This window comes from Marmota monax, unplaced genomic scaffold (assembly GCF_021218885.2).
Source record: "Marmota monax isolate L192 unplaced genomic scaffold, Marmota_monax_Labrador192_F-V1.1 WCK01_AAM20220418_F8-fsc00006, whole genome shotgun sequence".
In the NCBI taxonomy this organism is placed as follows: domain Eukaryota; kingdom Metazoa; phylum Chordata; class Mammalia; order Rodentia; family Sciuridae; genus Marmota; species Marmota monax.
The window spans coordinates 6,906,085-7,410,030 of NW_026693712.1; the positions used below are offsets into that span (position 1 = coordinate 6,906,085).

General features: G+C 34.9%; 2 protein-coding genes, 1 long non-coding RNA gene and 2 other non-coding genes across 5 annotated transcripts; all 5 read left to right on the plus strand.

Moving 5' to 3' along the window:
• The first annotated feature begins 4,307 nt into the window (after positions 1–4,307).
• Positions 4,308–8,745, plus strand: LOC131424780 (uncharacterized). The gene is made up of 3 exons (XR_009228317.1): positions 4,308–4,488; positions 6,102–6,259; positions 7,784–8,745. It is a non-coding gene; the product is annotated as an uncharacterized LOC131424780 (long non-coding RNA).
• A 98,509-nt stretch (positions 8,746–107,254) lies between these two features.
• Adamts19 (ADAM metallopeptidase with thrombospondin type 1 motif 19) lies at positions 107,255–373,169 on the plus strand. Its single transcript, XM_046460436.2, has 23 exons — positions 107,255–107,333; positions 107,928–108,586; positions 153,134–153,299; positions 167,853–168,025; positions 169,180–169,263; positions 169,968–170,125; positions 190,668–190,711; positions 234,552–234,657; positions 257,982–258,122; positions 259,547–259,697; positions 273,458–273,559; positions 278,985–279,115; positions 279,978–280,150; positions 283,573–283,700; positions 287,625–287,745; positions 294,019–294,099; positions 308,417–308,574; positions 312,632–312,785; positions 324,456–324,591; positions 332,552–332,756; positions 335,955–336,107; positions 369,156–369,333; positions 371,537–373,169. Exons 1-23 carry the CDS (start codon positions 107,261–107,263, stop codon positions 371,686–371,688), a joined length of 3,627 nt encoding a protein of 1,208 aa, XP_046316392.1. The 5' UTR covers positions 107,255–107,260; the 3' UTR covers positions 371,689–373,169.
• On the plus strand, positions 186,518–186,590 carry Trnaa-ugc (transfer RNA alanine (anticodon UGC)). Its single transcript has one exon. It is a non-coding gene; the product is annotated as a tRNA-Ala (tRNA).
• Positions 373,170–380,585: 7,416 nt separating the features above from the next.
• On the plus strand, positions 380,586–398,838 carry Minar2 (membrane integral NOTCH2 associated receptor 2). The gene is made up of 3 exons (XM_046460463.2): positions 380,586–380,822; positions 393,575–393,802; positions 397,463–398,838. Exons 1-3 carry the CDS (start codon positions 380,646–380,648, stop codon positions 397,640–397,642), a joined length of 585 nt encoding a protein of 194 aa, XP_046316419.1. The 5' UTR covers positions 380,586–380,645; the 3' UTR covers positions 397,643–398,838.
• An 11,740-nt stretch (positions 398,839–410,578) lies between these two features.
• Positions 410,579–410,711, plus strand: LOC124103801 (small nucleolar RNA SNORA1). The gene has a single exon (XR_006855282.1). It is a non-coding gene; the product is annotated as a small nucleolar RNA SNORA1 (small nucleolar RNA).
• The last annotated feature ends 93,235 nt before the right edge of the window (positions 410,712–503,946 follow it).

A 503,946-nucleotide genomic window follows, 5' to 3' on the forward strand; every position in this document is an offset into this window, starting at 1 on the left:
TTACTCTGGTCATGTATTCAAATACAAGGCTAGGAAAGTTAAGTCTGATTAATTCTACTGTCCTTCCCATTCCCTCCCTTTCTTTCATCCCCTTTATGTAATCCAATGGACTTCTATTCTTCCCACCCCCACTTGTTGTGGGTTCACATCCACATATCAGAAAATTCATCCTTTGGTTTTTGAGGATTAGCTTATTTCACTTAGATGGAGTGGGAGACTATCATGCTATTTACCGGCAAATGCCATAATTTCATTCTTCTTTATAGCTGTGTAATACTCATCACATTTTCTCTATCCATTCATCTGTTGGGGAACACCTAAATTGGTTTTCGTGAATTGAGTTACGATAAACATTGACATGGCTGCATCACTGTAGTATACTGATTTTCAGTCCATTGGGTATAGACAAGAAATGGGAAAACTGGGTTAAATGGTAGTTCCATTTCAAGTTTTTGAGGAATGTCCATACTACTTTCCATAGTTGTTGCACCAATTTGCAGCCCTATCAACAATGTATGAGTAACTTTCTTCCCACATCCTTGCCAACATTGTTACTTGTATTTTTTTTTATAATTTCCATTCTGACTACAGTAAGATGGAATCTTAGTGTAGTTTTAATTTGCATTTCTCTACTTGCTAGAGATGTTAAGTAAGCATTTTTTCATATAATTTGACCATATTTCTTTTTTTTGTGAAGTACCTGTTCAGTTCTTTTGCCCATGTATTTATTGAGTTATTTGTCAAATATTTTGAGGTTTTTTTTTTTTTTAATAACCCGGAGATTAATGCTCTATGAGGTTTAGGTAGTAAAGATTTTCTCCAATTCTGTAGGTTCTCTGTTCATGTTCTTGATTATTTCCTTCACAGTAAAGAAGTTTTTTATTTTGATATAATCCCATTTATTGATTCTTGATTGTACTTCTTGAACTTTAGGATTCTTCTTGAGAAAGTTGGTTCATGAGCCAACATGATGTAGGGTTTGGCTTACTTTTTCTTCTCAGGGTCTCTGGCCTAATGTCTAGGTCCTTGATTTACTTTTGAGTTTGAATCCTTTTTCATCCTGTATAAATTTCATTCTACTACATATGGATTTCCAGTTTTCCCAGTGCCATTTGTTGAGAGGCTATCTTTTTTCCATTGTATGTTTATGGTGCTTAAGTCTAATATGAGGAAACTTTACTTTCAAAACAAGGTTATAAGGGGGAATATTGGAAAGAAAGATGTAGGTTGAAAATAAGGAGACAACTAACATGAGACTTCATTAAAATTTTTCTAAGAATGACATGGTTAAAATAGTTTCTTTATGCAACCAGGATCAAAAGTAGAGTCCCAATCTATTTCAAGTGTAAGCTTCCCCAGAGTGTAAAATAACTTTTAAGTACTGTAGTCTTGAAATCTTCCACCTGCATGAAGATAGTAAATCGTGATACTAGAGACAGGAAAGCACTAAAGTGGATACAGAGGGACTCCAATATTTGCCCCATTTCTAAATAACTAATGGGTCATCCTAGTAAATAAGCCACTCCATTGTGAAAACATTTTCCTTAGCTCTGGCAATTATATTACTGTTGACAACTTGATAGACTAGAATACAGATATTTAGAGAAAAAATTGGATTTATAAATAACTTTGATTTCTTCCATAGGATTTTGACAAAAATAGTTTAACTTCTACCTTTCTTCTTATTTCCCTTTAAAGAATTGAGTATCTTTATTTAAAATGTTTAAGCCTTTAAAAAACTAACATCTAAGATTAGCACCAGCTAATGATTGGCAAAAATAAATACATCTCCATAGGAAACAACCCCAAATCTGGTCCTTTGAAATTCTGAAACAATAAATATAGCTAAATATGAACTCATAATTTTAAAAAGTTAAATACACATGAGAAGCAAGATGTTATTCATAAGAATAGTAAAAACAGCAAGAATTTACAACCTGTATATATAAGATATGCAATATAATATGAATGTATGCAAAATATTAAATGATCAACAAACCATAATATTCATAACACCTTTCTGTATAAAATACTAATTTAATAGAAAATCAATAAATTGGAATATAAATCTGAAAAAAGTCTGTAGATTGTATAGCAGAAAGACAAGGAAATGGGCACCTGAAAAAAGAGATGAAATAATTTGGGAAAGACTGGAATGGAGACTGTGGAAATAGTGAAATTAGTGGTTGTTTGAATAATAGTGTCTATCACTGCTAACTAATTTTTTAAATTAAATACAATACAATTCTTTTGTATTTGAGTTACAACTACACTCTCCTTTCACTCCCTGTGTTAGTAGGCTGTTAGTCACTAAACAACAGTAGTTTAAAAGAGGGAAAGATTTTGTCTCACAGTTTTGGAAGTTTTAGTCCCTGATTACATGGTCAGCTGGTCTGTTGCTTTTGGGGCTGCGGTGAGGTCATACATCATGGCAGGAGTGTGTGGCTGAGGAAGCCACTTAACATCCAAGAAGCACAAAGAGACAGAATTGGGCCAGGGTCTCCATATCCCTCTCAAGGGCATGCCCCCAGTGACTCAACTTCATTGTAGGAGGCCACACATCCTAAAGGTTTTACCACCTCCCAGTAGTGCTGGAGCTAGGGACCAATGCTTTAACACATGGACCCTTGGGGAACATTCAAAATCCCCACTAAAGAATTCCTCAAATCTACTTTAAGACCACTCTACTCTAGGTAGAGTAGCCAAGAAGACAGGCTTCTTCTCTCCCTAAGTCCCCAGCTTAGGGGTCCAAGTTTACTGACAGGTAAACTTGCCTTTCTCACATATCCTCATCCTATTGTTACAGAAGATCTATTCCTGACAGCCACAGCCAAGGAATGTCCCTGTCTCCCACATGACCACTATCTGGTATAGAAGATCTAGCTCAAGCATGGTGGGATAGGAATGCAATTCTTCTAACTGCTGTATGCCAGCTCCCTATGGGACAGATGTTCTGAACTTGGGGAGGCAAACTGAGAAAACCAGGGGCTATATTGCCCACACCGACAAAGGGTCTCTCATGGAGACTAACAGGAATAAAGATAGCCAAGAAGAGTCCTCCTGAGGTCACAAAGTCTATGCATATATGTTAGACTGGATGCACACGTGGCTTTGACATTTGCCCTATCAACACAGGAAGGAAGTGTCACTGGCATGAGATTTTTAAACACAACCTCCAACCAAACATTGAAGAGTACAGTGTTTTAACCAGGGGCAACTCCTAAAAAGTCAGGCATAAAAATAAGTGAAAAATTTATAGTTTCAAAGTTAAATGAAAATTTAACAAGAGAGATTCAGTAGTAGATATGAGCTGCAAAAGAATCAGTGATTTAAAAAGAAAGTGTACAACTGGAAGAACAGCAAGAAAGAAAAGAAAAAAGAATGACAGGGATCTGAGAAATGTGTGGTAATGCAGAGTGTAACAAATATGGGAGTGCCAGAGGGAAGAAAAAAAATTTTTGAAGAAATAGTGGCTTAAAAATTCCCCAAATCTGAGGGTTTCTTTTTTTGAAATCATTCTGTACATATTAAGAGCCCAGTGAACTCCAAGTGGGATCAATTTAAGAAGATCCACATCCAGGCATATCACAGTTAAAATGTTATCTGCTAAAAATAATATCAAAAACAATTTGATAAAAATGATTCATGGTTAAAAAGAACCGTGGTAATGCTTAAATATCTATGAATAGATGGTCCACTGACTCCTAAACTTTAAATGGGAGAGTTTGTCATGTTAATGCATCTCATTAAATATCTAAAAATAAAAGCAGAATTGAAACAAAATATGAAGGCCAAATATTAACATTTAGTTCAAGAAGGAAGGAATGAGAATGTGTGATAAAATATTTACATAAAGTCCTAGCTGGGATGTTATTGCAATTCTCAGATTCAGGGATCTCACTGTTCCACAAAGATAAATAAGCAGTAATTAATGCTAAGATACAGTGTAGTGAAACTGGAACAGCAATAAGAAAAGCAGTAAAATTAGAATTTATGGAAAGATAGATCATTATCTAAGAAATAATAATTTGATTGCTGAAGTCTTTATTGTAATAACCCTAACAATTTTTAATTTCTACGCATTTCAAAATTCAATAGTGTGTTTTAAAATGTCTGTCAAAAAAACTATAGAAATTTTAAAATTACTTGAAACTGAATATTGATAAATTCTATATATCAAATTGAAGAGAATCAAGGTAATGTGACCTTGAAAGAATTTTAAGATATAAAATGATACATAGAAGAAATGCTAAAAACACAAGGAACTTAGTTGTGCAATGATATGTAGTGTGCCTGGTTTCAGATGTACCACAGATGATTTGTAGTATGTTTACTTTCTTAAAAATAAAAATGACTTCCTCACAACTAATGAGAGAAAAGTGTTAACTCAGCAGCTTTGGAATATTCAAACCCTGCATATTCTGAAGGAGTCAGACCCTTGAGGAGCACCAGGAAGATAACCTCTAGATCCTGGAAATGTCCTGCCTTGTAAGTACATTTGGGTACCTGGGATTCTGGGGACACTGCATCAGTGTGACCTCTAGGGGGTGGAAAAAGCCTTGGTAAAGTCAATCACAGGGGATCTTCATGCATCTGTAATGTACCCTCAAAAAAAACCCTAGACCCCAAGGATCAGGTGATCTGCTCTGGTTGGTAACACTATAGATGTTGCCATATGTCACTGCAGAGAGAGACAGTACTATCTATGCCACTCCACTAGAAAAGGACTCCTGGAAGTTTGAAAGCTTTTATTCCTGTCCATTCTCCATTCCTTTTAACTTGACTGGTTTTCATGTTTTTTTTTTCCACTATAATAAATCATAACTACACGTGTAAGAGTTTTTCTAATTTCTGTCTTTCAAATGCAACCTCAAACCTGACAGTGGACTTTTCAAGTGCTGAAACAGCTGCTCAAAAATTTGTCATTGAAGAGGTGTGTTTTGAACCTTATTGGTATAGGCCCTTCTTTATTCTTAAATATTTAGGTTTATATCATTTTCTAGAAAATAGTTATGCATTTGAGAATGTTTCTCTGTGTTACTTGCTATGCACAATAAGGATGTTTCTGGATGGATTTTAAATGAGTTTTTCCTTGAAGCTTTCAAAAAGATAAATGAATATAATTTTATTAAATTTATGAGAAACTGAAAATCTTAACACATACTAGTGATGAGTTTATATATATTGTATTTTTGTTACTGAATAACATAAGGAAAGATTTTTTAAAAAATCTTTCCTTAACTTTATTTACTTATTTTTATGTGGTGCTGAGGATCGAACCCAGTGCCTCACCAATGCTAGGCAAGTGCTCTACCATTGAGCTACAGCTTCAGCCCCAAGGAAAGATCTTAATCTAATAATCCAAACTTTTCACTACAAGAAACAAAAGATAACAGACATAAGAAAAAAAAAAGTTAAGTTGATCCTTTGGGGAAAAAATTAAGGAAAATGTGTGTCTTCTTTTTTGGTGATTAAGGAAAATATGTAAATTTTTATGGTAATTACCAAAAAAGAAGACAGATTATCAAACTCAAGAGTAAGAGCAAATATTCAGTGATGAACAATTTTGTGCCAATAAAGCATCCAAACACCTAGAAAGACAAAAATAAAAATAGTTGAGACATTTGTTTGTCCCCCTTATATTATTTTTCCCCTTCCCCTCACTTCCTCTTGTATGTACTTTTGTATAACTCTGAGGGTCTCCTTCTATTTCCATGCAGAATGTCAGTAGAGGGAGCAGAGAGAGAAGAGGGGAGGGGAGGGGAGGGGAGGGGGGATAGTAGAGGATAGGAAAGGCAGCAGAATACAACAGACACTAGTATGGCAATATGTAAATCAATGGATGTGTAACTGATGTGATTCTGCAATCTGTATATGGGGTAAAAATGGGAGCTCATAACCCACTTGAATCAAATTGTGAAATATGATATATCAAGAACTATGTAATGTTTTGAACAGCTAACAATAAAAAATTTAAAAAAAAAATAGTTGAGACAAAACAGAAAATCTTATTTAGATAGCAAGGATTTAATAATCAAAGATCTTCCCACCTTCAGAAGCCTTTACTGATCAACTCTTCAAAAAATGAAACTGCATTTCAGGCAGAGAGAAAATGACCCATGTGAGACATGACTTGGAAAAAAAAATAAAGACGATTATGATCATCTAAACAGTAGTGGCAGCTGAAGTGCAAAACAAAATCACATTCAAGAGCAATTCAAGAAGCAAAATGTTGAGAAGTTGATATGGATTTTTGATGGTGAGATCTATGATGCTGTTCAATCTCTTTGCTGCAGTGAATGTAATAGTGTCAGGCTCATGTGGGAAGGGTGGGCACTGGTATACAATGAGTATGAAGTGTCTCTGTGGTATCAGTAGAGAGTCAAACAGGCTGGTAGAGATATAATAATTCTCATTTTCAGAGAGAATACACTATGTTGCACACACACAAAAAAAAACCCAGTAATTTCTGTTGAGACACTCAGAGGCAGATAGTCTTTAGGTTTGTTGTACAATGAAGATAAGGACCCTAATATTTTACAGCTTTTATTGCAGTAATGTCTACTCTCAATAATCACAAGATGGACACTGCACCTTTAAGAACCTCCTTTCATGATAGCATATCAAGAAGGAAGAGAGAACTCAGAAGTGACCTCTTTGTTTTTCTCTGAACTTGATTCTTTCCCAGATGTACTCCTCCAGGAGACTTCCCCTTATATCTCACTGACAAGAAATGGGTCCAGTCCTACTCTTACAATTATTACCAATGATGCCAGGATAAGTGGCCTGGAGTCTGAGACTGGGAACATTGTGTCCAAACAAAAGCAGAGTACTATTGGCAAGAAAGGAGAGGCAATGGATAGTGTATAAACAAAAGGTCTTTGGCAATTAATAATTGTAATTCATTCGGATCAATAAGAATATATTAAATTGCCTGGGTACTATGTTACAGTGGCTGATGTTCAAATGTAAAAAGCCACATCCTTAAGGAGTTTACAGACTCTTTATGCATCTCAACAATTAGTTTATGATAAAATTACTTAAAGTGATAATGGGGTGATATATATAAAGACAGACAAATGGATATTATACTCACAGAGGGAAAAAATACCATTAACTGAAATACTCTATGCCTGCTTAATAAACATGTTGAAAAAATTGGGTATAAAATATGACCATATATAGATGACATATAGCTAGTTAAGACATCAGCAGATGCAGGATTAGAATGAAGATGGAGTATCTTTCATCAGGTATCAACAACATGAGTAAAAGAAAATCACTATAAACTCTTGTTACATAACCACACAACTGTTCCCCATGTATAATGTATTTTATCATATAAACTTCTACAATATAATTTTGGTCACATCTAATAAACATGTCAATCAAATGTCACACTATTGCTATTTCCTACTGGGATGATAAAGCTGTCCCTTTTTATAGATGAGGTTTCATTTATATAGGGGAGGCATAGAAGAAAATGATGTTGAAATTTTCTGCAATGTATTTTAAAATATCTCATTAAAGGGAAGGGCTACTTTTCAGAATTGAGGAAAATAATGTTAATTGGGAAAGCTATTTTGTAATGCCAATTACATCAACATAGTGTGTTTATTCTTAGTGTATAATATTCACAAGATTTTCAAAGTCCCATGGAAAAGTTCTGCAGCAGGAAGAAAGGTCTAATTCTAATTAGAAGCCGGCTGATCAGAGGAATTTATTTAAGAGGGATTAACTATCCTTACAGAAATAAAAGGCCAAATTCTCAATTCCTTCATAGCTTCAAAAGGAGTCCCAAGCAAATAAGAGTCCCAAGCAAATAAGACAAGTAGAATGAAGAGAAAGGAAATGGAATTCAGCTCCATTTTTCATCTCTCTGAAACCACAGAAAAGATGGGTAACCGCCTTAGGGCAAGACAATTAGGCTGAGCTACAAACATGAAGGAGTAACATTGAGTATTACACTTTCAGCTTATCTAAAAGTTTAAATTATTTCTTTGCAATAAAAACCTTCATAAAGAATCATTGGAAAATTTCTTCAATGTTTTGACTTGGAACTTTTAAAATCTACTTGATCTTATGATCATATTGTACTGCTTTGCACTGGCATAGATTAGTAAATATATTAAGTTCAAAGGTAGTGCTTGCTTAATTAATGTTTGAATTTTGTATATTACTGCTCTTATGTCAAAATATTGAAAATATGTTTTCACTTGCAATATTCAAATTTTATAACAGGTTGCATAGTAACTAAGCAAGAACAGTTTCAGAAAAACCAATTCCGTGACTTATATGAATTTGCCATAAAAATATCTTTTGGGGAGAAATAATTCAAACTCTAGATTGAGAGCAATAAAGATTTTAAGAAATTAACCATCAACTTAGGACCACAGGAAAATGTTCTATAAGTCTTTACTACATTTTCAAAAGATCTCAGCTCTTTCTCTGAAGAGAAATGACACAAATTCAGGCTCAGACCAAGGAAATAATATGTATTTCATTTGGTAAGATTTATATTCCTTGAAAAAAAGTTTAATGTTGAATATAATAATTAATATTTGTTTCTATTTTTAGTGTACTGTGTGAATTCAGAATAGTAAATTTGCCTTCATGGTAACTTGGATTGAGATTAATCACTTTCTAAATTTGCTTGCTGCTGAAAAGAATAAAAATCATTTCAAAATAAAATTATAGGATACTGTTTTTCCGATTTAACATAACAGATGGTTTTCATTCTTTTAAAAAGTATATGGGGGCTGGAGTCTGCAAGGCGCGCTGGGATAGAGACGCAGGGTTACAGCGCTGCAGTTTCTGCCAGACGCGCAAGCACCGCACTCAGGGCTGAATTCTGGGTTCGAGACGGGGAAGGAAGCGGTCCATCTCGGTTCTCCACACCGGTCAGACCACAGAGGAGGCCAGCAGCCACCATGTTGGTAAACTGACGTCACCACACCTGTTTTTGACTGACCGCAGCTCATTCAGCCATAGAACAGGTAATTTCAGGCTGCAATTCGCCTGCGGCTTGCAGACAGATTGCTAGGGTTCAGCGCCTGGGGGCTTCTTAAAATCTGATCTTATCGGAGTGAACACGGAGCGCGGGGCGGCCGAGTCCCGGCTCCCGGAGCCGTCCCGGAACCGCCCTGGCTCCGGGCTGCGGAGCCTGCGGAGGCTGCTTCTTGGACCCTGCTAATATCAGAGCAAACACGAAACACCAAGAGGCCGAGTTCTGGCTCCCGGAACTGAGCCCGCGGGGACTGCTTCTTGGAGCTTACACTTGTAGGAGCTTACACCGAGCACAGAGCAGCCGAGTTCCGGCTCCCGGAACCGTCCCGGAACCGCCCTGGCTCCGGGCTGCGGAGCCTGCGGAGGCTGCTTCTTGGACCCTGCTAATATCAGAGCAAACACGAAACACCAAGAGGCCGAGTTCCGGCTCCCGGAACTGAGCCCGCGGGGACTGCTTCTTGGAGCTTACACTTGTAGGAGCTTACACCGAGCACAGAGCGGCCGAGTTCCGGCTCCCGGAACCGTCCCGGAACCGCCCTGGCTCAGGGCTGCGGAGCCCGCGGAGGCTGCTTCTTGGACCCTGCTACTATCAGAGCATACACCAAACACTAGGCGGCCGAATTCCGGCTCCCGGAACTGAGCCCGCGGGGGCTGCTTCTTGGAGCCTACACTTATAGGAGCTTACACCGAGCACGGAGCGGCCGAGTTCCGGCTCCCGGAACTTCCCTGGACCGGGGCTGGGAGCCCGCGGAAACTGTGTCTCGGTCCGGGTCCTGCTGAGGGCAGGTCAGGACTCACCCATTGCTTGGGTTGCCTGGCAAGGGGAACGAAATGCTGCCATTCGCATAGGATACCAACATGGCAGAGATCTGATGTCAGCAGAAAGCGGTGGAGGAGAGATCTTCATCAATACCAGCGGTGACATAAGCAGTTGGTCTCCTGGTAAGGGGGGTGAGGCTCAGTCACCCGAGTCTCCTCAATTTGTCCTCGAGCCAGAGGGAAGGAGCCGGGCCGCCGCCAGCCCCCGGAGCAGGCCCAGCGGCTCGCCAGCGTGGTGACCGCGTGACCCCAATTGGAGAGGGGGCGGAGCGGAGCCGCCACCCACACCCGCCAGGTGGGCAGACCCACGACCCAGTAGTACATGGGCGTGGTAGGAGGGGCAGGGCAGAGCCGCCCTTCGCGCTTGCAAGGTAAACAGACCTGTGACAGCCTGGCGGGTCAGGCCCAGTGGCCTGCCAGTGTGGTACACACGTCACCCCAACTCGAGTAGGGGCAGAGCAGATCCTTATCCCACGCCCGGATCAGGCCCTGCCGGTGTGGTGGTCACGTGACCCCAATTGGAGTGGGGGTGGAGCGGAACCGCCACCCGTGCCCGCAGGGTGAGCAGACCAGTGATCAACCTGCAGATCAGGCCCAGGGGTCCGCAGGCGTGGTAGGAGGGGCAGGGCAGATCCGCCGCCCGCGCCTTCAAGGTAGGCAGACCTACAACAGACCTGCGGATCAGGCCCAGGAGCCTGCCGGCGGGGTACAAATACCACCCTAATTGGAGTAGTGACAGAGCAGAGTCGCCTCCCTTGCCAGGAACAGACCCAGCATCCTGCAGGCGGGGTAGTCACGACACCCCAGTTGGAGTAGGGGCAAAGCAGAGCCTCCACTCGTGCCCGAAAGGTGGGCAGATCTGCGACCGACCAGCAGGACAGGCCCAGTGGCCTGCTGGTACGACAGACACGTCACCCCAATTGGAGTAGGGGCAGAACAGAGCCGCCACCAGCTCCCAGAACAGGCCCAGTGACCTACCGGCGTGGTAGCCACGACACCCCAATTGGAATAAGGAGAGAGCAGAGCCGCCGCCCGCACCTGCAGGAAAGATACGCAAGCAGTATGAAAAGACAAGGAAAGAAAGGACCACAAGCAATGCAGGTCAACGCAACTTTAGAAGAGGTAACAGCTGCAGCAGATGGAATGTCAGATAAAGAATTCAGGATATACATGCTTCAGATGATCTGGAGTATCAAGGAAGACATTAAACAGCAAAATCAGACAATGAAAGATCACTTCGACAACGAATTACGCAAACAAATCCAGGAAGCAAAGGATCAACTATACAGGGAGATAGAGGTTATAAAAAACAAGCAATCAGAAATCCTAGAAATGCAGGAAGCAATAAACCAACTTAAAAACTCAATGGAGAATACTACCAACAGAGTAGAACACTTAGAAGATAGAACATCAGACAATGAAGACAAAGTATTTCAACTGGAAAAGAACATAGACAGCTCAGCAAGACTGTTAAGAAACCATGAGCAGAACATCCAAGAAATATGGGATAACATTAAGAGACCAAACTTAAGAGTCATTGGGATACAGGAAGGTACAGAGCTCCAAACCAAAGGAATGAGCAGTCTATTCCATGAAATAATACAAGAAAACTTCCCAGACTTGAAGAATGAGACAGAATCCCAAATCCTAGAAGCCTACAGGACGCCGAATGTGCAAAATCATAAGAGATCCACACCTAGACACATTATAATGAAGATGCCCAACATACAGAATAAGGAGAGAATTTTAAAAGCTACAAGAGAAAGGAAGCAGATTACATTTAGGGGCAAGCCAATCAGGATAACAGCTGATCTTTCAACACAGACTCTGAAAGCTAGAAGATCCTGGAATAACATATTTCAAACACTGAAAGATAATGGGTTCCAACCAAGAATTGTGTATCCAGCGAAATTAAGCTTCAGGATGGAGAATGAAATTAAAACCTTCCACGATAAACAAAAGTTTAAAGAATTCGCAGCTAGAAAACCATCTCTTCAAAACATCCTAGCCAAAGTATTACAGGAAGAGGAAATGGAAAATAACAATGAAAACCAACAGTGGGAGGTAGGACAGTAAAGGGGGGGGGGGAAACAATCAAAGAGGAAAACAAACAATGTTTAGTAACAGAAATAAACAAATATGGCTGGAAGAACAACCCATATCTCAATAATAACCCTAAATGTTAATGGCTTAAACTCACCAATTAAGAGACACAGGCTAGTAGAATGGATCACAAAACAAGACCCAACAATATGCTGCCTACAGGAGACGCATTTGATAGGAAAAGACATACATAGGCTGAAGGTGAAAGGTTGGGAAAAATCATATCACTCATATGGACTTCGGAAACAAGCAGGCGTGTCCATACTCATATCAAATAAAATAGATTTCAAGCCAAAGTTAATCAAAAGAGATAAAGAGGGACACTACATACTGCTTAAGGGAACCATACACCAACAAGACATAACAATCATAAATATTTATGCCCCAAACAATGGTGCAGCTATGTTCGTCAAACAAACTCTTCTCAAGTTCAAGAGTCTAATAGACCACCACACCATAATCATGGGAGACTTCAACACACCTCTCTCGCCACTGGACAGATCTTCCAAACAAAAGTTGAATAAGGAAACTATAGAACTCAATAACACTATTAATAACCTAGACCTAATTGACATATATAGAGTATACCACCCAACATCAAGCAGTTACACTTTTTTCTCAGCAGCACATGGATCCTTCTCAAAAATAGATCATATATTATGTCACAGGGCAACTCTTAGACAATATAAAGGAGTAGAGATATTACCATGCATCTTATCTGATCATAATGGAATGAAACTGAAAATCAACGATAAAAGAAGGAAGGAAAAAGCATACATCAATTGGAGAATGAACAATAGGTTACTGAATGATCAATGGGTTATAGAAGACATCAAGGAGGAAATTAAAAAATTCTTAGAGATAAATGAAAACACAGACACAACATATCGGAATCTATGGGACACATTAAAAGCAGTTCTAAGAGGAAAATTCATTGCTTGGAGTTCATTCCTTAAAAAAAGAAAAAACCAACAAATAAATGATCTCATACTTCATCTCAAAATCCTTGAAAAAGAAGAGCAAAACAACAGCAAAAGAAGTAGAAGGCAAGAAATAATTAAAATCAGAGCTGAAATTAATGAAATCGAAACAAAAGAAACAATTGAAAAAATTGACAAAACTAAAAGTTGGTTCTTTGAAAAAATAAACAAAATCGACAGACCCTTAGCGATGCTAGTGAAGAGAAGAAGAGAGAGAACTCAAATTACTAGCATACGGGATGAAAAAGGCAATATCACAACAGACACTTCAGAAATACAGAAGATAATCAAAAACTATTTTGAATCCTTATACTCCAATAAATTAGAAGATGGTGAAGGCATAGATAAATTTCTTAAGTCATATGATCTGCCCAGATTGAGTCAGGAGGATATAGAAAACCTAAACAGACCAATATCAATTGAGGAGATAGAAGAAACCATCAAAAGACTACCAACTAAGAAAAGCCCAGGTCCCGATGGGTATACAGCAGAATTTTACAAAACCTTTAAAGAAGAACTAATACCAATACTTTTCAAGCTACTTCAGGAAATAGAAAAGGAGGGAGAACTTCCAAATTCATTCTATGAGGCCAACATCACCCTGATACCTAAACCAGACAAAGACACTTCAAAGAAAGAAAACTACAGACCAATATCTCTAATGAACCTAGATGCAAAAATCCTCAATAAAATTCTGGCGAATCGGATACAAAAACATATAAAAAAAATTGTACACCATGATCAAGTAGGATTCATCCCTGGGATGCAAGGCTGGTTCAATATACGGAAATCAATAAATGTTATTCACCACATCAATAGACTTAAAAATAAGAACCATATGATCATCTCGATAGATGCGGAAAAAGCATTTGACAAAGTACAGCATCCCTTTATGTTCAAAACTCTAGAAAAACTAGGGATAACAGGAACATACCTCAATATTGTAAAAGCAATCTATGCTAAGCCTCAGGCTAGCATTATTCTGAATGGAGAAAAACTGAAGGCATTCCCTCTAAAATCTGGAACAAGACAGGGATGCCCTCTCTCTCCACTTCTCTTCAACATAGTTCTCGAAACACTGGCCAGAGCAATTAGACAGACGAAAGAAATTAAAGGCATAAAAATAGGAAAAGAAGAAATTAAATTATCACTATTTGCAGATGATATGATTCTATATCTAGCAGACCCAAAAGGCTCTACAAAGAAACTATTAGAGCTAATAAATGAATTCAGCAAAGTGGCAGGATTTAAAATCAACACGCATAAATCAAAGGCATTCCTGTATATCAGCGACAAATCCTCTGAAATGGAAATGAGGACAACCACTCCATTCAAAATATCTTCAAAAAAAATAAAATACTTGGGAATCAACCTAACAAAAGAGGTGAAAGACTTATACAATGAAAACTACAGAACCCTAAAGAGAGAAATAGAAGAAGATCTTAGAAGATGGAAAAATATACCCTGTTCATGGATAGGCAGAACTAACATCATCAAAATGGCGATATTACCAAAAGTTCTCTATAGGTTTAATGCAATGCCAATCAAAATCCCAATGGCATTTCTTGTAGAAATAGAGAAAGCAATCATGAAATTCATATGGAAAAATAAAAGACCCAGAATAGCAAAAACAATGCTAAGCAAGAAGTGTGAATCAGGCGGTATAGCGATACCAGACTTCAAACTATACTACAGAGCAATAGTAACAAAAACAGCATGGTACTGGTACCAAAACAGGCGTGTGGACCAATGGTACAGAATAGAGGACACAGAAACCAATCCACAAAACTACAACTATCTTATATTTGATAAAGGGGCTAAAAGCATGCAATGGAGGAAGGATAGCATCTTCAACAAATGGTGCTGGGAAAACTGGAAATCCATATGCAACAAAATGAAACTGAATCCCTTTCTCTCGCCATGCACAAAAGTGAATTCAAAATGGATCAAGGAACTTGATATCAAATCAGAGACGCGCCGTCTGATAGAAGAAAAAGTTGGCTACGATCTACAGTCAGTGGGGTCGGGCTCCAAATTCCTCAATAGGACACCCATAGCACAAAAGTTAATAACTAGAATCAACAAATGGGACTTACTCAAACTAAGAAGTTTTTTCTCAGCAAAAGAAACAATAAGAGAGGTAAATAGGGAGCCTACATCCTGGGAACAAATCTTTACTCCTCACACTTCAGATAGAGCCCTAATATCCAGAGTATACAAAGAACTCAAAAAATTAGACAATAAGAGAACAAACAACCCAATCAACAAATGGGCCAAGGACCTGAACAGACACTTCACAGAGGAGGACATACAGTCAATCAACAAGTACATGAAAAAATGCTCAACATCTCTAGCTGTCAGAGAAATGCAAATCAAAACCACCCTAAGATACCATCTCACTCCAGTAAGATTGGCAGCCATTAGGAAGTCAAACAACAACAAGTGCTGGCGAGGATGTGGGGAAAAGGGTACACTTGTACATTGCTGGTGGGACTGCAGATTGGTGCAGCCAATTTGGAAAGCAGTATGGAGAGTTCTTGGAAAGCTGGGAATGGAGCCACCATTTGACCCAGCTATTCCCCTTCTTGGTCTATTCCCTAAAGACCTAAAAAGAGCATGCTACAGGGACACTGCTACATCGATGTTCATAGCAGCACAGTTCACAATAGCAAGACTGTGGAACCAACCTAGATGCCCTTCAATAGACGAATGGATAAAAAAAATGTGGCATTTATACACAATGGAGTATTACTCTGCATTAAAAAATGACAAAATCATAGAATTTACAGGGAAATGGATGGCATTAGAGCAGATTATGCTAAGTGAAGCTAGCCAATCCCTAAAAAACAAATGCCAAATGTCTTCTTTGATATAAGGAAAGTAACTAAGAACAGAGTAGGGACGAAGAACAGGAGAAGAAGATTAACATTTAACAGGGATGAGAGGTGGGAGGGAAAGGGAGAGAGAAGGTAAATTGCACGGTAATGGAAGGAGACCCTCAGGGTTATACAGTGGAGGGGGTAGAGAGAGAGGAGGGGAGGCGAGGGGAGAGGTGGGGAGGGGGGAGGGTGGATGATGGGAAAGGCAGCGGAGCACAACAGACACTAGTATGGCAATTTGTAAATCAATGGATGTGTAACTGATGTGAATCTGCAATCTGTGTATGGGGTGAAGGTGGGAGTTCATAACCCACTAGAATCAAAGTGTGGAATATGATATGTCAAGAAATTTGTAATGTTTTGAACAACCCACAATAAAAAATTAAAAAAAAAAAAAAAAAAAAAAGTATATGGAAGTAATAGATGCCTTTGAAAAAAAATGTCAACAGTACAAGTAGTTACCACATAAATGTTAAACACTCCCGCATCTTTAAGTTCTCTCTAGTGGGGTGTTCCTTATCCCTCTGCACCTGCCAATGGAATCTTGTTTAGGAACTTTCTATCTTCACCTGACATACATTATAAACTATTTATAGCTACAATGATTTTAATAATATAACTGGAATCAGCTCATCCTCTTTTTAGAGCTTCTTCTCTTGCAGTAGCATGACAGACTATGAAAAAATCGGATTTGTTTTAGGTTCTTTGTATGGAATATTCCTAGAAATGAAATTCCTAGGCCGAAGGTTGTGAATATTTAAATTATGATCCACATCTTATTCCTCTCAAAATGTCCTATTTCACCAGTGATTATGAAAGGGCCCATTTCCTCACTTCTTCTCCAAGCTGTATCATTAGACATTCCTTTTGTTACCTGGCTACAAAAAAGTAATCTCATTGTGATTTTATTTTGAATTTCTTAAGAATGTTTGACCCTATCTTCATAATTGGACATCATTTGCTTTTATCATACTGTGAATAGCTTCCCATGAATAACATCCTATGCCTATTGGGGCTTGGGAGTCAAAACATTAACAAGAACAAAATGCATTTTGCTTATGATCTGTTTAGCAAAATATTTTTCTTGGTTAGTTCTTTGCCATGTATTTGCTACTGGGGTTTGAACAAGTATGCATCAACACTAAGCAAAATCCCCAGTCCCTTTAAATTTTTTGAGACATGTTCTCACTAAGTTGTCCAGTCTGGCCTCAAACTTGTGATTTCCTTGACTATGCCTCCTGAGTAACTGAGGTTGAAGGCATGTATCAGGACATAAAATCAGCCAGTCATATTTATATCTTGTGTACTTATGCAAATGTGTCAATAATAAATGCATTTTATCATGTAAAAATTAAAATTTTATGTGTATAGGTTCCAATTTTCTATCAAGTTTCTATCATAGTTGTTAAAGAAATGTCTTCTTAATCTTGAAACATTTGCTTTTTAAAAAACCTACATAGCTCACTGTTTTTGTGTACAGACATCAAAAAAGATAATAGTTTAGAGCCCTTAAAAAATCACATTGAAAAATCCTCAGCCAAGTTAGGGGCACAAATACAACTTTATTTATTAAACCACTAATATCCTTTGGGAGTATCAGATAATAATTTTAAGATTTCTAGTGAGATTGTAATTTAATTCTTTTAACATTTACTTAACAGCTTCATATCTTAGAAACTAGTGACTACATTCCTACACACATGAATATCAAAACTTATGAAAAAGTAGTTTCTGCCTTTCTCTTTGCATGAGCTAAAATAAACAAGAGATAGCATATTCAGCAAATTACCTACTTTTCCTGGAGCTTATAGCCTTTAACCCTTAATCATGAATATGTAAGGTGAAATTAAAAACAAAAAAACCCAATTCATTCAGAAGTAAAGTTCAATTAATAAAATATTAACAAACCTTTTACCATTTACTGGTATGTTGAAGTGCCTGTGAATATATATATCACGTTAAATATTGCCTACAATCTAATGAGGTAGAAACTGGGTTCCTATTTTATAGATGTTAAACTTAAAAGGGCTAAATATTTTGCCCAAGGACACAAAACAAGCCAAGAAAGAGATGTAAACTAAGTCTGAACCAACACAAGTAAATCCTACAATTTGTCAACAATAGACAATTTCTGGAATTGTGTAATCTAAATTCTGACTTGTAAAAATTGTTTTGGAATCAATTTACATGTTAGCTCTGTTTTGCTAAAACTTCTTGGAAATAATAATTAACTTTTGTATGTTGAACTTCTATAAACTAGCAATAACAGTTTTAAATTTATATGCTTATTGATGAAATTATACTATTTTAGGAATTCAACTGAACACATGATATACAACACAGAATAGAGAAAAGTTTTGCAAAATAGTCTTTGTGACAGTTGATTAAATAAGGCATCAAGTATGTTTATAAATATATTTCTGGAAAGGATTGCATGTTTTATTCTATAATGCAGTGTTTGTTTATTGTGTTATAATGCTCATAAAAACTTGAAGTTTCATAGCATATTCATTTTCAATGGATTATTGTGATTGAAAATATTTACCACTTTTGAATAAGTTTTCTGAGTTGAATCGTTTTAAGAGTATTTTATTTTCCTTTGGAAAAATAAAAATATTTTAAGTAAACATTTTCATTTTTATTCAAGTAATATGTAACTTTAATGTTTACAAATATGAAATCTCCAACAGTTCAATTACTTCTGTGGTCAATTTTTTCCTTTTCTAAACTTTTTCTAAAGTTCTTTTTTTATTATATATTCTCGTGCTAAATTATCTGCTGTGAAATTTAAATATTTAAATGTATACAAAACAATGCCTTACACTACTCTCAATAAATGGATGTGCACATTCTCCTTAATGAGAAAAATATATTACAAACTAGGCCTATACAAAGAAAATGATTGATAGAGAAAAAAAAATAAGCATAAATTGTATATCTCAGATAGGGCTATAAAATTCTTTGGACTTGTAGAGTTGAATTACCTATAACACTGATTCTCAAGCTTTTTCTTCTAAATTACTATTAGTAAAGCAAACTGATTAAAATTCCTCCTAATTTGGAGGATCTATTAAAATTATCAAGTTACACATATCCTTTCTATTGACTTTTCATTGGTCAATTCTATCTACAATAAGCATAGAAGTTAGTCATTTTCTTATAAGGTGTATGCTAAGATAAAAATTGAAGGTCCTCCAATTAATAGAAAAGGATAGAATACATATAGAGGATAACTGTGGTTCAAATTTTATGCCTGACAGACAAGAATCTATAAAAAATGATAAGTTGCCATCTTGGCCTTGTGGCAAGATTCCAGACCTCTGACTCTTCCAGAAGTGTTGGGCCCATGCTTCCCTGGGCAGAAGACAGCCTGTTTAGCATCCTGCAACTTCAAGCCTAGCACCTGCCTAGCTATAATCCTAAATCCCACCCATGCTTGCCTCGAAGGAAATGGGAAAGTCTCCTCTCGTTACTGGTACATGGTTTCCAGTTTCATACTGTCCACCAGGAAATTGGGGACTTCAGGAAATGGGTGAAACTTCCCAAGAATGTGGCCAACAGTGACCCCAACCTCTGGCACCACCTTCTATAAGCAAACCCAGAGCATCTATCAAACTGATCTAATTCTTTTTTATCTACCAAAGCTATTAAAACTGGAAGGGGCAAATTTTGCACAAGATTCACAAGATGCATAGACATCAGTATAAGGATACAAGAAATATGAAAGAAAACATCACACCTCCAAAGGAACAAATAATTCTCCAGAAATAGAACTAAGTTTGAAAGAAATCTTTGAAAGCCTGAAAAATCAAGGAATCTCATTGAGATATAAGAAAATGTAGATTCTTTGAGTTTTTTTTTCTAGATTTGGATCTTTTTATTAATTAATTAGTTTATATATAATTTTCCAGTGTTAAGACTATAATTTCTAAATAAAAGCATCTGATTTTAGGAAAGTTGGTGACAAAAAATATATTTACTGACATAGTTTTCTTATAGTAAGTCATAAAAAAAAGAGAATTCAAACATATTTTCATTTTCTAACAGCTACAATAAGGCCAAAGGATTTACTGAATTAACCTTGCAATAGAAAGCTAAACAAATAATTCATACATTGAAAACAATTCTCCCAAGTTAATGCTTGATTAAATAATAATAATAATAATAATAATTATTATTATTATTATTTAAAACTTACAAGTCTATTAGTCTGTGGAAGTAGAACTTCATTTTTTTTATCATCTTCCATACATTTGATTCAAGTGGGTTATGAACTCCCATTTTTTACCCCAAATACAAGTTGCAGAATCACATCGGTTACACATCCACATTTTTACATAATGGCATATTAGTGACTGTTGTATTCTGCTACCTTTCCTATCCCCTACTATCCCCCCCTCCCCTTCCCTCTCATCTTCCCTCTCTACCCCATCTGCTATTGTTTAATTCTCTCCCTTGTTTTTTTTTCCCCTTTCCCCTCACAAACTCTTATATGTAATTTTGTGTAACAATGAGGGTCTCCTTCCATTTCCATACAGTTTCCCTTCTCTCTCCCTTTCTCTCCCCCCACTCATCTCTGTTTAATGTTAATCTTTTCCTCATGCTCTTCTTCCCTGTTCTGATCTTAGTTGCTCTCTTTATATCAAAGAAGACATTTAGCATTTGTTTTTTAAGGATTGGCTAGCTTCACTTAGCATAATATGCTCTAATGCCATCCATTTCCCTGCAAAATCCATGATTTTGTCGTTTTTTAGTGCTGCGTAATACTCCATTGTGTATAAATGCCAGTTTTTTAATCCATTCATCTATTGAAGGGCATCTAGGTTGATTCCAAAAAGTCTAGCTATTGTGAATTGTGCTGCTATGATCATTGATGTGGCAGTATCCCTATAGTATGCTCTTTTAAGGTCCTCAGGGAATAGACCGAGTAGGGCGATAGCTGGGTCAAATGGTGGTTCCATTCCCAGCTTTCCTAGGAATCTCCATACTGCTTTCCATATAGGCCGCACCAGTTTGCAGTTCCATCAGCAATGTACAAGTGTACCCTTTTCCTCACATCCTCGCCAGCACTTATTGTTGCTTGACTTCATAATGGCTGCCAATCTTACTGGAGTGAGATGGTATCTTAGGGTGGTTTTGATTTGCATTTCTCTGACAGCTAGAGATGGTGAGCATTTTTTCATGTACTTGTTGATTGATTGTATGTCCTCCTCTGAGAAGTGTCTGTTCAGGTCCTTGGCCCATTAGTTGATAGGGTTGTTTGTTATTTTATTGTTTAATTTTTTGAGTTCTTTGTATATTCTGGATATTAGGGCTCTATCTGAAGTGTGAGGAATAAAAATTTGTTCCCAGGATGTAGGTTCCCTATTTACCTCTTTTATTGTTTCTCTTGCTGAGAAAACACTTTTTAGTTTAAGTAAATCCGATTTGTTTATTCTTGTATTTAACTCTTGGGCTATGGGCGTCCTATTAAGGAATTTGGAGCCCGACCCCACAATATGTAGATCGAAGCCAACTTTTTCTTCTATCAGGTGCAGAGTCTCTGATTTGATATCTAGCTCCTTGATCCATTTTGAATTAACTTTTGTGCATGGCGAGAGAAAGGGGTTCAGCTTCATTTTGTTGCATATGGATTTCCAGTTTTCCCAGCACCATTTGTTGAAGATGCTATCCTTTCTCCATTGCATGCTTTTAGCGCCTTTACCAAATATAAGAAAGTTGAATTTTGTGGATTGGTCTCTGTGTCCTCTATTCTGTACTATTGGTCCACCTGCCTGTTTTGGTACCAGTACCATGCTGTTTTTGTTACTATTGCTCTGTAGTACAGTTTGAAATCTGGTATCTCTATACCGCCAGATTCACACTTCCTGCTTAGAATTGCTTTTGCTATTCTGGGTCCTTTGTTTTTCCATATGAATTTCATAATAGCTTTATCTATTTCTACCAGAAATGCCATTGGGATTTTGATTGGCACTGCGTTGAACCTGTAGAGAACTTTTGGTAATATCGCCATTTTGATGATGTTGGTTCTGCCTATCCATGAACAGGGTACATTTTTCCATCTTCTAAGATCTTCTTCTATCTCTCTCTTTAGGGTTCTGTAGTTTTCATTGTATAAATCTTTCACCTCTTTTGTTAGGTTGATTCCCAAGTATTTTATTTTTTTTGAGGATATTGTGAATGGGGTGGTTTTCTTCATTTCCATTTCAGAAGTTTTGTTGCTGATATACAGGAATGCCTTTGATTTATGAGTGTTGATTTTATATCCTGCCACTTTGCTGAATTCATTTATTAGTTCTAGTAGTTTCTTTGTAGACCCTTTTGGGTCTTCTAGGTATAGGATCATATCGTCTGCAAATAGTGATATTTTAAGTTCTTCTTTTCCTATTTTTATGGCTTTAATTTCTTTTGTCTGTCTAATTGCTCTGGCTAGTATTTCAAGGACTAAATTAAATAGAAGTGGTGAGAGAGGGTATCCCTGTCTTGTTCCAGATTTTAGCGGGAATGCCTTCAGTTTTTCTCTATTTAGAATGATGCTAGCCTAAGGCTTAGCATATATAGCTTTTACAATGTTGAGGTAAGTTCCCGTTATCCCCAGTTTTTCTAGTGTTTTGAACATAAAGGGATGCTGTACTTTGTCGAATGCTTTTTCTGCATCTATCGAGACGATCATATGGTTCTTATCTTTAAGTCTATTGATGTGGTGAATAATATTTATTGATTTCCGTATATTGAACCAACCTTGCATCCCAGGGATGAATCCTACTTGATCATGGTGCACAATTTTTTTGATATGTTTTTGTATTCGATTCACCAGGATTTTATTGAGAATTTTTGCATCTATGTTCATTAGAGATATTGGTCTGTAGTTTTCTTTCTTTGAAGAGTCTTTGCCTGGTTTCGGGATCAGGGTGATGTTGGCCTCATAGAATGAATTTGGAAGAGCTCCTTCTTTTTCTATTTCTTGAAATAGCTTGAAAAGTATTGGTATTAATTCTTCTTTGAAGGTTTTGTAAAACTCCGCTGTATACCCATCCGGTCCAGGGCTTTTCTTGGTTGGTAGTCTTTTGATGGCTTCTTCTATTTCTTCCTTTGTTATTGGTCTGTTTAAATTGTGTGTGTCTTCCTGACTCAATCTGGGCAGCTCATATGACTTAAGAAATTTATCGATGTCTTCACTGTCTTCTATTTTATTAGAATATAGGGTTTCAAAATACTTTCTAATTATCTTCTGTATTTCTGTAGTGTCTGTTGTGATATTGCCTTTTTCATCCCGTATGTTAGTAATTTGAGTTTTCTCTCCTCTTCGTTAGCATGGCTAAGGGTCTGTCAATCTTATTTATTTTTTCAAAGAACCAACTTTTAGTTTTATCAATTTTTTCAATGGTTTTTTTTTTAATTCGTTGATTCACATTAAAAAAATACCAGTTGTAAATAAAGTCAGTAAGCAAAATCTTGGGGTGAAAAACTGAAATTAATGAAAAACAAAATATAGGGCTTTCACAACAGGCTAGAACTGGCAGAAAAAAGTAATTTCTGAACTTGATATCGAGTCTCTTGAATTAACCAAGTACAAGGAAGAAGGGGGAGGAAAAAAGAAGATGAAAAGTCTACAGGATATATGGAACACAGTTAAGCAAACAAGTATTCATTTTATGGTAAATCCAAGAGGTGAATAAAAGGGAAAAGGCATTGAAAGCCTATTTCATGAAATAGCTGAAAACTTTTAAATCTTCAAAGGGATATATGGACATCCACACATAAAAAACTTAAGTCAAAATTTGAAAAGTATAAGAAAACACACTAAAAACAGCAAGAAAAAAAGCATCAAATCACATATAAGAAAATGACCATTAGACTTACAGCAGATTTGTCAGAAGAGAAAGAGGATACATTCAAAGTACTGAAAGAAAAAAAAAAAAAACAACAAATCAAACAACAAAAATGAAGGAAGTCTTTTCCAGATAGAGGGAAACCATCACCTCCAAACCAGCCCTGTAAGAAATCCTCAAAAGTCCTACACTAGAAACAAAAAGATCATGAAAATACATGAACACTCAATAGAGGAACAGACACACAAAAGAAAACAGAAGAAAATCAAATCTTGAGACAGAAAACTGCCAAATCACAAAAAATAACAGCAATGCAAAGGAAGAAAAAATATACCAGTCAAACAGAATACAATTAATAAAATGACAGGAAATTCATATCTATAAGTTACAACCTATAATAACCCTGAATGTAAATAGATCAAGTTTATCAATCTAAATGACAAAGACTGGCTTAAGTAGATAAAAATATAAAACCTTATTATTGTCTGCCAAAAGAAAGTCACTTTACTGGTAAAGATACAATTACACTAAAAATGAAGTATTAGAATAGGAAAAAATCTATGATATAAATGGAAGTAAAAAGTGAACAGGATTTGCTATGCTCATTTCAGATAAAGCAGACTTTAAACCAAAAAAAATGTAAAAAGATAAAAAGCAGGTCATTATATATTGATAAAAGGATCAATTCAGAGAAAAGATAACAATTGTAAATAAATATACCCCCAAAGTGGGACAACTGATTTTATGTATGTGTGTGTATACATATACATAACAATCAAATATTAGCTAAAGAGACAGATAGTTTCCAATGCAATAATACTTGCAGTTTTCAACATACAACTTTCCTTAATGGACATACCATTCAGATAGAAAAATCAACAAAGAAACATCTGAGTTGAACAATACTATGAAGCAATGAACCTAACAGACATTATAACTTAAGAAAATACATCCTTCTCATCAGCACATGGAATATTCTCCTGGATAGATCATATTTTAGAACAAAAATCACATCTCAATAAATCTGTAAATAGTGAAATCATGCCATGTATCTTCTCAGGCCATAATGGAGAGTACAAATCAACAAGAAGAATGGAAAGCATGCAAATATGTAGAAATTTAATAGCATAGTCCTAAATGACTAACTAATGTGTAATTAAAGAAATTTTAAAAATCCTAGAAACAAATGGCATGTCATATCAAAATCTGTAGGATACAACAAAAAACAGTACAGAGAAGAAATATGATGGCAATAAATATATACTTACACCAAAATATAGAAAGTTCTCAATCTAATCCTAACCTCAAGAACTTAGAAAAGTACCAACAACTAGATCCCACTTTCTCACCCTTCACACAAGTCAAATAAAAATTAATCAAAAATGTAGGAATTAGATCAAGATCTTGTAACTGTTAGAAGAAAATACAGGGTCAACATATTGGTATTGGCACCCACTTTCTAAACAAGGCCTCTAAAACTCAAGAGATAAAATCAAGAATCAATGATTGGGACACCATCAAATAAGAAAGCTTCTGCATAGCAAAGGAAACCTATAACAACTTTAAGAGAACCAACAAAATGGGAGAAAATCTTGCCAGCTCCTTCTCTGCTAGGACATTAATATACAGAATATATGAAGAACTCAAAAAACTTAACTCCAAAAGAACTAAACAGGTACTTCTCAAAAGAATATAAACATTTTTCATGTATTTGTTGGCTATCTCTAGCAATCAGAAAATACAAATGAAAACTTCACTAAAATTTCATCCTGCTCCAGTCAGAATGGTAATGATGAAGAACACAAACATTAATGTTTACAGCAGCACAATACATAATAGCTAAGCTCTGGAACCAACAGAATTGCCCTTCAACAGGTGAATGGGTAAAGAAAATGTGGTGCATAGTATACAAAATGCAGGATTACTCAGCCATAAATAAGAATGAAATTTTGCCATTTGTATGTGTATGGATGGAACTGGAGACTATCATACTAAGTGAAATAAGCCAGAAATCAAGTTGTTGTTTTTCTTGATATGTGAAAGTTAGTTCAAAAAGCGGGGAGGGGAGAGACAAGGATAAGGTGGTGGTTCATTTTCCATCAAAATAAAGATCAATGGACTAGATGAAGAGGATTGAGGGGGAGGGAGAAAGGACTAGATAAGGGAAGAACAAGGGAAGAACAATGAATCGGAACTAAGTTTCCTATATTCATATATGAATATACCACAGTATATATGGGACACCATCAAATAAGAAAGCTTCTACATAGCAAAGAAAACATTAGAACATTAAGAGAACCAACAGTATATATGTATGCTGTGGTATATTTATATATATTCACATATACATATGAATATACACACCATCATTTATATTTATGATACACGAATTTAAAAACAACACACAAAAAAATACTATAGCAGATAGATCAGTAGAAGGAAGGGAGAAAGAGGGGAAAAGAGGAAGTACCGGGGGCTGAAATAGAGTAAATTATATTCCATGAATATATAATAATATCAAAATGAATGAATGTTATATATAACTAAAAACAACTAATAAGGCAAAAATATCAAAACTGCCTTCTAATACAACAAACAATAAATGCTGGCAAGGATGTATGAAAAATTTCCCCTTGTTCATTGCTGGTGGGACTGCAGACTAGTACAACCACTATGGAAAGCAGTATGGAAAGTCTTTAAAACCCTAGGAATGGAAATACCTTATGACCCAACTATCCCACTCCTTGTGTATTATTTATATGTGAGGTATCCCCCAAAAGCTTATGTGTGAAACAATGCAACACAGTTTACAGGTAAAACAAATGGGGTATAAGAGTTTTAACCTAATCAGTGAATTAATCCCCTGATAAGGATTAAGTGAGTGGTACCTGTAGATAGTATGATTGGGGTTGTGCCTTTGGGGTTTCTATTTATATTTTGTGCTAGTGAGGAGAGTTTCTCTCCTGCCATGTTCTGAGCCGTTTTCCTATACCACACCCTTCTCTCATAATGTCCTGCCTTATCTCAGGCCCCAAGGAGTGGAGTTGGCGCTCTATGGATGGAGACCTCTGAAAGCATGAGCCTCAAAATAAACTTTTCCTGCTCTAATTGTCCTTTTCACTGTGAAAAGGTTCAAAGGTGACTAAACATTGGTGTTTACCCAAAAGAACTAAATTTGGCATACTATAGTGATACAGCCACCTCAATGTTCATTTACAATTTACAACAGCCAAATTATAGAATCAACCCAGGTGCCTGTCGATAGATGACTGGATTAAGGAATAGTAGTATACATACAGTGGAGTTTTACACAGCTGTAAAGAAAAAAAAATATGGCATTTTCTTGTAAATGGATGGAAATGAAGATCATAAGTGAAATAAGACAATCTCAGAAAATCAATGGTCAAATATTTTCTCATGTTGGAAGCTAAATTAAATAATGGAAAGGGAAGGGCAGATCAATAATGTAGAAGAATGGCAGATTGGGTGCATGGGAAAAGAGAGGTAATGAGGAATGAATTTTTAAAAACTGTTATGCGCATATGTAAATATGCCACCGAGAATTTCATCTTCATATAGAAGTGAAAAGAACCAATAAAAATATGAGTGACAGAAATATCAGTAGAGAAAGTAGACTGGGGGAGGAAAAAAGAAGGGACATAAACTGAAATCAAATTCTGTGAATATATGTTTGTCAAGATGAACCCACGTATAACAAAGATACTCTGATAAAAAAGAAAACAAGCCAGGCACACACCTATAATTGCAGCAGCTCAAGATTGAGACAGGAGAATCTCGAGATTAAAGCCAGCCTGAGTACCCCTGAGTTCAATCCACAGTACCAAAAACAAAATGAAAACAAAACAAAACATAAATCCCACAAAGAACCCCAAATTATAAGACCAGAGTTAAATTAAAATTGAATTAAGGACCAATAAAAAAGTTCTTTTATTGAAGGGATAAAGGAAATTGATAAACATGTAACTCACTGAAAGAGAGAAGACCCAAATGAAAAACATCAGATGAAAACGAACATTATAACAAACTACAGAAATACAAAGAATCACATGAAACTTCTATGAACAATTATATGTTAGGACACTGGATAAACATAAAAGAAATAGTCAAATTCTTAAAAATATACTACCAAAACTAAAAAAGATAATAGGTGAGTAGTGAGTAATGAGATTGAAGCAGGAACTTGAATTCTTCCATTTATGTAAGTACAGGACCTGATGCTTCATTGACAAGTAAACACAATTCTTTAAATAGTTTTAAGAAAATGAAATAGAACTTTGCCAATATCTTTCTACAAAGTCAGCATATCCCTCATATCATAACCGGACAAAGATACAACAACAACAACAACATAGGTGTAACTGCCGGGTATGGTGGCACACAAGTAATCTCAGCTGCTTGGGCTGAGGCAGGAGGATCATGAGTTCGAAGCCAGCCTCAGTAACAGCAAGGTGCTAAGTAACTCAGTGAGACCCTGTCTCTAAATAAAATACAAAATAGGGCTGGGGATGTGGCTCCATGGTTGAGTGCCCCCAAGTTCAATCCCTGGTACCAAAAAAAAAAAAAAGTAGTATTGTATTGAGAATGGTTGCATCTAACCAATCAAATTCAACAGCATATCCAAAAGATCATAGATCATGATCAAGTGGAATTCAGCCCATGGATGCAAGGATGGTTCAACATATGCAAACTAATAAAGAGGATACAACACTTTAACAGAATAAACAACAAAAATTGTATGATCATTTCAATAGAAGCAGAAAAGAAGGATAAGATTCAACATACTTTCCTGATTAAAAGCTTACAACAGATTATTAGGAAAGGAGCTGACAAAAGGGAAGGTATAGAGGATGGAAGAAGAGTGGGTGGACATGACCAATGTACAACAAATCCATGTATGGGAATATCACACTGAATCCCATTAACTTGTATAATAATTTTGAAAATTAAATGAGGATAGAATGAACATACCTCAAAATTCTAAAGGACATATATGCAAAAAAAAAAATAAAACCCTCCAATGTCATGCTGAAAAAGGAAATGCTTTGTTTTTCCCCAAAGACCTGGAATGAAACACACATGTCCACTTTTACCACTTGTTTAGTATGATATTGGGGGTCTTAGCAAGAGCAAGTAGGCAAGAGAAAGAAAGAAAGGGCATCCAAATTGGAAAGAAAGAAGTTATCCTTATTTGATATGATTTTATTTAAAAAAGAAACCCAAATACTCTATCAAAAGCTGTTAAAAATCAATAAATTTTGTAAAGTTATAGCATTTAAAAATTAACATACTTTTATATACCAGTAATAAATTTCCTGGAAAAGAAATGAAGAAAGCAATCCCATTCACAACAGTTATAAAAATACTTTGGAAAAAATTAAGGAAGTAAAAATCTCTACAATAGAAACTAAGAAACTGAGGGAAAAATATACAGTACAGAAAAAAAAGGAAAGATATCCTGTATTCATGGATAAGAATTTGTAGGTTCAACGCAATTCTCATAAAAATGTCCATGATTTCCTTCACAGAAATAGAAAACACAATACTAAAATTCATAATGAACCACAAAAGACCCAAAATAACCAAAGCAATCCTGAGCAAAAAAATAAAGCAAAAAAATACCATAAAATGAAAACACTGGAGGCATTACAAACAACACATAGGTCAATGGAACAGAACTGAAAACTTGGAAATTAATCTCTTTTTAAACAGCCAACTGATTTTGGATGTCAAAGCCAAAAACAGGGCTGGGGTTGTGGCTTGGTGGTAGAATGCTTGCCTAGCATGTGTGAGGCACTGGGTTCAATCCTCAGCACCACATTAAAATAAATGAAATAAAAGTATGCTGTACATATATAACTTTAAAAAGGCCAAAAACATACAGTATAGAGTAGAATAAATAATCTCTGCAATGAATGGTGCTGGCAAAATTGGATGTACACATGCAGAATTATGAAACAAGATCCTTCCTCTCACGGTACAAAAACTGAACTCAAAGTGCAAACACTTAAATGTTAAATCTGAAGCAATGAAATTAGTACAAGGAAACATAAGATAAACACTTTAAGATTTAGTATAGGAAATTACATAAGACACCAAAGGCACAAACGCAACAATAGATACATGGAGATTATGTAGAACTGTGAAGCTTCTGAACAATAAAGGATATAGTCAAGATAATTGAGAGACAACTTACAAAAAAAAATACTTGCAAACTATTAAATAAGGGATTCTATCTGGAATACATAAAGAATTGGAAAAATAATATGAGGAACATGAAAAATCACAAATAATAAGTGGGCTAAATAACTCAATAAACACTTAAAAACATATAAATGACCAGCAAGTACAGAAATGCTCAACCTCACTAATTATCAGGAAACAAAGCCAAACCACAGATATCATATCACCCCAGTTAGTATGAATTTCCTGAAAAAATAAAATGCTGACAAGGATGCAGAGAAAGGGTAAATTTTGTACACTATTGGTGAAAATGTAAATTACTACAGCCATTATGAAAAACCATATGGGGATTCTTTATAAAACTAAAAATAGAACTACCATGTGATTCAGCAATTATACCACCAAATAGTTGGCCAAAGTATATGAAGTCGTCATGCCCCCAATACTTGAACTTCCATGTTTATTGAAGCACTCTTCACAATAGCTAAAATATGTGATCAACCTAGAAGCCATTAAGGATGAATGAATGGAAAACATGTGGTATACACACACATACACACACACAAATATAATATTTACTGAACCATTAAAAGAATGAAATCCTGTAAGGTGCAGCAACATGGATGGAACTGGAGGTCAGAGTGTTAAATGAAATAACCAAGACACAAAAATTAAATATCACATGTTCACACTCACTTGTGGATACTTTTAAAATAGTCCCATAGGAGAGCAGAACAGAACAGTTGTCCCTAGAGACTGGGAAGAGCAAGGAGGAGAGTGACAGAAAGTTCATCAAGGAACACCAACAGACAGTACAGTGGAGGATGAATTCTGGTTGTTTAGCACGGTGGAGTAACTAATATTTAAAATAATCTATTTCAAAATGACAAGAAGAGTACAAACTCCCCAGAACAAAATGATTAATGTTTGAAGCTGAACTCTGTCCTTTAAATTTGTATCCTGTGAAATCCAGTCCTATCTCTGTGTCCACAACATTCCTTCCTTACAGTAGTTAAATATGTATGTATTCAAATGTATGCCAGAATGTATGCCATAAAGATGGACAAATATGTGTCAAAAAAATAAGAGGTCACTGTGCTTGGGTTTCTACTGCTAATCAATACTTTGAATCTTCAAGGGACACTCAACCAGATGAGCACTGCATCTCTAACACCTGGTTCTTCTGTATAATGGCATTTTCAATAAAACATAAATCTGTATCTTAACCTTAAATTGAAATATACTCTAAAAGGCTAAGGGAAGGAATTTCAGTAAAACAAAACAATGAGAGCATTTAGAGAGTTAAAAATGAAGTGGATTAAGTTACAAATAAAGAAATGTTTGACTAGATAAATATTGCTTCATGGGTCTTAATGTTAGGTAAAGATATACAATTCTAATTCATAGCACATGGTGTTTATTATAATTGAAATATCACTGCATGGAAAAAACTATGAACTTAGACAAAATCTATGCAAATCTTTCATAGTTCTGTCTTTATGTTGCTGTTTCCTCATACTGCACTCTGTTAAAATTTATCTCATATGAAATCTAGCCCTATCTCTAGGTCCCCAAAACAGCCTTCCCTGTATAGTAGTTTAATTTGTGTTAACCTTTGTTAGCCTGAATTTCTTTTGTTTTGCTACCTTGAGATTTCACCTTCAACCCTGACCTGTGACATTCATTCATGTTATAGTTTCTGAAATTGCCAGTTATCAAATTTTGAAGCCAGGCTCTTTGGATAACGAAATGATTTTTTTTTTTCAACTCTATCACAGCAGGATTAATTGATTCTTCTCAACTAACACTATATTTTCTGGAATAACGTGTTCTGGAATAGATCTTCCAGGAAACCAGAGCCTCTCAAATTATCAGATTTGTTTATTTACACTTTTAGATATATTCTTAAAGAGAATATTTTCTAAAAATCATGTAATTGTCAATGCATTTCATAGCACATTGCAAATTATGAATAATATATAGATGGTTTAATTTCTGTAATTTTTGTAGTTTCTTCTATGACTATCTTCCAGAACACACACACACACACACATATACACACACACAGTATAGACAATCAATGATAGTTTATCTTTGCAAATTTATATTGCCAAAAGAGGCTGTTTCATATTCATCCTGTTTACTGTATCTCAGATTAAGTCATTCTCTTTGGGGGTAAATTTTCAATGTTTTTATATTTTTTCTCACTTATTCTTCCTAATATTATATTTGAACCTATAGATGTTGTGGTTTATTGTGTTCTCTGGATTGTTATTGCTTTCTTTGGTAGTTTCCTCTCTGACTTGTTGTTACTAGACCTCCTAATGATACCTGAGGTGCAGTACTCAAACACTCAAAACTGTTTCATACACCTTGATTGGGTTCCAGTGGTTCTTTAGGCATAACTGGTCCCATCTTGGTTCTTTTTCCCCACATATCCTCCCCGAAAAGTCTTACAGTATTTTCCATGGATTACCCAAGTAGAATTTTCTCATGTCACCTGGCAATCCCAAGGCAGAATAACTGGCCCAGTCCACAGCTGTATTCTGTATCCTTTCTGACAAGGCATGAAAACTTTCCAGAAATTGGTAAGTAGCACCTCCCTTGGCTACTTGTAGCCACCCTTTGGTAGCCCATTTTGTTACTTCTTTTAACAGATTTAAATTTTCCATTCTATTTCTCAGGAAAGTAAAAAATAAAACTCAATACTATGAGATTATCAAATTTACTTGGCTTTTTCTAGTGGGTTTACACATTATAGTAAATAAAAGTCTCTCTGGTCATTTGCTCAATAGCTTTCTTTTATTAACCTTAGAATATCTCTGTCTACTTCCTATTTAGATTGGACTATCTTATTTGTCATATTGAGTTTTCTTTATTTTTGTCTTGAATTCAGTGCACTTTTTCCAAAGTATTATTCTAATTAGATATATATTTTCTACTGCTATAGATAATTCACAGAAAATTTAAATTATGTAAAGCGTGAAAACATATCCTGAAATCTATTGAATAGTTACAATCAGAATTGTGTTGTGCACAGTTCTCAATATTTCTCTGAAATATATTGTCATATACCTGTATTCTGAACAGAAATATTGCACAGATATGATCTTATTATCCATATTTCTTCTGAAAATTATTTCTTTTGTTCCATGATCCATCTTGGAGATTTCATTTCTTAATAAATATAGATATCCTTTTTCAAAATGTGCTATATTCTAATGCATAAAGGACCCACAATCATTTTACTAATCCATCAGTATCATGCATTCAAACCATATATATATGTCATATATGAGAATGTTATTTACCCATTTCAGTTTTTTGGTCTCTTAACTGTATTGTAGCTGAATTGTTACTATGAAACTATGAAACACTTACAAATAAAGAAGATATAAACAAAATCATTAAAAGGAAGAACCAGAATGTATTCCTTAGCTTGGATTACCCTCATATTTAGCATCTAGGATTTTGAAAATAAGTAGAATATAGTTATGAAATGAAACTAAATGTCTGTTATCTATTCTTTCTTATCTATGCACGTTGGACATTTCAAAGCGCTTTTTTAAATGTCAGATTTCCAGGAAAAAAACTTTCAGGTAAAGTCATCTATGTCCCGATATTCCTCCCCAAACAAAAACCAGCTAGTAGAACTATAGAATATATAGTGGTTAACAGCAGGGTGTTTGAAGCCAGATGGCCTGAATTCAAATTCTGAATGCACCATTTGTTAACCAAGTGAGCTGAGGCAACTTCTTTCTTGTCTTTGTTTTCGTCAGTTGTAAAAAGAGATTGTGTCTTTACTTCACATGATAATACTTTAAAACAGTGCCTGGCACTACATAAGCATTCAGTATGTGTTAGTAATATTATTTCTGATAAACCTGGAAAGCAGTTACAAACACAGCCACATTCTTTGAAGAAAGAATGTAAGTATAGTGGAAAATGGGGCTACTGGTAATAAATTCAAAAGCATATTCAGATAACTAACATCTTCAAGATATGTTTCATAGTCTGAGGATCCTAAGTAATTATCTCTTGCTTCAAATGATGGTTGAGGGAAGCTCTCCTGACTCCCATTTGACACTTATGTGCAGAAAATAAAAATGACTGAGGCACTGAGCAGGTAGATAATGTGTTAAAGAGAAAAGTAGCTCTACAGTTGGTGATTTTCATTAGAGTGTGACTTGAATTCTACTGTCATGTATAAATAAAAAGAAACAATTTAAAAAAGAGTGACTAACAATTCACACCAAAGGGACCCAGTGCTTTCCTGCCAGCCTGGAACCAACTGAGCCTTCACACAGATATTGGGTAACTGTCTGGTAGGGAAAAGATGGGAAGCTACCAATGGAAACTTGAACTGTCTGTTGACCATCTCATTTCTTTGCCTAATCTGTTCTTTCCATCATCTTTCAACAAGTTGCTGGCCAAGAAAAAAGGCTACCCTTCAAATAACCAGAAAGAAATCACACAGGATCTGAGCAGACATAAGGATGGAAGAATACAACATTAGATTACTGAAACACAAGGATATTGTGTGGATAGAGAGGAAACCTCTTTCCTTGCTTTGCTTAATCTCTAATAGAGGAAACAAATGAAAGCTATTAAACTAACGTACTTCAAATCAGTCTTCATCTAAATACTAATTTCTTGCATGAGTAGTAAAATAATTTTGTAATTTTATAAAGTGATTTCAGCTATATATTTTGAAAATAAGGGACATCCCAGTAAATAATGTAAAATAACAGCAGAGAGGAGACAATGTAAGTTTTAAAGGAAAAGAGGCACAATATTAGGTTAGAAGAATAAAAGGGTCTTTGACATTAATGAATAAAAGGATAATCTTTTGCTCTTTGAGTTTTTTGCATTTGGGATGTAAAACATGGCATACAGTTATTTTAATTAGGACTGACCTCACTCAATTTTCCCTCTGAATTAACAAAAATCACATATTTGTGCCCATTTTATTCACTAGTCTATATAAGAGATGCCTAAATAAAGTGGAAATGGTGAAAAAGCTATAAAATGAACATTATATGAAAAGCAATTATGAAAATAGAATATAGTGTAGCTCATAGTCTACCCTCAATATGAAAACATTTTTCAAATTTTGTTTGAGCTAAATTCTCATTATAAACATCAATCTTATGGTTAAAAATATATAAAACCCAGTAATTTAGCATTCAGTAATTGTTGTTGAATACTTACATGAGGATTAACTTGACAGCTTAAACAGTGAACTACAATATGAGCATTAATAATGAATACTGAATATAGAACTAAGGGTAAAAAGCAACAAATAAAATCTTTACAAAATAAATGTTAGCAAATTAGAAAACAAAATTAGAAGAGAAGCAATATGAGATTTGTGTTCTGATTTCCCCAACATTTGAGTGGCATAGATCTTGAATTAAGTTATACAGATAAATTGTATAAGACAGAATAGAAATAAAAAGGAACACAAGCCTTCTATCAAAGGATATTTTAGCATTAAAATTAGAACCTTTCTTGAAATATAATGCAAACCTAATAGCAAATATACCTATCATATTATAAAATCTAGATAGAATTAATGTACTCTTAATGAGCAAACAGAAAATTACTGGATGAAACTTTGATCACAAAGCAATATTGCTATTATATATAAACAAATCAAAAGTTTAAGAATGATAAAAAGTGAAATGATAAGCAAATCTAGACATAGAAATGTAAACTAATATAGGAAAAAATAAAATCAGAAATATTTAATAGGAAAAAAAACAACAAAATGATAAAGGATGCTCTTTAATAAAAAGTAAATCCAAATTATGCTATGATAATGAATATTCATGTACAAAATGACAAAGCACAATTTGTCATGAAGACAAGAACAGATGAGATTTTAAATTCCTTTTATCTGCCTAGAACAGGTTAAGAATACAAGAAATAAGTAATGATAGAAAATATTTAATTACATAGAAAATTTTAAAGAGTAAATGGGGCTTATTATGTGCCATACTTTTCTTTGTATTTTACATATATTAGTGTAAAGATCATTCTTTTCCAAGTGACATGAAAGTTAGAAACAACAAAATGGGAACAGTACAAATCACATTTCTTGAACAGTAAATAAGGGGACTGGGAATATAGCTCAGTTGGTAGAGTGCTTGCCTCGCATGCACAGGCCCTGGGTTCAATTCCCAGCACCACCAAAAAAAAAAAAAAAAAAGAAAAGAAATTATATTTTTAATCATCTTTCATCTAAAGAAGAAATCAAACTAAAAATATGTAAGGATATTACATTAGTTTCTATGTAATAAATTCTTAGGATACACCGAGTAAAGCATCACATAATGAAACACTTAATATGACAAATACTTGTATTTCTAATGAAAATATAAACCAGAAAACTCAAGAATTTACCTCCAAAAAACATAACTAACAAAAGTGAAAGTAAAAATTAAGAGGGGCATCAATAAGATGAAGGAACAGGATTTCTCTAACTCTACTGCTCGCAAAAGATATCCAACTAGGAAACATCCACAGGCAAGAATACCTTCATGAACTTCAAAGCATTTGGTAGTAAGGCTGAAACTACCCCTTGGAATTCTAACCTGAGAAAGGCCACAGTTGAAGGGCAAGAGGAGGAGTTATTTTTGACCTTACAACCCCTCTCCCAATCTGGCTGAATACTACACACAGAATTCCCTTGGATCCAGGATTTCTACAGTGGGAAAGTGAGTTGAAGGGGGGATATTTAGCTTCACACCATTCTGGAAACTTTCATAAGAAGTTCTTTCCTGTTATATCCCATGGGAAATACTGCAAGTACTGGTAGGGCTCAACCACCTAGAATCAGTTAAAAACAAAGAAGGGGAATAGGGCATACAATGACTTGAAAGTGGATATAGATAGATCTTGGCTCTTCATTCTGGCTAACGGAAGCACCACATCAGATAGACTATCCAATAGCATCCAGCCCAGGAGACACAGTCCACAGGCCTAAAAGACCTACGTCCAGCCAGCTTCATAGCCCAACCAGAGTGCTGGCTAAGTCTCCCTCAGGTGATTCCCCACTGAGGGAACATCTGGCCTCCCAACCTCAGCTGCTGAGCAGTGATTATACCAAACCTCAGTGCTCTGCTTACACCTATTACACCAACACTGGGCAAACCCAAGTTGCTGGTCCTGCCACCCTATGTGATCAAAATCACATAACCTCAGAGCCCAGGAGACAGCCTTCCCCAGCTAGATTTCTGATAATAAGGATATGTTTATCTAAGTCTCATAGCAATCATAAAACCAAACCCTATAATAGGACCTAGAAAACAATGAGAGAACTTAACTTCAGTCACATACAAAGTTATGTGCTTTCTCCCCATCTCCCAGCTTTTGTGATTTGTCTCACTGTAATTTGTATCACTTGACTCAAAAAATATCTGAAATGAAAGACACTGCAACTGATACTACAGAAATATAAAAGATAATAAGAAGTTACTATGAACAATGGCATGCCAACAAATTGAATAGTCTAGAAGATATGGATAAATTCCTAGATGTAACATCCCAAGGCTGAATCATGGAGAAATCAATATGAGTAGACCACTAATGAGGAAGAAGATTAAAACTAATAAAAGTGTCCCATAAAATGCCCGGGACTGGGTGTCTTCACTCCTTCATCAAATATTTAAAGAAAAACTAATATTAATTATCCTCAAACTTTTCCAAAACATTGAAATAGAAAGAACACTTCCAATCTCATTTTATAAATCTAGCATTACACTTATACTAAAGCCAGATACAGACACTACAAGAAAATTATAGGTCAATATCTCTGATGCACAGAGTTTGCAAAAATTCTTAAAATATTAGCAAATCAAATTTAAAAACACATTAAAATTGTCTTTCATATGTTCAAATGATATTTATTCCTGAGATGCAAGCATGACAAGCATGTGCTATCAAGAAAGGTTGACACACATTAACAAAATGAAGGACAAAAAGGATAAGAGTCACATGACCATTTCAATAGATGCAGAGAACACTGACAAAATTCCAACACTATTTCACGATGAAAACTTGACAGATGAGACCCAGAGTGAATGTACTTCAAAACAATAGAAGCCATTTATGACACACTCATGGCTAACATTTTCTATGGTGAAAAGTTGAAAGCTTTTCTTCTACTGTCAAGGACAAGACAAAGATGCCCATTCTTAATGCTTCTTTTTAACATAGTAGTAGAATTCCTAGCCAAAAAATTTTAGGCAAAAGAAAGAATAAAGAGCATCCTAGTAGGAAAGGAAGAAACTTTTTTCTATTTTCTGATGCCATGATCTTTTTTTTAATTGTTTTAATTTTTTTTAGTTGATAGACCTTTATTTTATTTATTTCTTTATATGTGATAATGAGAATCGAACCCAGTGCCTCACACATGCCAGGCAAGTGTACTACTGCTGCGCCACAGCGCCAGCCCTGCCATGATCTTATATACGAAAAGCCCTAAAGAGGAAACCAAATCAACTAAGGACAGATAAATTTCATAAAGTGGCAGAATCCAAAATCAACATGAAAATCAGCATTTCTATATAATAATGAACTATAAGAAAATTAACAATCCAAAATAGCAACATAAAAGTTAAAATACCTAGGTGTAAAATTAACCATGGAGGTAAAAGTTCTGCTTACTACAAAATGACACTGATGAAGGAAATATGGGAAAAGGTAACCCAGTAATTTCTTTAAATTATTAAATGATTTTTGTATAGCCCATGTCAATATTATTCCAGAAAAAACATTTCATATTAATCTCTAAACTATAGTGGTGTATAATTTTTATATCTACTGTAAACAAATAGTACATTTTTATAATATGTATATCTAGTTCTTTCCATATTTAAATGTTATAAGAAATTCTGATTCCAATTTCCAGTAAACAAACAAAAAAAAACAATAAGTACACTAATCCTTTTTTTTATTACATAACATTTTAGGTACATAATTAGCATTTACTCTAGTCATACAGTTGTTTCCTACTCAATGCATTTGGGAAAGAGAAAAAAAGGAATACTTATTTGCTGAATCTATCGATTTTGGAAAGTGATTTGAGAAAAAAAATATTGGATCTGAATATAAACCATATAACACCTGAGAGATTTTTCCTGATAGTGCTGATTCCTTCTCCTGAACAGATTGGGCAGGGTATTGTCCCTCATGTTGTGTGTCTGTAGTGGTGATCAGTGTCTTGATCATGTAATAGGTTTAGGATATTCAGTGTGGAATAATCAGTGCTTCTGTAATAATTGATTTCAGACTGATGAGTCTAAGAGGCTAGTGGGTTCCCAATCTGTGGTCATGCAGAAGATGTCACTTTATTCATCCTTCAACTTTTCCATTTTCCCAGAATGAAAGTGCAAACATTGGGTAGCCACAGCACAAAAGGAAAAGAAACTGAAAACTACAAAATCCATGCATACCATTTTTTTTCCAACATAAAGTAATACTTACTCCCTTCCTCCAGGAGAAAACCCAAAAGACTCATCCTACTTATTTACCTAGTTCAGAGTCTGACATTTCTGGGTATGACCAAGATTTACTTGTAAGATAATACATGGTTCTTCTTAGTCCTGAGATATACAAACCAACAAATCATCATCTGTTCCCTTTCTTGTGAGCACATGAACACACACTTCAACACAAGTTGTAATAGATGCAGGATCATAGTAATAAGTGCCTGATTCTGAAAAGGGAAAAAAATAAAACATACAACACCCACTGATTGACATCAAACACTGCCTGTCTTGGTAATGAAGTAGATTCCTCATTTAGACCTTGGTTCTGAAACATCATGGAAACTTCCTTGTTATTTTGAGCCCCTGGTTTGGTTCTCATATATCTTTTCCTGAATCTGCAATAGCCATTAAAGTCTATGCCTTCTTTCAGGCTTCTTATCTTTTGGGTTCATCTTGTGCTTGTTTCAGAACCTGAGGTTTTCTTTAAGCATTGAAGGTCAAGCTTGTGATTTATTTATAAATCTGATTCCTTCAAAGCAAAAGCACAAGTTGGTAGGTTCCTATCTATTTTTAGTCACTATTATATGAAATTGATCATAACCAACATCTAAGCTGGTCATAAATTTTAACATCTTCACTGAGATATAATTCTCATGCCACACAATTAACCCATTTAAAGCATACAGTTTGTTTTTTAGTATATGCACTGAAGTATACAACCATCACCACAATCAACTTTAGAACATTTTAATCACCCCTAAAAATTCCATTTTATTTAAAAGTCACTATAAACTCCCATCAACTCCCCACAACCTCTCCAGCCTAAACAACTGCTAACCTATTCCTAGTTCTTTAGATTAGTGTATTCTGGACATTTCATATAAATCATTCACTGTGTGGACTTTTGAAAATAGTTTCATAGCATGTTTTTAAGGTTCATACATGTTGTAATATGCAAAAGTATTTCAGTCCTTTTTATTGTCTAATATTCTATTATTCAGTTGTACCACAACTTACCCATTCATCACTTGATATAGGATTGTTTCTTCATTTTGGTTATTATAATTAATTCTGATAAAGAACATTCAAGTACAGGCTCTCATGAATATTATATTCATTTTTCTCTTGTGGATATGCCTAAGATATAGGATACATGGCAACTATGCTTAAAATCTTGAAAAACTATCAAACTATTTTCTAGATGTTAAACTATCATTTGTTTCTCCCTCTGAAAACAGAAGGAGAGGTGATGTTTATGTTACAAAGTCTGATGCTATAGATAGAACTTTGAGTCCATAAAGACTCTGGGCCCAAAGGCTATGACTGATTTCAACACCAAGTCAGTCTGTGTTCAAATTAACTGTGACTGAATTATGGGTAGGGGAAACTTCCTGAATTAAAAGGGACAGCTTTTCTGGGAACCTCTTTAACTGGTAATTCTATTTATATAATAACTTAATTCTGACATATTTTTGTCATGGTGTCACAGAGAAAAACATTTTATGTCAAAGACAGATATTTAATGAAAAGTTACAAATTAAATTAGGAAAACAATTTCATGCACATTTCTCAAAAACAAACAAAAAATATCTATGAATAAACCTAACCCAGGAAATGAAAGAGCTCTACAACAAAAATTACAGAGCATTGAAAAAATAATTGAAGATGACCTCAGAAGATAGAAAGACCTTTCATATTCATGATTAGGTAGAATTAATATTGTTAAAATGACCATACTACCAAAAGCAATATACAGATTCAATGCAATATCCATTAATATACCGATAATATTCTTTACAGAGCTAGGAAAAAAAAAAACAGTCTTAAAATTAATTTGGAAGAATAAAAGACTCAGAATAGCCAAAGCAATTTTAAGCTTAAAAAGCAATGCTGGAGACATCACAATACCCGACTTCAAATTATACTACAGAGCTAAAGTAATAAAAACTGCACAGTATTGGCATAAAAACATACACAGAGAAACCCACATATCTACAGTCATCTTACTGTGATATAGGCGCCAAAGTCACCCACTGGAGAAAAAACAGCCTTTTTCCTTATCTCTCACCCCTGCACAAAAATCAACTCAAAATGGACCCCAAACTTAGGAATTAGACCAAGAAACTATGCAACTGCTAGAGGAACACATAGGGTCACACTCCAGCTTTTAGGCACAGGTAACATCTTTCTCAATAGGACAACTAAAGCACAGGTAATAATGCTAAGAGTTAATAAATGGGACAGTATCAAATTTAAATTTTCTGCACAGCAAAGGAAATAGGAATGTGAAGAGAAAACCTACAGAATGGGAGAAAATCTTTGCTAGCTACTTTTCTGATAGAGGATTAATATCTAGAATATATAAAGTGTTCACACTTTACACCAAAATAATCACATAACCCAAGTAACAAATGGGCAAATGAACTAAACAGACACTTCTCAAAAGAAATACAAATGGCAAACAAACATATGAAAAAAGGTTCAACATCATTAGCAATTAGGGAAATGTAAATGAAAACTACACCAGAATGCTATTCTCACTGGTCTGAGATTTGGTGGGCAAATCTCAGACCAGTCAGAATGGCAGTCATCAGGAATACAAATAATAAATACTTGAGAGGATGCAGATAAAAACTTTTCTACTGTTGGAGGGGCTGTATATTAGTATAACCACTATGGAAATCATTATGGAGTTTCTCAAAAGACTAGGTATGTAAACACCATATGACCCACCTATACCAGGTGTTTGGTTTTAATTCTGAAGAATTAAAGTCATCTACTACTATACATGAATACTTATGTTTATAGCAGCACAATTCATGATAGCCAATGGAACCAACCTAGGTATCAATCAATGGATAAATGAATAATGAAAATGTGGTAAATATCCACAATGGAATTTTATTCAGCGATTAAGAAAAATGAAATTATGGCATTGGCAGTAAAATGGACAGAACAAGAGACCAAGGTGGTAAAGGAAATAAGTTGTACTCAGAAGGTCAAGGATCATATATTTTCTCTCATATGTGAAAGCTAGAGAGGAAAAAGGAAGAAAAAGTTAGGGGTGGATCTCCTAAAATCCACAGGGAGATCAGTAGAGCAAAGGACCAGCGGTGGGAGAGGGGAGCTGACTGTAGGATACCAGCTTACTTTGTGGACCTTGGAGTTCAGATATAAAGAATTCTCACAATTTTATCACATTAAAGTAATCTTTAAGCCATATCCTTATTTATGAATGGCAAACATCTTAAAATTTAGTCTATGTTTTTATCATTAAATCCAATATTTGAGTGGATAGAGCTCTTCATGTGAAGCTATTGCTATTGATATCTGTTACAGATGGTGGTACCTAAAGAATATTAGTATTCACTCTAATTCCTAGTTGGCATAAAAAAAAAACAGATTTCTATCCTCATATTTCTCCCACCCCATTTCCTTCATCTAGATGCCTACTTAATATCTCTTCTCTACTTGATTCTCTTGAAAATACATTATTAAGGGCAGTAATGTGTCCATTTGGAAAATTATATTTTTCCAGCTGCATTGCTTATGAAGGTGTCCAATAATACATGAGAATAAACTATGGAGCAAGTTTCTGGGAAAATTCTTTAAGAACTCCAGAACCAGAAGGGGATCTGGAGATCTTTTGCTTTTCTCTGTTTTATTAGATAGGAGGTGGTAGGAGGTGGTAGTACTGGGGTTCGATCCTGGAGCCTCCAGCATACTGAGCATCAACTATTCTACTGAGCTACCTCCCCAGGCTTCTGCTTTGCCTTTTATTGCTATCTAGACTACAGTAATAATTGTGGGAGTCTAATAATGAGATAAATGTGAAGATAGAAGCCATACGTAAAGGATGATCGAGCCAAAGAGATTACACATCTGAGTCTTCACAACTTTATAAGAGTGTTGCACTCCTAGCTCATGTTACAGGATGTAAAAAAGGTATTCTGAATAAAACTGAAGCATTATATTTCTAGTCTCTACAAGAAGTTTAATCAATTCCTAGCATTCATTACCTTTCAAAAAAATTATATATATATATGCATATATATATATATTTTTTCTCATCCATAATCATAGTGTAAAACAGAAAAGCATTGCTATAAGTAGTATATGTTAATACACAAGAAATTGGGTAATCTATGGTTTCACTGTTATTCAGGCATCTCACCGATCTTGATAATTGTAAAGCAATATTGTTTTACATTTTTAAATGGATTCACTTTAAATACGAAGAAAAAAAAGAATCTTAAAAGAAATCCTCCACTGGAGATGGATTCTGGGAAAGGTCAGAACAATAGTAAAGTACAATTGAGAGGACCCTGGTCACTGCCAAGCCCCACGTGTTCTGGAAGATTAGCACTGTCATAAGCTTAATTATGACAGATGGTGATTAGGCATTATCTTTGGCTGTTTTCTTTGGCTTTCATTTTCTAACAGGTTTATCTTAATTAAACCCAAATTGGAATGAAAAATAAGAAAATCTGCCATTTTAGCTCACTTTTAAAAAAAAAAAAAAAGACATCAGCCAAAATCACAAATCAGCTCATATTTATTCAGTTTTAAAAAGAAAAACAAGGACTTTAAAATTAATTAATCAAGCTTTAAAATAAAAAAAACTCTTATGCCTATCAGAATTACTCTTAAGCAATTTGCTTCCAGGGACTGAGCTTTAGCTATGAAAGCAAGCAAATCTGTAAAACTTTGGAATGAAACTGAGAATAGAGGTTTGGGGTATAGGGGGCAGGCTTGCCAACATGCATGCACATAAATATAAATTATATATATATATATATATATATATATATATTTGGTAGAAAAGGTACTATAATGGTCAAAAGAGAGGGTTGTCATTTGTGGTTGTTGAAATGTGGGCTCGTATCCTTTTCTTATATTTTCTTGTAATTTCTAATATAATGAACATGAATCTATAATAAGAAAATAAAATTGTTGAAATATATTTAATAAAAAAGGAATATCTGGCTCTTTAAGGTCTGCAATTCTCATAGTAACAACTACATTCTCATGTTATCAGTTTAAAAACAATGTTCATCCTATATTAGTATTTCATATCATGATGCTTTTAAAATTATATCCACAAATTTTTTAACAAGAAATGTTCAAGAGATGGTGCTTAATTCCCATGAGTATCTGCTAGACTTAGTAACTTGCTTCTAAAACAGAATATGCTAGAAATAATGTTATTTCTGAGTTCAGGCTAAAAGGAGAGTTGTATCTGTCCCTGCCTTCTCCTGTCTTCTGTCCCTCATCATTTGCCACAGGAAAATAATCTGTCATGCTGCTAGCAGCCCCATGGAGAGACTGAGGTGACAGGGAACTGAGGCTCTCAATCCAACGGCCCATGAGCAGCTGAGGCCTGGCAACAGCCAGGGAATTGGGCTTGGAAAGGGATCTTTTGGCCTCAGAAAATCTTATGATTACAGTCCTGGCTGACATCTTGACAGCAACCTGATGAAAGATCCCGAGTTGGAACTACCTAGCTTATCTGTACCCTGATCCCGGATCCTTGGAAATTTAAGGTAAATGTTTACTGTCTTAAATGTCTCAAATTTAGAGGTAGTTTATTACACAACAATAGATAATTAATACATGTACACATAATGATTATCCAGAATCGTGTTTTGGAATTCTGGGATAACATGAAAGAAAGCAAAACATTTCTCCTCTTATTCTGTACCACCTATTAAAAATATACTGTCCATAAGTGACAGAAAACTAAACCAAACAATGCAGCTATAAAATAAGGGGTCAATATTAATCCATAACAGACTTCAACAATAGACAAAAGCATCTAGAAGTAAACCATAATATACTTTTCGTTTTCTATCCTCCTCAAATCAATAGGTAGGAATAGAAGGAAAACATTTTTTTGAAAACTATCAAACTCTCACTGTTTGGATATAACTTACAAGTGCCACCTCAGACTAAGAAGGATAAGAAAGGATAAATAGTTCTGAAGAGAATTTTTAAAATATGCCTTGTATGCTTATGTTAGAATTTATATTATCTATCATGCTTTACCCTTTCAATTTGTTGTTTTTTTTTCTTACTTTGCTTTTTAAAATATTCTTTGTGTTTTCTTCCCTTTTCTAGTTTGTAAATAGCAAATTATATTCATTAATTGACTGATTATTTTAATAATTTCTTCAAATACTTTGAAGTCTACAATTAATATCTCCAACTTAGACAAAATTTTTCCATTTTAATGTCTGATAAAACCTTTAAGGGTCTTGTTAAACTTTAGCTTCTGAAAGAGGATGTCAGAATACACCTAAGAGACAACATTTTAATAAGCTCCAGGTAAACCCTTATTATTTGCCCATCATAAATTAGAAATTACAGGCATTTATTTGTTTGATGACTTTGGTGCTATGCTATACATATGCCCATTTTCCTATTAACTGTTCTCTTATGATTTCAACATCAATAATTGTTTCTAGAAGCTAAACTGTGTAAGGTTTGCAAAAAATGGATTTCAAAATTAAGAGTTGATTTAGTTTGAATCAAGGTGTTATTATTTATATACCTAAGCATTTTCATAAATCATGTTTCATTCACCTCATTTCTCTCTGTTTAAGCCCAGCTTATCATAGGTTTTGCCAGAATGAGTCCCTTTAAGTTGGCACTTATAGCCTAAAGCAACAAAATCATAAGCTCATCTTTGAGCAATGAATTAAACAGAAGCTAGCAATATCTAGTCCTCAAAGTAAAGCTCTTAGGTAAATCTCACATAGCAAGTTAGTTTGAAAGTATCTTTAAAATGTGTAATTAATAGCATGAGGTTCAGAATAGTATTTTTCATGCCCTCTGATTTCCTTTAATAATGTTTACTCATTCATTAAAAAAAAAGCGTGTGTGTGTGTGTGTGCTGGGTATTGAAACCAGGGTCTTCTGCACAGTAGGCAAGAGCTTAACTTTTTGAGCTATATCCCCAGCCCCAATATTTATTAAGTCATTGCTGTATTATAGGTGCTCTGCAAAATAGTTGAAGGTACTACTCGAAACATTCATTCTGTTCCTCTGGACATTGTGATGCTGTGATGAAAAATCCTTAATCAAATAATTTCATAAGTACAATTACCACTCTGAAATGTGCTTTGAAGGAAAGAATTACAGGGTTGAGAACATGTTTGGGAGTACAGAATAGTTTCTTAGAGAATGTGGTCCTCCATCTGAGAATGTAAAGATGATCAGAACTGAAGAGATGAAGTTCAGGAAGGGGTGGAGCCTTGTTGAAGACAAAATGACAAGTTCTGGGTAATGCAAGATGAGGAAATTTCAAAAAAAGCTCTGAAAAGGTCAATGCCATTGAGAAATCAAGTAAAAGGATACTGAAAGTATCCACTTAATTTAAAAAAACTTGAGGTCATTGATAAAAGATGAAAACTTGTAAAAGGTATTTTGGAGCAGGATAAAGCTTTTTATATATAAAATCAAAATCTCTAAAAATCAGATACAGTAACTCTTCATATAACTGTATGGTAGAGACTCATGTTCCAAGATAGGAAAGAAAAGAAGTAAATTATTTTTAACTTTAAAACTTCCCAGTATTGCAATTATTTTCATTGCAATTATTATTTTACAGTTATTATTTCTTAAATTCAAGAATGGAATTTGCATGAAACTCTTGTTTTTAGGAATAAACTTTGAAATCTATTTGTTACTTTTAAGAGAGCTGTTTAAGAAAAAAGCATGTGTAATCTAACAACTCCATGATTTCTTGATGCATCCACGGGTACAGAAATATAACTCAATGTGTAAGTAAACCAAGATAATGACATTAAAAAACTTACAAGTCTCCCCTAAACTTAATATAGGGAATTTGAACTCCTGGATTCTTAAGTTTTATTTTGGCTACTGAAATTTTCCTTCTTAAAAGATAGTATGATAGGTATGAGACTTATACTTTTATGCTATCCAGACCTATTATTTATAATTAGTATTTTGTTGTGCAGTAGTATCTGATAATTCAAGATGAAGCTATTTCTCTATCAGTAGTGTTTCAGAAATCACTATACTCTGGGCATCCTTAAGTTTTAAACATAAGGAATTTAATCTTTTCTCTTAAAAGTGTTTGCTTCATTAGTCTTCATAGAAACTGCCCTAATGAAGAGAAAGAAGAGAAAGACTTGAAAACCTTCCGAGTTCTTCAAAAAGGCTTCCTTTGCATGGAATCGTCCATCAATTTCAACAGAAACAGAAAGTAATGGAAACGTGAGTTGAATGAGTAGCTGAAAACTGAGTAGTAACTTAAAACTCCATTGAAGTTGTTCATCAGATATGGGGCATGGCTTGGCCCTCGCATTATAAATATTTAAATGTTGTCGATATTTTTGCCAAAATTAAAGCATGTCTTCCCAAAGCAACAGTGGTGATATAAAGCAAGTCATATGTTAAAGCAGTTAAGCTTCAAAAGGCAGAAGGCTGTGATGTGAATTTTTATAACGATTTTGAAAAAGACCTAGTGTATTCACAAATGTGCAAAATGCTTATGGGAAGCCATTTCATCTGAAAGTACATCCTCATTAAGTGTTTCAGAGAATAAAATGACTTTAGAACTGAAAGTCTTTCTAGTAGAACAATTTTTTAAAATGTGTTCCCAACTATGTGCTCCTCAGTATTAGTAAATTATTTTCCAGTTTTCTAATTTTTGTACATATACCATTATATATACCTGTATTATGTTTATAGCTTTTACAAACCATAGAGAAGTTCTGTACCTATCAAACATCTAAAAGGAGTGAAAATACATAGCTTAAAAATTGTTTGGGGGCTGGGGTTGTGGCTCAGCGGTAGAGCACTTGCCTCGCACGTGCGAGACCCTGGATTCGATCCTCAGCACCACATAAAAATTAAATAAATAAGTGAAATAAAGGCATTGTGTCCAACTACAACTAAAAAATAAATATTTTTAAAAAATTGTTTGGGAATCTTACCTTTAATTAAAAAGCAAACACTAATATCAACCTATTAAGAAAAGTAAGTAAATCTTATAAACGTTTTAAAATTTTTCTTCTATAGATGGTTGCTATTTTGATCTTTTTAGCAACTAGATCTACATTCAATAATAGGAGTTATTACAGAAATACCTCAATTTTTTAAGAAAACTATCAATGGCTTTGTGAAAGCTTTGCTACTCTCAAAGGGTGGAGGTAAATAAATAAAAAGAAATGTTGCTATCTAGTGTCTTAGAGATGAAGCAATCATAATCTTTTCAGACAGAATGCTACATAATCTAATTCATAAAATAAGATGAAGACCAAAAAATATAGTAGAAGATTCTGTATATTATACTCCAAAACATTTATTTTCAAACTTATTTTTAACCCAGAAACAACTTTGGATCCATTATCTTTAGCATTTTCCTGGACCTATTTTTCTCCAATAATTATATGCATGCATTTTTTAATATTTTTATATTAAAAATTAAATTAAATTTAAATTAAATTTAAAAAATTAAAATATTTTATATTTTAATTTTTAATTTTAATATTAAATATGACATTTGAAATATATTCATTAAAATTCTGATAAACATGGGAACAAAAAAAGAGATTCTAATTCTTAAAATTTTCTTCCAGATAAATATTCATCAACATTGAATTAATTTATTTAAAATTATAAGGATGTGCATGTCCACATACATGCATATATGTGTAGGTGTATATAAATTCAAATGTGTACATATATTAGTGTGTACTGCTGTACATTTATAATATATAGAAGAAAAAATGGTCATTTTCATTACCTCTTATATAGTTAGCCAGTAAATTCTGTGTCTAGAACTTTTTTTTTTAAGGCTGAAAAATCATCACTTTTGTCTTCATTAAATAGAGCAGTTAAAAATCAACTGAAATCTATGCTTCTAAGTATTCAGTTTTATATTAAAGGTTTCATCTGTTCAAGACAAATTAATCCAAGAGGGTGAAAGAATAAAATAATGAAGATTGTATGTGTGGTAAAACCTCTTCCCCAATTTGTTTTTCTGTATTTTAAATTGACTCCTTAAAGCAATTAGAGTGTTTTTCCCATATGTAAAGCCCCTACGAGGTTTTAAAGTGCTTTTAACCCAAGGTTTTAAAGTGCTTCTAACCTACAGCTAGGACCCATGACCGACCAAGTGTCAATTTTTTTAGATGGTTATCTTATACAGACAGAGCTCCAAAGAGTGTTCTATGAGTCACAGAAATCAGTATTTTAGGATCTCACAAGCATTATCCAGGCTCAAGATATTATCATAGATTCTTTTACATTATCTTTATCATGATTTTTATAATAATCATTCCACAATCACTCTTGGGTCCAGGATGTTCCCTCCCCTGTGCTAAGGTTGCTATTTCTCTACTATCACAAGATCAGGATGCCCAATTTCAGCTGCAATAATTCCCTCTCTTACAAACATTCTCTACCCATGTATTTGGTCCAGAAGGAACAGGTCCAAGAGTCATTTTTATAAAATACAAGGAGACCCATATCCTCCCGTTGTGTCAGCCATATATAACTGCTGGGTAAAGCTAAGATATCACTATCCTTATGATCTGGGATCATGTCAGCCCAACCAGAAAACTTCAGTGACCAAACCAGAATTAACTTTGAGAACTTGGGTCCTCTTTTGTTCGGGCTGTCATCCACAAACATCCAACCAGACTGCCCTGGGGTTGTCATTAAAGGAAATAAAACATGATGTTCAGAAATGGTCCAGTCAGAATCCTGAATTTTCCAAGTAAATCCATATTATTCTCCACTTTTGTCTGATCATTGCCTAGGAAGTATCAAAAAGGAAATGATCATGTTCTGGTGACAGCTGCATGAAATGACTTAACTGCTTTATGAAGGTATGAGGACCAGTAGGAGGTAAGAAAGGTAGAGGCAGAAATCTTTTTGACAGTTAAGAATCCAGTCCTCGAGAATCAGATGCCTGTGAATGGTGGGCCAAATGGAAAAATCCAGCAAACACCTTGACAGGCCAATATTGAGCTGCTTTTTAAGTAAAAAGTGCCTCATTTTTATACTGTAAATGATAAAGGAAGTAAAAAAAAAAAAGGACATGTGATTAGTTTCTAGGACCTCAATAGAGGGTTTGGAGTTGGTCCATTAGTCAATCATTTAGAAAGTCTGTCACTTAAAATGGAATCAACACTGGTGGGATACCATGGAAAGCCTCTATCCAGCAAGGATCTAAGAAATCCTCCAGTTCTGCCCACAGTGGCTGTGAGTTCACCTCCTTTCCCCCTTGGTATGCCTGTGCTCCTCTGTGAACATTGCCTGTTGATTCTGACTAGGGTCACTCACAAGAGAAGGCAGTATTCATTTATTTATCTCTTCTTCATGTTGTCAACAACTCTTTTTTCATATACCAAAAGAATAAACTCTTTTAAACCAAAGAATAAATTCATAATGATGAAATTTTAAGAGACAGAAAAATCTGTATTTGGGCTATCCTGGTACAATCAAATCATAAGTTTGTAACCATTTATGGAGAAAGTTGCTCTCTTTGCTGCTTCACCTGCCAAGAGCAAGCAATAGTATCAGTATTTCATAATAACAATACATCAAGCATTTGTAAGATATTTCCTGTTCAACTTTCATATTATGATTTCACCTTTCTTCTCTAAAACCCTTGAAAATGAAATATCCCATTTTTACAAATGAAAAGATACAGCTTATCCATTTTTCTGCAATCTCAAAGTAGAACAGCTAACAAGAAGCTGGGGTCTTTGATACTGAAATCTGGTGCTTGTCCAGAGCTGTCATTAAATCTTTCCTCCACCAAGGAAAGTAGGACTAAGGTCTTTTGTTTTGCTTGTGTAGATCTTGCTATGTAACTAGTCAATGTTCACAAAAAGCATGAGTATTTTTGATACTTAATTACAAGATTGGGTCAACTAATGCAATGCCCTGGATTCTCAAATACTCATTAGATACTTTTGATGTTGGAGATCATTGTGTGCATCAGTGGATGCAGAAGGTGGATTTGACCCAGCCTGTCACCTCCCCCCACCTGCCCCCCAATTACCTGGATGATGTATTAGAGTGGGCAATGCTACTGAAGAATTCTTTCATCTGAGAGTAAAGATGAAAACAGAGCAGTAAGTTCTCCCTGCATTGTCCGCTAGCTCTTTGTTTTATCTTCCAAAGGTTTGATGTTTGATAATGAATAAATTAGGATAAAATATGAATGCACCCTCTGTAAGGACCCAGCGGGAAACATTGGTTGTTGAGCCAGATCTCAATCAGTGAATGAAAGGGGTTCATTTTGGCATCAAAGCTAGGCCTGGGAAGTCTGCTTATTTAGAAGAAAATTTAAGATGAAAAAGGAAATATGTGTGCCTGATGTTTATGTGTGTACAAGGGAGATAAAACGTAGATTTAGAAAACTTTCCATGCTTTTGGAAACACAACAAATTTTATATAAAAACAAACTTAAAGTTCCCGATCATATAATTTATTCTTTAAAAACATTCACTAATTCATTATTTCACTATTGTTGATTAAATTAGTGAACATGTTTTATTAATGCACATGTTTTACCACCCAGGGGCGAACATCTTTGGGAACTCATTTATGCCTATAAAATAGCAACATTGCTGGCATGAACTGTTGCATGCCCTCAGAGACAACTTGAGCCATTTATATTAAAAGAAAAAATGACTGTGATCATTTTATATAGAATTACATGAGCCATTTCATTTATTTGGTATTAACACTTTTTTTCCCTATATTATCCAATGTAGATCTGCTTCTCTTTCTGTCCTTACCAGAAAGTTCTACTATGTAGAACTTCTTTTAAAGTTTGCTACCCTTATTCTGAGAGATGTGTCATCTTACTTTAAAGCCAGGATGTGAACTAATAGTATGTATACCTAAGAAGCATGAGTCTCATGCTGTTGATGTTCTCCCTACATCAGCCCTACCAAGAGAACTACCACAATAAATGAGCAACTACTGACTCTTCACCTTTTCACTCAGCTTATGGACAGAGTAGGAAAAATCGAGCTCGTCTATGGGAGCTTTGGTACAGGTATAAGTTATAAGTTATACAAGATAAATAAAGTCCCTGGAGAGAAAACTGTGAAGTAGGCAAAAATATTTTTCTGACACTTTTCCCCTTTTTACAACATCCCTCTTTTCACCCCATTTCAGACTCTAGGATCTGGTATGAAATGTAACTTGAGGCTACAATACTGGTGGACAAGCACAGTAGGTTTTTTTTTTTTTTTTTTTTTTTTTTTTTGCACATTACTGGGAATTGAACAAACGGTGCTCTACTACTGAGAAAATACCCAGCCCAGCCTTGAACTTGAAGTTGTCCTGCCTCAGCCTCCCAAGTAGCTGTGATAGCCTGACTTGTCACTTAGTTTTCTATGCATCCATCCTTGTCCCCCTCCTTTTTTTGCCTGAGTTCATTTAAACATTACATTCTTTTGAATTTAAAAGCACAAAATTTAAAAGAAATCTAAGTCTAGCTAGCATATGGAGAGACATTTTAGTTGGCAAAGACATTTTCTCAAATATCTTGTCACAGGTAGAGTTCATGCAACACCTGTATGTAGCAGAAAGTGCCTCCAGATCCTGTACCTTGTCTTATTTCAGTCCTTGAGCAAACAATTGTAAATCTTGTCTTTTTAAAAATTTACCTGATAAAAAAACTGGATTAATGTAGGATCAACTTATTTCTAAGTAGAGTCAAATAGACTATATAGAAAAATGTATGTAGCAGGCTATTTACCTTATTAAAAAGTTATTGTAATTCCAGTATTTTTTTCTTTTCATTTTGTAAACAAAAAATGTTGTTTTTGAGAATAAGATTTATATAAGGCAGTTGACTTTTGAAACAGCCTGGTTAAATGAAATTAAGGAAAAAATATGTTTTTACAGTACTTTGAAAATTCCTAATAGTTAGGATTTCTTACCAGGACAAAAACAGTAACGCCAGATATAGTTATGTATTATATATACAGTGAGATTAAAATAGTTAAAAAACTAAAGAAAATTTTAATATAACTTTAATTGAAACTCAGTATGTTTAAATTTTTACCCTTGACCTGCTTTCTCCTCATTTCCTTTTACTTTATGACTATAGAAGCTAAGATTTTTATCTGTTAATTAGCAACACAAACTTCTAATGTTAGGGTTGCCTGGGGCAAGCCTACATAAATGGTTAAGTACCTACATTCCTACCATGTCATTAGCTGAATTTCAACATGTAAAAGAAAAGTTGTTAGAGAAAATGTAACCACCACAGGAAAATGTATTATAGTATTAAATAAGTCACAGTTCTTTATAAATTCCACTAGGTGGCATATGACAAATTTGAAGAAAAATAAAACTATAGGAGAGACAAAGTTGTGATTCTGAAAAACAATTTTATCAGGGAGTTGTCTGATATATTTGCCTAGCTATATAAGCAATGGACAATGCAGATATCTAATGATTGTATTTGAGATCGAATGATATACTATAGTAGAAGTGCTATTAGTGCCTGGGATATAGTTAGCATTCAATATATATTATTTTCAGGTGATCAGTTATCACCGAAATATTTTTGTTGTTTATGTTAATATTCAAATACTTAATCTATTAATAAATAATGTAAAAAAAATTTGTAACTTTGAGCCGGGTGTTGTGGAAGCATGCCTAAAAAACCCAAGTCTGCAGCAGGAGAATTACAAATCCAAAGCCAGCCTCAGCAACTTAGCAAGATCTTGTCTCATAAATTAAAAAAGGGCTTGGGGTGTGGGTCAGTGGTTAAATGCCCTGGGTTCAATCCCTGGTACAAAAAAAAAATCTATACTTTTTAATGTGTTTTCAAATACAAAAAATATAAAGTAAATAAGTATTTTGTTGAAACATTTTTTAATATTTTGTCAACTTTAGGTAAATAGTCATGTTTTATGAAGAATTGTGACCATTGGAATTCTATGAAGGATTTATAAATGTACCTAGAAAGACCCCTACCATATACTGAATTCAAATTTCTAAAACCTATAAACATAAATATGTGTATTAGCCTTAAAGCCATGTGCATTTTTGTGATCTGTAGCATTTCCCCTGTATTCCTTTAAAAATTGAAGGATTAACAAAACACCCTCTTAAATATACAAGAGTTTGATTGCTTACTGCACACAAATTTCATAGTCTCCTTTTTTCTACTACAAAGTGTATAGCTTAACAGAGACCCTGCAAATAAATATGGCTTTTCTAAAGTAGTTTATATATGATATATTAGAGAAGATAAACGGGAAGGCAGCAACACTAGGGTATTGATGTGTATATAGCCTGAGAAGACAAAATACAGCTGGAGAACAAATGTGCGTACCATTGCTCTCATTTTGCAAGATCTGAAAAGTATGGCGGACAAACCAGGTCCAAATATGTCATAGACATCATTGTTTCCTCTAATGGGTCATTTACATAGGTAATAATGTGAACATGCATTTGAGATGATTCAAATAGACATTTTGCATTGCTTCTTTTAACAGTCCAAAACTACACATAATTAAAGATTGAAAAAAAAATAGATCTTCAATTCTTTATTTATTGACTATTTACTTTGTGGCAAATGTTTTTTTAAATCCTAACAATTACCCATTAAGAGAAATGTTAAAAGAAATGGAGTAAAAACTTGCCCATAGTCATTCATCTAATGAGCAGAAAAATGTGGATCCAGGTTAATGGAACATTCACATCAGGTTTTGTCTAATGAACCCTTCTAATTTATAGTTTATACAGAAATGGAATGGATTTTCAAAATATATATATATACTTACAGTTTTCTGATCAGTTGTACAAAGTAAAAGACATTTGAATTGTTCTTTTTCAAAATAATGCTTTGGAGATATGCTTTATAACAAATGTGAAGTCAACTGAAGAGCTGAAGTCCAAAATGAAGAGCAAATATTTCAGCAAGAGTAATATAAAATTTTGGCGGCACTTATACTTCTGCTAGACTGCAAACTAGCAGCAGCCAAACAATACAGATAAAGATCTACAGGGGCTCCAAATAGCCAAAGTAAATTATGACACACTAATTGTGTGAGGTGATTAAAAGAAAACATGATTTAAATTTTCATAGGAAAATTTGAAACCCCAAAATATGAAAAAATGTGAATTCTAGAAACACACACACACACACACACACACACTGAATGACTCAATGGATGAGGTTTAATGCAAATTAAATATTAAGAATTTGTTAGTAAAGATATCTTAAATATGCACAAAAAGGAAAAAACTAAAAACCAAAAGAAATGGTAAGAAAGAAGGATAAGAATGTCTGTTATAATTTTAATGGTAATCTTAAAGTACAGAAGAAAAATGGAGTGGAAACACATTTGAAGAGATAATAATTTTTGAACAATTGATGAACAATGAAATCATTTTTCAAAAAGCTGTGACAATGGGGCTGGGCTGTAGCTCAATGGTAGACCACTGCCTAGAATGTATGAGACACTGGGATCAATCCTTAGCGCCACAATCAAAAATAAATAATTAAGGGTATTGTGTCCATCTGCAACTAAAAAAAGAAATGTATTATTAAAAATAATCTACAATAACCACCAGTGTAAATATAAGAGAAACCCACACCTAATCACATCAGTAACTGCTGAAAACTAAAGACACAGAAAAATTTAAAGCTATTGGAAGGTTGAAAAATACTTTATGGATTGCATTCTAATATGTGGTAGTTAAGTTAAAACCTGACTTCTCTACAACTACAGGGGAAAACAGACAGGTGAACAAAATTTTCAAAGTCGTGAAAAAATGTAACTGCCAACCAAAATTCCATACATTGCAAAAAAAAAATTAGAGTGAAAAAAAGTGTTTTTAGAGAAATTCTGAAAGTATTGCTAGTGATAATTTTGAGGAAAAAAAAAACCTCTTCAGAAGAGATATATAGGATCTCAGGTGGAAGATAAGGGATGTTAATTAGTAGAAAGAAATACAAATGGTAAAAATAGAAGTAAATCAAAATAAAGTTGATGATATAAATTACAACATATAATGATGGTTTATATTTTATACATTTACTTATGTATATATAAAACACATTAAAATGTTTAATGTTTTTAATTCATAATGACAAAAGGGAAAAGCACAATAAGTTAAAAAGTGATCTACTGAATATAGTTGGCCCTCTGCATTCATAGGTTCTGCAACCCATGTTCAACCACTTCAGGTCAAATATAACCCAAAATGCTGTGTGTATACTGAGCATGAACAGAACTTTTCCCGTCATTGTTTTCCAAGTACAGCATAAAAATCACTTACATAGCATTTGCATTGTATTATGTGTTATAGTAACCTTGAGATGATTTAAAGTATACAAAGAGATCTGAATAAGTTACATTGAAATCCTACACCATTTTATATAAGAGATTTGAGCATCTGTAAAATGTGGTATCCACAGTGAATACCTAAAGACCAACCCTCCATAGATACCTAAAAACAACCATATTCTAAGGAAATCAGATGTGGGGAGAGAATAAATATGCATATATGAAAATTATTAAGAATTGGTAAATCATTTGTTTCCTTTCCCTTTCCATCCTAAAAATTCACTCTAAAGTCACTACAAAAAAAAGGGAAGACAATCTGTGTCATGACTCAGATTTCAGAGCCACGCTAGATAAAGAGAATATCCATGTTGAAATCCACACAGATGCAAGATATCAGTGCCTAAGGCTGAAGAGGGTGTTCATGAGTGGAACCAGTTACATCAGAGACCAAGTGAAGAGAGGAAGGCACACATTTAGAGACTAAGATACACAATTCTGTATAAATTATGAGCATGAAATATTATGATTAAGACAGAAGATGTTTTGAAATAATCAACAAAATATAGCTTGTCAATGTAAGTGAGATGCAGCCACGTCAGTTTGAGAAATCAGTAAATGTACATAACAGAAAAACATACAGGTGAAAATAATCTTACAACTTATTCACAAAGAAAAAAGAATTAAATCTTACGACAAAGAAGTTAGATTAAAAAAAAACAACAACAACTTTAAGCCAACCAACAATACAGTCAAAATTTTTGTGAGTGTATAAATGCTACTAAAATAAACCCCTATAGAAAGGTATGCAAACATAACCAGGGGCAAGGATAAAAATAATGATACAATAAGAGAACCCACGAATAATAAAGATATCATTAAAAGATATAATAAAAAAACTTCATGACAATCTGTTGAAAAGTGTGGATGAAATCCAAGTTTGTTTTAAAAATAAAACTTTAAAAATTGGCACAAGAAAAACACGAAACCTGAATAGTACCTTAGCTTTCTTACTTTTTTCTTGAGTGTTTGAAAATAATTACAAAATATCTCCTAGATAACAGAAAACCTAGAATACCTCTCTTCTGGCTTTATCACTAGTATCACCATGGTAGCAAAATCTGTCATTTTTATATTTGCTAAGATCAGTTGTGAATATATGTTTAAGGATTGTAAAAAAAAAGTTAGATTAGATGTAGTAATACAAGACTAAACAAATCCATAAACAGAAAAATTGGTAAATAGGACAAAATTTTTTAAATTAAGAACTTTTGTGCAAGAATCTTGTGTTGTAGGAAAGGAAGAAGGCAAACTCCTGACAGGGAGGATATATTTACAACACATAAAACTATCCAAAAATGCCTGTTTAGTCATTATGTAAAGGAACTTAAACATCAGTATGAAAGGGGGAAAAAAAATCTCAGCTGAAAAACGGACAAGATTCTTGCACCCAGTACTTCATAGGCAAGGACAACCCAAAGGTCTCTAAAATTGAAAAGCATGCAGTCTGGCATTTACAGAAATGAGAACCAAAATGACTTAATGCTGCTCACTGACTTGAACATTCCAATTCAGAATTCACAACAACTCCCATGTATGGTAGGAGTGTAAAGAAGTAAATTGCTTTTTCAAAGATGCATCTAACATAATGAAACAATTTCACTTCTAGGTATGTACTCAAGATAACATATGCATATGAGCAGCAAAAACAGTGCAGGAAATGTTTATACCAGCATTATTTATAATAGCTTAATAAACTATTAGTGTCACACGATGGAGCATGTGATTCAACTTGAAACTGAGCATAACATGATTGCATATGAAAATAATTTTTATTAATGCATTATAGTTATGCATATTAGTGAGACTCATTCTGACATTCACAAATGCAAAAGCAATTCTGAACAAAATAACTACATGCAGATTTGAACATATTTTACCATTCTACTTATAGTTCAAAAAATGGGCAAAACTAGAATTGAGTGCTGAAAGCTAGAATAGTGCTTACTTTGACAGTGATAGAAGGGCTAACCTCTGTAAGGAGATTACTTCTGGGGATTAATTTTCCCTTTTCTTGACATAGTTACACTACTATTTCTTTAGTTATAGGTTAATTAAAAAGTTATTGAACTGGATGCTATGGAGCATTCCTATAATTCTAGAAGCTCAGGAGGCTGAGACAGGAGGACTGCAAGTTCAAACCCAGCCTCAGCAATGGCAAGGCGCTAAGCAACTCAGCGAGACCCTGTCTCTAAATAAAATACAAAATAGAACTGGGGATATGGCTCAGTGGTTTAGTGCCCCTGAGTTCAAAACCCAGTAAACACCCCCCCCCAAAAAAAAAAAAAAAAAAAACATTACTGAACCGGAAAATATCATTGTAAATATATATTCAGTAAGTAGCATTTATAACATTAATACTTCCTGTACCTTACAAAAATGAAGTGACTAATTTACCTGCTCTTGTGAGAAAAGGAAATAAACCGAAATATCTACTTCTGATTGAAATTTTGTTGTGAATTTATCTGTGAATGTACAGAAACTCATGGTGAACACTTAAAATTCATCCATCTTCCTACAGAATTCATCCTATTTTCTAGGGATACTATAATTAGAATTAGGAAACATCAAGGCAAAGCATCTGTGGAATTTGATATAAGATAGCATACTCTGAATGATAGATGTCCACATTTTACTATAATAACTTCTGAGTGTTACGGAATAAGGTTTCTGGGGTTAATGCTTTACTCATAAGGAACAAAGTGGCATCCCTCAGGTATGAAAATCATGCTGGCCCTACGTTCCAGGATATAAATGGGCACAGTAATCGATTTTTTAAGTACATACTTAAGAATGACTATCTACAAAGTATCAACTTCAAAAGAACTTATTTTAGGAACACATGCCTTAAATCACTAGTAGAAATGCTTTTTATGACAGCTTCCCCCGTCTTTCATCTAAGCGGCCAGCCCATGTGTGACTTAATAAGGTCTATTTTGTGGCACTAGCCTAAAAATCTCAAATTCAAAGATCCATATGACTCACTTTCATTAATGGCATGGAGGTAAGTATGAATTCTCAATGTTTTCTTCCTTAGTGGATATGTAAAACAATGTTTGGTTACATTTTTTATTTTAAAATATCCTAAATTATTAAAAGTATTCAAGGAGTCAGTTTATTAGTTTTATCAGTATGTTGACAGATTCATTTGAAAAAGAAATAAAGAATCACACAATGCTGCCCAGCAAATGGGACATGTTTAGGTTGCAATATAACCTGAAAGATGTTTCCTGTCTGTGTTCTGCATAGAGCTGTTAACCTGGAAGTGATGGCCTTTCTTAATTGCCCCACAAAGGATATTTTTCTAATCCACACAAATGTCACTATAGAGATTAATCATGGAGTAGAATTGACTTTCAACTGTGTGTTCCCTTTACCCTTTTTGCATGAGCACTGGTGATCCACCTAGCTTTTCTTCTAACCATACACAAGGACTGTCCTGCCGTCATTCCTCTGAGGTGCAGCTCCCTGCTGAGGAGACAGTGTGTAGGCCAGCTACTTCTAAGGTTCTGTCCACTTGGGGCTCATAACAATCTTTATATCCTCTGAAATGCCAGTCTACCTATATGAGAAACTGAAGGTATTCTCCTTAGAACATTTTCCCTGTGAACACATTCTAATTATTTGTCTCAGTTTCAGCTGAGGCCTCAAAAGTTCAAAAATAAATAATCTTAGCAACCATGTACAACTGCAGAAACCAAGATTACACTTCTTATTTGCTGAGGACATGAACAAACCTCTATTTATGTGATTATATTCGGAAAGAAAATAAGAAGAACCAACTTTGAAGATGAGAGAATGTATTAGCAGCAGTGTACTAGAATGATATGGTTTTCTGTCCCTGCCCTTTAGAGAGTAAAATGTACACTAACACCCACCTCCAAAAACAGTGACAGAGGTTTCAAGTACACCATTCAGAAAATACTCCCCAGAAATCTGGGGTTTGGAAGCATTCAGTAGAGTCTTATCCCACAAGACCAACTGTCTTATCACCTCAAGACCCTCTATATCATTACTAAAATAATAATGGCGCCAAGAGAAGAAAATAGCTTGACAGTGGACCTTGCATATGACAAATACTCAAGTTCAAGGTTTTAAAAGAAAGAGAAAGCAAGATTGGTCCAAGAGAACTCCATGAAAACTGATAAGAACAAAGGCTTTGTAGGGCAATAGAATTTGAATTGTTAATTGAACAGAAACTTTGCTTCTGTTCTAATTGAAAGCCACTTATGTTCTGTCTTTTGATGAAAAGGAAACCAGGCACTCGACAATGGCAGGAAGTTGAGCATCGTAGGAGCATGTTGGAAGCATGAATGTCAAAAGGGTATGACCAAACATGGGCTGGAGAAGCAGACTAGGGAAAATCTGATGACTTTTTTAAGCCACCCAACTATTCCAAAGTGTGCTTGCTTGGGTGGAGATTTTTTTTTCTCCTTAATAATTTAAAGATGGGAGCAATCACTACAACTGATAATGGGAATATTTGCCAATACTGAAATATGTAGTAATTTAAGCATAGATGACACAACAAGATCTTATACAAATGAACAGGAGTCCTGATTCACACATTGAAATGATACCCGAGAGAAACGCAAAGTTTCAGTGTTTAATTTTCTCTTCAAACCATACATTTCCAAAGAAAGGACAAATGGGATTGCTCTTGGTAACAAGTTTCAGTATTATCTTCTACATTTTAATTCAAAGGCACTTCAAGTAATATCTCTGAAAAAAAATGCATCGAGTATATAGGAATATTTTATTTCCTCATGAGTTGATTATCCTCATAATATTAAAATGCCATAGGATTTATTTTTTTCCATACTAGTTTCCTCCCATGCCAGTGCTGGGGATCCAACCAAGTGCCAGAGTCTCCCACAAATTAGGCCAGCACTGTGACAACCGACTTGTATTCTAAACCCTCTTTAGTAATTTAATCCACAAGATTCTAGGTCAAATCTTGTAGGTATGAGTTTTTTTTTTTTTTTAATTTGTAATACGCTTTGAGATTTTATTACTTCAGAGGAAAGTAAAGATGGAATATATGACTTTTTCCTACTAGCCTACAATTATAAAAAATAATTAAACTTCACTAAAATTACTAGACAATGCCTTAAATTTCTTGAAGATCTCTATCTCACTAACAAAAAAAAAAATCTTTGCCTCTAACTTTTAAGAGTAAATTTTGTTGGAATTTGCCCTTGAGGTGACTCTTTAAGATTACCACATCCACAAACATTCTTTTTGTATTGTCACATCTAAAGAAGATCCTTCATCCATTTCATTTATAATGGGGTGCCTCCCCTCTCAGTGTGTGCTTAAGCCAGAGCATAGGGCACACCAGGAGAGCTCCCACTGAACCGAATACTGGTAAAGCTATAACTTCAAAGAAGATGTCACTGTTTGTCACAGTAGGGTGGCAGCTGCAAGACAGGGAATTCAAGGGTTATGTCCTCAATGATTCACATCCTTTGTGACTGAAAAAGTAGACTATGTAGTGATTTCTGTTATATTCTCTATTCACTGGTGCCATTTCCAATAGAAGAATTTAAAAGAGATATCTAAGAAAAGCAAATATTACCAGAACACAACTTGTTCCTATAACTGATGCAATTTTAAAACTTGAAATTTCAATACTTGTCACTGTCTCGCAGGTATTTGTTTTGTTTTTAAGTGTGTGTGTGTGTGTGTGTATGTGTCTGTGTGTGTTTGTGTGTGTTTTAATCAAGCTATACCTGATGTCTTTTGCTATTACCTGGTTTGAGGGAAGGATACGTTGTCACCTGTTTTGGAATACTCATTGAGTATTCCCAAGTCACAGCAAATGGGAGGACTGATTTCCGAGGACCTTTCCCTTTCATCTTCTCACATTCTTGTTACTATTTCTTCTAATAAATACAATTCTCAGTCTGTTCTCTATGCCTCCAACTTAGCAGATAAATACATAGTGCATAATGTATAAGGCTTTCTGTCACTCTTAAAATGTAAAAATACATTAAAACAATCATTGTCATGTTTTAGTAATTGAGTAATTGAGCATAACCCAGTCAGTGACACAAAACGGACTATCCTAGCAATAAAAGCCCAGCCTTAGGACCAAAATAATCTCTGGTACAGAAACCCTTCTTCAAAACAGATTCAGCTGAAAGTAGATCAGAAGAAAGCTCAAGCAGAAATACATTTAACTCAAAACTCTATAGTCCTTAAACATATTCTTGCTGTGTATATTATTACACATTCAAGATACATAATGTACAATTTGAATAGTATTAAATTCATCCATAAATGACGAGGTTAGTTTTAAATATAGCCTACTATCATTCTATTTTCATATTTATTAGAAACCCATTTATTTATTTTCAGTAAGGCAAACATGTCAAACATTTTTATCAAAGTGATATTGTTAGTAGGGATTAGTGCACACCATATTGGAAGTAGAACCCAGGGCACTCTACAACTGAGATTCCTATAGTAATTCCTGTCTATAAATCAGGCACAATGGATATTACTTAGTATTTATTCTCAAGAGTTTTACACATTAAGTATAATGGGCTCAAGAGTAAGTTCACATTTAAGTCTAAGAGAATCTCATTCTGTGAATTCAGTACACTCCCAGAATTATGACTCTACAAGATATTTTCTTAACATCAGTCTCCTAACAATGTAAAATGAAGTGAAAGATTTTTAACTGGGATCTTAATCATGTAAATTCTCATGAATACTCAAATGTTATAGACCCTCATTTCCTTGACATTTCCCTTGGGGTAAAAGTTCAAATTAATTAGCATATTATTAAGTGTCTGCTATATATAGGCATTGGTTTTCACAATTTCATTACATGTAATCTCATTCAGTTTTAAATGACAAAAAATATTTTTCAGTGGCATGAATGAGAGAGAATTTGTTGAGACTTTTGAAACCATTAAAGTCCTGGTTTAGGTTATACAAAGTGTGAGTAAATACATTTTTATGGATTGTGTTCCAAGATTTTAGCCTGATTATTTGAATAGGTACAGTTGCCACATTTCCTGAAACAAAGTGAATTTGTTTCACATCTGTTTTGTGTCTGCAGTACTTTACATTATCTTGATATAATGGACATTTGTTTTGCTTACTCTTAGCCTGTAGCCCTGAAGTCTGCTTAAGATTGCTTCACGTTTATCCTGGGTGCTTCTGTGATTTCTCTAGGAACAGTAAAAAAGGTATGCATGCCATTAACAGTACTGTTTCAACTTTGATCTTTATCTCTATGCCTCTGAGTCTTATACACTTTCACATTCTCACAACTGGGATTTGTAGACATTACCTCAGCTATGTGCACTCTAGTAAGCTTCTCTAGCCTTTACATCAAGGGTTTCTGGAGTAGCTAGGGAGGAGGTAACACATTTCTGCAGTTAAACCCTGTCATACTAATACTTCTCCTTAGCAATGCTATTTGGGCATGTCAAAACAAAACTAACTACTGCAGCCCTGTCTCACAGTGCCTCTAGGGCTTTGTTCATTGTTTACCTCCCCTCACTTGTGATTCATTTCTTTCCCTACAAATCATTTGTTACTTTAGAAAAATTAGCATTAATAATGAACACCTTAGAAATAACAAAGGTCTTCAGGACCCACATCTCCTTCCTTCGGGGTTCTATAATTCCTCTCTCCCCCTTTTGTAGCCAAACTTCATGCAAAATCCATTAATATATTCTACTTCTTGGTCCTCACTATCCCTCCACCTTTCAGTTCATTCCAATTTGGCTTCTACCTCCAGCACACTTTGTTGAAAAAGAAAAGTGTTCTCAGTGACAACCACTTTTCCCAATCTCATGGAAGTTTTATGTTCATGTTATTCAGAATCTCTGCAGCACGTGCGAGTGGCAGTGTTTTTCTTCAAGATCTTCTATTCTAGCTCCCCTGAGCCCTTAATCCCCTGCCTGTTGCTTCTATGTACTCTGATGTCTTCCTGTTTAGCTGCATTATCACATTTGGAAGTTATGAGTATCAGAGTCTAGGTTTCTTTTATTTCTCTATATTTTGCCTTTAGTTATTTTATCTTTCAGGTCTTAAATGTCTATAGAGTTAAGAAATTGTATTTTTTTCTTTGGGATGGGAGAGTGTTCTTTTAAAAATCAGAATTAGAAAAATCATCATTTAAGACCTTTTTATGCTCACTTTGAAAAATAAAAAAATCAGAGAAGGATTATTCTATTTTTACTAATTAGTATTTGAATATCCTCATTGAAACATATCCTAATATGAATTCCTTTTTCTTCTGAATTATCTTCTTTCTCTAACTTTTCAGTGTCTGCCGAGTTACTGAGCACACCAAGAATGCTAACACAGCACAGCTCTGTGTTTGGTGATGCATAATGATTTAAAATATTATATGACATATGCCATTCTATTTGTGATCCAGAACTTACTTATTAGAAACATAATACATAAAATATTTAAATGTCAGGACAAATAACATATGGTAATGAACATGTAACAGTTGGTACCACATTCAGAGGAAGATAAATATCAATTGGAGTAATCTAAGAAACTAGATTTAGGACATCCTTCCATCCAAGATCATCGGGTTAATAATTCAAAGGAATTTCAGTATAGTTCTATTATGTTATGAAAAGCATTAAACATGATCAACTCTTTGTCCCATCAATTCCATTCAAAATTATTTTCCTTGAGAAGTATTCAAAGTTATGCATTTAATTTAATCTGGAAGAATGTTATTCACCATAACCTAACTACAAGTGCAGGCACTACTAAGTAATCAAGAAGACTAGTTTGATACATTGTTATGAGAGGATACTAAGTAGCATTTTGAAGAGAAGTATGTGCATATATGTCCCAATTACATAAAACTATATTTGTAAAAATAAAAAATTGAAAAACATTTGTAAAGTGAGATATAACAATGTCTGGAAAGTGTATTTTTTGGTAATATTTGATGGTACTGTACACTTCTTTATATTAAAATTCTTTACATTGTATATTAAGTATGTATATAAAGTACTTGTCAAGTCTCTCCAAAAATGCTTTACTAGGAAAATGGTGGTAGTGATTCTACATATCCAGAAACCACTGCTGAACCATTTCATGAACCATATAAATTAAATCCGACTCATTGGTGTGATGTATTTTCTTAATATATGAAGTAATTTATTTTATAAACTAGAAAGAAATTAACCCCAATACCTTTGTTTTATTGCACATCCACATGCAGATGTTTTATTAGTGCTAATTTTTATAATAATGAATGTAAGTACATACACATCATCTTAATATTCTTGGTGTTTCATTATACTGACTTTTTCTCTTGGCTCCTAACTTTAATGATTATGACGACAACGACGACGATGATGACGATGATGACGACGACGACAGTAATAACTGTAATCAGCATTTGAGCATGAACTGAATGTAAAGTTCTATGTTAGGCTCTTTGGATACATTTTGCAATTTCAGCAAATGATACTACTGCTCGTATCTCAAGAAGAAACTGAGGTTTAGAGTTATGAATAAATTCTCCCAAGGATATGTTGCTAATAAATAATAGAGCTCAGAATCAAACCCAAGTCTGTGTAATTCCAAAACTCATCAACACTTAGTTTCCATGTGATGATAAACAGATGAGCTCAGATTTGGAGACTACTTTACAAGAGGCCTCCTCTTCTCTTAGCTAGTTCTTTGCTTTATCTCAGTCTCCATGGTGACTTTATGCCACAAATCATCATCATTTAAAATGTTATGCTGGTAATGATAAAACAGGGGTCAAAGCCATTGAATAAGAGATTAGTTTTGCAACTTTAGATTTACACAAGTTTGAATTTATAAGCAGGTTAACTATGGTGCAAACATTTCCCCTGAAAAATTACTTTTAAAGTCTTTAATTAAAGCTTTGAGTAGTTTTTCACTTAATAGCCCTGTTTGGAAAAGTGAGAAATCTTGGAATAACAAGTCAAGATTCATCAGAATGAAGGAAAGATCTATTTTCTGATTAGATTCTAATATTTTCAATGCTGGCATTTTGAGCCCCTGAGGCCTAAAAAATGATTTAGCTGCATAAGTTGTAGAACGATTCAGTTGTCCCTGAGGAACTGTACTGGTCTTTGTTATAATATTTTAACTCATTATCAAAACCAAGGAAGGACAGAATTTTAGAGTTGGGGGTAGTGTGTTAGAAGAATCTAGTTCTATTCCCTTATTTTAAAAAGGGAAAATTGTAAAGATGTATTCGGAAGCAGTTAAGTTGCTAGCTCAAATTTTCAGCCCCAGTAAAGACAGATTTGTCCAGAAGCCATAGGTACCCTTAAGCAGGTAACTAAAATTCCAGGTTATGAATGTAAAAATGAATATTGACGTATTTGTGTAATGTATAAGAAGTGCTTGTTTGTATAAATCATTTGCTAGTCCTAACATAACATGCTTAAGATTTTACAGCAGCAAGATGACAGACATCAAGCTACAATGAGCCTTCTATAATTTGACTACTGCAATTAAACTACAATTGTGGATGCAGAATGTTAAACACAAATTTTCATCTGTTGCATTCATGTATTATGTATTGTTTACATCTAGAAATTATTTGTATTATAGTCTTATTTGTTCTATTGTAATGAAAATTAGTTAATCCTAAGAAATTATTCTAAAATACCAATATTTACTGATATATGTATATTTGAAAGCAAAAAAAAAATGAATTAAATGCTATTCCATGTTATCTAATCACAGAACTAGAGCAGACTTTAGAACCTCATGAAAAAATTCATACAAGTTTGGCCATCTTTGTATGCATGGTCAGCAAGAAGAGTCACCCACTCAACCATGGTTATGTCATATGCCCTAGGGATATAGTGAGGCCAACATATTTCCTGAAAACTTGTCTTGCAAAAAGGTTTCCCTGTTTACAATATTTCTCTGAATACTAAGGTATTGCCCTGGCACACTCTAAAGTGGACAAAGAGCCTGTTGTTACTGTAACTCCCCCTGCCCCCATGTTATTTGATACCTACAAGGGATCTGAAGATGTCTGGGTGCTAAAGCAAAGAAATGAAAAGAGGCTGTTAGGATATTTGTACTTGATTCCTAGGTGGGAAAGGTAGGAAGCTTTGTGTTTTGTTTTCCAGTGTTGTATGGGCGAGGATCTGTGGTATCCTCAGTTTTCCAAGGTCCCTTTTCCACATTTTAATCTAGATCTGTTAAGTATATGTTCGCATTTCCTGGAGTCCAGAGACCAGCGTTTGGGTAAGATCTCATTTGTGTATTTTAGAGAGAGCTTTTGTTGTTGTTGTTGTTGTTACATGTAAATGGGATCTATGGAGCATCATGTTAAACCTGGAGCTGCTTGGACTAAAATAATAGGTCAGTGCTTAAAGGCATTTAAGTAGCACAAAAGAAGTCCACGGGAAGTTGTCTATAAACATGGTCACAATTTCTCCCATCTCTATTCCTAAATGTTGTTCCTTCTATCAAGTATGGAGATATATGTCCCCATCCCTTAAACATAGAATGGCATAGTGAATTGTTTTGATCAATAGAATGAGGCAGAAGGACTACTACAGAACTTCTGAGCCCAGACCATGAGATACCTTGTGACATCCCCTCTTGCTCTCTTAAAAGTCATCTGCTATTGAAGAAGTCAGTCTGTTCCTGAGGATAAGGGACTGCATAGAAAGAGACCTAGATGGTGCTAGCAACTTCACCCATCTCAGATAAGGCCATGGACATGTGAGTGAAGCCATCTTGAACTTTCTAGCTCATTCCATGTAGTAGTGAATGACTTCTCCACAGAACCCAGGCACCCCTCAGATTCCTGTGAGGTAATGAACTATGACTGTTTCAAGCTGCTACATTCTTGGGTAGTTTATATACAGCAATTGATAACTGAAACAATCCTACTACAGTTGGCAGAGAACATAAACTGACTTCAGCCCTGCTATTCCCAGTGAATTGCTGACCCCTTTTTTTTTTAATCTCACCATTAACTATGGTTTGAAGATTTGGATCTTGTTTTCCTTCCCTTTTTATGGTAAATTTTTTTCTTGTATCTACTCATAACTCGGATCTCTCTTAATCATCTATTCTTTACATATCCAAAATTTCTAAATTGGGCCAAGTTGTAAGATTCTAAGGGTGTCATTTAGAATCTCATCTTCAACCATGTGTTGGTAAACTATTTAAATGCCTAAGTATTTCAAAATTAGTCTGAAAATTAAGCTCCCAATTTTCACCAGAATAGTGGTTTTCTACATTACTTAACTTACCCATTTACCTTCTCTCCAGTCATTCTACTGAGCCACACATTGGAGAGTGATTTTCCCACAGCCCCTACCCTCAGTCAGTCTGCCATTGGGTTTTACATTTCTAACTGGTTGCATGTCTGTCGGATACATGCCATCCTCTTTTCCTATTTAACCCAAGGCTCTTGATATTTACTTCCTAAACTAAATAAATCATCTCCTAAATTGTTTCCTTGTCTATTCTTTACCTCAGTTAGAATAATTTCTCTAAAATAAAGAGAATCATGGAACTTCCTGCTTTAAATCACCAAAGAGCTCCCCTCGACTATAGCAAAGCTTCCCATATGATGTGTTGAGCAGACTAACAAGATGCACAGTAATGAGTCTATAAATTGTCAATAGGCAGCTCTCCATGACGAAAAGTACATAAACACACACACACACACACACACATACACATATATATGTGTGTGTGTGTGTGTGTTTTGTATCTTTTACTGCTATAAAGAATGTACAATATATAATTCATAAGCTTACAAAATATGGAATACTCTTAATTCCATGTAGCCAACTGAATCTAACATATGGCTTTTGTGGATTTTGCTGAACTATTGTATCTGAAACATGTAGAACAAGACTATGGTTGTTGGAGAAGCAATTATAGTTCTGACATGAATCCTAATGATATTTCTAGTTATATAAATGGCTATGATGAAAATGAACAATGACATGTCAGAACATCACTCATTAATGACATGACTAACTAAATCAGATAACAGTCTCAAATACTGGCAGACTATTTCAACTTTTTGTATTATTCACAATACAGTTATAGACACAACACAATTTAAAGTGTAATCTGTGTTGGCATTTTCTCCAGCACTTTCTTAAGCCTAGACAAGTCAAAAAACTAAATTAAAAACCTCATTTTCAGAGTTTAGTTTTTCTTGGCATAATGACTCCCACGGTGGCTAATTTGAAGCTACCAGGATGTTGTTGCCATTTGAGGAGTTGGGAAAAGATGCATAGCACACAAGTATTCAGTATGTTCACCATTGAAATCAAATACAGACATGATTTCAAAAGCATATTCAACACTACAATGTGACAAAATCATTAGGAAGTTATGAATTTTGATTATTTATTACCTTTGTTTTTAATATAGTTTGTATAATTATAACTTTATATGATATTTACTAATGTCTGTTTGTAGACCAGTTTGCACAATTCCTAACATTTGAACAATTAACTTCCTTTAGGCAGTAATATTACCTGGTTCCAGCTCGCAACCTAGTTATTGTACCCAAGACCTTGATCTACTTGACTCTAGACACAGATAGTGGGACTCAGGCCTCAATGACAGCAGAGCTCCTAGCCCTCAACCTCATGTGGAGAACCCATGCTGATTTTGCACTTTGTGAAACTATCCCTTGCCCAACAGAGGTGACCTCTTCTTTCCTTGTGCTCTACTCCTGCTACTCAGATGTTGCAGAAGGTGGAGAAAACTGTCAAAAATATTGTGATTGCTTGTCATTTTCTGTCTACACTTGCAGTTTTGAGAGACTAATAAAGAGCTGTGACTCAAAAGTGGGATGTTTTTCATAAAATTATGAAAAATAAGTGGGCCATCAGGATTGATAGAGGATAGGACATTGAAAAAGTTGCCACCCGAATGCAGTTCTCTCTGCCATTCTAAGCAAACTGATTTTCATTGACATTATCTAACAAGAAAAACCAATTAAGTACCTTTTGTCATGGCAAGTGAGCTAGAACTGAGGAGTAACAAGGACCCTGAGCTTCTTTGAGATCAAAAGTACTTCAAAAGCTTCCCCACCAGTGAATCTGGCAAAACATTACACTATAAACTTTGTTGGAAACTTTAACAAGACAAGTCAGAGATTACAAAACTTAGTGATATGAAAGTCTCACAGAAAAAGACTTACATGCTTCTGATAAATATTTCCTTAACATATGAAGGATCAACTAGCAATATTATCACCACTTCTATAAAAGAAAGTAGATACCTATTGGAAACAACTCCAGAGCATTTGTGACCTTCTAAATATTACTAAAAATATATTTTGAATTTAAAAGCAAAACAGTAAAGACTGAGTTCTATCTACACTGAACTGTGTAATGTGATGTGGAAACTACTACATCCCTCATTTCTTAGGTCGTCTTTGGCAAAACATAAAACCCAGTAAGACTGGTAACTGAAGTCTGAAATTGAGCCAGACTTTTATCAGTATGGCTGCACTACTTTCAAACTCCTACCACTGGGTTGCACAAAGGCTGGCAACAGACCATAGCACACCAATAAGGTCCTGTGTTTGTACCAAGTATTCTTGCTATCAGGGATTTCAATGAAGATTCTTTTTAACATCTGCCTGCTGCCCACGCTGAAGCCACATAATCCAGCTTGGCATTATCACCTTTTGTTTATATGATATGAATCCCTAAGGTTGCCACAGATCAGTTATAAAGTTATCAGTAATAAGTTTATCATTAATTTATCAGTAATACACTTATTGAGTACCTTAGTAAATGCTCATTATCACTAATTTTGTAACATCATTAAACTTCTCATAGTAAATGAAGAAATTTATCAACAAGTTGAACGTTTTACATTATAGCACACTTTTAGAAATTCTTATATCTGATAACTATATTTACAGGTAAATACAGAGAGTCCTTGAAGTTGGAAATGGCAGAGCTGAATTTGAATGCAGGCTTGCCTCACTCCAGGGTTTATATTCTTGGTCCTATGGCAAGAAATAAAGACATGCTTCTAGCACTGAACTTGCAGATTCCCCAAGTTCATAGTGTTAATACTAGCCAGAAGTCAACGACAGCATCTTTAGATACAGGTTAGCAAGAGAATTACAACTTATATCTCACTGTGTGCTGAGATATAAACACCTGAAATCAATATTCACTTCTACAAATATTCAGACATTTGATAAAATGAGAAATTCTGGGGATCCTCACTTTTTTTTTGCTCATACTTTTTACTGGCATATTGTTGTTCATCTCTTTCATTCAACAAATATTTATCAAAAAAATACTAATTGAACAAGACAAGCAGGGTTTTAATGCTCAATTAACATTTTAGTTAGAGGACACAGAAACAGAAATTAAATGTAAACACAGATAACCATGACCATTACAGATTATGTTTCCTTCAAAACAAGTTTAACACAGTGTGATGTGTGGCAGATGGCAATTAACTCAAAACAAGACACTACATGTTATATTTGTACAACTCTTCTAAGATGATAAAATCGACAAACTATATATGTTAGTTGGAGGAATTTCATAGTATATGAATTACATCTCAGTGAAGTCAAGAAAATCGAAATCAACTGTCCACATTGGCATCTCTCTACTGCATGATTAAAAGAGAAGACTATCTTCCTGTACTCCAATTTAATACTTAGACACTAAAATTAGAAGCTAAAATAATTGTAATTAATGCTTCATAAAGCTTAAAGCAACTTTTGAATTCATAATATAATAGTCAAAAGCAGATGTTCAGAGCCAGATTACTTAGGTTTGAATTTTGGTTCTGTTAATTACAAGATGTATGATCTTAGATAATTGATATAAATTAGAAATCAAAAGAGCAAAGAAAATAAATAAGAGGATATATAATAGTACCTAGTAAATGAATGACTATTTACTTAGTAATTGAATGGCTATTTTGTGCAGTTCCAGTTTATATGATATAGTTTAAAATTTTGAATAATTATGATTATGTGAGTAGTACATTTATGGAACTAGGGGCTCTATCAGATTTAGGCTTTGATGTTATATAAAGTTGCAAGAAACCAGTTAAATGAGATATTTTATAGCTTAGCATTCAATCCATAAACCATTACATGATTTGTCTATGAATATAAAATGGACTTTTTCCTTTAGGGGACTACTTTGCTTTATTGCTGGCCTGAAATGTGTCTTACTTTGAATTCATTACAACAGTTTACATGTTATAGGTTTGTCAATTTTAAAAGGGACATTTGGTAAGTGATTCACACAATTATTTCTACTGATGAGAAAAATTTTGTATTTAATTCACTTTATAATCTATGTTATCCCAAAGTAATATTCATAAACTTTGAAGACATATGATAATCAGCTTCAATTTTAATTAATAATTTTTAAACAGTCATCTCTAATAGGGATTATGTTGAAGAATTATACAACTGAAATGTTAGAATTTTAAAATATAATATGAATTAGAAATATAACACACACACACACACACAATTTAGTTATAAAATACTTTCTGCTGGCTTTTGTTTGTTTATGCTTCCAATTCCCAGGTAGAGATGACTGATTCTGGAAAGTAGTCGATAAGTTATGAACACGTGGTTTGCCAACTTGGGAGACAGAGTAAATAAATGAGAAGCAAAAGAGAAGGGAACCACTGCCATGAAAACTACAGAACATTAAAGAAAATAAGGAATATGTTAGAAGATGGAAAGATCTCCCATGTTCTTGGATAGGCAAAATTAATATTGTCAAAATGGGCATACTACCCAAAAGCACAATGCAGATTCAATGCAGTTCCCATCAAAATTCCAATGACATTCTTCATGGAAGTAGAAAACACAGTTATGAAATTCATTTGGAAAAATAAGAAATCCAGAATAGCCAAAATAACCCTTAGAAAAGAGAAGCAGGAGGAATGGCATGGTATTGGCAACTAAATAGACATACAGACCAAATGATATTAAAGACAGAAAAATTCACAAAAATACAGTTACATCATACTAGACATAGGGGCCAAAGCATACAGTGGAGAAAACATGGCCTCTTCAACAAATGGTGCTGGGAAAATTGATAATCCATAGTAGTTCAAGGAAATTTAACCCCTATCTCTCACCCTGCACAAAACCCAAAGTGGATCAAGGACTTAGAAATTAGACCAGAGACCCTGCACATACTAGAATAAAATTAAGGTCCAATACTCCAACATATCAGCTCAGGAACAGACTTCCTTAAAATGATTCATAAAGCAAAAGAAAAAAAAATTAAAAATCAATGAATGAGATGGATTCAAACTAAAATGTTTCTTCACAGCAAAAGAAACAAGAACATGAAGAGAGAGCCTACAGAATGAGAAAATCTTTACCATCTGTACCTCAGATACAGCATTAATCTCCAGGATATATAAATAACTTAAAAACTTAACAAAACACACACATACACACACACACACAACACAATAAATGGGCAAAGGAACCGAACAGATATTTCAAAAAAACATGTATGGTCAACAAATATCTGAAAAATGTTCAACATTTCTAGCCATTATAGAAATGCAAATTAAAACTACTTTGAGATTCCGTCTCACTCCAGTCAGAATGGCAATGATCAAGAATATAAGAATAAGTGTTGGCAAGGATGTGGGGGAAAAGGTACACTCATACACTGTTGGTGGGACTGCAAATTGGTGCAACAAATCTGGAAGGCAATATGGAGATTCCTTAGAAAACTTAGAATGGAACCAACACTTGACCCAGTTATCCTATTCTTCAGCATATACCCAAAGGACATAAAATCAGCATACTATAGTATATCAATGTTTATAGCAGCTCAGTTTATAATAGCTAAGCCAACATAACCAACCTAGGTACCCTTCTACAGATGAATGAATAAAGAAAATATATATATATATAACACATATATACATAAACACACACATATACATGCACATATATATGTACACACACACAAGAACACTATTCAGTCATAAAAAATAACTCAATGACATTTGCCAGCAAATTTATAGATCTGGGGACTATCATGCTAAGTGAAATAAACCAGTCCCCAAAAGCCAAAGATAAAATGCTTTCTCTGGTATATGGAAGCTAACCTACAATAAGAGTAGTTGAGAAGAGAAGATTAGTAGTTCAGTGGATTAGACAATGGGTGATGGAGGGAAGAGAATGGGGAGGGGATAGAAAAAGGAAAGAAAACTATGAATCTGACATAATTTTCCTATGTACATATATGAAAGCAATATAGTGAATCCCATCATCATGTAGTTCCATAATAATAGGATCCTAATTAGAAGATCTATTCCATGCTTGTATAATCATAACAAAATGGATTCTGCTGTCATGATATATAACTAAAAATAACCAATTTCTTAAAAAAGGAGCAGGGAAAGAAAAGAATTGACAATAGAAAAATAATGTCACCCTTATTAGCAGTTTTGAGAAGGGTGACAAATTATTTGATTTTAATAGCAATGCATCAGTCAACTGATAAACAAAAGATCCCTGAATTGGAATTAAACATTTTATGATCTAAAGAAATTTATATAAGTAGTCTTTAAAATAATGAAGACATTTAAAAATGTAAACTGAGAGACTTTTTAAACAGCAGATTTTCTATGTGAAATTAAAAGTCATGGGAGCAAAAGACAAACTTTGACATTTGACTGCATTTATAATCCTGACACATTTGGTAAACATTTTGATAATGTTGACTTCAAGTTTAAACAAATGGCCAGGGTGTATTCAAAACTTGGCTTTCTTACACTTTATCTTTACATCTAATCGGTTGCATCCCTAACTGCTCAAAGAAAATATTTGATTAACACAGGAATCAATAGCTCCAGTTAGCGGAGTTCAAACTTTGAAGTTTAAATACAGAGCAAGCAGAGGATAATTAAGCCAGCATTTCTCAATAAGTGTATTTTTATTTATTCATTTTCTTTATTTCTCCTTTTTTGGATAAATTTCAAATATTCTCATGGGTTTTAAATGAGGCCTTAATTACATAAACACTTCCCATTTATTCTCTGTTACAGCTCTATGATTAAACTATATTCTATGAAGGTATCATATTGGCACTGTTGTATATACAAGAATTTAAAAACACATGGCTGCTGCTGTTTAAAATTTCCAATTCAGCAGGAAATATAGCACAATGGACTGAAAGTATCTATAATAAATGCCACAATGGTGGTATCTGGAGGACCCTATGAAGCTATCTAGGAGGAGGAGATAATAATTTTGTTACAGAACCTGGTCAAATTCCTTTCAGGAGATAGCAGACAGGCTGGCCTTTGGTGGAAGTGTAGAGTTGGACAAGTAGCCATGATAAATTTAAAAAGTGAAAGTAGCAGTAGGAGGAAGTAGCTTGAACAAGGCAGAAAACATTCTCAAACAAGTTGATTGGAAGGGAGCTCTTCATTCTTTTACAATTCAATTTTTCTTTTTAGATACCATAATTCAGTAAATCAAAGACACCCTCCAGAATTTTGCCACTTCACTCTTCATAGATAAGTTGGTAAGAACATTACCATCTTCTGGATATACTAAAGAAGTATGGCAGATTTTTTTTTCAAGGTTAATTTATACATCCATGAATCAATCTATGTTCCAAATTGTTAAGTAGCTTTTCCAATTGATATCAGAATCCTTTGGTACACTGTAGTCATATTTTAAAGATAACAGCTTGTTATTACTGTGAAAACATGCAGGTGATGATTAGAGTACATCGTGAAAAAATTAAGTACATTTTAATATGTAGTACAATGAACTATCCAATGGAAGCCTTAATCACTGGGCTATTCCTCTTATCAATGCAGAAAAAAAAAATAACCAATCTAAATGTCATGATTAGAGCCAAAGAATAGTCAGGTCCCAGAAAATGCGAGACAGCCCAGTTTATTAAAATCCAAAGTAAATCCAAATATGTTCCTCCAAGTCAGAGGCAAAAGTAACTGAATAAATCAGTCTGTTTGATGACCACTTCTCAGCTACTGTGTTGTCTTTTCATACTGTATAACTACATCTTTAGCTTGTGTTCCAGCCACAAAATCAACAACTTACCCTTTCCATGAAGGTGTTTGAGGATTGTACTAAAACATGGATGACCTTTACTCCTGTCTATTGCCAGTTCATGGTCTCTCTTTCCTTTCCTTTTTGTGCCCACTACCAAGAAAATACCCCCTACCTATTTATTTATAATTCAGGTAGCCAAGGAAAAGGAAACATCTAATCCTTATGCAGGCTATTGGGTAACTGCTTGAGTTACAGGCCAAATTCAATGTAATTATTAATCATGGCGGGGATGGCATCCTTGTAAGACTGTCCTTTGAACTTCCAAAAAAGAAAATACTGAAGATTATTGTAACACTAATTTACTTTTCAGAACTTTATAATAAAATCTGAGAAGGTTTGCAGTTTATAAAATATGCATAATTGTGTGTGTGTTAAGGATCTAGTAAGCAAATGGCTTGTAGACATAGGTAGAAACCATGGAATATATTAACTAAACTATATTACTAATATAGTATTATTAATACTAATAATAGGAAAACTAGAACACAAATACCTAATATTCCTAAGGCCCACGGAAGTACTTGTGGTGTGCTAAATGTTAAGAATGTTGTCGGGACTGCATAGTAGTGTAACCACTCTAAAAAGCAGTATGGAGATTCCTTAAAAAACTAAGAATGGGACCACCATTTGATCCAATTATCCCATTCCTTCATATATATCCAAAGGAGTTAAAAGTGAGCATAATACAGTGATGCACCCACATCTATATCTATAGCAGCACAATTCACAATAGCTAAGCTATGGAAGAAACCTAGATGCTCATCAACAGATGAATGGATAAAGAAATTGTGGTATATATACACAATGGAGTATTAGTCATAAAGAAGAATGACTATGACATTTGCTGGTAAATGGATGAACTGGAGACTATCATGCTAAGTGAAATAAGCCAATCCCCCCAAATTAAATGTTAAATGTTTTCTCTGATATGTGGATGCTAACCCACAACAAGGGAGGGAGGGGAAGAATAGAAATTCAGTAGATTAGACAAAAGGGAATGATGAGAAGGGAGGAGAATAGGAATAGGAAAGAGTAGAATAAATCTCACATAACTTTCCTATGTACAGATATGAGTGTACCACAGTGAATCTCAACACTGTACACATCCACAAGACTAGGATCCTAACTAGAATAGGATATATTCCATGCTTGTATAAGCATATCAAAATAGATTCTGTCATCGTGTATAACTAAAAAGAACAAGTTTTTAAATGTAGTAAATAGGCATAAAGCACAAAAAGTGCTTGATGTTCACAAACACTAAAATGTAAAAATACATTCATGAGACCCACTCTGGTTCCATCTCTTTCCTACACAAGCAATACAACTAAAACCAAGATTACACGTCAAGCTGCAACTCTTCCCAGACTTGCTTGTCCATGTGTTTCTCAAGAACAAGTTTGTGTCATTTGCCCAAAGCACTTTTCATCTATGGGTTCCCTTGCACACATCTAAACTCTCACCAGGAACCATACCATCAGGAAAAGTTAGAGAAAAATCAGGATGTGGGCACAGCACATCCAAGAATCAGGCAGTGTGCTCCTTTCACCCCCTCATATACTGTTCCGTGTGTGTTAACTTGTTCTCCCTCTTCACCTCCCATTGTTTGTTCAAAACATTGTTTGAGAATTTTCACTTGTTCTGTGACCCTTTCTATTCTGTGACCACCAGGCCCACTCCCATGATACAATACATGAAGGCTATCAATGAATCAATGTAATGCCCCACAAGACATTTGACTTGCCCAAGACCCAAGTAGGTTTGTTGCCTAGTGTTAACTATACGAAGCATAATAGAAAAGACACAGAGGATAAGCATAGAATAAAGGGAATTTACTGCTCATCTTCATATTCTTTTCAGTATGACTTGGAAACATATGGAGTTTTATCCCATTTTAAAAAGCTAGTTGTGGCTGGACATGGTGGTGCATGCCTGTAATCCTGGCATCTTGGGAGGCTGAGACAGAAGGATATCAAGTTCAAAGCCAGACTCAGTAACTGTGAGGCACTAAGTAACTCAGTGAGACCCTGTCTCTAATAAAATACAAAAATTGGGCTGAGTATGTGGCTCAGTGGTTGAGTGCCCCTGAGTTCAATTCCTGGTACCTCCCAAAACATAAAAAAATAAAAGCTAGTTGTATTTGTCTGTTCCATTGCTAGAAATTATACAGCTCCTAATCAGGATCTCTTCCTGTTAATGCAAATCCATCAATACTTCCATTTTCCAAAATATTACATCTAAGCCCTATTATTCATCTGGTCAACTTTGATAAGCCCCATTATTTTCACTATCCCCAAATAGAAATTGATGTGTTTGAAATTCATCTTGCAATATTTTCACTCCTAACATTTAAAAGAAATGTCTTTTCATCAATTGTAGTAGACTGTTTATAAAACATCTATACTCATTGTTTAAGTAGAAATAAAGTTACTTAATATTCATCTAGCTTAATATTTCCATGGTAAATAAATAACCGTTGTCTACAGAATTGTAGACAATTGATATTTTTAGCAGGTTTTCATGTTTATTATTGTTGCATACCCTGATACCCTTGCACTTCAATATAAGTTAGCTGAGTGACCTACTGCCAACTAACATCAATTCTACAAATCTATGTGTGCAAGGGAAAGACGTTTTTGCGATCTTCTCTGATAGAAGACACACTGGGCAACCTGTCTGCTTCTGTTCCTCAGAAATAAAATAATTAAAGGGCTGTTTGGCTATGGGACGGTGGGGGTATAGCCTGCCTCCCCGTTGACATCTCAAAAAAAAAAAAACATGGACTCATAGGATATCAGAATTATATTCTGTTCTTACCATACAGTCCATCCAAAGCATCTGACATTTTCTCCATTGTTTTTAACTGGTCAGTGCATTTTTCTTGCATTTTGGAAGTTAAAGATATGTATAACATTATATTTTAGAAAGATAACTGAAAAACTTAAAAAATAGTGATATGCTAAGTTTCATGTCAATTCAACTCTAGTATGAATTATTAATGTTGTTCTTTATCCATTCATCTACCAAAGGGCATCTAGGCTGGTTCCACAGTTTAGCTACTGTGAATTGTGCTGCTGTAAACTTTGATGTGCCTGTGTCCTTATAGTATGCTGTTTTTATAGTATGCTGTTTTTAAGTCCTTTGGATATAGACCAAGGAGAGGGATAGCTGAGTCAAATGGTGGTTCCAGTCCCAATTTTCCGAGGAATCTCCATACCGCTTTCTATATTAGCTGCATCAATTTGCAGTCCCACCAGCAGTATATGAGTGTACCTTTTTCCCCATATTCTCACCAACATTTATTGTTTGTATCCTTAATAGCTGCCATTCTGATTGGAGTGGGATGAAATTTTAGAGAAATGCAAATCAAAATTACTCTAATTGCTGGTGATAATCAATAAATATATGACAAAATGTTCATTAATTGTATATCATCTGAGAAGTGTCTGTTCAGGTCCTTGGCCCATTTATTGATTGGGTTACTTGCTTTTTTGGTGTTTAGCTTTTTGAATTCTTTATATAACCTAGAGATTAGTGCTCTATCTGATGTGTGAGGGGTAAAGATTTGCTCCCAAGATGTAGACTCTGTATTCACCTCATTGATTGTTTCTTTTGCTGAGAAGAAGCTTTTTAGTTTGAGTCCATTCCATTTATTGATTTTTTATTTTAATTCATGCACTATAGGATTCTTATTAAGGAAGTTGGGGCCTAAATCACACATGGAGATTAGGGCCAACTTTTTCTTCTATTAGATGCAGGCTCTCTGGTTTTATTCCTAGGTCCTTGATCTATTTTAAGTTGAGTTTTGTGGATAGTGAGAGGTAGGGGTTTAATTTCTTGAATTAAGTGCTGGGCTGGTGAAACAACACTGGGCGGATCCTAACAGCTTCCTTCTCAGTCCTGTATATGCATGCAGCCTCTGGAACAGCTGTAGTACAGAAGACACATGACCCTGGTCTATCAGACTTCCATTTTCAGCTAGCATCACCTGTGACTGGCTGCATCAGTCTTGGACTACGAGTCTGCCTCAAGAATAGGCAGCCCATAGCAGTGTGGGTGTTTGTCCAAACCCAGGGTTGTGCTAATCTGGGCAGGCTGTGGGCTCTGGGTATAACATGACTTGACAGCATTAGTGGCAACATGTATTATATAGGCTCCTGGGTCAGGTTTATCCATGGTAATTCTACCTAGTTCTAACCACAGAAAAGTAACTGGACAAACATCCAGGTATATTCTGCACTCAAGGAGAGACTTTGTGGGGATGGTACTCTCCTCATTCTTTCAGGAAAGCACACAATTACAATGTATCTGGAGAAAACTTGGGCTTGGATTGCCCTCTAATATTGAAATAGTAACATACTAATAGCAGATTCCCAGTAAACCAGGACTGTGGTGCCATTCAGTCCTAAATTAGTAAAATAATGATATTCTTAGAGTACTTGAGTAATAGTATATTCTAACATAAAATTAAAGTAATGAAAAGCAATTTTAAAAATCCAGAACTTTGTGAACTGAAAACATACTCAGTAAAATTTTAAATGTGATCAAAAGGCATCAAGAGCAGGATAGACTAAACAGAAGAATTAGTGAGCTTGAAGAGAGGCTATTTGAAAATACAAAATATGAGGAGAGAAAGGAACAAAAGAATAACTAAGAAAGCTCATGTTCCAGACCTTTGGGATACTATCAAAAGAGCAATTATATTTGGATTGTTGGGATTTAGTACAACTTGGGAACACTAAAAGGAGTAGAAAAAAATCAGAAATTTTCCCAACCTACAGAAAGATATATATAACCAAGTATATGAAAGTCACAGGTTACCTGTCAGATTTAACTCAATGAAGTCTACTTTCAGACATCTTATAAGCAAACTCTCATGGATGAATGATGAGAAGATTCTTAAGGCTACAAGAGAAAACAAAATATAGAGGCATCTCAATTCACCCAAGTTTAGACTTCTCAGCAGACGCTTACAAGGCCAGAAAAGAGTGGGACAGGAGATTTTTCATAGTAAGGAAGGAAAACTCCCATCAACTGAGAATACTGTACCCAAAGTTATTCTTTAGAAATGAAGAAAAAAAGACATTCCTAGGCAAACAAACTAAGAATATATCTTAATCAGACCTATTGTACAATAAATGCTAAAAAATATCCAAATGATAGAGACATTATTGAGTAAGAAGAAAACAGAAAAGTATAAAACTGATAAGAGTAATTATATAAATTCAGAATGCTCCAATATTGTAAACAATTTATGGGAGCCATTCATGTTAATAAACATTCTAAAATAATTTAGTTAAATTGATTATTTAATAATCAATTTAACTAAATAAGAAGAAAAATGTTAAGATAGGCAATATATAGGAAAATGTAAAATGGTAGGTCAAAAATTCAATGTGAGAAAGAATGCAGAAATATAATTTCCTATTTGTATATTTTCTCTCATTCATTTGTTCCCAATTTTATCCTTATAATCACCTTGAGTTGCTATCATTTCAAAATAATTTATTAAAATCAAAAGATGGTTCTTGTAACCATGGTAACTATAAAGTAAAAATCTATAAGAGATAAAAATAAGGAAACACACTATTATATCAATCAACCTCATAGGAAGACTGGAAGAGAGGAAGAAAGGAACTTCAATAAAGCTAGAAAATAATTTACAAATTTGCCAGAGCATGACCTTACCTATGAATATAACTTTGATATAAAGGATTACATTCTCCAAATAAAAGCCAGAGAGACTAAATGGAAGTGTTCAAGTATACTTTACTTACATGAATTTCACTTCACCTACAAGGACACAAATAGACCAAAAGAAGGCATTCCATGCAAATGGAATCCAAAAGAGAAGCAGCAATAGCCATACTTATTAGATAAAATCTATTTTAAATCAAAAACTGTAGGAAGAGATAAGGAAGAGCATTATGGCATGGTAAAGTGGTCAACTCAGCAATAGGAAATAATTCTGAATGCACATGCACCCATTATTTGGGCACAGATACATAAAGCAAGTTTTAATAAACCTAAAGAGAAAGATGGATTCTAATAGGAAAATTTAATGGCCATTTTTTTTTTTTTGGAATTGGCAAATCATCCAAGCAGTAAAAAGCAAACAAAAAACATTTAAAGAGGAAGTAATTTCAATTCTCTTTAAATCATTCCATCTAAGTAGAATGAATTATCCCAAAACATTTTATGAGAACAGCATTACAATAAATAAATAAATAAGGACATAAGCCTTATTTATGGGTATAGATAGAAAAATTCTCAACACAATATTAGCAAACCAACTCAAATAGTTAATCAGGATTATTCCCAATGATCAAGTGGGATTCATTCAAGGAACAGAAAATGGTTCCATATATCCAAACCAGTAAATGTGTTTGACATCAGCATTATGAAAAGAAGAGCTATATGGTCATCAATAGATGTAGAATATGCATTTCCAAAAAGTGATAAAAATGTTGAACAAATCATCAATAGAAGTAATGTACCATAACATAATAAAGATCATTTATAATATATCATCACTAACTACACTGAATAGGGGAAAGTAAACATTCTCTAGACCTGGAACAAGACAAGGATGCCTGCAATCACCACTTTTATTCAACATAGTTCTGGAGGTCCTAGCCAGAGTAATCAGGCAAGAGAAAGAAATAAAAGGCATCCAAAATAAAATAGGAAAGCAAGGTATCATTGTTTGCAGATAACATGATCGTTGTGTGTGAGTGTGTATCCCCTAAAACTTCACCAAAAAAATTAGAAATAATTCAGCAAAGTTGCAAGATACAAAAATATGTATACAAAATTAACAGGGTTAACAGGGTTGCTATACTCCAATAGTGAATTATTCAAAACAGAAAAGAAAGCCCCATTATGAACTACAAGAAAATCTAGCAATAAGTTTAAACAAAGAGGTGATAGATCTCTGCATTGAAAGTTATAAAATAAATAAGTTGAAAAGGACACAAAGTAGAAAGAAATTCTGTGTTTATGGTTTGGAAAAATAATGTCAAATTCATACTACCTAAAGAAGTGATTTATAGATTAAATGCAATTTCTACTAAAATACCAGTGATATTTTTTTAAAGGACTAGAAAAAAAACTGAAAATTCATATGGAAGTTAAAAAAACAAAACAAAAATGAAGCAAATAGCAGTGGCTCCTTGAACTAAAAAAAAGGGGGGGGCAGGGAGCAACACCACCCAACTTCAAAACATACTATAATGCTATAGTAGTCAAATAGAATGGTGTTGCATAAAGACAGACACATAAGTCAGTGGGATGGAATGGAGAGTCTAGAAGTCAACCCACTCATCTACAGCCAGTTCCAATGATGGAGAAAGGACAGTCTTTTCAACAAATCATGCAGAAAACAAAAATGGATATCCACATGAAGAATGAAACTAGACGTATATCTGTCACTAGTAAAAAATAAAACCCAATTTGAAATCCATTAAACGCTTAAGTGGAATATCTGAAATTATAAAATTACTAATAAAAAACAGACAAAATCATTTAGTTGTTGAAATATTCAAGGATTTTGTGGGGGATTATCCCCAATGCACAGGAAGCAAAAGCAAAAATAGACAAATGGAATTACATTAAGCTTAAGTTTTCTAAACAGCACAGGAAAAAGAAATCAATGCAGAGAAAATAAAAAGTAGAACATATTTTCAAACTACACATACTGACAAGGTTTTATATTCAGATTAAATAAGGATCTCCAAAAAAATCAACAGCAGAAAAAACAAAAAAAAAAATCTGATTTAAGAAAGAGCAATAGTCCTAAGTGGACACTTCTCAAATGACAGCATGCAAATAACCAACAGTTAAATGAATAAATCCTCAACATCAGTAATCAGGGATATGCAAATCAAAACTACAGTGATATATGACTTCATCCTAGTATTAGCCAAAAGATAACAAGTGCTGGATAGAATGTTTTTAAAAAAGAGCCTTGTATACTCTTGGTGGGAATATAAATTAGTGCATCCATTATGAAGAATATAAGAAGGCTCCTCAAAAATTAAAAATAGAAGTACCATGTGATGCCACTATTTCATCACTAAGCATATATCAAAAAATAGTATCAGTATATCCAAGAGATATCTGCAATCTCATGTTCATTGCAGTACTATTAACAATAGCCACAAAATGGAAACAACCAATGTCCATCAACTGATGAATAGAAAATAAAAATACTTACACAAGGAATTCTATTTGGCCATTTAAAAAGAATGATATTCTGTTATTTCTGATAACAGAGAGAACTGGAGACTATGTTAAGTGAAATAAGTCAGGCACAGAATGACAAGAACCACATTGTCCCACTCAAATGTGAAATTTAAAAAACTCAAATCTCATTGAGCTTAAGAGTAGAATGGTATTTACCAGAGGCTGGGTATGGAGTCGCATAAGGACGAGAAAATGGTTGATAAATGGGTACTGAGATACAATTAGATAGAAGTAGTCTATGGGTCTATTATACAGTAAGGAAATGATAGACAATAATGTATTATACATTTCAAAAATTTAGCCGAAAGTAATTTGAAAGTAGTCACCATAAATGCACAATTAGTAAGTAGATTGATGGGAGATTTTCCATCATTTGTTCAAAGCCAAGCCCAGAACCAGACATCATGATGAAATTTTATCAACCAATTAAAGAATATCAATCATTCTCAAATTATTCCCAAAAATTGGAGAGGAAATTCCCAAAGAAATTAAGAACAGTATATTGGAGATATCAGAGCTTTCACGTTCATTAACAGCATTATTTACAATAGCCAAGATATGTAAAGTAGGGGTTCATCAGCAGATGAGTGGATAAAGAAAATGTGGAACATTTTCACAATGGAATACTGCCTTTAAAAAGAAAAAGGGAAATTTTGTAATTTGTAATAATATGGATGAACCTGGAAGACATTATGTTATGTGAATAAATCTGGTATAGAAAGACAGTTGCCACATGAACTCACTAATAAGAAACCCAACAGACGTCAAACTCATACAATGATGGTACCAAAGTCAGGAAATAGGGGTGGATAGGGAAATGAGAGCTGATGAGATAATAGAAACCTTTGGTTAGAGAGGTAAGTTTAGTGATGTATTATACAGTATGGTGACTACAGCAATAGTGCACTATATATTTCAAAACTGCTAATACATTTTAAGTGTTTTCACTACTTAAAATGACACATATGAAATGATGGGTTTGGAGTTTTTGCAGTTTTTTTGTTGATTCTTTTAATTATATATAGTGTGAGGATACACTTTGACATAATCACAAAAGCATGGGATATAATTTGCTCCAATTCAATCTCTACCACTTTTCCCCTTGCCACCCTACTCTACTGATCTTTCTGCAATTTATGTATTTTTAATTATATAACTTTTGTGTACATACTCCATATTGAGATTCACTGTGGTATATTCATGTTTATTTATTCAAAATTTTGGTTTTTTAATTAGCTTGACTTTATCATCCCACAGTGTCAACATAAAGATATATTGTAATGCATAGACATAATTATTTATTAAATAAAATGTAGACTTTGTTTAATACTTAATAAAAATATGTTGATTATGTAATGCCATTTTTAATTACTCCATAAAATGATAGGGTCTTTGAGAAGATTGACAAAATTGACAAAGTTTGAGCAAACTGATTCCTAAAAATGAAATCCCAAATAAGTGAAATCTATATTGAGATTTCAGATAGAGAATTTGAAAATTATAGTGCCTTTATACTGAATTGTTTTTAATTTTTTATTTTAATTTGTTATATATGAGAGCAGAATGCATTACAATTCATATTATACATATAAAGCACAATTTTTCATATCCCTAGTTGTACACAAAGTAGAATCACATTATTTGCGTCTTCATACATGTACTTAGGGTAAAGATGTCCATCTCATTCCACTGTTTTTTCTACCCCCATGCCCTCTCCCTTCCCCTAAACCCTATCTAGAGTTCCTCAAACTTTATAATGAATTTTAAGATAAAAATATGAGTCTATTTTTGATTAGCTTACCCAAAGCTTAACTAAAAATTTAGAAACCAAGTATACTTACAAGTAATGTTTTAGACTTCTTAGTCTTCAAATCTGTGAGAAATAAATTTCTTTTCCTTACAAATTACCTATTCTCTGGTTATTCTATAATAGTGGCACAAAATAGACCAAGATGTGCGGGAAGGCCATGAGGAATGGCCTAACATCACTAGAAAGTTCAATAGTAGTGTTGAGAGCCACAGCCAGAAGGGGCCCCAGCAAACTTCCAGCTGCCAGCAAACTTCCAGCTGCCAGCTGATGATTGGCTCACAGTGGCCCCAGCAACTTCTAGCTGCCAACTGATTGGCTCTTCTGCGGTGATGCTCATTGGGCTGTTTCCCCGCCCTTTCAGACCATGGAGCTGCTCATTGGGGGACTTCTTTGGCTCCGCCCACGCGACCCAGCCAATCGGCCTCAAGAGCAGGAGGAGTGGGGGAGGTAGAGAGGCTTGTGGGAAGCCGGTGGTGGCAGTTGGGCTCTGAAGGTTTTTCCTGAGGAGCGGTTTTGTTTGGCGTGTGTGGTTCTAAAAATAAAGTTCGTTTCTTTTGACAAGTGGCTCCTGAATTGTGCCCAGCCAGACTGTGGCAAGTAGCATATTTTGTAGGCCAGGGCCAATAATATAAACATCTAATTAAGAACTTGGCTCAGTGAGAGCACTGGCAATGACACGACTGTGAAAAAACCGAAGTTCAATAATGAAATGTAATCTCTAAAAGCTAAGAGATTTGTTAGTGACCTACAAGAGGTGTCCAAAAAGTTATGACAATTATAGAGATAGTTAATAGAATATAGCTTTTCTGAGGTAAAAATGAAAGAGTTGTCGTTAAAGGAGTTATTTGCATTATAGCAATACAAAACTGGGGTGGAACATTTAGAGGCTGAGAGCTGTTCCTCAATAAAAAGCCACAGTCCCTTGCTAAGTTTCGAGACATTGGCCTGCTTGCAGACCCCATACTCCTCAACTTAAGAAGTGATTAAGTCCCTGTGCAGGGAGGACCCTGCTTAAACTAACAGTGAGTATATGAAGTAGTGCATCCTTCAGTATTTTTCCTAAATCACCTTTGTTCATTAGTCCTTATAGTTCTTCAGTGGGGAAAGGGAAAAAGAATATCCAATCATTTGTAAAACTATTGAACATAGAATGTCAGTGTCAACAAAGATTCTGACCTTCGTCAGAAAAGGGGATATGGAGACCAGGAAATAAAGGGCTCAGAGCTGAATTACTGGTGGTCCCCTGGATCCAAAGACATACTTGGTGATCTTCAGTGCATAATTGGGAATGCCATGTTTGGCAACTGGTATAATAAATATGTATAATAATGGATCTTTGCTCTGTGGGATGAAGCATTTTAATAAGTAGTGCCATGTAGAAATCTCAAGACTACCCAACTACCATCAAGAATGTAAAAAATAATAAGATCACATTCTGCAGATCATGACAGAGATTAGTACCACCTGAAGGAATTACTACTTGTACTGCAGATATGTTGCTATCAATCAGCTCTCCATTTAATTTGCCAATCTAATCCCTGTAGAAGCTGGATTGATCATGAAAGATGACACCAGGTATTCCTATGATAGTATTCTCTATTATAGCAAGCATGTTAGATTTATGGCTTTGCTAAATCAAATTATTACAGCCTTAAATATATGACATCTGATTAATTGCTTGGATAATATATTCCTTTCCATTTCAACTATAAAAATCAGAAACACTCTGCAGTCATATAAAATTAAAAATATACATTTAGAGTTTTACCCCAGAACTGTATTAACTCCCTAGACATCTGTTAAGCTATATATCACAAACAGATCTTTATTTTCTGAATATAACTACAAAATATGAAATTGATCTATTACAATAATAACATTATTTGAATAATAATATTATTTGAGTCAGAAGAACAAAAAGTGACTATCATTCTTCAATCCTTTATAAGATGTGAGAGAGAGGGAAAGAGAGAAACTCTGCACTAGTAATACTTGTTAAATTTTAGGGTTTCAAAAGCTAGGAGACTACTGGAACATTCTTTAAACAAATTAAAAGATAAATTGAATCTTGTAACTCTTACCACAAAGAAGAAAGCGCAACACTTGAAGGGCCCCTTGGAGCTTTATAAGGAGCATATATCACACCTGAGGTAATGATCCAGATCACAGAACAGGTGATACAAATGCTACTAACAACGAATGGGGCTCAAGGAAAAAAAAAAAAAAGGACCAGCAAGGTCCAAGGGCTATATGATCCATCAGACCCTGTAGGATTGGAGTTATCAGTGGTGGAAAAAAGAGCATATGTAGGGTTTGTGGCAAGCACTCTTGGGAGAATCCCAATGAACACTTGGGGGAAGGGGAGATTCTGACACATGGCAATGCCATCTTCAATGAGATGATGTACCTGACTGTAGAACTTTGAGTATGTATCTATATCTGCCCATCATGAGCTGAATTCTGTCCAATCCACCAACTCACAAATTTTGTAGGCCCAGCAATATTTATCACAAAATGAAAGTGATATATCTGAGTTCATGCTGAAGCTGTATCAAAGTGTATGTTTTAATCCACGTTTTTCAGAGACAGACCTGATAAGATATGCAGAGAAATACATGAAAAGGGATTGATTAGGCATCGCCAGCTAGCCAGGCTGGTGACCTATGCTGGGTTCACAAAATCTGACTACATCAATAACTGAGAAAACGGCAAAGAAAGCACCCAAGCATACAGACATTCCTTTTCAAAATCTGGGACAGCCCTCCACTTAGGAGTCCATTGGAAAGAGAGCTTGCACCTGAATTCTTTATTTTTATGGGGCGGGGGCAAACAAAGAGAGGTTCGATGGGATATTCTTTCCAAATAAGGCAAGGGGTCAGGTTTCAGGGGGTTGAGTCTAGCTTTGTGATGTCTTGTGGGCAGTAGATTGATTAATATCTTGGCAACAAGTCACACCCATCTCAGGTGCTGTGTGGGAACACAGGCAGAGCGAGAGGAAAGTGCACACGTATATTACACGGCCTAAAAAGCACGCAACACCAGGCCAATTCTCCCATATGGTCAAATGTGCATAGCTCTCACACACACAGCCCATCAAGGCCCATGACAGGGGAATTAGCTCACCTGATTATGGAATAGAAAAATTATATGACAGCCATCTGCAAGCTGGAGATCCAGAAACGTGGGCAGTGTGGCTTAGTCCAAAGGCTTCAGAACCAAGGAAGCTGGTGGTGCAATTCTAAGTCCCAGGTCCAAGAGTCTGGGAAGGAGGTGGTAGGATATTAGGCCAGAGACACTGGAATTGTTTTGAATCCAAAGCCAGAAGAGCAGTCAGGCTGTAAGAGAGAGTGAGAGTTTGCCTTTCTTCCTGCTTTTTATTCCATCTGGTCCTCCATCTGATTGGATGATGCCCACAAAATTGAGGGTGGATCTCTCTCTCTCTTAATTCACTGACTCACGTGCTGATCTTCTGTGGAAATACTTCACAGAAACACCTGGGCATCCTAGTTATTCTAATCTAAAGCAAAACCAGCTGACTTTATCTTTCAACATAAGAGTAGTGGGTTCAGTGCCTATTGAGAATAAATGATACTTTCCCAGTTACCTGAGTATCTCTTTAGGCAGTCAAGTTGACACCCAAAATCAAGCACCTCTCCTCAGATGACACCCAATGTTGCTTGGATACAATATATGGATACAAAAGAGATGATAGATGAATTAGAGGCTAACTCAGGGGTGCCCCAAGACAATGAAGACAACAGAGAAAGAATTTTTTTTTTCTGAATAGCAGAACTTCAGGTTGTTTCTGGTTATTCACACTGTGTAATAAGAGGCCTGAAGTTACAGTATGTTAAGATTTATTGGCAGTGAAAAATGCTTTGGAGGGCTGACAGGGAGAGAAAACAAAGGAAAAGATAGGAAAGAAAGGGTACAAGGAGATAGAAGAAAGAGGCATAGGGATGGATATCCGGAAGTGGGCACAAGAGTGTAAATATTGCATTACATATTATATTCACAAGACAGCATCCCTCATAGGAGAGGCAAGAATTAAAAGTGAGCTAGCCAGTTGTGCCAGCCAGACTCTCATTGACCACTGCAGTGCTAGCACCACAGGTAGTGAATACAGTGACTGGCAGATGTAGAGGTTATATGTGTGCCTAACAGTATTTGCTAACTGATCTGTGCAAAGCCAATTTCAAACATTCAAATGGATAACAGCAAAGACCAACCCCTCCCCCATTTGGCATCATCCTTGAAGAGAACTAGTCAGTTGGTGGCTTATTTACTACATTTGGGTCCTTTTCTTCTGGAAAGACAGGCATTTTGTTCCCCAAAGAACAACTCTTTTGAGTTTGGGTTTGCCTTTCCTAAACAAAGGATCAGATTGCACTAAGGTATAAAGGTATAAAGAAAGAGTGAATAATTCACTGACATAAAATCCCACGAAATGTTGTATCAGACCAAGTGATCAACTTAACTGCAAAAAATAATTTTCTTGCCTTTGTTTGCCAGAAACAGCAACTTTTCCTCTGTGAATCCACCAGGTGTTCAAAATGAAAATGAGGGGGAATTCTGAGAAAGCTTCCCTAGTAATGTTCAGCTGGGGATAAGGGATACCAGCTACTGTCACGAATTTTCAATCAGATTCATTTTCCCAGTCTCTCTTTTAGAACAAAACTATAAGCTTCAAGGGAAAGAGCAAAAACAGCTGTCACTTTAAGGTATTAAGAAACCATTGCAACTAGTAAAAGGGAACTGAAGAAAACAAAGACCTCCACTGGGGGGGCAGGGCAGGATACTTGCTAAGCCTAGCAATGCCTCTGGAAGAGGGACAGGAGCTAGTGCAAAGGGCACTCTGCAGTTCACAGAGCTGTCAAGACTGAGGCTTAATCAGAGAAAGCCATCACCCTTATTTCCCACCACTGAGGTAAAAAAACACTGTGAACATGGAGAGACACTGGTATTCCTCAGGGAGCAGGCGTGGGCAACACTCCCTGGTAAATTAGCTCACACCTGAGTATGAGGCATCACTGAACGTATATTTAGCCTTTTAGTGCACAGATGATCAAAGCAACACCAAACTTCAAACCCAACCCAGCTTTTAACTAGAGAACACAAACCCCACACTAAAGAGGGAGAAGACAGAAAGGCAAACTCATTTTCAAACATAAAATATAATTGCTTGAGATCTACTGTACTAAACAACCTGTCTAGCTTCCAACAAAAATTACAAAACATTTGACAAGAATAAATACAATCTAAAGATACAAATTCTCCGACCCAGACTCAGATGTGCCCCAGATTCTAGAATAGACAGGAAATTTAGAATAACTATAATTAATATGCTAAAAGCTCTAATAGCAAAGTTAGACAACATGCAAGAACAGATGGGTAATTTTAGCAGAAAGATGGAAAACTATGAGAAAGAATAAAATCAACTGTAAGTACTGGAAATCAAAAACAGAATTAGAAATGATGCTTTCTGTGTACTTCATCTTTCAGATCCCTGAAAATGAAAATCACTTGTTATTTATAACATCTTCATATGGCTACCAATATGGAAGCTCAGGCTGATTCAATCTATTATTAACTTACCTCTTTAACTCTTGGGTTGTTTAAGTAATAAAAGTACTAAAAACAAGCAAATCTAATAAAAATGTGTTTGTTTTGGCCACTCACCTGTGTTTGTATATGTGTGTTTGTGTATATATAATATATAAATGCATCTTAACTGAAAGAAAAGATCAAGAATAACTTGAATTACAATCTAATTATTGTTCTTGTGAATAATGCTATTTTAAAAATAATAATCATACTAATTCTATCCACAGGTATTATCATTAATACTGCTATTTGTTATTTGTTGAGTGCTGACAGTGAGCAGGCACAGCCCCTGCCCTGAGGACTTATAGTAGAACTTCAACAGCTGAAGTAATCTGAATTCACTACACCAGTTAGTGTGGGGCTTTGGAGCTTATGTCTATCTATAGATATCTATTTCCTTTCTTTCATTTTCTTCCCTTCACTCTTATAGAACACCTTATGCAAAAGAAGTACATTACTGTAAGTTTTGTCCATATTTCTTATAACTAGTTTACATTAAATAATTCACATGATAATTTATAATATATGAAGTTGTTTAACATAGTTTAGAGATATCACTGAAAGTCCACAGTAGCTTTTTATGCAATTTAAAATTAAATTGATAAATATTTATAACATAATGAAATATTTTAATTACTAAAATTATCCCATTTCATTTTCCAAAAATGGGTGTCTATTTTAGTGGGAAAACAAGAAGAATCCAAGAAGAAAGAAAGACCTGTTAATTATACACCATTTATTCACAGCTGTTTGATGTCTTTGTTTTAACCAACAAGTTTTTTGCACTGTATTTGGGCCTTTAGATTTTGTTCTGAAGCAAGTGCTCCATAAGAAAATTTTTTAAAGTCATTTTTAAAGTTATCTCAAGCACACACACACGCACACACAAGTGTATGTGTGTGTATATAATATATATTTACGCTTTTATTTTTAAATGAATCTTATTTAAGCTTGTAAATATAGTGTAGAATTACACATGGCACATTTGGAAATCTTGAGTTTAATGTCATATAAATTACTATTTAGGGCAACAGAAATACATCATTGCCTTCACAGAAAGGAATAACATCACAAAGCATTTTTGAAACAAAAATCAAGATCTATCACATACAAATACACTTCTGAGATCGAAAACTAGTTTATAATCTATCTTTGGCTTTTATGAGTTTATTTATCCTGAGATAACATTTGAAAGTCTTTCCAGAAACAGGAAAGCATAAGTTTCTGGTTCTAATTTAAATAGTCATATGATATGTGACCTTAATGTAGTAAGAGGTATTCCGGCCAGGGTAGTTTCTTCTATGGATCAAGTGTATTTTTGTTAAATTGTAAAAATTTAAAACAAATGTCTCTCCAAGCTGGAAAAAAAAAGACAAAAAATAAAAAGAAAACCTCAAGGGCATCATCAGTCATAGGTTTAAAACACATGCCCAAATAATTAACCAGCTAAATCAGAGTAGAAAAAAAATAAAAGTTTTTCCTGAACAATTTGTGGTATTATTTACAGTCTTGTCTTAGAAGGGAATTGTTCTAAAATGAATGATTTTCTCTTTGCACTTTCACTCAATAAACATTAACAAGTCAATTATGTAAAAGTAAAAATAAAGCAAAACAGAGAAGCATTGAACCTTTTTAATTGTGATTTTTTTCTGTAAAAATTCTTTGGGAGATTTTTTTTTAAAGTTACAGAGAATTAAATAACACAATGGTCTTATTTTAAAAGGCTTTTCTCTAGTTCTTTTTCTTATGGTTCACACACATCACATTCCTTTGATGTATTTCACTTTTGTTGTACATTCTGCAGTTCTTTTCTGCATACTCAAACAAATACATATGTATATCAGAAGAAATATCATGTGTATTACATTACTACTTGCTTCTTTAAAATGTCATAATATATGTCTCTTTCTGTATCACTAGAAAAATATCCGTGTGATTCAGAGTAATTAAAAACTTCCATAGTAAGGTGAGTCATAGATTATCTAACCATTCACTTCAAGATGGAAGTTGAGATTTAGTGTCACTGTAAAAAATGGTGCCATGAACATCCTCCTAGAATATCTTTAAGTGCTTGGGTTTCTCTGTCTCTGAGATGGCTTTTTTCAGATGAGATTACAGAATCAACAATATGTCACTTTAAGTTTTGTTAAAAGATGGCCAGTTTTGTTTCCATAAAGGATTTATCTCACAGAAGCTGGATACAACAATTACCTCTTACATCTTACTTTTATTGAGTCCTCTTTCTTATTTTATTGTAATGGGTGAAAAAAAAATTTAAAAAGGTTCTTTTTGTAAAAATATGTGCTATTCTTCCATATGTGCTATGGTAAAGTTGAACAACTTTTCATATATGATTGTTTTCCATCTACATTTCCTCTTCTATTACTTTACCTACTCTTCTTCAGGAATACTGGTCTTCTTCTCTAAATTAATATGTTGAAGACTGTTTTACATTAGGGATACTGGCCCTTTGCCTTATGTTTGCTTATTTATTTGTTTCTCCTCAAATAAATTTTAGACAATGTACGTTATTTTAAATGAAGTCTAATTTTTCCTTTATGACTATTAGCCTTTATATTGTGTTTCAAAAAGTTTTCATAAGCAAATATCATTGAAATATTCACCCATAATGCAATGATACTTTTACTTCTGGCATATTAGGGAATCAGTTTAACTAGAACCTGAATAAACTTTGGGAGAGAAGATGTTTAGAAGTTTAAGAATTGCTTTCATACAGCTATCATTGCATTTTGGTCATACTCTCATTAATAAAGTTTATGGAGAAAGAGGTTGGCTGTTATATTTAGAAAGGGGTGTTTTTATGCCATAGGAAAGAGCATCTCTTGCACAGAGGGTTACTTTGAGGAGCACTCACATGAGGCACAAATGTCATCTATTCTGGATCCATTTCAAGAAACTCATGCATGTAATTCTTACACAGGCTTCTTATTAATCTTTTAATTGGATCCATTTCTAATTTCTTATAACTTTGGCAAAACATTAACCACTGTTCTTTCATCCCTGTAGAAACTTACTTCATGCCATCTCTCTTTCCTGTCAGGCAGATAAAAAAGATGTAGTGCTTGACACTCAGCCAGCTGTCCTTCAGGACGGCTCCTGAGGTTGGCCTGTAACATTGCAACAGTCCACTTGTGGTTGGTTAGTGCCAACAAATTGCACAGAGAAGCCTATGAGCCAGGACTAAATGTCAACTTTACTTAGAGAACTTCCTATAAAACGATAGAAAAATTTTGAGGGAGAAACTTCAGTGAGATGATAGCAAGCATGCTTATATTTTGAGAGAATGGTTTATAAAACATGGGACCCTCAGGACTTGCTTAGATGTAGTCCTGTATATACAAGTTCTATTTGGTGAGAGAATGTTTCTGGATATGCTCATCTATAGATTTCTTCCCCCCCTTTCTCTCTCTCTGCTTCTTCCCTCCCTTCCATTTTTTTTCTTTTTCTTTTCTCCTACAGCAAATATGCTATACATGTCTTGAACTTATAAGTTCAACTACCAAGTGTTACAAAACCAGGTATCTTTCCAGAATCTGAGGAACAGTAGTAAAAAAGTCAGGCCAGTCCCTGTCCTCATGGTGTTCATATTCTTCTAAAATAGAATGACACTCAAATCATGATGGAATGGGAAGCTCAGTTCATCTGATCCTCTTCTGTTCCATAGCCAGATATTAAGTCTTCAACATGGCCCAGAAAAGAGCATACAGCTTTTTAAATGAAGGAATTAGTTATTTGCAGAAGAGAGCATAGTAATGTTCCAAAAAATTTACGGCCTCCATTAAAGTTCTCTGATTATGTCCTGCTATTATTCCATCCGGGCTGGGATCAGACACATGTCTGATGCCCCTTTTAGTCTCCTGAGCCTGTAGAGTGAAGAGGCAGATTTATTTGCACACCAAAAAGACCAGCTGGAGAATTTTGGCTGCTCTGAGTGGTACTCAAAATGTGTCAACCATTGGATCATCTAGTAAACGGGCTGGAAATACTAAGTCAAATTATGTGTGTGTTTTCTCCAAAGCACAGAATATTTTATATTTACTGGTGGGGCACATGTACACAAAATATTTTTTCCTTTGAAAATGAGATACTAACATGCCATGAATCACTGCAATCCCAGAAACATCACTGAAGTCCTAGGCCCTTACTCTCCCACTCTGACATTCTTAATTCCCATCATGTTCTCTGTATTCTGTCAGCATCATTAATACTTTAATGGAAAAAACATCATATCCCTTAGGATAATAGAATCTGTAGGGTCTCTGTAAACTGAGTCAAGAAAGGCATTAGGGGACAAAAATCCAGGGAGAATTTGTACTTTGATCTACTTTATTTAAAAACAAATTCTTTTCATTGCTTTACCTTTACAGAGATAAAGGGGGAAGAAATAAAATCAATAGCTATCCGTTACTGGAGGCTAAATTCATTTACCAAGTTAAAGGATTATATTTTAGCAGCTAAAACAGATTAATTTTTTATAAATCCATAATTATTCTCCAGGGCCCTTATGTCATCTGGACAGGTGAGTTAAATAGAAATGTGGGGGGAAAATCACTACACTTGTGTCTTTCAATTCTTTGATACAAACAGTAATTTGGAGTGGCCTTGATTTAGTAATTTGTTTTGGTTTGGGAGGTCTAGTAGTTTTCATTTGGTATTACATCACAGTAGTCCTTACCTCGTATGTTGAGAAAAGCCATGCAGGAGATCTGGCAATTGCACAGTATTTTCCTGGTACCCATTCACCACTGTGACATAGCTTTGTGACAGAAATGGCCACACTGCCACCTAAATTGATTTCCTCCTTTTCCTTGATGGCTCTATTAAGCTCTATTTGCTACCCAAACCTGCATGTACAGATGATACTGCAATCAGATTTGCCAAAAGAATGTGAGCAGGCATGATGCATGCTAGTTTAAGGTATTTCGGAAACATGCCTGTCTCTTCATGTGCTTACCCCTTCCACAGACTGGGTATAGGAAGGTTATAGGAGATGAGGAGCTCCAAGGAGGAACAAGCCTGGGTAGTAAACTATAAGGGACACCTGCCTCAATTATTACACACCTGTGGAATAAATTTCTATTGTGTTTGACCCACTTTAGATTGTTCATTATCATGGCCTAATGAGCATGGATAATATATGTATGTATATTGCTTCAGCCACTATATATATATATATATATATATATATATATATATATATATATATATATATATAAGATTATATTTCTTTTTATGAATACAGAGCAGATTCAGGATTTTACTGGATCTATCATAAGGAGACTTGGATCAAAATATATTTCTAACTTTTGGAAATCCCAACTCCAACATGAATATTGGGCCCAGATGCATTGGTGTTTGCTCAGAGTTGCCCAAAAGAACTGAATGTATTCTACTTCCCAAAGCAAAAAATGACCTTAGTAAATAATTACAGCATCTTTTCAGACAGACTAGGAGGGAGATTCACGTGTGTACCATGTTTTCACCATCCTTTCAGAGTGTGTAGACTTTCTTTCATTTAAGTCACTGTGAACCAACTACAGAACTTAGTCTGGGAATTTGTTAAGAAAGCAACCATCATCCGTTACAATGTATCATCAAAACAAAAGGATATTTTTATTTGCTTACATGTTCTAGTTTGTTTTCCTGCTTTTAAAAGTCAGATAAAGTAGGATCTAGTAAGCTACCTATCTCTTTCACTCCTAACACTCCTATGATACATTAGCAATTGCCAAAATCTCTGTGAAAAAAAAATCATTTAGGTTATCTTCCCAGTAACCAGAGTCCACTTTACTTCTGAAGTAAATTAGGATCCTGACATCCAGGATCCTAATTACCCCATTGGAGTTATGGAGACCCTCAATAGCATCCTATCTCTGCATTTGCAGCCTTGAAGAATAGCCACCAGTGTATTTTTAAATATGATGATTCTTGTCTTATCAATTTGTTTTTCAAAGACTTTGGAGAAAATAGTTACTTTCAGGCATTCTAGATGGACATAAATTTCACATAATCAATTCACTCATCTGACCTTTGGGTTTTTTCCTTCAACATACCAAGGAAGTTATAGATTGAATGAAAGTTCCTGAAATTCACTACTTGCCTTGTGGTGGGAATTTGGGAATTTATGCCTTCACTAGCTCTATGTAGGACTGTTAGAAGAAAACATACCATCTCACACATCTTAAATTTTATATATAACAAGTATATGGTTACAGAAAATCCTGTTTTCAGTTTGTATCTCATTCTAGAAGACCCTAGACAATACTTTAAGGAAAATCTTTGTCATTATGTGTCATGTACTGACAGATTTCCACTGACAAATACCAACATAATGTTCATTGCTGCCAACCCCAACTATGCACAACTCTTCATATTTTTCTGAGCTGCTATTGAAAGGAACCTGCTCTTTGATACCAATTTAAATTATGGTTCTGTGTGTAACCACAGAACTGAATTCTGTTTTTTCTTAGCTGGAAAGCATTTAATGAGATGATGTCATTGTGTAGCCCAAATAATTGGAAAAAAAGGCTAGAAAATCAAGCTCTGAAAACAGGCAGAACCACAGGAAGCTATCATCATAGACAAAGGCCTACCATTGGAATAGAAAGTTTGTATACTCGTGCAGTTGGCTCAGGGTACTGAATGAACTATAGGCACCATCACCACCACAACCTTGGACATTACTGTTGAAAGGAAATCTAGAGTGCTACCTTTTCCTTGTGTTATTTGCTTTGGATTTGCTGGCTCTGGGCTTTCTGCTAATTAGGCCTAGTCATGAGGTTGCACCTTACTGGATAACAGAATGAAAACCTGTACTTTTGGGCCACTTTAGAGGAATTCAGTGCTGCACGATAAACTCAGCTTAGCACAATTCTTAGCTGTGGAGATTTTCATTACACTGAAATGGAGGTCAAATGATGGGCAATCAAACCTCAATAAAACAAATGCCATAACGTCATCATTGACTTGAAATTCCATTTTCATTTTGCTTTAATGATTATCTTCCCATCCCTAGTCAACATCCCTAGCATACTGCTAACTGGGAGAGAGGATAGTAGATTGCATAATGCAATAAGCCTAAGATTTGTAATAGAAGAGTGGTTTTAGACTTTAGGTAATAATAATTATAGTGATGACCATTGGTACTCAGTGTGATGCTGCCCAAAATAACACAATGAAAAAGTCCAAGTAGGCAGCTCTTGATCCTGGACCAGTATTTTGGAATTAGAGCCCCAGAGGATTTATGTGAATGATGAGAAAACTTTCAGTGGCAAAATTCTTATATGTAAGATCTAAGTGGTATGTGAATAGGCCTAAAGTATGGTCTTATTTTGTTTATGAAGGCAAATATAATTTTATTATAATATACTTTTGTGAAGACTGAAGATTCTCAGTTTTACATTTTAATCTTGGTCTCTGATATTATGGATAGACTCTTAAATCTCATATCTATATAGGTAGAACCAGTTCTTCTTTTGATGTTTATATATAACCAAATATGTCCTATGTCACATTCAGAAATTAAACACAAGTTTCACAAGCTCCTTCTGTCTCCCAAAAGATAAGAAATATGACTTGTAAATAATAGAGTTAAAATGCTGAAAAAAATCTCAAGACAAAACTTTGTAATGATTTTATTTATCAGTCTTCCCAAAGTCTGTTAATCATATCATGGAAGTTGCCACCAAATAATTTTTGTCTCACTTTATCCAAAATTTCAATGAAACTCAAAACTCAGATTTCAAACGCTGTTTTCTTTCATCCTTCCCACATATGTATTTTATTCTAAGAAAATAACTCTTTAGACACTAAGAATCTTAAAGACCAACTTTCATCCCATTAAACAATTATTGATCCAGTTGTTGATCAGAGGCACCCAGAATGTCCCTGAGAGGGCAAGAAAGAGAGAAAATTTCAGGAGAGACAAGACTGTGTATATTTATACATTTCAATTTTGTCTGTCATGTAGTATTACGCTAACATTTGTCAGTATGTTTTTGTTTTAAAATAGTCTGGAAGGCACTATGCTAACAGTGATTATTCCTAGGGAATAGAATTGTGGGAGAGTTTGACAAATCAGATAATGAACTGACATTACAAATAAATGCTAGATCCATGCAGAATATTGGTAGAAGTGCTAGGTTCTACAATGACACAGATCAGAAAAAAGTCTAATCTGGTACTCATGATGATGCTTCATGAAGGGAAGGAGAAAGCCATGTAAGGAAAAAGTGGCAATAACGGAAGCTAATATATTACATGGTGGGAAAAAACATGTTCCAGGAACAGGGCATAGCATGTATTGTCCTGAGTCAGGAAAAGTTATAGTACATTGTCAGAATTGAGATGTCTGGAAGGGAAGGGCAGAATGTAATGAGACTGAAGGTGTGTAAAGTTTTGGATCTAACAGTGCCTGTAGGTTTTGTTAAGGAATTTGATTTGTGTCTGAAAAGCACAAGAAAGCCATTGAAGGACTTTAATTGCAGGTTGTTATTTTCACTTTAAGTGACTATTCTGCCTATAAAGATTGGACTGTGGTGGAGACTAAGTGGAAGCAGGAGACAGATTAGTAGGGTGGTATAATGGTTCCTGTGAGAGAGGATTCCTGTGTTAAAAAGACCTGGAGAAAGTGAACGAATTTAGGTCTAAAAGAAAAAAAAATCTATGATTTGATAACTGATAGAATGTGGATGGTAAAAAAAGAAGAATGAATCAAGGATCACTTCCCAGATCTTTTATTTTGCCACGTTCAATCTACTGATAATCCGAGTCAGTGTGCTTTGCATTTGAAATATTACATTTTTCATCTAATTTCAAATTGGGTAATTTTTATATCACTCCTCATCAGGCTTATGGTCTCCTTTACTTATACATTTACAGCATATACATACACACAGCTTTTTGCTTGTGTGGAATATTTTATTGGATGCCAGAGAATGAGAACTTTAAATTGTCACCATTTTTTTTAAAAAAAATATTATTTATTTAAATAAAGCAACTTTGTTCTAGTAGGTAATTAAGTTACTTGGAAATAGATGAATGTTTTTGAGACATACTTTTAAGCCTTGTTGAGACTGTCCTGTGTCAGCTTCAATTATAAAGCTAACTCAATCCCACTTCTAGCAGATACTTTTCTAAGAACATCATCTAATATCCCATGTGTGATGATGTTCTTCATTTTAGCTGGTAGGTCACATACTGCACTCAAATTATTCTTTGGTCTAATGCTTTCTGCCTTTCCCCAGGTCATAGGTAGTTTCTTCACATGCATGTACAAACCAGAACACTGACAATAACATCTAGAATTCTCTTTCTCTCTCAGAGTTTTAAGAATATGTTCCCAAATTCTTCAATATTCCTCTCATTACATAGTGGGACTTAATTCACTTCTCTGGATTATAAATTGGACATAGCAAACCATGTCTGAACAGATTAGGGCAGAAGTGATAGCACATCACTTCTGCCATCAGGTTATCAGAATACTATGGTTCCCATCCTGGGTACTCTCTCTTGCTGCCTCTTGGAAACCTGCTTTGGGGGAAGTGAGAACCTTAATCTCATTTTCTTCAGTGGCTATAGCCTGTAGTTCTGGACAATTAGTTTAATTGCATATTTATGAGAAATCTTGAATGAGAACTACCCAAATAAACTCTTTTTGGATTCCTTGCATGAAGAGAAAATATGATGTCTGTTTTTTTTTTTTTCTTCAAGAGATACATTTGGGGGTAAATTGTTATGTAGCAATAGGTAACTCAGACAGATTGTGATGCCTTAAAGTAAGTACTGTTGTAGCAAAAACCTAAACCAAGAGAATGACTTCTCAACTGGGCAGTGAATATGAAGGAGAGTAACAGTGAATGACTAATGAACCTTTAAGAAGCTTTACTTTAGGTTTTATTCTGAAATAATTTTGGGCTAAAAATTTGCATATTAATGCAGATATTTCCCATGTGTTCATTGTCCAGTTTCTATCAATGATAACATTTTATGTAACCATAATAGATTATCAAAACTGGGAAATTAACATGACACCATATTATTAAGTAAATTTCAGACGCTACTTGGATTTCATCAATATGTATGTGAGAATACGTTTTTATAAAATTTTATCCTGTCCAGATTCATAGAATCACAACCATGTGACTCCTTTGTGTCTCCTTTCCTCCCTTCTGAACAGAGACATCTATAGCAGTTGTCCCATGCCTCTCTCCCCACCGTATCTTCATTGGATATACGGGAGGTGAATAAATTGTTCCTTTATTTTATCAAGTCTACAGGAGAAGACTGTTAGAGTCTGTAAACAAGTCAGGATGGTGCCTGGAAAATGTTAGAGTCTGTAAACAAGTCTGGATGGCACCTGGCATTTTGCCAGAGGGAGTGGTTTGTGAAGTAACACCAGCGAGCCATTAAGTGTGGAGATTCCTTATTGGTTGACTGCTGTATCTATTTTATGTTAATTAATATAAGCTGTGTGGAATGTATAAATACCTCTGTTGTCCTACAATAAACGGCTCCCACTCCTGCTGTATCAATGTACACAAGTTGCTCGTCACCCCCGGTTATTTTGCTGCAGCCATACTCCGGCAGAAGACCTAAACTCATGAAGCTCTACTAAATAAAGCAAAATAAGGACTTTCATGCAAACTTGAAAGTGATTTCGGTTGTGAGATTCTAGACTTTGAGCTGATGTTTTAATAGTATGAAACTTTTGAAGGCTTTGGGAAGTTTGGAGGGAATATAAATAATTTATGGATCACCAGGTGGCAAACAGTGATGATTTAAAAAATATATCCACAAATTCTTTAATATGTCTTCTTTGAGTGTGAGCTGAACCTAGTAAGTTCCTTTATACAAAGAGAAGATGGCAGAAGTGATGGCATGTCATTTTTGAGATTATACAAAGACCGTAGTTTCTATCTTGGGTGGTCTTTTCTCTCTCAGATCACCTGCTCTGGAGGAATATAAATAGTGAATGACCCTATGGAGAGGTTCATGTAGCAAATTTCTGAGCTTCCTGCAGATTCTGAGAGGAGAGCCTCTGCCTTCAGTTAAGCTGTCTGAAGTTATATGCCTGGCCAGTGTTGGACTACAACCTTATTGAAAACCCTGAATCAGAAATACTCAGCTTAGGCACTCCTGGATTCCTGACCCTCAGAAACTATGTGAGATGATAACTATTGTTTTAAACTGCCAAGATTTTCATTCAGCAATAGATAACTGATACACACACTGTGCAGTACCCTCCTCTTTGGTATCCTGCTTTGTAAATTCTAGACACCTCACTCTGTGTTCTCAACTCAGCCAGCTCTTAGGGCTCTGGTTTTTCCTCCCTTATGCTGAGATCTGGAACTTCCTCCGGGTAGTAAGCTGGGGAAATTAAACTTATTATTTAATTTACTTATCTTCTCTCATGGGTCACAACTCTAACATGACTGTTACCCAATGTCTGAATAGTGTTGTACACATTTTGACTGCTTTCTAATTGCATGTGGTAAAAGTTAAAATCTGATCCCTGTTATTCCATTATGGCCAGAACTAGCTTAAGCCTTGATCTCAATTTAAATGTGAATTTTAACAAGAGTTGATATCCTCATGTAACTCAATGAAAGGGTTCTTTGTATTTTCTTAAACTTATTTTCTTAAACATTTTTTGGGGGAGGAAAGTTTTAAGATTAGTTTTAGGTTGTAAGAGTTTCAATGCCAATGAGTGAAGAGAATAAGAAATGGTTGGAGGCATCAAAGCTGACTTTCAATGTAGAACAGACTGGGTTATGAAATTCAACATGTGAACACCTTGTACATAAGAACAGTTGGTTCCACTTACTCTGATGCTTTGTCATTCACTGCTTTTCCTTCTGCCCTTGCTCTGAGAACACAAAAGCAGTGCTTAGTTGATGCTAGCTACCATCTGGTGACATATGTAGTGACCTGTTTCTTCTCAACCAGCACATTTTTTTCCCCCTCAGCTGCATTTTTTTTTTCTTCTGCTCCAAGATTGGTGAGGCACACATACAACACAGTTCTTCCTTTTCTCCCCCACTTGACCACACATGATCCACTCATCACCGAATCAGGTTTAGTTCATTCCCTCACATACATACATACTTAAAGCTATTGTAACCAATGCTTTATTTGTACATCTAAGTCTCCTCTAGTTAAGGGCACAGATCTTTTCTACATGTCATGTATCTCATAGGCTTATTCTGTTAGCCAGATAAATTATCTTGGTAGTGGCTGATCAGTCCAGTGTTACTGTTGTACCTCTGGATTGAGAGATCGTAATTGGTGTAAAATACCATGAAGAAAACAATTTTCTATCACTTTCTAAAGTATCTTAGAGAATTCCCTGAGAATTTCTACACATACTTAGTGAATTAGGCAGAGTGATAGACTATGAAAAAACATGTTGTAAAAAAAATCACTCTAACTTTCAAAATGTTGATAGTCTTGTGAGAGAAATAGTACCCAAATCATTTCAACTCAAATGGAATATAAAAGTCTTTGAAATAAAAAATAAATTATAAGAATATTTCTAACAAAAGGAAAAGTGAATAACAGAGAATCAGGCAAACCCTTCTGAAATGATTAACCTAATGATTAACCTCTACCATGAAGGACAGGTAGGGATTATGCATTATTAGGGGAAAAAATAAAAACAACAAAAAAGAAGGATGGGAACTTAACATTGGAAACCTGTGATTTTAAGTATATTTATCTTAATTGTGCATCTCATTGAATTTTAAAAAACACAAATTTATGCCAATATATACAAATTAATATGCATTTCTTCTCCATCTTTACTCCTATTTGGTGGTTGTTAAAATATATGTGAGAAACACCTTATTTAAGACATATTCTGGTGCAGGTGTGCAGGTGTTTTATTGAAAGTAGCTCTTGATTTTAAGATTTTGTTATACTTCTTTATAATGAACTGCCTCTGATTTTTGTTTATGGTTAAGTCTGTACAATTGAGTCCATGAAGAAGTATGTAGGTTCCTAAGTAACCCAGGTATTTCTTCAGCATCTGGAAACCTACACTCCAGTTATTCCAGGTTTACAGATTTAACAAGGCAAGTACTGGAGACAGAATAATCTTGACAAACTCACCTAGAGTTCCTTTGTGTTTGTTTTTAAACTCTGGACAACTCAAAGAAAGTATTCTAGGACCCAGCTTATTCAAACAATGGCTTTCCTTTGAAATAAGATCATCTGCCTCCCTTAAAGGCATAGTAGTCACCTTTGACACCAGGAACTGAAGGTAAAACAACAAAGAATGTGGGGAACCAAACTCTACGCTGGAATTAAAAAAAAAAAAAAAGATTTGCATTAACTCTCATTTCTAGGTGTCTGACCTAGTGCAGTGGATTCAAATGACAGGTTAGATCAATCATTCTTGAGTCTGAAGTAAAAGGTTTGATGTAGCTGAGAAGTATGGAACTGTAAAAAAGGAAGAGGGATATTTGGGGTTTAATTATCGTCAAAGAGGACAAAAACACATTATTGTGCACAAAATAAAGTACCACAAGGAAAATAATCTCACCTGGCCTGGGATCTTTAGAACATAATATTTAAAATTGATTTCCTTAGTCTTACTCCTATTAGGAAGGACTATGTGTGTATGTTAGGAAAGAGAGAGAAGGATGGTGGGTGGGACAGGAGCACTGATGAATGAGGAGCAGAAGATAGGTGGGATTGGGATAAAGAGCTCTGAAATGTCAGGATGTCAGGGTAGTCAGGATAATGACTGTCCTGGGAACCTTTGAAGCACACTCCTTTACAAATTACATTATCTAACAAATTACAAGAGACAAAGGTGGGAAGACAAATCAAAGACCTTTGAGCTCTGTGCTCAGGTCTGCATTAAGTTTTGCTTTGTGTGTTGTGCAACTGGGGGAAGAAATGGACAAAAGGAGGAGCTTGAGTAAACGGGTGGTAAAAGAAAGCTTTGCTACCTGCACATGCCTCCACTGTGGAGGGGGTTAAGAGCAGAAGGTGGGGATGCAAATCGGGCCTTCTGGAATGGCCAATCAGAAGTCAGGAGAGGGAATTTGGGTCCCCAAGCTACCCCAACCCGGCGTTTGAGCACGTGTGCGGTGTTCTGGGACCTTTGTCCCGCAACGTCACGCCTGGCGGGCACCCCCTGATCCTCTATTGCTGTCGGATCTGCTAGATGTATTTCTCCTCTACACACCACTTTGCGAATCATGTCTTTCTCACTTTACTCCTCATTCATTCTTTCCCGCGCGGGTGCGGGATAGAGCCTTAAGCTGGCGTTCCCAGGAGTGTGTGGAGCTTGGCACACCAAGTTGCTGAGACTGGGGCACCATCCTCCTGTTCCGCGCGGGTGCCGGCAGAGAGCCTCGGCTCGGACAACACAGCGCTCCTGCCCGCACGGGCAGTCCTCCTCTTGTCCCTGAGGCAGCACAGCACGCCCTGCGCCTCTCGGCTCTTGGCCGACTGTGCGTAGGTCCTGTAGGACTCCGACTGTAGCCCGCTCGGCCTTGGAAATCCCTGCAGCGTTCAGAACACAGAAACTAGACTCATCACCTAATTCGCCAGGGAGCCGGGGCGCTGCGGGGCCGCGGCGCTGCCTCCCCCGCTCCTCCCCCACCCCACCCCCGCCCGTGCTCTGGCGGCCTCCGGGAGTCACACAGCCTGCCCCCCCACCCCCCACCCCCGGCAGACAAAGGGCCTGGGCAAATTCGCCGCCTGGCCTCCTAGAGCTCCGGGGAGGCGTCTGCGCCCGCGGTGGATCGCGCAGGAGGCGCGCGCGGGGCGAGAAGCTGCGGCCGCGCTCGCGCGGTAGAGGAAAAGCCACGAGATGCGCCTGACTCACATCTGTTGCTGCTTCCTCCTTTACCATCTGGGCTTCCTATCGAATGAGATGGTTTCAGGTAAGGTCTTCCTTGAGTTTCCAGCTTCCTTTCCAACTTCCCCAGTGGAGATCAAGAAAACACGGGAGGGCAGAGTTGGTGCAACTGGTGCACGGTGAGCAGAGCTCAATGGGTAGCAATAAAAATAAGCGTGCTGATGCCTATGAGGGGTCAAACTCGGAAGCGAAGCGCACTTCTCCCAACCTCACTTTAACCATCTGTGAAATGAGCAATACCCTCTAGAGTAGTAATGTTTGCAAAGGTACATTTACAGCGCCTGGAGAAAATTTGAGAAGTATGCTCTGTCATATACTTTAGAAATCACTTAAATTGTGCTGGATTCTTTGCACTGATTTTCATCAACAGCGGTCATCAAACTTTGCTGGCCCACTCCCTCTCTCACCCCTGCATCATCGTACTTTCATTCTGAAAATGCTGGGGTCTGTAATCTGATTGCAAAGCATCGGGGTTTGCGAGCATTTCAGGAACTAGACGGGTGGTCTCCATTCCTTTCAAGTGAGCGCCTTGTATCAGTACAGATTGTGAGTCTGGGAATGCTTGTGCTACGGAACCGCCGCACTTTAAGTCCGGTACTTCTGTCTGCCCTGCCTGCAGGACTGCAGTTCGCCCCTGACCGCGAGGAGTGGGAAGTCGTATTTCCTGCACTCTGGCGCCCAGAGCCGGTGGATGCAGCGGGCGGCAGCGGGGGCAGCGCGGACCCAAGCTGGTTGCGCGGCGTAGCGGGCGGCGGAGGCGCCCGGGGGCAGGCTGCCGGCAGCTCACGGGAGGTGCGCTCCGTGGCCCCCGCGCCACTGATAGAGCCCGCGGAGGGTCAGTCCGAGTCCCAGTTCCGACCTCCGTTGTCGCCAGGAGGTGAGGAGGACGAGGAGCTGGAATCACAGGAGCTGCCACGGGGATCCAACGGTGCTGCCGCCCTGTCCTCGGGAGTCCCGGCCTCGTGGCAGCCGCCGCGGGTCCCACAGCCGCGGCCGTCCCCGTCCCCTCCTGGAGCCCAGCAAGCCGAACAAGACAGCGATGAGGTGTTGCTGAGGATCCCGGCCTTCTCCCGGGACCTGTACCTGCTGCTTCGGAGAGATGGACGCTTCTTGGCTCCGCGCTTCGCTGTGGAACAGCGGCCAAGTCCAGGCCCGGGCCCCACGGGGGCAGCCACTCCGCGCCCTCCTGCCCCTCCCGATGCCTCCTGCTTTTACACCGGGGCGGTGCTGCGGCACCCAGGCTCGCTGGCCTCTTTTAGCACCTGTGGAGGTGGTCTGGTAAGCGCCTTTCCTCCCCAGCTCTCCACCTTCCCTGCTACCTCTTTGCTTCCCCTCCATACAACAAGCTGATTTGCATGCACCTCCTCCTCGTTTTCAATGTATTCCTCATGAATTTTGCCTTACACAGCACCATCCAGGTGTTTGCATCCTTTGCTTCCAATGGAACATCTTCAGGGTAGACCAGTGAATCAGACGTCTATTGGATATATAAATGGCCTCCTTCTAGATGGTTATAAAATTTATTTTGAGTACTATATTAAATTCTGCCTCCTTGTTACTTTTTCCCGGTGTTCAACTTCTTTCTTTCTCCCGAGTTTCTAAAATAAGCCCACCATGAGATGTTTTTTAGCAGATTGAAATCAACCAATCTGTTCACTGCTAAAGCTCTTTCGCGTTTGCTCCTCACCCTCAGCTCCTCATCTGTTGTCTTACTTTTTTAATGCCCTACTTCAGAGTTGTCAGAACAGCAAGTCTACAATTTAAATACATCTACAACCATACTAGACACCTGTTCACAGTTTCTGTCAGACAGAGTCAGTCAGCTGAAAGCCTGACACTGTTGTCTAATGAATGACAGTGGAGTCCAATCAGTAGTCAAAGGGTTATGGGTCTATGACCAACCATTTTCTCATCTAAGGTTTACATTTTACTGGACAATAGCTCCAATTTTTCTTTCTTCGCTTCACATAGGAAAGTAGCAAGGTTGACAGCTTTGTTAAGAGGCTGTAGGGACTAAGGTGTCAAAGCCACTTACTCTTTTTAATGTACATTATTTGTTTTTTCTCCCTGTGTCTTAACCCAGGGTTTGGCATAATTATTGCCTTCCATAGTTGGCCTTTATTTTGTGTATGTGTATATGTGTGTGGGTGGGGGAGTTCAGGGGATAAAATATATATAAAATAAAATTTACCACTGGAACCACTTTTATAGGCACAGGTCAGTGGCAATAAGTATATGTTGTTGTACAACCCGCACTACTGTGACCTTTACTTTTGGTTTAAGGCAAAACTCATAAAATATCAAAAATGCCCATGTGATTTGTGGCTTCACTTTGCTGTTCATACTGGGCCATTGATGAAATCCACAAGAACACATCTGAAAGTAACTTGCTCATTTGGAGAAAAACCCAATAGCAATGAAAAGCTGAAAATATTAGCACAACCAAAGCCATGAAATGTAAAAAGATGATTAAAAATCCAAATGAAACAAAACTAGAAATTTTTATTCACGTCCCTCTAAGGTCCCATAGTCAATTGATTAAATTGCTGGATAGGTACATATTTTACTAGATTCACAGAATGGTGAGTATTCAACTATGGAAATTTTTTAGTATAAGTGAAAAAATTTGGCATGGAAAAATTACATGAAAAGCATTTACAAATGTTTTCTGTGGAACTGATGTTTGAACACTTCACTGGGGAAAACATTTTGTGGGCATTTCATTGTCCACTAGATTTTGGCTAGGGATTAAATAATTACATATAGGAAGTTCCTGGTGTAGTAAGAGCAATAGGGGATAAAGCATTTCACTGTGTTGAAACATGGACTATTGGTCAGATTTTCCAAATGAGCTATGTGCCCTCTCTATATACTTAAGGGACCAATGCTAAAGTTATGAGTAGGTTTTTCATAGACTGAATAGGAGTTTGACATACCTCCATGTTTATCATGTTGGCTTTTTGCTCACTTTTCCTATTAGGCATATATATATATATATATATATATATATATATATATATATGTGTATGTGTGTGTGTGTGTGTGTGTATGTCCTGAACTGGGAAGTCTTTGTTATTGAGGAAAACTGATGTTGCCAGCAATACAGTATAGCAGTCAGACTTTGAGTAAAATGTTAGGCAAATAGCCAAGAAGGGTGGTTTGTTACTCCAGACTGCCATGCCAGCCCCTTATAAGCTGGTGGATTAGGAAAGAGAGAACATGATTTGTTATCTGGACTCTGGTGTTGGCTTGCTCCCTGATACTGATAAGTTCTTTACCTCTCCCATAAGTAAGAAGTGAGAATTAGATGATTGAATTAAAAAAATGAAGCAGTGGAGTTAGAATCCTATTAATTGTTTAAATGTATTCTAGAGCCTATATTAGGATCTAGAATGCCCTGTATTTAGGGACCCACAGATGAGGAGTGTGTATATATCCCATGCATAGGCCAGGAGATGCTAAAATGTCTGTGGTATCAGGCCTGAAACGTCTTATCTGCTAGAGTATTGGCTTTCTCTCTGTGTGTTACAGATGCAAATAGGGAAATACAATAGGCTGAGGTATGTGCAAACACAGGAATGGTAAGGGCAGTGATGTGGCAGTACTTGTTGCTTTTTTTTTTTTTTAATTTCCAAGACATTGTAAGGTGTCTAGTTTTTAGTAGGCACTAAGTAAAAGTTGCTGAAGAATAATATATAATGCATAAAGTACTTTATTACATTTTAAATGATAGTTTGTGAAAAATTAAAATATATATGTAACAAATTTTGTGAAACAGTGCAATAATTATGTTTGCTCACAATTAACTTAATACCTTAGAAATACACACACACACACACACACATAAGTTCTGGGCCAAAGGAAAATATGTCAATACCTACTTTGCCTATGACTGAATGCATAGATTATTTATTGAGGATGATAAGAAGTGACTACTACATCTATTACCACATTATTTGCTTAAATTTAGAATTTTATACTTTGGCAATTATTTTGATTAGTTTGATTAAACAGAATATGGAGACTTGTATAAATTCAGTTTTTTTTCTGTCTCTTCCTTTTTTCCTTTTCCAATTTATCTATCTGCCTGTCTTTCCTTCCTCCCTTCCTCCCTCCTTTTCTCCCTTCCTTCCTCCCTCCTTCCCTCCCTTCCTTCCTTCCTTCCTTCCTTCCTTCCTTCCTTCCTTCCTTCCTTCCTTCCTTCGGATTTAACCCAGGGACACTTAACCACTGAGCCACATACCCAGACCTTTTTATTTACTTAATATTTTTTATTAAATAAAAGAGATCTTGAGACAAGATCTTGCTAAGTTGTTTAGGACCTTGCTAAGTTCCTGAGGATGGCTTTGAACTTGCAATCCTCCTGCCTCAGCTTCCTAAATTGGTGAGATTACAGGTGTGTGCCACCATGCCAGGCTGCAATTTACCCTTTTACCTGAATCAAAGTACTCTATGCTGTGGCATGTTTTGAAGAATTTAATATTTTAGGAACCTCCACTTTGGACGTCACTGTGGCAAAAACCAATGTGAAGGCAAGTGTCAGGGCAGGGATGGGGGAAGACAAGTAAATAACAAGGAGAACAAATGAAATTCACATCTAAACGAAAAGGTGAAAATGACTGATTGACTGCATACATGTATGGTCTTCATTCAAGCCATGTTTTAGAAATGATAGAAAAATATTCTGGACAAATCTAAAACACTACTATAAGAGAATGCCATGAATACATCAGACATTTTGAATATCTCCTGAAAAACTGAAAATAGTTTGGTGGGATTAACACAAAGCATACAGACATAAGAAAACATCTGTGTGTGACGGGAGCTGTGCCAAAATGCTGCTGTACATTCAAGGAAAGAGAATGCAGAAGCAGAATGGAACCACATAGCCACAGTGGAATTTGCCTTTTCTGACATCCAATTATGCCAAGTAGTTATTGAAAGCCACATGTATGTGTCTGTAGGCAAAAGAAGAGAGAATAGAGGCAGGGCTTTCCTGGTCATATTGGTGACACCCAGGGTGTATAGAGTCTCCATTCTCAAAGAATGAGCTATTGTCTCCTTGAATGATGTCTCAATGAATGGTCCTATCTGACTCTAAATAACTAGAGTGGAGTTGAGTAATCTGAACGAGACACAACAGATAGGTGAGCTAGAAGCCAAAATAAATAAATAAACAATTGATAAAAAATGGATGAGCTAACAGCCAAGAACACTTTTAAGAATATAAATCATATAAAAGATAGTCAGCAAATACTGGTTAATTATTACATGAGGCAACAAAATTAATAGGCTAAGTAAAATGCTATAACAAGACAGTAGTGCTCAGAAGAGGAAGAACCAATATATGTTCATGGAAAAAAATTAAAACCTAACAAATTAAAAAATTAAAAAAATTAAAACCTAACAAAAATGTTTTGATACCAGGAAATTAAAATTGCATGAATATTAGAATTAAAGTTTTATAGATGAACTGATAGGTAAATTTGTGACCTAGAAGATCAAATCCAGAAATTAATTCAGAACATAAGACAAAGGGCAAATGGATACAAAGTGTGAAAGAACATTGGTGATCTATGATTTATAGGTCAAGATCCAAAATTTCTCTAATAGTTAATGCTTTTTGAAAAACCAGGTAAAGGTAAAATTTTTAAATGCATGTAATAGTATACCTCCTAGATTGACTAAGTTTAGGATATGAGGCCAGGTTAGATAGATGGTGTTCCAGGTGAGCCTTACTCAGTGTATACTAAAACCAATTTCCAATATGGGTCTCTCTACTTGACATGAAAAATTTTAGAAAAATGCAAAGCAGTTTATGTATAGAATACTGAATTTTGAAGATTTTCCAGTTGTTTCTTGGTGCCTGGTCTCAAATAAAATTACAGCAATTTTTCACAACTTTTTCTTATTTTCCCCAAATTTTCATAGAAACAAAGATGTATTTTGCACTCCTATTTTACTTGCTTTAGAATTTAGTGTTTGATTATGTAATTAAAAAATGTTGTGCCTTGATACACTCAAACGAATATAGCTGAGTGTTGGTAAATATTCAGGCTCAGTGGTAGGAATAATGCATGCAATAAGACCAGGGAAGAGGCTGCTACTCATGAGTGTTTGACATGCTGCAGGCTTCATTGTCTTATTTTTCAGGTAGAGTGTAGAGTATTTAATTAAATGATTTGAGTTGAATTAGTTGATACAGCCAATATGGGTTAGGTAGAGATTGATACTTTTTTTTTTTTTTTGGTAACAGCATCAACTTGTCAGAGATGAGATATAAACCTTCAGAATGATTGATCAGTTTCCAAACTCAGCATGTTGCAAATAGAGATCCAAATTTTGAAACTGTGGCAGAATAATAGGAAATCAAAGACAAAGAGAGAACCCTATCAGCTTAATAATGAGAGATTATCTATAATGTTGGTTGACTTTTGAGGATCGAGTCAACTGGATAACTGGAGCATCAACTATCTCCAGAGTTCAAAGAAGTGATTTTCAATCCTGGATGGAACTTGACTACCATTCAATCCTGAGGCCGAAATGAAATTATTTTCAAAATTTTAAGGACTCCAAGTTTATCATACATAAACCTCTAAAAATGGATGCAACGAGTAGTCTCTGTCAACACCTGTTCATCATTAATTACTCAGTGTTGTGTTCTAAGAATAACCAGGTTTGTCCAATTCTAGCATGTTGATCCAGAGATAGTTAATGCCTTAACAAATATGCATATATAAATTCATAGCTTTAAAAAATTTCACACTGTTAATGCACATATAGACACACATACACACACATCCCCTTAGATCACAAATGCATGAAGATTTTCCCCTCTTCCAGTAGTACTGTTTTATCCAATCTCAGCATGTGTCATAATTTACTTAATTTATTTGGTGTTAATGAACATTTAATTCTAATATTCTCCTATTATGAACACTGCTAAATATATAAAATTCTTTAGACATGACACCTTATCTATGTAATTTTTATCAAACAGTATGTGTATTGGTACTGCCTGATTTCATGCCATGGGGTCTGGTGACACTTTATGCTCTCACGTCAGCAGATTATGAGAATGAATCTTTTTGTGATGGCAAGTGTTAGTGTTATTAAAAAGGTTGATCTTTATCAAATCTAATAGGCCAAATGTTATCTGAGGGTAACTTTAATTTACATTTTGTTTGGTTGTTACTGGTGAGGTTGAATGTCTTCATATTTCTTGAGCTTTTTATTCTCATTTCCTTTCTTGTTGTATTAATCAGCTTTTTAGACACTGTGATCAAATGCCTGAGAAAAACAACTTAAAGGAGAAAGGATTTAGTTTGGCTCATGCTTTCAGGAGTTTCAGTTCATGGTCAACTGACTCTGTTGCTTTTAGACCTGTGGCAAGGCCAAAACATGGTGAAAGAGCATGAGAGGAAAGCTATTTGTTTCATGGCAGTTAGTGGGGAATAGAGAGAGAGAGAGAGAGAGAGAGAGAGAGAGAGAGAGAGAGAGAGAGAGAGAGAGAGAGAGAGATCACACATGGCACACATGGGAGTCACAGGGAAGATGACCAGGGACAAGGTAAATCTTTCCAGGTCATGCCCTAGTGACCCACTTCTTTCATCTAGGCCTCACCTCCTACAGTGTCCACTGCCTCCCAATAATGTCACAAAATTATAAACCTACCAATGGAAGAATTCACTGATGAGGTTAGAGCCTTCATGATCCAAGCACTTCACCAGAGCCCCACCTCTGAACATTGTTGCACTGGAGACATGCCTTTAACATATTGGGGGACTTTCCAAATGGAAACCATAATAACATTTGCAGACTTTGTCTTCCTATCATTTACTCATTTTTTATTAGATTTTTGCTTATCTTCATTTTTAATTCCAGCACTCTTTATACATTAGTATTTTAAAAGAAGATAAACACCAACTACAAAGTAATGCATGCTGAATATAGAAAAATTGCAAAATATATGTCATCTATAATCTTACCATTCAGTGATAAACACTATTAACTTTTTAGTGTTTATGATGAAAAGTAAATGGAAATTTTAAATGTATTTTTACATTTTTTCCCAGATTATTAGTAAGCTAAAGAAAGCACATTTTCTCAAACATAATTTTTGGTTCATTAGATTGGCACAAATTATGCAGATTGAGAATATCCAGTGGACATATTGGAGAACACTTAATCTTACATGTTAACAGAAAGCAAATTGGGGCTCTTTTATATTCTCTATTGAAAATTTAAATGTACTTATTGGTATGTTTAGCAGTTCTACTTGTAAAAATCAACTTTAGAGGAACATACATATATATGAAAAAGATTTATGTATAAGCTATTTATTGCAGCATTTAGAGCATCATCAGTAGTAAACTAGTTACATCTATATATTGTGCTGGAGCCCAGAGAACAAAAAGAGATATAATTACTTGCTTTAAGGTATTTATGTTTCAAACCATTGGTCTAGCCTTCTATGTTCATCATAGTTCTTTTAGTAAATGTTCAATGGCTATTTATGAAATAACTGGTCTTTCAGTGAGTATATCTTTAAGACATTTCATAGTTTTCCAGATCAACTTTTAGAATGGCATATTTAGAGTGACACAGAGGGGAAGCTTCTGTAATGAAAGTGGAACCACATGAGCATACTCCAGTCTTACTTAGGGAAGTTATATAGTGTATTCTGATAAACAGAATAGCCATGTATTCTGAATAAGCTCCTTTCTGCATTAAAAGTTAATAAATCATCTAGTCATCTATCAATCTATGTTTCAGTTGCTTGTCCAATTTTACAAAAACAAGTTTATTTATTTAATATAAATAATATGCTTACTTATTTAAAGTTTATTAGCTAAATCATAAACAAGCATACTTTTCAAATAAGAAAATCTTTGTAGGAGTCAGAAAATATTTTTTGATAAAGCACATTGATGTTGAGCTCATGTCCAATTGAATGTTTCCATTTAATTTCAGTTACATTTTTATTCCAGATAATTTCACGTCTTTGTATTTGCTAAGTAAAGGATAATCAGAGAAATTCCAGGTTCATATGGGAAAGTTAAATTAGAGAAGAATTTCTGATATATTTTGGAACAATGGGAGAACCAGTAGTCCCTCTTGAAATTATTTGGGAGATTTCCTGAAAAGAAATTTTAAGGTTACCTTATCTTTATAAGCACACATGCAAGGACCATAATTTGATGCAGAGTTCATTTAGGGTGCAGCTATAGTGAGCACATCATCTTGTCTCCATCTCATCTTTATTCCAATGCCAAACCCTAGACTGAGGGAAGTGAGAAAATGGGATCGCAGCCATTCTAATGCTACCCAGATAGTTTACAGAATTATTTCATGGTGGTGTTGGGAAAACCCTTGGGTATTATATAGTTTAGTATTTGCCTTTTCCAGAAAGTGAAACTTAATTTTATCTCCTAATTAATATGCATATATCTGCAATAAATTAACTATTTAACCTTTAACTCAGATCATGAGGGAATGAAGCTGATGAATGAAGTCCAGTTTTGTCCCTATTAAATTATTCTGCTTTCCCGTTGCTCTCCACTGAGAGAAGGGATGGGGTTGGAAGGAAAGGAAGAGATGTCTGTAGATATCTAAACATAGTTTTTCTTCATAAGCACATTCAGAGTTCCAATATAAGGATGTTTGCCCAGGAATGTTTTTAGTACCTTTGCCTCAGCCTGGCTGTACCTAAAATAAATGACCACTTGAAGAGTGTGCTTACATTGGCACCATTTGGACAGGCTTGATGCCCTGTTTGTTAAACTATGCTATGTAGACACCTGTGTCAAAAACATGGAAGTAGGGTGCAGGGGAGGTAGGGGTTTGCTGAGGTAGAGATTAGTTGGATATTTTCCATTAAAATCAGAATTCCAGAGTGAACCTCAATTCTAAGAATGTATTTAAAAAGAATCTCCTAAAGTTCTCAGGCAAGCTAAAAATGGGAGGTCAGCCATTCCAGTGGTTCAGAAAACTACAGAACGCAGGATTTTAAGGGGCATTTTTGCATCCTCCAGACTCTACACACCTATAGATCTTGCAATCTTGCATGAATTTTTGATGCTCCCCCTCCCCCATGTCCCCTGCCACCCTCTTCCCTCCCTCCCTCCTCTCTCCTCCCCCCGTCGGCTCTAGTTATAGTACACTTGTATACCTCCTATCTTACCTTTCAACATCCTCCCCAGAATCCACTCATATGTTATTGAGCTAGAAAGAAATTTCATAGATTTCAAATTATTCATCCATAGACTATAAATGTGAACTAGTTGGGTGGCAATAGAATGGGATAATACAGCCAGTATAACTGTTTATCTACTCTTCAGAGGGAAAGCAAGACGGGAGTTAAACTGTGCTTTCCATTCTAAAATCTGGAAGTAAATAGAACTAAATTATTTCAAATCATCATCAACAGTTCTATGAGTAACATAGCAGGAGGTTTACTCCAGCTGTTTCACAATAGTTATTTTAATAAACTAAAATTTATCAGAAACAAAGGATGAAATGTCTTTATATTAACAAAACCTACTATAACACCAAGTTCAGATGTAAATAAATGAAGACTGAGGCACATTGTAGAGAAATATTTGAAAATGAGTTGTGAAGGCAAAATTGTAAGCTCTTATGGCACCTTATCTAGAATGTCAATGCAGTGTGCTCAGGTTAAGAGGTTGTTGGAAATGTATAAGAATTAAATAATGAACCATCTCAAACAACAGAAAGGAAATGACAGGTCTTGCCTACTGATTCGCATTCTAAGACAGGATGTCAAGATTCCTGTAAAACTCATTGGAATTAACAATCAAAAGAATTAAAATGCTAAGGAAAGGAGACAGTCATGCCTTTATATTAGCTAGTCAAATTAGTGCATTTGGTTTATCTCCATGATAACTTGGATTTTAATTTATATAATAGCAACTAAAATGTTCCAGGTACCTTTATTTTAACATTATTATGTTATTAGCAAATATTTTAGTCTGTTCAACTTATAGATAAGCAAATAAATTATTAACAGAGGAACTTATGTATAATAAGTATGTCTGGGGACTTCATGGTGTTGTCTGACTCTTGTTTGTATCCTTGCAAAATAAACAGACTTTCAAAAATTTTACAACATCAAGATAGAAACTGAGTAATGTATTATGAGAATACAAATCCTGTATAAACCTAATTAACTCAGTATAAAGTTACAGTAATTTATTTTGGAAATAGTTACCTTTTTAAAGTTAAATTATTTAGTGCCCCATTTTGTTCACTAACAGATAATTCCTCTATAGAGATTTTCAATTGGAATTTCATTGGTGGTTCAACGTGAATTTTAAGATAGGTGGTTCCATTTAATAATGTTCTAAAATTATGTTGATATCTTAAGATAGAAATTTTTCTAAATGCAGCCTAATTATGTCTCATTAGTAAGATACATTCATGGATATGTCAAATTAATTTTTCTGGGGTAAATCATTACTTAAAATGTAACAATTTGAAAAGGATATTGTGAGTGCTTTTTTTCTAATATCCTTTTTTTCAGTTACAATTTACATGTCTTAACATCCAAGTGTATAGCTCAAGTTGTACACTTATGGAATTGTGCACATATCAGTTTTTGGATATTTTCTATCAACTCAAAGAGTCCATTACACCCCTTTGCAGTCACTGTTTTCACCCCTAGCCTCAAGTAACCAATTCTCCATTTTCTGGCCACATAGAAAACTATTACATTTCATACAAATGGAATCACACAAAATTTGGTCTTTTGTTTCAGCTGACTTCATTCACTTATGCCTTGGGGTTTCATCCATGTGGTATCATGTGTCAGCAGTGTGTTCTATTTTTCTTGACCAATGTTAGTCCATTGGCTGGAAGTACCACATTTTGTTTATCCATTTATCAGTTAATGGACATTTGGCTTACTTCCATGTTTTGGCCATTATGAATAATGCTAGTATAAACCTTTGCATACAGGTCTTTGTGTACATATATATTTCTGTTATTCTGGAGTAGATATATAGGAGTGGAATTATGGTCATATGTTAAATTTGTGTTTAGTATTTTAAGAAACTGCCAAGCTGTTTTCTAAAACACTGCAGCTTTTTGTATTCACACCAGTGATGTATGAGAGTTCAAGTTCTCCACAGCCTCCACAATACTTAATTGTTGTCTCTTTTTTATTATTGTATGTTTCTATGCATGCAGTCCTATCTAACTGTGGTTTTAATTTGTGTTTCCTTAGTGAATAACTCTATTGAGTACCTTGTTAGGGGCCCAATCATAGCTGTTGATATATTATCTTTGATGAAATATCTATTAAAATCTTTTGTCCACTTTTTAATTAGTTCTTTTCTAAGATTCAGTTTTAAGAGATCTTTATGTACTTTGAATGTAAATTCACTATCAGATATATGATTTGTTGAAGTTTTCTTCTTGTCTACAGGTTTCTATTCATTTTCTTTATAGTGTCTTTTAAAGCCATTTAAAGTTTTGATAGATTTAGTTTTATCATATTTTTTATGGAATAGTGCTTTTGGTGTCCTAAGAATACTGTGTCTAACTGAAAGTCACAAGGACTTTGTCCTGTGTTTTCTATGATGAGGTTATAATTTCAGTTTTTACATTTAAGCAACGATTGATTTATTTTTGTGTAAGGGTTTAAATTAATCTTTTTGCATTTATATACACACATAATTGTATTTCAGCATCGTTTGTTAAAAATATATTTTTTCTCACAAAATACTATAGGACTTTTGTTAAAAGCAAATTTATCATAAATGCAAACATTTATTTTTGAATTAATAGCACTGTTGTTTTGAATTATATTTTATATATTCATATATACATAAGTTAGCCTGACATATGTAGTGCTATAATGTTTTTAATTTGGGAAATTTGAATTCTTCAATTTGGTTTTCTTTTTCAGAATTGCTTTGGCTACTCTGAGTCCTTTGCATTTGTATATAAATTTTAGAATCAGATTGTCAATATCTGCAAAGTATCTGGTAGAACATTGGTAGGGATTATGCTGAATGTAAGATTCAATTTTGGTAGAGTTCTCATCTCAAACAACTCAAAACTTTTTGGTTTCTCTGAAAAGGATTATTATTGGAACAATCATTAAGGGATATTTGTGAACACCCTAATGATTAACAAGGAATGAAATTAGCTCCTGATACCTGATATACTTAAAATGATCAATTTCAAACCATTGACACTATTTAAAATTCTTAAAGGATTCATGAGAATTGAATAACCAAGATACTGACTTGGAGGTATACAAATAAGGTACACAAAGCAGGAAGTGACACACTTAGTGTCTTCACAGTATCTGGACAGGAACCCACCATTAAACTCCATGAATGTTTCATTTGACCCAGAGATGTGACAAAAGACCATTAGGGTGAAAGTTCAAATCAAGCAGAAAAAAATACCGGCAGACTAAAAAATCCAAATTAATCCTTCTAGGAAGTGGGTTTCAATTACAAATATTCACTTAGTTTTTTTCTAAATGTAACCTTTATCAAAAGTATTGTATGTATTTGGTTAAACAGAACTACAGATTTCAGTATAGGACCTTTCACTAAAAACTAAACAATGTGCTGTCTCTGGTAATGTGAATTTTGAGAGAATTTCTCCAAACTGCAAAAGTTACAATTGAGAAAAAAAAAGTCGGGGAAATAAAGGCTCTTTGATAGTTAATCTATTAGACATTAATTTAATAATGATATAAAGAAACCTAGGAAAGGACAGGGATACTGTATATATAGTAGTCTCACTTTGTGTTGTTGTTGTTTGTTTGTTTTGTTTCTTTTTGGTACCTGGGATTGAACTCAGGGGCACCTGACCACTGAGACACATCCCCAGACATTTTGTATTTTATTTAGAGACCAAGTCTCACTGAGTTGCTTAGCACCTTGCTTTTGCTGAGGCTGGCTTTGAATTCGCAATCCTTCTGCCTCAGCCTCCTAAGCTGCTGGGATTACAGGCATGCATACTATGCCAGACTGTTGCCTCCCTCTTTATTCAGTGTTATACTTTCTGAGACTTCTATTACCAGTAGTTGATTGGTATGAAATATTAAATGGATTATTCCAGAAATGAGCAATTTGTAAGTTTTACATTGTTCAGCTTTCTGAGTAGTATGATCAATTCTCTTATAGTCCCACTTCCTCACACTAAGGACATAAATAAATCATCACCTCTGTCCAGTGTACCTATACTGTATGTCTTACCCACCCTGTTAGTGACTTTATAGCTGTCTAGTGTATTAGATTCAGTGCCACAGAATCACAGGACTTGTGTTCAAGTAAGTAATCCTTATTTTACTTCATAACAGTTCCAAAATGTAAGAATCATGATGCTGTCAATTTTATTACAGTATATTGTTACACTTGTTCTATTTTATTATTAATTATCTTGGCTAATCCTATACTGTATCTAAATTGTAAATTAAACTGTATCATAGTATAAATAGGGTTTGCTACTATTCATGGTTTCAGGCATCCTCTAGGAGTTTTGGAATGTATTACCATGGACAAGAGAGAATACTATAGTAATTACAATAAATAATTTCCCCCATTGTAGCAGCTCTCACAGAGAGGTATTTCTTGACATTGACAATGTCTTGGAATTGAAAAAAAATATGACTTGAAAGGAAATGTAGATGTACTATCATTTTAGGAAGTAAACATTTATGATGATTTAGTAGCAATTGTTGTCCTGGAAAAACTTGGCTTAGTAAGTGAAAGAGAATGCTATCCAAATAGTTATATCAAGTCTCTGATTTTGGGTAATAACATATAGAAATATACACAGGAAAGGCAAGCTTTATAGTTGTTTATTTTAATGTGCTTGAATTTATTTTGCTGAAGTTGATGCTAGGTCAGGATTAAGTCAACTTTTTATCCTATACGTCTTATATTTAGTCTGAACTTTATGGGACAAAGTGATGTCCAAGAATTCTGTCAAAAGCGATGCTTTGGAGTACTCAGAAGAAAACAGACCAGACATAAATACACCTATCACTTAAAAGCCATGTCTTAGCTAGTAAAATGGTAGATTAGCTTAGAAATAGATTTTAATACTAATTTAATTCCCATGATTGTTTGTTTTGAACTTTCAGTTTCTGTAGTGTCTTCTTTTCAGGCCCAAGAGTTTACATGGTTTGTATGAATTAACACAGCCTTCTATAAGGAAGGTAGAGTCACGAAAGGGGTTAGCGGGTGGAAAGATAAAGAGGAAAAGTAAATCCAGTGATGCATACTTAGAGTATGTTTTAAGCTTGAAAATACGGAAACCCCTTATTTCCATTTGAAATGCTTTGGAATAACGTGTTACAGTGCCCTTGGGGACAGCCTACCACTGCACATTAATATGGTTTAAAAGGTCTCCAAAGCATTTGCCTATAGTTAGCTCAGTTGTAGTATTTTAGTAAGTGTTCTAATAACTTGGCTGCTCTTTCCTTTGGCTGTGGAGTCTCCACAAGTGTGCAGTGTCCAATTTTTGGGTCTTTGGTCACATGGTCTTACGTGTTCATGTTCTGAACCTATTAATAACTCACCATAGGCTTGTAAGAGAATACATCAGACTCTATATTGGAACTGCATAATCAACTGTCTGCTTAATCCTTCTCTCATTTCTTTCCATTACCTCCTCCTCTACAAGATACACATTCAATCCTCTACTTAGTGCTTATAATCATTCCTGGTCCTGTTACTCTGAAAGGCATTTCAGTAAATTAAATCCTGGAGAGTTAAAAAAAATACAAGTGAAAGAGAAAACAGTGTAGACTGACACAATAATATACATGGCTAGGGGCTGAGGTTGTGGTAGAGTGCTTGCCTAGCACATGCTGGGTCCTGGGTTCAATCCTCAGTACCACATAAAAATAAATAGACAAAATAAAGGTATTTGAAAAAAATAATAATATACTTGGATAAAACCATGATAATAACAGTAAATGATAATAAGGTACTTTAGAATTTCTAAATTTTATTTATAAATTCTTTTGGCCATAGTATGGCTACATACTTTCTAGAAAACCAGTGACCTTCTGAAAGACATATTTCTACTTTTTAGAAACAAAGTTGTATTGTGAGGGCTCTAAAGGATGTTGGATATGGAGGGAACTTTTTTGTTGTTAATAAAATAATATGCTATAATTTCAGTTTCTTCCTTAGCACAAGTTGAGTATGGACATGCTTATTTTATCTTTTAATGTATATGATACTCTTTAGATCATATATTTTGAAAGTGCTAGTAAAATTTACATATATGAAAAAGTATAGTTTCCTGTGTCATTGAAGTGGTAGATCATAAATGACAAGAGCCATACATATGAGGAATGGAAAAAGGAACAGGTTATTTCACTAATCAAACATACAAGGCCAGTTACCAAGCAACATGTCCACCTTTTTCTTTATACACTCAATCAAGGAAAATCAGCAAATGGAAATGTTACTGTTTCTATTTTCACTGATTAAAAATATACAAATAGTTGAGGTACAAGATATATGAGGTGATATTTATTGACTACTATTATAAAGCAGATTTTTTGTTACAATGTATGGATAATTTTCATAGAAAACTACAAAAGTATATGCTATTATTACTCAGTTTTATAGATAAGAAGGCAAAAGTTCCAGGACGTTAAATAATTCACCTAAGTCAAGCAGCTGGTAATATCTGAGGGTGAATTGAAAGCTGAGAACTCGGGAGGGGGGAGAGGAGTAAAGGGGAAGATTTTTTTTTAATTCAATTTATCAGAGATGTATAACACACTTCTGTTATTTTAATTCTTTGATCTAAGGTATGGGTAGAACTTCACAAGGAATAGGTACAAGAGTAGAATGAGAAATGGTAGAAATGTAATTTGTCTTTCTCTTTCTAGTTTCTGTCTTGTGTTAATATGCCTAAAATTTTAAAGCAAGAACTTATCAGAAAATAAAGAGCTTTCCTTTAAAATATGCCTGACATCACCCAATCACAAAGAAAGGAACTTACTAATTTCACCTCCTCATTTTATTTTTGGAAATTTCTGTTGTTGGAAAGCTCTGGCATCTTGGAATTAATCTTGTTCTGGTTTTTGTATTCTAGAGGATGATATATCTCTCTGATGATAGCAACAATGACAGTAACACAACTGTAAACAACAATGATCATTTATGAATGAACCAGTTAAGTTTTGTATATAGTACCTCACTGTTCAATTTTTTAAAGGCAGATAGGGTGTGATTGGAGGAGGTGGGTTCCTGGGGTCATGCCTTAGGGGTATATATTTTATATCTGGTATATATTTTGTATCTGGCAAATGGAATCAATCTCTCTCTCTCTCTCTCTCTCTCTCTCTCTCTCTCTCTCTCTCTCCCTCCCTCCCTCCCTCCCTCCTTCCCCCTCTCTCTCTCTAATCATCATAACAACCACTCCCCTCTACCACATTTTTTCTGCCATGAGATTCTGCCTCACCTCAAGCACCAAGGAATGGAGCCAACTATTTAAGGACTGAGACCTCTGAAACAGTGAACCCCCAAATAATCCTCTTCTAAAATTGTTCTGATCAAGTCTTTTAGTAACAGGAGTGAAAAAGCTATAAATAAATGTATGAAATCATTTATCCCAATAATTTATGGTTGTATTGACACTTGAAAATATGTGTAATTAACCATGCAATCATAATGACAGAGAAAAAAATATTCATCTTAGTAGATACAGATGAATAATTTGACAAAATGTAACTTCATGATAAAAACTGTCAAAAAACTAGGAATAGAAAGCATTTTCTTAACTTCACAAAGGGTACATATGAAAACCATAGATGAGGTAGCATACCACTTAATTCTAAAGTATCCAGTATTTTCCATTAAGATCGGGAACAGAGCAATGATGGCATTGTCCCTATTAATCTCTGTAATTAAGGTCCAGCACAACAGAAAAGAAAATAAATGAAATCATTCAGATTTTTTAGGAAGAAACCTAGCTGATTTTATATACAGGAAGCATGGTTTGTACAGATAATTCTTCCAAAACTCAGTGAGTTGAGCAAGGTTGCAGATATAAAGTCTATGTCTAAGTATCAATCTTTTTTTAAAAAATATATTTTAGTTACCAATGAAATTTTTAACTTTATTTATATGTGGTGTTGAGGATGGAACCCAGGGCCTCACAAATGTTAGGCAAGCGCTCTACCACTGAGCCACAACCCCAGTCCCAATGCCAATAATCTTTATGGTATCAATGGATGCTTAAAAATTGAAGTTTTAAAAAATAGTATATTTACTATCAAATGTATGAAATACTTAGACATAAATGTAATATAACATATACTCAGATAATGAAAATTAGAAAATATTGCTGAAAAAATTAAAGAATATCTAAATAAGTGAAGAAATATACAAAGTTCATGAATCAGAAAACTGTTTTGTTAAGATGTCAATTATTTCTGAATAGATCTATATACTAATACTCTAATGTTTTTTTTTTTTAATTGACTTTTTGGGTAGAGGTTGATAAGCAAAGCATATTTCAAATTTTTATGAAACTGCAAAGTACTTAAAAGGCCAAAACAATTTTGGAATGAACAAAGTTGGAGGACTTACACTAACTTTGAAGTGATACTGGAAAGTTTTGTAATCAAGATAGGAGTGGTATTGGCACAAAGAGGTATATTAAAGTAAGACAGGTCCAGAAATAGGCTTACTCTAATATAGCTGGTTGATTTTCAGTACCATTATCAATTTAATTCAACAAATAAATTCTATTCTTTGACAAGTGGTACTAACAAACCCTTAGCCATGCTAGCGAAGAAAAGAAGAGAGAGAACTCAAATTACTAGCATACGGGATGAAAAAGGCAATATCACAACAGACACTTCAGAAATACAGAAGATAATCAAAAACTATTTTGAATCCATATACTCCAATAAATTAGAAGATAGTGAAGGCATAGATAAATTTCTTAAGTCATATGATCTGCCCAGATTGAGTCAGGAGGATATAGACAACCTAAACAGACCAATATCAATTGAGGAAATAGAAGAAACCATAAAAAGACTACCAACTAAGAAAAGCCCAGGACCGGATGGGTATACAGCAGAATTTTACAAAACCTTTAAAGAAGAACTAATACCAATACTTTTCAAGCTACTTCAGGAAATAGAAAAAGAGGGAGAATTTCCAAATTCATTCTATGAGGCCAACATCACCCTGATACCTAAACCAGACAAAGACACTTCAAAGAAAGAAAACTACAGACCAATATCTCTAATGAACCTAGATGCAAAAATCCTCAATAAAATTCTGGCGAAACGGATACAAAAACATATCAAAAAAATTGTGCACCATGATCAAGTAGGATTCATCCCTGGGATGCAAGGCTGGTTCAATATACAGAAATCAATAAATGTTATTCACCACATCAATAGACTTAAAAATAAGAACCATATGATCATCTCGATAGATGCGGAAAAAGCATTCGACAAAGTACAGCATCCCTTTATGTTCAAAACTCTAGAAAAACTAGGGATAACAGGAACATACCTCAATATTGTAAAAGCAATCTATGCTAAGCCTCAGGCTAGCATCATTCTGAATGGAGAAAAACTGAAGGCATTCCCTCTAAAATCTGGAACAAGACAGGGATGCCCTCTCTCCCCACTTCTCTTCAACATAGTTCTCGAAACACTGGCCAGAGCAATTAGACAGACGAAAGAAATTAAAGGCATAAAAATAGGAAAAGAAGAACTTAAATTATCACTATTTGCAGATGATATGATTCTATACCTAGCAGACCCAAAAGGTTCTACAAAGAAACTATTAGAGCTAATAAATGAATTCAGCAAAGTGGCAGGATATAAAATCAACACGCATAAATCAAAGGCATTCCTGTATATCAGCGACAAATCCTCTGAAATGGAAATGAGGACAACCACTCCATTCACAATATCTTCAAAAAGAATAAAATACTTGGGAATCAACCTAACAAAAGAGGTGAAAGACTTATACAATGAAAACTACAGAACCCTGAAGAGAGAAATAGAAGAAGATCTTAGAAGATGGAAAAATATACCCTGTTCATGGATAGGCAGAACTAACATCATCAAAATGGCGATATTACCAAAAGTTCTCTATAGGTTTAATGCAATGCCAATCAAAATCCCAACGGCATTTCTTGTAGAAATAGAGAAAGCAATCATGAAATTCATATGGAAAAATAAAAGACCCAGAATAGCAAAAACAATGCTAAGCAGGAAGTGTGAATCAGGCGGTATAGCGATACCAGACTTCAAACTATACTACAGAGCAATAGTAACAAAAACATCATGGTACTGGTACCAAAACAGACGGGTGGATCAATGGTACAGAATAGAGGACACAGAAACCAATCCACAAAACTACAACTATCTTATATTTGACAAAGGGGCTAAAAGCATGCAATGGAGGAAGGATAGCATCTTCAACAAATGGTGCTGGGAAAACTGGAAATCCATATGCAACAAAATGAAACTGAATCCCTTTCTCTCGCCATGCACAAAAGTTAATTCAAAATGGATCAAGGAGCTTGATATCAAATCAGAGACACGCTGTCTGATAGAAGAAAAAGTTGGCTACGATCTACAGTCGGTGGGGTCGGGCTCCAAATTCCTCAATAGGACACCCATAGCACAAAAGTTAATAACTAGAATCAACAAATGGGACTTACTCAAACTAAAAAGTTTTTTCTCAGCAAAAGAAACAATAAGAGAGGTAAATAGGGAGCCTACACCCTGGGAACAAATCTTTACTCCTCACACTTCAGATAGAGCCCTAATATCCAGAGTATACAAAGAACTCAAAAAATTAGACAATAAGAGAACAAACAACCCAATCAACAAATGGGCCAAGGACCTGAACAGACACTTCTCAGAGGAGGACATACAATCAATCAACAAGTACATGAAAAAATTCTCACCATCTCTAGCTGTCAGAGAAATGCAAATCAAAACCACCCTAAGATACCATCTCACTCCAGTAAGATTGGCAGCCATTATGAAGTTAAACAACAACAAGTGCTGGCAAGCATGTGGGGAAAAGGGTACACTTGTACATTGCTGGTGGGACTGCAGATTGGTGCAGCCAATTTGGAAAGCAGTATGGAGTTTTCTTGGAAAGCTGGGAATGGAGCCACCATTTGACCCAGCTATTCCCCTTCTCGGTCTATTCCCTAAAGACCTAAAAAGAGCATGCTACAGGGACACTGCTACATCGATGTTCATAGCAGCACAATTCACAATAGCAAGACTGTGGAACCAACCTAGATGCCCTTGAATAGACGAATGGATTAAAAAAATGTGGCATTTATACACAATGGAGTATCACTCTGCATTAAAAAATGACAAAATCATAGAATTTGCAGGGAAATGGATGGCATTAGAGCAGATTATGCTAAGTGAAGCTAGCCAATCCCTAAAAAACAAATGCCAAATGTCTTCTTTGATATAAGGAGAGTAACTAAGATCAGAGTAGGGACGAAGAGCAGGAGAAGAAGATTAACATTTAACAGGGATGAGAGGTGGGAGGGAAAGGGAGAGAGAAGGGAAATTGCATGGAAATGGAAGGAGACCCTCAGGGTTATACAGTGGAGGGGGTAGAGAGAGAGGAGGGGAGGGGAGGGGAGAGGTGGGGAGGGGGGATGGTGGAGGATGGGAAAGGCAGCGGAGCACAACAGACACTAGTATGGCAATATGTAAATCAATGGATGTGTAACTGATGTGATTCTGCAATCTGTGTATGGGGTGAAGGTCGGAGTTCATAACCCACTTGAATCAAAGTGTGGAATATGATATGTCAAGAAATTTGTAATGTTTTGAACAACCAACAATAAAAAATTCAAAAAAATAAAAAAAGAGAGGAATGAATCTTGATCTCTACCTCATACCAGAATCATCAATCTAAATGGATCATAAACTATTGAAAGAAAACTTAGGAGAAAATCTTCAGTTCCTTAGTATAAGCCAAAAATATTTTCATTGGGACACTGAAAATGATAATTTGGACATCTGGAGCACTAAACCTTCTAACTTCTCAAATGACACTGACATAAAATGAAAGCATAATACAAAGTGGGACAAAATATTTGCAAAAGATTTATCTGATGAATTGCTTGTTGCCAGAATATATGAAGTCTCTTCATCTTTGAACAGAAAATTCACTAAAGAGATATTTAGATGAAAAAAAAAATAAGCTCATGAAAAGATTCTTAATATTATTGGTCCTTAGGGAAGAAATGAAAATAAATATCTGCATAAGAACACTCAAATGTTCATTGCCGATTCATTCACAATTGCCCCCAAATGGAAAACATATTGTATATTCATGCAGTGGAGCAAACAACTAATTCATTTCACAAAATGGGTAAGTGATGGAAACTCAATGCACATACAAAAAACTGCATGCTGTTTGATTCTATTTATATGGGATTCAAGAAAAGACAAAACTATGAATCAGTGATTGATAAGAATCCAGGTCCTAAGAAAAGAGGAATTGCCTGCAAAGGAGCTCAAAGGATAGTTGGAGGTGATAGAAAATTCCATTTGATCATTTGGTGGTTGTTCCATGACTGTGTAAGTTTGTTTAAACAAACAAAAAACAATGCTCAAACTTTCACCCTCAATAAGCTAAATATCCTCTGACTCTCTTACTTCCAGGGTGAACATCCTGAGTGTCCTTAACAGTTCCTTATTGGGATGGGCCAGGTACAGTCTCATAGAAGTGAAACTGTCACTTCCTTAATGTAGGACTTTGCAGTTAGTGATGCAATCTCAGGTTGTCTTCAGTTACCACACATTTATATAGTCGTAAATTTTTGTGACATACAAAGCATTGACTATTGTAAAATATTAACAACACAGAAGTAAATATACAAAAGTGGAATTGTCAATGTCAAAACCTCCTCTAGAGGTTGCTTCAGAGAGTAATTGGATGTGTTTTTATCAAGAGCTTTACTAGGGACTTACACACAGCTACACATAAATATCGTGCAGTTGTTAGCTGAGGGCCTTCTTACCCCTGGGATCTACAGGAAATTCCTCAATACTCCACTGTACTAGGAGTTTCTAAGCCCTTGACTCAAGATTTCAAAGTTTGGGATAAGGAGGGAAGAGGAGTACCTCCTTTCCAAGATCCTTCCCTTAAATCTGCATCTGCACATGCTGCCTTTGTTCCTTCTATGTAAACTTGCAGAGAATACTCAACTGCTTCACAAGTTTCTTAAAAACTTTGTTCCTACCACTCATTTCAAGAATTCTAGGGAATTTCAGTGAAGACTTAGGGTATATTGGGATTGGGCTACACAGGTGGTCATCAGCCTTCTAGGGCCTCATCAATGTCTCCCAGGCTGGTTCCACTATTCATTTCTGTTCTCCCTTTTCTCCTACAGGATTCTTTCCAGATGTTCTGAATTCTTCACCCTCTAACATGCAAACCTCTCTTCTTCTCTTAACCCGAAAAGCTTCCCATATCAAGTCCACCAAAATATACAGAAAATTGAAGTGCCTTCCAATCAACTCGAATGACCTCATCCCACCTGACCCCACCCCTGTTTTTGTTGTTTTGCTGTTCCATATGTGTGGAATAGCACAGGTTTCATGTAAAGTAGTTTGGATCTATTTTTCTCCAAATAAATGGAACTTCCAGAAAATAGATTTCTTAATTGCAAATTAATTATCTAAAATTGAATTAATGCTATAAACTCAAAGTATTTAAAATTGAATTAATTATGTAAATACACTGTCCAAATTACTGTTCTAAAAAGATCTGTCATCATGTAATGCTTACATTGCAAGATTTGAATTCTTTAAGCATTGGATCACATTACAACGGAACTCGTAAACAACCATGAACTGTCATGAGGCATGTGTTATCAATGGGGCCTCTTGGCATCATGGGCTGTCCATTACCAACCGTGCTATCCAATCCCAGTTAATAACAGTCTCTTATTTGCATTTCTAGTATCACTCCGTGCTGTGTAACATGGCACATTTTTGTCAATTGTTTTTGTATTGGGATTTTCTATAAAAAATGCTTATAAATTTATTGTTTTAGGATAATTATATTCTTATGAAGTTTTTAGTGTGTAGAGTCATAAATAAGTAACATTTGTGTTCTTTTCATACACACAAGCTTGCTTATATAATGGCATCACAAATCATGTGTCTTCTATAACTTGTTTATTGAGTTTTTAGGACATCTTTAAACATATTGGATACTAATCTCTTAATAGCTGTGTATATTACATGTATCTTCTTTCACTTTGTGACCTGGAGAGCTTTTCATGCCATTTGTGTGCATCTAGTTTTTTTCAGAGAGCCATATAATAATCCATAACATGAGAGCACAATAATTTATTTATACTGCCAACATAACTTTCTGGTTAAGAGCAAGTAATTCTGTATCTTATTAGCTTTGTTACTGTCAATGAGAAATTTAATACAAGATACTATTTTTTTCATATATAAAATGTAGAAAAATATTTACTACTTTGTAGAACTGTAGGTGATATTAGAGAAATAATAAAAGTAAATTACTCCAGAGCAGTGTTTTTGACCTCAGTGCTAATGTCATTTGGGGTAAGATAATTTTATTGTGAAGTATTATCCTATACAATGTCGGATATTTAGCAGCTGTGGATTCTACACATACATGCCACTGTGAGAGCCCAAAATATCTCAAGATGTTGCCAATGGGTCTAATTATCTCCCCAAGGCATGTGTGTGTGTGTGAGTGTGTGTATGTGTGTGTGTGTGTGTGTGAGAGAGAGAGAGAGAGAGAGAGAGAGAGAGAGAGAGAGAGAGAAAGAGAGAGAGAGTGCATGTCCACATTTAGTTGAGAACCACTATCCTACAGAAGCATTTGATAGCACACAGTCAGATCTGCTGCATGAAGCTGGACAAAGTTCTTGAAGATTCTCTTCACATGGATTACATTACAGACAGCTTTTGATATAACTGCATGGTAGTGGCCATGAAGAAAGATTTCCATAGTGCTAGGCTGTTAGGTTGGCACTGTTTTTACACTAACTGAACTGACCATAATTCTGCAATTTACAACTGATTGCCAAAATCTTTGCATATCTGTGTGAACATGCTTGCAAGAGATTTTCTGGAAATAATATCTTTGAGGGAGAAAGGAGCACAAAGCTGGCATCATTGAAAGTTTGATATACTCTTTAAAATCAACTTCCAAGTATACTAGATCAGCTTACACTCTCACCAATTATACCTAGGAATGCCCTTTTTTTTCATGTCTTTAACCATAGTGAATATTATCACTCTTCATATTCAACAAACTTTGTGAATTTTTAATATTCCTCTCCACAATTTGCATTTTTTTCGGTGTGTTACATGTTTGTAATGTTTGTACATTTTCCAATTAATCTTTTAATCATTCAAAGTTATACCTAGAAATCCAGTTACAAAACTGTGCAAGTATAAAGAGAAGCACATAGGTTATTACAACTAGCTTTCAGATTTCATGAATGCTAACAGTTGACAACTTTGCTCAAGATCTTTATTTTAAAATCTGTACATTGTCTTGAATCCCTCATTGTATTCCCCCCAGCCAATTTTTTTCTCAGTCCCCAGATGTAACCACTATTATCAAATTTGTGTATATATTTCCATCCATATTTTTATAATTTTATTATGTGTGCATCTATAAAGATATGTGTATATATATCCATAAGGATATATATATATATATATATATATATATATATATACATACATACATATATATAGCATTGTTTTATATTTTAAAATTTACATAACAGGAATCATACTGTAAGAATCCTTCTAGAGCTTGCTGTTTTGAAATTCCAATTTTATTCTCTGAGATTTATTCAAGTTGATACACATCTAGTCCACCATATAAACTGAAATGTCTTTTTTATTGTTTGAATACTGTATAACTTATTTATTAATTACTCTATTGTTGGATGCTCATTTTTTTCTCCTTGTTTTTGGAATTATAAGCATATTGTAATGACCATCATTTTGTCTCATGAGTACATGTGAAGAGACTTTTGAAGATCTATACCTTTATGTTTAAAAAATATTATTAAATTTTTCTTATATGATCATAATACTTCACCAAGCCCCGTATTTTTCCACAAGAACCTCCTAGTATTGGTGAACTGTTTTTTTTTTTCCTTTTATTCTTTACTCTTCTCTCAGTAATGAGAAGAACAATTAGACAGAAAACCAAAAATAAGGAAAAAAAAGAATAACTGAAGAATACAGTTAGGATTAACTATATTCTTGAACTAAATGACATAGAAACTTTTATCTAGTACACATGGAACTCTTATCAAGATAGCCTATATCGGGTACCATTAAAGTTGTCTCAACAAATTTAAAATAGTTGAAAAAAATGATTATGTTCTTTGGTGACAGTGGATTTCATAGAATAATGACAAAAAATATCTAGACATTAACTTAAATTGGGAACTAATATAACACATTGCTAAATAAAATGTTTTAAAGAAGAAATAACAAAAGAAATTAGAAAACATTGGAACTCTATATAAATGAGAACAGAAAATAATTTGGGATACAGCTAAAGCAATAATGTTGGGGAAATTTATAGCATTAAATACTTAAGTTAGAAAGTTTTAAAAAATAGAGAAAATTAAACTTTATAGATTAAAGAACATAATAAAAACAAAAAAAATCAATGAATTTTCTTAAAAAACAAAAAACAGTGAAGAAAAATTAATTTTATGAAAAAAACAAATTGCTACATCTATCTCTAGATAGATCAAAGAGAAAGAAAATACAAATTATCAATGAGAGGGAGGCATCACTACAGCTTTGAAATTAAAATAATTACAAGGAAATATTTGAACCACTTTATGTCAAGAAAATTTACAACTTTAGAAGAGACAAATTTCTTGATATCACATTTATATATATATGAAAAATGATATATATATATTTATTTTTAGGATTTTTTTATTTCCTTTATTTACTTTTTATTTTATTTCTTTTTAGTTACACATAACAGTTGAATCCATTTTGGCATAATTATAAAAATGTGGAATGTATCTTGTTCTAATTCAGTCCCCACTACTTCTCATTCCCCTCCCACTCCCTGCTCCCTTCCCACTACTGATCTTTCTGCTATTTACCCATATTTATTTTTTAATTAATTTATTGTGAATAAATTAATACTAATATTAATTAAAATTAATAATATACATGATGGTGAGATTTACTGTGGTTTGTTTATATAGGTACATGGGAAAGTTAGGTCAGATTCATTCCACTGTCTTTCCTATTCCTATCCACCATACTACAAATTCTTTCAGTAATTTGAAAGGAAGGAATACTCTTCAATACTTTCCAAGAGGTTAACATTTTCTTTATATAAAAAAACAGATAAAACATTATTAAAAAAAATACACACTACATTATTATCCCCATGTGAGTATAGAACCTGAAATCTATCAATAGCAAAAACACTCAGCAGTAGATAATATATAATCATGACCCAAAAGTGTTTATTCCCAAAATTCAAGGATAGCTTAGCATTTAAAAATGACAGTGTGATCCACCACGTGAAACAAGTGAAAGAGAAAAACCTACATACTAATATAAATGAAATGCAGAAAAGTAACTTGACACAATTTAACATTCATTTATGATAAAAACCTTCTGCAAATTAGGAATAGACATAACCATAGGCATCTTCAGAAAACTCATTAAAATCGTTCTTAACTTGGAAAGACTATACATTTATTGCCTTATCAGGAATTATACAAGGATGTCCATTATGTTCACTTATACTCAACATTGCATGGAAGATCCTAGCAATTACAGAAGCAAAATAAATAAATATTGAAATAATTAAAGGCAGGCAGATAGGAAAGGAGGAAATGAAATTGTGTCTATTTGCAGGTAACAAGATCATGTACATAGACAATCCTGAAAGATAGCTGGGTGTGATGGCACATGCTTGTAATCCCAGATGCTTGGGAGGTTGAGGCAGGAAGATCATGAGTTCAAAGCCAACCTCATCAACTTGGAGAGGCCTTACGCAACTCAGTAAGACCCTGTCTTTAAATAAAACATTTAAAAGAGTTGGGGATATGACTCAATGATTACATGCCCCTGGGTTCAATTCCTGGTATACACACACACACACACAAAAAAAAAAAAATCCTAAAAGATCTATAAAATAGTGTGAGGATTGACAAATGAGTTGAGAAAGGTCACAGGATGTTATGCTAATTAAAAAATAGGTGTGTGCATTTTTTCATAGTTCTTTTCTCCATTTCTTCCAACATCCTCCTACTTATCTTTCTGTTAGGTTCACTTGAATATAATTTTTTCTAAAATTATTACAAATCAAACATTAAAGTCAGATGTAACAATAACAGAACAATTTACTTCTTTAAAAAACATGTTACCTAATCATTTAATTTAATTCCTAGAGTTTAAAGATTATTTTCTACTCTAGGAAGGGCTAGTTGGGCGCTGCCAAAATACAGAAAAAAAAATTGAAAAAGGGCTTAAAATGCAAAATGTTTTTTTTACATATATATAATGCTATTTATTGTATAAATAACAACACTTTTCAACAAAATGATTAAAATCTCTACCACTTTAAACTTCTATGAATTAATAGCAGTTTAAAAATCTCTATAGAGATACAATAAAGGCATTTCTATTAATTTTATGATTTTTGAACTCTACTTTTGACAGAAGTGTTAAATAATGAATATTATTTATAATATTAGTACAGATCTGGTTTGCCATCTGTATGGTGTATAGATCCACTCATTAGTGGTCATATTTCTATACATGGATCATAATATATATGTATATAATATGAAATTTTATACATATATGCCAAAAAAGCAACTAGATTTAGAAGTTTTGTATTTTTCTACTTTTTATATATGTGAAATAATGAACATGTTTATCTGTTTTCTCGGCGTTCCCATACTGAACAGCAAGTAACATTTTCTATATGCACTTTTCTGTTGAAATAATTAATTTCAGTTTGTCTATAGGAGAGGTCTGTGGCATTACTAATTCAGAGTCTAATTCAGTCAAACATGTGTCTTCAATTCTAAGTCAAGTTACTTTGGCACATACTAAATTGGAGAGAACTGCCATTCATATGTATTCTTTTGGTTAGTTGTTGAATGAAACCTGAATGGAATCATACCCATATATGGAGTTGGCGTCTACATGTGAGCTAAGTTGAACAAATAATAAGTTAAAGAAAACTGCAAGACCAAACGAAAGCAGGAAGAAATGTTGTAACGCTGTATTGTGTGCATGGTATGACTTTAGGCTGCTGGTTTTACTTATGTTCTGTTAGGGAACCTGTTAATATCATGGCAATGCAAATATATCAAATTTTCTGTTGAATTGAAAATCTTTATTATTTAGTAATAAAGTACTTAAGCAGGACTTGGTAGAAGAGTACAGGAATAGTTTGCTTTCTGTAGTGATTTACTGCCCTTCAATATACATTTATATAATTTCATACTTATATATAATTTCATTTAATGGACAGGAAACTTAATTATTCGTTAGATAGTGAAGGATTGCTTTAGTTTCATTGTTAATGTTCCCTTTGTCCTAACAGAGCTTTATGAAGATACTCACACCCATTCTTATTTGCCGAGCATCAGCCCAGGTCCCAAGGCTGGAAAGCAAACCAGATTTGGCATGGGTTTTCCTTTAATGAGTGATGTTAAAGGAAATTAATCCCAAGCATAGAATATAATTAAAAATGCTACAAGGCTTCAGTGCTCTGTGAAGGCTGGGCTTTGAAATGTTACAATTGAGCCTATTTAACTGTGTTTCATCCTCCTCCTTTACTACCTAAGCCAGTAGAAAATAATTCTGACATCATTATCATCAAAGGCCAACATTTTTGGTAGCTCGTTAAGAAAAGTAAAGTGTGATTTATACATTTAATTCAAACAACTTGTGGCTATTCTTATCTTAAAGCTTATTGTCTGCCTGAGCAAGAGGATGAGAGGAAGTAAGAGGCAGAAGTAAGAGGAAATAGCAGTTGCTGTAAAAAGGGCTGGTTAGGCATTATGTTTTCTATACTGTCTCTTGTATTGATGGCTCTGGATGGGGACTTTCTCAGTGGTCTCATTCAGTTCCACTTACTCTTGTCCAGTCTACAAGATCCTTTTGGGAACCAGGATGATCTCATCTCAGTAGCATGTGGTGGAGTGCTCTGTGCCATCAGTCAGTATAAAGAAGTTCATCTTGTTCAAAGTCCATTGGCCTATGACAGCTGCCAGTGTCAAAGGGAACTGCAGGATGCATAACCTTTCCTTTCTTAATCCAGTGATCTCAAATCTTCTATTTCATCCTTTATGGGAGTCTGATCAGGAACATTGGCTCTGAGTTTTTTGGGTGGATGAACAATTTAGTTATAAATGGATTGTTTTTGTATTTTCTAGGGATCGTATTTTAGTTCTGTAGATGCTTTGGCTGTGCCCACCTTTTGTCCCTAGGGCTTTAGCACTGTTCTCTAGGATACCAGGTAGATTGTGTTGCCTACTTTAAAGTTATTGAGAATATTTTACAGATTAAACTTTCACTTCTCAGATAGCTATGATAACAAGTCTTGTTGGTATTCCCACACTAACAACGAGGCAAAAGACCAATGAGAAATTAGATTAGATGGATAATAATGATTAGTTTTACCTATTATTGAAAGAGTCCAGAATTGAAGGCGATGGTCAACACTTAATCATAATTTTTGAAAACCATTTGACCGTAAGTCTGTATATAGTTTATATAACTGAAGACCAATGTTTATTTATTATGAAATAAACTTGGAAAAAAGCCTTTTGTGTATGCTTTCCCTACCAGAACCACTCTTAGAATTTTGAAACTCTGTTTTTACTCAGTCTGTTTTGCTATGACTGTAGTGAGTTGTCTTAATAGTTCAAATCAGAGTATATAAGACTTTTATTGTTTTTAAAGAAACAATATATCACATACATTTCAGAGTATTGCAACATACACTTCAATAGTCACATATAAAGACTATATAATGTGTTTTTTCTGAATATGTCATAATTTAGCATATCATTTCCTAAATGGTGTGCTTTGGGATAGCTTCCATTTCTTTATAATTTTGAAATGTAAACATTCTACTCTGCAATTGTTGCTTTGTGGTTAAGTCTTTGAAAAGATCTTTTTTATTCCAAAACCACAAATTATTTCTATATAGGTTTTAATACTTTTATATTGTGGAATGGGATAAAACAAAGCAAGGAGTTCTTATTTTGAATGTACCCCATGAATACATTACCAGAACTGCAATTATGAAGTCAAAAGGTGTAAGTAACATGATTCTATGAGGAGTTCCTAGAGGGCCCTAATTTATGAGGCCACCAGTGAAGTCTGAAGGTACCAGGTTCACTTTATTTTCATCAACTATGTATTATATTTTATGTGCTTTTGTTTTATTGCTATTTGAAACAGTGTAATTGTGCCTGATTGTTGGAATTTACACTCTTTTAATTACTATTCAAGAATGTTTCCAGACCTATTTTTAATCTCCCCTTGTAGTCTATCCTTAATGCAGTCACCAGAATGAATCCTTTTAAAATAAGTCCCAACAAAGTCCTTGCAGCTTTTGTAATGTGAAAATGTATGTAGTAAAAAGAAAAACAAAGAGTATGAAAGATTGCACCATCTTGTGTTTGTACCTGTTACTTTTGAGAAATAAGGGAAGGGAATGAGTTTGGAAGATCTAGGTGGTTCACTTCAACTGAATCAATAAATTGCTATATATATATATATTTAAATATATACAACATACAAATACATTATTTGGCAAATATCAATGGTGGATAACTGATTACTCTGTTATTATGCACATTTCTGAAGGATTGAAGTATTTCCTAATAAAGAATAACAAAAATAATACAGGGGAAAAATGCCTTCCGTTTTTTTTTCTTGGGGCAGTTAGCAAAGGGTTATTAAACTGTTAGTTTTCTCATTTCTTATTTCAACTCATCTTGCAATAACTTTCAGTGCTATGCTTTAGAATCAAAGAAACTGAAACTTAAGAAAGACCTTTATGAACTAAACAACATGATAGTTAAATGACAAGAATGAAAAGTGATTATAGTAATTGGGCCATGAAAGTATTTGTCATATATTTGAGGTATAAAAAGACTCAAGATGCAGAATCAGAACTCACGGTGTAAAGTAGTGGCTGCGAAGCATTATGGACTTTTTATAAGAATCTCTCTGAGAGTTTTTATTTTCTGTACAGATACTCTTGTCCAGTGAAGCTTGATTGCCTCAGAGTGGTGATTAGTTTTTGGTGATTGAAATATATAAGCATAATTTTAAACATTTATCAATGATGTTAATGAATGATACCTTCTCTAGGTGGAGTTTGGAACACCATCTGCTCTCTAATTTCTTGTTTTGATGTCCTATTATTTATAGATTTCTTTCTTAAAACACAATTCATGGACAAAATATTCCTGATGTGGTCTGGGATTTGCAGAATGTTTTCAGTTTCAGGATTTATACCATGTTATTTCTGCTCTTTCAGTATATGATTTCCTTAGGTGACCTGTAATAAATTACCATGAGATTACTTTAGGTATTTAGCCTCTGTATTCACTGATGTGACATACATAAGAATAAAGAACTCATTAAAGGAAAAAAAATCCTTGATTTCTGTCCTCCAAGACCAACCCCATGTCTTCTGGTAGTTGTTTCTATCAGTAAGTATACTATTACATTATTATTTATTTCATATTTTTAAATACATGTTTTGCCATCCAAGGATTCTAACAAGGAAAAGAAAACCACCACCACATTTTGCTAATGTGGTTTAAATGAGAAAGAGGGCTTAACCTCTATAAATAAGCATCTTATTTATTATAAGATACTTAGGATTTTGGTGACTCCCTGTTTTGTTCACTGCTATATTTCCTGCATCTAGTATGTTAACTGATAAATAGTATGCACTCAGAAAATATTGTTGAAGAAATTCATTTTCATGTTCATTTGACCTTTAATTGAATCCTGAAAATAAGTTGCAACAGATTTTCCATGTCTTTGAGTACCAATGCTATGGTCCTTGAATAGTTTGCTCCACTAATCTTGTTTCCATGGTAAAATGAATTCGCATCTACTCTCTAGGGGTATGTAGGAGGTTGGCAACATCTCTGTCAATTGTGAGGTCACCACTAAGACCTGGCAGAGATGAGTGCTTCCCCAAACTGCAGCTGTGCAGCTTTCTCAGTGGTCTCATTCAGTTCCACTTACAGCACATAACTGGGCTGGAATTGCATGAGATAAGTGCCGCAAGTGCTCATCACCATGGTGAGTGGCTCTGAAAAACCACTAAGTGACTAACCCTTTAACAACTAGGTGTATGACTGTATATGCCCCAACTCATTAAGTCCTAGAGTGGCAAGTTGGAAGCCACCTTTTATGGTGATTAAGAAATAATATAGGTCAAGTCAAGTTAGTTAATACATTTAAATTCTTCTCCTTACCCATCAATATGGAATATACAATATTTCTTATTTACACCAAAAAATCATGTTGTTATGATTTTAAAGAATTTTGATTGCTGAAAATGGAAGTGATTTCTTTCTTTCTTTCTTCTTCTTTTTTTTTTTTTGCTTGGTTCCTGCTGTTGAATTTATCAACAGCCTGAGCACATGTGTTTGATCACCTCATACAGTACTATTAAATTTTTAAATGTAAACATAAGCAATGTAGATTAGACAGAGGCAACAACTTCCTCAGAGTGAACTGAAATCTTTTCTTCAAATCTGCTTCTAGAGTTAATTCTCACTTTTTTTTTTCAAAAAAAAAAAAGGTCAAATATTCAAACTCTAACTTTCTATTAACTTTCCCAGATCTTCCTCCTCACTCTTCTTTTTGCTGGTTCCTTTTCTATTCTCAATGTTGGGGTTATCAGAGTCTGCTTTCAGGAACTCTTATTTTCTTTTTGTACACTCCCTGGACACCATCATTCACGCCTGTGATGGACAAATTACCTTTATTTGGAAGTTTTTTGATATATATCTTTAGCTTAAAACCATCCACTGAATTCACACTCCAAGTGCCTACTTGATACCTCCACTTGGATTTCTTTGAGATATATCAAATCTAGTAAGTTCTCATCAGAAATTTTAATTCTCTATGCTAAAATCCATTCCATCCCTAATATCTGAGTTTTATATTTTAATTACAAATACCGATCTCTCTTGAGCTCTCTTTCTGGAGTACCCAAGCCAGAAAATCTGGAGTTATCCTTTATTCTTTTTCATCTCTGTTCCCTCCCATCTCAACATCATAATATTAATCATCATCCTCTGATTTCAGTGAGAGTCCAAAATAAATTTCAAATGTGTTTACTTTCCTTCAATCCATATCTAGCTATCACGTACTGCTTCCTTAGTTTAAGCACCATGATCCTGCCTTTGGACTATTAGATGTGACTTCACACTGCCTTCCCTTAGTTGACTCTTGTCACCCTGTAATCTGTTTTCCAAAGAAGAACAAGAATGGTTTTCTTCAGAATTTGTGTCAGATTCTGCCATCTACTGTCACTTGCTTTTGATTATGCTTCAAAAAAATTTAAATGTCTCATGGTCTTGAAAGGTTACCTGCATCATGGTCTGCCAACCTCAGTGTTTTGTTTTTACTGTTATTTTTGTGTGTGTCCCGGCACTGTTTCAGACATCACATTGATGGAAAATTTTTAAACTGATTCTTGACTGATCTCTAGGTTTTCTTCACTGATAGACTTTACACGAATGCTACCATTATTTATTGTTTTTAATTACTGTGGTAGTATCCAAACAATCTTGCGTCCCTCCATCTCAATCTTTCTTTTAAATTAAAAGGTAATCTTGAATGATTTTATATGTATATACTTTTGAAAGTCAATGCTTGTTATAAGAATTGTAATGGGATAATGAAATTACCTTGCTTCTCTTCCATATCCTTAATTTTTGTCCTTTAGGACCAATTCCATATCTTCTGGCACTTGCTTCTATCAGTAAGTGTAACATCACCTTATTATTTATTTTATATTTTTAAATACATGTTTTGCCATGACATATAAACATGGGAAATTTTTGTAAATAATAATTTTAAAGTATTTACTTTTGTGCACACAAAATACATATGCTGAGTTTCTCCTATGCATCTTCCAGAGCACAGCCGTGGTATGTGAAATGCTTTCCCTTGAGACATCATCCTTTCCCCCCTTACACTCTGTTTCATGTGACTGTCTACATCTTTTATTTCAGGCCTTGTCTCATATGCTATCTCCTTAGAAAGACTTTGTTGGGCTACCTTTCTAGTGTCTCCCCTCCACTCTATTTCTTTTAGAACCTTATTTGTTTATTTAAGGATACATTTTACAATTTGTAATCTCTTTAGTATATTTGTCTGATTAAATGACTTTTTTTGATCTGTGCCACTAGTACATAAGGTTCATGAACACAGAGATTGAATATTTTAATCTTTGAATCCTTAGTGCCCCGCATACCGGTGGGTGGTACTTATTCAGTAGGCACATTTATAAGGAATACTAAATAATCATCAGGAAGATGCAGTGAAACATAACAGCTTTTGGTTAAACTCATTGATAAAATAAGAAATAGATAAAAAACTGAAGTTTTTCCAATTCTTAACATGCTTTTTACACATTTAAAGGCTTACTGAATATCCCAAAGAATTAATTTAAAAAATCATCTCTATCAGTGAGAGATTATTATAAGTTCAATGAATATTAGTATATGAAAATCAATAGCTTTTCTTAATATAAATAAAAATAGAGTATAAAATAAGAAATCAGTTCACTATCATAACAATGATAACTAAAATATCAATCATTTTTTTTACAAAAATATTAGGAGGGAGCATTAATTTTCTACGGTACCAGTCTTTATCACTTTATTTTCATTCCTTTAACATAAAGGCCAAACAGCAGCTGCTATTTATTATCATATTTGTGATGGTGTTCATGTATGATAAAGTTAAGAAGAAACATTTTTTGAAACTTATTTTAAAATTCATATTTCTATCACATGTCAAAAGACTGAAAAAGACAACAATTTACATGAAAATGTGATAGAAAGCATATTTTTTTCATTTATAGAAGTTCAATCTGTTTCTGTGTATTATGTGAATACAATATGACTATGTTGAAAGAATATAACTCAGGAAGCCGTCATGAAGCACCTCACAGTAAAACATATAACCAGTGTCTAAGGAAAAATAGATTGTTTAAAACCCAAAGGAGAACTTTCATAGGATTTATTTTTAAATGTGAATCAAATAAGTAATGCTGCCATAGAATGCCCTGTCTTTCTAATAACAATTTATCAGTGTAGCTCTCTATTCCAGATGCGCTGATCTGGAATTTCCTGAAACATGCCACATCTGCTCTTGTCTCACGACCTTTGCTTCTCTCTCTGTCTAGAATGCTTTTTCTTAATGTTGGTTTGGCCACCTCTCATGTGTCAAGTCTCTTCTCAGATGTCCCCTCATCCAATTGCCATGGCCACCTGAATTTCTAACCCCTTCAACCATGGTCGTCACTACCTGAATTCATGTTACCTATGTGTAAGACCGTTCACCGAGTAAACAGGATTTAAGGGATATGTTAAACAAGATTCCCATACCTGTGCCACCTGTTTTATTTCTGGTGTTGTTTGTTCTTAGGTAATGAGAAACCCTTCAGTAAATGTGGTTACAAAAACTGGTCGTTAAAACATTCATTCGATAATCATCACACCTTTCAAATTCACGTAAAATTTCTCTACCACATGCCCTGAACACTCAGACTTACTTACAAATCTGGATGTGGAGGGCATGAATCATATGCAGTGAGAAGGGGAGACTGAGGTTCGAGTCTGTGGTGTTTCCCCCTCTAGAGTTCTCGTAGCTCCCACTCATCATACTGGGCTTCCTATGGCTCCTCCAGGACTGAAGCCTTAAGGGATCCTGTGAAGGAGAAGGTTCTTTGGTGATCAATAGTACTGTAGGATGTTACTTGTCAGGCACTTAAAATGGATGCTTTCTTACTGGCCACATTTGTGAGTTGAGGGGGAAATCTTTTGTTCAGAGATGCCCTTCTGTCCCTGGAGCTTTCACACTTCTGCTTAGGAGACAGGGAATTCATCTCTCTGCAGCATTCATTTTCAACTCCTGTATTGTCCCTAGGTATTTGTCAGGATAGTTCCAGGCTATGTTTTAATCTTATCCTTCCTTCCTTCCTTCCTTCCTTCCTTCCTTCCTTCCTTCCTTCCTTCCTTCCTCCCTTTTTTCCTTTTTTATTGTGAAATATGACACAGATATCATGGTAAAAATGATCATATAAAGTTATTGAGCAAATACAGGTCTTTGGTCTTTTTCCATAGGGTTCATTGTTTCCTCTTGGAGCACAAGCTGATGGGCTTTATGAGCTCTGTACAAAGTTGATACTTGCTAGCATTTATTGAATAAATGTTGGGTGAATTAGTAGTTAATAAATTATGATATATTCAGAGGATAAGCTATTCTTTGACAATTAAAACCCCACCTATAAAGACTGCTTAGTACTATTAGGAAACAAGTTATTCCTTAATGAGAAAAACTCAAAGTAGATTATAAAATTTGAAACATATGTATGCATGTATATACATACACATGCCCACATACATATATATGTTAATGTGAGCATATATGTGTGCATGCATTGCAAATATTAACTGACTGGAAAGAGATATATATTTATATTATTTTAATTTAATATTCTTATTGGGCTTGAGGGTGATTATTTTCTTTTTTAAATTCTATTTTTTAAATGCAATATTTAAAAATTCTGGATTGTGATCAGAGAATATTTAAAGGAAAAAAGAGAGAAAAACAATTAAAAGGGGCAAAGGGTAAGGAAAGAAACTAAAACCCTGAAATATTCTCCCAAATCTGCTGTGGGAGAATTGTTGGGTATCTACCACTAAAGGAGGCATTAAGACAAAACTCTCAGTCCACTTTGAAAGCCAGGATGCCTTTGACAGCTAAGAAGTCTGATCACATAAAACAGCTCAAGATATAGTTCAGAGCCTTCTATGTTGTATTTTTGTCTTCTGCTTTGTGAGGGATAAGGCCTGGTCTTGGTATTGATATCAAAGTTTGGATATCTACCATCTGTGAGGTGTTGTGTTTGACGTCCAAATCCTTAGTGCAAAATTTTTTAGAGATGAGGATTATTTGAAATAGCAGTCATATGGCAGGCTTAGCTTTTTGCAGATAACTTCACAAAGGCAGTGTGCACTTGAAGCCAGATAATCTGGTTTGAATCCTGTCATCACCACATACTGATTTGTAATCTTAGGACACAGTAAGTCTTTTTGAAACTCATTTTTTTTACAACTATGAAACTGATGAAACTAGCATTTGCGCCCCAAGCTTAATGTGTAGATTAAGTGAAACAATGCATATGAAGTGCCTTGTATATATGTCTGCTTCTTTCTTATTTTGTTGTTTTCTTATGAATATTTAAAAATAAGTTTGAAAAGAGAAAAGTAAAGGATGAGATAATTTTTATCCTGGGTAACTAGCAAAAAGGGCAGAGCCACAAGTAAATATGCAAACAGAGAGAGGAGGTGCTACTTTGGAGAGAATGATGATACAAGAAGTGAGATAATGGAAGTGAGAGGAGAGTCGATGTTGAAGGAAAGCAGTGGCCTGAGAAGGGGATTTGAGAATCATGTTCATGGAGGGGGTCATCAAACTTTTAAGTGATGAATACTAGAGAACAACTGCTGACCAAATATTAGTCTTGGAATGAGGAACATGACCTATTGAGGGGAACAGAAATCGCTGCTAGAGAAGAATTAGGACAATGAACATTTGGGATGGAGAAACGTGGCCAAGGGTCAAATAGGAGCATAAAAAAACAGGAAGTTCGCATTGTCTTTGTAACAATCTATGAAGCTGGGATTGGGGTGGGGACTAGAATGGAGGTAGAATTTTAAGTAGATAACAAAAAAATACAGAATCATATACTAAAACCAAAAATTAACTTGGAAATTGGGAGCATTAGACTTCAGCCCTGACATTCACATTAACTACGTGAGTTTGGGCAAGCCATGCTATAGTTTAAAGCCTTAGTTTTCTTTATTTCAAAACTCCAATAATGCCTGAATGATTTCTAAGTTTCCTTCTACCACTGTAGTTTAATGATTCTTTTTGAAGCCTTTTGGCTGGGAAAGAAATAGAATGATGTTAGCATTCTGGTGGCATGAAAGGCTTTCCTAGAGATAATACTTGGCTAGTCAAGGAAGGCAACATTGGAAAGGTCTAATGGAAGAAATGAAATTCTAATTTTCCCCCAGATGAAGTCACAGGTGATATGAAGAGATGTTTTTTTCAGGCTTTTAATCCATATGTGTTATTTTATCTCAAGAGAACAAGGCACTGAATTAAAAGCAATGTGTTTTTGAGCACCTGTTGTCTACTAGTAGGATCTGTGTATTGAAGGCAAGAGGATGAGCACCATGCCCAAACTGTCCCCTCCAGTAGCTCATACTTGTAATCAGAGCAATGGTAACCACAGTAGACAGTGCAATAGCAGAAAATGCATGGTGCAGCCTATTAGGAAAGGCAGTGATTACTTTCGAAAGAGGACTGAGCCTGCTTGATTTTGAAGAATTCATAGCTGTATACACACTCAAATGATAATCTGGAAAGAACACAGCATACACCATGAGCTGTGCTGAAATCTTGCAACTAAATATTATTCCAAACTATGTTAAAACATAATGTCTTTTCACAATAGATTTGTTCATTATGGTTACATAATTTGTTCATTATGGTAAAATAAAACTGGAGAAGTAGGCAAGAGTTTTTTTATAGCTTACTATCATACTTTACATGTCTTCATTAAGGATGTCAAGATTGTCCTCCTGGGAATACACAGGAAACACTATAAAGGTCAGGGTGTTTTAGAATGATAAGAATGTGGGATAGCATATGGTGTCAGAAGCATCATCATACAGATTTGTATGATTATATATAGAATACCCAAGTTCATGAGAAACTACTCCCAGTTGCAATAATATTGAAATGGCATTTAATTTGATTAAACCATAGAAAAACTATATGGCATTATGCCAAGCTCTATATTATGCTTACATTTGAAGCTATAATGTTTTATTTGCTGAATGAGTTATATACTATAACATAACCTACAAGAAAATACTTAAGAAAGTAAAACTAAACTTAAATAGAAATTTAGATAACATGGGGTATCTGATATTTATCTAAAATGCTTTGCAAAACAGATATTGATACCAAATCCTTTCAGCAATGTCTATTACCACAAATAAAACACTTGCGTTCCTTTTAGTACCTGACTAATTCTTTGACACACCTTGTACTGGGAAAATAGACTATTTTTCTATGACATACATAACACTGATTTTTTTCCCTTCAAAAAAGCTATTATTTGATTTTTTTTCAATTGTATTTGTTTATTCTATTTTGGGAGCACATATTCCCATTTCTCCACTCAAACTAGGCATCTTTTTGAATTGTTAGCTAGACTCGACATCCATTTTGCCCCAGATAACAATGGAACATCCTTGCCTTCCATCTCATCCAAATCCTGTTATCCCCTAGACCTTTTTCATATCCTGGCATTATTATGATTTATCACCTTCCTCATTTCCTTTAGTGCTTATGACATTCACTTCTTGTGACATACTATATTTTAAAGTTGAATTATCTTAATATTTTAAAATGGTACATATTAATGGTGTTATATATATATATATATATATATATATATATATATGCCATGGAAAGTTTAAATTAGGCTAATGGGTATATCTGTTGTCTCACATAATTTTTTAATAATGAGAACATTTAAAACTATTGCCACAATTTTTCAGTAAACAGTTGATTGATATTTATTGCATTCACCATGTAGAACAATCAGTCTCTGAACTTAGTCTCTTGACTATCTGAAATTCTGTATCTTGGACCAACATTTTCCCAAACCCTCCTCGCCTTCATTCTGGTAACCACCATTCTTCTCTTTGCTTCCAGGAGTTCAATGCCTTTAGATACCATGGGAAAGTGAAATCATGTTGGACTTCTGTACCTGGCTTATTCAACTTAGCATTATATTCTCCATCAGCGTTGTCACGAATGACAGGATTTCTTTCTTTCTTAAAGCGAGGTAGTATTCCATTGCATATACATAACAAATTTTCTTCATTCATTCATCCACTGATGGAAAATTAAGTTGATTCCATATCTTGGCTATGTTAAGCAATACATGCTGATTTCATTTCCTTTGGATGTATCTTCAGCAATGGAACTTCTGCATCATATTTTTAATAAACAAGTTATCATAGACTCATAATATTCACTACTTAATTAATGGACTATAATTTTCATTCTTTTGAGTCTAAAATACATTCATCTAGTACACTGCAATTTTACCTAGAAATGAAGATTCTGGAAAATAAAGAAAGTTGAAAGAAGAGAGATTAGAATTAAGAAAAAACTTATAATTATTATAGTAGCATTTTGGCTCTTGGAGTGAGCTGAAAGTGAGGCACTGGAAGTGAATTAGTCATCACAGCAGGAGTGGGAACAAGAGCAAGGAGTGCCATATTGCCATATGACTTCCTGTTCCACCTACTGCTTCAGATAGACCTGCGCTGGGACTCTAACATCTGTTCATTATTTTCACAGCCCAAAATCAATTTGCATTTGAACAAATGAAGTTTCATATTTGATTAATTGAAGCAACAATGTTTAATCATCTCTGCACATTAGCCCAATCAAATTTCACATTGTGATTATGAATTGGTAGTGTCAGTACACCTACAAGGAAATTTATATTCATGGTTGTAGAAATCAGAGGCATATAAAAAGGAGTAAAATAAAATATAAAAGCTAGTAAGAAAAAAAATGACTGACGGCTTATTTTCTTTCACATAAGCAATGATAAATTGCAAGTTGAAATTGAAATTCTTTTTTTTTAAGAGAGAGAGAGAGAGAGAGAGAGAGAGAGAGAGAGAGAGAGAGAATTTTTAATATTTATTTTTTATTTTTCGGTGGGCACAACATCTTTGTATGTGGTGCTGAGGATTGAATCCGGGCCGCAGGCATGCCAGGCGAGCGCGCTACCGCTTGAGCCACATCCCCAGCCCTGAAATTCTTATTACATCATAAAATCAAAGAATAAATGACAAAGGAATCCCACCATTTGAGCACATGCTTGTGATGATCTAAATAAAGGAGTAAACAACACTTTAATTAAATTGTACTTCCAGTATTTTTATGAAAAATTTTAAAATAGTGAAAATTATCTGGAAAATTTTTTAAAAGACGCTCAAGGAGAAAAAAACTTACTTAAACTTTTTTGCAAATAATATGTTGTTATACCATATTAATTCACATAATCTTTTCTTCTAAAATTGAGAAAACAATGTTTGCAACTAAAATAAATGCTGCCTAATTGTGGATTGTTGGACATGAGGACTCTTGTGTAGAGAGTTTAATATGTGCTTGTGTTCTTCCTTGTAAAATTACAGTGCAAATAAAAAAAAAATTCTATTTTGTTAACAGAAAAACAAAATAGTTTCTTTTGTGGGAGGCACAGAAAACCTCAAGATTTTTTGCAGTTCTATTTTAATCTAGGCCCATACATTGAATGGTACAGAACAAAGCTGGACAATATTTGTGCTACAAGATAGCATTGTGGTCTCAGATAGAAAATATACATTGTGACATTTGGGGCTAATTATGCCTTTGAGTGAACCAAGTCTGGCACACAGTGAGTAGACAGTAGGCATGTATTGAATGAACGAGTCACCTTTATAATTACTCTAACTTCTTCCTTTTTAAAAATGTCTTTCTTGGGCTGGGGATGTGGCTCAAGCGGTAGCGTGCTAGCCTGGCATGCATGCGGCTGGGGTTCGATCCTCAGCACCACATACAAACAAAGATGTTGTGTCCGCCAAAAACTAAAAAATAAATATTAAAAAATTCTCTCTCTCTCTAAAAATAAATAAATAAATAAATTTAAAAATATGGCTTTCTTGTTTTCAAAATTGCTGATAGAAAAAATTCTAACAAAATAGATGTGTTACATTATGAAGAAGTTTTTGTCTCAAAACAAAACATAATAAAATAAAACATTTATTTTGGACATTAATGTGCTAATGGGGGAATACAAACATGAATAAACTGATTCTTTGAACTCTGTGAACTTTGTAGTTTATATTCAAATGTTTAGGTGCTTATATTTACTAGTATCCTTATAATTAAATATATTTACATTATGTTATCCTTATTATTAAAATAAAAATAACAGTGAGTATTTATTGAGTAGTTATCTAGCATCAGACTACATGCTAAAAGCATTACATGTATCTGAATGGCCCTAGGAAGTAGTGTAGATAAAGTTGCTGTAACTTTGTCTTTGTTATGTTGCTAGCAAATAATCTTAAAAACAGAATCTGTTCTTGAACTCCTTAAATTGTATATGATAGTATGCAGTTATGTTTTGTAACATTTATTACAAATCTACCCATTTTTATAACCTGATGAAAGAATATGTTGGATCACAAATTTATGATTTAGGTAAAACTCAGCATGTTTGCTTGATATCCTAACCACACATTATGATTTAATCATCAGCTACAGTTTTATTAATGGCCTTGAATTACACTAATGTATAAGACAAAACTAACACATATCTATATTTTTATAGACTGGCTCAAAGACATATAATGTGACACCATCTTTTTTCAAGTTATGTGTAGATGTACTACACTTTTCATGGCCACTCAATACTTTTAATGTTTTATATTCTTATGTTGCTAATCTAATTAACCATATAAAAATTTCTAGATTTCATGTAATTACTTTAAAATTCAAGATTGTTTCAAATTTTAGAGAATTAAATCAGGACTAAAAAGTAAAACAACTCAATGGAAGTCATATTAAATTACATAAAAATATTTGACATATAAATATATATATATACACACATATATATACATATATATGCCTCATATTTTTTAAAGAGTCATTAGAGTGAATCTTTTTTACATCATCTCTTAATGCCAAATATGTGTGAATGTGTGTGTGTGTGTGTATGTGTATGTGTGTTAGAAAGAGAGGCAGGGAAAGGGAGATAGGAAGGAAAAAGCAGAAAAACAAGTGATAGAATTATGTATTTCAGTTCTTAAGAATTTTATTAGTGATAGGAAAAATTCAATAAAATGAAATTGATTAGGATTTTAGATTTTTTTTCTAAAAGTGTATTGTAATATTAGTTCAGTACAAAATAAAATGGTTATGTAACACATTGGCAATCAGCTGGTCTTTTTGTATAGGAGATGTAATACACTCTAATAACATTAGTGTATTACATCTTTGCTAACACACTCTAGTAATAAAAACAAAATTTAAATTTGAATACAGTAGTGGAAAAATGAAAAAAAGGGAGATAAATTTGGATCATTCATTTATTTAATAAACATTTATTGAATACTTTATATATGGTGGACCCTGTGCTAGCTGCTAGGAGAAGAACAAACCAGACACCTAAGGAAAATGTACTTATTTTTCATGGTGAATTATTTTTTCTTAAATTTTACTTTGGAAAATTGTTCTATCTGAATAAATAATTATTTTATTAATGTGTTACTTATATGTTGATCAAATTAAAATGAGCTATACTTAAATTCCAAATGGTAGACATGAAATAATTAAGAACTATATATTATATTACCAGATTGAGTATGAATAATGCAGGTTTTAAGTGATTATTTCTTAGCATTTTAGAATATATTTTATGAAAATATCAATTTTTATGATAAAAATAGAACATCTCAAGCCTTCAAAATGTCAACACTAGACATAACAAGTGTTTTTAAACATTAGAACAATAATTTAGAATTTGCTAAAGGTAGCAACGTTAAGGGTATTCTATTTTTATGTTTATTATGTAGAGTTAAAAAATAACAAGAAGATTAATTCACATTATGTCTGTCTCTGTGGAATACTTTCCTAGTTATAATTCAATTTATATTCCAAAAGAAGGAAATATATAAATGAGCAGGCTTAGCTTCAATATATTACAAGTATACCTACTTGTAAGACCTTTTCATTGATGATAATCATAGTTTACAGTTTTTAACTTTCCACAGTTGGGTGGCTAAGACCATTATGAAATTAAACTTGTTTATGTAAGTTTTGCTTCATTTTTCTCTAATTTATTTTGTAATTAAAAAATGCGTAGTACAAAACTTTAAGACTATTTTAAAAATTACTTTCAATATTATGAATCTTGCATTTGCCTTGATGTTACATGAATGTAACATCATGTTACATGAATGTTACATTCCACTAAGTAATGATTGTCAAAAAGTTGGACTCTGTGGTGTATGCAATTAAAAACTGCATCCCTCTTTCTGTACATGCTGTACATGTAAGTGACCCCATGGGTCTCCCAAAGTGAGCCTTTAACATTCCAGAATTTTTACTGTGCATCTGTTGCTGGCATCTAGCCTCCCACCCACACAGGCTAAGACTACTAAATGAAGTTTATGGTAGTGCAATAAAGCACATAAAGATGAAGTAATAAAATGTGAAGATAGTTACCTCTCTAGTGGGGTCACTGAAATAGATTCTCTAGAAGATCACATGCATATATGTTAAAGAAAACAAAACATATGAATAGAAGAACTTAGAAAGTAATTTTTAAATGGGGTTTCTGACCTATCTTTTTGTGTTGTGTATTCCAGATGGGATTTATACAGCTCAATGAGGACTTCATATTTATTGAGCCACTCAATGATACAATGGCCATAACGGGTCATCCACACCGTGTCTATAGGCAGAAAAGGTCCGTGGAAGAAAAAGCCACAGAGAAGTCAGCTCTTCACAGTCATTACTGTGGTATCATTTCAGGTAATGTCTTCCGAACTAAATGTGCAGAGTAAGATGAATCCTATAAAAGGTTTCACCCTCCCTCTGTCTTCCTCTCCCTCTTTTCTATCTACTACCTTTATTATTTCTTTGCAATGTGAAATCTCTTTTTGTTAATAGCAATTATTTGTGTCTATTTTAGGCCTATCTTTTAGTTTTCTAGGAAACACTGCATTATAATATAAAAGAATGGAAACTCAAAAAGAACCTCAGAGATTAATAGATCACATGCCTTATAACTTTCTTGAGTGGTTCAGTGTTCCTTACAGGATACTGCTCACTTCACTGGAATAGAAATGACAGAGAGCTCCAGATCTCCTGAAACTGAATCCATTGAGCTCATAGCCTTATTTTAGCCTACCTCCAAGAGAGCATCACAAATATCTCTTTACTTCTACTAAGGCATCCTCTTTTTTTTAACCTGTCTAAAAATCATCTTGGAGATTAAAATTAGCAGCAGAATAGCAATAAAAGTAAAGATTTATACTTTTAAATTTATTTGTTGTATCAGAATCTCATAATTCTGGAAATTTCAAAGGCTCATAAGTACTGCAAGCCATCAAATCCTCAATTCTTATTATCTACAAGTTCTCACATAAATAAAGACTGGAAGGTGACATTTTTGTGTACTTTTTTATGTCCTTTAGGCAGAAATCTGTGGCATTAGCAAGAAAGAAAAGGAAAATGAATGATTTTTAAAATCAAGTCAGACCTGAAAGTTAGAGACAATGTTCATAACAAAATCATTTCACTGGGAAAAAAAAGTTTAGACATCTAGTTCAGATGTCTCAGTGAATATTCACTGGTATAAGAAATGTTTCTAATGAGAATATGAAGAAATGTGAATTTATTGAAGAATTTTCAGTGTAGAGGCTTTAAAATATGTGTTGCACATTTGAAATTGTTAATGTAGTTAGTAACAAGATATCAATTCTAAAACTGATTATGGTATTTGAGCCTGGGTTAGGTATGTGAATAGTGAAAGGTAACATTTAGGGAGACCATAGGATGTCCAAATCAACAGTAGGGTATCAGATTAAAAATATTACGTTTCTGATTACAAAGTATTTATTTCTAATTAATCTGTGATTCTATTTTCTTTGGTGAAAACTCAACAGTATGTATGAGATTTATATTCAAACATGCTTAAATGAATCTATCTCAATGTCACAATATTTAGGGTACACAAAACAAGTTAAATAACAACCTCTTTCCTATTCAAAGAGCTATAGATAGCAAAGAGATAAAGCCGACCAAAATTTATAGCATTATTAACAAAAAAGAAAAGATTTTGTATTGTGAAAATATGAAAACAACAGCAATAACTTGGATTTAGTCCATTTAAGGAGATTGCTTTCTGTAAGTTAAACTGAAAATCTGGACTGTGTAACTTTTGAATCACAGTAAGTTTCAGCTGTTCTAATTTCTCATGTGCACTGATGACATAAAACAGGCTTTGTATATAATTACGCATGGATGAAAGTTTTTTATTTTAATAGACTAATAAAGCATAAATGCATTGTTAATATTTAGCAAACATTGCTCATACTGTTTATAATATATATATGTATATATATACACACAAACATATCACATATATTTTTATTCATGACTTAAAATTAATGTTGATCTACTTAGAACAAGGACTTGCATGCAAAGTGGTAAGCTATCACCAATTAGATGATTTACTGAGATTACCTATTTTCAGATTAAAGACTCAGTATTTAAAATATATTTTTTAAATTAGCAATCCATGAAATAAAATATCCATTTACTTGTACATATATGTTCAGCTGTTACTTTTACCTTCTTACTTTAGGCCTAATTATTAGTACTTATACTAATAATTAGTTAGTTAATACTAACTAATTATCAATATGGCATAAGTATGGATAATGTAACCATATTGCCTTTGAAAAATGGAATTATTGGGCTGGGGATGTTGCTCAAGCAGTAGCGCGCTCGCCTGGCATGCGTGCGGCCCGGGTTTGATCCTCAGCACTACATACAAAGATGTTGTGTCTGCCGAAAACCAAAAAATAAATATTAAAAAATTCTCTCTCTCTCTCTCTCTTAAAAAAATGGAATTATTAAATTTACTTTTCTTTGGCTTGGTCTTTATACTATTCCCTTTCATCATTTTAATGTCTTGGGTAGACTACATTGATATGTACTATTTACGTGAATTTTTTCAGGGAGTTTCCTACTTTAACATGACTTCATTGTGTTCTTATATTAAAAGATAACATAGAAGGGAGAGAAACCAGAAGTTGAGAGTTAGAAGCCTTGGGTTCAAGGTCCTGTCTCAGTCTTATCCAGCTAGGTAATCTTGGGCATTTCTCTCATATTTTTAAATTTTAGTTTCTATATTTACGACAACAACAAACAAACAAACAAACAAACACTGCCAATCACCTCACAAGGATGTAGAGCTAAATGCCATGACCCCAATTCTTAAGAGGTGAACTGTACATTATTTTAGACAAAATGGTAAATCAGCCATTGTACTGTAGACATTATCACTTAGTACATAAGGTACCTGAAAATGGGGTGCAGAACATCAGACATAAAGTAAACCTTCTTAAGACTTGATGGAGAAAAAGAAGTGGAGTGTGTAGGTTAAGATGATGGACCTACTTTATATACTAACAGAGATATGAAAATTGTGTTCTATATGTGTAATAAAAATTGCAGTGCATTCCACTGTCATGTATGTAAAAAATAAAATTGAGTTAAAAAAAAAAGATGATGGACTTTGAGTCAGACTGCCAGGCAGTGTTCACCTCCTTATGCTATCACTTTCCGTAGGATCTTGGTAAACTTTCTCTCTCAAAAGTTCCATTTGTAATGTACAGAATGGGCAAGTGATACCTGAACCTCAGTGCTATGCTTAGAATTAAATGAGATTATGTGTGAAAATGAAAAACATATATAATTTTTTTTAGCATATGTTATTAAACATTAATGGAACAAGAGCATTTTAAGCAGAAGAAACAAAACATGCAAAAATATAAGGGCATGAGATAGCATCAGCCAGGAGAGCTGAAGCCATGTGTCTGCACTAGATAAGACACAGTCCTAGAAAAGTAGCCACTGGAAAATAAAGGGTCTTACATGCTATATAAATGATATTATCAATATCTATTCCTTAACATTTTATTATTCACTTAGAATGAATCTAGGACTCAGAATGTAACAGAAAGATTTATGGAGTTGAAAATCAAGGTTTGAGCAGGACAGAGAGATCATCTCTATTTTTAGAGCTGACTTAATCAGCCCACTACTGAAATAGTTTCCAAACGCCATCCATAACTGCTGTGGAGGTTATTGTGAGTGTGTGGAGGGCATTGTGGAGTGCACACAAGGAGCATCATCCATCAGTACATAATTTAAAATTTCTATTCCATTTGGAAGTGTATGATATCAACTGTGTATTGTTTTGTTTTCTTGTTTTGTTTTGGTACCAGGGATTGGACTGATCGGTGCTGAACCACTGAGCAACATTTCCAACCCTTTCATTTTTTTTTAAAATTTTGAGTCACGGTCTCACTAAGTTGATCGGGGTCTCGTTTAGTTGCCCAGGCTGACTGTGAACTTGCAATCCCCCTTCCTCAGTCTCCTGAGCTGCTGGGATTAGAAGTATGCACCACCATATGCGGCCTCAACTGTTTTATTTTTTACATGTATAGAAACATGCATGTTTTTATACATGGGTAGAAAATGATCTAAATTTTTAGGAAATAAAGAGTGAATTAAGCAGAATTGCAGCCAATGAAAACATCAAAGGAAGCAATATATTAAAATGGTTGATTTAGTTTTCATGATTTTCACACACAATGGCTAACTTGTATGATGGAGACTACCATGAATTTGAGATTCTTAAGAAAGCTAGCATCTTCCAGAGAGTCCATTTAAAGTAATATGCAAATAAGGACACAGGAAGCTGACAGATTAGGGCCAACACAGCTGTCACTAGCTGGGGCAAATAAAGGAAACATACTTTTCTACCCATTTTTACAGAATCTTTCTACCACTCTTGATTAAACAGCCTCTCTTTTTATAAACTCTCCCTGTTTCTTATTTTAGTTCTCCCTTCATTTATCTTACATCCCCATCTGCTTTATGGGCATGTCTTCATCCATGTGTATGCTCCCTATAGAGGCCCTTCTCAGGACTCCTCCCCCGCCTCTCCTTTTTCACATTGTTTTACTCAAGTTTTTTTTTTTCCCCTGTGATCACTAAAAGACCAGACCACAACAATTGTAGAGGAGGAAAAGTTTATTTAAGGGCTCATAATTTCAGAGGTCTCAGTCTATAGAAGACCAGCTCCATTCCTTGGGACTCAAGATGAGGCAGAACATCATGGCAGAAGAGTGTGGAGGAAAGAAGTGAGTCATGTAATGATCAAAAAGCAGAGGGAGAGATCCCACTGGTCAGATACAAAACATGTACCCCAAAAGGCACGCCCCGCAATGATCCACCTCCTCCAACCACACACTCTGCCCACCTTCAGTTAGCACTCAGCTAATCCCTTCAGGGGATTAATTCACTGATTGAGTTAAGATTCTCATAATAATCTGATCATTTTTCTTCTACATCTTCTTGCATTGTTTCACACATGAGCTTTTGGGAGACACCTCACTTCCAAACCATAACATACATACTCCTTTACAGTGATATAACTCAAATCTCCGAGTTCGACTTCACATTCATTGATCCTAAAGTCTGTCTCCATTTCACCCCTTTCCTGACTTCCAGGTATATAGTAACTTCTGCAAAGATGTCTGAAATTGAACCCATCTAAATAAGTGCTTATTTTCACAATCTGAAAGTTTTTTGTACATTATTTACAGAACATTTAATGATCCTAATGTTTCAATACCTTTTGAGGTCCTGTGGATTTTAACTTACTTTTATCAGTAGTTATATGCTGCCTTCTTTTTCTAGTTGAATGGATTTTTTTTCAGACTAGGAAGCATGTGAGAGTAATTAAATAAGTAACATGGTAATTTCTATCATTTTTTAAGTAGGATAGACAAAATATTATTTCATTAACTTTTTCATTATTTTTATTGGTTGATAATAGTTATATATCACAGTATTTATTATGACATAACTAGAAATGCATAGAATGTAATTTACTTCAATTCAGTCCCCAGTACTTACACTTACCCTTCCCTTCCTCCCACCCCCATTCCCTTTCCTAACTCAAGGGATCTATTTATTTGCATTTTAAAATATTAAGTTTCTGTTACCAAGTACTATTTTATTTTATTTTAAGTTTTCTATTCTCTATTTTTTTTTTATTAGTTGTTCAAACCATTACAAAGTTCTTGACATATCACGTACTATTTTAGATTGTGGAGAGAAGTCATACAAGATAGAGAGATTGAAAATGCTAGCTTAAGTAGGAACTTTTCCAGGTTCCATTTATCTATCATGGATAAGTAAGAAGGCTTCTTTGATAAAGAAAAAGTTAAAAACACTTCTGGAATAACTGTGGTGTAGGCCAAAAGAACAGCTAACACAAAAGTCCTTAAAATGAAGAGTACCAGTATCAATGGCAACATGGATAGCTGTGGAGAGGTCTTGGGAACTAGGTGGTTGGTCTGTTCTTGAATTTATTCAGTGACAAATTAGTAATTGAAGGTCTACTGTTTTAAGATAAGTTGGAATTTTTGACTTAACATAGATAGAGTTTATTAAAAATTAGCTCAAAAATCATTTGTCAACATTCAAGCTACAGGGCAGGGGATATGACTCTATGATAGAACATTTGCCTGGCATACATGAGTCCCTGGGTTGAATCCCCAGCACCCCTAAATACACACATACACACATGCACAATTACCATTGGAGCTACAATATCTAGAACACATGAAATTACTTTGATGGCTACATTAGACTGTGAGAAGCATTTTTTTAAATACACAGGGATAGTTCTTATAATCTGACAGGTATTAAGGAGTGTAAACACTCTGTCTTTCCTTTTGTAGGGCTCCTATTGTGCTAATAAGGACAGCCCAGCAAATAGTTAGAAGCATGACTTGGGGGGAATCTAATGCCAACTGCAGGGAAGTGGGAGCCATCTCTTAGTTATGGTATAGGCATGGCAGCTATAAAACAAGCAAATACAGTGGTTCAAATATAGAATTCTTTTTCCTTGAATATGTTATAGTTTATAAGTATTCAGGTGGGACAGGGAAGACTGGCAGTCTGACTAGTGACAACATCCAGTTGTCTAGATTCTTCCTATCTTATATTCACTATCCTCTGAAAGTGTTATCTTCTGCAGTATCCACCTTATCTCACAGCACTTTGTCTAATTTCTTTTTTGAAATTTTTAAAATTTTAATTTGTTATATATGACAATAGAGTGCATTTCAATTTATATTACACATATAGAACATAATTTTTCATATCTCTGGTTGTACACAAAGTAATAATGACCATAAAATTCCACCATCTTTCTTACTCCTAAGCCCCCTCCCTTCCACTCCCTTCCCTTTTTCCCTTTGCCGTATCTAGAGTTCATTTAATCCTCCTATCCCACCCCACTGCAGCATATTATAGATGAGCGTCCTTAAATCAGTGAAATCATTTGGCATTTGTTTTTTCAGGATTGGCAAATTTCACTTAATATTATATTCTCCAGCTCCATCCGTTTACCTGCAAATGCCATGATTTTAATTCTCTTGTAATACTGAGTAATATTAAATTGTGTATACATGCCACATTTTCTTTATCCATTCATCTACTGAAGGGCATCTAGGTTGGATCTACAGTTCAGCTATTTGAATTGTGCTGCTATAAACATTGATTTGGCTGTGTCCTTGTAGTATGCTGTTTTTGAGTCCTTTTGGTATACACCGAGGAGTGGGACAGCTGGGTCAAATGGTGGTTCCATTCCAAGTTTTCCAGGGATTCTCCATACTGCTTTCCATATTGGCTGCACCAATTTGTAGTCCCACCAGCAGTGCATGAGTGTGCCTTTTTCCCCACATCCTCACCAACACTTATTGTTGTTTGTATTCTCAATAGCTGCCATTCTGACTGGAGTGAGATGAAATTTTAGAGTAGTTTTGATTTGCATTTCTTAAATTACTAGAGATATAGAACATTTTTTTCATATATTTGTTGATTGGTTGTATATCATCTTTTGAGAAGTGTCTGTTTAGGTCCTTGACCCATTTATTGATTGGATTATTATTATTTTTTTTGGTGCTTAGATTTTTTAGTTCTTTATATGCCCTATAGACTAGTGCTCTGTCTGATGTGTGAGGAGTAAAGATTTACTCCCAGGATATAGGCTCTCTATTCACCTCATTGATTGTTTCTTGTGCTGAGAAGACACTTTTTAGTTTGAATCCATCCCATTTATTGATTCTTGATATTAGTTCTTGTGCAGTGTCACTGGTTTCATTCCCAGGTCCTTGATCCACTCTTAGTTGAATTTTGTGCATGGTTAGAGATAGGGGTTTAATTTCATTTTGTTGCATATGGGTTTCCAATTTTCCCAGCTCCATTTGTTGAAAAGGCTATCTTTTCTCCAATGTATGTTTTTGGCACCTTTGTCTAATATAAGATAACTTAATTATGTGTGTTAATCTCTGTGTCCTCTCTTCTGTACCATTGGTCTACAAGTCTATTTTGGTGCCAATATCATGCTATTTTTGTTACTAATGCTCTGAAGTATAGTTTAAGGTCTGCTTCACTCTTCTTGCTAAGGATTGCTTTAGCTATTCTGGGTCTTTTATTTTTCCAGATGAATTTTATGACTGTTTTTTTCTATTTCTATGAGGAATGTCATTGGGATTTTGATTTAAATTGCATTAAATATGTACAGTGCTTTTGGTAGTATGGTCATTTTGATAATATTAATTCTACCTATCCAAGAACAAGGTAGATCTTTCCACCTTCTAAAGTCTTCTTTTTATTAATTTATTTTAATTAGGTATATATGACAGCAGAGTGCATTTTGATTCATTGTACACAACTGCAGCACAACTTTTCATTTCTCTGGTTGTACATGATGTAGCATTGCACCATATGTGTATTCATACATGTGTTTAGAGTAATGATGTCTATCTCATTCCACCATCTTTCCTGCCCCCACCCTCCTTTCCACCCCTACCTCTTCTTTGCCCAAAGTTCCTCCATTTTTCCATGCCCTCTCCCATTATGGATCAGCAGCCACTTATTGGAGAAAACATTTGGCATTTGGTTTTGGGGGATTGGCTTACTTGGCTTAGCATGATATTCTCCAACTCCATCCATTTACCTGCAAATGCTATAATTTTATTCTTTTAATGCTGAGTAATATTCCATTGTCTATATATACCACAGTTGCTTTATTCATCTATTGAAGGGCATCTAGGTTGGTTCCACAGTTTAGCTATTGTGAATTCAGCTGCTATAAACATTGATGTGGCTGTGTTACCTTGGTATGCTGATATTAAGTTCTTTGTGTACAGATTGAGGAGTGGGATAGCTGGGTCAAATAGTGGTTCTAAAGTCTTCTTTGATTTCTTTCTTTAGCATTATGTAGTTTTCATTGTAGAGGTCTTTCACCTATTAGTTAATACCCAAGTATTTTATTTTATTTTTATTTTTCAAATATCTTTATTTATTTATTTATTTTTAAGTGGTGCTGAGGATCGAACCCAGGGCCTCACACATGCTAGGTGAGTGCTCTACCACTGAGCCACAACCCCAGCCCCAAGTATTTTTTTTTTTTTTTGATGCTATTGTAAATGGGATAGTTTTCCTCATTTCCCTTTCAGAGGATTTTTCACTGATATAGAGAAATGCCTTTGATTTATGGGTGTTGATTTTGTATCCTGCTATTTTGCTGAATTCATTTACTAGTTCTAGAAGTTTTCTGGTGGAACTTTTTGGGTCTTCTAGGTATAGAATCATATGGTCAGCAAATAGAGCTAATTTGGTTCTTCTTTACCCATCCATATCCCTTTAATTTCTTTCATCTGTCTAATTGCTCTGGCCAGTGTTTCAAGAACTATGTTAAATAGAAGTGGTGAAAGTAGGGCATCCCTGCCTTGTTACAGTTTTTAGAGGGAATGTTTACAGTTTTTCTCCATTTAGAATGATGTTGACCTGGGACTTAGCATACATAGCTTTTATGATGTTGAGATATGTTCTGTTATCCCTAGTTTTTCTAGTGTTTTGAAATGAAGGGGTGCTGTATTTTTTCAAATACTTTTTCTGCATCTATTGAGATGATCATATGGTTTTTATCTTTAAGTCTATTGATGTGATGAATTATATTTATTGATTTCCGTATGCTGAACCAACCTTGCATCCCTGGAATGAACCCCATTTGATCATGGTGCACGATCTTTTTGATATGTTTTTGTATTTGATTTTCCAGAATTTTATTGAGAATTTTTGCATCTATATTACTAGATATATTGGTCTGAAGTTTTCTTTGTTTGATGTGTCTTTGCCTGGTTTTGAAATCGGGTGATATTGGTCTCACCAAATGAGTTTGGAAGTGCTGCCTCTTTTTTTATTTCCTGAAATAAATTTAAGAGTATTGGTATTAGTTCTTCTTTAAAGGTCTTGTAGAACTCGGCTGTGTATCCATCTGGTCCAGGGCTTTTCTTGGTTGATAGGTTTTTGAAGGTATCTTCTATTTCATCCTGTGAAATTGATCTGTTTAAATTGTGTATATCATCCTGATTCAATTTGGGCAAATCACATGACTCTACAAATTTGTCAATACCTTTGATATTTTCTATTTTATTGGAGTACAAGTTTTCAAAAAAATAATTTCTAATTATCTTCTGTAATTCTAGAACAAGACAGGGATGCCCTCTTTCACCACTTCTGTATTTCTGAGATATGTTGTGCCTGTTGCGATATTTTCTTTTTATCTTATATGTTAGTAATTTGAGTTTTCTCTCTCCTTCTTTTTGTCAGCATGCCTAAGGGTCTATCAATTTTATTTGTTTTTTTAAAGAATCAACTTTTTTGTTTTGTCAATTTTGTCAATTGTTTCTATTGTTTCAATTTCATTGATTTCAGCTCTGATTTGAATTATTTCCTGTCTTCTACTGCTTTTGGTATAGATTTGTCTTCTTTTTCTAGGGCTTTGAGATGTAATGTTAAGTCATTTATTTGTTGACTTTTTCTTCTTTTAAGGAATGAACTCCATGCAATGAACTGTCCTCTTAGAACTGCCTTCACAGTGTCCCAAAGATTTCTGTGTGACTATCTGTGTTCTCATTCACCTCTAAGTTTTTTTCATCTCCTCCTTGATGTTTTCTGCCACCCATTATTCATTCAGTAGCATATTTAGTCTCCAAGTGTTGGAGTAGCTTTTATTTCTTATTTTATCATCAATTTCTAATTTCATTCCATTATTATCTGATAGAATGCAGGGTAGTATCTCTATTTTTTATTTTTGCTAAGATTTGCTTTGTGGCGTAGTATATGATCTATTTTAGAGAAGGATCCATGTGCTCCTGTGAAGAAAGAGTATTCACTCCTTGATGGATGAAATATTCTATACATGTCTGTTAAGTCTAAGTAATTGTTTGCTTTACTGAGTTTTATAGTGCCTTTGTTCAGTTTTTGTTTGCAAGATCTATCCAGTGGTGAAAGAAATATGTTAAAGTCACCCAAAATTATTGTGGTCTATATGACTCTCGAACTTGAGAAGAATTTGTTTGATAAGCGTAGATGCTCCATTGTTTGAGGCATATATATTTATAATTGTTAAGTCTTGTTGGTATATGGTTCCTTTGAGTGGTATGTAGTGCTCTTCTTTATCTCTTTTGATTAACTTTAACCTGAAGTCTACTTTATTTATGTCAAATATCTTTATATCAAAGATGGAAATCCCTGTTTGCTTCTGCAGTCCATGTGAGTGGTATGATTTTTTTCCAACCTTTCACCTTTAATCTGTGGATATCTTTTCCTGTGAGATGAGTCTCTGGAGGCAGCATATTGTTGGGTCTTTGTTTTTGATCCAATCTGCTGGTCTATGTCTTTTGATTGGTGAGTTTAGGCCATTAACATTCAGGGTTATTATTGAGACATGATTTGTATTCCCAGCCTTTTTTTTTTTGGGGGGGGGGTATTTAACTTGACATGGTTTCTCCTCTGATTAGTTTTTTCCTTTAGTGTAATACTTCCTTCTGCTGATTCTCAAATCTAAGGCTTACTTTTGCTGGATAAAATATTCTTTGTTTGCATCTATTTTTTTTCAGAGCTTGGTTTATGTTGTTCCATGATTTCCTGGCTTTGAGTGTCTTAGTTGAAAAAAATCTGCTGAGATACGAATTGGTCTCCCCCTAATTCCTTTCTCTTGCGGCTTTTAAGATTCTAACCTTATTCTGAATGCTCGGCATTTTCATTATGATGTGCCTTCGTGTATATCAGTTGTAATTTTGTACTTTTGGTGTCATGTAAGCCTTTTGTATTTGGTTTTCCAATTTGTAATTTATGCTTGGGGAATTTTCTGATATTATCTCATTAAAGATTGTGCATTCCTTTTGTTTGAAAGCCTGTGCCTTCCTCTATCTCAATAATTCTTAAGTTTGATCTTTTGATGCTGCCCCATAATTCTTGGATGTTCTGTTCATGGTTTCTAACCTTATTCACTGTGTGGTCAACTTTATTTTCCAGATTGTATACTTTGTCTTCCTTATCTGACATTCTTTCTTCCAAGTTACTTAGTCTGTTGGTTATACTTTCTATTGAGTTTTTTTATTTGGTTTAATTTTTTCTTCATTTCAAGGACTTCTGTCTGTTTTTTTTTCCAGAGTCTATGTCTTTCTTGAGGTAATCTTTTCTACCTATATTTGCTCTCTTATTTCTTTGTTGGAATGATCATTTTTTGCCTGTATTTAATCATTTAGGTCATTCTCTAATTCACAGATTATTTTAATTATGAACCTTCTGAACTCCTTCTCTGACATTTCATTGAGTTTGCTGTCCATGGGTTCTGAAATTGTAGTGTTATGGTTTGTTTGGGGCACTTTCCTCCCTTGTTTTTTCATGTTGTCTATGTGTCTTCCTTTCTTGCAATGTGGATCTGAAATATTACTGTTTCTACCCTATATTCTTGTAGTGCCCAGGCAGATTGTCTGTACATCACCTTGATATTGGGCTTCCAGACCCTGCTGGTGTCCCTCAATATATGCTACTGCAACTAAAGTTGATGGCAGCAATAGCCGAGCTTAACTCGAGATAACAGTGGAAATGACCCACTCTGGATGCATCCTGTTACAAAGATGGAGCTGAAAGAGTGGGCCTTACACTGTCTTTGGGATGCCTGCTCTGAGATGCAGCTGCTTCTAGGCCCTGTCTGTTGTCGAAAGTTAGGGGCTACTGTGTGGGGAAGGCTATGGCGATGTCTGCAGTGTCCCAAGATGGAAGTGGGTTAGGCTTGGGCTCCCAGGTGGGAGGGGTGGCGAGCTTGGAATCACCATCAGCCTGGGTCCTGTGTATTTCAGTGTGGGTGGTTCTGTGCCAGAGCCTGAGCTCCAGCAAGTGTCTGCCAGTGGCGGGATGGACCTGGGCCTACTGTGAGCCTGGGTCCTGCACAGGTCTGTATCTAATTTCTTGACCATGGCATGAAGCAAAGAGAAAAAGTAAGGGACAAGGAATTTTCTTTTTTTTTAAATGTTTTCATTAATGCATTATAGTTACACCTAGTTGGGTTGATTGTCACCCATGCATGGACTTTAATTTGTTCCATTCTAAGTGCCTTCTATTTTACTACCCTCCTCCTTCCTTTACTCTACCGGTCTTACTTCTATTTATTTAGTTATTATTTTTTTAATCTATGATGCTTTATAGATACACATAGAGGTGGAATTCACTGTGGTGTGTTTGCACATGTACATAGAATAATTTTTTGGAATAAATTCTGCATTTCTTCTCCTGTCCCATCTCTCCTTCCTCCCACTCAATCTTCTACTCCACTGATTTCTCCAGGCTTACCAGATCCAACCCCTGCTTTTTCCCCACAGACTTTGTCCTACCTTTTGCATCTGAGAGAAGATGTTCAAACCTTGACTTTCTTGCACATACCATTCTGCCCATATTCCATTTTAAACATGCAGCTACATGATCACACCCCATTGAACCACAAGCTAAGAATTGCTTCTGGTAAGCTAGTCACAGACCCAAGTAAAAGACAACAATGAGAAATAATTTTCTATTCCTAAAGGAAAGAATAAGCAATGGATATAAAGAGACAACCAATAATCTCTGCTTTACAACTTCCCTAAAATCTGAGAATAAAATGTGACAACATGTGCATAAATTGAAATTTCTTATATATATTATATATTTCTCATAATGCGTTTATTAGGTGTGGATTCTGCCAAGATGAGTCTGTTCATAAACTTGTAGGAGTGTTGCCTACTAAATATTACTGTGAGTTTATATGGTTCTTTTTCCCACTCCTAGGCATTGGTATCTCCTATGGAAGATAACATGATATCTTCTCAGCTTTTGATGTTTCTATAAATAGAATCACACTACCTTCTGTGTTGTAACTTTTTTCCTTGCTCATCCCTATGAGGTTCATATGTATTTTCCACCTTGCAGCAATTGGTTTCTTTTCATTGTTAGGTAGTGGTTTATTATTTTTTGTTAAACAAATGGGCCAAAATTCATTTATCCAACTGTTTCTTATATTATAATATATAAGTATAATTATAATAATTATTATTATAATTTGTATGGCCCTGAGGGCACCAAAGAAATATACCAATTACTCATTTATTTAATTCTTTTGAGAAATGACTATTCAAGTCCTTCACTCATTTTTCAATTGAGTTATCTGCTATCCATATATAGTGGCTCTTCATTTCTTTATTCTGAAAATGCATTAAAATATTGCTCCTCATTGGCATGATTTTCATTCTGAAAGTGGCATGGTTTGATAAAGAGAAGTGTTTAATTTTTATGTAGTCAAGCTTATTTTGTTTGTATTTTCTCCTTGTATTTGTCTGTGTTTAAGGAATCTTTATCATTCAAAGGTATAATTTTGATGTGCTTCTGACAGAAAGTGAAGCCAAATTCTTGTTCATTTATAATAATTAAGAAGTTGTGATCACCTGCATGAAGTTAGGATGTGTGGAGCTTTCACTTCCAGTACTTAATTTATGTAATATGTTCAATATTTGTGTCAAAAGAAAATTACAATATATTTTATTTACTGAGTTATTTTGTTTATATGGAATTCTGTGATAGAAATTTTACTAATGTGACCTTCTAAGCCATCTATAAATGACTCTATAGAAAGTAGGTGGTATTATTATTCATTTCACAGATGAGGAAGTTGAGACTGACTGGGAGAAACTGGTTTCCTAAAATGGCAGAGCTAATAAATGGCAGAAGCCCATCCTACCTGATTTTAAGTTTATACCCCAAAGCCAAGTACCCTTTGAGATTTCATCTGTGCAGGGAACATAATTGGTTCTGTCACTACTATGAAGATTAACATTATTAACTTAACCAAGATAGAGCTACATTTGAAAATTCATTTCTTTTTTGCAGATAAAGGAAGACCTAGGTCTAAAAAAATAGCAGAGAATGGAAGAGGGAAGCGGTATTCATACAAATTACCTCAAGAATACAACATAGAGACTGTAGTGGTTGCAGATCCAGCAATGGTTTCTTATCATGGAGCAGATGCAGCCAGGAGATTCATTCTAACCATCTTAAATATGGTAGGCAAACTTTAAAGTGCGCTTGGAATTTTTTCAAGAAAACTCTAAGGAAGAAATGTGTGAGTATTTATAATGAAGTTTTTTTTAAAAAAAATTAACTCATTCCTGTTCCTTTCTTTTATTGACATCAGTAAAAATATTGAGTTGGTATCTTGGGTATACCAAAATGATTCATCTCCAAAGAGATGTCAAAATAATGATTCACATTTAATTTAAAAAAACCTTTATTGTTAATTTTCATGTGGCAAAACTCTTTCTCTTTTATTCTTTACTCTCTTTCTTTTTATGCCTTTATTTTCCTTCTCTCTTATAAAGGTAATTTGTTGATATCAGCAGAAATGTTACAATATATGTTTACATGCATGACCCTACCAAAAGCTCTATAGGTTAATTAAGAGGTTGTATAAAAATAGATGTTGGTATATACTGAGGTCTTATATATATGTATGTAAAATTAAATGGTTATAGTTGACAACTAAAACCTAAAATTTACTCGATAAAATGTTAGCCAGCTAAACTTACATAGCTAATTTTAGTTAACAATTCCTGGACTGAATAAATCTAGTTTATACCTAGGATCCTACCAACCTAATCCTTTGACTTCACTGTAACTCTATTGGGTAAACTTTCTTCAAGGAAAAACTAGCAGATCGTAATAAAGAATAGTTCTTAGGGAGAATAAACAGAAATAAAGACCAAAGGCAAATGTCCATTTTTAATTCCAGTTACTATAGAAGGCAAGGTAAGAACCATTGATTCAGGGATAAGTTTACTGTTTTTACTACGTTTACTGTCACTTGACTGTTTTTCCAGTGGGCAGGGTTTTCACATTTCAGAGAATTCTGTCCATATTCTGCTGCATCCTGAGCACTCCAGGAGTGTGCTGATGACGTAGCCTAATGATGTCAGTCTCTTTTATGTAGTAATGTGGCTGAAAGCATGGCTTTGGTTTGCCAGTTATATATTTTCTAATAAAAATTAAATAAATGCTAAGTTTATTTTTAAATCAACCACCATTAAAAATCATCTTATTTTCCAGCATTTTAAAATAAGATTTCTCAACCAAACTGAGACTTCCCCCATGTTTGGCCTTTAAGAAAAATCAAGATGTTTTTCAGTTTTACTTTAGGTTTTTAATTTTTATTTGTTTTTAGGTTTTTAACCTTTTCCAACACAAGAGTCTTGGTGTGCAGGTCAATCTTCGTGTGATAAAGCTTATTCTGCTCCATGAAACTCCAGTAAGAAAGTCTTGAGTTTTTATTCAATTAAGTGGGTAAGAAACTGTGTTCAGGAACTTTTAAGTAAAGGGAATGTTAGGGATATAGTTTTATTGACTTAAAATCCAGAAATATCCACTGAGTCACTTAAAGTATACATAAAACTGCCTTTTAGTGTTGCTTAATACCTCAATTTTTTTTCAAAAAATGGAATGTTTTTAGTTTCCAAGGATCCTGACAACAAACCTTAACTTTCCAAAATGTCACTTTAAAAAGCCATTTTAAGTGACAGATTTTCTCTATTAGTTAAACATGTGCTTTAAAAGCATTTTCTTATCTGTAGTTCATTTAAATGTACCACAGTCTGTGGCATCATTTTGGCATACTACCTAACAGACACTTCAGAAAAAATGTTGTTCTTAAATTGTATAAGAAATGAGTTATTTGAGTCTAAAAGTTCCACATCTTCTAATGTTCCGTTGTACCTCTTTCCTTTTTCAGAGAAGCATTAAGCAGATTTTATAATATTGTACCTTTACAAAGTTTTAAGATTTTTTCAGCTCAGGCTAAATTAATGCTAAATGTCTTCCAGGTTCTAATTAATGTTATGGTAGCAGTCTGTTTTAATAATTCAGGAAGTTTCCTCAGTTTTTTAGTTTAGTTTTTTTTTTTTTTTTGTATATCTAAGAAAAATCTGCCTTGAAGTAAAATATATTGTGTTACAGGCAGATCTGTATATTGGGCATCATGGAGAGAAAATGCTGGAGAGTTTTTGTAAATGGCAACATGAAGAATTTGGCAAGAAGAATGACATACATTTAGAGATGTCCACAAGCTGGGGAGAAGATTTGACTTCAGTGGATGCAGCTGTGCTTATAACAAGGTAAATTTCCAAAGTCAGCTCAATAGCATTCTTAATTCAATAGCTATGCTGTTAATCCTTTAATCCCTTGAGAGAATGCTTTTATTCCAGATTTTGTGTTCCAAAAATGTTTGGGTATAGTAATGATTTCAGTCATCTGCCTCAATTGGTAACAACTGACTTCTTCTGAATAGACAAATATTGGATCGCATATTGACAAAACATTTGGTTTGTTAATTTAAAAATAAATTCACCTAATTAATTTTTTTAACCAAAAGGAACTTTACCACTGAGCTATATCCCCAGCACTTTTTATTTTTATTGTGAGACAGGGTCTCACTAAGTTACTTAGGGCTTCAATTACTTGCTGAGACTGGCCTTGAACTTGTGATCCTTTGACCTCAGTTTCCCTGGTTGCTGTGATTACAGGTGTGCATCACCACAACCAGCTTCACCCTCATTTTTCATGTCAAATACTTAGCTATTGATAATGATAAGTTAAAACTGGTGAATTTGCATGGAACTTCAAATTTTTAAAACTATACTCTATGCTTTTCCATTACCACCATATAACTTGAGTTAAATTAAACAATTTACAAATTTTCCAGCTCCATCTAAGAAAATGATTTAAATTAAGTAGTTAATTAATTATGAACTGCATTGGGAATATACTACTCACAAATATATGTAATGCAGGAGTAAATATGTATATAAAGTAAGAATGAGCCACAATATAATCTATGTAAGTACTTTATATTAGTAATTTCCCATGAATTTGTTTTGCTGCAAGTTAGCAAAAACAAATAATACACTGAATGAACAATTTAATTTTAGCAATTAAAAGTGTTAGCATTTCACATCACAGAAACCATAGAGATATCCTTAAACATGATTTTCTGAAATAAATCTATGGAATTCATGGTAGATTGTTGTTAATTTATTACATTTTCTTAATGTATAAGAATTATAAGAAATGTGTAAGAAAAAAAATGTCTCTATGTAAGAATGCATGTGGACTTCCATTTCCAGCTATGTAAGTATAACTGATACTGGACTTCTTTTAATAAACAACTATTAAATTGGAAAATATTTATGAGGCAATAGTTTTCAGTCACTGCAGAACGAGAATGCAAGACTTGAAGTCACTGAAAAAAGGAAGACTTATTAAAGAAGCCTTACAGTTATCATTTTTGCCTGGGGACAATTTCTCGACTATTACGGCAAGCTGCAGTCTAGGTAGAGCATAGTGCTCCTACTGAGAACACTAGAGATAAGAGTCCTATGCTTGGGAAAATGCCAGAAAGTACATATGCAGATCATTTGTGAGCACTTGGTAAGGGCAGGTATGAATGAATACATAACAGATGGAGACTCCCTCAAATCTACCATAGGGTTGCTAATATGGACTAAAGATTTTAAAAAGGTAGTAGAATTGAGTTGATTCAGGCCACAAATGTGGGACAATCTTATGAGATCTTTATATCACTTCTAGCATTTTTTTCTGAGAAAACAGAAAGTCTGTGCTTCATCATACATTCCATGTCCCAGAGAAAGGCCTAGTCTTTCTGACCAAGCCAACCTTGAAACCTGATTCAGCACAGTTTGGAGGTTGATTTCCACCGATTTATAGGAACTTGGGAATCTTCTTGAACTTTTGAGAGATCATTCACACTAAAGAATCAACTAAAACTTGCACAAATTTAGTATGGTGTGCTAGTAATTGAATTGCCTAATAAAACAAGAGTCAGAACTCTTCAAAGAAAGACAGCAGAGTTCTGAGCATCTGTAACATACCATCCACAATGTCTAGAACATAATAAAAATCACCCAAGAAATACAAAAATGTGAAGCAGGGAAAATAGTAAAGATAAACCAATCCTGAGATAGCTTATATGTTGAATTTAGCAGAATAATGTTGCTGTAATTAAAGTCTCAGAAGAGTGAGAATGGGTAAGAAAAAATATCTTAAGGCATAGTGGTAGAAAAGTATTCACATTTGTTGGGTGTGGTGGCGCATGTATGTAATCCCAGAGGCTCAGAAGGCTGGGACAGGAGGATCACAAATTCAAAGCCAGCCTTAGCAATTTAGTGAAGACCTGCCTCAAAACACACACACACACACACACACACACACACACCACACACACAAACATGATAGTGACAATAAAAGGGCTGGCCCTGGGTTCAACCACCAGTACCAAAAAAGTCCTCCAATTAATAAAACAAGCCAAAAAAAAAAAAAGCACATAATTGACACATCAGACAATAATTGCTCTATTTAGGTATCATCAGAGAAAAGAAATATATTACATAGGGGGAACAATGTTAAGGTTGATGACTGACTTCACATCAGAAAAACAGTAGATCCAAATTATATTGTTATGTTATGTATATGCATGAATATGCAACAATAAATCCCACCATTGTGTACAACAATAAAAATAGGGAAAAGAAAAAAAATAGAAAAACAGTTCAAAGACAATAAAACAATATTTCTAATGTACTAAAAGGAAGAGAAAAAAAAAACCTGTCAATGAAATGCTACCAATAAGATCTACCAATAAGATACTATCTCTGAAAGGATATCTTTAAAAAAAGTATTATACAGCTAATGTCACACCTAATGGTAAAAATTGAATGCTTTCTTCTTGAAACAGTGCCGCAGTCTGGCTGCAGCAAAATAACCGGGCGGGGGGGGGGAGGGGGTGATGAACAACTTGTGTAGATTGATACAGCAGGAGTAGGAGCCGTTTATTGTAGGACAGGAGAGGTATTTATACATTCCACACAACTTATCTAATTAACATAAACTAGATACATCAGGCCAACCAATAAGGAATCTCCACACTTAATGGCTCCCTGGTGTTACTTCACAAACCACTCCCTCTGGCATTTTGCCAGGCGCCATAGAGACTTGTTTATAGACTCTAACATTTTCCAGGCGCCATCCTGACTTGTTTACAGACTCTAACAAAACAGAAAGTAAGGTCAGAAGATCCACCATTCCCATGTCTATTCACTGTCATACTAAATCTCATAGAAAGAAGAGGTATAAATACTGGGAATAAGGAAGAAAAATTCTCTCCACAGTTGTTATGACTCAGTACAAAGAAATTCTAAAAATATAGCAAGAAAATGCTCCAACTTATAACTGCATTTTTAAGGTCACAGGATATAAATTCAGTTTACAAAATTCAGTTGTATTTCTATATACCAAAAATGGGCAGTTGAAAAAACAAAACTACCCTAATTTCTGAAGTTATATAATACTCAACAATAGCAGAATACATGCATTCCTTTAAAATGGAGACTATAGAGTTATGCTGAGAGAAATTAAAAATCTAAAGATTTTCAGAAGACTTAATACTATTAAGATGCTCATTTTCTTCAAATTAATTTGTAAATTCAAATTTATAGATTCACTGTTATCCTGTTATAAATATGAGATGTCCCCTAAAAGCTCCACTTAATGCAGAAATACTCCGAGGTAAAATGATTAGATTTTGAGAATTGTAAGCTAATGAGTCCATCCTAGTTTGAGTGGACTGACTGAGTGGTAACTGTAGGCAGCTGGAGTGTGGCTAGAGGAGGTGGGTCACTGGGAGCGTTATCTGGAAGGGCACATCTCCCCTAGGGTCCCTCTCTGCTTCCTGGTTGCTATGCCCCGACTGCTTCCCCTACCATCCCTTCTGCTATGACCTTCTGCCTCACCTTGGGCCTAGAGCTGTGAAGTTGGATTTCTATGGACTGACATCTCTGGAACTGTGAGCCAAAATAAATTTTTCCTCCTCTAGTTGTTCATGTCAGGTCTTTGGTCACAGTGATGAAAATCTGACTGAAACATACCAATGAAACTTTCTTCAGGCCTTTATTATTTGCAGTACTGGGGATTAAACCCAGAGCCATGTTTCTGCCAGGCATATGCTCTACTACTTAATTATATCCCTAGCCTTTTTCATTTTACTTTCAAACAGGGTATCACTATTATTCATGCTAACCTTGAACTTGTGATCCTTCTGCTCCAGCCTTTGGAGTAGGAGAATTGCAGGCATGTGCTACCATGCCCAATGGTCTGCAGGCCTTTTTGGTAGAAATTGAAAAGCTTATTCCAGTACTTTTATTTGGAGATTCAAATGAACTAGAGGAACCAAAGCAGTATTGAAGAACAAATTCGGTGGACTTTCACCATCTGATTTCAAAATTTACCATAAAGTTTTGTTAATCAAGAAAGTAGAGTTTTGAAAATTAATCATATGTATCAATGAAACAGAAAAAGCCATCTGGAAGTAGACTAATGCACACGTGTTTAACTGATTTTCAATAAAGCCAGCAATATAATTCAACACTATGAAGATAGTCTATTCCTCAAATGATATTCAAATATCTGAACCTCTGCATGACAAAACATGAGTGTCAACCCTATTGAACATAATTTTAATATAGAATCATAAGCTTAAAGGTAAAAGCTACAACTATAAAACTTTAAGTAAAATAAGAAACTGAAATCTTCATTAACAGAAGGCAATGCTTTCTTAGGATGCAAAAAAGCACAAATAGACATGTTAATATCAAAATTAAAGCATTCTCATATTTGAAAGACTACATTTGAAAATGAAAACCAAAAAATGTGATAATTGCCATATATATGCTATATGTGTGTGTGTGTATGTGTGTGTGTGTATATATATATATATATATATATATATATATATATATATATATATATATAAACAGGAACTTGTATCCAGAGCATATATGTGCACATGTATACGTAAAAACATACGTATAAACATATAAAACTCATAGAGTTCAGAAAAATAAAAAGAAATATGAATCTCCAATAAATATATAAAGATATGCTCAGCATCACTAATAATCCGTGAAATGAAAATTAAATTTTCATTCATTCAAATGACTTCAGTTTTTAAAATTGAAAACACCCAATGATGATGAGGATAGATATAGAACACTCCTAAACTAGAGGGATGATAAAAAGGTTCAAGCATGTGTAATAACAGTATTTTCTTTAAAAGTTAGGCATTTGTTGGCTATATAACTCAGATCAGATTCTGGATAGTTATCAAAGAAAAACAAAAACATTTATTCCTAGAGAAACTTGTAACTGAGAATTTTTGGTAGTTCTAGGTAACTTAAGTGTCTATTTACCAGTGAGTGGATATGTTGTCATATATTCATACAGTTGAACCATCTTCATCAAACTGTTGATAAACACACAGCATGAATAAGTGTTAAAACATTATGTTGAGTGAAAAAGTTAAATTAAAAACAGAGATCAGAAGGATGATTCTATTTATATAAAGTTGTAGAACAGGCAGAATTAATCTGTGGTTTCAGATGTTGCTTTCTCTAAGTACAGGGTAAAATTGCAAACAGGCATGCCCGAGGGAAACTTCTGCAGTGATGGAGATGCTGTATATCTTGCTTTGAACACATGCACTTATACATTCCTCAAAATTTATCAGAATTTGTGCATTTTATGTAAATTTTACCACAATAGAGTTGATTAAAAGAAAGTACACTAGTGAATTGAAATTGGAGAGAAGGAAGACCTGCACTGATGGAGCAGAAAACTGTGGCAATATGATTTGAATCCAGAGTAGAACAAGGTCCAGATTATGCAGATTGTAAATGCCACAATAAAGAGTTTTTTTTCCTCATTTAAGAGCAATGAGAAGCATCTCTGTATGTTTAAGCAAGACATTAACAATATTGGATTTGTGTCAAAATATGGCAATTCTGGTTGTAGTTTGGAGAATAGTCTAACGACAGAACTTGGTTGATGTCTTTGACCATTTAGAAGGTCATCGCCCTCGTCCATCGTGAAAGATATTCATGTAGCTTTGATTGTGACAGAGATATGAAATAGCAAAAATTAATAAAATGGGATGATTGAATAGAAATGATCTATGTTTTTGCAAATACTAGCTAGTGATCTTCAGTTCATTAATTATCCTGAGTCTCTTATTATCAATAAAATAAGGATAGTGGTACAAGATAATGAATGTAAGTTGTAACACCTAGCATGCAGTGAACATTCATTATTTTTTTTTCCAAAAGTAAATAATTGAATAAGATTCTGGCCAGGTGCGGTGGCACACGCCTGTAATCCCAGCGGCTCAGGAGGCAAAGACAGGAGGATTGTGAATTCAAAACCAGCCTCAGCAAAAAGCAAGGCACTAAGCAACTCAGTGACACCCAGTCTCTAAATTAAAAAAAAAAAAAAATACAAAATAGGGCTGGGGATGTGGCTCAGTGGTCACTTGAGTTCAATCCTTGGTACCAAACAAAAAAAGATTCTGTATAATTTTTTATTAATGAGGCAGGCATAATATCATGAATATCTTTTGTTTAATCTTCATATTATTTCATTATGTTATAAATGCTTTTAATTGATAATTTTGTCAGCCCTGGACTAGAATTCACTTTTCTTATTTATAAAATTATTTTCCTATTCTATATTGTCTTAGATGCATTTGAGAATCAACATTCATTTTTGAAAATAAACTAATGATTTAGAGCACTTATGAAATTAACTTTTAACATATTAAACATTACCAGTCATAATTTACAAACAGGTTAAGATTAATTTAAATGAGAAAATAATTTGTGAAACTTGTGACATTTCAAAATTGTGAAATGAATAATAGTTCCTTTTTCTTCTGTTAGCTCTTTACATCCAGTGAAAATTTATTTAATAATTTACACTTTGTATTTCTGTAGACTCAGCCTTATTTGCCCTGGGATTTTCACTGTAGACTTACTGATGAATTCAATGAAGTATTGAAACTTGAAAAGTTTTATTTGCTATAAAGAATGTAAGTGTACTTTGTATATGAAAGCTACTGCAAAGCTATTGGATTTTTAAATATTTTAAAATCTTAAAAAAAATTTTTTATTTGTATACGGACACAATATCTTTATTTTGTTTATTTACTTTTTCTATATGGTGCTGGGAATCAAACCCAGTGCCTCACAAGTGCTAGGCAAGCACTCTACCACTGAGCCGCAAATTGAATTTTGACTAAATAATTCATATTGGACTGACTTACTTCCCCAATTCTATTAGTTTATTAGGTATGATATTTGCTACATGATAAAGAATGAAAGAACAAACAGTTAAGTTTTTTAAATTACCAAATAAACTTATGTTTAAAAAATGGCAGATAATTATTCTTTTTTCAGATTAATTTAGCTATTACTTGGTTTTATTTTTTCAGCATTAAGTAAATTGATGGATAGAAAGGTAATGAGAAAATAAATGAGTGGCCATGATAACTTCCTACACAAAGGGACAGCAAAATAAAAGGCAGAAATTTGAATTAGCAAGTATTTCAAATTCAAAGGAAGATTAAAATGTGAATGGAAAGTAGCAAGACCCATGAGGTAGAAAAGCAACGTCTTTAATCCTAGTTAGTCTTATTATAAGTTGTGTCACCTAGACAAGTTGTTCGGCCTCACTGATCTTTAGTTTATCCTCTGAGAAATGGGTATAATATCTCTTCTACAGGATGTCAAACTCACTAGATATGATGGGCTTAAAAAAAAAACTAACGCTGTGCTTGACCCATAGTAAGCGCTCAATTTCAATAGCTAGGATTATTTTTGATACATTGAAGAACAGGGAACAGGATCGACAAAGGCAGGATGCACAAGAAAATACATCATGGACATGTGTGAAGACTTTCTGATTTTACTCTGTATTTCTATACTGGTTTTCCTTTAATCCCATGCCTATGTGTGGAGTAAAGAATGATTTCAATATATTACACTAACTAATGGAATTCACAGCCAGTTTCAGTGATTGATGACCTCCAGGGATTTATTTTTTTCAAAGAATGTAATTATCCTACTCTTTATTTTCTGGAGAAATCATTCATTTTATCAGCTTTTCAGTAAACAGTTTCTATTGTGTATTTCCTGGAGGAAGAAAAGAACCACAGGAAATAACTGCATTTTAAAGGATAAGAGTCGCTTTTCCCCCTGGAGAGCTTTCAACACATTCTCTGTACTGCGCAGAAAAGTCCTTTTTTTCTGAGAATTCATTGAGTTTGCTTTATGTGTATTGCATTGGATACTGTTTCACTTAATAGTCTCTATTTAACTTTATACTGATAAAAATATGATATAATTTTCATATCTGATTATGTAAAATACAATATTAGATTAAATACTTAATTTGGGGGGAGGAGGGTTGTACTAGGGATTGAACTCAAGGGGGACTCAATTTCTGAGCCATATCCCCAGCCCTATTTTGTATTTTATTTAGAGACAGAGTCTCACTGAGTTACTTAGCACCTTGCTGTTGCTGAGGCTGGCTTTGAACTAGCGATCCTCCTGCCTTAGCTTCCTGAGCCACTGGGAATGCAGGCATGAGCCACCACACTCAGTGAGATCAAATAATTTTCAAAAGGAAAAACAAGTTTATAGTTTTTTAAAATAATGGCCATACTAGTTTTTTTTTTGTTCTGCAGGATTATCAGCAAAATAAAACCTAAATTAATTTCAGAATATTTAATGAGTAACTAAAACTTAATTCCTTTATTTTATTTTCACAGATCTCTACATTCTTTTTTTTTTTTTTCTTGGTGCTGGTGATTGAACCCAGGGCCTTGTACATGCATTGCAAGGCAAGCACTCTACCACTCTACCAACCCCTCTATATTCTTTTTTATTTAAATTATTTTATTAATAAAATTGTTAAAATCTATCAAAAAAAATGATTTCTTTTCTTTTCTTTTTTTTTTAATGGATGAGGTCTCCTTAACGAAATTTCAGAGTGACAAGATAGATTTAGAAAGATCATGTGATTGAATGTACAGTCCATTTTTAATCAGTTTATTTTGGGGTTATTCTAATTAGGAATCCAGCTTACATTAAAATTTACTTTGTTTATGGCTTTGAGCTTTTTTCTTAATCATGTTAACAAATTTTACACTTTGCTTCAATATCAAAAAAGTTATTTATGATTTGCTTCTAGAAAAATGACAAAGTAGTTACTTTAATGAACATTACTACAATTTTCAGTGAACACATAGACCTTACTTTTGCATTGTTAATTTAAATATTGTATGTCACATTTATTTTGTAGAAAACATTTCATAAATATATATTTTATAGTGTTAAATATATTGCTTAAAAAATTGATAGTGCCATTAGCAATATCTATGACTAATTATGAGCCCATAAAGTATCACATGCTTAAGTTGAATTTCTAACTTGATTGACCACCATTCTAATATAGAGAATTTAGAAATTTTAGAATGTATGAAACATATATGGATTCTATATATTTATTTCTAGATTGATGAATGGAATCTGTCTCACTTTTTTATAGTAGTAGATTTGGGAAATATGTCTTCCTGGACTGTGTAAGAGAATAATCATAATTTGAGAACTAAATTATATTTTTCTTACTACAAATTCGATATACTTATTATGGAAATTTGACAAATACAAGAATAAAGATAAAAATTAGCCTATTACCTCACAACCTAGGAAGAAATATGGTTAACATTTTTTAGTATATTTCTTGTTTTTTTGCCTAAAAAGCACATATTTCAAGTAATTAATATTTATAGGAAATATTTTTTTCTCCCTGCCAATACTATGATGTTTATTTCATTTTTTATTTATATTTTTCTCTTTAATGCTCTAGAAATTAAGAAGAAAAAACCCTTTAAGACTCATCTTAAAATTGTAAGCTTATTTTTTTATATGAGAAAGCTTAAAATACCAACATTCTTAACTAACTACTCTTCATCATTACCTCCTTTGTTGCTAGCCTTCCCTAGCTGTACAGAGGTATTCTTAAAAAAAGACAAGAAGAAGAAAAAAAGAGCAATGTGATGTGTTTCACATGTACAAGAAACAAAAATAATGTAAAAACAACTGGTTGTTTATCAGTGCAGTTATGAAACAAACATCATAATTGGAGTTGAAGTCTTCATTTTATGTACAGTTTATATTCCTCATTTCCCTTAAAAATCAAACATTTGCTTGTGCTAAATAGTCTCTATGAAATGTTGTAGTATAATTCTGTTTCTTTTTTCAAAGTAATACATATTCTCATAGTTGAAGTTTAAAAATGAGTTTTAAACATATTCTTATAATATAAGCATATTCTCATGGCAAGAGATAAACACTTTAATATTTATAGTAAATTACCATTTAGCCAACTCCCACTCTCATTCTCTTACCCTAAGGTATCCTATGCTAACAGTTTGTATGTAAAGAACATTGTTTTATATTATGCAAAGTTTTCTTTCTGTATTTTTTTTCAATTTAAATTAGGTCTTCAGAGTCTTTTTGTGTCATTCATTGTGTAAGTCAGAAAAATGTCCTTGAATGTATCCATGTCCTAATCTTTAAAACCATGAATATGTCACCTTTCATGACAAAATGGATTTTGCATATGTGATTAAATTAAGGATCTTGAGTTGAGGAGATTATTCAGTATAATCTGAGAGAGTACAATGTAATAATAAGAGTCCTAAATTGTGGAAGAAGGAGGAAGAATTTTAGAGTCAGAGAGGGACCGGAGGATGACACACAGCTGGCTTTAATATGGATAAAGGACTCATAAGCCAATGAAGGCAGATAGTGTTTGGAACCAGGAAAAGAGAGTAGATTATATTCTAGACACTCTAGAAGAATTGCAACCCTGATGAAACCTTGATTTTAGCTCAGAAAGATCTATATTCGGCTTCCCTCTAGAACTATAAGAGAATAAATTTGTTTTGCTTTGAGCCATTAAGTTTGTTGTCATTTGTTATAGCAGCAACAGGAAACCCATACATTCATATGGGTCTGTATCATTTGGAAGGAGGTTCAGAGAAACTATATATTTATTTAGTTAACAAAGTATTTGCTCTATCAAGAGGAATACATATATAAAATGTTTATAGACACTGACAAACTGTTCTTTACTCACCATGGAGGATCACTCTTTCTCCATATCTCTGCTTCCAGGGCCATAGCAGTGAAAATCAGCTCACTAAAGGGAATTATATTTCTCAGTGACTTAATGTTATTTGGTCAGGAAAGTCTAAATGAATGTTTTGTGTAATTGAAAAGGGGGGAGAGATCTTTTATTAGTTAGTATAAATGTAATGGTGGTCCCGTGCAATGACACATGTAGGAGGAGGCTGAGGCAGGAGGTTCACCAGTTCAAAGCCAATCTCAGCAAAGCAAGGCACTAAGCAACTCAGTGAGCCCCTGTCTCTATATAAAATACAAAATGGGGCTGGGAATGTGGCTCTTTGGTTGAGTGCCTCTGAGTTTAATCCCTGGTGCTCCCTCCAACCCCCAAATAAATGTAATGGTGGTTAGATATATAACTTTATAAGTATGTTGTAAAAAATAAAATCAGAAAAATATTATCTCCATGGATCTCATGTTCTTATCTGTATTTGTCAGGCTAAACTCATAACCAGGTTCAGTTTCTAGTGAAAGTTCCTCTTAGATAATTATTAATTTTTTGTGCTATATGAACACATCACTGGGAAAGATGTTTAGCTCAGGGATTAATTTTGGTCTCAGCTAAAATGCATAATGTTCTTATAAATTCAAACCTATCTGAGGTAATATATTTGTCAAATTCTTCTGTGTGATACTATAAAGTAAATAGTTTAAAGCTGACTTAGTGCTGTGGGATCATAGTAACAAAAAAACATAAAACACATTTTCCCAACTGTCAACTCTATGATTTCTTAGCATAATTTTCACATTTCCCTCTGAAATCATAGAGAAGGCATAAGCCTCTGTCTCATGAAAATTCTCTTTAATTTAAAATTCAATTTTATTTGTGATGTTTTTTGCCTTTCGTATTTATTGAAATGCTTTTGGTTTATGCAAAACACTTCTAAAAGTTGGTTTCAAATGAATGCCACTGGCAAGTAAGATAGAAAATTTAATAAAATATGGAAATGGCAGAAATAATCTTGATTTAATACAAATCACAGAATAATTTTTGAATGACTCATTTATAGGTATATCCTAGGGCACTATAAAACTCCACAGTGAGACTCATTCTCAGATGCATCTTCATTCTTGGAAATTAAGACTACATTTCTTTTTTTCCAATATAAATCATAACTTACACAGAATTTATTGGCCTTCTCATTTGGCGAAGTCTAAAGGTATCATTTCCATAAACTCACATAATGAAACTCTCTGTCTGCAGACTCTGTGTACGGGAGCCCCAAATGAGAATACCTGAATATAGGTCTGGGAGCAAACAAATCTCTATCCCCCACCCCACAAAACCAATCCCTGAACATTAAGTTAGGAATAAATTCTTTTGGTCCTAGAAGGAAACTGATAATTAAGAATCCTAGACTAAGAATTATAGTTTTATTTGAAGTTTATTAATGCTGTTGGCAATTTATTTTTCAATTTTAGTGAGAGATGTTTCCAGCTTTAGGATAAAAGAACATGGTTTTGTTGTTGTTGTTTTTGTTTGTTTTTTAATAATGTGCTTTATTCATTTGTTTGCAAAGCGAATAGGAATTGGCTGTGTGAGGATCTTCAAGCCCTTGACATTAAGCAGTGCCTTTGCCATAGTTTTATCATGCTGTTCAGTTACAGATGAAATCCCTTGGTTCTCATTATGTAAATCAAATAGTCATGTTGCAGCCTCATACATCATGATATGATGTATTATATGTTTAGAAGAAACACATAAAATCTCTTTTCCCCTACATCTGAATATACTTTACACTCAGTGATTCTTGGCCTTAAGGTGAACATTTGATTTTATGTGATTCTTTGATTTGCTGCATTACCATCTTATTCAATATCATCTCTTGGGGTGTTTCTTTCTCCATTTGTTTGCTGGCAACGATAGAGAAATTGAACTCTCCACTATTTAAGATAATTCCTAGGCTTTTTTTTTTCCTCACTGACCCTAAGGAATTTATCACATGTGTCATACTGTCCTGTCCCTTCAGAGATGAAGCCCATTTTATCTAAATTTGTGTCTTTCCCTCTATCCATTACTTGGCATATAAGAAACTTGGCGAATTTCATCACATCCAAGGGAAGCAGTTATGCACTGGGCATAGTAGAAGGAACCATTTACATTGTTGCATATGCACATGTTCCCCTAGATTGTATAGTGCTCAACCTGTGCTTCTAGGCATGGTATCTCTGAAAATTTTGAGTTTTTGCAAACATACTAAAAAAATTTTGTGATTTACTAATCACAAATATGCCAGAAAACCTTTTCCTTTCCTCTTCCTCTATAATTATGTTCAGACTCTGGTATATTATGCCAACAGGGAAATATATTTTTCAATATCATTTGGATTTAGTTTAAGCCAATGTAGATAGGGATCTACATTGCCTAATTTTAGTGCCATAAGAAGGGTTTTTTTTTTTTCCTTCCATATATTGGTAGGTGGGAAAGAATCTGTGTAATTCTCAGAGTCAAAGGAAAAACTGAAGAATCAAGTCCAAGGGAAGATATGAAGAGGGAAACTGTAGGAATCTCATCCACTGAGATTAGAAAACTGCGGGCCATTCACATTCCCTTATTAGAACATCCATTTTATGTCCTCTAAAATAATAGGTTTTGGCTTAGGGAAAAAATCTGTGATGAGAAGTTAATGACTGGAATATTCTGACCAGAAAATATGAGGTAATAGAAGGTGGCTTCCTAGTGTACAAATGCTAGGAGGTAGGGATGGGGTTGTGGTTTGTCTCAGTTAGTGACATGGAACCACTCAGATTTTTGAAAACTCTTATTAACCATGGGAATAACTGTTATGATTGAGAGCAGTGTTGTTTTGCTTAGACTTTTAAAGTTGTCCATTTTGTATCTTGTATATAGAAGGATATGTTGACTTCTAGTTTATCTTAGAAGAAGGTTAGGGAATGGTAGTTACAGTGGTTACAGTTATAGGATAAAATATCATTGTATCTTCTCTCTTTATTTGGAGTGTTCCTTCAAATTTTGGAATGTGTTTTCAGAAAGAACTTTTTTTAAACAACAAAAGGCATAGGTACTAAAACTCCCACTGTAGACAGACAATCTGATTATTTAGGTACTCAACATTTCCTTTTTTTTATTACTATTTCCTTTCTGTAATTAACAAAAACAAATACACCTTGTCACATGCATTCAGTCAGTACAGTAGACCAGTAAGACATATGCGGTCATATTAGGATTATCTATTCAATACACAAAAATGAAACGGACATTAAAGTATCAAGTATTAACAGCCAAGTTTCATTTATCCAGGATGGGTTATCTAGTATATCAATTTGCCAGAATAAAAATTTTGAAAAAAAAATGTTTACATGATACACTCTAGGACACCTTACACTGCTACTCCTGTTTTCTGGAAGCACACAAGAATTAGTGGACAACACATTCTCCCGTGTACTACTGTGTTCTCTGCATCTTGGGAGTGGCTCACTCCCTTGGCCATTAGATAAGAGGCCTGTGCAGTGGGTTGTAGGCCTCTATAGAGCAAAGGCACCTCTGGAATACCTTAGAAAGGTAGGTAAAGGAGGGAAAAGGCATGACCGCCAAAGCAGATCAAGGCAAGGGGAAGGGGTAATGCACAAGAGGGCCCGGGTCCCTACCTTAGTAGAGTCCTAATGAAATAAGGGAGAAGTATTCTCTGCTAAGAAACCTGCAGAAACAATAAATCTCCTAGTGATCCTCATGAAGCAATTCATTGGATAAGCTATCATACTTGATTTAATATTTTATATACAGCTGCAGAATGATAAAGGTCTTGTTAAGTACTGGGTGTGACTTAAATGAATGGAGTTTATATTAAGTCCCTTGGAGTCTTGTTTTACAAAGATATTGCTTCAGGTTGTGTTTTAGCTTCTGTATGCCAACCTGACCCTTCTCCCTATTATTCTTAAATTCAAGAGTTCACTCTCTCTTTCACAGAATCATCTGTCAAGCATTTGCCAGAGAAATGAACAATTTTAACAGTTAATTTTTTATTAAATTACTAAAATACTTAATTTTCTAGTCTATTTATACCCATGACTGTCCACATACTTCTTTTTGTCTGTAACATTTTGGAAGAAAAACAATAGCAATATTGTAGCAATTACTAATTTTTATAATAACTTATAACTGACATGATTCCTACCTGTTGGAAGATCTTTGCAAAAATATTAAATGTTAATTTAGGTAAATGTGAACATTTTATTGAGGCAGGTAGAATTTTAAAGAATTTGGTCAAAAGTTATTGCATGATATAAAATAGTACAATAAAATAAGGTCTATATGACTTGATTCTGTATATTAAACTCTAAGATTAACAATATGCCAGTCTTTTGTTTTACTATGTTTAATATCTATAGGACAGGTCAAGATCGAGTTCATTTTTTTTAATTACATGGTTATCTGCCTGACAAGACAGTCAGAAAATGTTCTCATTTTAGACATCTATAAGCTATAGAAAAAATACGTGAAACATCCTTTCATGTGCACACATAAGTCAAAAAGAGCCATGGCAGCAAATGTAGTCAGCAAATGTAGATGAAAAATAATAAAATTTCCAGAAAATAAATATGATATTTACACTTTAAATTTCAAATTCCAAGTTAAAGATGTAGCTGAAGAAAGCACCTGTAGAAAGGATAGTAGATTTTTGGGATTCTCCACAGATTGGTGAAACAATCTGAATGCAGACAGTGACTGAGAGTTTATAGATGTCAGAAAGAGCACAAAGGACATATTCCTAAAGGAGTTCTAGGATAAAAGAGTAGAGAGAATGTCAGAGATAACAGTTTTTGTGTTTTCAGTTTTTCAGATTGAAAAATAAACCAAATATCAAAGAAGAGAAATAAAAACAGTATCAGCATTCAGATACTTCTAGGTGGAACTGAAGAACTACAAAGATAAAAATAAACATTAAAACTGGAGACCAAATGTAGGAAAGAAGAGAAAAAAATGTGATGGCAGACTTCTAATCCATTTTTAGGAGTGCTAGAAAAAAAGAAGTAATATCTTTGGTGTACTGATAATAAAGTCACCTCCTGCTATGCTAGGAATAAATGAAAAATAATAAAAATGAAGGACACAAAACTGAGAAGTTTACTATTCACAGTCTTCATGAAAGCATGCACTTAAAAATAATGTGCCATTGGGCTGGGGATGTGGCTCAAGCGGTAGTGCGCTTGCCTGGCATGCGTGGGGCGCTTGGTTCGATCCTCAGCATCACATAAAAATAAAATACAGATGTTGTGTCCACCGAAAACTAAAAAATAAATATTAAAAAAAATTCTCCCTCTTTAAAAAAAATAATGTAAATATACAAGTTATAACTGAGAAAACGCTTTCTAAATACATAAGAAAATTGCCAAATAAGCACTGATGGTTTAGAAACTTCTAATTTGAGATCTTAAAAAATCAAGATAGGGTCTGGAAATGTAGCTCAGTTGGTAGAGTGCTTGCCTTGCATGCACAAGGGCCTGGGTTCAATCCCCAGCACCACCAAAAAAAAAAAAAAAAATCAAGGCAGGACTCCAGTATCAGATTTAAAAATATGAAAGATTGAGGAAGAGATTTGATTAAAAACACAATATGGCTGGGTGCAGTGACTCACACCCATAATCCCAGTGGCTACAGAGGCTGGGATGGTAGAGTCATGTGTTCAAAACCAGCCTCAGCAACTTGGCGAGGCCCTAGGGAACTCAGTGAGATCCTGTCTCTAAATAAAATACAAAATGGGGCTGGGGATGTGGGTCAGTTGTTAAGCACCCTAGTATCAATCCTCGCACCCCCCACAAAAAAAATTAACAATAAAAAAATTAAAAGCACAATATGTCCTTGTGGTTTTTTTAGAAGGTGACTATAGGAGATAATTTTTAGCTTTCAACACTTAAAGTTTTTTTTTTTTTATTAGTTGTTCAAAACATTACAAAGCTCTTGACATATCATATTTCATGCATTAGATACAAGTTGGTTATGAACTCCCAATTTTACCCCAAATACAGATTGCAGAATGACATCGGTTACACATCCACATTTTTACATAATGCCCTATTAGTAACTGTTGTATTCTGCTACCTTTCCTATCCTCAACTATCCCCCCTCCCCTCCCCTCCCATCTTCTCTCTCTACCCCATCTACTGTAATTCATTTCTCTCCTCGTTTATTTTCCCATTCCCCTCACAACCTCTTATATGTAATTTTGTATAACAATGAGGGTCTCCCTCCATTACCATGCAATTTCCCTTTTCTCTCCCTTTGCCTCCCACCTCATGTCTCTGTTTAATGTTAATCTTTTCTTCCTGCTCTTCCTCCATGCTCTGTTCTTAGTTGCTCTCATTATATCAAAGAAGACTTTTGGTATTTGTTTTTTAGGGATTGGCTAGCTTCACTAAGCATAATCTGCTCTAGTGCCATCCATTTCCCTGCAAATTCCATGATTTTGTCATTTTTTAGTGCTGCGTAATGCTCCATGGTGTATAAATGCCACATTTTTTTTTATCCATTCATCTATTGAAGGGCATCTGGGTTGGTTCCACAGTCTAGCAATTGTGAATTGTGCTGCTATGAACATCGATGTGGCAGTATCTCTGTAGTACGCTCTTTTAAGGTCTTCAAGGAATAGTCCGAGAAGGGCAATAGCTGGGTCAAATGGTGGTTCCATTCCCAGCTTTCCCAGAAATCTCCATACTGCTTTCCAAATTGGCTGCACCAGTTTGCAGTCCCACCAGCAATGTACAAGAGTACCCTTTTTGCCACATCCTCGCCAGCACTTGTTGTTGTTTGACTTCATAATGCGGTAGGCAGAATAATGTTCTCCCCCAAATGTCCATGCTCTAATCTCCAAAATCTTAAAAAAAAATATTATATAACAGAAAAAATTTGTAGGTAAGTTTATGTTAAGGACCAGAATTATTAGTGTTGACCCAATACAATCCCAGGGTATTGGGGAGAGAGGCAGAGAGAGATGTGATGATGGGAGCAGGGATTGGAGGGAAGTTGGCTTGAAAAGGGACCACAGGTCAAGAAGTCTGGCAGCAGGGTTTCAGAACCAACATAGGTCTCTGTCAACACATGAATGGATAAATAGAGTGTGTATATGGACACAATGAAGATTTATTTAGCCATAAACAAGAATGAAGTTATGTCATTTAAAGGAAAATGGATGGTACTGGAGAGCAAAATAAGCAACTCAAATTAAGGATTGCTTTCTCTTATATGTGGAAGCCAGAGGGAAAAAAAGTAAAGAAAAAAGACCTTGTGAAAATAGGAGTTAAAAACCATTAGACTAGAGAAGGAGATGAAGGGAGGGAGGAGGAAAAGGAAGGGGATTATAGGGAATGGAATGGGACAAATTATGCATTGTGCATGTATGAATATGTCACATGAATCACATTATCAAGTATAATTATAATGCACCAATTAAAAATTAAATGAAATTTGGCCACCTCCAGAAGTTGAAAAATGCAAGGTAAGTGACTCTCTCCTGGAGCTTCTTGGGGGTACACTACACTGCCAACACATTGATTTTAGCCCAGCAAAAATCATTTCAGATGTTACCGCTGGACTGTAAGATAATAAATATGCATTACTTCTACCAAATAATAATTTTTGCAGCAGAAACAGGAAACTAATGGATTCTTTTTTAAAATGTAAATGTAGCCATACATGAAACACAATTTAATATTGCTTTAAAGCACTTTTAGATAAAAGAGAGGGAAATAAAACTAAATAGAAAAGGAACAAAGAAATATAGCTTGGCAAATAGAGATCACAATTAAGATTATAGACAAATCCAAATATAATAATAATAATAAGAAGAAGAAGAAGAAGAAAAAAGAAGAAGAAAAAGAAGAAGAAAAGATTAAATTTACTTTTAAGAATATTATATTAATAGATTAAATTTTTAACCATATGCTGTTTGCTGTAGACTCAAAATGAAATTTAAAAGTGAAAAAGAAGATTGGCTAAGCAAATAACCATGTATTACTAATATCTTAATATCTATCAATATCAGACATAATAATCTTTAGCAAAGAAAATATAAGGGATAAATATGAATTTTACACAGTAATTCAAACAGTAATTTAAAACAATACAAAACAGTTTAAGTACTCAATAACTTAGCTTTGAAATAAACAAAGCAAAATTAGTAAGTTACAAGAAGGAAAAGTCAAAAGAATTTATAACCACTCTGGATTTTCAGCAGTACTTCCTCAGCAACAGATGTATTGATCAATTCTAATTTGTTTATTATATTAATGAATTGCCTATCAGAACAGTAAATAGCTGAATCTAGTGAGCATGGATGGAACTGCTGCAAATATACAACATACGTTCAATCAAGCAAGGAAATTTGCAAAATTATATGTAGTTACCAAATCATAAATGTTTCTGATCAGCCAAACAGTTGTAACTGAAAACTTGCCATTTTAGTTATTAATATAGATATCCTTGGAGAGTTAGCGGAAGTATCATGCTAATATTTTGAAGTCATTTTTCTCATTTAGGAATGGCATTCAGATCCAATGAAAGAGGAATTTTCTTTTTAAAGATAGTTTTTATTTTCTCCTTCACACACATACATAGGAACGTTGTAATATTGTTTATAATAGTCAATGTTTAACAGAACCTAAATGCTCAACAATAGGAAATTGCTTATGTTATGGTAAAAGGATAGCAGCAATGGAAACAAATACACAGAAAAATGTAAATAGCTAACTTGACTGTTTACTCTATGCCTGGCATTATTTTAATGGCTTATATGATATAATTCACTCAACTTACACAATTAACATGTTTACATGTTTTATATGTTAAATCTTTTGACCTACATAATCAAACTATGTGATAAATTTTTATTACTTCTAAGTTTTAGATGAGGTGACTGAGGCACAAGAAGGTGAAGTGATTGCCTAAGAGTAAGAGGCACATAAAATGTTTTGATTTTTGTACAGCATGCTGTAAACTGCTTAATGATTAAGTTCTACTAAATTATGGTCTGTGAAATCCTAAGTAACTGGTAATAAGAGTGAAGTATTCCTAAGGAATGCTCTTCAAGATATAGTAAAATTGTAGAATGTTATTCATAGATAGATTCCACTTGTGTAAATACTAATTCCCTCAGGTCCTTATTGGAAGATTATTGGCCATTAAAATTATTTCTAATCTTATGATATAAAAATGTTATGCTGTTCTAAATTTTATACCTTACATTTAAAATTCCAATCTGAAAAATCTTTTTGTTATGTGAAGTAGAGATTTTTTAATAGTTATACAAGTGGAAAGCCATATCCAAACACTAGATACTATTTGTTTTAAAATAGAACATGCAATCTTGCAAAAACTTAAAACAAGAGACAATAATGTCTCAACATCAGATATAAATGTACCATGAAATCTTAATCTTCCATTTTTTTAGAATTAATGATTAGTTAAATCTTATTCTGAATTTTATTTATTAAATACTTAGGGGATAAAAGATGTGTTTAATTAATCATAACTATTAAAATGAGTCACGTGATATCTACTGACTGTGCAAATAAATTTATCTTTACTTTGATTTTCTACTCTTCTTTCTAGGAAAGATTTCTGTGTACATAAAGATGAACCCTGTGACACTGTCGGTAAGTGTGTGTTAACATTTTCACATTTGGGGGGAATTCTGGAGACTTTGAATATATGGATGCTTTAAATATAGTAAAATATTTAGTGTGGAAGTTTTAAAGAAATATTTTAGAATGTTAGAGAAATATATATTCCACCAACATATTTAATCATTGGTTGATACTTCTGTTATTAATGAAATATGTTCAAGTCATGTATTAGCTATATATGGAGACAGTTTTTAAATGATATGTTAAGACTATCATCAATTCTTTTTTGTTGACTTTCCAAAGATAAACACATACATTTGATAAAATTCTATTGTTACTGGTAACTCAGGACAAAATATATTGATTTATTTTTCTGTTTTATGTGGTTGAAGTTACTTGCAGAGTGTATCAGAAGAAAGACCATCTAATTTGCCTGACTTGTAAGGATTCTTAGTGCATATAGCAGCAAATTTTCCATCTCTTAAATTGGATATCTAAAATCCGTAAAACATAACCATTCAACCAGTAGAATCTATGACTCACAGTTTTTCTAATTTTGAGAGAATGGACATATATATGTTTATATTTTAAAATAAATGCATCTATATAAAAATCAATTTACCTGTCCCAAAATACCCAAATATTGTTTTTTTTTTCTATTTTAAGTCATATAGCTTTATGTAAAAAGGTATAATTGGTAAAATGTATTTGTGTCATAATCTGGGGCATATCAAGTGGGCTTCATTTCTGAAGCATGATATTTTAAATTAACCATCTTTGTGGTGTCATTTGTTCATTGCAAAATGAATAATAAATAAAATGAATGAAATTAAATAAATAGTTATGTGTATTTTAAAAATAATTCAAACTATTTCCTTTAACTTTAGTTCTCATTAACCTCCTTCTATGTTTAAAATCTTAGATAAAATGTTCAAAATAATTAAAATAATATAAAGTAGATGGTTATGAGGTGATTTGGAAATATGATGATGATGATGATGGGAATATTTGGTGCCTAAGGGACCAAGAACATAAAGAGCTACACAGTTAGGGAGAAGCTGAACTGATTTACGGATGAAACTCCCAGTGTGACCTCACTAACCTGCTTTCTGCAGTTTTCTTCTATTCTTTCCTGAATCTCCAGAAATCAAAACTTGATGTAGTTTTAATCACCCTAACCATGGAAACATTTGATCATCAATAAAGCTTTTCTCAAAATAGGTACCTTTTCTTGCACTGACGTGATGTGCTATCTTCCCCTTCCTACAGACTCTCTCTTTAAAACGGGCAGATCGAGGTCTTGCTTTGCTTGACCAAATGAGAGAAATAACCATGTCAGGCAATATCTTTATGATTAGCCCAGGCCTATCCAGGGTTCATTTCAGGAGCCCACCTAAGCCAGCCACCATATAGGACTGTCCTGGATGGAACATGTGACCTCTGTTCTGATGGGCTCGTTGAGCTGATAAAAGGAACATTTTAGTGGTTAGAATTGCTTCCTAAATGTCCCCACTGTAAGTATGTATAATAATTGGAGAAATGCCACCATGATTACTGTAACCACAATAGAAACCAGTGTTGGGATGAATCTGACTACCTACACTGCAGAAGGGGGAGGTGGACAGATCCTTCTCCTGGCTAACCTAGCTGAAACATTACATTATCCACCCCTGAAGTCCAGTCTAATGTTTAGATTTCTTGGTATGTGAGCCAATATATATTCTTATTATTTAATCCAGTTGAGGTCTTTTATTTGTGACTTATAGATAAAGGCCAAAATATTCCCCGATGCTTACCTATTTATTCACAAGAAAAGAAGTATATGCAGCAATTATATTAACATTAATAAAAAGTGCTAATAAAAAATTCTCTTTGACTTAATTTAAAAATTAAAAAAATTGGATCATTACACATTGTATATTGTCGGGGGCCACCATGAACACAGGAGCTGTGCACATAGGAGCTGAGCACGTACCCTTAGCCTTGAGTGATGGAGGTGTGGAACTGGCTTCTGCTGGCAGCGTGAAACCAGGTAGACCTCATCTTCACTTAGCAAGGAATTACAGCCTGGGCCTGGATTACAACCCCCTGAAACCAAATCCCTTTACTCATTTGGGTGGAACTTTCTCAAGTGTCTTCCCCACAATAAATAAGGATTCAGGCTGCGCTCTCTCTTTTGCCTGCCTCTTTTGCCTCCCTTGTGGGAGCTGGGGCAGAAGAGCAGTCATTGAACCCCAAGAAAAAGGTACTTTCTGTTTCTGTGTTATTCCTGGAGTGACCCTGACTGCTTTAGTCGTGTGTCATAACAGTCTATGCATCAAATTATTACATTGTACCTTGTAAATGTGTACAATTATTGTATGTCAATGAGAAATTTTAAAAAATGATTACAATTTTATGGAGATCTGTTAGCAAAGTTGTATTACCAAGAGATGTTTTATGGTAATTCCTAATGGATTTATCTTTTTTTTTTCAGTTTTTGATAAGCATACTGTTTCTAAAAGTTTGACTACTTTAAATAACTCATATTAGTGGCACTGTGCAAAATAATATTAAATAAATACATATAGCTTATTAACCATCTTAGATGCTGTAATTTCTAATAAAACATAGCAAAATACATTTTGGATGAAAATCCATAAAATTTTTATACACATTTTAAAGTCTCCCTATATAATACAGAGTGTTGTGTTTTTATCAGATGCTTTCTGAACTCAGCATGCCCCTTCTTTCATCTTTTATTTGTAACATAGGAATTCATCCTATTTCCCTTTGGATACTATAACAAAAAATACTTTATGATTTGAATAATATGGGGTTGAATGATAACTTTGACATTTTTCCCTACTCTTGCTGTATATAGAGCAAGAAGGGAAGGATAGCAGTTAAAGGCTTTGAATTTATATTATTAACTTGAGTTATGAATGGAGAATAATACCTGTATTTTAAGAGCAATAGTAAACTTTGTATTGCAAAATTAGAATTCCAATAATACATTCCCAGACATTTTATTTAATTACCTCAAACTCTGAGCTTTCTAGTTCTATTATCATTACTATTTTACAAAAAAAGAAAGCTGTGAGATAAAACAAATAGATCATAGATTTTAAGTCAGACATCTAGATTTATTTATTTTCTCATTTTTGTTTTTAAAAAATTTATTCTTTTTAGTAGAATATATTTTGACATATTATACTTCTGTTTATTACTCATGTGAAAGTGGCACTTATCTAACACTCTAATAGCTTGGGCTCCACACCTCTTAAATGGAGGTTTTATTATCTACTTCATAATAACACTTGCAAAGTGGTTCATTGTTAATTGGCATTCAATGTGCAGCAGTTTCTAGCACATCTCCTGGTTCCTGAGGAAAGGTAAGAAATTTGCAAGCATCACTGTTAGAAAATGGTAATGCTGGGCCTCTACCCAAGCTCTTCTGACTATAATGAGAATGATCTTTCTTTTATGTCATGGTGCATTCATGTGGTAGAAACAAATATAAATATAATTATGACTACAAGAAAAATATTTGAATAAAGTTATAGAATAAAATTGGAAATAGGAAATATATACACTCAGAAATACATTTTATATCTTATTATAATTTCAAAACTATTTTTCTTTTGTTAAGTCAAAAGGAATATACATTTTAAATGAATTGGGCTTCACTGACATCATGGGGTGTTATATATAGATGCTTCCATCGATAAATTGTAGTTATTTATGTGAGCTTTTATTTGAAAAGTTACTTAGAAGGTATAAAACAAAAATCATTTTTACAATGCCATTTATCACACAGTTTTTCCTGTAGTTTTGGTGAGGAAGATAGTTTGGTAGGTCAGTAGGTAGATGTATATAGATCCTGGAAGAAAAAATTCCATTAGGCATTTTAATCAACAACTGATTTTTAAAGTACATATACCTTTTAACATCTCTGAAATTGGGATTCATTTCACAATCAATTGCTTATTTTAATTTTGTCATAATTCAGTTAAATTTTTAATATTATACTGGATGAAATATGGTGAGTATTTTGAGTGAAGCTCCCTTACTTATCTATGGTAGGCAGAATAATAGTCACTCAGAAGTTCCATCCTCAGGAATTAGGATTGTGGATGGAACTAGGACTGTGATTCAATGAACCTTAAAATAGAATATCCTGGAGTAACCCACAAGGGTTGTGAAGAAAAAGTGAAAAGGGGATATGTGAGTTCTGAGTCAGAGGGAGATGTGATCACTCATGAAATGCACAAAGAAATGTGATAAGGAGACAACTCATAGCTGGTTTTGAAGGAAGGGGAGGGGCCACACATGAAAACATATGAACATGGAAAAGCAAAGAAGTTCTGTCTCCTCTAGCCTCCAGAGAAAAATACAGATAGCCCTGCTTGCACCTTGAATTTGGCCACAAGGTCTGGGTCCAGTGCCACAGAACTGCAAGAGAACAAATTTGTAATTATTTTTACTGCAGTCATAGAATATCATATACTTTCTAATACATAATCCTTTCTATCATTTGTAGAGAAAGGATCAAGAAGCATGGTGCTCTCCAATGTTTAGACCATCAGGACAATAATTTTGGCACTATAATTACTTTTGAGAAGCAGTAAAAAGATAGAGATTAGATTTTAAAAAAAAACATAAGTTAGTGCTATGATATATAAATATATGTAAAGAATAGTAAACTCAGGCTGTGCTAACAAACATGATTAATCATAATTAATCAATTTTGTTGAGAAACTAAACCTTACTTTAAAAGGCCCTATCATCTCTTAAGAATTAAAGAAATTGGATAAATGTATCAAAATACTCCCAAGAAAACACTGAGCTGTGATTATTTTACAGATGATTTCTACCAAAATTCTAAAATTTTATCATTCCATAATATACAAACCATTTTACAGACTAGAAACAGAGGTATTAAAAACATAAAAATTTCTAGACAAATCCTGAGAGGATCATGAAAGAAAAAAAAATAAAAGTGATAAACCAATCTTACTTGGGAAAGAAATGGAAAAATAATCAAAACCAAATATTAGCAAATATTATCTCATTATATGTGTGTGTGCACATATTAAATAACCAAGTAGGGTTATTTAATTCCAGATTTATTCCAGAAATGCAAGGGTAGTTCAACATTAAAAGGCTTAAAATGTAACTACAAATTCCAAATAAAGATAAAAACCATATGATCATCTTGTTTAGACAAAGAAAATGTCTCATAAAATTTATAGCACACTTATGATAAAAACTGCTGCAAAATAGGAAAAAGTAGGAACTTCATTAACCAGTGAAAGTTACTTACACAAAAATCCATAAATATATATTTTTTCCAATAGTATAGCATTAGAAATATTGCTTTGGGGCTGGGGATATGGCTCAGTGGTAGAGCCCTTGCCTAGTACATGTGAGGCACTGGGTTCAATCCTTAGCACCATATTAAAAAATATAAACAAAAAAAATTAAATTATTGGGTCCATCTTACACCTAAAAAATATTATTTTTTTTAAAAAAAGAGCTTTAAAGGAAATTTATTTGTCTGATTCTAAATGTTATATGGAATAATATAACCTAAAAATTGCTAAAGCTAGAGTGAAGATAAAATATGGAAGGAGAATCAGTTGTTTCAGATATGAGTAAATAAGAAAATGAAGTTGCATGTATTTAGAAATTACTTTGTAATTACTTTGTAATTATTTTGCAATTCATTGGGTTAGGCAATATTCAATAGATGATGTTAAGATGATTATTCATATGGACAAAGGTTGAAATCAATGCCATATTTCTTAAATTTCTAAAAGTAAAAGAAAATATAGAAAAATGATTTTCTGTTTTTGAGGTAGAGACAGATTGTTTAAAGAAAAATGTAAAGAAATTGTTTGAATGTAACTATATGAATATTTAAAATTGCTGCATAGCAAAAGCCATTATAAAAGTGAAGAAAGAAAAAACAATCTTCTGTCTAGGAATATTTGCTATATTTCATGGATTTTAAGGTTCCTTCAATTGTCATTGATTTTTAAGAGATGAATATTTTATATACTATCAAATTTTTTTAAATGTAATAAATTTTAATTCTAAGATATTGATATTAAGACATATGTCAAATAATTGAATCTTGCAATTAAATATATATAGTATTTGTAGACATATAACCCAATAAAATATTATTTTCAATATAGACATGTTGTAGGACATTAATAGTTATCAATCAGGAGTAAATTAATTATCAGTAGTTGATAATTAATTAATTAATCAATAAATCAATCAATCAAGAAGCCACACTGTGTACTATGTTTGAATAAATATGTTTGTATGTTTATATATGTGTGTATTGAGAATTAAACAATATCTCAGAAAGCCTTTTTACATAGATTATATTTATCAATTATTTCCATGTTATAAATTAAAATGAATTTATCATTATCCAAAGTACATGTATAAAGACTCGAATTGGGTGTCAACATACTTTATTTACAAACAGAGATATGAAAAATTGTGGTATATATGTGTAATAAGAATTGTAATGCATTCCACTGTCATGTATTTAAAAAATATAAAATCAATAAAACTAAAAAAAATGTTATCCTAACTCTTAAAAAAATAGAGAAATTCTAAAAAATATTTTATTAATTTAATTTAAAATAAACATCAAATGTTAGCATAAATGATAGCTTTCACATTTTTTTAATGAAAAATAGGTGTAGTGGGCTGGGGATATAGCTCAGTTGGTAGAGTGTTTGCCTTGCATGCACAAAGCCCTGGGTTTAATCCCCAGGACCACACAAACACATAGACAAAAAATTGATATACTATTGGGACTCAGGTTGTGACTCTGCGGTAGAGCGCTTGCCTAGCATGTGCGGGGCCCTGGGATTCTCAGTACCACATAAAAATAAATAAACAAAATAAAGGTCTTTAAAAATTGGGTATACCATTCATGATAAAATTAATAATATAATTTTTTTTTCTAGATTTTTGCAAATTTTCTTATATCTGCTGTGTAGGAGAGAGCTGGAATCCCGTGTTGCATATGTGCATATAAGGTGTTGTTTTATGTTATGTTATTTTGGTTGACCAGTAGAAGGAAAATTTGATGTGACTTACATAAGTAGTTACTAAAAGAGATGTATTTTCAGATTATCATGGAAATTCTTTGAAAGTTCACTAAAACCCAAGTGGTAGTGCCTTCAAGCTTTGTGGAATGTGAATTCCAAAAGCATATAAGTAAACTTTCATACTCTATTAAATTAATATCTATTGTTATGTTTTAAATGGATTTTTTTTTAACATCAATCATTGGTCAGTTGAGAAGTACTAGCTTAGGGACTTAGGAGAATCTTAACATTGACATTAAGTGTACTAGAAATGGAGATAGCTACAGATGTCATGTTTATTGATATCAACTTTGATATCTGAAAGTCTTTAAGTGTTAGAAGCTGTCAAGCTCATCAAGGAAGATAAACATTTTTAAATATTTTCATTTTTATTTGAAAGTTCAGATTTTATGTTTGGCCACAATAATACCATCATGTGGTTTCTATAGAGTGACAGGATTACTTTGTTCATTTTGGGGTATCTGTCAGCCAAATATCAAAGTCTGAATATCAATTTGTGTTTATCAGACATATCCTTTCATGTAAAAATGGTGCTTAGCGAAGACCAGTTTGTTTAGAACCTCACAGGACTTTTCAGTGAGGCAATATCATAATTTAGTGAGCAGCAGAAATGGTTTATCTATACTTCCTTCTTGTCACAAAATATTAGAAATGAATGAACTCAGGTGTTCAGGTTTTATCAAATTAACAATTTTGCTGTGTTACCTATGATATTTTTAAAGTGGAACTGGTATTTTTTTCCTACTAGGAGTGAGTGGCAGTGAAAAATAAGTGACATTAAAATTCGGTACCATTGCCTTTATTGGGGTCAAGCAATTTTACCTACCATTGCTTTTGCTTCATCAATACAGATGTTTACATTGTTTTGACATTGCATATATCTCTTGAAGTGGTCTTAGAGGTCACACTGCAAAGGGTTTTGGAAGTCCGGGGTTCTGAACAATCCTCTTTGAGAAATTCTTCCATAAACTGGCTATGACTGATAATCAATGGAGGTAGTTAGTGATCACAAGTGCGTGTGTGTGCGCGCGCGCGCACGTGCATGTGCATGTGTATGCACATGTATTTTTAAGGACTTTAAAGTTTGGAAAATTGTAAATACTTAGAGTGGCAAAGGTGAATGCTGATCAACATGGTTTCCAGCAGATCATATGAATATTTTTCTAATACTTGTTGGTGAGAAAGGCATCGGCTTCAGCTCCACGAGGTCCATTCTACTGTCAAGATTTAGATGCTTCAATATTTCTAACAAATGTTCTTTCCCTGTCTTTGAGCAGGTTGGAATTATAGAATTTATTCTCCTGTGTGCTTCTGAATATTCTGATTTTATGCACTGGACAATCCTCAAACAGGTATACAGGCCACCCAGGAAGCAAATACTAAGAAGAAACACATCCAGGAACTAAAACATATTTAAATGACCCTTTTATGTTGACACTTCACATTTGAGAATCTCCAGACACTTCCTTTCCAAACACCAATACATTCTCCAAACCACATTTCAGCAGAAGTAATCATTTTTATTGGGTGAGAAGAAGAGACAAAGCCAATTTTTTAAGTAGCTTAATTCTCATTAAACAGTAGTGTGGCATTTTCTCTTGCATTGTGGCACCTAGAGCATAGAGAACTTCAGAGACTAAAAATACCAAAAGCTATTACTAGCATCATCTCTCTACTATGTCTTTGTGGATACAGTCATATTGTTGGTACTGAAAAATCATTTTAGTTTAATATGTAATCTTTTAAATTTGTAATTCTTTGAACCAGGCAAAGATAAGGCTGCTTTCTCTATAAATTTTACTTTCTGTCTTAATTAGTAGCATAATTAAGTATACAAGTATATTTAAGTATATTTTTTGTGTGTATTTACTCTATTCAAAATTCAATTCAAGTTTGTGATAGATTCAAGGATGACACTAAGGTTCCTTGTTTAATTATCATAGTGGGAATGGTACATTAGTGGAAAAGATTATCATCCGTATTAGAAACATTCAGTACCCTTTAATTTGTGTGATTTCATATAAACTATGGTCACTTTGAAATTCCCAGAGGTTATCATATTTGTGTGAGAAATGTTGTTATGAAGTACTGCTTAGGGATTAATGCGGATGTCCTCAGAAAAGCAAATGAACTATGTTCAGTGTTGTTCACAGAATTCTAAAGATAGCACTTTTTATTTTCCATTCCTGATGATTCATTCAAATATGAACATAGGTGCTGCTGTGAAGGGTTATTGCAGATTTAATTAAATCCCCTCACTTAACCTGAAGATATGCACATCTAGCCAAGTGAGTCCTTTCAAGAAGAAATAGGAACTGAATTGTGCCAACAATTCAGTTTCGAAACTGATTCCCCAAAACCTTTAGATAAGAGCCCAGCCTGGATGACATTTAGTTTTCACTTTGTTGAGACCCTTAGCTGAGAATTTAGTCAAACTTGCCTAATTCTGACCTATACAACTGTGGCATAAAAAAAGTCTGCTACATTTATGGTAATTTGTTTTGCAGCAATAGAAAACCAACCCAGACAAGGAATACATACATTGACACATTGATTGGGAGCTTATATACTAAAGAAATTTAACCCATCAAGAATAAAAGTGTACATGTCGTCCTTTGTGAAGGCAGAGTAGGAAGGGACAAGATGTTTTTAAGGAAGAAAAGCCAAGGAGAGAAATTCAAAGAGATTCCTAATTATTATATCTGATGGCACAGTATAACAGTGAAAGGATTTTAGGAAAATTTTGGAAGAACTTTACACAAACCTATGATCTTTGCTATTTTTCCATTTTTAATATTTCTTTTCCTTTGTCTCAGTAGTGATGAATAAAAGCACATTAAAGTAAAGTGGCTCTGAACATTTTCCCTATGGCCCTGAAAGGATAGGAGAGGGGAAAATTGATTCTTGAATGGGGTACATTGGGTGATATCACCTCAGAACACAGGAAATGCATCAACTCTCTGGACTTCCAGCAAGAAAAACCTAATGGAGTCAGACTGGGCCTGGGCATCACTCTAGCTTTGAAATCTAAAGACCTGTGAGAGTCACTAAACAATAAGGTATCCAGAGAGTTTTAATTCATACCAAGGCAGTTTTAAAAGTTAAGAGACATGAGTTAATAATTATGATCAAAGAAGAGCATAAATCTGGATGCCACAAGCCAACTACCCTTAGGATCATTCTATTATTATTATTATTATTATTATTAGTAGTAGTAGTAGTAGTAGTACTGGGTATTGAACTTAGGGGCAATTAGCCACTGAGCCACATCCCCAGCCATAGTGCATTTTTTTTAATCTTTTTAATTGTAGATGGACACAATATCTTTATTTTATTTATTTATTTTTATGTGGTTCTGAGGATTGAATCCTGTGTCTCACGCATGTGAGGCAAGGGCTCTATCACTGAGCAACAACCCAGGCCCCCTATTTCGTATTTTATTTAAAGACAGGGTCTCACTGAGTTACTAAGCACCTCGCCATTGCTGAAGTTTGCTTTGAACTCGAGATTCTCCTGTCTCAGCCTCCTGAGTCGATAGGATTACAGGCATGCGCCCCCGCACCTGGCTGATCATTCTATTATTGACAAACACATTTGAGGCATTTGTTTATATAATCAGAAATTTAACTAATACATTATAAGTACTTATTTTGGAAGTATTAAACATCATAATTAGTTTTGTAACTTCAATATTTCATTACTTAATGCCCCAGCAATAGTAATTAGACGCACTAGGAATAGACAGAAGCATTTGTTACAGGTATTGGAAACTGATTTTATACCATTCCTCTCAACCTTGTTTCTTTTTTTTTTAATTTGTTTTAATTAGTTACACATGACAGTACAATGATCTTGACATATCATACATTTGAATAAGATGGGGTATAATTTCTCATTTTTTTCTTATCAATCAAGATGGCCAGAGGTCACTGCTATTTGCACATTATAATAGTCTGAATGAGATATGTTGCATATATAAAAGATCATAATTTTTATCATGTACTTAATTCTCATATGAGAAAGGTCTAGAAAACAGAAGATTAACTGAAATATTGGACTGAATTCTAGCCCAGACCTAGCATACTGTATTTTTATTCCTTCTCTACACGTAAGAAGCCTTTTTACATCTCCTCAGTGTTTTGCCTTTTGAATTAACATACAGGCACTCTTGTAACTGACAACTGATACTTTTTGCAGATTTTAATGGGATTCTGTCTTCCTATATATTATGTTAGAGGAAGCCTATTATTTTTCCTTACCTATTTATCTATGTTCAAATTCTATGCCTTCTTCAGAACCCTGATTAAATTACACATTTAGACTTCCTAGATTCTCACACCATGCATGGGTGTGGTGTACTTTAATTCATTTTTCTTATACCCTGTATTTCATTCACTCCCTCCCCCAGTTGTACCCTAATACCTTATGGTCAAGGGTCTTGGTGCCTTTCTGTTTCCAGAACAGGGACTTGACCATCCCAGGTGCTTAACCTGTATACTGCTGTATGGCAATGAACTCCTGATAAAAACATAACCTTTTTTTATGGTTCACAGTAAAAAAGAAGATGGATTTATCTTGCTTATTTCTTGGCTGCTGTTGTATTTCTTATTAGGTACTGTCCAAAACATAAATCAGGCACTTTATCTGTCTATTTTGGCAAAATATGTTGCAGGGATAAGACTTGGATACACAATTCTTAGGAATTATCATAAAAAGTTATACTTTTAATATTTCTCTTCTCAACATCTTTTACTGTTAAACAATGATATTAATTATACAATTTTGTTTCTATTGGAGACTGTTTTAATGCAGTAATTAAACAACATGTGAATATTAAAATATGCTTAATATGACTTTGGGAAACAAAAACCATCTTAATTTCAAAACTCCCTGAACTCTTCCTTGTATCTTTCAGAGTTGGTCTTTGAGAAGTGGCAGCTTTGTATTCATTACATATTTAAACAATGTAATCAGTGGAAAAGAATTCTTGTTAAGCTTCTATTAATGTACATGGCCTTTAAGAGATATCACTGCTTTTGACCTTTTAAGCATTCACTGTGATAAGAGATTATTATTTCATTTTATAAAAAGGTTTAGTTTAATATTTAATGGTTACCATGTTTCAGACTAGCATATGCTTGAAAAATGTTTATCTAAATTAATTAGCATTCCTAAGGCCAATTATTATCCTAGATATATTGTTGAGAAACTTGAATCCCAGAAAAGAGAATAGACTTTCCAGTAGTCACAAAACTAACATCTAGGGTGGGACTGAACCCTGTAGCATTTAATATAAGAGCACCAGTTATTATTATTATGAGGCAGGTGCTCCAAAAAAACCCAGTTATATTGAAGTATAATTGATAAACAAAACAAAACCAAAAACCCTGTATCTGTTTAATGTCTATAATTTAGTTAATTTGGACTTAAGCTTTAATTTTTAAAACTTAAATCTTTATGTTTTGCTTTTTCATATTTAATGCATAAAGCAGTTCATGAAAAATCTATTATTAAACTTCAATCAAAATATTTTAAACTATCAAAAAATTTGTTAGAAAAACCTAAAAATGTGAGATCTCATAAAATAAATCTCAGGTTAGAGTTCTTGTCTTTATATAAATACATATTATATTCAACAAATTATTTCAAAACATTATGTATATTGAACTTAATATTTAAAATGCTTAGAGATTTAAGAACATCAGACATATTTTGTTACAATTATTTTAAACTGAAAATTATATCCTTCATGCTGTGGATACAGTGGCACACGCCTGCAATCCCAGAAACTCCAGAGACTGAGGCAGGAAGATTGCAAGTTCAAGGCCAGCGTTAGCAATGGCAAGGCACTAAGCAACTTAGTGAGACCTTGTCTCTGAAAAAAATGTAAAAAAAGGGCTGGCGATGTGGATCCGTGATTGAGTGCCCTTGAATTCAATCCCCGGAAGCTAAAAAAGGAAAAAGAAAAAGAAAATTATATTCTCCAGGTATCTCTAGCTTATAAAATGATTTCTCTCCTTTACTTGAATAAAAAAATACTGCTCACAGAAGTAAAGAAAGAAGAATGAAGGAAAGGGAGGAGGGATGGGACAGGGAAAGACAGTAAAATGAATTTGACCTAATTTTCCTATGCACATATATGAATATACCACAGTGAATCTCACTATCGTGTCCATCCACAAGATACTATTAAAAAAAAAAAAAACTATAAATAGCAGAAAGATCCGTAGAGTGGAGGGAAGGGAACTTGGGGAAGGAGGAAGGGAGGAGAAGGGGAAGTACTGGGGACTGAATCAGAACAAATTATATTCCATGCTTTTATGCCATAATATATTCTATTGGCATATATTACAAAAAAGAACCAATAAAAAAGAATTATCCCCAAAATACCTTATCTTTTTATTATTGTAAAATTTTCTTAACAGTATATAAAGTAATGGTTGAGGCAGACTTTCAAGCTTAAATATTTGCTGTTTATATTTTCCCTACATTGCAGGTTAGTTTTTAATTTTCTAACTCTTGCTATTTATGAGTCACTGCACTGTTCTTCTATTCTTAGCCTAATTTTGATACTTAATCATGTGTTGATTAAAATTTGTCTTGTTTATTCTTTTAAAAAAAGTGTACCAGTATTGGGCTGGGGATGTGGCTCAAGCGGTAGCCCGCTTGCCTGGCATGCGTGTGGCCGGGGTTCGATCCTCAGCACCATATACAAACAAAGATGTTGTGTCTGCCGAAAACTAAAAAAATAAATATTAAAAAATTTTAAAAAGTGTACCAGTATATTGTAAATACCATGAAGATACACGTACCTTACATTTTTTTTTATTCAAAACCTTGCACATCCCAAAATGAACTTTTGGAGAGAGTAAGTTGATGTTCTATTCCTCTTTCTTTCCTTGCCAAATAAGAATCCATATGCAGTGTAACTTCCATGTCTATTTTAATATGTAAATACATATGCATAAAACTTAGAATCTTTTTATAAAATGTAGGGGAAAACCCCACTGATCATACTGAGTAGAAAGCAAGATATAAAAAGTAACAAAATGATTAAAAGTTGGCATGGTGGGAAAAGGAATATGTGTCAAACTGTTTTGAACTTTGAGTTGGTTTGTAGTTATAAATTCATTTCCATCAATTTTTTTAGCATACTAAAAAAGCAATTTATACAGCTTTTTGGTAGCATGATATTTTTAGTTTTAATTGTCCCTGTTTAATGCCTTCGGGATATGATTACGTTATAACATTATAAAAATGTGTTAGCCAAAATTCCTGATTTATATGCAATCAGAACACTTTTAAAATTTTCCAGCTGTATCCTTAAACTTACTTCACAAAAAAATCTTTAACTGTGATTCATCTTACCTATTTTTTTAAAAACTCATGACAGTTTGTTAATCTCCAAGGCAGATGAAATCATTAAACCCAACTCATTTCTTTTACATTTGAGCAAAGTCATATAAAGAGCCAAAGAACTCTAAATTATCTTTCTTTTAATTAACATAGCAATGAGAATACCAATTTTAAGCTGTGTTTATGTAGACTATGCATTAAATTTCCTATTACTGATTTACAAGAGCTAGTTGTGTGAGCTACCACATATGGCTTTTTCAATGTGCCACAACACTTTATTTTCAGAGTTGTACTGAAATCTGGATTAAGAATTTCACATGGTATATTTTATTAATGATTTATAAATGATATAGCAAAATAACAATAATGTACATTAAGGTCTGGCTTAATTCAAATTCTCTAAGGAGTTAAGAATTTATCTTATAAAACAATCAAAAAATGGTCTCATATTTTCTGAAGAGGGATGAGAGAGAAGTAAATGTGAAGTATAATAAATATAGCATACAATGGTGGGAGTATAAAACTAGCCTGCAGATAAAATTTTCTAAATTGCTCTCTTTTCTACATAACAGCAATCCTTCCAATCATTTTCATGTGGGAGGAGGTGGGTAAATCACACTCAAAGGAATGATTTATACCAAAGTTAAAGAAAGTGTTAGCACAACAACAAAAGCAAAACTACTTTGCAATGTGTTGTCTATCAGGACATGCTCCCCATCATCTGTTTGAGAGCAAAATTTAGAAATAAGCCATCTTTGCTTCCCCTATATACCACTCTCCCTTGGACAACCTTTCTTTCACCATTTTCCCTAAACATTTACTTGAACCATCTTTCACCTCCTTCCTGAACCATGTTAATATTTAAAATAAAATCTTTCCAGAAACTTAAACGTGCCCTATATATGCTCACTCATACAAAGTCCACTGATTTTAGAAACTTTCATCACTTTTTAGGATGATAAAATGAGTTAATTCACTGTTTTATTTTCCTTTAGAAACTTACTTTAAATATAACACGTACACACATGCACACACACTTTTTAAACATGCATATCTCCATCTGTACTTAATTTTGTCTCTATACACATAACAGAGTTTTTGAAAATTCTACTAAAATAGGCAAAGACAATGCAGTATTTAGCTTTCTATATTGTATTAAATCTTTCTCTCATAAGTCCCTACTTCACTTTATTTCAAGAAAATGGAAACTTAAACCTGTCCATTAATGTTATTTTTTGTAGTTCAAATGGCTTTATTCTTGTATCTCTTTTTTTCCTTAGCTAAATGCTCATTTTTTCCATATAGTCCCCATAACCTCTCATTTTATACTTTCCAAGTAGATCAACAATCAGGTTCTTTCACTACCCTCTGAGAACTTTGGTTGTGGGCTATGCAGATGAATAACTTTGCTGCAGGGTGACAAAGCACACTGCTGGACTTGGCTGCCAAGAACGCAGATGGTGTTGAGAGCTTTAGCTTGTCAGGGTCCATGACCTTCCTCTTCAACTCCTCTATACACATTTTATTTGCCACTGCCCTGCCACTCACCCTCCCTGCTCACATTTGCTGCTGCTGACACTGCTGAACTTCAGCCATTTCATCCATGTATCCTCTGAGTTAACCTGCCCTCCTATGTTTCTTCCATGGTAATCAAAGCTAAGTAGTCTCAGAAAGGATAACTCAGTCCTTTTGTCTGTCCAGTCACGTGATATTTCACTAATTTTCCTTTGGAGCCATCCTATATTGTCACTGGCTTGCCCAATCCACCATCTTTTGGAGTTCCGAAAGAGTACATCCATCCTTGTCCCTCCTTGACCTGCTACTGGAGAGAAGGCTTTGGATGACTCAAAAGGCATCACCTACATGAAAATACCAAAGAGAAATGTGTTAGTATGTTTCAGAATTTTTTATCACCATAATAAAGAAAAAACACATGCATCCATAATCCATTAGGCCATTTATATGACTTCTTTTAAGAATTGTCTATTTAGGTCTATTGCCAATTTTTAATAGAGTTTTGTTCATTTGTTTTGTTTTGCTACTAAGTTTTGGGGAGTTTGTTCTATATTCTGCATATATAATTCCTTGTTAAATGTATAATTTGCAAATATTTTCTTCCATTCTGTATGTTGTCTCTTCACTATGTTGGTTATTCCCTTCTGCTATGCAGAAGTTCTTTAGTTTGATATAATCCCATTTGTTTATATTTGCCTTCATTTCCTGTGCTGTTGGGGTCTTGCCCCTCCAAAATTCTTGCCCATTCAATGACCTGAGATATTTTTGTTATATGTTCTTCAAATAGTTTAATGATTTCAGCTTTTACATTTAAGACTGTAATCTATATTGAGTTAATTTTTGTAATTGGTGACAGATAAGGGTCTACTTTGATTCCACTGCATGTGGATATCCAGTTTCCTTTGCATTGTTTACTGAAAAGTCTGTCCTTTAATGTGAGTTCTTAGCATACATTGTTGAAAGTCTGTTGGCTGTAGATGCATGCATGAGTTTACTTCTAGACTTCCCATTTTGTTCTTCAGTTTGCATGTTTGCTTTTATGCCAATAGCATGCTGTTTTATTAGCTACAGCTTTGTAGTGTATCTTGAAGTCAGATAGCATAATGTCTTCTGTTGATTTCTTTTTGCTCAAGATTGCTTTGGCTACTCAGGTCTTTTGTTGGTTCCTTGAAAATTTTTAGGATTTTTTTTCTACATCTGTGAAAAATGTCATTAATATTTTGATAGAGATTGCATGAATCTGTAAATCACCTTTGGTAGTATGGGTATTTTAACAATATTGATTCTTCCAATTCATGAATATAAAATGCCTTTCCATTTATGTCCTCTTCAATTTCTTTCCTCAATATGTGACAGTTTCCATTGAACAGATCTTTCACCTCTTTTGCTAAATTTATTCATAGGCATTTATTTGTAGCTATTTTAAATAGAATAACTTTGTATTGCAGAGAATTTGCTATTTGTACATTGTTTAGTCAGATTTTTTACTACCATAATCAAAAGACCTGATAAGAACAATTTTAGAGGAAAAAAAAAAAGTTTACATGGAGCTCATGGTTTCAAAGTTCTCAGTCTCTAGATGGACAACTCCATTGCTGTAGGCCCAAGGTGATGCAAAACATCATCATGCAAGAGGAAAGCATCTCAGAACATGGCCACCAGGAAGAAGGGGGAGAAAGAGAGTGTTCAAAAATATACCCTAAAGTCATACCCCCATGACCCACTTCTCTAGTTGCCTATAGTCACCACCCAGTAAATCTATTCAAATGGATTAACATACTGATTAGGTTAAGACTCTCATTACCCAATCATTTCACCTCTAAACTATCTTGCAGTGTCTCACACATGAGCTTTTGAGGGACACCTCATATCTAAACCATAACACACATAGGGATGCTACTGATTTTTTTATGTTGTTTTTGTATCCTGCAACTGGTTAAATTTATTTATTCTAATTGTTTTACAGTAGAGTTTTGTTGGGTTTCTATATATAAAATCATGTAATCTGAAAACAGTGATAATTTTCAACTTGAATGTCATTTATTTCTTTCTCATATTCTGGCTAGGACTTTTGGTACTATGTAGAACAAAAGTAGCAAAAGTGGGCACCCTTGTCTTGTTCCAGATCTTAAGAGAAAAAGATTTTAGCTTTTTTTCTTTCAATATAATATTAACTGTTGTCTTTGTTACGTTGAATTCATTTTCTTCTATACCTCATTTGTTTAATATTTTTATCATGTTAAGTATTTTGCATGTTATCAAATGCCTTTTCTTTTTCTATTGAAGTGACCACATGACTTTGGTCATTCATTCTGTTAATGTGGCAAGTTATGTTTATTGATTTGCATATAATGAACCATCCTTGCATCTCTTGGTTGAATGTCATCTCTGGATCATGGTAAGCATTCTCTTTAGCGTACTGTTGGATTTAGTTAGTATTTTGCTGAGAATTTTTTCATGTATGTTTATCAAGGATATTGACCTTTAGTTCTCTTTTATTGTATACCTCTCTGATTGCAGTATCAGGTAATACTGGCCATGTAGAATGTTTTTGAAAGAATTCCTTTCTCTTCTGAAATCACTTAAGGAGAGTGGTATTAATTCTTCTTTAAATGTTTGATAGGTTTCAGCAGTAAAGCCATCTTGTCCTTGGCTTTCATTTTATGGGAGACTTTTATTACTGATTTAATCTGATTACTTGATATCAATCTGTTTCCATTTTCTATTTCTTCATGACCAGTCCTATAAGGTGTATATGTGTAGAGATTGTGCATTTCTTCTAGGTTATTAATTTTGTTAGTATATAGCCGATCATAATAATCTCTAATAATCTTTTGTATTTCTGTGGTGTCAGTTGTAATTTTCCTTTTCATCTGATTGTATTTGAATATTCTCTCCTTTTGTTCCTCTAAAGTATTGCCTATTTCTTCTTTTCTTTTTATTTTAAGAACTACCTCTTCATTTCATTGATCTTTTGATTTGATATTTTAGTTTCCATTTGGGGGAATTTAGTTTGTTTTTATTTATCTACTTACTTGGGATGCAGGATAGTTTACTTATTTGAGATTACTAATTTGATGTCAACATTGATTGTTATAAACTTCCCTCTTAGAACTGTTTTTTCAGGTTTCAGTAAGGTCATTAGCTTCAAGATATTTTTAAATTTCTATCTGGACTTTTTCCTTGATCCTTTGCCTTTTAAAAGCACGTTGTTTAATTCCCATATATCTGTGTAGCTTCCAAACTTTTTCTTGTTATGGATTACTACTTGTTTTGTGGTTAGAATAGATAATACTCAATATGACTTCAGATTTTAAAAACTTTCTGAGGCTTCTTTTGTGGTCTATTATATAATCTATTCTGGAGAATGTCCCATGTATTGATGAGAAACATGTGTATTCTGTAGGTGTTAAATGGAATATTCTGTGGACATCTTTTAGGTCTTTTGGCTTAGGGTGAAATTTAACTCTGCTATTTCTTTGTTGATTTTTGTCTTGATAACCTTTCCATCTGAAAGTGGAGTATTAAAGTCCCCAACTATTATCACATTGAAGTTCTCCCTCCCTCCCTCCCCCCCCCAATGTATAGCTATTTACTTTATATACTCAGATGGTATGATATTGGGTGCATATATATTTAAAATTATTCCCCATTGTTGAATTGACCTCTGAATCACTATACAGTGACTTTCCTTGTCTCCTTCTACCGCTTTTTATTAAAAGTGATTTCTGATGTAAGTATGGCTAGTCTTCCTTTGTTTTTTGGAATTTGGTTTTATGGATATCTTATTTATTTTCTTGTTTTTTTAAAGGTACATTTATTCAGCATCATGATCAAACTATTTCATTTATCAAACAACAATGTGGATGCAAAAAAATGAGTCTACATTAAAACCCTTTGTTGGGATGTTTTACATTTTCCATAGAACAGAAACTAAAATAACCAGGTATACAATTAGTCCCAAATACAGTCCTCAAGCTTTTTTGCTCATACACATCAGTATTGTCTAAACCATGTCTTCTTTGTAGCAGCTAGGACCAGACACCACTGTATTTGACTGAGTTCACAAATCTGTTGTAAATTGCAGCTTCCCTATAACTTCTCCGGATCTCCTCTCCTACTAAGCTTTGTTTCCCGGCAGTATTAAAACCTCCTGCCACTTCCATAGCTACTGCTGCTGCTGGAACTGCCATAGCCACCTTAGTTTCTTGGTTTGGCAAAGTATTGGGCTCTATCACCATAAGGTCCCGAGCTTCTGCTTCCAAAATTTCCACCCTTCATGGCTCCAAAATCTGATAACTGATTGTTGTAATTGTAGCTTCTACCATCTCCATTGTAACCATCCCTGCTGCCACTATATCCACCACCACCATGACTGCCACCAAAGCCACCATGACCACTGATGTTTCCTCTACTATAAAAATTGTCATTTCAAAAAAAAAATTAGAAAAAAAAACTACCTCCATGATCTCCACCAGTGGTTTCATAACCTCTTCAAACTCTTAGGCAATATAAAGCTCTAGCTGTCTCTTCCTTTGACGAGCTTCTTTACTTCACAGTTTGGGCCATTCTTAGTATGATATTTCTGAATGACAATCTTATACACAGAGTCATGGTAGTCAAAATTTAGAAAAGAAAAGCCTATCTTCTTTCCATTACTTTGATCAGTCATGATTTTAGTAACTTCAATTTTCCCATACTCTTCAAAATTATCTCATAGGTGATGTTCTCAGTGTCGTCTTTAATGCCTCGAACAAAGATCTTTTTCACAGTTGAGTGGACACCTGGTCTTTGAGAATCTTCTCTTGAGACAGCTCTTTGGCTCTACAAGTCTTCCATCCACCTTAGGTGGTCTTCAATTGTGCCTGCATCCACTACTTCCACAGTGGCATAAATGATAAACCCAAAGCCCCTGGGGTGTTTGGTGTTTAGATCTCTCATTATCAGACAGTCTGTGAGTTTTCCCAATTGCTCAGAGTGGCTTCTCAGATTCTCATCAGTTGTTTCAAAGCCCAGCCCTTTAATGGAAATCTTTTCAGGCTCTTTAGGAGACACTGAGTTACACATGACAGCAGTAAGACAAGAGACTTTAACAATATTTTCTCCACTATGTCTGTGAGCATAAAGAAGTAAGCTAATGAACATATCCCCAGATATCTTATTTCATTGCTTCATTTTCTGTCTTTTGGTTCCTTAAAAGTGAAGTGAGTTTTACTGTATTAATTTAGTCATTCTACGTCTTTTAATTGTAAAATTTAATACATTTACACTCAAGGTAATTAGTGTTAAGGTCTTACTATAGCCATTTTGTAACTTTTTTTCCTATGATTTTTGCAGTTCTTTCCTTTCTCCCTGTGTTACAGTCTTTCTTTGTGGTTAAATGACCTACCCTAGTACTGTGCTTTTTTAAAATTTGTTTTATTTATTTGTTCTAACAATTATACATGACAGCAGAATGCTCTTTGATTCATTGTACACAAATATAGCACAATTTTTCACTACTCTGGTTGTACATGAATAGAGTGACACAATTTGTGCAATCATACATGTACAGTAATGATGTCCATCTCATTCCACCATCTTTCCTATACCCATGCTCCCTCTCCTTCCCTCTCTCGCCTTTGCCCAATCCAAAGTTCCTCTCCTCAACCATGCCCACCTCATTATAGATTAGCATCCACTTATCAGAGAAAACATTCAGCCTTTGGTTTTCTGGGATTGGCTTACTTAGCTTAGCATGGTATTCTCCAGCTCCATCCATTTACCTTGCAAATGTCATAATTTTATTCTCCTTTATTGCGGAGCAATATTCTATTGTGTATATATACCACAGTTTCTTTATCCATTAATGTATAGAAGGACATCTATGTTGGTTCCACAGTATGACTATTGTGAATTGTGCTGCTATAAACATTGAAGTGGCTCCATCACTATAGTAAGCTGTTTTCAAGTCATTTGGGAATGGACCAATGAGTAAGATAGCTGGGTCAAAGGTGGTTCCATTCTAAGTTTTTAAAGGAATCTCCATACTATTTTCCAGATTGATTGAATCAGTTTGCAGTCCCACCAGCAATGTATGAGTGTACCTTTTTTCCCACATCATTGCCAACACTGATTGTTGTTTGTATTCTTAATAGCTGCCATTCAGACTGGAGTGAAATGAAATCTTAAAGTCGTTTTGATTTGCATTTCTCTATAATTACTAGAGATGTTGAACATTTTTCATGTATTTGCTGATTGATTATATATCTTCTTCTGAGAAGTGTCTATTTAGCTCCGTAGCCCATTTATTGATTGGGTTATTTGTGTTTTTGGTACTAAGATTTTTAGTTCTTTATATATCCTACAGATTAGTGCTCTATCTGATGTGCATGTGATAAAAATTTACTCCCATACTATAAGCTCTCTCTTCACCTCATTGATTGTTTCTTTTGCTGAGAAGAAGCTTTTTAGTTGGAATCCATCCCATTTATTGATTCTTAATTTTATTTCTTCCTCTTTAAGAGTCTTGTTAAGGAAGTCAGGGCTTAATCCTACATGATGGAGATTTGGGCCTACTTTTTCTTCTATTACACGCAGGATCTCTGGTCTAATTCCTAGGTCCTTGATCCACTATGTTTTGAATTTTGTGCATGGTGACAGAGAGGTGTTCAATTTCATTTTGCTGCATATGGATTTCCAATTTTCCCAGCACCATTTGTTGAAGAGGCTTTCTTTTCTCCAATGTGTGTTTTCGACACATTTGTCTAGTATGAGATCACTATATTTATGTAGGTTTTCTCTGTGTCTTCTATTCTGTACCATTGGTCTATATGTCTATTTTGGTGCCAATACCATGCCATTTCTGTTACTATGACTCTGTAGTATAATTTAAGGTCTAATATTGTGATGCCTCCTGCTTCACTCTTCTCTCTAAGGATTTCTTTGGCTATCTGGGTCTCTTAGTATTCCAAATGAATTTCATGATTGCATTTTTTATTTCTATGAGATATGACACTGGGATTTACTTGATCTCACATTGAATCTGTATAGCACTTTGAGTAGTATGGCCATTTTGAGAACATTAATTCAGCCTATCCAAGAGCATGGGAGAACTTTCCATTTTCTAAGATATTCTTCAATTTCTTCTTTGCTGTTCTGTAGTTTTCCTTATAGAGGTCTTTTACCTCTTTTGTTAAATTAATTCCTAGTATTTTTTTCTGAGGATATTGGAAATGGGGTGGCCTTCCAATTTCTCTCTTAGAGGATTCAGCAGTGATGTATAGAAATGTATTTGATTTATGGGTATTGACTTTATGTCCTGCTACTTTGCTGAATTCTTTTATTGAATCTAGAAGCTTTCTGGTAGAATTTTTTGGAGCCTCTAAGTATAGAATCATGTCATCAGCAAATATTGGTAGTTTGGGTTCTTCTTTTCCTATTCATATCCCTTTGATTTCTTTCATCTATTTAATTGCTCTGGCTAGAGTTTCAAGGATTATAGCTGTAGTGAAAGAGGGCATCCCTGTCTTGTTTCAGTTTTTAGAGGCTTCCAATTTTTCTCCATTTAGAATGATATTTGCCTTGGCTTCAATATATAGATAGCTTTTACAATGTTGAGGTATGTTCCTACTATCCCTAGTTTTTCTAGTGTTTTGAACATGAAAGGGTGCTGTATTTTTTCAAATGCGTTCTCTATATCTATTGATATAATCATAGAATTTTTAGTTTTTGAATTTATTGATGTGGTAAATTATTTTTATTTACTTCCATATGTTGAACCAACCTTGCATCCATGGGATCTACCCCACTTGATCATGGTGCACTATCTTTTCAATATTTTTGTGTGCAATTTGCCACAGTTTGATTGAAAATTTTTGTCTCTAAGTTCATCAGGATTATTGGCCTGAAATTTTCTTTCCTTGATGTGTCTCTGTCTGGTTTTGGTTTCAGAATGATACTAGCCTCATAGAATGAGTTTAGAAGGGTTTCCTCCTTTCATATCTTATGAAATAATTTGAGGAGTATTGGTATTAATTCTTTTCTGAAGATCTTATAGACCTTAGCTGAGAAATCATCTGGTCCTGAGCTTTTCTTGGTTGGTAGGCTTTTGATGTTGTCTTCAATTTTCTTTCTGAAAATAAATAAATAAAATCCTCCTGATTTAGTTTGGGCAGATCATATGCCTCTAGAAATTTCTTGGTTTCTTTGGGATTTTCTATTTTACTGGAGTATAAATTTTCAAAATACTTTCTAATAATCTTCTGTATTTCTGTAGTGTCTATTGTGCCAGGTGAGTGCGCTACCGCTTGAGCCACATCCCCAGCCCAATGTAGTGTCTATTGTGATGTTTCCTTTTTCATCACAAATTTTAATAATTTGGGGTTTTTCTCTCCATCTTTTTGTTAGAGTGGCTCAGGGTTTATCAACTTTGTTAATTTTTTCAAAGAAACAGCTTTTTGTTTTGTCAGTTTGTTTCTTTTCTTTCAATTCAATTGATTCCAGCACTAATTTTAATTATTTCCTCTCTCCTACTGCTTTTGGTGTTGATCTTCTTTTTCTAGGGCTTTAAGATGCAATGTAAGGTCATTTATTTGTTGACAATTTTATTTTTTTAAAAAAAGAGCTTAATGCTATGAACTTTCCTCTTCACACTGCCTTCATAGTGTCCCTGATATTTTGATATTTTGTATTGGAGTTCTTATTTACCTCTAATAATTTTTTTATCTTCTTTCTGATGTCTTCTGTTATCCATGCATCATTCAGTAGTGTGTTATTTAGTCTCTAGGTGTTGGAGTTGCTTCTATTTTTTATTTTATCATTGATTTCTAATTTCATTCAATTATGATCTGATACAATGAGGGGTAGTATCTCTATGTTTTGTATTTTCTAAGACTTGCTTTGTGACATACATATGATCTGTTTTAGAGAAGGATCCATGTGCTGCTGAGAAAAATTGTATTTGCTCATTGATGCATAGTGTATTCTATATATGTTGTTAAGTCTAAATTATTTATTGTATTATTGAGGTCTACAGTTTCTTTGTTTAGTTTTTGTTTGGAATATCTATCTAGTTTTGAGAGAGGTATGTTAAAGTCACCCAGTATTATTGTGTTGTGATCTATTTGATTCTCGAAATTTAGAAGAGTCTGTTTAATATACATAGATGATGCATTGTTTGGGGCATACATATTTGCCATTGTTATGTTTTGTTGATGTATGATTCCTTTAAGCAGTATGAAACATCCTTCTTTATTCCTTCTGAATGAATTTGGTTTGAAGTCCACTTTCTCTAATATGAGGATGGAATCCCCTGCTTTTTTATGCAGTGCATTTGAATGGTATGTTTTTTCACATCCTTTCACTTTCAGTCTGAGGATGTCTTTTTCAATAAGATGAAGCTCTTGAAGGCAGCATATTGTTGGGTCTTTAATCCAATCAGCTAGTCTATGTCTTTTAATTGAAGAGTTTAGGCCATTAACATTCAGGGTTATTATTAAATATGGTTCATATTCCTAGTCATTTTGGTCTGTTTTTGGTTTTTTACTTCACTTGATTTCTTCTTTCATTGTTTTTTTTTTTCCCTTTAGTGTAGTTCCTCCCTTTGCTGATTTTTATTGTTGATTTTTGTTTTCTCCTCATGGAATATTTTGCCACAGATATTGTGTAGTGAAGGCTTTCTCATTGTTTTTTCTTTTAATTTTTGTTTATCATGGAAGGTTTTTCTTTCATCATCAAATCTGAAGCTTAATTTTGCTGGATATAAGATTCTTGGTTGGCATTCATTTTCTTTTAGAGTTTGCTATATTTTGTTCCTGGATCTCCTAGCTTTGAGGGTCTGGGTTGAGAAAACTACTGAGATTCAAATTGGTTTCCACCTAGATGTAATCTGAAACTTTTCTCTTGTGATTTTTATAATTTTATCATTTTTCTGTATGCCAGGCATTTTTGTTATAATTTGCTTTGATATAGATCTGTTTTAATTTTGTACATTTGGTGTCCTCTAAGCTTCTTATCTTTGATTTTCCAATTTGTTCTTCATGTTTGGTTAGTTTTCTGATATTATTTTATTGAAGAGACTGTGCATTCCTTTGGTTTATAACTCTGTGCCTTCCTCTGCTCTGATAAATCTTAGATTTGGTCTTTTAATATTATCCCATAATTCTTTGAGGTTCTGTTCATGGTTTCTTACCATATTCACTATGTATTTGTTCTCATTTGTTTGTGGAGTGATCAATTGTTGCCTGTATTTTCTCTTTAATGTCATTATTTGATTTGCAGATTATTTTAATTATGTATATTCTAAACTTCCTCTCTGACATTTTATCTACTGTGCTGTCAAGGATTCAATTATTGTATCATCTTTGTTTGTTTGGGGCACTTTCTTCCCTTGTCTTTTCATGCTTTTCATGATTCTTCCCCTTTAGCGGTGCATATCCTAAATATTATAGTTTCTACCCTATAACCTTAAATTGTCCCTGCAGGTTTCTGGTGTCTCGCTATTAAGGGGGAGATCAATATTAACAGATCCCAATGCAAATGATATACAGCTTTAAACCAACTAGTTCATGTTTAGACAATTACAGTTTTGCCAAAACAAACATAAATGATGTGTTAATTATTATCTGCAATATAAACAGTAGGTTTGCAAAGGGTCTACAGTTTATACAGATGGACAAAGTGGGGTGGAGGTGTATGGTGTGATATGTATGAGGTAGGAGGTATGTATGAGGTAGGAGGTGAGAATATAGAGTTATTAGATCATATAGAGTGAAACATGAATCAAAAGATGTTGGTTGTTAACAGAACAAAAGAGAGAAAGAGAACCCATGTAAGGTTCTTTCCTGCCTCTGCAACAAATGGTGACTATTAGCACATGTAGCATGGATACCTCTGGTGTTAGCAGGCCTTCAGGAACTTTGGTGATGGTCTTCTAGGTCCTGCCTACTGTCCCTAAATGGAAGTGTCCAGGTCCCTAGTTTGTGGCAGCAGTAGTGTCAAACCTGTAAGTACCTTGGTCTGGATTTCCAGTCCTCTGCTGGTGTCCCAAGATGGAAGCTGTCACAACTGAAGATGGTGGTGTCTGTGGAGGTAGGCATAACACAAAATGGTGGTGGAGGTGTCCCAAGATGGAAACAACCACTTTCAGAGATAGGGCTGAAAAGGTGGGCTGTAGGATGCCTTTGGGTGGCCTGTTTGGAGATGGCTTACGGTGCTACAAGGGGCAGCTGCCTCCACACCCTATTAGTTGTCCAGTGGTAGAGGATACTATGTGGGGAGGGCTATGGTAATGGCTGCAGTGTCCGAAGATGGAGGAAGGCTCACTTTGGGGAGCTTCAGTGTTGTCCTCTGCTCCACATGGTGATGGGTCCTGGGCCTGGGATCTAGCTCCTATGTGCAGGTTGGTGGGCAGGGGCTTTCGGCACTGGCCTCAGGTTGGTAGGTCAGCTTGGGCCAGGGCTGGGCCTGCCTGGGCCTGGGGCTTCTAGTGTGGGTTGCCTGTTGGGGGGGCATGCATTCTGTTTTTTGGGTTTTTTTTTTTTTTGGATTTGTGTTTTGGTCCTGGGTATTGAATTCAATGCTTAAAGACTGAGCCACATCCCCAACCATTTTATGCATTTTATTTAGAGATAGGGTCTCAATGTGTTGCTTAGACCCTTGCTAAGTTACTGAGGCTGGCTTTGAACTAGTGGTCCTCCTGCCTCAGCCTCCCAAGCCTTTGGGATTACAGGCATGTGCCATCATGCCTAGCTTAGTAGTGTGTTTTGATACCTTACTTATTATTTTTTATTTATCTATTATAGATTTTTCTTCCTAGTTACTATTTAGGCATATAAATTATGTCTTTTGCTTATAAGGAACTATCTTGAAATTATAGTTACTTAGGATGGTCATAAAAATAAGAACAGAAACAAAAAACAAGAGAAAATATACTAGTAACAAAACTTTACAATTGTACTCTATTTCTCCTCATATTTTGAATTTTTTAAAAAAATTTTTAGTTGTAGATGAACACAGTACCTTTATTTTGTTTACTTGATTTTTTTTAATGTGGTGCTAGGGATTGAACCCAGTGCCTCACACATACGAGGCAAGTGCTCTACACATTTTGAATTTTTTATATTTCATTTTACACCTTTCTATATTACATCTTTTAATACATTAATATAAGTACTATTATTTTTAATTGTTTGGTTTTTAGTCTTCATACTAAAGATATGAATGTTTTGTACAGAATTCTTACAATAGGATAGCATTTTGAATATTTACATCATTACTTTCTTACCAGGAAATTTTATGCCTTTTCAAGTTTTCTTTATAGTGAATAATATCTTTCTCAATTTGAAGAATTTCTTATACCATTTCTTGCACAATAGGTCTGTTGAAGGTATTTTCTCTCGACTTTTATCTGAATGTCTATCTCTTTTTCATTTTTAAAGGATAACTTTGCTGGGTACAGTACTCTTGCTTGACAATTTCTTTCCTTCAGCACTGAAAAAATCTCCTTCCATTTCTTCCTGGCCCATAAGGTTTCTGCTGAGAAGTTTGCTGTCAAGAACATTGGAACACCTTTGTGTATTATTTGTTTCTTTTTTCTTCCAGCCTTGGGAATCTTCTCTTCATCTTTGACCTTTGAGAACTTGTTTTAAAATGTCCTGGGTTAGACTCCATTGAGTTAAACCTGACTGGTGACTTTTGACCTTCCTGTACTGAATATTTGTATCCTTCTCTAGGTTTGGGAAGTGTTCTCTTCTTATTTCTTTGAATAATCTTTCTACTGCTTTAGAATTCTCAAATCCTTCTCAAACCTTAATAATCCAAATATGTGCCCTTTTAATATTATCCCAACCTTCCCACATGCTTTCTCTATTTCTCTTCATTCTCTTTTTTTTCTCCTCCCACTCTATATTTTCAAATAGGCTGTCTTCTAGCTTGCTAATTCTTTCATGTTTTCTCTATCCTGCTCTTGATGCTTTTTATCATCTTCTTAATTTGCTGAGTATATATTTTAGCTCAAGATTTTTTGTTAGTTTTGAAAATTTCTTCCATCTTTTTGTTGTTTCTCTATTAGATTATGGAAATATTTCTCTATGTTTTCTTCAAACTCACTGATTTCCCTTAAAACAAATATCTGGAATGTTTTATCTGGGAGTTCTCCTACACTGTTTACTATATGTTCCTCTTCTGGTACCTTCTTTTCAGTAACATTTGAGGTTATGATTTCCTGATATCTCTTGAAGCTTATTGTTGTCTGACATCATCTGGGCATCATCCGTTTTCCTTATCTGGCTTTATTTATTCCTCTGTTTCCCAAAATTCCAATCAGGCTGCCTGTTTTCTCTGAGCCTTTAGTCATTTTTACTATTTCAGTACTGAATGGTAGCCAGGTTCAGATTTGCTAAGAGTTTGCTGTTGGTGTGCTGTTACATACCAACATCCAAGGATGTTTCCCCAAGAGGGAAATCCAAGCCGAGATTTTTCACATATACATGGTATCTTTTTCAGGAAGAAGCAGGAGAGTTCCTACAAAAAGTAGTCTATATCCACAAGCCTCTCCCTGGGTTCAGTGTAGGCTCCCATGCCTCCTCTAAGTTTTTAGCCTGTGGTCTCTCACAATGAAATTCTGCTCTAGACAAGGTCTCTGTGATTGAACCTGCCCCAGGCTCCTGTGCCACACCTAGAGTCACCAATGTCACAAAGCCATGTCATATCTTGAGCCCACAGACCATGAAAACCAATGCAACTCTGGGGTGGGACCAAGGCCCACACACCCTGTGCTGTCTATTGCTCCTGGTCCAAGACGACTGCAACCAGCCACAGTTGATGCTATCTGGACTAGAAGTCTGATAGACTATGGTCATATGTCTTCCCCTGGCACAGAAACTATTTTGTTGTTTGGCAAGCCTTGGGGTGGGCTCTGTTAGGATCTGTCCCCTGTTCAATTTCAGTAGCACATCATTAAGTTTCCAACAAAGTCTTGTTCTTAACTACTCTGTGGGCTTTTATCACACTTTGTTGCTTAAAATTGGAGTAGTGTTGGTGAAAGGCAGTCCCTTGACTCCTGAGGCTGAAACTAAACTGGTTTGCACCTGAGACTCCCATCTGAATGGACCTGAACAGTCTGGGGAGTATGTCAAAGCCCATACCACAGGTAGTGGTGATGATGCAGACTGAAACTTGGGTCCATCCCATTAGGGCATAGGTCTCTTCCTGGTGTCCCAGCTGCTAGCACCAATCTAGTTATAGCTGTGCTGCTAGAGGGTGAGGGATGGGTGACCTTTGGCCATCAAGGCTGATCATAAGCTAGGATATACCTAAGTCTCACATTTCTACAGTCGTGGGAGCAGGGAAAATGGGCCCTGAGCCCACTCCAGTGGTAGAACTAGTACAGATTGAAAATGAAATCTGTCACACTTGCACAAAGATCTCCACTGGATGCAGGTTGCTCTAGAGCTTCATGTGTGACATCTGGACTGTGTACAGGGTCTCTAGTTTCTGCTGAGTGCTAGGCCTCCCCATGGCACTGAACTCCGAGACAAATCTTTGTGCTAGCTTTCTTGTCCTGACCCCCTGGCAGGTGGTGTCTTGCTCCCAGCTCTATTGCTCAAGGTTGAAGAATAAGTGGAGATTGCAGTCCACCACCTGACCTAACATAGCTCCAATACCTTGGGTTCCAGGTATTAGCCTGAGGTAAGGATTGTGGGGCTTTGCCCAGAACTGGGATTCAATACAGCAGGCCTAATACTGTGTCTCAGATCAAGTGTCTGGATTTAATTCTCTCTGCCTCCTGCAAGTGGGAGAAGAATGTCTGACTTCATGCTGGAAGACTTGGAGATGGGGAAGGAGTGAAGCAGGCTACTCAACTTCTGCCTCCTCACTGTGTCTTTTTGTTTCATTACACAAAGCAAGCACTATGCCTTCTCACCTGATTTCCTTAGATCTTGTGGAGGTGCTTTTGTGCATGTGCTACTGTTCAACTTGGCTTGTTTATTGAGAACTGATCACTGAAGGATCTTACCTTCTATAGTCAGTTTTGCTCTAGATTAATAGTTACTTATTTTAACATTTTCCATTCTTTTACTTCTAACCTATGTCCTTATATATAAAGTGTATTTATTAGAATCACATAGATTGTTTTGAAAAATCTAACTTTATAATCTTAATAGATTGGTTTTGAAAAAAATCTAACTTTATAATCTTAGTTTCGATGGAAAATTTATGAAAAATAGAATTTTGTTTATTATTTATGAAATGTTATATTGTATTTTTTTTTCAGTTTAATTTTATATCCCGTTCCCTTTTTTGTTCCTCTCTTGGCCCTGTGGTAATCAAATTCAGTATTCATTTGCCATTTTATGCCTATATATATAACTGTTAGTTATATATTCCTTACTATTTGTTCTTATTCTATGGATTATTTTATTTGTCCTATTACCAATCTCCTGATATTGCTGGAACTTTTGGACACTTGAACTCCATTTATATTCCCTCTACATAGTGTTGCTTGTATTTTTGTTTTCTTTATTTCAAATAATGAAAGACATCAATATTAATGGTTTGTGTATTCAATATTTATTTGTAGCATTCATCGGTCTTAGTCTACTTTCTGTTAATGTAACAAAATTCCACAGACTGGGTTATTTATAAACAATAGAAGTTTATTTGGCTCATAGGTCTGGAGATTGCGAAGTCCAAGAGCATAGAATCAGAATCCAGTAAGAACCCTTTTGCTGAGTCATGCATGGTAGGAGTCAAAAAAACACACAGGAGACAGGAAATCAGGCTGAATTTATTCTTTTACCAGGAGGCCACTCCTGCAAAATTGAACCCATCCCCACAATAACAGATTTAATTCATTCATGAGGGTGGAAGCTCATAACCTAAAAACCTCTTAAAGTTTTAACTCTCAATACTATCATGGTAGCAATTGAATTTCAACATGATTTTTGGAGGGGCCATCAAACCATATATACCTCCTGGTATTCTTTATTTCTTTTTACATTTTTATTTGAGATGATTTTTCCCCTCTGCTTTAACAGATTTCTTTCACTTTTCTTCTAGGGCAGGCCTTCAGTTTTCTTTTGTATGAAAGCATGCTTATGGATCCTTTTCTGTTTCTATAATTCTGTATAGAATTAGAGGTTGGAAGAGTTTTTCCTATCAGAATTAAAAGATGTCATTCCATTATTTCCAGCTTTTATTGTATTGTTTGGTTGCAATCCATTCTATACTTTTTTGTTACCACTTTGGAGTAATTGGAGTAAAGTTATTTTCTTTCTTTTTTTTTTTTCCCTGAGTACTTTAAGGTTTTCTCCTTTCTCAATTTTCAGGAGTTTTGTGCTGTGGTCTTGTTTTTTGATGTAATGTTTGTTTGCTCCTGCTTATTGCTGACTTTTCATTTTCAATAGACTGTTTTTTTGAATATTGTAAAGTTCACCAAAAAGTTGAGTGGAAGGTACAGAAATTTCCCTTGTACTCTCTGGCCCCATTCTTTATGCTTTCGTCATATCAACATCCTCCATCAGAGTGAAATATTTATTATAATTGATGAGCTTATATTGATGCATTATTACCCAAAGTCCACAGTTTACATTAGTATTCACTCTTGGAATTGCATTTTCTATGGGTTTAGACAAATGCATGATGACATGTAGCCACTACTATAGTATCATAAAAATTTTAAAGATTCTCTGAACCCCACCTGTTCATCTCTGTCTTTCTTAGTCTCTCTCCCCTCCCCCACCCTCTCTCTTTGCTGAGCCCTGGAAACTACTGATTGTTTTATTGTTAGCATAGTTTTGCCTTTTCCAAAATATCATGTAGTTGAAATAATGCAATATGTAGTCTTTTAGATTAGCTTCTGCCACTTAATAATGTACATTTAAATTTACTCCAGGAATTTTAATGGTTTGATGGCTCATTTCATTTTTACCACTAAATGATATTCCTTTGGCTAGATGTACCAGTTTTTTTTTTTTTTAATTTATTCGCCTTTTCAGAGTTTTCTCAGTTATGCATAAAGCTCCTATAAATTTCCATGTGCAATTTATTATTATTATTTTTTTTTTGCCATGCTGGGGATTGAACCAGGGCCTCATGCATATTATGTAAGCTCTATACAACTGGGCCTTATCTACCCACATGTAAAGATTCTGGTGTGAACATAAATATTCAACTGCTTTGAGTACATTCAAAGAGGGTGATTACTGAATCATACAAAAAATACATTTGGTTCATTAAGAAACTGCCAACCTGTCTTCCAATGGTTGTATATTTTAAATTTCCAATGCATGAAAGTTATTGTTGGTGCGTATCCTTGCTAGCTTTGATATTATCTGTATTATAAGTTTTGGCCTCGTGAGCACCTTTTACTTTGGGTTGATGTCTTACAACTCTAAATACGCTTAACCACTAACTTTCAAATAAATTTCATGTCTTGACTCTTGTTATTCTAGGATTCAAATTATAAGGACAATGCGGGGCTGGGATTGTGGCTCAGTGGCAGAGTGCTTGCCTCACATGTATGATGTACTGGGTTCGATGCTCAGTACCACATAAAAAAATAAGTAAATAAAATAAAGGTATTATGTTCATCTACAACTAAAAAATATTTTAAAAATTATAAGGATATTATACCTGTGATTGTAAGCCCTATATACATTGTTTCTTTTAGAAGCATGTTTTCTCACTTTTCCCTTTTTGCTTGTGTTTGGATATTTTAAATTAATTAAGCTACTCAATAAACTATTCATCTTTCTTGCTGTGTCTAATCTGCAGTTCAATCATCTATTAAGATCTTAATTTTAAGTATCATATTTTTCACTTCAGGAATGTTTGATTGGATATTAATGTAGATTCTAATTCTCTGCTAATTTGTACATTTTTCTTCAACTTTGTTTCTTTCCCTCTGTTTTATTTATCATATTAATCTGAGTTATTTTAAAATTCTTTTGGATAACTGGATAACTACAGTGGGTTTTTTTTGTTGTTGTTGTTGTTTTACTTCTTTGTGACTGTGGTTATTTGGTCAAATAGACCTTTCCTTGACATGGCTAGAATTTTTTGAATAATCAATTAGTACTTTTCATCTGTACAATTGTTAAGGTACCATATGATACTTTCATATAATAGAAATAATTTAATCTTTTCTAGATTAGAGTGGATGATCTTTATCTAATTTGGAACTGTTCTCTGTTACACTCCACATGGAAATTCTGCTCTGGTATTTGGATGTTTGAGGTTTAATGATATAAAATATAATTCTATGCACTTTTAGAAAATGGCAACTGTCTTGAGGGGGGAAATTCCAAATTTCTTTCTCAAATCTTGCATGACCACTAATGACTCCAGTCTTGGATGGATGACAAAATTTTGCCCTCCATCCCAGCCCCTATTTCTTCTGTGATTGTCCTCTTCTTGGATGATATCAGCTTCTCAACCTCTAGTTTTTCTGAAAATCAACAACTATCACCAGGGAAAACCATCTGTAGGTATTTTTGTCACCGTTGATAGTTTCTTCAATTTTCAGGACTTAGAAACCTCTAGTCCCTTTTTTTCTATAGTTCTCAGATGCCTTTAAAAATATTTTCATTTTTTTTTCAATTTTGTTCTCAGCAAGAATATTGAGTTGCTCTGAATGACTCTGCATTATATTCTATTAGCTTTGTTAGGTGATGAGTGAGTGGATGCATTTAGTTCTGAATATTCATATTTTCTTTTGTAGTTTCTTTTCTTTGATCAAGAAGTTATTTAGAAGTCTGTTTTAAATTATTCATTTATTGGGAGGAATTGGAAGAGTAACTGTCTCAATGTTACTATGGTGTGGATAGGAAATATTACCTCTATCACGTTATTCTTTAGGTATATACCAAATGTTCAGTTGCACTGTCTTCTTTAGAAAGAGTTGATGCAAGTTTGAAAATGATAATGTGTCCTCAATTGTTAGATATAAAGTGTGTGTGTGTGTGTGTGTGTGTCTGTTTGTGTGCATGCATGCCTGTGTGAATTAAATAAAACATTTTATATGGAGTAGTTGGATTCTGTTTCTTTTTATCTTTATTTTCATCTACTTAGTCTATCAATTGTTGAAAGATTCAAACATACTTGTTTAGAATGGTATATTTTAATTTTATCAGTAATTTGGGACTAAACTACGACATATATCCATGTTAAATATTGTCAAATGCTTCTGGTGATTGAGTAATGACTCCCTCTATGCACAATAATTTTTCTTATACTATGTTTTGTAAAAAAAAATATTGTGACACCAGCAATTTTTGAGGTTATTTTATTTGGTGATTTTTTTCCACTTCAAAATTAAATATTTTTATACTTCTAATTTGCATGTGTTTTTTACAGCAGATAGTGAGGGGAAAATTCAATGCAACAATTGTTTCTTTAAGCAAGTTTAATACATTTGTTTACCTTAATTTGATAATGATGTATCTTTTTTTATTTTCTGCTTTTATCTTAGCAGATTTATTTCTCTACATTAAGCCTGTATTTTTGCATGTATTGCAATGATTGAGTTTTTAAAAATTTCTTTAAATTCATATTCCTTTGCTAGTAGTTCATTATAGTCCCAAGTATTAGCAGTTACAGATTTTTAAAACTCATTTTCTTCAATGAATATAGTTTCATATTAGCTATTTCTATCCTGAGTCCTAATAATAATACAAGTTTTTGAATCTGTTCATTTCTTATCTAATTTTATGATATTGCATTGACTACATTAGCTCCATCATTTTGCAAATCTCACATACCTCCAAACAGACATTTTTATTACAATCACGATTAATTTATTATGAATGTTTACTAAGATTTTCATGTGGGATTTCTTATATAAACTCCTTGTTTTTATGTTCTACTACTTTCTGTAGAACTTCTTTTACTAGTCCTTCAGTGAGGGTCTTTTTAAGGTCAACACATATTGTAACAGATGAATTTAAATTTTTACCTATAAATTATTGTATTTACTTATGCATTATGTATTATAACATATACAACACATAATATGTGTTACACATATAATGTATATAGTGTACAAGTACATTATAACTAATATTTTAACAGTTTTAATCACATGCCAGTAAATATTTATATTCTAAAAAAATGAGTTAATCATACCAGTATTTTAATATGAAGTATTATGAAGAAGAGTTTTCTGTGTAATTTACAAAATAATGCATTTGGGTTGTGTTGGCTCACTGAGTGTGGGTTTCAAGCTCTTCATCATTATGTTAAGATATCTTTATTTCCATAACCTATTTCTCTAGATTTTTTATCCATGACCTCTCTCACAGTGGACCATTTCTTTATTTGGTTTGTAATTTTGTTTGTGAGCTAATCTTCAGTGGAATTTTTTTCCTTTTGGGAATTTCACACTTGCTGATATGATCAAGTGTCTCATCACCGTCGTATTTCATTTAACATTACTGGACTAACATGGATTTACATAGCATAGGGCTAATTTTTACATTATACTTGTTATGGTTTGGATCCAGAAGGGCACCCACTACCTCCCCACAAAAATCCAACCCTCATGTATTAGATAATGCAGCAAAATTCAGAAGTGAAATGACTAGATTCTGAAGGCTATGTCTTAGTGGATTAATCCATCAGATGGATTAATAATTTGAATGAACTGCTTGTATAGTAATTGCAGCAAGATAGGGCATTGTGAGATGAAGAAGGTCACTGGGGGTGTGGCCTTGGGGACTATGCCGGTTCCTGGCCTTTTTTGTACTCTCTCTGCCTCCCCCTGCCATGAGCTGAACAGATTTCCTCCACTATGCACTTCTGCAATGACATTTTAACTCATATTAGATCCAGAACAATGAAGTTGATCAACCATAGTCTGAGGCCTCTTAAACCATGAGTCAAAATAAACTTTTTGTCCTCTAAGTTGTTCAGGCATTTTGGTCACATAGTGATAAAAAACTAATATAATATTCATGACTTAGCATGATACTTTATACTTTACTTTTATGCTCACGGTAGTTTGAGGTTTTGATTTCTTAATGGAATGTATTGTATCATAACTAGAAGGTTTGTTGTTGTTGCTGTTATTGTTCCAAACTACTTTGCTGCTTTCCTCTATTGGCAAATTTTAAAGTTACTTTAATGGATGTTTAAAGGTTATGAACAACACTGATTCCAGGCTTTCTGGTTTGTGCATGGCTCTCAATTCCTACCCAACAGTATCTGTAACTGCAGACAATTTGAAACAACACCCCTCTCTAATAAAACCTGAATCTTAATGATACCCAGGCTGTAGCAACTTCAACTTATGATCTTATCTCTCTAGGTTTAGAAAATTCCTACTTGTACTTGGGAATTTTTTCTTCACATTTCACTGTACATTCAAAACTTCTTAATGACGGGGGACTCAGTCTACCATGGTATTGAAACTCAAACAACATGTTAATGTCTATATAATGTTTTACCACATTTGGTCAAAGAAATGTATTATATAGTTTATATTTTATTATACTCTTTTTTTGAAAGAAGTCATTTTTTCTCAGTACTTATAAAAACTGCACTGTTAAGAATATCGTAGATTACTTCAGTATTTAAGAAAATCTGGAATACTATATTTTAAAATTACATTTAAAACTATACTTATTAAACAATTTGTATAATTGTACTTTTATATTCATAGATCATTATCTTGTCTTTTACTTAATCAGGTAGATAATTACCCAACTGGTAAGACTAATTATTATTTTAAAAATATGTTCAAGTGAATGTAATCATGCAAATAGATGTCATATTATCTAGATACCACCATTATATCATTCCAAAAATTTTCTTTGTAAGTGGGTGAAGTACAGTTTTATTCTTCAAAATTACATTGTAGGCATGAGTTGAATCACAGTTTTTTAATCTTTGTTTCATGGAATATGCAATTCCTTTAGCACATTCACTATACAGATATAGTGTTAATGCAGAGAAAGACTGCATGGCTTGCACATTTAGAGAACCTAAGCTACCACTCCATGAGAAATATTGACTCTTATCATCGCCTTTCCCTTCTCCAAGCTCAGTCCTTTGTTCAGAAGCTCCCTCCCACCTCTCACCTTCTTTTGCCTTTCCTTGTTTAACTTTTATCCAGTGTTTCCCTCTCTAAAACCTTTTATTCTTTGAATTTTCTATAATCTCTTTTCTACTATTACATGTCTTTTTATCCTAATGATCACATTTGAAAAAGTACATCTGTGTGGCTCACATTCCTAAAGTTATGCTTACCACTTTTGTACTTGCCTGCTTATTATATATCACAGTTATTATTATTCCATCAAGTTGCAAATGATTATAGAATTGATGGGCAAATAAAAACTTACCTCAAAGGCTAGGGTAATAGAGTAAATAACTTACCTTTAACACTACCAGGATTTTTTTTTTTTTCCTTTTTGGTACTAGGGATTGAATCCAGGGACATTTAACCACTGAGCCATACCCCGAGCCATTTTTTTTTTTTTTTTTGTATTGTATTTAGTGACAGGGTCTTGCTGAGTTGCTTAGGGCCTCTCTAAATTTCTGAGTCTGGCTTTGAACTAGTGATCCATCTGCCTCAGCCTCCAAAGCTGCTAGCATCACCACGCTTATCCTACTAGGATTTTGTACCAAGAGAGCCAGGATTCTGAACTCAGGTAGTGTCACTAGTAGTTAAAAACAAGAGTTAGGGGCTGGGGCTGTAGCTCAGTGGCAGAGCACTATCCTGGCATGTGTGAGGCACTGGGTTCGATCCTTAGCACCACATAAAAATAAATAAAATAAAGGCATTCCATCCACCTACAACAAAAACAGATTTTAAAAAAGTTAAGTAAGCCAGAATACTTACTTTTAATTTCTGTTTATTGTAATTATTAATACATATTAACTGTATAAGTTAATGGCCTTCCTGTGGCATTTGTATACATGCATATATTATGTTTTGATCATGTCCACCCTCTTTTTTCTTACCCTCTCCTACCTTTCCCCTCTGTCTCCCTCACTCCTCCTTCTCCCTCCCAGTCCATAATAGTCCCGCTTCCACTTCCAGATCATTTAATTGATTTTTTTTTTTAGTTCCCACATGAGAGAAAACATGTGATACTTGTCTTTCTGTGTCTGGCTTATTATTTTGCTTAACATTATGTCTCCCATCCAATTCATTTTCATGCAAATGATAGGGTTTCATTCTTCTTTATGGCTAATAATAGTGTGTATACACACACACACATATATATATAATTTTATATATATATATATATATATATATATATATATATATATATATATATATACCATGTTTTCTTTATCCAATCGTCTGTTGATGAACACCTAGGTTGATTCCATACCTAGGCTAATGTGAATAGTGCCACAATAAACATGGATATGAAGGTTTCTTTCTTGTATACTGATTTTATTTCTTCTGCTATGTGCCCAGGAGTGGTGGTGGAGCACAGGGCAGCTCATTTTTAATTTATTGAGGATCCTCCATGCTTTTTTGCATAGTGGATGTACAAATTTGAATTCATGTCAGTGGTGTGTAATAGTTCTTTTCCCTCCATAATCTCTCCAGTATTTGTTATTATTATTATTTTTTTATAATGGTCATTCTGACTGTGATGAGAATAGATGTGTGGAGTTTTGATTTGCATTTCCCTGATGGCTGGAGATCTTGAGTATTTCTGTATATATTATGTACATTTAATCAGATTTGAACTCTGATTTCCCCATTGGTTCAATATTGTAAAATACATCCTGTAGGGTTTCAGGAGCCTGACCATCTTGATGGTGTGTATCATGCCATGTCCTGGGATAGTATTATTTGTTTTGGGATGAGAGATTCTTTTGACTTCTGGTACATGACTTGATTCAATTTAGACGAGAAATTAGAAAATTGTTTTTGTTTGCTTTACATTTCAAGAATTCTTTATATTAGGAGCTCTTTGAAATGGGTCTGTATTACATCTATCTTTAATAACAGCTGTGTTAAATCCTTTCCCCTTCTAACCCCTATCCCTTATTATAATAAGAAACATGTGGGTTCTTGAAAGGACTTTAAAAGCATGGGCTTTTAAACAGGATAATGCAAGTCATTTGAATTAGTTATGGTTACAATTTTCTCCATAAATTTCAAGGCAAAGAAAAACTCCTTGATCTACCAAATATAAGAATAATGAAATTCGAATTTATCAATCTTATTGAGGATTCCAAGTTTTACACTTAATTAAAAGAATAACAGGAGAAGGTCACTTTTGGTATTTAGACCATTTCCTGATCTGTAATTAGTAGAACCTGTATTTATTAATCAAATCTCATAGACAAGATTATGTTTGTGCATCTTTAATTTTTATTATAAACACTTACATGAATTTAAAAAATGGCAAAAGAAAAAGAACTCTGTCCATAATCTTACCATATGATGTAATATTTTTGAGAGAGAGAGAGAGAGAGAAAGCCTTTTTTAAATATTTATTTTCTAGTTTTCGGCAGACACAACATCCTTGCTTGTATGTGGTGCTGAGGATCGAACCCGGGCCGCACGCATGCCAGGCGAGCGCGCTACCACTTGAGCCACATCCCCAGCCCCGTATGATGTAATTTCTATTAGCACATTGACATATACTTAGTTGATTTGTTATCCTATGCATATGTGGCAGTAAGGTTTTTAAATACATAGTTGTAGGCATCCATCAATGCAAATATGTAATCATCATAATCATCACTTTTTGAATATTTTATATTATTGTGTATACATTTATTTTTTTTTAATTTTAATTAGTTATACATGACAGGAGATTGCATTTATGCACTTTGATCAATCATAATTCCTCATTTTTCTGAGTATACATGTTGTAAGATCACATCAGTCAGCAGTCATATATATATATATATATATATATATATATATATATATATATATCAATAATGTCTGTTTCATTCTACTATCCTTCCTATCTGCACATTCCCCTCCCCTCCTTCACTTCCCTCTACCTAGTACAAAATATGCCTTGATATTATACACAAGAATATTTACCATCCTTTTTTGTTTTTACCATAGTCTTTGGTTTCTTATAAACTGGTGGTTATAGGTTTCTATAAGCTAGGGTCCCTAGAGAGGTCATTCTTCATTCTTTCTCTTCCTGTATATTACAGCACTGATGCAAGGAAGATAACAATAGTGGTGTACTTGTCACATTTGTCTTTCTCTGTGCTTCAAATTCTCTCCTACCCTTGCATATGAACTCTTTAAAGCTGAAGCACTTCAGCTTACCAATTTTATAGCTGTAAATTGATTGATTTTGATGTTTTACCATATTTTCTATAGACATTGGCCACCTTTCCCACTTTCTTGAGTTGATTTTGATCATATCAATTTCTTGTTCACTTATTCAGTCCACCCAATACTCACCAATCTTTGGCATAACTCTAGATGATCATTACCCGTACCTTTTTGTCCTCTCATTATGATACCTAGGCATGTCTCCTATGATACCTAGGAATATCTCTGAAACGTAAATCCCTAAATTCTGCTCTCTGGCCACAATCATCTGTAATTTTTTGTAATATGTTTGCTCTTTTTCTTCATTGATGATTCTATTCTATTACTGTATTTTGTTCTCGAAATTATTAGGCATCCTCTGCCATACCTCTTTACTTATCTCCTACAGGGACATGTTCTGTCCCTTCTTCACTCTCAAATTTACTGTCAACTCATGGCTTTTGATTCTTCCTTCACATCTGATCTACAAAACATCAACCCATATTGAATTTCATTAATATTCTTTTCTGTTTTAGCCACTAGGCCTACTAGTGCTATTCCAGACAGGTGCTTTCTATCCTCAGCTGAAGAAACATTTTTTTTTTCTGACTCATAAAGTCTTCCCAGAGAGCTTAATCAGCTCTCTTGGATTATCTCTCAGTGGCTATCTACACCTTTTGGTTCTTTTCCAGAAAATACTATGTGACTCCCATACACCTTTGGCTGATATGTCAGGTGTTTCCTCCTTTTTCACCTAGACCTGCAAGAACATCAGGAAGTAAATTTTCTTAAGTTAAAACATATCTAGTGAAAGTTCCACAGCAAGTATCATAAGCAACTGTGAAACTGTAATCATTCTGATTAATGTCAGAAGGGAAAAAAAGTCAGTGCTCTCTATATATTTAAATATTATATTCGAAATTCTAGTCAATGTGTTAAGAATAGAAATATATGGAGAATATATGAATTGTAAATAAGTAGTAATACTATTTTTATGTGGGGTAAAATTATATTTTAAGATATACAGGAGCCCAGTGTAGTTGCTTATGCCTGTAATCCCAGCAGCTCAGGAAGCTGAGGCAGGAGGATGGCAAGTTTTAACCAGCCTCAACAACTTTGCAAGGAACTAAGCAAGTTAGCAAGCCCCTGTCTCAAAATAAAGAAAATAAAAAGAGCTGGGGATGTGGCTCACTGTTGAAGTGCCCCTGAATTCAATCCCTGATATCAATAATAATAGTATGCAAGAGAAGAAATGTAAATCTTAAAACTTATTAAAGCACCTACATTTGATATGTACTGATCCGTGGAGCAAATGACATGATAAAAATACACACTGAGTTTTAAATATGAACATGTTGATAGGACAGTTTTAATTGTGATGAAAAGGGTGGCAAAATATGTGGGACTCCTGCAGGGAATTTTGTACCGAACAGTAATAAAAAGCATGCTAATTATAGTGAACTTCCTTTTAGTATTTTGTGAGGACATTTAATCTCAGATTTTTATTTTGTATTTTCAAACATCAAGAAAATGTAAATGTCCTTTTAGGAGAAGATAATTTTTTTATCTTTCCGCTCTGATAAAGTGAACCAAAAGGACTAACATCTTGCTGAAATTTTTATCTTAAGTAATACTTCATTATCATCATTCAACCAAGAGAACATATTTTTAAATAAAATAGTTTCAAAGGAAGTCTTTTAATTATTCAAATAGCAAAGCTATTTCTTATACATATTAATTAAAATACAATTTCAAAATTTCATTAATTCAAAATGTAAATGTCAGTTTAAGACTGACTTATATATAGTTTATTTTTTATATTTTTTTGAAATTAAAATCTTTATAAGAATTGAAAAATACTTAGCATAATCATTACTGTTTTGGTCAGTTTTAGCATTGCTGTGACCAAAATATTCAACAAGAACAACTTAGAGGAAGAGAAGATTATTTCAGCTCACAGTTTCAGAAATCTCAGTATCTCAGTCCATAGACTCCATTGCTCTGGGCCCAAGGTGAGGCAGCATATCATGGAAGAAGGGTCCAGTGGAGGAAAGCAGGTCATCTCATGATTGGGGAGTAGGGGGCAGAAAGCATAGAAAGGGAGAGAGAAAGAAGGATGGGGCCCATAAGATGCACCCTTCCTGGGAGAGACCCAGTGATCCTCCTCCTCCAGCCATGCAGTTACCACCCAGTCATTCAAACTAGTACAGACTGATGAAGTTACAGCTCTCACAATCCAATCACTGTACCTCTGAATATTCCTGCATTAACAGAAGTTTTCCCGGGATACCTCATAACCAAACCATAGCAATTACTTTTTATTTATATTTTCTATATTGTTACTGTTCATTTATGTTACATAACAAGGAAAAGTAATATTTATAAGATATATTGTTACAGTATATATTTTGAGAATTTGGTAAAAGGTAAAATAATTCATTTAAAATATGAAACTGAAAAGATATTTGGGGTTTATTGATTGATTTACACATATTTTCTTAAAATTGTATTTATAAAGGGTTGATTTTATAATTTCATATTGATATATTTAAGTAGAAACAACCATCATTTTTATTCCCTCTACTAATACTTAGTATGAGCGTTTTCAATGTAAATTAGACATATGATAATAAATGTTGATTTCTTTTAGGTATAGCTTACTTGAATGGAATGTGCAGTGAAAAGAGGAAGTGTATCATTGCTGAAGACAATGGCCTGAATCTTGCATTTACAATTGCTCATGAAATGGGTCACAAGTAAGTAAAAGTCATCCTAAATTATATATTTTAGCATATATGATTATAATATGTTATTGAATTAGAGGCATATATTTTGATATTTACTTGGAATTCATATAATATTTTAAGACTTAGGGATAGAAGGAAAGGTGGAGAAAAACTATATAAATTCAAAGAGTGGATTTTGAGTTATAACCTTCTTGACACTTTGAACAAAATCTTATTACATTATTAAAATTCTCAAGAAAATCATTACACTGCATGATTGATTTCACTACACATTTCCAAATAATGTAAGTATTGCAATAATGATGAAACTGCAAAACTACATATTTTTGGCACAAGTGCAAGTATTCCTAGCCTATAATAGTATCAGTGTTTTTTTTTTGTTTGTTTGTTTTTTTTTTACTACTAGGCACATACTAAAAGAATTAACTGGCAGGATTTAGGGATAATGGACTTAAAACAGAATTAAATTAGACACATGATCATATGTAATTAACATTAATAATACTTAGGTAGAGTTCTTTATATAGATTAGTTCATTAGTACCAAAACCAAGTGTTGCTGTCAGTTTTTATTTTACTAATATTAATAATAATAATGAGTAAAAATAGCAACACATAGGTAGTACTTCCACATTTCTGAGTTCTCACAATAATCTTGTTATTTAGTGTCATTAATGTACCCACTTTAAAGGAAAGAAAACAGAAGTATAAAGAAGCTCATTTCCTTCCCCAAATTATAAAAACGGTAATTTATTGGAGCAGGGATTTGAACTCAAGTCACAACTCAGGTCATACTTTTCTGAATTTCCACTTGAAGTTACTGCTATCCTTGAGCCTTAGATGCATCATCAATAAAATCACGAACAATACCCTGATTATGGGCTTACTTTGGGATTAACATGGCCTAAAAATAATGTGTATATTTTCAAGAAATATATTGCAGTAAAAATAACCTGTGATTGGAAATCAGACTTGATTTTGAATATAGGTTTTCCCAATTTCTAGTTTAATCAGTAATACAATAAAATTATTTTCACTGGACTCAGAAGTAGTGAAGCCCTAATCAGGAAGGTAATCTTTATGAAATCTTCTTTGGTCAGAGACCAATTTAGTTTGGCCTTTAGTGATTAAAAATTGAACTAATTGTTAACATTAAAAGATATATATATATATATATATAGATAGATAGATAGATAGATAGATAGATAGATAGATAGGTGTTTGACATTAAAATTTTGACTTACAGACTTGGCAGCTTTCAACCCACAGTCCCTTAATGAAAAACATTCCTTGGAGCTGAGTGAAGTCTGTACACTTCTCATGGGCCCATGTTTCCCAGCTCATCACAGGCTACACCATTCTTGTGTCACATATGCACCTTGCCTTGTTTTCATTATATTCCTGGACTCTGTAGGCAACTGAGTAAGATTGAGTTGGCAATGGAATTCGATTGGTAGAAGAAAACTTCAAAGAAATAGTTCATGGAGTTAAGATGTAGTTTCAGTGATACAGAATTTGCCTTGCAAGTGTGAGGCTCTGGATTCAGTCCCAAATCTCCAGTACTGTTTAAAAAAAATCAGGGAGTGCGGGTGGTGGGGAGAGAAAAAAGAAAGAAAAAACTCATATAGAAACTCATATAGAACATGACTTATTCAAGTAAAAAGGAGTGATTAAATGATACTCAGTTCCATAAGCAACCAAAATTTGATTATTTCAATGTATCCATAACCCAGTCTAAGAAATACGACATTATCCAAAATTCATTTTTACATGTTTTAACTGTCAAAAATTGTATATATTTGTTCAATACAGCATGCTATTTTTAAATATAAATGCATTGTGAAATTGGTAAATTGAGGTAGTTAACATATGTATTACCTCACATACTTCTTGCTTATTTCTGTTTTTGGTGAGGACACTTAAAATCTGTTCTCCTTACAATTTTCAAGTGATTAGTTTTTTTTTGTTGTTGTTGTTTTTTTATTTGTTTGTTTGTTTCTTTTTGGTGCTAGGGATTGAATTTAGGGGCACTTGAACACTGATTCACATCCCAAGCCCTATTTTGTCTATATTGTATTATTTAGAGACAGGATCTCACTGAGCTGCTTAGTGCCTCATTCTTTCCTGAGACTGGCTGTGAACTCGAGATCTTCCTATGTCAGCTTCCTGAGCCACCGGGATTACAGATATGCACTACCATGCCTGGCTTTTTTAAGTGTAAAATAACTTTATTTTTATCCCATGTATACTTTCAGTCTTTAGTTGACTAACCTGAATACAAGGAGTTAATTTACTTCAAAAAAAAAAAAAAAAAAGATAAGTAACCTAAAAATCATCATCCTTTAAGGAAAAATGCAATAACCTCACTTAATATTGCAACCCAGAAACAATAGGATCTGCATTCTTAATACAGTAAAATTCAAAGATATTTTCAGTTTAGAAAAATATGGGCATTATTCGAAGGAAAAATATTAAGAATAAAGTTTGGGGGCAAGAAATAAAATAATAGTTTTAAAAGCTGCAAATAAATTATAAATACAATTCTGAATAAATAAATGTGAATTTCTGAATAATAACTATTTACACCATTTATGCAGTAACAGCTTCATATACAAATGGTCCCATAAAAAGTTACTAAAACTTTTCTTTCACCAAGAAATACTTGTCTTCAAAGTCGACTAGTGTTCTCTTGATGCTAGGCAATGAGAGATGAGAGGTGTTGAGAATGATGTCATCTTTATAAAAATAAAAACAGGAGGAAATTTATCTGTATAAGTTGTGTCATTATCATTAGCATCATCCAGTGTAAGATATAAGGTATTATGTAAAAGAAATGAAGAAAAATGAAATTTAAAAATATTCATATATTCACAGCCCATCAAATGGAGAGTCTTCTCAGATATTAAATAATTATATCTACAGATCTCTCTCTCTCTCTCTCTCTCTCTCTCTCTCTCTCTCTCTCTCTCTCTCACACACACACACACACACACACAAGCAGAACACTTTTACTTAGAAGTATAATTGATTAAGGGTCATAGGTCTTATTTTGTCTTTTTTTTTTTGGATCACCTATTTTTTGGTGTCAAATTATATAAGTGAAAATATTTTTCTAAAAACTAACAACAAATTCTTACATATACTTTCACCCACAATTTTAAAATAGTAGAATGGTTCTCTTTTAACTTTTTAATTCAAGAATGTCTTCATAATCACAAACTATTTCTAAATTGATTTGAGTGTATATTTGTTGACTTGAACTGATTTCTAGAAATTCACAGAAAAACTCAACATACAGCAGAAAAGTCAATGAATCACTAAAATAAATCACTTTTATTACTATAAAAGATGACTCTTGAGAGGGAGAATTTTAATAATCAAAGAATAAAAATTCCTTCTCTTACTATTGCAAAGGAACCTAGTACAATGTCAGTTTCCTTTTTAAGTTGGGAAACTATGAACTTAAAAATATCTTATGTACAGTTACAAACAAAAGAACAGGATAGAATCTGCAATTAAAAAAAAAAGGGAACAAAGTGCCTTAAACTAATGTTTCTTGATTCTTTTCCAAAATTATTTTCTTTTTTATGCAATAATTTAGGGGTTATTAATTGTCTTATAACCAAAGTTTTAATCAAGAAAATGTTTTAGTTGGTAGAAATGAATTAATATCTATGCATATAATACAAACAATATCTTCATTAATTTATTATGATAAAGTATAAAAATTTATTTTTATGAATAAAAATATGGGAAATTATTTCTAAATTTGATAGTTTATTGAACATATTTTCACTATATGCTATTTATGAACAACAATTTGTTAAAATAAGACACTTTGCTTTCAGATCAGAATGCATTAATTGTGGTTAATTTACTGTTCTGAGGAGTATCCTCAAGACCACCCTTAGGCTAACAGGACTCACAAAACTAAGAAAACTGTTTTTCTCATGATTATAGTTTATTACCATGAAAGGATACAAATTAAAATCAGCAAGGATAAAACTCCCATAAAGCCAAGTCCAAGAGGCACCATGCCCAAACTCTCAGTCGTTCTCTCCCAGTGAAGCTGTGGGGACAGATGGTGCTTTATTCTCCCATGAGTGTGAAAACATGGCCAGAGTAACAACCAAAAGAGGTTAACCTGAGCTTTGGTATCCAGTATTTTTCCTGAAGTTCAGTCCTGTGGGCATGGCAGACTGCCTAAAGGCAAAACTTCAGTTTCCAACCCCTCCAGAGGTCAAACTGACTCTAGACCTCACCATAAATCACATTGTTAGCAGAAACTGTCATGGTCCAAGACCCCCAGCTAAACAAAGATATTCTTGTCAAAGATACCTTGGCAAGATATTCCAAGGGCTTAGAGGTTACCTCCCAGGAGCTAGGCAAGGACCAAACCTTTCTTTGGAATGTTCAGGTTGGGGACCACCCAACTTGCTGAGTTAACTCTTTACTACACAATTATATAATATTTTCAAAGTTTGAAAGATCTCCTATTTTATATTGGTTTGCCAAAGTCTATCTATAAAAACTCAACATTGTCTGTGATTAATGGGTATTTTGCTAAACTGAACACATATATCTAACCGAATTGCCCAAAACTTTGAGCTAAGTGTTCTTTCTTATTGTCACTTCAGAGCTGAGTAAATTAATTCATATTTCAGAAGTTCTTTTTGTGTTAAGCTTATTCTCTTTTGATTGAAAATATTGGAAAGATATTCCTAGTTCTAATTAACTTAATCTTGATTTTTAATATTTTGGCCTGCAAATATTTTTTCGTAGTTAAATTTCATACTTTCTTTTATTACTTCTGTAGGTTTTTACAATTATAATTATTTCCTCATTCTAATATTAGGAAAACACATTTTATATAGCTTTTTAAATATTTTTCCTTTTTTCCCTCTCTTTTTTCTTCTACCTCTCTTACACACATGTCATTTGAGATGTTAAGGCATCTAAAGTTTACTTTATTATATGTAGTAAAGTTCTTTGTATTAAATTTGTGGGTTTTTTAACTATTCAATAAATGAGCTTACTGCCTAAGTGTGGTCTGCGATGAGACAAGGAGCTATGATAGAATACTGCACTTAAATTCCTTCACTGAAAAAAAACTTGAAATGGAAAAAAAATTAAAAGCCTGCTAAACTAAACTATGTGCTTAGTGATGTAACTGATTAACATTCTATCACCAGCTACTTATCTGCAGACAAAGCAGTAATTTAAAAGTGTTCACCAAATAGGATCCAGTGTACAGGCAACACTTTGAGGAACTTTGTCATGTAACAGGTAGGGCAGACCCTTACTCTTTCTGTCAGTGTTTCACTGGGAAGTTGTATTTGAGTTGCAAAAGATGTAACCTTAGAATTTTAGTCTAACAGGTGGTCTATACATATTTCTCTCTGTCTACAAATGTATGAAGTGTTTTTAAATATTTTTCTGTGATGCAATTCATTGCAAGTAATAAAGCTTTTGTATGATATTTAATGGTGTATTAGATAATATTTCATATATATAGGAGGTAACAGGAACAGAGCAGTGATAGAAAGAAAGAACATACATACACACATACATCCCACATGATATTTCTTTAGGTCTACAAATTAATTCAGTTCTCTTTGTGAGTTCTAACCAAAGTAAAATAACTTCTTTATTATTGGGCATGGTTTTACTAAAATTTAGGCCCTAATTTAAAGTTTATAAAAATTCAATCCAAGGTTTAGGTATTGAAAAATATATAAATTGTCAAGGAAATAATAATTTTAAAAGTACTTATTAATAACATAATCCTGTGACCACTTTCTGGCCTTGTTAGATCTGGAGGTTTTTGCTCTGAAGAGCAAAACTTTGCAGTGCTATAGCACCTTAGGGCCAAAGACTTCTACTCCCACCTAAATAAGGAAGGCAATAATCTTAACTTTATTTTAGAGATAGTGATTGCCAAAGTTCACACAGCTAGTAAGTGCCTGAGCGGACATTGAATGCCAAGTTTGTCCAGATCCAAATCCTATTATATTAATTACAGTGTTGTGCCAGAAATGTGGATGAGTTCTAGCTAACTGAGCTCTACTCAACTAATTCTGGGCTAGCTCTGAATTATGTCTTCACCTTATCTCTTCAGCCTTACTTTGCTTTGTGATCCCTTTCATCCTCTATACCGTGACCTTTCTGCACAGCAGGCATACTAGAGATCTTACAGTGTTTCTAATGTACTGTATTTCCACTCTCTGCAGGACATAGACCCAGGTAGCTACTCCTACCTGAGATGCTCTTTCTCCCCATCATTGAATAATTTTCTCTTCCTTCTTACATTTTATGTATCAGATCAACAGCCATTTGCTAAAGGAAATATTCTGTGTGGATGAATTTCTCTATTAAACATCTTAGTGGCGCCACTTCCTTGGCCAATGTACACATTTGTTCATCTATCAGACATACACTTCACTTGGCTATAAGCTCAAGAGGTGATAAACCATGTTTTTGCTTATGATGGGATTTCTAATGGATTTGATAGTGCTTGGTATATATTAGTTATTCAACAAATATATATTAAATAACCAATGATTTTTAAAATATATATATTAATTGTCTTAGTAAATAAAATATTCTTATGCACAGAATGACAGTGAAACTTGATTAGAAAGTGGATGCTATATGCATATTGAAATTGTTTAACATATTTTATATTACTTGGGACTTTTAGTAAGCTATCAATTAAAGCTTTATAGTAATAATATTCTCTATTTTGAAATATATCCAAGTCCATGTGGGGGAAGATTTTATTTAAGTGCACATATACGAAAATCACTCCTCCTCTGCCCAAAAGTGTTTTCCCCTGAGGTCTTCTTATCACATTAAATCACACTCCATGATTCTAGCTGTCAATCAAAAAACAGAATTACATTTCAGCCTTCTGTGTTCCTCAGTCCACATTCAACCCATCAACTGTTAACTCTATCATCATAAATAACTCCACATCTGATTACTTCTCATTTAATTGTCCTCTTACCATGCTGGACTAAGCTATCATCACCTCTCATTGGATTATTACAGTAGTCTCTAAAGTGATGTGTATATATATATATATATATATATATATATATATATATATATATATATATTTTTAGCTCTTGCCTTCTACAGAGGCTGTTTCCAACTCAAAGTCAGGAAAATTGTTCTGAACCAAATCAAATTGCCTGACTTTTTTACTTAAGACCTTTCAATAGCTTCCTGTCTCACTTGATGAAATCCCGTCCCTCACAATGACCCTCTGGTTCCACCTGTTCAAACCTCCATCCCTTATAACTGGTCATTTCTATCTACTAACTAATCCTACAGATTTATTGCTCTTTGTTGTAACTCCAATACATGAAGCAAATACTCACTTACAGGCCTTTGCTTTTGCTCTTGTTTTTGCCTTGAAGTTGTTGAAGTCCATATGGCTGACGCTACTCTTCTTTAGTTTTCTTCCCAAGTATCATTTTTCAGTGAAGCTTTTCTTATATCTTAAAATTGAAATAAACACACACGACTTTGGTTTATTCCACTTTTTCCACTTTAATTTTCTCCATAATTTTTTTTCAAAATCCTACCTCAACTGCTATACATTTGTATGTAATAAATTTCTGTCTCCTTAGTACACTATCATATTCTCAGCATCTGAAATAGTGTTTGGCACATTGAATGTACTTAAAAATGTACTTAGTGTTCAATGTATTACCTCCTGTGCTCTCAGCAGATATAAATGAAATCTTCTGTTTGAGGAACTTATTTGTTATAATCTAAGTAGTAGTTAGGCATTTACTTTCACTTTAAAATTTTACGTTAGAATTTTGGATCAAATAGAAGTTGAGAAAATATTGAAATTTCCCATCTCCATTTTGCACACTCAAAAAAAAAATCCCTAAAAAGAGAGTAATCATTTTATTTATAGGCAAGCTAAAGAACCATAAGGTGAAATTTTTGTATGGTAAAGTTAGAAGAAATCTATTGAAATGGAAGAGAACAGGAATTTATCATTCAGAATGGGTTGAGTCTTGGTACTGGACAAAGATGCTGTGGGTTTATTGCACTCTGGTTGATGGGGGCTATGATTCAGAGCTCCTTGCCTGATGATATCTATCTCAAGTCAGCTGAAAATAAATGATTTCCTATACTCCATAGAGTGAAAAAGAAATAATCCTTGGAATCAACCAGAATCTAATGACATAGCTTTAAAGAATAAAGGCAAACATTAAAAAACTAAATGGAGAAATAGATATAACTACAATAATGGTGTAGTAGATAGTTAACTCACTCTCTGTAAATGATAGTCAAGTTAATAGAAAGATTTATATGAAAAAGATAAGATTTGAATAGTCAAAAGTATTTTTGTGGCAGATAACAGAACCTATAGTCAAGAAATGAGGAATACCCACTCTAATAAAACACACTGCATATTTACAAAGAATATTTTACAAGTCTATGCACGTTACAAAAAATTAATCAACAGATAAACTTTTCTAACTACAATGAAATCAAATTAAAAAAAATAAAAAGAAAACTAAAAATTACATTTAGAAATTCAAAAATCAACTTTTGAAAAACTCATAGATGAAAGAAAAATGTTCTCATAATGAAATAAAAACAAATATTCTATTTAACAATTTTGAGGCATGGGGAGAAAGCAGTGCATGGAAGAAAATGAGAAACTTTAAATACAAATAAAAATTTAACTATGAAATTAATGACCTAATATTTTAAATTAGGAAATTAGAAAAATGACAAAGAAATTGTAGGTAGAAATAATAAATATTATAAATTAATGAAATAGAAAAAAAAATTATTAAATCAACAATGAAACTCAAATTGTTTTTATGAAAATGTAAGTAAAACTCAAAGACTAATCAAAAAAAAGAAGTAATGGTTCAAAAGTAATAGGAAGGATGCATCACACAAATACAGAAATATCAATACTACTGAGAAAATATACTGAATATTTTCCTGTCAAAAATTAAAATTATGTGAAGATGAAATAAGAAAATATTATGACGGACCTAAAATTCTAAAACTATTTAAGGAAATTGAATCTGTATTTTAAATCTTTCCAAAGAAAATGCCAGCCCAGAGACATGAAAATATTCAAAGAAAAATAATGCTATTATTAATCTAATTTTTCTAAGAATAAAAAAACTCATTATTTGAGTCTAGTATTATGGTAATATGAAATGGAAGGAACAATTATGAGGAAGGAAAATTACAGTTCATTCTTCTCTAAGAATGATTCAGAATAATGAAGAAACAGTTTCAAAATAAAACAGCATTGTACAAATAAGCAAAGGTAATCCAAGGAGATAAAATCATCATTGCCAGGATAATAAAATTCAAGTATTATTTAAGACCTTAATTTCCCACATTAACAGATTAAAAGTAAGAACTAGAACTACCTCATTATAGAGAAAAACTATCCAATAAAATCATAATTTCTCAAGTATATATACAAGAAAAAATGGCAAACATCAGTCCTGATGGTGGAATACTTTACAAAATAAAGATAAATAAAAAAAAATAGCAGTGATCTCACTGTCCCTGATTCTGTATATACTGGGACACAAACAAGTATACAGTTGAGAATGGAAGAAATAGAACTGTTTTAATTCACAAATGATTTAATTACCTACAGAAAAACTTAATACAATATAAAGGTAAAATATGGTAATAATTGGTGAGTTTAGTAAATTATTGGATATAAGATAGATGTCCAAAATCAAAAGTCAACAGCAAAAATACAAAATATCACTTTGTAAGGAGAATAACATTTGCTTTAACAGTACATAATACAGAGTACTTGGAAATAAATTCAACAAAAGATAGAAAGTGTATGCCTTTATTAAAAGTAACAAAATTGGGCTGGGATTGTGGCTCAGTAGTAGAGTGCTCACCTAGCATGTGTGAGGCACTGGGTTCAATTCTCAGCACCACATATAAATAAATAAAATAAAGGTCCATTGACAACTAAAAAAAGATTTTAAATTTAAGTAACTTAAGTTTATATTAGTGACAATATACTATATTTATGGAGAGATATAATATGAAGATTTCACATCTGCTATGAGTTAGAAGCCCCTGGACCTTTCAATAAACATACTATGAGGGCTTTTCAAAATGAAAGTTAACAAAGTACTTTCAAAATATATTTATAAATGAACATAAGTCATATACTCTTCAAGAAGGAAGAGATGAAGGTACAGGTGAAGGCAGAAGCAGATGAGGAGGAGAATGGTGTGGGAATCCGGCTCTACCAAGCAACCAAGACCTAGTATACAACTATAGTAACTAACACAGTGTGTCCTTCAGCTAGACAAGTAGAACAATAGGACAAAGATACAGTCATAAGCAGTCCATGACTGTATGTTCACCTCTTGTCTGAGTAACGTAACATATTGCAGATTAGTGAAGTTTGACAATTCAGGAGAATGCAGTGTTATAATTAGATGTGCATATATACAAATTAAATAGAACACGTTCTTCAGACCATACATAAAAATCAATTCCAGATAAGATAAAGGCTAAAATATAATACCTAAGACTTTCAAGAGAAAATATAGGACCCTGTTTTTATGACTTCAGAATTGAATGACTTTCTAAACAGCACACAAAAGAAGGCAAAGACATGTGATCTCATAAGGAAGCTGCATTTGGAGCTCAGTGGTAGAGCGCTTGCCTTGAATGTGTGAGGCACTGGTTTCAATACTCAGCAGCACATAAAAATAAAAATAAATAAATAAAATAAAGATATTGTGACCATATTAAAAAAAAACCACACACACACACACAAAGAAAAAAAAAAAAACAGGCTGACAAGGATCCCCAATGGATTTTTGTCTTGTTCAGGTTTTAAATTCTTGTGAGAGTTTCCCTAAACATTTGATTGATGTTGGATTACATATACATGGACCCACACATATATATATATAGTATTCATTTACATTGTATATGTTTGTTATGATGATAATTCATAATTTCAAAGTGAAAATCAAACCTGGGAATGAACAAAAAAAAACAATGAACACTATCTGTGTGTTGGAAAACACAAGAAAATATACTGAAATTGTATCAAAAATAATAATTTTTATTAGTCTGTTTCAAAACTCTTTAAAAACTGTTTACTTTCTAATACATAAACAACAGCCATTTGCAAACTGTAACAAAAGAAGAAAATTGTTTACACTGAAGTTGGCAAAAAGGTACAAAATAAAAATAAAAACCTTGAAATAAACTTTTAAAGAAATGAAAAGAAAGAATTTATAATCACACAGAGTTATAAAAATGGAAAGACCTTTGTTTGGGCTTAGAAAGAAATAGTCAATACTATAAAACAACAATTATCTATATATAAATATAATCTGATATGTCCAAAAGTACCAATGGACTTTCCTTTTCATTTAATTTGTTTTATTTGACATCCTTATTATAAAGTCCATATGGAAAAATCAACATGGGAAAGGTCCTTATTTAAAAAAAAATATGAGGGTAAAGAAAGTGAGGTGTCAGATATTAATACATTTATTTTAATATATTTCTAGTGATTGAATAAGCAAAGTCAATTCAAAAGAATAAAGAAAAATTGACATGTGAGCATGAAAAGATGTAGAAATGTAACACACAATAAAGACACGACCATAGTCAGTGAAGGAACTGTATTATCCAGTAACAAAAGTTGCAGCAAGTTGATTCTTTGCTTTATGCTTCACATCAAGGTACACCAGACTGACTCTATAATCCAGCGTTTTTAGTTTGTTGGGTTTTTTTGCATTTTTGTACAGGGAATGGCTGTGATTCTAGATATGAAGTTATAAATGTTTAAGGAAAAGATATACAAAGCATTATTCAAAATTGAATGTAAAAAGGAAAAGTCTAACATAGAAGAAAAATCACAGTGAATATATATATTCTAACATACATGACATGAAATACTTTCTTAATATCAAAGAATGTCTTACAAATCAATAACTCAAATAATCAAAACTCTATTAGAGAAAGACAAAGGATACAACAACACATAGCCCACAGAGATTTATCCATGGATTATGTGAAAACAAACCTTAGCATCCTTCATAAGAATACCAGTTGAAACTACAAAGCAATACCACTTTTACCTACCAGATTACACAAATGCATGCAGATGAACACAAACTGAGTATGAAAACTCCTTCTGCCCACTTTTCCACTTTTCTCTTACTCTTCTTTCAGATCATTTCTTCAGAGGTGTACCTAATGTATGGATTAAATCTTCTTGGTATCTTCTCTTAGAGGTTCTATGTAATTTACATTCCTCATTTTTCACATTTTCAAGTTTACATTATTTTTATGATCATGCTTCCTAAGGACAAGGTATATGTCCTTTTTGTTTTTGTATTTATGTTTTTTGTTATTTAACATTGCATCCCTAACACATTTTATATGTGCTCATTAAATAAACTATTATGTTGTGATAACAATATAAGTACATAAAAAGTATTAATGCCGGGCATGGTGGTGCACACCTGTAATCCCAGTGGCTCAGGAGGCTGAGGCAGTTGGATCTCGAGTTCAAAACCAGCCTCAACAAAAATTTAAATGTTTATCAAAAATCCACATATTTTTCCAGGCACAATGGTGCATGCCTTTAATCCCAGTGGCTCAAGAGGCTGAGGCAAGAGGATTACAGTTCAAAGCCAGCCTCAGCAAAAGGGAGACATTAAGCAACTCAATGAGACCCTGTCTCTAAATAAAATATAAAATAGAGCTGGGGTTGTGGCTCAGTGGTCGAGTGCCCCTGAGTTTACACCCTGGTACCACCCCACACACAAAAAGTGTTGACTACATGAAACATATGCTTAAACATTTCTAAGTGTAAATGTGAAAACTAGTTTGGGAGGCCATGTAGCGATATCTGTCGAAGTTTAATTAGAGAATATTTGCCAAATAATACTTGTGGATACAGACTTAACTCATTTTACCAACTTTGACTATAGTACTTTTAGTAATTGTTATTTAATTTGTGTTTGTGTTTGTTTCTGGAATGATTTAACAACTCATTATTTGTCTACTTGCTCAATTTAGTACCATCATTTTTAAAATGTTTTCAGTAAAAATAATCATAATGACTCAGGTGTGATCACTGTTTTGCATTAACAAAATGGTATCTGTTTTCTGAAAATTTAATTATCTGGTGGCTCAAAACTTTCTTCAGCTAATTATAAAATTGTCCTTTTAGGACAGGTTGCATTTTTGGAATAGTGCTATGAACATAAAGTTTACACAAAATGATTTGACTTAAAATTATGTATAATATGTATTTATAATTTTATTTTAGCACATTTATGACTATTTATATTTGTAATAGATATTGTCAAATAAGTTGTTTAAGAGTTCTATATTTTACAAGTTAAACAGGATTGCTTTACACATATACCACTTATTCAGTGATTGAAAATCTCATATGAAAATGAGACTGCCTACTTTATAGAGATGTTGAGTTTGATAAAATTGCTTACAAGAAAGGCCATATATGTTGTATCATTATAAAAGCATAGAGCACTTTGTGATATGGTCAAGCATGCATATGTGGTTTTTGGTTTCCATTTTGTTTTCTGACCCAGGGAAAGAACTGATGTATATCATTGAATTTTGCCATTGAAATGTAGCTTCTCCACTAAAATGGTCACTCAGGAGTTTCCTCAGGACTTTGAGATAAATGAGGCAATAGATATGCAAAGTTAGTTCCTTGAAGGCAATAAATATTTAGGCCACCTGCTAAAGTCCTAGGGATTGCAGGAGTACTAAGACTACAGATGCCTTGTGTCTAATAAGCCCTTGGAAATCAATGACATTTGCATACACATTCGTCTGGAAATTATGCCTTGATAAAACTGAGGGTCGAGCCAGGTTATAAACCTGCAACTTCAGAAAACTGTGATTCTGCTACTGGCATCAATACTGCTACCAGACCATTAGTTGAGATATCTGAAGCATCTTTACCAGTTTCTCTCCTTATTTTCTTCCATAATCAGTTACCAAATTCTAATCACTCTTCCCCTAAAGTATCTATCTTGTGTCTTTCCTTTCCTGTTCTTCCCTTAGGCTTGGACTCTTGCAATACCCACCTTACTGGTCTTCTTGCATTTAATATGAAATCTTTCTAGCTTGTATCATACCACTAGCAGCATCCTTAATTTTGGTGTTGATTCCAGTTCAGAAATTTTTATTCCTGCTTCCTTTTACCTAACGAATGAACTCCAAATCCCTTAGTCTTAAATTAATGAGTTTTAGAAAATAGTCAGAATCTATTTTTCTAAGTTATAATCCACTTCTGTATTTCAATGATTACAAATGATCCATAATTTTAAAAGAGCATGTCTTTAACCATGCATTTTTTTCTTATGCCAATTCTCAATCCTACTGATTTATATCTACTAAATTTGTATCCATTAGTGGACAAGACAAAAGCTATTACCTTGGAGAAATTAAACTGGGAAGTTTGAATGAAAATGTCAAAAATTACTTTTTTAACATCTTGTACAGTTTATTGCATATATCACTTGTCACTTTTGATTGTTTTTGATATTCAAATTTATAGCGGCATGGGTGTCTGTGTGTGTGTGTGTGTATGTGTGCATGTACACACATAGGTCTCCAACTGGACAGCAATCTCTGAAAACAGAATTAATATCTAACATATTTTTCTTTTACAGCACAAAGTTGAGTGTATTTTACATTATAGATACTAAAAAAATTGATATTTTAACGAATAGGCATTTGTTGTATGGATACTCATCCAATACTCATGTTGAGATTTTAGTTACCAAGTCCCAGAAGTAGAGAACTATTTGAGTCTTAACTGAATAAAAGAAAATAAAGTTTCATGGCTATGCATATATAAACTTGGCAAAATATTTTTCCTTTTTGGTACTTGATGATACTTTAAATTCTTATTGAAAATAAGACATTTAAAAAGATATATTTCAAATATGATGCGACTACTTTGTAGTCTAGTTATAGACCTATCCAACTATTTTATGTAAGACCTGAGATTATGACCTTGCAAGAGCCAAATCTAGCAGTTTTAGCAATAGGACTATTCTATCTAAGCTTCTGCTGATTCTATAATAGCAACGATATGAAAACAGCCTACATGTCTGTTAACAGATTAATGGACACACACACTCAAATTAAATATTATTCCGTCTTTAAAAAGAAGGAGATCCTATCATTTGTAACAACTTAGATGAAACTTAAGAGATTTATGCTTAATGAAATAAATCAGGCATAGGTAAATATTGCATCTCAAATGCGATTCCTCATTGATATGTAGAATCTAAAAAAATGATGAATTCAGAGTAACAGTAGAATTTTGGTTACTAGAGGCTAGGGACTGGGAAAAGAGAGAGTTATTAGTCAAAGACTATCATCCTTCAGTTTTAACATGCATAAGTACAGTGTGGGAACTGTACATTATTAAGTAAGTATTGTAATTATGCATTATTACTCTGGAAATTTTCTAAGAGTAGTTCCTTACTTGTTCCTATTATAAAAATGACAATTTTTACAAATTTTACAATTTTTATTTGTCATCATACCTCAATAAATCTTGGAAATATAAAAAATAGATAAAATGTAGATAATTCAATAGGAAGATACCATATGCCCTAAAGGGTATCTGATCACACATAGATTTAACTAATCTCTCCTAGCTTGTAAGAGTCACTTTTAAAAAGGAATAAAATTCATTCTATAGTGATATGAGGGAGTGTGTCATAAGAAAGAGAGAATGCACTCTAAAAGGAGAATAACCAACCAATAAAAAAATAAGAAATCAAGATGAAGCCAGGACATTATCCCTAGGACTTTTAGAATGTGAACTAGATGAAATAATAATGGATTGTTTTAATAGACAAAAAATTACTCTTCTAAGAACTATTGCTCCTGAAAAATGTTCAAAGTTATTTCTGTATGCTAAGTATCCTAAAACCCACTAAAATTGGTAATGGCTATATGTAAAGTGATGTTCCCATGTTGTACTCTTCAGAATTCTCTATAACAGATGTCACAAGTGTCTCCTCTGGAGCTTGTCTGTCAGCTAATGTTACACACTATCTAAGTGACAGGCGAGACTAAAAGCAGAGCTTGGGCTTGAATTCTTGTTCTGCCAGCTTCTCAATAAATGTGCTCTGGGAAAGTTCTGTTCTTGTTTCCTTCATTCTTAAAATTTGGAAAAATTTGAAGATTCATTGTTAGAATTGGTGATAATCTAATTGTATGGCACAGTGGTTGACACATATTAGTGAATGAATGATAATAATAATTAGTAGTAGTGTAGTTATTTTATAATGTATAAGAGAGATTTCTAGACTCCACTGGCCTTTCATACCTCTGTTGGTTCTTGGAGTGATTCCATAACTTTCAAATGCTCTTAACTGGATTGTCAGTGTGTTTTTCTTGTCATGAAGACTCACATAGACTACTAACACAGCTTTGGTATTTGACACTGTATTTAGACAATAATACACTTAAAGTATTAAACAGTTAATTAGCATAATGGGACTTCATTGTGCAGCCCTCGCACACCCGTAACCTGTGTAGGTTTGTATGTCACAGTGAGTAGGTGGAAGTGGGGAAAAGTCACCCAGCTAATGGCCTTGCAAGGGTCAGCCATCTGCTTCCATTTCTGTACTGTATCTTGGCCAATGTAGGACCTCAAGTAGAGCAAGCAACCTTCTCTAAGCAGGTAATTTATGAATTTTTAGGCTCACGGTTCCTCTAAATTGATAAGACCCCAGATCATTTTCTGCTTTCCATCTGTTTAAGGTATATTTAGTAGCTTTCAAAGTTCTATATCAGTTGATAAATTAGCAGGCATTCATTTATTAAGAAATTACATAATTAAAATAGTTTTAAATGGTTAATTTCTGATTTCTGAACACTTATATTCTAGGTGGTGATAGTTTACAGATACTAATTTAAATTCCCCAGAAATACAAGAAGTTCTGATTTGTCTTACATAAAATAAATTTAAAGGCACAGAAGGTAAAGGTTATGAAAAATATGGGCTAGAATTTAATAGCTAAAGAAATATCTAGTAGGAAGAGTGAACCAGGTGACTTCACTATACCAGACCTTAAACTATACTATAGAGCAATAGTAACAAAAACAGCATGGCACCATAACAGACTGGTAGAACAATGGTACAGAATAGAGGACACAGAGACTAACCAACAAAATTACAATTATCTTATATTAGACAAAGGTACCAAAAACATACATTAGAGAAAAGATAGCCTCTTTAACAAATGGTACTGGGAAAACTGGAAATCCATATGCAAAAACAAATGAAATTAAATCCCTATCTCTCACTATGCACAAAACTCAACTCAAAGTGGAATTAAACCAGAGACCCTGAGTCTAATAGAAGAAAAATTAAGCCCTAATCTTCATCATGGCAGATTAGGCCCCAACTTCCTTAATAAGACTCCTATAGCATAAGAATTAAAATCAAGAATCAATAAATGGGATGGATTCAAACTGAAAGGCTTCTTCTCAGCAAAAGAAACAATCTGTGAAGTGAATAGAGAGCCTACAGAATGGGAGCAAATTTTTACCCCTCACACATCAGATAGAGCACTAATCTCTAGGGTACACAAAGAACTCAAAAAGCTAAACACAAAAAAAATTAAATAACCCCATCAATAAATGAGCCAAGGACCTGAACAGACACTTCTCAGAAGATGATATACAATCAATCACCAAATATATGAAAAAATGTTCATCATCTCTAGCAATCAGAGAAATGCAAATCAAAACTGCTCTAAGATTTCATCTCACTCCAAAAAGTCTTTATAGAGGAAAAAAAATGACAGATTTTAAACTAGCTTTGTTAAATGCAGATTAGCAAGGGAAAGCATTCTAATAGAAGCTGTACTAATGGATAGGATAAAAAAGTGTTCCAGAGACAATTAGATTGAAGTCAGATTACAGATGGTTTGAATAATGAAACAGTGGATTTTATCTGCAGATAGTTTTCAGAATTTTGAGTGAATAAGAATCATCTTTAAAATGTGCTACAATACAGTTCCTAACGCTTAATCCATAAATATTCTCTATTAGTTGGTTGGGAATAAGGACCATGGATCTTCCTTTTAACTAACCTAACAGCATGCCCTGAAATTCTGGTATAAGTGATCCATTATTCACATTTTCAGTATCTCTACTTTCCAAGGACATTTTAAAGATATGTATGACATTTTCACAAGAAACCAGTTTTGTCATATGAATGCATTCACAAGCAGCTAGCATCATTAAAGGATGAATTAATGATGCAAATAATTGAGGGGCAGGAGGTCAATCTGGCAGACATTATGATGCAGAAGTGAAGCAAGTCAACACCTCTTTTGACCTATAAAGGTAGAGGTGGAAAGGGAGGGACAAGCAGCAGAGCTAAGGCATAGAACTAAGGAGATCCAGTTCTGTGGAACTCAGCTGCATTGGGGCAAGGGATAGTGTTCCAACCCCAGTAGATGATAAGCTCCAGGAAGGTTGGAACTGAATCTTATGTATCTTTATGACCCTGGCTCAGTACAGTGATAACACATAGTGGGTTCTCAACAGATGTATGTTAGTACTACACAAGTCTGCTACATAATGCATAGAAAAGTCAAAAGGATGTCCATCACATTAAAAAAAAAAAAGTCAAAACGAATCTTTTTTTTACTGTATATCCAACACTTTTTGTTTTTCCTCAAATTTTTTACCTTATTGTTACTGACTTGCTTTACAAAGACTTTTGACTTGTTAATAAAAATATTTCACTTTTTGCATACTGAAATGAGCTAAATGACTTAAAGATTTAAAATATCAAAAGGAATACAAGATACTAAAATATCTTATAATTCTTAATATTTGAATTTTTCTTTATGAGCACATGTAAGTGAAATTACTTTAAATCAGATATACCCATTGGATTATATAAAATTAAATGTCATTTTTGAACACATAATCCACTTCAGTTAGACACTGTGGTAGTTCCTTTCTACTATTTTTTCCATAAAATATATGGCTTCTAGTGGGGAATATTGTGTCATGAAAAATGTTAATGTAGTAAGCTAAAAAAAGAATTCTCCTTTAAAATATTACTGTTTACAAATCAGATCCTTTCCAAATTATCCAAAATATGTGAGTGAATTCATAAGTGCTCTCTTCTCTGACTCTTTAAACATCAAAAGGGACCATCTTCAAAATCCAAATGCTTCTCCAGCTTTCCACAGGATATCACAAAACTTCCTGGCAGGCACTTTTAAACAAGTTGAGAAGTTTTATAAGATAAAAATATTTTTTCAGTTGACTTGACAACCATGTACAATGTTAGTGGAGAGTTTATTTGCCCAAGGCTTTTTGTCAAAATGAATTTAAACTGAGATTATTAAAATGTAGTTCAATTGCACAGTATGAGAAGAGGTGTTGCTAATGTCTTACTTTAAGAATGTTTTCCATGCAATATATGCCACTTGGTTACAAAGTTGTATATATAGAGGTGTGTTTCTGCTAAAACAGCAGAGGGATTAGAATATTTGGAGCACAATAAATCATCTGCAGGAATGACGCTTCATCCAGAAAGAGACGCACTACCGTGGGGGTGATTTTAAGGTCTGTCTGACTAAGCATCAGAATGCCTCCGTCTGAGTCACAGCTCTTCCATTTACCTCAGTGCCTCCTTCTTCTGTAAAATAGAAGTGATTATAATAGAAACATCATGGGGATATTGTGAGGATTAAATGATATCATTGTCAATGACTAATATGGTGACTGGCACAGAGAAAGGTTCACAGTTAATTGTTTTATTTCAAAGCTGTAGAATCAGAACTTAGCAGTGTCTCCTGATAATTCCAGATGTGAGGTTAGAAAAAGCCCTGTCCCAATTTAATGATAATCTTTTCTATTACAAGTTTAAATAGCTCTAGGAAATTTTCACTAATGGTAAACAATGCTTGAATCACTAGATCTCTCCATGGCTGAAGCTAATTTCTTACATGAAAATCAGGATCCCACAGTGAAAATGATCATCTGGATTAGAGGTTATAATCTTCCTAATTTGGAAAATCATATTGCACTCCTTTGGGTAATGTCCAAATAGCTGAATCCTGGAGGCAATCACTCTCCTTCTCTCAAATGGACCCATTAGTTAGGAAGTTTTATTATTTCTGAAAAAGATCAGCATTTGTGTATGGTTTGAAATTGTTGCACCATGTTGGAAGAGTTGAGGGTGTTCTACGTGGCAGGTAGCCATTAATTAATGGTTCATCCACTGATGTGCGCTGCAGCCAGAATCTGTAGGGGAGATGAGACGGTGATACTGATGTGGCTGTATCAGAACTGAACAGTTAGCCCCACAGAAAAGCATTCTTATCAATTTGTGAGATTGTACCATACTTCAAATTACTTGTTTTGATTTGATATCTAATCAAAATAATTTTGCCATTATTATTTACTGAAGTTTACACTTTCACCAAATAAAGCACACAGCAAATTACTTTTAATGATGGATTTATTTCTATGTGACAAATTAGAATAATACAAAAAATTTCTGTGATCTACTGCCCCAATATAAGGAAGTACCATGGATCTGTCCTATGTTATAGGTTCTGTATAGGCACTTGGCATCACCCTCACAATAAATCAATCAGGAAAGTATATTTAACAAATGAGACACTTGAAACACGTTCATCTATTTATTGTTATTTAACTTACCTCTGATCATAGAAATAGATGGAAGACACAGAGATTAAAACTCTAACTTCAGCATCTTTTTTCTCTTACCTTCAATATGCCATTGATTGAACTGGCTCCTACTTACCCCATAAACTCTCTTACTTTTTCTCATTATCTTCAAAGTCTGAAAACATTTATCTTTCTACATTCTATTGTCAACCATTCTATTAATATATATTGATGCAGACTATTTTAAGGCATTAATTAAAAGAAGAATGAAATATTATTCACTTGTGAACTTTTATAGCACTACAAGTATATAGTATTCAATAATGTAGTTTCAGTTTTATTTACCTGAATTAACATAGTCAAAGTTAGCAGCCACACTAAGCCATACTTTCCTCTTAATTCATTAATGATATGGATAGAATTTATTTATTACTTCCATGTCATTTACTTCTTTCAGAAACATATTTCATAACAAATTTGATTCAAATTTTAATTTATCAATATAAATGTGAAGTTGGATAGGCTTGTGAATTTTTATTTTTATTTGAGAAAACTTAAGTAATCTAGTTGTTATTTCCCTTAGCAACCTTTATAATGTCTTTTAATTTACAGTTATAAAACATGATACAGATATTTTATGTTTTTCATTATGAGGATCAATTTTATTTATTTATTTTTTAATGTAGACCATAAAAAAAGAAATAGGAATATCAAACTATCCTGCCATCCTCTCAGATTTGGGATACATAAATACAAACTTTCCTTTCTCTGTTTGTTCAGTAAAAGCATCATTCATGAATACTTGTTGTAATGCTGTCACTAAGAATTAAGTGGTGATTATATGAGTTTTTTTTTTTTCCTAAAACAGAAGTGATTCTACCTGAAGTCATAGTTCTCCATTTCAGCATGGGTTACAAAGAATATTATTATTCCATTGCAGACTCTTAGAGGTTTGCAAAAGTCCTTATCCTCAGGAATTTGGAGAGTTAATCAAAAGTAAAAATGTAAAAACATCAAAAATGCATAAGATAATATAGAAAACAATGTGACAGTGCTGTTTACATAAACCTATGATAGGAAGAAAAGATAATACAAACAGATTATGTGGGGACTTAGGAATGAAAGCCCTCCAGAAGTAATCTGATTATTTTGAAGATCAAGCACAAGTTGTCTAGGCAAAGAAACTGCACTCAGGACATGGTGCAGGTAGGGCTGGGATACATGGATGCCCAGTGTGCAGTGGTTGATCACAAAAGCTCTAGATATGCCACCTCCATTCAGCTATTTCACCTCCCAGTTTTTCATTTACATAATTTTAAGCAAATTACTTCATACTAGCAAAATGTATCATAGTCTTTCTTACTCCATGGGGTTATTTACAGGGTATTAAGCCCTGATACGGTACATGGTACATAAGAAATGTTAAGTAGCAATTAAATGCAAGAGAAGAAGAAATAAAATAATTGGGAAATTGCAAGTCATTTGGTATTGCTGAAGAAAAATTGCAATAAATGGCATGGAAGAAGATGAAAAGCTCATGTAACACATCAGGAAGCTGGAAATTGCCATAGAGTGAACAGGAAAGCAGAGGCAAAGCAGAATCAGATTTTACTGTAAGTAGATCTCACTGGAGTGTGGTAGGAGGAGGGGAAGCAGAATATTGGTAAAGATTAGGGGCACAGAACCGCATTAAAATACCCCGGTTTCAAGATAATCTAATAAGAATGTTTGATAATCCTCTCTAACAGTGTCAATAAAAATAGGAGATAACAGTTGAGAGAAATGTTTAAAATGAGTAGGGCTTGTCCTTAACAGTTAATAAAATGGTCTGGGTGATCATTTGGCAGAAGAAGGAACAAATAATGACATGAAGATTCTGTATTTGAAAGACAGTGGCTAGCAAAAACAAACAAACAAAAAACAGAGAAAATACACAAGTAAATAGAGATTTGAAAGAAAGAGAAAGTAAGGAGGTAAAGAGAGCAATTTTGAGACATTTTGAATTTAAGATGATTCTAGAGCATCCATTCAAAGATAAGTCTGTGTTTTTCAGAATAGAATTCAACATAAATCAACAGATTCGGAATTCACTAATAAAGATAAAGGTGTCCAAGAAGGTTTTCCAGAGACACTTGCTTATTTGAGTTGTGGGTAGAAGAAGATAATATAATGAAGCCATTGGGGAAGATGCCCTAAGAGGCTAATATTTTAATATAACTATTTGTAAAAGATGTTTTCAATTTAAAATAAAATCTTGATTCAGGCCAGAAAAATAATCTAGGTGATTGAAAAGAAGTGTACTATTTCTGCTTCATGTATATTGCTATGTAAAAAATTTATCTATAGATCATTTTGATATAGATAACCAAACCAAAACATATTTTAGGTTGATTGGGACATATTCTTTATTAAATAAAAATACCTAAAATCTGGGTAACAAAAGTTAAAAAATAATCTTAAATCTAACTTTATTTTGAAACTATTTTCTTTAAAACAAATTTCTTTCCCATTTTTAATACTGTGACTATTATTTAACTACATTAATAAAACATTTAAATACAGTATTAATTTAATGTAAATAATTTTCTTTTATATGTTCTAAATCAGCATGGGCATTAATCATGACAATGACCACCCTTCATGTGCTGATGGCCTTCATATCATGTCTGGTGAATGGATTAAAGGACAAAATCTTGGTGATGTTTCATGGTCTGCATGTAGCAAAGAGGATTTGGAAAGATTTCTCAGGTACTGAGATCACTTATTATTGCTGCATTGTAAGTGTTTGTGTGTGCCTGCTTCCACTGCCAGCCAGCAGGTGACAAGAAGGAAAGGCCACCAAAGTAGAAGTCAAGGCATATGATTCTCATCTTGGCTTCTCTATTGACTCATGGTGCATTTTGGGACATGTTATTTAACTGCTTCTTCATTCCTACATTTTTAAAAAGAAGGGATGAATTAGATAATTTGTAAGGTTGAAAAATCATTATAATGATTTTTAAAGAAATCCATCACAGTATTTAAATAGATCTTCAATATTTCCCAGTGGAAAATTATGCATCACCCAAAACATCTGTTACTATCACAAAACACTTCCTGAATGAAATCTACACCTTTCCATTATGGTACTTCTAAACTCTACATTTGTTTTGCTAATCAATAGTTTTTACCATTGTAATAGACCCCAGTTATATTGTTTTACCCCTTCAATAATAGTAGCATATAACTTCTTCCTGGTTGTAAAAATAAATGAAAAATATTGCTATTATTCTAATTATCACTTTAGAGCCCTTGTTCTTTACTTTCATTCTTTTGATAATAGAAGGAACAGATGAAACAGTGATATGTAAAGTAGTTAGATATTTAAGATACTTAAAAATCTAAATAAAAATTATAGGAACACCTACCTGAAAAAATTCACTACAGAGATGAACTTTGTTCATTTTTAAATTTACAAGCCTATTTATTTTATTAAATTAATATTAAAATCGAATAAAATATTAGGTTATTACATTACCATAACTTGTTTTACAATACTTGGAATATATTCTATGCATACTCTTAGTCATGATAGTCTAGAGTACAGCAATCAAAGCACCATCAGTAGTTGTATCAGCCCATCAGTAGCCCCTAATGAACTTATTTCTAAAAAAGATGCAAGACATATAAAGCTGTCTTTAGATGAATTGAGACTATTACCACGTTAAATGTCAGTTCAAATATGGAAGTTGTATTACAGTGTAAAGTACAAAAATATCCACACTATTAATACTCAATTCAGAATAATTGCTTTAAATTCCCAAGAGTAGCTGATATCTTATAGTCACACTTGGTTTGGGGCAAGTTACTTTCTGTGTCTGAGCTTCTAGATCTTATGAATGCATGAAATGATACCCACTTTACAGTGTTATGTGGGTTAGCTTAGTTAATTCATAATGAATAGGTTTTATATACCCTTTGTTATATTACCTAAAACATGATAGTTATTATTATTTGTCAAGATTATCTTCAATAATTTTTAATAAATTAATCCATATATGAAATGATTTCTATAATCATTCAATAATAGAGCTTTTAACTGAAAGTATTATACTATTAATAATGTTTCTTCTTTGTATGCTAATTGATCATAACAATATTTCAAATTTTTATACATATCTGCATGCTGTCAGGTCAAAGGCCAGTAACTGTTTGCTACAGACAAATCCCCAGAGTGTCAATTCCGTGATGGTCCCCTCTAAGCTGCCGGGGATGACATATACTGCAGATGAACAATGTCAGATTCTCTTTGGGCCCTTGGCTTCCTTTTGTCAAGAGATGCAGGTAAGGGTCATGTCTAGGGGATTTTTAAGGGCTCACGTTCATTGGATGGAAGTACTGATTTAGAATTTGTATATCAAAAACATCCTAATCCTTGAAAGAATTTTCTAAGAAAAGGTTTGTCCATTATTTTCCTGTATGCTTTGGAAGTAATAGAGAAAAAGACATAGGCCTTCTTTACTTAACTAAAGTCAGCAAAGAAGGACTCAACAATTTTTACTTCAAAATATTCACTGAAGTCAGGCAAGTACTTGCATTGTGATAGATAAAATGCTCTTATTTTAAGTCTCCTAATTTCTTATATGGTAACTGGGTGAAATGCAATAAAAACTATATATGACCATGTCATTGTAGACAAAAACCTTAAAATAAAAATTTAAGAACATATTTTATAGGAACAAAAGTTGAAGTACATTTGTAATTTAACTAGAGGTAAAAGGAAAATATATAAAGTAATCAGTGTCTATATATTACTATTGAAATGGTCAGTAATTAACTACTCAGAGGGCAGTTGTATCAGATCTAAAAAATTTAAAGGATGAAGCAAAATTACCTTCTTAATTGATGTGAGAATTTCAGTTCTACTTACCCTTCCCTCTTTATTTTCTCTTCCTATTTCCCATTTCTATCTTCCCCCACCTCTTCCCAATGTATACACATGTTTTATACTTCAGGAGTAAACTGGTAGTCACACTCAGTGGAAATTGGGAGAGGTTCTCTGAAATATAGCTATTTCACACTGCCAGCATTTCTGTGACTGCCTCATGACATTGTTGAAAATAATGCTATTTGTTTTATTTGCCTGTTATTACCTCACACATGAGTTTATAGGTTCCATGAGGGCACACTGTCTTTCCAGCATCCAGCCCTGGGCTGGAACAGGTAGGCATCTAGTGAATATTTGATATAGAATTAAGTGAGTGAATGTGTGAAGGAGTTGGAGTTGCATCACATATGATGTTTAGAAAGGTCTACAGACTGCAGTACCCCAGTGGTAATAGTGGAGCTCTGCAGGAGCCAGTGTAGGCCCATGATTGTGACCTGATTCCTGGTGGTTTACATGTGGAGGAGCCTGGATCCTTGAAGGTCAGGACCATGTGAGCATTATAACAGTAGCTAGCTTTGGACCTGTAAACTCTGTCACTGGTTTCATCTCTTAACCTTCTCATTTAAAGGTTTGGACTCTTTTAAGATTATGAAAAAGTTGGCTACCATATTCTTTCTTAAATGTTTATAGTAAAATTATGTTTTGGGATATACAGAGCTGAGTTTGTGGGCAGACACTTTTGTGTGTGTGTGGGGGGGGGGGCAGGGTGAGGGAGCAGTACAAGGAATTAAACCCAGGGATGCTTTATCACTGAGCCACATCCCAGTCCTTTTTATTTATTTATTTATTTTTAATTTTGATACAGGTGTTTTAGTCCCCCTTTTTTTTTGCTTCTGTGACTAAAAGACCTGGACAAGAACAATTAGAGGAGGAAAAGTGTATTTTAGAGCTCATGGTTTCAGAGATCTTAGTCCAAAGATAGCCAGCTCTATTCCTCAAGATAAGCCTGAATGTCATGGTAGTGAGATGTTGTGGAGGAAAATGGCTCAGGAATCACATTAGGAAGCAGAAAGAGACTCCACTCACATATTTTAAAAAATATGCCCCAAAGGCATGTCCCAGTGCCTACCTCCTCCAGCACACTCTACCTGCCTTTAGTTACTACTCAGTTAATCCCCACTGGAGGATTAGTTCACTGATTGGGTTAAGGCTCTCATCACAATCATTTCACCTCTGAATGCTATTTGTTTTATTTGCCTGTTATTATCTCACACATGAGTTTCCATAGGTTCCATGAGGGCACACTGTCTTTCCAGCATCTGAATGTTCTTGTATTGTCACACACATCAGCTTTTGGAGGGACACTTCATATCTAAACCATAACACAGAGTCTCACTAAGTTGCTTGGGCCTCACTAAATTGCTGAGGCTGCGTTTGAACTTGTGATTCTCCTGCCTTCCTCCTGATCGGCTGGGATTTCAGAAAGGTGCCACCATGCCCAGCTGGACAGACATTTTTATATGCTGAAATTAAAATTGTTTTAGACAACAAAGCTGTCTACAGTAATTAAAAGTATTGATTAGGAGTATTTATTAGTATTTCTATTCTATAAATAGAAAGTTGGTAGAGCTAATAATGGAAGATATTCATCTTTTCAGAAGTACTTCAAATGTTTAAAAAATTCAATCAAATGGGTGGCTAAAAGCATGATTTGGGTAAATTTTAAATTATTTTCAATTAACAAAATTGCTATTGTTTAAATTAAAAATTTTGCTATTGTTCTCCTTGAAATGTAATGGCCATTCTAACAGTATGAAGAGGTTGAACCTGTTCAAGAGGTGATTAGGTCATCAGAGTTTCATTCTCATGGGTGAGATTGGTGCCTCTTGTGGTTTCTTTCTGCCATGAGAAAGCACAGCAAGAATACCCTCGCCAGTTGCCAGCACCTTGCTGTTAGACTTCTCAGCCTCTGGAACTATGAGCAAACACATTTCTGTTTATTATAAATTACTCAGTCTCAGGCATTCTCTTATAGCAACACAAAACAGACAAAGATAATTATTTTTAGAAGCTTTAGAAATTACTCTTAACGATGTATTATGTTGCAGATACTTGCATTTTACTAGGGCCATTCTACAATATTTAAACTCTAAATACCTGCCACAAAGTGTGTTCAATTATTTATGTCCATGATCTAATATGACTTAGAGTGAATGTTTGAGGCCCAATATGATTCTTATAATGATTCTATGCTACAGATAATATCTAATCCTATTTTACAGATCAATTTGAGGCTTGAGAAATGAAATAACAATATGAGGTTACTAACATTTAGATGCAAACTCTCTATGTTCTACTGCCTCTTCATGGAACTCAAACTACTTTTTATATACATTGTCTGCTGTATGGGAAAAACCTTAGATCAGAACCTGTGCTTAAACTGAATTCTTATTGTCTCCTATTGCAATTGCTCCTTCAGAGTTAAAAATATCTCTATTAATTTTTTCTAGGCTGTTTTCTCTATTTATATTTTATCATACTAACTCATCTGAATTGATTTAACATTTTTAAAAATCGATGTTTCTTAATATTTTAGGATATTCCCTTGTTAAACTAGACATTGTACAAATAAATTGTTTCAAATTTTAGTTACTCAGACATGATCTTCTTTTCCTCTCAACTTTTAATATTCTAATTCAAAATTGATTCATGTAGCAGATAAAGTCTTAGAAGAGATTATTTATTAATTCAGCAATTATTTTGACAAATGTTTATTGAGTTCCAACTACTTTCAAGGCATTGTACTATGTATTAATAATTAGCAGGAAATGAAAAAACAAAGTCCCTACCCTCATGGTTACATTTTTTTCAAGAGAAAAAGAAACTAAGTATATAAACATACATATATAGATAGAGAGATATACATACATGCATATATATATATATATATATATATATATATATATATATATATATACATTATGTCCGTTGTCAGTTGGTGAGAACTATTTTGGAGAAATATAAGTTCAGGAAGGAATGATAGGAAACATTAGTGGGTAGGCTGGTGGGGACAGTGCTGTTTGTATAAGGTGACCTAGTAAGGCTGACAGAAGGTGACATTTGTGTAGATTTCTGAAGGAAATGAGAGAGCAAGCCATGTATTTACTTGGGAGCAATATTACAAGAGGAAACAGAAAACAATTTAATTCAATTCAATTTTGGTTATCTTTGATGTTTAAGATGCCTAGTAGACATCCGAGTAGAGATGTAAAGGAGTCCAGGAGAGACAAGTTTTTAGACATCACCACTCAGGTGATTTTGAGGACACTAAATGTTAACACTAGAAGTGAGTTTAATGAGAAGAGCAAAAGTATTGAAGAACTGAGAACAATGTCACTGGTTTTTAGAGTGTAGAAAGATGAGGAGACAATACAAAATAAGACTTTGGTGAAGTCTATTGATGTAGGAATAGAACCAAAACAAATCAAGATCAGAGGCTAAGTGAAGACATTTTTACAAAAGGGTATTCAGCTATCTCAAAAGCTGAACACTAATCTAATAAAATGAAATCTGAGGATAAAGAATCAATATTTCTTTCAACCTCTGAATGTTACCACATTGGAGACCAAGCCCCTAACAATTCAGATCCCAACCATAATGCATACAGACTATTAAGTGGATCTGCCTGGTGCCACATGCCTGCTCATCTGTCATTTGAGCTCGATACGAGGCAAATATCTTGAAGGTGAGCTCAATAACATAAGAAGTGTTATCATCCCCCCTTTTCATTATATCTCTAACAACTTAATGAATGCCCAGTAAATATGTTCTGAACCAATAAGTGAATTAATTGAACAATGGAGTGATAACTCTTAATTTTCATTTATCTACTTGACTTTTAGATATACTACATGTCAAGATAGTATGAACCTCACTTAGAATATTAATGCAATGACTAAAAAAAAGCCAACATAAAGGGCAGATAGCTTGTTTAGCAGCTTATTCATAATCAGGCATTCTTAAGACGATCCGATTTCCAATCAAATATAAATGAGTGAGGGCTTACTACACCCTTCAACATGTTCAACATGTGTGTGTCTAACAGACTCTTACAAAGAATATATATATATGTATAGTTGGCCCATAGTGTCTGAATTAGATAATTCTCTTCCATATTTCTAAAGAGATATTTAAACACAAGCACTAGAGAGTCCAATGTTGCATAATGCTTATCTGATTAATGGTGTAAATTTACTCTTAGGATAATAACTTATATCTGCAAGAGGTTTAAAGAGACAGATGTAAAGATTCTTGTGAAACATTCTGACCTATAGCAACAATAGCTCACTCTCTGCATTAATTTGCATCATTAATACCTAATTTCTTGGATGGCCTTGTTCTTTTGTACCAAGCACTTGGTGCCTTCAGACCATCTGGCATCTTGTTTGTAAGTTAGCTCCATTGTAATAGTTGTTGTAATAACTTCTTGAAATGACTTAACCTGTCTAGGAATATATAGGTATGAAAAGATGTTTTTCTAGAAACACTTTAAAGCATCCCTGCAAGAGTTACCTTTCTTGAGTTAGTAGAGATTGTGATAAAATAAGGCATCTAGGAAACTTGCAGTCCTCCCTTTGTTTGGGGACTAGACTCACTGTGAATTGCACACCTATCAAAGATTTAGAAAACTTTCTACTGTGATTGATTCATATAATGACTGGAAAATTAACATGTGAGTCCCAGTTTTACATTTCTTCTTTATCTGCTTGTTCCATCAAAATATGTACCACTGGCTAGCCATGGTGGTGCATGCCTGTAATCCCACCAACTTGGGAGGCCAGAGCATGAGGATCTCAAGTTCAAAGCCACCCTCAGCAATTTAGTGAGGCCTTAAGTAACTTAGTGAGACCCTGTCTGAAAATAAATTATAAAAAGGGTTGGGAATGTGGCTCAATGGTTAAGCACTCCTGGATTCAATCTCTGGTACAAAAAAAGAAAAATATAATAAAAGTAGTACCTTCTAAAACCTCTCATCTGATCCAAAGTACAGACTGGCATTAAAATGAGGTACCTTGTGAACAATTCTAAAAGACTGAGTCTATAATTTGGCATTGTGAAATATCAGAGGCAACAGGGATTTGGACTTAAGGCTTACTGTAAAATAGTTGGAGGAGACACAATATATTATTTAAGACAATATAAATCTGCAGTATTAGAGTGTGGTATTGGCAGAGAGATATAACTAATTGCTGAAACATAGTAGAGAGTCCAGTCATAAACTCTCACATGTGTACAATTGATTTTCAAAAAAGGGACAAGGAAATTTAGTGGATAATGGGGAAACTTTCAATTAATTATGGGACATCTGGATTTTCATCTCAAAATTTAAATCATATTATATTCCAAAATTAACCCCAATGTACTATAGACCTAAGCATGGTATCTGTAAAACTATAAAACTTTTAAGAAAAATGTAGGACATCAGAAAATATGAACTGAAAAAATTAAAAAATAATAAATTATAGTTTGAATTTATCAAAATAAAATTATTTCTTCTTAGAAAAACTCTATTAATTAATTGAAAATGCAAGCCACAGAATGGGAGAAAATATTTATGATAAGTAGATCTTATTAAAAAAACTGTTCAGTTCAATAAAATGGGCAAAATATTTGAACAAACAATTCAGAAATGAAGACATACAACATGCCTTAAAAGATGCTCAACATTATTAACATTGCATTAAGAAATACAGATCAAATCCATAAGAGCTCTGGCTGCATACCCATTAGAAAGTCTTCGGTTGAAAAACAAAAAAATATCAAGATATTGTTGATGATGTACAACCACTAGAACTGAAATTCACATATACTGATGCTGGAACTTTTAAGTGGCACAATAACTTTGTAATGATTTTAGGTGGTTTTTCTTAAACGCTTAAGCATTTACCTACTGTAAGATTTACACTTTGTACTCCTAGATCCAAAAATAAATAAATAAATAAATAAATAAATAAATAAAATCTCTGTATGATTTTAATCATTTTAAATTCAGTAAGACCCATCTATAATCTGTCCAGGTGAATGTGCAATATATATTTGGCAGAATTTACATCTGTAATTGTTAGGGCTAGTGTTTTAGAAATATCATTTAGGCCAAGGTGCTTAGTACGGTTGCTCAGGTAATCTGACTTCACTTCTAGATGGTATATAAACTGCTTAGATGGGGAATTTAAATATCCTACCATGATTGTGTAACTGTCAGTTCCCATTATTATCATATTTTGATCCATGCTTCATAGAATTCTTTTGTTAGACACTAATATAGTTATTATTTCTATGTCTTTTTGGTAAATTGAGCCTTTTTTTATGAAGAGTCCCTTTTATCCCTGGTGGCATCATTATATTGAAGTTATTATATCTGATAGTAATGATTTTTATATTCTTACTTTTTACATGGTTTAACATTTGCCCTTCATTTATTTTAAATTTATTTATATACTTACATTTAAACTGAATTTTTTGCTGTAAGCATATAGTTGAATTTTACTTTTAATCTGTTTAATAATTTATGGCCTGTCAATTGAGAGGTATTTAATCCATTTATATTCAATCGTTAATGTTTGGATTTAGGTCTAGTATTTGATAATATGATTTATTTTTTAACTCATCATTTTCCTCTGATCCCCTTTCTGCTTTCCTCTTTCACTGAGCCTGCTGCTTAGGGAGGGATGCACATGGAGCCGTGAGAGAGGAAGGGGACACCCACCTAGCCAGCCAGATCCGCTTAATCAATGGGGTGACAGATCACCCTCACATCCTCCTTCCTGCTTTCTTTTAACATTATTTTCATGCTTTTTAGAATCTTATTTTGTTTGTTACATTTTAATCCTAACTCTTTACCTGTTTTAATGGCTTGGTCAGGTCTGGGATTATAAATTAATAAGCTTGTCAAAAATAGGGCCATTGTGGCAACTCAAATCAGTTGAAATTAATCATAGATAATATTTACTTGAATGAGCATGGAAATATTCCAATAAAACTTTATTTAGAAAGGGGGAGGCTGGCCAAATAATAGAGCTATTGTTGCCAGACCTTTTGATATTACCCCACAAATTTCTGTATGTTTTTCATATTTTTCAATATTTTCTTTCTCTCATTTAGATTGGATAATTTCCCTTGACTTATTTTCAAGTTTACTCAACATTCAATTTTTATTTCACATATTGTATTTTTCAATCTAAAATGAATATTTTCATTCGCTTTTTTAAAAGATACCTTTTAATTCTTTACAAGTTAATTCCCTGGGGCTGGGGTTTTGGCTCAGCGGTAGAGCACTCGCCTAGCACGTGCAAGGCCCTGGGTTCAATCCTCGGCACCATATAAAAAAATAAATAAATAAAGATAATAAAAAAAAAAAGTTAATTCCCTTTACCCTGCTGAGTACATCAATAAGGCCAGTTTTAAATTTTATGAAAATTTATGTATGTATCATCTTAGTGTTGAATTGTTTCTTTCTTCTTCATAAATAGTCATATTTTACTGGCTTTTCATAAGAAAATAATTTCTAATTACATGCTAGAAATTGTGATGTTCTGTTGTAGAGTAAGGATTGGCAAACTTTGACCTGGTAGGAGCGGCTACTGGTTTTTGTAAATAAAGTTTTACTGGAATGCACTTGTTCATGTATTGTCTGTGACTGCTTTGGGGCCTCAATGTCAGTGTTGAATAGTTTCAAGAGAGTCCATATGACCCATAATCATGAAATATATGCTATTTGACAACTTTCAGAAAAAGTTTGCTGACCACTATTGTAAAGACTCTTAATTCTTTTTTTATTACTCCAAAGAGTGCTTTAATTTTTTTGTTTTCACAGGCAATTAAATTCGTTAGATTCAGGCTGGATGTTTTGTTTCATCTGCTGGGAATCAGTTCACTCTTCTCTTATCTGGACTCTTTATAGTGTGTTCCATGTATGCATAGGTCAGGTGCCATGACAGCTGTAGGCTCCCCTATTCTCCTCTCTCTCAGATGATTTCCTTAGTTTCTTAGGCAGCTTTGACTATTCATATTGTATTTTAGGTGTTTTTTGTTTGTTTGTTTAGACACAGATTTATTTAGGAAAACAAATACCATCTTTCTCAAAAAAGACGGAGACATCTTTTTTGGTGTAAAGCAAGGAATAAGCATTCCAGGGTTAATGTGTGCCATCTCCACAGAGAGAGACAGCCTGATTTTTTCTTCATAATGGTATGTTTTTCACCATTGTTTTGTCCACCCAATGTCAGGCTCTGTGCATGGGCAACCATGAAGTCAAAGTTGTAAAGATGATTAACTTACTTTTTGCTGATTCTTTCAGTTCCTCTCAAAAAAAAAAAAAAATTCTGCATTTGTTTACTCTCTAGAACTTTTAAGGAAGTTAATTTTTCATATTCTGTCCTCAGTTTAGAGTTATAAACTACAAGAAATGTTGGTCTTCTGAGACCTTAATCCACCATTCCAGAGAGGATCTTACCTTAATTCTAGGTCTTTTTCTTTTCAAATACTTCAATGAGGTCCTTTCATCTTTTTATTCTTTGCTTTGCTTGGGGGCTTCCACTAATAGATATTGACAGTCCTTACTATTAATTTCTTCTTGCTCCTTTGCTTTCTCTAACACTTCCTGATGTATTTATTGAAGAGTCCTTTGTGTCTTGCTGAGTTATTCATTGGTTGTGTATAGATTATTTTTCTTCCCATACTGTACCTGTTGCTCAGCTTCTGCCTCTGGCTGTCCCACAGCATAGTGGAGTATAGGAGGGAAAGAGAAAATGTCAAACTTGCTTAACCAACAGTGGCCAAATCCTCTGTGCTAATGGATGCAGTTTCTAGGATGTAAACAAACTAGATTTCTAGTACTTCTGAAAGCCACTAAAAAGAAGATTTATAATTCATGGTTAAAATTTAATTATTCATACTTTTCACAGTCAATCTTATTTGAATTTATAGTTGTGTTATCAGGCTCATCATTGCTTCTCATTTCTTTCCTATGAGATCATCTTTCTTTGTATTAAAGAATATCATTTAGAAATATCTTTTCAACCGATCTGTTGGTGGTAAACACTCCTTTTTTGTTTCCTTGAAAGGGTCTTTATTTAACCTTCAATCTTGATAAAATTTTAGCTGAGTTCAGGAATCTAGATTGACAGGTTTTTGCGCCCCCCCCCTTTCATTGAATACTTTGTGTATTCACTTCCTTACATTGGTGCCAAGATGTCATCTTCACTATGTTCCTAATCTTAAATTTTTCAATACTTCACTGTTTATTATAGTTTTTTTAATAAATATCCTTTAATGGTAAGTAAACTTCCTTTAATGATTAATTTAGTAAGATTTTTTTAAAGAATGTTAAATTAGGTCACATATTTTGTATGATTAGATATAAAAATCATAGCTGTTAAAGTTATTGATGTATCTTGATTGCATTAATCACATCCCTGACATTAATCTAACCTTATTTTTTGAAGAATATACTTGGTCATGCTGCTTTGAATTGTGTCATGCATGCATTGCTCTATTCAGCCTGTTAAATTTGTTTAGCGTATTTAAATCTAAGTTAATAAATGGGATAGATTACTCTTTTTGCTTTCTTTTTAAATTCCTATATGGCTTTAGTATATAAAATATGTTTAGAAGTTATGTCTGGTTTTTCTTTTCTCTAGGGAATTTATGTGAGTTGGGAATCCAGGTTTCTTGAAAGACCATTCATTTTTGGACCAGGTGTATTCTTTGTGGGATTAACAATCAGCTGTAACTCACTAGTAGTTGTAGGATAATGATATGTTCTGTGATTGGAAAAGAATATTATAAAGCATTGTCCTAACTGAACTATGTTTTTTATAAAATGTTGAGTTATTAAAATTATATATTGAAGGGCAGTAGGTGAAAGAGCAAGGAGTTATCTGATCAAGGGTTATTACTTCCAGGTAGATTATTTAATATTGTTTTATTAGAACAACCTAATGGAACTCTTTGCCATAAAAACATGGGTACAGATCATCTTTGAAGAGAAATTTTTATGATTTTCTGTAAGAACAACTAACCTTCCATTTAAAAATATACTGTAGTATATTTATGCAAACTTGCTAAAAGCCTATTTGAGATAAACATTCTAATTCTTTGATGTTCTTTTAATGACTTTTTTCATATAGAAGAATAATAAAGGGAATATTATATTATATTTTATCAGTTTGCTAAAAAAGAAAGTAGAGTTAGTAGAGTTGTACATTTCTCTTGTATTTTACCATGCAAAGCATTTTTAGTTTTAAAATTATTTTCTTAAGTGATATTAAGAGTTTTCGCTAACCAAATTTAAAAAAAGCATGTGATTCGTGTATGAAACACATGTAGAGTGTTGAGTGTTTTGTTCTAACAACACCCACTCTACCCCTGGGAAAGGGCTTGGTATTCATTCATTCATAGCTCTAATATCACAAATCTGAGGCATTTCACTTTTTAAAGGTGAAAACAATCTATACCATTTCTTCTACATTTTCTTGCCTTAATTTTGACAGTTCAGTTTGAATTCCTGGATAAAAGTTACTTGCAAGACTGAAACTGTAACTTATTCACCATAAGATCTCTAGACCTGCAGAACAGAAAGTGTACAAAAGCTCTCCTCTAAGAGTCATTTATTCTAAGTGACTGTGCTTATCTTGAAAAACTGCCAAGTTTGCTTTTTATGCTCTTGGTGCCTCAAGTGGGAATCAATTAGAGTACCTGCTGTTTTGAATAGCAGAAGATGGTGGAAGGTCAGAATTTAGACCACCAACAGTGTTCAACAAGCAAGTACTCTTCTAAAATGACAGTGTAGAAAGTTTGATTTTAGGTCAATATGCATTGGTAAACTAATGAACTTGACTAAAATGAGTCTTCTTTTAGCACAACTGAGCTTTACTGAATAGAAATAAAGCAGTTGTTCAGTGGAAAATTAACATTTGATTTTTTAGTTATAGAAACATTTTTGATAGAAAGTCTTAAAAGAGGGAAAATATTGAGGAATTAAATCCTTAGGTCAGAGATCTGTCAGCTAATATAAAAATGTGCTTAAAAGCCATATATGATGAACATTTGGCTACTTTATTTATTTCCAAGAGTTTAAAATATTGCAAAAGAACAACATTATTTGGGCATTCTTTAAAATAATTTTCTAGGTAATTTTTTTCTTAGAAAGATGCATGCAAAAAAAGCACATTAGTTAAGATCAATCATATCTTACATATAACATATTTGTGTGAAACATTTTGAAAGAGAGAAAATGTCTGTTACAGCAGATAAAACTAGGTAAATAAAAAATTTCAGACTCTTTATGATAGAATTTTGAATTTATGACCTTACAAACAAGTTCATAAATCTAAATATTAAAACAAATGAAGATAGGAAAATGATATTTTAGGAAATACAAGTTCAATGTTACAGTTCTAACAGACCTGTTTTTGAGACTTTACATATATTCTTCCCAATGTATCTGATAAAATGGTTCATAATTTTGCTGTGATGTAATATGTTTTGAACAAACCCATCAGAATAATCCTCCTAAAACAGGCTTTTTACTTACAGACCCATATATCAATTGCTAGGTGTCTTCCTTTTTCTCTACAAATATTGGATTCCTAGTCTTTCCTGGTATTTTTTTCTTCTTCTTCTTTTTTTCTTTTGAAAAAAAAAAAGACATAAATTCATTCCATGCAGTACATAAAGGCAATCTCACAGAATTATTAACTTCCTCTTCCAAATTTTCAGTCTGTTCTTCACTACGTCTTTTCATTACTGCTCTTCCTACTTTTATCTGTGGGTGATACTTTCCAAAGCACAGTGGGTGACTGAAGCCAAGAATAGTACGGATTCCTTTACATATTACTATATCTTTCCTACAACAACAACAAAATTTAATTAATAAATTAGGAACAATAAGAGATTAACAATAGCTAATAATAAATTAGAATAATTAGAGTGGGGAGGGAGGAGGAGAGGGAAAAGGAAGTACTAGGGACTGAATTAGAGCAAATTATATCTCATGCTTTTATAATCATGTCTAAATGAATCCTAATGTAAAACTAAAAGGAACAAATTAAAAACAAAAAATAAATAAAATTTACGAATTGTTTATTTTATGGGTTTTCTGTTTAATAGTTTCAAACTGTGATAGACCATGGGTAATTAAAGATGTGAGAAGTAAAACTGTAGTGAGGAAGTACTGCCTACACACCTTTCCCCACTACACAGGCCTTCTCACCTTTCCATGACTGTGTCACTCACATTCACTCATCCTGTTTTATTAACCTGATCTCCAGCTTTGTGCATCTTTCTGGGCACTAAAGATTAGCTACTTTAATCATCTTTGAATATCTGCCATGGATTTCATATTTCTCTGCAATTTGTTAACATATGCTTGTGTTTGAAGAACCTCAGCCATCTTAAAGAAGTAGATGTTTCTGGGCTGGCTGTCATTACAGTGGTGGCTGCAGTAGCTGCATCTCTTCCCTCTTATATTTACTTAACTCGCTTATTTTATTGTCACCATGTCTCAGCTACTTTATCCTAATATATATAATATATGTATATATTATATATATATATATATATATATATATATATATATATATATATATATATATATATTTAAATTCTCTTTAGATTTTCCCTAGAAAAATTTTATTGTATCTCAAAGGTGTAAAATGCATTCATACCGAGGTAAAAATGACTGAAAACAATTATAGCAGAGCCTGTATTGTGTTGAACATCAAGGCCATATGTGCTAACCATGGCACAAAGCATATAGCAGAGTTGAAGTTCGGATAGACTTTAGGCAAGGAGACACTGAATTCACATCACAGAAACAAACATGTATTCTTCCAACTTGGTTCACATCAACATATAAACAGTGATTCTTTTAGCTTAAAATTTCCCATAGTACATACATAGTCTTGCATAACCATGGGTATTTTAAAGAAATTTTAAAATATTTAGATTTATTAAACAAATTTTCTATATTGTATCAATCTATCACTATAAACACATTATATACTCTTTCGTTTATGTTTAATATTAAGAGTACCTGAAGTACATTTTTATTCAAATCATTTTGTTGTCCCTATCAAATGACTTTCTCAAAAATTATTGACTTAAACTCAAAACTCTGATACTGTCCCCTTATTAGTTATTTTGCCCTTATTTGCAGCATGTTATTTGTACGGGATTATGGTGCAAGGTAGAAGGTGAGAAAGAATGCAAAACTAAACTTGATCCACCAATGGATGGGACAGACTGTGACCCTGGTAAGGTAAGTGATGAGTGTTGCTTGAATTTAATAAAAATATGAAATGAAACTTGGAAAACTTGCATTTTCTCTTGTCAGTTAAATATGCATCCATCTTGACATTGGTGGAATTATTTCCATGTATACACAAATATTAATATTTTCTCTATCTTTAATTTTAACTTTTACGTTTTTTTCAAATTCATGATTCTTTGTTAATATTGAGGAGGTATGTTTATTGTTGTTCATTATGGTAATATAAAGAGTCATATATATATATATTTTTAAACAAATGTGATTCATATGTTTTAACTAATTAAACAGAAGAGTATGAATGTTAATTATGTTTGAAAATAAAATAAGCATACAATAGTATAAATGATAAAATTTCTCAGAGCACTAATGAATGTTCCAAGTTATCTCAGCAGACCAGAGTATATTTTTCCTTGTCAAGTTAGCATTTTAAATAAAATATTCAAATTGATATTTGGAGATTAATCAATATTTGACTAGTATAATTTAATGTGGTTCGTAATATTTTAGGAACTTGTTAGTATACATTTTAAGGTCAAAATAATTGATGCTAAAAAAATAATTGTCCTTTGAAGAATGTGAAGTAGGTAGATGCCATATGTACTTATAGTTAATTTCATCAAAAGAAATACTTTCCATGATTTTTTAATTTGTATTTTATAAAAGAACGGGGGATTTATTGATGAATTGTGAAATCAGAAACCTCCTCACCTCTGGAGAGTATGGATATTTATTACATTTGAAAATAAACAGCAACAAAAACTTTACAGATTACTTACTGTGAATTAAAAAAGAATTGTTATGTGAAGTGCTAGTTTGAAAATACAATTTAAAAGTGGATGGAAATACAGCAATTCTACTTCTAGAAAATTGTCATATGTATTTATTCATGTGCAAGAAGACACACATACACACATACATACACATCCTCCCATGCAAAGTAGCCTATGTTAACATGCACTTTTTAATGATGAAATTTTTTAAAAAAATATTCTTGGGCTCGATTGTGGCTCAGCGGTAGAGCGCTCGCCTAGCACGGGCGTGACCCGGGTTCGATTCTCAGCACCACATAAAAATAAAGGCATTGTGTTGTGTCCATCTACAAAAAAAAATTCTCTCTCTCTCTCTCTCTCTCTCTCTCTCTCTCTCTAAAAAAAAAAAAATTCTTAATGAGAGGAATAGTTACAGTATAATTTATTTTTTTAATGAGGTAGATATACAAGAACTAACATGAAGAGATATATAAGACATGGATGTTATTATAGGCATGTCAGAAAAATTGATACTAGTTAATACCATCAAGGAAAATGCAGTTTGTGTACAGATGTGAATATACATACACATGTAGTGTACAGTTTTAAGCTCAGAAAATAGTTTGAAAACATAAAGTGCAAACTGTAAGTAGAAGTTACCCTTTTGGGAGGGAAATGAGATTGGGGAGTAGGAGTCAGGCAACAGGAGATGAGGGTAAACACAACTTTTCTCCATACATATCTGGATTGTTTGATATAAGGACAGAGTCACTTATTAGTTCTATGATTTTTTAATTTAAAAAGTGCAAATTATTTAAGTTGAAACTATTTCTGAAAAGACCAGAAATGTTTTATCACCAGATACAATCTGTAAGAAAATGGCTCCTTGGAGGAAACTTCTGTGAAATATCTGTCCATTGTTTATAGATTGTACCAAATATTTTTCTATGAGCTTAAATAGAGAGTGAGAAGTTGGGTCTGTTTTATTTTTTTTCCTTAAATTATACACAGAGGTGTAACAATGTGTGTATATCAGGCAAGTCTCATGATACTACACTAAGTAATTTATTGCTTGAATTATAAAACCCTGTACCAGCAATAATTTTCATCATCTCCTAAAAGCAGTAATATGGAGAGATAACCAAACCTTCATCCCTAAGTCCTTAAACATCACAAAAGCCATTCGTCTTACTCAGTTCTACTTCAGCAATATAAAATTTCTTCATTTTTATTATCTGGCACACTGACTATCTGTTCACTGTGTTATTTTCCTTCTCGTATTTTTGAGAATAATTTCCTTCCTTGAGATGTTTAAAGTAAACTTATTCTTTCAGTAATCAAAACTATAATTACTTATCAAAAGTAAATGTTTTATTTCCTTAAAATTGCATTAATGATATTCCTGTAGAGTTTTGTGTATTGAAATCACTACTGAACTTCTCAGTTCCTTGGGCCATGTGGGATTTTTCAAAGGTCCACATGTTCCAGCTGTTGTGGGAGCCATCCCATAAAGAGCTTTCAACACTCTGCTGTCATCTGCCATAGTGCTAAGATATCTGAGTGCTTGCAACCCCACACTAAACACTACTGCTAGCTTGGTGCATTGAAAACCAAGAGACAAAGCTGAGGGATTTTAAAATTTATAACAATATAGAGTTGTTAAATGAACTTTTTTAAAAATATTTTTTTAGTTATAGTTGAATAGAATACCTCTATTTTATTATTTATTTGTTTTTTTATGTGGTGCTGAGGATTGAACCTAGTGCCTCACACAGGCCAGACAAGAGCTCTACCACTGAGCCACAACCGGAGCTATATAAATCTAGTTTATCTACAAGTATGTGATTATGTCAGAGAAGATATCCACTGAACTCCATAGTTAATGATTTTCAAAATAGAGACTCATGTATTATTTACAGGCAGCATTTTTTCAAATTTAATGCAACCTGTTTTCTTTTTCCTCCTTTTCTCATTGTACCATCATCTTTGTACAATTTCTATCACTTTACAATTCACAATACCATTGTAAATGTGCTTACGTTTATATTTTTAAAGATGAAAGAACTGATAAATAATTTAGTAAAAACCAGTAAATGTATGTTGTTTTACTTACAGTGTTTTCAAGGAATGAAGAGTTTAATAGCCATTTACTAGAATTTTAGACTATTTGAAGGATTCTGTGTAAGATATTTTTGTTATTTACTTTCCTCAATTCATATTCTCCATATTACTATCATCATTTATTATTGGAAATAATGAAACCTATAATGTCACCACAGTTTCACTGTGTATATGTAGAGATCTTTTTGACTTGCTTCGTCCTCTTCTGTCTTCTTGAGAGTGCTAAAGAATGATCAGGCTACGCTGACATCTCCGTGACCCTCCTTCAACTGTGTGTTCTCGTAAATTTCCCAGACAAGACCACATTAAAAAAAAAAAATAGGTAGAATAGAATTGTGATCAGATTTTTTATATCATGTACTGTCCTAGAATTGTCAATATTATATATTACTTTAGTATTTTAATAAATCAGATTGAATTTGCAGATAAGAATAATTTTGAGTTTTTTAAACCATATGTGATATCTTTTGAGTCTAAAAAATGTAAATGTATGATACAAAACATGGTGCTAGAAAATTTATGGAAAGCATCATTAGGATCAGTTTTATATGAATCCAGTAGAATGTACTGCATAATAATTTAAGCAAAAGCATTGAACACTTTTCTCAGTGTTGAAACACAGCAGCTCCCTCTCCCCTTGTTTTATTCCAAGATCTGGTTATCAGCAAGGTGACAAATTTTAACTCTTAGAGTAGTCTGCCTTTCAGTTTCACTGATCTATGTATGCACATTGGCTTGTATATCTGTTTCCATTTTTCTTCATCTGCCAGAGGTTATCTAGTTTAAATTATATGCAAGTCTAGATCCCAGTCCTTCTCAGAATATTTTTAGTCTCCTATGAACTCTAGCCCAGCCTTTCAATGCCAGCGTGCTGCTAAATGGGCAAAGAGCTGTGATATGCACTCTGGGAAAAATAAACACCCTTCAAAAGGCCAAAACACTGTGACCAATTGAAGTTTGACAGCTTTTACCTTGGATTTTTTCCACGAATGGCATAACATTGTTAAATCCTTAAAGCCAGAAGTCATGCAAGTTTTCACATGGTCTATTTTTCCTCCTTTTTAAATTTTTAGAATACATCTTCCTACAAAATTCCAATTTATTTAATGACAGTCTTAGCATGTGGATACATTTTGAATTATTGAGGTTTATTTTTCCAAGCCTATATTTAAAACATTTCAATTTAAAAGAATTTGATTTAAATTTTGATATTATTAAAGAAAATCTTAGGGACTGAATTTTTGGTGCATCTTGATCTCCTAAAAAAAAAGCATATATTCTCAAAATAAATCTAAATAAAAACTGCTGAAGGATGAAGAGAATTTTTTATCAGATTTCTAGAATAGACTATCATTAGTAATATTAATGTAAAGATATATGTAATATTGTGTTTGTGTTACTATAGTTGACCTTCATTAAATCCTTATGCTTTCTGTTTATTGCTTCATTGAACCCTTAAAAAATGTCTTATAGGTAAAAAGTATTGCATTCACACCTTGGAAATGAAGGAGTTGAGATTCAGAGCATATCTGCAATTCCCTCAAAATCCTTTGTAAATCCTGCTTCAATTAAGTGTAAAAAATCATTGAGGGATAAAAGGATCAACTTACTCAACCCTGTTGCTTTACAATCACTAATAGAAAGGTTTCTAATTTTAACTTAGTATTTTCTACATGATTTTGTTAACTTTAAGGTGTTTGCTGTGACCATCATCTATCTGATTTTCAGGAATTCAGAGATGATTATTCTCTTGTCCATATCATCTTCCATGACTACAAAAACAGCCTCTTGCTGCTTTTGTTTTAAGTTAATGAAAATAAAAAAGATAATGACAATATTTCTTTCTCTTCTTTCATGGTTATCTTTCACATTTAATGTATTATAGAATAAGTGGAACAAAATGACAGAATTTCAGAGTCTAATTTCCCGTCTTTCAGACAAACTTGACTTTCAAAAGAATGTTTGACTTTAATGTGGACACTTTCAGCAGGAAAAAAAAAAAAACATGAAGTGTTATAAGGAAATCATATTTCTTAATTACAAGGAAATAGAGTACCCCAAATTATTGATTTTTCAAATGAAAATTGCTGAATTTTCTGAAATGTCTGCTTCAACCTAGCTAATTATAGAGAATGTTTACTTATTGTTTTTTTTTTTTATTCTGAAACATGACTATGCCCCTTTTGTCCTTTTTAAATTGTAATCTCTTGCTAAAAAATAAGTTATTACATTTTTTCTGGATGTCCAACCTCAAATTCTGCCTCCAGCACTTCCACCGTGTCTCTATCACAAGTACTAACAGGACACATATCTTTAAACTGCTTTGATGACAAGACTTTATTATCTGACATTAGTACTGTGGGAACCAGACCATTATATTACTATGACAAAAAGAAAATTCCAACTTTTTTTTTTTTTAATTCCACATGCTTTGTGCTAGAATAGACCTAATTCACTTGCATTAATTCCATTGACTGTTAGGCCAGTGATTGATTTTCAGTTGTGCCCTGATTTGTTCACCTAAGACATAACTTTTGGAATAGTGGTGTAAGGCTGGAGAATGTACCAGCAGGACCTCAACACCTGAACACCTGGCCGGAGAGTGGAGTGTCTGGAGTTCCTGTAGCCGAACCTGCAGTGCTGGGACCAGCAGTCGAGAGCGCATATGTCCTGGGTAAATTCCAAGTTCTTAGATTGGGGGAGGGTGGCTTTTTTTGTTTCTTCCATATTAAAATGTAGAGTTTTTTTTTTTTTTTTTTAACCAATAAACCATGTAGAAAAGCAAACAGAACCCCTCAAACACTATGTCACTGTAGAAAACTTAGAAAAGTTCCTCGAAATATTTTAGGTAAAGCCCCTTTTTAAAAACAAAATAATGATCCAGCCCTTTTGAAAATAATTAATGAAAGCTACAAAAGAAGATTTTGTTGAGTAAATCAAATAATATATATGTTTCAAAGTTAAGTGAACATTTAGGGGAACTATATAATTATAGGAAGATGATAAGAAAGAAAGGCAGGAAATGAGAGCAAAATTAATGATGATATAAGCTAAAACTAATGAAAAACAAAAACATGTTGAGCACGTGTGCAGACAGGGATTATTAAAGATCAGCTTGTTCAATGCCATCACTCCTAGAAAGGTCCCAGGAAACTGTGAGAAGGACATTTCAGCCTGTTAGCTTTGACTGTCAGTGTGGAGCCTGGTGGCACAATTCAGTCACAAGCAGTTTTAAATAATTTATACAAAAACAAGTGCTTAGTGATTCTAAGAGCCAAACTTCCTCATGGGAATTATAGGCATTCTCTTTTACCACTAACTTCTGCCCCTTATTCCTCTATTTTAATTTTAAAAATAAACTATACATTTCCTATTACTATCAAGCACTTAACGTGTCCAAGCTTTCAAAAATAGATTTTAATATGAGGTGTTATATGTTTTTAATGTAATGGCTTTTAATTTTTTAAGTTGATAGTTATCACAAAAAAAAAAAAAAAAACAAAGGTAAAATTGTTTATTTGTACTGTCTTTTCTAGGCTAGGTTCTGAAGCAAGGGATTGTAATGGTCCCAGAAAACAGTACAGAATATGTGAGAATCCACCTTGTCCTGCAGGTTTGCCTGGATTCAGAGACTGGCAATGTCAGGCCTATAGTGTTAGAACTTCATACCCAAAGCATGTTCTTCAGTGGCAAGCTGTTCTGGATGAAGGTATGACCAACCATATCCCTAACATCTTAAGTTTACTTCTAGACTTGCAGAGTGTTCTACAATAGTACTGTTATAGAATATCTTCTATATATTTGACAACTTTACTTTTTCTATTTTTATTGTATATAATGACAAAAAACACTGACAACAATATATTTTTAAAATATAGTGCAAAGTTACTGCATATCTGCTAAAACAACTAAAGTAAAAAAAGTAAGTTTAACACCAAATTCTGGGTGAAGATGAGGACAACCTGGATCTCTCAGACATTCTTGGTAGGAATGTAAAATGCTGAAGCCACTTTGGACAAACATTTTGGCAGTTTCTTAAATAACTAAACCTATTTTTAACATAACACAGAAATTGTATTCCTGAGTAACAGAATATTATTCAGCAATTATAAAGAACTAACTATTGGTACATGCAACAATTGGAGAGATCATAGGCAATATGGTGGGTGAGAAATGCCAATGTCAGAAAAACACATTATATCATTCCATTGAGATAATATTTTTTAAATGACAAAATTATAGAGAAGTAAAACAAATTAGTGGTTGTGAGGGATTAGGGCTGGTGATGGGGAAAAGGATGGGTATGACTATAAAGGGGGAACATGCAGAATACCTTTGTGCTGGTGGAATAGTTCAATAACTTGGTTATGGCAGTGGTGACACAAATCTATGTATGTGATAAAATGGCATAAAATTAGACACACAAATATACCAACGCCAGTTCCTGGGTTTGCTACTATAGTCCAATAATCAGTGGGGAAACTAATTGAAAACTATATGGTACTTATCTATGCTGTTGTTGTAAATTCCTGTAAATCTTTAATCATTCTACTCTCAACTTCTATGAGGTAAATTTTTTCTCTGAGATTTCACAAATGAGTGAGATAATGTGGTGTTTGTCTTTTTGTACCTGGCTTATTTCACTTAATATAATGATCTCAAGTTCCATCCATGTTGTTGCAATGACAGGATTTCATTCCTTTTATGATTAAATAATATTCCACTGTGTATCTGGACCACATTTTCTTTATCCACTCATCAACTGATGGACACTTAGGTTGTTTCCATCGCTTGGCAATCATGAATGGCACTGCAATGAACATGGGAGCACAGATGTTTCTTGGACATGCTGATTTCTTTTCCCTTGGATATATTCCCAGAAGTGGGGCTACTAGATCATATGGTAGTTCTATTTTTACTTTTTGATGAAGCTTGATACTACTTTCCAGAATGGTTGTTCTGATATACATTTACACCATTAGGCTTCTCTGGTGTACACATCCTCACCAGCACTTGCTCTTTGGTTTCTTTGGTAATAACCATTCTAACTGGAGGGAGGTGATATTTCACTGTGGTTGTATTGGCATTTAACGGGTTATCATCTCTGATACGTTTGTGATTATGATTAATTAAGCACATATCTTTGTGTGATGAATGATATAGACAACAATAACTAGTCTTCATGTATTATAGCACCGTAGAAGACAATGACATATGCAGTTCTTTTTAAAAGTCTCAATTTTTAATAATACATGACACCTCAGAATACAAGTGGTTATATCTGTTCTTCTTATGTAATGCATGAATGTATGACTAGGAGAATTGAATGTGGAATATCAATGAAATAGTGAACATTTAAAGAAAAGAGATGTGTGGTTTTAACATTCAGGTATTTTACATACTCTATGTTTACTGAAATTTGGCTGAAATCCATCTCTAATGCATATCTTGGAAAGGGTTGTCTCTTAAGACAGAGTCTGCCTGCCAAGTATTGGCACATTACATGGATCACTACAATGTCACTGTCTCAAGGGTATACACCAGGAAGGAAGATTGGTATCAAATGTTCAAGTCATCTGTAGAACTAAATTAAGCAGAGGGTATTGACACTATGTCATAAAAGGAAAAAATACATAGATATTTTATCTGACTTCTTGTTTGGAATGTGAGTGGAATTTTCTAGGCCACTAATTCCTTTCAACATTATTCATATATCTGGTTTATTCCTCTCTTCAATGAAAACTCCAAAAAAGGAATTACATATGCCACTTTTTAAAGGGTTGCAATTATAGCAGCTGTTTTTAAGTCCAAAGATATGACATAGTAAGCAGTCATTGAATAAACATAACCTACTTTGAGGTGTGAGAGCACACTGAAATGCTTTATTGCGGCTTATAATGGCATCTTAAGGAAAATTTCAAAACCATGCACATTAGAGGCCATGTTCCAACTCCTCAAAATTGTTCAGAGCAGTATTCAGAAGCCACATGTGAAAACTGTTTGAAATGTTCAATCCTGAAGGCTCCTTTAACTGTGTCTTCTCTTTGCAAAGTGATACCCTGTTCCATGCCTCTGGCTGTTACTTGGTATTTATAGAATCCCATCAGCATACGTGGAACCTTACTGAAGACATAAGGGAAGATCCGTGTCAGAGACTGTAAACTATTTTCCATTCTATTTATACAAGCTTAATAAACAGTAAAGGGCCTGATTGGTGTCAAGCCAATAGAGTAGTAATGTAGCATGGAAATTGCTCTGAAGTTTCAGATTTGGATAATCGTATTACTGGTGTTACCAAATACAGCTACTCTATAGGAGGCTTAGAAATAGAAACGACACCTTAAAATATTTTGCCACTCTGAGCTTAAGAGACAAGTGTTTAGCCATCACTCGATAAGGCAGTGATGAAGACTACTAGCTATTTAGGAATTCCTCATCCTGAAAAACAGTGGTTTTCGATGTAGGTATCACATGTGTTGGCATGATTTTTTGAGTAAGCAAATGGGTCTGAGTCTTAGCTAGCACATTTGCAATTGTGCATCAAGATAGAAGTTCCCATGGGGATGTATTGTATTTCTAAACATCCTACTAATGGAAATGTTAATGATATTGTTCATCTTGGTTGTTCTTTCTCCATTTTGTAGTTTTTCAATTAGAAAATGTTGTATGCATAGAAATAAAAGTTAGAACATTGGAATTTAGAAATTAAGCACCAATAAAGATTTCATGCATAAGCAAATATTAACCAGGGTGTAAAAGTAGGTAGAATTCTGGTACGTTCTTAGAATAACGAGTAGATCACTGCAAATTTATGAATAAAAACTAGGGGTGTGCAAAACATTTGTCAGGGAGAATAATTGATGTGTTTATGGTAGAGATTTTGTGCCATAAAATAATGAATGATACATTCTGAAAGTGATTTAAAGTCAGATTTCCTAAGAAGAGTAATATATATATTTTATAAGCATCTCATTTAATACAATAATCATCTACTAGAAACCTACTTAATATTATATTACTCAATTGGCATAGGATTGTATATTTTACCCAGAAGCCATTATGAAAAATAAAATTTCTGATAAAAATATTTATGTAACCACTTGTTCTCATTTCTTTTTATGCACTCTGTAGAAAAACCATGTGCCTTGTTTTGCTCTCCTGTTGGAAAAGAACAGCCTATTCTTCTATCAGAAAAAGTGATGGATGGAACTGCTTGTGGATATCAGGGTTTAGATATATGTGCAAATGGCAGATGTCAGGTAAGCTGTTCTAAAAGGGAGAATTTATATGTTGAGGTACAATTGTGAGACCATTGAGAATCTTCAACGTATGGTGGAAAAATTTTGGACTAAGATTTGGAAGATATCGGTATAGCTCTGATGTGACTTGGACCTTAAGCAAATCTGATCTACTTTGGAACTCCATTTCCTCCTCTGTGCAGTGAAGATTTTGAGCTAGTAATTCATAAAATATTTTACTAGGTGAAAGAATTTGAGATTTGATTGTTTAATGTATATATACAGGTTTAAAATTGGAACACTTTCATGTCACAAATTTGGAACACTCTGTCCAACATTCTAGACCAGAAATTCAAGCAATTCAGTTCTCCATGTCCCATGTCAGTGTCTACAACTGGCCAGGAGGCAGAAACCTATAAAATCAGTCTCAGTAGTCATATTCGAGTATTTATCAACATACTTGAATCAGCTGATTTTTAAATACGTGTGCAACTTTCTTGTAATATATAAACATTTTATTTGCTTTTCTTTTCCTTCTAATAAATATTCCCATTTGCATTTATGTCTCTTCTTCATCTATGTTTAGGAAAATAGAATTTCTGTTAAAGTGAGTAGGGAGAGCATTGTGGAAAGATCAAAGGCCAGACATAGAGTTTACTAGTATTAATGCTTACATTGTCTCAGGTTGGCTTTCCTTGGAAGCTTAACACAGGAAATTTAGTCATCATGGGTGTTAGGGGGCACTGAATTGGGCATAAGGAGAAATGCTGATCCTATGGGAAGATCTTAAGCTGGAATAGCTTTTCAGCATTCTCACCATTTGGAGTGAGAAAAACAGACTTTTTGCCCCTTGTATCTACCAGCGTTTGGGGATATCACCTTGGGAAAAAGCAGTTTTCTTTTTAACTTTTTAAATTTTTTTGGTAACAGGGATGGAACCTAGGAGTACTTTACCACTGAGCCACATCCCCGGCCCTTTTTATTGTTTATTTTGAGATAGGTTCTCATTAAGTTGTTTAGGGCTAAGCTGCTGAGGATGACCTTGAACTTGTGATCCTCCTTCCTCAGCTTCCCAAGCCACTGGGATTGCAGATATGTGCCACCGTGCCCTGCTAAAAGCAGTTTTCTTTATGTCAGGCAATTTCAGATGAACTTCTCTGAAATAGGATAGCAATGCTTGAACAATGAAAGAGGTCACTGAGTGGAGCAGCACTGAATCCATGAGAGCCTCAGGGAAGCTGTGTTCCTGGGCAAATAACATGTAATGTAGATGTATGTACTAATCTGTGAAATGGGGTTATTAGACCATTGGGCATTAACTTGTGTTATACACTCCTGTGAGTCTTGGGTGAAAACGGGTTTTTTTTGCCCCCCAGAAAAATGCACTCCTGAACACCTACACACTAAAATTTGAAAATAGTTACAACTATGGGGTGGATCCATCTGTGGTCCAATAGAGGACTTCTGGGTAAGGAGTTGGGAATATCATACAAGTTAAATGCTTTCGCAGCTCCAAGATTCTGTGTTTTGCTAGCATGTTATAAAGTTTAAAGCTTTGAACCATGTAATACCATTGGCATAAGAAGCAGTCTTATAATTACATATTAATTTCTTTTATTTTTAACTGAATATGGCAGCAACCCTAACTGTAATTTCTCATTTACCTATTAAAAAAAATCATTGTAGGTAATTGACTGATACATACTTTCCTTTCAGAACTATGTGTTGTATAGTTAAAACTTTAACTTTATTTCATCATTATATATAAATATGTCAGATTAGGGTATTTCTTAAGTAAATTTATTTTTCAAAAAAATTATTTTCCTAATTGTATATGCCAAATACAATAATCTTAATTGCTTATGGTTTTCACTTAACAGTGTTAAATAAGCCAGATCTTTTAGATTCCCTGGCTAGACATTAAAATTAGAGCAACAACAAATATTCCACACAAATGCCATGTGAGCCTGATGCTATAATTAAATTAGAATTCTCTGAAATGGATCGTGACTCTAACAACATTAGGATACTTCAAGATTCTGGCATTTTAATTAAAATGTTTCATTCATTCTTTTGATATAATTAAAAACATGCCTTCTTTTTCTAACATTCCTCTGTAAACTGGGAGTGTTTTGTTTTTTAACAAAATATATAGTACCAAAGCTGACTATGGAATTCTAAACTTGGCAAATGTAGGTCATTAAAAACAACTTTCTGCAGGTGACCTGTCTGGTTCTGTGAAGTTTGTGCTCTTGAAAGGATAAGGAAGGCTAGGCCCTCTACTATCTTACCTTCCCTTCTCCAGCATGCCATTGATACTCCAGTTCCCTGCCCAATGAAATGGCATTGCCTTCTCAAAGTAGTTCACCCCTAGTTTTCAGATTTACTTGAGCATATTTTGTTAAGTATGGACACTTGAGTCTACTTATGATACTTGAGACTATAAAATAAAATTAAAAAATCATTAACTTTCATTTTTAAAATTTGTTACTATTGACTCTAGTTTATGCCTACCTTAACTTTAAGTTTAAAGACTTCATAATATCCTAGACACAGAGTCGAAAAAACTAAGAAACAGAAGTACCAGTCTTATTCACTCATTTAACTACTATTTATTGTTCTCTTACTATTTGTCAAGAAACAAACTAGGTATCAGAGACAGAGTAATAAAGTCAGTTTTATTACCAAAAAAAAAATTATTTATACATGAAGGAGAGATTTCTTTTCTTACCCAGAACTCCTGGATTTTTTTTTCTTTTATTTTTTTCTTTTTTTTTTTTTTTTACTACTCCTGCTTAGTGTCCCCTTCACCTGTTTGCAAAATTCCTGTGGTAGCTGCTTCTTTCATTCAGTCTCCATTTCCCCTTGAATAAACTTTGACTGTCTGATTAAGAGTTCTCCACCAGTGCACTGTTTTGTATCCCTTGACCCTGATAGACACTCTGATAAAAGGAAGGGATGTTGTAGTGTTCAGCTTTCATGTGCTTTTTTTTTTTTTTTTTTTTTTTGCTGTCTCAGGATATTCATCCTGCAGCTGGACTTTATAATAATCTGCTTCCTTTTCCATCCCAATGTCACCAAAACCAATCACAGATAATGACCTTGTTTTTAATTATTTATTTAATATTTTAATATTTCCTGTAAAATAATTGGATCTTGTCATAGTCATAAATGGGTAATTATCAGTCCATCTTCCAAATCTTGTTTGATTAGGAGGAATTGTCTAGTCCTACCATTTATTTCTGACAGTATTGACACACTAAATTCTACCTTTTGAGTATGCATAACTTGGAAAAATATGATCCTGTTTTTGCACATCGATGATTTGCTCTCAGAATACTCTTATTGGCAGAATTATTCTGGAAGAAGTTAAAAATTAATTCCCTAACTATTTGTATTTCCTGATATCAGCTATGACTTATGAGAAGAATTTGTATTCATGTGCTCAACACTAAGGAAGATGTACGTAGAAGTTTATTCATGATCTAGAGAAGAAATAAATGTTTCTCTTCAGTTTTCCATGGAGTTAATATTTAACATGTGGCATTTGCCTTCACCTTAGAAGTGAAGCCATGCATGTAGTGAAGAATCTCTGTTCTATGTTTAGAATGAATTAGATTAATCACATTATATAAATGTGATTCCTTTGGGATGTATGTCAATTTCATTTTTCTCAATAATATTTTCCAAATTTCTTTAGAATATAATTTAATACTTAGTATAACAAAACACTTTCATCCCTATTCTTCTATTTGGTAATTTTATAGATTATATTATTTGACATGAACTTGCTGTATGAGTTTGAACCAGATAATATAGCATTTAATCTAGTCTGTCTATTAAATATGTCTGGTTTGCAGAGACTAGGTTTATCCTAAATTAGTAGTTAAACAAAAAAGAAAAGAAAATATTTGGAACTTATGATGTGCTCCCATTCTCTTACAGAAAGTCGGTTGTGATGGTTTACTAGGGTCTCTTGCAAGGGAAGATCATTGTGGTGTCTGCAACGGCAATGGAAAATCATGCAAAATCATTAAAGGGGATTTTAATCATACCAGAGGAGCAGGTAACTATTCTTTATTTTCTCATAATTAATAAGCCCTTCATTCTTTGGGGACAAAAATTAGATTGAACTTGACTTAGAAACCACAGCTCTGATTCTATTGAAGTCATCTGTAATGGGTAGTAAATGAGTTTTTGTGCTGATACACAATATACGTGATATGAGCCAAAAATTTAAACAAGCTTATTTCCCAATATTGAAAATATGAAGTCATCTGTTGTGCATTTAATAAGTTAGGGAAGCAAGGGAATAATCTAATTTGCATTGGCTAATGTTATCAGGTTTCTAAAGATCTTATTCTCCAATGCAAAGCATGTATAACAGAAAATAATGATTTGTAACAGCCTGAAGCTACCATTGAGAATATTAGACTTCAGATTTTCAGCTTTTCCTTTTCCTTATTTTCGGTTAATGTTTTTACTATAACAGCACAGCATTGTGGAAACTGAAACCTGGAGTGGGGGGACCAGAAGATGTGGGAAATATTCCAGATATATTAATGTCAGGAATTATTCTCTCTTGTTTCCTCATCTAATACCCAGGGGATATAGGGTTGGAATAACTGTGATCTATGTAGTGTGAGTCCAAGCTTTTGGGTTCTCATGCTTACTGAGAGTAAGCAAGCATTTTGTATGTTTCTGTTCATCTCTTGCTGGACATCTCTTGCAGGAACATTAACAGCTCAGCTTTCATCATCAGTAATATGCTTCTATCATATACATCAACATTCCTATTTTAAATTGTTTTCAAAAAGAACATCTAAAACCCTGAGACTAAGATATGCTAGTTATAAAGAACAAACCATTTGTACTTGAATAATAAAGATAACTGAATTCATTCTAGATAAGAGTTCTTAAAAAAAAATTCAGACACAGCCTCTTGGATGTTAAGTGTAACATTTTCCTAGGCTTATTAGAAATAAAAGATAAGAGAGCCTGAAGAACTTGGCATCTAAAAATAACTAAGGGTAAATTACAGATCCAAATCTCAATCTTTGAAGCTGTGTAAAAGGTGATAAATCCCACATGTCAAAACCTGCCAGCACTCTTTTAGAAAAGACATACAGATGAAACAGGCTTTCAGAGTTTCGTCTAAGAAATGTAATTATAATAAGCTATCACTCCTAGTTGTAATGAGAGAAGATTTTTATAGTACGGAGCTGGAATAAAAATTGAAATGAAAATGTAAAAGTACTAGAATGTAAAGATACTAGAGAAAATGTAGAGGTACTAGAATTTTAGGAACACTTTTGTTTATTTAATATGCATGGAAACAAGTTACTCAAGAATACTGATGCACATTAACCTCTGGCAACTTTATTTATTTGTAGTAATACTTTACTATTAACTATACATAAAACCCCCAGAAATACCATTAAAAATTAAGTGATGTTTTTCATTCTGACTGCAGATAAGTGAATACTTTTTCCCTCGGTTATTTATTTCAAACCCCCTTTGATTTTATTCTATATTAATATCTACTTTTGTTGTTTGCTCACTGTAGGAAACTTATATTAACAATATTTGTTATTTTAAACTCAATGAGTAAGAATATAATGACCATTGCTGTCAGTAACATATTGCCTGTTACCAGCAATTTATTAATATCTGTAAATTTAAACAAATTCAGAAATTTAAGTTAAAAAAAAATTTGTATGAGTCCTTAGTTCTATCACAGGCTTCACCTACTTGTGACTAGGAATGTTGTATTTATTACTCTTGGGTGTATCTTATCCCGATAGTTTATGGACTTCCTAGAATTTCTTGAAGGACGTAAGGGCTATTTTGATCCAGTTGGCCACGCACACTATGTATATTGTGTGAGTGACACACATGCAGACACATGTGGGTGTTCTTACTCCCTGTGCTCTATTTAGAGTTTGCTAAATCATTTTTGTCGGAATTAGAAAATAAACTTAAGAAGTGTTTTTTTTCCTTGGTACATTTATTATGTCTTTCATTGTGACTTGCCTAGCCAAGCAATCATTTCCTAAAGCAATGAAAGGTAAATTGTATATTTGAGCCATTGTGAAATTATATATTTATCAGTATATACTGAGAAGAAAATGGGAATAAAATGTGTTATTCTTAGTATAAAAACAAAGATACTCTCTTACATTAGGAGAATATGCCCCTAGATTTTTTAGTTTGGTCAATTGCCACAGCAGTGGGGAGTCAGTCTTATGTATTCTACTTCATGAAATAATAGCAATGGCTCATAGCAGAAAGAGAATAATGAAATTATACATATCTGAGTTCAAAACGTGGGTGAACTAAATACTGACAATACAGTGTTGAAAATCATATTTTTAGCTTTATTTTCTCATCAATTAATAGAGAAATGAAATGTAGGTTAAGTATCACTTATCTAAAAATGCTTAGTACCAAAAGCAATTCAGGAATCACTTATTGGAATTTTGGAATATTTTCATAGACTTTACCAGTTGAGTATCCCTAATTTAAAAATCCAAAATTTGGAATGCTTTAAATTCATAACTTTTTGAGTTTTGTACTCATAGATTTGGATTTGGAGCATTTCAAATTAGTGATGTTTAACCTGTATCATTATAGTTAAATGTAAATTAACTGTGAGGGCAAATAGCATACAGCAGTTGATCAAAATGTAAAATTCATGACTTCATTATCAGTGCCATGAAGATGATGTTTGGTACTGGCATTTTAAGACTGGTTATTAAGTATGAGATCTCAGGTTTTAAAATAAGGTGTTTTTGTGTGAAAAGAAAACTCTCAAACATAATAATCAAATTTATGTCACTGATGTCACTGGCTTCATGTTCCAGCTTCCAAGCTAGATAGTAGCCACTCTTACATTTACACATTAAAAAACACATTCTCAATTGGGCCAAATGGCTTATTTACTGGAGAATATCAAATCTCTAGCCACTGTCTTTCTCTCTTCATATGTCTTTGCTTAATATTTTTCTCCCTCTCTTCTTTATAGTCAGTATAACTCAGATAATACATTCTTTTTTATTTATTTTGATGTGTTCTGATTAGTTATATATGACAGTAGAATGTATTTATGCATTTGATAAATCATACATAAATGGAGTGTAATTTCTCACTTTTCTCATTGTTCATGTTGTAGAATCACATCACCCATGTAGTCATATGTGTACATAATTAATATCTCTTTTATTCTACTACCCTTCCTACACCCATACCCCCTTCCCTTACTTCACTCCCCTATATCTAATCTAAAGTAACTCTATTCTTAGCCATCCCCCACCTTATTGTTAATTATCATCTACATATCAGAGAAAACATTCAGCCTTTAGTTTTTTAAGGATTGGCTTATTTCGCTTAGCATGATATTCTCCAACTCCATCCATTTACCAACAAATACCATAATTTCATTCTTCTTTATATGTATACCACATGTTCTTTATCCACTCATCAGATAATAAGTTCTAATTGAATGACAGCATTGCTTTAGATAAAAATATAAACAGATATAACTACTTCTCTAATGTAAAATATAACTAAATTTATGGCTTACCTCAAACAGCAATTTACATATACACTTCTGCTTTGTCAGTCTACTCTTCCATTTTAACATCCTGAAATTCAATATCTTCTCCATATACTTCACTAAATTTATATGCTCAAAGATTAATAGTCACCTACTAATTATGACATTAAGCAGACTATCTATCCTTAGTCACCTTTTTCTGATGTAACCAGACCTTTTGACAAAGTTGAGCCCCAACTCTACTTAAGATAGCTCACCCATAGGATTCCACCTACACCAAAGTGGAACAGATCTTCTCTTTCTCATGATATTTCTTCTTAGTCTTGTGTTCTTATTTATTTTCAATCTCTTCATTATAAACTATGACTCTTACTGAGATAGATTCCTTAACTTCTCTCTCAATTTCCTCCATGGGTAATTTAAGCCTTTTCTTAAATTACCTTTTCTGCAGAGATGCCTTACAAAGATATATCAATAGTTGACTTTTCTTTGAAATTCCAGATCTTCCAGAGTTATTGCTGGATGTTTTTATTAAGCATTGTGCCATTGTGTTTGATATATATTGAAAAACTGAACTTAACAAATTATTACCCACACCAGATAATTCTTCTCTTGATTTACATGTTCCTGTAAATGATGGCCCCATTCTCACATCAGTTATAATAAAGAGTTGCTGTCCAATGTTTATTTCTGCACTTTCTATTAGTTACCAAGGTCAGAATAGATTTTCTCTTCACAGTATCTTCTGGATTTTCTACCTTAGCTTCTACCACTCCTGCATTTTAACATTAGCTTCCTGGCATGGCCATCCACACCTGTATGCCTGTCAATCCTGTGTAGTACTATTAGATGAAGCCTCTACAAGCCAGATCTAATTACTAAGTTTCTTATAAAATTTGGTCCTTCTAAATTGATGAATTTATTGCCTTGGACATCCATTGACCATTTAATAGAGACAACCTCTTGCTTCTTCTCATTCCATCAGAATTATTTTATTCAGGGGACTGGGGTTGTGGCTCAAGGGTAGAGCGCTTGCCCAGCACATGTGAAGCACTAGGTTCAATCCTCCGTACCACATATATAAATGAAATAAAGGTATTTTGTCCATCTACAACCTATATGTGTGTGTGTGTTTGTGTGTGTGTGTGTTTTAAATGAATTACTTTACTCAGGTGCTACTGAAACCACTATCTCATATCTTCTTAATGTACAGAAACTCATCATTTTTCTATATCTGTCCACATCTTATGCTTTCTTCAAAGACAGGTCATCTATTTATACTTCTTTGTGAAACTTTCCTTGATTTGTATGGATCGTTCTCTCTCCTGGATCACAGTGATTTTGGCTAATGCCTATTTTTTTTAATGTGAGTAGTATATGTAACTATTTAAATGGAACTAAAAAATACCCCTCCTCAGAGGGTATGAATAGTAGGGAATGTTTGGGTGGTGTAAGATCAGAGACCAGGACAGTTTTAGAAACCTAGTGTATCATTTTTAGCAGGGAATTAACCATATTGTTTTATATATTAAGATATTTTTGAAGTTTTATTTAACTTATATTTACATAGCTTATTTATGCCTTTTCTTTTTAATTTAATTATAAGCTTATTGAGGGAAGAGGCCCTCTTACCTTACTTGTATGAACAAATATCCACTAACCATTTGTTATTATTTTCATTACTGTCTACTTTGTGCATGTAACAAAATTAAAGTGTTTTATCTTTGGTGCTACTAAAAGTGGTTGCATGTTACGGAAAATGTATGATTCAATGGTTAATTAAAATAAGCTGTTCTTGGATGGAAATTGTGATTCTCAAACCATATGCCTCTAATTCCAGCCACTGCCACCAGGTGGGGTATATGCTACCTTCTGTTACATATCAAACAATTAGGCATTTTCAGGAATTTAAATAATTGATAAATAAGGGACAACTTTGGAACAAGTTCCTTGATTTTTTAAAGCCTTAAATCAGACTTTTATCAATACATGCATCTACACAGAAATAATAAAAATTTTTATTTAAATGTACTTTAAAATATAAATATTCAACTGAAGGTAGACACCTGCTGTATCACTATTCTGTACTAAGTGGAATCTTGATTCCTTCTCTTTTTTTGCACATCTTTTTATTTTATCATATTCTTATTTTACTTCAAGCATTACATTTTTAAAGTCTGCTGCAAATTTTTCCCTGGAAACTCCTAAACTTGCCTTGCTATTAGCTGTCTGACACCTGCAGAGGTGATGTGAGATGGCTTGGTGAGCCTTATGCTTACTTGTCTCCAGCTCCAGATTCAAAACCCTTTGCTAATCTCGCCAGGGAATGTTTGGTCTCTCTTGTCCTACACTTAATTACTCCGGAGACTGGTTCAGGCCAGCTGTATTCTCTCCAGCTGTGTTTCCTTCTTCTCTGTACTTTCTAACTTAAAGGAGTTCCCAGAGCAAAACCTGAAGTCATTTACTCTATTCCACGATTCACTGTGTTTCTAACTAGGCTATCCCATTGGGATTTTTCCCTGCTCACAATTCATAAAGCAAATTGAGCTTTTCTACATAAATTGCAATTGCCTATCTATCCTCAATAGAGCTGTCAGCTCAACATCTTTCCAAGAAACTTCTTCACTTGAAATCATGACAGCTTTCATACATAAGATGTTTTCTTTGCATAAACATTTAAATATCATAGCAATAACCAAAACCAAAGGGGGGAACTCAAGTGAATAAAGAAAAGAGATTTTATAAGATCACTGGATTTATTTCATGCTTTATTAATTCTTACAGGTTATGTAGAAGTGTTGGTGATACCTGCTGGAGCAAGAAGAATCAAAGTTGTGGAGGAAAAGCCGGCACATAGCTATTTAGGTAACCTGAGTTACAGACACAGAGAGGATCCAAGTACGAGCCCCACTCCCTTCCCTGAGAATTCTATGATGACAAGGAAGTCAGTCTATTTCTAGTTCTGTGTGTTTGAACCTCCCAGGAAGCACCTCTTGTCACATAGAGCAAGAATTTCTTTCTTTCTCTCCCAGGGGCTTCCCAAGAGCAAAAGCAATCTGGTTGTCTCTATGTTGGGGGAGGGGCAGTGTGGTATAAATTGCTACCACATGTTAACCTATAATTAAAAAAAAAAAAAAACTCATTGAACAATTTCAATATGTTTTACTTCACATATATGCTTATACATGTAACATATTTTGTTAACATTTATTTCATATCTATAGCTTAATGATACATCTTAATTGCAAATTGCATTTACATATATATGTTTATTTATGTAATGATTATTTTGGAATTAGGATATCTTATGGTTTGAAAAAAATTCATAGTACAAGGACGTGATCTTGTAATGGAAAATGGTTCCTTCTTTTCCTGTACTTCAGCAAACGAAGGACTTATTTTAAAAATGTGCAGTATTGCTTGTTGAAAAGCTGTATTGGCTATTTTAATACTTTAGTTAGTTCAATTAGTGGTTTTTAAGTATACACAGGAAATACTAAGTTTTCAAAATATACTCTCTTATGTATCAAAGTTTTACTCTAATTACATCATGGTTTTTATAGTCATTATATCCACAGATAAATGGATTGAAGGTGATCAGTTCAGGAAGAAGACTAAAACATCACTCAGAATATAAGCATTGTATTTATATTATCTTTTTAAAGGAAACACATCGAGACTTTTTTTTTCCTTAAGAAAAATAATGTCCTCATTATTCTTCCTCAAGTAAGGAATAAATGTCCCAATAGGGAAACCTTTTTTTTTTTTCATAAAAAACAATTCATCTTCCATAATTGTTTTTACTCTGCACTATCTAAAACAGTTAAAACTTAGATGGAAATCTTTTTTCGTTAAGGTTTGCTTTCTAGGAGTAAGAAACTTTGAGAAAAAGAGAACAGTAAAATAAATTCTTTATTATGTGACACACTTGTTCTTTGTTATTAGTGATATATAATTTTTATCTGCTCTACCTAGTATGATTTTTAAATGCATTTTAAGTGCAAGTATATTATGCCAGATTTTCAAATTCTCACTGAAGTCCTAATACACAGTTTTTGAAGATAAGGTACCTTAGATTATTTCAGTTCATTTGTTTAATAGCAGAACATTGACTGTTACACTTGGCTACGTTTCCTTTTTTCTAAGCTTTGAATGAAAGCAGATGTCACAAATGGAATTTTATCACTTTTACAAAATTCTACTTTGTACCATGAGTTTTAGTAACCTGAGAAATGTGGCTAAATAAACCCGCTGGCTTTACAAATAGGTCACACCCATGCTTCCTCCAATGCCTCACCTCCCAGCCTCCTCAACCAATCCAGTTTTATGTTTCATCTCCCTAGATATCTACTGGTCAACACATTGCCCTTTTCAAGGTCAGAAAATGCCTTCCTTGTTGACAAATTAAATATTCTTTGTTATTTGACCTGTAAATAGCATCCAACTCTGTTGACGTTTCCTTAGTTTGTTAAATGTGTTCCTCTCTTGCTTCTAAGAGTGCAGCTTTGTTTTCTGAGGATGCCACTGACTAGTCTCCATTGTTGGACCCGTAACTCTTCTTGGTCTCCAAATGTTCCCATGTTGTAGCGATCAGGCTTGGACCCTTCTTTTTTCTCTTCCATGTTCTCTCCCTAAAGAAGTTCATCCAGTTCTATTCTTTATGTGCTTATTTGATTTAAATTGTGAAATATATCAGAAACATCTAAGAAATATTAAGTCCAAAGTCAAAAGTCTGAATAAAAGATTCAATTTCCACCCAGTTCTGAACTCATTCTTCCTTTAGTTTTCTCCACCATGCTAAATGTCACCATTAGAGTCCTATGACTTGTAACTAGTACTACAAATTTCACAGCTTAAAACAACAGAAATAAGTGTATTTTTCATAGATCTGGAGGTCAGAAATACAAATACTATTTTTCTTGACCAAAATGTGAACTGCCTACAGTCACCTCTGGAGACTCAGGGGACATCATGCCTTGTCTTTTTAGCTTCTGGAGATGGCCAGCATCACTTCATTGTCTGCCTCCATGTCTCGTTGCCTTCCCTTCTTCCAAGTTCAACTCTGCCTCATTCTCCCCCTCTTAGATAACGTTTGTATTTAGGGCCCTCCTAGATAATCTAGGGTAATCTCCCTGTGTCCTGATCCTTAATCTTTTCTTTTCATACCTTTATTTTATTTATTTATTTTTATGAGGTGCTGAGGATCCAACCCAGTGCCTCACATGTACTAGCCAAGCACTTTACCAATGAGCTACAGCCCCAGCCCCCCCTGATTCTTAATCTTAATATATGTGAAGTCTTTTTCTTTTTTTTAATAGGCAACAGACGGTAGCTATCTTCATTCATTCAGGCTTCCATAACCAAATGCCGTAGAGTGGTTAGCTTATTTTAAAAAAAAGAAAAGAAAATTGATTTATTACAGTTCTGGAGGTTGAAAAATCCAAAATCAAGGTATTGACAGATCTGAGGTCTAGTGAGGCCTGTTTCTAAATTGGCAGATGACACATTTTTTTTTGCTGTGCCATCATAGGTGTAAGAGGCTGGCTAACTCTGTAGAGTCTCTTTTATAAAAGCACAAATCTCATTTATGATGGTGGAGCCCTCTGGAAAGACTTCATAATAATATTACCATGAGGTTCACAACTTCACCATATGAATGTTATAAAGGGACACAAATATTCAGATCATAGCAGTAGCATTCTGAATAATAAGATGTTGATCCCTCCCCTTAATAATGTTTTCTTATTGTGGTAAAAATACACATATTTCTAACATAAAAGTTATTATCCTACCTAATTTTAAGGGTAAAGTTCAGTGGATTCAGTGGCATTGCATACCTTCACATCTCAATCATTTTTGTAGAAATATAAAAGCCTACATATAATTCAAATGATATTTCAAGCAACCCTGAATAATTAAACCAATCTTGCAAAAGAAGAATGAAGTCATAGGACTCAAATTTCCTAATTTCATAACTTCTAGAAAGCTAAGGTAGTCCCAACAGTGTGGATGTGGTATAAAGACAGACCTGGTATAAAGACAGAACAGAAGAGATAGCCCAGAAACAAGCTCTTGATTTGTAAAAAAGAATGCCAAGACCACTCAATGGAGAAAGGACAGTCTTTTCATCTAATAATGCTGGGAAAACTGGGTATACACTTGCAGATAAATAGTCATACCATTACCTAATACTATAAACAAAAATATTCTCAGCTCCAAGGCTGCTCTTTGATTTATGATTACTGATTCAATCCCTTTACTAATTATAGGCTTGCTTAGGATTTCCATTTCTTTGTGATTCAGTCTCAGTTTGTTCTGGTGTCTGGGAATCCCTTTTATCTCACTTTTCCAGTTTTTTGTTGTTGTTGTTGTTTCTTTGTTTTGTCATATACCTGTTCATAGTACTCCTAATGTTTATTTTCCCTCCTGTGAAATTTGTTTATAATATTCCCACTTTAATATCTGATGTTAGTAATTTCAATCCTTTCCCTGCTTTTTCTTAGTCAGTACAGCTAAAAGTTTGTCAATTTTATTGATCTTGTTGAAGAATCATCTTTTAGTTTTGTTGATTTTTCTCTACTGTTCTTTCTCATTTAATGCTACTCTAATTTTGACCACTTCTTTCCTTCTGCTAGCTTTGAATTCATATTCTTCTTCTTTCTTTATTCCTAAAATCTAAGGGTTTATAAGTACATATTTTCCTCTTGCCACTCTTTTTACATGCCCCCATGACTTTCAGTATGTTAAGTTTTCCATTTCATTTGTCTTGAGATATTTTCTATTTTGTCTTGTGATGTTCTTCTTTGATACATTAATTGTTTAAGAATGTGCTGCTTAATTTCTATAAACTTGTGAATATTCTAGTTTTCTTTCTCTTATTGTTTTCTTAGTTTATCCCATTGTGGTAGGAGATATTTTCTTTGAGAATTTTTTTTTTAAGTGAGCCAGAATTCAACCAACCACATTTACTATTTTTTTTTTTTATTTTCCTTTTTTTTTTCTTTTGTACTTGAAATTGAACCTTGGGCCATTTAAGTCACTAGGCACGTGCTTTACCACTGAACTGTATGTCCAGTCCCTCTTTTTACATGTTATCTTGTTACAAGGTCTTATCAAGCTACCCAGGCAGGCCTTGAACTTGGGCTTCGCCTTCCTCAGCCTCCCCAGTAGCTGAGATCACAGGCATGTGCCACCACACCCAGCCACAGTGACTAATTTCTATCCCGTTGTTTTTGCCAAAACCAAGAGGCTATCTTGAGACCTTTGTTACCACTCTAATGCAATACATCACCAAATCCTGCCAGTGTCAAAAGCAATCATTTTCTCTCCATCTATATTGTGACCTCCAACCAAGTCACTTCTATTATATTGTGCTGTTTATTTCCTTTACACTAGTTACAACTCTCTGAATTTTCATATTTATTTACATGCTTGCTTCTATATTGTCTATCTCCATGGTTAATGTTTTTAAGGTATTTTGTTTAGTTCCTTGTTTGCAATAGCCAAAACAAAGCCTGGCACGTAGGAAATAATATCAACACCTTACATGAATGGTTGATATACGGCAGTGCATTATACCTGTCTATTAAACAAATCTTCAGAATACTTCCATAAAGCAAGCACTACTAATTTTCCAATTTTTAGAGACCACAGAGACCAGAAAAAAAGAGAGTTTATGTTCCTTTCCCAAGGTCACACACCTAAAATGCCGTGATCCTGAATTGGAACCCAAGGACTCTGGTCATAACATCTATATTCTCAGGGACTGAAACATGCTGCTTCATTTAAAAAAAAAAATCCTTTTAGCTTAATTATTGCTTTACATGCAACACTTGTGATTTTTTAAATTATGTCCTATTTGAACATATTTTTATTAAATTTCTCCCATATCACCTTTTTTCCCTTCTGAGCTAATGTGATCAATTATTTTTATAAAGTTAATTTAGGAGAGTATAAATCATGAAATGACTATTTTCTCCTCTAATTACTGCCTCGAGTTCTGCCAATCCATGCTCTTTCTTTGCTGCAGATCTCTAAATGTATAAATCCCTGAGCACTTTTTTTGTTGTTAAAAGACCATTCAGTTTAAAACTAGAATCCCCTATCTGTCTTAGGCATCTGGTTTTAATTACTGTCCGTTCTCTTTGTGCTTTGATTTAGGCCTAAGCTAGCAAAGTTTTTTATTTGTACAAAGAAACAGTGTCTGTGCTCTTAAACTGTGTAAGTGCTATACTCTGGAGATAATTTTCAAAGTTGAAAACGCCAATATGTTACCATGTTTACTCACATGCCTACTGTTTCCTTATGCTGTTAATGAAAAATAATTATCTTGATGAATTAGCAGAAGGGTATAAGAATGGGGGCAAAAAAAACTAGTTGCATAAACTATTCAAGAAAATAGGGATGGGAAATAACCCACCAAACCAATTAAAATAACTCAGTAAATCCACTAAACAAGATAGAACTTGGGCTGGGGCTGGGGCTCAGTGGTACAGCACTCGCCTTGGGACACATGAGGCATTATTAGGTTTGATCCTCAGCACCACATAAAAATAAAATAAAGGTATTGTGTCCACCTACAACAACAACAAAAATACATTAAAAAGTCTTTTTAAAAAGACCGAACTTGTTACAAATGGATGCTAGTGTTGACAGAGAATAAAGATTCAAGGGTGACTTCTAGAAATTTGGCAGGTACCAGTAGCATTTACTGATATAGGACAAATGGGTGAGGGACAGATTTGGAGAAAAAATAAATAGCACAGTGTTAAATGTCTAGATTTCAAACCCAAACATCTGACAAATGGATTCATACCACAAATCATCCTTCCTAAAGGTTCCATTGGGTATAGGCAGGAAGAAATCTTCCTCCCAAAGAGCTTTAGGAAAAAGAAAAGAAAATAGAACCTTGGCAAACTGACCATTCTTAAATAAATTAACTTGTCTACACCAAACTATATATTATTTCATAGGAGAAATTTAATTGTCTCCCAGTACAATTATTCTTTCTTCGATATTCTCTTTTGATTATATTCTTATATGCATTTATTATATGCCTTTCTGAATACAGTGGAATTATACTGATGTTATCAGTTTATCAAAAAGCCTAAAGTGTGGAGCTGGAGATGTGGCTCAAGCAGTAGCGCTCTCGCCTGGCATGCGTGGGGTACTGGGTTCGATCCTCAGCACCACATCAAAATAAAATAAAGATGTTGTGTCCACTGAAAACTGAAAAATAAATATTAAAAAAATTCTCTCTCTCTCTCTTAAAAAAAAAAGCCTAAGTGTAATTTCCATACATTATATTTTTACAAAATCATTGTAGCTTATGATTTATAAATGTCTCACAAAAGATGTATGGGCCAATCCTCCTTGCCTGCAGTTTTTCATAAAAAGCACTATGGACAGTAGTCTCAATAAAAACTATTTTAAAGGAGCAAAATTCCAGAGAAAAATATATTTACCTCTTATTGTAATCACTTTGGGATGCTATAACAAAATAAATGGATTGAGTGGCTTATAAATAGCATAAATGTATTTATTACAGTTTTGGAAGCAGGAAGTCAGGGTGACAGTATAAGGGTTCTGGTGAGGGTGTTTTTTATGGTTTGCAGACTACCAACCTCTAGGTCTATCTTTGTGTGGTAAAGGGAGAGGAAGTGAGCTCTTCTTGAATTTTTACATTCATCTCATTTATGAGAAATTTACCTTTGGGTACTCATCTAATCCTAACCATCTCCCACTAAACTTATCACCTAATGCCATTGCATAATGTGGCAGAATGTCAATGTATGAATTTTGAAGGATCATAAATATTCAGTTCATAACACTTCTTAAACAAAAAGAAATTAAGGAACCCTTGGATGCCAAAAAAACAAATTGAAAACAGGAAGTCAAGTATTAGGCTGACTCCACCACTTAGCTTTAATCCTAGTAAATGAGTTTAGATTCTGAAAGTCAAAGGGATTGAACAGACAGAAAACAAAGCTTAAGTCCTTCACAAAATGAAAACTCTTATAGGAGACTCCTGAGTGAAGCAATATGAGGACCATAATCACAGTGAGATAGAGTGATAGAAATACATTTGCAGCACAAAAGGAGAGAGGAAGACAATGTGTCTGTATTAATTTTAGCACAAGGTGAAGATAAAAAATAATTTCCCAGAGAATTTGTAATACAAAGCAACTCCACTTATGGATTTGTAAGACCAGGTTACTTGTGAAGTCCTAACCCTCCAAGACAACATTTATCTTAATGTGGTTACCAAGATGACTGGCCTATACAAATATAAATCCTTTCTGAAGGAATGCACCTTCAAACCCTATCTCAAAACAATTTGTAAATTTCAACAAATGTAATTTAATAGTAAAAAAAAAAAATTCTAGAAAACACAAAAGGAAATAGAAACCAGGAGCAAAACACAGTAAAAATAAGGGAAAGCAAAGTGAAGCATGTAAATTGTTTCATATACAGCAGACACAAAAATAATTATGATAATATGTTTAAACATACAAAAAATTTAATAATAAGAATAAGGAATAAGACTATAAAATTCTCTTTTTATAGTCACCTTTTAAAAAAATCAGATTTTAGAAGAGAAATTAAAATAATGGATTGAAAACAAGATAAAACAAAACTGAAGAAATATACAGGAAATTGGAAAAAAGAACACAAAATAATAAAACACTGAAAAACTGAAATCTTTAGTTACAAAAATTTTCAGATTGAATTTTAAAAATAATCTTGATATATGATGCTCATAAGACACATATAAAAATAATAAAATAATACAATTCATCGTAAAATATTGGGCTTTTAAAATTCCATAAACTTCAAAGCTTTAAAACAATTATTGACAAAGAAAAATTGACTGGTTCTTTGTTATAATGAGTAATTAAATACACACATATGAAGTGAATTGACTTCCAACCAAGGTATCCAGGTAATGAAGGAGAAAAGGGTACCCTTTTACCCTTTTCAGTACCCTAGAGGTACTGAAACAAGTAGATTTGTTTGTATAAAAAAAAATGGACCTGGTTCCTCCTTCACATCCTACACAAATATTAAAATGGAATAGAGATCTAACCCAAAAACCCAAAGCTGTAAAATTCTAGGAGGAAAAAAAAAAGGTAAGAGAAAATCTCTGACATTAAATCTCTATGACATTGTGGTGGGAATCCATGAATCCATGATTTCCTTACAGTGTAACTGCAAAATTACTAATTCTAAAAAATAAAAATAAAAAGAGGATATGTTAGATTTCATCAATAACAAGTCTATTGCTTTTTTAAGAATATCATTGAGAAAATAAAAGTTTTATAACATTTCCTTATTTCATTATAATGTCTGTAAGAACAATGTTTTCTTAATTCTGATATTGTTAATTTGTACTGTTTTTCTTAATCAGTCAAAGTAGACTTTCTTCAGTTATTTGACCTCTTCAAATGGCCAACTTGTGATGTTATCAAGAGCCTACATTTTTAATTTTCTTTGTAATCATCAATTTCTATTCTTTATCATTTTATTTCTTCTATTTGTTTTGGATTTTTTTCTCTTTTCTTCTGCCATAAATATACACTTAGAGGACATGTTTGTTTTTTTCTTGTTTGTCCATATAGCAATTAAAAGCCATAAAATTGCCTCTAAGCATGCTTTAGTTGCATTCCACAATATATTTTTGTTCAAACTATTTTCATATTATCACCATGATTTCTACTTTGATCCATGGTTTGCTTATAAATATATTGTTTAATTTTTAAGTATTTTTATTTTTAAATAGATGTTTTGTTATGAATTTCTAGTTTATGTTTGTTGTAGTAAAAGACTATAATCAGTGTGATTTCACTTGGGATTTATTTTTATGACCTGTGGCTTATATTGGTTACTGTTTCATTTATTTATACTTGAAAAGAATGGCATCCTATAATTGCTGACTGTAATTGTCTCAAATTATCAATTAGGCCCATTTGGTTCAAGTCTTTTTCTGGATTTCTTTTTCTTTTTCTTTTTCTTTTTTATTTTTTTATGGTGATAATGGGATTGAACCTATGGCCTCACATACGCTAGGCAAGTGCTACCAAGTTACAACCCCTTCTCTTTAATTTTGAGACAGAGCCTCACTAAGATGCCTCGGCTAACATCAAACTTGTAACCCTCCTACTGTGGCCTCCCGAGTATCTGGCATTACAGGAGTGTGCTAGTCTGCCCAGCTGTGTCTTCTGTATTCTTACTGATATTTTCTTATTTCATCAATTAAGGAAAGAGAAGTAATGAAATCTCCAACTCAGGTTATGGATTTTTCTATGTACCCTTTCAATTGTATCAGTTTTTGCTTTGTGCATTTTGGTGCCTTATCATGCACTTAAGATCCTGAGGTCTCTTTAATAAATGTTGTCATTTTTAAATTTAAATGAATTTTAATATAAATCATGTATCTTAAAATGTCCTTTGCATCTCTGAAAGTGTTCATTTTCATGAAGTTCATGCTGATATAATATAGCCAGTTCTTTTTCTCATTAATATTATCAGTGTGTCATGCTTCAGCTGCTTCAATCCTTTCACTTTTAATCTGCTCGTGTCTTTGTTCTTTAAGTGCACTTTCATAAATTGATTATAGTGTGGTCTTTCATTTTTCTCTAACCTAACAGCCTCTCTTTTGACCAATGTCCTTAGTCCATTTAAACACAATATAATAATGGACATGTTGGGCTGGTTTCTCTTTGCTTTATTTCTTCTTTATTCCCTTTTTGTTTTGGGCTACTTTTAGATTAAATATTTATAAGTATTCCATTTTCTCTCTTTCCTTTTTTTGTTATAGTTCCTTATTATATTTAATTGATTGGTCTACCATTTATAATATGCATTTTAACCTATTATAGCCTCCTTTCAAATTATATTATACTGCTATACAAATAATGGAAACTCCTGTACTTCATTTTTCCATCTTTTTTAATTATTTGCATTTTATTTCCATATTTCACATAATCAATTTATTTCTACATTCCATGCAGCATTGTCATATTGAACATGTTCAGCATCCAACAACAACAAAAAAAATGACCATACATGTGAAGTCAGAAAATGTGACCAAACAACCAAATGAAAAAAAATCAGTCAGTAAAATGAAAATGAGATGAAATATCATTGTAATGATTTTTCTTCAGTCAATTACATTATTAATGATCTTTACAAAAATGAATATTTTACATTTTTATACATTTACTAGTACCAACATTATTCTTTTATTCACATAGACATGTTTCTATCTGAAACCATTTTCTTCCAGCCTCAAGAACATTCAAGAACATTCTTTGTAGGGCAAATCTGATGACATTGTATTTTTCAAGTTTTGTTTATCTTTGAGTATATTAATTTTGCTTTTGTGTTTGAAAGATATTTTCACTGTGTGTGTATGTATATATATATATATATATATTTACTTTCATCATTTTCCATATTGTATTCATTATCTTCTGGCTTGAATTGGTTCTTATGATATGCCTAATGAATGCTTAAATTCTTTTATCCTTCTATATATACTGTGTCTTTTTCACATGGCACTCTTCAATATCACGTATTTTTTTTAAAAAAATTCATGTACATACCGAACATAGTTGTTGTCTAATCCACTAAGTCCATTATCTCTAGTACTCCTGAATTTCATTTTATTGAGTGATTTTTTTTTCCTCTTGGTTATGTTAAGTCACATTTTCTAACTTCTTCATGTGTATAATAATTTTTTATTGGATGCTGGACATGATCAATAAGACATGGTTAAATGGCTATATTTTGTTATTTTTATTATTGAGCATTGAATTTCATTTTGCTGGACAGTTAATTTACTTTCAAATCAGCCAGACTTGTTGAGCCTTTTTTAAAGTTTGGTAGCATGGTGCTAAATTAGTCTTTCTCCTAGGGCTACTAAAGACTTGTTTCTTGTAGCTTCTTTACCAAAGACCATATGTTCAAATAGATCTGACCACTCTGCATAGAACTCATGTATCTTTCGTCCCTCCTTGAGCTCCAGGGGTTATAAAGTTTAGATCTTCCCAGTAGCAGTTTGCTTCCCAACTTTGGGGAATCACACCCAACTTGGGTGAAGCTGAATATTCAGCCATGGACTCCAAGGACCCTTTGTAGGTTTTTGGAGCTCTTTGTGTCACTCACTCTTGTCTTCTGTACACCATTAAACCAATGCCAGGAGCCTCAGCTGGTTCAGCTCCATTCTCTGTGTCCTCATCTCAGTGGGGCCCTCATCATTTGTGTTCTGCTTGGGTTCAGCCTCCCAGTATCACATCAGCCAGACCCCGCCCTCCCACTTTGCTTTTCTTCATGAAGATGTTTAGCAATTATGGGCCTGCACCTTTCCACATACGTGTCAGAAAAAGCTTGTCTGTACCTCCAGAAATCCTTGCTGGGTTTTTGCCAGGAATCACATTAAAGTATAAACATATCCTTACATTATTTTTGTATTATGTCATGAGCTTTCTCTTACTATTATCACTGACCTTTTGATGGCTACCTAATATTCTAGTAAATATTTTCAAGCAGAAAGCCAAGCAATTTTGAGATCATTTGTTCTCCACCCATCACACTTTTCTGTGGTCAGGAATCCAGTGTTTGAGAACAATTGTTTCATACATTGACTAGTTTTCTAGTTGTTTATGGTGGGAAACTAAAACAGTTCCAGTTATCCAATCAAGGTCAGAAGCAATTTTTTTTTCTGAAAACACAATTTTAAAGTTAATGAACTAAAAACAAAGACTAAGAAATATCAAATGACCAAACCACTAATTCTTCATGTGAGATGACTGTTAAGCTAATAAAATTTGTGGATTTCCATGCTTATGTGTGTGCCATTTTCTGGGGAATGCTGAATGCCAATAATATGAGTTGAGTCTAAATATCCTATTCTAGCAACCCCAAGAGGTTTCTTAAGGAATTTTTATCAGATATTTTCAGGACCTATTCCTTTATAATTGTGCCCTAAAAATGTCTTGAAATACAGTGGGGAAAATGAGGTTGTACTGATCAGTATCCAAATCTAAGCCAAAAGATGTTTCAAATATTTTATAGACTGTAGGGATATATAAAGAAATACTTTACCTTTTAGGCAAAATCATTTATTTTTTTATCAAAAAGCTTTAACATTGTCTAAAATACATCCATTTGTAGATCGTAACAAGTATTTCCTATTCATCTATAGATGGTAGTAGCTATCTTGTTTTCTTTCAATATATTTTCCTTCAAATTTAAAATTCAAAGTAAAAATTAATCTTACATATTTTTCATAACCCTGGAAGTATGTATGATTATTTGATATTTCTATTAAAAATTCATGTTAGACTATATAAAGTGAATGATAAAACATTATTTGTTGGAAGCTGAGACTGATGAGTTAAATTTCAATAATTATAATTTCATTAATACATTGTTTTTATACAAGCACCAGAAAATCTTGCTAAGAGCCATAAATAATTCTAACAAGTAATTATTATGAAAAAATAAGTGATTAATAAGCAAATGCTTTTTGCTTTTTTTCTGCTTATTGCTTTTGCTTACCAAAATCATCAATTTTAATAGTAATAAAGCAAGAGATCCTTTTTAAAAAGCTAGATTGTTCAAAATTTAACTTCTGATATTTCTCCTCAACCATGATTGATAGCTTTTTTCATTATATTAATATCCTCATATCGATCCCACTGTTTCCTTACTCTGGAAATCTAGCGTCATATGTAACAATTTCTTTTACCCAAGACAATCAAGTCATAACCATATTCTGTCAACTTCATTCTAAGTAAATCTTGCTGTTTTTTTCAATTACCTCAATCCAAGCCACAATTACTGTCAGCTGGGCTACCATATTGATGGTATGTGCTATCTTCTCTATCTAAATGTACTACACCAGTCCCTTCTCCACATAATAGTTTTTCAAATTTTCATTAAAGATTTGTATTTATATTTTGTTGTAAAAACTCACTGCATACTACAGAAATTATAAGGTCTAGTTATTCTTTATGTCTCCAGCCTTTGCCTTTATAATCTGCTCAGCATAGTTGGACTCATGCACACTTGTCTCCCAGATCTCCAGCAAGCTGCGTGTTAAGACCTTTATGTTTTCAGTCCACTTGGTCTTGAATTTTCTCTCTGCTTCCTTTATTCCTCCTAGCTAACATCCTCAATAAATAACCCCCCCACACACAAGCCTTCCTCAACTCCCTTCATAAATTAGTTATTTAAATAACTGGTTGAATGCCAGGTTCTCCAGTTAGGTTACAAGTTCCATGAGGAGAGAGAAAGCATGTCTATTTTGTTCATTTGGAGGCTTTCTAAACATTAAGTTTTACTGAGTTATAGCGAATATTTCAGTAATTATTCAATCATGATTAAATGTTATATAAGGAAATATAGATCTCAGCTTCTGCTCCAGACAAAATGAACCCCAGGTAATTTGCAGGCACCTTTATGTAGAAGAAGGAAATGGGCTAATATTTGATTTGAACCTCTGATTCCTAGGCTAGTAGTATAGTTATCTCCATTAAAGATAAAATCAATTTAAATTGTGGGATCAATTGACTGAGATTGTGGGCATGGTGGTGAACATCTGTAATTCCAGCAACTTTGAAGGCTGAGAAAGGAGGATGGCAAGTTCAAAGGCAGCCTCAGCAACTTAGAGAGACCCTGTCTCAAAATTAAAAATAAAAAGGACTTAGGATATAGGTCAGTGGTAAGGGTTCCTGGGTTCAATCCTCAGTTAATTAAGAGAGAGAGAGAGAGAGAGAGAGAGAGAGAGAGAGAGAGAAGAAAAATTCATCCGAAAGAGATGTTCAGAAATGGAGAAATGGGCTTTCTCAGGCACTGGTATGGGAATATAAATTGATATACCTTTTTAAGAAAATCAGTTTGAAAGTGTTTTTCAAAATCCTTAAAAGTTCAATTACAAATCTGAGAATATGGTCAAGGGAAATATTCAGATATAGTTAGTTTACAGTATGTATATTCAAACATTATAGAGAATTTAAAGAACTTGGAAACACTCAAACATCCCTAAATGGAGATTGGCTTACATAGCAATTACCAATAATTTATCAGCTTAAGTTATTAGTGCTTTTAATGAAATAATGTGAAGTGGGTATTACTGCTGGTTTTTTAATGCTCATAACACTTTCAAACCTCTTTATAGCTCTCCGAGATTCTGGCAAACAGTCTATAAATAGTGACTGGAAGATTGAACACTCTGGAGCATTCAATTTAGCTGGAACTACTGTTCATTACGTGAGACGAGGCCTCTGGGAGAAGATCTCTGCCAAAGGTCCTACTACAACACCTTTACACCTCCTGGTATGAGGGAAAGAATTGATAACATTGCATAAGCAGTTTCTCATGATAAAGACATTCCTATTGTACCTTCTCTAATCTTTTCCCCAAATCCAAATTGTCAGGTAGGCATTTAAAATTATTTAAGAGGTGAGTTTTTAGTTTTTTTAAAAATGTATTTAAATTTATGATTTCTGAAAACAACAATTATTATAAACAGAATACAATGTTTTAGGGTTTTCACAGATTCAGAGTATAGTCCCAAGGAACAAAGACTCTCTTTTTCCTAGAAGCATTTATTTACTAACCAGACTGCATATCTATGAAAAGATTGCTATATACTATTGCAAATTGTAGCATTTCAAAATCCATTGTGTGGGTGTTGTCTGATTCTGTATAAAATGCATTTGATAAAATGTTCTTTTGATGAGGAAAATAATTTGCTAAATAAATATATATATTTATTTTTATATATTTATACTCATACACACACATACACACACACATATATCAGTGTTCTCATTTACCCTGTTAGGCTTGCTTACTGGGTCAATAGATTCCAATAAAGACTTACGAAAATTTGAGTGTTTGGGATGATAATTTAGGCTTAAAGTTATTAAAAGATTAGATACATGTCCAGAGAAATTTGGAGAGAAAGGGTTAGGATGATGGGGCTCTGTCCAGGATGGTGGCAGGTCTACAAGCCTCTTTTGACCTTAATCATGACAGTCAGTGATGATTCCATAGGAGCCAGAGGACTGAATATATCATTATCATGAGTTTTCTATTTTAGTGGCAAAAAGTGTTCTAAAATTCAGACATTTCAGCACCTCCTTACATCTACACATAAAACTGATCTAAGCCATGATCCATTGGCTGTTTATTTTGGAGTGTGTTATGCCACATTATTTAATATCTCCACACATTTTATGTTGACTTTATCTTCAATTGGAGACATCTGTGTTGCTAATATAGGAGCCAGAGGTTCAAATCACATATTGGCCCATTTGCATTGACTCCTTTAAAGTGCCCACTAATTACGTGGAGTTCTTGTTAAAATGTACATTCTACTGATTTGGTTCGGAGGCAGGACCTGAGATCTGTGTTTCTAACCAGTTTCTACCTGATGCCACTCTTTCTGGTCCAAAAACCGTAATTTAAATTACAAGGTTCTATATAACTACAATCACTATGCTTTACCATCACCAGTACAGGGAGCAAGGTAAGTGGATGTGTACCTTCTGTTCCAATCTTAGTAATATTCACCATTCATTGAGCACTAAGAATCAGACACTGGCCAAGGGTGCTTTATACTCAGTGCAACACATAATCCACATAATAACCCTGTGCGATATGTATGATTGTTGTTATTTCATTTGATTGACTAAAAAGAACTAAGTATGAGGAAAGTTAAGCATGGTGCATAGTGTTATCTAATAAATTATTTAACTGTCAGTAAATAATCATTGTTCAATGCTTTCTCTCTTTTATAAAGTTGAGATCTTTATACTAAACTTCCTTGGATAATAAATATACATATTTTAAATAATTATTTTAATCCTTTGTGTCCTACTCTATAAATTCAATTGGAGACTCCCTTCTGTCCTCTGTGCCACTTAGAAAAAAAGAGAGAAAAAATGACTGCTGTTATTTGAGTAATATATAGCTCCTTCTATGATTGGGTCACATACAATAACTATCAAAGCAAAAATATTTTTAATGATTAGATTTCAGAAAATGCTATTATGTTTGCTAACTTATGTAAGTGTATCCTACATTTTTTTAAAATGTAACAAGACCAAGTCTCTTATAATGAGCCTCTACTTTAAAAAGTGTGTATGAGAGACCTTGGTATTGGGCAGGGGGAGCTTCATTGCTTCAGAATCTTTAATCTGACTGGTAATTACCAAGGTTTTTCCTGGAAGCATGAAGTATAATTAAAGTCAGTGAACTATGTCTAAAAGAAGGCATCTATGTGACCTGGATTTATTCAGTAATCCAAGGGAAACTGCACTTCTAAGATATTTTTCTTTAATGACTATTACAGACTCGAAGCTGGTACTGATTTTTGAAAGGCAATACTTCTGCTGCCATGCTTCCATATGTGCCCATCTACTGTAACATGGTCACACTTTCCTTTTGCAAAGGATACTGCCAAATTCAAATGGTTTAAGAAAGAGCTAATGGTTTTGTGGCCAATGTCTCTATTTTAAGTGGCATTAGATATTCGAGGACTACCTCAAGTTCTATCAATGAAAAGGCAGTTTATTAGGTAAAATAGACATGTTTTTATGTAATTAATTAAGTTGGCAAATAGTTGTTATTTATGTTTATTCCATCATTTAAAATTATGTAATAGTCTAGTTTAAAAGCATAAACAAGTAGTTTTTTTTTTTTTTTTTTTAAAAAAAAAAAAAACTAAGTTCAAACTTATTGGGCTGAAAGTAGCCTATAATTGGCAACATCAAATGAGATATTTGAGATATTGAAGCCAAAATAAGCACTGTGTAAGCACTGTGGTGTATTATGAATTAGTACCTAGTATGTTACTCATTTGTGAACCTAAAAAAATGGTTTTATTTATTTATTCTTCTTTTTCTTTCTTTTTTTTTTTTTTTTTTGGTGGTGCTGGGGATTGAACCCAGGGACACTCTCCCACTGAGCTACATCTCTAGCCCTTTTTATGTCATTCCCAGACCTTTTCAATTTTTGAGACAGGATCTTGTTAAGTTGCCCAAGTTGACATTACACTTGCAATCTTCCTACATATACACCACTATGCCAGGCTTATATTTATTATCGTGTAGTTATTTTATAAACTCAACGCTCAATTCACCATCAAAACATATCTTAGTATTTCTGTTGATACCTTGAACAAAACTTTAAGAAAAAAAAACAGTGGGAAAAATATAATAGAAATGCAGACCCTTAACTTTGGGTTCATTTACTTTTTTTTTCCCCCGCAGAGTATTAACTCTTTTTACCTATCATTACAACTGTATGAACACAGGTGAAATATTGCACAAAGTTTCCTAAAATTAAGCATGATTTAAAAATGTAGGAATATGTGTTTTTGTGCTTCACATTGTATTATATACATTTTCGATAGTTTCTCAGAGTCATTAAAGTGATTTATTTCATGTGGTTGTTTGACAGATTTTCTGAAAATGAATTGATGAAGAAAAATCATCATTCATTGTTTCACTTAATTACATACACATAGATACATATGTATATACATCTATATACTATGTATAAGTAAGTATTCATTATGATCCAGTTCTGAGCTTGGTCCTGGGTACCTATAGAGAACAAAACAGACATGATCCTTGCCTATGGTTTTGTGCAGTGTAACCTAGAGTTCAGTCCTTCCCACACATCCTTTATGGTTTATTGAACTGTTTATTTTTTTGTACATAAATGTACAGTTATTAAGTTAATATTTATTTATAAATTCATTTTAACATTTTTGAAGAAAACAATTTTTACTACAAGTGGAAAATTCATCAACTTGCCAAAATTCAAAGTTAACTGCAAGCATATATGGAATGAAAGTCTTATCCTCCAGTTGGCTTAGAAGTTCTCTGTCCTTAGGGAGATATGATCCTCTAAGTCTTCACCTGAGTATGGAAGAAAGAGGAGTCCTCTGTTAACTTGGGGACTTCCTGTTTATTTTTTCTTATTCAAGTGGAAAGGTCACAGTTGATATTATACTGTGGGTCATATCTTAATGCCAAATGGAACACACATTCCTGCCACCACTCCCTTCTACCCCCACTGAAGTCATCATGCATGTGCCAATTCTTTGAGAAACTGTTTAGCCCATCAAATTGAAAATAAATTACCAGGTATTTCTGATATCATTCAACTGAACTTTTCTTCATGACCTCTTAGGCTCAGAGGTAACTATAGGGTCCTATCTTTTCAAAAGTATGACAATTTTGATATTTAAGAGTACTGTCACATTTTTCTGCTACATATTAAAGAGGTATCCTTGCCATGCAATAGGGATTTTAAAATATCAGTGTCCTTAGTTTATATTTCACATCAAATGTGTCCTGATCATTTTTATATGTTATAGGTACTCCTGTTTCAAGATCAGAATTATGGTCTTCACTATGAATACACTGTCCCATCAGACCCCGTTCCAGAGAATCAGAGCTCCAAAGAACCAGAACCCCTCTTCATGTGGACTCACACAGGCTGGGAAGACTGCGATGCCACATGTGGAGGAGGTGAAAAATTTTTAAATATTCATCTCTCCAAAACAGCAGTTTTTTTCTCACTAACCACTGATAAGTAAGACAGATTCCATACCCCTAATCTGCAATTCCAAAATCCATAAAGGATTGGAAACTGAGGTTTTTTGATGATATGTTTAGTACCTAAGTACCTGAACTACTCTGTAGCAAAATCTGCCTTGAACTGAAACAAAGTATTTAGAATTGTTACATATTTCACTAATGTGACGACTCATTGTATTGTATTGCATAAATAGTAGTGAATTTTGTTTGTAATGCACTAGGTTCCATAGACATTATTTAAGTTGTTATGCAATGTTTTTGTACTGTATTAACTTGATAAAATCTTCAAAATTCTGGATTCCAAACTACATCTGCCCGCAAGAATTGTAGACTACAAGAATTAGAAGCATGTTTTGTCAGAGTAGTATTGAGTTTGCTTCTGTGTTGTCTGCATACTTAGGCTAAATATACAGAATATGTGGGGGAAAAAAAACAAACATAATTTCCCTAATTCTTTAGCTTGCTAGTTTTTAAAAGCATGTTACTATTTTCCTGAAATTGTGCTCCAAGATTTTCTGTTTTTGTTTTCATGTCAGAGACTGAGGAGACAAAAGAATGAAATTACTTCAACATAAAATGTTAGACTTAGAAATTACTTCATCTTACCTTTGTGTTGCCCATGAGAAACTTGTGTGCCACAGATTAAGTAGATTTTTGTTGCTCACAGAAGTAGTGAATAGTAAGGGTGAGTAGATCCCAGTCAGGGACTTCCACCTTCCCTGTGAATCCCTGTGCATCAGTAGCATATTATTATTTCAGTTACTTCCACTTAATAACATTTTATACAGCTTTGCGTATGAGATGCCTCCTAAGAACAAAAGGAGAAATCTTTACCATATAAAGGTATTGTGTGTGTGTGCATGGTGTGTGTGTGTGTGTGTGTACTGTATATAATATGACATGGTTTGTGTAAAGAAGTGAAAATTTTATTTGGTTTTTTCGTGAAGGAATATCAATATGCAAAGCTTAATGTTGCTGCCGCAGAAGCCTGGGAAAGTGCAGAAAGAGACTGGCAGGTGATACTGGCAGGTGGAAGAGTGTGTTTGTTGTACAGAAGACAGAAAATAAGTAGACAGGTAAAGAATACATTAAGGTATCAAAGTGTGAGAAGTATCTGCAGAAAAATAAGCAAGGGCAGGAAACAAATCTGAAGTGTGAAGAATAGAGGGAGTAGGTTCAGTTTTAAATATGGTGGTCAGAAAAGCCCTCAATAAGATCAGGATGAATTAACACAAATAAGCAAACAAACAAATAAACTCTGACATGACCATGAAGGTTGTATGGGGCTGGTGGAAACCCTGGGGTATGAGTAGAGCTGGTTGCTCAGGAATAGCAAGAAGGCTGGCATGGCCCTCCTTTGCTCTGGATGGTGTGGGATGCTTGTGGTAATGCTCAAGTAGAGGAGTAACTTAATCTGGTTTGCATTTTTAAAGGGTTTTTTTTCTTTTTCTTTTTTTTTTTTTTTTGCTTCCAAGTTGAGAGTTGGCTGAATGGAACAAAAAGGTAGAAGGAGAGATCAGTTTGGAAGTTACTACAGTAATCCAGGAAAGAGAATAATAATTGTACCACTCCACTTTGTTAGCAATGTGGGAGGGAAGAGTGGTCAGGAGGGTCTGTACAAAATCTCAAAGTAGAACTAACAGATTGTATTGATAGAAACATGTAGAGCTATGAATGTCAGAGAATGAATGTGATAGTTTTAGCCACTAGCAATATGAAGCCACCATGGATTTACATAGGAAAGTGAAGTCACAGGATTAGCAGGGAGTTTTATTCTCATTATCAGTTTAAGGTGCCTAATATCTAAGGGTGATCCCAAGTAAGCAGTTGGATATAAAATTCTGGTGTTCAGGAGAGAATATTAGAGACACTCGGTATATGGATGAAATATTAAAATATTGAAACTAAAAGTCACCAAATGAACAAATGTGGGGAGTGAGAGCGAGAGAAGCTGTTGGAGGACTGAGACTTGGGGTACTCTGCATTGAGAGTCTGGAGGGATGAAGAGGAAGGTGCAAAACATTTTAAAATGAGTAGCCAACACATAGGAGAAGACACACAGGACAGCAAAACTCTTGCTAGGCATCTGACATAGAGCTGTTATAAGGAGAAAATTATCAACTATCAAAAACTACCAATGGAAAATAATGTAGAGGAAGAGTTGACTGTAACATTTAAATATATTACATGATTGTGTTTTTAATGGATTACATTTAATAGCTTTGAAACAGAAGTTCAATTCTTACCCCGTACAAATTCATTTCAATGACATGTTTGGCTTAAAAGACCAAGTGGAGTGGATTCAAAAGAAAATGACAGAATAAGTGGAGAAAGGAACTTTAAGGGATTCTAGGAATGTTGCTGAAAGAAGAAAATAGAGAAATGTGGCAGTAGCTAAAAAAGAATGTGAATCAACAAAATTTGTTGTTTTTAATAAGAGAAATTATACATACTTGTTTGTCAGTGTGCATTTTCTAGAACAGAACAGAAAACTAGAAATGCAAAGGTGACAACAAACATTTGATGAAACAATATCCGCATGGGATGGGGGACAGGATGCCAAAGTTGGCTTTACACAAATATATGGACAGTCCATCACTAGTAACACGCAAAGAGTTTAGTGCCAAGAACTTATGGCAATATTCTTCTTACTGCATCTATTTTCTAAAAAAAATGTAGTCTTTGTGAGAGTGAGGGTAGAAAAGGAGGTAATAGAGTTTGAAAAGAGGGATGTGAAGTGGCCACTAAGAGAATAAGGAGACAAATTGAATGGGCATGTGTATTTTGATTGTGTGACAGCACTAATGATCCACTTGAAGTTAGTAGTATCCGCTTAGAATGACACCAGTCCTCATGATGTCTTTATTCTCTATGTACAGTATGTAGGTACTCATGTGGAGTAAGTTTGGGAATTTCCAGGTGAGAAAGATAAAATAAAATCAGATTCCAATTTTATGTTTTATGGTCTGAAATTTTATGTAACAAGTTGGAAACAGTGAAATGTGAACTTTAGTTCTGTGAGGAGGAAAGCAAAGGTATGACAGGATTTAAAGATAGTAAAAATGTGATAGTATCAATAGACATAGAGCCTGGTGGTGTTAAAGAATTCCTAGACACAGAGTACTAAGGGGCTAGAAAAGCAAGATATAATAGGAAATAGAGCTGAGATTATGGATCAGATAATAGCGATTGGTCATACAGAGTGGTGAGGGAGTTACTTGCATAACTAAAATCAAAAGCAAGATCACAGTGGAGAGAAGAGGGCCAGGTACACATAGTGCCAGAATCACTCAAATTGATAGTGTAATTGTAAGAATTGTACCAGGAGCAGGGTTAGAAAAATATGACAATAAGCCAGGAGCCAAAATCTAAACATAAGGAGAAGGAATGACTCAGGAGTTTGCATTTGATCACAAGAAGGGTGATGCATTGTATAGTCTGATACAAAACTACAGTTTTCAAAGAAGAAAGGAAGAAAGGTCTGCTAGAGGCACTGAGGAACACAGAGACCCACACTGCTTCTAGTTCCCAAAGGTACCAGAGCATAAGCAAAATGCTTACCTCATTGGAGGCTGCAGGGAGAGCAAGAAACAGTGTTCTCAAAAGAGAGCAGGAGCATGTGGGAACATTCAGAGGTGAAGAGGGAAGGAACAGTCATTAGCAGAGTGCTCATAGCTTTAGGATTGCACCTGTTGCCTGCGTCCCCTGGCCCCCTGGAGCCACCAGGCATAGGCAATCCAGCAGGCAGGGCGAGGTGATATTATACAGAACACTCTTTACTGCAAAGGATATAAGGTAATTACAACAAATAGATTTCAAATAATTCTCTCAAATTAAAAAAATGTTCTCAGTCATTCTTGCCACAAGGAAATTTCCAGTGGCCATGTTTCCTCTCAGGCCACACTATCACCAAGTGACTTCAGTCTGCCATCATCCTATGTTCTCCTGTGAACAGCCTTTATACATGCAAATTCCTGGTCATCTCCTTCACCCATTCTGCACCAATAGCAAGGCTCATCTCCCTTTACCTGAGTCACATCTGTTACACAGATAAAAAAATAAATAAATAACCTGGAACAAATACGTTCTCAATGGAATATGCAGTTACAGATTTCTCCTTTACTGCAACTCAGATAAGAATTTTAGTCATGTCTTCAGTCCACTGACCAGTCAGTCTCTGTCCGATGGTCAGGGTGGGGTATGGGTGAGGGAATTGACAGAGAGTCTGATGGATCACCTTATTATCAGTGAAGAACAGTCATTAAAATCAGTTTGCATTTTAAAAGCCTGGACAGGAAAACATTTGCCCAGTGAATTATATTATCCTCATTTTTTTTCTCCTAAAATTGTGATCTGTTACAAGATTCAGCAAAACATACAGAACTTGTCAACCTTCAGTTTGAAAGAGCAAATTGTTTAGGATTAAAAATTTTCCCAAAAATCATATTAGATGATTCCTGGAGTATGTTTTGTCAATTTCTAAATCTTAAGGAATAGAGATTCACAATAAATAGTTTTAATCTCAGAGCCAGAGAAATATTAGAGACCTTTACACATGATTTCTTCATCATGGAGATGATATAGCTGAAGTGCATAGAGACCAGGACCTCCAGGGGCCCTGTGATGGGTGGACCCAGGATCAGATTCCGCCACTCCTGGGCTCAAGTCCCCTTTCCTCCTGGCCACACTGCTTCAGGATCAGCTCAACAAGCTTCACATATTTTCTTTCCACAAAATAGAGAATGTCCTCTAGAGATTATTTAGGTTTTCTTTGGATTCAAAGAGACGTTTCATTTAAAAATTTATATGTCTCTATTTTTATTTGAAATGGCAGATTTTGCAACATACTCCTCCTAATTATTTATAATTCCTCTATGATTGGTGCTGGTGTAGACCTTCCCTCTGAACTTTGTTGCACTGTTTAGTCAACAGTTTTCAATTATCTATGACTATGTTAATAGGGCACATAATAATGTCAATGCCAAAATATTTCTGGGCTATTGGGTATTATTTTTCTTTTCAGTTCATAAATAAAGTAGATGGACAGGCTTTCAAGAATTGCATTGTTTCTAACTTTGTGTTGTTGATTTTATAGCCAGGAAGGGCTTTGTAATCTTTCAGCATATTCATGAATTAAATGAGAGTGTGTTTAAAACACAGAACATTGGAAACAGATTCATGCAAAATTCATTTCCAAGAGCAATTGCAGTATTCTATTTCATATGAATATATTAAGAGCAAATAAGGTATCACAAGGTAGTATAAAGTTTCAATGTTTGACAAGTTAGTTTTCTAATTTTGTTGGAAGATATTAGATTGGCAGTACTAATTGGAGATAAGAAATTAAAAAAAATTTAATGTTGTCTACATGAATTTTTATTGTTAATGATATTTTATGTCAATACCTGCAACTAAGTTTTAAAATAATTTAAACTACTTTTATTCACTATACATTTGTATGAATTTATGAATGCCAGTTATTACAAGTTATTAAAAACCTAACATAGAAGCATTTTGTTTTAAAAAAAGACTGTTTTCTAAAAAAAACTAAAAGTATTGATAATTCTAAATAAGTTTTTCCAAAAGTTTAACATAAATTTACTAAAGCTCAAATACTTTTCCTAACAGTTTTTTCAAGGACAGAGGGTAGGCCTAGAAAACTTTGAATGGATATATATCACTTTTATTTTAGCATCAACCATTGAAACTAGTCTTTATTTTCAACTGTCTTAAAATGTATTTCTGAAATAATGTTTACTTTGCATTGGAGCTCTAAAACATTAAAATATTTGAATAAGCATTTTAAACTGATTTTGGATCTTCAGAGGTTCATTAAAAATTTGATGTAAAAGACCTATTTTGAATGACTTAGGTCTTGAGAGGCATTAAAAAGTTACCATTCTTGCCGAGCCTGGTGGCACACACTTGTAATCTCAGTGACTCAGGAGACTGAGGCAGGAAGATCATGAGTTCAAAGACAGCCTCAATAACTTAATGAGGCCCTGAACAACTCAGCAAGACCATACCTCTAAAATAAAATACAAAAAAGGACTGGGGATGTAGCTCAATGGTGGAGTGCCCCTGGCTTCATCCCTGGTAAAAAGTACCACTCTGGCTACATGCAGAATCACCATTAACAACCTTAGGATTTATTTTGATCTAGTGAATGGATGAATGAAAAAAATTAAACCTTGAATGGATGTGCAAAGATTCAACAATCCATTTTGAAACAAATGAGTTAGACATGCTTTTAGGGATACAATTTGAAGAGATAACAATTTGAGGAAAATAATAAGCCAACATTGTATGTTCTTCCCATTCATTCATGTTCCTCTAGCCTCCCACCCCTTAGCATCTTAGCATTTTGGGCCCCTCTAGTTCCTGCTTTCCTTATCCATGTCCAGATCACATGGACATATCCCAGCCTTTGGATTCAAATCAGAAACCACCTCTCAATATGCAGAAGCTTGTACCTTTTAAAATCTTTTAGAATGTGTTGGACAGAAAAGAATATTTTTGGATGTGCAGTTTGTTCCTTTTTCCACTTTAAAGTTGATATACTCTTATTCCAACATAAATGTTATTAACTAAAGAAAGAGCACCAAATATATTTTCCATTTTTATTTGCATTATTTTATTTCAATAATAAAATATACATTGTATTCTAATTTGTTTTCTTAATAGTATACAAACATTTTTATATTACCATAAAGTCCTTACCAGCTCGATTTTAAATATTTAAATGATGATCCATGAGCTGAATTTGCCATAGATTATTATTTCCCATAATAGGTCATTTTGTTTGAAAAAAAATACCATTCAAGGAAACTCAGTGTCGAGATGAACTTCTTAGTACAGAAATCACTGAAGGCTAAAATTGCAGGTTTATACTTTATTCATTCAGTGTTTTACCAGTACTGACTATACACCATCTATTATTAGATGAATGAGAAAAATGAATGGTTCCTACTTTCAGAAATTTCACATCTACCTACTAGGGGGTCAAATGATACTAAAAGCACCATATGGAGCAATAACAGGAGCTACAGAAATTCTCTCAGGGGTAAACAAATGTGCAACGGCTCTGGGGCCAGTGAGAAAGTTGTGAAGACTGAAGAGTAGAAAGTGCCTAGGTCATAAAAGTAGGAGGAAAGCCAGTTCATGAAGCTCATTCAGTGTGATGCTAGTACTCAAGTAAAATTTAACTTGAAGGTTATGGGCCCCATTAAAATATTTGCATGCATGGAAGTGACAAAATCAGTTTGGATTATACATAAGTGTTGTAAACAATGCATAATAATTTTTATTATAATAAAAACTGAAATAGCCATTTTAGTATTGAGCTCAAACCCTGAGGGAAAAATATTTCATAGAAATGTAAAAAAATAATGATCGATAAGTAAATGATAGCCGGGCATGGTGCTGTACATCTGTAATCCCAGCAACTCAGAAGGATGAGACAAGGGAATCATAAAATTCACACCACCCTGGGCAACTTAGAACAACTGTAATTCAAAAATAAAAAAAGGGGGCTGGGGATATAGCTCAGTTGGTAGAGTGCTTGCCTAGCATGCACAAGGTCCTGGGTTCAATCCCCAGCACTGAAAAAAAAAAGAATAATTAAATAAATAAGGGCTAGAGTGCTGGGGGTATAGCTCAGTGGTAGAATGCCTCTGAGTTCAATCCCCAGTACTGAAACGAAAAAGGAAGAAGAACTAAATTGTTGTAGTCAGCTTTTTTTGCCACCGTGACCAAAGAATAAGAACATTTTTAGAAAAGTTTGTTAGAGATACACCTTTTCAGAAGTCTCAACCTATAGATGGCCAACTCCAACTCGGTCCAAATTGAAGCAGAACATCACAGCAGAGAAAAGCGGCTCAGGACCAGGTAATCAGGAAGCAAAGAAAAGAGTTCTACTCACCAGGACAAAATATAGATCTCAGTGCCCTACCTCCTCCAGCCACACCCTACTTGTCAACAGTTACCAGTCAGTTAATTCATTCAAAAGGATTTAATTTATTAAGGTTAAAGCTGTCAAAACCCAATCAGTTCACCTCTGAACTTTCACTGTCTCACACACAAGCTTTCTGGGGACACCTCATATCCAAACCAGAACAATTACATAAAGTGACTTTGGAAGACGTTCCAGTTTTTAAAATGCATGTATAAAGAGTTGTAAGCATTTTACGTAGCTCTAAGTGCTTAGAGAAAAGTCCTTCATCTCATCAAAATATATTTACTTTTGGTTCTCATGGCTTATTGGTCATCATTAGTTCATAGAAAATAAGTAACATTTTCAAAAGAAAATTATCAAGACAACTGTATATGCACATGTATACACATAATATTTCTCCTATAAAGTTCCACAACTTTATTTTTAAAATCAGGTTGTCCAATAATATCTAGAGAGTTTCAATTATGTGTACTGAAACACAGAACCTACCCACAGTAATGTGTGTCTGCACTTATGATGTACGTTCTACAAATATGATCAACCTGGATAGACAAATTTTATTTTTAAATATCCCTTTTATCTTTTATGTAGTAAACACAGGGCACAGGAAAAAATAGGTAAAAGCTTCTCTGTGAGTCTGAAAAAGAAGGCTCACTTAATCTAATGGGTGATCTTTGTTAAATGTCTTCAGAGCAGAAAGATTCAGCCAATAAAAATGAATCTTTTTTTTTAGATTTTGCCCAAATTCCTTAAAGATATGAATGCATAATGATGATTTTATTTTATTCTTAACTATATCCAAAACAACCAAACAGATTTCCCCATGACTGTTACTGGGGATGGCACAGGTGAAGTGTTTACCATTAAGCAGATAACACACTATCTACAGCTTACTCATTGTTCAGACAGAAGGGCAGTTACTTCATTGCTTTATTTGCCCCTAGGTTCCACAGTATTGGATGCACTGTACATACTGCTATTAGATGCTAGAATGGAAATTTCCGGTGCTGGCTAGGATGTAAAAAATAGAAAAAAAAAAATCAAACAATAACATTCCCATATGGGTTTAAGATCTTAGTTGTATTTTCAAAGGCATGATGTGTCTGTAGCTGAGCAATATGTTTTTCCTGATTCTATTGTTTTTGTTCAATGAAAGAAAAAAGTGGAGTTAAGCTTCTCCTGACTGCCAAAAACTTAGGCTATTGAGCTTCCTTGCTAACAACATGGATGGAAATGTCCCAATTTGTATTCACACACTTTTGTACTTAGAGCACCAACAAGGAGCTCCCTAAAATGAGGACAATGCCCATATTTCTTTTGCAATATTAGTCTTACACTTAAAAGATTTTTTTTTCAATAGCTTAATGTGTTAATTCTGGGCTTACATAACTTAGTTTTGGTACCTTCTAAGAAAAGGCAGAAATGCAACATGATTAGTCCTGAGTTATTTATTCTGTGATACATAAATGTTCAGCACAAGCTTTCTGGATTATGTGTTTATCATGCTTTATGTGCTGTAGTTGGCAAAGTGCCATTATTTAAATCAGTTTAGGGAACTATATTCTTGTAGGAGTGTTTTATAACTATGAGGGCTTCAAATTAGATTTTAAAACTAACATTTACATTTCATAAGTCACATTTATTTTAACTGTAGTTTCAGTATTCATCATAATAACATATAACTAATACTTACATACACTATCATTAAACAAAATTTGTATATCTACTTACTATATGTGTAAAATCATAACCCAGTCCCTGAAGCACAGGAAGCCAGAAGGAAAGTAACCAAAAACCTTTTATTTTTACATTTAAGTATCCTGTACCTTATGAGGTCTGTTTTCTCTATGTGTTAAGAAAGAAAGACAAAAATCTAAATGAGACAAAGTTGGTTTTGTTTCTCTAGCAGTTTGACATTGATAGACATTGAGAATCTATGATTAAGTCAAGTGTCACACACTGTCCTTCTTGATCTGCAAAGGAATTCCCTAGGTGTGTACCTGGGCATGAAAGGTGACTTCTCTCCATAAGTTAGCATCAAGTCACCTTGTTTCGTGAGCTGTACCAGTAATGTAAGAGGACCTCTGAGGGTGTAGCTATTGTCCCTCAGGCAGGCCCTTTGTGCTTGAGGTCCTTGGCCAAAGGTACTGCAATTCAGGAATTTTCCATTTGGACAACACTGTGCTATCTGTTAGAAGACAGAAAACACTGAAGGTTTTCATAACAAGACATGCAATAATAATCACAGATATAATTGCTGCTTAATACACATGTATATACATATATATGTTGTCATGTTTGAAAACAATGAATAGTGGTGAGGCTGTGTGCAGTATTATTGAGATGAAAATCAAAACATGATCCTGAATTGCACCTGTTCTTTTGCCTTCTACTTGGCCACCCCATTTTCTTTCAATCAGTCATTGAAGTAAGAAATGTTTCAAAATGAAAATAACTCTCATTCTACATCTCTTCTTTCCTCCTTCCTGATGCCAGCCTCCTCTTTCTGTTAACTGAGTGACAGAGTGACCTCTCTGGCGCCAGCCTAGCCTTTCATGTTTGGCATGACCAGCATGAATGCTCTGAGCTTCCTAATTACCATCGCATGACAGTCATAGGACCCAGAAGACTTCTGAGTTCTTTGTAATCCTTCGTGACCCACCTGACTTTAAAATTGTTGGCTGATTTAATTATTTTATAATGTCAAACCATCAATTAAAATAGGTTATTAAATCTTATTTAGATGTCTTTTTTTTACTCAGGTTATTTACATATAAGACTTTAATGGAGAAACAGAATTTAGTACATATTTACTAGACTTTAAGTCAATAATAATAGTATTATCAAGGAATTGTGATTATGGAGCTGTAACCAAAATGAATATATAGGCAAATAGTCATTCTTACTTCCTAACTTCTACCATAGCAGAGAAAGTACAAAATGGGAGTTTTTTGAAAACCAGTGAAAAATGGTAAGAGGCCTATGATTTTTCTCAGAAAAAATAACAATCATTGCAGAGAAAAAAATTTCTGGAATTCTCAGGGTGTAGAATTCTCAGAGGTAAACAGGAGTTAAGTTCTGAGTTATAATCAAAGTAAGCTTGCTTCCAGTCACTCACTACAGAACTCTGGTGATGCGCAACAAGATGATTCAATGTGCACACACATCTGTGTGCTTTTTATGTGCTTTCAAAAAAAGGCCTATTAGGGAAAGAGGATCCCTAATGCCTTATGCACATACAGTTTTGTTTTTCTGGATGCTAGGGATTGAGCCCAGGGCCTTATGCATGCTAAGCAAGTGTTCTACCTCTGGGCTCTCTCCCCTGCCCACACACATGGTTTTCAACCACTTAATGCTAAAAGATAACCACAGTTTATTACAACAAAAACTTTCTATTAACCTCTTGTCCACTTAGGTTGCTACTATCACCTTGTAATATAAATTCTTGCCATTTACTTTCTAAGGAAAAAAAATTCTTAAGCCTAGAAATACATTTTGTTATGTAAATTATAAATACTATTATCTTCATGGATGGAACTTAAAATTAGTTTAAAATATCTATGAAAATTCCAAGCTTATGAATATGTAAATCCATTTCATAAATGAGTATGATAACATTGCTTTATATATTAATTTGCAATTCTTAGGAGAAAGGAAGACAACGGTGTCCTGCACAAAAATCATGAGCAAGAATATCAGCATTGTCGACAACAAGAAATGCAAACACTTAACAAAACCAGAGCCACAGATTCGGAAGTGCAACGAGCAGCCATGTCAAACACGGTACCCTATGCCAGCTACCCTACAAGCATTGTTTGGCTGTTATATTGCTATCCCTAAAGCATACTCAGAATATTATTAGAATCACATTTTCTTAGATAGCTTACAAAGGGATATGTATCACAATGTGAACTTTTAAAGAAGCAAAGTCTAAGAATGTAAGGCTAATACTTACAACTTTGTGTTCTCCATAGTGTAAATACAACCACTTAACTGGGGATGGGGGTGGGGAGATTGTGGTGAGAAGTAATTAAGATTACTTGGTAACCTGTAGATCACCTCTTCAAAAATCTGGTTATTTAGTTGAATTTAGATATTTGCTTTTATGTTCTCTGAAATCATACATTAGAACTTTCCAGAGGTAAATAAATCAAGGTAGGATGGGGCAGGACCAGAATAACTGCAGAATAATAGGGACAGAGTTGTCCTGTTTCCTGAAGCTAGTTCCTCACTTCCTCTCCTCTAGTTCTCTGTGCAAACTTCCGGGTTTCTGACCCAGCTCCTTATTTTCCCAGTAAGTATTAGGAAAGCAGGCAAGAGACTCCTAAGTAGGAGACAAAATATCTATGCCAAGCAGCTGAGAGTGGGGTAGGAGGAGGAAGACCATGCCTTAGTAACAAGAAGACGAAGCAGAGACAAGATGAACCTGAGTTTAATTTCGGAGAAGCCACTACAGTTGCCATCACAGGGCTACTGAAAATTTACATGTTATCTCATAAAAATTAATGTTGAACTTGAGTAGAACTCAGCCCTACTGTTAAAAAGCCCTAATTTTTTTAGGAATGGGATGATGAAGAGTGTGAGGCTGGACTGATTCATTGAGAATGGTAACAATATTATTTATTTTATCTGACATTCAGGAATTTGTTGAGGCTCAGTCAGTTAGGCATGGTTGTGAATTCTTAGGAAGTTAAATAGAGGATTGATCTCCCCTTAACAATAGCTTCTGCAATGGAGTCATGGTGAATTTACACACTGCAGAACTCAAATATGCAAAGAGTTTATAGCTTTGTATTCATTTATAACTAATATAAACTTTATAACCTCCTATCACAATGAGTAAGTATGGGACAGGGTGAAGGAATAAAAGTGCAGGAGCAGCAAAATTGCAAGTTAACCTATATTTGCACTTTTCTTTCTTAAATAATCTCTGGAATACTCTTTGATGATCTCTGGAGTGTCATCCAGGTAGATGTTCAGTTCTGGTTTTCTTGTCTCCTCTCTTCCCCGCCCCTTCTTTTCTATCTTCAGTCATTGCTATTTCTGCCTCATTGTAAAACTCAGTTCTTAAGCTCTTTTGATCCAGTTCATGCCATGTTAATGGACGCTTAAAAGGTTTTGGAAAAGTACTTCCTTCTTTTACAATGTTCAAATTTCAGGGCTTGCTTTACTGTAGATTTAATATATTTTAAATATTAAAAGCTGCTTATCAATTTTTCTTTCGTTTTCACTCTTGCTCTAACAATCCTATGCCCATGCAAATATATCCTCCTAAAAGAAGAGAATAATGAGACATACAATGTTATGCAAAATACAAAATAACATTAATATACTTTTAATAATATCACGCACACTCTATGTTCCCACGTTATGGTTTTAAGCCTAACTCCATAACTGGTGAACTAGTAAAGATCTTTTATAATACAGGATAGTAATTAGATAGATATTCTATGTTATTATTGTTTTCAACAGGTAGGTCTTTGGTGTCTTTCCATTCAGGTCTGGACAGATCTTAAGTAGAACTTTTGGTTTTTGAACTGGATCATTGGAATCATCACCATGTCTAAGAACTCTATCTTTTCATATCAGTTTTTTTCTATTAAAATAATTTATTTCAAATTAAACAATTAAACCTTAATATATTTTTATAAAGATTCATACATTTCAAAGCAAATTTTCCCTTGGTGATCCCTTTTCTGTTATTAGTGCTCCCAGCTTGGATGGTATCCTTGACAATTAGCTGTGTATTTATGTAAAGAACATATATGAACCTAAAGAAATGTGTATTTTTGTGTTTCTGTGTATATTTTATTAATTGAAGTAGTACCACAACACAAAATTAACCACTTTTTAATGTTCTGTGCCTTTATTTTTATTTATTTTGTTTTTTGTTCTAATCAGTTATACATGATAGCAGAATGCTCTTTGATTCATTGTACAAAAGTGGTGCACATTTTTATTTTTTTAAATATTTATTTCTTAGTTGTAGTTGGACACAATATCTTTATTTATTTATTTATTTTTATACGGTGGTGAGGATTGAATCCAGGGCCTCATACATGCTAGGCGAGCACTGTACCACTGAGCCACAACCCCAGTCCTGGTGCACACTTTTAACATATACTTAAATGCTAAATAACTTATGTGGAATATTTGTTAACATATTTCAAAACCTATGTGAAATAAAACCATTTGTTTTATTTACCACATAATGTTTTTTTGTTTTATGGAAGAGCTTTTTCTGATGCCTCAGTAATCTTTGAAGAACTGGATTTAAGGAACAGAACATCTTGGTCACTTCCTAACTTGGTCTGTGAGGGAGCAGAGTGTACAGTACATATCATTTGCTATTCAATCACAAACTTCAGCTCTCTTGAGGAAAAGTGCCTTGATAATGACTTGGTAAAATGAATAGTTTTTAAAAGGTCAGTACATTTTTGAGTGAGAAATTTTTGCAGCTGGAGACTGGAAGCATTTTTTTTTCCTAGAGATTATTGTCTTCCTTCCTTTGGAAAGGAAGGCAGTATATTTTGAATCACCAAGAAGTAATGTCAGCGAGGTTAGCCAAAATAATGGAAAGCAAGAAACGACATGGGCAATTATTAAGGATCATCACAGGAAAGGTTTCCAAGTCTTGCTGGCAGAGCATATCTTTTATTTCTCTTGCTTTTTTCCCTTCTCTTCCCTAGAAGTAAGTTTTCAAATTTCCATTCACATGTATTGAAAAAATTACCAAAAGGCCTGATGGAACCATATGTGCCTAATATAAAATAGACTGATACAATAGGAAAAAACTTTTGAGAATATGGCATCTTCAGGATCAGGAAATGGGATAATTGCAAATTAGGTGAATTCTAAATTTATAATTTCATTAGTGAAAGGAAAGTGACCACAACACTTGGAGCGACCAAGAGGTCTTTATTGCAGCAGTGAAAAAGAGGAGAAAAAGAGAGACAAAGAAATAGCGGGGAAAGAGAATAAAGTGGGGGGGGAGCAAAGAGAGAGAGAGAGAGAGAGGAGAGGAGAGAGTGAAATGGAGAGCCAAAGCAAGAGAAGAAAGAGCAAGAGCAAGAAATAGAGACAGAGAGAGCAAGAGAGGGGGGCCCAACAGGAGGGAGTTTTTATAGCCCAAATCTAATGGGGTCTCTGGGTTTGCAAGCAGCCTTGTTGGCAAAAGGGGGGTTACGTGTTCAGCCTTGAACGGGGGGGGGGGGATTGAGTGCTCAGCCTTGAGTGCCCTCTTGAGTGTTCAGACTTGATAGGAACAGGTGATAAAGGATCAGACAGAGGGGGGTTTGAGTGCTTGGGTTATCCTGCAGCTAACCTTTGTTCAGCCTGCCCTGCAGACAACTTAGTTCAGCCTGTCCTGCACCTCACATTTAGAATGCAGTCTACATTTACTTCTTACTTTTGAGCAGTTTTCAAGGACTATAAAAAGCATATTTTTATTATTATATGAAGGATCTGAAAAAAATGATTTATTTTAAAAATATGAGACTCCATGAAATTCTAAAACTTATGTTTTCAGTAGTATCTTCTGGATTCTATAGTTGGAGGAAAAAGTACACAAATCAATTTAAATTGTGAATATTTCTGGAATATTCTTGTGTGAAAATATAGCTGAATTTGGAAGATTAAATGCACGTTAGGCAAAATCCATGGGAATACTCCAAAGCAAAATGATAGGTCAGCAAACAAGAACCTGTAAGACTCAGTAATGGATTACAAATGTTACTGTGAATATTTCCTTTTTCAGAACTGGAAACATTAAATCATTTAAAATTAAACCATTTTAAAGATGAACAAACTAGATTGTTAGAGGGTATGTCTGCTCAAAATGTAGATTATTTCTAGGAATACTGGAGTAGGCAAATTTGGAACAATTGAGACTATCTCTGTAAAACAGACAAATCTAATTTCCATGTCAAGAAATGTTTTTAGAAAATCTATTATATGGAAAGTGTTATGGATGCAAAGAACAAGGCTTTGATCTATGATCTTGAGGAATTTATATATATATTAAATGGAAAGGAGGGTCAAATTTCCTTAATTCACTGTTATGGTTTAGATGTGCATTATCTCCCCCAAACTCCTATTAATGCAGAAATATTAAGAGGTAGAATGATTGGATTATGAGAGCTATAACCTAGATAGTTCATCCTAGTTTGAAAGGACTGACTGGGTAGTAATGGTAGGCAGGTCAGGTGTGGCTAAAAGTGGTGGGTCTTTGGAGGATGCTCTAGAAAGGGGCATCTTTTCTGTGGCTTCTTCTCCCACTGTCTCTACTATTGTCATGAGAAGAGTAGTTTTCCTCCATTGGGGTCTTCGCTCATCATGTGCTGCCTCACCTTAAGCCCAGATAAATGAAGTTTGCTATTGACTAAAGCCTCTCAAATGGCAAGCCTCTCCTGTCAATTGTTCTTGTCAGCTATTTTGATCACAGCAATGAAAAGCTAACTAAAACAATACCCTTCAAGCTCCTCTACCTCCCCAGGGAGTATCTTGTAAGTCCCTATGAGAACTACAAGCCAGGTGATAGAGGGCAGAGGAAAGCAGCAGACCCTGTTGGCTGGAGGGAGAAGTCATCTTGGGAAGAAGGGGTTTAGAGCTGGTAGCCAAGAATCCAGGCAGAGGACCCTACGTGAACAAATGGCATGAGGTGAAAATTGGGGAATAAGTTCAGATTATGGTTTGGTTTCCAAACAAGTAGAAGATGAAACAAGAGAAAAGTATGTACAAAAATAAATTTTTAAAAATATACCAAAATGTATATACAATAAATACTATAATAATCATCCCTTATCTGTGGTTTCATTTAGATTTCAAATACCCACAGTCAACTGCAGTTCAAAAATATTAAATGGAAAATTCCAGAAATAAGCAATTCATAAGTTTTAAACTGCATGTCATTCTGAATAGCATGCTGAAATCTTGCTCCATTTACTCCATTCTACCTGGGATATGAATCATCATGTTGTCTCAGATATACCTGTACATTAGTCAGCTTTTTGTTGCTGTGACAAAATACCCAAGAAACACAAAGGAGAAAAAAATAAATTATGGCTCATAGTTTCAGAGGTTTCAGCTACCTCCTTTGTTTTTAGACTTGTTGTGAGGCATAATGGTGGAAGGGCTTGGGCTGAGCAAAGCAAATATCACCTCACAGTGAAGCAGAAAAAGAAAAAGAGAGACAGAGGCAGGCCAGGGACAAAATATATATTTTAATGACATGCTCCCAGTGACCAGCCTCCTTAAACCAGGCCCTACCTTACATTAATGCCACAGGCTTTTGACCATAGCCTTCAGCACATAGTCTTTGGGAGATATTTTAGAAGCAAGACATAACATTCTTCCTCTAGCCCCCAAAAGTTCATGTCCATCTCATAACGCAAAATATATCCAGTCTGACTCTAAGAGTTCCCAAAGTTTTAACTATTCCAGCATTGCTTCAAAGTCCAAGTCCAAAGTCTCTTCTTAGACTGAAACTCTTCTTAGACTCAAACTTAATTATGAAAAAAAATAAAAAACAATAATACAGAATAAATAGTCACATTCCAAAAATGGCATAAAAAGAGGGATGGGACCAAAACAAAACCAAAACCCAGCAAGGCAAGCGTTAAATCTTGTAGCACATGTTAGCATGGTGTGAGCTCCAAAGCACTTATAATCTCACCCTATGGCCTTGCCTACAGCAACCTACATGGCCTCTGTCTTGGCCTTGGCTTTCCTTGGTATCTGCATTCTTGGTATCTCCAAATTCCTGGGGTCTTCATTGCAGCTTGGACTTTACTTTTACAGTTTTATGCATCATCTTGTTAGGGCCTGCACACAGGGACTCAGATCCTGACACATAATGCCTGACCTTCCAGGCCTTCTTTTGAAATCTAGGTGGAAGCCTCCCTGACTCTGTGAGTCTGCATACCTGCACAACTAGCACCATGTGGAGGATGCCAATGTCTGCTGCCAGTGGGAGTAGTAGCCTCTTTCACTGTAACTGCAGAAACCCCTGAGTGCTTGTATGGCTGAGTATGATGAAATGATTCCTGGAAAAACAACTTCCTAGGCAGCCTTGTGTGTACAAGGCACCCAGGGGCTCTCTTTTCAAAGAAGTCTTTCAAACAAGTTTGCACTTTTACACCCTTGAGGTTGAAACAGTGGGGTGAAGGGCCTGTCGCCAATCACTAGCCAGTTCCCACACACATTTTTCCTATTATTTAGTGCAAAGTACTTGGCTTCTTTTTTATGGTACTAATCTCTTCAGCAATCATAACTTCCATGACCACAATTTTATATGTGTTTCTGGTCAAATTTCAAGTTTTCAGATCTTTCCACTCTACTTCTTGCCTTCACTTTAAACCTGGCTAAATCCAGCAAGCCACATCCATGCCACTGCCTGAATGCAGTGCTGCCTTGAAATTTTCTCTGCCAGATAAAACTAGTCCTTCACCTTTAAACTCAGACTCACACATAGTCTCAGGACATGGATAATATGCAAACAAATTTTTTGTTTTGTTGATTGTTTTTTATTTTGGTTTGTTTTGTTTTTGCCCTACTCCAAGTTCCAATTGAATCCTTCTTTTCATTTGAAACCTGCTTTCCTAGTACCTTTCTGATCTTCCAAGCTCGCACCAGAATCATCTGTTAAGCTCCACTTACAACATTCTAGGGATCCTCTAACCTGCATGTCCAAACATTTTCAAACCCCTCCTGCAAACAGTTCCAAAGGCTTCTGAGCCACAAGGTCACATCTAGTCACAGCAATGATTCCACTTCTTGTACTGATTTTCTCTGTTAGATTTTTATTGTTGTGATAGAATACTCATTAAAAAAAAAAAAGGAGAAAAGTTTTATTTTGGGTTAGTTTCAGAGGTTTCAGCCTCTGGTTGGTGGCTCCATTGTTTCTGGGCCTGTGGTGAGGCAGGACATCATGGCAGAAGGGTACAGAAAAACAAACCTGCTCACCTCCTAGTGGCCAGGAACTAGGACAAGGTTTGGGGTTGCAGACAAGGTATGGCCTTCAAGGTTACACCCTCAGTAACCCACCTCCTCCATCCTTGCCCCACTTCTCAGTAGCACCAAAGCTGGTGACTTAAGTCTTTAGCACATGACCTGTGGGGGACATTTTGAATCCAAACTCTAACACCATGTTTAAACACTACCTGCCCTGTAGTCACATAGTCTTTCATTTATCAGATAAACTGTGTTGGTATCTCAGTGCTTGTGTTACCTTCACATTGTAACCAAAGACAATGTAACAATGTCTGATTCATTCACCTCATTTCACCTCAGCAGCTGAACATGATATCATTATATACCTCTCTCTGGAAGGGTATGCCTCCATCTTTGGTAAGAGAAATTTCCTCTGTAAATGTTCATGGTTGTTTACCTAACACAGGGGGCTACGGTAAATATTTGAAATGCAAAGAATAGAAATAACTCCTGGATATTTCTAGTTTTATACTTAAAGGTGCTTTGATGGGATAATTTGATGAGCAGTAAAAGTTAACATGTATGATGACCTGGACAGACTGTGACATACATTTTTCACATTCTAATAACAAGCCCTATAGATAAGACACATGGAGAATTTAAGGCAATAGACATCATAGGTATCTTGGATAAAAGGCTAATGTTAGTAAATCACACAAAGTTGAAGGTAACTTTCTGCCAATTCTAAACACGTCAGATGTATGGCAGTGGATATTTTTTAGCATGTTTCCAGTCACTCTTGCTTTACTTTTAGATGGATGATGACAGAATGGACCACGTGTTCTCGAACTTGTGGAAAAGGCATGCAGAGCAGACAGGTGGCCTGTACCCAGCAACTGAGCAACGGAACTCTCATTAGAGCACGAGAGAGAGACTGCACTGGGCCTAAGCCTGCCTCTGCCCAGCGCTGTGAGGGACAGGACTGCATGACCGTGTGGGAGGCAGGAGTGTGGTCCGAGGTGCAGTACTCAACCCATTCCTTTCCCTTTTCTTTCTCTGATCCTTATGTTGTACAAAGTCATATTGTATCATATCCAGAATCTCTCTGCATCAGAGGTGATATTTTTAATACTATGCATTACTTTCACTGATAATAAAAGGAATGAACATAAATAATTTTGAAAAAAGACAGATATTTACTCCTTATTTTATAAATATTATAAAACAATCAATAGAAAATTTTATATACATTTTAGACTTTTGCTACCTCATTTATATACTGTGAATATACTCTCAACTACACACGCATTAAAATACACGTTTGACTCATTTCATATCACCAAACATTTTAAAGGGAAAGAAAAAAGGAAATTAACATTTAGCAATCACCTTATATGAGCAGTGAGTGTGCTTTTACTTCTTATTTATTGCATCATGTATACTGAATGACCAAGAATGCAAGAAACTTAATAGCATTCACCATTTTGTAAATGATGGCAATACAATTCAGAGAATTAGCTTACCCAAAGTCCTACCTAAGTAGTAAAGCTTGGATCTCAACCAGAACTGTCTCACTCACTTACACTAGCTTGTTTTATACAACCTACAGGTATAGTTCATGCTGATCAAGAGTATTTTATTTTCTATTACCATGATGCATATCTTTTAATAATAATAATAATAATAATAATAATAATAATTGCCACTCATTACATCTATTTATTGACTTCTATGGAGTATTTTAGTGTTGAGTGTGTGGGTGCATAAATCCAAACAAAACCTCTTACATATTTATACTCATACCCAGGTTCAAAGACACATGCATGTGTCACCTATCCACTTGACTATTAAATAGGATCTGAAAATGATACATAGAAAAGTAAGTAGCCACTCTTTTAAGATTGAGTGGCATAAATACTGCACTTTCTAAGTGTTCTTTAAGTAATTCAACCTCCCTGAAAACACATTTGCAAAGAGCTCATTTTTCTGTTTTTCTTTCTTTCCTTGGTTTTAGCTTTGTGTTCAATACATTTTTTTTCATTTATAATGTGACCTTTTGAAAATGAATGCCATATCAGGCTTTACACTGAAATGAATCAGTTCAATATGGAGAGAGGATTCACAAGAACATGAGAGAAACAAAAGTACCTCACACCCAGCCCAACTGTGACATTTTTACAAGCTCTTTAGGAAGAAATAGGTCAGAAATAGTCTACAATACAGATTTTTAGCAACAGCTAAGGAGAAGTAATGTGTCACAATGGAATATGCCAATTTTAAAAAGTCTGTCTTTTTTTCATTTAATTTAAAACTTGATTATATGAATCAGAGATAATTTTAATCATAAAACCTAAAAATATAAGGATTAAAATGCCAAATCACAATATATGATCCACTCTAAAGCTCAATGTAGTTAAATGCAAACTAAAAATTATGAGACAATTACTAATTTGTGCAAGATTCAGTGTATTTCAAATGTCATCAGTTCCAGGTGCAAGCTTCCAGCAACACAACTGTTGCTAAAGCCTATGAAAGTGAGTGGAGTGGTTAGCTGAGTTTCTGCCTCTGACTGCAGCTCTGAGCAATGATCTGGGCACAAGCATGGTTATCCCTATGTGACATCATTGTTAAGTATGTCCTGCAACTCTTTCTTTGGACCTTTTTCAGAAACAAATATAAACTAGAATTTCAATTAACTGTTTCTGCTACACTCCAACCACTGCCTTCCTCCCAACCCAATACAGTTTTGGTGTCCACATCCAGGTCTTCACTGAGCCTACCATTGGAAAGTAGGGATGATCTGTGCATGTTCCATAATCAGAAGCACAAATATAAATCAGAGAGTAATTTGTACCCAGAATACGTGAAATATACATGTATGTTCTAATCTGTCATCTCACCAACATCAAGAATCAGATATTTGTGAAATTACCTGAATTGCTTTTGAACTAAATTGTATTTTCAACCCATACAACCATTTATAATAATGATCTACAGGTGTGTGTGGTTATTTATTTAAATAAGTTGTCCCCTTTTAGTAAGATTTTCTCTATTTTTAGTTTTCAGAAATGTTTGTTAAAAAATGGCATTCTGTGAGAAATGGTCATTTTTCACTAACCTTTATTTAGGTTAAATGAAGATATTCATTACATCATTGTATAGAGAAATCTGATATTAATTGAAGATTGGTATTTTACTTTCTTTGTGTTTGTTTGATTTCTGGTCTTGGATATTGAACTCTATTACTGAGCCACATCCTCAGCCCTTTGCATTTTTTATTTTGAGACAGGGTCTTGCTTAGGGCTTCACTAAATTGCTGAGGCTGGCCTTAAGATTATGTTCCTCCTGCCTCAGCCTCTTGAATTAATGGGATTACAGGCTGACACCCCCTCATATGGCAGTACTTTACATTTTATTTACATTTATTTGTCTTTTTTTAAAATTTTTGTTTATTTGTTGATAAACCTTTATTTTATTTATTTATATGTGGTGCTGAGAAACAAAACCCAGTGCCTCACACTTGCCAGGTAAGTTCACTACCACTGAGCCCCAGCCCCAGCCACTTATTTGTCTTTCTTTTTTTTCTTTACCATTTTTCATATTTTATTTTTTTTAATTTTTTTTTAATTTTTTATTGTTGGCTGTTCAAAACATTACATAGTTCTTGATATATCATATTTCACAATTTGATTCAAGTGGGTTATGAGCTCCCATTCTTTCTTAAATTGATTCTTTCTATACAATGGTTGAGAGTTTGTTTGTTTTCCTGTGGTGGGAGGGTACTTACCAGGAATTGAACTCAGGGGCACTCAACCACTGAACCACACCCCAGCACTATTTTGTATATTTCTCATAGGATCTCACTGAGTTGCTTAGCACTTTGCTTTTTGCTGAGGCTGGCTTTGAACTCCTGATCCTCCTGCCTCAGCCTCCAGAGCCACTGGGATTATAGACATGCAACACCTCACCTTGCAGTCCAGTGTTCTTGAGTCCATTCTTTTTCTAACACTGTCTTAAACTCCATCTGGTATTTGATATAACTTCTTAGCATGGAGGTACCCATAAACTTGTCCTTAATTGTTTTGCCTGGTTTTTATGTGGATCATGGTCCCATTATAGATGGTTAGAAACACTTGCCAAACACTTAACAAAAATTAGTCTATGGTCTGTGTCTTCTAACCAGCAACTATTTTCACACCTCCGATGTCATCTTTCAGTGTTCTGTCAAGTGTGGCAAAGGTGTACGCCATCGGACTGTGCGATGCACTAACCCAAGAAAGAAATGTGTCCTCTCTACCAGACCCCAAGAAGCTGAAGACTGTGAAGATTATTCAAAATGCTATGTATGGAGAATGGGTGACTGGTCAAAGGTGAGAAGCATCCTGTATATTCCTAATAATAATTTTCAATAATGTCAGTATTATTCCAGGTACTACAACCATGTAGTATAGAATTAGAGAGTTATGGAGAATATAGGTAAAAATCATGGGGTGTGGAATAGTTTATACTCAGGTTCAAATCCTGTTCATCTGTCTGTGATCATGATCGCTATAGAATTGTGTTACAGATTAAAGAAGACTTTTTAAAAAGGCACATGCAACCATATTTGGCATAAAAGAAGCCCTTAAAAATAATAACTATTATTATTATTTTGTTTATTTATTAGTTTTTATTAACAGTTCTTTCTTAGAATATTTTTTCATGAAACTGATCTAATAGTCAAAATAGTGTAAAATAAGTAAAATAAAAATATGATCAAGGGAAGTAGTAGCAAAACCAAGTAAAGGAACTCACATCTTAATAGGTAAAGGCAATCTTTTTCCCACCAATGTTTTGGGTTGTGTATAGTAGAAATATAAAGGAACAGAATTCTTGAAATGCTCTGGTCAATTCAAGCAGACACAACTCATTTTTCAAGTGACAAGTAAGTTTAATTTCACAATAATAATGTTTACTTAAAATTTATATAAGAGAAGCCTCACATATAGTTAATTGAGCTATAGAAAATAACAACACATTTACTCGGTAAAGTACTCACAAACCCCTATTTTAAGATGAAATTCTGATCATATCCTGGTGAAAACAACTCTAAAATACTACTTTTCATATAAGTATAAATTAAATCATCCTTTATTCGGCTATGATATTATATACCTATTATCATGGAATCATCACATTCTATGACATAGGTGATGCATAATAGATCTTTTCTCCTTCCCATTTTTTAATAAATGGAAAAAAGTAACAGCTGCTGGGATATGGTAAGGAGCATGGTATTTACAGAAATGTAATAGGAAGAAACTTGTGGGAAAAATCATTTCAGTATACAAAGCGCTTTAATTACGTAGCTTTTCCAGTGTTAATCAACCTGAAATCCTTGACATATAAAATTTAAGCTTCTTTATTATGACTCTTTTTTTATTAACAAACGTTTGCACATTTACATTGCATCTGAGTTTTCAGTGAACCATGCTCTCTTTCAACTACTTTCAACATTCAAAATTTCCTCTGATATCAGAGACAAGTGTGTCTAATCTCACCACTCTTATTCAAAAGAGTACTTGGAATTCTAGCCAGAGCAGTTGGGCAAGAAAAAGAAAAAGAAAGAATGCAAGTAGTAAAGGAGAAAGTCAAGTTATATGTTTGCTATTGGCATGATTCTATGCATAGAAAATTCTAACTAATTCACCAAAAGATTTTTAAACTGATAAACTATGTAAAGTAGCATTACTAAAAACTCAACATACAAAAAATCTGTAGCTTTCCTAAACATCAATAATGAATTCATTGTGAAAGAAATCAGAAAATCAATCACATTCACAATAACCACACACAAAAATAATAAGATACTCAGAAATAAGCCTAAGGATGTGAAAGACCTCTACATGAAAATTATAAAACACTGAAGAAAGAAAATGAAGAAGGCATTAGAAGGTGAGAAGGTGGAGAGACCTCTCATGTTCATGGATTAGGAGAATTGATATAGCTTAATTGGTCATAGTACCCAAAGTCATCTATAGATTCAAAGCAATTCCCATTAAAATACCAATAATTTTTTTTCACAGAACTAGAAATAAATCCTAAAAAGAACATGAAAATACAAAAGAACATGAACAGCCAAAGCAATCCTGAACAAATTGAGCAATGCCAAATACAAGACAATAATAGATTTCAAAACATATTATAGTCATAGTAACAAAAACAGCATGGTATTGGCATGTAAACAGAACCATAGACCAATGGAACAGAACAGAGGACCCAGAAATAAATCCATGAGTGTTTGGGATTCAAGAAATATGAAGACAATATATATACACTCATTGCTTAGATGAGTAAATTGGTTAAGCCATTGAATGCCTTTGTGTATTTGTTTCCATATCAGTAATACAAGAGAAATGGACAGCAATAGTGTTTTCAAGCTATATTTCAAGCTATTTCAAGCCAACTCTTAATTGCTACACTTCCATTGTAGGGACTCATTTATTTCAACTAGTGAAATTCTCAAGTTTTCTTTGAATGAAACAATTCTGCCCTATGAAAAATGTCTGAAAACAGTGAGGATAAATTAACTATATTTTTTCAACTTTAGCAATAAATAGAATTATTTTAAATGACAAGTCTTGTTAATTCCCAGTTGACTAGAAATACCAAAAGATTTAACAAACAAAAGATCCAGTTTAATTGTAATGTTGGACATAGAATTGGAAGCTTATAAAATGCTGCAAGTGGAAATGTGGTGAGTCAATCCTATCTGCATGACAATACTTCTACTTTTGATTAATAAAAATATGCCTATTTTGTAGCCTCTGGTTAAATCTCAATCAAAACCAAAATTAACTAGGAAAATTATAAAGAACATTGATTTTGGGTTTTTTTGTGTGTTTAACTTGAAATTTTTTTTTTTCATTTTACCACGAAAATGCTTAAGTATACTAGGATTTAATTAATTTTAAGTGGGTTTGTTATATTACTGTAATATGTCTCAGCTATAACATAGATTTTTTGAGTCGGGGGAAAAATGAATGGCTCCAGTAAATGTTCATCTTTATTCCAAACATTTTATCTTTATTAGGTCATTTATTTTTTCTTTGCTTATTTAGAAGATCCTCTGGGTTTTGGGTTTTCCCCCAATCCCTTTATAATCTCTTCAAGTCAATATGTCTTCCCTTTATCTTAAGGAGATATTTCCTACTATAATTTGAGGTCTCAGCATCAGAAATTTAAACAAGTGTGTGTGCAAATTAACTCCATGTGAATTTTATTGATTTCCCTCCTCCTTCGATACTTCTAAGATACTACTTTCATGTTAAAATGAAGAGTGTCCCAAAACAATTGTGGAGAAAAGGACGGACGCTGTGATAATTAAGTTTCAGTGCTTGAAATATTCAGAGACAGGGGAAAAAAAAAACATACATCTCTTATTCTTATCAGCTGTGTCTCTGGAACAGAAATAGTAACAAGATGTGTGTGGTTGTGGCTGGATTTCTGTGCTCCTCTGAGGTCCATTAATCTGTCAACTCCACTCAAATTCTACTCATATTTTCAAAGCTGTCAATACACCTAAGAGGACTTAAAACTAAGTCTTGGTTTGGCTTCAATTGGGAGTAGTTGATGTGCTAACTACAATGCCTAGCACTGTAAAACCCAATCCTCTCAATAATATAGATGTATTACTCAGGGAACCAACCAAAACAAAAGTGTGTGCTCAGGGTATCCCTCTGCCTCCGAGTTTTTGACCACTCCTGGGGAAAGACAGTGTTGGCTACTTGGAGTTTAAGAATATGGCTTATGCCTCCAACTAGGTCCACTCAATTTATATCTGTCTACAACATGTCTAGTATTTATGTTTTGGGTGGTTTTATGTAAACAGTGGAAGGATTATTCTCAGCTTGAATGTGTGTGTGTGTGTGGCGGGGAGGGGGTATCCAGATATGGTGAAAGAGAGAAATCTATAATAAAATTATTAACTCTTATTTCTAAGTTAATGGAATGCAGTCTCACTGAACATTTTTCATGCTTGCATCAAGACTAGAGGTTGGCAAAAAAAAAAAAAATGGCAGAGCTTAGCTCTGCCGTGAGTTAACAATTGCCACCATTGTAGGTAACATTCTGACTACACCCAAAATGTGGATGTGCCCTGATGATCTTTCCTGGGAGAACCTGACCCATATATTTCCTAGCAACATAAGTTTGAAATCACTTGTTTAAGCTGTCCTAAGTATAGAACACAGAATTGAAATATTGCAGTTCCTTGTGTTTAATAAAATGACATATTTTCTGCCTGAATTTGACCTCTTTGCCTTTACTTGAACTTCTGAAACTTCTGGTTTACATTATTGGAGACCAGCTATAGAGCAAATAAAAGAGTATTGTTTTATCTGTTACACAGAACTTGGTCCTTTATGAAGTTTTTATAGAACTAACTCTTCATGTGGTATTAGCAAGTGGTTTATGCTTATTCAACCAAGTTTTAAAGACAAATTGGATACTTAGAATTTTAATTATTATTGATTTAGTCTTAGATTCAATTTCTACTTTACAATTTAAGTTTATTCAGTCCTTTAAAATTCTAGAAAATGATTAGTTTGGGCCCACATATCAAACTATGACATTATTAATAAGTATTTATGCTAGAGATTATGAGTCTCTTTGAGATCATATAATTCAAAGCAATGCTGGAAGCACAGTGAATCATTTTGGAGGATTTACATTTACAGCTAGTTGGATATATCTTTATTTTTTAGAAGTAGTAGATATAGAATTTGGAGTACAATGAGTCATTTTTAAATTTTCCTACAACAAGGATCTGAAACCATATTCAACATGTTCCATTGAATAGAAGAGGAATTAGCTAGATAAAGAATCTACAAACCAAGAGAATTTCTGCTAATGAATAGGGGAAATATATTGATCTAAATACATATGTTCTAATTATTAAAAATTACATTTGGGTGAATGAGAATTCTACTTATTTTATAGTTATCCTATACTATTTTCCAGTTTCCTGTAGCTTTAATTTTTTTTCAATGTTTGTGATAGTGCATTATAGTTATACATAACAGTGGGGTTTATTTAACATAAATACATGCCTGGAAGATAGATTGTTGCATTTTAGCCCTTAGTACTTCTGCTTTCCCTCCTCTTCTACCTCCCTTACTCTCCTTTCTTTACTCTACTAGTCTTTCATTTATTTATTGTTTTTTTTGTTTTTAATTAATGATACATAGATATACACAAAGGTGAGATTCAGTGTGGTATATTCATATAAGTATATAGCATTACTTGGTCAATTTCATTCTGTTCCTGCCTTTTCCCATCCCTCCTCCCTCTCCCTCGATTCCCTTCCTCTACTTCACTGATCTCTCTTGTATTTTCATGGGATCTCCCAACTTTCCCCCCTCATTGCGCTCTATCTTCTATATATGAAAGAAAACACTTGACCCTTGACTTTCTGAGTCTGGCTTATTTCACATACCATGATTTTCTCCAGTTCAATCCATTTGCCAGCAAATGCTATAAATTCATTCTTCTTTTAAGATTCAGTAAAAGTCTATTGTGTATATAAACACCACATTTCTACCTATTCATCTGTTGACGGGCACTGGGGCTGGTCCTATAACTTGACTGTTGTGAATTGTGCTGCTATAAATATTGATATTTCTGTATCATGGCAGTATACTGATTTCAGTTCTTTTGGATAAATGCCAAGAAGTGGGGTAGCTGGATCATATGTTGGTTCCATTCCTAGTCTTCTGAGAAATCTCCATACCGCTTTCCAAAGTTGTTCTAATTTGTCGTCTCAACAACAATGTACCGTTTCTCCTATATGCTTGCCAGCATTTATTATTATTTGTATTTTTGATAATTGCCATTCAACCAGAGTAAGATGAAATTTCAATGTAGTTTTTATTTGCATATTCCCAATTACTAGGGATGTTGAATATTTTTTGGTATATTTGTTTGCCCTATTCTTCTTTTGAGAAATGTTTCTTTACTGCTTTTTCCTATTAATTGATTGGGTTATTTGTTTTTATTTTTTTCTTTCTTTCATTTTGCTGTTAGGTTTTTTGAGTTCTTTATGTATTCTGGAATTATCCCTTGAGAGGGTAGTAGCTGGGAAAGATTTTCTTTCAGTCTATAGGCTCTCTCTTCATTTTCTTAGTTGTTGGCTTTGTTGTGCAGAAGCTTTTGCCTTGATGCCATCACATTCATTATTTCTTCCTTTTACTTCTTAAACTTCAGGAATCTTGCTGAAAAGGTGGGAGCCTGTGCGCATATGTTGGAGTATTCACCCTGTTTTCTTCTAGGAGTTGCAGACTCTATAGTCTAATTCCTACATCTTTTATCTACTGACAGTTGATTTTTGTGCAGGGTGAGAGATAGGGATCTAGTTTTATTCTTCTACATATGGATATCTGGTTTTCCCAGCACCATGTGTTTAAAAGGCTATCAATTTTAAATGTGTGTTTTTTGCATCTCTTTTGATTATCAGATGTCTGATCAATGTGAGCTTATCTCTGTGTCTTCTATTCTATTGTTCTTTTTTTTTTTTTTTTTTTTTTTTTTTAATTTTTTTTTATTGGTTGTTCAAAACATTATAAAGCTCTTCACATATCATATTTCATACATTAGATTCAAGTTGGTTATGAACTCCCAATTTTACCCCAAATACAGATTGCAGAATCACATCGGTTACACATCCACATTTTTACATAATGCCCTATTAGTAACTGTTGTATTCTGCTACCTTTCCTATCCTCTACCATCCCCCCTCCCTCCCCTCCCATCTTGTCTCTCTACCCCATCCACTGTAATTCATATCTCTCCTTGTTTATTTTCCCATTCCCCTCACAACCTCTTATATGTAATTTTGTATAACAATGAGGGTCTCCCTCCATTACCATGCAATTTCCCTTTTCTCTCCCTTTCCGTCCCACCTCATGTATCTGTTTAATGTTAATCTTTTCTTCCTGCTCTTCCTCCCTGCTCTGTTCTTAGTTGCTCTCATTATATCAAAGAAGACATTTGGTATTTGTTTTTTAGGGATTGGCTAGCTTCACTAAGCATAATCTGCTCTAGTGCCATCCATTTCCCTGCAAATTCTATGATTTTGTCATTTTTTAGTGCTGCGTAATACTCCATGGTGTATAAATGCCACAGTTTTTTTATCCATTCATCTATTGAAGGGCATCTGGGTTGGTTCCACAGTCTAGCAATTGTGAATTGTGCTGCTATGAACATCGATGTAGCAGTATCCCTGTAGTACGCTCTTTCAAGGTCTTCAGGGAAAAGTCCAAGAAGGGCAATAGCTGGGTCAAATGGTGGTTCCATTCCCAGCTTTCCCAGGAGTCTCCATACTGTTTTCCAGATTGGCCGCACCAGTTTGCAGTCCCACCAGCAATGTACAAGAGTACCCTTTTCCCCACATCCTCTCCAGCACTTGTTGTTGTTTGACTTCATAATGGCTGCCAATCTTACTGGAGTGAGATGGTATCTTAGGGTGGTTTTGATTTGCATTTCTCTGACTGCTAGAGATGGTGAGCATTTTTTCATGTACTTGTTGATTGATTGTATGTCCTCCTCTGAGAAGTGTCTGTTCAGGTCTTTGGCCCATTTGTTGATTGGGTTATTTGTTTTCTTATTGTTTAATTTTTTGAGTTCTTTGTATACTCTGGATATTAGGGCTCTATCTGAAGTGTGAGGAGTAAAAATTTGTTCCCATAATGTAGGCTCCCTATTTACCTCTTTTATTGTTTCTCTTGCTGAGAGAAAACTTTTCAGTTTAAGTAAGTCCCATTTGTTGATTTTTGTTATCAACTTTTGTGCTATGGGTGTCCTATTAAGGAATTTGGAGCCCGACCCTACAATATGTAGATCGGAGCCAACTTTTTCTTCTATCAGACGCAGAGTCTCTGATTTGATATCTAGCTCCTTGATCCACTTTGAGTTAACTTTTGTGCATGGCGAGAGGAGGGGATTCAGTTTCATTTTGTTGCATATGGATTTCCAGTTTTCCCAGCACCATTTGTTGAAGATGCTATCCTCCCTCCATTGCATGCTTTTAGCTCCTTTATCAAATATAAGATAGTTGTAGCTTTGTGGATTAGTCTCTGTGTCCTCTATTCTGTACCATTGGTCCACCCTCCTGTTTTGGTACCAGTACCATGCTGTTTTTGTTACTATTGCTCTGTAATATAGTTTTAAGTCTGGTATCGCTATACCGCCTGATTCACACTTCCTGCTTAGAATTGCTTTTGCTATTCTGGGTCTTTTATTTTTCCATATGAATTTCATGATTGCTTTATCCATTTCTACAAGAAATGCCGTTGGGATTTTGATTGGCATTGCATTAAACCTATAGAGAACTTTTGGTAATATCGCCATTTTGATGATGTTAGTTCTGCCTATCCATGAACAGGGTATATTTTTCCATCTTCTAAGATCTTCTTCTACTTCTCTTTTTAGGGTTTTGTAGTTTTCATTATATAAATCTTTCACCTCTCTTGTTAGGTTGATTCCCAAGTATTTTATTTTTTTTGAGGATATTGTGAATGGAGTGTTTTTCCTCATTTCCGTTTCAGAAGTTTTGTCGCTGATATACAGAAATGCCTTTGATTTATGCGTGTTGATTTTATATCCTGCCACTTTGCTGAATTCATTTATTAGTTCTAGTAGTTTTTTTGTAGACCCTTTTGGGTCTTCTAGGTATAGAATCATGTCATCTGCAAATAGTGATAATTTAAGTTCTTCCTTTCCTATTTTTATGCCTTTAATTTCTTTCGTCTGTCTAATTGCTCTGGCCAGTGTTTCGAGAACTATATTGAATAGAAGTGGTGATAGAGGGCATCCCTGTCTTGTTCCAGATTTTAGGGGGAATGCCTTCAATTTTTCTCCATTGAGAATGATGCTAGCCTGAGGCTTAGCATAGATAGCTTTTACAATGTCGAGGTAAGTTCCTGTTATCCCTAGTTTTTCTAATGTTTTGAACATAAAGGGATGCTGTACTTTGTCGAATGCTTTTTCTGCGTCTATTGAGATGATCATATGGTTCTTATTTTTAAGTCTATTGATGTGGTGAATAACATTTATTGATTTCCGTATATTGAACCATCCTTGCATCCCAGGGATGAATCCAACTTGATCATGGTGCACAATTTTTTTGATGTGCCTTTGTATCCGGTTCGCCAGAATTTTATTGAGGATTTTTGCATCTATGTTCATCAGAGATATTGGTCTGTAGTTTTCTTTCTTTGAGGTGTCTTTGTCTGGTTTCGGAATCAGGGTGATGTTGGCCTCATAGAATGAATTTGGCAGAGCTCCTTCTTTTTCTATTTCCTGAAATAACTTGAAAAGTATTGGTATTAATTCTTCCTTAAAGGTTTTGTAAAACTCTGCTGTATACCCATCCGGTCCTGGGCTTTTCTTGGTTGGAAGTCTTTTGATTGCTTCTTCTATTTCATCTATTGTTATTGGTCTGTTTAAGTTGTGAGTATCCTCCTGACTCAGTCTGGGCAAATCATATGACTTAAGGAATTTATCAATGTCTTCACTATCTTCTATTTTATTGGAATATAGGTTTTCAAAATAATTTCTAATTGTCTTCTGTATTTCTGTAGTGTCTGTTGTGATATTGCCTTTTTCATCCCGTATGTTAGTGATTTGAGTTCTCTCTCTTCTTCTCTTCGTTAGCATGGCTAAGGGTCTGTCGATCTTATTTATTTTTTCAAAGAACCAACTTTTAGTTTTGTTAATTTTTTCAATAGTTTCTTTTGTTTCAATTTCATTGATTTCCGCTCTGATTTTAATTATTTCTTGCCTTCTGCTACATTTGCTGTTGTTTTGCTCTTCCTTTTCTAGGGCTTTGAGATGAAGTGTGAGCTCATTTATTTGTTGGTTTTTCCTTTTTTTGAGGAATGACCTCCAAGCGATGAATTTCCCTCTTAAAACTGCTTTCATTGTGTCCCATAGATTCCGATATGTTGTGTCTGTATTTTCATTTATCTCTAAGAATTTTTTGATTTCTTCCTTTATGTCTTCTGTAACCCATTGATCATTCAGTAACATATTGTTCATTTTCCATGTGATGTAGGATTTTTCCTTCCGTCTTTTATCATTGATTTCCAGTTTCATTCCATTATGATCAGATAAAATGCATGGTATTATCTCCACCCCTGTATATTTACTGAGGGTTGCCCTATGGCATAATATATGGTCTATTTTTGAGGAGGATCCATGTGCTGCTGAGAAAAAAGTATATCCACTTGATGATGGTTGATATATTCTATATATGTCAGTTAAGTCTAGGTTGTTGATTGTGATATTGAGTTCTATAGTTTCTTTATTCAGCTTTTGTTTGGAGGATCTGTCCAATTGTGAGAGAGGTGTGTTGAAGTCACCCATAATTATTGTGTTGTGGTCTATTTGATTCTTGAACTTGAGGAGAATTTGTTTTATGAACGTCGCAGCACCATTATTTGGTGCATAAATATTGATAATTGTTATGTCTTGTTGGTAAATGGTTCCTTTTAACAGTATATAATGTCCTTCCTTATCCCTTTTGATTAATTTAGTCTTGAAGTCAATTTTATTCGATATGAGGATGGCCACCCCTGCTTGCTTACGAGGACCGTGTGCATGGTATATTTTTTCCCAACCTTTCACCTTCAGCCTGTGTATGTCTTTTCCAATCAGATGTGTCTCCTGGAGGCAGCATATTGTTGGATTTGTTTTTTTAATCCATGTTACCAGCCTATGTCGCTTTATTGGAGAGTTTAAGCCATTAATGTTTAGAGTTACTATTGATATATGGTTTGTACTTCCAGCCATGTTTGATTATTTATCTTCTTTTTTTTTTTTTTTTAATTTAGTTTGTTTCTCCATGGTTAGCTTTCCCCCCGCCCTCTGTCTTTATAGAGGCACTTCCCACTGATGGTTTTGGTTATTGTTTTTCATTTCTTCCTCGTGTAGTGTTTTGCTCAAGATGCTTTGCAATGCTGGTTTTCTGGCTGCAAATTCTTTTAGCTTTTGTTTATCATGAAAGATTTTTATTTCGTTATCGTACCTGAAGCTTAATTTTGCTGGATACAGAATTCTTGGTTGGCATCCATTGTCTTTCAGTGTTTGAAATACGTTGTTCCAGGATCTTCTCGCTTTCAGTGTCTGTGATGAAAAATCCGTTGTTAACCTTATTGGTTTACCCCTGAATGTAATCTGCCTCCTTTCTCTTGTAGCTTTTAGTATTTTCTCTTTGTTCTGTATATTGGATATCTTCATAACAATGTGTCTTGGCGTTGGTCTACTGTGATTTTGTGTGCTCGGTGTCCTGTATGCATCTACAATTTGTATATCCGTTTCCTTTTTTATTTCTGGAAAGTTTTCTGTAATTATTTCTTTCAGCAGGTTACTCATTCCCTTGGTTTGAATCTCTGTACCTTCTTCTATCCCGATGACTCGTAGGTTTGGTTTCTTTATGTTATCCCATATCTCTTGGATGTTTTTCTCATGGTTTTTAACCAGCCTTTCTGAGTTGGCTAGGCTCTTTTCAAGATGATATATTTTGTCTTCATTATCTGATGTTCTGGCTTCTACTTGCTCCACTCTGTTAGTGATACTCTCAATTGAGTTTTTAATTTGGTTTATCGTTTCCTTCATTTCTAGAATTATTGTTTGGTTTTTTTTTATAATCTCAATCTCCTGATAAAGATGCTTAACTTCTTCTTTTATCTGTCTATGTAATTCATTTTCAAAGTGTTCTTTCACTGTTTGGATTTGCTGTCTCGTATCTTCTTTAAGGTTCCATTCCATCTGTCTAAGGTATTCCTTGAGTTCTTTATATGACCATTTTTCTGCTGACTCTAGGTCCTCCTGAATATTTAGGCTGTCCTTCATTGTTTGTACTCCTTTTCTTCCTTGCTTTTTTATGCTGCTCATGTTACTTCTTGTTCTGTTTGACTGCTGAGTTACTGTTTACTCTTATAGATTTATTTGATGCTTGAGAGGAAAGATATTAGAAGGGAAGGGAAGAAGTCACTAAAGAGAATGAGAGTAGGCAGGTAGAATTCAAGGAAGGGGGAATAAGAAGATTGAAAAGAAATGAAAAGACAAAAGAAACAAGAATAACAAAGATTAGATAATAAAGAAAGAAAGAAAAGATGGAAAAAAAAATTTTAACAAAAATAATAGTGATAATAAAAAATGAAAATTAAAATTAAAAAAAAATAATAATAAAATTAAAAAAAATTAAAAAAAATAGAAACATTGAAAAAAATTAAAGAACAGCAACAAATAAAAATTGAAAATGAAAGAAAAAGAAGAAAGAAAAAAAAAGAAAAAGAAAAGAAAAAAAATGATAATAATAATAATAATAAATGCAGTCCTAGAGTTCTATTAACTTCTCTTCCAGTAGGTGGAGCTGTGCCCACTGGGCCAAGCTTCTCCTCTCAATAGGTGGGAACCATTCACTGTGCAGCAGCTCTTTCTCCTAGACTGGGCGGGTCTCCAATCCTGAGTGTCTAGGGCCTTGTCTTGTGTTTCCTCAAGCCAGGCCGTGCTCACCTGTGGCGCTCACCACAATACTGTCTACACGCCAGGTCTGCTGCTCCTGGGAGCCCTGTTTTCATGAACACCTGGGCTCACTCTCCCTGTTTGCCTCCCTCAGACCCTAAGTTTGTAGAGCTTGGGGCTGAGATCCCCCAGCGAATTTGCTTGCCCTCCTGTAGCCACGCCCCCGGTAGCTGGTGCAAGAGACCTCAGTTGTCAGCACTGGTGGGAGCGGTAGCCGGGAGTTCCGCGCCGCGAGTCCTGCGCCACTCCTGGTTCCCTCGGTCTGGTTATTGCGTTCAAAGGAGAGCTGGGAGTGGCCCTTAAGGTTTCCCCCGCTGTGTGGAGAGAGATGGCTAGGGGATTACACACCTGTTGCGCTGGTTTCACTGCAGTTATCTCCTCCGCCCATGACGCCATTTCTCTGCCATGGTGATATCCCATGCAAATGGTGACCGTTTGTTCCCTTTGCCGGATGACCAATGCAACGGGTGGGTCCTGACTGTCTCTCCCAATCCCAGTTTCAGTCCTGTGGCCACTGCCTATGAAGGCTCGGTTGGCTTTTACCTCTGTAAGTTCCTAAGGGCCGGCCAATTATTTCAGCGGGATCGTTAGTGCTGAGTCACACGAAGCAGGCGAACCGGAGCTTAATTGCCTCCGATTCGGGCTCTGTGTGTGTGTTCTGAGGGGCCCAGCCTGTACACCCCAGATCCACGTCAGCTCAGCATTGCCTAGTGATCCTGAGCAAACAGCATTTAGACAGTTTACGGCTCCCTATGCCCTCACAGTTGAAGATGTCAGAGACTTGATCTCTCTGCGCCTGCCACCATGTTACATCTCCTCAGTGATATTCATGTTGCCCTTACAGCTTCCTGGTATAAGCAAGTTCTTGGGATTATACAAACTGCTGCTTCTGTTTCCCGTCCAGATTTCTAGAAATGAAACTCTGGGCCGCGCTGACAAGCGTCCGCGCTTGTCTGCGACCGTAGCAGAGCCGCCCTGGCAAGCGTCCGCGCTTGTCTGCGCCCGTAGCAGAGCCGCCCTGGCCTCCGCAGCTCTTCAGCCCGGTGCCAGGCCCCAGGGGCCCAAGCGGCTGCCGCCGCGGCTCTCCGTCCCCCTCCTCCGGAGCACGGGTCCCCTGGCAGGGGGGTGCAGAACGACCCCAGAGCAGGCTCTGCCCGAAGGTGCAGCGGCGAACAGGCCACAGAGACGCTCGAGGCTGCAGTCCAGCCTTCGGAGGACAGGGCTCGGCACGCAGCCCAGCTGCAACCTCTAGGTGCGGCTGCCGGACAGTGTATACGGAGCCATCAAGACAGCAAGCAGAAAGCAAATGGCGGCTCCCGCGGAGTGGATTTTCGGCACAGAAACCACAGCCCCGCCAGCAATCCCAATCCACAAACTCTCCCTGTATAAAAAATATTCAAAAAAAAAGAAAAAAAAAAAAAAAAGGCGGGGCGCACTGAGCTTTCTTTGCCTCAGGTACTTACAATCCACTGCTGATTGCACATTCAGCTTCTCCGCCCGGAGCGAAGCGAAAGAGGAAGCAGATGGGAGCAAAGCGCCCGCGGCTCTGAGCAGCCAAGCGTCTCTTTTTCGATTTCTTTGTTCTTCCTGCTCCTTGGCAAAGTGGTCCACTACAGATTAACGGTGAAAGGAGCTTTAACAGACTGTGCGAAATCTCTATTAAAGCCGCTGCTTTGAGCACCACGCTCAGCACTTCAGCAACCCCCGTACGCAGTGGCCATCTTTTCTGTATTCTATTGTTCTTATTGTCTGTTTCAATGCCAACACCATGCTGTTTTTGCTACTATAGCCCTGTAGTATATATTTTTTCTTTTTTATTATTTTTATTTTTTTATTTTTCAATTTAATTTGTTATATATGACAACACAATGCATTACAATTCATATTACATATGTAGAGCACAATTTTTCATGTCTCTGGTTGTACAAAAAGTAGAGTCACATCCTTCGTGTCTTCATACATGTACTTAGGATAATGATGACCATCACACTCCACCATCTTCCCTACCTCTGTGCCCCCTCCTTTCCCCTCCCTCCCATTTTCCCCTTTGCTCTATCTAGAGTTCATTTAATCCTCTCGCCCCCCACCCCCCACCCGAGCATCCTTAAATCAGACAAATCATTCAGCTTTTGTTTTGGGGGATTGGCTAATTTCAATTAGCATTATATTCTCCAGCTCCATCCATTTACCTGAAAATGCCATGATTTTATTCTCTTTTTTTATTCCTTTGTGTATATATACCACATTTTCTTTGTCCATTCATCTACTGAAGGGCATCTAGGTTGATTCCACAGTTTAGCTATTGTGAATTGTGCTGCTATAAATATTGATGTGTCTGTGTCCCTTATTTTATCATTGATTTCTAATTTCATTCCATTATGATCTGAAAGAATGCAGGGTAGTAGCTCTACTTTTTTATATTTGCTAAGAGTTGCTTTGTGGCATAACATGTGGCCTATTTTAGAGAAGGATCCATGTGCTGCTGAGAAGAAAGTGTATTCGCTCATTGAAGGATGATATATTCTATATATGTCTGTTAAGTCTAAGTTATTGATTCTATTATTGAGTTTTATAATTTCTTTGTTTAGCATTTGTTTGGAAGATCTATCCAGTGGCAAAAGAGATGTCTTAAAGTCACCCAAAATTATTTTATTGTGGTCTATTTGACTCTTGAACTTGAGAAGAGTTTGTTTGATGAACGTGATGCTCCATTGTTGGGGGCATATATATTTATAATTGTTAAGTCTTGTTGGTGTACAGTTCCCTTGAGCAATATGTAGTGTCCTTCTTTATCCCTTTAAATTAACTTTAGCTTAAAGTCTACTTTATTTGATTTGAGGATGGAAACCCCTGCTTGCTTCCACAGTCCATGTGAGTGATATAATTTTCCCCAACCTTTCACCTTCAGTCTGTGGATGTCTTTTCCTATGAGATGAGTCTCTTGGAGGCAGCATCTTGTTGGATATTTTTTAATCCAATCTGCTAGTCTATGTCTTTTGACTGGTGATGTTAGGTCATTAACATTCAGGGTTATTATTGAGGCATGATTTGTATTCCTAGCCATTTTTTTTTTTATTTTTGGTATTTAACTTGACTTGGTTTCTCCTCTGATTAATTTTTCCCTTAGTGTACTACTTTCTCTGCTAATTTTCATCATTGCTTTTTCACTTCCTCTTCATGGAATATTTTGCCAAAGATGTTCTGTAGCGCCAGCTTTCTAGTTGTTCATTATGGAAGGTTTTTATTTCATCATCAAATCTAAAGCTTAATTTTGCTGGATATAAGATTCTTGGTTGGCATCCATTTTCTTTCAGAGCCTGGTAAATGTTGTTCCATGATCTCCTGGCTTTGAGGGTCTGGGTTGAAAAATCTGCTGAGATACGAATTGGTCTCCCCCTATATGTGATCTAATTCCTCTCTTGTGTGGCTTTAAAGATTCTATCCTTATTCTGTATGCTAGGCATTTTCATTTTAATGTGCCTTGGTGTAGATCTGTTGTGATTTTGTACATTTGGTGTCCTGTAAGCCTCTTGTATTTGGTTTTCCAATTCATTCTTTATGTTTGGGAATGTTTCTGATATTTTCTTATTTAAGAGATTGTGCATTCCTTTTGTTTGAAACCCTGTGCCTTCCTCTATCCCAATAATTCTTAAATTTGGTCTTTTGAAGCTGCCCATAATTCTTGGATATTCTACTCATGGTTTCTTACTATCTTCATTGTGTGGTAAACTTTATTTTCCAGATTGTACACTTTGTCTTCATTATCTGACATTCATTCTTCCAAGTGATCTAGTCTGTTGGTATTGCTTTCTATTGAATTTTTTACGTGGTTTAATTTTTCCTTCATTTCAAAGATTTCTGTCTGTTTTTTTTTTTTTTTTGTTTCCACAGTCTATCTCTTTCTTGAAGTAATCTTTTGCTGTATTTGCTCTCTTATCTCTTTGTTGGAGTGGTCAATTTTTGCCAGTATTTGCTCATTCAGGTCATTTTTAATTCACAGATCATTTTAATTATGAATCTTCTGAACTCCTTCTCTGACATTTCATCAACTTCACTGTCCATGGGTTTTGTTATTGCAGTATCCTGGTTGTTTGGAACACTTTCCTCCCTGTTTTTTTCATGCTGTCTATGTGTCTTCCTTTCTTGCAGTGTGGATCTGAGATATTACTGTTCCTACTCGATATTCTTGTAGTACCTGTGCAGATTATCTGTACCTCATCTTGATGTTGAGCTTCCAGACCCTGCTGGTGTCCATCAATGTATGCTACTGTGATTAAAGGTGGTGGCAGCAATAGCTGAGGTAACTCAAGATAATAGTGGAGGTGCCCCAAGATGGCTACAATGTCTTACAGAGATGGGGCTGAAAGGGTGGGCCTTACACTGTCTATGGGATGCCTACTCTGAGATGCAGCTGCTCCTAGGCTCTGTCTTTGTCAAAAAGGTAGGGACTACTGCATGGGGAAGGCTATGGGGATACCTGCAGTGTCCCAAGAGGAAGTGAGTTAGACTTGGGCTCTCAGGTTGTGGGGGGTGGCAAACTTGGATCTACTCTGGGCCTGGGTCCCGCATTTGTCTGTTTGGGCGGATCTGGGCCATACCTGAGCTCCTGCAGTGGTCTGCTGCTCAGAAGAGGTGGTCTTGTGCTGGAGCCTGAGCTCCAGCGGGTGTCTGATGGTGGCGGGGTGGAGCCAGGCCTACTGTGAGCCTGGGTCTCACACAGGTTGGTGTGGGTGGATCTCTGTGTAGTATAATTTGAAATCAGATATTGTGGTTACTCTTAATATTCATCTTCTTGCTGAGGATTCCTTTGGCTATTCTGGGTCTTTATTTTTCAAAATAAATTTTAGGTCTTTTTTTTTTTCTTCTTTTATGAAGAATGTCACTAGTATTCTGATGGGGGTTGCATTGAGTCTATAGATGATTTTTGCTGGAATGATCATTTGGACAATATTAATTCCAAGAACATGGAAGAGGGGGATGTCTTTTAATCTTCTAAGGTCTTCTTTAATTTATTTCTTCAGTGTCTTATAGTTTTCATTGTAGAAGTCTTTCACTCCTTGGTTAGTTTTTTTCTCAAATATTTTATTTAATAAGGCAGAGAAGTTATTGGAATATAGAAAAGCAGTTGATTTTTGAATGTTTGTTTTATATCCTGCTACTGTGATGAATATGTTTATGAGCTCTAGGAATATTCTGGTAGAGTTTTTTTTGTTTTTTTGTTTTTTTGGTTTTTTTTTTTGTGAGGGGGTTAGGGTTCCTACATATAGGATCATGTCCTCTGTAAACAGAGATAGTTGTTCCTCCTCCTCCTCCTCCTCCTCCTCCTCCTCCTCCTCCTCCTCCTCCTCCTCTTCCTCCTCTTCTTCTTCTTCTTTTTCATTTGTATCCCTGTATCTTGCCTAATTTTTCATGCTAGAGTTTCAAGAACTATGTTGAATAGAAGTGGTAAGATTGAACATCCTTGTCTTTTTCCGGATTTTGGAGGAAATGCTTTCAGTTTTCTCCATTCAGTATGGTGTTGGCTTCAGTTTTATCTATAGCCTTTATAATGTTGAAGTAAATTTTTCTATTTCATGTAATGTCCTTCTGTTTCTAGTGTTTTTGCATGAATGGGTGCTGGATTGTGTCAAAGACTTTTACTACATCTATTGAGATAATCATTATTCTTTTCCATAATTCTATTTAAGTTGTGAATTACATTTATTGATTTGCATATGTTGAACCAACCTTGTGTCACTGAGATGAAACTCACTTGGTCATGATCTACTATCCTCTGAATGTGTTTTGAATGAGTTTTAATAATATTTTATTAAGGAATTTTGTGTTAGGTTTATAGGGGATATTGGTCTGTAGTTTTCTTTCCTTGTCTTTGTCTGGTTTTGGTGTCAGGGTGATACTAGCTTCATAGAACGAATGTGGCAATGTTCCCTCCCTTTCTATTTCATGAAATAATTTGAAGAAGACTGGCATTTATACTTCTTTAAAGGGCTGGTAGAACTCAACTGATAATTTATCTGGTCCTGGGCTTTTGTTTATTTAAAGACTTTTAATTTTCGCTTCAACCTCATTGCCTGATATTGGCCTGTTCAGGTTTTCTGTATCTTCATGATTCAACTTGGGCAGTCACATGTGTCTAGAAATTTGTCAATAACTTTTAGATTTTCCAGTTTCTTGGAGTACAGATTTTTAAAATAGTTTCAGTAATCTTATGAATTTCAGAAGTGTATGTAGTATCTCTCCTGCTTTCATCTCTAATTTTGTTGTTTTGGGTCCTGTCTCCGTCTTTTTGGTAGTTTGGCTAATTGTTTATAATCTTATTTATCTTTTCAAAGAACCAATGCTTTGTTTCATTGATTCTTTATGTTTTATTCTCAATCTAATCAGTTTCAGGTTGAATATTAATTATTTTCTGTTTTTTAATAAATTTGGAATTAGTTTCTTATTCCTTTTAAATACCCTTCAAGTGTAACATTAGATTATTTAGTTGGGATCTTTCTGTTTTATTTTTTAAATGTGGGTACTCAGTGCTATAAACTTTTCCCCTTAGAATACTATGAAGTACTGTCCAGAGATTTTGATACATTGTATCTCTGTTCTCATGTGTTTCTAAGAATTTTTCTATTTTTCCTCTGATTTTTTTATGACTCATTCCTCATTCAAAAGTGCATTATGTGGGCCTGGGGTTGTGACTCAGCAGTAGAGCACTTGTCTAGCATGTGCAAGGCACTGGGTTCAATCCTTAGCACCACATAAAAATAAATAAATAAGTAAATGTCCAACTACAACTTAAAAAAAATTTTTTAAGTGCATTATATAAGTACTGACTCAGTGGTAGAGCACTTGCCTAGCACATGTGAGGTACTGGGTTTAATCCTCAGAACCACATAAAAATAAATAAATAAAATAAAGGTTTAAAAAATGCTTTTCCTTTTTAAAAAAGGTTCATTATATCATCTCCTGAGGTTAAAAAAATGATTTCTGTTTTTCATCTTATCTTTGATTTCTAATCTCATTCCATTATGATCTGATAGAATACAAGGAGTTAGCTTTTTTGTTATAGTTGTTGTTGTTAAGACTTGCTTTGTGTCCTAAAATATGGTCTAATTTAGAGAAGGTTCCATGTATAACTGAAAAGAAAGTGAATTTGGTTATTGATGAATGAAATATTCTATAGTTGTCTATTAGGTATTAATATTTTTTCTTAGTTCTGAGGATTCTTAGATTATGTCTGGATGGCTATCTACTGGTCAGAGAGATATGTTGAAATCACCCAGTATTATTGTATTGGGCTTTATTTGAATTTTATATTGAGTAGGATTTATATACATAGATGCACTAACTTTTGGGGCATAAATATCTACAATCATTATATGTTGTTGTATGATTGCCTTAACCAGTATGAAGTGACCTTTGTCCCTTCTGATTAATTTTGGCTTGAAGTCAGATATGGAAGTAGCTATTCCTGCTCACTTTCAGTATTCATTTGCATGGTACAAATTTTTCCATTCTTGTACCTACTTTCCATGGACATCTTTGCCTATAAAGTGAGTCTGTTGTCAACAACACCCAGTTGGGTTTTCTTTCTTTAATTCACCCTGCCAATCTATGACCTTGAAGTGTTAAGACCATTTACATTCAGTATTGTTATAGAGAAATAATTTTTATTTCTTGCCATTTTGACACATTTTTGATGTTTAATTCAGACTTATTTTTTTCCTTTTTTACTTTTTTTAGTTATTGGTGGACACAATACCTTTATCTTATTTATTTATTTTTATACTAAATGAGAATCAAACCCAGTGCCTCACATGTTCGAGGCAAGTGCTCTACCACTGAGCCATAATCTCTGCCCCTTGATTCTCTTTTAATTGACTATTCTAGTGATATCTATCCATTTGCTGGCTGTGATATTTATGATTTACTTCTTCAGCATGTAATATTTCACTAAGTATGTTTTGTAGTGATGGCTTAGTGGTTATGAATTCTTTTGTTTCTCCTTATCATAGATGGTTTTTATTTTACTTTCAGATGTGAAGGATAGATTTACTCTATATAGAAATTTTGCTTGCCACCCATTATGTTTCAGGTCCTGGTATATATTATTCAAGCCCTCCTGGTTTTTAGAGTCTGAGGGGCTAAGAGATTAGCAGAAAGTCCAATATTTTTAACTCTAAATGTGACCTGCTATTTTTATTTTACAGTTTTAAAAATTATATTCTTGTTCTGCATATCAAATATTTTAATTGTATTGTGTCTTAGGTTTTGGGGTTTCTTTGGTTTATTATGGTTCTAAATGCCACTTGTATTTGGATTTCCATCTCATTCCTAAAGTTTGGAAATTTTTCTCATATTAATATTATTTCATTGAAAATGTTATATACTCCTTTGGTTTGTATGTTGGTTCATTCTTCTACACAAATGATTCTTAGATTTGGTTCTTAATTTTAACCTAGATTTCTTGAATATTTTTGTCATGGTCTTTTAGCATCTTGTACTAGTGAGGCAAGCACTCTACCAACTGAGTTATATCCCCAGCCCATCTTTTAGCATCTTTATTGTCAACTTTACATTCAAGATTATATACTTTGTTGCCAGGTGCACTGGTGCACTCCTGTAATCCCAGTTGCTGGGAGGCTGAGGCAAGAGGATCTCAAGTTCAAAGCCAGCCTCAGCAAACAGACTCAGCAACTCAGTGAGACCCTGTCTCTAAATAAAATACAAAAAATGCCTGGGAATGTGGCTCAGTAGTTGAGTACCCCTGAGTTCAACACAAAGTGCATCTTGCAAAAAGATTATACACTTTGTGTTTGTGACCTGAAAAAAATCAGTTTTCTTTAAGGTCAAACCTATTAGTGATGCCTTTAGCTGGATTCTTAATTTATATTAAATTTAAAATTAAAATTAATGTAAAATTTATATTAAATTTATATTAAAATTAAAGTCTTTCATATAGAGGATTTGTTTGTTTTCAGAATAACTATCTCTTTATTGAAATGATTTTTCACTTCCTGTAGATGGGCTGCAAAAGTATTGGCCTGCTGCCCCACCCCTGGAGTGAGTAGGTCACAAATTGGTGGGTTTGAATCTGGGCACACTCAGCAGTGGCTCGTGTTACTGGGTTGCTTCTCTCTGAGCCCTTTGTGGGGTATACTGCTTGTGTATATATGAGGGTTTCTGCTGGCTCCTTGGGATTATCCTCAGGAAATGCTTTCTGGGCTAGTCAGCTTTGACCAAAGAAACAATGAAAACAATGTAGCATGTAGCAGAGGAAAAGTTTATTTGGTGCTCACAGTTTCAGAGGTCTCAATCCAATAATGGCCGACTTCATTGGTCTAAAACCAAGAAGGGCATAATGAAGAAGGCAGCTCAGGACAGGACAGTTAGGAAACAGAGTTCCACTCACTGGGAACAAAATATAAACCTCAAAGACACACCCTCAGTGTTCTACCTCATCTGGACAAACTCTACCTGCCTACAGTTACTGTGTAGTTGATCCATTCTAGTGGCTGAACTCACTGATTGTTTTAAAGCTCTCATAATCCAATATTTTCACCTCTAATCTTTCTTCCATTGTCTCATGCATGAATTTTTGAGGGATACCTCATATATAAACCATAACACCTTCTATGGTTCTGTGAATCTGAATGAGAATTAACCCGTAACTTTGGGACTGTTTGTACCCTCTGAGAGTTGATGAAGCAAACTTCTATGGTTGCTACAGCTCTCTTGCCAGCTGGTGCTTGTTAGCTCAGAAGCTCAAGTCTGTATCTGCTAGCCGTTTTTATTGGCTATGGGGGTTCAGGGTATAGGGCACAGGTTTCAGGGCTTTTACAGGCTACTCTGGATCACTAAGCATCTACTTTCTCTGCTGGAGCTTATTTGTGGCAGCTCTATCTAAGCATTTGATGCCATCTATGTCTGTGGGGCCTGTGAGTGCAGGTTATGTGTGAATCCTTGTGGCACAAAACCTCAGCATAGCTGCTGCTTCTGTTCACCCAGATTTTACCTGTCACCTTGGCAAGGTAGGGTGTCAGTTGGTCTGTCTTCCTTGGAGCACCTTTGGAAGATCTGGGGAATGCTGGTTTGGGGTCAGCACTCCAGGTAGTGAATTGTTCCTGGTCAGCTCTACCACACTCCCCCTGTCTGTAATGAGGTGAAGAGGGGTTTAGTAGCCTTTAACTAGCAGGAATCCTTCTCCAACTATTTCTTTCTAGACAAATTACTGAGACAACCCATTTCTGAGGTATTCCCTCTGATTTTATTTTTTACTACCTGAAGGTGGGGAGAAGCTGTATTGATTTAATTTATTCTAGGTAGGTTGGCCAGCTGCGGACTCTACAAAATGGCTTCTCTGCCCTACAGTGTTTTCTCCCAACAATTTGGACTGAATTGTCTCCTTCACTGTCTCTGCTGCTTCTGTCCTGTTTTAACTTGATCTGCCTTTTTTTTTTTTCCAGCTACTGTTAAGGAAGTAGTTTATGGGCTTTTCCTCTCCCTCTTTCTCTCTTTGTTACCCCTACCCCCTGGGCCTACTCTGGTCAAGGTTCAATGTCAAGGAATGCCTTCCCTGTTATCTGCCTCACTACCCAATTTCTAAGTTCTGCTAAATCTCAAGCTGTCCAATATTGAGTTTTAGAGTATTTACTCTGTCACTCACCTTTATGGTAAGTTGTTCTTTCACAGCTTTGCCTGTGAAGGAGTTGAGAGTTGTTGTCTAGATTTGCTCTGCCATCTTAAGTTATAAATCTCAAAAGTGTATTTTATAATATTTTGCATCTTTTCTGGACATAGTGTTGTGGGTAAAAAATAAAATATATTGACTTCTTAATAATTAATTTTGAAACTATGAAAGACCTACATATATTTGGATTATTTCTATGAAGTTTTCTTCCCGCATATAGTATTTTTTTAATATTTATGTTTTTAGTATAGGTGGACACAATATCTGTGTTTTATTTTTATGTGATGTGGGTATCAAACCCAGTTCCTCACACATGGTACACAAGCGCTCTACCCCTGAGCCACAATCCCAGCTTCCACACGTATAATTAATATTATTAAAATCTTGATGTATTGTCTTAAGACTTGATAATAAGTATGGGAAAATAAGTCTTCACAGCCCTAGGTAATTAGCACTGAAATTATTTTAAAAGAAGCCAAGAAATGGAATGTAGAAGTTAATCAAGTAAAATGTACCAGCTTTTTCTTTAAATATGCTTTGCATAATTAAGCATTATAACCTTAACTGCCCCTATGTCAAACTATTATTAAAATAATTCAGGCAAGTACAAAGTCAAGAAAATTATAATTTTACAAAATATTCTTTGCTGATACATTTAAAACAAACCTAGAAAAATAAATAGAAGACTTAGTGCCCTGTCATTTTGAGTCTGATCTTTATGTAGAAGATTGTCAGTCCTTAAAATTGACACTTGTGTGACTTATCCCTTAAGTAGGAACTTATGATCATAGAGGACATATTTTTCTACTGAAAGAAAAATTAGTCCTTGAAGAATACTTCAAGAAACAAACTTTGATCTGTTGCAATCAAGAGTATTCTGACCAGGGACAATGGCACACACTGCTAATCCCAGCCACTGAGGAGGCTGAGGCCATTTGATATTAAGTTAAAGGCAAGCCTGGGTAACTTAGCAAGACCCTGTTTCAAAATAAAATGAAAAGATATAGGGCTGTATCTCAGTGGAAGAATGACCCTGGATTTAATCCCCAGTACTGAGAAGAAAAAAAAAAAAAAAAAAAGAACATACGAACAAATGGTAGAGAAAAGTCTGAACTAAATGACTGGATAATGTCACTTTTTTTTTTCTTCTTGTGGTGCAGGGAATTGAATTCAGGACCTTGTACATAGTAAGCACATATTCTACCACTACCTTTGTTCCCCGCCAAAGATAACACCATGCACCTTCTTCATCATGCACCTCCGCAGCTCTGTTTTTATGTTGTCAAAAGGAACAAAAAGCATTAGATCAAAAAACTCCAAAGAAGAGATTTCTTCCTCTCCCTGGATCAGGCTAGGACCTTAACAAATGGATTCCCACATTGTGTCATAGACACAATCCCAATTAAAATTAGCTTGCAAGGGATCCTAGAGTTCTAGTGAATATATGTATAATTTCTTGGTTTTAATACAACTGAATGAGGTAAATTGATGCTCAATGTCATATTAGAGAGATTTCCCATTCAAATTTAAGGAAATAATTAGCAGCAACAGCAAATAACCAAATTAAATATCCTAGTAAAATGTAACAGAAAACGTTAAGTGTCAACTGAAACTAGAGAATAAAAGGAGTAAATAAAATGAAAACTGCTAAAATGGAGAAAGTATACTGTGGAGTAGACATAATAAAAATGCTATATACTAAAGACCTGAATGCCATCACTGTTATAAGGCTAAATTCATAGTAAGTATTCTTTAGATTTACATTCCCAAAGTTATGTTCTGTGGAAAGCACACCCCCTGGCATGTGCTCTCCATGTATGGAAAAAAGATGGCATGACATAAAAATAGCAAATACTCTTGCCTTTGGACTTTTTAGATCTTTTAACATTCCGTATTTGGTAAATGGAAGGAGAGATTATGGCATTTCCTTTTTCATCTTTCTTTTTACCAAAGGTCACTTTAGCAGAGGATGTAGCTAGTTTGTTACTTAGCATAATACTCTGCAGGTGACTTCACATTAGGTTACTCAGATTTCAAAGGCAAGTTATGTAATAGTTTTTCTAGTTAGAGGAAATTTGTAGATTGAAACCAAATTGAAATCATACAATACCATTCTTGAACTGGGTTAGCATATTATTTATTAGTTTCTAATTATGTTTACAAGTATATTGATATCTGGAAAATATAACTGTTTACAATTTTTATAATTATAAGCAATTATATAAGACAAGAAAATTGGTCAAATATCCCATAAACAAATACAAAACTATTCCACTGAAAGCTATCACTGTCAGATCAATCAATCAATCAATCAATCAATTAAAGAAACGAAGGACTATGAGCTGACTTTTAAAGTATGTGATCTTTTCTCAGCATTATTTGTGACAACAAAACTTTGCAGGTAACTTGTATCATACTAATCAGTTACTTAAATCATGATATATTCAAATTGGGGTATATAGAATGGAATACTGTAGCTTTAAAAAATATTTGTAGATAAATATGTGATGATGAAATAATTTCTTTGAGACCTATATTATTATAATAGCATGCAAAAGTAACATAGTGTCAGCAAAGGTGATATCCATATTGTGTGTGTGTGTGTGTGTGTGTGTGTGTTAAACTTTTTCTGGAATTCATTTTAATTACATGGAAGGAAAAGGACTTCTGTCCTTCTAATTTTACCACATCCATATATTATTTTTAGTTTTGCAAACTTGACAGTTTCTACCTGGAATATTAATATTAAAATATCATACTCTAAATCCCTACTGCTTTTTGTGCTGCAATATTAATATGATCGATGTCATGGATATAGGAATATGTTATGAGAATACTGTTGAATTTCTAGGGAGGGATGAGAACTCTGGACTTTTAAGAGATAAGATAGCTCAGTGGATGAAGTTAGAAAGTTCTGGATTGAATCCTGAATCTTCTATCAGATAAATTAATCAGTCTAAATGAGTTAATTCATGGAAATTTCTTAGCATAGGATCTCATACACAGTAGTTTCATAAATAGTATTTACATATTAATCAATATAATTTTAGATAACTATATGACTCCCTTCACCTTTTTGTGTATGGTAATAAACTTGAAAGTGTAATTTTGTAAAGTAGATTAACCCTTGTTTGAATATCATGATATTTGAGCTAAAGTTTTCTCAAGGTTGAGTTTTAAGAAAACTGGAAGACTATTTTTGCATCCTCTTGAATCATTTGATTAGAATGTCCACCACCAGGTTAGATGGAATTATCTGAACTAGAAGGGAAATAGTAAATGGAATCAAAACTTACCTAAGAACTTTTTATGTGATCTCGTGAATTGGGGTTTATTTCCAATTGGATTGAGTTAAAGATAGCAATATAATGTTCTCTAAATTAAGGCTTTATTTTAAAATATAACAAAATAAAAGCACACACTTCTCTTTCTCATTTGATCACAGAGGGATCCGAACCATTGTTTATAGAAAATTATTGGACTTTATCGAAAATCATTCCATTTGAAAAGGAAATTTAATCACTGCCATTCTAAAAAGTTCTCTCTTGAAAGGAGATGTGTCACTGGAATGACAGTGATAAAATAGAACTATCTTGATTTGTATACTTTTATATTATTATTATTTATTTTGTTTGTTTTATTATTATTTTTATTTATTATTTTTTGTTTGTTTTATTATTATTATTTTATTATTATTATTATTATTATTAATTTTGTTTGTTTTTTAACCTCTGTAATACCCAGTGATTTGTGAACTGAGCTCTGGGTGAATCAAAAGAGTACTGCCTAGGACTTTGTATTTATAATTGCTTTATAATGCAAAATGTATTTCTTGTCTTCCATTTTATGTATTTTTTGTTATCATGACAGTTCATTCACAACATATTCAGGTTTCTCTTCATCATTCATAAGCAATCTGATTTTGCCACATGTATTTCCTTGATTTGCTATAACAATGAAACCAAGAAAACTTGAAACTTAGGACCAAAGAAAAAAGAAAGAAAGAAAAAGGAAAAGAGAAAGGGAGAGAGAATTAATTAAGCACACATACTGAAAACACCCTGAAATGTTTGACCTCTAGCAATGGATTCAATTCCAAATACTCATGTTTTAAATAGACAGACGAACGACTTTAAAAATATGTTGAAACACTGACCAAAATAAATAGCAAATCTTAAAAAACAAAGCTAACCTTTTTTTTCTTCAGTGTGCTTGTTTCACACTCACTTTATTAAAAAGTTGAAAGATGGAACTGCCAAACGTATACATAGATGAACAGGAATGCTGCACTAATAATTTCCAGTGGAAGTCATCCTTCAGCTTCCCTGTGAGGTCCACTCTCCGCTGTGAATGCTGCTGCACTCTTGTTAAACCACTTTGGAATAACCCATTTATTCACACAGACAAATTGCCCAAGACAATGCTGTTAACCTTGTTACAGATTGGCACTTATCATTTTAGATTATATCAGATTCTGCAAGATTATCTGTTATATTGGGTGAGGAAAAAAATTTTAAGTTCTGCCAGTGACAATTTTCCTCTAATTTAGGAATTCCTATTTCTTGTAGAAGCCAGCTGGAAATAAGTAAAGCATTACAGAACCTTTCTTAGCTGTTGGCCTGGAGAATACACATTCTCTCCAAAATATATATCTTTGGCACAGTCTAGAAGTAAGGAATCTCGGGTAATCTCTATGCTGGCCAAGTGTGAGAATTATTATTTTTAACCCCTAAAACACTAAAATCTCCCCCCCATTAAGGAATACAAATATAAATTAGTGTTAGTTTAGTTAGGTTTTTTTTTTAATCTAACTAAAGTTTAAATAAATACCTACGATATTTTTGCTATTGGTTTTCTGCATCTTTGGAAGTCTTCAAGATGACATTTTGTAGGATTTATAGCTTGAAGAGTTTCACAGTTCCTTTAGCATTATGTTTAACATGCACAGATTAAGAGTTCCATAAACTCACTGACAAACTAGTTGATTATATAACCTAAATCCACATACTTATACCATGATATCACATATGGCCCACAAACCTAAGTAATCTAAATAATATTCAGAGTGACAAAAATTAACTAGCACCAAAATAGTGCTTAAATGACTTTTCTGAAGGCCTGAAATGAAAGGTAGAAACAACATTTTACCAATAATTTTCAAGTTTGGCATTTTACCATAGCATTTCAATATCTAAGACTAGATACAGAAATCTTGTTTTAACCCTGTGTTCAAACTCACATACTATTTCAAACTATAACTTAATGCAAAAAATAGAACATATTATGTAACAATAGTTACTAGCTAACAGTATTTAGTGATTATTTCAATATATATTTTCAAGATGATGTACTTAAAGTAAAATCTCAAATTGCTTTTTCAGGAAATATTCCTTTCTACTACTAAAGTATGTATTGCTTTTTTTTTTTTCCATTTGAGTTTTTTTGTATTAAAAGCCAGTTAGAGAGTTCCTATCATAAACTTCAATTTAATATTTTTATAGTTTTTCCTTTCACATTCACTTTGAGAAGCATAAAGAAATGTTTGTTTCTTCAATAGAAGAATTGTAATATTCAGTGTCAGGATTGAAGCATAGCTGGCCATGCCAGTTAAAGAAAAACATGCTGATTGTTGACTATTTACTAGATAGCAAGACTGTAAGACATCTGCATACGAATAGATCTCCTGGATTTCAGAGTCCACAGGTGTGGAAGCAACACAAGGATCAAATACCAGTGAAAGGAATAAATGTCTCCTTTCTAAAAGTGAGAGTGGTTAGTGGTGTTTTTGTATATCCCATTAGGGCTCCAAGTAGGTTGTCCAGAAATCCAAGGATTAATTCTTAGTCTAGAAGATAGCAACGTTCTTTGATGAATTTGACAGATATGGTAAAAAATAGGTTATGCCATAAGCAATTAAGGAAATTCCTACATGCTTTATGAATTTTCAATGCCAGAAAGAAAATTTTATGCTTTATAAAAGTAGATTCCAATTGTACTAGGGATAACCATTGAAGAACCTATGGGAATTGTGGGTAACCATTCTCTTCCTTACTTGGGCACTGTGCAGATTTGTAGATGGCTGTTCATTGGTATGTTTATAGCCTCTTTTCTTTGATTAAGCATGTTTTACACATTTCAGTATATTTCAGAGTTTGTTATCATTCAATGGTATTTAGTGGGCCACTAAAGAAATAGTATTCATAGAAACAGTAGGAAAAAATACATGTACATTTTTTTTAAAGATGTGGATTTTTTTTTTTTTTGGCAGGGGCCGGGGGCGGGGGGCGGGGGGGTACCAGGGATTGAACTCAGAGATACTCAACCACAGAGCCATATCCCCAGCCCTTTTTGTATTTTATTTAGAGACAAGATCTCACAGAGTTACTTAGGGCTTCACTAAGTTGCTGAGGCTGGCTTTGAACTCGAGATCCTCCTGCCTCAGCCTCCTGAGGTGCTAGGATTACAGGCATGCACCACCATGCCCAGCAAAAGATGTGGAATTTTGGGTAAACATTTAAATATATTGAAAAAGGAATATTCCGTGTAAAATAATTGACTCTTAGCAACACAGTACACTCATATCTTCTATTTAGCACTTGCTTCCTCAGCAAGTTATTTATCCCATCTAATTATACCATAACTTAGACCTAATCATCCTCCATTTCTAAAATGCATCAGATCAGACTTCAGAAACTTTAATTTCATCAGACTGCAGTTGTTCAGCAGCACACACTGACTGCTTTTGAACATACAGAAACTGTGAGAGCAATACAGGTCTCCAAGTAAATGGTCATTACTTGAGAACACCAGGGGTTCATTCAAGATCTTCAGTTTCTTGCTGCAGTTCAACTGTCTGTCAGTGCTTCACAATTCTTTTATCTTCTATGATAGAAAAGAGGATTTCACACTTTGCCTTGTCCAACTGTTGGACTTCATAGGCATGCAGAATTCATCTTGCCCCTTCTTTTTAAATATTTTTTTGATGTTACAATTAAGCATTTGTTAAGAATTTTATTGTGTTTTTGTTTTCTATAAATTTCTACTTTCTATCATTTGTTTATATTTTAACAAATCTATAAACTTGCGGAATCATTCTAACATATTGGCCTTTCTTTGTCAGTATGGGCAGACCCTTTCTTCTCAATGCTGTCATCTAATTTGGCAGAAATAATTTCCCCAAAGTTCATCTTCATGTCAATTACTAGAGTATCCCTGGTCATTTTCATAAAAAAATATAAACATCTGAAATAAGTAAAATTTACTCTGTATTTCCACAAACTAGGACATTGCATATTCTTCCCCACATGGATCCTTTTATATTAGTTTCTTTTGATAAAATTTTCTTTGGCAAAATCAAATCAATCAACTCTTATGAAATTGCATAAGAATCACAGAAATGAAGTAGAGATTTAAATAATGGAAGTGATATAAAATTTGATGATGTCTATCTCATTTTAAAGGGAGATGAATTATTGTTATTACCAGGTTGATTTGCTGACATTTGGATGTGTGGATCTCCTTTCCCAAACTATTCCTCTAATCATTTTGATATTCCAAACTATTCAAAATATTGAGCAGATTTTTCTTATTGCAGTTAGTGTTTGACATGCAAGCTACAGTGCAGATATTATATAATATAGCCTTAGAAATTGTCACCAATTCCCAAGGCAAGAAAAGATCTATTCTGTTATTAGAGAAATATAAGTTGAGATTATCTCAATATATCACTCATGAGTATTCAAGTATAGGGAAGATTATAATTTTCTCAGATAGAATGAAATATCACCAAGTCAAAACAAATTTTATTTTCAGAGACTTGAGGGCTTATTTTTAGAGGGGAAGGGGGTGTTTACTAACAGTGATTTTCCTTGTGCCTTATTATCTCTGACAAAAAAAAAAATCAATCTCCTGAGCTCTAAAATTATTAAGCAATTTTCTAAGCTGTTTTAGTTTCTTTTAAAGATTACTACTTCCTTTTTACTCTAGTAAACCTGGAATATCGGGACTGTTTCCTGGGCAGAATGAAAGACTTCTAGTTCATGAATTCATTCATGAGGTGCTTTGTTGCAAAGGTCCTTCGGGGCAACAGAATATTTTTCAGACAATACAAGGCTGTCTTTTTAAAATACTGTAGTCAGCAATTTTTCCTTGAAAAAAAAAAGTATCCATGGCAAGTTATCTGGTGTTTCTTTACCAGCTGCTGGTAAATTGATGTTGACATTTCAGTATTTTGGCCTTTGGTGAAAGTCTACAGTGCTGCCTTGTTTCAGATACATTTTCAATTTACTTGATATATATGTGAAGAGCAAGATTCAAATTTACTGGAAAGCAAGACTGAAAGAAAGGAAGGAGAGTGAGGCGGGGCAAGGGGGGATGGAAATTAATCCAGGATCTGATGAAACACTCCAGGTACTCACCCTTCATATTAAGCTACTAGGAGAATCACAGCCCCAAATATATAGATAAAAAGCATATTGTGCATATAGTAGAGAGACAAAAGCCCACAGGTATATAAATTAAAAGTTTATATTGCATATGATGGAAAGAACATAGTATTTGGAATCAAAAGACGTCTATGATAGACTACTCTCTCCTATGTCACCTTCTCCATGAATCTGTCCCTGGTCATACTACTTGAATGGCAAACAACCCTTCCCAAACTTTCCCCATTCTAAGTTTTATTTTTCTCCATCATACCTGCTGACATGTAAAATACTTCTATTTTATGTAAAATACTTATATTTTACTTCTTTATATTTTTGCTCCTCCCTTGATCTTGAGAATGTGAGCTTCTCAAGGGTATTTGTTCTTTTCTGTTTTGTGACTCTCACATCCTAATATCTAGAACAGTGCTTGGCACAATGTCAGCTTCTTGTACAGGCATGTTGAATGAATGAGTTAACTAACTTGTATGTGACTCACTCTTTGCATTATGAATAAATATGTTCTATAAAAATGCATACTAGATAATGCCCAGAAAATATGAGGTATTTCACATGTCATTCATTTGTGTTTATTGTTTAATACATGGATCTTCTAGGTGATCTGTAGATAGGGTGACTGTATATCATAGATCTGTTAGGTGATCTCCAGATAGGGTGACTGTTTATCCTAATTTGCCCAAGCCTGCCCCATTATATGTTTATAGTTTAGGAATAATTATCATCAACAATTTCTTCCATAATTGCTTGATTTGGTAACAAATTATATGATTACTCTAACTAAAGATGAGGCAATATGAATTGTGGCAAAATAATTTATTTCATGCTATGTAACCTGAATTTTAGCAAAACAAAGCCAAAAAAAAAAAAACACAAAAAAACCTTCTAGTTCATTGTTTAGCTTTATAGTAAGATAGGAAGATAAAGGATAAATTTGATAGGATGGAGGAAAAGAAAAGATTTCTGTTTCACCAGAAGAGGAACATTAGCCATCAGCCAGTATCAAGTACTGCTTAGGTATCCAAACTTGGAATTTGTATGTTTAAGTCCATACTCCAATTCTAGCACCTTTTAGCTGTAAAAGTTTGGACAATTTGTTTAACTTACTTGAAACTCTATTTTCTCATCTGTTTAAAAGGGATAATAATAGTACTCATGGGCATCGTGTGAGATATTAAAGTAAATATAACCTCTAACTCAAGTGCCTGGCATATAATAAATGCCAAATAAGTGCTAACTGCTATTAGTATTGTATGGAATCAAAGCTTACAGAAGTGGTACTGCTTTGATCCCAAAGAAGCAAACAGTAGCTTTGTAGTGCAGCTCATTATTTAAATGTTGACCAGTTGGCTAAGAATATGTAAAATCGCTCAGCTTCCACAGCATTTAATTATTTGTATTGCTTCTTATCTTTAAATCTTAGATCTTTAAAGACTGTCTGCCCAAGCATTGCTGGTGTCATTCACTCTCTTTCCCTTCAAGCCATACTCTCTAATTTTCTTTATTACTCTCCAATGTCCTTCAATACCCAGAGCTCTGCCCTAGGTACATCAGAGGTTCTTAGCAATATTGTGCCCAAGTTTAAAGCATCTATGTTTCTGACTCATATTTTGCATTGTTTCTGGATGTTGATGCTTACAATTGATTTTTAAGAAATATATAGAAAATATGGCTAATGGTGTAGGAAAGGGAAACAACAAAAGAACTTTTAACAAACCTTGTATCTCTCCTAGTGCTCAATTACCTGTGGCAAAGGAATGCAGTCCCGGGTCATCCAGTGCATGCATAAGATCACAGGAAGACATGGAAATGAATGTTTTTCTTCAGAAAAACCTGCAGCATATAGGCCATGCCACCTTCAGCCCTGCAATGAGAAGATTAATGTAAATACAATAACATCACCTAGACTAGGTAAGTGACCAAAACTGGATAAGTCTGAGAAACACAATGTTTTAGTCAGCTTTTTCGATGCTGTGACTAAAAAGGACCTAACCAGAACAACTATAGAGGAGGAGAAGTTTATTTAGGGGCTCATGTTTCAGAGGTCTTCATCCATAAACAGTAGGCTTCATTCCTTTGGGCTCAAGGTAAGGTTGAATATTATAGTATAAGAGTGTGGCAGAGGGAAGTAGCTCACATGGTGACCAGGAAGGGAAGAGAGAGAGACACCATTCTCAGATAAAAATGTATACCTTTTAGCCATGTCCCAATGAATTACTTACTCTGGCCACATCCCACCTGCCTCAAATTACCACTCAGTTAATGCCACCAGGTAACAATTCACTGATTAGTTTAAGGTTTCTCCTACAAATCTTCTTGCATTGTCTCACATGTGAGCTTTTGGGAGACACACCACATTGAAAACATAACACATAAAAATGCTCTTCCACTTGCATATTACTTTAAAGCTTGAGCATTTTGAAGTTATACTGCCCAGTTTGGTCCTGAATAAGTTCAATCTATTTAGATATGGTTTACTCTAAATGGCCAGGTTGGTAAAAAAGAATCCTAAAGAGTAAATTGCTTTGGATCCTGAAGGTGTCTACACAGAGTCAGGTCTAGGAAATATTAATGCCTTACCACCCAAGATCACTTTGTAAAGAGTTAACAGGATGCAACCAAATTTTAACTTCAGACCAGTGTCAAGGCAGAAAGATCATGTAAGTTAATACCTGTGGAAAAGTGAGGTTGCATTATAAGCCTCAGACTTCCCATGCTTAACAGCCTTCATTGTGATCCTGGGTACAAATTATCTTTGAGAAGACATAGAGTAAAACATGGCTTTCATGAAGAACAGGTGCATAGAACTACACCATGGGACAAGAGGTATCAATTTTTTTTCATCTTTGAGGATATAATCATATATCTTAAAATGCTAGTAATATTCAGATATTTATATAGTTATTATGTTATGAAATGTTTCCATATTTATTCTCAATTCCTGTTATTTAATACAATCTATTATCAATGAGTGTGCATTTTAACTAGATGTAGCCTGTGTTTTCATGACAAATACTGATGAATGAATTAGTTTTTATTTCTGTGTCTTTTAACAGCTCTCCTACATGGTTGTCAGTGGGTGAATTTATGTTTAATAACTTGAGTTTTAACCTGTACATATAATCTCCAGAAAAACCATTTGAACTGTGAAGAATAATTGCCAAAATACAAGGAGCTAAATTACAAAATGTACTTTTTCCAAGCATAGAAGTCAATGAAATGGAAAAGTTTGGGATTTTTTATGGAAATACAAAAACTCTCTTTTCTGAGCCAAATAATTAACATTTCTAAGACATAATCAGCTCAAGTAAAATGATAATAATTAAGACAAAAGTTAAGCAATCCTAAAGTAGATGATCCAAATTCATGTATTCCATAACAGCACAATTTTTTTCTCCAATAATTACTTGGAGTCGTTGAAGTATCATTTGGCAAAAAAAAAAAAAAAAAAAAGGATTAAGAGAAGAATTTTGTTACAATTGCATTTTCTCTACTATTTCTGAAAAACTGAGATGAGATCTACATGACCAAATTTTCCGATACCAGATTCTCTTTTTAAAACACTTTTACTGTTGTTACAAATTTTAGTCACTTGTGACAATCAGCTTTGATTTTACAGAGGCCTGAAGACATTATCTCCAGATATTTCACCTATAATTATCTGTCATGTAGAAAACTAGGAATGTGAAATAAATGTGAACATATTTTCATTTTGCTGTCTGTTAGTAATTTCATTCATAAGAACACTTATTGATTTGCATTCCCACAGAGGTGGATGCATTGAATTCATTTTTCTTTTTAATCTTCTCTACCAAATTCCAAAATAAGTTTAAATGAAAGGCATAACATGGAAACTGACAAGTACCACCCATTGAATCTGGAAAATCTATCTTTAGGAAGCTTTTAAAAGTTAATAAGTAAGAATACTGTTCATTCCCTTTATTCCTTTATTATAGTGTGTGTGTGTGTGGGGGGGGGGGTCTGTGTGCATGTGTGTCTTTGCCTTTTGCATTCCAGAAGGTAATATATATGAGTCAAAATGAATGCATAAAATAAGTGACTGAAATTGGTTTCTATTAATGTATTATTGAACTTGTTGTGTTCTGTTTCACAGCTGCTCTGACTTTCAAGTGCTTGGGTGATCAGTGGCCCATATACTGCCGAGTGATCCGTGAGAAGAACCTATGTCAGGACATGCGGTGGTATCAGCGCTGCTGTGAGACGTGCAGGGACTTCTATGCCCAAAAGCTACAGCAGAAGAGCTGACCTCTAGCAGGCTGGCTGGCTGGCTCACATTTCTTTGCAGTTACATTATTTATAAGCACACACACTAGCATGTCTTTCAGACCAAATATTAGCAGATTACATATAATTTAATCAAATTAATTTATTTTTTCCCTGCCAAACATCCAATGTGGTATTTGTTTTGGTAATACAAACATTTTGATTTATACTATAAGGCAAAATTTATATGAATGAATAAGTTGGATCCAGTGCCCTAATAAAAAGAAAATGAAAAAAAAAAAAAAGATCATTAGACTTAAAACATTTTTTTTTTTTAAAGTTAAAGTTAGGGCTGTCTCTAAGGTGCTACTTTCCACTAATACTATTGAGTTATACAGTGCTTATACTACCTTAGCATAGTTTAGTTATATATGGAGAAAATCATGGTTCCTTTTTTTTTTTTTTTTAAATGTCCTGCTGCAGAATTAGCCCATTTTCTGTAATCTGCAGGAGATGTGTAAACTTAAGAAACCTCATAGTGTTGAACAGGTTTTTAGAGAATGTATTATGAATTTGGTTCAGATTTAGAGACATCCATAGGAAAAATTCTACTGTAATTATAACCTTATTTTAATAATGGAAAAGAAAGTCAAAGCAGAGACTTTGATCATGTTCATGAACATGTACTTGAACACAAGTATTGTAACAATGAAACACTGTAATGATTTACACTGAATCACCATTGCACTGTTGATATAGTGTAGAGAAACTGTTTTAGAAATTATAACATCCTACAAAAATGTGTATTATTTTATCATGTTGTCATTAGATTTTAGCTTTTTAAATATTTTGAACAAAGAAAGCATTGATCCACCCATTTCCTTGTGTCCGTTTAGCAGATTTATGAAAGAGTGTAGTGCTTAGACTCACAAATCATAATGAGAAAACTTACTGAATATTTTTCAGCCTTTTCCTTAGGATCAGAAAAGACGAAAAGCATATAATACTATGGTAGTTTCATTGTGGTTTTTTTTTTCCTTTTTAAAAATAAAAAGTTTTACAATTCTGTGAAACGTTCAAAAGCCAGCTTAGAATTTTTCTCGTGAGAAAATATTGTACATGATTCACATGATTTCTTAGATTTTTCAATAAAATATGTAAAACTTCCTTTTGGGAGACAATTCTTCATAGATCTCTCACACTTCCACATGTTTGGCAAGAAAAGGCACTGTCTACTTTTGTTCTGAAGTCTCTTCCAAAAGACTCTTATACAATGAACCATTGTGGAAGACAGAGGTAGTATATTTCTTTGGAACAAAGGGCAAACATGCTTGCTTCCCTTTTTTAAATTTTCAGGCTCTCTAAAATTGAGGTTCTTTTATTATAATATAGCCTTCCTACACGTGCAGATGTCACCTGGTTCTCTTCATGTTACCCTGTGTGAATTGGGGCTCAGAGAACCAGTGCAAGGAAATGCAGATTCTCTCTGGCCAATTTTATTGCTGTGAGTAATAAAGTCCTTTGTCTCTAACCCAGGAGTCTTGTGTCTTCTGCTCTAAAAAATGACTGATGAATTTGATATATTATGAGTAGGGTAAGACCTCAAAACTTTCACAGTACTTGACACTTCTTTCATTATTTTCACCTACATTTAATTAGTTAGTTTTAACATTGGGGTAATTTTGTTTCTAGATTTTTCCTAATTATGGAACTCCTTTGACTTAATTGCTGAAATGTATCATTAACCACTATCCATACATCTTATGAAAGACAGTAGGTGAATAAGAGAAGGAAGAAAAATAAACTAATAAGGAAGGCAATCACAATTCCATCCCTTGATTGCTGAATCTATGAGTCTTGGTAGAAATAGCACCACATATTGGTCAATGATTTAGAACATATTTAGCATCTTAGAACTAAGATATTACCTCAGACCTCCAAAGTGTTTTCTACTAGCTAGTGCCAGAAGTAATTTTTTTTTTTTTTCTTAACAGACATCGTATCATTCTGTTAGGCCATCTGCTTCAGGGTGAAAGGGATACTGGTAGGAAATTTACATGAGCATGAGCATTGCCACATTTTATTTGTTTTTAAACAAGTTCTCTGAACTGAAACAATGTTGTGTGGAATACCAAATCAGTGAATGAAACATTTGTTAAGTTCACAGATGGTATTTTGACAGAAGCATAGCAGGTTGAGAAAGCAAATCTCAATTCAGAGTAAGTGACTATTTCTGTGAGAATAAGCCATTGCATCTCTTTTGATAGAAGCAATCTAATATAATCAATCTACCATCAAGGTGGCCTGTCCTTCTTCAGAATGGCTCCATATCTTCTCTGCAATTGTTAGCTTGAACCCTCAACAGAAACTTTGTCTAGACTGACTTTGGTGAGTGGAAGGAAGCCCATGTTGCTGAGTCCATGCATAATTTCCTCTCTTGCTACCATTTGTTTCTTTGTCCATAAGTCCATTGATCAAGTATAAAGGTTGCTGGTGAAAGAGACTGGCCAAAATCTATAAGACACATCATCTTACCTACTTGATAATTACTATCCTTCTCTCCCAAGTGAGCTCTTTGGTAAGCAGTCAAATGGAATATAAGTATGTAGGCTATTCAAGGATGTTCATCTATATACTTTCCCACCACCCCCCCTCAGATTTCCTTGTCATTAATTTTTGGATCATGCTCCAAGTGCCTGCCAAAGCAGGCAAACCTTGAGCCACAAAGCATAAATTACTGTATACCATGCTTCTGGCCATTTTTCCTTTCAGACAAAGTGAATAGCCAGACACACATTCTTTCTAACTAAAAGGATTAAGAATTTTTCTTAGTAGTCTCATGTAAGATCACTTCTCTGTGCAATTGTAGAATTACAGCTATATACCTGGGTAATGCTAGTCTATTGCAAAGAACTATTAGCAAACCAAACCTAGATATTTTTCTATCTCAGTTAATTAGTCCTGAGAAAGACTCCATGAGACCTTAGGTATGAGTTGGAAGAAAGGAGGCAATGCAACCATAGTAGGATCCCTAATAATAAAATCTGTTTGGAATTTATTTATGCTTTCAGAATGTGCTAAAGATTAATCTGGTACACTTGATGATTGTAATGATGTTCCACTCAGGTAATCATTGCATAGGCTTCAAGGATCATTCATCATCAAATTTATAATCAGCAGTACAGGTTACATGAGAATTTGATGACACATAGCCAAGCATTTAGCATTTACTAAGATCTAGTAGCAAGCCAAAAATGGCTTCTGAGAGCAAAAAGAATTATTAGTAGAAAACTCCAGAGCTTTGCTCCAAAATCCCAGAGACCTTATTATGATTCACCAATAGGAACCTTCCAGAAGCTCCATCCAGGATCTTCATGTTTGAGTGATTCTTTAAGTGCCATACAGTCAAAATAGAGCATAATATCTTCAAATGAAGCCTGGACTGGTTGTAGACTCACCTCTTATTCTGTGCATCATACAAAACTGGAAGTCTACAGTTACTCATTAATAAGTCTCAGAAAACATCATTCCCTAATGAGGTTTAAATTACTGCAGCTGCCCAACTGGATTTTTTATCTCTTTCTTAGAAAGGGCCAGGGGTAGAAACTTGTCCTTCACCTTAAAAGCCATATCTCAACATGCCATTGAATCTGAGAAATTTTACCAAGGTATAAAGTCCCCAACATTTTAAGGAGTTTAACTCACATTCTGGCACTCATAAATATTATTAAGGTGTCTATATAGTATTATTAGCTACAACTTCCTGTTCACCAGATCCAATCAACATGAAATCATTGTTGAGGTAGACCCTTATGTTATTATATGCAATATAGAAGAGACCGTGGCCCCTGTGGATTAGAAAGCCCTAAGTTCAGACAGTGGAAGTAATTGCTGAATTAAACCAAACTGCTGGTGATGTTTTCACTAATAAAATAATTTAACATTTTTCTTTTAGGTCCCCCAAAATATTCATTTGCTCTTATAATACATATGGAACCACAACTGAAATTGGGGGCACCATCTGATTGTTTGTAGTAAACCAATGTAATTCTTCAAATCCTCTGTCTTCAAAGGATAATAGGCAAAAAGAATGATAATTTAGGGGCTGGGTCTGTGGCTCAGTGGTAGAGCTCTTGCCTAGCACAGACAAGGCCCTGGGTTCAATCCTCAGCACCACATAAAAATAAATATTTAAAATAAAGGTATTGTGTCCAACTACAACTAAAAAATAAATATTTTTTTTTTTAAAAAAAGAATGATAATTTACTACCCCTGCATCCTTCTAATCCTTAATGGTAGAGCAAATTCTGAAACCCCTTCAGGAAAGCATTTATTGATTTAATTTCAAATTTTAGGAACTTCCATCAACATTACCACCATACAAGCTCTTGTTCCAACAATCATAAAACTAATGAGGGGAAGGGTTTCTGTCAGTGTCTGAGTATGTCTTTGCCAAATACCTCCCAGCATTAAGACAATATCTGTGAGGAGGGTGGAACTCTTAGGCCCCATTTGAAGACAGACTCAAGTCAAAACTTGATGAAGTTATTAGACTTCCATAAGCTCTCCCTTTGACCTGCACTTTAAATGTATTTTACTCTAGGAGACTACAGGTAAGAATTAAAATAACACTCTAGCCACTGTACACCACGGATGACTCCTAAAGGACTTTTGAATTAATAAATTATATTTCCATTTTGCCTTCACATCTTATGCAATTCCCTTTTTTGGCCAGTTCTTACTCAGAATTACAAAAGAAAGAAGTTTATGGAAAATGTAATTGATTTTTAAAATATAGATGGTTAAAAGTCATACAAGGTGGTGCAAGTCTGTAATCCCAGCTACTTGGAAACCTGGTGCAGGAGAATTTCAAGTTCAAGTCCAGCCTCAACAGCTTAGTAAGACCCTATCTCAAAATAAAAATAAAAAGGGCTGGGGACCGAGCTCAATGGTAGAGCACCACTGGGTTCAATCTCAGTGCCACAAAAGAAAGAATACAGATGGTTAATATTGCTTTAATTTTTAATTTTTTTAGTTTGCTTTTTTATCAGAGAAAACTGAATTGAATGTTTATGTTCTTATGCAGATTTAAAATAATAGCAAACTTCTTTAGTGCTTAGTATATCTATGTTAACCACAGAACTACACTTATTAAACCTCTCAGCAACTTTGTAAGTGCTCTTACTGTCTTTATACCAAGGAAACTGAGTCTCAGAGAGACTTATAATTTAGTTGGATGTAACAGAGCTACTCTAACTCCAAATTCTGTATATGCAAGTACCCTGACTACCTCCCTTTTTCCGATTTGTTTTGAAAATGTTTTATAATAGATAACACAAGGATTCATATAATCTTACTCACAGGTTTGCTTTGTAATCAAAACTATCCAAATTATCTTCAAATTCTTTCAGATAATTTGACTGCACATCTGGACATTGTGCAGGCTTTTCAGCTGAAAACACTTTCAAATATTCTACTTGGTCAGTGGTACAATTTTGAAAGAAAGAGAAGGAAGAAAGGAAAAAGGGAAGAAGAGAGAAATAGGAAAATTAAAATATAGTCACTTTTATCTAGTGAGTCTATATTTAACCTTTTTATTTTAATTTCCCTCCTATAAAAATTAATGTGGGATGAGAATCCATGGGTAAGTAATACTTTTTATTAAAATTGCTGTAAAGAGAGCAAATGGCTACCAATATGGTAAATTTGAGAGGCCCTAGATTCCATGATTCCCACCAGAGTGCTCCTCCAATATAAATCTTACTCATTTATATTGTTACCTTTCCTTGCTCTTGAATAAAAAGATTTAATTACAGGAGAGAAATAGAAACCATAAGCCAATATGTACCAATTATTCTAAAATAACTCAATTTTTTTCAATTAATGGAAAAACAATAAATAGGTGTCATGTAATCAATTTGGAAAATGCTAGCATTAACAAAGCAGAACTACTAAGTTTTAATATGAATTTATGCATCATAAATCAGTAGAAGAGAATATAGTCACAAAACTTTTGGCAAGCAAATCCCCCCCTTTTTTTTTCAATGAGCATGGATGGAACAGAAGATTAGAAAACAGAACACCTAATTATGTTTTTAATTGAATTATCAATTTCCAGCAATAATTGCATTCTTAGAGACTGGAAGAAACAACAGCAATCATTATTTGTTGAACAAAAGATTTTATTAGTATCTGCAGGCATGAGTCAAGTAAAAGGGGCCATCCATTAGGTCTGTTATTTTACAATGCATTATCTACTGTAGGGGCTGTTAAAAGTATTAAATAAATTATCTAACAAAGGACAGTAAGATGAATGGGTAAAAAAATGTGATACACACACACACATACACACACACACACACACACACACACTAGAATACTGCTCAGCCATAAAGAAGAATGAAATTATGACACTTGTCCATATATAGATGGAAATGGAAACTATCATGCTAAATGAAATAAGCCAATCCCCCCAAAACAAAGGATAACTGTTCTTTCTAATATGCAGATATTAACACAGATAAGTGGGAGAGGAAAGGAAAGAATAGAAGTTCATTGGCTTAGACAAAAGGGAATGAAGGGAAGGGAGGTGTGATGGGAATAGGAAAGAGTAGAACAAACAGGAAAAAACTTTCCTATGTTCATATATGAAAACATGACCAGAAAACATGACCACATCATGCTCCTTTTTTTTTTTTTGTATTAGGGATTGAACCTGGGGTCTCACACATGCCAGGCAATTGCTCTACCTCTAAACTATATCCCCAACCCCACTCTACATCATGTTCAACCGAAAGAATAGAATCATAATTAGAATAAGTTATATTTTATAATATGTCAAAATACACTCTACTGTCATGGATATCTAAAAAGAACAAATTAAAAAAAAAGATGAAGGTACAAATAAAGCTTCAAAGTAGATATTAAAAATCACATCTACTAAGGAAAATGTACAAAATGTATGAAGGTTTTACAGAAGGCTAGGTGTCAACTATGGCCCATGAAGGATGGATAGGGGGTAATCAACAGCCACTGATGAGAAGGAATGTCTCCAGGCAGGAGCAGAGGCACAGGGAGAGGGAGGAGTAGAGGAAGAGAGGGCCTGAAGTTTGACTTCCTGGCTGCAGTCCTATCAGCTACCTGCAGGAATTAGAAGAGAACTGATGATAAAGGAGTGGGGAAGAAGATGGAGAGGAAGGGAATAACTTGCAAATGGAGAGGGAGTGCATAAATCTCTGGGCACACAGGGCATAGCACAGAAATCTAAAAGAACGCCTAAGGAAAACTGAAGGCTCATTTCACCTACCTCATACTTTGGCTAAGGAAAAGGCCTAATCAAATATATTTGGATCTAAGTTCTGTGTCTCCACTTGCCAATACAGAGAGCCAAAGACAAGCAAGGTTCTTCTTGAAGATGTGTGTTATTCCCCAAAGAATCTTTTAGGAAAAGCAAGCAGTCTGAGAAATATTTGTTCATTGGATGTATTCTGGCAGCAGACCGAAAAACCCAGAAAATATCAAACACATGTACGTGTACATCATACACTTCATTCTTAGAACACTTGTGGTTTAATTGTTTTGTTATTAACTGTCATTATGAAGTACTTATTGCTTCTCTAGTAAACACACTTCAAAATCACCTCAAAGGTATTTAAAATATCAAAAGACAATAATGGAGTTTGTGTCTGAAAAATTCTTATAGATAATATTAACTGCGGACTAAGTTTTACAACTTTAAGTAGGACAAATATTTGCTAAAACACATCCCCTGATGCCTATTGCTATAAAAAAAGGTAAGTGCTCTCCCGTGTCTTGCTTAGTTCATGAACATCCTAGCTGCTAATTCTTATAAGCTACATGGCACTCTTCTGAAATCTAGTGTTGATACATTCAACATGTAACCCCATTGCCCCTGGAAGGGAAACATTCCTGCTAAGTCAGAGAGTTTATGAAAATGCAAAAATATCAGACAGTTATGTTTTTTAGAAGCCACTGATGGATCTATCCTTTATCTTCTCACAAGTGGGGAGCTTTCTTCTTTCTCCAGATGGAATTCCATAGTTTCCCAATGAGATGTATGGGTCATCTAAAGTAAAGTGTCTTGTGAAAACAGCACATTCTCCATTAAAGTCATCCATAGTCATTTGCTGCTTGACACTGCCCATAGCCACCCCGCCCCCTCCCACACCATTGTCCCCAGCTTTCTTAACAGCAGAGGGGTTCACTTAAGACAACACATCATCCAAACTTTGCAGCTATGGTTCCCTTTGGTTCCAAATGTGAACACAAACATCACAGAAGCTTACATAGCTAGGAACAGTCAAAGGTATATTGATTGTGGCTGGGTCAAGGCAATAGGTTGGGGCACTAAATTACTGTAGCATACTATAAAGCAAATTCTTGCCATTCTCCTATTCAGAATGAGCTGACAACCTGAATCTGATTAGGTTTCACTTGAGCTTAAGTCTCTGGGAGTCAAACATGAGAAGAAACAAGATACTGCCTATCACATGTGAGGCTGCCTAGGCAGGGCCAACTCTGCTGTGAGCTCAACAATATTGAGAGAGAAAAATCAAGCAGTGTCTCTCTCCAGGTGACTATTTCCTGTGTTCTAAATTATGGGCTATAACACTGAGATTCTGGCAGCTTTTATATAGACAATTGTGCCCCTCAGATTATTATTTCAGACTGAATGGAGAGACATTAAATGCCATACATTATCTAATTTTGCCATCCTATTTATTTTAATCAGTGCAGCACTGTCTGTCCCATTCAAAAGCTGTGTGTGTGTGTGTGTGTGTGTGTGTGTGTGTGTGTGTGTGTATAAGGGCAGTGTGCTGCTTTGTTTCTTTGTTCCTGTGTGTTGACATGTCATTTTGAGAGTGGCTTCTGAGTGCAGCAGAGACCTGGTTTCAGATGCTAGTCGGAGCATCCTCGGGCTCATTAATAATGGAGGAGTCTGACCGGAGCAGTTTTGCCTGCCTTTGTTTCCACTGTAGATGAAGGGAGACATGGATCTTTCTGTTTTGCCCAATAACAACCATCCTGACAAATTCCTGCAGCTTGACGTGAAGTCTTTAATGAGGAGCCCAGCCCTTCTGCAGGCTAGCCTCGCGAGATTTCCGGGTGGGCATTATCCTGCTGCACAACACTGGCAAAACCTTGTCTACTCACAGGTAAGATCTGGGGGCATATAAATCTGGGGGGCTTGTTTCTTTCTCGTTATTTGACATTTCATTATTTGTGAAAAAGAAGGTTATAGGAAACAGAGTGCAAGGCAGTGTTCTCTCTTCCAACCTTTCTCTAATGTCTTTATAAAATGTGTGAATTCTCCCACCCATTCATTCTCCTCCAATCACTAGCTATTCTGCTTGTCTGCGTTTTAGATTGTGTATAGACCTCATTTTACTCCTTTCCTTAATAATTTTTAAACCAACTGTTATATTTGCAAATAAGGTTGTTAGGGAAATCGACCCTTCCTCTCTTTGCCTTCTGGTGTAGCCTTAGTATAAAGGTTCAGAAGCGTACAATGCAGGGGTTTTCAAGCCTCAGAGGCAGCTGGGGCTAGCTTCTGCCTCAGACTAGATCCCTTCATTTACATGGAGAGCACTCAGCACAACAATGGAAACCTACTGAGAAGAAGGGAAACACGCAGAAATTCTCCATCTTGGATAGGCACACGTCTGTTTCAGATACACTTATTTTCCACAGGTGTCCATGTAGACATGACATACCAATCAAACCTTCAAACTTAATGCAGATCTTATTTATCTTGTTCTTTGTTTGACTCTTTATTCTTTTTGCTGACCAAAAGAGAAGATTTTTCTTCTTTATAGCTTTATAGCTATGATGAATTCCATGTGCTGTAAAAATTATAAAGGCCCTGAATGTTGCACAGCTAATGAAACAGGAATAATCTTTGTTTTAAGAAGTAAAGGCTAATGGGGTTAAGGGTTAGGCAATTTAGAAACAGGAAGAAGCATTTCATTTTAGAACAGATGTGACTGACCTACAAACCCCTGCAAGTCATTAAATCCTTTGGAGTGGTTCAAATTCCCTGAACAGAAATTTGTTTTCTTTCAAGAACAGTTGCTGCTCTTGAGTCCTGGTGTAAAGTGACTCCTTTGTGGTATGTTTGTGGGCTCCTAGGGACATTTATCATGAGATCATTCAAAATCAAGCACACTCAAATGATTATGTAAGTGTTTCCTCCACCTATAAGGGTTCTAATTTATTTCCATTGTAAGGCAGCTGATTATGACAACAGACTTTTTAAATTTTTTTGCATCTATTCTTTTATAATCCTCAAACCCTTTTCACTTTCTACACACACCCATTTTGTTTTGTGTTTTGTTCAAAGTTAAATGGAATAAAATACCTCCTTTATCTTTTTATTGTTTATATCATAGAATAAAATGATTCAAAATTATTTCAGAAGATCGGCACACTGTACCCCCCCCCATTCTATGAAGTTTAGATTAAGAAAATATAACCAACAATTCTTTTGAGGTTGAAGCACATTGATCTAAAATCTTTGGTTTGATACTAGAGTTGCCCTATTTCCTTCATTTGGAAGATCACAGATGAAAACTATTGATTATTGTTCCTAAACCTGAAGGAAATACAAATTTTTAAAAGACACATTCTCCTTTAGGCCCTGTTGAGTCCAAATAGCTATTGAAGGAAAAACCAAGGAGGTGAACTTCTACTTCATGTGCCTCTTTATATATGTTATTGGTTAATTGTAAACTTCAAATAAACATGCTTTAGTTATCCTTTTACCCTAAAAAGAAATGGTAAAAGACTTGTTAAAGGGCTATTACCATTGGAATACTGCCTGGAGTGGGAATAAGTGGTGGTGAAACAAGCACAAATTTGGGTATGGTAATATGAAGTGAAGCAGTGAATCTAATTGTTGCTGGTCAGTTTGTGCCATACCTACCTCAATACCCAAAATACTGGATTTAAAGAGCCATCATATTCCTAAATCCTTTGATGATCTTAAAATCCAGTATCCATATATTTGTTGGATTAAAAAATAAATCTCAAAGAATCGGGCATATGAAAGTCTTAAATAGTTGGAATGACACTTGAAAGAAGACCCTGAATATGCCTGGTGCATTGGGGTATTAGGCCCAGAAAGTGACCCCTGCCAGTTTTAAAATCCTCACCATGGTGGGAAGTCATTAAGCCAATGAGAAGAACTGGAATAGAGAATTAGAAACTTGATTTCTTGTCTCAAATCCACAGTAAGCCAGTATGATGATCCATAATCAGTCCAGGCCTCAGTTTTTTCATTTGCAAAATGAGCACAAGATTTACTTAAAGTGTTTCCTTAAAATTGAGGGTAAATAAAAGGTAAAATAATTGAGAAGCAGTTTTCTGTAAGAGTGGAAGAAATTTTAATAGAAGTGTGTATGTATATATTATTATTTACCTATATCCCAAAATGTATATTGAAGTTATCCTTTCATTAGAATTTAGAACACAGCAGATAAATATAGTACCACTTCCATTATTTTATAGATAGTTTGGTTGGAGATGTTTGTGTGTATGAGTGGGTAAGGAATGTACTCAGTATATCTGTCAAGCTATGTGGCTAACCCCCAAAATAATTTGATAATCACAAGAAAGCCTCACAAATGTCAGTGGTGTCAACTCATTTTTTGGAAATATATTGCTTAGGGGCAGGGTATCTGGGATGCATGGAACATAAAAGGACTTAACCTACAAACTTGCCATCAAATAGGTGTTAATTCAGTGGTTAAAACAGAAACCATGAAGATCTCAAATATCAAGTTGAATTCTGAAATATATATACTGGATTTATGTCAGTGACTTAATTTCTATTTTTTTTTAATTTTACAATCCACTTTCAGAGGAAATTTCCTAAGCCATTTTTTACATGCACCAACACCATATTATATAACATGAAGAACTAAGCACTGTTCTCAGGCAAGTCAGTAACCAGTGACGTTATCAATTTCTGCCTAGGCATATATTCAGGTCTCCCATGTTTTCAAGGAAAACAAATATTATTTGATTTCACTACTATACTCTTTCTAAATACATTCACTAGAGAAGTAAAAAAAAAAAAAAAAAAAAGCTTTACAATAAATTTCACATCAATGCAATGAAAAATGTTTCCTAAAGTCTAATATATCTGGTTGTGAAAATGATTTGGGGCATGTATCTGATGAAAGCACTCAGAATTGTATTCCAAATATTTCTGCCAACTCTATAAAATGAGGTTAAAAAAAAAGGAAAAACTTGCTTAAAATATTTTAAGTAATAAAATGTGTTTTTTTTCAGGTATTGTGATAGGCCTCTTAATTTTTTTTTTCTTCTGATTAGCAGTTGGACTTCCAAATCTTTTCAGACTAATCTCTTTGTTATATCTTTTCCTGCCTTCTGTCACATCAGTTTCAGAACCCAGGAACATTCCAGACTAAACCTGTGAGCTGAAGCCAAAGGCCAAGGGTGAGATACTTCTCTTCCTTAATCTCTAGGTGATGTCATTTACGAAGTTCATTTCATAAAATCCCATTCTTCACTCTGTTTCAGTCCTATAACTCTCTTTTTCTCATTAAATTCTAATGTCTTTCCTTTTTCTCTCACACCCTCTCTCTCCATATTTGTTTTATTTTTTTTTTCTTGGTAGTTGCTGAACACATATATCATGATTTCACTAAGAATGTCTCTATTCTTAGTCTCCTGTTTACTATTTTGAAACAGCCCTGCACATACAAAAGTCTTCAATTTTAAGCTTTTTTAGGGAGATGGTTATGGGAATTTGTAGGTATGCAAATTGCCATCTATAATTAGATCAAAAAGCATAATCAAGTTGCTCATAGTTTTACCTGTGTGTACCAGTAATAACATGATTTATTGAGTTATACTCAATTTATGTAGCTCAAAGAATCCCCAACACAGTTACAAAATTGGCCTTGGATGGTCTGAATTCAGCAACAACAAACCACATTTTTCTTCTCTGCTTCTCTTAAACTAGACCTGAATGTCTTACTCTAAAGACTGCATTGAAGACATCATGCATGTGACAATACTACATTCAGGACTCCAGAACCCTGGTTACCTGTAGTAGCAGTCAGGAGATAAAGTTCTAGAGGACTGGGTGGGGCCACCAAGGATCTGTATGCTTTGTCTAAGATTTTAAATTTTATCCTGAAAATTTGAAGAAATAAGTGAAAATTTCTAAACAAGAAAATCACCGGATTAAATCTGTGTTTCATAAAGATAAGCATTCGAGCAATTTGAAAAACAGAATTACTGTGGTTCCTGGAGAGCAGATATTCATTTTTCTACAAACCCATGCATGAAGTACAAACAAAATGCCTTGCTGGAATTGTGATTATTATTAGGATTACATTGTATATATAGATCAAAATGGGGAAATTGGATATCTTCAGGATCTTGATTCTCTCAATTCACAAACATATCTTTTTATTTATTCTATTCTTCACATAGCTTTCAACTATATCATATAATTTTCCACATAAAAATTTTCTATATAGTTCATTAGATTTATATATAAATAGTAGAGTACTTATTATTCTTGAGAGTAGTCCTTTTAAAATCATATTTTACAGTAATTAGCCATGTATGCCCTTGATTGTTATAAATTAATTTTGAAGACAGGAAATGTGGTAAAGTCCTTATTTTATTTTGCATGTTAATATTCCTGTGTATCATGGTGTCATTTGCTGCTTTGTTTCACTATTTATAAACATATCTCTTTTGTTTCTTTATTTTAATCTTATTGCTTTACTTTGAGCTTTCACTGCAACATTATAGTGATATGATTACTGACATCCTTGTATTAGTTCAAAAACTTAAATAAGTGAGGCACGGGGGTGCACACCTGTAATCCCAGCAATTTGGGAGGCTGAGGCAAGAGGATGAAGAGTTTAAAGCCAGCCTTAGTAACCTTGTGAGACACTTAGCAAGTCAGCAAGACTCTGTCTCTAAATAAAATACAAAAAAGGTCTATTGCATAGTGATTAAGTGCCCTGGAGTTCATTCCTGGTATCAAACAACACCACAACAATAAATAAATAAATAAATACGTACATACATACTTCCAATATTTCACCATTAAGTAAACTGTGTCCTGGACATTTTTGGCCCATTCTTTTAATGAGCTTAAGATAATTCTTCACTCTTCCTAATTTGCTAAGAGAATTCTCTTTAAATATGTTTGAATATTTTCCAAATAGTTTTTGTAACTATTGCAAAACTCTAAATTTTTCCTGTTAATGTATGAATTTCATTAATATTCTACTATTTTACCATATTCCTGGTAAAATACCCTTCTCTATAAATCTGACTGTCCTGATATGTATCATTGGTACGTATTGTAGCATTTTGTGCAGAAGTATTTTATTTATAGTTTTTGCATTTATTTTCAGATAAGAAAATTGGCTTAGAATTTTCTTTTTTTAACTGCCCCTATCACAACTTTATGCCAACCTTATAAAGTGAGCTAGAGAGTATTCTTGTTTTCCTATATTGGGGCTGAATTTAAGAAGGATAGTAGTTATTTGTTTTGAGAAACTGGTTTTAGAACTTGACTGCAAATCTCTTTGTTCTGATGTTATTAAGTTTGTGTGGGGTGGGTGGGGTAGATTTTAAACTATTAATTCAAATTTATATTATCACTAGCTTATTAGTATTTTCTGTTTTCTCAATTAAGATGGGTAAGTTAAGGACTGGGGATGTGGCTCAAGTGCTACTGCACTCACCTGGCATGCACAGGGCGCTGGGTTTGATCCTCAGCACCACATAAAAATAAAATAAAGATATTGTGTCCACTGAAAATTAAAAAAAAATAAATATTAAATCTCTCTCTCTTAAAAAAAAAAAGATGGGTAAGTTAATATTACATAAGAAATTACCTAATCACATGTAAGTTTTTAAAGCTTCTGAGATTACTTAGTGACTTGGGAGACTGAGGCAGAAGGATTTAAGTTTGAGACTAGCCTTGACAAATTAGAAAGACACTGTCTCAAAATAAAAATTAAAAACCAAAAAGGTCTGGGGACATAGGTTAGTAGTAAATCCCCCTGGGTTCAATCCCCAGTACCATTAAAAAAAAAAGGTAGTTAAGATTATTTTCTCTCTCTCTCTTGTTTTTTTTTTTTTTTTTTAGATTTTTTATTGTTACTATTATTTGTATTTGTTTTGTACGTTCTGGGAGTGAAACCCAGGACCTCAAGCATGCTAGGCAAGCACTCTATCCCTGAATATATCTGCAGGCAGGCCCTTATTGTTTGTCTATCTCCACTGTTTCTTCTCATGTTCCCTTTAAGTGTCTAATTCAGTGTCATTTGTGTCAGTATTGATTTTCCTGAGCAGAATCTCTAAAGATTCTTTTAATTTATTGGCCTTTTCAAAAAAAAAATTGTTATGAACATTGTTCATTCTCTGCATTGTATAACTGGAGTTATTCTATTTTATTTCTGCTTCATATTTTTTATTTTGACTGATTTCTTAGACTTACTCTGGGTTTTGTTTGGAAGACTTTAAATGGATGCTTATTAACCTATTCATTTTTCCATTTTTCTTTTATGAAATATAAAAGAATATATACCCATAATATTCCCTCAAAATCCTATTTCAGCTCCATACAACAATTTTGCAATGGACCATTTTTCACTTTCATTCCATCTTAAATTTTAAAATTTCAATTATTGTAACTTTAAAATGCCTTTTAAATGTCTACAAAATTTTGTATTTAAAATTACCTTCTTGATGATTTCCAGATTTATAACTAAATTGTTAGGGTCAAAGGGGATGATCAATATAATATTGAGTATCTATAATTTCTTTTAGAGTCTAACATACTATCAAGTTTTTTGAAATATTTCAGTGTATATTTAAAAATGAAATATTTTCAGTTTTTTAATAGACAAATACATATATGCCACTCTATCAAACCTGTTCATTTATTGTGTAAAGCATCTTTAATAATTGTTTTGTATGCTTGATAAAAATTTCATATATAAAAATAATCATAATTTAGGTTGTGCTTTATAAAAGTTATTTTATTAGATCCATATAAATTTAGAGTTATTATAGTTTACTGGTGATGTCTACTTTTATTCATTTTCTTGCAACTTTGTATCTAACAAAGTGGATTTTGTCTGAAATGACATTATATATTATCATAATAACATATTATTATAAATATTATATAATTATATATTGTATGTCACATATAATAATACAATACATATAGTATGATGTGACTTATAATACATAGAAGGTCCCTTTGCTCATATAATAGATATGTGTGTGTATGTATATATCATATATATATATATATATATATATATATATATATATATATATGTATGTTAATGATTAGGCTAAATTATACCGTGGAAACAGATATATATATATATATATATATATATATATATATATATATATAAATTCTTAATGAATTACCATAGTAAGATGTATCTCTCATTCATACTAGGTATGATGAAGGCGGTAAAGGTGTCCCAAGAGGCTCATTTCCAAGTAGAATTGAAGCCTTCCTTCTTGAAGCTCTATAGTATTGGAATCTCTAGTAGGCCTGTTGATAGGAAAGGGAGAAGATGAACCCCACATCTTGCTTGGGATTTTACAGGTCATGTCAGAGTTTCATTAGTCACATATCATAATCCAACTGCATATATTCTTGAGAAAATGTGTTTACTGATATTGTAGTTAGGGTCTACCATTATCTTATCCTGTTAAATATGTAGACCATGTATTTATATATAATAATAAATAAGATTCCTTATATATATCTTACATATATATTTATCACCTTTTATGTAAATATGTATATGAATACAGTATCATCATTTCCTACATTGAGAATCTTCACCTCCCTTGAGAAGTACCAATCTCAAGGTAAACCAGTCACTATACCTAACAGATGTCCCTTCTATAAACTTACAGTGGTAGAAATAGGATTACTAGAGTAATTTCTTTCTTTCTCAATAGGAATAATGAGAGACATAGTTTCTTCTCTAATTTCATATCTTTCTTTCTTTTTCTTTTCTTTTTTTTTTTTTTTTTTTGGTACTGGGGATTGAACTCGAGGCACTCAACCACTAAACCACATCCCCAGCATTATTTTGTATTTTTTATTTAGAGACAGGTTCTCACTGGGTTTCTAAGGGTGCCACCATGCCTGGCTGTTTCTTGTATTCTGCCAATGCTCTGAGCCTTGTAATAATGTATGTAAATGCTCTGACTACTTACATGTCTCTCTCCTAAAGTTTTAGATTATTACCTGACCACAGGTAATAATTATACCAAATGTTTTCCACTGTATAATATGAATAAACATCATTCCATTTTCCAGTGTCACTTTCGTCCCATTCTACTTCTTGACTGCTAAGCTAATGCCATACAGTTGTGGAATATCAAGCTCTCACTTCCCTGTATCACTGAAGGTAGGCTGTTCTACCCTGTGATGAAAAATAAACCACATTTAGGAGAAACTGGAAGATCAGAAGATGGTTTTTGCAGAATACCATGACCCAGAATATCAAATTGTTTCATTTTATGTTTCTGCCATCTCAGAACCATTGCCTACAAAGTCACCAAAAAAGAAACGGAGAAATAAGAGCAGAAGGAGGAGGAGGAATAGGAGGAAGTGAAGAAAGGAAGCCCAGAATCTTATGGGAGATTTCAGGCACCATCTTGGGAGTGTTCTGTATTGATTTTTTTCTACATGTCATTGGGCCCCATTCTATCTTCAGGACAATCCTATGTACTCAGGAAGGGGAAACAAAATTGGTGAGCTTTTAGCTAGTCACCCCCACACCCAGCTCTCACTGTTTATATTTTCCTAGTATATATTTTACAGTCTTTCACACTCATACTTTCTGAGTCCTTATATTTTAGGTATTTATTTTGTAAATATTACATTATTTAACTTATTTTTTAAAAATCTGATCTGATAACCTCTGTCACTTAACTAGGAAACTTAGTCTGTTCATTTTTAATATGATTATTTTCTTGATATATTTCATCTATATTCTTTGTTTCATTTTTTTAGTCTGCTTAAAGATTGATCAATTTGCCTTTATTTTTTTCTAGTGTTCCATTGATTGAAAAATTATATATTCTTTTTCTATTTTTAGCGATATCTCTATGCTCTCACTGAAATTATTTCCTCATATACCTTAATCAAAATATATGTCTTAAACTTATCACTATCCAGTATTTTCGCTTCTTATTTTAAAACTCACAGATTAGCAAATATTATTTCTTCCATTTTGCAATAAATTTATCAATTTTCTCTCTTTTACTTTTCTCAGAATTCCTTCTTGCATCTTAATGTTTCCTTCTATTACCAAATTTCCTCTTCCTGAACTACACTTTTTAGAGGTTTTTCCCTTAATGGCCTCTTGCTTTCTGTTTTATGAATGCATATGTCTTTCTATCTCAGTCTCTTTATTAAATGACATTTTACTTGCATATTAAAGGTATAATAATTAGCTATATAAAGAACAAATGAACAAAGTAATGGTTTGATCCAGAAAAGTCTAGATAAAGTTTTTAAGTGTCTCTTTCCTTAAGTGTTTTAAAGTTTAATGTACTTCAGAATCTATCTGATTAAAACAATGGAATTGCTCTTGAATTTTCCTCGGGTAAACATATTCTATCTAGAATGTCAAACAAAGTGGAAAGTTAGAGTTGGATTTATACTTTTTTTAATTTTTTTACTGCTATTTAAAAATATTCAAATACAAGTGAATCTCAATTATGACAAGTATTCTTTAAATCTTGCCATATATTTGTTTTGTTTTGTTTTGGTAGTTCCAGAGATTGAACCCAGGGCCTCACACATGCTGGACAGGTGCTCTGTCACTGAACTACATCCCCACCACAGATACACACATGCACACATACACACCCTTTTTTAAAATTTTATTTTGAGACAGGGTCTTAAAGTTGCCCACGCTGGCCTTGTGCTTGCAATCCTTCAGCCTCAGCCTCCCAAGTCACTGGGATTATAGGCATGTACCACCATATCCAGCCTCCATCAGATTCTTTTTTTTTTTTTTAATTTTTTATTGTGGATTGTTCAAAACATTACAAATTACTTGACATATCATATTCCACACTTTGATTCAAGTGGGTTATGAACTCCCACCTTCACCCCATACACAGATTGCAGATTCACATCAGTTACACATCCATTGATTTACAAATTGCCATACTAGTGTCTGTTGTGCTCCGCTGCCTTTCCCATCATCCACCCTCCCCCCTCCCCACCTCTCCCCTCCCCTCCCCTCCTCTCTCTCTACCCCCTCCACTGTATAACCCTGAGGGTCTCCTTCATTACCGTGCAATTTCCCTTCTCTCTCCCTTTCCCTCCCACCTCTCATCCCTGTTAAATGTTAATCTTCTTCTCCTGTTCTTCGTCCCTACTCTGTTCTTAGTTACTTTCCTTATATCAAAGAAGACATTTGGCATTTGTTTTTTAGGGATTGGCTAGCTTCACTTAGCATAATCTGCTCTAATGCCATCCATTTCCCTGTAAATTCTATGATTTTGTCATTTTTTAATGCAGAGTAATACTCCATTGTGTATAAATGCCACATTTTTTTATCCATTCGTCTATTGAAGGGCATCTAGGTTGATTCCACAGTCTTGCTATTGTGAACTGTGCTGCTATGAACATCGATGTAGCAGTGTCCCTGTAGCATGCTCTTTTTAGGTCTTTAGGGAATAGACCAAGAAGGGGAATAGCTGGGTCAAATGGTGGCTCCATTCCCAGCTTTCCAAGAAATCTCCATACTGCTTTCCAAATTGGCTGCAGTTACAGTTTCCCTTGACATGTCTTTCAAACGTGAAGTTGACATTTAGAGGAAAACTAAATGACACCTTAATCTAAGATAAAACTCAAAACTTTCAAGATATATAGTCCAGAAATAGGACTTGAATGTTCTTTTAGAATGTATATGTGTATCTCAGATTATTTTGCTATATTTATATATTAGTTTTTCTAAGTCTATAGACATTCTTATAGTGTGTGTAATTTTTTTTTCACGAGTCCCCAAATTTATTTTCTTCATTATAGAGCTTTCTTATTTAGGAAGCAAGTAACAGTTCAGCAGGCAAGTAACCTAACAAAGCCAATTTGTCAATGTCAGAAGAATTATCCCTCTTCAGAAATGATCAAAGATGTCTAGACTTGAAGGGAAAAAAAATGAGTCAGAATTATGTTAAGCTCAAACAATCTAAATTTCTTATCAAATTGTTATTTGTACAATTCTGAAACATTACTTATGAAGCCATCCATTTTTAAGATAAATGCAAGTCAAAGGTTTATTATTTTATGGCACACTGTGGTGTAAAAGAATATAAATTGACTTTGAGCAGACCAAGAGTCTATTAAAGTCAGAAAGAATCTCCAAGTTGATCTCTAAGTATGTGAAAAATGCATGGATTAAGAGAAGGGAAACTCAACACCAAAGAGAATGTGGAATGGTTTATCTAGATGACTTCTTTTCTTTTGTTAACAGCCATTTCAGAATGAAATTATATATAATACTAGTTTACAACTTCAGCATATATATATATATATATATATATATATATATTCAATGTATATTTAAATATATTAAATATATGCTCTCTCTCTCTCTCTCTCTCTCTCTCTCTCTATATATATATATATATATATATATATATATATATATATATTTTCATGTATTCCAACATGTATCCCAATAGATGCTGAGGACATTAGTATATTGATCATCACAAATATGACTGAGAAGAAATAAATCTTGTCCAATTCTCTCTGTTTATGAAGGTTTCAATATGGGAAATACATTTATTGAAATGGTATTGTCAACTAAGGAAGTGGGTCACCAGTTTTTAAATGGTTTAAGTTATCTGAAAATGAACTTATGTGAGATTTCTTTCCCTTTGTGCTCCATAGTAAATACAGCATTATTCTATCGCTTTTCTGTTTGATCTCAATTTCTATTTAGATAATGAATAATTTTTAATTTAAAAACTTTCTGCCTTCAACGTAAAATTCTGAAAGATAAGAGAGACACAGAAAGGCAGGCATTGTATGATTACACTTATATAAATGACAAAATGAGTCCACATTAACCTCTGCTGTTAGCATTTGGGATGACTGGACCTAGCAAGGGGTAGAGCTGGGAAATGAGTAGGAAATGTGCCACTGACATCCAGCTCCTTGTTCTGGATGTGAAACTGGATTTATTGGGTTTGTGAACATTTATTGAGATACACAGTTATCATATGTGTACTTCTCTAAATCCACATTGTGCTTCATTGAAAATGTGTTTTCTCAAGATCTGAAAGTTAGTATGTGAGCCATCTAGCAGAGGGCTGGTCTGTAGACACATAGAAGAGTACAATGATAAGTTGGACCAGTCCTCAAAGCTGTCTGAAATAGGAGCCAAGAGAGCATTTTTAAATCCAAAGCATATCTATTAAATGTCTTTTAATCTTGAATTTGCTGGATTAATACAACGGTGTTAAATATTAATTTTATCAGTCATGGAATGCAAAATAGAGTGATGCATAATGTCACTAGATCAAAATTCAAGTAAGCTGGGAAAATTGGCTTTGTTCAGAATTCTACCAGATGAATTAAAGAACAGTATTCTATCTCTGTAGTTATAAAATAGCCTTTAAATGAATATTAACTCAGAACAAGATCATATGTAAAGGAAAAAAATTCAATTAATGGTAAGATTCTAAGTCAAAGTAGGTACCACAGCCCTTTCTCATTCATTGGCCTAATCTCTTAGATTTCTAGGCAGAATCAGCAAATTTTCAGGTCCAGTTATCTTAATTGCACTTTCTACCATCAGGAGGCCATTTATTAGAGAAATCTTGTCTCTTTGTCTCTTAACAGAGAGAAAAGAAGAATATTGCTGCTCAGCGAACTAAGAGATCCAGCAGGGAGGGCTCTGTCACTCCTGATAGCCCTCCACCATCCATGTCCTCAGTCATGAAGAATAATCCACTCTATGGGGACTTAAGTATGGAGGAAGCTATGGAAGAAAGAAAAAAGAACCCTTCGTGGACCATTGAGGAATATGATAAACGTTCTCTGCACACAAACCTCTCGGGACATCTGAAGGTATTTAAGACTAAGAAACACCTTCTTCATTTGATGAGGGGGATCAATTAAATAACCCTAGAAGAAAGTATTAGTGAGATGGCAGGCACTCTTTACTAGACACAGAATCTCCATGTTTCAGATTATTTGGGCCTCTGACTTTGCTTTCTCCCTCTTAGTCAAAATCTGTGTTTATTTGTTTTGAGTTTTACACTTTCAGTCATTACTGGCATCTATATAATGTAGAGAGGAAAAAAAAATAATGTGGCATTGAACAAAGATTTTTCTGGGAAGATAAAATGTTTTTGAAAATTAATTGGTAAGATTATCTGTTTTCCCCTAGTTTGTAACCATTTTGTTCATGAACATTTAAGAATTTATTTCCCATCCTGTATTTATTTAAAAATATTTAAGTGCTTTGTCTTAGGTACTGGGCAAGGGAGTTCTTAACAGAGATCATTTCATTTCAAGCTCACCCCATGATTTAAGATTTACATTTTGGTCATTTTCCTGTGTCTCAGTAACAAAACAAAACAAAACAAAAACATTTCAACACAGCAAAAGTATGCAATGAACTCATTCACCCAGTTTAAACCCAACTTAAGTTTTTCTTTCTTTTCTTTTTTTTTTCTCCTCTGATGTCACCCGCAAACAGAAGACCTAGAAATACCTGAAAAGCAGAGAGGGTGGCCCTCTGTTTTCTGAAAGGACTGGATTCCTAACCAGCCTTGGCTTGTCTTCATCTGTCTTGGGCCAATAAAGCCTGACATTTTCCAAGTACCTTTTTGAAAAAATGTGTATCTGTTACCTGATACACATTATACCTTATACCTGAAGTACCAGAGGCCTTTATTTTTTTTTTTCCTTTGAAGGGGACAGTACGTATCCCCTTAAGTTCTACCCACACTTTAAAAATCTCAACTAAGCATTCCTTGATATACTTTGTGGTCCAGAATCTTTGATGTTTCATAAATTACATTATAGAATCTATCTCTTCCTTACAGTAGACCCTTTCCAAGTCATTTCCAAAGCAGATTCTCCCCCACATGTACATGTCTTTTCCTTTTCTTTCTTCTTTAAATCTTGGGTTTCTTAACAGGAGGTTTAAGGCTAGGACTTCTAATCTACTGTTAGAAAAAAAAATGTATTTATTTCCAAATTTCCAAACATTTCTTGACCACATGCTTTTGTTTTTGTCTATTATTTATGTTCATGAGAATGAAATGTAGAGATGGATTTTATGTCCTTGCTCTCAAAAAATTTATTTAACTGAGCAAATTAACAAACACTAACTATAGAACAAGACACAGCAAGATGACTGCAATCATAGTTAGAAGTGCTGGGAAGATTTGGTAGGGGATAAAAATCAGCCCTAATAATAAAAAAAAAAAGACTTCATGACAAAGTTCATTTTTGTTGAGCTTGAAGAATTAAAAATAAATGAGGATAGTTTGCATAAGTGGGGAGGCTCTTCTTGCTGGAGCAGCAAGAACAAAGGCAGAAATACAGGAAAGTGAGAGAATGTGTGGAAGTCCAGTTTTGCAAGAGCCACAGTCTATGTAATAGAATGGTGGGGAAAAAGACTAAGAAATAAAGAAAAAAAAATGTTTGAGAGTAGGAGAGATCAGGGATGGGGAACGTTGATGGATGGTTACCTGGTTGCAGCTGGGCAGGAGACGGAAGCTGTGGTGGGCTGTTATTCACAGAAGGTGGATGGCTGCAGATGACAGTTCAGTAGTGTGCATTTCAGAAAGCCAGAAGAAAGATACTTATCACTTTCAATTATGAAGAAATATACATATTGGAGGAGATAGATGTGTTGAACCTGTTTTAAACATTATAATGTTTAATGTATCACTTAAACAACTTTAATTTTTAAAAGTTTCAATGTTAATCTAAGGAAATGGAAGATGATTGGCAATGAAGACTAATTTTTATAAGTTGAACAAGTATGTGAATTATGTTTGGAAAGATCAAACATAAACATAAATGACACATTGTTTTGCTGAAAACAACAATCTGTGCCACACCCTACCAGTCCTCTATGTGTACACGCACACACTCTCCTTCCTCAGGCCTGTTCACGGACCTCATGACACTATTCTACAGCACTAATTTCCTGAGGGAAGCTTCTGGAAGCCATGGCTTCTGTTTATATTAAAATTTCTTCCCATACCTCCATAATTTAACTCCTTTAATTATCGTTCTACCTTCATCTCATATTTAGCAAACAGAGCCCCTAACATATTTTCTGAAACTCTGACACCTTTTATGGGTGGTTAAGGTACCTGAAGCCAGAAGCAGAATTTAAGGAAGGATAGTCTCCATGATGAAAGCTTTTAATGGACAACAGAGGCATGAAACTTGGCACAATGCAGACCTCTGATTAGGACTCAAATAAGATGAAAGATAAGAGTAAGGCAGACAAATATTTTTATATATCAATATCCTTAGGTATGGGTCCTCCAAATTTTATTGTAGTATTTGAGCATTTCTAAGACTAAGAAGTTCAAACTCATACCACTGTGATGGAAGAGCTATAATGTCACTGCCAGATGTATCCCCACTCCCTGCATGCATGCACATTCCTCTAGCCATGCACACAGAAGTCTGAAGCTAGTTCAGTGAACCCTGAGATTGACAGCCGTGGAAGCCGGTGGTGCCACACTCCAGCTGACTTTATGTCCACTGAGACTGGAAAGGCAGGGAGAGGGTGGGCAGCTTGCTTCCTGCCCTTGCAAGCAAAGCATCCAGGAGAGCAATAATGAGGCCTGGAGTGACTTTGTGAAAGCAGCACTTCAGCAATCCTTGTAAATTTATTGCATGCCTACTAGGTGTCAGGCATGGACACTGAATCGGTAGCACTAAAACAGCAGAGGATAAGAAGAAATGTAATTTTTCAAATGTATGGACAGTAGAGTTTGCAGGTGATTTATTAGATGTAGGAGAGCAGGTTCACTTGAAGATGACTCTCTGGGAATGAAAGGAACATGAAGCCAGTGAAACAGAAACACAGAGAACAGGAACCCACATGAGAAAGGAAATACTGGGTCTTTTCTTTAGACGGTCAAATGGTTGTGAAGCTTCTGCAGGGCAGACAAGCTGAAGCTCTCTACAAGGGAGACCAACAGGTTGAAAATCACAGAATGGACTCATGACACTTAATCTTATTCTCTCTCCATGGAAATCAGCTTGTGTGTTTACTGAACAAGCTCACCAAATATGCTTATCCCTGCCGTGCAAACAAAATCAAACCCCTAAGGTTCACCTAAAGCAAGGAATTTTAATTCTATATCAGCTTACTAACCTGATTTATACACACTACTTATAAGGTATAAAAAATACTAAATTGGCTAAAAGATGACAGAAACACTGTTTTTTTTTTTTTCTGAACCTCCAATGTCAGCAATTTAATAAGAAATTGTTCAGGTTCCCTAATGAATTCTGATGCAGATCTATAAATTAGCTGCAGGATCCCTGGTCAGCCAGGAGACTGTAGTGGGCTTCTTTAACATTCAGGGAAGTCAAGCCTCTCTTCCTCGAGCTGTGTCACCTAAGCCTCACCTAGGACAACCTTAATATGGACCTTCAGGATCTCTGACAGTGTCTTGTTGTGCAATTTTAGTCTGTAACACTGACTGATCACTGATTGATGATATTCTCTATGTAATTTTCTTTTAGGAAAATCCCAATGACCTACGATTTTGGTTGGGAGATATGTACACACCGGGTTTTGACACCTTATTGAAAAAAAAGAAGAAGCGTGAAAAGCGATCAAAATTATGTCGCATGGGTCTAATTTTACTCCTTGTTACTTCCATCTTGGTTACCATAGTGACTATCAGCTCTCTTTTCACCTAAAGACATTGCCACAGAGTCCCTTTGAATGTCTTAAAAAGCTTTCTAAACATTTGCAGGAAAACATGTTCATGCCGTATGAATGTATTGTTGACTGTGCAATTCAGTGTAATCGTCCTGTAGAATGTGAACATTGTTTGTGACATGCTGGCTTCTCTGCTTTCTTCTGTGAAACCTGTGTACAAATTCCAGCCTGTGCTTTGTCCTTAGGGAAGCAGGGATTCTGAGGCTCAGATCACAGAAAAGTCACTGTAGTGCAACCAAAATTAATCACTTCAAGAAAGAGTAAAAGAGCATGGGTTGTCAGCAGGTTTGTCTCAATACTCGAGTCATTTTCATCTTGTTTTTTAAAATACGAGTCACCCCTCTCCACCCCATTCTCATGTAGGCACAAAGGAAGTATGAGCCAATCGGTTTTTAAAACAAGGTGGAAGGAGTGGGGGAGATTTTGTTCAAACCTATTCTTGTTTTCCCAGTAATCATTTATAATGACCCTATTTCATGTTACCATTTTAGCAAGACTAAACTTGGACAGGCCATAGTTATTTAGTTAATTACATTTAGATCTAATTGTGTTTATTACTAGATCCAAATGGGCTAGTGTGACCCCTGGTGGCAGTCAGTGAGTGTATGTTTCCAGCCATGGCCTAGGTTATAGGGGCCCTAGAAAAGCAGGAGAACTGCCAAAAGAAGAGGCTTTGAATCCTAACTGTGCCGTTTACTAACTGTTGAGCCTTGAGAAAGATATTCTCTGGGATAATGGGTAACACCATCTCCATAACAGAGCTGCCCTAAAGACTAAATAAGAAATGCAAGTAAGGAGGACTCCTGGCTCCTAGTACCTAGTTGCTTAGTTAGAGGTATGGTCATTACTGATTTGTGCTAGCTAAGTGGCAGCCCCAGTTCACCTTCCATTGCCTGCAGATACTTGGAGACAGGTTCAGGAATCAACTACTTGAGTCACCTTGCTCCCTTCATCCTGCAACACCCTTCCCTAAGTCCCTCATCCTACTCCTTTCTCGAAACAACCCACCCTAATGCTTTCTTGTGTATGAAACAAAAGAAGGAATTTTTCCCTTCCAATTAAATAAAGCTGGCTTTTGTCCTTTGATATTGCCATATTATTTTGTTGTATTTCCTTTAAAGGTAATTAAAATAAAGTCCATTAAAGTGCAGATTTCCTGGACAATAAAATCATTGTGCACAAAGTATTGTCTTATGGTCTTTGTAGTTTCTGATTTCTCATTCCTCCTCTCCTCCATGGTGGGTTATAGGACAATGTAGGACTGAATGACCAGAGAATGGAAGGTTTGGGGCTTCTTTTGAGGACAGGCCCACTCTCACTGGGGGGCACCTCTTTAACACCCCTTGCTTTCACTTCATCTTCAAAGCTGGCCTGCCCAATGTTGACCTCTAAGGAATTCAAAACGCATTCAGGTCTCTTGCTTGCATGGAAAGCATTTGTGCCATATCTGGTTATATGTGGCTGTTCAAGACAACATCCAGGTAAGGCTTGCAAAAGCACCAAGCAGGAGTAACCACAGACGTGTGTGAACGCTGCTTTCCTGAGCTCCTGGCTTGCCCCACCCATCTCACTACCTCACTCTTTTTTCAGCCAAGCACCTAGAATTCTTCCACACTTCCTAGTCCATCTCCACTCTTATTTTTGATAATATCTGTCATTTCTTTCTCAATATTACATTGCTACAAAATCAGTCTTTATTTTTAGCCTTCTGTGTAACAGTGAAATAAAAGTATGGTATTATCCCTCACTGAATTAATGTTGTGCGTCTACACATGCCATAAAATCATAAATGGAGTGTGTCCCTGGCTACGCTCAAAACCATACTGTGAATGGAGTTCTGATTGCTTCTTCAGTATGGGCCCGAGCAGAAAAAGCATAAGGTCATGGAAAGTACAGAATGGTGGCTCTAAACATGCTCGTGTCCAAGTCTGCAACTTCTTGAGTCCCTGGTCCAGATTCAATGAGTAAATGTGTATAAAGCATTTAAATATGACCTTTTCCCAAAAACCCAAATGTCAAATATTTTCTTTGATAGAAGGTGGCTGACTCATAGTGGGATAGGGAGGGGGAGCATGGGAGGAATAGAAGAACTCTAGATAGAGCAGAGGGTTGGGAGGGAAAGGGAAGGGGCATAGGGTAATTAATGATGGTGGAATGTGATAATCACTTTTATCCAAAGTACGTATATGAAGAATTGGTGTGAATATACTTTGTATACAACCAGAGATATGAAAAATTGTGCTTTATATATTTAATAAGAATTGTAATGCATTCCACTATTATATATAAATAAAAATAAAAAACAAAAAATATGACCTTAGGCACATGCTAAATAGTCAACAAATAACAATATTATCTTCAACAGTATTTTAGCCACTTTTTTTCTAAGGTGGGACAAGAAAATCTGAGTTCCATAAATGCTTAAGTAATAATAATTTAGTCATAAATAATAATTTTCACAGATTCTTTGGAAGACATGCCCCAACACTTTTGTTTCTTTGCTTTTGTGTTGCTTTATTTTTGTATACAAGGTTTGTGTGCAAATACCTAAAACCAAATTTCATATTATAAATTTTCTAGAGAAAAACAAATTCCAATTTTGCACACTGTCTTAAAATACTTTCAGATTTAACAGAAAGATTGAAAAAAATTTTTTCCACGTAATCCGTTAATGGCCTTTCTGATTATGTTCATGTTGCTGTCACCTACTGGAGAATTCAGTAAGTGGAACACACAAAGGGGTGGTCTGTGGCTGCTCCATTTATTTGGAGTGCTCTACTGCCATCTGGTGGCCATATTTACTTTGCCTGGAGTTAGCTCATGAAAGAGCATTCTACAGAAAGGACATTTTTCACTTCAGGCCTAATTATGCTTCTATGATCCGGATCAGTGTAATGGGGTGGAAAACAGCCCCTGCCTGCTCTTTGCAACCACGAGTTTTGATGCTCTTTCGTCTTGTCAAAAAGAGATATGACTGGTCATGAATCACACTAACATGAAGTCAGAGGTGGAACTTTAGCATCAATCCTGATTCTACTCCACTTCACATCCTACAGCCGAAGATGAGTGTCTCCTTAGATATTGCCCCATTCCTTTTCTCTTGTAATGAGCTAAGGTTTTTAGGAATATTGAATAATGTACTGCTTGTTTCAGATTTCAAAAAGCCTTCTGAATTTCTACATTGGTAGCTCTGTGTATTGAGAAGTTTTTAAATATTATTTTTTGATTCCTCTCCTTTCTATATCCATTGTTTGGCACCAATTTCCAAATTCTCTCATCACATCATTGAGTAACTGTAAATTGAACAGATATGAGAAATAATTTTTTAAAAACTGCAATTATAGCCATTAAATGTTAACTTCTATGAGGTTTCTACTTCCACACCCATAGTCTAACAGCCTGTGTGCTTTTTAGAGGAAAGATAACTGTTTTGGTTCCTTCCAAATATTCACTTAGTCCATACTCTGGCGCAACCTGAGGTGAGAATATTCAACGGAAGCGAACAGCTTCAGAGACCGAGCCCTGCTTTCTGCCAGAGCAGTTGTTCTGCTCTCATTTTATGGACATGGTGACTCATGTACCTGATCAAATTTCCCTCTCTGTGCAGACTGCTGGGAGAACTCAGGAAAAAAACAGATTCTGTCTTCTGTACGAAATATGTAGGACTTTCTTGTGTGTATCCTGTCCCATCCGTATTCCTAGCTGTTTCATAATCCACCTTTGGCTTCATCTTCTTCCCTACCTCAAATATATGGCTTCTGCTACTGCTCTAGGCCTTACCTATTGAAAAGATGCAGAGTATATGAAGATATTTAGGATATACAGAGAAGTGCATGTATACAGACAGAGTGCATAGGTGCACATACAAAAACCAATACAAAAGGCTGTCATTCAAGAGAAAAAAATGAAATTAAAACACACATTTTAAATAAATATGTTAATTCTATATAAAAGTTTCCATAATTAGATTTCTTCAGCCAGAAGGAATATATTCAAGACTTAACAAACTTTTACATACACTGTTCTTAGTGTTTTTAAGTTCCTGGCAAAAAGAAGGGCAGAGTTCTTTTAAGACTAATTAAATTGTTTTTCTCAGCAAGGGAAGAAGCTTTAGTTTCAAGATGGGGAAAATACTGGTGAGAGAATTACTTGAATAATAATAATAATACAATGCCTTGTCCGGATTTGAACAATGGCCAGGCCATATTCAAAACTATCTGTCAGTATAAATAAAACCTCACTTAACCAAGCTTCTTTCTGAACATGCATTATTTTAAAGGCAGAGACATTCAGAATCAATACTTAATAGTTAGAATAGTTTTCCTGTTCTTGCTGCCAGAGTTTTCTTTTTTAATATAATGATCACAAAGCTCTTTCATGAATTCTAAACACAGAAAAAATCAACAGGAAAGTATTGTTTTCCTTATCTTTAAGGTAAGTGCACAAATTTTAGAGCTATTTCCAAGTTATTCAGAAAGATTTCTGACAAAGATTTTGTCCTTGCCTGTTTTAGTCAGGTTTCTTCATTATTGTGACTAAAGGACCAGATTAAAACAATTGTAGAGGAGGAAAAGTTGATTGGGGAGCCTTATGGTTTCAGAGGTCTCAATCCATAGACAGCAAGCTCCATTCCTTGAGGCTTAAGGTGAGGTTCAACATCACAGTGGAAGAGGCAGAAGAAAGCAGCTCACATGGTGAACAGGAAGGGGAGAGAGAGAAGAGAGAAGAAGGAGACCACTCTCCAGACAAAATACATACCCTGTAGCCTGCCACTTCCTCTAGCCACATTCCCACCTACCTCCAGTTACCACTCAGTTAATCCCACTAGAGATTGATTCACTGATTAGGTTAAGGCTATAACCCAATCATTTCTCCTCTAACCCTTCTTGCATTGTCTCACATGTGAGCTTTTGGGGGACACCTCACATCCAAACCATAACATTGGCGTAACTCAGACTCCTAGGAGTCTTCTTTCTGACTAGGTATGGATCTTGGGCTGTGTACTTGTTGGCTTATTCCAGGCTTAGCAAGAGTCTTAAGATACCTCTTAGAAATATTCCATCTGCTAATGCCTAATTTTGACGCTTAACCCTAAATCCTCATGTTTCCTTATTGAATAGTTGAATCTGACCCCTCTTCCCTTACACAAAGCTCCACTGAGTACACATCTGAATAAAGTCTTCCTTGCTATCTCCAACAAGTGTTGTTTATCTCCTCTTATTCTCTCTCTCTCTCTCTCTCTCTCTCTCTCTCTCTCTCTCTCCCTCTCTCTCTCTCTCTCTCCACACACACACACACACACACACAAACATTCATGTTCTTAAGCCGCAGTCTTAAGGAGTTAATACAGAAAATGCATGGTTTAAATAAACACAGACTGTCATTCTCAGAATGCCAGTAAAATTGTATGTCACAAGTTTTGTAACATTTTAATATATGTCCAAATTGACTTATTTGTAAAATGAAAACACACCTTAGACCCTCTGAGAATATTCACAGATAAATTACTTTTTCTTATTCAATAATGTTTAGAGAATGACTTCTGCCTATCACAGTTTTGCAGAGCATAGTGTCTGATTTCTCCAACTTTGCCTTAGACCATCACTTATTAGCTGTAAGCACTAGGAAGCCCAGCTCCTCTAGATCAGTCAGGAGCCTGCTGCAGAGGAACTGTCAGCAAACTCACGTGGAGGAAAAGCTAACATCCACACCACACAGGTCCCCATCAGCTTCATAGTCTAACTGGGACTAAGTCCTCTAATGCCCACTCTCCAGTGAATTTGCTCATGGAATTTTCCCATTTTTGTACACTATGCCTTTAAAAAATGCATCTTCTTAATTTCCACTAACCAAACACTGTGAGTTTCACCTTAACCACCAAATGTGTGTGTGTGTGTGTGTTTGTGTGTGTATGTGTGTGTGTGTTTATTTTTATAGAAGGAAAGAAAGTATTTCTTTAATTTCTCAGTATCCTGTTGTGAATTTCTTACCACCAGATGGCAGGATGCACCAGGAAGTCAAACCACTGTGTGCTGCACATCTTGAGGGTGGTACTAGTATCAAAGTAGAGAAATCCTGACAAATGAGTGGAGAACTTGCAAAAGAAGAGGGGTGATTAATTGTGCTGATTAAGCCCTGGAGTGGGGAGGGGCCTGCTGGGACTGCTGAGTGTGCACCGTCACACAAAAGTGACAGTAATTGGGGTCCCACACTGAGATGGCTTCAGATCCAGGAAGTTCAAGCTGGGCACACAGAACTCATTAACCAAGTCTTCTGCAGTGCCTTTACTCGAACTGGGGTTCATGTGTGTGAAAAAAACGCAGAATCCCAGGACATCGGAAGCAGAATCTTATGGCTAACAAGTGAGCTGTGTGATTCTTTCTCTTGGTTTGAGAAAAGACCCCAAGGAGCATTGGTGACTCAGGAAAGTCTTTCAAAGTTGAGGTTCAGGGCTGGGGACCGGACAATGGTCCTTGACTTTGCTGTGAATTTTAAAATGCTCCCTGCAGGGTCCCATGAATGTATTGCCTATGCATGGGTGAGTCTCTCTGGAATAGAAAAGCCCTTGTGGAGATAAAAGTCATTTCTACTGGATCTTTCTCCTTCCTTTTCTCTCTCCCCAGAGACGCAAAATTCATAAGCAATTTGACCCTTATGATGTTAAAATCTGATCTTTATTTGATAGGCACTCTGTGCTTAAAAAGTTGAACTGGAATGGGCACTCTTATTAAGTGTTGTAGAAATATTTTGCTGTTGAAAAATACTACGAGCTCAGCATGACAGCAGCAACAATCTCTCACAGCCTTTCTGTGTGTCAGGGGATAGTACTCCAGCAGCATATGACCTCCAAAGTTGGTTTTCGGAAATACAAATTCAATCTTTCTGATCCCAAATTTATGTATGGATCACCAGTTTCAGTGACAGGAGAAAAAACTCCTGACCTGCCCCTAATGAATAATATGAGGATTAAATCCAGTTCAGTCACTTAGAAGGATTACTATCTCAATCTCAGTCAAATTCAAACTTCAATGATGAAGTTTCTATCCCTTCCCTTGAATGAGGCACATGCTACATCCAAGTCCATTCTGGTAATCCTCCAGACATTCCTGGCAGGCAAGGTGAATTCTGTTTCTCTCTATTGTGGGTGCAGGTGACACAATAGTCACCCATAGGGCTTACTAGAGATGCCAGCCATCAGCTCAGGTCTAAAAGTCTACATATATCACTGTGATGCACACTTCCCCAATCTATGGTTTGTTTTAGACCGGATACCCTTTGGGAACAGTCATCATCTCACTCTCCATGCTAATTTCTAAGGTGAACCTGGACTCAGGAAAAAGCATAGGTCTTTGTGATGCCACTCCCCAGCCACAGGGAATCTCAGATAGGACCAGGCCCTTCTTAATCCAAGTACACCCTTTCATCTGTCTATGATGTGGAGTGTATCTCTGAGGTTTCTGCTCTGAAACTGCATTCCTCAAATGGCAAACCTGCCTCCATTTACCTCAGGGAAGAGGATTTTAAATATTATTCCAAGGCAGGGAGAAAATGAATGTGATCTGCTGACCCTGCCTTTGAGTCTGACCTATTTTGTGATGAGAGCAACTTCATTAAATGAGATCATTTAGGTTATTTATAGACATTTTTCCACATCTTCCCATGCAGTTTGTTTTAGAAGTCAGATGGAGAGAGGGCAATAGATGTCCTAGGGAAAGAGAAAGGCATCAGTGTTGATAGTAAGTTATTCCTTCTTATTTCGACTGCCACGTGGGCTTGTGCCCAAAGAGAGAATCATGGCACTATCTTAATCTCCTTTATCTGTTTCAATATATCTTCTCTCAAAGACTACCCACAAGGAAGTGATTGCCACATTCACCCAGACAGTAAAAGATTTTTGGAATTTCCCTGGAGCTGTGGAAACCCTTGTGGGAAACACTGAGTAAAATGTATTTGAAAGAACAAATGCATAGCCAAGGAGAAAAGGTCAGCTACAGCCCAGAGTTGGGCTGGCTGGAGTGTGTTAATACCACAGGCAGCTTGAAAGAGCTTTTGGGTAAAGGAATTGCTCTGAATACTGAATCTGGAAGAAGATACATATCTATATGTGGGTTACAACTCACAGAACTGTGCACCCAAAAAGTCAATGTCATGTTATCTACATCTGTCCATCCTCAATGGTAATAAAATCTCATTCTCAGAAAAGTCTTGCATTTATATCAGTTTCTACAGGCAGGCCTAAAAGAGCTGCCACTTAAAAAGTCGATGAAAACTGAGAGTTCAGAAGCACAATGTTATTTATGTTTGTTTTCCAAACTAGTTTGGCTCTACCTTTTACAAATGAATTTATAAAGTGAATATTTGGTATCACTTTTTAAATTTTTATAAAACAGTAACGAAAACAATCTCACAAAGTTTAATTTATAGATTTACTAACATTTTCTTTATTGTATGTATGTAGTATGTTGGGATTCCTCTCAAGTCCATTTAGTATGTTAAAATAATTTTATTTTCCCTAACTTTTCTTTAAAAATGTTCTGAGACTGAACCCTGTGTATTTATTTGGTTTACTGAATCCTTAGTGCTTACTTATGCTGAGAAACAGAACCCTATGTCTTTCTTGTCTTTCTGGTAGATGTAGAGATATTTTGACTATATGTCTAGCATGAATGCTTCTGTAATCAAAGGATAGTGAATTTTAAAGAAAGAACAGAAATGCCAGCTGCAATAATAAATATGGTTTCTGGCCTCTGTTTTTAATTTCTTGCTGATGTGGAAGAGAATGGGGAATGAAAGCATTTTTCCTTGAATTATATGTCACATGGTATAAAGAAAAAAGACATAGAAAATTTAAAAAGCATGGCAAAATTCCAGAATCAAATTAACTGTAACATAATTTATAGTACAAAGGCATCTCCTAAAAAGAATGGCAAAAATTATTAAAAAAAACCCCACATTTTTAGTCAAACAGACTTTATCAAGAATAGAAGTCGAAACTACAGATATTCATATAACAACTGTATAATTCGCTTCTCCAATAAATTAAATTCAAGAGCAATAATATTTTCAAAACACTATTATCTCCCTAATTAACTACTACCTGTGGTAGTTTTGCCTTGTTAACTACCCCTAGCTAATATCTGCTACTTACCTACCACCTAACTACTACTATTACTACTACCACTGCCTAATTATCTGCTAACTCCCTGGCTAACTTCTAGGAAGAAAAAAATTTTTTCATCCCATAGTGCTCAAGTGCTTACAGTCTAATAAAGGTGGTCAAGAGCCCATAATAGCTAACATGCAAAAGCTGCTCTATCATGAAATGCAGAGCAGGTAACCCAACTGTATGTACTTTAGCAGACCAAAGGAGCTTTCCCTGATAGGAGAATCAGAAAATTTCCAGGAAGTGGTTTTTAAGCTGGACATTGAAGACTGATGGAGATTTCAACAAGAGAATTAAGGGAATGAATTCCGAGTGGAAGGAATAATAAGATCAATGGTACAAAGATGAGTAAGTCACAGGGTCTGGAAATGAACTGCAAGAACATGACTTCTTATGTCACTAGTAAATAGAAGCAAACAAGAGAAATACAGAGGCTTAAACTGCGAACTCTACCTCATTTGCACCCATATATTTTTCTCTCCACAATTTTAAATTGATTCACCTGCTCTGTTTTAACCAAAAGCCATTTGCTCTCCCTTGCCTCCCCTCAAGGACTTCTGCCTTACAATTGACCCAGATCCTTCTCTGCTCTTTCTTTCACTGATAAAGCCTCCTTCTCTACTGGATCATTACCATCAACAGATAAGCACATTAAAACCTCTCCCATCTTTGGAAACCAGCTAACCACAGCAACAGCAGCAATATCAAAATCCAAGTTCATTACTCTGTATTCTTCAGCTATTGTCACATTTCCCCGTTCTCATCAAAACCAACAAGAGAATTAGTGAAATGACTCCCAAACTTCTCTCATTCTCTCTTGAACCCACTCTATTCCTCGTTTTGTTCCCATCAATCCATTAATATTTCCCTTGTCAAAATTACCACTTGATCTCCACATTGCCAAGTTCACCGGCCAATCAATGCTTCACTCCTCTATTTGTCAAGAGCATTGCTTGTGAGGTCCTTCTAGAAAGAGCCATTACTGAGCCTCCCTCATGGCACTGACTGGCTTCTCCTTATCTGCTTTCTCCTGCTCTTTAATTTCTCATGCTCTAAATGTGGAACACCCTGTGGTTCTGTCTTCATGGCTGCTTACTTACCCTCATTTCTATAGTAATTTTATTCAACATGAATTTGAGTTCTAATTGTCTGTTATTCCTAATGCACATTCCAATGCCTAGCCTACCACCTGAACTCCAGACTTGCATTTCCATCTGCCTTTGTTTACACGGGCCTTCACTAACCATTGTATATAGAATATTTTACCTTCCCCCATGCTTCAGTTGTCTCTTTCCTCCTACCACCATGAATTTCCTCCTTGGAACCTATGATTCTTGAATATATTATTTACCTGTTTATTTTATGTCATCCTATTTATCACTCTTTCATCCACCTTCACATCCCACCACCACCAAAATGATCCACCACAGAACAGTTCTCTTTGGTTTCATTCACTGCAAAAGCCCCAGTACTCCACTTAACTAATTGACTAATTATATAGCATGAATAGTAAAGCAGAAGATTCACATACTATGGAGATTAAAAATTAGTGGCCACAAATATGTTTTAACAGTTTTAAAATACAGGACTGTAATCAAAATTTTAATGACATCATCAACATGTGGACTTTGGGATTTCATGTAAATATTTAGGTTTATGACTTATTGAAAAATGAAAAATTGCTACTTCTACTTGGCATGTAATACATAGTAGGCATTGTTATAATTGCTGGAAATAGTTGACTTTGTGTGTCAACTGAACCGGATCACTGGATTCTGAGATATCTGGCTATACATTATTTCTTGTGTGACTGTAAGGTTTTTATGAAAAAGATTAGCACTTTAATCAGTAAAGTGAGTAAAGTGGATGGACCTCCCCAATGTGGGTGGGCATCTTCCAATATTTCCAGGTCCTGCACAGTACAAAAATTTAGAGGAAGGCAAGACTCTTTCTCTGCTTCATTGGTTGAGCTGAGACATCTATCTTCTTCTTCCCTCAGTGATCCTCATTCTGAGCCCTTCACCCTTAGACCAGAATCTATACCATCAGTCCTTCACAGCTTTCAGGTCTTTGAAACAGCACAGGAGTTTCTGGGTCTCCAGCATGCAACAGTAGATCCTCAGCCTCCCTGATCATGTGGGCCAATACCTTATGATAAGTCTCATGTATCTAAATCTATACAGCTATATCTGTATTGTGCTTAATCTTAAAGCATCTCAGGACAGCTGTAGCACAGAAGGGCTATGGGAATTCTTAAAATCTTCTATCTAACCTCAGAGGTTGGATTCAGACTCAGATAATGTGGCTCATATTGCAGCATATGGCTTTATCACTATCCTTTCTGGCACCAGCATTCCCCCAGGGGCTGTGGTGGAGCTTGATGCTGGTTTCCCTGTTTAGTGGGAGTACACACTGTAAGTTGCCAAAGGATGCTTCTCTTTTATATCATCTGATTTATAGTCCTATATTCATTTGCCAGTGTTTATGATCCTTGGTAGACTGAAATAATCAAAGTTTTTCCAATAATTATTAGAATGTCCATTTATATAAAATTAGTGAACCAGGTCCTAACTATGATAAAGGTAAGAAAAATGCAATTCTTATTTGTACAGGGCTTTATGATTGTTTTCAGTAAGTGCATATACAGAAAATAACTTGTATCAGGTAGGAGGTATTCATCAAAAGAGAATAACAAACCAAATGATACACTGCTGTGATGTAATGAAGAACTTCATTAACATCCACCAGCCACTGGGGCAGCAACTTTCTTTGTTCAAAAGAGATCATATGTAGTTGAGAGGGATCAGAGGTTTCGTGGAAGAAGTCTTGTTTAAAATAGGTCTGAAGCAACTGTAAAATGTCAGCAGGCAGAAATAAATGGACAGAGTCTATGCTATAAATAATTGACAGCTAGAGCAAAGTGCAGATCTGGTTTGGATTTGTTTATGGGGTAATCTTTGGCAGTATCTTGCACTTTTAGCCTCATATAACCAGATGGTTCTGTCAAATCCATCTATTTTCACCAAGTTAATCAGAAATGATACCCTGTTAGGAATCATGAGCCTAGAACTCAGCCTGTCAGTCATTAGTGGTGTGGCCTTGGTCAAGTTGTCTATTCCATGGGAACTTTACCCATTAAAAATGAGTAATAATTTAATGCTTTCCTCACAACACTGGATTCATCAGATGTGTGAACTTACTACAGAAATCCTTTGGAAGCCGCAAAGTGCTCTGTCAAAAAATCGCTTTATTCAGCCCTTTTCTACTGCTCTCAGGCTGTCTCAGCAAAATAAAGATGACATGTGTGAAATCATATAAAGATGTGGGATAAAAAAATTGTTTTATGACTCTGAATTTTGCTTGCTGCATGTACAATGACTGCAGGTAGGGACAATGTCCCTGGCCTATCCGAATCCAGAGTGCCACTGTGCAAGTGTGCCACTGTGCAGAGTGTGCCACTCTGCTGTTGCAAGAGGCTCTCTCTTTCTATTTGCTGAGAAAAATCTTTAAATGCAGGTAACAAGATTCAAAGTCAGTCAAAATGTCATTTTGTGCACCAAGAATTATGATGAAAGAGGAATGTGACATCAAAAAATAGAGCTGGTTCTACCTGAAGAAAAACAGCTGAACTACAAAAACAGTAACACCATAGTTGGTCTAAGCAGGGAAATATTCCTTTGATAGTGGGCAATTTAAGGTGACCTAGAAATGTGACAGACCAAAATTTCAAGCTGTAGAAGGAGACTTTTGTAACCTCATTCCGGGTGAGAGCTGACACTGTTGACCATAGTGTCGAGAAATTACTAACGGGGGTCAACAGAGGAGCAGGTGTGCTCCATCACCATGAATGTGCTGCAGTGGTGACAAGGAGGCCTGTGACTCTGTCGGCTAATTTGGTGAACTACAGCAAGAGAAAAAGATCCACTCCCATATTACAAATGATTAAGGAGGAACACGTGTTAGCTCATTTTCTACAATACCCATATGCTTTTTAGAATTCAACTTTACCCTAAGGTAAATTGTTTGAGGAAAAAAAAAATCAGATCCTGAAAATGAGAGGAGTGGCATTTTGGGGGTTATTGTCATTATATCTATATTTCAGTAGAGATCAAAGAAGCCCAGATAAAATCATTGGTGGGCCAACAAGACAGCTGTGGATGAAGCATGGGCTCCAATATATTGCACTGTTATGTACCATTATACGGCACCAATAAAATTCTTAAAAAGTAAAGAAAAAACTAAATAAACAAAAAAAGACCTGTCTTGAAGGTAAATCTTGACTCAGGCTCTAGAAGAATAAAGGCGACCTTTTTTTCCCCCTTGGACTTTTATTTTATTTTATTTTATTAGTTGTAGTTGAACATAATACCTTTATTTCATTTATTTATTTTTATGTGGTGCTAAGGATGGAAACCAGCACCTTGCACGTGCTAGGCGAGTGCTCTACTGCTGAGCCACAACCCCAGCTCCTTGTTTGTTTTTTTAAGGTAAACTTGATAGGCAGTAGAAGGAATCACAACATGTGAAATTCCATAAATAAACATACACTGACTTTAGAAAAAGGATAGTGAGTAGTTTAAATCTCTGTTCTCCTGTACCCGATGGTTTTTCTGAGTATGTCCATACCCTCATTAGACCAATGGATATGAGGTGTAATAAATTGATAGTGACATCTAGTTCTGTCCCTAAGGAAAAAAATAAGGTAAAACAGGTTTTGTCTGTTTGGTAATCATTTCCTTCACTCCCAAACTTGCCATGGATCAATTCCTTTCATTGCCCTTATTAGTTTTTTTGACATCTATTTCCTTACTTCATCCTGCACCCAACATTCATATCTTCATTGTGTATTTTATTCTTCCTCACATACCAGGTATGCCATGCTGTATGCTCCATTTCCATCTTAAATCTATTCTAGGTCTCAAAATTTACCTTTACTTAGCTCCAACCTTTCAGGAACTTTCCTTTTACTCATGTGATGATAACTGATAATATATTGATTAAGGTTTCTGAAAATATGAATTTAAAACCATGGTTATCATATTTTAAATGTATCTGTTCTCCCCAAAATTATAAGTTAAAAACTAATTGTCAAAGCAACAATATTAAGAGGTGGGAACTTTAGGAAGTGATTACATCATGAGGGCTTCTGACCTCATAAATGGAATTAGGAATCCTTATTGTAAGGAGTTCAGCATGTTTGCCTTTTTGCCTCTCTGCCTTCTGCCATGAAAGGGCAGCTACAATGTACCATCTTGAAATCAGAGAACAGGCCCTTACCAGACACTGAAACTGACAGTACCATGATCTTGAACACCCTGGCCTCCAGAACATTGAGAAATACATTTCATTGTTTACAAATTACTCAGTCTCAGGTGTTTTGTTATAGCAGCACAATGGACAAAAACAGTGGCACTTCAAGAAGTGAGAATTTTAGTTGTAGGGAAAAAAAAGAGATTTTTTTTCCCTCAGCAAAGTGTTCTTTATAGTCAATATTTAAGGAAAAACTGGATAATACCTGATGAAACAATTCCAAAATTGCTTACTTAGAATCAGTATTAACCAAAGACTTCTGAAGTTTGTAAAGCCGGAGTCAAAATTTCAAACATTTGCAGAGTCCAATATGGTAATACGGTTCTACAAAATGATAAAATGTCATATCAGAAAAAAATATTACAGTCTGCAGTAAACTGGAGATGATGCAGAGTATAAACACATTTTACAATGAAAATACAATGCCAGTTTACAGATTCCACTTGGGAATCTGGAGAGCTAAAAACGGTGTTGTTACTATAGGTAGAATGCAAAAAGAGGGGAAAATTATAAATACACAAGTTTTCATGAACTCTTTGGAAACATGAGATCACAGAGCAATCAACTGCCCCCAAATCTAAGGAAAAGTATGTGCCTACCAGAAGAAATATAAAGACTATTGAGGTTGTACTGAAGGAAACAACCTCAAACCTCAAATCCAGCCAATTCCCTGACTCCATTAACTTAAATTTCCACATGAAAGTACTGAAAAAAGGAAAGACAGGCCAATTTTCACATATAAAAACTGTTTTTCTCAACTTGTTTCCCTACACAAGATGTCTAGCATTTCAACAAAAGTTTATGAACTAGAGAGAAAAGAAGAAAATTATCACATTCTCTGGAAACACAGTGATCATTAAAATAAGATGTGGAACAGATGTTGAAACTATCAGGGAAGAAATTTGACTATAATTAACAACTAAAATGCTTTCATGGAAAAGGTAAACAACATGCAAGATCAGATGGGTAATTCCAACAGAGATGAAAACTTATTATAATAAAGAATTGATTATAGAAATGAAAACACAGTAATAAAGATGAACAATGTTTCTGTTGAAAACATCAATATATATGAGACAGGGCAGGAAAGAATAAGAACTTGAAGATAGGTCAATAGAAGGTATTCACCCTATAAAAAGAAGGAAGAGGAGGAGGAGGAGGAGGAGGAGGAGGGGGAGGAGGGGAGGAGAGGGGGAGGGGGAGAAAGAAAAAGAAAGAAAGAAAGAAAGAAAGAAAGAGAAAGAAAGAAAGAAAGAAAAAGAAAGAAAGAAAAAAAAAAGAACAGAGCACTGAATTGCTGTGGGAAAAAATCAGACAGTTTCATATGTGCATAATTAGATATCCAGAAGTTGATGAGAAGAATTTGTGGGAGGAAAAATCTTGAAGAAATAATGGCCAAGAATTTTCTAAAACTCATAACAAAATATCTTCATAAACATTACCACCCCTGTCATGTACACCATAACCACTGTGACAAATCTAAGAAACTAAATGTATCCCAAACAGAAAAAAATGACAAAACCCATACCTACCACATCATAGTCAAACTTCATGGAAAAAAAGATTAAGAGAAAATCTTGACTGCAGCCAGAGAGCAAAGACACATTATAGGTTAGAATCACAGCAGAGCTTATGGCAGATACCCTGTGAACTAGAAGGCAACACAGTGACCTTCTCAGAGTGCTGGGAAAAAAGGGTATCAAGCCATAGTTTCAAAGAGAGAAAATGCCTTTCAAAAATGAAAAGGAAATAAAGGGTTTCTAGGCCAAATGTTCAGACTTAATTGCCAGCAGATCCACTCTATAAGAAATATCAAAAGAAATTCTTCAAGCAGAAGGTATGTTATGTCCACAGCAATTTGGCTCTACGCAAAGGAGTAAAAAGTCCTGGAAATTAAATAGATGAAGGTAAGATAATTTTTTTTCAGTTTTAATTATCTAAAAAATTAAAATTTAAATAAAAATAGTAGCAATATATTGTGTTTACACAACATGTAAAAGTAATAACAATGAGATAATGACAGGAAAGTTAGGAATATATTATTATAAATTCTCTACACTTGAAATATAGATAAAAATAAAATACATAATGCAAAATCTAGGGCAATCAGTTTAAACAAAATTTACACAAAAATTTTACACACAACAAAGAGATATGAGTAATAAATCAATAGAGAAGGCAAAATGGGAGTGTTATGGGGCTGATTGCTCAGTAAACACTCTCAGTCCAAATTTTGTCCAAATTGGAGTCTTCATTAGCCCGCTGGTGACTGCCCCTCAGCAAGATGCTGTTCAGGGTGCAATGTCCACCTCTGCGCACACAAGCCTTTTAAAATAAAAACCACTTCCACCCTGCGCAGGGGTCTGTAATTGTGCAAAGCAAGCTCTGTTACAGAAGCTAAATTTAGCAGTTAAGCAGGCAACTACAGTGTTACAAGTGTCTGTCTGAAGTCCCTAGGGATTTTTCCTTGGGGGGGGGGGGTGTTGACATTTACAGTTGGGCAGGGGTTGCAACAATTAAAGTTTCTTAATTGGATTAATTGGCCACTCCAATCAAGATAGTTTCTTTTAAGATGGAGTCACTTAGGCTAAATTCTTAATTTATAACTAGAATAGTTTAACACTACTTATCCTATAATTCTACCTTATCTTATTGATTTGTACCCTATAGTCTATGATGCTTACTGACTAGGCTATAACAGGAGCATAAACATACTCATTTAACACAAAAGTGTTACCAAAAGCTGGGTCCTCATTCCCAATGCCAATCCAATAATGAAGGCAAGATTTTGAGAAAAAAGAAAAAAAAAGTTTTATTGCTTTGCTAGCAAAGGAGAAACACAGGGGACATAGTAGATTTTAATTCAGCCAGATTAGTAGCCTTTAACATAAACAGGGCTAAACTGAAACTCTTAAAAAATACAATTTTAAAAGCAACAACAATAACCTTTAAAAATAGTTAAAAACAAAGATTGTCAGATTTTATTTTAAATAGCACAGTACAGTTACATGCTGTGTAAGAAATTCACTTTATACATGAAGATTAAAGAGAAAATCTTATACTCTCCAAACATTAACCATGAGAAAGGTAGGGTAGCTATGCAATATTGTACAAAGTAGACTTTAGAAAAGAAATATTATCAAGGAAAAAGAAGGACATTATATAATGATAAATGGGTAAATTCTCCAAAGAGACAAAACAGTCTAAAATTTGCATATACCTCAAAATAAATATCCAAAGTATATGAAGCAAAAATGATTATGCTCTAAGGGGAAGTAGATATGTTCACCACTCTAGTGGAAGATTTCACCATCTTCTCTCAGGAGTCAGTGAAGACATGGGAGTGTTTGGTAGCATCAGTTTAGGTAGGCTCAACAGCATTTCCCATATTTTTCTTTCCTCTGTTTCTAATTATAGTTGGTCAAAAAAAATTCTTGTGCAAAATTAGAAGGGTGGAAATGAAGCAGCAGCTGTTTTATAGCTCACACATTATAGCTTGACTGCTGCCTTATCTTGTGCAAAAGAGACAGCAGTCAAGCGTGGAACTGCTCCACCTTCCCCTGATGGCCCTAATTTCTGAGTCAGGTATAGGGTAGGTTCAATGATGAAGGGCAATTGTAACAGCCTCTCTGGCAGTAGGTGCATACCATCAAGGTCAGAGGTATCGAGAGCTGAAATGTGTTTCAGTTCATTCTCTTATGTTCCATGGATCGTTTGGGGGTCACACCCTGTGGTTCTTGCCTTTAGTACATCCATCTTTCCTTCCTGATTGCCTGCCCTTCAGACTTCAGCTCCAGCATCAGATGCAGACAATAGTCTCACAGACAGAAATGAGCTCCTAAAATTGTATAAGGTCAAATTCTTTAAGCAAATACCTTAATTCATCCGTATCTCAACCTATACAACTCCACATGTCTAAATCTGCATCTACATGTACAATTTATTTACTACAACTCTATTCAAATCCACATATCCTGCTTCACTGTTGGAAGCCTAACAGGTACAGAGTGTGATACCAAAAGTGGTTCCAGAGGAATGGACTCTATCATGAATTCTCTGAAATGGTTTTCAGTCTTCTAGATTGAAAGTTCTTGTATTATTAGATTTAACAGTATGAGCTAGCTTTACAGGAATAAAGTGAACACTGACCAGCCATACCATGCAGCAGCAAAACTGTTATTCAAATTTCCATCTATTCAAAACAGTCATCAGTTCCTATAGACAGCAAGAATCTGGGTGGCCTAGTAATTGCTGCCACTGAACCCTTTATTCAAAATAAAAAGCATAATGAAGTTGATTGTTTATGCTGCAGAAATATGGGAAAGGAAATAATGAACTCAGGACCCTGAATTTGAAGCTTAAGATCTTCATAAGGGACCTGAAAGCTTCAATAATTCTCCTCCAGTTAACTTACTTTTTTGTAGCCATAAGGTAGATATTTCTGAAAACTGAACACAACATCTGATCTTGTGGGTGGTCGAATTCCAAATGCAAATTGAATTTTCAGTTCTATAGGGCATTTTTTTTGTTAAAGTTAGGCCATTGGTATGGTTGGAGTAGAACCCATAAAATTGGGACAGAAGATTCCAAGAAGTTGAGAACTTTTGACCTTAAAATTCTGCCAAGTCTCCTTTTAACCCCTGTGTGAGGTTAGTCTCTGCTTGTCAAAGAATCTATAACAGCTTCCCCTGAGGTGTTGATTAGACATGGTATCACTGGTATTCCTCAGGACCTACTCCCCTTTTATTGCTTCTAAATCTACAACTAACCCAAGAATTGTAGACCTCAGAGGGTGAAACACAAAGGAGGATCTGTGATGACATCTGATATACACAAAATAATGACTTTCTCAGAAAGTGGGGAAACATGTAGGGATTGATTTCAAGTGTAGGGTCAAGGTGAAGGAAATATAAAGTTGGGTCAGGATGAATCATCATTCAGAGATTCTGGATCCAAAACCGAAAAGTTAAAAATGACCTTAATGGTTCTGTTGATTAATTGTTCAAAATGTTGACCCAGTTGTAGCCTCCACTAAATTAATTTGAAGCACCAAATTTTTAGTACACTATAAAGTAAGTTATCCAAAGGCTTAGGAATACTGCACTATTTCATGTGAATTTAGTCATTGTTTAAGATACGTATCCTCTGCATTAAAAGAAAATTAAAATTTGTTTATTTTCCAAGAAAGTTTAGATCTTTTCCTAATCTTATAAAATCAGTGAATTTTAATTTTTTTTTATCTCACTGAACAATTTGTATGTTAACAATGCTTCCTCTCTACTCATTTAGACATAGAAAACTATTTCATTTTAACATAAATTAGATAATGTTTTAGATGAAAGGATGTTCATCTGAAGTCAGTCATTAGTAATTACAGCAGTTTCAGACTGCACAGCACAGGAAGGCAAAAATATGTAGTTTATTAGTATTATACCAATTACCTTTGTTCTCTTCTGAACATCTTTTTTTCATATAAGAAAGGGTACACTTGGACAATCCTGGGTAAAATCTGTTCTGGAACTTCTCCTAATTTCTTTTCTCTCTGTAGCATCATCTCAGTTCAAGGCAGCTGGGGTGAATTATTTGGTCTTCAGTCTTGGCTCTTGTTTACTCCTATGTACAGAGAGTCTCTCACCCTGGTCTATTTCCTTGGCATCTTCCCTCTGTTTGCTATCCCCTCTCACATGCCTGTGCATGTGATACATAGCCTGTATCTTCTGCATCCTATTAGAGCAAGACCTTCAGGTCTGCTACCCTTTCTTACATTTGTCTGAGGCCTAGTGATTTAGTCAGCTTTTTTTTTTTTCTATTGTGACCAAAAGACCCGACAAGAACAAAAAGAGGAGGAAAAGTTTACTTTAGGACTCTTGGCGTAAGAGGTCTCAGTCAGTTCACAGATGGCTTACTCTTTTAGTCAGGGCCCAAGGAGAGACAGAGCATCATGGTGGAAAGATGTGGCAGAGAAAAGTAGATGGGAACATGGCTTTGGGAAGGAGGGAGGAGGAGGAGGAGGAGGAAGAGAGAGAGAGAGAGAGAGAGAGAGAGAGAGAGAGAGAGAGAGAGAGAGAGAGAGAGAGAGAGAGGGAGAGAAAGGGAAAGAAGAAAGAGAATGTTCTGCTCAACCAGATAAAAGATATACCCCAAAGGCATGCCCCCAGGGACTGACCTCCTCCAGACACAACCTACTTACCTACAATTCCACCCAGACAATCCCTATCAGAGATTAATTCACTGATTGTGTTAAGGCTCTCATAACCCAATCATTTCACCTCTAAACTTTCTTGCATTTTCTCACACATGACCTTTTGGGGACACCTCACGTCACACCTCATCTCTCACTACAAATCCATACAGCCAATTTTGTTCTACTTTATCATAGAGATAAAGGAACTTCTCCAAGGCTCTGCTCTGCAAATGGGCAGCAGGTCATTGAGTCTTAGACACTTCAGCCCCTTAGCTGCTTATATTGGCACACCTTATTCAATCCCTTATTTAAAAAAAAAATACTCCTAAGTGAGGCAGGTATGAGTCCATGTGAGCATCTAGCTTTCTAAAAAGCTCTTTCACTTAACCAATTATTTATTAGAGTATTTTAAGTTTAGTGCATGGAAATTACTAAACTTTGGCTCTTTTACTCTGTTGTGCTCACTATTCCAAACCCCCACAGTTGAACTCCTGCCTGAAATTAAAGGAGCGGGATGAGAAAAAAATAAAAATGTTCAAAGTAAAAGAGCATGTGAATTTATATCATTGGAAATAAATGCTGATTTTCTAATCATGATCTTCTGTTAATACACCATATGGCACTCTGTATAATGTAACCTTCCTGTTACTTTCCCCATCTGTAAATCGAGGGTGTTGAACTAGATGATTTGTGTATGTTGAGAGGGTAGGGTTGGGGGTGACTGTGTGTATGTGGTGCTGATTGGATTTCAGGGTCTCACATATGCAGGGCAAGTACTCTACCACTGAGCTGCATCTCCAAAACTAGGTGGGTCCTTAGCAGCACTAATATTCCATGAATGCAGTTTTCAGACCATAACACAATTATAGTTCAGAGTTGACAAGTTCTTTCCACAATCATCTCCATATAGCCTCAAGAGGATGACATTGTATTTTTCATATTAAAGTAGTTTGAGAAGTTAAATGTACCATATAGTCAAACTTGGTGTGCAGAAAATTAATGCCCAACAATTTTCTTTTACAGCCTTCAGTCAATTAAATTTATATTATCAATTACTACTCTCATTGGCAGCAGAGAGCACAAAAATGAACCCTACTCTCCTTTTTAATGTACTCCAGATACTGGCCCAGCATCATTTACTCTCTCACATTTTCATACAATCTTTCAGCTTGCCTTCTCCATAGCGACAAGCAAGTGAAGCAGCGGAAAAGGAAAGTCCTTGGTGAATGAAAGCGTCCTTGACTACACATATGGTTTTTATCCATTGTCATGTGTTTTCATGAGTAAAAACCTCCTTTAATCCATTTCCAATAAGAAGACTCCAAAAGATATTTGAATAGCAGCAGCATTATTTCCATATAGATATATTATCTCCCAAATATGTGCTTTGAAGACTTCTCTGCTATTCTTCATGTTAATGACTTGGTAAAAGAGTTTGGGCTTCAGGGTTAAACAAACAAAATTTGTACTTGGCTCTTCATGGCCTTTGCCCAGCCTCTTTAAATTTCAATTATTCCACTTTTTAAATGTTGACTTAAAAACAAAAAAAAAGGTTGTGAAGATTAGAGATGATTGTTAACACAGGTATCAGCTACAGTGATTTATGCATTGTGGATTCAATGCTTGCTTGATGATCCTTATCTTCAGGGCCACTCATGAGTGTAGAGGATATATATATATATATATATATATATATATATATATATATATACACACACACAATTTGACTTAAGCAATTTAAAAAAAATGAATTGGCACATGTGAAGTTGGTTGACCCATGGATGAAGATTTATAGTAATGAGAAAGAGGAAACACATAATTGTTCATTGTCCAATCAGTACATATGAAAATTCTTCCTGGTGTCCAGACATGGTCACTTCCTGTTCAGTACCAAGAAGTACCTCTTATGTCCTTTACTGTCAAAAGTACTTTCCTTGTCTCATTTCATCTCTCTTTCTGTGAGAAAAGAGACACACACTATTATTGCAATGTTGTGCTTAGAACCTGTTTATACTAAAACAATGTACACCTTCTTGCCTTTGGAATTCCGTAACACCATTTGTTTTCTGATGGTCCCTTGTTACTCATCACACTTGTCTTGTCTTCCATGTGTTTCATAAATATTGGTTTCTAATGACTCTTTCAAAGATTGTTATTGAGCTTTATTGATAACAATAAAAAATGTATACCCAGAGTATGTAGGATACTATGACCAGTAATTTATTTCCTGATCATGTTAAATGTATAATTTTAAATCATATAACAAAATGTAGAACATCTCCCAACTATATCACTTTAAACCACACAGAATCATGGCGTTCCTAGAAGGTGATCTATTTCAGTATTGGCCAGATTCCCACCTTCTGCACATTACCAACAGCAAGAAGGTACTCATGAGGATAGTGAACAGAATGTTAGTTTCTCATTCAGCATGATTTATGAGTGCTTTGGGTACTTAGATGTGAGCCAAGAGAAGATTTTATAAGAAAGACCCGTGGTGGTGTTAGCAACATTCCCCAAAGCTCCTAAGCCTTTGGAAGGGACAGGAGTGTCCCCTCTGGGAGAACTACTGACCTATAGTCTCAATTGGAGGCACCTAGGATAAAATATGACCATCACAGGCTTGCTCCCCCATGTGCTGTAGAACAGAGAAGTTATGACTGAAACACATATGGATGAGCTTTTCAGTGTAGCTTCAGAAACTTACTCATGAACAAGTCTCCGGAGACAGAAAGTTTATGCAATATTGTTATAAGCTCTTTCAGATAGAGAATGGAGCAATTTTATTTCTAAGCTCCAGACCCAGTTATCTACTTGGGAAGAAGATAAGAATATGAGAAAATGTATTGTTGGGAATTAAAAAAAAAAAGGCAAGTTTTTTAGGTGATAAATTGACTAAGTTGAATCTTCACTTATTCAATCTATTTTGAAATACTATGTATCTTCACACAAACTCAGGTTCACAAAGCATAGGATTAATATATCGGTTTACCTAGGCCAAAATTTCTATTTTCCACACTCTATTAACAATAAGAACTCCTATGCTGAAAAGTAAAAGAAATAGGTTAGGCATTGTTTCTTACATCTTTGGTGCTGACTCACTGCCTGAATGACACCATTTCTTTTTATTCTTTCTCCTCACTTAAGTGGGATATGACCTTCCATTTTGAACCCACCATCACATTTCTGTGGAAAAGTGCTGACACCAAGTTATCTCAATGTTTAGAATCTTAGCAATGGATATAATTGACCCATCACTTCATTAGTTTATATAATTCCTCCATCTATTTTTAAAGAAGTAAGATAGAGTACTCTGGAATGTGCATTTTCAATAAGTTCCACAAGTTAAATATTCTTAACAAGAATAAAATATAAAACAGTGAAATGTATTTTCCACCCTAAGATATTAATTCTTCCTACCCTCTAGGTTGGTCAGGACTCCTTCCCTTATTTGATCAGGACTTCTTCCCTTAAAAGATTTGGCAGGTTGTCAATCCAAAGGTTTCTATAATCTCAAAAAAAAAAAAAAAAAAAGAAAAGAAAGAAAGAAAAAGAAAAGAACAAAAAAATATCAGTCTTTCAGTGCATTTCAGCCTGCACTGTTGAGGCTGTGCATACCAGGTTCTTGCTGCCTTTGATGAAATAACAGAATCCAATTGGATGCAATTCATTTGCTGACTTTTCTGATAGAATTCTTTTTTGTTAATTTATTATTATTTTTTTATTTATATAAGACAGAGAAATGCATTACCATTCATATTACACATATAGAACACAATTTTTCATATCTCTGGTTGCATACAAAATATGTTCACACTAATCTGTGTCTTCATACATGTACTTTGGATAATGATGTCCATCACATTCTACCATCATTTATAACCCCATGCCCCCTCCCTTTACCTTTAACCCCTCTACCCTATCTAGAGTTCGTCTATTTCTCCCATGCTCCCCCTCCCTACCCCACTATGGATCAGCCTCCTTCTATCAGAGAAAACATTCAGTATTTGTTTTTTAGGGATCAGCTAACTTCACTTAGCATTATCTTCTCCAACTCCATCCATTTACCTGCTTATGTCATGATTTTATTCTCTTTTATTGTTGAGTATTATTCCATTGTGTATACATGCCACATTTTTTTAATCCATTCATCTACTGAAGGGCATCTAGGTTGGTTCCACAATTTAGCTATTGTGAATTGTGCTGCTATGAATTTTGATGTGGCTGTGTCCCTGTAGTATGCTGTTTTTAAGTCCTTTAGGTATAGACTGAGGAAAGGGATAGCTGGGTTAAATGGTGGTTTCATTCCCAGTTTTCCAAGAAATCTATTTCTTGGAAAATCTGACATGATAGAGATTAGGGCCTACTTTTTCTTCTAGCAGCATCTCTGGTTTTATTCCTAGGTCCTTTATTTACTTTGAGTTGAGTTTTGTGCATGGTGAGAGATAGGGGTTTAATTTCATTTTGTTGCATATGGATTTCCAGTTTTCCCAGCACCATTTGTTGAAGAGGCTATATTTTCTCCAATGTATATTTTTGGCACCTTTGTCTAATATAAAGATAATTGTAATTTTGTGAGTTAGTCTCTGTATTCTCTATTCTGTACCATTGGTCTACCAGTCTGTTTTGGTATCAATACCATGCTGTTTTTGTTACTATTGCTCTGGAATATACACCCAGTAACATTAGTTTTAAAGATTCTAATTCTAATGTTTCTCTCATCAAACTATTCTCCATGGCAAGTGAAAAGGAGAAGTCTGGGGGTCCTGTCATGAGTTAGGGTTTTTTTGAAGTATGTGAGATTCAATCTAGTATTTTTGTCTTTCAGACTCTTTCAGATCTATCTCCAAATTATGCCCAAATTTTTCTGGTATTTCTTTTTTTTTTAATATTTGTGTTTTAGTTTTCAGCGGACACAACATCTTTATTTGTACGTGGTGCTGAGGATTGAACCCAGGCCGCACACATGCCAGGCGAGCGCGTTACCGCTTGAGCCACATCCCCAGCCCTTTCTGGTATTTCTTTTTTTTTTTTAAAGAGAGAGAGAGAAGAGAGAGAATTTTAATATTTATTGTTCAGTTTTTGGCGGACACAACATCATTGTTTGTATGTGGTGCTGAGGATCGAACCCGGGCCGCACGCATGCCAGGTGAGCACGCTACTGCTTGAGCCACATCCCCAGCCCCCTTTCTGGTATTTCTTGCCATTATTTTATATGGCATTTCATCCATATGAAAGCTTAGGTCTAATCTAAATTACATATTACCATTCTTAGTTAAGCACACATGAGATCCACTTCTATATATGTTCCTCAGACACTTTAGATTCATGAATTTATGCAAATTTTTTACCCTGACTTTGTCTTTCACCACCTAAGCAAAGTTGAGTTAAAAACAAAACAAAAAAAACCTCCTGTTTAAGCTATAAGGCAGTAGTGGAAGTTTTAACTCTCTTCCAGGGAGGCAAATGCTATTCAGTTAAGAGAGGAGCAATGAAAAGAATTTCAAATAGACTCATTATTTCAGGGTTCTCATGTCCTCAAAATTCTGTGACATTTCATTGCTTCAGTTATCAAAACCACACTCTTATTTGATCAGGACTCCTTCCCTTAAAAGATTTGGCAGGGTTGTCAATCCAAAGGTTTCTATAATTCAGCATCTCAAAAGGAAAAAGAAAAATAAAAAAATCGGTCTTTCAGTGCATTTCAGTGATCTCTGAACAACTACTTCAGTCAGTAAGCGTTTGTTTTGTTGTATGTTTGTTTTGTTTTGACCACAGTCACAGGAAGGCTTACACATAATCTTATGTCCTGACTCAGCATTTCACAGTATAAACTTGTTATCTCTAACATATTATCCCATCATCCCATGTTGATGTTATGGTTTGAATGTGGTTTAAATATGCCTCTCTAAAGGTTCAGATACTGAAGTCTTGGTCTCCAGGGGATGATATCAGGAGGTTGCTGAAACTTAAACAAGGGGAGGCTAGTGGGAGGTCCTGGGTCAATTGGAAGTGTGCCCTTGGAAGAAATGTGGGACCTCAGTCCTTCTGGCTTCCAATTTCAAGGAGGGACCATTTCTCTCAAATGTGCTCCACTACTGTCATGCAATTTGTCACCTTCCATGAGATCCTCATCAGAGCCAAGCCAACACAAGAGCCTGGTCCTTGTGTCTCCAGAACTGTGAGTTAAAGAAACCTCCGTTCCCTATAAAATTATCCTACCTCAAATATGTCATTATGGCAATAAAACAGTGTAATACCCATCAGGATGAAATATCTCACCCCATTGTCTGTCATTTCTTATCCTCGTTAAGTCTGTCTGCCTGTTGAAATAGCTCCCATCCCGAAATGTGTCCTCCTGACTGGCCCATGCTTCCAGGTTGCCGCAGTCTGGGGCACAAATGCCGCAGTCTGGCTGGGCACACAATCATGAGCCACCACACAGCTTGTAGATTCAAACAGCAACTCTTTATTCCCGAACTCACACCAGCCATCTACAATCACGTTCTGGGGAAATCCATGTTCTCTGCCCAAATCCACATCCACTGGGCTTCTGTCTCCCAAAAAATACTGTCTGAATCCCGTGAGAACTCAAGGGGAACTCAGGCAGCAGGATACGCCCTATTCCCAGCAGGAATAATCTTAAACCTGGAACCACCCTAAACCCGGATAGTCCTAAACCGGGAACGCCCTAAACTCGGATCCGCCTTGGTCCTTGAGCAAGGTCACCTACATGCAATGTCACTGCAAAATGTCCTATTTCCATGAGTCCTTCCACTAAGCAACATGGGATACGCTGGCAAGGAAATTGTCATACCTACTTGGCTAATGGCTCCCAGCACCAGGTGAGCAGACTTGATCAACTGATTTGTCATTCTGTGCATAAAGAGGGGTTTTACTGTAGTTACTCCATCTCATTCATAAAGCAAATCCAGATAGCTCACATTTCCCTGATGGTTTGTTGTTGTTGTTTTTGCTTAGAATTCAATTTTTGTTTAATTTTGATAAGTGTCTTTGGTTGTCATCAATAGACGCCAATTCTGAAATGGTAAAGAACCTTATTGGAAGAAAAATGTATGTACACAGAAAAAAAATAGTTGAAAAAACAAACCTTAGAGAAGACTACAATTGGAATAATTTCAGGTGTTTTAATAGCAGAGATTGATCAGCCCAGGTCATGGATCAACTTCTGTGTTGGTAATGGGTAGACTTGGGTCCTATGATTTCTCCAAAATTACACAAATTAGGACAGGAGCAAGCCCACTCTACTTGATTAAGGGATGCTGAAAGATATGTACACAACTACGTGCATACATATATACATGTACAAAGGACAGTCCACTGCACATGGAAAATAATCAAGAAATCTCATTAACTTTCATAACAATTCTGGAAAAGGAATTAGATTACTCAAATGATGATAAAGTGCTCTTAACTCATATCTCCGCTGCCCTCATCATAGCTTTGTGTGAATCATTTCCAGTTCACAGACTCCACACACTCTCCCTTCTGAAACTGGGCCCTCTTGCACCCTACCACAGAAATGCTAGGCAAATGACAGAATGATAGTGAGGACTGGTCATCAGCTATTGTAGTTGTTCTGTGATCTAACATATTAAAGTTCCACTGAAGGTGCAATCCAGGCTGAATTTCTAATTTGATGATTTTGTAATTGTGTGTGTCCAGTCCGTGAGGACATATTACAGTTGTAGGTGCATAGCTGATGCTTTTTACCATCACCAATTTCTCATGTGTTTTTAGTTCATGTTTTTTTAATGCAGAAATTAGATTTTTATGCCACAGTAGTTTCTTTCAAGCCATTTTTCCTAGAGGGAAAACAGTATTGGTCACTGAAACACCATCAGACTGCTCTGTCTTGAAAACATTCTCTTATATAGGACCACAGCTTGCCCCTGTGACACCTTGGTGTAAATTAGAAAAATGACCTGCTCCTGGAATTTAAATAGAAAAGCCACCCTTTGGGTGACAACCAACAAGTACATAACTTTGTAATCAGTATAAAGAATGGAAAAATTCCAGTTGCCCCTGGCCTGATGGCCTGGGCCATTGTACAATGAGTAATTTGTTTTACCAGCCATGGTTATTCTAATATCAGGGTAATTTAGACAAATTGAAACCTTTCCTTTAAGTCATCTAGTTGGAAACTTCAGGAAAAATGATCAGGGCAAGTCCTCAATTGGAATCATTCAGTATTTCTACGTCCATGAGATTACTGAAGAAAAATGCATCAGTTTATTGGCTAACAGATTTTTGTCATTATGGGAACTACCTTAAGTGGCTTCTGTTTTTTCAGTGTTCAATGTCATTTATCATATATAAAAGGCTGGGCCCTTACTGAATGCAGTCATAATTAAATACTGGGATGTTTACCGATTTTTTCAAAAGAGAAGCTTCCTGGACTTCCCCAGTGTTTCCTGCATTTTGTCCTCATTTCTTGTTGTTGATTCTTCTTGCTACAATCCATAATGTCCCTGGCTCCTTAGTCCAGTGATGTTCAGAGTCTTCTGTCTTGGCAACTCTGTTAGTTGTGGTATCCTCCCTCCCTCTCTGAAATGCCTCAGGGATGTGATTAAGTAATGCTCTTCTCATTTCAGTGGGGTCCTCAGGACCAACTCACAGATATGCTTCATGCTTGTTTGGCTTGGCCAGACTGACAGTTTTGATCTAGCTTATTTTTCTTCCTTATCTAGTTTGGACTAAAGCTCACTGTTTTCCATCTCACTTTTATCATCACTGTGAATTCATTTTAATCCTGTATCACAACTACCCAGATGAGATCCTTAACCTACACAGGTTCAGTCATTCTTACACTGGGTTCTTGTAACACTTTATACCAGTGGTTCTCAACTGTGATCTGGCTACCTGTAAAACCATTTCAGGGGGTCAGTGAGGTAATAGTTGATTTTATAATAAGACTTGAATGTCATTAAGCTTTTTAGTTTCCATAAATTCACACAATGTACATTAGAATCTTCTAGAGAGCAGATAGAATTCACTGGTTTTGTGCTCATCCACACATTGAGATAGGCAAAAATTTAAAATGGTGCTACTCTTCTCACTAAGTTTTTTACTTTCAAATTTTAGATGTTTACTGAGTTTGTTGTTATTTTGAAATGAATGAACAAATGATTTTAAAGTTCTCAAAGGTTAGGTGGCAAAAATATATAGATGTAATACACAATAACAAAGCTCTATAGGGACTGAATAAGTCTTAAGACTGTGAGGCATTCTGAGACTAAAAAGCTTGAAAATTACTGTTCTAAAATATAAATTAAATTATGACTATTTGGGGAGAACTTTGTGCCTGAGTGCTTCTGGGTCCAGATGTTCTGCCCACAACAGTTGGATATGGAAGTGTGGAGGTCAGGATACACATGTCCCAGAAAGATGCCTTGTTTCTTTGTGAGTTTTTGGCACATAAAGTGTAACTGATGCCATAGATGTGATTGGAATGTTCCAGGGCATGCACAGAGCAAGAGAAGAATAAGGTCAGCTGTCAAAGAACAGCCTGATTCGCTGGACATTAAGGTAATGTAGATGATGAAAAATTTGAGATAAGCAATCTCCCAAGGTATTTATTTAAGAAGAGAAAAAGAGAATATATGCTAACTGGAATAGAAGGGGAGAACATGGACAAGTGAGGATTTTGTAAAAGAGGTAATATGAATATCTAACTCACAAAGTGGCTTAATAGTCTTTTATCATAATTATCTCTACTTGTCTTTTATCTTGTATAATTACAAGTACCTTGAGTCAAAAGTCTATTTAACATCTTCCTGGGCTGGGATTATGGCTCAGAGGTAGAGCACTTGCCTAGCATGCATGAGTGAGGCACTGGGTTTGATCCCCAGCACCATATCAAAATAAATAAAATAAAGGTACTGTATCCATCTTAAAAAAAAAAAATCTTCCTGTGCATGTTCTCAGCATCCACAACTTATCTGACAAATCACAATAATATTGTACATATTTGCTTCTAATTAGTTGATTACTCTTTTAGTGTTTCTTAATAAAAATACATAACTTAAAGTATCTCATAAAAATGGACATAAAGAGTTAGCTATCATCTCATTTAGAAAAAACAAAAGCCATAAAATGATCATGTTAATAAGTCCATGAAAGCTAATGGATATCACATAGACAAAAGAATATCACACAAAACAATCTGAAAAGCATAGATCCTTTTTATTCTTCAGAAAAATGTATATCCCACGTTCTTCACCAAAGAGAGAGAGAGTTTGCTCACCATTTCTATTTTAAGCAAGTCGCAGCTGGCAGAGCAGAGCCTCTGACTGTGGGAACTCTGTGAAAGGAATGGATTTTTTGACAGATGTAAAGATGTACTCAATTCATCTGCCTATGTATATCTATTAAGTGCAACTTTAAAATTCTAGATATGCATTATAGGTTTAAATAGTGATCTTTTAGAGATCTATGAAGTATTAGCAAAATTATTACAGAAAATCATATGTTCAGAAGAAAAAGAAAATGAGCCTGATTAAAAACGCTGGTGATTAAAATTTACATGTCCAACTCATAATTCTTCAATTATTATGTGGATGCTGAGAATCATGAGATTACTCAAACATCTGTGTATAAAAAAATTCCATTACAGACACCAGACACAAAGGAGCCTGCATAGACTCAAAATATAAAATAAAATTATGCACAACTGAGAAAGTAGTAGCATGCTGATGATCATTTGTTTTATTCATTTGTGAGATGGATAATTGGTGAAGCAAATATTCTCTACCATAATTTTTCACTAAAGAAATATCAGAATTTTTTTTTCTTCTAAACCAGCAGCTTGTTTTAAATAGAACAGTGCCAATGATAGGCCATGAAAAAAGTACATGGTACCTAGCTCTAATTTACTGGTGACAACTACTCAGGATGAATACATTATTAACTCTTTCAGCATGTTGATAGCAAATAATATAGAGATAAGACTTCAAACCAGTTTGTAAGGCTATCTTCACATTTATCTTCATACTCATTATATACTTTGCATGTCCTTTCTGTTTGGCAGAAAAGTCCACAGAAAGACAATAAACATTGTCTTTCTAGTGTGGAATGCAGAAGTAAATTTTTATCCTCCCTAGCAGTTAAGATGCAAAAAGGGATGTGACCTGAGTGCCACAATCAGACACACCTGTTGGACCTGTGTTCAGAAATGAGTGGCAGGAGCCACTTAATGGATGGAAGCAAGAGATAGAAGCAGAGACAGCACAGCTGCTGAGTTCCTGATGCAGAAGTGCAGTCATTTCTGGCTCCAATGTCAATCAGACTGGATATCTGGCATTGAGCATCAACCAGAGACTGTCACCACAGTTTCTGCAATAGCCTAGTTCTATGCCATATTATGGAGTTCTGCTGCTAAAAGCTTAGTTTTGAGTCTATTCTTCTCTTTCCCCAAAAGTGTCCCAGTGAAGCTGTGAGACATCTGATATCCTTGCATCACTGTTCTGATTAAACGAGCCATAAAAGAGTGTCTGATTTGCAACTAAGTGATCTGACTGATACTACCATTGTTGTTCAGTAACTGGAAAAAAATTCAAGCTCTAAATGCTTCTTTGAACTATTCAAATATTTATTGAAAAAATACTTATGGGAATCTGAGCTTTGGCTTTAAATCTCGACACCTCTATTACTTGCTCTGGATAAGTAACTTAACCTCTTTGATACTCAATTTTATCACCTATAATAGATGATAATAATACCTAATGATTGTTAGGATTAAAAAAGATAATATTTGTGAAATATCAGTGCAGTGCTTTATACTTCAAACTGACTGACAAAGAGCTTTTTGCTCAGCTATTGCTTAATGCCAGATAATATGGTGAATTTTCAGTTACAGAGAATATAATCCATTCTAGCAACTTTAAGCAGGAATGGATTTATCTTAGAGGATTAAATTGCTTTCAGAATGTTTGGATGGAACAAATGGGGTCTAGTGTGAGCCTCTAGAAAAACTCTGAAAATCACCTGCAGAATATGAAAAGAAGCTGCTGGTCAGCTTCTTTGTTTTCCTGTCCAGGAAAACAGAGTCAGGGAACTTTCTGATAACTGGGAAGTTTTTACTGAAGCTTCTGAATCCACCACCTGTTTCACACTCAGGAAGTCATTATTCTTATTTAATAGCAGCTATAGAAAACTGTCTTAATTTGGCTTTTTGTGGAAGTTTATGTATAATCTAAACGATTTGACATTATGTTTGTGAGATTTACACATGACATTCTGTGCAGCAGTAGTACATTTTTTTTTTTTTTACTGACCTATTAGGTCTTTAATGATGTCAACATCCTAGGTCATAGAACCATGGCCCCAAACAGTTGATTTGCATATGTAACTGTGCTTGTCATCAGCTGACCTTAAAATAAGGAGCATATTCTGAGTTATACCGGTGAGCTCAATTGTAATCATGAGGGTCCTTAAAAGTGGAAGAGGAAGGCAGAGAGATGTGACATGGAGGAAACTGGCTGCCTTGACCATCTCTGAAGATGAAGAAGTGCTCTAGGAACAAAGGAAGAAAATAAAGTCTAAAATGCTATAATGAAAAGGGACTATCCTCTAGAAGGGAGAAAGGCGAAGAAAGATTCTCCCTAAAGACTCCAGAAAGAATGCAGGCAGCCCTGACTTTCACTCACCCTAACTTTTGCTCCAGGGCATGGGTTTTGGATTTCTGACCTAGGGAACTGTGAGAGAATTAATTTGGTATTGTTTACTTCAATAAATTTGTAATTTATAATAGCAGCTATAGAACACTGTCAGTAGAGTTTCTAAATCTCAACACTGCTGACATTTGGGCCAGGTAATTGTTGTGGGGACTGTCCTGTGTAATGTGTTACATTTAGCAGCACCTCTGGCATCTACACATTAAATGGCATTAGCACTCCCACTAACTATGACAATAACAACTTCTAGACATTGCCAAATGTCCTCCGGGTGACAAAATGACTCCGGATTGAGAATTAATAGTGCAGAATTTTGTTTTACAAACATGCTACAATTTAGTCAGCCAATCTATTTTTTAAAGATGTTTGTGTTGTTTTCAAATTAGTGTTGTCACTAAGAATGCTTCTGTGAGAATCTGTGTGGGTATTGTAGTTAATGTATATGCAGCTCATTGTTAGGTATATAATGAAAAGTAGAAAACAGTGAAATCACCAGGCCTCAGACATGCATTTTGTATCAGGCAATGTATGAAAATTCCTGTTGCATTCCATTCTTGCTAACACTTGGTTTTGGCTTCCCTTTTGATTTTAGTAATTCTGTTGAGTATGTACAACATCTTTTTGTGATTTAAATTTTCATTTCCACTATATTGATGTTATGCATATTTAAAAGATGTGTATTTTCAACATGATGAGTTTTATTTATAGAACATTTGAATAAGTCGTTGGCCAATTTTTTTTTATTGTAGCATTTTTTTTTTCATGTTCAGCTACCATTTGCTTGTTGGATATGTGTGATTGATTCTAATAATCTCAGTGTAGTTTGGATACTGTTATCTGATGAGCCAGGATTAAGCTTGGAATCCAGGTGAGACACTTTGTGAGGGCATTTACTCCAGTTTTTGTCTCCTTATCTCTGGGAGACTCCCTAAAATTGTATCTTCCATTATGTGACTTTCCAATTTGGTGTTTTAGTCTCTATCTCTGTGCAAATGCCTTCAGGGCGCACACCTTCAGGTGAAGGATTCATATTACCAAGTCTTTTTTATTTTCTCTCTTCAAGATCTTGGTCATTTTGGAAGACTTAAATCTAATCCTTGGCTTTCTATCCATATGTAGTTATTTTCAGTTCCCAAAAGCTCTGCTGGCTTCTCTACTTCTTATATGCAGTGCTCTGACTACCCGGTGCTCTCAAACTCCGTAAGAATTGTCAAAGACATAGAGAGGGAAAAGCCAAATTCAACTCACCTACCTATGCTTCCCTTCATTTGGTGGTCTCATTTCTCATGCTCACTGCCTTGGAACCCTCCACACCTTCAAAGAGATGATTTTATACTTTGGAGCAATTTTGTAACTGGCTTTATAAGTATCCTCAGCAGGAGGAATGTTCTGCTGGAAGCAGAAGTCTCTCTCTCTGGAGTTTTAAGGCCTGAGATCTCACATTCAATCCTGTTTGTCCCCAATTCCCTCCCATTCGTTCTTCTAGTCCTACAATTTCTCAGATAATACACACTTCTCCACTGTTATTTAACACCACACAATGTTGAGCTCTGTTTCTCCTCTTCAGCTTTTGCCAATGATCAAAGATTCAGAAAAAGCACAGAAGCTCTCTCAACCTCTGACTATGACTTTTACTAAGAATGTAAAATTGTAAATTTGTTACTTTTTTTTCTTTTCCAGGACAGTTAAAAGCAGGGAGCCTCCCACTATATCATTTATATTCTTCATTCTCATTCAGTGGTTCATTGCAATACCACTGGTTCTAATAAATTCTCATTTAATATCAAATGACCACAATTGAAAACTGGTTGTTTTCACATGGTATATATAATACATGGATTTCTTTCTTTTTTCGTTTTTTTTTTGGGGGGGTAAGGGTTACTGGGGATTGAATTCAACCACTGAACCACATACCCAGCCCTATTTTGTATTTTATTTAGAGAGAGAATCTCACTGAGTTGCTCAGCACCTCGAAGTTGCTGAGGCTGGCTTTGAACTCGTGATCCACCTGCCTTGGCCTCCTAAGCTGCTGGGATTACAGGTGTGCACCACCCCACCCAGCTGGAACATCAGTTCCTTACTTCACATTCATGCAGTCCTGTCCCATATTCCTATTTCCTATAGAGATGCAATGCCAGCACATTTCCCTGTTACTGAGAAGTACCTTATTTCAGATACAGAGACTATATAATTTAATTGAAAAGGAACATTTTTACTTTATTCCAGGATGGTTAGTAGAAAATAAGAAGACTGTAGGCTAAACTTCTAAAGAAATAAAACACCAAAGCAATATATCATATGGGCCATTAAAGGACCTGCTCTCAACTTCATGATCTGCAGAATCTACTTCTCTTCTCTAGAGCCAGGCTGCCCCTACCCTGCCAAAATCAAAACAAGATTCAAGTCTCTGTAAACTCAGATTTGAATCCAAGTCTCATCTAAGTGTACTTTATTAGCAAAATCTGATTCATTTCAAAAACCCTTGCTACAATCAATGAGGAAAATGTAGCATTGAGTTTCCAGCCTTTGTATACCAGAAAGCCTCTGAGACAGGAGTCAGAGCAACTGACAAGCAGTCCAGACTGCAGTGACCGCCAACCCCACTGTGACTTACTTCTTAATGTACCAGTTATTGCTAACATTAACTAACAAGAATCTCTGGTTTATAGCCCCCTAGACATTATGTGATCAAAGCTGAAGTTATTCTATCCCCCAAACCAGCTCCTCTCCCTGTGTTGTATCTCAGTGAAGAACACAGGTTCAAACCAGAAACCTGGTAAGTAGCCCAGCCTTCCTCCTGTTTCTATTCCATGGTATCACCCCAGTCCTGTCTACACAGCACTCATTGCTGGGGTTCTACCTTCCCAAACTGCACACTTAATCTTCTTTATTCTGCTACTTAATAAATTTGGATGTATCATTTCTTTCTTAGATTATTTTAATAGGCTTTTAATTGTTCTTCTGCTTTGTAGCCTCTTTTCCATGTACCCATCTCCAAATGGAACACACCTGTCTCACTCATGATAGGGGTGTTCCTTGCCCACTTGGTTCTACTCATCCCAGATACACACTCTTCACCAACTAATGGCAATGGCTTCTATCAGGTTGGCAGAGATGAACAAATTCTAACTTGGACTGAGAAGATTTGTCCTAACAGTTCTTCTCTGTTCAAGTTTTAGTCCAGATGTTTTTCAGGAATTTAATGAATGCCATTTCCCATAGAAATTCGAACATCTTAGTGTCATTAGCAGAGAAAAACTGTTCATTGAAGAAGCTTCAAAAGTGAACACATTGAGAAGGGGAAAAAATCTATAAATTTAACAAAATATATTAGGATCAAATCCTACTATGGACTGATTTTCTGAAGTATTAGGGTTGTTTCTATGTTTTCACTGGTGTATTATAATTATACATAATAGGAGGACTCATTGTGACGTGCATACATACACAAAAAAAATTGATCAATTTCATTCCTAGTATTTCCCCCTTTCCCTCTCCTTTTCCCTCCCTCTCAATCCTCCTCTACTGCACTGGTCTTGCTTTTTTTTTTTTTTTTTTTTGGCAGAGCCAGGAATATTGAAACCAGGGCCCCATGCATGTCAAACAAGCACTCTACCAATAAGCCACATCCACAGCCCTGCCTCCGTTTTTTAAGTTGGCATATATAATTATACCTAAGGGTAGGATTCATTGTGATATCTTCATACATGCACATAGGATAGTTTGGTAGATTTCATTCTCCAAGCACCTCCTCTTTCCCTTCTCTCTTCTCTCCCCTTCAATCTTTTTTCTCTACTCCACTGTTGGTCCTTTTATTTTCCTGAGGTGACTTTTTTAGTCTCAGAAAATTGAGGATCAAATGTTTTCTCTCATATGTAGAAACTACAGAGAAAAAAAAGGAACAAAAAAATAGTTGGATTTTTTTAAATCAAGTTTAACTGTCTAAAGGGAAATAAAAAGGTTACTTTGAATGTACTTTTAAGTGAAATCATCTGCCAGACTTTTTCCAGGAAAAACACATCCTTATAATATGGCACATATACCCTGAAACAAACAAACAAACCTGTTTTTTGTATACAAAGGTCATACTACTGACTGGTTGTCAGTAGACCTGTATCTTTCCAAAACAGATTAAAAACAAAAAAATTCAGTAGTGAATCTAAGTTGTGCCAAAGATAGTCTTCAAATTTCAAAAAACAGCATACTTTTCAAAGTGGCCAAATAAATGAGAAGTTCATCTCTGACTCAGAAATAGAGGAAAGATAAGCTCTGACCAAGTTGTTTATCAACATGTACTTAAATATTGATATAATTTTAATTGTAGTCCTTGAAAAATGGCTACATAGAGAATAAATTTGGGAGATATTGTGTTAAATAAATTTAAACAGTCTTATTTGTGCCTGGGGTTGTGTTTGGATTTCACAATAGGATTTCTAAGAGTCTTGATATGCTAATAAGAGTTGTTTGTTTTTTTGTAATTCTCCAAGATAGTGATAGACTGTGCAGTATCCCCAAACTTGCCTGAGCACAAAATTGGCCCTACCCTGCAAATGCACATACTTTTTGCATGCAATTCATATACATACATTATTCTGAAATGCACAGGTCAATGGGTTTTACTATCTTACATTATACAATCATCACTATCTTCCATTATACCCCCACAATACTAGCACCTCTAATAATCACTTCCAATTCCAACATCTGCTCAAAACCACTTTCCTACTTCCGTTCTCTATGTATTGCCTATTCTGGTCCTTCCATATGAATGAAGTCATATAACATGTGACCCTTAGTGTCTGGCCTCTCTCACCTAGTATAAGTTTTCAAGGTATTTCCATGTTGTAACACAAATCAGTATTTGATTTCTTTCATTATGGAATAACATTCCATTGTGTGAACAAACTACATGGTGTCTCTCTGTTAATCCACTGATGGGCACTAACGTGGGTTCCACTTTGGGAACTATTATGAATAATACAAAGTTCATGGGAACATATTTTTAATCCTCTTGGGTATATACCTCAGAGGAATTGCTGTGTCTTACAACTTTGTGTAAAGTTTTGAGAACTTGTCCCAATGTTTTTCTGAGGCAGAACCATTTTATATTCCCACCAAATACATAAAGGTTCCAGTTTCCCCTTATTTTTTCTAACATTTGTTATTTTCCTGAAAAAATATTCTTCTAATTTAGCAATAATATGACAAATAACCTAAATAAAAAATAGACTAATTATTTAAATAGTTCTCCAAATAATATACAAGTGGATCACAAACACTTAAAACTAGTGTTTTTAGGAGAATGCAAATCAAAACCACAATGTTTCACTTTTAATTCTTTTTGAGTTCTCTTGAATGAGTGTAAAACCCTGATAATTTTCATTAAATGAAAATTAATAAAGTTATCTAATTAAGGTAGTCATTAAAACTAACTGCAGATATTCTATTTTCTGCAGGCAGACTTCCTTGTGATTTCTGTGGTTGTTTTCTAACTTAGGGATCATTTATCTTGGAACTTGTAGGGACCTTCAAGCCAAGTAATCATACATATAATTTTAAAGGCTGTGGATTCCATAGCAGAGCACAGAGAAGCAATCAAAATAACCATTCATTTGTGTAAAATATTATAGTTGTATGACCAATCAACCCCCAACTCAATTTTCAGAATGAAATTGGTCAATTATGCTTGTTTTATAGCTTAGAAATACTCATGAAGAATCTATAGTTAGCTCCAGGGCAACCAGCTTTACTAAGTATTAGATCAGAGAAATCTTTGTCCTTCTGTAAGCCACTGATTGAGTGTTATTTTATAGTCATGGACATTCATACTTCACTTGTTCATTTCAACTATTAACTAAGTTTCTCTCTTTTTTAATGCAGGTTTCTCCTTCATGCACTTTGGAAACACATCAAAGACAGTCTACTTTGTCCCTTACATGTTTTCTGAATCTGTGATAATCCAGAAGATTTTGTTTCCTGTTTCAAGAGAAGACTGAATATCTCAGGTAGTATTTGACTGTATGTTTTTTCTGGACTATTGCTAGAATATTTTTATACCATTTCCTGGTCTTCTACCATTTCATAATTTAATCTGTGATCCAAGAATCCTCCTTGCTTAAATGGACCATACCTCTTCTTAAAACTATGTGAGATCATCAATGTGAAGAATAACAATACATCATAAAAGATAAATATAAAGGTGATATTTCATATTATAATATGTTTTGTAGGTAGAGTGTATGAGACATATAGTATCTGCAATTATTCATGTTTTTGAGATTCAAACACAGACATACATGTGTTCTTAGTGAAATACTGAGAACGAAACCTTTATAATAAGAGGCAGTGACCTACTTAATCTTCTCGGTATTTCCTATCTTCAAGACTACAAAATTTCACAGGTAAAAATTTGTTTAAAAGATAATGGAAAGTATTTATAAGAATCACTCTATGTGAATATTAAATCTTATTTTTCATGGTTATGCATAATAAGATTATTTTAAAATATAAGCCTGTGTTCATTTTCATATGCCAGTAAGAAAAACTACTGTAGGCATATAATTGCTTTAAAAGAGGTCATTAAAAGTAAGAAATATATCTTTGCACATTCTCAGTTTTATAAAATGGCTTTATTTCCCATTTTAGAAGAATATGCTGAAGCATGCAGATAGATGTCTGAGAATAAATTGTGAGAGACCATATCGGCAATACTGATTTTAGAAACATATGTCTCTCAGAGGAATTTTGATGAATGTCTTCAATGCATATTTATGCATATTAATAACATTTGAATTCCTCCTTGACTATAGTGCTGCATTTCAAATATTGAGTTTTAAATCAGACCTAAAATGTTCCATTAAAAGCAGTGTTTTTCATCTTACCTCTGGGTGTACATTTGCTCTTATTTCTCATCCTAGGGGGATATGTAAATGTTAAGGAGTATAATGTAAATTGTAGACTCCATGCTGCTAAATACCAATAACTCTAATATGTTTGAAATGCATTACCTCTTCCTCACTTCCACTTTAGTTTCTTCAATACTCATTGCATTATATAACCTGTTTCATTTTTAGGAGAAGAATCTTTTCATTTTCCTCTAAAATCATTTCTGGAGGTAGAACCTAAATCTTCTTAGAAAGTCAGGTGTCACTTGAGAGGTAGTGTTTGGTTTGTAATCAACTCTCAACTCACCAGACACTCAATACTAGGGTTAGACATTCAAGACCAATATCCATGACTTGGATATTTGAAGGATTTTAAAGTGAAGTTGATTTATTTTACTAGTAAGAGGCTAAAGTGTCTGACATATTTGATCTCAATATGTGGTCCCCTCTCAGGTGTGCTGCCTTTTGATGATCTACATTTCAAAGGGCATACAAAGTATTTCATAGATATTTTTCATCTACTCTCACTACTAGCAGAATAGAAGTGAAATTTGTTTCCTGTATTACTGATTCTTATCGATTTTCCTGTAGCAAATGTGGATTCTTATTTCTTGATTCTTAATGCAGATGCCATCATATTTTTTCATTTGTTCTTTCATTTAGAAAAGCATTAAAAAATATTGGTAAAATGTGCAGTAGGATCCCAGCACTGTCCAGAAAGATCCAGCTCCTTCTGAGCATATTCCACAAGTTTGTTCCAGTTCTCAACATCATTGTCAAGCCTAACCATGACCTAGGTCTCCCATGCTACAACACAATTCCCATCTCCTTCTTTCTTTCTGGACAACATCTGTATTACAAGAGATGAGAAAATTATAAGTGAATAGACCCAATGGCAAAGTACCATGATGGTAAAAAGTGCCATGTTTTCAAACTCTTCCACAAATCTCCCCAACTACTTTTTTCAATCTCTTCAACTAAATTTCCCCATGTTTTTGAAAGTAGAAACCGAATCAGTAACTTTATTACATCAAGTTAATGGAGACATCAGCTGGAAACAAATATCATATCTCCTTGAGGCCTTTTGTGTCCCTTCTTAAATCAGATTTTAAAAGCAAGCATTTCAAAGGAGTTTTTAATAAATTTATTTCAGGCAAAAGAAAACCAAAAAATCAATATAAAAATGTCAAAATTATGAAATTGAACAGATGAGAGAATACAGATTTTATATTCTTAGTAAATTGTGATTCCTAACATTTGTTGGACTCTCATTATATGTAAGGCAATGTCTTAAATACTTGACATGAATAATCTTTTCCGTCTTTACAACAGGGCAATAAAGTAAATAATATAATTATTCTCATTTTATAGATTAGAAAACTAATCATGAATAACATGCTTAGGGTCACATGGATAATAAGAAGTGGTGCTTTGAATAAGAGTAGAATCTCCAAAAACTTGAAGAGCTTAATTTAGCCCTGTCTAGACTATGTGCCACAGTTTTTATTTGTTGACCAATAAATCTTCTCTGAAGGACATAATGGGAATCATAAGCTATACACAGCACTACTAAAATTTAAGTGATATCTACCCCTTTTATCATAAAACATTTGTTGTCAGAACTGAATCAAATAATGTAAAATGTGAAAGAGCAAAAATGATAAGTATTCTTACACTGCTGGCTTTTGTGTATCAGGTAAGTGAAATGATGGCTTCTTTCTAGGTAGAAATCGGTAACCCTATTTCTTTAGTGATAAGGCATTTGGAAATAGATGAAAACTCATGCTTTCACAGACACTTGTGCATGCTTGACAGTAGCCACTGAGGTCATGAAAACTCCAGATACTACAGATACTCTGTTTCCTGCAGACAGAGTTCCTTGAGATTTCTGTGCACTTCTCCTTAATTTAGGGGTCATTTTTGTCTTGAAACTTACAAGAATCTTCAAGCCTAGTAATGACAATTTTCAAGACTATGGATTCCACTGCAAATCACATGAAAGCAAATGAAATCACTATTATTTTGTTCAAAATATTATATTGTGCAATCACATACAACCTAATGAAGCTTCAGTTAAGGATAGATCACATATATAATAGTGGTCCCATAGATGTATAATGGAGCTGAAAAAATCTTATTGTCTAGTGACATTGCAGCCAGCATGACATTATTTTATAAGATGTTATAAGTTTGTAGTGATTCTAGTGCTTCCAGTCTTATAAAATATAGCATATACAGTCATGTGCTACATAATATTTGGTGATAACAATAAGGTTAGTACCTTATTGTTAAACCAAGGTGAAATTATTGTTAAACCAGTATGTAGAGTATTCCCCTTTTATATATCAAAAAGAGTGCACAACTCAGGAGACTGAGATAGGAGGATGGCAAGTTCAAAGTCAACTTCAGCAATTTAGCAAGGCCCTAAGCAACTTAGCCAGACCCTGTCTCAAAATAGGAAATAAAAAATGGGCTGGGGATGTGGCTCGGTGGTTGAATGCCCTGGGATCAATCCCTAGTACCAAAAAAATTTTTTTTCACTGTAAAACAGTATGCCCTGTTATGCTGACAGCAGCCATGAAGAGCTTGTGTTTACCACATCTCTTGAATTCATCAAGAGGCCACATATACTGATTCAACATACTGTCTGGAACTGTGTAAGTATACTCTACACTATTCACAAGAGGACAAAATTATCTAGCAGTGCATTTCTCTAAAGGTACTCTTATCATTAAGTTGCATTAGTTTATCATACATATACAAATTATATACAAATATTTACAATATGGTATATATGATATACACACAAACACATTTTATGTCATAAAAATTCTTTGTATTATTTATATTTCTAGTTTTTTGAGAACGCTCCATACCATCTTCCATACTGGCTGTGATAATTCATATTCCTAGCAGCATTTGTCATTTTTTTTTCTTTTGAGACTAGCTGCTCTGATTTGGGTGAGATAATAGTTCACTGTGGTTTTTGATGTACATTTTCCTAATTCTTAGTAATGCTGAGCATTGTTTTCAGATACTTGTCATCTATTTGAATATCTTCTTGGAAAAATGTCTATTTAGGTCATGTGCCCACTTATCAATCATATTATTATTATTATTTGCTATTGTTTGAGTTCCTTAGATATTTTGGACACTATTTCATTGTCAGATGACTAGTTTGGAAACATTTTCTCTCATTCTGTAGGTTGTCTATTCACTCTACCGAAAATTTCTTTTGCTGTACATAAACATTTTAGTTTGATAAAATAATCTTTGTCAAATTTTGCATTTGTTGCTGTGTTTTGGGGTCATTTAAAAAAATAGTTTTCCAAGCAAATGCCCTGAAGCAGTTACCCTATGCTTTCTTCCATTACTTTTTATAATTTCGGGTCTTACATTTAAGTTTTTGATCCATTTCAAGTTGTTTATCTGTTCATGGTGAGGGACAATGGCCTAGCTCCATTCCAGTGTTTCCAGGATTGTTTATGGAAGAGACTTTCCTTTCTACAATGTGGTTTCTCATTGCCTTTGTCTAAATCAGTTGGCTATAAATATGCAGTTAATTTCTCTGTTCTCTCTTCTGCCCCTTTGGTCTATGTGTCTGTTGTTATGCCAGCACCACGCTGTTGTGGTTACTAGAGCTGCATACTATGCTTTGAAGGCAGGTTTTGTGATGCCTCCAACTTTATTCTTTTTGCTCAAGATGGCTTTGACTCTTTGTTTGATTAGGTTTTTTATTCCTATTGCTATGAAGAATGTCATTGGGACTGTGATAAAAATCCTGGAAAAATTGTAGGTTACTAATATGTACATTTTAACATTAATTCTTCCAATTTATGAACAGGGGATTCCTTTCCGTGTGTGTTTGTGTGTGTGTGTGTGTGTTTCAATTTCTTTCATTAGTGTTTTGCAGTTTTTATTATATATCTCTTTTTCTTTCTTGGTTAAATTTATTTCTAGGTGATAGCAATAAAACTACTGGGTGTACATGTAAAAGAAATGAAGAACCCTCTGCATTTGCATGTTTATTGCAGGACTATTAATATAGCCAAGGCATAGGATCAAAGTAGGTGTTCATCAGTGAAAAAATGGGTAATGAAAGTGTGGTACATATGCATAGTGGAACATTGGTCAGTCATAAAGAATTAACTTTTATCCTTCATGGCAACATGTTTGAAATTAAAGTACATCAGGCTATAAGTGAAGTAAATTAGGCACTGAAAGACAAATATAGCATAATCTCACTTATATGTGGAAGCTAAATAGTTGATTTCACAGAAGTAGAGATTATAATAGTGGTTACCTGAACCTAGAAAGAATGTGTGGGATGAAATTTAGAGCAGAGATTATCAATGGGTACAGGGGTGCATTCAATAGGAGAAAGAAGTTCTAATGTTCTGTAGCACAATAGGAAAACCATGGTTGTAACAATTGATTGTATATTTCAAAGTATCTGGAAAAGAGAATTCTGAATATTCCCAATGCTATCACAATGCTATCTATTTCTGAAGTGATAGTCATGCCAATCATCCTAATCTGATAATTAGACATTGCATACATTATATCAAAATGCTACACAAAATACGTAATTATGTGCCAATTAAAATTTTTGAATATTTAAGAAAAAACATTTGTGGTAGATATAAGTCATAGGGATATTTGGATAGGTAAAGAACACCTACAAGGAGATGGACAGTAAATGAAGGCATTTCTTCATATTCACAACAGATGATATTTTTGAAGCAAATGATGGAAAAAGACAACATCTGTAAAAACACAATTAGTGAACAACATTTATACATAATTTTGGGTAAACTGCAGCTTCTTATCTGAAAATAAACACTCAAGCAACTCATTCTGGAACAGAATTTCTTGGAAAAGAAACGGTGGTAAAAACGCAGAAGCCCAATCCTTTATGGCTGATTAAAGAAGAGAGGACTCCTTCCAGGACTGAACAAGGGGGACTCTTGAGGCACTAGATTAGTGTCTTCTCCACATACTGGGAAAAAGAATAAAAACTTTGCTCTACACCGTTAGTATGATTTTAAGTGTTTGTGCCAAGTTAACTGTATAAAAAATGATATAATTATCTTCCCTAAATTCTTGAGTTAAAGGAACTACCAGATATTTAGTTATAAATATCTGGATTGTATAGGAACTGTATTGTCGAGAGCCATCCATGAACTGTGCATGGACCAAACTGACATTGTAACCAGTGAATAGGAAAATCTGGCATCTGGGAACTTCCAGTGGCAATCCTGTTGGTAAGACTACTCAGATACATGTGAGTTCCTATCCAGCTCTGTCAGGTTCCACACAGCACTGCAGATGGGGTGACCTACTGCAGCCACCTAGTCACACAGACTTCCAGAGATGGGTGTGACTTCCCAAGATGCCAATCAACCTGTTGACTGCAAGACACCATGAAGCAAAACTCTACCCACTGAAACCTTATCCCTGCTTTTATACTCTCCCTTAAATAAAGAATCAAAGCCATTTTTTAACTATTCTATTCCGGCTCCTACAAGGACTAAAAGAATCTATCAGGGGCTCTGCTTTAAAATGAATTCTGACTTTGTCTCATATTTCATCAGTAATTACTTAAGACTATATTTTTCTCAGTGGCTTATCACCTCCTGATCAGGAAAAATTAACCCTGTGGGGCACTGGCCGCTTCAAGGTACTGTATCACATTTGCCATGAAAGTAAGTGAGATACAGCTAGTCACAGATCTCTTGGGCCTACCTTGGCTCAAGGTGGCACCATTGAGGTGCTAGAATTTTTTCTTTTACCTTTGTGTGTTGCTGGGGATCAAACCCAGGGCCTTATGCATGCTAGGAAAGAACTCTGCCTATGAACCACATCTTTGGCCCTTAGGAATATTTCTTTATCAGGGGCAGGAGAGATCCTCTCTGTGCAAATGCCATTTTTCTATGCTCTGAAGCAGGCTGTCCTCATGATATGGCTTGCAGTAGGCTGAGAAAGTGATCTCTCCCACCCACAGTAGTTGTCTATAAACTAGAGTACCCATTTATTTATGATACAGTATACTTCTTGCATTTTTCTGTAGGAAGCACTATGGGGACATCTTGTTCTAAAATTCATCTCGTGTGTCAGGCTAACACCAAAGAATCAGGCAAACAGACTGGATATGATGTCCTATGACACCAGAAGACAAAACACTAGAGAAAGGAAATTGTCAGTCTTATCACCCTCATGAAGAACTCCATCTGCCATCACAAAAGAGAGCGATTTTGAGGAAAATTGTAATGTTTCGATGTTGTGAGCCAGTCATGGGTTGTGTGAGATATGTGCATTTAAGCATTTGGGGGAACTGGACTGAAGTTGCTGCCTGATTAACCTGAATGACATATGTGTGCTTTTTTGCTTGCTCTGCCTTTCATCCCACACAGCACCTGAGATGGATGTGAAATTCCAAGATGTCAGTCAAAACTGCTCATCAAGACATCACCAAGCAAGACTCCACTCTCCAAAACCCAACCCCTCGTTCTCCTGTAATATTACCCCATTGCCTTATTTGGATGATTGTTCTATAGAACAGTTTCCCCCAATAAAAACCAGGGTTGGGGTGTGCTCTCTCTTTCTTGCTTGCCTCTCTTGTTTTTTTCTTGCCTCCTTTTTGGGAGCTGAGGCAGAGGAGCTGTCACTGCACCCCAAAAAGATATTTTCTTTGTTTCTGTGTTTTTTTCATTACCAGCCCAATCCACCTGGAATGACCCTGATTCCGTTGCATATTGTTACAGATCGCTCTGAATCCAAAATACGGGCAAAAAGATGGTAGGGGAAAGATGCTTGAGAAAGCCCTATGTGGCTCCTGATCATGTTTGCTCAAGGAAGAAAAAAAATATTGAGTCATTTAAAGTCTGCTCAAAATCACAGAGTAGGCTGTGTGCAGTGGTGCATGCCTGTTAATTCCAGCGGCTCCAGAGACTAAGGCAGGAGGATTGCATGTTCAAAGCCACATTCAGCAAAAGAGAGGCAGTAAGCAACTCAGTGAGACTCTGTCTCCAAATAAAATACAAAATAGGGCTGGGGATGTGGCTCAGTGGCCAGGTGTCCCTGAGTTCAATCCCCAGTAGGCCGTCCTCCAAAAAAATCACAGAGTAATTAAGATTGAAGATGGCAAAACTTCAAAAATCTTCTCTCTGAGATCAAGTCTTAAGTAGCAAATCCTAGAAACCATCAGATGAAATCCTGAGGGGCAGCATTTTATTATGGCTAATGGACAAAACTCCATAGTTCCCTAAAGCTTTTCCCCAACAGGGGCCACCAGTTCCCAAAAGGTCTCCTTAATCCAGTGTGGAAATAAATTTTGAGCCAAGAAAATAAATTGTTAAAATGTAAGAAAACAAATATGAAGAATGTATAATAGGTGGTAAGAAATTGGAAAGATATTCTAACATGTCAGCAACATAATGTCCTTTCTGAATTGTGGAACTATTATATTTTTATATATTTTCCTTGTCTGTGATTTATAAGCTATCCACAACAAACCAGTATTGTTACTGATGTAAGAAAAATAAGCAGTAAAAACTATTGTTTTTGAACTTCTTTTCATCAGCAGTCTTCTCACCTGCCATCATATTTGTCATTTGTTTTCATTTCCTATCAATATACATTGTTCTATGGGTTACACGCTAAATGACTTTTTATTCCTGGTATTTGTCTAGAATTGTCTGATTACTAGCTTTAGCTATTTCCTTAAATATGGGGATGTGGAAGAAACCATACTATGAATCTTCTCTAACACTTTCTTGTACGATAATCTTAGTCATTTAATTATTCTGTTTTCTCATCTGTAAAATATAATATTTAGATTGTAGGGTGACTAAAATTGATAGAGTTAATGTGTATAAAATGGGTATGCACAAGAGGACTTAATTAATGATACCTATTAAATTTTCCAATTTCTTCACAACTTACTTTCATTACACCCTGAGCAAGGATATTAAAATCTTCTGTGGATCCCAGTGGTTTAACAGATCACTAATCTCAGGTGAAACTGCTCTTTAAGTGACTCCTAAAATATGCATGGCTATAGAAATTGATACATATCTCTTAGGTATGTGTGACTGAATTTGGTGCTGGGTGGAAGAATTAGCTGTTCAGAGAAGAAATACATTTTTGCCTAAAATGTTCATGGGTATAGGCTGGTATTAAGAGCAGGGAGAGAGCTGTGCATGGTGATACCTGTCTGTAACCTCAGTAACTCAGGACGATTGTGAGTTCCAAGTCAGCCTCAGCAACTTAGTGGGGACCTGTCTCAAAATTTAAAAAAAAATAAAAGGGGGAGTGGGAAGAATACGGTGGAGAATTGGTGGTATATAGAGGAAAGAATCATCTCAAGCATGGGACTCGCAAACTGAGAGGAAAACTTCTCAGTGAGGTGGGACCAATTAATGTTACAGACATCAAAGTAAAGTAAAGACATTTATCTTTATACATCAGTTACTAACAGTAGAATTGCTTCTAGCTCCCCTCTCCAAGAGGGGCTAGAATGTGAATGGGATGATTCAAGCCTACAAAGTAAAGATTCAACAGTTGAGAACCTCTTACAACTTAGCAAAACAATAATTAATCTCACCCCACCCAAGATCTAATCCCACCTGAACCTAAAGGTAACTTCAGATCATAGAAATAGAGAGAAAAAAATACCCAAAGCAAAAATCAGGTTCCAAAGAAGAACAACCAGAAGAGCACTTCAGTTACCCTCCAAAATCTACACATATATCAAAACAGAGAACTCCCAAAATTTAAATAAAAACTACACATTAAAAAAACTACACACATAAGGACACACATATAAGAGAGGAAGAGGATTCACTTCAATTGATGTGCGAATCCAGGATCTATGAAAACATGAGGAAATAAGTAGATGACCCCCCCACCCAATATCTCAGAAGCCTCCAACAAAGGATCCCACAGATACAGAAGTGGATGATATTCCAGAGAAAGATTGTAAATAAAACAAAACAAAACCTGTTTACTAAAATGTACTAAAGAAAAATCTAAGGAATTAATTGACAATAAAATGCAGGAGATGAAAAGCCACTGCAATAAATAAATAGAAATAATGGGGAAAAAACCAATTAGAATTCTTGGAAATGAATGTCACAATTTATCATATTAAAAATTCATTTGAGGGCTAGGGTTGTAGCTCAGTGGTAGAGTGCTTGCCTAGCATGTGGAGGGCACCGGGTTTGATTCTCAGCACCACATAAAAATAAAATAAAGGTATTGTGTCCATCTAAAGCTAAAATACATTTAAAAAAATTAACTTGAAAGCATCACCAACAGATTAGATTGTGTAGAAAATATGACTTCAGCCCCTGAAGACAGACTATTAGGCCTTGAAGGAAGGATGCATGATTTTGAGTACACAGAATACAATAAAGAAAAAAATAGAACATTATAAGAATATATAAGAAATATAGGTTAACTTCAAGAAACTAAACCAAAGAATCATTGGGATAGGAGAGAACATGGAACTACAAGCTAAAGCCTTTAAGGATATTTTCAATGAGATGGTCACAGAAAACTTTCCCACCTCAGAAATGAGATAGAAAACATAAAAGAGGCATATAGAAATACAAATGGACCAGACCAAAAGAGAAGTTCTACAAGACAGTCATGATCAAAATACCAAACCTAGAAAATAATTAAAGAAAATTAAAAGCTGCAAAACCGAAATATCAGGGCACATTTAGAGGCAAAACAATGAGTCATCTGATTTCTCAGTGTTACTGCTAAAATCAAAGAGGGCCTGGAATGAGATATTCCAAGCTCTAAAAGAAAACAATTGCCAATTAATATTACTATACCCAGCAAAACTCTCTTATATATTTGATGGAGAAATACAAAATTTTCATGACAAAAATAAGTTAAAATAAATTCTTGACAACAAAGACAACACTACAAAGAATCCTCAAAGATAAACTGCACACATAGGATCCACCCCACCAAAAAAAAAACCCAAAAAACCTCTCATAGAAGACCATTAGAAAACTAATCAGTTAAATGAGAATCAAGACAGAATTAAATATAACAAAAAACCAATATAACAGCAAACCACAAACACACATCCATAATAACACTAAATACAAATGATCTCAAATCTTCAATTAAAAACATAGGCCAGAAGAATAGATCAAAAAACAAGAACCAACTATATGCTGCTTGCAAGAAATTCATCTTATAGGCAAAAACACTCACAGACTGAAGATAAAAAGATGGAACAAAGAGTCTGAAAATAAGCTGGAGTAGCTATCTTTATATGTGACAAAGCTGATTTCAAGCAAAAATTACTCAGAAGAGAAAAAGAAGGCCATTACAGACTCATAAAGGGAACAATTCATCAAGAAGATATGATATTGGCTTCTTGGAGCTTACACTTATAGGAGCTTACACCGAGCACGGAGCGGCCGAGTTCCGGCTCCCGGAACTTCCCTGGACCGGGGCTAGGAGCCCGCGGAAACTGTGTCTCGGTCCAGGTCCTGCTGAGGGCAGGTCAGGACTCACCCATTGCTTGGGTTGCCTGGCAAGGGGAACGAAATGCTGCCATTCGCATAGGATACCAACATGGCAGAGATCTGATGTCAGCAGAAAGCGGTGGAGGAGAGATCTTCATCAATACCAGCGGTGACATAAGCAGTTGGTCTCCTGGTAAGGGGGGTGAGGCTCAGTCACCCGAGTCTCCTCAATTTGTCCTCGAGCCAGAGGGAAGGAGCCGGGCCGCCGCCAGCCCCCGGAGCAGGCCCAGCGGCTCGCCAGCGTGGTGACCGCGTGACCCCAATTGGAGAGGGGGCGGAGCGGAGCCGCCACCCACACCCGCCAGGTGGGCAGACCCATGACCCAGTAGTACATGGGCGTGGTAGGAGAGGCAGGGCAGAGCCGCCCTTCGCGCTTGCAAGGTAAACAGACCTGTGACAGCCTGGCGGGTCAGGCCCAGTGGCCTGCCAGTGTGGTACACACGTCACCCCAACTCGAGTAGGGGCAGAGCAGATCCTTATCCCACGCCCGGATCAGGCCCTGCCGGTGTGGTGGTCACGTGACCCCAATTGGAGTGGGGGTGGAGCGGAACCGCCACCCGTGCCCGCAGGGTGAGCAGACCAGTGATCAACCTGCAGATCAGGCCCAGGGGTCCGCAGGCGTGGTAGGAGGGGCAGGGCAGATCCGCCGCCCGCGCCTTCAAGGTAGGCAGACCTACAACAGACCGGCGGATCAGGCCCAGGAGCCTGCCGGCGGGGTACAAACACCACCCTAATTGGAGTAGTGACAGAGCAGAGTCGCCTCCCTTGCCAGGAACAGACCCAGCATCCTGCAGGCGGGGTAGTCACGACACCCCAATTGGAGTAGGGGCAAAGCAGAGCCTCCACCCGTGCCCGAAAGGCGGGCAGATCTGCAACCGACCAGCGGGACAGGCCCAGTGGCCTGCTGGTACGACAGACACGTCACCCCAATTGGAGTAGGGGCAGAACAGAGCCGCCACCAGCTCCCAGAACAGGCCCAGTGACCTGCCGGCGTGGTAGCCACGACACCCCAATTGGAATAAGGAGAGAGCAGAGCCGCCGCCCGCACCTGCAGGAAAGATATGCAAGCAGTATGAAAAGACAAGGAAAGAAAGGACCACAAGCAATGCAGGTCAACGCAACTTTAGAAGAGGTAACAGCTGCAGCAGATGGAATGTCAGATAAAGAATTCAGGATATACATGCTTCAGATGATCTGGAGTATCAAGGAAGACATTAAACAGCAAAATCAGACAATGAAAGATCACTTCGACAACGAATTACGCAAACAAATCAAGGAAGCAAAGGATCAACTATACAGGGAGATAGAGGTTATAAAAAACAAGCAATCAGAAATCCTAGAAATGCAGGAAGCAATAAACCAACTTAAAAACTCAATGGAGAATACTACCAACAGAGTAGAACACTTAGAAGATAGAACATCAGACAATGAAGACAAAGTATTTCAACTGGAAAAGAACATAGACAGCTCAGCAAGACTGTTAAGAAACCATGAGCAGAACATCCAAGAAATATGGGATAACATTAAGAGACCAAACTTAAGAGTCATTGGGATACAGGAAGGTACAGAGCTCCAAACCAAAGGAATGAGCAGTCTATTCAATGAAATAATACAAGAAAACTTCCCAGACTTGAAGAATGAGACAGAATCCCAAATCCTAGAAGCCTACAGGACGCCGAATGTGCAAAATCATAAGAGATCCACACCTAGACACATTATAATGAAGATGCCCAACATACAGAATAAGGAGAGAATTTTAAAAGCTACAAGAGAAAGGAAGCAGATTACATTTAGGGGCAAGCCAATCAGGATAACAGCTGATCTTTCAACACAGACTCTGAAAGCTAGAAGATCCTGGAATAACATATTTCAAACACTGAAAGATAATGGGTTCCAACCAAGAATTGTGTATCCAGCGAAATTAAGCTTCAGGATGGAGAATGAAATTAAAACCTTCCACGATAAACAAAAGTTTAAAGAATTCGCAGCTAGAAAACCATCTCTTCAAAACATCCTAGCCAAAGTATTACAGGAAGAGGAAATGGAAAATAACAATGAAAACCAACAGTGGGAGGTAGGACAGTAAAGGGGGGGGAAATAATCAAAGAGGAAAACAAACCATGTTTAGTAACAGAAATAAACAAATATGGCTGGAAGAACAACCCATATCTCAATAATAACCCTAAATGTTAATGGCTTAAACTCACCAATTAAGAGACACAGGCTAGTAGAATGGATCACAAAACAAGACCCAACAATATGCTGCCTACAGGAGACGCATTTGATAGGAAAAGACATACATAGGCTGAAGGTGAAAGGTTGGGAAAAATCATATCACTCATATGGACTTCGGAAACAAGCAGGCGTGTCCATACTCATATCAAATAAACTAGATTTCAAGCCAAAGTTAATCAAAAGAGATAAAGAGGGACACTACATACTGCTTAAGGGAACCATACACCAACAAGACATAACAATCATAAATATTTATGCCCCAAACAATGGTGCAGCTATGTTCGTCAAACAAACTCTTCTCAAGTTCAAGAGTCTAATAGACCACCACACCATAATCATGGGAGACTTCAACACACCTCTCTCGCCACTGGACAGATCTTCCAAACAAAAGTTGAATAAGGAAACTATAGAACTCAATAACACTATTAATAACCTAGACCTAATTGACATATATAGAGTATACCACCCAACATCAAGCAGTTACACTTTTTTCTCAGCAGCACATGGATCCTTCTCAAAAATAGATCATATATTATGTCACAGGGAAACTCTTAGACAATATAAAGGAGTAGAGATATTACCATGCATCTTATCTGATCATAATGGAATGAAACTGAAAATCAACGATAAAAGAAGGAAGGAAAAAGCATACATCAATTGGAGAATGAACAATAGGTTACTGAATGATCAATGGGTTATAGAAGACATCAAGGAGGAAATTAAAAAATTCTTAGAGATAAATGAAAACACAGACACAACATATCGGAATCTATGGGACACATTGAAAGCAGTTCTAAGAGGAAAATTCATTGCTTGGAGTTCATTCCTTAAAAAAAGAAAAAACCAACAAATAAATGATCTCATACTTCATCTCAAAATCCTTGAAAAAGAAGAGCAAAACAACAGCAAAAGAAGTAGAAGGCAAGAAATAATTAAAATCAGAGCTGAAATTAATGAAATCGAAACAAAAGAAACAAATTGAAAAAATTGACAAAACTAAAAGTTGGTTCTTTGAAAAAATAAACAAAATCGACAGACCCTTAGCGATGCTAGTGAAGAGAAGAAGAGAGAGAACTCAAATTACTAGCATACGGGATGAAAAAGGCAATATCACAACAGACACTTCAGAAATACAGAAGATATTCAAAAATTATTTTGAATCCTTATACTCCAATAAATTAGAAGATAGTGAAGGCATAGATAAATTTCTTAAGTCATATGATCTGCCCAGATTGAGTCAGGAGGATATAGAAAACCTAAACAGACCAATATCAATTGAGGAGATAGAAGAAACCATAAAAAGACTACCAACTAAGAAAAGCCCAGGTCCCGATGGGTATACAGCAGAATTTTACAAAACCTTTAAAGAAGAACTAATACCAATACTTTTCAAGCTACTTCAGGAAATAGAAAAGGAGGGAGAACTTCCAAATTCATTCTATGAGGCCAACATCACCCTGATACCTAAACCAGACAAAGACACTTCAAAGAAAGAAAACTACAGACCAATATCTCTAATGAACCTAGATGCAAAAATCCTCAATAAAATTCTGGCGAATCGGATACAAAAACATATAAAAAAAATTGTACACCATGATCAAGTAGGATTCATCCCTGGGATGCAAGGCTGGTTCAATATACGGAAATCAATAAATGTTATTCACCACATCAATAGACTTAAAAATAAGAACCATATGATCATCTCGATAGATGCGGAAAAAGCATTTGACAAAGTACAGCATCCCTTTATGTTCAAAACTCTAGAAAAACTAGGGATAACAGGAACATACCTCAATACTGTAAAAGCAATCTATGCTAAGCCTCAGGCTAGCATTATTCTGAATGGAGAAAAACTGAAGGCATTCCCTCTAAAATCTGGAACAAGACAGGGATGCCCTCTCTCTCCACTTCTCTTCAACATAGTTCTCGAAACACTGGCCAGAGCAATTAGACAGACGAAAGAAATTAAAGGCATAAAAATAGGAAAAGAAGAAATTAAATTATCACTATTTGCAGATGATATGATTCTATATCTAGCAGACCCAAAAGGCTCTACAAAGAAACTATTAGAGCTAATAAATGAATTCAGCAAAGTGGCAGGATTTAAAATCAACACGCATAAATCAAAGGCATTCCTGTATATCAGCGACAAATCCTCTGAAATGGAAATGAGGACAACCACTCCATTCAAAATATCTTCAAAAAAAATAAAATACTTGGGAATCAACCTAACAAAAGAGGTGAAAGACTTATACAATGAAAACTACAGAACCCTAAAGAGAGAAATAGAAGAAGATCTTAGAAGATGGAAAAATATACCCTGTTCATGGATAGGCAGAACTAACATCATCAAAATGGCGATATTACCAAAAGTTCTCTATAGGTTTAATGCAATGCCAATCAAAATCCCAATGGCATTTCTTGTAGAAATAGAGAAAGCAATCATGAAATTCATATGGAAAAATAAAAGACCCAGAATAGCAAAAACAATGCTAAGCAAGAAGTGTGAATCAGGCGGTATAGCGATACCAGACTTCAAACTATACTACAGAGCAATAGTAACAAAAACAGCATGGTACTGGTACCAAAACAGGCGTGTGGACCAATGGTACAGAATAGAGGACACAGAAACCAATCCACAAAACTACAACTATCTTATATTTGATAAAGGGGCTAAAAGCATGCAATGGAGGAAGGATAGCATCTTCAACAAATGGTGCTGGGAAAACTGGAAATCCATATGCAACAAAATGAAACTGAATCCCTTTCTCTCGCCATGCACAAAAGTGAATTCAAAAATGGATCAAGGAACTTGATATCAAATCAGAGACGCGCCGTCTGATAGAAGAAAAAGTTGGCTACGATCTACAGTCGGTGGGGTCGGGCTCCAAATTCCTCAATAGGACACCCATAGCACAAAAGTTAATAACTAGAATCAACAAATGGGACTTACTCAAACTAAGAAGTTTTTTCTCAGCAAAAGAAACAATAAGAGAGGTAAATAGGGAGCCTACATCCTGGGAACAAATCTTTACTCCTCACACTTCAGATAGAGCCCTAATATCCAGAGTATACAAAGAACTCAAAAAATTAGACAATAAGAGAACAAACAACCCAATCAACAAATGGGCCAAGGACCTGAACAGACACTTCACAGAGGAGGACATACAGTCAATCAACAAGTACATGAAAAAATGCTCAACATCTCTAGCTGTCAGAGAAATGCAAATCAAAACCACCCTAAGATACCATCTCACTCCAGTAAGATTGGCAGCCATTAGGAAGTCAAACAACAACAAGTGCTGGCGAGGATGTGGGGAAAAGGGTACACTTGTACATTGCTGGTGGGACTGCAGATTGGTGCAGCCAATTTGGAAAGCAGTATGGAGATTTCTTGGAAAGCTGGGAATGGAGCCACCATTTGACCCAGCTATTCCCCTTCTTGGTCTATTCCCTAAAGACCTAAAAAGAGCATGCTACAGGGACACTGCTACATCGATGTTCATAGCAGCACAGTTCACAATAGCAAGACTGTGGAACCAACCTAGATGCCCTTCAATAGACGAATGGATAAAAAAAATGTGGCATTTATACACAATGGAGTATTACTCTGCATTAAAAAATGACAAAATCATAGAATTTACAGGGAAATGGATGGCATTAGAGCAGATTATGCTAAGTGAAGCTAGCCAATCCCTAAAAAACAAATGCCAAATGTCTTCTTTGATATAAGGAAAGTAACTAAGAACAGAGTAGGGACGAAGAACAGGAGAAGAAGATTAACATTTAACAGGGATGAGAGGTGGGAGGGAAAGGGAGAGAGAAGGTAAATTGCACGGTAATGGAAGGAGACCCTCAGGGTTATACAGTGGAGGGGGTAGAGAGAGAGGAGGGGAGGGGAGGGGAGAGGTGGGGAGGGTGGAGGGTGGATGATGGGAAAGGCAGCGGAGCACAACAGACACTAGTATGGCAATTTGTAAATCAATGGATGTGTAACTGATGTGAATCTGCAATCTGTGTATGGGGTGAAGGTGGGAGTTCATAACCCACTAGAATCAAAGTGTGGAATATGATATGTCAAGAAATTTGTAATGTTTTGAACAACCCACAATAAAAAATTAAAAAAAAAAAAACAAGAATTTCTTAAAACATTAATTTACTCCTAAAAAAAAAAAAAAAAAAAAGAAAATAACTGAGAAAATATAAAATAAAGATAAAAATTAAAGATCCATTCAAATAAGATAAATAACTTACTAATAAGAATTCCTGAAGAAAGACAGAAAGCAGGATCTTACAAACAATAAAAATTATATAGCAGGGCTAGGATTGTGGCTCAGTGGCAGAGTACTCGTCTAGCATGTGTTGTGAGGCACTGGGTTCAATCCTCAGCACCAAATAAAAATAAATAAAGGTATTGTGTCCATCTACAATTAAAAAAAAAAAAAAAGAAGATATGATATTAAATATATTCCTAAAATGTTAATGTGCCCAGTTATATTAAAAAAAAAAAAAACGTTTGACATTAAATCTCAGATAGATACCAATACAATAATACTGGGCAATTTCAACATATCCTTACAACCAATTGACAGGTAACCACAGTATACACTCAATAAAGATACATCAAACCTAAATAAGACTATCATTCAAAAGGATATAATATACACTTATAGGATATTTTACCCAAAAAACTGCTGAATTTACCTTCTTACCAGAAGTGCATGAAACATTTTCCAAAATAGGCCATATTCTATGTCACAATACAAGTCTTAGAAAATGCAAAACTATCAATATAATATCATGCATTCAATAGGATTGTAATGAAATTAAACTAGAAATCAACAGTAAGAAAAATAATAGAAACCCACATAAACACATGGAAATTAAATAATACTTTGTAAAATAAAGAATGAATCAAGGAAGAAATGAGAGAAGAAATCAAGAAAATTTTAGAAATGAATGAAAACAAAGATAGAACATTTCAAAATCTTTGGGACAGTATGAAAGCAGTAATAAAAGGAAAATTTATCACCTTGTGTACCTACATTTTAAAAAAATAGATCCCAAATAAGTAAGCTTATACTCCACCTAAAAGCTTTAGTGAGAAAAAAAAGAAAATTCTAACCCTAAAGTCAGTAGAAGACAAGTAATAATAAAAATCAGAGCCAAAATTAATGAAATTGAGAATAATGAAAATGCACAGGATCAATACAACAAAGAATTTGTTCTGTGAAAAGATAAATAAGATCAATAAATCCTTGTGTGTGTGTGAGAGAGAGAGAGAGAATGCCAAATCAATACGATTAGAGATAAAAAAATGAGATATTATCACAAATTCTTCTGAAATCCAAAAGGTCATTAGAATTATTTTGAAAATTTATACTCCAATAAACTGAAAAATACAGAAGATATTGACATATTTCTGGATACATATTAGTTGCCCCAACTGAACCAGGAAGATATAGAAAGACTAAAGAGACCAATATTAAGATTCCAATAATCCTCAAATTATTCCATAAAATTGAAAGGGAAGAAACACTCCCAAGCATATGAAACCTGTATAACCCTGATATCAAAACCAGACAAAGACCCATCTGGAAAAGAATATTATAGACCAATATCCCTGAGGAACACAGACACAAAAATCCTTAATAAAAAGTTAGCAAACTATGTTCAAAAGTATAACAAGAAGATAATACACCATAGTCAAGTGGGCTTTATTCCAGGGATACAAGGCTGGTTCAACATATGCAAATCAATAAATGTAATTCAACTCCTCCATAGAATTAACAAGAATCATATGGCCATCTCAACAGATGCAGAAAAGGCCTTTGATAAAATACAGCAACTATTCATGTTTAAATACTAGAGAAAATAGGGATAAAAGAAATTTATCTCAACATTATAAAGGCTCTATATGACAAATCCATAGCCAACATCATACTGAATGGGAAAAAAAAAAAAAAAACTGAAAGCTTTTCCTCTAAAGTCAGAAATAAGACAATTCTATTCAATATAGTTCTTGAAACACTATCCAGGGAAATCAGGCAAGAGAAAGAAAGTAAAGGGATACAAATTGGAAAAGAAGATGTCAAACTGTCAATTTTTACTAATGACATCATCCTATATCTAAAAGACTCAAAAAATTCCACAAGAAGACTTCTACAGATGATGAATTTAGCAAAGTTGCAAGATACAAGATCAATACTCATATATCAATAGAATTTCCATACTACAATAAGGATAGAGCTGAGAAATAAATCAATAAAAATATCCCCTTCAGAATAGCCTCAAAAATAATATAATACCTGGGAGGTAATCTAACCAAGGAAGTAAAAGAAACTACAGAACACTGAAGAAAGAAATTTTGGAGAACTTCAGAAGTTTTGAAAGATCTCCCATGTTCTTGGATAGGTAGAAGTAATATAGTAAAAATGGACATATACCAAAAGCGATATACACATTCAATGCAATCCCCATCAAACTACCAATGATATTCTTCACAGAACTAGAAAAAATAGTGCTAAAATTCATTTGGCAGAATAAGAGACCCAGAAAAACCAAAGCAATTCTGAGCAAGAAAAGTGATGCAGAATGCATCACAATATCTGGTCTAAAATTTTACTACAGAGCTATAGTAGCAAAACCAGCATGGTATTGGTGTCAAAATAGGCATGAATACCAATGGAATAGACTAGAAGATACAGAGAGAAATCCACATTTATACTGCCATCTAATACTTGACAAAGGTGTCAATATATATATATATATATATATATATATATATATATATATATATACATATATTGGCAAAAAGATAGCAATTTAAATCAATGCTGCTGGGAAAACTGGATATCTACATGTAGAAGAATGGATTTAGAGAAAAATCAGGATAGAAGAAACTTACCTCAACCTTATCTTTCACCTTGCACAAAAGTCAAATCAAAATGGATCAAAGACTAAGAAAGCAGACTTGCAGCTGCTAGAAGAAAACATATGATTAACACTCCATCATATAGGTCAGACAATGATTCCTCAAACAAAACTTCTAAGCTCAAGAAATAAAAACAGAAATCAATACATGGGATGTCACCATATTCAAAAACTTCTACAGAGAAAAGGAAATAATTAAGAGAGTGAAGAGAGAGCCTACAGAAAATCTTTGCCAGCTATTCCTCTGGCAGGGGACTAATATCCAGAATATATAAAGAACTCGAAAAACTCAATGCCAAAAACCAAATAGCTCAATCAATAAGTGGACAAAAGAACTAGACAGAAACCTCAAAAACAAGAAACAGAAATGGCCAACAAACATGAAAAAATGTTTCAGCATCTCTAGCAATAAATGGAATGCAAATCAAAACTACATTAAGATCTCACCTCACTCCAGCCAGATGGCAATGGTCAAGATCACAAATAATAATAAATGTTGGCAAGAATGTGGGGGGAAATGTTCACTCTTACATTGTTGGTGGGACTGCAGAGTAGTACAACTTTTCTGGAGAGTATCGTTTGGTGATTTTGCGACAAACTAGGAATGAAATCACCATATAGCCTACCTATCTCACTCCTCAGATGTTTATCCAAAATAACTAAAATCAGCATACTACAATGATGCAGCAACCTCAATGTTCATAACAGCACAATTCACAAGAACCAAATTATGGAATCAACTCAGACGCCCATCAATAGATGAGTGGATTAAGAAAATGTGTTATATATACACAATGGAGTTTTACTCAGCCATAAAGAAGAATGAAATAAACTGGATGCAGTGGCATATGCCTGTAATCCCAGTGCCTCAGGAGGCTGAGGCAGGAGGATCATGAGTTCAAAGACAGTCTTAACAACTTAGTGAGCCCCTGAGAAATTCAGTGAGCCCCTGTCTCTAAATAAAATATAAAAATATAAAGGGCTGAGGGGTGTGACTCAATGTTTAAACATCCATGGGTTCACTCCCTGGTACCAAAGAAAGAAAAAAAAAGAAGAAGGAAAAAAATAATGGCATTTGCCGGTAAATGTAGAAAATCCTGCTAAGTGACAACTCACAATAGCTAAACTGTGGAACCAACCTAGATGCCCTTCAATAGATGAATGGATAAAAAAAATATGGCATATACACACAATAGAATATTACTCAGCATTAGAAGAGAATAAAATCATGGAATTTGCAGGTAAATGGATGGAATTGAAGAAGATAATGCTAAGTGAAGTTAGCCAATCCCCCCAAAAAAACAAATGCTGAATGTTTTCTTTGATATAAGGAGGCTGATTCATAGTGGGATAGGGAGAGGGACCATAGGAGGAATAGGTGAACTTTAGTTAAGGCAGAGGGGTTGGAGGGGAAGGGAGGGGGCATGGGGTAATTAATGATGGTGAAATGTGATGATCATTATTATCCAAAGTACAGGTATGAAGACACGAATTGGTGTGAATATACTATGTATACAACCAGAGATATGAAAAATTGTGCTCTCTCTCTCTCTCTCTCTCTCTCTATATATATATATATATATATATATATATATATATATATATATATAATAAGAATTGTAATGCATTCTGTTGTCATATATAAATATAAATAAAAAAATCCTGCTACGTGAAACAAGCCAGACTCAGAGAATCAAAGGTCAAATGTTTTCTCTCATATGTAAAAGTTAGAGGAATGTAAGGAAAAGAAGGCAGTTGGAAGAGGGATCAGATACCAAAAAGAGGCAAGAAAGATCAGTGGAATAGATGTAGGAAAAAAAGAGGGAGGAAGAAAGGGAAAAGGGAAGATAAATGGAATGAATTTTATAAAATCATGCTACAATCATATATAAAGATACAAAAGGGAATTTCACTTTTATGTATATGTAGAAGAAAGAAGGGAGGATAGATGAGGGAGGAGGGAAGGAAAAGGGGGTGGAGTTTGAAATTGAACTCCTTGCATAATAGAAAATAAATAAAAATATTTAAATAAATACTTTATTATTGAAAAATAAATAAAAAGGACTGGGTATATAGACCAGTTGTAAAACATCCCTGGATTCAATACCTAGTACTAAAAAAAAAAAAAGTGGAATTTTCTTTGGAAGCAGGAAGTAGGTCAGTGGGAGGTGGAGGGAAACCAATGGTCAGAAACTCAGGGGCCAACCACTGGTCTCTGCACTATTAGGAAACTGACTTATAAAACAGCACACAACCATGGATACAGCCCTGTAGAATAATCAAACATCTGGCTTCTAGAGCCAGTTCCACAATTTCTGACCTCAACAAACCTTAGTCAATCACAGACTTCCAGATTATCAGTATTTTTGTTTTGGTTCTAGGGATGCTGAGCTACATCCCCAGTCCAGTACTTTTTTTTAAAAGCTTTAAAAATTGAATTTATATCTAGTATCTCTGACCACAGTACAATAAAGCTAGAAATCAATAACAAGAAAAACTGTGAAAACTACCCAAATACATGGAAATAACTTTTGAATGGCTCAAGAAAGAATTTATTTTTAATTTTAAAATCAGCATTTATTAGATAAGAGATAAATACTTACCTACAGATTCAACTCAAAGTTGATAGATTATAGCATTATATTTAAGGAAGTAGTGACAAAATGGAGATTGATCAGCCATGAATGTAGAGATAAATAAATCATAGAGGATTTTTAAAAAATTTTAGTTGTAGATGGACACAATACCTTTATTTATTTATTTTTAATGTGTTATTGAGGATAATACCCATTGCCTCACGCATGCTAGGCAAGTGCTCTACTACTGAGCTACAACCACACTCCCTTGTCAGTGTTTTTATCTATGAAAATAAAAATTAGCTATTTTAAATAACTGTGAGGAAAAAAAGAGATATGTATATAAGGCAACACTTTAAATATATCATTTGATGCAATGTGCAGACTATAGTCTGCCTCTCTTTTGACTGAGATTTCCCAGCTGCTGTGTCATAGGACAAAGACAAGAATGAAGTTGTAATGTACTAGCCAAGGATGTTCACATATTTCCTGATTAAATATATACTTATTAAGTACCTATTGAGTGCCAGACATCCTCCTCAACATTGGTTACACAGTGATAAACCAAGCAGTGATGATAAAATTCCTCAAAGTAAACTTTATGAAGAATATTGTAGGCTGCTGTGAGATGGGAGATGGGATCTGATCTGGCAGTTCTCAATGAGGGGACATTTGACGTCACAGCTAAGTGATGAAGGGCAAATTAGACAGACAGACAAAACACACACACACACACACACACACACGGAGGAGAGGGGGAGAGAGAGAGAGAGAGAGAGAGAGAGAGAGAATGTCTCTAACAGGGAAGAATGTACCAATGTTATGAAAATCAAAGGGAACTTGGAACTTGTATAGTGGAGAAAGCTCAGGCTAAAAATGAGGAGGTAAACAGAGTGAGCTAAGATTGAGAGTAGTTAGGGTCCAGTCTGCACAGGTCACTGCAGACCATACTGGGGATTTTAATTATGTTACGGAAGGCAATAAGGCAATATCCACGTATTCCGTTTGCTGAGAGCAGTGGCAATAGAGTAGGAAAGAAGTACATATATTGAAAAAGATATATAGGAGGTCAAATCAGTGGGATTTGCTAAGGGTTAGATGCATGTGGGTGATAAAGTGGGGGCATAACAGGTGATATTTCATGTGCCTGGCTTGTGAATTTTGATGGATAATAGTCTTTCTGACTGGATGTCCGGTTTGGAGAAAAAGCCCATGTGTTCAATTTGGACATTCTGAGCCCAAAGTGATTTCATTATAACTAAGGGGACATACCAGGTAGGTGCATAAAATTTCAGATGTGGCATTCAGAAGCAGAGGTCTTGGCAGATTGATTCATATTAAAGGTATAGGATACATCATTAACATTATTTTTGTGGAATAAAAAACATAGATTGAGAACTTATATTCCAAGTCAACCCCAACTCAATTTTCAGAAGGAAATCAGGTCAATCATGCTTGTTTTATAGCTTAGAGATACTTATGCTATAATCATGACACTTTTTATGTTTCTTCTATTTTGGTTTTTTTTCCTAACACTTCAGTTGATTAAAATGAAACACAGCGTAGTTTAGAGAGCAGGCCACTTACTAAAATTGTATCCCAGTGCCAGACATGTCTTTTAGCAAAATAAATGGAAAAGAATACAAAACACTTTGATGTAAGAACTTATAAAATAGTATACCAAAGCAATTAGGAAACCCTCTAAAATGCTTTTCCAAGGTTAAAAATGGAATTTCAGAACATACTTTCTAACCATTTAACATTGGAAATCATTCTAAAAACTTGGTTGTAAAAATTAATGTCTCTTTTCAAGTCTTTCTCTCTTCTTTTTACAATCATTCTTTCAATTGCCAAAAAACCAAAGTTACTAAAGTCATTAACGGGCATTTGTGCCTTCTTCCTCTCCTGGTCTGATTTGCCCTTTTTATCACTTAGTTCGTAGGTCAACTGTCTTTCAGGTTTTTCTATCCCCCTTTCTCCTGTATTTTCTCTTCCCTGAACTCTGCATCTGCCCATGCTTTTTTCTTTCATGTATATCACAGTGTATCCCCAAGGGAAATACAGTTTGCATGTTCACCTACCATTTTTCCCAACAAAAAATAATTTCAGGGTAGAAGTCTCGAGGAAGGTTCAAAGTGGTGGAAAGAGATGTTATTACTAAGAATCCAACATAGCATCCCTTGCCAGACTCACAGCAGCATTAAGATAGGCAGAGAGACTTACCTCAGGAGCCAGTATCTCTAACTGTTCTCAGGTCTTTACCAGTACATTCAGTCTGGGGGACTTGGATTTACATCTCTCCACATATATGGAAATGTTACAATATTAAACTTGTAACAGTGACATTAAACAATTTAAATGTCACCATTTAAACTTGGAGAAATAGAGGATGCTTTCAGGTTTGGATGGTAACATCTGCTCTGCTCACTAGGAACTCAATTGTTATTGATCATGGCTGAACAAGGACAGGTTTCCTTATGAACAGAGATTGGAAAATGAGAGTTTGCTGGCTATATTTCCCTAAGTGCACAGGTGAGACTTTTCATCATTACCTTCTCTACTCTGTGAAGGCACCCAAAATGAGGATTACTCTCCAGGAAGCTCTCCTTGCCACTTTTTCTGTTGTAGTTCAATTTCAGAAATAATGCCAAAGAGGTCTGCTGTTATCATAGGTTCTACACATATGCATTATAAAGGACATTGATATTACTAAATATATCCTATTTACTGCTTTACTGACACCAGCAGGAGGTGAGAAGCCCCTATGAGTGCAGGGGCACTCTGAGGGCAGAGAGTACTTTGAGCTCCAAGAAGTCTGTGTCTGGAATCTGTACCTCACCAGAAGCAGCCAAGTTGAGTCATCTAAACCCTGTGTGAGGCTAGGGAGAGCTCACACTCATCCCTCCCGATATGATGTAGCCTCTTATCTTTACCTGTTCCAGACCTTTCTTTGGACCTGACCCCACCACGTTCTCATCTGCTGGTGAACCCTGACATGAGATAGGAGAGGTGCCAAGCATTTCTCACTGCCTGTCATTAGCCACACTCTAATCCCCAGAGGGATCTGGGTGTTGCTTTTTGTTTTGCCCCCACTTTCATTTGGAGGGTCTCTCACATGCTTTCTGGAACTTTAACAAATTTCCTATATCCTCATTCCGGCATCCCCTGTTTTTGAGCACCTCTATCACTCTTTGCTTTAACAATATCTGAACCTCAGCTGAAGACGCTTTTCTCCACTGCCCTCTGAGAGATGCCTGCTTTCCTGAGGGATGCCTGCAGAGTGGCCTGTGGGTGGTATCAGTGTCCTCTGTGAACCCCACTGCTTCCAGACCATTCTTCCTTTACCTCTAAAAATGCTCAGTTGTTCATATCATGCTATCAAGTTATTATCTCCTGGTTCTTTTCATTGTCATCATCTACCTGCTGGGACACTGACTTTTGTTTCCTGAACATTTTATTTCTTTGTCATTGTCTCTAACTCTGCTTCTTAGTAATGTCCATATCCACACAAATGATTTATCCAGTACTATGATTCTACTCTCTGATCTCTTTCATACCATCTCACCACAACCTCAGTCATGCCCTTTGCCTGGTCACTATAAATACCTGCAATCTCTTCATGCTCTCATTCCCAAAAGTGCTGCTCTCTGACCTCCTGTCTCTCTAGCCCACTACTTGTAACCCCACTGCCTCAATCCTATAGTAATGTCAGGAATTTAAGATCATTGTTCTTCTCAGCTATTCACCTCTCCTTTCCTAGATTAAATTCCACCATTAATTATACCTATGGCCCAGCAAATACCCTCAAAGTCTTCTTCTATCCTCTTTCAACTCTCTCAGTTAGGTATAACACCAATCAACAATTTCAACTCTCTGAGCTACAAGTTACTAAAGAAAAATACACAACCATGCTTACTTGTCTCACTTTAATAGAGACAAATTTTTAAGACTAACCTCAAATAGTTGTTCTGTCTGTCAACACACTACATTCTTTGTGTCTATTTGCTCATCTACTGATGAAGTCATACTTTCGCCTCCATCAGGAAAAAAATTCAACAAGTTCCTACCACCTCTACCTATTAACCTGCATTTTTGCCCAGATGCTCTGCTTAATTTACAACTATATACAGATAGTTCTCCTTTCCCTTCTCTTTAGCATCATTCACATCTGTATGTAACTATGTTATTATTCCTTACAGCTTCATAAGATATCTGGCTAGTACCATACTTTCTTCTTTTTCAAAGGATTATCTTACAGACTTGCTTCTATTTCATTCCTCATTCTCATTTGAGGTTACTTTAAACAGGCTTTGGACTCCACCATTCTCTTAGTGGAATTCTTAGCAAGAATGGCCTGAGAGGTCATGAGGGATTATCCAGATTAAGGGTATCCTATAGAGGAAAAGTTCTATGCTCTTTAAAACTGCAAAGAAATGAAAGACAAGGAAAGGCTGACAAACTGTTACAGGTTTAAGAAGACAGACAGGACAACTAAAAGCCATCCATATTCCTGGATGGAAATCCTGTTGAGGCTGTTGAAAAAATTTGGATACAGTCTATGAATTAGACAACCAGAATGTAATGGTTATTTTTAATATTAATTTCCAAATTAAAGGGGTACATAAGATAATGTTCTTGTGTTTGAAATGTAAGGCTAGGTTATTTAGGGGTTAGAGGATATCAAGTCAGGAAATGTATACGTTTATCCCTTTTTTCTCCCACCACATGAACACACACAATTTATCATACATATATATGCGATATATACAGTTGATGTATATATTACATATTTGTATCTGTATCTATGAAGAGAAGTAATGGGAAAATAAAAAAAATATTAATATGGGGGATGTAGGAAATTTTCACTGTTTTTGAAACTTTCTTACAGATTTCTGTTTCAGTCAGTTTTAGTTGCTGTAACCAAAAGACTTGACAAGGACAACTTAGAGAAGGAAACGTTTATTTGGGGCTCATGGTTTTAGAGGTATCAGTCCATATACAGCAGGATTCCATTGCTCTGGGCTCAGGTGAGGCAGCACATCATGGGGAAGAGCCCAGGGGAGAAAAGCTGCTCTCCTCATGGCAATGAAGAAGCAGAGAGCAGGAGAAGGGAAGGTGCTACAGGGCGGATTCACCCTTCCAGGGAAGGTCCCCAGGGACCCACCTCCTCTAGCCATGCTCCACCTGCCTACAGTTCAGTTCATTCAACCTAGGATGGATTAATTAAGTTACAGCTCTCATAATCCAATCATTTCACCTGGGAACATTCCTGGATTAGTAGGAGCTTTGAGGGACACCTATAGCCAAACCGTAATAATTGAACTTATTTAATCACGGTTCTTGCATCCTTGCTATAATTTGTTAGGCTTCTCGTGGTCTCTATCTTTTTAGCTCTCTGACCTCATGTGCTGTGTAATTTTGCTCCTCTGATCCACCCTCTACCCTGGTGTGCCTTGATCTATGCCCAAGGAAGATGGCCTCTGTGGCCACATCAGTTCCTTTCTCCTAGCTTCTGACTGGGTTTGGACAATGCAGAATACTGTCAGAAGACAGAAAGTAGGAGGAATGAGAGGTGAGGTATTTATTCCCATAGGTCTCTCCTGGCTTCTGGAGGAGGCCTGCATCCCCTGTGAGGGACCCTCTCCCCCTCCTCAACCCTCTTCCCTCCCACTGCAGTAAAGCCTAGACTTCTCTGGGGGCATCACCATCTCTTTTTTTGCCTCCTTAACTCTGCTCTCTTTTACAAATGCCCTATCACTGTCCACACTTCTCTTGTGGGATTGTCCACTTGTCCCTTCAGGATCTGCAATGGATACTCCTCACCTCTCCCACACTCTACTCCATCCACACTGACCTCCATGCTGATCCTTGAGTGTGGGAAGCCGTTCTCGCACGTGATTTGAGTTACCTCCTTGGCTGGGTATGAGGCGCTTAGACACACTGTGTCAGAGCCTTCCCACCCTGCCCCAGGTGTGAGGGCTTGTCCGTGTGGGGGTGTGCCTGACCGCTGACCTGAAAACCAGTCACTAACCCTGACCTTGAAATGCTGCTCCCCCTTGATCTTCATTGGATGGAATTTTCCCCCGAATTTTTTGTTCCCCAATAAAAGCTCACTCTCTGGTGTGTTTCTCTCTCTCTTGCTGGCCTCTGTGTAAACCTCGCTACTTCATCAGGTGCTGAAGGCAGGAGCTGGGAGGAGCCGTCTCTAAGTTGGGCATAAAAGGTAAATTGAGAGTCATGTCTCTTTAATTTGAACTCACTAGTAAATTTCGATGTTTCAAACCTCTAGTATGAAGCTAGTGTGCTGGTTGTGTGGCTGACTTGAGCCTGCCAGTCACATCTTTGTCCTGTACTCTCTCCCTGAAACATGTTCCCCCAGCTATTCATGTGGTTTGCTTCTTCATCTCTTTTTGTTCCTTAATCTGAAGTCATCATCTTAGTGAGACTGAGAATTTCAACCCCTGATATTTCCTACTGCTCTTCTCTGTAGCACTTACTCTCTAACCTTATATACCCCCCCCTTTTTTTTCATACTTGTTTCCTATTTAGAATCTAAGCCAGATGATGGCAGGAAGTTCTGTCTCTTTTTCACAGGACTGTATTCCCAGCAATAAGAACAGGGCCTGGTATATAGCCAGAGCTCATTCAATATTGGTTGAATAAATTGTATCTACATTCTGGATTTAGATAATCAATACAAATGTTAATAATTGAGTTACTAACTAAATAAACTTCAGTTCATGGAATCAAAGAGTTTAAGAACTGAGTAGGACTTGAAAGTTGAAACTTTTTCCCCCAGCCTTCTAAATTTCACTGTCTGGGAGGTTTTATTGACTTATATTGAGTCTTTGTGACTTTCACACACGAGTCAAAAGTAAGGTCAGGATGATAATCCAGATCTTTGACCTCTGATTCCAATTCTCTGCCACATTTGTTGATCTAGTTTTATAAAAAAATATTAAAGAAATATACTTCCTATTTTTCTAACTTTGTAATTTGTTCTTTTTAGATATGAATGACAGTCGAATGTATTTTGACATATTATACATATATGGAGTATAAATCCTCATTCTTGTGGTTGTAAATGATGTGGAGGTTCACTGGTCATGTATTCATCATACATGAACCCAGGAAAGATATGTTCAATTCATTCCACTGTCTTTCCTGTTCCTATCACCCCTCCCTTCCCTTCATTCCTTTTTGCCTAATCCAATGTTCTATTCTTCCCTCCCCACACCTTATTGTGTGTTAGCATTCCCATATCAGAGAGAACATTCAGCCTTTGATTTATTTTACACAAAATATTTACCAGAATATTGGAATAAACTACCTTGAATCTTAGATTTGTGTCACTGTCATTTTCAGGGCTTAAGCATAGAGCTGGCTTTAGGCTGGTTTAGTGTCAATCCTCTGCAACTTGTCTCTTGGCTGTATCATCTTACTTCTTACTGTGTGAGTGACAGAAAATCCTTCTATCACTGAGCTGTTGAAGCTAATAAGAGTACAGGTTTTTTTTTGCCTTTCTCCTTCTCCTATGGATGCAGAAATGTTTTTCTTATGGTCTTTTGCACTGAGTTCTCTTGTTTCCTAATTATCCAGGGGATGGAAAACTAAAGAAACGGGCATCTGTGCCAGGACCCTGGAACAGGAGAAAATAGTTTCCAAACTATTTCTATTTTTAAAATAGATTTAATAAGTAGAAAATCTTTTAACTTCAATCTTCCTATGTTATTTTCTATTTAAAAGTGACTCAGAAACAATCTTCATTTTTAAAAGAGGCAAGAGAGAAATTCTGAATTTTTGCTGTTGGTATCATTGTTACTAATAAACCATTTGTTGTTTTTTTAATCATTATATCCTTTAGAATAGAATCTGTGTGTCCATGTGTGTGTCTACATGTGTTACTAAACATAGCTATTGGTTTTTGCTGGAAAGGGACCCCATGATAACTCAGTAATGGATTTATTTACTGGGCTTGGTATTCTATTTTAGGAAGGAGGGAACAGAACTAAAACAGTTTATCCAAGGATACCTGGCTAGAAAGTGGCGGAATTTGAGTTTTAATACAGATTTGTCTGGTTCCAATATCCAGGCAATTCTGATTACGCTATGTGCAGAAGGTTGAGTTATCATTAAATCTGAGCAATAGTGTAAGTTGTTCCTAAACTTGTTCTTAAAAAACTTTTACATGTATTAAGATATTTAAATTGTGTCCCAGAAACATAGAATCTCAGGTTGAGAGTCTCTGGGATTATCTGGTACAAACCCCTTTTCTGGCATCTTAAATCTCTTCTGGGTAACTGAGTAACTGGTCTCTTACTGGTGGATTCAGGTTATTGGGAACTTAATAATTATAACCAAAATGGGTTTCAGTGTAACTCTCATTATTAAAATGGTTGTTTATTTTGAGATAAATTCTGTCTCTCTTAACTTTTGAATTGTGACCTTTACAACTATGCTATGCCTAGTTCATCAGAAACATGTTCTCATTCTCTGGTCAACTAATTGCCTTTTAGAGAGTAGGATCACTTTGGAACACAATACAATACTATAATACTTAACATTTGGGGGATTCAAAATATTCTAATCTTTAAAATGAGGATGGGCCCCCAAAACTGAGTCTTTTAAATGCAGGAAGGCTATTGTCAAGTTACTTACATAACAATGGCAAGCTGGAGTTTGAAGGTGTCTGTCTTGGGATCCAAATCCACTCTGGTCCCTGCTGTGCTTTGGCTCCACCTGGTGGTGGTTCCTATGTGACAGATGCTGTGATGTGTGGGCTGGGTATTATTCAGTTGGTTGAAGTCTAATGAGTAGCCAGGCTTAAGCAACTGACACAAGTTAAGTGTGTTATAACAAACTGTGATAATTTCAAAGGAGAATAGAACAGTGATAAAGAGAGAATAGAACAAAAATACTTCAATGAGAGTGGGAAGTGAGGGAAGGCATCTAAAAAAGTAACATTTAAGACCCAGAAGATTATAGGAACAATCTTACATGCAGTTGAAGGAAAGGAAAACAGCAGCTGCAGAGATCCTGGGGAATATAGAAACAGTGTACTCAAAACTCTGCAGAAAGTTTAACGAGGCTGAAAGTAGTTAACTGGAGATAGGTGGGAGTGAAGAAGTAACCAGAAGTCTGAACCCAAAGGGTCTTGAAGAGATCTGAGGTCCCCAGTCCACAATGGGAAATCATTAAAGCAACCACTGGTATTATAAGAGGAAATGCAAGACTATGCCATGGTTCAGGTGAGCTGATGGCAGTAGACATGGTTTCTAACTTGATGGGAATTTGCTTTCTTCTTCATTTCGTTTTTTCTTTTTATCTTCTGGTGGTTGATGAACATGGCCTGTGCTTTTTTCTTCTTTTAATAAAGCATTGTACTTATACATACAAGTTGGGTTCATTTTGACAAAATCATACATGCATGGAATTTGCTTTACTCCATTTCAGTTCCCAGTGCCCACAATTTCCCTCCCCTCCTTCCTCCCTGTATTCTCCTCCACTGGTCTTCCTTTTATTTATTTATTTATTTTTGATTTGTGCTTTATAGATATGCATAAAGGTAGAATTCACTGTGGTATATTTATATATTCACATAGTATAATTTTTGTCAAATTCCACATTTCCTCTCCTTTTCTCTCCCTCCTCCCTCTGTCTCATCTCCTTCTTCTACTTCACTGATCTTCCCTGTATCTTGATGATATCCCACCACCTTTTCCCTTACTTCGCTTTAGCTTCTGCATATGAAAGAAAACATTCAACCTTTGACTTTCTGAGTCTGGCTTATTTCACTTAGCATGATGTTCTGCATTTTCATCCATTTACCAGCAAATGGCATAATTTTATTTTTATTTATGGCTGAGTAATGCTCCATTGTGTATAAATGTCACATTTTCTTAATCTATTCATCTATTGAAGGGCACTTAGGCTGGTTCCATAATGTGGCTCTTATCAGTTGTGCTGCTATCACTGTATCACTAGAGTGTGCTGATTTTAGTTCTTCTAGCTCTTTTAGTTCTTTTATATTTAATCCTCATAAACTGAGTAGTGGAATAGCTGGGCCATATGGTGGTTCCATTTCTAGTTTTTTGAGGAATCTCCATACTGCTATCCAGAAAGTTTATACTAATTTGCAGTACCAAGAAAAATGTATGAATCTACCCTTTTCCCTACATCCTAACCAGCATGTATTATTATTTGCATTCTTGACAATTGCCATTCTGACTGGAATGAGATGAAATTTCAGTGTGGTTTTGATTTGCATTTCCCTGATTGCTAGGGATGTTGAACATTTTTTTCATATATTTGTAGGGCATTTTATTTTTTCTTTTGAGGAGTGACTGTTTAGGTCTTTTTCCCACTTGTTGATTGAATTATTGCAGGGTTTTTTCTTCCTGCTGTTAAGCTTTTTGACTTCTTTATATATTCTAGATACTAATCCCCTGTCAGAGGTGTAGCTGGCAAAGATTTTCTCCCATTCTGTAGGCTGTCTCTTCACATTCTTAATCATTTCCTTTGCTATGCAGAAGTTTTTAATTTGATATGATCTGCACTTTTGAATGAAGAAAATTAGATAATTAGAAGACTCATTGATTGAACTAAAATCAAAATTTTTGTTTTTGCTTTTGTTTGGTTGATAGTTTTCAGAGTTTTTCAGAGCTAGCTCTCTAAGATATAATTGCATTCATTAAAAATCCTGGCATGCTTTGTGTCACTTTAGAAAATGAGAGGAAATGCTGCAAGTCTGCTGACAACAGATTGGCCATGTGACCTTCATGTAGATGCCAAACAAGAGGAAGGAAAATAGGGGCTGTGAGAAAAACATTGGTTCCTTCCCTTTCTGCTAGGGTGTTTACCTAGCTTCCTGTCAGATGTGAACAAGGAAAGTGCACACAGAGGAAGTATAATTTCACGACTAAGAACCCAGGGTCTGACACGAATCTGCTTAATATCTATCTAGCTCTACTACTGACATGGGCAAGTTATGCAAGCTCCTTGTGCCTCAATTCTATGTCTGTGAAACAAAGATAGAAATAAACCCCATTTCAGAGAGTTATTGGAATGGCAATGATTAAATGAATGAATATATGTAAGAGTTCAGCAGAGTGTTGGCATATAGACAATGTTAAAAATATCAGCTTTTAAGTTTGTGAGAGATTAGTATGTAATTTTGTATCAAATACTTTGAGCAGAATATAATTGTCATCAATAAAAGGATTATGTATTTAGAGTGGGAATAAAAGTACAGTGTTTCAACATTTTCTATCAGCTACCTACAGATGAGTCATGTACTGGAAATACTTTTTCTAACTTGCATACCCAAAATATTCAAGCTCAGCAAAAGGATGAAATGTAGAAGGAAGAAAATGAAGTGAAAAGGAATCCTACTTATATTTGTTTTGCTACTAAGGACTTTAATTGAGAAGCTCTTAGGGAATGTTTTCTGTTTCTCCAAAGGTGGAAGAACCTTACACTTCAAGCATTTTGATGTCTGTAATTAATATATTGTTCCTGTGGAAGAAAATAAAAGTCGATGCTCTCAGGGTAGGCAATGGACTTTTCAGTGGCTAACCATAATGTAAATAAAGACATAAACCCTTTACTGTATTTTCTCTTATGGAATTTTATGTATCTTATTAAAAAAGGTTTTTTTCAGGATAACTGAGTTGGATTATAAACAACAGTCTGCAAGAGTAATATTTCCCAAGATGGCACTCGGATTTTTTTTTTTTTTTTTTTTAAGGAGCAGACCGCTTTGGCAATAGCCAAAACATTCAGGAATAACTGTTAATGACATAGCCAGATGTGTCTTAGAAAATCAACTGTCTGGCCAAACCACCAAGCCCTACAAAAAGGGAGTGAGCTCAGCAGGTAGAAAAAAAAATCCATCATGCATGATATATAGTAGGAATATTATTATGACTCAATTAATAGCAGTCTTTATTTCCTATTGAATTTAAAAACCCTTATTGACGTCAGTTTCTTCCAACACTTCAGCAAGATAACATATATGCCTTTAGTAAGTCATATCCTAGTATCCTAAAAGTATTTGTGTTATATTCCAGCTGTGCTTATTCATTCCCAGGAAAACGGTACTCGGTGGGTGATTCTGGCATATTATTACAGAAAAGCAGTTATGCATTAGTCATTCAAATGTATTGATATCTAGTGAGTCATTATACTGTGGTTTGCTTATTAACAATTAATTTTCAAAACAAATTGCTCTTTGAAGCTGTTTTTTTTTTAAGAAAAACAAATTTTCTTTTTATTATTGGGGAATACTTCTGGAGATCTACCTCCTTGTGCTTATTCTATTCCAGAATCCTCACTGGAAGAAGAATCTCTCAGCTCTTCTCCCACTCCTCCTCAGAAGAGAACGAGGTTTTACCTGATTGGAAAGTTTGAGAGCTTATTCAGGTCAATCTCTCTCTGTGTCTCTCTATTCCTGTCTGTCTCTGCAGCTCTTTGTCATTCTCTCTCTCTCTCTTTAGCTTGCTCCTTTGCTCAGCTGGCTACTTGCAGGAAGATGCCTTCTCAGCTGTCCCTTGTTCCACCGGAGCTTTTCTTGCCTGTGGGTATTTTGCAATCTCATCTACTTTCTGTCATGCAGTAACATTATCAGCTTAAGTTGTCGCAGGAAATTGTGGAAGAAGAGTGAGAACTCTGGGTGCTTTACTTTAGAGAGGGAGGTAAATTCCACTCAGGGACGAATGAGGAAACCCACATGAGCCACGGGCCTTCACACGTGCTCTCCCATTATCTTCCTATCTCTCAGTCATTCAGAAGTTGGGCAGGAAAGAAAAAAGTGTTTTCTATTGACTGTGTACAATTCCAACACCATTAGTATTAAAAAATAAAAGCAAAAAGCTTTTGGAAGGACATGTGTCAAAGTGTCATTTCAGGCTTTCCTGAAATGAGGAAGGGGTTCTGAACCAGACAAACCACAGTCTCTCTTGGTGGAGACATTTCATAGGAAAACTCTCAGCCACAACCTACACATGGAGGGAATAAGTAAAACTTGGCGGTGTGGGACAGCTGGAAATAAAAGTCTAAAAAAGTAGGATTGAGAAATAAACACAAAGGACAAGAAATATATTGAAAGTGAGGGCTTGACAGGTGGGAGAGACCTGATGGGTCTGACCTTAACAAAGGGAAAAAGCCCACAAAGGCTTCATTTATAGTGAAACAGTCAAAGGGATTTATTGTGGGGAAGGGTTCTTCAAGGTAAACAAGAAGTGAGGGGCTGTGGGGAAGGTGGCCTGATTGGAGACCTATCACTTGTGCAGGAATTCTTCTTCCTCCAGGCAGCTGGCACCTCAAGGCTAGTTGGGACACTGGAATCTCTCTACCTTCAGGAAGTTGCATTTGAACCTTGGGCCTCCTGAGCCAATAAGTTCCACAGTATCACAGAATTCTCTTTGCGCAGGACAATGCAACGAAGCAGTCTGAGATTGGTGAGATTAAAGGAGATTTCTCCAAGAGGCACACTTCCACTTGGAGATGGCTTAGACACACCCACAGTTCATTTACAGCTTCCAACAAAAGACAGTGCATCGGTAAGATCAAATACAGGTTAAACAGAGAAAGATGTCCAGTTCAAGGTTGGTACACTCCTGACTGACAGTCCATTAGCAGGGTGCTGCCCACTTAAGGCTCTTTATCTCATCTGCATTCATCAGAAAATTGCTTCACTGACTTATAAACAGTTCACATTTTTTCAAGGAGTATGTTCAGTTTCAAACCAAAATAAGGACAAATTTTCGCTTTATTATCTCCTATGTTAAATCATTTTGATAATGAAGAGTTGTAGCTGTAGCTCAGTGGCAGAGTGCTTGCTCGAACATGTGAGGCACTGGGTTTGATCCTTAGCACCACATAAAAAAAAATAAATAAAATAAAGGCATGATGTCCATCTGCAATTACAAAACAATTATATAAAAAACATTTAATAATGAGGTATTTGACTTTACTTCCTTATGAGCCTTTCAGCATCATATGTGTGCTCACATCAAAACACACTTCAAATAATTGTCACAATAACACGCAAGATGATAATAATAAACAGCCATATGTTAAGCACTTTGTGTGTGCCCAGTGTTATTATGAATATCAACTTATTTAAAACTCACAACATTATAATTTAGGCAGATTGCAGCAGACACTGTTGGGTCCTAACCTGAGACCTTTCCACTACTCTGTAAATTGGCTGCCTTCCACCTTTAGCATATGTAGCTTTTTTCCTAAAACTTTTTTGGGAATCTAGAGCCTGTTCTGCCTGTGTATACTCAAGTGCCAGAGAATTAAGACCTCCTAGAGGAGACTTCAACCATGTGCCTATGGGACTTACTGTATAAGCACCCCAGCTCCTTCACTCCTTAGATAGGATGACTCTGAGGCCCTGTGTGTTAGGCTGACTCCCAACAGGATTAAGCACCAGTTGTTAGCTTGATAACACACCCTTCTCTGGCTGCTTGTACTTCCCTTTCTCACTTTCCCACTTCCTGAACATTATTTCCTGGATCATCTCCCAAATGAATTACTTACACTTGAATCTTTGCCTCAGGGTTGGCTTCTGGAGGAACACAAATTAAAATAATTGGTACCAGAAATGGTCCTAAAATGTGAACTCCTGGGATTGGATTATGCAATTAGATCATATACCAGCCAGATGGTAATAAATACCTAGTTGCTAGTGGGGTGTGATAGGACTGGTGACATCCTTAGGAATGCAAGAATGACAGTTTTTTTCTGTGGAAAAATTATATTGAGTTATAGGTGGTAGTGGAGCTCTGGCTTATACAGTATCTCCAACATCACAGCAAAATAGGGGTAATTATAAGGAGTAAGAAGCTTGTTGGTAGTTATTCTGTACCATCTATGCACAGTCTCAGATAAGCAAACTATCAACTCAGATCAACTTATGAGACTCAGCGGCAGCCCTCTGTGGTAGCTGTAAAGAGGTCACCTCCTGACATGAGAGGGCAGAACGATTTTAAAGTTCAGACATAGAACCTGATTTTGAGACAAGAAGATTTACAAAGATGGACAAATTAATAGCCCTCAAGAGTTTTTAGGATAATATCAGGGCCAGGATAATGTCATGCCATATTCCTTAGGTATGGCATGAGGACATATAGGTGACTGTCTTTGGTACCTAGACTCCCAGATTTGCCCTGAACTGGAGAAGTATCTCCCATTTGTTGCTGTGATATAACAACCTCTCATTGCTTATAAATCACATAAAGGCCTCATATGTCGTATATACCTCTTGAAATGATACTGGCACCCTCCAGATCTGCCCCAATTCCTCATTGCTTCTAGACTACTAGCTAGAATCAGTCTCAGCATTGCCTGAGCAGGAAAGTATTATTTCAACTTTGGAGGAAAAGGATTATTCATCATAAACACTCCCAGACATGGTGAGGTATAGTCAGGGACCCAAAGAACATATTATAAGTGGATGAGGCTATCCTATTGCCATTTCTATTAGGCTTGTAATATAGCTCCTTAAAAATGTTCAAAATGATGCCTGTATACAAAGAAACTCCATGAGTGCATGTTGAGGAGAGGTCAGAAAACTGGACATTAAAGAATGGATTTCTTACATAACTCAAGAGCATAATTAACTATGTTCCTCTGAATTTTCCAGAAGAAACTCCCCTTCACTCTAGCCATAGCCATTTGAAAGGTAGTCCCTAGCATGTTACTGGGTCTTAGTATAAGCATAGCATTTGTGGAACATCCAGTGACGATATGATGGCTAACACTATCATCATTGTTGTATTGTTAGACTCATCAAGTAATATGGTTAAATATGCTAGTAAAGGAGGGATAAAATTTGCTGAGGAGCTCAGTGCTGGCTGTCCTCTTTAGGCAGGATGAAAATAAGATATACTCGATGGGACTAGGTTCCTGGATATAGTAGGATTACCAATTAGTCAAGGCCAAGTGACAACACAAAATCATCGGTGTCAAGATGAATTAGTGACCATAATGGGCAGCACTCTCAGAGACAACCAGGAATCACTTAATCCATAGGAACCAATACTAATGACTCATAGACCAAGGTTTAGGTCAAGATAGATTAGAAAGTCCAGAGTATTGCTTAGTATCAAAATTAAAAAGTAACCAATAGGGGAGGAACAGAAAGCTTATATCAGTCATAGCAAACAGTCATAATCTGTTACTCAGTGTCCAAACTAAACCTGTGTCCATAGGTTTAAGAAAATACTGAGTCTCTTTAAGAAAGGACCTTCAAATGCCTATGTCATGTTTACAATAATGATTCCCCCAGTTCCTCTCCTATGGAGCTGATGACCATTTCCTCAGGAAATCTATGAGACTGGGGAAAAGGAGATATTCACATCTCAATGGTTGGATATAGGGTATCAGCTGACTCTAACACAAGCAGAACACTATCATGACTTCTCTATAAGAATGCAGAGGCTGGTGATAGTATCCTTGCCATAAAACTTGTCTCATGTGGTGAGCCGCTTCTGCCGTTTCTGCAGACTATGGTCGCCATTACAAGATGGCGCTGGCTCCGCTGTGGTCTGTGACAAACAACTCCTTATTTGGGAGAGTTGGCGCATGGTTTTTCACCACCCTATGAGAAAGCTCCACGTGGCAGCTTCGAATTGGGGCTTGAGATGCTTTATTAAGGCTGGGAGGGGCATCCGAGAGGGAGAAGAAGAAATATCAAGGGCCTGAATAAACTGCTGAAAGAAGATTCCTGAGTTGCATCTTCCTTGCGGGCAAGGGGTCGCGACAAGTGGTGCCGAAACCCGGGAACCAGAACTTTCAGCAGTCAGGGGTGGTGCACCGGTTAGTCCCAGGTAAGTGGGATCCGCGACCAAAGCGGGGTTAGTCCCAGTAAGTGGGATCCGCGATCAAAGCGGGGTTAGTCCCAGGTAAGTGGGATCCGCGACCAAAGTGGGGCAGCTCCTCTGTAAAGAAAGAGAGAGCATTACATTTTATTGCAGCTGCACTGTGTACTTTCGCTTCTACTTTCGCTTTTGTTTTCTGTGTCTCTTTTGTTGTGTCATTTCACTTTTGTTTTTTGTGCTTCTTTTGTTGTTGTGTCATGGGTGCCGCATCTTCAAGTCTGCTTCTCCTGGCCCTAGATGGCCTGTTACGTTCCAAGGGCCTGGAAGTGAAACATAGTACTTTACAGAGATTTTTACAGAAGATAGATATCGCTGCACCGTGGTTTGCATTTTCGGGCAGCCTTACTGTACCTAGTTGGGATAAATTAGGCAAAGATCTTGACTTTGCTTCTGAGCAGGGCATATTAGAGGGTGGGGTGATACCCCTTTGGAAAATGGTCCGTAGTTGCCTTACAGATGGCAGATGTCAGGAAGCACTTACTAAAGGACAGGAAGTTCTAGAGCAATTACATGAGGAGAAATCGGAGACGGCAGGAAGTGAGGTGCCTCAGGAGGATGGGAGTGTGCGGAGCGTGAAACAGGGGAGGAGACGATTGTATCCAGATCTCAGTACGCTGCGCACACCCCCATGTGAAAGTGGGTCAGAGGAAGAGGAGGATGAGGAGGAAGAGCTCGGGAGGCTGTCTCGTCAGCTAGAGAGTTTAGCTATAGGAGAAGGGAACAGAAATAAACAGGGGCTCAAGAAAAGCGATCCCCCGGATCCACCGCCGTATGGTGGGGGTGTTTCGGGGAGAGCTTTCCATGCCCAAACATGGAGGGCTGTTAACGCTGAGATGGGTCTTGCTTATCCAGTTTTTCAGGATGACAATAGGGGAAGATTCCATGAACCCTTAGATTTTAAAATTGTGAAGACCCTGGCGGAGTCTGTGCGCACTTATGGGGTGGATGCCGCCTTCAGGCATGTTTATAACTTTAACAACAGTGCTAACTCCTCTACAGGAGTAGGTTGGTCCTGGTTTCAATGGCTGATTTCCAATGAGAAGGGGGCTTCAGCCGATATTTCTGCATTGGCTCAATTGCTGGGAGCCAAAAGCTGGCTGGCTAATGTTTCTGGCACTGTTAGGGAGAGTGAACGAGGTAATAGACTTACATCTGTTTCGTTCAACTCTCTGCTATATAATGCCACATTGCCCCCTGCAATGGTCTGTGTCCAATCCCCGTTCTTGCTCCTTTTGGCTAATGACACCTCGTCGGGGATGCTGGATTGTTCTAATGTTACCTGTCTCTTATCTGAGTGTTGGAATGGTTCTTGGACTGTAGCAGTGGTTATGAAAATTCCAACTTTTGTCCCAATCCCAGTCACTGCGGACCCAGATAAATTCCCCATTGTTGAGCTACTTAGAGTCCGCAGGGATTTTGGAATTACGGCAGCTATAGTGACAGCTGTGGCAGTGTCTGCTGCTGCAGCGGTTACGGCCGGAGTGGCCATGGCCAGTCAAGTACAAACTGCTGCCACCATTAATCAAGTTGTTCAACAAACTTCCACCATACTTGAATCCCAAAATACAATTAATCAACATATTTTGTCAGGGATTTTAGCTGCCAACCAAAGAATAGATTTACTCCAAGCTCAGGTAGAAGAATTGGCTGACTTGGTGCTTTTGGGTTGTGTTGACCAACGTGCACATTTATGCATAACCTCTGTCAGATTTAATGATTCCAGGAATGCCTCCCGCATCATTGGCGAATATTTGGCCGGAAATTGGTCCATGGCAGCGGAAGACATGATCCAGTCTCAACTAACCCAGATAGCTGTCTTGAACAGTACCCGTGTCGATCCCGTGACTTTGGGTCAATTCACCGATTGGATATCTTCTGCTTTTTCCTTCTTCAAAGAGTGGGTGGGGGTAGGCATTTTTGGTGCAATGTGTTGCTTCGGTATGTTCCTCTGTTTGTGGTTTCTCTGTCGCCTTAAGGCCCGCAGTGCTCACGATAAGGCTATGATCATACAAGCTCTTGCAGCCTTAGAAAATGGCAACTCACCTCAAGTCTGGCTTGCGCATCTTAAACAGTAAACCTTTGACATGGTCGTTACACCCCAAGTTATTATAACATTGCACTGGGATCGACATGACTTTCCTTGTTATTCTCTTAGTGTTGAAAAGCCCTTGCACTCTGCCGGTCTTACTGCCATTGCACGCAGATGGGTTTCCACACTAGTGCTTTTCTATCGCCTTAAAGTCCGTGCCTTTCTTTCAGGGTGCTGTCAACTTGTTTGTCGTTAAACAGCCACAGTTCAGCCTCAGCTATCCCCCTTCGTCCACCATCGTCACGATACAGGATGCGAGGCAAGGCACTGCACTTGAGTGATCCTTGACGTGGACCTCAAGGAGAGCATGTCCTATTGCATGCGGGTTAGACGCGTCCACGCCCCGCCCCACGAAAAAAGGCGTCGGCTGATATGGCCTCAGATCTGGGGAAGGGCCCTCCTTAGGACTGATCCATACTATGCAGCCACTTCTGCACAGTGGGATAGGACCTCTACTCTCGCCTGTATTGTTTTAAGAAAACAAAAAGGGGGAACTGTGGTGAGCTGCTTCTGCCGTTTCTGCAGACTATGGTCGCCATTACAAGATGGCGCTGGCTCCGCTGTGGTCTGTGACAAACAACTCCTTATTTGGGAGAGTTGGCGCATGGTTTTTCACCACCCTATGAGAAAGCTCCACGTGGCAGGTTCGCATTGGGGCTTGAGATGCTTTATTAAGGCTGGGAGGGGCATCCGAGAGGGAGAAGAAGAAATATCAAGGGCCTGAATAAACTGCTGAAAGAAGATTCCTGAGTTGCATCTTCCTTGCGGGCAAGGGGTCGCGACAGTCTCACAGTGGGACCAATATGTCATTCTCTGCATCCCTGAGTAAAATTGGGATGGATATACTTGGTAGCTGGCAGTACCCTCATGCTGGGTCCCCAGCCTATGCTGTAAGACTCAGAAGGGAAAGGAAGTCCAATTGGAAGCTTATGAACTTGCTGATTTTGGCCAAGATAATAAATCGGAAGCAATACATCATCCTATGTGAAACATCAAGGATTAATGCCACCCTTAAAAATGTAAAGAGATACAAGTTCCCATTATATCCCCATTTAACCTACTAGTCTGGTCCCTGCAAAACTGAGATGAATTATGGCAGATAATGTGAATACATTTATAGGGTAACATGGAAGGCTGCCAGCTTTGAGTGAGAGTCAAAATAACATCGTCACCCCCCGGTTATTCTGCTGCAGCCGGACTGCGGCAAGTGAGGCTCTTCGGTACATTCAGGCTGAATTACAAGCACCACTGCTGTTTGGGCCATATGTCATGGCAGATCCTGTGGTGCCAGAGGACTCTGTGATAGATAAGGATGCCATGTATGGTCTCTGTAAGCCCCAAGAGAAGAGTCACAGCACAGACCCCCTACAATTTTCAGCAATATTATGTCATCTGCAAGAGAAAACTCTTCTTTATTTGGAAAGTAATTCCTGGTATACTTCTTAATAGAAGCTTAGCATTTAGCTGTGGAACATCCAGTGATAATACGATGGGTAAAACCATCATCATTTTTGTATTGTTAAAATCACCAGGCAATATGGTTGAAGGGTAATGTATAGGTTAGAAATGACAGAACCAGGATCAGACTCAAGGGAACTAGAGGGATAACAAACTTGACTCAGTTTTTCTCTGCATGTTACCTTTCTCCCTTGCACTAACATCAGTCCCATAGCACATGCCTTTGACTTAGGCCAGGAGTGTTCCATGACTAGTTGTTAGAATGCAATGGGATCAGGTTATCACGTTGATAAAATTTAAAAACATATTGCTGCAATACTGCAACCTAATGCAAGGTTGGCCCTGAAAGCAACAGTAAGATGATATCCTTCTGTGGGCAGAACTGTGAATGGCATACCTGGCCAAGAATTAGATATGGTAAGGAAGTGGTCTGAGGTGTGAGGATAAAAATGAACTTCTGGGCATAAACATGGCTTCCAGTCACCTTCCGAGAGCAAGATTGAGAGACTGAAGATAGGTGGAAATGTGGAAGGACTCATGGGCATAGGAATGCAACATGCAAATCTTTATTTTCAGATCAGCGTTCACGTTCACACTTTCACCCTGCAGAGGAAGCATTGAACAAATAGAGGGAAAGCTTTTTTTTTGCTTTTTTTTTTTTTTTTTTTTTTTTGTATATTGGAAGGCATCAGGTCCTGTCCATGGTAGTACAGTGTTTGAAAAATTGGCCTTTAAATGAAGTAGCCAGCATAGCAGGCATGGGAAGGTTATGCATGTGCTTCCTCTTGAAAACACTGACATATTTACTACCAGGGCTGAATGTTAGCCTATCAATAGAAAAGATTGATGCTGAACTCTCAGTACAGTGCCATTCTTCAACAAATCGAACAGCCACTGGTGGCAAGTTGAGTAAATCAGATCTCTTTCTGTCTGAAGAGGACAACAACAATTTGTGTATGGTAGGACTGATACATGTATGGATATGATTTTTTTTCTATCCTATCTTATAGCACCTTAGCCACCACTATTATCAGAGGGGTCAGATTTTCTGATTGATCATCATGGAATTTCACATAATATCACTGTGCATGATGTAGGTGTGACATTGGGCAAAAGTCCACAGGTTCTAACACATACATCATTAGTCATAAACTGCTGACCTGATAAAACACCAGAATAATCTCTTAAAGGCATAGTTGAAACAATAGTATAGGAATAACATGCTCAAGAGGCTGGAGTATTGTTCTTCAAAATGCAGCATATATTTTGAAATAATAACTATTATATGGTTCAGCATTTCCAGTACAACAAAAATAAAGCATTCAGGAACCAAAGCATGAAAGCAGGGGTAGCCTTCCTTACCATCAAACTCAAAGACCCACTGGGGGCCTTTGTACTTTCTGTCCCCACTACTTTAAAACTCTCTGGATTAGAGTCTCTGGTTTCTGAGTAAATAGGATTAATTCTATCAGATGATGGAGTGTAGTTTCCATTAAACCTAAAACTATGACTTCAACTAGGTCATTTTAGATTATCACACAAGTAGATCAGCAGCAAAGAAGGGATTCACTACCACAGAAAGTATAAATGATCCTGCTTATCATGAGGAGATAAGAGTTGCTGCTACGTAATTGGGATAGTGCAGAGTATTTGGAATTCAAAGGGTTCACGCAGGAAGAAATTATGTCTTCCATGCCTGGTGATGCTGACGTAAGACATTATAGACACTTGATAGAGCACAAAGCAAGCAGTGAAGACTCCTCAAGAATAAAAATCAAGGTTACCCAAGAAGCAAACACTCTGCACTAGCAGAGGTGTTAGCCTAGGTGCAAGGGGTCTACATGTAAAGGTTGGTAGAAACAATGATGAAGGTCAAATTATACCTCAATAATGCTGTTCAGGATTTCCTAAATATCAGGAGCTCCACCCTCTATTAGGGATATAATAATGAGAAAATAAACACATGCAAATGAAGGACACAGTACCTCAAAGGCAAGAAAAAACTTGGTTCCTCTCCCTGCCTACTTAATTTGCATTTAGGGGGTCAAGTTCAGAGCCCACAGGTTGCCCAGGATGCTGTTGTGCACCCTGAGATTTGGTTTCATCACAACTAAAAGCAGAAACCCCATCATTTCTCTTCCGTGCTTATCTCTACTCCAACACTGCTTTGCTAGTGCAATGCATACGTAAGAAGTGTCTATGTGAAATTTACCAATGTTTTTATGGATTCGTGTTGTCCAAGATTAACTTTAACTCAACTGTCTTTTCCTGGTAGGCCAAATAGGTAAAACTTAATGATGCAGAAAGTGCAGGGAAATTTTGTTCTCCCATCTCTGAAGAGAAGGCAGAAAATGGTAAAAAAAAAAAAAAAAAAAAAAAAAAAAAGTTATTTCCTGTGTAATGCACACAACTAAATATGCAAGGGAAGGTAATCAGCCTGAGAAGCTTTACAAGAAGGAAAGGGCAAGAATAGGAGATGATATGTTACCATCAAGTCTAATGCAAAGGAAAGAAAGCAAATAAGACTTGGAAATCGGTGTTGTTGATATTCTTATTACAACAGTCCACTATGGTGCATGGTAAATTTAAATTTTATTACCCAAATTCACTCTTCTGTTCTTACTCAGATAAGCATGGCCCTAAGAACTGGCTTATGGGATTCAAATGGCTTAACCTTTGGACTACGTGTCCTGTGGTATCTTAAGTATGTGGATGAATTGAGTATTGCTAGCTGTACAATGACAGGTTGTGAGGGAGGGGAGAACATTTGGTTTTACTCTATGTTTAAAAATTATATTCATTATGGTTCCCCTTCTCTTTTTTCTCAAATGTGCTAATAGATCAGGTCTCCTCACCCCCCCCCCCACCCATTTTGCTTTCAGCTAGTAAGTATCACAGAGTTCTATTTTGTTAATTGTTACTTTCTTATTTTTAGACACTAACCTTTTATTCTATATTTTTTTCAATTAATGTAAGATATTTAAATAAAGACATATTCACCAGGTGTTAAATAAAAGTTCTATTTTAATTGATTGTTCAGGGATGTCAGTGGGAAGTGGGGACATGCATTAGGTGACTATTTCTTGGTGACAAATATCTATTCATAGGTGGGTGTGGGAGGAAGGGACTTGGGCCATTCTCAATGACTGTCTACCTCCCTTTGCTGCCTTTTATTACCTGAATCTTCACTCTGTTCCTGCTTCACCCTCTAATCCTATAGTTATTTTTAGGTTCTGTTAAAGAACTTTTTTTCTTGAGGTCATGTATATCACCATTTGGGAATTTCAGAGTTTTTAGATCTTTTGGATTTTGAGATCAATTTTTTTTTCTTTTTTGCCTTAATCTTTCAAAGGATTCCCTTCCAGTCTTGCTGTGTCAGCCCTTCCTATTTTCCAAGACACCTGTGAATTACATACTAATTTTTTTTTTTTTTTTTTTTTTTGGTACTGGTTATGGAACTCATGATTGGGTCACATCCCCAGGCTATTTTGTATTTTATTTAGAGACAGGGTCTCACTGAGTTGCTTCGGGCCTCATTGTTGCTGAGGCTGGCTTTGAATTTGCAATCCTCTTGCCTTAGCCTCCCAAACTGCTGGTTTTATAGGTGTGTACCACCACACCTGGCCATAGGTTTAATATTGATATTTAATGTGTCATTTCAGCTGTATTTTGTGAGAAGATAAAGTTATCATATTTGGCTTTGTAATTTCTATACTAAACCCAGGGGAAAGAATTGATTGGGTAAATAGCAAAGTGGTAGATAATTGAGATTTATTTGTATTTTCTTTGAGACTTGCAATAGATACATAAATTTACTAAGTGTTTCTGGAGGTAGTATGTAACAGATCAAATTTGAAAACCTTATTAACTCACAGCCATGACTTTGCTTAATATAAACACAGCACAAAAATTTAGGAGATTTTGTTTTAAAATAATTGTTGCTGTAAGAATCATTTAAGGAAAAGATTAAAATCCTGTGCCTTATTGTACTTACTGTTTTTAATCATTTAATCTACATGATTTTCTTCTTCTTCTTCGTTTTTTGCTTATAAACATGCAACTCTGTCCACCACAAATTTGTCTTCTTTTATGTCTTTTCCATATTCTATATTGGCAGGATTCCCCTATCCTCACTTGAATCCTCACCATTGCTGCACTAGAGGATGATGATGATGACAACAGGGCCCAGCACACACCTCTGTGCATGTTTTACTGGGTATGTCACCACTCCACTGCTCCTTGTTGTTAACTGAAAGAGGAAAACAGATGCCAACAGGAGCCAAAGTTGATGTGGCACACCAAGTTAATGAAGTGGAGGAAATATGAAGATTCAGGAGATGAAGGAAGATTCACCCCATAGATTACAGAAACAACTAGTCTGAATTGAACAATTTCCCCAATAGTCTTTTTATGCAAATTCTTAAAACATCTAGAGTTATCTAAAAAAACACAAAGTAATGAAAATACTAAAAAAAAAAAGTAATAGAAATAGATTTATTTCACCACAGAAGGAAGATAATCAGGGTATAGAAAAGTTGATTTTAAAAGATTATTGTGCATTTGGGGTTGTGGCTCAGTAGTAGAGCACTTGCCTACCATAGGTAAGGCACTGAGTTTGATCCCTAGCACCACCATTAAAAATAAATAAATAAATAAATCAACAAAATAAAGGTATTGTGTAAAAAAAAAAAACATTATTGTGAATATTATAGGAATTTAGATATAGTAAGACAAGGCGAAAACTAATGTCTCAAAAATCAAGTAAGGGTTGATTTTGAAAGTAAATAAAATTATATAACCAGGACTCATCAGTTAATATGTAGGTATAACCCTCTATGCATTTAAACTTAAATAAAGCATCCATCTTTCTGTGAAAATTCAAATACACTTATATTTTTAGTAGCTAGTGCAACAATTTAAGTGGAGGGAAAACAGTTTCTTTGAATAAGATTTTTTTTTTTTTTGTACCAGAGTTTGAAATTGAACCCAGGGGCACTTAAACACAGAACCATATTCCCAGTCCTTATCATATTTTATTAAGAGACAGGGTCTCGTTGAGTTGCTTAGAGTCTCACTAAGTTGCTGAGGCTAGCTTTGAACTCATAATATTCCTGCCTCAGCCTCCTAAGCCACTGGAATTACATATGTATGCCACCATGCCCGACTGAATAAGATATTTTGATAAGCTTATTTTAGAAGAAAAAAAGCATTTCAGGCTAGTCCTGAGTTAAAGAAAGAAATAATTCTGCTAAATAAATTGGGGAATGGGAAGGTAGAGGAATACAAGTGTTGCAAAAAAGGGTCAATAAAATTGTTACCTTGGCCAAAGAAAGACTTTCATGAGACCAGACATAGCTAATGAGAATTTACCAATTTATTTCTTAGTAAGATTAATTTCCTACATTGCTCTTATAATTTCTAGCAAATTCTTCATTGCTCATAATGCTTTCATAAATGATTGTTTCCATGAGAATTTAGTGATCTAAAAGCTTAAAACCTCAGCCAATTCTACTTTAGAAATTTAGGAAAACTCTGTAAACATTTCTTTTACTTAGGAATCCACAGAAAATGCCAACCTGTATTATGTTACTTTTATTCATTCAACTGTAAGCTATGACTTTCTAGCCTTTGTAAAACACTGTTAGGCAAAATTGAATAATTAATGTTACTTAATAAGGGATAGTAGTAAGTAACAAATTCCTATATAATCAAATACTAAAATAATTTAATGGATACTAATTATAATGGATGTTCAGTAAAAGTACAAGTAAAAACTGCTCTAAGGAGAAAATTGAGGATGCAGGAGTTCAGGTCCCTGGCTTGCATTAGCAGCCCTCATTCTCCCCACCTCTTGCTTGTAGTTCTCAAGATAAATGCAGAAGATGCAGCATCCTGAGAAAGAAGGACCTGTCTAGGATTGGTGGACCTATGTCCACATCCTTCCTAGAACAGGATGTCCTAAACTCAGTGACCACATTGTCCTCTGGGGTTTAAAATACCAGAACAGAAGGCTGTCATCATCCTTTGCAACATGAGGAATGCACAAACAAAACTCCTTCCACCCTAGGCACCTTTCCTCAACCATGAGGGGACTAACCCACCATGAATCCTAGGCTTCTGTTGTCTCTTGCTGCCTATGTATGAGTAATAAAGTTGCTTCACACACAGGTTCATGTTGCATGCATGTTCTGCCTCACTGGGCCCATATAGGTGGTGGAGCTACTGACATGTAGACTGCTTCAGAGAAAAGAACTCACAAAGGGAATTAAATATGAAGTGTATCTTTAAAAAGTAGGTAAAATTTTGTTAAGTGGAGAACAGAATCCATATGGTGGGCAAGAGGTAGCTGGTGGGGGAAACACAGGATGCTTAAGGGAGAGAGGAGATACAGGATCATGGGCAACCAAGAGTGTGCCTGGGCAGCACCAAAACATATATTATCCGGGCTCTCCAGGACTTTCATGAGAAAGTATGGGAGTTGATTAAGAAGCAGTGGCACCCTGAGAATTTGGAAAATAGGGTTTGGCTAGAGTGTAATAAATCTGAAGACCCAGAACCCACTAACCTGATAGAACTTCCTTCGTCAGCAGGGGCCACCTCTCCTCTCTTCTGATGAGCTAGCTCAGCTTTTCTTAAAGAAAACTGTACAGCATGCTCCAAAGTACATGTGTGAGGATGGATTTTTAAAGTACTAGAACAGAAAAGAAGGTACATGGCATTAGTTGGGTCATCCCATGCACATTCCCTAGATTTCTCTTTGTGACAGCAAAATTTTGTAATTCTTTTTGAGTGAAACTGACTCTTCCTGGGATTGTGTATTTAGTTTTCTATTGCTGTTGTAAAAAAAAAAAAAAAAAAAAAAAAAAAAATTACCACGGCTCCATGTTTAAACCAATTTAAATTTACCCTCAGAGTTCTGATGATCAGAAGTCCTAAAATGCAAGTTTGCATTCTTTCTGCAGGCTCCAAAACCTCCTCCTACTTCTGCATTTCCTGGATGTTTCTAGCTTCCAGAGATCCCCTGCATTCCTTGGTTCATGGCCCTGTTCTTCTGCTTCTTTATTCCTTTCTCTCTCTCTCTTTCTCTCTGTCTCCTTTCTTTTCTTTCATATTGGTGATTGAGCCTAGGGCCTCATGCATGCGTGCTAGGTAAGCACTCTACCTCTGAGCTACATCCTCAGACCTTTTAAAAAATTATTTTGATTATACAGCAACGCTTATCTTCTAAAAAAAGAATATTTTGAGACAAGGCTTCCCTAAGGTTGCCCAGACTGGTCTTGAACTTGTGCTCTTCCCATCTCAGCCTCCTGAATAGCTGGGATGACAGACATATCCCACAGCACCTGGCCCCATTCTCCAACTTTAAAGCCAGCACCATAGCATCTTCCAGTCTCCCTGTCTGAATCTCATCTTCTGCCTTCCTTTTACAAAGCCCTTTCGGATTACATTGAGCTCACCCAAATTATCCAGGATAATCTACCCATTTCAAGATCCTGGATTCAATCCCATCTGCAAAGTTCTTTCTTCTATGTAAGGTAACATATTCATGTATTACTGGAATTAGGTCAAGAACATCATGGGTAGGGGACATTATTCAATCTACCATACCTGGAACATGCAGGAATAGGATGTTTGTTAATGGGTCTAGAGGCACAATGAAAATTGGAAAGAGTGACAGATGAAGAGAATTACCATTCCATTGTAAAGTACCTGCTTCAGGAGAGCTCTATCAACAAAAGTAATATGACAACAATTGCCGGGTTTCTGTTCTCACGACTAAAAGGCTCAGGGGTCACTCCAGTTAAACTGGGCTAACTGGGCTGCACGAAATAACCACACAAGAGACACAAATACCTTTTTGTTTGGGGTCGCTGTGATGGCTCCTCTGACCTTAAGGGTCCACAGAAAGAGAGAGAGAACACTTGCTGACCCCTTTTATTGAGGAGAAGCTATTCAAATGAGGCAAGGGGTCAGGTATCAGGGGGCTGAGTCTATCTTCATGATGTCCACTGTCAGCAGGTTGACTGACATCTGGGTAGGCCATACCCAAGGGCACAGTAAGAGAAGGGGACACACACAAGGCATTTCCATGGAAGATTCTATCCTAAACAGGGCAAGGGGTTATATTACAAAGGAACAGGTGAGCATAGCTCCACCCATGGGGCTGTAGAAAGACTCACCCATGCACGAGACACCGACCCTCGAACCCAAAAGGGTGGGGAAAGCTCTGCCCTATTTCTGTGACTGAGCACCTCAGCACCCAGCCAGGGAGTATGACTCAGTCACATGTAAGGTTGGTCTCCCACAAACAATACTTTCCAGAATTGCAGATGACGATAATGATTTTCTAACTTGAATTATGGTGTCAGAGGCAAGGTTTTTAAGTCAAAAGTTCAATAACATATCTGCTCCTCTAGTTTCTCCAATGGGTTTTTAAGAACCCAGTTTCCCTAGTAATCCTTTTGCTGCTTGAAATACTAAGGTTGGTTTTCATTTCTTGCACTGAATTCAGATTGTTATGACCTGAATGCAATAAACATATACTACCAGTGGCACCTAAGAGTGCTATTCTGATAGATTTAAAGGTTGAAATCCCTGCCCCTTTACTTAATGACTGCATGATCAGGGTGATCTAGTTATTTCTTCTGTGCCTCAGTCTTTTGACCTATGAAATTGGGGAAATGCCTACCAACAAGAGTTCACTTTCCCATTTTGATTTAAATTAACTAGCAAACATGACATTTTTTTTGAAACTATCTAGAACATATGACTACTGTTATTATTCAGAACACCATCCCCTCAAAATAGAACAAATATTCTATTTTTCAACAACAACAAAAAAAACACAACAAAAGAGAAAATTTAACAAGTTATTTTACCTAGTTAACCAAAAAGGCAAAAATAAATAAATAAATAAGTAAAATAAAGACCAATATATTAGAAGGAAATCAACCACAGGACACAGCTCTGGATTTGTAAAGATAAATGGCATCTTAAACCTAAAAGCTCCAAAGAAGAGCCTGGTGGAACTGAATCCCATGTCTCTGAAGAAGGCACCATTTGCTGGTGCCAGAGTCTTTGAGTAAAGTATAATGAGGCTGATTCTAAAAATGTTGGGGGAAAACAAAATGAATTCAGACATACTGTTAGCTGAAGGTATTGCTGCTTCCCTTTTGAAATATGTTTTAAAGTATCCATGGGAGGACAGTGAGAGTGGGAGGGAACAAGCAGGAAGGGATCAAAAGGCAAGTGGGATGAAGCAAGCCCCTTCTCCCGCCTACTGCTTCTGGGTTGTCTCTAGGGCCTCTTATTAGCTGAGCTGAAAAGAAGCCAGCACGAAGCAGCAAAGTAATATACAGCTTCATCACCCCCTAGTGAACATGGAGGGATGGGTTTGAGGGTGTGAGAGAAAGGCCTATTCCTTAGTGCTACATTGGATATGGTATCCCTCCCAGATATTCATGGGTGGAAGCCTGTCTCCAGTGCCGTGATGTTGAGGTGGTGAGACCTGTAAGAGGTAGGGTCTAATGCAAGGTATTTAGGTCAAAAGGATGGCCCTCAGAAGGGATTAATGCTGTTCTCCTGGAAAGAGTTTGTTCTCGTAAGAGCAGGTTCTCAAGGCCATCCGTGCACTTGTCCCCTGTTGCACGTAGCAGTTCCTTTACCATTCCTCTACCATGTTGTGACACAGTCGGGCACAGGATAGGAGGTGCTTCACCAGGATGCTGGTGCCATGCTCTTGAACCTTCAGATGTATAAGAAAGATAAATCTGTTTTCTTTATAAAGTATAGCACCTCATGTATTTGGTTATAGCAACACAAAATGGACTAATGCAACTAGAAAATTCACATTTGAATATGAAATGATATACTTCTAAAAAAATCAGAAATTTTATATTTCCACCCCACACAAGAAAGCTATCCTTCATTCAATTGAAGGAATATATTCTCCCTTTACCCCAAAATAAGAAGAAGCATCTTCCCTCAGCCATTTTATCCATCTCTAGAGGATAGTTATACTGTCCACTTCTGTGCTATGTGGACATTATTCTTCAAATTCTGACATAGTTCCAATTAATTATCATGTTACTTAGAATTCTTATGTATAATATCTATTAAATACTAAAGGGAAGTAGGGGAGAGTGCATATAGAGACTCCCTTTGTAAAGTAAGACAAGTTGCTTCCTTTTGTAGTACTTATCACAATAAGAAATTGTATTATGTTTAATTCATTGTTCATTTTGGACTTAATTGTTAAATATGTTGAATTTAACATTTTAAAAGCTGAATTATAACAGTATTTTTTTACAATATTTCCTGGAGTATGAAGAAATAGTTACATTTCCAAAATCTCAGATTGCTATAACATCTCTCATATATTCACCAAATATGTCCACTTGCTTCTATTTCTGTTGTTCAGATGGTTAAAATAATGTATTATAATTTACATTATTTTTCTTACCCATGTATAAGCCTTCAGGATGTTTTTATCATGAAAATGCTTGTGCAACCTTCCAGTACTGCTGGGTAAATGATGAACTGACTTATTCTAATTGAAATGTGAATAATAGAGTCTGAAATGCATGGGTATGTTTTATATTTTTTAAAAATTTCTTTTATGTGACTCTTCACCCTGCAGTATTTCAGAACATTATTTTCCCTCAGAACAGGTTTTGAGTTTTACAAGGAAAGATGCCAAGAGGGAAAATGACTTAATAGTTAGCATTTTATTTCAGAATGGTAGTACTGGAGAAGGGGATTTCACTAAGATATCTATCGCCAGAATTTGCTGACCAGATCATAGAATATTATTACAGCCAGGAACAGACCAAAGGAGGGTGATGGAAGGGCAGCCATTGTCATACAGAGGAAGGGACAGAAAGCCTGCCTTTACTGACCTTGCACAAGGGGAAGGAGAAGTGACAGATATCATAGAAATAGAGTTCAAATACCTGTGTCCTGACCTTCCTTCTCCAGGCTAGTGGAGATCTTAGGAATGTTGGTTAGACATATTGAAATGAAAGGGGGAAACAGAACAGCTTTTGCCTTTTTCTCTATTTGGAGCCCTGGGAGACCACAGACAGGCTGACCTCTCTTCACCATGAGGTGGGTTAAGCACTGGTACAGAGGTGAGTCAAACAGTATGTGCACCCTTTCCTGGTTTCCATGACAAAGACACATAAAAGGGCCACACAAGATTAGAGAAACCCTTACCCCAAGCCTTAAAAACTGTGGAGTACCCCTGATACCAGTATCAGAAGAAAAGTAAAATGGAAAAGGGCCTTGTAGGCAGTTTAATTTAGATTAAGAGAATATTAGTGCACTGGAGATTTTTTTTTTTTTTAATTGAAAGACCCTGTTTAAAACAAAAGAAAATAATCTATTGTTAGAATTTCTCTCTAATCTGAATGCTTATTTCTCCTCATGGAGAGTTTAGAAGAGCTACAGAAAATAAAGGATTCCGGCATTCTTTGGACATCTGTGTCGTGTATGTGTGAATTTAATGCCACAATAATTATCTACTGGTTTAAAAGCACTTGGTAATAGTAGCTGTATGCACATAATTATATATAATCTAAGTCTTGCATTTTAGAAACATAGTATTCCGAACAGCAGAGAAATGTGGGGATTACACTGTTTAAATATTTCTTTGAATTATTGTGTTATGCTGACTCTATAGTAAGAAATGATTATAATATTCAAATAAAATGTGGTCATTTATTTTATTCATATTCATTATTATAAAAATTGTGCAATTTGCAGCCTTTTATGATATTTTGCTATCTTTCCATTCCAAAGTATACTTATAGTGAGCAATTATAGAGAAAAGTTAATGTAAATTACCTTAAGAATTTTAAAAGATCAATATTCACAGAATAGGCAGATGCATTTGCAAGTAATTAGCAATGAAAAACTGTTACCATCAGAAAGTTTTAATAATGATTTTTTTTTTGTTTTTCTATAGTATCATTTTTCATCCCATTTATGGTTCTTACATTTGAAGTATAGGAATTAACTATGTTTAAAAGGAAACAACCACCTTTAACACAAATCATCATCTAAATGTAACAATTGCAGCCATATAATTCATTTTCTATTCTAAAATAAAAAAAAATTGATGTTAATGTGTTGTTTTGTTTTTTTCACACAGTGATTAAATGCCCCAGACTGGAACAGCATTGCATTAAATATCAGTTACAACATGTCTGTAGAGATGTCTGGTCTACGTGTGCAAAATTCCCAGAAAACTGGAAACTTAATATTCTAGTTTTATATAATTCTGTTAACACTGCTTCTAGAAGAAAATTAAGGAAAATTTATGATGAAGGCACTGAAATAGCTAACAAACATTCTGCCAATGTAGAATAAATGCTGGTTTGGTGCTACCCAGAGAGTTCTTGTTTTAGTGCCAGAATCAAAGATTCCATTTAAAAAATAAAATAAATAGTATGTCTGGGCCACTGGTTGACAACTTTTGATTCATGGATTTTGTGCTGCTTGTGTCATCAAATACAGGAATTAACATCTTTACTTTGTTATGTTGCTATTTTTTACAAAAAAAGTGTTCTCACTTTTTTTGAGCTTCATTTAATTTCAGTTTCCTATATTTTCTCTACCTCTTCCTTGCTAAGTACTATGTTTTTAATGGGGGGGGGCAGTTAAATGTGTTCTCTTAATGAGAGTTTTTTTTTTTAGAATATACATTATTTAGTGTAATAATAATAGCTTGCACATATTGGGCACTTATGAAGGGCTGGACATTTTATCTCTCATTTCTGTATTTTTTTTTAAACTCATCTCTGGGCCTCCATTTGGAGAGGAGTGTAAGAAATTAAATTTAAGACATTTCTGAGATGTACCATCTCATCAGAGCTGTCTAAAATCTTAGGGCTGTGCATAGTATCAAATATCTGGGATTCTCCTGAAATTATGGATCCACAGGGGCCTCTCTGATTCATCTACTGCTCTAGCATGGTATTTTCCAATCTAGTGAGTCTGTTATTCCACTGTTGAGTGTCTTGGGGGCCTTCTGGAGGCTGAGTCCATTGTGTCTAGGGTCCAAACTCCCCAGAGGCTGCCACCTAGAGGGACTCAAGTCACCAATGATTGTGGGACTCACAAATCTTGGTTCTCTGCTTAGGCACTAGTATCATCTCACTCTCTATTTCAAACCCTTATTTCCTTCTCCCCTCTTTTCTCACCTGTGGGATAGGCAAAATAATGTCATCCAGGAGCTAATATGTTTCAAAAGCTAAGAATAACAGTGGTCCTCGGAGGATTTTATTTCCAATTCTTCAAAATAGTCTAGGAGCAAGGAAATACAAATAGCCTGACTTCCATTTTAACATAGGAGAAAGAGAGAAACACTGAAGATAATATAAACAATTATCTCAAAAACATTGTCCTGTCACATTATATAATGAAGACCGGCAGCTTGAATCATCCATAGTTTTATTAGAACTACCTCTGCAACCATACAGCAAGTGACAAGAAAATCTCATCAACTCTAGCCATCTTGAAGTGTGGCTAATCAAATACATCTCAGCTCCACTGAGTTGGAGATAATACCCAATACGAATGCCAGCAGGATCCCTGAGTGTCAGCTAGAAGAAGGATGAGGAGACATCATTAGCAAGAAAAACAGAATAAATACTTAAAAACAACTAGAGAACAAACTATCGAGGTCAGTCATAAACACCGGTAATGAGAAAAATCAAAGGCCAACTTGTCTCACATCCTAAACTAAGGGATACACAGAATGTTGGAACTAGAAAAGTAGTAAATCTTCTCTACCCCAGGAGATATCAGCCTGTGCTCTATAGGTGCATAGAGGGGCCTCAGGGGTTCTGGAAATGTTTGATTGGAATACTGTTTCAAAAAGTGTTTTTAGTTCTTTTTATTACTGTAATGAAAAACAGCAGGTACCTGAAAGTTCTGTACTGTGGAGGGATATAAAATGTGTGTGTAACTTAAAACTAAATATGAGAACCTAACATTTGCGTAGGCTGTGACTCCATGAGACCCATTCTAGAGGAAAGCATTTGAAACTTCACTAGTCCACAGTGCTCCTTTGCTCACATCTCTGCAATGGCTCCCTGTCCCAGTCAGGTGAAAGTCTTCCATTGGCCAATGGGTAAAGTCACAGGGATGTGCCTTGCTTTGGTGACCTCATCCCTTACTCAACCCCTTTATTTACAACCCCTGCAGCTGCCCTAGGCTCCTTGCTGCTCATGTAACCAGTCACCAGGCTCCTCTCTGCCTTAGTGCTCTGAAAACAGGTATCACTGCGTTTCACTTCCTCGCCTCCTTGGTGTCTGTGCTCACAGTCCTCTTATGAATGAGAGCTTTCCTGACCTAGACCATATTTAAAAATAACCTCCTTACCCCTAAGTCTCCAACCCATTTCTAGTCTTAGGTTTTGATAGATTTTCTCACCATCTTATATACTATACAATCTAATAATGCATTTCACCTCATTGTCTTATACTCCCAAATAGTGTGTAAGATTCCCACAGCAAGAGGATTTGGTCTGTTTTATTTAGTGATGCATTCCCAGAACCTAGAACACTGCCACATAGATGGGGCTTCGTAAATATTTGCTCAATAAATAATTAAGGGAATAGATGATCCATGGAGTCAAAGAGCAAATGCCATCTAAGACAAGAGGAGCAGATCAAATTTTTCGATATAAATGTGTGTTTTGTGTGTGCAAATGTGCACTTGCATCATATTCAAATATAGGAAATATTGATTAAGCACTTTCTGTTCAGACTTTATGTTGAAGGTAGTTATCTTGTTTAGTTTACTTAATTGGGCAACCTGCAAAGCTAAAGTATTTCAGCAAATGTCAAACCCTGAATGTAAAGAGCATTTTAGAATTCACTACCCACCCTGGAATCACTGCAAGGGTTTGATATGTTATCTTGAAGACAGGATGTCTACACATCTGAATATATTCTTTTTAATAGCCTGGCTTAGCACTGGTGAACTGCTAATAGATGTCATTACAGGGACTGTGCCTTGCCTTGTTAAACTCATCCCTTACCCCTGTCCCTTGCTCACACCCTTGCAGCCCCTATACCTGCAGTGGCATAAAATGCATTATATAGGGATATATATCCAAGACCATGGACGATCTAAGTTATGGACAATTAAGCTATTTTAAGGATAATCTTTACTCAACCCAATGTTCAATTTGTCTCCTAATCCAATCTCTTGTTAAAGGTAACTCCAATTTGTATAAACTTTAATCCCACTGTGATTTCAATGGGCCTTGTTTCCACTTGGAGCTTCAACTGCCATATTTGAGCAGTTTGTTAAGGAACCATAAAGAAAAATGTTGTTCTTCACCCTCACTTAAAAATTAAAGCTCTTATGTATCCACTAACCAAAGACTGCCGCAGCAAACTCATGTGCTCTGAGCCTGCTCCTACCAGGCACAGTTGCTCAAGGTGCTATCATAAGGAAACACTGGGAATGTTAAAATAGAGCCAGCTTTATCTCTCATTCCAAATTGTTGGTGCTTCTTGTCTGATTGCTAGTTTGATGACGAGAGCTGTTTTTTGATGTTGTGAGTAAAATCAAAATTTTCTATTTCTCTTTCAAGAATTTAGATCAGTTTAATTTTAGAGAGTCCTAAGATTGCAAGGTGAGCTGTTAAAATTTGCTACTATTTTTAACCACTTATCTGCGTGAAACATGATTTTATTTTTAAACCAGTCCAACAAAAATCCATAAATTGTAGGCTGGATCTTCTCTAAAACTGTAATTGTCTTCTACAATCCCCAATGTCAAAATCATTCCTTCCTTTAGTCTATTACATTCACCAAAGCAGACTCCTTGCTCCTGATTATTTTTAGGGAGCAAACACTTAAAATTTTTAAATTAATTTAAATAAATATACATTTATTTGTTTTAAGCAAGTAGTTTGGGGCAAGATGTTTCTCTTTTTAAAGTTCTGCTACCAAAAAATAGTTTGAAAATCATTGCTGTAGCTCAGGATTTGGTCAACTTTTTTTTCTGAAAGAGCTGAATATTAAATATTTAAGGCTTTTCATGCAAAGAGGCAAAATCAAGCGTATTATGTATGAACTTACATAACATTTAAAACGTAAAAAAATGTTAAAATGTCATTTTGAAATGCAATAATCATTCTTAATTTGTAGGTTATACAAAAGAAGGAGACGGCATGGATTTGGCCTATGGGCTATCATTTGCCAAATCCTGCTCTAGCCCAATACTTCTCCTTGTACAAGAGAAGAAATTCTTAGCAGAGTTGCATTTCCTGTGAAAGGTTCAGGGATACAGTAGAAGCCCTAAGGGAAGAGCATGGACTGCTGTATAGGGCTTTTGATGTTTGACATCTCTGGATCATTAATGAATAACTTAAGAAGAAAAGAGGCACAGATACAGACAGCAAGAGACGCCAAACCATAGTTAAGGCCAAAACCACATAGAAAACGACCACATAGATGCTCACTTGTTAAAAAAAAAAAATGTTTAGCAGAATTTTTCCTTTCTCAAATTCAACCCCACTAAACTCCGAGTGCAAAGCAAAATTTCCTATAGTTCATAAATAATTCATATGTAACATACGAGAAATTCTAGATGGCTAAAACCTATATACATATATATTTATTATGTATAATGTATATTCTTATTTAACATTAGATCTTACCTTAATATCCTGCTTATTTCCAAATTTTAGTTCAGTAAATGTAACTTACTGTATACAACAGTAAGAATTCAAAGGTACAGCTTAGTTTTTCTTTGCAGAACCATAGCTTCATATCCTGATATGAAGTCCCGAATACTAGTAGTGTAATTAGGTATCACAACATAGAAAATGATACTGTTTTGGACAGAACAAGCTTCTATTTGCAGATTATTTCAATTAGCTTTACTTAACAAGGCCTTTTAAGAAATGGAACACAGAGATCAGTACTATCTAACCACCTTTTACGTTCTCTGGATCATCAGACATTAAGGGCAAAAGTAAAACTATGTATCTTGGCATTTTGAAGACTAAACCAATAGATAATAGTAAGTGTTTTTTTTTTTTTTTTTTAAATAGAAGTGTTCTGGTTAATAAATGAAGAACAATGGCAAAATTAGAATATGGCTAATTGTAGTATTTAATGAATTAATAAATCTAGGAATTCAATATCAATAGGTATTTACATCAGAGAAACAGAGACAACCATAACATCTATGAAGTACTTCCATTCAAAAAGAAAAATTGAACCTATATTCACAATTCTCTAGATCTTGCTACCAATTTACCAATTCAAAGGGTGTCGAGAATATAGAGAAACTTGTTAAATGACACCACAGAGACAGAACCTGCAAACTCTCGGGGTGTGGGAAATCCCATAGGACAAATGACCCAGTTTTTCTTTATTTAACCAAATAGAATACAAGGGAAACAAGAGAGTAGGCAGAATCTATTGGAGAAGCAAGGGAGACATCTCAAACCATACAGATGTAATGGAATTGATGAGATTATTAGGGATTTAAACTATTATTTCCTAATATTAAGGAATGATTATTGAATTTTTATACAGTTATAAAACTTTGTTTATTTTTAAGTCCTTATCTTTTACAAATACATATAAAAGTATTTATCGATAAATTGTGCCATGTTTTTTATTTGATTTTAAATTGTCCACTGTGATTAGGTCAAATCGTAGAACAGATGAAACAAGATTGGTGAGGAATTGAGAAGTTTTTAAGCTGGATAATGGGAACTGGAAGTTCTAATCCATGTATGCCTTATATATGTTTGAGATTTTCCATAGTAAAAACAGTTTTTTAAAGAGACAAAGTTAATCCCTAAAATCAAATTGGTGATAGTGGTCCCCCTACCCACTGCCTGGCAACCACCAAGAATTCTGGAATGTTAACAGAGATGGCAAAAGGAAAATATCAACAACCTCATTAGTTCCATAAAGAAGATCTTTTATATACGAGACATTCCTCAGTTTAAAAAAACCCTGAATCTGCAAGATATATTTTTAAAAAATATCCATTTGTGTCTATGTAGTAGTATATAAGTTCTGAAAGTTTGGTTTCAGATGTGAGTATCACCTCCAACTTGTGGGTTAGAGCAGTAGCTACCATAATCCTATCCAAGTCTCTCCTGCCTCTACCACTTCAGTACTTGCTATCTTCCAACTAAGGGCCCCTCTAAGATTTTATCAAAGAACTTTCACTAGCAGCTGGAATGGACTCTGACTGTGCAAGGGGCAGGCTGGAAGTGTTGGGGAACCAGTGTGCCCTGGGAACAGCCCTTAAGTAATGACTGACATGTTTTTTGTTTTAAATGCTTTTATTAGTGCATTACAGTTATATATAATGAGTTCATTTTAACATAAACACAGATACGTACAGATATACAAAGAGGTGGAATCCACTGTGGTATATTTACACATGCCCATAGTGTAATTTTGTCAAGTTCATTCTGCCTTTCTTCTCCTTTCCTGTTGCTCCTCTCTTCCCCTCAGTCTCCTTCTTTTCCACTGATCTTCCCTTTATCCTTATGATATCTGATTCCCGCCACTTTTTCCTTTACTTTTTTGTTCTAGCTTCTGCATGTGAGAGAAAATACTCAACCCTTGACTTTCTAAGTCCGGCTTATTTACTTAGCATGATGTTCTGCATTTCCATCCATTTACCAGCAAATGCCATAATTTCATTCTTCTTTATGACTGAGTAAAAATCCATTGTGTACACATACCACATTTTCTTAATGAATTCATCTATTAAGGGTTCCCTGTGCAGTTCCATAACCTGGTTATTGTTGAGTTGCACTGCTATTATCATTGATTTGGCTGAATCACTGAAGTATGCTGATTTTGGTTCTTTTGGGTTATTACTAAGGAGTGGAATAGCTGGGCCATATGGTGGTTCTGTTCCTCATTTTTTGAGGGATCTCCATACTGCTTTCCAGAGTTGTTGTACTAGTTTGCAGTTCCAACAAAAATGTATGAGCATTCCTTTTCCCCCACATCCTCACCATCAATTATTATTATTTGTATTCTTATTTATTTTTTGTGATGCTGGGGATTTAACCCAGGGCCTTGTGCATGTGAGACAAGCACTCTACAAGTTAAGATATATCCCCAGCCGCATATTTTTGATAATTGCCATTCTGAATGGAGTAAGATGAAATTTCAATGTAATTTTAATTTTCATTTCCCTGATGGCTAAGGAAGTTAAACCGTTTTTTTCATATTTTTATTCATATGTTTATTTCTTCTTTGGAGGAGTGACTGACTGTTTATGTCTTTTGCCCCCTTATTGATTGGGCAATTTAGCTTTTTGGCATTGGGTTTTTTGGGTTCTTTATATATTCTAAATATTTAATCCTCTGTCAGAGGAGTAACTGGCAAAGATTTTCTCCCATTTGGTAGGCTCTCTCTTCATATGCTTAATCATTTCCTTTGTTGTATGAAAATTTTTAATTTGATGCCATCCCACTTATTGATTCTTGGTTTTATTTCTTGAGCTTTAGGGCTCTTGTTAAGGAAGACAATGCACATTGGAGGTCTGGCCCTCCATTTTCTTTAAGCAGTCTCACAGTTTTGGTCTAATTCCTAGGTCTTTGATCCACTTTGATTTGACTTTTGTACAGGGTGAGAGATAAAGGTCAAGTTCCATTCTTTTACATATAGATTTTCAGTTTTTCGAGCACCATTTGTTAAAAAGGTTATCTTTTGTTCAACAAATGATTTTGGTGTCATGGACATAAGTTTTTGTATAAATACCTCAACTCCTTTTTTCTTCAGTGAGATAAGCCTAAGGACTGTGGCCTACATTGACTATGGGACTATTCCAAGTGGAATAAAACTCCAGTTATTTACAGTGATAACAGGCTTCAGAATTTGCTCTTTATTTGTTACTTTTCTTCCCCTGTCTTCCTTTTTTCACTCTCTCACTCTTCTGCCAATGTTTCCAAATAGCTACTTATTCTTAAATTCTTGTCTGAAGCTCAGCCTCTTCAGTAGCCCAAACTATGATGCAAAGAAGTATACACACATTCAAGTTGGAAAAAAAAAATTGAATGAACATTCTTCCTATAATTTGGGACTGGAGAACCTTTGATTTAGACATCCATCCTATTGTTTTATTTATTTTATTTATCTTTGAATATGTGGAAAGGTCAGTTAGAGGAGTATAATGGCTTTTATGTTAATTTGTTTAATTTAATATGTAAGGAATTTGGGTTATCCCAATTATCAAGGAATATTTGAACAGTGGTTCACAAACTTTAATATGCTTAAGAATCATGTGTCTTGTTATAAATATGAATTCCTGACCCCCACCCTTATAGATTATGATTCACTGGGAATCAGGTATATGATGAATGGTTAGGCCACAATACAGCATTATCAATACTTATGTAGGCATTCTGAGGATATCACTTGGAGAAACACTGTCCTTAGTGCCAACACTTTAGTTACTTATAAGCTGTCATGGCCAGTTGGGTCCCACATGTGTTCAAGCAGGTTTGAGCCGACCCTGATGACTATACCATGTCCTGGAGTCCCAATTCTGTGCTACTAATACTAAAATCTAAATTTAATTTTAATCTGATTCAGATGCACTGTTACTATTCCTGTCTGCTTTTCTGTAAAGGTGAATATCTGAAATGCAATCTGAAAAAAAAAAAAAAAAGCATGGTGTAGAATGGAGGGTGTGGTGAGCAGGACTGTAGCCTTGGCCTTAGGAATGTCATCTCCACCCCTCACTTATTCCTTGGGTGTGCCTCAGCCATGTGTCCTTTCCATTCCCTTTATTCCCAGATGGGAGATGAAAAAAGCACTGCTGAGAAATTGCATAGCTATGCGGCTAACTTGCCCCAATTCTTCATTTGAAGCTTTTCTTCTGGTCTTCTTTGCCTAATACAGATTCAAAGGTAAGGTCAAGGGGCCAGTGAGAGAAATTATCACCTTCCTCCTTCCTGTCCCATATTTTTTATTTCATGCAATAGTATTGTAGCAATTTTCAAACACTGACCACCTGTAAATTCCTCTGGAATTTCATTTATGAGAATCAGTTTTTCTTTTTCAATTAGTTCAAACAATTTTATCTGGATTTAGTATTCCCTCTCTTCCTAGAGCTCCAATTGGTGTCAAGGCCAAATAATTGTTCCTTCATTTTTATTGGTATGGCAATCCTCTCTTCTTTCCTCACTAAATTGTATGATTCTCCAACTCTAGAATTAACTTGACATTCTTTCTTGGGTACAATAACACAAATTGGTTGGAAATTGAAAATGATGAATTGTTTCGCAGATTACTTTTGTAGAAATGAAAGCATTGACTAAATGAGTTTTAAGATGCTAATTTATAACCAGATTCAAATTAGACTCAGAAATATCTGGAATGATTTACATTATATTTGTCTCTCTGAAGATTAATTTCCTTTCAATAGTCTTTCTGCCAGTTCCTTTCAATAGTCATAGATGCAAAAATGAAACAAAACAAAAGTCAAACTTGGATTCCTAGACCATGATAGATATGGATCTAAAACCGGGAGACATAGTGTACTTAAAACCATTTCAAGTGATTTGGGAGGCTGAGGCAGAAGAGATCACAAGTTCAAAGGCAACCTCAGCTCCTTAGCAAGACCCTAAGCATCTTAGTGAAGCCCTGTCTCAAAATAAAAAATAAAAGGGGCTGGGGATATGGCTCAGAGATTAAGTACTCTGGGTTCAGACTTCAGTAACATTAAAAAAAAAAATCAAAATTTTAAAAATACAAATTCAAAGATATTTACTCTCATATCATTAATGTCCTCCCAGATTATGAAGGTAGTGTTCCAGTATATGTTAAGCATTCTAACTTTTTTTTTTTTTTATTAGCTACACATGACATTACAATGATCTTAGGAATTCATACATTTGAATCAATTGGGGTATAATTTCTCATTTTTCTGATTGTACAGATTGCAGAATCACATTGATCATACAGTTACCTATATACATACAGCAATCATAATGTCTATTTTATTCTGCTGCCCTTCCTATCCCCCCTTCTTCTAACTTTTGATTATTCCTGTAGGATGCTTTGTGATACTTCAGTAAAAGGAAAAGAAAAATAAAAGAATTTCCTTGAACCAAGGTTCTCAAATATTTTGTTCTTGAGACCTCTTTACATGCTTAATACTTAATGATCATATCAAATACTTACTGTAGGAAAAATTAAAAATTAGAAAAAATAAATATTAATTTGTTAATTCATATTAAATAACGAACTTATTATATGTTAACATGAACAAATAAAATATTTTACGAAAATAAGTATATTTTACAAAGCCTAACAAAAGCCAGGCATAGTGGCAGATACCTGTAATCCCAGAGATTTAGGAGGCTGAGGCAGGAGGATTATAGGTTTGAGGCCAGCCTCAGAAATTTAGCAGGACATTAAGCAACTTAGAGAGACCCTGTCTTAAAATTGAAAATAAAAATAAAAAGGGTTGGTGTATGTAGTCAGTAGTAATCACCCCTGGGTTCAATTCCCAATACCAACAAAACAAAACAACAACAACAATAACAACAACAAAAAAAAAACAATAGAAAAATTGTGAAAGTAGCAGAAAAAAAAAAATCTCTTTCCTTCCAATGTTAACATGCTGTGTAAAACTATAACTTGACTTTCAAGAATATTAAAAAAAAATGCATCATTATTAGTTTGCTAAGGACTTAAATAAAATTCATGCTATATGCATGACTTAAAAGCAGCATCCTTAAAATGAACTATAAAGTGTACCTGCCTCACTACAGACATAAAATCTTAGACTACTCAATTTGCTTACTGCAAGTCATGTCACCTTGACAGTCAGTTGAGAGAGATGATAACTAAATTCTCCTACATCCCAGTAAAATAACCTTAATAATAGTGATGATGTAAAAGAATCCTAATCTCTCCTTTTATGTTTATTTTGTAATGGTAGTACAGCCATGAAGAGATACAATAGCACATGCATGCATATATATCACATTTTCTGTATTAATATATAATGTATTGATTCTTTAAAAAGCAGCACAATGAATTCTGTAAACATTATGCAATTCAATTTTTTTAGTTACTTAAAAAGTGTGTTTTAGGCTTAATAGAACTAGACATATCAGTAAAACAAAATATATTATTAAGATTAATTTCACTTGTCTTTACTTTTTCAATGTATTGTAATTATTTTAAATTACATTGGTGAATGATATTTCTATTAAAGCAAGAATCAACAGGGATTGAAAATTAAATAAAAAGAAGAAAGCAGCATGTGCCATTTTAAATTTTCTAATGTAGAAAAATA

Coding starts and splice junctions, on each gene's coding strand:
- Adamts19 (XM_046460436.2), top strand. CDS start 107,261: ATGCGCCTGACTCACATCTGTTGCTGCTTCCTCCTTTACCATCTGGGC. Junction 287,746..294,018: donor TAATCATACCAGAGGAGCAG/GTAACTATTCTT, acceptor TAATTCTTACAG/GTTATGTAGAAGTGTTGGTG. Junction 336,108..369,155: donor GAATGGGTGACTGGTCAAAG/GTGAGAAGCATC, acceptor TATCTCTCCTAG/TGCTCAATTACCTGTGGCAA.
- Minar2 (XM_046460463.2), top strand. CDS start 380,646: ATGAAGGGAGACATGGATCTTTCTGTTTTGCCCAATAACAACCATCCT. Junction 380,823..393,574: donor AAAACCTTGTCTACTCACAG/GTAAGATCTGGG, acceptor GTCTCTTAACAG/AGAGAAAAGAAGAATATTGC. Junction 393,803..397,462: donor ACCTCTCGGGACATCTGAAG/GTATTTAAGACT, acceptor ATTTTCTTTTAG/GAAAATCCCAATGACCTACG.